At 41.8% G+C, this 576,716-nt stretch overlaps 6 protein-coding genes and 1 pseudogene across 31 annotated transcripts; 2 read left to right on the top strand and 5 right to left on the bottom strand.

Moving 5' to 3' along the window:
* Positions 1–21,784: 21,784 nt before the first annotated feature.
* LOC129329071 (monoacylglycerol lipase ABHD6-like) lies at positions 21,785–55,108 on the bottom strand. 2 transcript variants are annotated; one of them, XM_054978479.1, is made up of 9 exons: positions 54,921–55,108; positions 43,829–43,973; positions 39,689–39,845; positions 37,134–37,247; positions 34,807–34,939; positions 33,473–33,630; positions 32,282–32,336; positions 30,728–30,828; positions 21,785–24,663 (listed from the first exon to the last, which is right to left on the bottom strand). In XM_054978479.1, exons 2-9 carry the CDS (start codon positions 43,945–43,947, stop codon positions 24,487–24,489), a joined length of 1,014 nt encoding a protein of 337 aa, XP_054834454.1. In that variant the 5' UTR covers positions 43,948–43,973; positions 54,921–55,108; the 3' UTR covers positions 21,785–24,486. The 2 variants fall into 2 exon arrangements, with proteins under 2 accessions (XP_054834454.1, XP_054834455.1); XM_054978480.1 differs by lacking the exon at positions 54,921–55,108 and adding an exon at positions 54,276–54,330.
* Positions 55,109–78,274: 23,166 nt separating this feature from the next.
* On the top strand, positions 78,275–97,078 carry DNASE1L3 (deoxyribonuclease 1 like 3). The gene is made up of 8 exons (XM_054977454.1): positions 78,275–78,459; positions 80,724–80,812; positions 82,183–82,266; positions 83,537–83,649; positions 86,261–86,373; positions 87,069–87,226; positions 92,469–92,565; positions 96,833–97,078. The coding sequence occupies exons 1-8, from the start codon at positions 78,328–78,330 to the stop codon at positions 96,929–96,931; spliced, it is 885 nt and encodes a 294-aa protein (XP_054833429.1). The 5' UTR covers positions 78,275–78,327; the 3' UTR covers positions 96,932–97,078.
* Positions 97,079–115,631: 18,553 nt separating this feature from the next.
* Positions 115,632–127,994, bottom strand: LOC129328818 (protein ATP6V1FNB). The gene is made up of 2 exons (XM_054978107.1): positions 127,513–127,994; positions 115,632–117,135 (listed from the first exon to the last, which is right to left on the bottom strand). The coding sequence occupies exons 1-2, from the start codon at positions 127,961–127,963 to the stop codon at positions 117,017–117,019; spliced, it is 570 nt and encodes a 189-aa protein (XP_054834082.1). The 5' UTR covers positions 127,964–127,994; the 3' UTR covers positions 115,632–117,016.
* A 4,211-nt stretch (positions 127,995–132,205) lies between these two features.
* FLNB (filamin B) lies at positions 132,206–223,839 on the bottom strand. Of its 2 annotated transcripts, XM_054976979.1 has the most exons (46): positions 223,452–223,839; positions 194,941–195,189; positions 193,754–193,851; positions 191,028–191,175; positions 189,251–189,369; positions 188,549–188,626; positions 185,834–185,996; positions 183,047–183,244; positions 181,167–181,304; positions 179,303–179,429; positions 177,951–178,087; positions 176,984–177,177; positions 176,416–176,529; positions 174,672–174,815; positions 174,265–174,388; positions 173,868–174,028; positions 173,059–173,149; positions 172,636–172,811; positions 166,927–167,044; positions 166,050–166,312; positions 164,093–164,690; positions 163,255–163,428; positions 162,804–162,966; positions 161,945–162,105; positions 161,153–161,320; positions 157,138–157,261; positions 156,485–156,641; positions 154,822–155,011; positions 153,250–153,497; positions 152,321–152,398; positions 151,558–151,657; positions 150,522–150,662; positions 148,102–148,230; positions 146,984–147,157; positions 145,840–145,998; positions 145,334–145,537; positions 144,727–144,879; positions 144,142–144,264; positions 142,600–142,866; positions 142,199–142,336; positions 141,981–142,096; positions 138,024–138,156; positions 136,782–136,958; positions 134,422–134,640; positions 134,024–134,227; positions 132,206–133,615 (listed from the first exon to the last, which is right to left on the bottom strand). In XM_054976979.1, exons 1-46 carry the CDS (start codon positions 223,741–223,743, stop codon positions 133,428–133,430), a joined length of 7,818 nt encoding a protein of 2,605 aa, XP_054832954.1. In that variant the 5' UTR covers positions 223,744–223,839; the 3' UTR covers positions 132,206–133,427. The 2 variants fall into 2 exon arrangements, with proteins under 2 accessions (XP_054832954.1, XP_054832955.1); XM_054976980.1 differs by lacking the exon at positions 152,321–152,398.
* Positions 223,840–304,177: 80,338 nt separating this feature from the next.
* SLMAP (sarcolemma associated protein) lies at positions 304,178–509,954 on the bottom strand. Of its 22 annotated transcripts, none has more exons than XM_054975450.1 (25): positions 509,872–509,954; positions 508,324–509,698; positions 386,876–387,023; positions 383,044–383,116; positions 381,783–381,819; positions 378,272–378,334; positions 367,376–367,471; positions 367,022–367,093; positions 365,160–365,300; positions 361,782–361,919; positions 358,684–358,852; positions 358,546–358,596; positions 357,530–357,580; positions 353,804–353,866; positions 347,737–347,796; positions 341,584–341,664; positions 341,295–341,354; positions 339,431–339,556; positions 338,902–338,976; positions 331,979–332,299; positions 326,379–326,496; positions 319,503–319,674; positions 311,601–311,735; positions 307,097–307,186; positions 305,963–306,048 (listed from the first exon to the last, which is right to left on the bottom strand). In XM_054975450.1, the coding sequence occupies exons 2-24, from the start codon at positions 508,519–508,521 to the stop codon at positions 307,103–307,105; spliced, it is 2,532 nt and encodes an 843-aa protein (XP_054831425.1). In that variant the 5' UTR covers positions 508,522–509,698; positions 509,872–509,954; the 3' UTR covers positions 305,963–306,048; positions 307,097–307,102. The 22 variants fall into 22 exon arrangements, with proteins under 22 accessions (XP_054831419.1, XP_054831421.1, XP_054831422.1 ...); XM_054975451.1 differs by having other exon boundaries at positions 339,431–339,553; XM_054975452.1 differs by having other exon boundaries at positions 339,431–339,553; positions 347,737–347,793.
* A 17,160-nt stretch (positions 509,955–527,114) lies between these two features.
* Positions 527,115–576,168, top strand: DENND6A (DENN domain containing 6A). Of its 3 annotated transcripts, none has more exons than XM_054977836.1 (20): positions 527,115–527,164; positions 532,109–532,147; positions 532,241–532,283; positions 536,077–536,189; positions 538,066–538,146; positions 539,537–539,642; positions 540,245–540,324; positions 542,929–542,991; positions 545,175–545,230; positions 547,770–547,892; positions 548,677–548,772; positions 560,130–560,224; positions 562,924–562,989; positions 563,082–563,146; positions 565,947–566,036; positions 567,365–567,418; positions 567,505–567,614; positions 569,330–569,432; positions 571,406–571,480; positions 574,846–576,168. In XM_054977836.1, the coding sequence occupies exons 7-20, from the start codon at positions 540,307–540,309 to the stop codon at positions 574,969–574,971; spliced, it is 1,140 nt and encodes a 379-aa protein (XP_054833811.1). In that variant the 5' UTR covers positions 527,115–527,164; positions 532,109–532,147; positions 532,241–532,283; positions 536,077–536,189; positions 538,066–538,146; positions 539,537–539,642; positions 540,245–540,306; the 3' UTR covers positions 574,972–576,168. The 3 variants fall into 3 exon arrangements, with proteins under 3 accessions (XP_054833811.1, XP_054833810.1, XP_054833809.1); XM_054977834.1 differs by having other exon boundaries at positions 527,122–527,439; XM_054977835.1 differs by lacking the exons at positions 569,330–569,432; positions 571,406–571,480; positions 574,846–576,168 and adding an exon at positions 568,815–569,297 and having other exon boundaries at positions 527,118–527,439.
* LOC129329452 (U2 spliceosomal RNA) lies at positions 559,912–560,066 on the bottom strand (annotated as a pseudogene).
* Positions 576,169–576,716: the final 548 nt, after the last annotated feature.

Raw genomic sequence — 576,716 nt, 5'->3', positions numbered from 1 at the left:
GGCTAGATGAGCTGCCACAAAGCTTTGCAGTTAAGATAGCTGCTATAAACAATTTAAAACGGCTTATGTACCATGGCTTATACACAAAGGCACACTTCCCTTTGTTTAAAAAAGTATTCATATATTTCTAGGCTGCCTTTGCAACCAAAGATGGTCAAAAAGGTCTTTGCTGAGAGGGGAGTTGTCTGTTTGTCTTTTATTGATAATATTATTGTCGTCATTATCAGGTATAAAAAAACAAACAAAAACTACACTACTGTAAGGCAATTCAGTTCTGAATACATTTATTCAACAAGAGGCCTTTGAGTGTATGAATACACATCTTTCCAGAAAACAAACAAACCCTGAGATGAAACATCTGCTTGCTGGTGACATACCTGTCACCAGTGACCGAAACCATTACAAAATCCTTGGGAAAATCAAACTCATCTGTCATATATAACCATTCTACCAAGTGTTTAGAATAAACCTGGGGAGTACGGAGATTATTTTCCATAATGCATGACCATGTTACCTTGGAGCCCTCTGCTGAGTTTTGTATTTCTGTCCTTTACTACACAACAATTTTGTTTCAAAGGGGTTTTGCTAATACTTTTATGATTGGACATATAGGGTAGCTGACATTTGTATATTTTAGGGGAAACTTCTCCATTTTCTTATTTGTTTATTAATGTGTGTTTTATTGTTAAGAGTGTGTAGTACAAGCGATCATAGTTTTAATAAATATAAATACAGAATTAATTCATTTCACAAGTTATGAAGGGGTCTGCAATGCATTACAAAATTCCTGAGCCAAAGAAATACACAGAAATTGATGGTTCGGGTCATGACAGTGATTTCCTGGAATGGTAATACAAATCTGGGATTCGTAGATGTTACAAAAATCTCCTTCACAAACAATCCATGTTGGTTTTTGTCTTTGGATCCTCCTAACAGGCTACAGCAAGTGCTTGTGTTTTTCTTTCATTCAACTGTTTTGCTGGGGCAGCAGCATTTCTACCCTCCAGTTGGATTTTTGGAAGGGAGGAACACCAAGCACCCCCAGTCAGTTGCCAGAGAGGGAATTTTTAAGGTGGTTGAAGAGTTGGCTTGGCTTACCATTTTTTCTGTGTTGCGGCATTGCTGCCCTGCTTGCCTGCCTGAAGCATTTAATGGTGTAGAGCCAAGTCTTGCCTGTTCTGCAGCAATGAGTCGACCAGCTTTCTGCACCTGCACGCCACATCATTCCCTCCCCAACCTTTCATGATCAGCCCAGCCCTTCCAGGGGCACCACTTGACAAGGAGCAGAGACGTAGATGCACTGGGGGCCCAGCCTGTGAGTGGCACTGGCCACCGGGTCAAGTCCCACCATTTCTGTAGCACTGAGTGGGCCAGCTTCCCGCGTGCAGCATCACTTGCTCCCTTTCTTTATCTTTCTGTTCCCTTTAGGATTGCCACGTCCCCCAGGATCCAAACTGGGGGATGGGGGCATGGGGGGGAGTTACCATGCACGTGCACAAAGCATGCACACACACTTCAGAACCTTCATTGCTGTGCCAAGAATGACATCATTCCCACTGTGACAACAAAGGGAAGGCTCCCCCACAAAGGTATTTTGCTTAAAATTGGCCTGTGCGCCAAAGTTCCTAGACTCGTTCCCCACCCCCGCCCCCCCATCAGCCAGGTAAGAGGTGGTAGGAGCAGAGGCTGAGAGTGGGGGATCCCTCACCCCAAATGAGGGACTGGGGACCCTACTTCCCTCCCCCCTCCAAGTGTCCAGTACTTCTATGACCATTTCCCTCAGACAGTCCATCACAATACCAGAATGTCCAGGTGGAACCCAGATACCTGGGTCAAATCCACATTCACCCATTACCCTCATGTTTATCGGATATCTTCCGTTTCCCTCCAATCCGTGATTTTTTCCTCTTCGTTCACATTCCTGCTTCCAATCCGTCTTCCTTGCGTGTCCCTCCGGTCACACGGCCGCTCAAAAACCGCTTTTTTGGGCGGGACCGTTTTTTCCCGCCCATTTTTTTTATTTTTTTGAGTGCACTTTTCTGTTATTTTGATCTTGCCTTATAAAGAAACATCATTAAAGATAATGATGCTTCTCTTTCCCCCACTGACAGCACTGATGGCTCTCTCCCGTTTCTTTTTTGGACATTTGGAAGCATGTGGGAAGCTTTCGTGGGCATTTCCTATGCAGGACAGTTCAGTGCCTGAATTTTACTGAAGTTTCACTTCCTTGGAGTGTCATTATTTCGATATTTCGTAATTTCGATTTTACAGTAATATAAAATAAAAAAAATAAAAAACAGTTAAAAAGGAAGTTTCGCGAGTCTGTTCTGAGGATGGATTCACCCCAAAATGATTTTTCAAACTACCAGATTTGATTCAGAAACAGCATAATCAATAAATCCAATGCTATGAAGTCAAAAACAGTCTTTTGCAGACTACGGAGCACTTGCAAGTTGAATCAGCCAATAGGAACTCTCGGAACGGCCGGAGAGACAGGAAGGGGGGTGGTTTTTAAAAAAACTGCGTAAATTGTGCATTGGCCCGTTCACAGCCACTGTGAAACTCACGTTGAAAACCTGTGACCACATATTCGGGAGAAATGCGAATGAAATGCATCTGTTTAATGGGGTAATGTGACCGGCACTCGGGATTGCATGGGGAATGCAGGGAACATGAGACTTAGAATGAGTAATGTGGATTTGCCCCTGGCAACTGTAGCTCTGGGTTGGGAAATACTTGGAAATTTTGGCAGGTGGAGCTGGAAAGGGCAGGGTTTAGGGTTCCCAGGTCCCAGTACCTTCTTGGCGGGAGGTGGGGGACCTGGGACTTAGCATGCATGCTCCTGGAGAGGCATTATGATGTCACTTTCAGGAATGATGTCATCCCACCGGCCACAGGCATGCTCCTGCGCTTTGCTCAAGTCAAATTCTAGCCCATTGGGGGGCAAAATTGGCTCTAGCAAAGCACAGGAGCACACTCACAGCCAGCATGATGATGTGATGTCATTGTGCCCCGCCAGGCGCACGCCTAGTGCATGCTTTCTCAGGTTGCCTGCTGGTGGTGGGCAATCGCTGGGAGGTTTGCTCCCTCCCACCGATTGCCAGTGATCCGTGAGCAACAGAGCAAACCCCTGGGAGATTGCCTGCCACTGGTGGGCAACTGGTAAGCCTAGCAAAGTTTGGGGAGGGGAGAGACTTTAGGATGATATAAGGCCATAGAGTCCACCATTCAAAGCAGCCATTTTTTCCAGGGAAACTGATCTCTGTCATCTGGAAATCAATTGTAATTCTGGGAGACCTCCAGCCACCACCTGAAGGTTGGCAACTCTAGCTGTGTCTGATCTTTGTTCCAAATACTTATTGTAAACTAAGTTGGGTAGGTTGTCCCTTCCTCCAGGGGTGGAGCCAGCTGTGTGACAGGCCCTTTTCCTGGGCCATTATATCTTTCCAGTCCACCACTGCTGATGGTAATCTTTCTGTTAATAAAGTTCTAGATTTTCAGTTCAAAAGACCCCTTCTCCTGTAACAGAGTAGGATCAAAATATTTACAAGTTCAGGACTTCCCAAAATTTTGGGTCCCAAATTTGTTTGCTAGGAAGCAAATCCCATTGATTTTGTAAAACTTACTTCTGAGTAAATATGACTAGGATTGCAGCTTAACAGCATTTTACAGCCCGAGTGTCTCCTCACTTGCAAAATGCTTTTTCCTTATCACTCTCCAGAGACAGAGAAATCTGTAGAGTGTTTACTCAGGAAACATGTTTTACAGAAAGAACATTTTGCCTCCCTAATTTGACTATTATAGGAAGTAAAGATCACACAATGGGCTGCAATGCATATTTTTAAATAAAAATGGCTGAACTCCAGACAGGAACAAGCTAGGCTTGCAGCCAAACTAGATGTGATGGTAACATTTGTTGTTCACAAATCTGCCCTTATTTATGTATCAAACAAGGACAGAATCACTTTTACATTAAAGGGGGCATACAGGTGAAGGAAACATCCCTTTTCCCTCTTGCCTTAACTCCATGCAGTACATTGCTTAAACTCTTTCCTTCCCACATCCCAGTTTGAATACTGAAAATGAGCCATGCTGGAAGAAAGTGTTTGGTGCAACAGAGTGTGGGGAGGTCAAGAAAAGAAGGGGAAGATTATTATTTATTTAAAATATTTGTATGCTGCCTTTCTTCCCAAATAGGGTCCCTATTTAAAACAACATTTTAAACAATTAAAATTTAAAACAACATTTAAGACAGCAATTTAAAACATTTGGTGGTAGATAGCGCCATCAAGTCATAGCTGACTTATGGCGACCCCCTACTGGGTTTTTTGGGACAAGAGACTAACAGAAGTAGTTTGTCATTCCCTGCCTCTGCAACCCTGGTCTTTGTTACAATCCATCCAATTACTAACTAAGGCTGACCCTGCTTAGCAGCCAGGATTTGACAAGATTGGGTTTGCCTGGGTTATCAAGCTCAGGACAAAATGACATTTAAAATAATATAAAAATAATTCAATAAAAATACATGTGCATGAACATACAACACCAAGAACAGGAGAAAGGGCTAGTAACAATTACTGGGGGTATCCTGAACAAAATTTAAAAAGTCTTTACCCACTGGCAAGAACAGCAATAGAGGGGGCCAGAGGAAAGTCTCTGGAAAGGGAGTTCCAAAGTTTGGCACCATGTCTGAAAAGGCTCTTTCTTGGGTTGCCATCAGATGCGGGGGGGGGGGGCACCCAAAGCAGGGCCTCCAAAGATGTCCGGAGTGAATGGGTAAATACATATGGGGGAAAGTGGCCCTTAAGGTAAGCTGGCCCCAGCCGTATAGGGTTTTTAAAGGTCAATACCAGCACCTTGAATGGGGCCTGGAAAAAAATTGAGAGCCAGTGTAGATGGAACAAGACTGGAATGACACAGCACACTCCAGTCAGCATTCTGACTGCAGCATTGTGTACCAACAGTAGCTTCCAGACAATCATCAAGGGCAGTCCCACACAGACCACATTGCAGTAATCTTATTTAAATGTTACCAGGCAGGTACTACAGTGGCAAGACCTTTCCTGCTCAGGAAGGGCTGCTTAGGAAGTTTCATTTCCACTTATTCACACACCCCTTTCGATGTTAACCCTAGAATAGGGTTGCCAGCCTCCAGGTAGTGGCTGGAGATCTCCCGGAATTACAACTGGTCTCCAGGCTACAGAAATCAGTTCACCTGGAGAAAATGGCTACTTTGGGGGGTGGACTCTATGGAATTATGCCATGCCGAGGTCCTTTCCCTCCCCAAACCCCACTTTCTCCAAGTTTCACCCCCAGATCTCCAGGAATTTCCCAATTTGGAGCTGGCAACCCTACCCTGGAACCTCTAATCCCACTGTATGCATGATGAGGGCAGATGTGAAACAAACTAGCATAGCCTGCCACCATCATACTTAGGATAGTCCTCAGTTCCAGGTAGGGTTATCACAGGTCCCTGCACCCTCCCGCCAGGAGGGGGGGACCTGGCATTTACTTTGTGCTAGCAGCAAGGTCCTCCACCAGAAGTGACGCCATTGCGCTGGCCACAGGAGCGCTCCTGCATTCTATGTGGGACCAATTCAGCCCGTTTGAGGCCCAAATTGGCCTCAAATGAAGCACAAGAACGTTCTCAGAGCCGGCACGAGATGTCACTTCCAGAAGTGATGTCACTGTGCCTGTTGGGAGGGAACGTGCGTGCGTGCATGCACACACACAACACACATTCCTGAAGTGACTGCCAGTGACGGGCAGCCTCAGGGAGCTTGCCACCTCCCACTGACCTCTGGCAGGACGGCAGGCAAGATGGGAGTTTGCTTACCACCACCGGGCACCTGGGAGTTTGCTCACCACCACCGGGCACCTGGGGATCCTAGTTCCAGGTCATTCATGCTTAGAGGTTTTCCGAGGTCTTGGGTAATATTTGTGTGTGTGTGATTTCTAAGAATTAAGCAGAGCCTTGATTTGAAGCAAGCTCTGTTCTATGGGTGGTGAAAAGTGCCATCAGTTCAGTTAACTTATGGCAACCCCTGCTGGGGGTTTCAAGGCAAGAGACTAACTTAGGTGGTTTTCCATGGCCTACCTCTGCAACCTGGTCTTCTTTGGAGTTCTCCCATCCAATTGCTAACCAAGGCCAACCCTGCTTATCTTCCAAGATTTGAATGAGATTGGGCTTGCCTGGGCTATCCAGGTTAGGGCAAGCTGTGTTTTACCAAGCCTAAATATCTTATATACTGATAGCCAACTAGCCCTGATCTGAAAATACTTAAATCCGGAGACTGAACCATAAACAGATATGACAGATCTTCCCAAACGCTTGGAAAATGCCCCAGGTTTGCAGAAAAATCTGAAATGTAAAAAAAAGAAGTTCTTTTTTTTAAAAAAACCCAAAATTATAAAAGGAGCCTCTGTGGCTTTAAGAATCAGACGCTCTTGGTGAATGTTGCTAGGCAATCATAACAGTATTTCAGGTTTGGTTTATGTCAGTAAAAGGCAAAGGAAGGGGACAGGGCTCTTTCCAATGCTGCTGGTGCCTTTGAGGGAAGATTATTGGGTCCAGGCCCAGAACCAACCACCTGATGACTTCATACCACATGACTTGCATGACTCACACAGGCCAGGCTGCTTTCTTCTGTTCAACAGCAAGCCCTCCCCCCGGGGTTGCCATCTCCAAGTTGGGAAATTCCTGGAGATTTGGAGGGGGGGAAGGAAACTTGGAGATGGCAGGGTTTAGGGAGGGAAAGGACCTCAGTATGGTATAACTCCATAGAGTCTACCCTCCAAAGCAGCCATTTTCTTCAGGTGTACTGATCTCTGTGGCCTGGAGATCAGTTGTAATTCCAGGAGATCTCCAGCTGGCAACCCTACCCACCCCCGCAAAAAACCTGTGTAGTGTAGTGATTAGAGTTTCAGAGTAGGCTGTGGGAGACCCAGGTTGGAATCACTGCTCTGCTTTGGAAGTTCACTGGGTGATACGGTTGCCAGATCCCCTTACTGCCCTGGTGGGAGAGGAGGGGACCCAGTGCTTCCCTTCGTTGTGCTCCTTGAATGCTTCATTTGCACATGCTTTGCGTGTGATCCCATGCCAGGTGATGATGTCACTTCCCAGAAGTGACACCATCACACAAGGCTAGGGAGCGTGCCCTTTGCAGTGGGACATTTTGGGCCCCAAATCATCCTGATTCGGCCTCTTTGGGGCTAAAATCGGCCTGCTGCAAAACATGGGAGCACTTTCGGGGAGGCATGATGACATCAGTGACATCACTGCACCAGTCTCAGAAGCACACCTGGTAGGTCCATTACCCATCTTTTCCCCTGCCAGCTAAGTGAGCAGTTGTGGGTAGGATGATAGGTGGGGGATCCTCCACCTCTACCAAGGAAATAGGATCCCTACTGGGTAACTTTGATCTAGTCATATACTCTCAGCCTAGCCTACCTCTCAGGGTTGTTCTGAGTATAATATGAAGGCGAGGAGAATGATGGAAGCTGCTTTGGATCCCCATTGTGGAGAAATGCAGTATATAAATGAAGTAAATTAAGAAATGTAGTTGAAGATGGGGAAGGGGACACAAATAAAAGATAAGTTGTTCAGTGAGTTTGAAGGCGAGAAGGACATAAGGAAAGGTGAGTCTATGGTGTATGGTTGCTCTGGGATGGGAAATTCCTGGAGATTTTGGGGGTAGAGCTTGAAAAGAGCAGGATTTGGGATGGAAAGGGACCTCAGCAAGGTACAATGCCACGGAATCTAGCCTCCAAAGCAACCATTTTCTCCAGGGGAACTGATCTCAGTTGTCTGGAGATCAGCTGTAATTCTGGGAAATCTCCAGTCATCACCTGGAGGCTGGCAGCCCTTCATGGAGAGTGCCAGAAGGAGGGAAAGGGGAAATAGTGTGGGGAAGGAGATATAGGGAAAAGTGAAGCACCCCCCACAAGTCCTTGCAGGTTCCCCACCATGCAACTGGGCCTGCCTCAGCCAGCACCGTGCAACTGGGCCATAGGGGAGAGGCTGCCTGGGGGATAGGGTTGAAGACAGGGGGTAGACAAAAGGGGGTGGGAAGGAGAGAAGGAAGCAGGAAAGAGGGGAGGGGCTGTGGGAGCAGGGAAAGGAAAGAGGACATGGTGAGGGATTGGAAAATGAAATGCACCCGTCCCCCCACAACTCTGCGAGTTCCCCACTGGTAATTTCACATTTCTCGTCCTTGTTGTCTTGTCCTGGAAAAATCCTCATTTCACTTTCACTTCTCCCTCATGCAAATGAACTGATGATTCTTTATTCTCATACCATTTTGTTTCCTCACATTTCTGTAAATTTTAATGTATTTTTCAACTTTTATTTGTGTGCCAATAAATCAGCATTATATGTTATTATAATAACACAATGTATCACTGTCATATAAACGATGTATAACAACTGTACAACATGCATAAACAACACAATCCAAACAAATCTACAATACAAACAAATACAAAACCAAACTGGAAAACTGAAACTGTTGACAAAACATAAAAGAATATAAAAAGATATGAAATGGGGGACTGAAGTGGTACAGCTCAACCACAAGTTTACCACATCAGTGAAAATTAGGCCTGTGCTGGAAGCTGGCAGCACAGAACATTTTAGAGCATTATTTAGGACATAATTTATGCCCAAATCTAATATAAAGAAAATTAAAATGTCACGAGATCTGACACTGATCTTAACCTGGGATCTGTTGCATCAGGTGCTACTAAAAGTCATTCTATCTCTGTGAGCATCTGGATTCTTCTACACAGTGACTGTTAATAACAATAACATTCGATTTATATATTGCCCTAATACCCACTCAGAGAGGTTTACAAAGTATGTTATTATTATCCCCACATCAAACACCCTGTGAGGTGGGTGGGGCTGAGAGAGCTCTGGAAGAGCTGTGACTGACCCAAGGTCACCCAGCTGGCTTCAAGCAGAGGAGTGGGGAATCAAACCTGGTTCCCCAGATTAGAGTCCCGTGCTCTTCTTAACCACTACACCAAACTGGTACCAAACTGTTACGAGTATGGCTGCCAGCACGGTCTCAGCAAATGTCTGGCAATTTTGAGGGCAGTGCCTGGGGTGAGTGGTTTATTTGTGTTTTTTAAAAATTGTGCCTACTTTTAAGCTACTTCAATAAAATTCGGAGAAGTAAGATATAAATGTTTAAATAAAGAAATAAATAGCTAGGTAGATTCTGTATGCTGGGCTCCAAAAGGGAAATAAGGGTGCTGTAATAAAAAGCAAAGACAAAAAATACAATGAAGGCGTAGAACAAATGAATGTATTCCACTTCAGGAGACCCTTCCTAGGTCAGAGCCACAATGAGGGCCTTGGTCTGCGTCGTCTCCTAATTATTTGTTTTCAGAAAAAGTAGCACCCCTCCCTCCTCCAGAAATTGTCCAAAGGAGAATAAAGGAGCCATAATCTGGGATCACTTATGCCTGGCTAGAAGGAAACCAGATTGCTGCATGTTATCCTCATTTGAACTATTATACAAACATAGAGACACATGAAGACAGCCTAGTGAAAAATGTAAACAATGTTTATGCCAAAAAACCAAGCTGAAAGCTAGTAGACTGAGGCAGAAAGGAAGAGATGGAACAAAGGGGGCGAATCTGGGGTTACAGTAGCAAGGAGTGCTGAGCAGCACTCACATGGAGGACTTCTGGAGTTGCCAGCTCCTGGATGGGAAATTCCTGGAGATTTCTGGGTGAAGCCTAGGGAGGGCAGGGTTTAGGGAGGTGGAGTGCCTCAGCAGGTTAGAATACCACACAGTCTACCCTCCAAAGCAGCCACTTTCTCCAGGAGATTTGTGTAGTCTGGAGTTTAGTTTTAATTCAGGGATATCTCCAGGCCCCACCTGGACGATGGCAACCCTAACTGAACTTCTCCAGATGGAAGGCAATGGTCCCAGGAACAGGATAGCAAGCCACTGCTTTAGTGAAGGCCATGCAACTTAGAATCAGTCATTGTCCAGTGGGCAATAACCCTGGTATTTGCACCTGGAGTGATACCTGGACAGCCTGTTTTAAACCAGTGAGCCAGAGTTTCTTTGTCACCTGCATTGGCCATGGTTCTCTTTTTCAGCAATGTGTGTTTTCAATACTAGTCTCATGTAGATCCTATTATTTTCAATGATGTTTACACAAGAGACTGTTTCAGAGGATTGATATTTAAGTTGCCTGATCATGCACTTTAAAGTTGTTCCCCATCCTGATCTTTCAAAAGTAAACCCGCCTAAACATTCAAATACATACTTCAGAGTCCAGACATCTGCTTTTGGAAGCCTGAGAATTAGGCTGGATTCTGCAGAAAAGATTGAGAAATAGTTGGCAAAGTGCATTCCCCCCCCCCCTTTCCCCAGCAGCCTGCTGCTTGTCCCAAACTTCTTCCTTAGGCTTTTTCACAGGATCTAACCCATAATTTTACTTCCACCTAATTCTCACTCTTAGTATCATTCCATTTGCATAGATTTCCTAAGGCACAGAACATCATGATCCATACCTAGAGCAAGCCTGGCAAGGAGCGGGTACGTGCTGGAGGCAAACCATAGGAAAATGTTTATGGGAGGGATTTTTTTCTCTTGGCCTTGGCCTTCAATTTGTTTTACTGGGTAAAGTGCTGCCAAGGGAGGAACCACCAAATGAAGTCTCAAGAGATGCTCTGCACTGCAGTTATTACAACTTCTTCACAATGGGAGCTCAAGAGAGTGGCAGGATTTAACAAGCAGCAACATTTTATTCCTTGTGGGACTAGACTCTGAACGTCACAGAATTCCCTTCCAAGGAACTGTAAATGCAAATTAACTCCATTACAAGCTGCTCTGCTTTTAAAGAGTTAAAACGAAGGCCTAGTTCGCACACTGAGGGACACAGGTGAAGCTGTTAGGAACAGGGTTTCCAACTCTGGGTTGGGAAGTTCCTGGAGATTTGGGGATGGAGCCTGGGGAGCGCAGGGTATAATGCCAGAGAATCCACATCCAAAGCAGCCGTTTTCTCCAGAGGAACTGATCAGTTGTCATTTCAGGAGATCTTCAGATCCCACTGACGGCAACCCTACCTAAGGAGACAGAATGAGCTGTACCACTTGAGACTGTAGAGGAGATGGTCCCCTTTGGAACAGTGATCAAAAACTCCCAGCAAATAAAAAACCAGCTCAGCAAATCAACAGAAGGACTTTCTACCTGTGGAACTAGTTTGCTGTATGTATGATTTTAATATTGAACAAAACCTTTCAATGAATTGAATCCACTGCCCTCAAGTGAAGTTCATTCCATTATACCAAACTGGATTTCTCCTGCCAGTGTTGAAACTGTTTCCCTGAGAATGTTGTCTCTCAAGTCCTTCACACACTTCAACGTCTTTCTCTGCCAGGGCTCAAAACTCTCCTCTCTCAGCTCAGGGTACCGTTAGATGGCTTTGGAGTAACCTGCCACTCAAAGCTCTCTAACTCTGAGAGGGGTTAACTCTTAACAGTCCTGCAAATGTGTGTGTAAACAGGCCATTCCTGGCTTCTCTAAAATAGGCAGACCATCACACCCACCATCATCTTCTAATTCTCTTCCATGTGTGTCAATCAGGCCTAAGATTGCATCCTACTAGGTGTCACAGAGGCCGAGGCTTTAACCACCTCTGCTTCTCACTTGCCTTGAAAGCCTCTTGTTGGGGTCCTCTTCATAAGTACTTAGAGCCACAAATACCAAAACTGACAAAAAACATTAAAGAGCAAGCAAGAAAAAACAAGACCAGCTTCTGTGGGTGGGACACCCTCCATACAAAATGATGTAATAAGATCCAGTCTCAATGGCCTGATAGTTAACAACATATCACTCTACTGAAATAGATAAGCTACTCTTGATGCAGGCATGTTGATAGCCTCCTGATTGCAGATGCTCCCCCCACCCTCACACACATATGTATGTGAAGGGCTAGAACACTTAATCTGCCATGTTACATTGTCGAATATTACCTTACAGAAAACGTCACTTGAGAATCCTGTTCCCTAACAGCACAATCCAAAGCAGAACTGCATCCTTCAAAGTCAAGTGAACTCAACTGGAATAGAAGGATGTAATTCTGTTCAGGACAGCATTATTAATCGACACACGCACACACACATCCCAGCACGGAGCCTCTTTGTTGTATTTAAGAACATCATATGGGTTAATCTGCAGCCTATGAAGCAGATATAGAAAAAGCTGTAATTTTGCACTGAGACCTTGGTCCCGGGATAACAGTGTCGGTTTGCCCATGCAAGATTGTACAACTTCATTCAGAACCTACAAGCAGTTGATTTCCTTATAGCATGTTTTATTCATTGGGACAGCCATGCAAGAGCTGAATTGTGCCTAGGATTCAGAACCCAATGAGTAGACTTTTGAGAAACATAGAAAAACAAATATCTTGGCCAAGCAAAACTGTAAGGAGCATCATTGTTAAAGAGCAATGCTGGCACCTGGTGACAGTGTTAGGAATTTACACACATATATACCATGTGCGCAAATTGATCTGGGTTCTCCTTACAACAGCAACAAAAAGTAGAAAATACAATTCCATCTCTTTCCTCTTTTATGTTATCCACCCTAGTCTGATGAGGAGTGCTAGAAAAAAGTAGGTTTTTTAATTTATTCAGCCATTTTGGGTGCCTTTTGGAAGAACTGATTTTAAAATAATGCTTATAGCTTTGAAAATATTTATAGATTTTGCATGGCTCCCAATAAGTTGCCCCAGTAAACGATATCATCACATTAACTACGCTCTTTTCTTTTTGGATGATCCTCTCCTAAGAAGTTTTTTTCATCTTGAGATTTGTCTCCAGGTTCAATGCTGTTGGAAAGCAGAGTTGTTGCTGTTGTTGTATTTTTAAATTCTCTACAGCTCTGTAGTGCATTCATGAACCTCCTGGGCTTTTGTCAATTTCTACGTCCCTGGCAGCCGTTGCCTCCCTCTGCCACTGCAGGGGTGGGGTGGGGGTGCGGTGGGAGGGTAAAACCAGCATTTGAGTATTGTTCTAACAATCTGTGCACCAGGTGCTCTCACATTCCTAGCTTTCTTTCTTTTTTAAAGAACAAGTCTCTGGGCCCTTTCATTGCAGAGAAATAAGGGGGAAACATATCTTTACAATGAAAAGGACAAGAGACTCACATTTTAAAAAATGAAAGCTAGGATTCTGAGAAGCTGATATACAAGCAAACCTGAAATAACCTTGGTGACCAAGTCAGGGGGGAGATGGACAGTGCCCAGGAACTGGAAAACCTACCATATGGAAGCCCTGCTAGGACTATGCTATATTGGCAGCTACAGCAGCCACAGGGAAACCACACAACCCTGTCCCCGTGTAGAAAATGCCATTGCTGGTAGCTCAGCTCTTTGATAATGGGAGTTAAATCTGGTGAGCTCCCCATCCACCACAGAAAAGGAGGATGGGTTATTAGCTGTCTGCAAGGGGATCACTTTGCTGTCTGAGATGGGTCATAAGAAAAGAAATCTGGCATCCTGATTAAGCCTGAATTAATTTTGCTGATAAACTGTAGTTCATGAGTTAACATACCAAGTATTGTCACCAGTAAAGGTGATAGGGTCTCTAGTGAAAGGGTCACTCTGTTCTTATCTTATGTACATAGAAATGTCACAAACATAACACCACCCTTTGCATTTCATGGTCTTCTGGTCCCACTACTTACAAATCCCTTTCTCCTTCTGATACGTAGCCCATATCTAGCTATCAACTGAATATAACACCTCATGTAGCTGCCAAAAGTTGGGCCCCAAGAAACCAATCTTTAAAGTACCAGACTTTTGGCTGCCACTGCTTCAGATAAATGCTGGAAGGCTTAACTGGAGGAATCAGCTGCCTCGTGGTAGAGTGCATGTGCACATCTTTCCATGCATTTTAGAATCAATGATGTTTGCTCCCCTCATTCCCCAGGATTCTTGTTGTGCTGATAAAATCTCTCATTTCTTCTCTGATTTGTATGCCAAGTTATCATTAGCTCTTGTAGCAGGGGTGGGTAGCCCTGGCGACATGGATTGTCTCCGTTTGACCTCCTTGAATGATGTCAGCAGAGTTCTGGGTTGGGTGTATATCATCCTTATATACATTGCTGAAAAACTATACTAAAATTACCATTAAAAATGCAGTAAAGCAGCCGACAGATTCTGATCACATCTACTACTGTTTTCCCTCTGGAAGCTCTATTCCCAATAACAGATGTGTTGGTGAGCTGTGATTAATCATAGAGAAGGAACTTTACCCTTTGCGTGTTCAGAGGCACTCTCATTTGTTGTATGTATGTGAATAGGGAGAGGGGACATGTGAATATGCCTTTGTGAGCTAATGGGAACCTCTTTGCAGTGGCTGTTCCCAGTAGCAAACAAGCCAGAGCTGGTACTGCTGAGGCATTTTCTGCTGGGAACGAGAGCTCTCCCCCTCCTGCTGCTCTTCAGATTCTGGTGCCTCATTCAACTGAGCTGAAAAGAGCCAGTAGTGCTGGCAAGCAGAGCAAAAGTCCACTTTTCTAATGAAGCAGCACTCTTCTGTACCATTTTTAAAGGAGAAACATACTAACTAAAGGTCAGATTAGATGAGGCACTGGAAAATGTATAAATGGATCTCCTGGAAGATCTGTGAATAGTTTTAATTGCTAAGCAGTTGAAGGGATTCAGGCTGGGACCATGGTATGGGATTTAACTCTTTCCAAGCCTCAAATGGGCCCACAGGGCTGCCTTAATGGGGGAAACATGCAGACATTTTCCCTCCTATTTTCCCTATTTGGAGGGAGGTGCATTTGAGGTTCTGTCTGTCTATCTGTCTGTCTGACTGTCTGACTGACACAATCTTGGACTATATTTACAAAGGCATAACATCCAAATCACAGGATGTCATTATCCCACTATATACTGCATTGGTCAGGCCCCACCTAGAGTATTGTGTGCAGTTCTGGAGGCCTCACTTCAAAAAGGATGTGAACAAGTTGGAATGAATGCAGAAGAGAGCAATCAGGATGATCAGGAGCCTGAAGACCAAACTGTACAAGAAAAGATTGAGGGACCTGGGAATTTTCAGTTTGGAGAAGAGGAGGTTGAGCGGAGACATGATTACTCTCTTTAAGTATTGAAAAGCCTGTCACTTAGAAGAGGAAAGGTAGCTGTTTCTGTTGGCAACAGAGGATAGGACTTGAAACAATGGGTTTAAACTACAGGAGAGAAGGTTCCGGCTGGATGTTAGGAAAACCTTCACATGAACAGTAATTCAGCAGTGGAATCAGCTGCCTAGGGATGTAGTGGGTTCCCCCTCATAGGCAGTATTCAAGGAGTGGCTGGACAAATACTTGTTGGGGATGCTTTAGGCTGTTCCTGCACTGGGCAGGGGGTTGGACTAGATGGTCTGTAAGTCCCCTCCAAGCTCTATGATTCTATAAAGGCCACAGTCAGCATGCCATCCTTTGAGATGGTATATTTAGCTACATAAACTGTAGAGTATGACAATGATTAACTGCACTATTGCCTCTACGGAATCCAGTTTCCTCTCATCCCAAGATAGCTTCATCCTGTATCCATGATAACAGTTTCTTGTAAAGCAGGGAAACATCTAACTTGCCCACCACTGATAACAGACTTATAGGGTGATCGTTACATGGATCTTGGAGCACTTTTTAAAAAATAGGAACTAATATTGCATGTTGCCAAGAGGTAGGCATAATGCCAGTCTTGTTAATATGCATAAAAGTAGGAGCCAATATATTGAATCACCAGTTAGCATTTACTTTAATTAACTCCAGAAGTACCAGGTCAGATCCTAGGGCTTTACTGGATTTAACTTGGAAAATTAATTATTTAACTTCTGAAACTGCAACCGGAGGCCAATTCTCTATTTCTTGGGAGAACATCAGCTGGACTATACTACTATCAACAGACAATGTTACAGATAAAGCCTTACAATGGTCTCCTAGCATCCCTTGGAGATAAGACAAGAAAACGGGAATCTAGAATGTAACTAATTTGCATTCATATCCCCCCAAAATTTACCATCTTTTTGCATAGAGGCTCAAATCAAATGGTTCCATATACTGGCAAAGGCAATTCTCTTTTAATTTTAATTACAATGCCAAATTCATATTTCAATAGCAATATCCTTTATCATTATGTAATTTAAATTGTTGATACATATAACAAATTGCCTTTTTAAACACCCTATGATCAGCATCAATCCATTTCCCCTCTCTTCATAAGTTGCACCAGTATGAGCACTTAGATCCCCAGCCAGTACAAGTGCAGCTGATGGATACATATCTCCAACTTTCTGTACATAATTATTCAGTTTACCCTAGTAGTACCTTAATGCAGCTTTATGTGTAGTCAGAGGGATGTATGCATTGAACAAGGTAAGAGACAGTTTTTGAAACTCCAAATGAAGAGCCATCGCACAGGGAGAATCACTTGGAAGGGTAGTAGTAACATTAACCAATAAACTGTTAGAAATCAAACAGGCAATCCCCACCAAGGGGGAGACCTGTTTTAGCTTTTTTAAAGGTCTCTATGGAATAAACAGTAAAACCAGAAAAATAAGTTTTATGAAGCAACCAGGTTTCTTGTACAAGAATGACATCATAGTTAACTAGATGTTTCCTAATCTCTTGGGACCACATTCTATTTCCCCATCCTGCCATGTTCCAACATAGAATTTTTAATTTCCACTTGCTGACATTTAGTCAATCACTCTTCTCCTTAGATGTCAAATCTGCATCAAAGTCCCTCTCACAAATTTTGGGAGGAGATTGGAGAGTTATATACTGATGGATCTCTTGAGACCACTTCCTTACAATGCAGTCCTCCCATCTGAGCAAAAAGCCCTCTTGAACAATTCAGTTTTGCATTGTATACAGAAGGCCAGTAGAGTGACATCAAGGGCTCATTTATGTGATCTTTACAAGGTTTTAGGAGCCAAGAGGGGCAAGGATCCAGTGTACAAGTAGTGGCCTTCACAGGTGCTAGGATTCTGTCAATATCTATCATGATAACTGTGTCAAAATGGTTCAGAAGCACACCAGATGGTGTATTAAGCATTTCTTCTGTTTCACCTATATCTAGATCATAGTGTATTCAAGCAATTTTTTCAGCCAAAAGCCTTGTAAAGGTATGAGAGCTAATTGTTCTTGAGCCAGTAAAGGTTCAGATTTAGGAGTCTGAAGATGTTGGGGTACATTAAGCAATTGGGATGTTCATCATGAACCAGCTGGTGCAATATAGCAAGCAGAAAGAGTTAAACCCTTCTTTCTTCTCTGTGCCTCGATCTGAATTCCACTCTGCCACCCATATACTCAGTGGTTTTCCAAAGGCAGCGAGGACATAAAATTGATACATTTTGGTGGATAAGGGGACAATTTTAAGAGTTATTTACAATGTTAGAACTACAGGCTTGCGGGACCAGCCTGAATCGCAGGAATTCACCAGGCAGGAAAAAACACGCTGACGCTTCTTTTGGAGAAAATTGGCCACAACTTTATTGGTTACAGAATCCTGGAGCTATGGCTGCGTAAGGGCACGGATCCCATCATCGGCTGACCCGCCTGCCAGGCGATGACCCCTCACCCCTCCAGCCGGCCCGCTGCAGGGGGAAACCACGGGATGACAGTTAAGGGAGTCACACTGGGCGGTAGCCTCTGCGTGGCTCCCCCGTCACCTGAACACAGGCCTGGTCTGTCAGCCCCCGAGCTGGGCTTACCCCTGCCAAGCCTGGCCCAAGATCCCTTATGGGGATCCCCATCTATGGGAACACAGTGCCGGCCGGCACTGTTTTTCCCAATGGGATCGGTGCCCCACCTCCGAAGCCGACTGAGCCACGGGAGCCGGCCCAGCCTTATAAAACCTCTGGGGAGGACCTGAGGGAAAACTTCCCCTTTCAGGTCGGCTGACTGCCTTCTCCCCATTGGCTCCCAGGCGGCGACTCCGATTGGCCAGCTGTGCCTTTCAAACACCCAGCTCAGCCTGCTGTGGAACCGCGCGCCTGGGCTGGGCCGGCAGGAAAGCCGTCCTGCCTTCCTTTCCCGCTTTGCAGCCCCGCAAACGCCGGCGCAGGTAAGTTCCGCGCCGGAGGCATTCTCCTCTTTTAGGCACTGCTCTTTGTTTAGCAGCATCCTTTGCAGTCTCTAGATGGTGCTATTGCACTTGAAAATCTCAGAACTATAAGTGTTTGGAGCACAATAACAGTATGTCATTCCTGAGGTAAAATACACCTCGATTGTAATTTTATTAATATTGTAGTTTTCCACATGAGAACATAATGAAACAAATTCCTCATATTTACTTTAACTGTTGCCTGCTATGTTAAAAATGTTTAAGAAACCATACACTTCCAGGGTGCCAGATGCCCTTTTTTTAAAAAAAAGAACACTGAATGGAGTAGCTGTTCCTTAATTTAGCACCACAGCTGTGCAGCAGTCCACAGAACACCTATAAGAGTTCAAAATTATTACTAGCAATACCCATGTGGCATTTAGAATGGCGTCTCGCACCTCATCTTTCCTGTTGTTTTTTTTTTAATTCCCTCTGTAGCGTTTTGCTTGAGGACAGTTTAAAAGCAGGGCCTGGTCTGGGGATCTTGCCAGACAGAAGTATAGTTCAAAACCTCTACCAGTTCACTCCATTAATGGCTTTCATGAATCACAGTGCATTGTTCGAGCACTTTTTCTCCCACAGGGCAAATAGCCACAGAGCACACTGCAACAAAGAATAATCTATATTCCATTCCCGACAGACACTAGTCCCAAGAATTATTTTCTCAAGAATAATTTCTCTCCTTTTCAGTTTGGTCACAAATCCAAGTTCATAAATGTAAATGTATACATATTCCATCTCATGATAGCCTGTAGTAATATGTTTGTGAGAAATAACATACCATGTCCCATTCTTAAATTTCAAGACACCTACCAAAAACAATGAACAAATGTACTTGAAGGGGGAAAAAAACAATGGATACAAAACCATAAAACCTTTACAACAAAGGTAAATAGTCTTATGAAAAGTGCTCCTGGCTTTCTCGCACAATGCTATTTTCTTTTGCCTAGGACTGACCATGCTAGAGCAGATTCTGCTGTTTCCAGAACAAGTAAACAGCATTTATTTACATAACTGTCATTTCTAGGTTCAGAGGCCTTAGTGAGATGAATTGTGTGTGGGAGTCTTTCCAGAACAAGATTTCAAGCAAAAATCATTCATGAGTCTCTTTTCTATATTTAATTGCACTGCTCAGCTTGAACTGTGTTCCCCGCTCCCCTCCTTTTGGGAATTTAATGCCATCGTGATTTTACACCCACACAATATTCACTGGCTAGCTATCAAGCCCTCTTCCCATAGATGATGCCACAGATTTATTTCTAACTAGTTTCAGGGATGAAGATGACAATTTAAAAATACTTTAAATTTGAGTGAGCATGGCAGAGTTGTTAGCACTGGATTTAGGAGACTCACCTTCAAATACCTGCTCTGCTATGAATACTTTCTGGGTGAATTTAGGCCTATTTGTCAGCCTAACCCACCTCACACGACTGTTGTTGTGAGAAATGTAAGCTGCTTTGGGTCCCATTGGAAAGCAAGGTAAAAATGAATATTATTCCTAATCTCAGAAGGCAGAGGCACCTATAGCAGGGCAGTAGTAATCAGGTAGGTTCATATGGGAATAGGTTGGCCTTCAGGTATGCTGGTCACAAGTCATAGAGGGCTTCAAAGGTCAAAACCAGCACTGTGAATTGGACCGAGAAATAAATTGGGAGCCAGCGTAGAATGGCCAAGATTGGTCTAATATGGTTCCTACAGCCTAGTCCAGTCAACATGCTGGCAGCAGTATTCTGTACTGACTGAAGTTTCCAAACACTTTTCAAGGACAGTCCTATGTAGAGTGTATTGCAGCAATCTAATCTAGATGTAACCAGGGCATGCACTACAATGGCATGATCTTTTCTGCCCAGGAAAGGCTGAAACTGGATCACCAGCTGAAGCTTGTAAAAGGCTTGCCTGGTCTCAACTGCCACCTGCTTGTCCAGCAGTAGGTACACATCCAGGAGCATTCCAAAGCTATAGGTCTATTCCTTCAAGAGGAGTGCAACCCCATCCAGAAAAGGGGACACCTTAAATCCCAGCTTTTTATGAGCCACATTGGAGCAATGCATAATATTGATCTGAAAACAGCATTACAATGGAATGAATGCACGACTGTATAAACTGTATAAAAAAAATCCAATAGGTCCTTGCAGGGATTGGTAGAATGCCAAATGTGGACCAGCTTCTCCTCAGCCATTCACCTGGTGCTGAGAGAATTTTGGTCAGGTAGAAATATCACAAATAAATAGTACCACAGCCACAGGCAGTAGAATGGCAAGGTATAACCTGATCTTGTCAAACCTTGGAAGCTAAGCAGTATAAGTCATTGGATGGGAGACCACCAAGGAAGATTGGGATTTCTCTGAAAAGCAATGGTAAACCACCTCTGCTTCTCACTTACCTTAAAAATACCTTGCTAAGTTTGCTATAAATTGATTGTAATTTGATGGTGCTTGTGCACACACACACACACACACACTACAGCCACAGGAATTTAAACCTAGAGAGAATAAAGTTGCTAAATGTTTTGATGATCTAAATCTTACGGTTCACCTCTTGATAAAGAGATCTGAAAAAGGGAGCTATCAATGCAAGATTTACACCAGAAAAACAATTTTTCTGGGTGGGTTAAAGTCAGAAAATTACTTTTTGTTGCAATAATTGATGTTATTTTACATGTGAGATCAACAGATAGGATGTAGTTTCTCTTACTATTATCCTTCTAGAAGTTGGTTTCAATATTCTTTTTTCATGGTTTATCTTTCTTTTAGCAGTCCAACTTCATTCATCCAGATGGTTGCAGTGGAGCATTATTAAAAAGGAGCTGGAAAATGAGTTTAACTAAACAGGAGTACAATTTACCTAAGGTAATAATTACAAGATTAGGAAGAGAAAGAGGGGGAAAACATATACAACATACAGTCACAGAACAGATAACAGAATTTGAGTCCAGTGGCACCTTAGAAACCAACAAGATTTTCGGGGATTAAGCTTTCAAAAGTCAGCTTTCAAAAGTCAAAGAAGTTTTGGAAGGGAGCTTTGATTTTCAAAAGCTTATACCTTAATAAATCTTGTTTGTCTCTAAGGTGCCATTGAACTCAAATCTTACAGATCAGAGAACAAAAATCGTTTTATATAAATCCATCAAAATAAGTTGGATCCTTGCAAGGAACTGCAAGAGATGGGAACGATTTGGAAATCCCTCCAACATCCAAAATCTGCTTCCCAGGACTCTCCAAGCTCTTAGGGCATGAGCAAGCTAATTTCTACTACCACCCCCTATCACCACCTCTTTTTCTTTTGCCTGCTGTCTCAACTGCTCTCTCAATATTCATTGCCTCCTGGAATACGCCCAGTCCTCCTTAGGATGTTTAAAGGTCTCCCCCATTAGTTAATTTACACAACCAATTTTTATGCATATTTGAGGAACCCCCTTTAGTATAAACAAATCCCTGCTTTGTCTTGAGTGTGACAGAGTTTTGCTGTTTTCATGAGTGGCATGAGCTATCCACTTACTATTAGATGTAGTGACATTATGATATACTGATACAAACAATATTTTATTATAAAGATCCTTATTATTTAGTTGAGAAATAAGAACTAGATAGGATGCCTTAACCGTATTTAAAACAAACGAAATAGCTAGAAATTTCTTTCAATTGCATTTTAATTAAAACTTTTTGCATACAACAGCCCACTAAATTCTGGAAACCATAATAAAACCTGTAGCTCTTTACTTTCCTGTGTCTCTGCTAGCTTTTTATTCATTAAGATAACCAGCCTTTTTGTATGTGTCTACATCTGAAGTATGATCAAATGAAAAGCATTTTCCTAATCTTCTCAAATTAAAGACTGATGCTTCTATTTGAGCAACATACAACCAGTTCTGGAAAATGGAGCTTTTATGTACCATATTTAAAGTTCTATGGCAGCCATAAATGCAAAGGAATGTACAGTAAATCCCTGCACAGCACAATACAATCAAACCTGAGGGTCCAAATGCAAAACCTGTAATTGAGGAATAAATAAAAGTGGATGTATAGTGACATTATTCTATACACTGAGTAGCTTCCAGTAAAGCCAGAAAGAATAATGACTACAGAAGACATTTGCCAACAAGTGCCACAACAGATTATTTGTGATTGCAATCTTAATCAGTTTACTCTCAAGTGGATCCACCCTTGATTAGGGCTGTTCTGGAGTGTGTGTGTGTGTGTGTGATGGGTTTGTATCTCAAGTACCCATATTGCAAAAGATTGTTATCAGAATAAACAATGAAGCTTGTTGCACATTTTGCAAGAGGGGACTTAAAGGATTTTCAGAAACCTTCCCCATATATTAAAACAAAGATATCACAGTTATGAAACAAGTCTTGCTTTCTGATTTTGATATACAAACTGCATTCAGCTACAACTTGCTACCATATGTTAGTACAAATAACCAGGAAAAGAGAAGACCATCGTATTTGGTATGCTTTGTACTAATATACTTTTTAAAAAGGAATCTGCTGAAGCTTATACTGCATCTGATAAATAGTTCCCACTCTAAGAGTTTGCTAAGCAGACAAGCCTGGAGAACACCCTAATTATATTTTATTATTACATATTTCATCCATTATTCATCCTCCCTAATTATTTATTACCATTTACAGAATTCATAGAATTCATTTTTTAAAAACTCAATTATTTACATCAAAACACTCAGTAGAACATACAATTAAGAAAAGAGCCAAGGAAACAGCTCACCTCAACTTTGCACCTGAATTTGATCACTCGTGTATCTATCTACAGTATTTATTGCTTGGCTCAGGTCCCATCTAGATGGAAAAAATGGCTCCAGGATTGGCTCCAAAATGGCTCCATGATTTATTAACTGTACAGACAGATCTCTTTTCACAGGCAATGATTGGCTAATCACTTAAATACAGGTGTAGTTCCAATGATCTCAGTAGATCTAAATCAGTTTGCTGGATGTGCACATGTGTATGCTATAGTCAGTGAAGTGTCCTTTAAACTTGAATCCCTAATCCAGTTACTCCAGAATTGTTTGAATATTACAACTATAGGCTTACAAGAAAATTTTGTAATGAAAGCAAGGCCAGATAATACCACTATTTCAGCATTGCTGACAATTAAGGCAGTACATAACGAAGGAGTCATCAAGGGATAGAAAACTCATCCATAATAAATTACTGTAAACTTTATGGAACTGCACAGTCCATGAAACTTTCATACCACTAAAATGTTGTATGTTGTTTTCATTCTCTGCCAAAATCATACATTAACGAGCTACAAAAACAGCACTTTATGCAAGTATCTGGATCATCAGAACCTTTTGTTAGAGCTGCTTATCATGCAAAGCCATATAGACTAAGAGGCAGGATACACTCGAGGCTCTCAGTCTGTAAATCTTTCCTCTTTACTGTATTTCCTATATATGTTTAAACAAATGTCATTGACATCTACATTCCAAGTTGCCAGATATTATGCTAGATCACATAACAGAGCTGCATAAACCTAGAAGTGGCCAGTACATTCCATGACATAGAATTTTCTGATTTCAGGTCATATTCTAGTTTATATATTATATAAATAATTATATGACGTGTACAGTATAGGTAAAGTCCAATGAACAAGCAGGGAACACATTTTTTCAGGTAATTCAGCCTGCAATCCTCACACACTTTATTTGAGAGCAAGGCCCATTGAAATCAGTGGTACTCGCTTACTTATAAGTGAAGCTGCTTAATAGGGGCTATCACAGTGAAATCCTAAACACAGTTACACCCTTCTAAGTCCACTGAAGTCAAAGGGCGTAGAAGTGTATAACTCTGCTCAGGATTGCCCCATTACATTTTCAGAAAACTGGCTGAAATCAGGAAGCCATAACAAAAACTGTCCTTCTTTTCCCTCTCAACTAGGCTTCACAATATACCAAATCATTGCAAAGGACCAAAAACTTGCACTCCTGCAAGATAAAAGTAAGTCTGTATCACTTCAGACTCTCTAGCTAATATGCACATTATATAGCTTGAATACACAGGTTTCAAATTTGTTAAAGTGTCATCAAAAATAGGTGGGATAATAATGAAATAAAAATAAATTAGTAGCGCCACAGATATGATGGGTCTTTTATTACTTTCCAAATAATGTGAACTTTACTGGACATTACCAAGAGCAACCATATTCTGATAATTGTTCCATTTCCTGTGAGTCACTGCACTAGCAGAGCTACAAATAAATAGATCAATTTTTTTTATTATTTCAGGGATTTTGGCACGGTCACCAAGCTCTGTACAAGATCCCTGAGAATTTCATCACAACTGGAACATCTAGCTTAAGGGTTCAATTTGACAATGAAAGTTCAAGCCAGTTTCTTATTGTTTTCTGCATTCTGAACAGTAGCTAAGAACTCCAGGAGGAGCTTTGCTGTTTTTCTGGGCCGTTCCACGACTACCGTGTGTCCACAGTTTTCCAAAATGTATACTTGACAGTCAGGAATTGATTTTGCTAAAATATCTGCTCCTGAGACGTCCAGCACCTAGATGACAAAGAAAGAAAAGGGTATTGCTCAAGAGAAAGACATGCCTTATCACAGGATTACAAAATCTAAAAACAGAAATGAAATCTTTTGTTAAGGAATGCTTGGACAGATTGGAGAATTTTTAACCTGGATCAATTGATAGGCTATGACAACAAGTTTTTGTCATTCTCTAAGCTGAGGATTTGTTAACTTTTGCTGAATGACAATATCAGCAACTGCAACATCTGTTGGTATTTAAATATAGTCCTACAGCATTAATCATTTCAGAGTCTCCCTCACTTCTGGAAACTCTCACTGAATCAATGCAGAAAATGAAACCTTTGTTTATAAATGTTTTATGTTGATTAATAAATATGATATGCAGTCTTAAGAATGAATAGAATAAGGAGTTAGATTACCAATTTTACCGAAGCAAGGGAATATGGCCTTCAACTATATACCTATTGTTTTTAAGCTGTGACTTATTTATCAAAAAAAAAAGTTTTTAGGATATATTGGACACCACAGCACCGTTTTAGTAAAGATTTAAGTAAAGTTCTTGCTAGCATTGTAACTTACAGGACACAGCTCTTAAACATATGCTTTGGGTATACCCAACTTATTTGGTCTTGTTGGGAGAAAGTCATTACTCATGTTAATTATTGTATTAGAATTCATTAATTTTTCAGAATGTTTATGTACTTTTAAATTGGTTGTTGGGGGTTTTCCGGGCTGTCTTGCCGTGGTCTTGGCATTGTAGTTCCTGACGTTTCGCCAGCAGCTGTGGCTGGCATCTTCAGAGGTGTAGCACCAAAAGACAGAGATCTCTCAGTGTCACAGTGTGGAAAAGATGTAGGTCATTTGTATCTACTCAGGAGGGGTGGGGTTGAGCTGAGTCATTCTGTAAGAGTTTCCCAGGGTGTGGAATGCTAATGGCGGGAGGCTTCACTGTATCCTGAGGCGGTTCTTTTGCATATGGATTGGTGCTTGATGTGCTAATCTTCTCTGCAGGGCTATTGTCGGGTGTGGAGTGTTTTGTTGGCCTGGTGTTTTTCAGAACTGGAGCCCATGCTCTGTTCATTCTTAAGGTTTCTTCTTTCCTGTTGAAGTTTTGCTTATGCTTGTGAATTTCAATGGCTTCCCTGTGCAGTCTGACAAAGTAGTTGGAAGTGTTGTCCAGTATTTTGGTGTCCTGGAATAAGATACTGTGCCCTGTTTGAGTTAGGCTATGTTCAGCCACTGCTGATTTTTCAGGCTGTCCAAGTCTGCAGTGTCTTTCATGTTCTTTTATTCTTGTCTGGATGCTACGCTTTGTGGTCCCGATGTAAACTTGTCCACAGCTGCAGGGTATACGGTATACTCCTGCAGAGGTGAGGGGATCTCTGCTGTCTTTTGCTGATCGTAGCATCTGTTGTATTTTTCGGGTGGGTCTGAATACTGCTTGAAGGTTATGCTTTTTCATAAGCTTTCCCATCTGATCAGTAATTCCTTTGATATATGGCAAAAACACTTTTCCTGTGGGAGACTGTTTTTCTTTGGTTGTTTGATTCATCCTGGGTTTGATTGCTCTTCGGATTTCATTTCTGGAGTAGCCATTTGCCTGAAGTGCGTGGTTTAGATGATTAATTTCCTCATTGAGAAAGCACGGCTCACATATCCGTCTTGCACGATCCACTAATGTTTTCATTATGCCTCTTTTCTGTCGGGGGTGGTGATTGGAGTTTTTGTGTAAGTACCGATCAGTGTGAGTTGGTTTCCTGTAGACCTTGTGACCTAACTGAAAGTTTGCTTTGCGGATGACCAAGGTATCCAGGAATGAGAGTTTTCCCTCACTTTCTTTCTCCATTGTGAATTGTATGTTCAGGTGGATGTTGTTGAGATGATTCAAAAACTCCATCAATTCTTCCTCCCCATGGCTCCAAATGATGAATGATACATTGTTGTGGATGAGTAGATACAAATGACCTACATCTTTTCCACACTGTGACACTGAGAGATCTCTGTCTTTTGGTGCTACACCTCTGAAGATGCCAGCCACAGCTGCTGGCGAAACGTCAGGAACTACAATGCCAAGACCACGGCAAGACAGCCCGGAAAACCCCCAACAACCATCGTTCTCCGGCCGTGAAAGCCTTCGACAATACTTTTAAATTACTTGCTGTCTCCTGGAGTCTAACCAGTAGTCAACGAAAATGGACCCTCCACGTCCATACTGTACCTAAAACACTCCTATTACAACACTGGAGAGACAAATACCCGCCTGCCATAACTCAGAGGACTGAGGACTTTTCAGCTTTAACAACATTTGACTGTATGGCACATAGAAACAATTTAGAAATTTGGAAACCTTTCATAGAAGCTTATGTGTAGACCTGCTATTGTTACATTTTTTTATTCTATAGAAAAAATAATTAAAAACCAGGGTTAGAAAAAATGGGTCATCTTAGACTGACTGTTACACATCAGTGGCATTCACCAGGAAATTGTCAGGAATCAGTGTGGCTGCGAGAAGCATTTAATAAGGCTGAAACTGCAATAGAATTTAACACTGAGGGTCGGAGACTATTTTTTAAAGTTTTCCATATTGAAAAAAAATTAATTCAGCCCCATAGGCCACATAAATTCTGTAACAGCTTTTCTTGTCAGCCCTTATCAGATTTTACTTCAGGAACCTGGCCAAAGACGGAGTGAGTTTTGACTTTCTAGAAGGGCTTATCATGGGAGGGGGAGTGCAATTTGGCCAAAGCCTTACATTCATAGAGGGCCTCAAATTTAGGTGTTTGAGTTTATCTCCAAATTAGGGGGGCACATGGCATGTAGTGCACTATGAATATCCAAGTGTGGCTCGGTCACCCCCCTCCCAATGTTTGCAGAAAAATTTGAAAACCTGAAAAATACACAGGGGGGGGTTTAACCCTCCCCAAAAACCAAAACTGCAATGCAGTTACCTGTTCTTAGGGTTACCAGGTCTCCCCTGGCTACCAGCAGGAGGATGGAGGTGGCAACAGATTTCCTACCTTGCTTGGGCACAAAACTTGCATGTGCTCCATGTCCCCAGATGATGATATCACTTCTGGTAATACCTGGAATTCTTTAGAAATCATGATGTTTGGGAGTCACACCAGAAGTGATGCCAGTGGCCAGGAACAATGGAATCGCACCATTTCCTAACCTGCCTCATTCCAAAGCTTGCCAACAAATTGGTGATCATAGGCTACAAGCACTGGGAGATTGTCCATAACCCGCAGGACCCTGGGAAGGCTACCTCTTCCCCTGTCATTGTCAGGAGGCCAGGAGATACTTTGGGCCCAGCAGAGGTAGAAATGGTGACTGTGGGGAGGGAAGGCCTAGGATTACCAGCTCCAGGTTGAAAAATTCCTGGAGACTTGGGGAATAGAACCTAGGGAAGGTGGGGTTTGGGAAGGGACATCAGCGAGGTATAATGCCATACAGTGCACCCTCCAAAGGAGCCATTTTCTCCAGGGGAACTGATCTATGTAATCTGGAGATGATCTGTAATATCAAATCTCCAGCCACCCCCTGGAAGTTGGCAACCCCGGGGAGGGGTTAGGGAGGGGTTGAAGTGGTCCAGTCCTCTCTTAATCTCAGAAAGGCCTTGCCCCCATCCCACCCCACCTATGAAAGATGCCCCCTCTGCTCAAGTAAAGAAACTGGGTGGGAGTAGGGGGTAATAGTAGTATGGTGGCAAAACTTTGGTCAGGTGGAGGGAGGAAGCAGCTACCATAGTGCGGCTAGGGGGTTGGAGAATACCTACCACAGCAAAACTGGAGGGGATTGTGAAGGGAAGGAGCTGTGGCTGCAGTGAAGACAGGGGGCAGACTGGGGAGGTGGGAAAACTGGGGCAGGGAACTGGGGCAGGGAAGATGGGCGGCCACTACTGCAGCAACAAAGTGGCAGGGTGGAAATTAAGGAAATTCATAATGTTTCAAGCTCCTTTAAGAGCCGCTACCCAAAATATTTTGATGTGCAGAGTGACTACAGCAATATCTGAGAATACCAGGAATGTAAATAGGTGCAAGGATACAGAAGGACTGCCAATGGAGACCGCCTAACAAATACCACTTCCCTAGAGCTAAAACTATTCCTCATCCTATTCAGCATTGTTTCTAATCCAGTTCTGTCCTCATATTTTTCCTGCTCTACTCAGTCTCTCAGTCCCTCCTACTCTAATTGCTAATTTTTTCACATTGCCTTTGCTTCTTTCCTGCTGTTGCATTTTTCTGCCCCCCACCCAACTCTGCCAGTAACTCTTGGAACAGAGTCTGTCCTTTTAGTTGTCATGACAACTCCTTTCTCCCTAACCAAAGCGCTGGTGCTAATGGTACCTTGGAACTTCAAGTGAATTAGTATTCATCACAACTCTCTTCTTTTTATTCTCTCACACAACATCCATTTGCCCTATTCCAACAATTATCCACAGGCGTGGGGAGCTCTGATTGACACATGCAGCTCCTCCAACCAAAGGGACTGCCAGACTGCTTTCTGTGGGTTGAGTATTTCTGTACCGATCAGTTCATACAGAAATGTTGTCTCGATTTAAATGAACAGGCAGCCTGTAAGTGCATTCAAGAGCTTGATGTGTGCACTGGAATCCATGTGGAGCTCTAAAACAGGACAGATTTCATCTCCACTGTCATTCCCATGGCATTTGTGGGCCAGCAACACTAAGCTCTGCTACTGCCTAGACACTTCACAGACCCTTAACCCAACCACCTACCTCTGATACCACATCTCTGAGTATGCAGTAGCACCTTTACTCTTGCTTACTGCGATGTCCCAATTTACAGACAAATCATTTTCTGTAAAATTCTCTAGGATGTGGGTAATAGAGGTTATTGAGATTCTTTCAACCTTTTTCTTAAAAAAAAGCAATTTATTATGAAGAAAACTAAAAAAAACCTTCAAACATATTACTAGTAAATTCTCTTTCACCAGCGCAAGCTAGTGGATTGGTTCAGGAGTTAAATAACTTCAACAATATGTATAACTCAGCCCTCTGAATGGACTGTATCTTAACATTCTAGCATTTTTGTCCAGTACCAGATTTTTTTGAGGCAGTACGCATGGATATTGAGTGCCAGCACCTTTGCAGGGGCTCGCCTACATTCTGAGAGAGGAATTGTGGGAAATCTGTGCAACCTTATATATGAATACCAGTGTCTCTATTCCCCCCCCACACACACACAAAAGCATTGTCCACTGGGCTAACATATAAACCTTTCTCTTACTCCCTACACTTCACCGTTCTATTTTCCTCAGCCTTAATCTGTACACACTAATTATCATTTCTCCAAATGAATTTCTCAGCAGACATAATAAATAAATATAATGGTGCATAGGCTGTGGACATTTTTAAGGCAAGGTTTTTTTTTTTATTGAACCATGTATGGTTTAAATTTGGATTTGAAAATTACCTTCATCTATAGAAAAAGGCAGGGTATACATATTTTAATAAATAAAATATAGTGCTAGAAAATGTTATTCTTGCCACTCTCATTTGTGTTAATAATAGCCTCCCTCAACATGCACCCACTCCCACAAATGCAGGTGCTGACAAAAAAAAAGAGGAAAAGAAAGAAATCTTTATCCTGTTACACTTTCTCAGTCTCCCCAGCTGGTTGCACAGCTTTCTATAGAGTCAATTATATACCCATTCTTTTCTAATCAACAGACTGCTGTATAACAATTTCAAGTAACAGAATTTAGAATTCATTCTTAAAAAGCTATTTAAAAGCCTCTAAAACATATCCGAATCTATCTGGCAAAGTCATTTCATCACACTATCTAAGCCCAACCAAAGGTGCACTGGGGCAGGCTAAGGTCTTTTGTTCCTGTTAGTTACGTAGCATGAAAAGTGGCTGTATGTTAGATGATATTCCACAAACTAATCTGCATCTGGAGTAGTGGGCTGGGCTATGGGCCCACAAATGCAGCAATACATTTGTTGATCATTAAGGTGCTATCATTTTCTTTCTAGCTGTCCTCATGTGTTATTCTGCTGTACTTATCTTTCATTTGCACTAAGGAGACAAAAACATGAAAAGCAAATTGGCTGATGTACCTGATCTTGCTTTCCCCAGATGATCTGTGTTGGGGCTTTGATCTTGCTCATGTTTTCATAAAGAGAGTTTCTTGACTTTTCATCTGCGATCTCTAAAAATACTTTTCAGAGAGAAAGAAGAAGAAATTAGTCTAGCACAAGTGGGACTTGATTGTGACCCAAATCTTGTATACTGAATTCATTTTTTTCAATGAAGGGAGAGAATGAGAAATAGAAGAATTTCTAGAACACAAGAAACTGAAGTTCAGCTGCCAAGGTCAGAGGATAAGTGTATGCAAGAGCCCTTAAAATGTGACAGTTGACCATGGGGCTGCCACCAAAAAGGAAAGGAATGAGTCCCATCGTTCCATTTGTTTTTACAACAGAAACAAACAGGAAAACCAAATCTCTTTTCATTTTGTTTTTCCATTGTTGCACATTAGCAATGCAGTGGAGGTATTATGCACTGGAAACACTGGCTGAAATATCAGGGAAGGGAGAACAGACTGAGATACAGTGGCTGCAGACCATTCCTGTCTGTCAATTACCCTGCTAATTCTGTGGGGCAACAGGCCACACCCTTCAAAGTTGGATCTCTCACTGATATCAATGAAAAGGCAATAAGCATAAGACATTAAGGATTTTTGTTGTTGTTTTCATTTGAAGCTAATATGGCCAACCTGTAGTCTTTCAACATTCCTTCAAAGAGAATTCAAGAGCATTAGCGATTATTTAGCAAGATGGAGTTGTTTAATATATGTCTCAGTACAGAATGATGCAATCCTCTCCATTTTTTAAAATAGAAGTTGATGTAATTGTAGAGACAAATTTAACCCTTTTGGAACCAGTTTTAACACCCACCCTCTCTCTTTCTTCAGTAGCAGTTTCTCATTTTGACAAGTTAGTTTTTGTACAGCCCCAAAGGTGATATCAGGAGTAAGCCTCAAAAAGAGCATCTATAAAACTGGCATTTGCTAGAGATATTCCTTTCTATAATAAAAAACAGAACACTGATCACCTTCAGGAGAACTCAGAAACTGAGGGATGATTTGGTTCACAGCAATACTGCAATGAATTTACTAGGTGCCAATCCTCCTCAGGGACATTTTGTCTGTGGAAATCATACTTACTGTAAATTTATATGTAATATGAAGTATATCAGCAATCCTTTGGATAAGAAAAAATATATACTAAAGGATTTTACATTATGTAATGCTACAGAAGTTATATATATTATCAAATGCCCCTACCGAAAACTGCAAGTCTGAGAAACAAGAACTTAAAAACATGCACTGCTGAACACAGAAGTGATATCAAACTCAAGAGAATAAGTGTCAAACGTTTTGCTGAGAATGACCAAGGCCCATCCAATTTCAGCTTTTTTGCCTGTTTTCTTAGGTCTGATGCAAAATAAATGAATCAATAATAAGGTAAGACCAAAAAAAAAAAAAAGGTTCCTTAAAATGAAAATGAGTAGAAAAATGAAAAAGCATTTTCCCCATCCATGCAGAAATGCTGAAACACCCATTTCAAACCCCATTCATGGCCCAGGAGAGAAGGATGTAATGCACTTACATTTTCGGTAAAAATCATTATGTGGGATGCGAACATCAACAAGGCCCTGCAGGATCTAAGAACACATAATTGTGCATTAGAACAGAATAGGCACACAACATACATCTGGTATCTTTCTTCATGGGAGACAGCACAAGAAACTGATGCCTAGGTACACAGAGAAACCCTTGCTGACAACCAGACACTTAAGTGCTCTCCTTTTATATGTGTTATTAAGGAGTATGCCTGTTCGAAGACACATTGCAGCAAAAGCTGCTACAGGACACATGCTGCTCTCAAACAGGAGTTCCATCTGCATACATTTGCACACAACAGTGAACAGTCTGAGCCTTCCCAGTGCAGTAAGAAACATCTCAGTTGCATTCATTTCTCCCTTTCTCTTTTTAAAAATATCTCATGCATATGGCACAGTGAGCTCTCTGTATGAACACCCACACAGCTGCTGAAGACTATTTAGGACAGAGCTTGGGAAAAAATTATTATCAAGGAGGAGGAAAGTGAGAAAGAAAGTCAAGATTTACATAAATCCTGTGGGGCTTTTGCCCCTCACTGTTCCTTAAGATGGTCTTTCTCCCTAGAAGCAGCATTTGGAGGGACCTTTTAGGTTGTCATGGGATGGGGGAGGCAAGACAGTCCAGTTCTGGTGATCGACATCTTTTCTGTCAGCAAAAAATTATTCATGCATCCAATGCATAGCCATTCAAGCACTTTGGTGAGGTTTTGTTTTTAATTCCCGAGACTTGTGGGTTTTGAGATAAGAGAGCATGTTGGAAAGGTTCAGAAAATACAAAGCTAACAAATGTATGACAGTTTCAAGTCTTACTATCTGTATACTTCATTCCTAAGTGTTTAATCTTTTTTTGAAGTTTGAAGCATTCAGCAGTATGGAGGTCCTTAGTCATCCAAGCTCTTGAAATGTTCATTTAGCATTCCTGTCACAGTGGGTAGCTTCTGAATTGTTCCTCATGACAAGGGAGAAATCACGGAGGCATTGCACTGAAGTGACAGGACTCACATGCTACCACAGAACAAGTGCAAAGCCCAAACTCTCATGCACGCTAAGTGTCATTTGCATTAGGTTAATAAACTTTCACTAAAATAGCAGCAGGCCTCTGGCACAGAAGACACTTTCTGCACTGACCTTGGAGGTGTTTGCCAATTAAAGACTGCCCTGCAATTCATGTTTCTTACCTGCTGGGGGACTTTAAAGCGAACATAAGAGCAGAGCTTTAACATGTCTGCCATTTCCTCAGGAGTGGACGGAATCAATGGAATCCTGTCCATGCCCTCAGACTCTTTCAGCTCCCGCAGCTGCTTAACAAATTTGCTTTCTGTGGAAGGCGGTAAACCTGAAAACAGAGGACAAGCACACCTGCATGTTACAGTCCAGCAGGGCTGTTATAAAACTATGTCTTAATGAAGCCAGCAAAAAAAGTAGTATTGGAATCTGACCGTGTACTTGGTATTGAGGGTGGAATCATATGTCACATTAAATGCAACAGGACTGTAGTCTATGCCACTGTTTATGGCATGTATTATCTGTATCTTGCTGCTTTTACTGCATTCTGTAATTCTATTCTAATTCCACATTGTTTGACATACCATGTCTGATTCTTTTTTGCATAGTTCTAATTGATCATATCTGATACTTTTTTTTGCACTGTTTCTAATTTGTGTAATACTAATCCCATTGTACTTTTTATTAGATATCTCATACTATAAATTCTATTTGACTGCACTGTTTGATACCATGGAATCCACTTTGAGTTATATGAGAAAGGTGGGCTATAACCAACCAGTCTGTTCAATTGCCCCCTTTCCCTCTGTAATGTTTAGGACAACCAATCAGTATTCTGATGTCTCCATGTGGTGCATTTTCCCACCCCCACCTCACAGCTGTCTGTCCCTAGTAGAGGACTGTAGACCACATGCAACGAACTGAATTCTATGCAATACCAGTTCAAAAGGCTAGCAGAAGCAGATTTTCCCCATCTCCTCCCTTCTTTGGTAAACTCCTGTGAGCAATGAAAGGGCAAGGGAGTGGAGTTCTGTGCATATTTTCCTTAATGCAAGGCAGGTAGCATCATGGAGAGGGGAGGGGGTAAAATTGCCCCCACTCTGCCTATTCTAGCAGCATAACCCATATTGCCTTCAGCATCTTCCTTTCAAGGTTCACAGTCAGCTGCTGGGGGAAGCAGGAAAAAGCTGCTTCCACTAGTCTCTCATGATGGCACTGCATAGAATTGTGCCCAGTGTCCAATACCAGGATGTAGATAATCTAAGCATGATCAGGGAGGAGGAAGATAAACATGTGGTTAGTGAGGTATACACACATTTTATATAATGTGCCATCCCCCTTAGGCACCTGTCTGACTCTGAACCAAGGCCAAAGGAGCCTGGTAACATTTCAAGAGTTATTTGAATCTTGTTTCTTCCCTGTGTCTATGCAAACACGGAACATAACTCCAAAATTCAGTTCATTGGGACCTGGCTCTACATCCCACTACTTCCTTATGCTTACTCACCTGCAGGGCACACAAGAGTTAAACTGCAGATGTCTGCTGGGTACTGAGCAGCATAAACGCCTGCAACATTACCACCCATTGAAGTGCCCACTAGATGAAAGGGTTTCCTGTTCAGATTGATACATTCAACAAACTGGAAGAAAAATCAAAAGGTCAACAATGTGTTAGTACATCAGAGGCAGAAGTTTTATAGAACTTGGACTATCAGAAAATGTATTTTAAAATAAATGTGAAAAGCACGTAACAACAATGCCATAAAATACGCTTAGAGACAGAGCAGAAGTAGATTACGTTATCATTAGAGCCCTCTGGGGCTCCACATTATTAAGAAGGAATTACTGTTACTCATGAAAGATTTTGACCCAGGTGTGTAGGGAGCCCCACAAACAGCAGATTCTGCAAGTTTTACACAGCAAAAAGGGCCTTTGGCCAGATCTGGCAAACATAAGGGAAGTGTCGTTCAGTTTCTGTTGGGGACGGCCAATGTAGAATAGGCTTTGTTTTGACCCATACAGGCAATATTATTTTGTTTGTTTTATTTACACCCTGCCTTTTCTCCCCGGTGGGGACCAAAAGAGGCTCACATCATCTTCCTCTCCTCCATTTTATTTTGACAACAACCCCATGAGGTGGGTTGAGTGTGTGTGGCTGGCTCAAGGTTACCCAGTAAACTTCCATGGCAGAGCAGGGATTTGAACCTGGGTCTTCCAGATCCTGGTCTAGTACTCTAATCACTATATCACACTGGCTCTCAATCCTATTAGCAACTCTATGATGATTTAATAAAAATACAGATAAGCTCTTGATAAACAAAACCTACCAGCTTTACCTTATAATCTAAAACACTTGGGAGGTGGGGGGGGGGGTTAGAATTGACTAACTATTCATTTAGGTAACTCCTTTGAGTACTCCATGTCTTACTACCACAGAAATGAGGAATTCCCATGACTTAGACTTGTGATGCCTGCGATTGCATGAGAGATTCCACGCTTTTAAAACAGAAATTAAGATCAAGCTAGAGGCAATCCATAAAGCTAACTCACAGGGAGCAATAAGGGCCATTTCCAGACGGCTGACCTGCACCCGGGACGTCACGCCACGTTTCGGATCGTGCCAGGGAAAATGTGAAATATCGCGTTTTCCCTGGCACAATCCGAAACGTGGCGCAACATCCCGGGTGCAGGTCAGCCGTCTGGAAACGGACACTGATGGTGAGTTCTGACTTTGGATTAGCCCAAGGGAGGACACATCTAACATGGGCAGCTTCTACTAGGAAATATCTGGTCTGCTTGTTGCTTATTCCCAAATACTTATGTGATTCTGTATGCCATTTAATTACCTGTAGTTCATTAATTCTCCAAATATAGTCTCTTACATTGTTCTTACCATTCATTAGCATTGTCCTGATTTTCCTTCTATTATTTGTTATGTTCAATAAAGATTAAAACTCAAGTACTGTTTCCTTTACTCTGTGGTTCCAAATTCTGAAGTATTTTCCAACTCTGTGCCTGTTCCAGCACACAGCAAAGATTCTTTGACTTGAGAGTTTAGAGTTGCACCTGTGAAAGAGCATTCACAGATACTCCCATCATTCTAGGTAACAACACCCTTATGTTGGGAGCAGAGAACTTGTTACCAAAATCCACAGGCAGTGGGAGGAGATGAAAACGGGTATCACATCGAATGAGAAGACAAAAGTATTTCCGTGGTATTGACTGAAACTGTGTAATACTATCTGCAAACTCTTGACCAGAGTGTGTATGTGGGAGGGAGGGAGGTTTTGCATAGGCCAGTTTCACTGCAACTCAGAACTGTGGCCTTCAAGGCTGTTGAGTCTTCTCACCCACCAAGAAAGCAAACACATTCTATAAACCAACATGGGAAGGATAATATAAAGCAGCATTTCCCTCGGAGGGTGGGCGGGCTATAAACGTAATCAATCAATCTTTTCATAGATCTGCAGGGGGCAGGACTTGAAGGGTAAGGAGATTAAGGATTCAGGGGAAGGGGCAAAAAGATGTCAAGAGAATCCCTGAGACTGACTGGCCAGCATGGCTACTGGTGAACACCGTAAATGAGGCACTAACAATGCTATCCTAAGCAGAATTACACCCTTCTAAGCTCACTGATTTCACTGGGCTCTGAAGGATGTAACTCTGCTTAGGGCGGCACTTTAAGAGATGTCAGTTCAAGCACAGGTTTATAACTCTCCTCTTCATTATAATGTGATCTTGTTTTCACAAAACAAAACCAAGAATGCTCAATTGATTCATGCATACAAGAAGGTGGAACAGGGAAAACAACTCAGCCACTGCTTGGAGTGTTACCTGGTGTATTCTTTTCACTTGCCCATAAATGGAGTAGTCATCTAGAGATGAGCGGGTAGTGCCCTCGTGGCCAGGCATATCAACACAAATCAAGTGCAGGTGCTTTGGTAGGAACTGCAGAAAACGAGCTCCAAGTGGTTAGGCTGAAGGAGAGATTTTACTAAAGGAAAAGCAAATCTGACCCGCTTTCTAACCATTTCTCTTTCTGAATGGAACAGACTCACAGGGCTGCAGACAGAGACCAGCTATCTCCAGGGTGGGAATTATCTTGCAGGGTTCCACAGAATGCAATCTTATCCCCCAGGTTATTCAACCTCTATGTAAAGCCTTTAGGAGAATGTGTGGATGACACATATGTGGATGACACCCAACCTTGGGTCGCTGCCTACAGCTGTAGTCAAATGGCTGAAAGCAAACAAATTGAAATTGAACCTAGACAAGATGGAAGTGATACTGGTTGGGGCAGCAGAGATCTTGACAGACATTGTGCTCTGCAGTTTCTGTGGGGTTCAGTAGACCCCTACTGACTCACTTAAGAGCCTAAAGGTTATATTGGATCCAGCACTGCTGCTACAGAAGCAAGTAAATGCAGCTGCAAAAAAGGCCTTCTTCCAACTCAGACTAGCCTGGAAGATGATTCCCTACTTTGACACAGCCAATCTGGCCACCTGGATCCATGCCATGGTAACACTGCGACTAGACTACTATAATGTACTGTACATAGGTCCCCTCTCAAAATCAGCCTGGAAACTCCAGCTGCTACAGAACACCACAGCTCAACAATTATCAGGATCTAGATGGAGCATGTATATTACTCCCATTCTGCAGTCACTTCATTGGCTACCCATCAGTTGACAGGCTCAATTCAAGGTTTTGGCTATCACATACACCCTTCAAAGGTCACAAGACCCTTCATAGTCTGCTGCTACAGAAGCAAGTAAATGTAGCTGCAAAAAATGCTTTCTATCAGTCTAGTCTGGAAGATGGCCACCTACTTTGACATGGCTGATCTGCCACCTGGATCCATGCTATGGTAACATTGACTTGATTACTGTAATGCATTGTACATAGGTCTCCCCTCTAAGCTAAGTCAGAAACTCCAGTTGGTGCAGAATGCTGTAATTTGGTTATTATCAGGAGCTAGGGGGGAAACGAATATTACTCCCATTCTGTAGTCACTCCACTGGTTACCTAGCAGTGACCTGGCTCAATTCAAAATTATTGGCCATCACACACAAAACTCTTCATGGCCTTGGTCCATCGTATCTATAGGAACATCTGTGTCCCTATGTTCCACCACGGCAGCTTTGCTCATCTGAAAAGGGCCCTCTTCAGGTGCCACCTTGTACATGGGAAAAATCCACAGCTGCCTGCACATGTGCAGTCTCTGTGGTGGTCTCCACCTTACAAAATTGCCTACTTGAAGAGGTCAGAAAAGCTCCCACTCTCTTGGTTTTCTGCAAACGATGCAGGGGGCTTTTTTGCTCAGATAGGAGATGGATGCATCAGTAGAGGGATGGGGACCACAGACTTTACTACTGTGTGCTATCTGTTACTTTGGGTATGATCCTGCTGGGTAGTTCTATGCTGTTTAATGTATCTGTCTTAGAATTGCTTATGCTCTGTTTCAGCATTTCTTCAACTCTGTATTGAATTTCTACTGGTTTTAAACCTTTGACCAGTTAAATTTATACATCCTATTACACTGTTTACTGAAACGTCCTCGAAATTGACTGTACTAACTCACACAGTGAGAAAGGTGGACTATAAATAATGTAAATAAATAAATAAATACTGGTTGGACCATCTGAATGCTGACCTAGCACAACTGATTTCTTTCAAAGTAAAGCATACAGGAGACCTTTGGTGTGTGTGAAAGAGAAGGGATTATACAAACACACACACCATCAACCTGAAATGTCTACATGTTAATGTTTTAGACATATTAGGCAAATTCTTGAACAGATAAGTGAGCAAATATTAGTTCATCTCATGGCTTAGAAAAGTGCAGCCCTATTAAGAGCAGCTCTACAGCTCACAGGTGTTTTCACCAGCAGATGCAGAAAAGTGACAGCCAAATGTTTTCAGAGTTGTCCAGGACAACTATGTGCTGTTAAGCCTGCACAGCTGGCTTTCTACATTAAATGTTATCTTACGGCAGAAGTGGGACCAATATTGTTCTATGACATCTCCAGCGCTCCCAGCTGGGCACTGTACCACCCATTGGGTCACCTGGACTTGTCCCCAATCCCGATTTCATGGTTGATGATACAATTCCGCTGCTCTATAGCTGGCTTCCACACTACACTGGTAACATATGGATGTTTGTATCACATGAATGCTTCCTGGACTGATATCAGAAGAACCAATGGAAAATATTTGCATAATCTGGTCTACATTAAATATCCATGCATTACCTGTGCATGATAGATGCCAGCCACAGTAGCAAATGCACAGCAAAAATGACATATGAATCAGCCCTCAGGTACAACACCCAAGAGTTCTTTCTCTGAGATTGTATTTTTTCCTTTACTGCCGAAGAAACTGAAGCATACCTTGACTATAGACAGCCACATATCTTTGTGCGCCGAGAATCCATGCAACATGAGTATGGTGGGTCTGTGCCCAGGTCTCCCTCGGTAGGAATAACAAAACTGGTAGTCGTCATAGTTGGCATATCTAACTTGCATGCCCAGTGCTCGGCGCCAATACCTAGCAAAGGAGAAGGACTGCAGTGTAGTGGGTACAGTACAAGCTCAAAATGGTTCTAATCCTGGTTTGTTTGATGTAGATTCAAGACACTTACCTTCTCTTTCCAGTGTCTACCTGTTCCCCAATTTATCAACACCCCCCCCTCCAAAAACACACACCTCTTAACAGAGCAAACCACACTGAAAAGGATAGAAGGGCTGGGATCTGCATAATCAGCCTGCTGGTTATTCAAAACCAAATAACAATACCAAAAGGATAGAGAATTAAAATGGAAGGAAGATGCTTACTGGGCAATTGCAATCTACAGACCATAGTAATATTGATGTCTGGCGTCCTCAACAATTACCGACATTTCCAGACATTCTATGGATAAGATCTATAAGAAATGCTTATCAAATAATATATGTAATACATACTTACTAGAGAACATATTCTCCTTAACTGTGTTTAGAATAGGAGATTAGGCCATGATCTATCTACATATCTAAGTAATTAAATTATACTTTGATCTGACTTGTTTTGGCTGATAGTTCCATTATCTCAATATATAATGACTGTACTGATATTGATGTATTGTCGAACACAACAACCATGTACTGATATTATTCATTACATTTTTTCCCAAAAAGATTCAAATTCACTCAATGGCTGACTAATGATCAGTTTATACTGCCCCAAGCAGATTTTAAAAATCTACCTTTCATATTATTTATCGCACCATTAATATAAAAAAAAAATAAGATTAGCTCGGAAAACCACTATTGTTGTTAAGTATTTCCATAAACATAGAAAGAGTTACAAAATCCTTATATCCCAATAACTTTCACTAATAGATGGATCACCAGTGTTCCAGTTTTCCTAATGAGATGCTTCAAGGTCACAGCCCAAAGCCACTAGAAAAAAAAGAAGGGGAACTGGGACTGGGGAACTAGAATGAGGAAAGCCCCATTGCTGTTGTGCTTTATCACCAGTTGCACCAGCAATGGAGAAACCATAAAATCTTGTTACTGTGTGGAAAACACCACTATCCACCAGACTATACTGGTCTCTATGACATAAGAGACTCTTTCAAGGACATCTCATGGAAGCCTTGCTGAATTATTTCCAAATTAAAAGAATGTAGAATTCTGGCACATGGCTACACGTGACTTCAACATGTTCCCCACCCACAAACACACATCCTGATTTGAAAGCTTACATGGCGATTAAGTTACGTACTGAATCTGGAAATATTTTGCCATGCCCAAAGAAGACTTTTGCCCCCAAACTGCATTTTGGTGAAGGTGCTTTATACTGATATCTTGAACAATGGATACAAGTGGATCAATACTACAAAGTAATCTGTCAAAAGCTGAAATGATCCCTCATGAAGTGTTAACACAATTACAGGTGGAAAATGCAGCTCAGCAGCTTAGCAGAGAGGGGTGGGGGCTCTGTTTTCAAAGGCTGAGAGAGACTACACAAGGTGCCCCCATGCTTGCACACCACAATTTTCCAGATGTGCACAGAGTATCCTAAAAGCAATATAATGGGGAAGGGGGAGATAGAATTATCATAACTGCACAAGCCTCAAAAAGTTCCAAGTTCTTTATAAACATAAAATGCATGCATGTCTCATTCATACCCTGGTTGCAGACCCACAACAGACAATATTTCAACAAGGTACAGTCGCATATTGTCTGGATGAGGAGTAAGGGCGTGGCAAGAACCAGCAAAAAGATATGGAGTGGTTATTGAGCCTGCCTGATCCCTTTAATTTTGCTTGAATGTAAAAAGCACTTCATCCTGAGAACTCTGTCAGGATAATGATCATTTTATTAGCCAGAACACATGCTGTGCCTCCGTCCCTCTCAGAGAAGCTGGGAGTGGACTTACATGCTCTTTGATGGAAAACTTCAGCACAAAAGCAGTTTAAATTAAAACCTTTCTCATTCCCTGAAAAACAGAGAAGATCCAGACCTCCCAGTCTACATATCAGTGCTGTAATACATTCTGCTAGCCCAGTTTTAATGCCTAGAGAAGGCCCCTAATGATTTTACACGGAGACTTTAGGGTGTTCAAATGGGCTGAGAAGATAACCTTGGTACTTATCTGTCATATTTCCATAAAATAAAAAGAAGAAAAATGAATTTGAACCACTTCTGCTACAGAAAGAAAAGCAAGAAAGAGAACACAGATGACATCATGGATGCCAGCAAGATGTGTGTGGGATGCAGGAGTACAAGGGAAAGGCAGAATTCAAAGAGCCCTTCAGCATTTTCCAGACAGTTTCTTTCTGGAGAGGGCTGTGGATGCCCAGAACCAGAGGCTACCTGCTTACTACCACCTATAACCACCCTCCCAACACACTTGTATCACATGTTTGCACATATCCTGTCCTTTTCTATCCACTCAATGCAGAAGTGGGGGGCTCAATAAGGCCTGGAAAATTTATATTTTTAAACTCTTTTAATCCAGAGAGAGGTTCAGTAAGAAAGATCTGAGGAGATGTAGTAATCCACAGGGGACAATTTTTTCCATTTCATATGACACTCATACTGAAAGAAGACACAATTCCAGAAAGCCACAGCTATATCACAACATTCAGGCTTGCTTGTTAGGTTGAGCTTGCTGGCCTAAGCTAGTTGAGAACCACTCAGCCATTCCAAAGGAAGGCTGACAAAGCTGCTTCTAGAGCGGCACTAAAAGTAACTGTCCTGGGACTGCAGCCCCATTAAAGCTCCTTCCTGTAAAAATCAGTCACCAGGGCCTCCTTCTCCAGATCTGAAAACCTAGACTGAGAGAGCTTTCCAGACCACCGCACAGAGAATGCTACCATTGTTATTCATAATATGGTGTCAGTGAAGGAGAAGCAATTTCCAATCTCCTGCCTAACATCTTCCTTTCCCCCCCAATTTTATAATGGAAACATGATTCCTCCAACAGTGTCTCTCCATCTCGTTTTACACTAGTCTCTCTTCTCTGCATCAGTCCTTTTTCTCAGGTCTCCTCCTGTTAGATCTACAGGGGCCTATATTCTAATCCTATTGTGATAATTACTCCTGCTTATACATTTAAAATAATCTTTCTGTCTGATGAACCTGCCTGGCAAGCAATTTGCCTCCCCCCCACCCCCCGTCGAAGAAATAAGCCATGGCATCTGTACTCAACTCATGGAGAGCTGTTAACCCTAGTCAGACAAAGTAACCAGGGTAATACAGCATTGCCTAGCAACCAGCAACAAAGACATGCCTTGATAATAAGATAGCACAATATTTCCTTAGCAGCATTTATATTAGTGGAACATTAACAGTAGTGACTTTTACAGGCAATCTTCATTGATGTTTTAATCTATTACTCATTATAGAATCAGTGCTTAAGATATGTGCCCTTGGCCATATATTCACCTAAAGCAACAGGCTGCAGGGAACAATGAATGTCTGAATGCCCCCACTAGACTACAACATACAGTAAATAAATAATGTGTAATGGGGCTGACTGCATAAAAATGTCACTGTTCCCTCTCTCAGAGCAAAGGGGGAGGGGAGATAGCACGAGCAATCCACGCATCACTGTGCAATATTCCACATCACAAATTACACTGCAGGCATGGTGGGAATGTGCAAGTGCTGACTCATCTTCACCATGAGAACAGAGGGGCTTCTTTAGAGGAACCTCTGTATTAAGCTTAAGAAAGAAGAATGGCTGGGGTAAGGGGGGAAACATCATCTAAAACACTGACCACCATCCTAACACTGGCAGTCAGGTCAGGATCTGGAGAGCCCAAAGCGTATGTCCAAATGATGCAGCACACGTACATCAACACTTGTCCAATTCTCTTTCCTTTCTGTATGTCAATCATTTGTCACCAAGCCCTACTCCAAAAAGGCTTGAGATTTATAGGTCATTCAGTCTCAACATGTCTTTTACGTAATGTGCTCTTCTTCAGAAACAACATAAACCACAACTGGAACTGAACCATCTGCTGAAACTAACATACTTACCAGTAATATATTTTTATTAGCGCTGAAGGCCACAGGAGGAAGGAGGCAACAAACGCCAGAATGGGGATTGCCAGAGTGCCCCCTGCTATTACAAACATGTTTAGCACATCAAGGTCCATCTTGTCTTCTTACAGCTCTGCCTCACCTGCAGAGATAAAACATAGACATTAAAATAACGAACAAAGCAAAAGACTGCAGGCAAGGATATTCCAGGGTGCTACACACTGTGAGCAGAACAATGCTCTGCTCATTAAACTCTCCCCCTGTCCATTTTTGTTTTTAACTCAGCTGAAGTAAGCTTTACTCCCATGTAAGTCTGCACAGGTCTGCACTGCCAGATTTGCTTAGCTTCAGGAAAGACTCTGTCTCTTGTATCCATGCCAAGAAGCTCTTTTAAACAGAGGGTCTGTCAATTTGTAGAAGGCTAAAAAAACTGGTACACAGGGGAGGGAGTTCCATAACCTTGGCACCCTACCACATTGCCACTCACAGAGCCTCTGCAGTGCTGGGGCTGGGACACGGAACAGGGTCTCTCCAGAAAAACTCAGTATGTAGACCAGCTCATGGTAGAACAGGCAGTCCTTAAGGTATCTTGATCCCAAACTGTTTAGCGCTTTAAAGATCAGCACCAGCTCTTTCCATTGGGGCCAGAAATTAATTACAAGCCAATGTACATATTTAAAAACATGCTTAATGCGTTCACAGCAGCCAGCTCTAGTTGACAGCTGGGCTGCTGTATTTTAGATCAGCTACAATCTCTGAGAATCTTTCAAAGGCAGTCCCAGTTAGTGCATGTTACAATAATTTAGTAGTCAGTGAGGGAGGCCTAACTATGGTTAGATGCTATTTTTCTAGGGAAGGTCACAGTTGGCCTAGTAGATTAAGCAGGTAAAAGGTGCTCCTGGCCACAGTCCCCACCTTGTCATCCGGGAGCAAGGCTGGGTCTAACATGATGTCCAAATTGTGCACCTGGAGGTTCAGAGGGCATGCAACCCCACCGAACATAGGCATAATCTAATTTCCTGGGCAGTTTCTTTCACCAGCCAGCTGTCTTGTCTGTCTGTTATCTATGTAGTCAGAATGAAACTTCCTAGCTATTCCAGCACTGCATCTAAACACTGATTCAGCATCTGGCAAGGAGAACTGTATTTGCAGGAGACAGTCAGAAGGTGTGGGAAGCATTTGCATCCCTTTCCTACTTCCTAATTCTCCTCTAAAAAGACCTAGCACACACTAATGTTATGCCAGAAAATACATATTTGTGAAACTTTGCCAACAAAACATATAGTTCTGCACTGAGTAATTTGCTGTTCCCACCAGTCTCTTTTTGTTACTTGGACTGGTAGCATTACTAGTTATGTCAAGTGCTGTTTATTGCCCTAAAAGGGCAAACTTCAGAAAGATCCTAAAATCTCAAAGGAAGAGATCACTTTGCTCAGTTTTTCTTCTCTCCCTGGGTGTAAACACCATAAACCTCCAGCTCAGAGTATTGGAAGCTTTCTTTTAAAAAAGAATTCAATTTTGCCTGTATTATAAGTTCATATAAAACAGCTGATGAGCCATATATGCTATTACAGGCATGGCAAACTGTCCTTTGATTACATCATGTTACAGTCAAGAACTCTGAAGTATGCAAAAGGGTACGGCCTGGCCCAAAGCGGCTCTAGTGGAAGGGGAAAGGAAAGATGAAACAATTAAACTGGGAATACAACAGGAATAGGATGACATGTGGGATCTACCTTCCAACATGCTCAATACCTAGGACATTTTAGCAGTAACCATGGACAACCCTCTCTGGAAATCTGATGCCTGACTGGAAGATATGTGGCATGCTGTAAGGGACTGCTGGCTCCCACTATGCTCTGCTTCTATACAAATATATATCACAATGACCTAAATCCATGGTACTTTCTTTTGTTCAAAGGAAATTAATTCCAATAGCATTACCCCTGGAATTTCTCAATGCTTAAAATTGGTGATAGATATAATGAATTATTACACGGCAGTCCACACAGAAAAAATATTTTGAAGGCACTAGGTAGATAAAGCTGAAAGAAATAGTTTAAAAGGAGGGCTGACAAGAGCCCCCAGGTTTCCTGAGACAGAGATTCCCTCTGGACTGCCCCGCATACACACAGGAATTAACCAAAACATGATGAAAAAACAACTCAACACTCACCTTTCATTACCATAAATAGGATAATTAGCCATCTCTTCATGCATCACACATTTCCCCCCATTCCACTCCTCACGTTTATATTCCACCCATTCTCCAAGCAGCACAGAGTTTTCCTTATTTTACCCTCACAACAACCCCATGTGGCAGGTTTGGCTGAAGATAATGACTAGTCCAAGATCTCACTTCCTGTTCCTTCTTCAATACATTCCCCTTTCTTCTTCTTCACTGAATTGATTGCACACACCAATAGCACTTGTCTGACTTCCCCAGAGACCCAGGAATTTTGTTCCCCAGTCCTTTCCTCTCAGTACCTCTGCCTGAATGTATAGGGTTGCCAGATTCCTATACTCTTCTGGTGGGGGGGAGGGAAACCTGGCACTTAACTTGTGTGTGCTGGTTTTCGCACATGCACAAAGCATGTGTGAGCTCCCAGCACTCCCAAGAAGACTTCACTTCCAGGAAGTGATGTCATCAGGCTGCCCATGGGTGTGCTCCCGCGCTTTACATGAGGCGAACTCTTCCCCGTTTGTGCCAAAATTGGCTCCAGCAAACTGCAGGAACATGCCTGTGGCCAGTGTGACAACATCACTTTAGGAAGTGATGTCTCACCCCTCTGGAGCATGCCTGATGAACACTTTCCCAGGTTGGCGGGCAATCTCCAGGGAGCTTGCCACCTCCCTCCAATGTCCAGCGATCAGCACGCAACAGGGCAAATCCCCAAGAGATTGCCCACCACTCGCAGGCAACTGGAAAGCCTATGAATATAGCAAACTAGCGCCAGAGTCTGTTGTGACATAATACAATGGGTTCTAGCAGCGGGCACCTGGCTGAGCTGCCCCATGTGGCAGCAGCAGGTTGGGCCACCCTGTACTGCAATGGGCCAGGCCGCCCTGTGCTGCAGTGGGCCACCGGACCAGGCAGCCCCGCACCTGCAGCAGGCCACTGGGATGGGCCTCACCGATCTCCGAGGTGGTGGAAAGGCCTAGGGTCGCGGTGCCATGTCTTCCCACTACCATGCCCATCCTTCCCGGGCCTCCAGAAGCCCCAAGACAGCGGGAAGCCCCAGTGGTGTGGTGCCAGGTCTTCTCGTCACTGGCCTGAGCTTCCTGGGCTTCCAGAAGCCCCAATGGGAAGGCCCAGCACCGCAGCCGCACTGGGCCTTTCCCAGCCTCTGGAGGCTTCGAAGAGGTGGTGGGGAGGCAAACCATTTTGCCCCCCAACTTGTTTCTTATCCCCACGTACTACACCTGCACGGTAATAAGAGTGCAGTCAGCAACATGGTTTGCTTTTTATATAATAGGATTAAACCAACACTTTCCTGATGTATATTGACAGGCTCCCTCCCTTTAAAGTAACTTTTTCTTGCTTTTCCTTCTGATAGAAGTTCTCTCCTTCTACAAACACTGAGGAGCAGTACATAGTTCTGCAACACTAGCCAACCAGCACATGATGCTTTTTTGCTAGTGTCAGCAGATTCTCTCTCAATGCATCTCAAGAGGTATTTACATAATCCACACGGCAAATTCCTTCAAAGGATGCTCAGCAAACTGAAGATAGATTACATTCAAACAATCATTGCCATACTCACATACTCATAATCACAATCAGTCCGTGATTGTGAGTATGGCAATGATTGTTTGAATGTAATTGTTTGCATGAAATTGTAATTGAAAATATACGCAATTTATGGATATAATTTTGCAGCAGGAAAACTGGCCGAGACGAAGAAATATCGAAACGAGCGAATCAAATAGCTGGCAGGCTCGTTGCCAACTACCTGGAGTTTTTCAGCTTCTTGCAGCCTCAGCTGCTCCCCAGAATCTTCAGGCTGTAGAGATGTCTGCTGCTCATATGTAAATTCTGCGGAACGTATGATCTTCGTGGATTCAATACGGGACACTCCTATATACTGAAAATTGGAAGTATTATACAGGACCGGGCACTTTATAATTAATTGATTGACTTAGGAGGAATTAATGAGTCTTGTAATTATTGTGTATATTGTAATATGTATGAGCACTTGCACTTTAATTACTAAATTTGAATAGATACACCTGATAGTGTATGTGGATTCTTAGGGTGGTTCCCCTGTAGTTACTATTGTTTTTGGAACCCCTCCTTTTGTGGTCAAAATATCATCAAGATACACCAGCCAAAGCAGGAGTTGTGCCAGCACAGGAATCAGATCCAGCTGCTGATGCTGCCTCACTGTGGCCACTCACCAGCAGGGTGCTGGTCTAGTGTGGAGCTGGGCAGAGGTAGTTGGCTCCATAAGCCACTCTAATGCCCCCCAACAGTGGCAGAAAGTTATGCCAGCATAGCCAATAGGCACCCATGCAATGGAAAAGGCAACTTGCCCCCACAGCCCCACCTAAAAGCCCCAGCAGAGCACAGGATGCCTACTACAGCTGTAACCACTCACCCCTCTCCCCAGCAGTGACCAGCTTCCCAGCACTACATAAGCCCCAGCCAAGACTCCTGGGCTTTTAGTACACTCCATTGCCAGGGAAGTCATCCCAGGAGGGAAACAGGGCACAACTGTGGTTTGGGGTGTCTAGCAGCAGCCCCATTGTGCTGTTTGGATCAGCTAGCCAAAAGCTCGGGACCCATTACCTTGCACGATTCAAGCCCTATGCAGCAGCAGCAATGCTGGATGGAGCAGCGGCAGTAGCAGAACACTTCCTCATGTGTTGGGAAGGTGTCATTTGATGGCAACAGTGTGCACCTCAGCAGGGCCCCCCACCCACCCTATTTTCACTCAGGAAGTTACCATTTCAATTGCTCTTATACCCTTTACACACCATCAGTGTAATCATATAATTGAAAAATGGATACATTTAAACAGAAAATTGGGTACGGAGAAAAAGAGAATGGCGCAAAAAGAAAAAACTCACAGATCCACAGAACTCACAAACTCACAGATTCACAGAGGAGAAACAGGGTCAAAATGGTGATTTTCAAGCTGAAACAGCCAAGATGAGAAATAGAAAGCATCACTTGGTGACACTTCTCCTGACAGTAGTTCTAGGCCCATTAACAGTCTGAAAGGAAGGAATTTAAGAAATGTATCATTTCCCATGCAGCAATGTCTCAGAGAATGAGGAACTGAAGAATTGTTGCCCCAGCCAGGATCAGATCCATTCTCTGAGGAACTAAGCAAAGTCCTAGGGTAAAATCTCTTTTTCCTTGGGTTGCCCATGGGCCCGGAAAAAAATGTTGTGTACTTTTAATAGAGGCTTAGAGTATAGAAATTTGCAGCCGAAACATTTCATGACATGGAGCGATATAACATAACTTGGTAAATAATACCCATTAAGCCTCTGTTTAAAAGACAGAACTTTTAAAGACATTTGACAACTCTTCTTGTCCTAAAGGGATAGAAACCTAGCAAGAAGAAAACTATGTCCACTGTTCCAGAGAGCATGCAGGAACTGCTGAGCCTAACTAGATGTCACAAACTCCACATTCACCACAAGAACCTGCGGCTAATCTGCAACTGCTAGTTCCTAGTGGTAACTGTGTATATGTTAACATATCTTTATTTAATTGTTTAAAATATTTTATATGTACCTTATTTTAAATGCTGTTTTAATGTTTTAAATGCTTTAGAGTTTTGATGTTTGCCACCTTGGGGACCCTATTTGGGTGGAAAAGCAGTAAAAAAAATTTTTTAAATAAATAAACTCACAAATAAACCCCACAGCAGGGCCCTTTTTTCCCATGCTGTTTTCAGTGGCTACAACAACCTGGTGGCCATTTGTGGGGGGGGGAGTATGATTTGCTTTCTAGGGAGCCAGCACATGCAAGCACTCAGTGCATGTGAAGGTCCCTGTCACAGCAAATAACTCCCAGACTCACTATCCAAACACACTGCATGGGCCACATGCAACTTACAGCATACTTGTTTACTAAGCTTTCTAATTATCCAAGATTTTAGTACCCTCCCTGAAACATTTGGGTCCAGTAGCACCTTAAAGACCAGAAACTGAAACTTGCTCTTGCTCATTGAAACACTCAACAGGTACCATTTGTCCCTTGCCTTGGCACATGATTATCAATGAAATAAGCTGTGGAGAAACAACTGTCACCCGAGACTTCACCCCAATGTTTCAATTATTGTCACTGCTCTGTGTCTTTGAACAGGAGTCCTGCTGCAGAATGATAGCTGGCAGAAAGAGAGGAGGAAGATAGTAGCTATGAAGCTCCCAGCACAGAGCACTCAAGCTCTTAATTATGCTAGTTATGCTAACAGTCCCAGCCCCGTTAGTAAATCACACCTGCATTAGGGTTCCCAGGTGCCCACCTGTGGTGGGCAAACTCCTGGGGATTTGCCCCCCTCATCTGCTGATTGCCCAGCAATCAGCAGGAGGGGGCAAGTTCCCGGAGGCTGCCCATCACTGGCAGGCACCTCAAGAATGCGTGCCATGTGCATGCTCACAACAGGCACAGTGGTGTCACTTCCAGATGTGACATCATTGCATCAGCCCCAGGAAGAAGCCTGCCTGCAGAGCAGGTGGGGAGATGCAGCACAGGGGAGCCTCTACTGCCTCAACAGTGGCTGCGGGGCCACGCTGCACCTCCCCGCTGACTCCGCAGCCTTAGAGGCCAGCTTGCAGAGGCAGCGGAGAGGCACAGCATGGGGGAGTGCGCAGAGGTGACAGCGGAGCCTTGGCTCCACTGCCAGAACCCATTGTATTTATTTTTTACAGTAGGCTCTGTTGCTAGTCGTCCGGGCTTTTTTTCAGCTGGAACGCAGTGGAATGGAGTTCCGGAACCTCTTGAAAATGGTCACATGGCTGGTGGCCCCGCCCCCTGATCTCCAGACAGAGGGGAGTTTAAATCACCCTCCACACTAGCGCGGAGGGCAATCTAAACTCCCCTCTGTCTGGAGATCAGGGGGCGGGGCCACCAGCCATGTGACCATTTTCTCCAAGGGCAACCCATTAAGTTCCACCACCTCTTTTCCCAGAAAAAAAGCCCTGAATTACACCATATTAAACCTCTGTTAAACAGAAACAACTTTTTTTCCAGGTAACTCAGTCCTACTATATGCTCCTATGCAGCAGTTAACATCGAACTATTGATACAGCTCATGTTTTCCAGAACATTCTAATTACCCAAGGTTTGGGACATATTCTCCCTGAAAGCTTTTTGACAAGAGGGGAGGGTAACCAACCAGACCAAACACAGGCCAGGCCTAGTCCCATCCCTTTTAGAGAGGTTTGCTCTACAGGATAACAGGTAACACAGGAGGCAGTACAAAGAGCCAGAAACTTTAGCCTATGACCATAATATCCAGGAATATACGTTCATTTACTTCATTTATAATCAGCCTCTCTCAGAGACTAAAGAAACTGTTCAAGTCCACCCAATAATATATGCAGAAATGTACTGCCTTTTGGAACACATGGAACAAACCGTTTGCCTAAGAGGCATCTAGCTGATTTTCTTTATTTAATTTAATCAAGAAATTCGTAGACTGTTTATCCTTAGGCTGCTTCTCAACTAGACAGCACTTGTACAAGATTTTACAGTGACCCTTTAGATAACTTCTAATTCATGCAACACAAGATGAATAACAAAGAAACTGCACTACAATTTTTACAATTTCTACTCCTTGTTTTTCACCTTATCAGTCATCAAAATTATAGCAGATGGCTATTATAGCAAATTACATTAAGACACTGACACTAGGACTGCTGGCAAGGTTTCAACAGGGATGGCAAGTAGCATTAAAGCAGTTTTTCGTATCTTTCTCTTTCGGAAGCTATATCTGAACATTCAAGAAGTTGACATGGTAGGAATTGAAATATCTGGCATTCTGGGCAAAGTGAACATATCTGAGGTCATTTAAAGAAGCGCTTTTATATTTCACAGAGAGGAAGAAAGAGAAACAAGATGGACACAGCTCTACCCCAGAGACACAAATAACAAAATCCAACACCACAAAAGTCAGCAGGACCTTCTAGGACATTACCTTTTTAAAAATCTTCCTAGACAATGTTCATGTCTTCAATTAGATTCTAGTTTCCAACTACAAACACATAGATTTGGGATAGAATTTTCTGCAAATAAAACTGCTTAACAGTCTCTGTTTTGCTTTGTTGTTGCTGTTCTGCATTTCTTTATAAAATGTAGTTTGATCCATGTCATTACAAGACCCATTTTACTAGATTCTGACTCTGCTGTATGAACTAGGCAAACATCTCTGGTACCTTAGTTTACTCCTGCTTTGGGATATTACAATCAAGGTGCAAGTAATCGCTTTATATGTATTCCTATCAATATGTATAATCAACATAAAAACCATCCTATCTTGTCAGACTATCAGTCCACATAGCCTGGTACCAATCTGACTGGCAGCAGACTGCCAAGGTTCCAAGCAGAATTTCCCTAGTCCTACAATGAGAGACACAAGAGACTGGATATGGAATCTCCCGCACGTTCTGTGCCACCGAATTGTAGACCTTCTGCCTACAATCATCCCAGCTGATTGCAAAAGTAATTGCTTCTCAGTGAGTGTATCATAGGCATATAGCCAGAGTGTACACATATTTACTTTGACACAGCACCACTGAGTTCAATGGGGCTTAAACTGAGAAATGCACAGATGAGTGTAACTTTAGTTAATGCGCAGGTTAGAACTTCTGACACCCCTCCCAACCAAAGAATCCCGCCCCCAAAGAACACCAAAGTACACAGCTTTCATGGCGCATCACTGCAAAAGAGGCATGTAACGCAGACGAAAAATGTGGCCCTAGACCGTCTTCATTCTTTAGGCGGTACCATGTCCTTTCTTGCTCCGGACGATTCTATATTGAAAGTAACCATGTGTCAGTTGAATAAGAAATCCCCACCACCATGCTCAATTGGATGGAGGTTACTGTAGCTGAGGGATAAGAGAGTATGTGGCCTGGCTGGCATGCCTGAATCATCTGAAACCATTTGCTCTACAACCTTTGGGTGATGTATCTGCCTTCTCCTTATAACGTGGCAGGGTGTAGATGTGTGTGTGTGCTGAAAATATTGTACTTGAGGACGCATGAGAAGCTGGTTAAAAATCTTTTTTTTTTAGATTTTAAATTGAATGAGCTATGAAAATATCATATTGCAACACTGCGATAAACTACATTTACAGGTTTAAAGATTCTATATTGTATTACATGCATACTCATTAATAAAGTCTTCTTATGTCTATCTGGCAACAATGTCCTTTTTTCTACCCACCAGCACTACAGAGCCAAGCACCTTTCCCAAGGCCCTCACTGCCTCCTCTGTTGGTACCTCAGCTATAGGCACCTCAACAGAGCATCAAGCCACCTTCCCCATTGAAGCAGTAGTTGCCTGTCGATGCCCACACCAACAACCCCTGTGCAACAACCCCTGGCCACACAGCTGAGCCACCTTCTTCATACAGCAACATAGGCAGCTCAACCACAGCCAGGCTAATGGGAGGCCTCTGGCAGCCTGGGATAGGTAAGTACAGGTTGGCTGTGGCTCCCCACTGCATACCCACCCACTCTTCACACTGTGTGCATTCAGAGCAGAAAACACTTGTGTAGTCGTGGCAAACATGAAGAGTAGAGTTTCTTTAATTTTAGAAAGGACAGAAGAGATATAAAGCACAACATAAATTCAAATATATACAATACCCTGTTTGGCCAGTGTCTTTCATTGCAAACAAATATAGTGAGATCTGCCAAACATTTTAGTGAGGAGAAATTAAGCACACTCTAAATACCATTTGTTCAGAGTCCTACACAGCCATATAGAAACTCTTTGAATTGCTGCATCCATAGTTTGGAAAGCAAATATAAAACATGTAGGACTTTGTATCTTAATTTCTCAATACCATAGATATCTCTGGTGCCACATGCACCAGGGGTTACTGACACTTTCATATTAGTTATCCATAAAACAAAACAGAATGGAGAGTTTTCTCACAAGGCATAGTAAAAAAGTGTTTTGAGGTTTTCTTTGTCTGCCATGTGAAAATTAATGCAAAAACAAGAATGCACCATTGTCAAAATGTTGTTTTGAGGCCACATAGTGCAGGCCTAAAAGCAGCAGTGTCATGAGTAATAATGAATTCAGCGTTTGTTCACAAGATCAGATGCTCTTATCCTGAATTAATATGGATTAACCTTTTATCATCTCCCTCTTCTGGCTTCTCAAACCGTAAAGCAGCTTAGGTTTACAGGCGCTGCACAACAAAACACCCAGCTGCTTGGTCAAGAAAGGAGAGGCAGGGAGAGCAGCCCTACTTACCAAATGCTACCAAGTTACTCCTGGGCCAGTAGATGTAGGGGCGCAGCCTGCCGTGCTTGTCAGTGTCCGCGGGACACGCCGGGAGAAGTCAAAAGCATCTTTGTATATATGCTCGCTCTGCGGAGCCGCTCGGCACTGACGCCGCACAACGCCACCTTGCCACAGTCCCCGAAACGCAACCCGATCTCAGGCGGCCGGCCAGTGCCTCGCGAACGCCAGGGAGCCCAGCCACCATCCCGACTATTTGGTGCAACGGGGCGCCCACCCCCCCACCCCCCGCGGGCTTGGCGCTGGCGTCCCGGGACCGCCTTTCCCTTCGGCCACCCAAGCAAGGCAGGCGCGCGTTAGCCTCCCACAGTTTGGACGGGCGACCGGCCTCCCCCTGATCCCTTCTTCCTAAGGCGACCGTCGCCCCCCCCCCCCCCGGGTTTGCCATCTCCGCTGGCGAACGTCCCCGCTGCCGCAGCGCCTGACTCCGCGCTCCCTTCCAGCCTGCCTTTCCCCTGCCTGTACAGCAGCTGCGTCTTCCCGCTTGCCTCCCCGACTCCATCCTCTCCCGAGCAGGCCCCTCGTCTCCCCGCCTGCTCTGCGCGACGCCGGCCTCTGGCCGACCTCGCATCAGGCTCCTGCAGCACTCCAGCCTACCTCCACCGGCTACACCCGCTTCTGCTTCCTCGGGGCTCCAGTCCGCCGAACAGCCGCCGAACGGCCGCCTCACGTCGTTCCGTCCGGTTCTCTCGCCCTCCTTTGGACCTTAAAGGCGAAGATCGCGAGGCAGCCTTTGCCCTCCGACAGAAAAGGGATGCCTGAGACGCTCAGTTTCCGCCGCCTCCCATAAGGCCGACTGATGCCAGGGAGACGGTTTGGACGAGCTTCATCATCCCTCCTACCGAGTGGGAGAGAGCGCATCTCCCTCGACCGATGGCCACAATGCGCTATTGCATGGGGAAGCTTCAGAGCAGAATGGTTAAGAAAAGTGGGTGGGCTGGTTGTTTTGTTAAAATCAGTCTCTGAAAATTTGTCTGTGGCTAAAATAAGGGGACATTTGCAAGCGACACCACTGGGCCAATTATGGGGGGGGGGAGTCTAGGGGATTCTTAATAAAATCCACAAGGCCAGGGTTGCCAACTCTGGGTTCAGAAATTCCTGAAGATTTGGGAATGGAGCCTGAAGGGCCTCTGCTGGGTATAATGTCATAGATTCCATCCTCCAAAGCTGCCATTTTCTCCAGGGGAACTGGTCTCTATAGTCTGGAGATCTGTTGTAATTCTAGGCCCCACATGAAGGTTGTGGGAAGCCCCATCCCTTCTCTCAGATTTAGTCCCTCTGACACAAACCACACACACAACTAACTGTTCTTGCTTATATAGAATACTGGGGAGGTGTTTAATTTATTTTAAACAACCTGAGGCAAAGACTCCCCTGGGAAGGTGAATCAACTGAGATATGGAGAGGATGGCCACAAGTTACCCTGGCAAGTGAAGTCTTTGGTCCAACATGTCTCCTCTCCATATTGTCACAAAATAACATTCATAGGGGCCTCATCTTCATCATGTGGGCTGGCTGCAACCGGTCCTTCTGCTACCCCTGTACTCAGACCAAGAATATCTGTAGTATTGCATTTATTGGGCGTTTTATATCCTATGATTTTATTGTAATTTTCCCCCATTTGGCATTGTGTTAGCCACCTTATGTCTATGGAGAAAGGCAGGATACAAATAATATTTGAATGAGTGAATGAATCCTAAGCAGGCATACTCAGAGGCAAATTCCATGTTATTCGGTGGGGATTACTCCCAGGAAGGTGTCTTTAGGATTGCAGCCTTAACAAATCTGTGACACTTTAAAACCACCTTCTATATGAATCTCCCGATTCACCTTGGTCATCTTTGGATGCCCTGCTTTGGGTACCCTCCCCATCTGAGGCAAATCAGGTGGCAACCTGAGAAAAAGCCTTGCCGAAATGTTAGAACTCCCTCCCCAGGGAGATATGCCTGTCTCCTACTGTCATTGTCCTCCACCACGTTCTTGGCCCTCCTCCGTGGTTCCAGTGTTGTGTTTTTATGTTTTTATATTTTTATTGAATTATTTTATATACTACTTTAACTGTTTTAATGTTCAAATGTTCATCACTTGGAGGACCGTATTTGGAAGGAAGGGCAGCCTTAAAATGCTTTCAATAAATAAATATTTTGTGAGCTTCATCAGAATTTTCTTCAAGTCTTCTGACAATCTGGCACTGTCTATTGAAGTTTAAAACCTTCAACCTCTTTACAATTACAGTTTCATATTGTACACTACAAAATGTCACTGCATACTCATGCACACTTACACCTCAATAAGTCTATTGAAATCAATCTAATTTAAAGGGTGTAATTCTGTTTAGGATTTTACTGTAAGTGATCTAAATAAGGTTCCCATTCCCCGGTGGGGGCAGGGGATCTCCTGCTCCCAGCCTCAGACCCCTACCATCTCTTACCTGGCTGGTGGGGGGAAGGAGCGGGAATGGGTCAAGAACACTGCCCCCCAGAGTATGCTCTTGCATGCTCTGGAACACTTTGGTGTCACACTGGGAATGACGTCATTCCTGGCTCGATGCAGAAGTGCTTTGGAGTATGTGTGCATTGCATGTGCAAGGTAAGTATCCTTACCGCACACTCCTTCCATGGCCCCCCTGTCCTCTGCATTGAGCCCCAGGGGGCCTAGCAACTCTAGATCTAAATTTGTACCTGTCTCTCTCCTAAGGTTTTAGGGCAATAACACCATTCTAAGCCATGAGCGTATTAATGAATTATTACTGTCTGAGAGAACAAACTTGTTGCCAAATTCTTTTTATCCTGGCAACACTTGCATAACAGGTAAATGTACAGCAACAAGTAAAGCTTGCACCTTTATGCAATATCCCATCTAGCTCCTAGAGCAAATAGGCTGTTTGACCAGAAAAGCTTGCACCTTTATGCAATATCCCATCTAGCTCCTAGAGCAAATAGGCTGTCTGACCAGAAAAGCTTGTACCTTTATGCAATATCCCATCTAGCTCTTAGAGTTTGGTGTAGTGGTTAGGAGTGGCAAGACTCTAATCTGGAGAACTGGGTTTGATTCCCCACTCCTCCACTTGAAGCCAGCTGGGTGACCTTGGGTCAGTCACAGCTTCTCAGAGCTCTCTCAGCCTCGCCCACCTCACAGGGTGATTGTCATGAGGATAATAATAACACATTTTGTAAACCGCTCTGAGTGGGCATTAAGTTGTCCTGAAGGGCAGTATATAAATCGAATGTTATTATTATATAACTAAAAAGTTATTGTGGTTCAATATTCATTTAAAAAAAAGTGTTTCGTTGCAGCAGCTATATGTACACACATCTAATGTTATATTAAAATCCAGGTCCACTAACAGAGTCATTAAAAGATAGTTAGAAAAGCAACAGGCTTCTTATTCAGATGAGGATCCAAAATTTTTCTTCTTGGATACGAATAAATTATAAAAAAAAGAAAAGAAGAAACGCTCAATAGTTTCTACCAAAGACTTACCACAGATACAAACTCTACATTCCCTTTCTTGGCCTATAGATCATCTGGGTAAGACAGCAAGCAGAAATGAATTTATTTTAGCTAGAAAGGAAATGTCCGATAACATGGTACCATAATACTATAGAAGTAATATGGTAAATGGTGTTGATTAAAATATGAATATCCAAAATACATGGACAAACATATACACCACTTCCTTTCCTGGAGACCTCACCATTCTTCCACTAAAAGGTGGCTACTAACCAAACTATAAGCAGCAGTCTTCCCTAAGGCCAGCAGAGAGTCACAATTCAAATCAAGTGAGTTCAGCTTATCTGTGAGTAGGTGAATCCATCCAGGTTTAAAAGAATCTGATACTGACAGTGAAACGAATGATTCCTAACTCTCTAAGGCCGTTCCCACACGGCTTACCTGAACCCGGAACGCTGCGCAGCATGCCAAAAAACCCGCAGAAGATCGCGTTTTCTCTTGCAAGTTTTGCGCGATGTTGCTCAACATCACGCAAAACTCGTGAGAGAAAACGCGATCTTCTGCGTTTTTTTCAGCATGCTGCGCAGCGTTCCAGGTTTAGGTAAGCCGTGTGGGAACGGCCCAAGTTATGAAATCCCCCTCCTGGATACAAAGTGATGCTCAAGATTCTACAGCAAAGACTCTTGCCATTTATGGAACAAATGCCAGATGTTCACACTGGATTCAGGAAAGGAAGCACTATAGATCACATTGCAGATTTATGGTCTGTACATTGGACAAACCAGCCAACCTCTGCACAAAAGAATAAATAGACACCAATCTGACATTAAAAATGGCAACATCCAGAAACCAGTGGGAGAACACTTCAATCTATCAGGACATTCCATCAAGGACTTAGAGGTCACTGTAGTTCAACAGAAACCTTTCAAAAACAGAATCCAACGGGAAACTGCTGAATTGGAATTCATATGTAAATTTGACTCAGTCAGGCTTGGATTGAATAGAGACTATGAATGGTTATCTCATTATCAGAAATAACTGATTTCGTTATCAGAAGCAAACTGATCCCATTATCAGAAGCTACTGATTGCATCTATTCCCGCTCTCCTCTCCACCTATATATCTGACCAGTTTTTTTTACCCATGCATCTGAAGAAGAGAACTGTGATGCTACAGTAAAGTTGGTTAGTCCTAAAGGTGCTACTGGACTCTTTTCTATTTTTGCTGCTACAGACTAACACGGTTACTCCTCTGGATCTATATAGTTCAAAGAAGGTTAGTTTCCTGGTTCCATATTAATCTTTATCCTTCAGTAGATAATTACTCTTATCCTCTGTGGTTCAAACCTATATAATGAACAGGGTGTATGTAACTTTTTACCCCTATCCTTCTTGTAAGGAACTCAGAGAAGCATACACCTCCACCCACCCACCCACTTTTTTATCCTCATGACTTCCCTGTAAGACTGGCAAAATTGAAAGAAAAAATTTGGCCCAGTATCACCCAATGAGCTTATGGTGGAATGGGGATTTGAACCTGAGTCTCCCTGGATCTGCTCTGGGATTCTACTTACTATCTCATGCAGTCCTTAAGCACTACAGATAAATAAATCCAAGCTGCAGTTCAACTTTGGTATATCTATCAATAGATTCATTGATACGGATTGAAAAAGAAATTCTTTAAAGTTTCCTTGATAGCAGAAAACAATTATAGATAGCATTTTTCTCCTTCCTGCCCTATCTTCTAATTGTTTTTGTATGTGTATTTTAGCTTTGGTTTTAATTGGTCGAATCCACATTACTCATTCTAAGTCGCATGTTCCCCGCATTCCCAACGCAATCCCGAGTGCCGGTCACATTACCTCATTAAACAGACGCATTTCATTTGCATTTCTCCCGAATATGTGGTCACAGGTTTTCAACGGGAGTTTCACGGTGGCCGTGAACGGGCCAATGCGCAATTTACGTGGTTTTTTTAAAAAACCACCCCCCTTCCTGTCTCTCCGGCCGTTCCGAGAGTTCCTATTGGCTGATTCAACTTGCAAGTGCTCCGTAGTCTGCAAAAGACTGTTTTTGACTTCATAGCATTGAATTTATTGATTATGCTGTTTCTGAATCAAATCTGGTAGTTTGAAAAATCATTTTGGGGTGAATCCATCCTCAGAACGGACTCGCAAAACTTCCTTTTTAACTGTTTTTTATTTTTTTTTATTTTATATTACTGTAATATCGAAATTAAGAAATATTGAAATAATGACACTCCAAGGAAGTGAAACTTCAGTAAAATTCAGGCACTGAACTGTCCTGCATAGGAAATGCCCACGAAAGCTTCCCACATGCTTCCAAATTTCCAAAAAAGAAACGGGAGAGAGCCATCAGTGCTGTCAGTGGGGGAAAGAGAGGCATCATTATCTTCAATGATGTTTCTTTATAAGGCAAGATCGAAATAACGGAAAAGTGCGCTCAATAAAAATTTTTTAAAAATGGGCACAGAAAAAAAGGTCCCGCCCAAAAAAGCTGTTTTCAAGCGGCCGTGTGACCGGAGGGACACGCAAGAAAGACGGATTGGAAGCAGGAATGTGAACGAAGAGGAAAAAATTGCGGATTGGAGGCAAACGGAAGATATCCAATAAACATGCGGGTAATGGGTGAATGTGGATTCGACCATTGTTTCAATGAAGTGATTTTGTTTGGTTTTAAAGATGTGTTTTTATTATTTATGTTTTTAATTTCTTAGCTGACTTAGTAGTCCTTGTAAAGGCAGAAAAGTAGGGTACAAAATTTGTAAATATGCTGTCCCTCTGTTACCCAGAATAAAAGTCAATTGTCATGTTCTACAGTCAAATTCTGGGTAGCGAAATGGCATTTAATAAGACCTTATAGCAGGTTCTTTCTCTGTGCAGTGAACCCAACATCACCATTTCCTTTACAAACATAACAACACAAGGTATCAAGCAAGTGATCAGAGCTTCCTCTTGACCCTCTCCTTGTAGGTTTGGTGCCCTGTCAAGTTTTTAAAAATTTCTCTCTTTTTGGCACCAAGCCAAAAAAGTTCTCTCCATCCAGGATTTGTTTGAAGATTTATCCCATCTTTTTAACTTGTTTTTATGGCTTTTTGTCATGGACCACCCAGGTTAGCATGAGGGGATGAGTCCTCATTGGATGAGAAAGACCAGGGGGGCCCAACATGAACCTGCACATTTTCAGACCTGCCACAATCTCCCCCAGGGCTCCCCAGGAGCAGAGAAGGCAAAGAACTAGAGCCATGGCTTGGACCAGGAGCAGAAGTAGCAGCCTGAAGCCATTCTGCTAAGGAAGCACCAGAAGAAGCCAGTAAGTCACTGCAGGATTGGGGCTCTGCTACTTCTTGTGCGTAGAGGATCTGCCCTGGCAGGTTCTTTGATATTTATTTTTTCTATGATTTTAGGGTTATTTTGTGAGCAGTACTGAACAGGTCTCTGGCAAGGCAGCTTAAAATGGTCTAAATAAATTAATGAACCTTTTAAATAAGTTCATTCTCTGCCTTCAAAAGCCCTGCAAATATTTTTGGCATAGGCTTGGGACATGGCATGGGCTTGGGAAGGGCCAGTGTTCTGTACCTCTGAGCATATATTCATAACGTATTTGGTGGTGCTAGCTAGTAGGTGCCTTCCAGAGCTAGATTTCTACATTCAGTCTGCACCTGACTGAAATCCTACCAAACTGACTTTTAAAAAGCACTTGCCTCTGAGGGGAAGAATGTCCATTTGATTAGACATAATTGACACAAACACTGCCACTCAGAACATATAACATATACCTTCAGTCCGTCAGATCTCTTCTAAAGTAAATGGTCTTTGGAAAATGTACGCTAATAAAATAACAAGAAAATTCCAGGGACAAAGTTTAACTGGACTTGAAGAAAGTTATCTGTAAAATATATCATAATGTTTACAGAAAGATTAGGATTTAGAAAAATGGTGTAAAGGTCAGAGGATTTCATAGGCAGAGGTTAGTTGTATATGGCAAAGCCAAACTATAACAAATAGTTGGTTGTTGGGGGTTTTCCGGGCTGTCTTGCCGTGGTCTTGGCATTGTAGTTCCTGACGTTTCGCCAGCAGCTGTGGCTGGCATCTTCAGAGGTGTAGCACCAAAAGACAGAGATCTCTCAGTGTCACAGTGTGGAAAAGATGTAGGTCATTTGTATCTACTCAGGACCTACATCTTTTCCACACTGTGACACTGAGAGATCTCTGTCTTTTGGTGCTACACCTCTGAAGATGCCAGCCACAGCTGCTGGCGAAACGTCAGGAACTACAATGCCAAGACCACGGCAAGACAGCCCGGAAAACCCCCAACAACCATCGTTCTCCGGCCGTGAAAGCCTTCGACAATACATATAACAAATAGCTTCATTCTTTAATAGCATAAAGGGGTATCTCCTCAGCCTGTGACAGGCATAAAGAGATGGGTCAAGGAAAAATGGGGTACGAGGGATTTTTTGCCATAACAGCTCCTTGAAGAGTAATTGAGGATTTTAGAAGACAAATTCTTCTATGACAATTGACAAACCTCAAGGCACTGCCGAAAGAGGAATATCTTCACAAAGAGATTTGTTTCCCTGCAAAACAAGAGCAAAATTATTCTGAATATTAATATTCTAAACAACAACAACTGCCATAATAAAGTAGCTGCAACTCTGCACTGGGATTTAAGAAAAAGTACAAGAAACCTTCTGCAAAACATTGGTGGGAACATAAACCCGAGAAAGTTGTTGAAAATGAGATCTTGTGGAAAGTTGGAACATAATACTCCAGATATTGCTATGGTTGGCCTTACAATTTTGTGGCAATCCCAGGTGACAGTCAAATTGAAGAAAAGGAGATAAATGTGAAGATAAATAACGAGTTCTAAGATTTGAAGTTAATTGTCTATGGGAGAAACATACAACAATTATTCCAGTACTGATAGAAATGCTAGGCACAATTTCAAAAGGACTAACTAAACATCTAGACAATATCAGCATAGACAGAATAACAACTGGATAGTTGCAAACAGCTGTCCTTCTTGGAACATGCCATATAGTTAGGAAATACTTCACTGATTCCTCGATTCTTGGATAAAATCTGAGATGATGATGGACCAAAACAAAATCCAGCTCAAAGATCTGGTGGACTATGATGATAATGAAGGAGAAAGAGGAGTGATTAATATAAATTCAGGTGGGATATACCGTGAGTCTGTTGGAAGGAATGGACTGTGCAATGTTTCTTAATGCTAGCACATGTTACTCTAAATGGGGGCATCTCCTTATGAGTTGGGGGAATTAGCATACAAGGAGAAGCAGTGAGAGGGGGTAACTGGGATCTCCATGTATATCAGGATTGTATATCAGGATTGTTCCCTTACAGAACTCTCAAATAAACAGATATATATTCTACAGTAAAGGTTTCTCTATTAACAGAGAGGTAAAAGGCAAACATACAGGAAAACACACGGCATCCATACAGAGCTAACTAGAAAACAGGGAGGAAAGTGGGAGAGAGTAGTTGGGATGGGGTGATATTTACTAGTCTAGGAGAGAGAGGACATTCGTAGAGACAGCAGCTTGAACAACCAGCACTTCACAGCAGAAAGGAAAAGGCTCAGACCCACATCTGAGGGTTTGCAAGTGGAGCCAAGGAACACACGCACTGAGCACACGGCAGGGCAACCCAATTATAGAGCAAAATGTATCCTGGGGCAAAACTGATGTCTTCCTTCCAAAGACAATGACTTGATGGCTGTCTCTGGAGGTGGACGATGGAGTGGGAGAGGCTTCCTAAGGTGGACTATAGATGTGAAAAGTGCTTGATGACCTGCAATTGCCAAATGGGAAGGGCTGTCAGGTCCCTGAATAGCCATGATTAGGAAGGACAGAATGAAGTGGATGAGGTTAACTCAGGAACTCTTGAAAGACCTCTTTGTTTAAGTGCTTCTCCTGGCATGGAGGGGCAGCAAGTCAATCTTACACACTTTCTGGTAATTTTCCAGCTCCAGCCAGAGTTGGCATCTATTCTGCCTTGCCAAGCAGTGTCTTGTGCATATGACACATTGAGGAAGGGGTTTATGATAGTCCATATTCATAAACTACCCTTTCAGTGTAAGGAAGGATCTGACTGCTAACACACAGACATCCAAGTCTCAGGGTGGAACCACATGAGATGAATTACATGTGAAGAGCACAGACTGGGTCGTGCAATCTTCCCTGGGAGTGGTAGTCTTAACCTCTCCCCTCTCCAAGCTCCTGGAGGAAAACTGAGCCGAGTGGATTTTCTTACAAAGAATAGCCACTTGACTGGAGAAATTCTCTGTTTCAAAAATCCAGTCGCTTCGGTTTTCCTTCAGAGCTCAGAGACGAGGGGTGGGTGGGATTTGCGCTGCGATTCCCTGCTGGGAGAAGAATGGGAGGGTCTGCATTTCTCTCTCACTCACAAAACACCTCAGCTTTTTTTTCTGCCTCTTGTTGCATTGTTCTCCACCCCCACCCCCATCCCAAGCTCCCAGAGGATTTTTGAAAGAGAGAGAGTATGTGTGTGTGTGTGAGAGAGAGAGAGAAAGTCCCACCAGTTGTGATTCTCCCCAGCTGAGAATCACATTGAGTGGCTGGTTTTTAAAACATTTTAAATAATTTCAGGAGCCCCTGGGTTAGAGAAGCAAAAAGTAGCAGATGCACGTAATTAAATCTCTGTGGTTGCTTCTCTTGCTTGCCAGTTACTTGGGGACCAGATGGAAAGATGCCTATACTGTTAACAGCTGTCATGCTTATTGTACAGATGTGAGAAAAGTACTTACACAGCTTCCCACTAATCCACCCAGCAGAGATATCCAGCGTCAGTATTTTCTGTATCTTAGAGCACATGTACCAAAATCATTGCATCTCATTAACAATCTTTACAGCTCTCTGACTGTACCAGCATCTACTCAGCATCGCCAGTGTGGGTGGATGACTTTAGATTAGACTTGCAGCATTTAAGAAGGTGGTTGTGGTGTTCAGAGGCTGCGTATGAGAGACAGAGAAAATAAGAAATCTCACAGGGAATAGATGCAGAGGAGTTAGCCATGTTAGTCTGTGGTAGCAAAATCAAAAAGAGTCCAGTAGCGAGATCGAATTTTGAAGCCAGCGAGGTTTGGTTTGAATATCCCCATTTTGATTTCATTATAGCAATGGAAAATGAAGCAAGTCAAAACTGATGACTGTGACAACATATGAAATAAAAATGGCCCAGATCACTGGTCCCTGGATGTATCCACTTTCTGGTTGTGTGAAAAAGATGGGTTGACTTATTCAGTGAAAGTAGGAGCGAGAGATCACAGATCTGGAAACCACTAACCTGACTTCCCACCTTCCTTACTTTCCCTAATGCTTCCTAAGATCCAGAATCAAAGGCAAGGCTGTCCTAGTGCCCTGCTTTCTCAGTCTACATCTGCTATTGCACTTCCCATCACTGCCATTTTGATGAAGGGGGAAAGAGAAGACACAGGTGGCAGAAAATAGCTTAGAAAATAGGAACTGCGAGACGACATGGAGAGATTCAGCACTAACAGATCTTGTGCAGCCACCTGCAATGCAGTTGTACCCAAAAATTTGGTAGCTTGCCATATAAATCACTTCAGCTGCTGCTCAGAGAAGATCTCACAGGTTGGCAAAAATGAGTGCTTATTTCATTATATCCCTTCTCATTTCCATGAAGGAATTCAAGATGGTTTACATAGCCATAGGAGGTCTCCCATCTGGGCATTCTGCAGACAGCAGCTGTCTTAGTTTCCTCAATGTTGCTCTACCGTACGCTGTCCAACCTCCTCCAAAGACCAATAGGCAATATAAAAAGTGACTTACATACATGCATTATTCATCTGAAAATGGTCACTGATTGGGAGATACGTGTGACTTTCAGAAAGGCAGTCCTTCCCTATCTTCAGACTTTTTAAATGTGCAATTCCATGATCTTTTTTTTTTTTTGGAGTCCAACATATGCCTAGTTTCAGCTCCTTGAGAATGCAGTACTCTGTCTGACAGAAGCTTATCTGTGGTTTAAACAGGAAATATAAACATGTAGGTGGCAAACTGTTCAGTGAAACCAGTAAACTGGGAGGGAGGAAGGTTGTGTGAGCAAGAGAATTTCCTGAAACGGACAGAGATGATGTTGCATTAAATCAAGCTCCTGATTATTTTAATTACCCAATAATTCTGATGCAAGGCTTCTCTAAGGGAACCCGTAGGAGTATTTTTATGTAATAGTCAATGAAAGATAATTGCCTCTTACTCACTATGAACTTTGATCTATTTTTACAAGCAACTTTACCAATCTATGATATGACGATAGCTCCTCAATGTGCTAACATGATGTCTTACAGTCCTGAGAAAGAAATAATGTCTTTGATGGAGGGCAAACTGTACAACAGTTCTCCAGAAATCACTTGGTGTACTTGAAAATGAAAGGGAGACTGTATATGTAGCTGTTCTTAAGGAATATGCTTCCTCCTTAGTTGGAGCGGAGTGCTTAATTAGATAAGTCCAAAGTTTTAGCCACCTTTAAGAGTGCATTCCCTCCCCCCATAAAAGAACAGTCCTTGGGAATCATGTCTGGTGCCCCAGGTGCTCCTAAATGAGGAACACATTGTACCACTGAAATAAAATATTGTATTGATGTATTGTCGAAGGCTTTCACGGCCGGAGAACGATGGTTGTTGGGGGTTTTCCGGGCTGTATTGCCGTGGTCTTGGCATTGTAGTTCCTGACGTTTCGCCAGCAGCTGTGGCTGGCATCTTCAGAGGTGTAGCACCAAAAGACAGAGATCTCTCAGTGTCACAGTGTGGAAAAGATGTAGGTCATTTGTATCTACTCAGGAGGGGTGGGGTTGAGCTGAGTCATTCTGTAAGAGTTTCCCAGGGTGTGGAATGCTAATGGCGGGAGGCTTCACTGTAACCTGAGGAGGTTCTTTTGCATATGGATTGGTGCTTGATGTGCTAATCTTCTCTGCAGGGCTATTGTCGGGTGTGGAGTGTTTTGTTGGCCTGGTGTTTTTCAGAACTGGAGCCCATGCTCTGTTCATTCTTAAGGTTTCTTCTTTCCTGTTGAAGTTTTGCTTATGCTTGTGAATTTCAATGGCTTCCCTGTGCAGTCTGACAAAGTAGTTGGAAGTGTTGTCCAGTATTTTGGTGTCCTGGAATAAGATACTGTGCCCTGTTTGAGTTAGGCTATGTTCAGCCACTGCTGATTTTTCAGGCTGTCCAAGTCTGCAGTGTCTTTCATGTTCTTTTATTCTTGTCTGGATGCTACGCTTTGGGACCACAAAGCGTAGCATCCAGACAAGAATAAAAGAACATGAAAGACACTGCAGACTTGGACAGCCTGAAAAATCAGCAGTGGCTGAACATAGCCTAACTCAAACAGGGCACAGTATCTTATTCCAGGACACCAAAATACTGGACAACACTTCCAACTACTTTGTCAGACTGCACAGGGAAGCCATTGAAATTCACAAGCATAAGCAAAACTTCAACAGGAAAGAAGAAACCTTAAGAATGAACAGAGCATGGGCTCCAGTTCTGAAAAACACCAGGCCAACAAAACACTCCACACCCGACAATAGCCCTGCAGAGAAGATTAGCACATCAAGCACCAATCCATATGCAAAAGAACCTCCTCAGGTTACAGTGAAGCCTCCCGCCATTAGCATTCCACACCCTGGGAAACTCTTACAGAATGACTCAGCTCAACCCCACCCCTCCTGAGTAGATACAAATGACCTACATCTTTTCCACACTGTGACACTGAGAGATCTCTGTCTTTTGGTGCTACACCTCTGAAGATGCCAGCCACAGCTGCTGGCGAAACGTCAGGAACTACAATGCCAAGACCACGGCAATACAGCCCGGAAAACCCCCAACAACCAAAATATTGTATTATATGTGTCAGAACATTACTAGGTTTGTACTGGAAAATATCGTCACATAACCTATTAAATTTAACCTGCTTTATGCAGTTAAGATGCAGATTCCCCCTTCACATTCTTAAAAATACTAAACAGGCAGCAAGTTTGTCAGGAACCATAATTAGGGCTGATTCTCACAAACATTGAAAGAACAATAGTGAAGTGGCAATGGTGATAACAGACCAGATAATCTTATTCACCTCCCCAACAAAACAATCTAACATTCCATTCCTTCTTGGAGCGGAACCACAAGTGACAAAAGGCACAGGTTGGACACTTGTCAGCTTCCCTCAGGTTTTGATGGGAAATGTAGGCAGCTTGGCGGAATGTTGGACAAGTGACAGTTGAAAAGTCCATAGGACAGCAGACAGAGAGCCAAACTGCAAGACTAGGTTGCCTACATTTCCCATCAAAACTTGAGGGAAGCTGACAAGTGTCCAATCTGTGCCTTTTGTCACTTGTGGTTCCGCTCTTGGAAAGCTGAAAGAGCTTATCTGGAACACTCACTTGAAGCCATTAGAGGAACTAGGAGAGCATATTTGAAGGTGCTCTAATTGGACTGCTACATAGGGCATAGCAATTTGTGAGATGTGGAAAGCCTGGCTATTTAACACTGCCATCTGGTGGACACGATTGCTTAATCTGAATTCTTAGATTCCAGAAGCTCTGTATATGTTTGCATTATAAAAGCCTAAACTATTTGGATTGACCTGCCTACAATTCACATTAGTTCAAGACAGTAGACAGGGGTAAGGTGATGATTCCAAGCCAGTGCTATTTCATTGTTATTTCACACTTCCTTTTTCTTCACAACTTTTTCCCCAGGGTGCATTTTAAACTAATTTTAATGAGCTTCACGGGTCTCTTAAAATACCAGGATATCTTTATGTGATAATTAAGCAATAGTATGAATTGTGAAATGTGTAAAGAAGCAAGAAAGGGCACCCATTTTTTTGCAAAAATTTCTTTTCGTAATCTCAGTTTCCTTAGACCATGGCCTCATTTTATGATTAATGGGATTAGGAATGCACTGTAAAATGAGCTGGTGTTAGTAGCCCTGGTGATCTAAAATGAAATCCGGGCTTAGGTTAGTTCACTGACAGTGCAATCCTAAACAGAGTCACATCCTTCTAAGCGCGTTCACTAAATTCAAGCCCATGGACAACAGCAGCTCAATTTTAGTGCAATCTTGGCCAGAATCACACCATTCTAACCCCATTAACTCTGATGGGCTTAGAAGGGTGTATCTGTTAGGACAGCAGTGTGTTGTGCGGTCAAACATTTGCCACTAAGGGGAGGGGAGTTGCTTTTCTGTTTTATTTATTAGGGTTGATGCAGCCAGCACTGAAGCATCAAGACATTTCCAGCCTTTGTCCTATGATTTGCCTGCCTAACTTTCTGCTGTCTACACAAAAGACAAGCAGATGGCACCCTGTCTCAAGAAGAAACTCCCACTCTTCCTGTCATCACGTTCCCTTTCTTGTACAAGTAGCAATGCATAAAGTGTCTTCACTATTTTACTGTAACTGAAAGAACCATACAGCAGAAGAGAGAAAACATCTTTACAGCAGGGAAAATAGGTGTTTTTCCACTGCTGTTTCCCCTATTCCACTCCCTTCTGTACAGAGAGGTATAGTTGAAGATGCACTGTTGCTGAGAAGCACCACGCCTGAGGGCTTGACTGCAGGTCTTAAGGGTCAGGAATTCAGTCTCTTAGGGGAGAAGCATTGTGGAAACAAGGCCCACCTACCTTTTCCAGCATGTTCTTCTAATCCCTTCTTCTTCTTCTAATCACTCTCTTTTTCTGTGGTAAAATGTGACTGAGAGGCAGGTAAGCACAATAAATGTATTAGGCATAATAAGGTAGGCTTAATAATAAAAAACCTCATGTGAAAGAAGCAATTAATCCTACATTGGAGACCTGACACTGTGCGACTTGCTCTCACAGATGCTACAATGAAGTTCTTTGACTTCCCACATGCAGCATCTGATACAGCAAACTCAGGGGCTCCAGCAATCAATACAAAGGTTCATTAGGCAAAATGCTCAAATGTTTCTCAAATCTCAAGCAGTGCTGTAATCAGAATGTCTGATTGTTGTAATATTCCATTCAGCTATGTGGTGTTCCTTGTGTTATAATGATTACGGTTCTGAGGAAGGTCCACTACAAAACGGGCTTACATTTATATGCTCGTCTTACTTCTACTTACTACAAAAGCTGTTCCACTATATCACAAGGATGGGACTTTTCTAAATTTGTGGTACAGGATCACATGATTTGTTATGATGATTTTCTGTTATATATGAATATGTAAAGATCATGTGTCATTTCAATTATTACAATATACAGTAGCCATAAATCACAGTGGTTGTTTGCTTTTTGTTAATTGTGGTTGTTGTACACCTTCATTTTGCAGATTGAAGAAGTGAATGTGGACTTCCCAGAAACAGGGATGAGAGGGGGAAAGAGAGGTTTTCAAAGGTGTTTGCCACTAAATGGAGAAGTATGGGGTCCCAGAGTCTTTCTTTGATAATTCTGTATACAGAAGTGATCAATGAGGCGTGAGACATTACCATGAAAGAGCAGTTCCCAATGATAACATATTCATTGACCCTTAGTCAAACATCCTGAGGTAACAAATAATTCAGTTTTTATAGTAAGAATAGGAATTCTTTGACATCAGTAAGATTACAAATGTGTGTGGGTTAGTTAAAGACTGTCTTCTGGATCATCTTGAAGTTATCTCTAACAGCCTATGACTTGCAGAAGAGTTATTGATGGGACTGGCCAAACCCAGGCCAGTTAGCTAGTGCTGCCATGCCAACAAAGGCACAATCACATTTGCTTTCAAAGCACTGAGGGCACATTTTAGCTGAGGCATATATCAGCACAATGTATCATCAGACACAGATAGAATAGTAAACACTGATGAGACAGATTTTTGGTGGCCTATTGGTGCTGACAACAAAAACTGATATTACTACTAGTAATGTGAGTCAGTGCATGTTATAGATGGAACCTTGTGCACAAACCCTGCACGTGAGCTTTAACTTAAGCATGGTAAGTGCTTTCAAAAACGTTCTGTAGGTTGTATGCAACATTCCAACAGGCATACATCTCAATGGCTAGTATTTGTTGTCTATTGGATTGTTTCTGTTACAGCCAAACAAGGCCAGCCACATCCACATTTGAATCTGGAGGTTATATTCTCTACCTCTGGTTTTTTCAGAGCAACCCTACTTCTGGCTGCACTGCACACTTTGGTTTTTCCAGTGTGCAGTGCAGCTAGAAGTAGGGTTGCTCCTTTTCTTTGTCCAAGATCCAGGAGAGTGGCCACAGATCCATCCTGTGACCATCAATGCCATTTTTTTAATTGAAATTTTATTTTATTTGAAAAGAGGTAGGAAAAAGAAAAATTAAAATAAGCCTAATACGCAATAGAAATAAAAATATGACAACAGAGAGAAATCTACACATAAGCATCTATAAAAGGTTTCCATATATCTAAAAATAAGTCAGTCCAGTTGTCATCTATATGGCATTTGTTTGAATATAGATAAATCTGTAAAGTCCTCCATCCATTGAATTATGGAAGGTGGGCATTTATCTTTCCAGTGTTGCAATATAAGTCTTTTGATTATGGTAAGGGCATGTAGGGCATTTTAGCTGAATGTTAGTTAGGTTCAGGTTACAAGCAGGTATTTTAAAAGTACTTAAACATCCTCAAAAATCAATGGGCACCCTAATACAAAATTAATATGAGTAATAACTTCCTCCCAAAAAGATCAAATAAATGGACATGTCCAAAGCATATGCTTTATAGACAGACATGTCCTGCAAGCTACAGCACCACCAATTAGACACTATACTGAATAGAGGATATTGACCATCAATCTGACATCTCCAGCGCATCCAAACCTGGGGCGTCGCTAAACGTCAAAAGCGCTTTTGAGCCGGCAGCGTATGTGGCCTCTGTGGAAGTATTTAGTTTCGAAAGGCCATTTTCTCTAGCCAGGTGTTCCACTCTTCCATCTGCAGTTATCAAAGGCAAGTATAATAAAATCCCATACCTAGAAAGGTTGTGCTCATGCCCCATAGGAGAGGCCAAGTCTGTAAAGCATATGTTTTTTAGCTGTCCATTTTATAGGGAGGCTCATCTTAGATTTATTACTCCAGTATTTGACATGATTCCTGGTCATATAACTACCAACGAAGCAAGGCTCCACTGGTTTTTAATCTGATAAAAATGTTATGATTACATGCCAAGTGGCTAAATTCTGGGTACTAATTCTTAAACTATGGAATTTGCATCTCAAAAGTTGTTAAAATCCATCTTTTCTTTTAAACTGTATTTTCTTTCTGATTAATCTGTATGTTGGTCAGAGGACCATAATAAACATAAACTAAACACTATACTTATCCTTTACTAAAAAGGGGCCATGGTGTTCAATGTACCCTAAACATAATTTTTTGCTGAATAAGTCACAGCTTAAGAGCCATAGAAGTTACAGGCATAGCATTTAAGGCCTTACCCCGTTGCTTTGGCAAAACAGGACAATCGAACTCCTTATAACACTTGTTTCTGAGACTCTGGCCGTCGTCACACGGGCTTTTATTTAGCGCTAAAATGGCGCTATTTCCCAGCAAACACCCACCTTATTCCAACACTGTAGCGATTTTCTCTCTTTTGCTTTGTGCTTGATAGTCGCGCTATTTTGTGCCTCAGTGTGAATGCCTCACATCGATGTATTTCGCCTTGCAACGCCCTATGCCCTCCCTTCAATCCCAGAATCCATTTCTTCCCGCGACTTCCCTTTTTAAAATTTTATTATGTCCTTATAACGCCATAACGACATAACACAATGCAAACTTTCTGCTGAAGTAAAAATGACTCAATCGCCATGGCAGAGTCTTCAGCGATGGGGATCACGTCAGACAGGGAGTTTTCAGCGGGCAAAGGGCTATTTATATAATTTCAAAGTTGGAAAAACAAAAGGGTCGTAATGTTTTGCTCTAACGGAATGTTTATATGCTGTTATTCCGTTATAGCGGAATTAAACGCCAGAATAATTTTTTTAAAAAGGGGGAGGAGCTGCTTCTGCACGGTTAGAGAGAACAGAACAGAGTGCTTCGGTGTGGACAGCTGGTGGCACAAAGAGCCGTTAGGTGACCCAAAAAAACGTTACTGTGCCGATAACAGGTAGGACGCTATATGCTGTAAATTTAACGGAAGAGATGCCCGTGTGACGACGGCCTCTGTATATCACATTTATTAACCAACATCAAATATTTACAAACAATTATTGTATTTTTTGCGTAGATTCAATAAGAGTTTCCAAAAGTGGGTGAGACTCTGAGATGCTCAGTGCTTCAGGGCCATACTTGGATACCAACAAATGTTGTAGTTGTAAATATTGCCATTCAGCAAAAGTTGACAAATCACATCTGGACCTCAGCTGAGAAAATGATAAAAACCAACCATCATAGCCTATCAAATGATCCAAAGTATAATCCTCCTATCTATCCAAGCCATCCATATGGTTTGCTTATCATGAGGCCCCAATCCAGATCATTCACAGGTGTGGCAGCGCCAGGAGCTCTTGTCCCCACCCCCCATTATTTCATGTTCTGAAAGAGCAAAAAGGGGTGTTTTGTCACCTGAAAAGGCATAGGCGGGGGGGGGGGACAAGAGCTCCTGGGGCCACCATGCTACATGTGCAATCTGAATTGAGGCCTCATGGCAATTTTTAAATAACTACATCTACAGGATGGACCCACGGCTGCTGTCACTTGTAGTTGGGCCCCAAGTTCCTAGCACTTGACCAGGCATTGTCAATCAAGAGGTCACATTTAATATGTCAGTTGCAGAGTACTTTATAAAGGTTTGTGGTTTCACTTTATTTTTATCTTGTAATGATTATGAAAGTCAGTAGACTTCCTTGGATCCACCTATAGACAATGTATAGCAGGACCTAAAAAGTGCCACAGGTATATTTACTCATGTGAACAGGTATATTTACTCAAGAACAATGGTTTCAGTTATGTATGCCAACTTCCTGTGCATTGTTTTTAGTAATTATTTTGTAAGCAACTTTAAAATGCTTCAGTACACTAAGATAATGAATACTATCCAAGGGCAAGACTTGGATTAAAAATACTCTGTAAAACAGTGGTTCCATTGTGGTGCCTGTGGGTGACACTTGTCAATGTGTTTCTTGCCACCCACTTGCTTCTTTGCATAGTATCTTTTCTCCAAGGCAAGCAGCCAATCCAGTCTTGGATTTTGTCCATTGGAGTAGGAGAATAGCCCAGGAAACATTTTTCCACAGTGCACCCATTTGAAAACAGGTCCCATTCATTCGGGGAGACTTGGCTTGGAACCTCCAAACATTTTGTCATTGGATCCAGCCAAAATGACAGCCATCTTGTGATTGCCTCACCATGGTAGCCATTTTGTTGTGGCACCTACTACCTGTCTTCAAAATCCCCAAACTGCCCACAGTTTTAACAAGATTGGAGATCCCTGCTTCAGAATATAACATTTTGTGTTCTGCAGGTACCATTTTCCATCATAAGAACATAATCATAAGAACATAAACACAGCCTGCTGGATCAGTCCAGCAGTCCACATTGCACTGTTTCACAGTTGCCCTGGAAAGCCAGAGTTGCCAGGTCCCCCAGTGGGGGCAGGAGACTCCCCACTTCCAGCCTCTGCCCCTCACTGTCACTCACCTACCAACAGAGGGGAAAGGTGGGGGGAAAGGCATCCCAGTCATGCTGTCAGCGCAAGCCCTGGGAGTGCTCTCACACTTGGTGCTGAGGCAATTCGAGCCCCAAATGGGCCAATTCTTAAAGAATCAGCGACGCACAGGAGTGCTCCTGGGGCCTACATAATGACATCACTCCCAGAAGTGATGTCGTCGCACTATGCCGAGAACACACGTGTGAGAAGAGAAACAAGGTGAGTGCTGGGTCCTCCCTCCCATTAGGAAAATAAGAGGATCTGGCAACCCTACAAATAGCACAAAGGTCAAGTAGGTTTGCCAGCCTCCAAGTGGGGCTTGGAGAGCTTCCAGAATTACAAATGACGATAGAGCTCCCTTTCCAAAGAGAAAATGGATGCTTTGGCAGCTAGACTCTATGGCATTATATTTCACTGAGGTCCCTCCCCTCCTCATACCCCACCCACCTGTCTTCTGACTTTTTGTGGCTATTTGGGTTTTTCTGTGACATGCAGAGATCCGCGCTTTCCTCTTCAAGTGTTCTCAGACAGGGCCTCAGGTAGCAGCTGCTGTTGAGCTGCTCTTTCCTGCTGGTGTTCTCTGACCTCAGACTTCCTCTTGGTTTGGAAGAGGATCAGAATAATTGCCAGGTGCCTAGGCAACTAGCATTCATCTCCCCTAGATGTTCCTTTTTTAACTTCCTTGTTCTGCTGTGAGTTCCCTGTGCTGCCTAGTTTCTGTGGTCTTGGCTTCTCTGGGTATTTTTTGGGAGAAAAAACACATACAAGTCCACAGAAATATGTGCAAGTACTTATGGATTAACCATCTTCCCTTTCTGAGGTCTCCAGTGCAAAATATGCCCTCTATTTACTAAGTTTTGGAATTCCCATGCGCTCTCTAAGCCTGCCACATCTGTTGGGGAAGTGAGAGGTAAAGAACTATATTTAATTTGCATCTCTGGTAATTCATTTAGATGTATGAAGCCACATTCCATCTTAAGCTATCATCTAGTGCAGCAGGATAAATATTTAATGCATGCTAGTTCCCATAGCCCCCATTACACAAAAATGATATGGCTAGCACCACTGTCTTGACTGAATGATGAAACTTTTGTTAGAAGATCTGTAATCATCTCTTGATTTTTTTCTCCACTGAAATATAGACTGGAAGGGAAGGCTTCACATTTGATTTCAGCATTGGCATTGGGGGAGGAGTGATGAACTCTTTCCTGTCACTTATTTTTGCAATCAAAATCATCCACTACCACTTTCACAGCTTGGGGGAGGAATACAGTAATTCCGAGATTTTATTGTATTGTTTATTGATTACAACCAATCATGGATCCTGTACTGGGAATATAGTTTCAGGTAAGTATCCATGTTGGTCTGTAGTAGAAGACCTGAATCTTGCTCTTCTACATTGAGAATAGTGGGATGGAAGAGTTTTTAAAACTATGTAATACAAATACATATTTTTCTGTGCGAACATACAATGGATGTGTACTGTACATAAATGGTTTCCCAACAATAGGAAAGGGTGCTATTGGCCCAATCTGGTGCAAAACTCAGATCTGTAATGGTATTGTAGAAAAACTTTGGCACCTGGTTGCCAACTGATGGATTTGGGGTTGTATTCTGATTGGTACACCTTTGGATTTGAGACCTTATTAGTGTTGGAATATATGTGTGTTGCAAGGTCTGAGATTCAGTCATTATGGGGTTAATGTGTTTACCTACCATGCTATTGTTTAGATTGACCTGGAAAGGGAACCTGGCTCCAAGCCAATAATCTGCAAGCCCGGGAAACTTGAGAGTGTTTGTAAACCGTTATTGGTCAACAGGTCAGGTGACTTTCTTTTCAGGGTCAAGAAGGAGGAGGAAGAAGAAGATTCTCCGTTCTGTTATCCCAGCTGTTTGTTGTAGACAGTAGTGAAAAATGTAGCTCCAGGCATTTTGTTATTTTGTAGGCAATCCTGTGACCCTTTCCCTTTAGAAGTAAATGATTTTTTAAAAAGCTAAACTCGTGTGCTGACTCTCTATTGATTCAAGATCCATTGCACCTCTGAAGAAAAGCTATTTTTAACCTTTCCCCCCAACAATTAGTGCAAACTTAGGATCCAAGCTGTGAGAGTAGTAGAGTCCAGTAACACCTTTAAGACTAACCAAATTTATTGTAGCATAAGCTTTCGAGAACCACAGCTCTCTTTGTCAGGTGCATGGAAGGTATGAAGAAACTGACCAGAGATATATAGGTGGTGAGGGGAGGAGGAAGAGGGTGCAGGGAGAGAGGGTCATGTAAATGTAAATCAGTTGCAAAAGTCATGAAAGAGGTGGAGTGCACAATCCAGGCTGGGTGTGACCTCCACTGCTGAATCTGAATAGAATGCTTGAAGGCAGTTACTTCTGATAATGAGATAACCATTCATAGTCTCTATTCAATCCAAGTCTGATTGAGTCAAAATTACATATGAATTCCAATTCAGCAGCTTCCCATTGGATTTTGGTTTTGAAATGTTTCTGTTGAACTATGTTGACCAAGTCCTTGATGGAATGTCCTGGTAGATTGAAGTGTTCTCCTACTGGTTTCTGGATAATGCCATTTTTGATGTCAGATTTGTGTCCATTCATTATTTTGCGCAGAGGCTGGCTGGTTTGTCCTATGTACAGAGCAGATGGACATTGTTGGAACATGAGGGCATATAGCACATTGGAGGATGAGCAGCTGTAAGAGCCAGAGATTGTGTAGTTGACACCATTGGGACCTGTAATCATATTTTCCAGGTAGATATGAGGGCAAAGTTGGCATCTGGGTCTGTTGCAGGGTCTGGTCCCTGTGTTGGTGACTCCGTTAGCCGGTTCATGGTTGTTAGTGAGAAGTCATTTAAGGTTGGGAGGCTGTCTGTGGGCAAGGAGAGGTCTTCTACCCAGGGCTTCTGGCCTATGTAAGTCAGGGAATCTTTGAGGTGCACACAACTGATCTTAATGGGGGTGAAGGGGCTAGATAACAACACTCACATATGTGGATTTTTCATTTTGTCCACTGAGAAAGTGTAGTTGATCACAGGTCCTCTGCATGCATATACAAAAAGGTACATACCACATTTGCAATTGTGGGACATGATAATGCACACACAGGATGGCATTTTCCCAAATCTTAATCAGTTTACACCCTTTCCCCAGTGTCAACTGCTCCCCCTTTCCAAAAGCAGCTATTTGCCTTGCAGGAGAACACAAACAAGTACTTGTGCGGGGGAGGGGGGAAAGGTAGGCCAATGGCATATGTTGAACATATGATGCTACATTATACCAACCCAAGGGCCACCTAGTTCAGTATTGTCTTCTCTGACTGGCAGAAGTTCTCCAGGGTCTCAAGAAGAAATAGGTCTTTCCCAGCAGTCCATGAAAACCGGAGATCTTTTACCTGTATGTGCCAATGCATGAACTTGGGATTTTCTTCTAGTGTAAACATGGATGAATAAGAGTGGGAAAACAGGTTCAGCTTCCCTCCCTCTCTCTCTCTCTCAGAGCCATGGCCCCAATTGGAACTGGGATCTCACAACTGCCTTTAGGATTTAAAAAAAGAGGAGAGAGATCCTCATTACAGATCCCAAAGGTTACATCTGGTTTGCCCTTTAGCCTAACAACTGTGGAAGTTGGCTCTAACTTGAGGTAATCCCCTAAAGCAGAAAGCAAAGTACCTAAGCAACAAATGTTAGTCTCAAAATAGAGAAGTGAAAGGACTGTGGAAGAAAAATATGTTTCCCCATTTGCAACGGAATGCTTATTAATATAACCGTTCCCAGTTTTGTTTTGTTTTTGTAGTGTGAGAGCTGACTGTGAGACATATACCTGACAGCTTTTCTTTTGGTTCAAGATGTTGCATATTTGTCTATTTCTGCTCTTTTTGTCCAATGCAGTTCTTGGCCTCCAAATTTGCTCTTTCAATGTGAGGTCATTTGGAGAATCCAAGAGAACACAACCAGGAGTCCTGGACGTCGTAGTAAAGGTATGTTCACTCTCTGCAATTAAACAAGCACTCTGTTGAGTAGGGCAGGGAGAGTTTATTTAATTTATCTTTCAGGATTCTTTCATCTGTTCCAAGCTAATGAATGGTTGAGCATTAATGAATGCATTGTGTTTCCAACAGAGCAAAAAATCAATTGGCAGACCTATGTTCAGCAAGATTTATTGATACATGAAATCTAGCAACAATACAATGCAAATGCTGTTCTAGTGCACGAGGGATTAGGATACCATTTGATATTCAAGAACAATTGTTCTATATTCATCAATAGTCTCATCAGATATTGCACCATTACTGGCATTTCTAATTTGTCTAATCATCACTCTGAAGTTCCCTGTCCTCATTAAGGGGAAATTATCATCAAAGAACAAGTGAGGCCCATACAGACAAAGTGATTGTATTATAACACCCTCAAAGGAGAAGAGTGATTTGAGCACTTCAGTGCAATTCAAAAGCCTGCACATCTGATGCATATAAGAACAAATTGCACATTATCTTCACACTGCAATGAGCTGTGTTTGAAGCCATTATAGCACTTTTAAGGAGTACACAAAAATGTATAAATGTCCCCTCTGTTCTGAAGCCTTCCTCTCCCAGTGAACCGTGAACATCAAATATTTTGTTTGACAGTGAATAAATGAGGGCACACACAGCTTTGAATGGCACTGCTGCATTCACAACTGCTTAAAAACTGGCTGCTTTGATTTTGTCTGATTAGTTATTTAGGCATGCAATATACAAACGTTAAAGTTAAGTCTGCATTTATAATGTTCCAAAGGTGTTCAGGATACTATAAGAGCTTCGGTTTCAGAGGCATTTTAAGACTTCATACATCTCCCACACACCTCACTCCAGCTTATAAATAACTTCATATTGACACTTGCATGGAATGTGTCTTCAATTGTAAACTAAACTAAGCATCAAAATCGAAAAGAGTCCAGTAGCACCTTTAAGACTAACCAACTTTACTGTAGCGTAAGCTTTCGAGAATCACAGTTCTCTTCGTCAGATGCACAGTTCTCTTCTCGCATCTGACGAAGAGAACTGTGATTCTCAAAAGCTTATGCTACAGTAAAGTTGGTTAGTCTTAAAGGTGCTACTAGACTCTTTTCGATTTTGCTACTACAGACTAACACAGCTAACTCCTCCGGATCTATAAACTAGGCATGCTATTCTTCTTACATTTGCTCTTATCCTTAATTCTTTTTATTATTTCCATCCTGCCCAAGGAACTAGCATAGTTATGACATTTAATGCCCTTTATGACCTGGGACCCATATGTTGAAAGGACCATCACCTTCCATATGTCCTTGTGTGCCAGCTGCAGTCTTCAGGCAGCCATCTGCTGCCTATCCCACCTCTCAAGGTGGCCCACCTGGATTGACTAGAGCTCAGGCCTTTTCTATTGTGGCCTTGCTCTAAGGAATGGGCTCCAGCTTTTCCCCTTTTCATTCACACAGCCATTTCAGTAATCACATGGGCTGCCTTGAAGCATTGCCCTATGGACCCCATCAGTCTTTGAACTGTTCTTTCTTTCTTTAAAAAATTAAAAAGTTACAGATCAGTTTTGTCTGTGGTTCTTTGCTTCAATTGAACTTGCATGTGCATTCAGAATAAGTCATATGGATCCAAATTTTTATGACCTGCTGCTGATAAAGTGAATACCAGTCAGTCGGATATTAAGTCATTCTAAGCTAGTTTTGAGCTCTTGTTGAAGAACTGGTGAAGCTAATTCAGCATAAAGACACATGCGATATGAATTAAAAAAGCAAATCTCCCATGCATCTCTGCTGCTCTTTGCTGCCTTTATAACTAAATAAGCCGATGAATCAAAGATTGACTCAGCCTCCAGCCCTGCATCTGCCTCCTGTAATGTACGCCAGCATTTGAATGGGGGAGAAGGTTTCTGGGTGATATCACCGGGAAGGGGAGCATGCTGGCCAGTCAGCACTATGTGTTACTGGCTTTGGCTTTATTTGGAGTAAAAGTAGAGAAGGGGCTTCTAGGAGAGCCATACTACTCAATCATAAGCTGACTTGCACTTTTCAGTGGACTTAGAAGGGTGCAACTCTCTTTAGGATTGAACTGCAAAGCTGGTACATTTGTATTCTTTCTTACCCAAGAGTTTCCAGGTAAGGGCCCCAAAAGACCAGAACATAATGCCTACTGTTCCTGAAAAATGAAAGGCTTTGGAAGTAATCTAGCTAATAAAAAATCCTTAAAGACACTATTTTTTACTCTGGCAGGTTATTTCTCGCTGCGATATCATGCTACTGATGGAAATAAAGGATAACAGCAACAGAATATGCCCCTTTTTGTTAGAGAAGCTGAATAGGTAAGATGTATAGCTGAAATATGTGGCGGAGAGTGCCCTCAAGTCAGAGTTGACTTATGGCAACCCCTGCTGGGGTTTTCATGGCAAGGGGTGGTTTGCCATTGCCTGCCTCTGCAACCCTGGTCTTCGCTGAAGGTCTCCCATCCAATTACTAACCAAGGCCAACCCTGCTTAGCTTCTGAGATCTTATGAGATCAGGCTCACCTGGGATATCCAGGTCAGGGCATAGCTGAAGTATATTAAACATGAAATTGGACCTGCTCCTAAAGGCCTTATTTACAAGCAAATGGGATTGGAAGGAGGAGACAAACCATCTTACCATGAGCCATTTGAGGAACTAAACTCATCATTGAAGTTCCTCATCAGGACCTATTGGTTCCTTGAGCCTCAAAGAACCTACTCAGAACAGAAGAGGGGCAGCCTATCTCGATGCATGGAAATCTCTAGATTGGATCCAGCAATTTGCAGATCTTCTGCATGTTCTTTCCCCAGTAGTCCTTACTGACTCCAGGAAAGTACATTCCTGTGGCTGAAGGATCTGTGTGGACCAAGAGCCCTACCAAACAGCTAGTGAGGCATGGTAATTAGAGTTTCCAACTAGGATCTGGGAGCCAACACAGGATGAACTTGGACCAGTCACACACACTCAACCTAACCTGCCTCCCAAATGAAGAGAAGAACTATGTAAGCCTCTTTGGGGGTCTCCATTGGGGAGAAGTAACTAAATAAATAAATGCAGGTCAAGGGGAGGGGGAAGGATTAAAATCAATCCCTTGTTCCTCTTACATCACCAAAGCTCCACTGACAAAAAAGGCAGGAAGGGTAATTTTGTCCATGTCCGCCTTCCCACTGCAGCCTCTCAACCACGTGGCTACTAATCCATGCAGATTTCACATCTCTTGAAAAAAGCTTTCTCGGAGTTGGAAAGGATTGTGGGGGAGTGGGCAAGAGAAGAGTATGAAAGATCTGTGACCATTAGCATGTTCTGTTGATGGATCACAAAATCCAACCCACTGCTTCTCTGGTATCCCCCCTCTATGCTATTTCCTACTTTCTGCACCCTCCATCCCAGCACAATCCTGAAGGTGACTCTGGCAGCACCAGTAGAATATGCTAATGATTTAATCTTCCCTTCAGATGCTACAGACTGAAGCAGAAATACAACCTGTTTGTCTATTTTTTGTTATCCATGTATTTTTGTTATCCACCCTGAGCCCGCAAAAGCGGGGAGGGCGGAATATAAATGTAATAAATTAAATTAAATAAATTAAATTTATTAATTCCAAAAATGTATTTCCTGCTTTTCTTTAAAGAGAAGAACACAAAACATGTCTCTTACAGGCGCAAATTCATTTCATTTTCCTTCTCAGTCAGACACAAGATGAGTACAGTTATGTGGTCAGCAACAGACTGGGAAGAAAGTCCTATAAAGAGCAATATGCTTTTTTCTACAGGTATGTTCATTCCATAATTTTGTTTCAAGGAGAAACTGACACATAATGTGTGTCAGAACATTAATAGTAGTGTATTAAAATACAGTAGTGTATTAGAGATTCTAGGGCTTTTGGCAAAAGTCCAGAAGTGGGCCCCAGAATCACTGCCAACTCCTCCTCCCCCCCCACATACACTTGGGCCACCCAGGTTCAAGCAAGTTGGACAGGCTGGTGCATAAGCTGGCCACTGTCTGAGCCCCTGAGAGGGCAGGTGGATGTATACAGTAGCCAACTGCAGCCAGCATCCCAAAAGGGGCAGGCAACGGTTCAGCTGGCCAGCCTCTGCTCAAACCCCAGAGGGGGCAGTCATGTCAGGCAGCTGTCAAGCTGACTGGTCATTGCCTGGCCTGAATCCCTGAGGAATAGGGCAGGCAGGTGCAGCAGAGTTGAGCTGGCCCGCTGCTGCCAGGGCATCCCCTGGAGGGGATAGGTGCATGCATGTGTGTGGTGGTCACCTGCTTCTTTCCCCCTCCATGGGGGGCAGGCAAGGCCATAAGAAGTCAAGGGCCCATGGCAACTGCCCTGCATGCCCTGAGGTGAAGACTGCCCCCCCCCGTGCTAAATAATGGGTAGTTCTTTGAAATAAAGAGCAAGTGGCTCAGTCCTACTCAAAGGAAAAGGGGAAGCACATGAGGCAGTGCATTCTCAGCTAAATGAACTGCTGTGCAAAAGGAATGAAAAACAGGAGTGTATCCTGCGCAGCTTCTAAAACATCAGAGATTAAAATGCACTGGGCTATCATTTGTGGGGGACTCCTTCACCAAAGCTGGAAAGCAGCTTTCTTGAGTCCTGGGAAAGGGCCCTTGACAAAGTGGAAGGAATAGCTGTGTTTGTGCTTTGGATTCGCCTCCATTACTGCTACTACTACTTTCCCCTACGTATCGTGCAAGGTTGTCTTAAGGCAAATCTACACTGGCATCCTGTCTCTGCTTGTTGTATCTCCATTGTCCCAAGTACATTTCCTGCACCTTTGTGCTTCCTTCTCTGAAGAATGTGGGCCCTATTGTTGTTTTTAAAATAACTCTGAAATGTACAAGATAGGAATTGTGCATTTTTCTGCTCCCAAACTGAGGGGGTTCCATGACTGTATTTTCACTGAGCTGAAGACAGTAAATGACAGTTTATAACTTCCAATTAATATCACCTGTATTAATCACCAAAAATGATAAATTCCTTAGAATCACTAGGCTATCTATCCCTATGGTATCTAATACTCTGTATTGCACTGCAGATTGAAAATGGTAACAGTCAAGAGAACTTATCAGTATCCTGATCTGCAGCCTGGTGATGAAGATGCCCTTTCCAGGGAGCCTTTTGTCGTCTGGTTCTACTCTTCAAAAGCTGGTTAGACACTGCTGAGCATCCACTAACCTTACCTTATATAAGGGCTCTTGTGTGTGTGTGTGTGTGTGTGTGTGTGTTATGTACTGTGTAATCAGTCACTGCTGAGTTATGGTGGTGACTCTATGAATGAAAGTCCTCCAAAATGTCCTACCATTAACAGCCCTGCTCAGGTCTTGCAATCTGGAGGACATGGCCTCCTTTATTGAGCCAAGCCGTCTCATGTTGGGTCTTCCTCTTTTCCTACTGGTTTCAGCCTTTTATAGCATTATTGTTTTTTCCAGTGAGTCTTGTTTTCTCACAATGCGACCAAAGTATGATAGCTCAGTCTCATAATTTTAGCTTCTAGGGAGAATCCAGGCTTGTTTTGATTTAGAACCCACTTACTTATCTTTTTGGCTGTCCGTGGTATCCATAAAACTCTCCTCTAGCAACATATTTCAACTGAAACTCTCACATCCATTCACAGCAATGTGGAAAACCATAGCATGGATTATCTTGATAGTGGTCCCCAGCAACACATCCTTATCCTTAAAGATCTTTTCTACTTCCTTCATGGCTGCCCTTCCAAATCTCAAACTTCTTATGATTTCTTGGGTGTAGTCTAGTCTGAGGAATAAACCACAGACACAGAATGAGAATGAGCATGGAGGAAACTTTAGCTCAGTTTGTTTATTACATGTAGTTTCTCAAAGGAAGAATGAAAACTAGTAATGGCTTATTGGAATGCTATCTTAATGTCTCACCTCTAGACAACTTACAGATACAGACCACTTTAGCTTCAGCAACAGAAGTACATCATATCATGTGCCCTCTTATCTTTCTAGAGGCCACAGAGTGCTCCATCAGAGATCACAGTTTGACAGGAACAATGCTGTAGCTTAGTTAACAGGATGATCAATCTAGCCCTAATTATAACCTTTTAGAGAACTATGGGTAAGACCTATACTTCATGTTAAATACTTTGGGTCAAATAGAATTTGGGTCTTAAACTATAGGGGTTATTTGTTAGTTGTGCAAAGTTGCACAGTCAAAGAAGCATGAAATCACTTGTGGTGAAACAATCTCCAAGTCAGTATATTGCAACAGATAAAACTTATGTTTATTGATACTGATTCACATTCACTTGCATTCTTGTAGTAGCAAGAAAAAAACCATAGAAACCTAATCTAAATAATACTATTCACTGTTACAAGTGGCCAGCTAACTTGGCTACATGTGAATGGAAGTATGGGTGTGCCTCTTGGCACCCTTGCACAGGAAAGCATTGGAAAAAGCAACTTGCTTCTTGTAAGACCAGGAGGAGAGAGAGAAATAAAAAGGCACAGAAAGTGAAGGAGGACTTAGCTAGAAGCTTCTAGCACAGATAAAGAGATGTCATACAAATACAGAATCTGCTTCTAAAGTAAAAGGGAAAATAGCACCCCCAGTGTCCAGGCATGCTGAGTCACTCTGTTCCAACATAAACAAGCAAACCTGCAAAGCACTTTGAAGGAAAAAGAGATTTTTGGTGACACAATTATTTGCTAGAATTTCAAAAATGTATTTGAGCAAAACACTTTATAGTTAATACCATGTTAGATAACATCTAGACATGTCATCATCTTGTATGACTGATGCCCTAAATAATAGTCAGTAATAAAATACCAAGGAAAAATATCTGAAGATTAATTATTGGGCAGAAGAACAAATACAATCAATGTATTCCAAGGGATTCAAATTGGTGAGTTCTAAATCAGGGCCATTGGGAGGGAAGGTGGCATAGTATAGCCCAATCTTGCCAGATCTTGGAAGCTAAGTAGGGTTGATTCTTGGATGGGAGACCACCAAGGAAGACTCTGCAGACGAAGGCTATGGCAAACCACCTCTGCTTCTCATTTACTTTGAGAGCACCTTGCTAGAGTTGCTATAAGTCGATTGCAACTTGACAGTACATGCATGCACAGATCAGTGCCAGAACTAAAGACAAATTCCCACATTAATATTTCAGACATGAAAATGTGTATATTATATAATGTCAGCATGTCCACACCAAGGTAAACATTTTTATCCTAATATTAAGTTCAGGAAGCAGAGACAATAACATACTTTTTAGCATACATTGTGGTAAAAAAATTACATTAGTGGTGATTCAGTGGGTCTGGACCTGGAGCATTACCTGAGTGAGACCACCTTGAGAACCAGATGCAAGTCACTCAGTTAACTGAGATAACACAAAGTCCAAGTGTGACAATGACGTAAATAAAAAGTTATAGAACAAATGTGCACCCATACTTTTTCAGATTTATACACACAAAAATCTAACATGATAATTGTCCTTAACCAAATCAAAGACAAAAATGGGTCTAGTAAAGATCTAGGAATCATGTTCCTAGCTATCAAAATTGTTGTAATTACCGGCATGGAAGATATACTTAAAGAAAGTCTTAAGAGACTTTCCTGGAAGAAGAATGAATTTCTGTCTTTAATAGGTTCAGGTGCAATGCTTGGTGTTACAGAGGCCCTTTTAAAATGCCATGTAAATAAGGTACAAATCACACCTGTCAGTTTCTCTAATCTTGATGGAGTATGTTACAATACTGATAACATTTTTAACAAATGTTTTCTTGTTAAGTGGCCAAGGAATTTGTGATTATCCCTCTCCATACAACACCTGAAAGGGCTGTGCGGGAAATTGATGAACTCTATGATGTGTATCTAGACGTAAAACGACTTTGGAAGTCTGAGGTTAGTTACTATTATTTTCCTGTTTTTATGCTACTGAATGAACCCCTGAGATCCACTCTCGTCAGAGCATAGAAGACACTTGTCCTGGAAGTCACATCACTGGCTCAGGACGGAAGGTCCAATTTCTTTGAGCTCTCAAACTCAGTCATTTCCCCATCTCCTTTCTACACAGAGATAAATGTCATCAAAACTTGTAACTTCCAGAGAAAGTAACTCTGTGATCAGGTCTGTTCCAGACGTGTCCACCATGATATACAGGCTATGCAGACAAACGCAAAATCTAAGTGTTCACTGTTATTCTTCTGCCCCTTTGAATTCCTATTAGTAGCCAGCAGGGCTTTTTTCTGGGAAAAGAGGTGGTGGAACTCAGGACTGCACTTTGGGTCAGCTGGAACAAGGGGGCAGTTTTTAAAATTTAAATTGCCTTCGCAAAAATGGTCACATGGCCCATGGCCCCACCCCCTGATCTCCAGACAGAGGGCAATCTAAACTTCCCTCTGTCTGGCAATCAGGGGGCGAGGCCACTGGCCACGTGACCATTTTCAAGAGGTGCCGGAACTCCGTTCCATCGCGTTCCAGCTGAAAAAAAACCCTGGTAGCCAGCCATGGGGGGGGGGTTGGCATATTTTAGAGAGCTGGCATACATTTGTGGAGCAATCCTTTTCAACCTTACCTTTAACAATCTGACTTTTCAGAACTTCATCTTCATGGGAGACTTTAATGCTGGCTGTGGCTACGTAGCTAGGAAGCACTGGAAGAATATCAGGCTAAGAAATCACACTGAATTTGTTTGGCTTATTGATGACAAAAGTGACACCACTGTGAGAGTGAGCACCCATTGCCCATATGACAGGTAACAGTTCAATTTCAAGAGGCCTCCTCATTAACAATATATCCGTCATCACTACGTATGCTTTCTATTATTTTCACCATTAGGAGGCTGTCTGTTAGGATTACAGAACTCAAATGGATCCCTAAATTAATTCATTAATTGGGCAAGGCTCAGTATCCTTTCAAACAGGTTGTACATGGGGTAGTTATCACGTGCTGGGTCTGGTAAATACAGAAGGGACTGGTCATCCTTACACCCAGCCATTGATCCTTTTGGATCAACAACTTGGTTGTTGGGAATGGTGATGAGAGCAGGCAGGCAGGGCAGGCAGGCAGGGCACGCTTACAGTAAAGGGTCAGGCTTGCACTGATGCTGGTGCTCTGCTGAACCACTTCCTGTTCCTAGCTGAGAAGACTTGTTAGGTTTCATGTGTAGTGTGACATTCTCTCACCCTCAGAATGTGCTTTGTTGCACACATGGCAAAGGAGTTGGCTGGCCAGCACTGCGCTGATCCACTGATTAACCAAGGAAATGAGTGTGAGCAGCCAACCAGTTTGTGTGGTAAGGCATTCAGCTGCAGCATTTCCAAAAACTGGATTGTGTGTGTTGCCAGTCCTGCCACTACAAGTTTTTCCCCATCACAGTCATGCAGCTGCTCTTCCTCCAGTTTCCTCAAAGAAAAATTTTAACCTTCAACCAGGATAATTACCTGAACAGACTGACCCACAACCAGTCTCTTCTGCCTGCACTTTTAACTTTGTCAAAGTTGCCTCTTCTCACCTGGTTCCTAAGCCAGCTGGCAAATGAGTGCTTCATTGTATATGAGAGTACCCCTGAGTCAGAAATCAGTTTCCTTTCCCAGCAGGAAGCAGCACACATCAGCTGGTGCCAGAATGATTAGTGATGTCTAATGATAGCTCTCTCTAATTAGTAACTCAGCAGAAAAACTTGACTAGGAGAAATTCTCCTCAAACTGCCCTTTGCACCAAGGTCTCTGCAGATAGGCAGGTGTGAAAGTGGTGCTGTACAGTGGAATGGCTTACCTGGAAGAGCAATTACCTCACACTTTTAGCAGGCATCCACACTGCAGAATCAGGTTACTGAGGAAATCACCGAGTCCAAATCATAAGCTGTGTTTTCTCATTAAGGTTAAAAAAAATACATGGAAGGGTAAACAGCTCTAAAACAGCCACAGACTTACATCTTAGTAACCTATCATGGATCAGAAGTGAGTACGAAACAAGCTACTGGGTGTGAAATAAGCTTCAGGAACCACTGAGGCATCTCAAGCTATTCTGTTGCACATTACAAAGACATACCTCTGTGGACTTTTTTTGACCATGGCTCTGATGTGTTTTCTTCAGAATGTAAGTAGAAAGAGAGAAACACTAACATCAGAACAATATAATGTCAAAAGCTCTACCTGTGTTCATTAGAGAAGAGCATTTAGACATTAGGTAATCAAAACCTGAAATGAAAATTTCTTGCTTGTTAATGTAGTTATTATGAGGCATCTGAATTGAAAAATTAACAGTAGTTGGTAATATTTGGAAATCTTCTGCCCTTGCCATTATTCTAACACCTGGTAGTCTGTCTTAGAGCTCAAGGGCATCAGATAAAGGGATCGCCTGATGAAAGAGTAATGCAACAGATAATTAATTGAAAATCTTTGAATTTATTCAGCAGTAAATGTGTGGCCTTGGGTAGCTTCTATGTTTCACTCTTTGTCCCATGCCTTTCACTTGCACTATGGAGATATAATGCAGGATGGCAGTCTGAGTTCACCTAGGTGGAGTTGTGTTATTCAGTGATGCTCCAAAATCATGCTTTCTTTATAGTTTATTGTGTTTGTGTCCACAACGCCTCATCACAAACAACTCATGCATCAGCCTGGCAAGAAGGGAACAGAGACAGATGGTGTGTGAGAAGGTCCAAGAAGCCTGGGGAGGAATCCTAGCTCATTGGTAGAACACTGATTTTGCATGTGGAAGGTTCCAAGTTCAATTCTTGGAATCTCTAGCTAAAATGGATCTGAAGAAAAAGGGCTAGAAAAGATCTCTCTTTGACTTTGGAGAGTCACTACTATCAGTCACAGTAGACAATTCCAGGCTACATCAGACTTGCTGTAAGGAAGCTTATTATGGTACAATCTTAGCCTATGCATGTTTCCTCACTGAGTCCCATTGAGTTCATGTAACTTCACAGAATCCTATACACACACCCAACCTGCCAGGTGCTCAGATACTATAACTATCTTTAGAAAGAAGACATCTGTTATTTTCTCACAGAATCACAGAGTTGGAAGGGGCCATATGGACCTTCTAGGCCAACCCCCTGTCCAATGCAGGATAAGCCTAAAGCATCCCTGACAAATATTCATCCAGCCTCTTCTTGAAAACTGCCAGTGAAGGGGAGCTCACCACTTCCCTAGGCAGCTGATTCCACCTTTGAACTACTCTGACCCTGAAAAAGTTTTTCCTAATATCCAACTGGTACCTTTCTGCATGTAATTTAAGCCTGTTGCTTTGAGCCCTATCCTCTGCTGCCAAATGGAACAGCTCCTTGCCCTCCTCCAAATGACAGCCTTTCAAATATTTAAAGAGCGCAATCATGTTCCCCCTGAATCTCCTCTTCTCCAAATGAAACATTCCCAAGGCCCTCAGCCTTTCCTCATAGGGCTCAGTCTCCAGACCCCTGATCATCCTCATCACTTTCTTTTGCACCCTCTTGATTTTGTCCTTTTTGAAGTGAGTTCTTCAGGCCTCCAGAACTGCACACAGTACTCCAGGTGTGGCCTGACCAAGACAATATAGAGAGGGACTATGACCTCCTGTGATTTCGATGCAATGGCCCTTTTCATACAAGTTCCAACCCAAGACTGAGTTTGCCTTTTTTGCCACTGTATCACACTGACTGCTCATATTTAGTTTACAGTCCACTCTAACCCCAAGATCTCTTTTGCATACACTGCTACCCAGAAGTGTATCCCCCATCCAGTATTTGTGCTTCACATTTTTGTGGCCCAGATGTAATACTGTGCACTTATCTATGTTGAATTGTATCCTGTTCACAACCGCCCACTTCTCCAGAGTATTCAGGTCTTGTTGAATTTTAACTCTATCTTCTTGGGTGTTTGCCACTCCTGCCAATTTGGTATCATCAGCAAATTTAATGAGTAGCCCATTTACCTCTTCATCCAGATCATTGATAAAAATATTGAAAAGTGCTGGGCCCACCAAAACTGAGCCCTGCAGCACCCCGCTGGACACCTTCCTCCAATCTGATGAAATGCCACTGACTACCACGCTTTGGGTGCGGTCCTCTAACCAGTTCCCTATCCACTGAACTATCCTATAGTCCAGCTCGCAGTCTTCCAGTTTACACCCATTAGAATGTCATGGGGAACCTTATCAAAAGCTTTGCTGAAATCCAGGTAAATCACGTCAACAAAGTTCCCACAATCCAGTAAGCTTGTCACTCGATCAAAGAAGGAAACCAGGTTGGTCTGACAAGATCTGTTGGGGACAAAACCATGTTGACTTCCCCGGATCACTAAGGGGTCCTTCAGATGCTTACAGATCGATCCCTTTAAAATCTGTTCTAGTATCTTCCCAGCAACAGAAGTCAGACTGACTGGCCTGTAGTTTCCCAGGTCATCCTTCTTCCCTTTCTTAAAGATTGGGATAACATTCACTCTTCTCCAATCCCCAGTCCTCCAGGAGGCCTTGAAGATGATGGACAGAGGCTCTGCAAGTTCTCTAGAATAAGGATTCTTGGGTGCACACCATCTGGCCCAGGGGATTTGTATTTGTCCAGTGCAGCCAGGTGCCTCTCCACAACCTCTCTGTCAATGTCAACTAACCTCCCCCACAGGTGTCCTGTCATGTCTTCTACCATCTCTAGATGGGCTCGAGTTCTTCAGGGAGAAAACAGAAGGGGAAAGTCATTAAGCCTGTCTGCTTTTTCTCTGTCCTCCATCAGAGTTTCTCCTTCTACTCCCAACAGTGGGCCAATTGCCTCTTTTACCTTGTGTTTGCTTCTCACATATCTGTAGACGTTTTTCTTATTGTAGCGAGCCCCCCTAGCCAGACCCAGCTCATACTGAGCTCTGGCTTCTCTGATGGCTGATCTGCAGTACCTAGTAACCCTCATATATTCCTCTTTAGAGATCTGTCCTTCTCTCCATTTCCTGAACATTTCCTTTTTCTCCCTTAGCTTATTCTGGAACTCTCTGTTCATCCACATCAGTTTCTTGGAGCCCTTGCCATATTTCCATCTTGCTGGAATAGTGAGGGCTTGAGCTTGCAAAAGCTCATGTTTGAAAAGAGCCCACCCTTCACTCACTCCTTTCTCTTCCAGCACACTCCCCCACAGAATGACTCTCATCAAGCCTCTGAGTTCATCGAAGTTGGCCCTATGAAAATCCAACCTACGAGTCTGGCTACGAACTTCCTTGGCCCCCCACAGCAACTGGAATTCAAGGAGGACATGGTCACTTCCCCCTAAGGTCCCCGCCACCTTCACCCCATCTACCAATTCTTCCAAGAGCAGCATCTCACTTGACAGAGTAACATGGCACTAAGTGTATGTCAGGTTCTTTGTTCTGGGAGCCAGAGCAGCTGCGTCTTCCACAGCCTCCCCTCTCAGGCCTTTAAATGGCCTCAGCCATGCTTGGGGCACTATGGGGGCATGGCCAAATTAATGAGGGCCCAATCGCAGCCTCCAAACAACCTCTCCCCTACCGTTCCCCTTTCCAACCCCCAGGGTAGAACCTTGAGACAGCTAATTACCAGATGGCTGGCCGTTAAAGGGCTAGCTGTCATTGACTAGCTAGGCTGGGTTTGATGCCATGAGTGCCAAATTGGGTGCCTCGTGTTCTCCCTGCCACCTCCCAACAGTTTAATAGGGTTTATTTCAGAGTGGACATGCATAGCATGGTGATGTAACCCTATCGTTTTGCAAGAGGAAAAGCAGGAGAAAAGGAAAGAGAGGCAGGAAGATGAGAACAGAAAGGGCATATATCAGGGTATGACTGAGAAGGGGTGAGCTGGAGGGAGAGATGCTCCTAGAGTCTGCTGATTAGTTAGCCAGGGGCAGAAATGGGAATTTATCTGCTAGAGCATTGGCTGCAGGGCTTTAGTCCTACTGTACTACCATAGGTGTGCTAACTTAAACCACCATAGTAAACGGCTGAGTTTTTCTTTTTGGCGATCCTTTTCTTACCCCTCAGATAGCTAATACACAGTTTTTTCACCTCTTATAGGATTGTGCTTTGTGGAGATAAGCTCGTAAGTGCCACTGTGCCAAACTCAGCAAACATTTTTGACTTCCAGGCATCCTTTTCAATGACTGAAGAGCAGGTTCGTAACACATGATAATGCATCAATGGAGCTTTGTGTTTTTGTATTATATCTGCAAGCCTAGGTGGTCCAGTTGTGCCACCTCAAAGCTGAGAAATCCAAGTAGAAAGGAACCTGGTGTAGGAGTGAGAGACAGGCATAGGAACAGGTACAGCTAACAGCAGAAGTGAGAGCAAAGAGCATAGCAAGTTCCAGTTTTCTTCAGAGCATTCAAAGCATAGCTGCATGCTTGTTGCAAAGAGAGATTCGCTCGCTTGCTTGCTCGCTCACAGTATTTCTATGCCGTTTTTTCCAGAGAGCTAAACCTAGTGTCTGACAAGTAAAAAGAATACCATAATATCATTAAAACATTATAAATTTTTAAAATCAAAATATTAAAAACAAAACAAGCTATTAAAAATAACTTACACATTTCAATTTCATATTTCATCTAATATGTTGTATTTATACACATAAAGTGTATTGCCATTGTGTATGGAGGATACTTTTCTAAAAAAGAATCTGGGAAATACAAGAAATACTTTCTGGATGATGAAAACCAGCCATGGTATGCTGGAACTTTAGTAGGGCTTTCATTTAGATTTTTATGCCTCTCTTTGCTTACTAAATATACTGTGCTTAAATAGGGGTGTGAAATCGAATATTGCTAAGCAGATACAGTGTCTGATATTCCCTGCATCAAAACATATTGCCTATTTCTGATCTGCAGATCATACACTTGATTTGGTTTTCTCTGGGGATAAGGTACATGATTTGGAAAAGGGAGGGGATTTTCTACTCTGCCCTTGCTATAGAGCCACCATTACCTGGTGACAGTCAGATTCATGAACACTCAGAACATCTGCAAGGGCGGGGATTCTATTAGGATGATTCTCCCCAGGAAGCTGATGGATCCAGAGGGTTTCCTGGTGCCCCTTGGGAATTTTTCAATCAACAGGATTGGTGCACCTGTTGCAGCCCTGCTTGATCTGTAAAATTCAGAGATGACCTGGGCTATGAACCAACCATGAGCCCACGTGCAGGTAGAATGGAATATAAATTGAATAAAATAAAATAAATAAATAAAAATGATTGACTCTGAGTACTCGCTCTCTTTTCATGGAATCCAGAATGCCCCTTGGTTTATTGAAGAGCTTTGAACAATGAAACGGTTGGGCAGATAGTTAGAGAACAAGTGGAGAAAAACTCAGCCACACAGAGGTGAGAGCACATTATTGTGCCTAAGCTGTGATGGTGAAGGCAGTAAAATGAGCTCACTTTCCTGCCATCATTGCATCTGCTCAATGCCACCCAGCAGAACTTTTCCAGATTGTGAAGGGGCTCATCTCAAACCTGGAAAACATACATGTTCCCTGTGATTCCTTTGCAATGCAATATGCTGATAAAATTGTTCACATCCACCTCATCTTAGATGCCAAAGTTGGGTTGATTCAATCTCGTGATGTTATTGGAGGCCGAGGTCACTTGTACTAGCTGAAGGGATGTCTTTCAGTTGGTTAGGCCTAATGAAATGGACAAGCTGCTCAGAAGTAGACTTGGGCACGAACCAAAAAAAATTAACAAATCTGCAGTTCGTGGTTCAGTGCCAATGACGATCCCGAAGTTGCGAACCGCAACAGACATTTCCTGTTGCCGAACCGGTTTGCGGTTCGTGGTGCTCAGAACAGCCCCCATTGCACTTAGAGAGCTCATATTCACAGGTAGTGTGTAGCAGGCTCTCCTCCAGCTAGCATCCAAGTTTGGTCAATATTGCAATAGGGATCTTGGAGTTATACCCTCTCCAATCCGAGGCCCCCAGGAAACTCCCATAAAAATCCAAGCTCAATTATGCTCTCTCTGTCTCTCCCCAAAGGCTAGCAAGTAGCAAGCAACAGCTCTCACACTCCACTGCTCACTGAAAGTGAAAGCCAGCCTAGGAGCGCAGTGCTTTTTATAAGCTGAGATCCCATAGAGCAACGCAGGAGGTCTGTGTTTGGCCATCAGAGCTGCCTATCAGAGTTTGCAGGGATGAGATTGGAGTGCCCATGGCTACAGAACACCCCCTCCCCCCTCCCTCCCCCGAGTGTCTTCTCCCAACTTGTAACCACTTTGCAGCTCCATGGTTGGAAGGAAGACCTGCCGATCAAGGTAAGCTGGGCTTCGATTCGGGTTTCCAGGGTGACAGAAGGAGCACAGATAGAGTTCAGGCATTCCCCCGGCTCCATTTCTAGGGGAATTGATTGATGGCGCCTGACTGTCTGGCTTCCCGAACCGCAGCCAAACACCGAACCAGGCTTCTTTCGAAAGCTGGTTCATTTGCCGTGGACAATCCTGAACTGCCGGATCACGATCGCCAATTTCGTGGGTTTTTGAGTTCGTAATGCGGTTCATGCCCATGTCTACTCAGAAGTGTGCTGCCTGCCAGTGGCATACCTGCCAGTTACACTTTAAAGGGGCATTATTTCAATAGGGCTTATTCAGCCAGGGCAGTGGCAGTGGATGATGATGATAATAATAATAATAATAACAACAACAACAATAACAACAACAACAACAACAACAAGAACAACAAGAACAATGTTTATGTACTGCCCTTTATGACAACTTGACACCCACTCAGAGCAGTTTACAAAGTATGTTATTATTATCCCAACAACTTAGGGTTAACCCTAAGTTCTCCTACTGGTTTTCCTATGTAAATAGTGAAAACCACAAACATAGAGTTTTTTGGTGTAGTAGTTAAGAGTGCGCAGCTCTAATCTGGAGAACTGGGTTTGATTCCCCACTCTTCCACTTGAAGCCAACTGGGTGACCTTGGATCAGTCCCAGCTTCTAGGAGCTCTCTCAGCCCCACCCACCTCACAGGGTGATTATTGTTGTGGGGATAATAATTACATCGTTTGTAAACTGCTCTGAGTGGGTGTTAAGTTGTCCTGAAGGGCGGTATATAAATTGAATGTTGTTGTTGTTATTATTTTATTATTATTCCTGTAGCACCAAGGCCTCATTTCATATCTGGGATTGATTTTAGCCTTTTCAAAAACTACAGGAGCACCTAACAACCATTAACCTCCTGAATTATGTCTGGCTTTGCCCTTATTTAGGAAATGTGTTTAGGAAATATATTTGCAGCCTCACCGGAGTCCTGCTCTTGCTGTGAACATCACACAGTGATGCTCATTACTCAGTGTAGCTATTTAAGGCTAGACAGTTGATTGGGCCAAGCAAGGTCAATTGAAAGCCAATTATCAATAAATCAATTTGGTAAATGTCATGCTCACAGTAGTCAGAGAGCGCCCACCTTAATTAATGCACAGGCTACATTAATTAAGTATAGGATATCATCACAATGGATGCACTCATGTAGACATTCTTTACAAGCACTCTGGAAATCCTGTGTTGGTGACCGGTAAGCTTATTTCTCTCCAAAATAACTGAGAATCTTGTGGGATCTTAAAGACTAACCCATTTATTGTGATTTAAGCTATTACGAGTCAGAACTTACTTTCTTTCCAGAATCCTGTGGGTTTCAGCAGAAGATTCTGTGAGTTTCAGCAGAACAAACAGTATCCAGTCCAGTGCTGACTGTGATATCACCGTTGGCAGCAGTGACTGCAAAAATCTACCCTCCTACAAGCAGTTTTACATTTTTAAAAAACTGTATATTTTTAAAGAAATACATAAATAAGGCTCCTGGCAAATACTATGTAGTATATAGATATAAGTGGAACACTGAGAACAAAATTAAAGACAGAACAAAAAGTATATATTTTCAATCTGTCATGGGGTTTGAATGGTAATATAAATAATATAAAATAAGTAATATAATGTTAAAAAAATATTGTGAGGGGTCACTGAGCATGATACCAGCTGCAAAAAAAATAAAAATTTATGCTCCATTAAATATTTCTCTTTGGCAATACAGGAACAACAACAAAGACATGAGGGGAAAATATACAAAAATTAAGAAATGCCAGTATATGCCTATATAACCAATTTCAACCTGTTGTTTTTCTGTAGGTTTGGATGCATTCTCTCCAACTATATCCAACCAACTTTCCACTCCTTCCTCTTTTCCAACCTCCCTTCACTTGTCCAGAGTTCTATAATGCCATAGACTTTACACAGCTATTCAACGTATTATTGAAAGTATGTCTCAAAAATTCCCAGGGTATAAGCTGTTGTGAGTTATACACCTGAAATGACCAAATTCTTAAAACATACTAGACCAAAAACTGAAATACATGGAATCTAATTGAGCCAAATACTATGCCTTGTTTCTCCACAGGCTTTAGCCGTGAGTGATCACTTTCCCATAGAATTCCAGCTGAAAGCCGCCAGACATTCCTCAAGATCAGGAAAAAAGAATCGTGGAGTCCTTTCGTGACAGGTCCAATGAATGACTGTCATGTGGCAAACCCATTTTATAGCATGTACAATTACAAGAAAGGAATGGAAGCCATGTTTGACATTTCCTTGAAGGAAGTCCTCTCTTGTGTTAAACATTGCACCAAAAATAAATACGGTGAAATATTTGTTAAAAGCATTAATGGCTTAATTTTATTTTGCCATAAACTAAATGCAGCAAGATGGCCTGAAGTCAAAAGCTTTAACAATGTCTTCTGCAGGGGTGGTCTGGGGTGTTTAGTCCACCATTACTCAAGGTCTCAGCAATTCTGAGCTCATGTATTCCAGCCAACAGTATTTAATTTCAAGAGAATTATACACACACATACAATCACACAAACATGTTGCTATATTCTTGTCCAAGTGTGACCCTGAGAAAAGTTACACCCTACCATTGCCCATTGCCCATTGAAGTCCATGGGCTTAGAAGGGTGTAGCTCTGCTTAGGATTGCACTGTAAATCTTGTAGACACACACCATCGTATCACAAAATTTTCAAGTCACAGAAATGTGCTATTGACTGGATCAGGACTCCAAATGTCATTATTATAGGACCCAAAGACGTCAGCCATACTACTCAGGAGCTCAGTCATCTGATCACCCTGTATTATCATCTGTCCTTTTATTGTTTTATTGTTTACATAGGACAGACAAGTCAGTCATTATGTAAAAAAAAGAGTAAATTGTGTTCGACAAACTATGGCAACATCAAAAAGCCTGCAGGTTGATCGTATTGACTTATACTGTGTATTGGATTATACTGTGTAATCTGCCTTGAGTCTCAGTGAGAAAGGTGGACTATAAATAATGTAAATAAATAAATAAAACATTTTGTCTTCTAAGACATTCAATTGCTGACCTGAAGGTCACTATTTTTCAAGAAAGAAACTTCAAAGGGAGATTCCATCTGGAAATTGTGAATTAGAATTCACCAAAAGGTTTGAAGGCATTGGCCAAGGTTTCAAGTCCGATAATTGTCTCAGCCTTTATATGTCTTCAGTTGCTGGACATAATGAAGTACTTTATGTTATTACAAGTTGTAGTTACTATGAATTATCAATGTGTGCTTAGCTGTATACTTTTCAGTTTTACATGGAACTCTCAGGCATACTACAAAATTTGATACTAGCATGATCAGCAGTGAACTTTGCTCAGTCTCCTTGATTAGATGTGAGGTAAGCTCCTAATGTAATTACCTAAGTATTTGTTGTCAATGTCTGTGCTCAGCAGCTTTGTGCCTGTGTGGCAGCCATAGGGCCAGCTCTTCAGTTGCTGCTTCAGTTGTCAAACCTCCATGGTTACCAGTTTAAAAACAACAACAACAACAACAGAATTTGGTGCTATGGCCCATTACACTATTTTTACCATTAGGTATAGCACTAAGAGGCTCAAACTAAACAATAAGTTATGAAGATATATTTAGTTATTTCGTTAATAGCTCACCTTTCTTGCGCTAAAGTTGTCTAAGGCACAACATACCATAATGCAGAAAGTGGGTTACAAATGTAGAAGATGCCATGAAAGCAAGATGACACATACAATAAACATCACAATAGTTTACAGCTGTATTCTCCTATAAAAACAACCTGAGCCATTCTGATCAAATCAGATTTTTACTTAACAAAAGACCAACAAAATAAGACATACATAAACAGAATAGTTACGGAAATGTATACACAATCATTACATAAGCAACATTATAAAAATTAAGTAGCAGCAAATATATAACACTAAGTAAGCACCATAACTCGGTAGACTCCGGCAGCTATGCAGAATCTAGCCGCTTTGCTTGAGGTTCCAGGCTCAAGATCAGCTTAAACGAAAGAGTTATACCAGTCCTCCAGTATTCCTGGGATTTTTTTCCAAGAGAGATGAGATCAGTTTGGGCCTAAGATCATCACAGAAAGGGCAATGTAGCCACACATACCTAACCGGTTCAATTTCCCCAATGGCACAAGGGCATAAATGCTCGTGAACTGGCATACCACAGCATTGTCCTTCTAATAAAACAGATTAAATACAACTGAGGTGAGCCAAAGTAAAAGCTGTTTGGCAATCAATAAATTAGCTAAATAATTTAACAACACCAGTTTCTTGTTCTGGGAATGATGGTAATTTGTCACAGAACTTAAATAGTGTAGAAGTTCAATATCCCAAATTCTTTCAGATTTTGTAAGTAACCCAAGGCTACAAAGCTGCTAGGGGAGCATCCAATGGCTTGTGGTTTCTCTGAAAGGGGCCTTTTCCATTTGGACTGAAAGGTCGCTATTAATGTTAGAGGTGCAAGGCCCACAGAAGAAAAAACAAGTTTTAGCCTGTAATTAATCCTGTGTATCTATGCACAGTCTTCCAAAGAAATTAGACCTGTTCCAATAAGCAAAACTGCATTAGGAATGCGTTGAGAGATGGCATGTATGGCTCTCAGAACTTTAGTTTGAATAATTTCAAAGGATCTATAGTTGGCATACAAGCATATCTGAGACCCATATAGCAACTGTGAATATTATAACCTTGGCCACGAAGACATAGTTAAAGGGACACATTAGCCCCCTCTAGTATAAGTTTTTTCCAAGGCATTCTTTATTTGAGTGTGCCAAGACCCAGAGGAATGAAAAGCTGCACCTAAATATTTAAAGCACACCACCTGCTCATTAACATTCCTGTTGATTGACATCTATGCTTAGATCTTCTTCTGGTGAAGGCAATGATTTTGAACTTATTATAGTTAATAGTTAGAAGATTATTATCACAGTATGATTCAAGGGCCCTCAGCATACACCTTAAACCTATATTGGTATGAGAGAGCAAGGCTGCATTATTTGCATAAGGTTGAAAGTGGTCTAGAGGCCAATTTAGGAGGATGGACGCTGGGGTCAGGTAACTGTTAACCATCGAGTTTATATATATTAACAAGAGTTGGTGCCAAAATATAGCCCTGTTTGATACCATTATATGTAGGAATAGAGGCTGACAGGTGCCCCGCAGGGGTACAATTAACCCACAGGTATGTGCTTTCGTACAGGTGATGGATAAGAATAAGGGAGTTTAGATAGCCCTCTGCACCAGTGCGGAGAGTGATTTAAACTTTAAAATTCCCCCTCTTGCTCCAGCTGACTGCCGACAGTCAGGGTTTAAACCCAGCCGGCTCTTCCCTGCCAGGCACCTGAAGCTGGGGTTTAAATGTCCCTTTCCATGCTGCTGTCACCAGCATATTGATGACAGCCTAGTCAACAACCACAAACGATTTCCCCTAAATACTTTACATAGAGATTAAATAGCATGGGGGATAAGACCAAGCCTTGTGCTACAAGGTATGTCCAGCATCAATGTCAGCTGGTGTTCAAGAGCAACCCTCTGAGTCCTGTCCATGGGGAACGATTTACACCAGTGGCCTCTCCATCCCATAGTCCGACCTGAAGCCAAACTGGAAAGGGTCTAGAACAGATGAGTTATCCAGGAAGACCTGGAGTTATTTTGCAGCTACTCTCTCTGTCATCTTGCCGAGAAAGGGCAAATTAGAGGCCAGGCAATAATTGACCACATAATTCTTCTCTAGAATTGTTTTTTAAATAGCAGACAGATGATCACCTGTTTTAGTGACCAAGGAAAGGTGCCCTGAGTCAGTGATTGATTTATGATGGACATCAGGGACTTATACATGATTTCAGTCACCAGGACGGACAAGGATCTAAGTGGTAGCCTTCACAGATCCCAGGATCCTGTTAATATCCATGGTGGTAACTGAAACAAAATGATCCATAAGTGGACTAGATAGTGTACTCTGTATTTCTAGTCTTTTTACCAATGTCAGTAACAGATCCTAAAGGCACACAGGGACACCTAAATAGTGAGTTTCAATGCAAATCACACACACACACATCCCACACACGCTTTAACTTTATTCCTTTTAACATTGGAAGTGATGGCAGTTGCTGTGAACAAGCACTATAAACAGTAACCTAACAGCACTTTCTTCTGTACTTTCTGACATGGGTGAAATATACCTTCATAATTTTGGGAGTGTTTGAAGTGAACTCATTAGCACTGTTACACCATGATATCAGGAATATCACCTAACAGCAGAAATAGCAGGGTGGTATAATGACACAGACTGAAAACAAAATGGTGATCCTGGTAAGCAGTTTCAATGGAGATTGGACTAAGATTTCCAAAATGTCCCAAGTCTCACTTCAAATGTAATTTTTCCTTTTAAAATTGGAGGGGTGGTAGTTGTTCAGGGGGTACTGTACTCATTACACAAAAGTACTTTAATTGTTAGAGAAAGCAGCGTAATCATGCAAAACTGACAGATCCAAATTTGTTTAGACATATCTGAGCAGCTTGATGATCAGTTCCCTGCTTGCAACCAGCGAGCAGGATGTGACCTCCTAAATGAGGATAGATCCCACAACTTGAACTAGAGAGTGCTTGTAAATATTCACAGTTCTTTCTTTTCCATTAAAAAAACCCTTGCTGACTTTGTGGCTTAATACAGGCAAGAAGACACTATCAGGCAGGATTTTTAACAAGTAGTTTAATTCCTCTGCTATAGACTCTGCCTTACTGTCTTCTCCATCTTTCCTCCCTAGTCCCCCTAGCAACAGACTTTGGTCTCCCTGATGGGACTCACTTCTAAACTTTAACAATGAAGTAACTTGCAAAGCAGCTATTAAAGCACAACACTGAGCATTCTCTTCACTGCATCTAATGAAGAGGCCTCAAGCCCTCAGAAACTTACGCTCTGTTAAATTAATTACAGTACTGTCCTAAGCTGAAAGTATAGTATAGGAACAGGAACGCAAGAAGCACCCTTCTTGCCTTTCTACACTCCAGCATCCATGCTGGGAAACTAATAGTGCAATCCTAAACAGAATCACTCCAGTCTAAGCCCATTGACTTCAGTGGGCTTAGACTGGAGTAACTACATGGCCCCTGTAGTTTCCAGACCTTATTAGCCCCATAAGCAAGCAAGAGGGAGACTCACTTGGGGAGATTTTTCTCCTTTGGTTATTGCAAACCCCCAGCATTAGGAGGACTATCTGGGGCTATCTCCAGGGTGCTCTCCTTATTCTTTGACAGATATAGGTCACCTCCTATTACTGAGTGTTCTTACACACATTTAGCCTCCAGTGAAACCAAGGAGCCCTACTGGGCCACTGAACTGTTAGTCTAAAGCACGATTGATTAATGTTTTGTTTATCCCCCTAAAAGATAAATATGTACAATCCTCCAGTGCCAGACAGCTTTATTATACTTAGTGCTGCCTGATGGATGGAAATGGTATATGGGGACTTTAGCATGATGGATGTTGAACACCATAGAGACTTCCTTGAGGAAGTACACTGATATGAACTGAGACAAAATCTTTGCTGAAGTAAGCCCCAAGTCTCTGTTTTTATAATATCGCCGTTGTTCTTAACAGCTGTGGTACTCAATAGTACAAACAGAATTAATTTTGCTCTCAAGAAAAAATACTTGAATCCACCAATGACATATTTTTTAAAAAAAAGATTGAAGAAACGTACTTACCTTTTGTGCAGGCGAGAAGCCAAGGAGTTAACAGTGTACTGTCTGTTCTCTAGTCAGCCAGCCAGTTTCCCTGCTTTTTCACAGTCAACTGTCCCCCTATGCACCATAGAACAGAACTATAATGTGGCTTCTCAGCAGAGAAATATGGAGATATCAAGTATCCTCTTTGATAACATAGTGCATTTTTTCTTCCCTTTAAAAAATCCCCTGCGGATTGTAACACAGACTTTAAGTGCCATGGAAAAATCTATTAACTACTGTGATAGTTCTGCCTTTTCCCTTCCCTCTTTCATACAACAGAGAAACACTATTTGAGTTTCATTTTGACCTTTGATCTGGTTGAGTCAAAAATATATGAAAGCTGACAATAAATCCAAACATGGAACTCTGGGGAACTAGAGAAGAAAAACATCTCTCCCAAATCAGTGCTTTGAAACATTCTGTAGTTTGGGAATACAAACAAGACAATGTTTTTAAAAGGTGGGGGGAGAGACACAGATTGGCACTTGAAGAACTTATCCCACTGGGAGGATCAGAAACTGCAAGTACAATGGAACAAGTCAGTCGAAAAACACAGTGTAGGAATTGGGGCTTGTCCATGCTCTCTTCTCTTATAACATCCTCCCCAAACACTAAAGGCAATGAAAATATAGCTTGGTGTTTGCAAAATGCCACTGACACGTTCACACTGACTAAATGTTATTGGCCAAGAGCTGCCCTGAACTGTGTCAGAACTGTGGCTAGTAGCCAAGTTCAGCAGTTCTCAAACTCTGTTCCCAGCAGACAAAGCAGGCTAAGTTCCTGGGAAGAGTAGGCTCCTGAGTCAGGTTGAGCTAGCCTGATGCACACATTATATACCCTGTACAGCAGTCAGGTGTGAGTTGTCAATTCCCACATGTATAGTGCCCAGTTCAGATAAGGAACATGGCATGCAGCAAAAAAGAGACTTCAGCTTCACTCCCAGTACCATTTTCCTGACCTGAAACAGTCCTGGGAGTGCTATTGGGCTGGGAAAACCTACACGTTTTCTGGGATGGGCATGGTTTTCCCCAATAGAGCAAAGAATGCTCCCAGCAGCCATTTTAGTTGGGGCAATGGCATGGGGAGAATGATGAGGCCCTGTCTCCAAATGCACCACATTTCCAATTAGAATTACTTACACAAGTGAGAATCAAGGAGAACCTGCTACTTACATTTAACTGTTACACTGAGTGCTTACACTATACTCAAACTATGTACTCTGTAATGTGTGCATTGACTAAGTATACAACAACCAAGATCTGGAGAGGTTGAATCACACTTGCCAAGCCCAGGATGAGAAATTCCTGAAGATTTGGGGGCAAAACCAGGGGAGGGGAGGGACTTAAGCAGGATATAATGCCATAGAATCTGCCCTCCAAATCAGTCATTTCCCCAGGGGAACTAATCTCTGTAGTCTGGAGATCAGTTGTAATTCTGGTTGATCTCCAGGCCCCACTTGGAGGTTGGCAACCTTATGTTGAATGCCTCCTTGCAGAGGATGTCATTAGTCCAAGGAGGATTTGTTGGAGTGACATTATCCTCAGTCCCCTTTCTACTCATTCCTAGCTCGTTTGGGATGGAGCACAGAAAGAGCTGCCCCTTTCTTGATAGTTGCCTGTAGGTGAAATGATGAGAGGGTCAACAATGTTGTCCTGCTCTGTTCTTTTTCTAATCATGACAGGGTTAGATTAGTCCTCCAGTCCACAGGTCCTCATATGAAGCAGTCTATATGGAGCTGCACATGAGAATCTCAGTATATTAACATGTGGAATCCATTAGGTTAGGGAGGTGAGAAGGCAGCATAAATTCAGAAGAGCTGACTAAGTTCAAAATATCTGAGAAACACTGACTTGTTCAGACATGCATAGTTTACGACTGGTTTCAGGAAGAAAAAAATGTGCATATGACTCAGGAAGGCCAGTGTCCCATCAGAGCTGATTCCTTGTGAGCTTCTCAGCTCAGCCACAAATTCTCTTAAGGTACAATTCTAAGAACACTTTGCTGGGACCAAGCCCCATTGAGTAGGATTCTGAGTAGGCCTGTTTAGGATTGTGCTTTTATAGTCTTGAGCGTTTCCACTATTTTCTCAACCTCAATGTGGAGGAGATAATACTAGACTATAACCTTTGTAGCAATTACAGAAATAATGTGGAGCGCCCTGAATACTTGAAAGTATATTGCATCAAATAATGCTATTCCTCTGTTTTGCCTTCCCATCACATGCCCTTACTGTATGTTAGAGTAGAGATATAATTTGCACATTGTTATTATTATTCTGCTGGAGATGGAACCAAATAAGAGGCTGAGTATTTCCTAGAAAACTTTGTGTTTAAGCAGGATATCCCCTGGGTACAGGGTTTTTTGTCATTTAATTAATATATGTATTTTGCTTCTTTCCTGAATCCATCCTAAGACTTTAGGAGGAAATAAAAGCAGTAAGTGAATAAAAACTCTTATTCTTTTGCACTTTTAAGTTCATCAGAAACATTTGTTCACTTTTTTTTTTTGGCTTACACCATTTCCTCCCACTAGGGGGCGCATGAACTCTTTCTTACAGCTAATAAAAAGGTTGTTTCAAACAGAAAGCGTTCTCTTGTTTATATTTATTTGTTAGACCACAGAAGCATCTGAATTTTTTTTCAATGTTTCATTTACTTATTACTTTGTTTTCAGACTATATGGCTTTGTGTGTGTGTGTGTGTGTGCATTGTAAAGTTATAATTTCACACTACATGCACACACACCACACATACTCTTTTAAATGTGTAAAATCAGGGGTTTTTTTCAGTGGGAACGAGGTGGAACGGAGTTCCAGCACCTCTTAAAAATGGTCGCATGGCCAGTGGCCCCGCCCCCTGATCTCCAGACAGAGGGGAGTTTAGATTGCCTTCCACAATCTAAACTCCCCTCTGTCTGGAGATCAGGGGGCAGGGCCACTGGCCATGTGACCATTTTCGCCGAGGGCAATTTAAATTTTAAAAAACTCCCCCCTTGTTCCAGCTGACCCAAAGTGACATCATTGTGCGGTCTTACGTTCCACTACTGAGTTCCACCACCTCTTTTCCCAGAAAAAAATCCTGTGTAAAATTACAACATTACAGCTTCAGTTGCCCTCTGGAGACTTGCAGGCCAGGCCCAAGATGGCAGCCATGTTTTCATAAGAGCAATCCTAACTGAGCAAATACAGAGCCCAGATAGGAAAAACTGAGGCTTCAAAATCCATACTTCATTTCTGACTCAGAACAAACTCCCATTTTCTCAAGTGAAGTCATTTCCTTGTGACTCGTCTGGGAATATTCTCAGATAATGGTTTGCAGAAATTTTGTCAACAAAGAAATTATTCCCCTCAAATGGCTCTATTCCACTTAGCAGAAGCCTAATTTTAAAAACATAACAAAAAAACACCCCACCACATTCTTTTTAAAAATCAAGCCATTCCAAACCCCAAACCCCTGCAGTTTCACCCTTTGTCTTCCATGGTCTTATCTCATATTACTACTATTACTCGGTATCTGCAATTCTAGAATCAGTACAGCCATTCATGTTGTATTGTGTTTGTTTGAAAACTCTCACCACATAAAGATTTTACTGACTATTCTTGCCTTTATCAGGTTGCCAGAAATGACCATGCAAGGATGAGTTGGGAGTGAAAAATAATATGACCAAAAATGTGACAACAAGAGGCATTTGAGAACTTTGTAAATAAAAAAATGACCACACAGTTTGCCAAGTCATTAGTGATATATACTGGTTTACCAGGTATCTGTAGAGATGCTTAACAGCATCTGCAACCCATCATTATGCTATCATTTCTATGCTTCTTTGGGGAAATCATAAAAGTGGCATACAAATAGATATACTTTTATAGCACAGACAAGCCTTTCTCCAGAAACTCTTCTGCGCAGAAGAACGTTACATTAACGCATATGTACAAATTGACATAATTTGTTTGGTGAGCCTGCTTTGGGAGTGTACTCACCACATTTTGTTTAGACACAATCTTCGCTCGCAAGTACACAGGAAACTGCGACAATGATTTTCTAACAGAAGCCAGCAGCATACAGCACTAGTTGGCTGGAAACCAGTATCTAGGGTTGCTAACCTCCGGATGGGGGCTGGAGATGTCCCTGTATTACAACTGATCTCACTACAAAGATCAGTTCCCCTAGAGAAAATGGATGCTTTGGAGCATGAACTGTATGGCATTATATCCTACTAAGGTACCTCACCTCCCCAAAACCTACCCTTCCCAGTGTCCACTCCCAAACCTTCAGGAATTTCCCAACTAGGGGTGTCAGTCCCCTGCGGGGGGAGGGGATCCCCCACTCCCACCCTCAACCCCCCCCCACCCCTGCTTACCTGGCCGGCGGGGGGAGGCACGGGTCTCCTGGGGGCATGCTTCTGGGCATGGCAGCACACTCCCGTGGACCCGATCCAACCCAGATCAGGCCCGAATCGGCCTGGAATGGGCTGCTATGGAGCACGGGAGTACTCCTGCGTGCTGCAGCAGCCTGTTCCAGGCCAGTCCGAGCCAATTTAGACCCAAATAGGCCTGGATTAGGCCACTGCAGAATGCAGGAGCACTCCCATGCTCCACAATGGCCCATTCCAGGCCAATTTAGGCCTGATTTGGGCAAATTCAGGTTGCTGCAGAGGGTGGAAGTGCTCCTGTGCTTTGCAACGGCCTGATACCGCCTGAATCTGGACTGATTTGGGCCCAATTCAGCCCCCCCCATGGAGCACAGGAGCACTCCCAGAGCGGCCGTGGCCCACATGATGAGGTCACTTCCAGGAAGTGACCTCATCACGTGGGCCAAGGAGCACTCGTGCACACTTTGCACACGTGAGATAAACAGAAGAGAAGGTAGGTGCTGGATCCCCTGCCTCTCCTGCTGGGAGGACAAGGGGACCTGGCAACCCTATTCCCAACCCAGTGTTGGCAGCTTTAAGTGTGTCTATAATCCATTACTTGCAGAAAATAGTTTTTAAATATTTTAAAAATTTGCTCTGCTTTTTAAAAAAAGGCACATGCATATTTAACTGAATAAATGTTAAAACATCTTTTAAAGAAAAGATGGACATCTGATCTAGGACACAGGACAGGGCAAGGCAGAATATAACCAATGTTCATTTTGTTAGTCAATATACCAATTTACCAGCTCCAGCTGCAATGCAAACTCCACCCTTCTCCTCCTTGAAGACAGCAGACATTCAGGCCAACCCTTGCGTGCTACAATCCAGGCTGAGTTCCATTGGCATGCCACCAGCCTGTCCTCACTTGGCTAGGAGTAAGGCTGGTCTGGCACCACTCACCCAACCCACAGTGGAACTGCAGGTTTCACGAAAGTTTCCTGAGGAAAAAAGCAACTCAGCAGGTACCTGGAGAGAGCATTGCTGTCCTCTGTAGGGAGATGGAAGGGAAAGGCATATGGCATAATGTCAGATGGTCAGGAGTGGGAGGAATCTGTTCAGGCCAATGAGAGCTTTCCTCCAATCCCCAGTACTTCCAGGTCATGTGGGTATGGTGGAAATGACCAAGAAGGCATCACATCCCAATAGTTAAAGGAGCCTAGAAGCAGGACAAGGATGTTATAGCTGATCCTGCTCAGAGTGCTATGGAGCAGGCATCAATGGAGAGCATTATCAGCATCCTGAAGTTGCAATCTCCTCTCTTCTCACTGAGGTCTAACAGGCCCTCTGTCGGTAGGAGCAGTCATGATGGAAAGGCAAGCAGTGGATTGGGGCAGGAGAAGCTCCACAGTTGGTCAAATGTATTGCAAAGCTGGTAGGAAACTGGGCTTGAGATACAGAAGGAAAAAAACTAGTGAGACTTGATTTTTATATACTTTAAGGGGAGATGCCTCAGTGGTACTGCATCTGCTTGGTAACAGAAGGTCCCAGGTTCAATTGCTGGCACCTCTAGCTAAAAGGATCGGGTGGCAGGTGACGTGAAAGACCTGAGACCTGGCCTGTCTGAATAGACCATATGATCTTGATGGACCAGTGGTCTGACTGAGTATAAGACAGCTTCATATGTGTTCATGTGTATTCATCCCATTGCAACATTAATAAATCCTAAAAAAACCTAATTGGTCTCTGTTTTCTATTGATGGCTGCCTGTTCTCCAAAGCAAAGAAGAATAGAGACACAAATCAAACAGGAGGAAAGTGCTGTTCCTGGTTTGTAGCAGCATTTTCATAGACATAGTGGACAAATAAGGGGAGCTAAGTGGGTTGGGATAAAGGACTGAGTGGCAATAAGCAGATATTGGGTCTTATAAGACCTCCACCTCTAAAATGGGGTTTATTCCTCCCATCCAAAAACATTGCCATTAGGAATTAGAACATGAAATGGAAGGGACTTGTAAAGCTTTCCCAAACCACAGCAGTTCAAGTGCCTTAACCACCCAGCCATAAGAAGCTTCCTTTTCCCTGTCCTGCTGTTGTGACCAAAAAGGTGAAAAAACAAGCAAAGGGCAAGTATATCTAGCAATGCCGAAGTAAATGTAGCCTTTTTTTTCACTGAAGCAGAAATGTCATGGATACACCTGGCCTAAAGTTTTCTGGTTAGCAAGCAACATTCCCCTTCTAGGTATCTGGCATATCAACCTCAAGAATTTCTTGAAGAAGAATCTCCTTTTTGTGTGGTCAGTGAAGAAGTTTGTTTTTGTTACATGGTTGGCTGCTTGCTAATACCACCCAAGTTCATAGAGCAGGCTTCAATCTTTGGTCGTGGTACAGTTTTAGTTGTATTTTTCTTCACAGTATTGTATAACACTAACTTTTTCAATCAATCTACAGTTTAAAGAGACAGTAGAATAAGCAAGTAGAATGAACAAAATTTAATAGATAGGAATCATTATACCAAATTTTCCACAATATTGCACAAATAGTAGGTCTATGTAAATCATACATGCAGCTTTGAGGAGTGAATCTATTCCATCTTGAATAGCTGTCATATTGGTATCCTGCCCCTCCTTTGAGAGGCATACATTTTATATTAACAACAACCCTGTGAGGAGGGCTAGCTAAGAGATTGTGATAAAAAGATGCATAATATTTGAGTGTGCAGAGTACTTCACATACAGCTTTATAGTGTCTAAGATGAGATCTGGAAATCTGTGACCATATCTCCAGCAATTTTTTTTTTGTTGTTCAATAGTGTTTGGGTGTATGTGATTAAGATCAGGCCAGGATATAGAGGAGGGGAAGTGTCCAGGCATGTCCTTGGATGCCATATTTTCAATGGAGGCCCAGGTCTCGGCGGTGGCCAGATCTGCATTGTTTCGTCTTCGACTGGTGTGGCAACTTACCCCCTATCTCTCCTCACCTAGCTATGGTGTCCCATGCAACAGTCACCTCCAGACTGAACTATTGTAGCATGCTCTACGCAGGGCTGTCTGTGAACCTGACCCAGAAACTGCAACTGGTTCAGCATGCAGTGGCACGCGTCCTTACCATGTAGGATGTACATCCACCCGATGCTATACCAGCTGCACTGGATCTCAGTTGAATTCCAGATCCAGTTGAAGGTTATGGTTTTTATGTTTAAATCCCTTAACGGATTGGAACCGACATACCTGCAGGACTGCCTCTCCCAAAAAATCCCCCAGAGAGCTTTATGATCAGCTGATAAGCAATTACTGGTGGTCCCTGGCTCGAGGGACATTCGTCTGGCCTTGACCAGGGCCAGCGCTTTCTTGGCCTTGGCTCCGGCCTGGTAGAACTCTCTTCCATTGGAGATTCAGGCCCGGTGGGAACTATTGCAGTTCCACAGGACCTGCAAGACAGAGATGTTCCACTGGGCCTATGACTGAGGCCTGACAGTGTCCCCCTCTGGCTGTTAGTGCCGTGATCATGCTGCCTAATTGTTTTCATCTTCTACTGTCTGCACTTTATGGGTTTAATATAGCCTCTGAGATACATATTGATGCCTATTTATGTAAATTTATATTTATTGATTTGTTTTCTCTCTTTTAATATGTGTTTCAAATCTGTATTTAAATGCTTGTTGTGAGCTGCCCATAGCCTGCACACAGGAAGGGTGGGATATAAATCTTTGAATAATCTCAAATAATGTGCGCCCCCCCCCCCCCAACACATACTTGCTATTTGCCCTATTGGCATACAAGCAACATAGTTAGCAAATTCTACACCATCTGACTCAAATCTCTGGAAGAGCTGCTAAAGAGTGCCACATGTACCTTAGAAATTACTTCATGACCCACAAGAATCTCTCAGATCAAACAAGAGTGCCTTCTTTAGGCAGAACATCTGTGCACCATGAAAGGGCTTCTTAGTGGTCAATCCACAGCCGAGATATTGGCTGGAGATATCTGGATGAGAAGTGTGAAGGGATTTGTGGGAAGGAAGAAGCGCGTAGCTGAAGTAGTCTTTGCTGTCAACCCCCCCCCCCTTATTAAAAAAGGGAGACTCAATATCTTGATGTGCTTGTTAAAGAGATACATTTGTTCCTCTTCCTGAGAAAGTTTGCAGTGAAGGGATTCAGTTTAAATGTGCATGATGCTTCTTTTTAAGCTTGTGTTTAAATGGCTGGGCCTCCCTGAATTAAACACATAAATTTTACAAAGGTATCTCATTAGAGGCATACAAACTTCCCCAGCACAGGTATAGATAGGTCAGGTGTACTATTCCATTCAAGTCATAGTTGTAGCCAAACTCCTTTTTTTCCCCTAGAGACTCTTTTCCTATAAACATAGGGGTAAAACAACACAACTGTACCCATTTGCAATTTCTCCTGGCTAGTTCACAGTTCTCTCTATATTTTGAACATCTCCCCTTTTGGTACAACACATCAAATGTATGGATGTAAGCACAGGTTAGACACCTGTGCTTGCCACAGATCTGACACCAGGAATGCAGATATATTATTTGCTGTGCCTCCCTGGTAGCTTACTAAAAGACACAACAGCCACCCTGCATTTTATTGTGCTTCAGAGTCACCATTTTGATGGCCAAAGGGCAGCATTTCAGCTACTAACTCTGCCATGTGTTATAAGGAGACAATATGAATCCCACTTCATCCTATGGAGCTCCTAGATACAGCCTGGCTGTGTAGTCTGAGCAATGCACTTCTTAAACACAGATCAAACTACTCTCAAAACAGCTATCCTTGTTTGTCTGCCTGCCTGCTTCCTGGCTTGACTATCGTCTTGTCTGCAAAACACCATTCCTGATGAGGTTACTGATGGGTTTAGTTAAGGATGGCTGGACCAGTCAGACAGCCCTTCCTTTCTTTATTAACAGAGTGCTTCTCCTGAGCTTCAGCGCAGCAGCATGTCCTAAACTAATATTTACCACACTATCTTACAGATTTCACCCAGAGAGCCTCTCCTTCGCGTTAAGATCTAATAGTGGTCTATTTATTTAGAGATGTACATTAACTTGCGTATAGTGGAGAGAAAAAAGTGACAAACTAATCTAGCTAACTAGGATGGCTTCAGATTGATAACAGGCCATCTGCTTCATTTGTCCCAGGAGGAGATACCATGCTGCTTCTCCTGGTGCATGCAGGGGGAAAAAAGAGAGAGGAAGGAAGGAAGTTCCCTTGGACTACATTCTACTAATCAGAGAAAGTGAGTGATGGTAGAGTAGCCAAGAAGGAGACTGATACTAGCCTATCTGTCTAACTCTATGGTTGTTGCCTTCCTTTTGTTTTGTTTGTAGTCCTGAAAGTATGAGCCAGAGACATCACCAGTCCCTTTTTCTAACAGTTACATGGGTGTACCCAGGCAGTTGGTTAAATAGTCATTATTATGAAAAAAACAAAAAAAATCCAAACGAAATTCTTGAGAGGGGAGCACTCCCATAAGTGCGCCATCTATGCACCAAAACAAGTTTCCAAAGAGCTACATTCTTTCCACAATAATAGCATTATCCACTCACTTAAGGCAGTACATGAAACAAACAAACAAACAAACAAACAAACAACGGTAAATGGCTGAAGTTTTGTCCTGGAGCGGCAAGAGCTGAAACTGAAATGAAATGCAACAAGCATTGTTCCAGATGCATCCTCAAAGTGCAACTGAGTCCAGCTCAAACTGAACCACTAGTCAGTGTCCTCCAGATGTGGCTTGACTAGACTGTGGCTTGTCTGAGAATTGATAAACTATCAGCAACAGATCACATTCTGCATTGAAATTTTCATCCTTTTTCTCCCCACACTGCCCCCCTTGACCACATTCTTGTAGTAAATCACGAAAGTAGAAAATATATTTCGCTATCCCATTTCAGTCAAATCATAAAATGAGACCCAAGATGCTGTATGAGATTATTCACATTTAGTTTAAAGGAGCCACCTTTTAGATACATTAGCAGACAGAAATTTATGGTTCCGCTCACTAAATTTATTTCGCAGCACTGTTTTATGATATTTCATTCTGATCAAGTGGACCCTGTGGAGCAATGAGTCACAGGATCTCTTCAGCTCCTCAAGTAAAAGCAAGTAAAGCCAAACAAGAAAGAAACACTCAAGAAAGAAGAAAACTGATTGGCATCCAGGTTTTAGATCAAATAGTAACTGAAGTTACGCAGCCCATTCTATGAATATATCCTAGTATATAAGTTGCAGGCTGTAATGTAGTTTATGAAGGCTCCGGAAAGCATTTCAAATTGTTGAAAATCTTAACTTTCACTCAAAATACTTGAATGTTGTAACTGTGGAGACAGCCTTGAAAACCATGCCTGCTGTGTACCCCTTAAAAGCATGAGCACCCACAAGGCAGCCATAACCCTTGATTTATTCAAAATCTCATATTGTCAAACTAGACTAGTTTCTGTTGTGAAACAACTGAGCTTTTGTCCACCCTACAGGCTGCAGTGCAGCAGGCGGGAGCAACAGAGAGCCATCAGCACAAAGCTTTCAAAACAAGGGACATTGGGGAGCAGTGGTGTGTATTCCGTGCAGATGAAAATGGAATATCTTGGAATACCCCTCGCAAAATATGGCATTTCTATTAACCTGTAATTCATCTCACAGCCAGGTTGGGCCTCTCACCTTTGGCCTCTCACTTTTGTCCTCCAGTGCAACTTATCTGTGAAAGCAGCAATCTTGCCTCATAGATCAATTCAGTCTGAACGATTGTCTAAATATTATACAGCTAGCGCTGTAGTCTCCTACTTGCATGATCTTTTAAAGAAACCAGAATATTCTCACAGTTCAGTCACACCAAGACCATTGGGGAAACTAACACAATGACAGAAAAGTATACAATATCACTATATTCTGTTTTATCAGCTGCTAATTGTTCTCATGGCAAGAACCATAATGCGGTTGCTCAGCATATCCACGTCTATTGTATTCACAGCTTTCAATAATTCATAATTTAAATTTTTAATTCAAATGATGAATTATGCATTCATACTCATCAGTAAAAACAGTGACACCAAATGTGGAAATGTGATACTATGTCCGAAGAGGGGTGCATTTTGATAAAGTCCAATAAAATTCAAATTTGGAAAGGATGGGGGGCACCAATACTGTATGTACAAATTTCTTGTATTCCTATAACAGTTCAGGTTTATTTTGTTTGTGGGAGTATGGACTCATTGTTTCCTATGGGGAATTAGGAGATTTTCCCCTTAAAAACCCCTCAAGTTTGAAGGGTATTGAATGAAGGGTTCTGACTGTACAGACCTCTGAACATGTTGTCTCCAGCCATGGTAGTTTCCATTGTTTCCTTGGGGGCGGGGGGATGCCATGCATCCTCCAAGGCAATGTCAAACAACAGAAAACTCACCCACTTCAAAAAACGCCCCCCCCCAAAGATCACCACTACAGAACAAAGCAAATCCCCACGAATACCACAGATGGTCAGAACAGTGTTTCCTGACCAATTCACAGAGCCTTGGAGAAGTCTGAGAGAATACGTTCACCCTGGCTAGGCTAGAGCCAGCCATTTTCATTTGTTCTTCTAAGAGTTGCCAACCTCCAGGTGGGTCTTGGAGATCTCCTGGAATTACAGCTGATCTCCAGACAACAGAGATCAGTTCCCCTGGTGAAAAATGTCTGCTTTGGAAAATGGGCTCTGTGACATTATAACTAGAGATGGGCACGATCCAAAAAAAATTGCCGATCCAGCTGATCGTGGATCGGCGCCGGTGACGATCCCAACTAAACGATCCACACCGATCATCTCCCGTTCCCGATCCATGGATCGTGGATTGTGGAGGCCAAAGTGGGGGGCGCTGCTATTTCCAGCTATGTGGGAAGGTGGGTGTTGGCGGCGGCCACCGGGCACAGCAGGCATGGGGAGATGGTGACGAGCCCCCCCCCTCAGGGGGCAGGGGGTCTGGCCGCTCGCCGGTGGCACCCCCCATGTGCCCACCCACCAGGCCAAAAAGGAGCGTGCTGGCGAGAAAAGAACGGTGGGTGATGCCAGCGGCATCTGTGTTTGTGTTTGGCTGTCTGTGTTTGGCTGTCAGAGCTGCCTATCAGGGTTTGCAGGGATGAGATTGGAGTGCCCATGGCTACAGAACACCCCCTTCCCCCTCCCTCCCCTGGGTGTCTTCTCCCAACTGGTGACTGCTTTGCTGCTCCATGGTTGGAAGGAAGCACTGCTGATCAAGGAAAGCTGGGCTTCCATTCGGGTTTCCAGGGCGACAGAAGGAGGCGAAACACAGCTCAGGCATTCCCCTGGCTCCGTTGTCCCGGGAATAGATTACTGGCACCTGAGCATCTGGCTTCCCGATCCAAGCACGATCCAGCCCCAATCCAGCCCCCTCCCGATCGCTGGATCATTGGCCGTGGCCGATCACGATCCGCTGAGTCACGATCGCACGATCGCCATTATCGTGGGGTTTTTTGGGATCTTAATGCGGATCGTGCCCATCTCTAATTATAACCCACTGAGGTCCCACCTTTCCCCAATCCTCACCCTCAGGCTCTACCCCCATATCTCCAGAAATGTCCTAAGCTAGAGCTGGCAATCCTAGGTCTTCTGGCCTTATTGGAGCTGCTTTGCAGTGGGAGATGACAGTGCATGCTTGCCTGCCTGATACTGTGCTAAGGTGACATGGCAGCCTTTTGAGGCCTACTTTGACATTTCTGGATTTGTGGTTTATTTATTTATTGATTACACAGTTCAAGTAAATACAACCAATAGGATGGGATATCGAATAAGCAATGTAATAGGATTAGGATTGCAGAAATCTAAAACCAAACAAAAATCTGAAACAAAACTGACATGAAGAATGAGCATTAACATGGCATGTTAAACTATGAAGAAATTACATAGTAGGATAATACATATAGCAACAGATAGTACATAGTATACACAGTAGGGATGCTAAGTTCCCACTGGGGGCAACATGATATCCAGGGGGAAGAATTTTTTTAAAAAATCAGTCAGGTGACAGCATGACATCACTTCCATGGAAAACCTGGAAGTGACATCATACCTGTCTAGGAATCACCAGGGTATGCTGTTCCTCCCCCTTTCTGTTGTTTGCTGTGGAACTCTGAGCACTCTTGTGGATGAAACTGGAAGTTGGTTTGACAGATTAGATGGAAGGTTTTAAACGAGGCATCTTTCCCCATAAGAAATAATGGAGACCAGGATGGTTAGTGGCATCTTCTTCAGCGATCCATAAAGTCAGACCTGTTTCTCCAGTTCCCTTCATACTTCAGGGCTCTAGGGGAGAGTATGGACTTGATTCCCTGCAAATGTGGCATAATTTACACTTTTAAAAAACACCAGCAATATCCCCTACTCCACCTGAATTTTGTGTTTTTTAAATAATTCCACAAAGTTTTGCAATTCCAATTTTTTTGTACAGTAAAAAAAGCATTTTTCAGGTATGTTTTCGGCTGAGGAATTTTGGTATGTATGTCCCTATTGGGCAGTCTCTAAGGAGATGACTTTTATGTACGCTCAGACCATCTTATCCCATTTTGTCAATGTGGACTGACACAAACTCTCCAAGTCCTCAGAAATCTTTCATGGATCTGCTACCTAGAACAGGTACCTCTGAACTGTACCTTCTTTCTTTTTCATGCAACACTCTAGCAATTACAAATCTGTTTTGAATTTCAAAGCATTCCACTAATTTCATCTTGGTATAAATCAGGCTAATATACCCAACTTGCTTACTTGTAGCAGTTTTTTTTTCCCTCTTCAGCCTATGGCAGGTTCTCATAATCTGCTCTTCCTGTGACAAGTAATCACCACAAAGAGGGAACAACCAGGAAAAAATAGATATGTGAATTGGCCCTAAATCAGGCAAACTGTTCCCAAATTATGCAAGGCTGTACACACCTCATGGTAAAAAGCCCCAAAAGTTAATCTGACAAGTTTAGAGTGTAAAGACAAGTAGTGGAAATCCATTGTGCAATACTACACAAGTTACAGAAAGAGGAAGGCTGGAGGCAGGCTCTAAATCTGGAAGAATAATTATGGAAGAAATAATTATAGTGTTTGTGAGATCCAGCACCACAACAAATAATCATGCTAGGCAACATTAAACAAACATTTCCACATTTCACTGGGCTTCAGTATTCATGACAGCTTGTCAGTTTTTGATGGATGATAGAAGATTCCATTCTTGAAGTAGAAAGTATCCTTTACAATTCGGGATTTGCCATGAATGGGTGTCTTGATGTCTTTAAGAACATCCCCTGAAAATGGGCAATAGAATTGATTAACTGGAGGTTAACAGGAATAGAAGAATAAGATAAATCATAAGGTGCTGGATGCAACCTGTTACATTATACCACACTTCTTTGAATGTGTTTTAATTAAAATAAAAATAGATTAAATATATAACTTACTAAAAAATAAAAAACCTATCTTTAAAAAAGGATTAACAATTAAAGCTATTAAAAGCAAAACTGTTGTTTGAGATGTGTTTTGTACACAGTGTCAACTGGCAAGGCACTTGCTTTTCTTTAATCATGTTATAGTATATACCTTCTATTGGTGTTTAATAAATTATAAACAAATAAACATTCTAAATGAAATTTAGTTGAATATTCTACTGAAGATTACAAGCATTCACAGGGCTGAAGTATGGATTTGCCCCCACTTCAGAATTTTTCAAAAAACAGGCTTTTCAACTTGTGGCATTTCCATTTAATGAACAAGAGCTTTTTTTAAGAACAGAATTTCTCGTTAAAAATACTCAATGCCCTCAAACAGAGTAGTGCTGAAAACTCCACTTGATTGCCCGATTCCCCCTATAGATAGCGCAAAGCCTTACACTTAAGTGATTCCTCTGAAAGCTACTGTGATTGTAAGTGTCGTGGCTGGGCCAGCCAAAGAAGAGTAGTCATGATGGATATAGATTTGGAGGTTTTTTATATACTTATTTTTATATACTAAACCTATGCTTTTTCAGTATTACATGCTTTGCACTTTTTCTATGCTCAGGAGCCAAAGCAGTACTTGTAATGTAACCTGTAAGAATTTGACACTTGAAACAAGAAGACTTGAAACTCTGTAAGAACTGATATACTGCTTTTAGGGATGCACTTATATTATATGTTATATTATTCTATAGATTCCAATAGAAATCAGTACCGGAGAGCCTTTTGTAGAAAACTGATTTGATGCAGCAAGCTGGTTTTGGCCACCTGTGGTATTATCTTCCTTAAAGCTGAGAAGAAACTGGGGAAAGGGGCACGAATAGGAAAACATCCCTTCCTATCCAAAGATTTCAGTTATCAGAAGATATCAAGGCACCAGATTGAGACTCATTGGCGCCCTTGAAAGTATTATGCCCAGAAGAAAGTAGGTAAAAGGTTAGACAGTGTCCTTCCAAAATGAGGGCAGAGGAAAAAAGAACTGTGAAGACTCGAATTCCCCCAAATAGAGGGGCCAGCCCAGAATTGCATCTTCAAATCAGAACTGACCCTAGATATGTTACGAGCCAGTAAGATATCAAATATTAGAATATTGTAATATTGTTATGATTATCTGAAAGTATTAATTGCCTGTGTTTCTATTGTAATTTTGATGAGCTCCGGACACAAGGAGACCACCTACTCCTGTGAAAAAGGGGCTCCTCCATTGTTTAAATTAAACAATCATATATTGCTTCATTCTACAGGACTCCGTGGTGTGTGTGTCTCTTATTGTGATTGGCGAGAGGGACACCTAAGGCACAAGTTTGTGCATAACAGTCATAGTCCAGTCCAAAGTCAGGGGTGAGTCCAAAGTTCAAAAGCCAAGTCAGGAGGTCCATAGGTCAGTTACCAGTAAGGTCCGGTCTAGATGCAAGCAGAGACAGGGCACAGTCCAAGAGTTACAGGACCAAGGCAAGGTTCAAGGGAGTAGTTGGAGCAGGAATCCAACATGTTGCTTCCACACCTCCTGGTCTTCTGTGGCTGGGTTTTATATTGAGGCTGGGCTTGCAGCCAGCTGCTTGGGAGCTGTCCTGTGGTTACTCCTCATCACTATCCACAAACAGCTGACATCGACCCAGGAGGCGTGCACTTCACCACCTCTCCTTCAGCTCCATACATTGCCTTTGTCTGCGGTGCTCTCTGGGTGAAGCTGGAGGTTTGGGAGTCCTTGGCTGAGCTTCACCTGTGGTGTTGGAGCTGGAGCATGTTGGTGCCTCTGCCTCAGCTGCTGGCTGTGGATGCTGATCAGCCAGCAGCTGTTCTTCCTGATCACGGGCCTCTGCTGAGTCAGGGGTAGCTACATGAGGCTCCTCTCCTCCTGAGGAGTCCTCACTATCACTGAGCCCCATGACAGTAAGAATGGTAGAGTGCTTAAAAGGATTAAAGGGTAACTTAAGAAAGACATTATTTAAGAAACCAAAATTGAGCTTTTTGTTTCAAATGGTGCCAATTCACATAGATCAAAATATTTTAAATAAGTGACAGAAAGTAATAAATGATTTTATATGGAAAGGGAAGAAACCAAGAATAAGATCTAAAGTATTACAGAATGAAAGAAAAAAGGAGGATTGGCAGTATCAAATATTAAATTGTACTGCCAGGCAGCGGCATTGGTTTGGATAACAGATTAGATTATAAATCCGAATAGAAGACACATCAAATTGAACCCGTGTTCTTGCATCACTGTGATGCAATGATTGTTAAAATGGCACCGCCGCAAGTCTGTGGGAGCTTTGCACTCCCTTCTGGCCTCTTGCGTGGTTTCCAATGGGCATTCCTGTCACTCATTGTAGAATCTGCCCCCCCCCGGCCTCTGGATCCTGGGGGCTGCTCCCAAGTGCTGCATGCTTTCTGGTCCCACTTTTCAGGGAGAGGGAACCTGTTTCTCACAGTAGCAGTGGCGGTGGGGATTTGCAGGCACACCAAGCTGTGGCCACTGGCCTGGCCTTCATCAGAAATGGGGGCTGGACAGGTGAGAGGGTAGGTGTTCGATCCGAACCTTCTCTGTCACCTCTGCCCCCCTCCCTGGCAGGGATGCCTGCTCTCTGAGTGGGAGGCCTGTTGGCGGCAGTGGGGATTGCGGCCTCCCCATTGGCTGTGCCACTGTTTGCTCCTTGCCTGCCAGTCAGGGGAGCGGTGTGGCCATTGGTTGGTGTGAGCGGGGTTGTCAGGAGAACGGCAGGCAAGTGCTCCTGGTGGCAGCCTCTCCTCCCCTTGCCGCACTCAGGTGCCGGCAGGACTCTCCTGTAAAAGTCCATAGGGAGCCATGAAGCTGTGCCCCATTTACGTCCACGCATGAACGACAATGCTGCCTTGAGGCTTAGGATTAAGCTGCCCGAGAAAAAACAGAATTCGGATTACTAATAAGTGGTGACTTGAAGCATTTACTAGGAAAAATTTATAAAATTCTACAGCAATACCACACAGAAATGGAATAAGTTAAAAACTGTATGGATGAAAAACTTCAGAGAAACCATCTCCATGAATCAATGGGAGGATCTATGGACCAAGGATATTAAATTTAAGACAGAACTGGTACAAAATGTTCTTTAGATGGTATACTACGCCCAAAGATATTGCAAGAATTAGTAAAGACTATAGTGGACAGTGTTGAAAATGTCAGTGTACGGATGCAACATTCTATCACGTGGTGGACATGCAAGGAAGCACAAAAATATTGGATAAAGATACATGAAGAGATACAGAAGATTCTTACATTCAAGTTTGCTGAACCCAAAAATATGCTATTAAATATTTTACAGAATAATGTTACAAAAGAACAGGGATCCATCAGTGGCCTACATATTTATCTACAAAGTAAAAGAACAGTAAAAAGCATAATAAGCGTATTATTAATCTGTTACAGTTTTTCACCTACAACACTTCTTCCTTTATTATCAGTCAGCTTGTGGTGTAATTAATATCTTTTTTTCTGTGTCTCATCTTGATATCCCAAATCCTTATTCTTAAAAAACAAACCTATAAATCATTAATTCATTTTTCTTCGTCTTTCGCAGATAGTCCATAAAGGGTTTCCAATTTGCCGTGAATGTAGAGAGTGTTTTGTTTCTAATTAACGCTGTAAGTTTGGCCATCTCAGCTAAGGTTATCATCTTTCCCATCCATTCTTCCAATGAAGGGAGATCCTTGCACTTCCATTTTTTAGCATAAATGAGCCGTGCCGCTGTTACCAAATATATAATTAAGATACCATACTCTTTTTCCAATTTGGCTTTTTGTATTGTGTTTTTGTTATGTTTTACTTTCCTTCTTTTGCTCTTTTAACTTTTTCACAATAAAATAAATAATTTTAAAAAAAAGAATAGGGAGATCTTTTCCGGTATATGGTGACAGCCGCGAGAGTACTATATGCAGCAAAATGGAAAACAAATTTGTGCCCTACCGTGCTTGAGTGGACAGACAAGATGTATGAATATGCATCAATATGCATAGATATACAAGTGCTAGAGAATACTTGCCCTAATAATTTTCAGGTCCTACTTCTCAAAGGTGATCATTTTAGAAGTCTACTCTGTGTTAACGTATATATCCCCTCTAGGGGCCTATCACCCCAGAAAGTTGAGTGTATGTGGGATTTACTAACTGACACAATTGATAGGTTAACTTCTCGATACCCAAATACACACGTTATTCTATGCAGGGACTTCAATGTGAGAATTGGGGCGGGCAAGTTTGAGGCAAGAGATGGTGTGAGCGCACAGATTGCTATGAACGCCCATTTTCTAGAGCGCCCAGCAAAGGATTCAGTAATAAACAAGTTTGGCCTTAAGCTGCTGAATCTGCTTTCTCTGTCCAATTTGCATAATTTGCATGGCACCTCTTTTGATTCTACAGGGGGGTCCTTTACATATGTGGCGACGACTGGTACTAGCACTGTTGACTACATAGCCGTATCTCCTGATCTATTGAACCGGGTTTTCAACTTCAAGGTTTTAGATTTAACATTAAGTGACCACTGTCCCCTGAGACTGTCTCTTACTGCCAATGTTAGTGTTCTAGCAAAACCAATTCGACACCTTGCTGAGAGCATGACTCCCAATCTTAGGAGGCTCAAATGGTCCGGGAAACCGCATTGCACTATATCTACTACCTTGTCATCCTTGGAAGTGAGCAGACTGAGATCATCTCTTTTACAAAACACCACAGATGTGATTAAAACTTTTGATGAAATCAATTCCCAGCTCAAATCCATTTTAACAAATAACAGGCCCATGAAGACAATATTTGAGACAGGCCAGGCATAATAGGGATAGGGGATCGGCAATTTAACAAAGCTCAGGTCTCAGTATAAAGCTCTAATTAAACATAAGAAATTAGAACACACTAAATGTCTTTGGAATGAGTTAGATCGCACAGTATCTGAAAGAAATGACTCACGATTCTGGGACTTGGCTGCTTTCAAAAGAAGCTCCCTTTACTGTCATATTGATTCATTTATTCCAGGCCATGTCTGGTCTTCTTATTTTAATAAAGTCTTCGGGCCTCAATATTCCCAACTAGAGGGAACTAGGACTTGCCAACCGGTTGTACATCAGGATCCTCTGGACCTGCCAGAATGGACACCAGTCTCTGAAGCTGAAATTAGAGGACTAATTGCCTCATTACCCACCAGTAAATCTCCAGGTGAGGATATGTTACCACCTGAACTGTATAAAGCCTTCCCAGACTGGTGGACCCCAGTATTAGCTAGGGTGTTTACTCAAATAAATGGTTCAGGCTTAATCCCCCAGGATGGAAGCTGAGCAATGTGGTACCAATACAGAAAAAGGGGACAAATCTGACCTGCAAAACTATAGACCAATAACAGTGCAATCCTATGGAGAGTTACTCCAGTCTAAGTCCACTGAAGTCAATGGCCTTAGACTGGAGTAACTCTCCATAGGATTGCACTGTAAGTCTACTTGACACAGCAGCAAAACTGCATGAATGGCTAAATTAAGTTCCTATGTGCACAATAGACCAATATCGGAATTCTGGAGAAAATGGAAAGATTTCTTTGATTATTTAGGTTAAAACTAAGATAAATTAAGGTAATTATATTATAGAGATAAAATACAGAAGAGATGACTGATCAAAAATAATTGACATTAAAGTCTGGGTATAAGCAACTAAGGAGAGGGGAAGAAAGCTATCACATAATTTAGTTGTGTTGTTATATACTTTGAATGTATTTTTCTGTTAGTTTAAATCTAATTCAAATGTAGTGCCTGTATAAGTTTCTACGCACTTTCTATTGTTATTCATATCTTTTCTTTTTAAATAAAACCTTTATTCAAAAAAAAGGAAAAAAAGAAAACTGTCCATTATAAGTAGGTAAAAGCTTCTAAACTTAATTTAAAATATCTCTCCTTCTCTTGTTCTGAATCTCCACTGCTGAGTAGTTGGCTTGGATGGTCTATAAGATACTGGGATGTATCCAGTCAGCTTCTAATCCTCCTCTTTAACCCAGTACCCATCCCACATGGCTTTTCCCATGCAGTTCCCTTGATCCCCAGATTTTCTCCTTCACCAGCAGAAAATCTGGTTGAAGCCAACCTTATGACTATGGTTTCTAACACTATCCATTCATAAACAATAAAATACATAAGCAATGAAGGTTGCCAGTCTCCAAGTGGGGCAGGGAATTCCAAATGATCTCCAGAAAACAGAGATCAGTTCCCCTGGGGAAAATGGGTGCTTTGGAGGGTGAACTTGATGGCATTATATCCTGCTGAGCTCCCTCACCTCTCCAAACCTCCTCAGGCTCCATCCACAAAATCTCCAGGAGTTTCCCAATATACTGTTCACAAGCAATGCAGTTCTAAGCAGAGTCACACCCTTCTAAGTCCACTGAAGTCAATGGACTTAGCAGCTTATAACTACTCAGAATTGTGTCTGGATAGTAAAGAACTGGAAGTTGCTGACCGGAACAAAAAATTCATAGCAACAGATGCAAGGCTATGTGAATGCTGGCTTGGAATGCAGGCTAGGCAAAGGAGAATTGGTTTCTGGAAGCTATTAGAGAGAATAATTAGCATAGGGATAGCTCTCTTCATTGTAGTAACACTAAAAAAACTCATTAAGATGTACCTGCATAACAAATGTCCAATTAAATATTCATATCATACTTTTTATGTTGTTAATTCTTTAATAAATCTTTTTGTATTTGGTTCTTGTTATCCCTAGAGATGGGCATAAACAGCAATACGAACAAAAAAAGCCACGAACAGCCTAATCTGCTGTTTGTGAACAAGCTGTTCAGGAGGCCCCATTCTAAACGAACAGGTGGTTGTTGCAAGCCTCGTTCATTGCTGTTCGTCAAGCCAGACAGTCTAGCACCTGCAATTAATTCCCTTGGCAACTTAGGCAGGGATTGTCTGAACTCTGTCTGAACTCCTGCTGTTGCCCTGGAAACCCCAATCTAAGCCCAATTTAGCTTGATAGGCATGTCTTCCTTTCAAGTGTGAAGCTCCAAATGTGTTACAAGGGAGAAAAGACCAGGGGGGAGGGGGGCTCCCAGCTCTGGCTTAGTTTGCAGACAGTGGAGAGGGAGAGAGACAGCTGCTGTTGGCATTTTGATAGAGTGCATTGGAGCTTGAATTTTGTGTGGGGTGGGATAGGGATCTACCCCTTCAGGTTCCAGGGCTGCTGCCAGGCTCTGGGCCAAGCTATTATTTATTATTGGTACCTTCCCTGGTGCCTGCTCAGGTAAGGTTTCTGGGAGTGGTGCGGTAGGGATCTTGACCAAACTTGGGATGATGGCTGGAGGACAGCCTGCTTGCCCCCACAAACATCCAACCACAAACATGTTCGTGAACAGGTCATGCTCATAAGTGTTCGTGAGTCCCTGTTCATGGATGGCAACAAACAATGATCATTGTGTTCGGGGTTTTTTTCTGTTCGTGCCCATCTCTAGTTATCCCTTGCCTCACTGTCTGCCCCTCCTACATCTAAAACAAGCCAGACTGCAATGATATAAATGGGAAATGTGTTTTAACTCGAGGGAGGCAGCCAAAGACAAGGTCATATATAGAAATAAATAAGACTGCATCTTTCCCATTGCGGTAGTGTGGCCTGTGGGATGGGACAGAAAAACATACAAACAAAGTCGCTGACTCGCCACACACACTCAGTCACCACAATCCTGTTCAAACAATTAGGAATAATACCAATTGCCAAAAGATGACATTTTCAGACTCCTTTGCAAAACCTCACAAGTTGTAAACTGATAAAGGAAAGAGCAAAATAAACATCATCAATTTCTTGGCTTTGGTGAAATTCACATCAGGGCTTTAACTGCCATGGATAGAGATACAATACACAAGTTCATTGCCTGTAACTAAAAGGACTATGTGATCTGCCCAAGGCTCCGCTTCAGTCCACTGCTGCAATTGATCTTAGCTAACTCAAATCTTGAGTGCTTAGAACCAGAAGAAGATATGAGGGGCCCTTGTTAAGGAGAGTGGAATTTCTTTTTTCAACATTCACTTTTTAAGATATAGCCATTGATTCCTCTTACTGTCCTTTTCTCTTTCAAAAGAATAATTTTTCTTTGATTTTTCTTTGTTATTTTCTGTACTCTTTTGTAACTTCAGCTCTTGCAGGGATTTGTTTTGTTTTGTTTTAACATGATGCACTACAGGGTGCTCTAGCAGGAGGGTAAGGAAGGTCTGGGTTTGCCACCACCTTTGCTCCTATACTCACTGGTATCTGGCTCCAGAACTGAATCAGATTATTTCCCTTCCCTGTATGCTTCAGACAGATTATCTACTTAGCACATGCATGATTATCCAATCAAAAGGCTGTTCAAAATTTCCTTGATGCAGAGAAGACGTTTGACAATCTCAATTAGCAATTTATGTTTAAACAACTAGACGAGATGCAGTGTGGAGAAAACTTTCTTAGAATAATACGAGGAATCTATGATAAACAAAGGACTAGAATCTCAATTAATGGCCAACTAACAGAACCAATAGAAATTGAAAAAGGAACAAGACAACGTTGTCCATTATCTCCTCTTATGTTTATACTGACACTGGAACCACTTATGGATAAGATCCAAAACTCAGATGAGATCAGAGGAGCCAAAATTAAGAAGCAAGAATACAAAGTACAAGTATTCGCAGATGACTTAGCTCCTCCTCAAGCCCTGAACTCACCAGGCTCCACCTCCAAATCTCCAGGAATACCCCAACCTAGAAGTCGCAACCCGAAGGAACTTGATTAAAAAAGCTATTGAGATGGTATAAGCAAACCCCCTTTTTCACTTTAAAAAGTGTTTTTATACACAATGGGACACTCAAAACAGTTATATACTTTTAAGTCCATTGAAACCATGTAACCACTGTAACCACTGTTACATTTTTTACAAATATACTTTATGTACAGTTCTATATGTCCCAGTAAAACATCTGCAAAACCATTAATTTGAGCCATGAATAGCTGATTAATTATTGTCAATTTAAAGAACACATGTTGTCAACTATTCTGACTCCCCTGCCCCATAACATTTATGTGCCTGGCAATGTGTAAATTCCAATACTTCCAGGGAAGATCACCAAGAAAACCCACGCTGCAATACTGAACCATAAACAGAACCTATACACTTTACCACTTGTTTTTCCACTGGCCACACAAGCCAGCCAATCAGCACTATGCATAGCCAGCTTCATTTCAATGTAGGAAAATAGTTTCCTGTGGAGAACTTGTTTGTGAATGTGTTGCCTCAGAGAGCTCACAGCTGAAAGCTTGTACATCTGTACACAGTTGATCCTTTTGAATATCAAGCTGTGAGATCTTCTAAATTTTATGGCTCCCTTTGAACACAGCTCCCCTTTAAAAACAGTAATGCACGAAACAGCAGGTTAGCCCTACTTTGAAGAAAAGACATAAACCCTTTATCATTAAACCAGGGCTGCCAACATTTTTTCTGGATCGCGAAGAGATACCTGGTAAATGGAAATTCAGTAGGTGCTGCATTTTCTATCATACCTTATGGACCCCACTTCAGACTCTGGCATAGGGTTGCCAGCCTCCAGGTGGTAGCTGGAGAACTCCTGGAATCACACTGATCTCCAGGCAACAGAGATCAGTTCCCATGGAGAAAATGGCTGCTTTGGAGGGTGGACTCAATGGCATTATACCCCACTGAGGCCCCTCCCCTCTCCACCCCCACTCTCCAGGCTCCACCCCTCAAATCTCCAGGCATTTCCAACCTGAACCTAGAAACCCTATAGGGGCATACAAAATTAGTTTAGTGCTAGGCTTCTGCTAACCATACAAAAATGCATAACTAATAATTCAGTGATCTCTACAGTGTGGGCACACTACCTCTCATGTGCCAATAAAGTTGTATCAAGAGGTGTAAAGTAAGTAGCAAATGCAATATCTTGATTCAGAAGTAGCCATTGCACTACAAATTGTGATATCTGAATAAGGCCTAAAATCACAGAGATGATATTTTCATTCCTTGGAGACAGTAATAATTTTTCCTCAAAAGGGCAAGAAACAGGAAAACAAAATAACCAAAAGACACTCAAAAACTACTTTTGTTTTTTTCACTGCTGCCAATAAAATAGAATATTATGTACTTCCCTTGCAATGGAGGGGGGTGGGGAACAATGTGGCTACCACCAAACAAGTTATACATACCTAAGCGCCAGCCATATTCCCATGACGACAGCACCGGGTAATGGAATTTCTCCTCAGGGCTCTTTGTCTTCCTCTCTTTGAGGTAGTGCTGCCTGCCTTTGCCTTCATGAGAGATGCCCTGGTACAGCAGCTGTGTGGTCTGCGGGGTTGGGGCCCTCATCTCTGGAAGGGATTCTTGAAAACTCAACCCTGCCTTTTCCTCTGGCAACTGCTGCTGCTGCTGCTGCTGCTGCTCTGGGATAGTTCTTTCTTCACAACTGGGAAAGCCTCTCTCTTCAATAGGGGGGCTGATGGGAGGCAAGAAACATTTCTTCCTAGAAATTCCAAAGTCAGGCAGCCGCCTGGGGTATTTATGCCCATACTTTGCTTTCCAGCTGACCCTGCAAAAGGCCTCCTTATTGATCAATTCCCTCCAACCATCCTGCTCCCGTGTGGTTAATAGGCCTCTCATAGCCCCGGCCAGACGACTAGAGCTTGTGCAGCAATTGCTCTGTGCCTGGTATAAGTTAACACTTCCTGTTTCTGGTGTCCAAGGAAACATGCACAAAAGGGCCAGGCTCAAATTACAGTCAAAACAGGGTCTGCAGTTTGCTTCCTGCCCTCCTCTTGTTCTTTGAGAAAAGCTGCAGGGGAGGGGCAGGTTGTGAAGGAGATGCTTGAAACCTTAGCAGGGCTGAGTTTTTGATGCTATAATCAGCCAACAGGTGGAATTAGTTATTTGATAATCTAGCCAACTCTCTACATGGCAGAACTTGTAAATCAAAGTGAAAACAAGAAGGAATATTCTCCCTCTTCTACCTGGCCCATGCTGTTCTACATGGAATATCCCCTCAGCCTTTGCATACACTTTGTAAAATAGGGAATTTAAAGGCAAGGTGATTTCACTGAAATGGCTGTGTGGAAATTAGAACGAGCTGAATATAAGTTGTACATAAAAGGGCAAGGGATTTGCCAAGTTTGATTTTCTCTGGTTTCCAGTTGTGTTGGAATCCACCCAAAGTAAACCCAAGCAGAAGCCACAAAATGTTAGATTGTCTACCATTCTATGTGGTGCCTGCATTCCTCCCCCCAACCATGAAACTGGCCCTGTGCCCTGCTCATAACCCAACCTGGGGTTTGGATGTATAACACAGGACTCAAATAGATGACTTTGGTTCTGATTGTTACATAAACCCCCACTTCTATCATACAGTAACCATGGCAACTGTAGAAAGGAAGTGCGGTAGAGGGGTTTGCACACAGCAAGCAGTTACAGAGTTCGAAGTTAAATACATGCTAGTCCATAATCTCTTTCATTTCCTTTGAAAGGCTGTAATGGGCCCTTAAAAAGTAAAAATGATTCTTTAAAAACTTAAAAAACATAAGTAACAAACTAGAATGTTAGCAGAAGGAACTGTATATATAGAGGAGCCACTCCATAGCAGCCATTTGGTATGTTCTTTTCTGCTTTAATCACAGTGCAAGAACTACCACACCCATAAAGAAAAGGGAAGGTTTAGTATCTGCAGATAAGACATAAATTAAAAGATACAAATGCCAGACCTCCACCCTCGTTTCAAGAAGTACATACTAAGTAAATAAATATAAAGGAGAAGGATGTACTCTGAACTTTTGAGTTATGCCCATGAGTGGCTTAGCAAGAATCTTTCGTATACAGGTACGGAAACTCCTCACAGATCAGCATATTTGGCAACTATAAGAAAACATGATGTAACCCCTATGAGCCAATTGATTTAGCCCAACAGGGTGGAGACAGGATCTGGATTCATGCAGCTGAGGAAGAGGCTGGTTGCTGGGGAGCTTGATGTGCTCTCTTATCACCTCGAATAAGGTAATGTTGTATGTGAACAATAGTGACTAAAAGTGGTGTATGTGTGTTGTATTTAATGTGGTGTTATTACTGGAATCATATTATTATTGCATGGCTGTAATTCCCAAGCTGAATAGTCCAGGTTCCAGTTATTTCATAATTGGGAGGACTGTGGCAAAGGACTCCAGCACTTGGTGGGATCCGAAAAGTTGGACCTTGCTTAACCTGAGTGGTTTCAAAGACAACCAGTTACTTGACTGAACTTAAAGGCAAATTTCTGCAAGTTTCTGTTCCTGTTGCACCTATGAATTTGAATTAAAGAAAAATAGTAGTATTGTTCTGATTGTTGAAAGATTTGGTTTAAAGACATTGGCCATTTTCGCTCTTTAACACTGCGCAAAACTCACAGAATGAGGGCATCTTCATGGCACAATTTCTGACATCACCCTGTCATGATTCCGTTGGCAAATTTGGTTCCTAAATTGGCCCCATAGAACACTCCTCCACCAAAAAAAGAGGTTAAAACGACAATGCTTTTAATGTATGTATGTATGTATGTATGTATGTATGTCATTTATAGTCCGCCTTTCTCACTGAGACTCAAGGCAGATTACATAGTGTGAGATTAGTACAATCAATATCAAGGATATTTCCATACAGTGTCAAAGACATTTCCATAAACAATGCCACAGGATAAATAAATACAAGTTTACAAAGACATAGCATTAACAAAGAATCCAATACAGAGTTGAAGAATTGCTGAAACAGAAGCGGGGGATCCCCTGATCCCACCCTCTGCCCCCCTCCACCACTCATTTGGCTGATGGGGGGGGAGGTGGGGGAATAGGCCTCCTTGGCACACTTCTGGGGTAGCACAACAACATCACTCCTGGGAGTGTATCACTGTGCACGGCCTAGGAGCACTCCCGTGTTTTGCAGCGGGCTAGTTTGGGCCCCAAATATCGCAAAAGGTGAGTGCCAGATCCCCTCTCTCAGGCTGGGAAGGTAAGAGGAACTGGCAACCCTAACCTTTGTAGATAACACCACACTATGGGTGGTAGCATCACATTGTATCTTGTAAGTTCATATATATTCAGAATTTGTTACTGAAAAGGTTGGATAATATGACAGATCCAAAATATATCAATGAAATCATTTTGACTAGAGCAACATATTAAACAACCACTAATAGTCTTTGGATATATATGCACCAATCAATCATGAGTTAAATACCATATCAGAAGGTATTACATTTGAGCTGACATGAGAATATATCAATTTTTGTACTTCCATTTGTATTTCTATTGACAGCATCTTATTCCAGCTTTTGATAAATATCAAAGCTGATTTTTAATATCAAACTTTAGAAAACTGAGACACTTCCTTTGATTATTTTTATAAAGCAGTATTTCAAACTTTTTTTGTTTCTAAAGTATTTTCTTATCAGCAAAACCACCACATGGTGGACTTGCGAAAACTGAAAGGAAATCTATAACCCTCCAGTCATTGTACTATTTCTTAAAAAAAAATAACATTATGCCATGAGAAAAAAGATTTTCCAGCCTACCTAAATCATCTCTTTGTCAGAACTGAACATCACCGAACCATGAAGTTTTGACTGATGGCTTATCGATACATATTGAACCCAGAGAAGAAAGACTTGGACTCATTCTATTTTTCAGACTATACCAAATTTTTAACTGCTCTGCAACAGGAAGAAAATCACAATACCAGTTTCTTTGACAAAATCATATTAAATCCACAATCTTAATCTTTAATATCCTGGAAACAGCTGCCTCCTCATCCTTCCCAGGTGTCAACAATTCCTTTAGTGATGTTATTCTTGCCCCTTTATAGTATGCTTTAACATTAGGTACTTTTCAAGCTTCATGTTGGTTCTGTTATATAAGGTTTGCCTTGCCATGTACATTTTAAAATGATTTTCTGCAATTGACTGAAGATTTCATTACTCAATGGCAAAGAAATATTTTGATATTCTCCCAAACCATAAAAATGATAACAATGACCAAAATGTCAACCGTTTATTTACTTCGGATTGAAACTTTATTATTGTTTCTGCTAATAGACTAATACAGTCTTTTCAGTTTTCAAGGCAATAGTATGGGAATTAATAATGCTTTTCTAGACAGATTAGTGCCCCACTGAGCAGTGAACGCGGTTGGTGTTGCTGTCATCCTCACAATACAGCTGGGGCTGAGATGAATGGTTTACCCAAGGCCATCTACTGAGCTCATGGCAGTAGTAGGAGCTGAACTAACAGAGTGCTGATTTGCAGTCCAACCACTTAACCACTGTGCTACAGCAGCTCAGAACACCATTGGGCTTTTGAGAGGGGGGCATATGGCATATCTTGATATAGTATAGACCTACACTAATGAGATTCAAGCTGCAGCTAGCTGACAGCTTCTCAGAGGCCTATACAGCAGTCATTCTATGCCTCCTGGCTGCCATCAATGTGAGCCTTAATGTGCAAACATTTATACAATTGATGGCTGTATTAGGCAAATTCAGCTAATAAATACAAACCCGCTTCTAATTTAAGGTTTCCATGTACTAACACTATTTGGAAAAGTTTGGTGCCCAGGAAGCAGCACTGTACTGCAGCTGTAATTTTTTTGAAAAACTATGGGAGGTTGACTGTACATAAAGAGCTGCCTACACCCACATGAGCTAGCTTGGCTACACTGCCCAGCTATCAAGGCCCTGTTCCAGTCCTACTATGTAAACTGGGTGACTAGGGATGAGGCTTTCAGTAGCTAGCAATTCTTCCATTACCTCCCTCTCCTCTGCAGGTAGAATGCATGTTTACTGCAAATCACCAAGCATGAGACAGACCAGCTAAAACTGAGAAGTCAATCCAGATTAGTTTTAACATGCACATTTTATTTCATGAAGCAAAACACTCATGGTTTTAATAAGTTATAAGATACAATATTACAATCTTGCATTTGTTCCAGTTTATTTTGCCTTTCCTTATAGTTTACAATGTAGTGAGTATTTCACATTAAGGCACACAGCACAGTAAAAAATCCTGGTACTCTACTCCCACAAGAAGCTGTGCTCAGACTTAGTGCAATGATACACAACTACAAAAATAAAGCTGACCAGGTAGCAATCTCTTGCTAAACAGGGGGAGGAAATCCTATTAAGTTTCTTCCTCTATTAGGCACATTTTAAAGCTTGGGGGGAAAAGTCTACTAAAAGCCATAGCAGCTTTGTCTTAACTGTTAGTTGCATGTGTGGAATGTTCTTTAAAATACTTTATTTCCTCAGCTGGAAGGGTCATGTGCTTATTTTCTTATTCCAAGCATTAAGGGGATAAACATAGAACAAATACAGAATAAGATCTATGGCAAGTTGTTTCTGAAGTGCTGTAACTGATTGTGACTTTGAGAACTTGGAAATATCAATTCAACCTCCCACCCCACCCCACCCCACCCACTGTGGTTAAAGCAAGTGAGCATTGTAAACCACTCAAAGCATTCCTGATGAAAACTTTCAGAAATGATTTCATAACCTTTTGGTTGGATATACCTGGGTTAACCAGCTGACCTTATACAGTTTCCTACTTTCTCCTAAATATCAACAGCCAAATATTCTGTCTGTTTTAGTGTTCTGCTGTAAACACTATTTTGAGTTCATTGTTAGGTATCAAGTCAATCAAGTATACAAAAAGGCACATTAAGTATCAGTTTCACCTCATTTTCTTACAAACTGTAAACTAGCAATGGCCTAAGTGATCTTCTACAGCTAAATGTAGAGTTTCCAGTCAAGAGTCCATCACAAATCAGTAGTTTAAGATACCCAATTATCCAAGACAAATTCCAGTTTAGCATGACAATTCTAAAACCCACAAAAGGATAGTGCCCTGTCATTACATGATTCTTGCATGTTGATTCAGAAATATGCAATTTAAAGAGGGTATTGCATTTTATAGCAATGATACTCAAGACAAATGGAATACACTAAAAATAGTTACAGAATTTAGTTTGGGGTATGTTAAAATGTGATCTGCAGTCTGGAAAATACTATTTCTGAACAGGATTGCAGTGGTAGAAAAGTTGAACTTTGACACAAGATGATCTTATGGAACAGTGACATGGAATGGGCTTCCAGGAATGTGCTCTTCACCCCACTTCACAGCCAGAATATAGTCACCCTTCTCCTTGACAACATATGTCACATTGTACTGGTGGTTGCCCAAGTGTTTCACAGATACTTCTTCACAAGGAGTTGTAGGTCCATGGACACCAACTAATAACATATTGGAACCTAGGACATAACAGGAAGATGGTTACCACTAACAGCAGCAGGGCTTAGCTCCAGGAATATCTGAAGACTCAAGGGCATCAGGCAATCGAACAATTACTCTTCTCAGTATGCTGACTAAGCAAGATACTCTTTGCCATAAAAGCATCATATAACTCCATTAAGTAGTCTGCCAATGCTCAGGCTACATTCCAGAACTGAGCCTGCCAAGAAGGGTACATTATGTCCATAGCTGTCTATAATATGCAGCACCAACATTCCATCTTTAGGAGTAACTGCAGAATTTTGACACCTGGCAGGAAATGGCTGAACTTTTACCACCCACATCCTCCAACTGAGCTTTTTGCCTTTAGTAGACTAGTAGAAAATCTGTACATTAACTCTACACAACAATAAGGCAAGACAAGTTACCTGCTTTGCTGCTGTCTACAGAAAAAGAATTTTTCTGACCCACAAAAGCTCGTGAAAGCCCCGCTCCCCTGGAGGTAACTTTGCTTGCATCAGATGAAGATTTGGGAATGGCACGGTAGCAGGTATCTGTTGTTGACCTGGTCACAGACTCCACCATGATTGAGGAAGTTTCATTTGAGATGCCTGGGCTAACTAGCCGCTGACCTAAAAATAGCAAGATTTTTCTAACATTATTCCAGAGCATTGTTTCAACAGAATAGCTACATCTGGCTGTTTCCCAATGCTACATTAAAACACACACATGTAAATCAGCTACACTCCCCTCCCTTCTATACTTCTGGACCCCCCCAACCCCCAATACAATAAACATGTTGGCAACACTGGCTCACCAACCTTACCTGTCACTTTTGCCTTGAAAGGACTACCAGCTATATGATTAGGTCCTCCATATTTAATTCCAATTAGATAGTTCCCTGGAGCCATAGGTGTATACATTACTTTATAGCCCTCTGGAGCTTCCTGGCAATCCATTTTGACCTTTGATGGACCCTCAATTGTAACAGCAAGGGTACCAGGACCAGCTTTTGTAGTATTTATTGTAAATGCTGATTGTAACCCTGGAAGAACAGAGTACAAAGACAGATCAGCATCACACACCAGTAACATCAGCACTGAACCACAGCTTATATTTATATCCCAAACAGTATCCTCAAATGGTTCTCTAAGCACACTGAAATACATACAGGAGAAACATGACTGGCAACAACTCCTTGGAGGGTATGTTTAAACATGCTTCCTCTTCAGTTTCCAGGCTCTAAGCAATGGAAAGAGACGTGAAGGCACAGGAAAAAAAATAGGAAAAAAAATCAGAGGGAAAATGGGTCATCCGCCCCCAAAGACTGTTTTCAACATTTCCAACATTTGAGAAATTTTGGGGCGTACTGAAAGAAAACTTTTATCTTATAGACATATACAACTTTTTCAAGATTTTTTTGCGTAAATGTAAATTTTGGCAACAATTAACAAATAATGTGGTTAATAACATTAAAATGTCAAATGTTTTCAATGTTATAAAGTTAAATTCCCTAAATACGTCAAATAGTACATTTTTATATGCTAACTAGATTTATATCATTTAAAAATGGTTATCCATGGCTTCAGAGTTACCAGAAATTCTCTATCAATTGACACATTAAATAATCTTTATGTTACATAGCAAAACCGAAGATTAAACTTGTTCCTTTCACAGGGCAGTAGAGATGGACAGAGACTGTGTAGCCCTTTCCATAGTTAATTGTAACAGCTGTTATCTTCAGTGCTTTTGCCATGAATGCTGCATATTATTCTAGTCTTTGTTGAGCATCTACAAAGGTGTTGTTTTGAAAAGTTTCCATTGACAATTCTTGAGAAACCACTTGTTTAAGTAGATTCTAGGCTAGTTTGATAATAAGTCAGATCTCTGTTGCCGAATCTTTCTTTAATGGAGAGAGACCACGTCCAAAGGAAAACTGGCGGAAGATTTAGTGAAACCTAGCCATAGCCTCAAGCCTCTGAAACGTTTAATTCAGGGTAAAATAGATTTTTTAAATCTTGGGTTGCCTGTCCTGACCCTAAAAAACAGCAATTGTGCAGGAAAGACAGCCAACTATGGCTTCTCTACAAATGCACATCTCATAAAAATGTGAGCTGCTGCTACTTGTTGGATTGTACTGATGTCTTTACTGACTTTTGTTGTTATGTTGTCCAAGAAGCTTGTGTAGATATGCAGGATAAAAGATTTAATAGCCTTGATGTGCAGAAAGCCACTTATTTAAAGTCATCCTTGAAAGCACCCATTTGTCTCAAAGGATAAAACCTACTTTACTTTATCCTAAAGTAATGAAGAGCTTATGAACCTTTTATCTTCATCCCTCTGGGTAAAGCTTCAAGAGTTTAATAAACTGAATAGAGTTTCACCAGGTCTACTTGAGTAATAACAGTGTTGCCAGCTAAGTGGTGATTCCACACTTTATACAAGATATTTTCGGAAATTACCTGCTCATTCTCATGAACCCAATATTACTTTTCTGCTGACACTTTGCAAGCTACTGTCTGAAAGAGCATGTTTCCTTTTAATTACATCTCCAAGTGACTCTCTTGCCACAGGGAAATGCATATTCATAAAAATATTGCATCTGTTTCTTCAGGCAGTGGTATTTGAAAGACAGGCCAGACAACTAGCTCCATTTGCTATAAAAACATGGAACCAGTAAGATAACCAAGTTCTAAAAATAAGCTTTGTTTTCATGGCTGTCTAGAAACTACTACAGTTCTGATTGCAGTAGAACAGTTCAAAAAGTTAGTCAGGTTGGCAGATAATATTCTGCTGGTAAATTGGCTGCTGATGTTCACCTCAATTGCCAAACTCCAGTTTAGCTAATTCAGTTTTTTCCTAAGGCCTTTGGAGGCAGCAATGCCTTGACACCACTTTCATCTCTGAAATGTTCTGTTAGTCTTTCACAGGCCACATTGTCCTGGATTTTTTGCTTGACGACACTGCTAAACTGAGCTGGCACATCATTTATGAGAATTGTTGCTCAAATTAGTTTTGGCATTAGTGGTGCAATTTCCTGGGTATTGGCTTTTTCCAGTTTAGCTTCATAATTGAAAAGCCTCAGAGCTACTGCATATATTAGGAAATGAGACAAAGCAGTCTTTCTAGGGAAGAAGCTGATATTTTCACAATTTAATTTTACCAACGTAGAGAGGAAAGGATTACCGGTTATGCCACTTTCAAGACCTGGACCATAGGCAGTAACAAGTGCTTGGCTGTCCGCTTGACCTGGCTCCCCCACTCTAACTTTGAAAGGACTGCCTACAACATGGCTCCCATTGAACTTCACATCAATAGAATGAATGCCATTTTCACGTGGAATGAAGCGAACAGCATATTTATCTGCAATACACATGCAAGCAAAGAATTAGTTTCTAGAATTAGTCTAGAACTGCCATCACAATCTAACAACGAACACCTCACTTCCCAAACAAGTCTCCATCACTATGTAAATTAGGTTGATCTAAGCTTTAATACTTGAGGGCAGTTTTAAAGGCAACCACGGCCACGTGAAGACCAATGCAGATATGCTTACAGAGACACTTAACCCAGACAGATGGGCCAGCGCATGGTCTAATATGCAAACAGGCCAGGGTACAAACAGCCTTAGTAAAACTTGCTCACACAAGTCTTTCATACAAGTGTTAAATTTTAGCCTTCACATTTAAGTTGGTCTTTAATGAAGCAATTATTGTACGTTGGCTTGTTTTCCCCAGTGCAAGCAACAATAATAATCTACTGTGAGATAGTTACTCAACTGCAACAGTAGACAGCTAAAAAAAAGTTCCACACAAAACGCTCAATTATAGTACAAAATTAGTATTTGAATAAAGCACATTTAATTTGAACAAGGTTACAAACTGAGGTTAAGACTGGCTAAAATCATCCAATTAATGGCCTACTGGGTTAACTCAGTGGAGATTGTTTTTCTCTCTCCAATCTTGCAACACATTTATGATCCAATTCTAAAAATGCAGTATGAAAAGGCCTGTACCTGGAATACCTTCAACTGATAAGTGCCTTTTGTGCAGGATGAGTATAGCCGAATGGGATATACAAAGAGAAAGTAGCAGAAAGGGGCCGACTTTCCTCCTATGTACCAATCCATTAGCATGCCTACAATGATAATCTATATCTATATCTTCACATGCATAAACCACAACTATAGCATCGTTCCACACTTTAAAGGTGTTTAAGATTGACTAGCATGCTCTTCAGATTAAGGAAAGAGGTTTTATTTATTAAGAAAAGAGGTCTGGCCAAGGCATGGCTCAACTCTTGTGAAACACAGCTGTGTATATTTGCGATCCAAAAATAGCTTAGGCAGTGGCTGCAAGTATAATTCTATATCAGTGCAAAGTTATTTGTTCATTTGATTGATACACAAAGCTTCCTACACATCCCTACCTTGTTCCAGTTCAGAAACATGACATTCTTCCACAGCGCCTATTGGACTATGCACTTTAGCATCAATCTTGCCCTTTGCCCCATTTAGCCTTATGGCAAAGGATGCTGGTTGGTTAACTTTCAGGCCAGACTCCTAAGAATAAAATATTAAGATTATCGTATTTCATTTGCAAGGTGTACTTGAGTATTTACAAGGTGTACACTTGAGAAACACTTCAATACTCGTTGCCTCTAAATATCATAGTGGCTTTGTATCTCTTGATTTAAAAAGCATGATGAGAATTACAGTAGACTTGTACTCATTTACAGTGGAAGTTACACATGAAGAACTGCTCAGTTTTGCCATCTCCTAGAGTAACTATTCTAGTTTGTATCCTACATTCTAGCATTAGTCAACTAGAAATACAATCTCCCTTATTTCTTTGAGAATTAAACCAGGAATAAGCATTAAGAGGGTCTCCTGTGGATTACACAGTGGGGCATTCTCTTGATGAACCAACACACTTGAAAGGCAGACACAACTTTGTCAAGGAGGAGTATAACTTGGCATGGTTTAAAACATCACACTTCAGTCCATCTATTATAGATTCTACAAGATGGGGACCTGCAAGGATTTGCAGGAGGAATGTCATTTCCCCCTCCCCCACCAAGACCTCTTTCCCTTCTCTGCTCCCATAGCCTCTCCTCCTTTTCCTGCTTCCTTTTCTCCTTCCACCCACCTTTGTCTGCCTCCTTTCAGACTTCCCCCCTCCCCTTGACAGCCTCTCCCCTTTAGCTTAGGGTATCACCACAAGACACAAAATACACTCGAATTACATGGGTATTCGAGTGTATTTTGTAATTCGAGTGTATTTGAGTGCAATTCAAGTGTATTTTGTCTTGTGTTGTTTGACCCCTAGTTGCATGGGTGCAGGGGGGGACAGACCTGCAAGGACTTGTAGAGGTAACTTCACTTTTCTCTGCATTTACTTTCCCACACTATTTCCTCTTTCCTTCCTCCTGGCAGCCTCCATATCCTCACCTTTCCCCACATCCTTCTCCCCATGAAGCAACTTATTTGTTCTCCATCTACAGTGATTAATTTACTTCATTTATATATGGTCTCTCTCTACAACAAGGACCCAAAGCATCTTACATCATTATCCTTGCCTTCATATTATCCTCACAATAACCCTGAGAGGTAGGTTAGCTGAGAGTGTATGACAGGATCAAAATCTCCCAGTGAGCTTCCACAACAGAGTGGTGACTTGAACCTGGGTCTCCCATATCCTATTCTGAAACTAACCACTACACTGGCTTTTGTTGCTGTTGAACAGTAGCAATCAACCAAGCCTGGGTGAGTCATGCAAGTCATGTGATATTAAATCATCTGGAGGTTGCTGCTGGAACAAGCCCCAATGAGTCTTCCCTCAAAGGCCAAAAAGTCCCTGCCCCTCCCTCTGCCTTTTTCTGAGAAAAACCAAGCCTGCAATACTAGCTAAACTGTTATGGCTTCCTAGCAACAGCCACTGAGGGCATCTAGATAAAGCTACAGTTATTCCTTTTATCATTTTAGGTTTTCTAAAAAACTTCAATTTTTTTTTTTAGATATTTTTTTGCAAACCTGGGTCATTTTTCAGGTGTGTAGGAAGATCTGTCTTGACCATTCATAGCTCCAGTGTCCAGATTTAAGTATCCAAGATCAGGGCCACTTGGCAATTATTAAGACATACAAGGCAATCCTCATTTAAGTGGTAAGAGCACTTCTGTTCTAACTAATATTGCCACAACTACTAAAAATCAAAAGGTTTCTGTATTACCCCAATCTTTACATTTCTCTGCTAAGCCTGCTTTAAGTCAAGTGAATTTCAGATCTCTAATGGCAAGATTGAAGTCACTGCAAAAAAAAGTCAAACAACATTCCTAAAGACTTTCAAGTACAAGGCTTTTGTTTTGGGGCATCGCTTACCTGAAGTGCCATTTTTACAGCTTTACCCTTAAGAGAAAAATAAACTGAAAATAAAGAAAAAAGCTTGGCAACTAGACCACAAGAACAGAAGGTCCGAATGCCAAAAGACCAGTTTCTGCAGAAGAATTATCACCCCCACCCCTAGTCAGTTTTATTTTCCTCTTTAGGGTTTAAGACCACGGACAAAAATTCTGTCAGGAGTCTTTAAATGAAACACAAGAAAATCATCAGTACCACAGCTGATTAACATCCTTGTAATTCCTTTGTTTACTAGAGACATTTGGCAGGAAAGATTATTTGAAAACCTGAGTACCAGCACACAGTTTGCTACAGAAAGTAGTACGTCTAACCAATGTTGAAGTGAAGGACAGGAATGAACTCCCCAAATATGGCAAAAGTCTACATATACTAGCTGGCTGAGGCTCAGTGAAAACTGAAGTGACCTGGTAGAAATTAGGTTTGATACAATTGCAGGTCAGCCTTGGTTAGTAATTGGATGGGAGACCAACAATGACCAGGATTGCAGAGACAGGCAATGGCAAACCACTCCTGTTAGAGCAAAAACAGACAAGATTGCCTGATGTGTGGAGGACACGTGTCAGTTTCCCGCAAGATTCCACGGGAACTGTAGTGAGAAAGAACTTCTGCCAGGGAGAAGAGAGAGGGAATCCCTCTTCTCCCTGGCAGAAGTTTTTCTCTAGGCATCTCGTCTAGTCTGCTCGGCTCCCTCTGGCCCCCGCCAGAGCACTCCCTTTGCTCCCCTAAATGCACTCAGCAGCCAGAGGGAGTCAAGCGCTCTGGAGGGGGTGAGAGGGACACAGAGCCGATCACCGCTGCCAGCTCCCTCTGACCGCCACTGGCACAATCAGTGCCCTCTTGTTGTCACCCGCACGCTCAGTTCACTCTGGCTGTGGAGTGCTTTTAGGGAAACAAGGGATGCTGGTGGTGGCGAGAGGAAGCCAAGAAAACAAAGATGAGATGCCTAGAGAAAGAACCTCATTCAGGGAGAAGAGGGATTCTCTTCCTCTTCTCCCTAGCAGAGGTTCTTTCTCAGCACACTTCCCGTGGAACCTTGTGGGAAACTGAGAGCCAAGCTACAAGTGACGCCTGACACTGGCTGGACACTTGTCAGCTTCCCTCAAGTTTTGATGGGAAATGTAGGCGTCCTGGTTTTATGGCTTGGCTCTCCATTACAGCTGCAAGACCAGGATGCCTACATTTCCCATCAAAACTTGAGGGAAGCTGACAAGTGTCCAACCAGTGTCAGGCGTCACTTGTAGCTTGGCTCTGACACGTGTCCTCCACGCGTCAGGCATCTCTTCTGTTTTGGCTCTCAATCTCTTGCCATGAAAACCTCACCAGGGGCTGCCATAAGCTGCCATATGATTTCATTTTCAAAGAGTGTTACTTGCATCAAGCAACAGGCAAACCACAAAACAGCAAATAGCTAAATACAAACAGACATCTACAAAAATAAGGAATACCCTCTTCCTTTGGCTGCTGCTTAGGAATGATTTGGACTACAAACTTGCAGTTGGGGCATCTATCTATGATAGTGAGATAGATATTGCTCTGTCTTCTCCCAGGAGCTCCGTTGCTTCACCTATGTGCATCTTAGTACACTCCTAAAGAAAATGCCTTCATATTTGCCTATGCAGCAGTGATTAGGCTACATGCACTCCTGCAAACCAACTTATAGTACAGCCACTTTTTGTCACTGATTGTTATCTTACACTGAAGTACCTAAAGAGGAAGACAAAATAATAGCTCTAAATATGCTCGGATTTGTGTAACTACAGCTTTGTGCTTCCGTGCAGGAGAGTGGAAAGCAACATCTTAGCTAAAAATGTACTAGCCACCTTCTTCCCTATCACATGCTTCTCTGGAAAGTCCATACTCCCTTGGAGAGGACCTTCTCCCAAAAAGGAGCAGGTAAATGTTACAAAGGCCAAAGAACAAGGATGAAGTCAGCTTGTGGTAAATTACAAAGATGTTTCCTTATGTCTCACCTGAAGGCTCATAACAGTGAGCCTACGAGCATCATCTGAAGGAGCTATCACAGGAACCAGGTAAGGACTTTCTGGAATATGCTCATCGTTGAATTTGATAGATACTTCGTAGTTACCTGAAAGACAAAAACATTTCTAAGAAAACTAGAAGTGCAGAGGTTCCATTTTCAGGTTTGATTTTATTGTTTCTACTTGTTGCATTCATATAAGCTGCATACCCGGCTCTTGAGCAGTGTATGATACACCACATGATCCATCCTTATGGTCCTCAAAAGCAATTTCTGCCTTACTTGGCCCTTCAACTGCAATTGAAAGCCCGCCAGCACCAGCTTCTCTTGTCCATATACTGAATTCAGCTGTTGGTCAACACAAAAACAGCAATTTAGTTTCCTGTTAGTAACAGGCATGAGAGCCTTTAATCCCATTCTTGTGGCACTGGGATTGCGTACACATGCACACACAGGGTAGCATTCCTGAACTGCATTTCTGTTGGTCCAGCAGTTTGCTTTAAGAGCCCGCTTATTCCTGCAGCTCCTATTGCCACTCTTTTCACTACAACAGTATACAGACACACACACTCAGACATGTCTCTAGAAAAGGAATTTGGTGGAGGACTTACCAGGGATGCCTGCTTCAGCCCGTTCCAGTCCAGGACCACCAGCTCTGACCTTATTGGCTCCTCCTTCACCAAGTGGTCCAACAGTGAACTGAAATGGACTTCCTGGCACATGTTGTCCTCTATATCTCACATCCACAGTATGGACCCCCATTTCTTGTGGTACAAAGCGGACACAATAGGTATCTTTATCATGCTCTACTATCTCAGCATCAGTAGATCTTCCTGATGGGCTAGTTACACGAGCTGACATGTCACCAATATCTATTTCTAAAAGATAAAGTGTCCAAGGTTAGTGGAGAGCAAGGAAAATATTTAATTTTTAGCATTTTACATGTGTGACATGTACAGTGCATTACAGTAGTCAAGTCTCAGTGTTACCATGACATGGATATAGGTGGCCGGCCAGATCAGCCAAGTTGAGATAGGAGGCCATCTTCCAGGCCAGATTTAGTTTGAGGAAAGCTTTTTGCAGCTGCCTTAACTTGCTTTTCTAGCAGTAACGCTGGATCTAGTATAACCTCTAAGCTCTTAATTGAGTCTGCAAGGGTCAAACAAACTCCACTGAAAGTGTGGCATACAATGGCCTTCAAGGTCTCTGCCTGACCAACCAGTATCACTTCTGACTTGTCTCTGTACAGTTTCAATTCGTTCACTTTCAGCTTTTTGACCACAGCTGTCAAGCAGTGAACCAAGATCTCTACTGCATCTTGTGGAACTTTAATTTCTCTAACTATACTGTGTAATTTAGTGGAATATTGGTCCAGTGATTGAAGTACTGTACTTTACTACAGTGGAATTAGATGTCAAGTCCATGTCAAGGAACTCACCAGGTAATTAAACTGTGGAATTCACTGCAAGAGGATCCAAGTAACAGCCACAAACATGGGTAGCTTTAAAAAAGAGTTAGACAGATTCATAGAGGATAGGTCAATCAGTGGCTTCTAGCCATGGTAACTGAAGGGAGCCTCCATATCTAGAGGCAGCAAAACTTTGAATACCAGTGCTGGAGGATGCAGCAAGAGAGGGCCTCAGCCACTGTGCCCTGTTGGCCCTCTAGAGTATCTGGTTCACCACTGTATGAGACAAGATGCTGGTCTAGAGGGAACACCGATCTGATCCTGTAGGCTCTTATGTTCTTAACCTTAGACAATTTTTTTTTGCTCCATTACTGAGATGGATTCTTGAAGCTAGGAGGAAGGTTACCAAGGGACCTTTAAGTAATGTACACTGGAAGCACCAGTGCAATCAAAGATATCTTCCATAGTTTCTTGAATTCAAGCGACTCCATTTTTATGCATGACTCTACAGAATGCTAAGGTAATTTTGATTTGTGCTTCTTAGAATCATAGGGTTCTCCAGGGTCATCTAGTCCAACCCCCTACACAATGCAGGAAATTCACGACTACCTCCCCCCAATGCCCCCAGTGACCCCTGCTCCATCTAGTTACTACATGAGTTTATGCAGACACTCAGGATGTGTGAGAGCACCACTGTTCGACAAAGCTCCCAGTCCTTGTTCGCATTACGTTAAACTACTCATACCTGGAATTTTTAAGTTAAGATCACACAAGCTGCCAACAGTTGCCACAGAGGGAGCTCGTTGGGTACGTGTGATGCTTTCCTTCACCCTTCCTTCACCACTTATTTTCACAGTAAATGGGCTACCTGTAATTAGTAGAGACAAGATCATTTTGGCTTTATCACAGTAACAAACACACAAAATACTGAGTTAATGTTAAGTATTTCACTGCTGAACGCACAGCACTATTCTCATAACAGCTTACCCCATTAAGGACTGAGCCACCATATTTTCAACAAAACATGTTAATCAACAACATTAAACACTAGTTGCTAAGAAAGCTAGTTTCCTACATGATACCAATAATTTAATAACTAATATAGTAGGTTCTATGCTTCAGGGAGACTCATCCCTTCAAATAAGTATTGGTTACCTTGGACCTAAAGCAAACAGCTTTCACTATACAGATGTTCCTTCTGTCAAAATGTTCATCCCACCCTCAACAATCTTCAGAACATCAAGAACCTGTCTAGACACCTAGCCAGGTTCCAAGGGCAAGCAGAAATGTAGCTCTTGTGCTTCCTCTTATGCAGCGCTTTTCCTTTTACCTGGAATATGTTCATCAGCAAACTTGGTAGAGACTATGTAGACACCAGGCACTGTCGGAAAGTATGACACTCTGCAGGTCCCATCATCTAGATCTTCTGTCTGGATATCTACTTTACTAGGACCTTCAACTGCCAGCGATATCCCACCATAGCCTATAAAAAGAGGAGCCAGAATGCATAAGGGTTCCGTAGCAGGTGAGATTTAAATATGTAAAACTGGGTTGTGGTAGGGTTTCAAGCATTACATGTGAACAAGTTATTTTAACATCTAATTACCAGATGCTCTAATCATCATATACAGCTGTAAGTTTTACGCTACAGGAGGTACAAAATCTGCTCTACATTATAATACATATCAAAAAGGTACCTTGTGTTCTACAACCTCTTGCCTCACAAACTGAGAGGCGTAAGAGACAAATCAGAATTCTAACATTTAATTCTGTTGATGGAAATGGACAACACACACAATTTCTAGGATGTTGTATGGCCTAGACAAATTTAACTAGATTGTCAAAGACTGGGTTATACCTAGAGGGTTATTCTGTGTGAGACTATTCAAAGCCTGTCCTAGAGATAAATTTCCACAGAACAGAGATCTAGCACTGACCTGCATCTCTTGTATCTACGATGAAATCACACATTTCAAATGTACGTCCTTCTACCAAACCACGTCCTGAAACTCTTGCTCGGCTTGCATCACCAATCTCAGACTGAACCACCATAATGGACACAGGACTGTTGGGAACATGACTTCCATTCTTTATAATACTGACCCAGTGTTCTCCCACCTCCCGTGGGATGAATGAAATTCCTATAAGGAAGAAATTGTGCAGACACAGCAGGTGGTGAGGCAGAGAGATTGATACATTTTTGTACTAAAAAAGCCTTTGTTAAACTATATTCTCCCCCACAAGAAGCGTCACCATCAAGTCATAATACAGACCAGAAATAGATGAAAAATCCCACTCTACTCACAAATTAAGTTCAGTTGCTTCCAACTGTAGCCCTGTTCCATAAGTCTACTAGTTTGTGTCAACCTAGAGATCCCAACCTAGAGTGCCAATTTTCAAAAGCCACTGAAAATATATTGACCATCCTAAAAAAGTGACTTACCTATGTGATTATTGGGTAGCCTTTTCAGAAGACAAGGTTCATCACGGCCAGATGGAGCTTTAATACTGGCTGTCAAGAGGCTAAGATCAGTTTCATTAATGTCCAACAAGAAGTCAGCAGCAGAGCCAAGTTTAACTTGGGAACGCCTTCTACTATCATCTTGATAGAAAGACAAATGATTTGTATTAGAACAACAGCCTTCCAACAGCTATTTGTTCACTGCAAGATGATCAACATTTTTCTGAAAACGTAAGCAGCTGTTCAATTTATGGAGACAAAACACTGAAAAATCACAGATTCAGGCAACCCATCTGGAGTATTGTGTTTAGTTCTGGAGGCCTTGTCTCAAAAAGGATGTGGACAAACTGGAATGGGTGCAGAAGAAAACAACCAGGATGATCAGGGGCCTGGAGACCAAGCTCTATAAGCCGGGACTTGGGAATGTCCAGTTTGGAGCAGAGGAGATTGAGGGGAGAAATGATTGCTCTCTTTAGAAGGCTGTTGCTTTTAGGGAAGGAAAGGGAGCCGATCCTGTTGGCAACAGAGGAAGGACTCGAAACAGTGGGTTTAAACTACAGGAGGGAAGGTACCAGCTGGACATCAGGAAAACTTCTTCACATTAAGCACAATTCAGCAGTGGAATCAGCTGCCTAGGGATGTAGCGGGCTCCCCTTCACTGGCAGTCTTCAAGAAGAGGTTGGATGAGTATTTCTCAAGGATGCTTTAAGCTGTTTCTGCATTGGGCAGATGATTGGACTAGATGTTCTGTAAGGCCCCTTCCAACTCTATGAACATGCATGTCCCCTTGTAAACTGCCATGACATTCTACTCTCATGGTTCCCACACAGGAATCTGCACTTTAAGAAACCAGAAAGCTAAATAGGCAGGCCTTATATTAACTTGGTAAAAACAAAGACCTTTTCTTTCTGGCAGGATTTGTATTAAATCAAAGCTACACAGTCAGATCTTGAAGTCAGACAGAACATATGCCTTGAAATTTACTTCTCCATGAAGTCACTATAAACCCTCAATTTGAATATGAAATATTTTCTGTGTGAAACTGTTATGATATGCCAGATTTCAAAATTCAAGTTCTTAATCTTCCTTTTAACAACAAAAAGTCAATGTTACATGTTCCACTTGCCTGTGATTTTGGCAGTAAAAGGGCTTCCTGGGATGTGTTTATCATTGTACTTGACCAATATGCTGTAGTTTCCTGGAAGTGTCGGCAGGTAGGTGACTGTACAGGTGCCATCCTTGTTATCAATACAACTAATCTCAGCTTTTGAAGGCCCTTCAATTGCCAAGTCCAAGCCACCTGTCAAAATGGAAGCACGCTATTGAACGTTTTTCAACTTACATTTTCAGAGGTTGTCAGAGATGTTTGGGGAGGGGCCATGGCTCAGAGGTGGAGCATCTCTTTGCTTTGCAGAAGGTTCCAGGTTCAGTCCCTGGCAACCAGTTAAAAGGCTCAGGCAGCAGGTGATAAGAAAGACCTCTGCCTGAGACCTGGAAAGCCATTGCCACACTGACCTGGATGACCCTATGGTCTGATTCAGTATAAGGTCGTTTCATGTGTGTTTGTGTGTTCCATACCCAATTTAGTGTTTAGATTAAGAACTATTTGTTGCTCCAGATGTGTGGGACAGTTCTGTAAAGAGCAGTAAGGCTTGCCTTCCACACGTAGGAAATATTAATGATTTGCATACATAGAATATGATGTCCTAAAATGCTCTTCAGAGAATAAGCAAGTCACTTAAAGAAAATCAGTCTGATAAGCTTTGTATCAAAATGAAAATATATTTCACCTAGGATGCTGAGCAGCAGCAAGAGCTTTTTATGTATTTGGATGAGGGAACCCCACATACAATACATGCTTGGCCATGAAACTTACTCTGTGGTTTTGGGAAAGCCTTCCAACTTCATGGGCCATTGTGGCGTTGGATGGAACAGCTGCAATACAGGATGTAATGCCAAGAAGTGCTACAGAAATACAGCTCAGGCATATGAGTTAGGCATGCCTCATTTTGCCTAGTATTGTGCTGCAAATAAAGCACAACTAAAATCAAGGATCGTTTTTAACATGTTTGTGCGCCACTGAAGTTGCAGCAAAAGATTTATAATCAGTTCTAGCCACCTCACTACAGTCTAAGATATTTGGCCTGTAATTTGAAGCATGTTTACTTGAAAAGTAACTTTCACCTGAAGTCGTGACATTCACGTCAACCTAAATGGATTGAGCATTAGTGACTAGACACTTACCCTCACCAGCATCTTCTGTGACTATGGTGAAAGTCGCAGGCTTGTTGCTTACACCATAGACAAGACCAGGTCCATAAGCAGTCACATTTCCACTGTTGGGATAGTTCACATAGAACTGTAGGGGGCTTTCTGTGAAGGTACCAGAGAGAATAAGAAAAAGCGCTTTAAGGTGGGGTATTTTAATGTTTTAGCTGATTTGTATAAAAACTCTTGAAATATGAAGAGAATATGAGTATGTTTTCATTGTATTCAAAGGTTTATTTGTAACTTAGATATTTGGTATTAACTTAGATATTTGGTATTCAACTTGAATTCCTTGTCCCTTTAGCATGCAGTAAGTCCAAGAGATTTTTATAAGCCACTGCATGCATGCATGCAAACGTGCACACGCACGCACACACACGGTGTAAGATTTTTGGTATGCTTTGCTGCATACTGTTCAGTTTGCTCAACTAATTCTATTTTCTTCATTTATATGCCACATCTTTCCCCAATGGGAATCCAGAGCAGCTCGCATTCTGCTCACCTCCATTTTACCCTCACAAAAAGCTTGTGGGGTAGGTTGAGCTGAGAACATGTGACTGGCCCAAGGTCACTCAGCAAGCTTCCATAGCAGAGTGGGGATTCAAACCTGGGTCTCCCAGATCTGAGTCTAACACTCTGACCACTATACACACATTGCCTCTCATTTCAGTGTTTTCCTAGGTGAAGTTTAATGCACCTCATGTCAGTCATCTATTCCCTCCTATGCAGCAAAACTTCTACTGCTGCTGCTGAATGCGCATACTTAGTGAGCATGCCTTAAGGTTCTTAATAGTCAATTCTCTCATAGCTGAAGGCTTGTCCTATAGTCTAGTACTGTACATCTACATATTTGGGAAGCCATCACTCCAGCTTTGTTGCTTCCTACAAGAAGGAAGCTTTAAATCCAACAGTCATGCCAATATAAAGGGTCCTGCAGCTCATGAATCTCTCAAATAGTATCTCTAAACTGGACCAGTGGTCAACAATGTAGCAAATAAAGTTCAATGTATGGTGATGCCCACTGAAACAAAAAAATCTTAACAGTGTGTTTTTGCAATGGAAGACAGCTTTGACTTTTTCCCCATAGGAAACAATGGAATGACTGGGGGCATCTTGTTCAAGGGCCCAGTGAACTGGCCCCTGAGGTCCAATCTTACTGAAACTTGGGGGGGGGGTCTTTAAAGGACAAGAGTATATCTTCTGCAATTTGGTGAAGTTTGCTTGAAAAATGGCTTTAAATAGGGGTTAGAAAGATTCAGGGAACATGGGTCCATCATTGGCTACTACAATGGTGAATGAAGGGAATTTCCTATACAGAGGCAGATAACCTTTGAATACCAGTGCTGGGAGGCAGCATTAGAGAAGATCTTTGGCCTCTATCCCTGTCCATTGGCCCTGTTTGTTGTGGTTGAGGCATAAGCGGTACTTTTATTTCAGGCTCTGCCCCAGGCTTCAAAACTCACATCACTAAATGAGTCCTGGTCCAAAGCGGAAAGCCAACAAAGAGCCCCATCCAGATGACTTTCGTTTCAGGAACCAACCATTCTTCCAACAATGCTAATATAAGGAGTCTAGATAATGGAACTTACTTCAACCCATATCGGATCACTACCTGTGTACAGGATTAAGGGACACCATGGCGGGGAAAGCAGAAGCCCTCTCCTTAGCACAGTCCTACTTTACCCATAAAAAGATGTACCCTAACATTAGCTCATGAAGCACTAGCATGCAGAAGTGCATGAAGAAGCCTCAGTTATACCTGTATCCATAAACCATGAGACTGTATGCAAAATTTGTCCTAGTTAGTATTTCTCCCAGACCACAAATCTTTAAAAATTTAACCAACTTCTAAAGAGCAACCCCCAAACTATCCAGTAAGGCTAAGTTAAAAGGAAGCGGTGGGGAGTAAAAAGATTTTATTTATTCTTACATGTTCCCATGAAGTGGGGATGCAAGCAAGCAAAATGATATGATGCAAATAGTCAAAGGTGATCATCCTGTTACGAAGTTGTGCTTCATCATTTACACTTTGATACTTTTTCACAGATTACAACTTGGGGACGAAGACCTAATATATTATACATGCCACATAACTTTTTTTATTCAGCTTGCAAATAGTATCTAACTTAATTACAGGTTTCATTTTGATCATACTGGAAAGGCCACAGAACTGGCCAAGTCCATTTTAAATCTGGCACAGGCTGTAAAACTCAGTACAAATTCTTACCATCTTCATTCCTGTTTTACAAGGTTTATTAAGCCACATAAGGCAAACCAGCACAAATCACTGGATTGACATAGCCATTATCAAAGGCTGTGATATGTGCACAGATTTAAAAAGGACAGCTGAATCATTCCTGCAATGCAAGTGTTTATTAGAACCAGTTCACACTCACCTGGAATATGGTTACCTATGTATTTGATATGCATTTCATGCAACCCAACCTCAACAGGAGCATATCTGACTGTTACTGTGCCATCCTTGTTATCCACAATTTCTGGGGTAGCAGTCTTCCCTGAAGGCATGTGAACTTCCCCTGAAATAATAGGAAAATTACATTGAAATGCTTAGCACTACTTCTCAAAAGCAAGGTCATCCCTTTCAGCATTTCCATAATGGATCTTGTATGGTAATGTCATAGTCCTTCTCTCAAACACTGCTCAGCAGATGTGTATGCAAACAGGGCAAGAGGATAGCCCAGCATGTCACTCAAGGTATTTGCATAATGTTCTGCCTCCTCTAAGCCCTGGGTTTTACAAAAACATGTATTCTTTATGTAGAGACCATAACTTGCAGTTTTTACATAGGCCACGTGTTTCAAGATAAAGACACAAGCAAGATCAGGGTATTTCAGGGATGAATCCAGAGAACTCCTGAATCTTTCCACCTTGCTCTTCCTCCTGCAGCCCCTGAAAAACTGCTTGCAAGGGTCATGAGATGCTTAAGATACAGTACAGGGGGCACAGCTCAAAGGCAAGATTAATAGAAATCATCCATCCATCCGCATACAGCCCCATGGACATGCAGAAATTCTTTGGCTTATTCAAGAGCTGCTCCGAAACCACACTGTTATTCCAGCCATGCAGTCATAGAAATCACCTTTTGATTGTGCCTAACTGATCCAACCTTCCCGCAGCCAATTACGGTGGATTTAGAGTGCTCTTGAAGGTACTTGTCAGAACAGATGTTCTGGACTTAGTTCTATGACGAAGGCATACTTTATTCTGCTCTGGGACAAATGACCAATAGCATCTACACCAAGAGTACTCCTCCCTAATTTTACTTGGGCCACACAGTAGTGGAGGCTTATCGGAGAATAGTCAATAATAAATCAACTTATTTCTTTTATATGATTAAAATAAAATTCCTCTATGGAAAGCATGGTGGGGAAAATAAAAGTTCTATAGAACTGTAGGCTGAAAGTTATTTACCTGTTATTTCTCCTTTTCTTACTGCAAAAGGAATGACCATATCAAAGGGCTTAAACCCTACACCGTTCATGTCACCAGGAACATATGGTTCTTCTGTGACCTAAAACAGAAAAGTTAGAATGCATGAAGTGACACAAGTAGGAAGTAATCTGTGCTTGACTAATTTGAACAGTTCGGGAGCTGCATCCAAAAGACAGACATAGTTCAACCACAGAGGCCAACAACATGGAAATTCACTCTCATAGGACACACATTCATGCTTTAAAATGAACCATACTGTTCAAAGAGAATGTTTTTAAAGATGCAAATGGAACATATAATGAAGATGCAGCACACTTTGTATGAACACAGAATAGCGCCAACTGAAAGAAAGATTAAAATTGGTCATGACCTGGAAGAAAGTTGTATTTGAAGTGGCACAGAAAACAGAACATACAGCCAGAAAGGTTGTATTCAACAATAATTTTACAACAATAATCCCATTGGAGTCCAGAAAATGATGTTTACCAATTCATGAGATTAGATATGTCATTTTTAAAAATGGAAATAGCACCACATTTCCCTTTAAATGATTGCAATGTTAGAAGTTATTTGAGAAGTTGTTAGCACAGCAATGAAAGGAGATTTTGAATCAAATCTGAATCCCACAAGTAGCATTTTGATCAATGATAAGATATGACCAAAAGAAAGCAAGCGTAAGCAATCCCAAGAGGCAGATTGTTCCTTGAATGGAACATGAAAGGAAGTGTAAAAAATTGTGTACCCAGGGATGGAATCCAGGGGGACAGGCTGCATTTAGTGGCTCCTGAGATAATACTGCAACGTCATCTGCATCTGTCGCCTGGTTAGTGGCAAAAGGTATAGTTTAAGAAAGTCCCACTTCATATATTTTATGAAGAATATATCACAAGTCAGATTAAGTAATTTGACAACAGTGGGGTGTACTTTGCCCTTGTGCAATGTAGTGGCAGCAACCATGCTAACAGTGGCATGCCAATTTCAAACAATCCACTGCCCCAGGGAAAGAAACAATCAGCCCTACAATCCATTGCAATCTTTTCAAATGCACAACATGGCCCACCCCCTCCTCCCTATAGTTTCCTTCTACAAACTTGTCAGACCTTCTGGGCGGGGCAAGCATCAGCATATATTAAAGGTAGCAGGATTGCCAGGTAGTACCTCTGAGTAACCAGATTTAAATCTTGGGTCAATTTCAAAATCCTAATTTAAAGGGAACACCCAACTAAACTTTCCATCAGTCCACATTTATGTTGGTTTACAGGTCCAACATCCCTTCTAGTTTCAGCGCTACCTGTATTGAAGCATAGTAATCTGGAAGGGTCAGGATTACGTTCAGGGTCATACAGTTAGACAACTTTCCTAATTAAAATTAGATACAGACTGATGCTGGTGTCTATCCAACTAAAAGACCTACAAATGTTCAATAGGTCATCTTGCATATCATTTATAAGAGCATGATGCTGTAATAGGAGTTAGCAACTGCTGGTCCAGGGCCAGTTTGGCTCACAGAAGGGTGCTGCTGAATGTCAGCAGAGACAAGAGAAGCAACTGCTGTGGCAGCAGCGATGAACTCAACAGTGGGATGGGGGATCTTTGCATCTCACATCTCAAGGTATCCCTGCAGCCAAAAAACCTAGTTACTAACAAGAATTAAAAGTCCATTTTTCTTACCATGACAGTGAAGGGGCTGTTTGGAATGTCCACACCGCCAAAGCGAACATAAATGACATAGGTTCCTGGTTTAGCAGCTGTGTAGTAAATGTCATATGTCCCATCTTCATTTTCAATTACCTCTGCTTCAGCTTCTGTACCATCTGGTGTCAGAACAGTACATGTCACTTTACCCTTCCCTGCAGACTTGGCATCTACTACAAAGCCAACTTCTTCTCCAGTTTTCACAGTGGCTGCAATGCCAGGACCTGGAAGGGAATCAGCATCACAAGGATTAGAGCAGCTTTCCATAGCCTCAGCCAAGAAAAAGGGATGCTGTTTCCTTTTGGAAGACTGCATCACTAAACACCACAGCCAAGGCATGACCCCACCTCTGAAAGAGGGATGACATTGCCCTGAAATGTTTGTAAACAAGCAAGCCCACACAGCAACCTCATTTTAAACTACGGCTCAAGTGTTTGCTGCAAGCGAAAGTGGAAAAGTTAAGAGAGGGGTACTGAACAGCAGCAGTCATCTTTCATTTCTTGAGAATTGGGTATTTCTACTGTCAAATAATTTTGCTACAGCCTTTACAGATTACCTCAGGATGTAAATCTAGTGGCACCGGAAGCATTTTAAGGCAGAAGTCAAGTGGATTAGCTAGTTATTCTACAGGAGGACAATTATTATAAATGAGGTTTATTCTGGCTCAATATTCTGGTAATCAGAACCACTAGTACAGTAGAAGTTCTTGTGTACTTCTCAAGTAACCAACCTTCCTTTTCTCATAACCCACAGGGTTTATCATCTTTACGGCCATTACAGATCTTATCTATAGGCAGAGGGTATTGTCTATTATCCGTAGCAGCCGCCATGGGAGTTCACAAGGGAAGATGGATACACCCTATAGTGACTTTCTCTTTTTGAATTTTTATGCCATCTTAAGTTCTTAAAGCTAACAGAGGATCACAGAGCAAGTGACAGGTAATGGGCAACGCAGGTAATGCAGACACCACACTTTAGTAAAAAAAACAGTTTAGGAAAATTTTTACTTCTTCCTGGTCAAGACATGAGGTCATGCTTTCCCATAAACTCCACAAGTTCCTGAAGCAGAGCTTCATGTCAGGCAGTGACTACAGCAGAAGTCATCTCTGACTTCAGACTGGCAGGATGCCTTGCAGCAAGACTGGTCTACTTGAACTACATGCTTACATAAGACTGACGTATAGCCACAGGCCCCAAACAGCAACCAGGGTGGCAAAGAATAGATTCATGTTTGTTCTCAGCAGCTTTTGCTTATTTCAAGCAGTATAACCTCTTGAGGGAAGGAGGGATTTTGCCTTAGTTAAGCAATCAAGCTTCTGTTCTGCCCAAATCATCCCACTTTCTTACTATTGTACCACTCTGCCAACATGCACACCTAGATTCATTTCACAAGACACTGCTTGGATCACCCTTAATTGCATTGCATTCAGCATGCATAAGCTGAAGATAAAACACACTTAAATGCAGTCCACTATAAGTACTATTCCAATACTGAGGTAGCTACAGAAGTGCCAGGAAAGTCAAGAGTAAGGGGAAGCAGGACCATACCTGTTGCCAGGCATTTGCTAGCATCTCCTGCTGGCATAACACGGATTCGATACGGAGAGAGGGGGATATCATCCCCACCATATTTAATACCAACTGCATAGCGACCAGTCTTGTCTGGGATGTAGGTTACAATGTAAGTCCCATCGCTGTTGTTGTGAATGTCAACCTTCTTTGGTTTGCCTTCTTGGTCCTAGGTGTCAGAATTGAAGCCACAATTAAATAAGTAGGCTAAAAGATCTGAGTCCCACAAGAGTTTTCAGATAAATTATGGTTATTAAGCTTGAGACAATATTTATGAATATGTTCCTTTCTGAAGAAGATTTTGGAGCTGAGAAAGAGGAGGCTTATTTTAAAGTTTACATTGGAGTGTCAGATCACGGAGATGTGGGCTGTTACTACTAGAGATGGACACGAACAAGAATACGAACCAAAAAACCCACAAACCGGCACGGTTCGTGGTTCGCGAACCAGCAGTTCATGGAAGCTCGTTTCCACAAACTGGTCTACTGGTTCATTTTAAACAGTAATGCCCCTTTCCCTGCCACTGCAAAGTGGCAGGGAAAGAGGCATTTAAACCCACAAATCAGCTGCTTGTCGGGGAGAAATCCTGATAAGCAGCTGATCATTTAAACAGCAGGGCTTGGCTGCCCGGCCAGGAGTTCCCAGCCAGCTAGCCAAGCCCCACCCGCACTTTAAATGGCCATTTCCCTGCCTCCCAGCAGTGGGGAAATGGCCATTTAAACTGCGGGTGGGGCTTGGCTGGCCAGCTGGGAACTCCAGGCTGCCCAGCCAAACCTCACTCACTCTTTAAATGGCCATTTCCCCATTTTAAAGAGCGGGTGAGGCTTGGCTGGCCTGCCAGGAGTTCCCAGCCAGCCAGCCAAGCCCCACTGTTTAAATGGCCATTTCCCCACCATTCGGAGCAGCGGGGAACTGGCCATTTAAACTGTGTGTGGGGCTTGGCTGGCCAGCTGGGAACTCTCGGCCAGCCAGCCAAGCCCCACACACAGTTTAAATTGCCATTTCCCCGCCGCTCCGAGTGGCCATTTAAACAGCTCCACTATTTAAATAATCAGCTGCTTGTTGGGGATCTCCCTGACAAGCAGCTGTTCTGGCGGTTTAAATGCCCTTTTCTTTGCCGCTGCTAAGTGGCCAGAAAGGGGCATTTAAACCCCACGAAGCTCAAACCACGAACCGGTTCGTGAACTTGTCCCAGTTTGTGGTTCCTGGTTCATGAAAACGCCACGAACCACACAGTTTAGTTTTTTCGCAGTTCGTGCTCATGTCTAGTTACTACCTATAAAACACTCAAAAGAAAAAAATCTCCATGTACTCCACATCCACATCATCCTTTATCAGGATACACAAGTTTTGCATGAAAGTAATGCAAAATGAGCGCCATACAATAGTCTTGTTGTGTTTGGGCAAAAAAAAAAATGTAACAAATACTTTGGAACAAAGTTTTAGAGGACTGCCCTATGAAAAAGTTTGCCTGTTCTGTGTCAAGTTTATTTAACCTTTAATGATTTCCTACAATAATTCACAAAGCCGTATCTTAGCTTCCCTATTATAACCTACATAGTTTGATACAAGACTACTTGGAGCTGTCTTGTCTGAAAATGTCCACATTAGAGTAAAAGCTAGAAGAGGTAATATAGCTTACACTTATGTTTACTGAGAGAAGTCCTTGGCCTGCATCTTTAGCATCAACCGCAAACTCAGCAGGCACACTGGCTGGAATTCCATAGGAGCTAAGGCCTGGACCATTAGCAGTCACTTTACTGGCATCATACGTCGGAAGCACCTTGACTTTAAAAGGGCTATTAAAGAGGAGAGCAATGAATTTCCCACCTAGCAATTCACATTTTACATAGAGATGTCATACTGCAAGACAATGATGAATGTTCACGATTACACAAAAAGCACATGATGTTGTTTATCCCAAGATGGTCATTGACACGGCATTAACTAGTAAACGCATAAGTTAATTATTAGTGTTTAGGGATCAGGATGGTGACAGTAAAAGGCCTGTGGGCCCATTCTATATTGCAGAAGCAAACACTGGGCAGTGTCTTTACTCGAATGATTCTGTAAGCACACAGCATTTTGTAACCTTTTTCATTTTAAACTTTTTTAAAAAAAATTAACTTACATCTTTCCCACCAATACTAGGAAGAAAAAAGCAATGGCAACTGACCAAATCCTGTTGCAAAGAGGCAATCAAACAGAGACAGAGGATCCCATTGGCCATCTCTCCAAAGCTTAACTGCTTTGTTCTCCAACCCCACCCCCAAAAACCCAGATAGAAATTCTTACCTTCGAGCAATCTCTTCATTTGCATATTTTACAGATACGGTATATGGGCCCTCTTGCAGAGGTGTGTATGCCACTGTGTGAGTGCCATCACCATTGTCAACTATATTAACTGGTTCTGCCAAGCCTAAATAGGGGGAAAGACTACTTTTAAAATAACTTATTCAGCTACATTTCCACTGAAACAGGGTTGAAGCAACATTGTATAAGTGCACACACACTCACTTTAAAGCCTTGCAAGCAATCTGTGCAAACATCTGCCTTACGGTCTGTTCAGGTAACCCAATTTATCCAAATCATTCCTAGTCTGTGACCTCACCAATTAGGAGGTGAAATCTCAAGCAGTTCCTTGGTTGGCTCAACTCCAATAACTGTAAGCTAAGAGCCCCTATCAGAGAGGATGGAGCAATTTATTGTTTCAAAATCTGACAGCTGTTTAGGTCACTTATCGGACATACTGAAATAAAAGATTCCAGAATCAGGACAGAAAGCTGTTTTACTATTAGATTAGGCTCTGCATCTAATTCAGTACTGTGACTTGTTAGTATAAATTAGTTAGTGGTTTTAGTTATGCCTAATACATTTTTCTGAATAGTACATTTAAGAACGTTAAAGCTTTATATGCACTGCTAAATTTTACATGATCTGCTAGATCAAGATTTGTAACAATAAGGCCTACTTCTGAAAGTCAAAATATATGGCTTTATACCTACAGTCATTCCAGAGCATTAGTTACAAACCTAAAACGTAACTTGTGATTAGACATACTTAGGGTCACAATTTATGTCAGGAGACACAAACAAATGCTTATTAATCAAGCCAAGCATGTGAGCTGGATAGAGGAGTAACCACCACCCAACAGCAGAGAAGCCAATGAGAGCTAAGCCCCAACCGCCAGTAGGAACAACATCCGTTAAGAAATAACCTTGGAATGTTGACAGTTGGAAGATGTCATCTGAAGGAATGGGTTAGCTTAACAGGGTTTTCACAGTTTTAATAAAGGCCCCTTACACTGCGTGGCTATGACCCAGGTTCAAATCCCCATTCTGCCTTGAAGCTCACTGGGTGAACTTGACCTGATCAGTTTCTCTCCACCAAATCTATCTCATAGGTTTGTCTTGAGGATAAAACAGAGAAGGGAAGAATGATGCAAGCTACTCTGAACTCCAGAGGAAAACCAGAATTAAAATGTACTAAATAAGAGAATCAGTGTTGTGCAGTAGTTAGTGTGTCAAACTAGGATCTGGAAGACCCAAGTTTGAATCCCCACTCCGCCACGAAGATTGCTTGGTGACTGTGGACAAGACAAATAGCAAAAGTTTAGTAGCACCTATAGGACTAACAAAATTTGTGGTAGGGTATGAGCTAGGGTATGGCAAGTCACATACTTTCAGCCTAACCTCCCTCACAGGGCTGCTGTGAGATAAAATGGGGAAGGGGAGAATGTTGTAAATCACTTTGGGTCCCTATTGGGAAGAAAAGTAAATAAAATAAAAAACAAGTTGCAACAGAATGCTGCATTTGTGCAAAGAAGTTATCAAAGCCTGTCTGGAAAGAGCGTTTCCTTGGCAATCACAATATGATATTGGAAATCTGATCTGTTACCTGATAACAAATATTGAATCATTCAGATACTCTCAAAGAAGAAGTATTTTGTCTGTGAGCTATCACTCAGACTTGGGTGAGGGTCATATCTAAGTCAAATATCCCACAATATTATTTCTAATGATAACCCCAGTTCAATGGGAAAGTAACAAATCACAGGGCAATATCTCTAAGACTCTCCCTCAGGAAACATCACAGCATGTTTTTAGCAGAGAGGCACTTGATTGAAAAATTAGTAATGCAGCAGCCATGCAGGAAAGCTTAACTGACAGATGCAATTTATAGCCATAAAGTTTATCGAGGATTTCTTATAAGCCAGGTAATTAGTGAAAGTTCAAACCTGTTTCGTTAGATTCACCCTGTGGGTCACCTTTAAAGAACTCTGAAATTGCTTTCAGCGGACTGCGCCATGACTGGGAATCCGTCTCATCAGCTAGAATCAAAAGACTGTTAACTTAATTATCTGAAAGAGAACTTGTAAGTTGCCCCTTATGAGAGATGTTGAGCTTGGCATAGTTACAGCAAAGCTAAAATGGCTATACATGCAACAGCCATGTTAGTCTCAAGTGTCACATCCAGCTTTGTGTTGCACTTTGGGTTGCCAACCTCTCAGTGTGGCCGAGAATTGCAGCTTACCCCCAGACTAGAGAGTCAGTTCCCTTGGTGAAAATGGCTACTGTGGTGGGTGGACTCTTCCCTAAACCCTGCCCTCTCCAGGCTGTACTCCCAGATCTCCAGGAACTTCCCAACCCAGAGTTGGCAACCCTCGTTGCAATAAATGATCAGTTCCAGGATTCAAATAATGCTGCTTCCCTCAGCCCCACTCTTGAGGAACTAGCTCCTTGCCTCAGCAAGGAAAAACTTCTGGACACAAGCGCTTAACCAGATCTTTTGAAGAAAACTGAAAACTCAAACAGATGAATTTGCTCCCAGATACTCTAATTTAAACATTGTGAACACTTGCCAAATATTTGGTACGGACGTCAAATATTTGATTTCTGCTTTTGACACCATTCTTCGATAGGTGGCATGAAATAGTTGGGTGACAGACTAAATACTATGGCATGCCAACTATCCTTGCAGTACGTGAAAGCCAACATGTTAAATATGAAATATTGCAGTGTTTGACCACTAACAGCATGCCAAAATCAAAAAGGATGCATCAAACATTCAAGCTGAGCAACTTTCATTTCAATGTATGTTTGGAAAAAGGAGAATCTTGGGGTACACCTTAAAGACCAACAGATGTATGGTAGCATAAGCTTCCTTGGACTGGGGTCCACATAAAACTAGTCTTCAAATGGCAGCAAATTAAGGACACTTGATGCATTTGGTGGTGTGGACCCCAGTCCACAAACACACATGCTGTAAGTTAAATACAGCTGTCCTTTGAAAGCAAAATTCAGACATTCAGCCTGACACTACTCCACTTCAAATATTTGCAGAATTTATTTAGCTCCATACAGCATTGTTGATGTTTTCTGTCCAGTCTAATGACATGCCAGCTCTTAAAGAATGAACTAGATATTCTACTAACCATTTGAACAAGGCTGAATGACTGCAGTTGATTGTCATGAATAGTGTACGAATGCAGTTTGCAGCCACAGTTTGGCTGGATAGTCCAAATCATTGAACACTGCCCAGAATAACAAAGGTGCCTCTTCCCACTCTCAGCCTCTCCCTCACTCCTCCAGACTGCTGTTCCAGCCTACTTGTTTCCCTTAGCCTGCAGGCCTACTCCATGACGCTCTCATCCACAATCCACTCCTGTGAAACATCTGGCCAGCTCAACGAAGGATTGTCAAGGCTTTATTACTATCTCAAAATGCCACTGTATTACAATAGATGTTCAGGTTCAACTAGTTGGTACTAAATACCTGTTACCATCTTGCAGAGTGCACAGTACAGCTCATTTACCAAATTAATTTCTTTTAAGCCCTAAACTTTTTGGCCTACATATATTTCTGGAGTAGTATGTCTGTCTGTTTCTCACTACCTGAAAAAAAAACATAATTTAAAATACAAACTTGTTAGTGGGGTTATTACTTCTCATTTTAGCACAAGTTAATCACATGATGTTCCTATGACTGCCTCATCCAGTTCCTCATGATCTGCCAAAGTATCTGCTGCTTTTTAAAAGCAGTTCCCACCCCCAAGGTTCACAGAGGTCACATTTGATAGAAGTATCTTGATTCTCAAAGACTCAACATTATCCCAAAAGACATCATTAGTTCAAGACTGCATATTGTGCTACTTCATTTGGCACTTCTAGTTTAACTCTGCCAGTTAAAGAATTTTTAAGCGAGCAGTACACAGAAGTGATGTTGTTATATGCTTCAAATCTGTGAAAAACTGATGTAAGAGTACATTTATAAATATGCTTCAATAGTAAGTTAGAGAAGGAACACATTACCTCTGGGTCCTGTCACCATAACCTCAAGAGGTGCTATTCCAGCCTTGCTGGTGTCAACAGTAAAGGACTGTGGAATTTTGGCACGAACTGCTGTTCCCAGACCTGGCCCAGCAACTTTCACTTTGTACGGGTCAATGACATCTTTCACAGGAACTCTGAATGGACTGCCTGCAGACAAAAGAAAATGTTAACAGTAGCATGTAAGAAACGAGAGAGGAGAAGTGTTAGTGGTAGCAGCTACTCTCAGCTGCATAGCCTTTGGAATCCCAACTAATTACTATTTGGGCAAGAATTGGGAATAGTAGGCTCCATTCACACCTGATAGTGAAAGTCTCACAAAGTCTTAGACTTTGTGCCTGAACCTGATGAGGGGATCAGACCCCAGACTACCTCTTCTACTGTACTTAACTACACATTTTACCATGCCCTTCCTCCAACAGATTCTGCACACTAAAGCTGGTGCTCCCCTTCCTCCATTTTGTTCTCACCATTCCCTTGCTATTAGTCATCCAGTTTGGTTAGGGTTGCCAGACTGGCCTGGAGAAAGATGCCCTGTCCTTCTAATAGAGGCATAATGGGATGTTATCTATGTTTAGGATGTAAAGAACTTCAACTGTCTATTTCTATGTATTAAGCCTCTATTAAAGGGAGAGAAAATTTTCCTACAGACCGGCTGGCATCTCTAAGTCTGGTTCATAATTGTATAGCGTATTAAACCCAACTATTCCTATTCCTAGTCTACAGTATGGGTCAAACCTTTAACATTCATCCTTAGGAGATCTCGGGTCTTACCAGGGATATGTTCTCCCCCATAGGTTATGTTGACATCATAATCTCCTGGAGCATAAGGAATGTATTCTGCACTACAGCTGCCATCTTTGTTATCTTTACAGCTTATTTTGGATTCTGATGGGCCTTCAACAGTTATCCCAAGGCCGCCAATGCCAGCACCTCTGTGGAAAAAAGGAGGAAAATCACAATGCTTATATTGGCATGCTTTTATAACTGCAACTGATTACACATTTTACCTCTAAATGGCAACATTTGTCAATTAAGCAGTGGGCGGAATTACTTCTTTGACGTTTAAAACATCTAAAATTGGTTTCCAGATCTCATCTGGAAAGTAATTCCCCCCACGCAACAAAGTTAAAATGCTCATTTATTGTAATTCTTGGGTTTTTAACAATTTGCCAAGAGTGGTTTTAATAATGTCTTTTATGGCTTAGTTTTAATCCTTTTCTTGTTTGTACAGTATGGTTTTATCATTTCTTGTATTAAATTTGGATTAAAAAAAAATTAAGCAGTGGGCGAGTGTTGTATAAATCTTTAATTCAGGTGAGTTTCAGTGGTAGCATCTTAAGCTTATTCTGTAGAATGCTGAAGCCATGCAATGACCTTAAGTAGGCATTTTGGTCTGCCGCATGCAAAGAAAATCAAGGAAAGCTTTCAGGAAATGGCACAGACATCATAAGTAGCTGTCTTGTCAGTGACATTTGTGATAATTAAGAGTGCTCTCTTGTCTCATGGCTTATCTATTAAGCAGCTTTACTTTGAAACAAGACGCAACACGTCCAACTCCAAATATGTTCTTCCAATTTAATACTTATCAACAAGTATGGCTTAATCTCACAGTACAACAAATAATGCTTACCGAGTGACAACAGTAAATGGATTTGGTTTATCAGTGAAGGCTTCTTTAAGCCCAGATCCTTCGGCCAGCACACGAGAAGGATGACATCCTTCAGTGACATCAACTTTGAAAGGACTATTTGGAACAGGCACATCATCGTAGGTCACTTCAACAGTGTGAGGACCTGCAAGATGAAGAGGAAGATAATTAATCTGGAGCACTGAAGCTATAATGGCCATGAGGCAGTTTAGACTAGAAGCAGAGCTTCCTGCCCCAAGAGATTTGAGCTGTTAGTCTTCATACATTATCAGTTTAAATCAATGACCTCACCCCATCTGGTAGAGTCTTCAGTATAAGGTTGTCTAGAATTGCACAGGAAGCAAGAATCCAATTTCTACCTGTTAAGTGATACTGCTTAGTGAAATCCACCCTTCCATCCCTTTAAAAAAAATGAGAAATCAGGAACATTTACCTCTTTCATATGGAGTGAACTCTACTGCATATGTCCCATCAGCATTATCTTTGATGAGGCAGTCTGTGGAAGCTCCAGAGGGATTTACAATTTGAGCTCCAATATGATCTCCCCCAGTTTTGGTTAAGGGTCTGGCATCTACAGTGAAATCTGTCGTGGCTTCACGGAAGACATCTATAGAACAAAGATTTTGAACAACTGAACAGAGCCATGCTTGGTGCTCACATGTGTGCCATTTGTTGAAACTAGTTCTGCCACTCCACTACAACAAGGGTACAAGTCTTGTGAAAACAAACATCACCCACAGACCTTCTCTCAGAGGTGCCCAACCAGCCACTATTTGTCAAGGCACACCTCCTCCCCCACCAACATAAGGGTAGTCACTACCAGTTCTCTAAGTGGAAGTAACCTGTAAAATTTAGTGCTCTGAAAAGTGTAAGATGCCTTTGGAGAAAGCACGTACCTAAGCATACATCCTGTATTTTCACATGTGACATACATGCCAGTTTGATGTAGTGGTTAAGAGCACAGGACTCTAATCTGGAGAGCCGGGTTTGATTCCCCACTCCTCCACTTGAAGCCAGTCGGGTGACCTTGAGCTAATCAGGGCTCTCTGGAGCTCTCTCAGCCCCACTCACCTCACAGGGTGTTTTGTTGTGGGGATAATAATGGCATACTTTGTAAACCGCTCTGAGTGGGCATTAAGTTGTCCTGAAGGGCAGTATATAAATCGAATGTTGTTATTATTGTTATCATCATCACCACCACCACCACCACCACCTTATAATTCACAGCACTCCTTGCAGTTTGCTTTTAAACAAATTAAAAGCCTACCTACCTTTTCCTTCAATTCCTGGTCCAAACACTTGAATTTTGCTTGTGTCTACAGCTGGATCAACTTTGACCCGTGCTGGGAAATTTGGCACTGGCTCTCCACCATACTTCATCCGGAGTGTATACATCTCAGCAGAAAGAGGCACATATGTGACTGCATAAGTTCCATCTTTATTATCCTGAACTTCAACATCAGCTTTAGAACCAGAATCAGACACAGCTTCCATATCCAGCTTTCCAGGCCCAGCTTCTGAGCAATCCACATTTAGCAAACCAGCTTCACCTACTTTGCCATGCTGAAGTCCAGGGCCTGTGGCAACTACTTTCGAAGGATCAAATGGAATGTCAACATCTGCTTTAAAAGGGGAGCCAGGAATATGAACTTCTTCAAACAGGATATTCACAAGGTATTCACCAGGCTTAGTGGGCAGGTAAGAGACCGAGCATGTTCCATCCCCATTATCTGAGCATTCAATTTTGGCTTCACATGGCCCTTCCACTGTTAACCCTAAGCCACCTGTTCCAGCTCCTTTGGTATCTATTGTGAACTCGGCCGGTTTTCCTACAAGGCCTCCTTGAAGGCCTGGACCATAGGCTCTCACCTAGAAGAATAATACATTTAAATGTTTCTAGTAACCAGTTTCAGTCACTCCTATGCTTTAAGCAGCTTGAAGGCAGTTTACCCCAAGTTAGCAAAATTTCAAGCTCAATATCCTTTTTTCTATTTAAAGGGTACTGACATGGCATAGTTAGCCTCATTAACCAAGTATCACATCTTTTCAAATTGATTCTCATTAGTCTAATTGATTTTGACAGTAAGAGGGCACAGCTAATTAGCACAAATTCAGGAAACAAGCTAGAGCATTCACATGTGTGTCACTGTTAGACGCTGAATACCCAAAATGTTATACTATGATTTTCAGTTAAATTATCTCAAAAGGAACTATGAAGGAAGAAATAAGCGTGTTGGTTATGAGTAAAAAAACTCAATGTGCAGAAGTAGCCTACAGGCTTTTAGGCAATGACACAATATATGCTTCTGAGATGTGTATGTCATAGTTATCTAGAAAAAAAATCAGTGAGAAAGTTTGTTACATTTCTTGCTGCACAGCCTAAGTTGCAGTAATTTCTAGGGAATATCAATGAGAACCTTAAGTTGTATGATGACCTTGCACACTTAAATATGGACCTCTGTCATTACCATAACTACTCCAAAAAAGGTGCTGATTTCTGTATTTCTCCTATTGTTTAAGAGAGCGGAGGTCATTCTGGTAAATTTACAAGTAATCAGCAAGGAGTTTCATCAACTTACTTTTACCCTACCTTAAGCTATGCACTAAAAGCACTGACTAGGCTGATTCCGACAGAGCCTGGAAGCTAAGCAGGGCTGGTCACAGTTAGTTACTCAGATGGGAGACCACCAAGGAAGATGGGACGCTATACAGAAGAAGGCAATGGCAAGCTACCTCTGCTCACCTTGAAAACACTATGGTCCTGAGATCGCCGTAAGTCAGTTGTGACTTAACAGCAACCAACTGTAATTATTAGCTCTTCCCACATCTCATATATAAAGGTTATATTTAGAAGTAGCTGATAGCTCAGGAGAGTCTATTATTGTCTGATCTCAGAAGCTAAGCAGGGTCAGCCTTGGTTAGTAATTGGATGGGAGACCTCCAAAGAAGACTAGGGTTGCAGAGGTGGGCAATGGCAAACCACTTCTGTTAGTCTCTACCCATGAAAGCCCCATCAGGGGTTGCCATAATTCAGCTATGACTTGAGGGCAGGTTTTATTTCATTTAATATACATTGAGAACATTTTTATGCTGCCTTTCCACCCAACTTAGCCTCCCCAAGGCAGCAATCAAAGCCATTAAAACTTCTTAAAGTACACATAAATCCATCCGATACAACAGAAACTCCAATAGCTCACATCATGGGCCAGGGGTTAGCAATGTTCTTACCTTGGATGGATCAGGTGGAAGAGTAGCCTCCACAGTGAACGGGCTTCCGGGCACTGGATTACCATCATAACTTACATCAACTGCATAAACGCCTTCTTCCCTTGGGATGTACTTTGCAGTGCTGCACTCTTTGCCTACAACTGGCTCCACTAAGCACGGTAAAGGTTTTTGGGTTGGGCTGAAAATGGCCACATCAAGTTTTCCTTGTCCACCAGCTCCTTTTGTGTCAACCAGAAATTCTTGATCCTTCCCTACTTCAACTCCTTTGGAAACAAAAGCAGCCTGTGTCAGCAAGTTCTTTCTACTTTATTCAATGAAGTAGCTAAAGCTATTAATATAATGTCTTATTCCAGACATCTCAGATCGATAAACCCTAGACAGCCTTCAATTTTTTTAAAAAAGCTCATGGATGCTGTTAGTAAGAGTAGCTTCAGTAGACAGACATCTTTTTGAGTATGGGCTTTGAACAAGAAGATACCTGGTTTAACAGAACTCTGCCAAAGAAAGCTTCTTCTCCTTACATGGTTTTAGTGTTACTGAACGCCCCAGTTGCTTTAAAAAGAACACTATAGTTGCTTTAAAGGGAACTTGCCAAAAATATCTTGTCAAAATTGATCCTCAATGCTTGACTGAGCAATGTTCACGTAAAGCACTGCTCTCTGAAAATGAGACTTGCCAATTACAGTTTAATATCAAACTCTAATGTACTATATGCTCCTTCACTTGTCCAAGAAGATGGCTATGGTTTTAAATTCAAATGCCTACTGGTACATTGACATTTGGATCACCCATCCTAGCTTACATCCTAGCTTGAGTTGTACTCAATTGCTCCTTTATAAAATATAATAAAAGGTTCAGATTAGACCAGTTCACTTACTATTTTCCAGGCCATTGATTTTAATTTTACTCAGGTCAAGTGGAGCTGCAACACCCACAGTAAATGGACTTTTAGGAATCGGATCACCACCATAGGTCACTAGAACCTTCATGTTACCCTAGAAAGATTGAACAGATTTATATTTCACTACTTGAGACCAATACTAGCAGCCCAAATGTCAAAGCTTTGATATTCGTCAAATATAAAAACATGCAAAAAATTGAGGAGTAAGTCAGAAAGGTGCAAGTTTTATCTTACTTCCAGATTTGTTTCAATTTTCAAGTGCACAATTGCAGAGGCAGTGAAATGCTCAGTAGCAGGAATCCATGGCAAAGCACTCTTAAATACTTGTGCCTGCAGACACCTTTAACTTCAGAGCTCACACGTGGCTAAACAATACTATATACTTTGGCCAGGACGTTTGGCTTCTCAGGTGCGTTTTAATAGAAAATTCATCCCCATGTCTACATTTTACCAACCTTTGGTTGGTAAACCAGCCTTTGGCTAATTCTTAACCTGCCCTTTTGAAATATCAGTTATTTCATCTGAGACACAGTTGAAGTTGCATGTTATGCAAAAGCCAAGCAAATAATTTGAATTAATTAAACTGTGAGGAAGAATTAATGTTCTACGCAAGCAAGCTATGGCTTTATATTGAGGAAATAAGTAAATTAGTCTTGGGCTCCCTACACAGAGAAACCCACAGCCAGAAAATATTGTTATTCTAGACAACTGGAAACTTTACCGTTACAAATGACTGAAATGGAACTGATTAGCTAAAAGCTCCATTTACGATTCAAAGTCTTGATGAAGGTTCATGGCCTACAGAGACTCACTTGTGAATCTACACCATCTAAGCCCCAAAACTGGAAGCTATACAGATCAAAATGCTCTTTATGCATTAAATACTTCCACAGTTTGTGTCCGTCTCGCCTCCATGCATGAGTCTTCTACAATCTACTTTTCAGTGTTCACATCTGAAAGGAGCTCCAGCCCGTGAAGACCTATAACCTGAAAATACTGTCGTCTAAGGTGCCACTGCATTCAAATCCTGTTGTTCACATTTACCAAGTGACTTTACTTGCTAATGTCTGAACTACACCTACTCTCACCTCTCAAGATGCATGAACTTTATTTTGTTGCTTCTGTGTAGAAGATTAATTAGGTGACATGATACAAGTAGTGTTCACTGTCTAGAAACTGCCCTGCTGCCATCTATAAAGTTCCCATACAAGATTAATGGCCTCCAGGATCTTTGGGCTGCCTTTGTTCCATTTCTGTGAAACACTAATAAACTGGAGGAAGCAGAAAAGGCTATAGAGAGGATGCTTTGAAATTCAGATTTTTCAGCCAGACCACTTGGGCAAGAGCCAACAAAGCATAACATATTAACTTGCCATGACTAAGGTACATATCATGTGGTAGTTCTACAACTTAATTCCTTGGATAAGAGTTGGAGGATGAAGGTTAAGTTTTCACAAGGCTCAAAGTAGTTTGATAGTAAGTATTTGTCACTGCTGTATTTACCATTTGACAGAGTAGCGCCTGTAATATTTGCTTACTCCACCCCTTTGGTTAAGTGTGCTCATTTACCCTTCCCCCCAATACATCCCTTGCCAGGTCAACCTCAAAAATACAGATGTACATATGGTGCACTGCTCACACACAGCAGTATTTCTTAACGGTAACACCACCTACTATAATTTTCATTCCCTGACAGAATGTTGGCCAAGTGCCCTCATTCAGCTTCCTGAATTTATCTCTAGTTCCTTCATCTAAGTGGGAGCCCAGAGGCTAAGTTAGAGAAGTAACCCAGTGTGCCAGAGCTGTTCTATGTATTACACAGAATGAGGTGGAAGAACTCAGGATTGTGCCACTTCAGACCACAGGTACACAGTACAAAAAACACCCTCAAGATACTTAGCCCATCAGAGAGTTATATTTGGGTTAACATTATAGTAAGTCTGCCAGTTTACTACAAGAGAAGAATCATGAATTATAAATTCATTTCCATATGATCTATCAAGATTTGAGTTCATGAAAGAATACGACAGGCTGAGAAGTGAGGGGAGGGGGAGGGGGAGTCAGCAGACTGGGTTAATAAACAGGAAAAATTATTATAAAAGCAAAAGAAGTTGGTACTATTTCTTCAGCTAGGAAATAACTCAGGACTTGGATACTTTTTCTATTCAGTTTTACACAGCTTATCTGGATTCAAAGCATGACAAGTCATCAGGTATTGATCAACTGTCTGTTTTGTCTATTTTAAGCACAACTTTATGGACCTTTGTTTGAGCTTAACTCACAGGTACTGGGTAGGAATTAAATATTCTACTTCTTAACAGAAGCAGGCAAGATCCGCCCAAGGGAAGAGGGTTTAAGCAGGCAGATGATCCTATGGTGACTACAGCTATGTTCTCCTACTAACATAAATACAAACTTATGCCTGATCCAGAATTCTACCACCTCTGTAATGGGTAAAATGGCTTTTTAGCTACTCTGAATACATGGGTACTGCCAGCTTTGGAAAAGCTTAGAACTTACAGTAGTCAAGCTAGAGGTATTAAGTTTTCCAGTAGGCACTTTTGCTGAGAGTCAACCATATTTTAGAAGAAAGCCCCTCAAACACACCTGGCATTTGCAAAGTGCTGCGGTACAAAGCAGCACAGTTTTAGAAATCATAAGGTCCATTTCCATCTATACCAGCCAATGTCTACAAGAACGATGCCAGAGGCAGCTGGCACCAAGGTTCCTGCTGCAAAGATCCAATTAAAGCACAGTCATGGCAGTACAGCCATTTAAAAATTGTGTAGGGTGGGAAGGAGGCTCAGTTAGTCACTGCTGACATGGAAAACAAGGTTTAAGGTCAGGAGTCCAGCTCTGGCAACAGTCCTAGATACCAGGGAGATATGGGAGCTGTTTGGAATAACCTGTCAAGAAAGGTTTAATTTTGCTGCCTGTCTAAAGGAGACAGAGGGTTTAAAATTATAACTCACTGGCACTATACACCTCACAGATTATCTGTAATAACAAAAAGATACTTCCCCTTATTGCTGGAGAGAATTTGGGAAAATTGCTACATAGGCACATTGCTGGTGGAAATGTAACAAAATAATTACCTTTTGGAAAGAAATTTTGAATTATATTTCAAATAACTATACAATCCCCTTTCAACCACAGGTAATTTTTTTGGAAGCATGGCAAGATACAAATCTTCTTTTATTAAGAAAGGATTTAATTACAAGTCTCTTAAGTGCAGCAAAAGCAGCAATTTTGACAAATTGGAACCCCTTACAATAAATCAATGATTTGCCAAAATATGGGATTATTTAATTATTGAAAAAAATGAAGATAACTTCAGCACTCAATAGATAATAGCAAATCTACAGGCTTTTATGAAAAATGGATGCCTTTTATAAAATTCATTACAGAAAAAGATGTACAACCAACTAACAAACTATGTAAGATTATATGGGATACATAAGATATAGTATTCGTAAGGCAAACTATAAAAATGTAGATAACAAATTAAAAATAATAAGGTTAAGGCATTGTTCTATTCCAGGGGTGGCCACACTTGCTTAATGCAAGAGCCACACAGAATAAACCTGAGATGTTTGAGAGCCACAAGACATGATGCATTGAAGTGACTTCAGAGGAAGAGGCGGGTTTGGGGGAGTGCCGTGAAATGACATCACAGGAAGGGGTGGGGTTTTGGCACAGTATGCTGGGAGTGACATCATCAGAAGGGGTGGAGCTTGGGAAGGACTACCACCTAACCTTTGACCTGGAAGTGACATCACAAAAAGTGATGTCATCCTTGCAAGGCACCACCTCTAGAGTATTCTGGCTAAAGACTCCAGGTTTTTTTTTAGTTGGAATTGTCAACCCTAATGTTTTATTGAAAATAGGAAATACATTGAAAGAAAGAAGGAAGGAAAAAAGGAAAGGGAGGGAGGGAAAGACATGGAAAGATGGAAAGGAAGAAAAAGACAGACATGGAAAGAAGGAAGGAAAAGACAAAAAAAAGAAGATATGGAAAGAAGGAAGGATAAAAAAGGAAAGAAAGAAAGATAAGGAAAGAAGGCATGGAAAGAAGGAAGGAAAGGAAGGCATAGAAAGATATGGAAAGAAGTAAAGAGGAAGGAAGAAGGGAAGGGAAAGAAGGAAGGAAAGGAAGGCATAGAAAGATATGGAAAGAAGTAAAGAGGAAGGAAGAAGGGAAGGGAAAGAAGGAAAGAAATACACGAAAGGAAGGAAGGAAGACATGGAAAGATATTAAAAGAAGTAAAGAGAAAGGAAGGGAAAGATTTTGAAAGGTATGAAAAGATATGGAAAGAAGAGGAAGGAAGGAAGGAAAGAAAGGAAGGGAAGGAAGGAAGATATGGAAAGGGAAGGAAGGAAGGAAGATATGGAAAGGTATGAAATATATGGAAGGAAGGAAGGAAGGAAGGAAGGAAGGAAGGAAGGAAGGAAGGAAGGAAGGAAGGAAAGAAGGAAAGAAGGAAAGAAGGAAAGAAGGAAAGAAGGAAAGAAGGAAAGAAGGAAAGAAGAGAAAGGAAGAAAGAGGAAGGAAAGGAAGAAAAAGAAAGATGGAAAGAAGAAAGAAATGGAAAGAAGGAAAGAGAAAGGAAGGAAGGAGGGAAGAAAGAAAAATCAAGGAAGGAAGGATCACAAAAGCAGAGCCACACAATCTTAAAGCAAGCACATGTCCTCTGAAGCAAACACATTCCCTGCTCCTCCATCTCAGCTGTCCTGCACACACTTATGGGTGCGCCAGTCCTCCGTGCAACTAACGAGGCTTCCACCCATGCAAAAGCCCCCCGGCGCAGGCTGTGCTTCATGCCATGAGTGGCTCTCGGCAGCTGCGCACTTGCCTTCTCGGGAGTAAGCCGGAAAACAGGAAGACCTGGGCCACCTCTGCCTTGGCGCTTCCTCGTCGCGTCTTCACTCCTCTCTTTCCCCTTCCCCCCAACTGCCCGTCCCGGGCGCTCGCTGAGAGCGCGGGGCCGGCAAAACTCAGTGCTTGCAGAGGAGTGCCCAGCAAAGCGAGGACGGGTGGGCTGTCCTCAGCCCTGGCCCGCCCCTTCGTTGCTCCAGGGTTGGGAAAGGGGAAGCACGCTGGGTGCATAGATCGGGTGAGCGGCTGGTCGGCTCTGCCCCTTAAAGGAGCCTGGGGGAGGAGTGAACTTGCAAGCCTCCGGGAGCCGCCAAATAAGACTTGAAGAGCCGCATGCGGCTCGTGAGCCGCCATTTGGCCACCCCTGATCTATTCTTTAGTGGTATATTATGTTAATGCATATTTGACTATAATTTGAATTTCATGTGTAACTCTGTTTAAAAAATTGTAAATTTCTTGTCGTATTATTGGAAAGAGAACCAATATATTTTTTTTTTAAAAAAGGAGATAGAGGGTTTACAAATTAACTCCACTAATGGAAATACAGGTATCGGTAACCATAACAAGACTCCCAGAAACAAAGTTGTTGCATATGACAATTTGGAACAGAGAGAACAAAATAACTGAGCTTTGGATGCACTTTTTGGGCCCGTGTTTAATTGGGTGATTTGACTGCGTCAGTAGCTTTGCTCTCTTTAATGAAAAGATACTGGTAACATATTGTAGGAGTCCAAATTTGCCATTTTATATCATGTAAAATTTGTGTGCTACAACAAAAGCTCACTACCCACCTTCACAGGAAAGCCTACCTGCTGTACTGGAGTATATTTTACAGTGTGGGAATAGTCATAGTTATCAATGATGTCCAAGTCTTTGACAACATCTTCAGCATTTGCCAGAGGTCCACTGAAATGAACATCCAGAGGAGCTTTCCCAGCACCTTTCGTGAAGACAGTGAAGTGTGTAGGCTTCCCATTTTCTACACCTAAGTAGGAAAAGCAGTTGGAATAATCCATCACCCTGAGAAGATGATCCACACTTATTTGTGGGTGGAGTGCTAAAGACACAATTTTACCACCTCAAGACACAATTTTACCACCTCAAGCTCCAGGCCTAGTTTTCCACTATCAGTCTCAAATGCAAGATGGCATTTTGTAATCACAGTATAGGGAGACTCAACCAAATGACAGTCCTAAATTTCATTTATCAAATTGATAGAGGGAAAAACTCACCAGTTTTACTTAATCCAGGCCCTTCAGCTTTCACTTTGCTTGCATCATGTGAGGGTTCTACTTTCACTCTGAAAGGGCTGGTTGGAATTTCCTTTGAGACAATAAAACTTGGTTGTAGTACAAGAAGCAAGTCATATAGAGCAAGTGAATAAGCTCAAGAGTCAATATAAATGGCCACCACATTATCAAGTTATTCCTTTCCCTCTAAAGGCACTAATGTTAATTAGTAAAATCTATCACAGAACAAAAGTCATTTTTTTTCTGTTTGATCTAATGACACTATAGTATTATAGTGTCTTCATGACAATATTTTCTCCTGTTCAGACCAAGCTTGGTTTAAACACACACATTTATGAAAACATATCAATAGTTCAGTGGCCATTTATGCAATGCCAGTGTGATCTCATACCCCATTTGTGAAAAGTGGAACTCTGAGCTTGGTTTAATTTTCCGTTGGCAGTCTTTATATAGCATTTCTGTTTCCTGTACTCAGCTTTTATAGATTCTCAGCTTATCCGAAACTAAATTTTTTAAAAGTTCTTGTTAGCAAACAGTAGTTCACAAAATCCAGAACATACTAAATACATCATCCTTAATGTAACATCTATGCATTAAGGATCTTTTTTTTTTCAAAAGAGCATACTTTACACTCTTAAAACTAGCACAAATACTCAAATAGGCCCAGAAACCATGAGCAATCATGCATGTATACAAAAGCAGTTTCAGACAGTCATCTAGAGATGCCTTTGATCTAGTGTAACCTCTAGCCTCTACTCCCAACACACACACACCCTCCCCGCATTACAAACCTCTCCAGCAAACAGCACTTTGACAGTGTAGCGCCCAGCTGCAGGTGGCGTATATTTCACTGTGAATGTATCATTAGCATTATGTATGATGTCAAAATCTATGTCTTGTTCTTCCTCATTTAGCACATGAGCATCACACTTAATGCCCACACTGACATCACCTAGAAGGAAAAGCCATGTGTTAGTTGATCACTTGGTAGTTGCTCCCTTACATCACCACTTGTGGCCTTGTGGTTTAATATTAGGAGATAACAGCTTGCATAAAAAGATAAGATTTTTCTGGGTTTTTTTCCAAGAAGGGTTTCCTCTACTGCAGAGTGAGGTTATCTTTTTACATAAAGAGGGGATTGTGTCAGGTTTGCTGGAAAGTCAATCCAATAATGTGCATCTGTTTTACCTTCTCCTGCTTCTGTACAGTCTACAGTGAAGTGAGTAGGTTCATTGGCTTTCAGACCAGTTCTCTCCACTCCAGGTCCAACCACTTTCACTTTATGAGGATGACTTCCTTGTCCTATCTGGACCTAAATAGTAGATATGTTTAAATTAATTTGACATGCAAGGTAACAACATTATAAGAGTTTCTGATATGAGACTCTGGCTTACTCGGGGTCTTAGGTTTCATGTTCTACTATGGTCAAGGTTTCCAACCTCACTCCACATTGTTTGTCAACAGGGCTTGACTTTATGCAACATTTGTTTGCAGAAATTCTGATGCTGCTACTTATACATATGTTAACATGACCAGAGTTGCATGAGGCAGGGAGACAAGAGGACAAGCAAGTACATTTACTTTAAACTACTCACCCTGTAAGGGCTATTGGGCACATTAGCTCCTCCCCAAGTGACAGCCAGGGTGTGCTTCATTGATTTTGTTGGAACATAAGAGCAGGCATAGATTCCACCTGGCTTGCTCTTCATTTGAATATCAATGGGATCACCATCTCCATCCTTAAACAGATATGGTTTGGACCAAAAACAAACATGATTTCAGAAGTCTACTGGCATTTATCAGACCTCTCAGTTGATCCAAGCAACATGGTTTTCAGTTTCCATTTAAGATCATAAAATCTCTTTAATGCTTTTGAATGTGCTATTTTATGATATAGGAGAGAAATATACAATATTGAAATAATAATTTTGTAAAAACAAACTGACATGGGAAACCAGTAGAGTAGAGTAGTTAAAGCAGCAGTCTTCAACGTAACACCTGCCAACATGTTTCCTTATACCCACACTTCTTGAGGATAAAACCCAAAGGGTCTTGGATAGGGAAACACAGGCAGCTTTGGGTCTCGTCCTACCAAATGACTAGCAATATGCTGAGCTCATCCTGGGCAGGTGCATCACAGCTGTGCACTCTGGCCAAGGACAGCCAAAAGGCAGCCGGCTCTGGACTTGGAAACCTCTGTGCTTCTGCAATGAGTAAATGCTCCCTTTTCTTCAAAAACCTAAACCAGAGAGCATCTCTTCCTCCAAACAAAGAATCAATCCAGACTTTCCCCCACCTTCCCAGGACAGATGCTTCAGAACAGTCCAAGCAGCATCAGTTCTGAATTGGCAAGCATCTGCCTCCATCATAGGAGGATGCCTGGCTTGGAACTCCCAGGTTTGCAACTGCCACTGGCCCCATGGCAGCCATTTTATGCTGGCACTCACTGCCACTTCTCAAAACTTCATGAGTGCTTGCAGGCTCAGCAGAGTTAGGGATTCCTCGGCTAGAGCATTTGATTAAGGCTGGGTTCAAATTTCCACACTATCATGAAACAACCTGGGCAACTTTGGGCACGTCACCATCTCTCCGTCTAGCCTAGGTGAATAGCCGGTCTGCAGTAGAACAGCAGGATTTGAGCCCAGTGGCACTTTTAGAGACCAGCAAGATTTTTAGGGTACACACTTTCAAGAGTCAGAGCTCCCTGAAAATCTTGCTGGTCTCTAAAGTGCCACTGGACTCAAATCCTGCTGTTCAGTCTGGCTTGTAACAAAGTGGTTTTGAGATGAGGGAACCCTGTATGTCCCCATGTGCTCCTGGAAGAAGGGTGAGATACAATCAAATGAGTGATGAGCATAATAGCAATAAAAAATTATGCAGCTCCCAGCCCACAAGAACTGCAGAAAAGGGGAGGTTCTTACTTCTTCACCATACACTCAATAGCTGTTCTGCACTTTTTAGCCAGGCATGCTGCTGCCTTAAACAGCCTTCTCCCTCTTTCAAGCACCTTCCTTCACTTAAGTGTAGCTTGTTCCCTCATCATCCCTGATAACAGCATACATGAAGGAGGCTATATAGAAATGCAACTGTCAGAAAGTCAGCATATTACCAGATCCATGTCGGCGGAAGTGGCAAGAAAGCAGACAAGTGTGAACCTGTCTGTCGCCAAAAGCCCGATCAGTTTACAGTTCACAAATAAGATTCAAGTCTTAAATATACTTCAAAGCAAATCTCCAATTACAACAGCACACACATTAGATTCATTCTAATTGTTCGAATGCAAATCTGTGGCTGCATCATCCTTATCAGAAGCAAGTATTATTTGGGCTGTGGCCATACTTGTGCATATATCTTCAGAGGAGCATTCCCAGCTTCGCTGGCATCAACTGTAAATTCTGCTGGATTGTTCACAATGCAGCCAGTTCTCTCCAGACCTGGACCATAAGCTTTTACCTAGAAAAGATAAGCAAGAATGGAAAAAATACCAAGATGCCACTACAGACTGGGCACTGTAGTCTGATCAGTCCATAAGCCAATTGAGACTCTTCTTTGAATGGATATATCTTGTTGCTGGAGAACAATTTCTGTTCTGTAAGAAATCCTGCTATTACAAATGCCTAGGACTGTAGCAGTCCTCAGATAAGGACTCTCTAATAATCAACTGCTAGATCAGAATGAGAACAGACTAACCCAGGAGAGACCTGTACTAGCTATTGCTACGTTACTGGATGAAGCAGCAACATGAACTGTATGAATGCTCTCTAGTCTTTCCCATGCCAAGCTGCAGCATGGGCTCTCCTTCAATGGGGGAAGTAGATATTAGAACATGCCCTAAAATCCATTCTATGGAACAATTCGTTTAATAAACTTGGTAAGTTATAATCTATATAGAACCCTCATGCCTTGCCTTGTCTGAGTCGAAGTCTAAAGAAGCTGGTTGGATGAATGCCATGTAAGGACTGTCTTGAATATCCTCATCATCACACATGATGTGAACTGCATATTCACCAGGTTCTTTTGGCCAGTACTTCACATCACACGATCCATCATTCTTATCATCACATTCAATTTTTGCTTGAGATGGACCTTCAATGGCAAAGCCTAAAAAGAATACACGTATGCTGGAACTGTACAAAGTGCCAACTGTGATTTTGTTAGGATGACTCTGAAGAATATACAGTAACTGTCTGTTCAAAGTTAGTTTTCACATTCTAGAGTAGCAATCCCTTTATTTGCAGCAGGTTTTGGTAGAAGCACCTCCCAATATGCATTCAGGAGATAGAAACATTCTGCTACAGAGTAACCCTGAAGTGCTCATTACAGTGGTTACATTTCTAGGGTGAGGAGGGCCAAATACTATATGTTGCCTCGCCATCATTTTTGAGATCTCACTTATCTGCTGGCAGCCATCTGGGAGTTAAAACATGGGGAGCTGGAGGGAAGACATGGCTAAATCAGACTGACCAGGGCAGTCAGCCCTACTCGCTTGTAAAAATGTAAAGTTATATCCTGCCTCTTCATACATTAAACAGCAATGTAATTACAACAATACATTCAGTCACAACTTAATCTACAGACCAAACAAGAATATCCAATGTTATTATTGCAAATAGTGCTACATTACTTTGTTGCTTGGAAGTCTAATTGGGGACTGCAAAAAAAAAAAACACTTGGAAAGCCTGCATTGATAGTCTTCTATAAATGCTGCAGCTTTATATGGAGAAAGTCTGCTTTCTGAACATTAGAAATTTGTCCACTAGGATGTGTTCAATAAAGCAAAGGTCATACATTTAAACTGAGGCAGCCTTTTCCTAGTTCTGCTATTCAGATATTCTTGTGAACTGCTTGTCTCTGATTTGTCCAGATTGGCTTACCTAGAGATCCCACTTCTGGACCAATGGATTCGACGACAAAGTCAGCAGATTTACCAACAACTCCTTCATGAAGGCCTGGCCCCCAGGCTCTTACTTTCTGAAGTCCAGCTTCAGGACCCACTTGGACTTCAAAGGGGCTAAGGGAAAAACACCAGAATTCAAGATTTGGAGACAGATACCAGAGTGGAGTTAGAGGTCCAAATAAGACATGGCATTGTGTCCCCTTACCAGGGCTCATTTCGAGGGGGAATGCGCAGGAACACAGTTCCGGCAGTTCCCCAAAGAGGTCACATGTCAGGTGGCCCTGCCCACCTGACTCTCGGCCATTTCGGGCCCATTTCATCCTGGACTGGGGCCGAAACGGCCCGGATTGAGCCTCTGACGGGTAGTGGATCACTCTCCTGTTCAGCAGCGGCCCAATCCTGACCATTTTGGGCCCCTTTTTGACCATTTTCAGCTCCTTTTTACCATTTTGGGCCCAATTTCAGTCCTGAATGGCCAGGATTGGGTCCAAAACAGCCAGGATAGGTGATGTCAGGGGTGTGTGGCATATGCAAATCAGTTATGCTAATAATATATTTCAGGTGATGTCAAGGGGCGTGGCATATGCTAATGAGTTATGCTAATGAGTTCCTCCAGCTCTTTTTCCACAAAATGGCCCCTGCTTACCCTACCATGGTAAACTCATGATTATATCTAAGCCACAAAACCTCTTTTTTATTTACTTCTTGTTCTCTCCTATGCAAAAAAATTTGGAAGAATTGGCCACCTCAGCAAAACTTAACAGTTTAAAAAATGGAAGATGCGGCCTTCAGCTGTTACTATCCCTCCCCACACTGCAAACTATTTCAGCCCTTGCCTGAATCCAAGGAAAACTGAACTCATTTAAAAATAGGTTTCTTACACAGTCACCTTTGTCTAGATTAAAGGACCAAGACCATTACGGGCAAGTGAGGCACAAGTGTCCATGCCACACAATGTCTGTTGAAAAGGAACTGGGATCTAAGGATAGTACACAGCTTACCTTACAAAAGTTGTTTAAGAATGGAGTTTTAATCTTGCCCCTACCAAGTAATGACCTGGATACCTCGGATTTTAAGATTCAATTGCTCTGTTGAGCAATATGAAGCAACAAAGGCAGGCAAGGTGTGCCCTCTGTTTTTATTAGGGTTACTACAAAGTTTAGCAGGCATAATACAAGAGCGTGAAACATAAGAATGCCTTCTACAGATACTGCCAGGAACAAATTAATTCTGCTATTACAAGGTCTAAGCAGCTATGGCAGCCTACACTGCCATAGGTAATTTATTGGGAATGGACATATTTACTCTTAACATTGTGTTCCAACTCACCTCTTTGGGATGTTGTGGCCTCCCCATGAGATTGTGACAATGTATTTCCCTGGAGTTAATGGGTAGTATTCAAATGCATATACCCCATCCACAAATTCCTTTTGTTTCACAAGTTCCTCCAAACCTTCTGTAGAAACACAACCTAGCATTAATCTTCAATAGTTCCAGTCCCACTACTCTAGTTTCAGACAATGGAGCCTTTCACTCTTTCAAACAGATTCCCAAGAATGAAGTAAACTTTTTCAACCAGAAAGTTTGCAAAAAAGAGAGAAATTCTAGTTGTCTCTTCAGAAAGATGGCATAAACATTTCCAGCAGAGATTGATGAGGAAAAGTGTTATATTACCATGCTTATTCCATTCCCTTATGTTATTCCTTAGTCTGCAACATTATGCATGTCATATGTTCAAACAAGTAACACGTACGATTCATCAAACCTCATGACCACAACTATTCAGGGAATGCCTACTTGATTTAGTTTCCTAGAGATTCGGTCCAAATACACTAAAGTTTGTTGATACAAGCCTATTGTCCTTAATAATGCACAGTCGGCAACAACACCATACCACTGTCCTATAAACATTACTGTACAAGTCATTTATATCCGCCCCCATTCCCTACCAATTTGTAGATGGCTGAGAATGATTGTGTCACTCAAAAAGGCCAGGAGGGAGTAAATCTAGTGCCTGTGTTCAAGTGCTACTATATTGCAGGAATGAGAAAGTTATCTGTATCCATAGAGATAGTAAACGAACTCCTGTCCCTTTATATGCCAGCACACACATAACTGTCTTGTTTCATACTGAGGTGGAGGAAAAGAGATCTTGTTAGTTCAGCTTGAGTTATTTAACTCAGTTTCTGGAAATGGATAAGTAAATACCAGAAGTATGAAGTTTTGTTTTATTGGTAGAAGCATCCATTTTGAAAAAACTGAAATAGATCAATGGCACTAGAGAGCATCAAACCACATTACTTTGAGGTACTTCTCACATGTTTCCAGCAGCTAAAGATTGTTTACTGAACCGGAATTCTGGATATCACCTCTGAAATGTATTATTCTCCCCTTTCTAATGATGGAGAAAGCCTTAAAGCAGCTAATCAACTGGCATGACAAGAAATACCCTTTAGAATGGTGGTAGTTTACAGCTTGCATTTGTTATTATCATAATTCAAAAGAGCATCATAACTACTGTATGTCCTATGTGCCACACACACACACACACAATTACTAAACAACTATAACATCTTCTCTAAGCATGTCTCTGCCCACTACCATTGAACTTCAGTCAGCCTGTGTGAACGGGCTTGCTTATCAAGCTTATGACATAAAACAGCATGCAAGCTTGCAAGTTCTTCAGAACTTCATAAATGTCATCTGGGAAGCCACTTTTGAAAACTAGGAGACACTTCATCCTTTTGCTGTAAAATCTGATACACTCCAGCCCACATCTGGGACAGATCCATGTCTGTCTCTCACATACAAAACTGTCAGATCTTATTTGGCCTCAGATTTCCTCCCATTTTGCATGTTTGTTTTACATTTTGAGCAAACATCTTATAAAAGTCTAATGTTATCATGGTATTCAAACATCCTCTGGCCTGGAGCCTTATTAAATATATGCTTCTTTAGCACAAAAGCTGTAGTTCAAACCTACAAAGCTTTCCAAACCCACTAAAGTAGTTTTACAGCTTAAGTTACTTCTCTACAAATAGGTAAACAAGATGCTGTGACATAGTCAGCTGGCCATTTTATGCATCCAGCCACAGATACATATATTCCTCTTGTGTAATTAAATAGATTTGTCAAGGGGAAATAAGCAGGTCTGCCGCAAAGTGTAAGCAATGCTAAGAAGCTGAACACTTACTTGGCCCTTTTATTGCCACATGGATATCTCCACTCCCTGCAGCTTTAGTATCAACCTTGAAGTCTGCTGTTTCTCTGATCCGAACTCCTTTAGGTTGAAGGCCTCTACCACTGGCACGACAGGCATTTGGATTGCAGGCTACAAGCAAATTGCAGACAGTCATCAATCTAGTCTGATTCCTAAGAAGCTTTCACCTAACCAAGTCAGCCTCTAACAGTTTGCTTTAGGATGGATGAGATTTAACTTTATGAAATACAAATGCCATTCCAGTGTTCAGAAGCAGCAGTCGGACTGTGAAGACATTATGTAACACACAATTTTGGGGACTGCAGCTTGTGGTTAAGTGTTCTATGCTTTTTTACACATTTAGTGGATAAAACCCTACAACTGCCTAAGCATTTGGTATCAGTCTCTGCTATCTAAGAGTTTGTTTGATCAATAGCAAGAGGGGGCAAACTATTCTCATGTATGAAGAGCATTATTTCCCTGGAGCACTGTGCTTTAGGGCCTCTATGCAATAGAAGCTCTCCACCTTGGTGCTCTGGCACCAAATCCCACTCTTCAGAGCAAGCCCTTAAGGAAAGCATGACAGAATCCAATATAATACATTGTACCCAGGATTGTATAGCATTGCTAAGATGGCCCTCTTATTGTACTTGTATGTCATGCAGAATAGCAAGGAAACTATTGATGGCAATCTGGACCGAAAAAACAAGCTTGCTAAACAAGCAAATCCAGAGAATCAATCCCAGAGAAGGCCCCATGCAAAATGATTCAAAGTTGGGTAATACCTGGAGGTGGTGAACAAAGCAGTATAGCACAAGCATCTTCTCTATCTACACTATGACACTAGTTTAAACATGCTTTTGCTTGTTTAAACTACTATTTGGAAAACATGCCCATATACAAGATAATGAACAAATACTAGATACTGTGGAAAAGATAAGAGTGAAGTTTTATGGAAGCTAGAAGGCTGCTTGAAAGAACAGTTTTAAGTTGTCAGCTTGCTTTTCAGTACTTGACTATTATACTATGGCAAGAATTTCAGTGTGAACACAGGCTCCCAATTTAACTAGATGCCTGTTTTTCTGGAATCTGCAACTGCTGCCTTCGTAGCAGCAGGGTGTGATCCACCCAGTAAAAACATGCTCTGCTCTACATCTAGAGCACTGTGTTCCCCAAACAAGTCTATATACTAGTTGTTCTAGACTATCTGATCACACCAACAAAAGTGGGAGTACAACAGACAGCTAACCTCAATCAAGTTCAGCAGTTTGTGGTTAAAGCAGTTTGACTTCTTGCAAGATGACTTGCCAACAGCCATAAAACTATAGGACAAGTTGCTTGCATCATTTTTGTAAAACCCAGCAGCTTTTGCTTCAGGCTCCAAACCCACAGACTAGATGTTTAGGAAATATAGTAAACATGTCACCCTGCACACCCTCTTACCGACACAGCTTGCCCAACTATGAAGCCAATAGCAGTGAAGTCCAACATCCCATATATTGAGAGTAGCTCAGTAGAGATGAGCAGAGAGGTCTGAAAGCACAGAAGCAAGCAAGGATGGAATAGAAAGCTAAGTGTCAGTAAAGGAGGAAAGAAAAAAGTTGTGATACAAAATAAAGCAAATACAGTTGATATAAAAGATTACAAGAAAAAGCTCAACTCTAGAAATCTCAGAAAGGATAAGGATGGCTGTTTGGGATGGCAGACAAATCAAGCCCAGTTAGTATCTACTTTGTGTTTAAACCATTTAAGCAACAGCAGCTCTAATGCTTGATTGACTGTCAGAAGACTCTCTTGCACTTTAAAAAAACATATATACTTTCTTCAAACCCAGTAATATGACAAGTAGGTAACAATCTGTCCTGATCACAAACCTTCACCAATAAGAACACTCCAGGGGCTTTTTGGAACATGCTCTCCAGCAAATACCACTCTAATAGTATGAGGACCAGCATGCAGAGGCTTGTATACACAGCGGTAGACTTGATTGCCTTTGTCCTCCACCATAACGTCCACAGTATTTTTCCCCTGATGGTCCTCCACATCTACACCTATGTCACCAACACCAGCTCCTACAAGAAAGCAAAGACACAGGCTAGCACCAATTAGGTTAACTGTGGGGGAAGAGTCTGCCCATTTTTCATTCTGACCAGGAGCGATGTGGAACAGAAGCAGGCAAATGCAAAGCAGCATGATAGCAATATAGGTCCTGTACAAGTTATAGTGAGCGTGTATAATCTGTGTGCAGTTTGCACATGACTTTTGTTTTTATATGTTAGTTTTTACATTATATTCAACACACAAGGCTGATCCCGTGACTTAAAGCTTCACCTTTATCCAGGTAGCAGTCCCTGTTTTTAAAGCAAACACAAGTTCTTTCTACATACATGATATGAGAGTTTACCGCAATGTGTGTACAAGTCTTAAGAGGCAATGTGTATAACATAAGGGGTAGAAAGCAGAACTCTACATTGCCAGTTTCAGTGACAACACTTGCTCCTATGAAGTTCACTCCACCAATCTTGCCTAGATGTAAAGTTTGAGCTGAGTTTTTCCTGAAAAGATTTCTAATAGTTACAATGCTCAGAAACACCCACCCCTGCCCCCTTCAGGTCACAAAAATCTAAGATTCTCCTTGAATTTAACATGACGCCCTTTCTTCAATATTTCCTGTTCTATGGAAAACTTTAGTTTAAGCTGGGTTGGTTCTTATTAGTTTTCTTGTCCTGAATGATTGAATCAACTTTAAATTGTCTAATACAACAAGACTGAATATCTCCAGTTGGAAAATTCCTTATTATGTTTCTTTAGCAAACAAGTGTAATTATAAATTCAGAGGAAGTTTGCTGCTCTTCAAGGTTCAGCTACTATACACTCAGTCTAGTACTCTGATTTCTAATGCTAATGGGAGTCAAAGTTCACTGTGAAGCAGCTAATTTTGACATAGCTGTGATACAAGGCTTGATGCAGTTGGAGAAAAAAGAGTCCATTGCAACAGCTGTTAATTATGTATATGTACTGAAACCATGTTGAACAGGGAAACTAGTTTCAAAATTTAATTATTTCACACAATGCATTTCTCTATGGTCTTTTGGTCCAAGAATCGTTGTTCTGCAGGTTCAATTAAATGACAGTCTGAAGTCCTGCCTCAGTTCCTCTGCTTCTTCCCGTCTTCATCATGAACTTTTGATGCAGTAAGTGCAATGAGAGTAGATGCTACATGAGGCAACTACCTGGAACAGAAGTAATGTGACTGGGCACTCCATTTGTATGTACCCCACAGTGGTTGTAGGACAGTGAACTTCCACCTCAGTTTTTCTAATGGCAATCTATTCTAACAAAGTCAATGAAGCATTCTGTTAACTTGTATAGCAAAAGGGAAAAGATGTAGTCATGAAAACCACTGCAGGTGACTGTGCAGACTACAGCTGTGCAAGTAACCATAGCTACTGTAAGTAGTCGGCCCTAGCCTCTGCCATGTTTAATAGCTGTTTCATAGCTGCCTGTGATATAAAAATCACAAGGCCCTTGGATTATTTAAGCCTGATCTGCAGCAGGGGAATTCACGTCAGCGTTGCTGAGTCCCACCCAGGAAGATTAAGCATGAATGAGACATTCATGAAAATGCTGAGGACTGGAAGTGATTGATTTTACTGTCTCCCCAGCTGCAGGCGTGAGCTGTGATTTGAAAGGGTCTTGCTGAGTCACACCTTTTAGCACATTTCGATACCCTCCTTCCGCGATGAAATTCCCACCCTAAGATTGAGAGGCAATCAATCAGCACTGATAAGCTTATAATTTATCTCTGGGAACATGAATTTTCATATCTAAATTCATCAACTCACCTCCAGGGAGATTCATTAGCAAACTGCCTCTTTGTGAGACAGCATGCTTCCTGGATCCAAGCACTACTCCCTTAGGGTCACTTTCTCTAAGACTTTCTCCTGGCTAAGAACATGGGACTACTTCCTCCATGGACTACTCTACTCTCTGGATAGGTAATTATCACCTTGAAATCCCTCAAATCTATTCCACTTTCACCACTGCTTTTTCTAGGCATCTTATGTGTTTGTGAACAATCTCTTGTGTGTGTATATGAGTTTTCCCCTTTAAATAAAGATACTCTGTTATTCAAGACCAGAGCCTCATTTGCTTCCTTGGGGAGGAAATATTGGTAGAATTATCCCACAGTTACCCTTCTCGCATAGCCATCTTCCTTGCCGCTAATTCCCCCTACTCACAAGGAGACCAATCCAGGTAACAGTACTGATTAACAAGAACCACTAGTATAGATAATAGTGTTGATACTCATTGCTCTTTCGCCAATGCAGGTAGAAATGGGATATTTAGCACACTTCTTCAGTGCAATCTCCCCCCTCTCTGCCTCAGATCCACACATTAGCCCCATTACCGAAAAAATCAAGTGTTCTCAGAAAGGACTGCTGAGGAGTGTGTGAGGAGAAACGAGGAAATAAATTATCTTTGCATGTGTGGGTTGCTGATCCAACCCATGGAGAACCATGTATTCTCTAGATACTCAAAAAATATTTCTTCACATAGAATTTTGTGGAGATGCTGGCTCTTAGAAGAAAAACAAGAAGCCAGTCTTCTACAGCTTCACAGTTGTGCCAGATTTTATACAGATCTTTAGTCCATCTTACCTGCCGTGTAGATTTCAAAATAAGTAGGTTTATTGGCTATATTTCCTGTTGCTTCAAGGCCTGGCCCTTTTGCTGTTACTTTACTGGCATCTCCCTGGGCTTTGTCAACATTTACTTCAAAAGGACTCTTTGAAATGTGCTGACCAGCGAACAGAACTGTAACCTAGAAATGAAACAATATCGTTACAGCTCATTTCACAAGTTCATAATAGCCACTTTGAAATTTGACCATGAGCAGAATTCTTAAAATTGAATTCATACACAAGATTCTCAATATATAAACAACTGAAGCTTTTAGAAAGAGAAGTAAACATAATGTGGACCTTGATGTGTTAACCATAACACCCAGACTGCCAAAGTTAATTTACATAGTCAAGAGACTCAGCTCCTATGGCTGAGGGGCCAAGGCGTCATTCTGCCAGCATGGTGGTAGCTCCAATAGCATAGCTTTTCTGTCCTCAAAGGAGGGAAAGGAGATGTGTCACAACCCTTCCCCCACAATGCTGCAGATGCTGTTCCTTCAGGTCCACTGACCTGCAGAAGCACAATTTTGAGGACACAGAAGAATGCGCTGAAAGCAGGGAAGTTCGTTTCTTCCAACACAGCATTTCTGATGCTGCTTAGAATCCCAACCTGTATTTCCAGATACACGAGGGCATCTCCAGCCTTCATACGGCCACTGCCAGTTCTAACCTCCCCTTCCAAGCAAGCAATACATCTTTGGAGCATTTCACGGTACCAATGGCTACCTCAACAGCAGAGCATGTAATTCATTTATGCAGCCAGACAGCTCGACTTTACTGTCTTTTGCCCATTTAACAATTTTCTTTCTAACGGGAATGTGCACTAGCACCAAATCTGGATTTGGAGCCTTTAGAATTTGAGCATCCAGAACTCCACTGAAGTTAATATAAATAGCCATTTTCCACTGTATAAAGAACACAAAAATGCAAATCACTTTTTAAAACGTTTCCCCTCTAACCCTTTTGCAGTGCCAGTCCCATATCCAAACTGTTGAGAACATGTGACAAGTGCCAGGCAGCAGCACTTAGGAAATGTCTGCAATCTGGGCATGCACCTGGGTTATTCCTTCTTTCCCTTCCCTGAAATCCTCCAAAGCTGCTTCCTTTTTCTGATTCCTTCTCTCCTCCCCACCCAACCAGGCAACCTACCTTTACCTGCCCTCCGGTCTTTAGCTCTCCCTCCCCCAGGCAGCCTTTCCCCAGCATGAGCCAGGCCAAATTGCATAGTGCCAGGCCCTGGAACGGGCCAAGTTGTCCAGTAGGAAATCTGTCAGGACCTGCAGAATAGGGCACCTCACCTCACTTTTCCATGTATACCTTTCCCAATACTACCTCTCTTTCCTCCTGGCAGCTGAGGAGCTTTCCCTATTTTCCTCCTGACCCACCAACCAACCTAACTTTTATCTGTCTCCTCATCTTGAGCTATATTATTATTTCATATATACCACACATTTCTCTGTAATGCAGAACAAAAGCAGCTTACAAAGCAGTTTACACCTTTCTCCTCTCCCACCCTGTGAGATAGGTTTAGGCAGAGAGTGTGTGAATGGCTTAAGGTCACCCGGTGAGCTTCTATGGAAGACCAGAGGTATCAATTTGGTCTCCTAGATCCCAGTACACTGGCTTTCATGGGGTGGCTGCTGTTGAACAGTAGCAAGCAGCCAGGTCTAGACAAGGCACATGGTAACTAGTAGCTATGTTGTTGCTGCCAGGCCTGGCACCACTGAGTCCTCCCTGAAAGGTCAAAACCGCCCTCCCCCTAACCCCTGGTCTTTAATGACAGAAAATGAGGCTTGAACACTGGCAACAGCGTTGATTGCCTTGCAACTGCCACTCAGGGCATTCATGCCTTAAAGCTACAGGTGTTCTATCATGGGGGGAAGAGGTAAACTCTTTTTTAGATTTCATACTTTTTTGCAAGTCCAGGGCTTTTCTGACATTTGTAGAAAGATGTCTTTTCTGTCCATGTCTCAATCTCTGGATTTAAGGATCCACAGATGGGACCATGTTGAGAATTAGATGTATTGATCCCAAATATCAAGAATGATAAAATTCAGATTTTGAATTATTCATAACTATTCCAAATATAGCATTTGGTGCATTCAAATCCAAATTGCACATCCATGGTATCCAACAATTGGAGAGCTTGGCCGCCTTTAAGGGAATACAAGTGTGTATTTGCTAGGCTGAGAGATGTTTATGATTCAGCTTATGAATTAGATCCAGAAGTCAGATAACAGCTACCAGAATGTACTTCAATGCCATAACTGGGGCAAGCAATCTGGAAGAACCTTGGCAGAAGCAACCTGCTTGGAAGTCTATGTTACATTTAATTCTACAGATCTCAGTCTTTTGTGATAGGATAAAATTACCCTATCTCAGGTAATTTAAGAGTGCTACTAAAATTACTAGGTTTTATCATATAGGACAGGAGAAAATAATAAAGCAACTCCTCTTTGGACTAAGCTGATTGGTAAACAAACTCTTGTACACCAAGAAAATTCAGAGGCACAGACATTAAATTGAAACTCTAACGTTATTATGCTGTCAAATCATTTCCTCAGTCAGGGCCAGTAGATAAGCCAATGTTTTGAGAAGCAAAGAGGAATATGCTACAAAAAATTAAAAGCCTAAATACATTTATCACACTGCACAACTAAGCGTCCACGTCCTGGAATTCTTAGCATCTTACCTTGTGAGGTCCTGTAACCTTTGGTACATACTGTACAGCATATGTCTTGTTTTTATCATTTTCAGGAGTCACCTTGGCCTAATAAAAAAGTAACAATCAGACCAGTCTTCCATCCAAGCACCTCCAATAACTCTAGCTCAGGAGAAATCAAAGTGGTTGGTATATTTTGTACCCTGGTCTGCCAAGTGGCATGTACTTGGCCTCATCTTCTTTCATACTAACTTTCAAACCATTACAACAGCCCTCCCAAAGAGACAAGTTTTGAAGCCTTCTTCCACTAGGAAAACCCTAAAAGCTGACCACAAGTTTTGTTGGCCAGTTTACCAAGTTCCTATTTAGAGTCCACTCTGAAGTCACTATAAGCAATATGGGAATCACTACAGCATGTCCCTTCTGCAACCCACTGTGGAAATATTCCTCAGTAGAGATCATGTAGGAAACAACAGTACACTAGTAGCACCTGTTCTGGAGCAATGCTTGAATGGGAAGGACCTATACCATGACCTCTTCTAATCAGTTCTCTACTTTTACAGAACTAGTTTGTCTGGGAAAGATGGTACTCCTGCCATCAGGATCCCATCACTGTAATGCTGTACCTGAGGCCTGATCAAATGCACCTCAGTTCAAATCTTCATCTGTTTGTTCAAGTAAATACTATTCCACCATATAAAGACAGCAAGTGATTAAATTCCAAATGCGCACCTCTTCTCTATTTCCTTCTGGGTCTTCTACAAAGACCATTACTTCTCCCTGGCCAGCACTGATTGTGTCCACAGTGAAGTTGGCAGGCTGCTTCACCATATTTCCATGTGGTTCAACCCCTACAAAAAAAAGAATGATACAAGAATAAAGCTGGATGTAAGGAAGATACAAGTCAGCGTTGCTTATCCCCCACTGAAATGCTCATTACATTTTAAGAATTCTTAGTATTCAGTTACATCTAGTCTTGAGCTTGAAGCCATCATGATGGCAATGGCCATCCATCAATAGTCTCCACAGCCTGATTGTCAGAAATATTCTGCCTCTAAATATGAAGGTTCCATTTTCAGCCATCATGTCTGAATTCCATATTCTAAAGGGTTAGAAGCAAGCCAACCACTAGATGCTATAGTAATGAGTTCCATAACTTATCAGGCTGTATGAAGAACTTTATGAAGGCTGTATGAGGAAAGTCTTGAATATACCACCCCATATGGTGCAACTCAGAGTTCCATGCTGCAAGAAGGATCTCTTCTCCCTTTCCGAAGTTCAGCATCACAAGCTGAACGTGATGCCCCTCCACTCATCTTAAAATGCTATTTTTCATATTTGGAACACGTGGTTCCAAGCACTATCCCAAATAAAGTTATGCCTGTTACTTTTACACTGTTCTAATACAAAATGCATCACTAATTGACAGAAATGTATTAAACAGTTAATAGTACACTAATACTAATATTAGTCTGAGCCACTCTAGATTGATAATTTTTCATATACACAATACATTCATGATCTTAATATCCAACTCTCCTAGGCTCCCTTGCCACTACCTCAATATGCCCTACTTATGATCCTTGAAGAAAAAGAGCTTTGACTCTTGAAAGCCCATACCTTGAAAATTTTGTTGGTTTCTAAGAAATCCTGTTGTTCTACTGCAAACCAACATGCTACCAATCTGAAATTATGAGCCTTCTAGTGAGACATCTTACATTGTACAACTATAGAACATGGTTTCCTATGTTTCTGTAAATTAGACATTTGGAATGCTCATTACTATAGATGTTGAAGAACCCAGAATGTCCTCCGGTAGCATTCAATAAGCTGTAGATCTAAAAGTCACACTACAAGAACTGAGACAGTAAACTCATCCTAGACACTTGGCAAATGTTCCCAGGACTGCTTTAAAACAGGAAAAAGAACCATAGTCCCACTACACACAGGATTTGACCTTACTAAAGAGAAATGTTGCTTAATCGTCACTGTGCTTCCATCCAAATGAAACGGCTCATGAATTTGAGGCACTTTTGCCATTGAAAAATATAGGCTATTAAAAGGTAGCATTAACATTTAGAACAGGTACAAGCTTACAGTTCGTTCTTTCCCCACTCTTGGCAGTATTAGACCCGCCCTTCCCTAAGAAAGGTTTACATAAAGTCAATAACTGACCTCCGCCCTCAGATAACAGTTAAGTCTCCATCTTAAAAGGGTGGGAAGGAACATAGACAATGAGACCACTCAAATATGGTCCGGGACAACATGAGATAGCAGGCTTGCTGAACTGGTTCTCAGAGGCTTTAGGAATCCACATGAAAGTAGGAGTGCCTTTTGGATTATTTCCACATATTTCTGAATCTTGGCACCTTACCAAATGAATACAATAGAACTTGGAAGTTCATCTACTAACAGGATTTAAGCAAACAAGAATCAACTGGTCTTCACACAACAGGTGTGAATTTACTCAACGGAGAACTAAAACAGAGAAGAGCATTCTAGATTTTACCTCTGCCATATGCTCTTGCCTTCTTTGGATTAAGTTTAGGCTTCAGAGGAGCACCTGGTTTCAGTTTTGCTTTAGGGAACTGTGACAGGTAGGTCATTACAGAGTGCTCGTCCACATCAGGATGAATAATTTCTTCAGGAGTGATGACCTGACCAAAAGCAATTACAGCACAAATTAACCAGAACTGAGCTTCACCATCACCACACATTTCTTGCATGGCTGAATTACATTGTTCTCTTAAATACTAACCATATTTACAAGCATAGTGAACTGCTACCTTACAAGCAAAGGGCTGTTACAACACTACAAGAGGAATCCCACAAACTTGTGAATGAAGTGGTGGAACAAACTTGCCTGTAACCCTCTTGTGCCTCTGAAGCTTAGGTGCCAATCAAGTGCTTTGTAAAGCAGAAGTTCAATTTGACCCCAAGCACTTCCAGTCCAAGGTAGCAAGTTACAAGGAAATTTCTTCTCTACCACACACTGGAAAATTTCTACCAGTCAGAACAGACCACACTGACTGAGGGAGACCAATGTTATGACTTGCTGCAAGGTATAAGCATGTGGTCAAAAGCTGCTCCTGGGGGTCAGAGGAGCAGGGTACAACATAGGAGCTGAAGCTTGAGGGGGGAGCAGAAGAGCATACCCCTTGTGTCTTAAAAATATGTGAACCGAAGCCCTTGCGTAAGTGAAAGAGCTGCTTCTGCCAGTTTTTGCTTTAGACCCATGATATATCCCCATTGCATTTTGATGGATAACCTGACCAGATTCCCAAATTTGTAGGGGAAAACAGGTCTATTGGTGAGCTTCTTGATTTCACATTCGGCGGGACTTAGCCCTGTGTAGCCTCTTAATCTATACACATTATCTAAGGAAGTATACAAAAGCTACTAATACCTGTCAGGAGGATGATCAAGAAAGTTATGATAGTACCTACTTCTAACAGGCCACAGCTTAAGGAAACTGTGCTGTAAGTATTCTGAATAGTGTTCCCCTGATTTCCTCGAGCTCTGTCTGAATCTAGACATTTCAGTAGCATGAGCTCTACTGTACAGGAAACTAGCCAAAGAAAGAGGGGAACATGTCGCTCAGTAACTGTCCCATGAAATTAAGAATGGAAACAGCAGTTTTCATGAATACGTATATTTTTCCTTGACTTCATTGAAGAAAATAGTATCAGCAAAGACAGGTAGGGGAATCCAGCCCACTCTTACATGCAAGTTGCTTTTCTCCTTCTTCCTAAGAGAGGTTAGGAGGACATAGAATATGCTTTGAACAGAACTCTGAAGATCCAAAGTGAAACACCAAGCCTAGAAGCACATGATCCTGGGCTCATCACTCTCAGCCTAACCCCTCTCAAAACTGTGTTATGAGGCTGAATGGATGGGTGGCATGCCATATTTGCCACTTTTTGCAATGGTCAGATAAGGAACTGGGTTTAGAGTTTAAGTTGTGCAAGGAGTACATGATGTGAACTCTACGTTTTGCTGTTTGAACCACTGATATTCTCCACTAGAGCAGATCCTATTCTAAGTTTCAATGAAGTCATGTGGAATAGTGATCACCTGGGCACTGGTTTCTTCAATATTCAGGTAGCAGTTCATAAGTATGGGGACACAAGGACCACTCATACAAATATGAACTTGCACCAGTCTTAATGCAACAGCCTTTCATTTTAATATAGGCAAGATTGAGCACATGGGACCAAATCTCTGTTGCAATGCACAAGTTTAGAACTGCCCCAGAAATAGTCTGGTTTCATGGCTGGCCTTCTGTTTAGCTGAAAAAGGCATTTTGTTCTGCAGGGCTTTAGAGAAAAGTAATGGTTTTTAATTTTTATACCACGCTGCTGATTGTATTTAATCATGTTATTTAATTTGGTGCTCAAATATTTATCAGCTGCTGCATTTGCCATTTTTACTATCCAATGTTTTAATTTGTTTTATCAGCTTAATTTCTTGTACTTATTGGTTTGCAACCCTTAAAGATCTTGTGAAGGAGGATTTTCCCACCTCCCCCTGAGCCCCCTGGATTTTTGTTGGGGTGTGTGTGTCAGCATCCCCTTTCACATACAGCACTAGGACAAACTGAGAAGTCAGCAGAATGCGCTGGTAGGAAACAACCCATTATTTTGTACAATGAACTCTTGCTGCCAACTTGAATATCACATTTGCAATAGAAAGCCAGGACACACGTTTCCTAAACAAAAACAGGAATTTTATATCCCCAAGAGACTACTTTCAGCAGCATCTATGATGATTAATACATGCTCTAGCTTAAACCCTCTAAGCAGAGAGCAATCATAGCATAGCACCTGCACGCCACTGGTGCCAAGAATTCATAATTTAGAAGCCCTTACGCAGAACTAGCTGTTTTTAGTTTGGGCTAAAAAGTATAGGTGAACCCAAGTGGCAAGCAACAGGCAATAAAGTATGTTGAACCAACTCACCACAATAAGCCTCACTACTTGGCAAACTATTTGCCTGCCCAACTGGCCTGGCAAGGATTGTGCTCCATGATTTTCATATTTCAGCACAAAACTAGGCTGACAGGGCCAAGAACAAATTGTGTTGCCCTAGAATCAGTGTGCAGCTTCTATTTTGCAATTCCACAGCCAACACAGAATGGATGCTTTGCACTTCTAACCACCAGCCAAGCTCAGGATGAAGAGCAATGCAGAAGTTCATGTCTTTTGGACAAGAATGGCGAAGTCTGTTTTTGCTTACCTGAGGGACACCCAGCCAGTCATCAGCTTGTTGCATGGCTTCACGAGCATTATCAACGGGTTTCTTCGGGTCCCAAGCTTCCCAATCTGGGCAGAGACCTGAGGGACGAGTTCTCAGACTTAAAACTTGCAGCATTTTATATTTAGCCAAGGTGAAATGCTACCTGGCAATTCTGCCAGAACCCATTCAGAAGAGAGAAATATACAAGTACACATCCACTGCAGTGAAATTAGACCAAAGGCATAACAAATTTCCAGTTGAAATCTTCCTAGTTTAGAACGTTTTCTCTTCCTGAATGGTGGGAGTTTCTAAAGGCTGCTAAATTGTGCTAGTACAATCAGGATATTTCACAGGCAGAGGAAACAAGGCAAATGCAGACTCATAGCCATCTAGAGATCCATCTGATCAAAGCCTGTAACTGCCTACTAGACTGCATCAAATGCTCAGCTCCAGCACTCCATTCTGCCACCCCTGAGATCTTTCTTCTAGTAGGTAGTCTTTTGGCAATATGTTTATTTGCTCCAATATATGCTGACAGAAGATCCATTAGGACCCAAGAAGCCTATCTGGAAGCTCTTTTTTGTAGTTCGGACTTTTAAAATTATAGGAGCCAAAGAACATGAAACTCTGCAGATGAATGTGAAATCCCAAGACAAAGTTGTTTTACAGTGCTGATTTTTCAAAGTAGTTTTATTAAAGGGTGTAGGAGGAGCTATAGAACTTCTGCTACAAGATGAGAAGTTTACATCATTATTCTGTATTCATTTCGGTGCAACAGCACTGGCAGCCAGTGTGATGCAACAGCTCTGCTGTCAGTAGCACAAGGATGTTGCATTTTTTATAATATTTCAAAAGCCTTGCAGAAAAGCCTTTAGCATTTATGCAATACTTCCTGGAGTTGAAAATCAATCATTTAATAATAAGTGTGTAGTAATACAATTAGATATTTAGTAATCCTTTTGTGACTTTAGCCGTTAGGCAACAAGGTGATGCATTACAATCTATAGTGTCCTCCAGTGGTGTTTAAATATGAATTATCTCCACGTGAATATTTCACTGAAGGCTCTTCAGCCAGACTTTTACTGCTTGTGATCCTAGTGGTGGCTTCCATGCAATGCAAAGCCATCAAATGACTGGCCTATTGCTGCCATTAGGAAAGAACAGAAACACGTATACAGGAGACTTACCTGGAGCACAACTATCAACAAGGGCACCCAGTGCTTTGCCATCCTGCCAATTTTGGTTAAAGTTGGTTATTGGCAAGTAGGGGATTTTGTTCTGAATCCACCCTAGCAGTCTCTGCTTTGGAGTCTGTTTCTTGGCATCATCATCTCCTTCATCTTCCCACACAGGCATAGAGATTGAGTAATGCAGGATAAGAGTCCATACTAGCCCCAAGATTAGTTTCAGGTTACCATCAACAATAGCTTTACTATCTGAAAAAGAAACACAACCAGGAGGTTGAGCAATAGCATAAAGTAACACATTTAGTAAGCTGAAGATATACTTTAGCAATAGATCAAGTGGACCTGTATCGAACAGTTAAGCTGGCCATCCTCTTGATGAGACTGAGTAACATGCACCTTCCCTAGCACATGAACCCACAGCCTTTTGCTAGGTGAGTGCATGCCATATGTTTGTGTTGCTTAATGAGGCAACTGCAATAGTAATACATGGTGGCCAGCTATGCACATCTAAAAAGAATAATAATGCAATTAATTCATTCTTGGGGAGGATGTTTTAAGCTATTTAACACTTCATCCACCAATCTATGTTTAACTGCCCCACAGTTTCATGCTCAGTTAATGAGGTTTACTGCCACAAAACATAGGCAGAAATAAACTGGGAAATCTGAAGCTTCTCAAGTTCTTAAGCATTCAAAATGTCTAGCATGCAAATTATAGGAGGTAGATTCTTCCGCTGTACAAAAAAAAAGTCTCTAAAGATGCCTGCATTTCCCTCTGTTTATTCTGTGCCATGTTTTATGCAGTGGATTCTCATCTATATGAAAAGTCTACTCTCCCTATGCCAAGCAAGTATTTTATCATTTTATCATTGAAGTGTTAGATATTCCATTACTGCTAAGCTAGAAATTCCTCAGGGACCTAGAATCAGCAATAGCCCTAGACGTTTCAGTGTTAGGAACACATAGCAAGTCTTGCAATTTTCACTAAAATGAGACGTTGACAAGATGAACTAGCTTCTATCCAAATTTGTTCACAAGAGCAAATTAAATGTATGCACTGGTAATACCTATTGAGATAGTAAGCTAAAGGATAGCGAGAAGTGAAGAGTTTTCATAGCAATTATCACATGGAAAGGTTTAATTCAAATGTTTAAGGTTTAATTCAAAAATCTTGTAAAAGTATGTACTGGCACTCTTAATCCAGAGCAAACCCCAGGTCACTTCAACGAAGTTTACAAGGTGACTTCATAACCAATTCTTCCTAAGCTGCTCATAACCTCTGTAGTCCTCTGACTCGCCAGGCTGATCAAGAGCTGGTCACTAGCCCCTCCTGGACCATCCAAGGCAGTACACTAGCCATTCCAGCATTCCGAAAGATTCTGCCCGCACACTTCCTACCATCATTCAGTTTTACTGCACTATTTCTAGCCCAAAGCAGAAAGCTATCCCATAGGAGATTAAGAAGAGTGGATTACTATCCAATGTAATTAATTGCTATCTTAAATAGCTTAAGCAATAAACCAGGAGTCTGAGGTACTAAGGAGGTATATGGCTCCAAGGAATGGTTTTTATGGAAATTGCAACACAGCAGAGATCCAAGCTAAGGTTACAATACAAAGCAAAGATTAAGAACTTTGAAGAGTTCAAAAATATTATGGCTGTGTACTGAACTGAGGAATATGATATTGGAGTTTTAACTATTTTTACTCACAGAACGAAGAACAGAGCAAGCGAGCACCCAGGGTTAACATTAAGGAAGCTTGCAGAATCAGAAAGCTACTAGGGTTCAACAATCTACCCCTTATAGCCAACACCAAGTTCATATGCTGCTGCTTCCCCCTTGAGAGATTACTGGCTAAGAGGGATGGGCAAGGGAGCAGAACAAAGATGTTAAGCCCTCTTCCAAAGTACTTCCAAAAATGCCAAAGATTACTAGAAGCACTGAGGAAAAGCCAGACATTTTAGCAGAAGTATGTTGCTTCCCCTCAAGCCTGGGCGTAACGATTCGTTTGGAGCACTGAAAAATGTATGAGATTTGCCTTTTAGAGAACAAGGTTTTACTCTCCCCAAATATATAGCATGAAAAATGTTAATGCAAGGCAATCCATACAATTAGATTGCCGCAATGGTAATTCCTATGGATACTGTAGACGTAGACAACATTTTCAAGGACTTTTTTTTCCAATGTGAATTTGGGTGGATGGATGTTCTTCTCACTCCTTCCACATGTCCCTCTCAGCAAAGCTGAAGGCTGCACCAAGATCCCACTTAGCATTTACTGTAAATACTGCTAGGGCTTTAAGGAACTGCCAGTCACAATCTCCTCCTGCTGCGGAAGAAATGGGAGGTCACTTTACACAGAAAGTGTTCAAAATGTCAATTGTGCCCTGACTACAGTTGTATTTTTTTTAAAAAAGGGACAATTCTAATAAAGTATTGATGTTTTCAAAACCAATGCTCCTTGTTGCAGCCATATTAGCTATAAGACTGCCTTTCAATATGGTAGCCTTTCCTGTACAAGCCCCAATAAAGAACTCAGTAGTAAAACCATCATTTTGCCTCTGCATTCTTTTTGAAATGTACAATACCACCACATCAAGGAAGACCCCAAACTGGAGATAGGATGCTGAAAGATTAAGCCTCTCTGATTATGATTGTAATTATATAAATGGAAGTAAAATGACAACTTTACCAGTGGCCTCAAACAGGGTGATTAGCAACAGCCAAACCACATAAAAGAGGAGTGTGTAAGCATAAGCCATAGGGGAAGATTTTACATACAACTAGATCCCAGCCTGGAAAGGCTTCAAAGTAGTTTATCTGGAGTAAAAACAAATCTGCATACATTTCAAGTCAAAACTAGCCAGCGTCACGGGATGCAGTTAAGCATGCTACACGACTAGAAACACAGGGCTGGAGTGCTGGTAGGTTAATCAGTTTCATATTGTGAACTGACTATTTGATCACAGCCCATGGTCCAATATTGCCAAGCAATCACAGTTGTGAACCACCTTGGGTAGCAGCATACAAATTTTCCAAATAAAGTACTACATATGTAGTCAACAACCCATATGGAGCAGCCTTCTTCTAATTCAAGTAGACATGCTTAGATGCAGACATCCCTGTTTTGCAGCCTTAGAGTGCTTCTTCCAAGCAGGCCTGGCATCTCTTAACAATCTGTTTAGGCAGGAGCAGGAAACAAGAGAGATAATTTCTGCCACACCTTCCATAATATGACATTCAAAGCGGCTAAAAATATACACACACAAAGTTTAGCAGCCAAATACAAAGTTCTAATCACAGAAGCAGTTACCTAATAAGTAGCAACAGTCAACTATCCAAAGTTTGGGTAGTTCTGACTTCACTTGGTGTCTGACAGCACCAAGAAAACATCCTTTAGGAGAAAAGTCCATAAAGGATAAACTTCAGAGAAAGCTAAAATGCTCATCATCAGGCCTCCACCTTAGCAGCACACATCTAGGGCGTGTGTCCTCCAAAAATTGGTAAATCTGATTTTTTAACCTAAATTCTGAACTGACTCTCTAATTTGGTTTGGCTATTTCCAGAAAACTCTGTAATATTTAGCCATTATTCCCTACGGGGTCACTTTTTAACCATTCTTAAAGCCAGTTTGGTGTAGTGGTTAAGAGTGCAGGACTCTAATCTGTAGAATCTGGTTTGATTCCTCACTCCTCCACTTGAAGCCAGCTGGGTGACCTTGGGCTAGTCACAGTTCTCTGGAGCTCTCTCAGCCCCACCCACCTTACAGGGTATTTTGTTGTGGGGATAATAATGGCATACTTTGTAAAGCGCTCTGAGTAGGTATTAAGTTGTCCTGAAGGGGAGTATATAAATTGAATATTGTTGTTATTATTATTCAAATTTGAGGGGAACCTACTCCTAACTGTCCTTCAAGACCCCCTCCCCCCCAGCTTCATAACAATTGGACCCCAAGAGCCAATTATATCAGTATCCAAAAAGGTACCTCAGCCACTCTCCGTTATTCCCTATGGGGAAAAATATTTGGGGACTGGGCAGACTGGATCATCTACTCCTGACTATCCTCTAAAAACCCTCCCAAGTTTCAGGAAGATTGGACCTTGAGGGGTCCAAGATTCCCCCAGCCACTTCAGTGTTTCCTATGGGGAAAAAGTCAAAACTGACTCCCACTGCAGAAACACATTGGGGCAAGGTTGTCTTGGTCAAGGCACACTCCCAAATGCAAGCTGAGATCGTCACAGAGAAAGCCCAATAGAACCAAACTGAAGCAAGGGAATGGAATCTCCCCAGAATCAAAGGGAAGCAAGGGGACCAGCATCACATTAGAGAATCACATCAATTCCACCCAAACTAAACTGAAGCAAGAGGCACTGTAGCAATTTAGCACAACAGAACCAAGGGACTGCCATGTGCTTGTACCTGGGTTAACTGTCTGGTTCTGTTCTGTGATGTTACCCCACTGGTTGAACCTAGTGCCTGGCTGCTGGGGAGATTCCTTTCCCTTGCTTCAGTTTGATTCTGAACACTGCTAACAGTCTGAGCAATCGCACAAGTATGTACTTCTGTCTCTGGGAATAAGTCAGATAATGTGATCAATGTTAAATATTTACTAGAGTCTACCACAAAATCGACTTTACTAGTATTTATGGGCCAAGTTAACATTTGGGTTTAAGCTGCAACACAAAGAGCTCCACAGCACACACCCAAGGGTGTCACCAAATAGAATTATGACTGCTTATAAGCTTGCATACAGGTTGCTGCAGTGCAAACCAATCTCAAAGTTCGAATGACGGAGCTGTACTTCATTGTATTGCTGTTCAAAATAAAGCTTACAGAGCTAAAAGAACTGGTACATTCTCTGAACTTTGTCCTGCTCCAGTATTGCAAAGAATTTGCAGTTAGACAATTAGCGGAAACATGATAAGCTACTGCAGTAAGTTTCCTTGGTAACTGGAGTACACAGAGGAGATGTACTTTTTACTGCCATGAGCAAAAGGAAAGATTTGGGAAAGCGGAGAATGACACTATTAAATTCAATCTGGCAATTTATGAGTACCACATCAACTGCTGATCTTCAATACAGAAGACAATGGGTACAAACTACTTGATCAGGATTTGTGCAGAACTATGATGAAGCTTTAGATGTGATTCTGCTGGGACATCTTCCTTGTTATGTTTATTCTACTCTGTTTCAGACGCACCACCTATGAATGCAGGATATACGCTCTTGGACATCTTATGTTAGCCCCTGCTCCCTCGGCCTTGTGGAAATAAGCAGTTTAAGCAGAACAAGGCAAATGGCAGATTGAGCAGGAGTATCCCCTTGACAACACAAAGTTGAGAGAACGGGCATAAGCAGAGGCATTTGTAGGGACTGCCCTACCGCAGACTTCCATGCCCATATTTTAAAAGCAAGCCCAGAAGAGGCTTGATATGGGCTGGAATAAAGCAATGAGCTTCCATAGTCAATGGCTTTGTTGAGATTTGTTGAATTATACACAACTACTTTGCTTATCCATTCTGATACAAGTCATGATTGCTCTGATACTTTGGTGTCATTAGCATGCAAGTTCAATGCTTCTGTGTAAGAGATTATTAGTTTGTGCACCTATGTTAAGTCACTCAATCAACTTGTACTTATCTGGCTTTGAGTAAAGACTAAAAACTAAACCAGAATGGAAACTACGTGCTAACACATTAGTATAAGGCTATGTCAAACTCTCAAAATTCTGTTCCACCCTACCCATGTAAGGTCATTAAGTCAGATGTAGGTAAAACCTGTTCAATACCCTACCCATAGACAAACACAACAATTATACTATTACAACTGGAAGGCCACCATTGAAATGGGTTGTAATTTAATTTGAATTATTGTTTGCAATTTTCAGCTTCACTTATTTTGGAACAGACAGCATAGTTCTCCTGTAATCAACTCACCACAAGGAGAGGAGAGGTGGGAACTGAACTGGGACCAACTAGTCAGCTGAATAGGGCTCTGTGCCTGACTTGGATGGCCCATCTTTGTGTTGCAAGTAGAGGACCAGCTTTTAAAGTCCAGCTCTTGCCAGAGGTTTGAAACTTGGCACAAGCCAAAGGGATTTTGGCCTTGGCTCATAGCCTGGTGGCCCTCAGGGCTTGTGACAGAAGACCTCTGGACTACATAACAGTGCAACAGGAGTTGAAGGCTAGAAACTAAGAACAGACCAACTACTCTGTCTCACAATGACCTACCAGTGGTAGCTGACTGCTGCTGATAGGATTTCATATTATGTGTCTGGGTGAATGTGCATTAGGGGAGTGGTGCTACAACTGAGATAATAGTGAGTATAGGAAGGTATAATGGGGAAAGGAGGATGGGGCAGGTGATGGAAAAGTAGGATTGTCAGATTATACCCATTCTTTTTTTTAATTCCTTCTCCCAACCCAGGGGGATCTGTTAATGAATACATGAAGCTGCCTTATACTGGATCAGACAAGGGGTCCATTAGATCAGTAATATCTACTCAGAGTGGCAGCAGGTACTCAGGGTCTCAGAAAGGAGTCTTTCACATCACCTATCACCTGGTCCTTTCAACTGAATATGCCAGGGATTCAACTCAAGATTTTCATGCAGCAGGGACTGTATCACTGAGCCATGGCCCCTCCCCAAATCTTGAGGACCACCATCCATCAGGCCTGAAAGTGCTGCTGTTGAATGCTAGAGCAGTTCAAAATAAAACACCCCTCATCCAGGATTTAATAGTGGATGAGAAAGCTGAGCTGGTATGTATCACAGAGGCCCGGGTGGGTAAAGGAGGGGCAGCTCTCTCTCAACTCTCCACCCCCTTCTCCAGTTAAGTCTAGGAGTGGTGGGTGGGAAGGGGTGTGGCTGTGGTCTATCAGGCCTCTCTAGAACTTACCAGGTATTTTGTTACCTGGAACCTCCATTTTGAGTGTCTGTGTCTGATGCTGGGAACAGTGGTTCTGCCGGTGTATTACTGGCCACCTTACTGCCTGCCTGAGCCGACTGAAGCAGTCTCAGCTTTGGCACTGAAGAACCCAAGGCTTGTTGCTTTCCAGAACTTCAGTGCCCATGCTGAGGCTGCCCTGTCTAGAGCAACTCAAGACTTCATGGTCATGGGGCTACCTCAGAACATTGTAGACTCTTATGCAGTCAGCAGAAGATACACTTCATCCAGGTTTCTCTGGGGACAGAAGTCATTGCTTGGTAAGACGGAAATTTTCCACAATGCCCTTGTCATGGACCAACCATTTTCCTGGTGAGATTTAGACTCAGACACTCAAGGATCTCTGCAAGTGACTGTGTTCTCCTAAAGGAACAGGCTAATTGGCTGCCAGCACTTCGAGATCCTGGTCTGCAGCTGGAAGCCCAGATCTCCTCTGTGGGGCATAATATCTTTCATCAGCTCCAGCTGATACACCAGCTATGGCTATTCTCAGAAAGTGTGATCTGGCTATGGTGACTGATGCTCTGCTAAGGAATGTGTTAGTTGATGTAGCAAAGATGCAGATTTAGGAAAGCATGGAAGCACATGTGGTGAAGCACTTTGCAAGCCAGTATACTGCAACAGATTAATTTACTTTTACTGAATCTTATTCACACTCTCTTGCATTCTTGTAGTTGCAGAAGAAACTAGAAACCTAATCTAAATAACACTATTCCCTATTACAAATGGCAGCTAATCTGACTGCACATGAGTGAGAGTATGGGTGTGCCTCTTGCAAGCTTGCACAGGAGAGCTCTGCAAAACTGTCTTGGGACAGAACAAAGTATAGAAAGAAGAGAAGGGCAATCAGATAGAAACTTCTAGCTCTGACAAAGAGACACCACACAAATACAGCTACGCAGTCTGGTTTGATTATAGCACCCCCAGCGTTCAGGCATGCTGAGTCGCTTATATTCGAACACCAATTGCATCCAGGTTAGATTACTGTAACATGCATTACGTGAGACTGCCTTTGAAAACGGTCTGGAAACTTCAGCTTCCCCAAAACGCAGCAGCCATGTTATTGTCAGGAGTAGGATAAAGGGACTGTATCATTGAAAGATCTGCACTGGCTACCTATTTGTTTCCAGGCACAAATCAAAGTGCTGCCTAAATGGCTTGGAGCCAGGATATTGAAGGAACCCCTCCTCGCATACTGTCCAGTCCACCAGTTAAGACCTGCCTCTCAAGCCCTGCTCTCTATGCCCCTGCCTTCAGAGGTGTGGTGAGTAGCAATCAGGGCTTTTTCAGTAGTGGCACCCCATTTATGGAATGCCCATCCCCCTGAGGTTCATCTGTGCCTATGTTGCTTTCTTTTAGGTGCCAGGCCAAAAAAATTATGTTCATTCAGTTTTTTAATTAAGAGGGCTGGTGGTTTAACACTATTTTAGCCTAGAAACTTTTATTTTAAAGCTGTCATTGGTCTGCTTTTATAGTCTATGTTTTTAAGTTGAATTTTAATTAATACCTTTTAATGTTCTGTTTGTTATTTTGTAAACCACCTCAGGCATAGAAATTTTCTAAGTAAATAAACCATGTATGTGTTGGACCAGAGATTCTCCCTGTAAAAGCCAACATTCATATTCTCTACTGGGAAGATACACCTTTAAGTAAGTTGAAGGATTTTGCATGTATTTGAAGTGCATGTCTATTGCCTTTATGTAAAGTTGTCTAGCCCTACCTAGCAACAATAAGTGGAAAATACTTAACATCAGGAAATGAGTAATTACAACAACTTGATAAATTCACAGCTGCTAGCACTACTGACTTTGACAAACTGGCAGGGTGCAATTCAAAACAACAATATACTAAAGGACTTGAGACAAGCATCCAAATTTCTTTTTTATTGGTAATTATATAGTCCACAGAAAACATGGGCCCTTTGAATTGTCTTCATGTCTTTTAAAACCCAATTAAATTCTTTTCTGCCAATATTTACATAAAGACTGGCAGTTGTCATTTTTAATTACTTTGCTATCGGAGCTCTAGTAAACTGATTTACAAACAAGCCCACAGGAGTTCCTAGCTCATCTTCCATACATGTTAAATATCTGTAGGCATATAAATAAAGAAGAAATTAGTACTCAAATGTACAAGCTTTCCATTTGTAACCATCCAAATGTAATTCTTACAACAAGTAACAAACAATTACTTACAAGTCTACTTTAATACCAGTATACTTGTCAGCTTTGCCAAGTCAACAATCATTAATACATTAAGATCATCACAAAAGTTACAACAGCCAAAAGCCCACATCAAGCCCAGTGGCATATAGCTTCTAAAAGCAATCATATTTCATGTCAGAACAAGAAAGCTTGCTAAGTAGATGCAACATCAATATTCTGGGTTCAGATACTTCCTTTAATGTATTTATTTGGTGGTTTTAGGTAAATTGCTTTTTTTAATGCATATGATTAACCAAAGCGATTTACCTTGCATGAATGACACCTGACCTTTGTGGTTATTCCAACCCATCCAAAAGGTTGGTGCAAGGTTGTGTGCTTCCAAAGCACGGTACATGAGGAGCACCACCTCTGCCTTCCCTCATCCCCAAGATGAGATAGGACTTTGTAAAGGAACTATTCTCTCAAATGCAGTGAGCTGGGAAGTAGGACTGACCACTACAAGTGACATGTTTCAGGGAAGGGCCATCTCTCCAACTTAGTTGGAAGTAAGCAAGATTGTTCTCCATGCTTAGCGACAGGTGGATGATTCAAAGGAAGGGAGGAGGTCATGTCATGCCCATTCACAAATGCAGTTATACTAGGAAGATAGGTTGCCAATGGCATCTAGGAAATCCCATCTGCTGAGAGCCCTATCATAGTAAAGTACTCTGCACAATGCAGAGGCCTGTATTTGAAGCCTCTGCATATTTATTCAAGAGGCCATTTTTTAGCCTCTTCATATTTACTCAAGAGGCCATTTTTTAGTCTATGGGTACAGAAATATTCCCATACCCTGCTACACTCCATACTGCTACTCACTCAATGTGGAGCAGCAAAGGAAATCTTCATCCCCGTATGGCTCACAAGTGAAAGCGTTTAGAACATATATACCATGGATGCTCAACTTGTTGAGCCTGTGGGTGTTGAGAATTTTGAGAACAGATAGTGGGCACAGCAACAAAATGGCCAACATAGGGAGAGAGAGACTATTACCAAAATGGACTTGCTAAAAGGAGTTTAAAAAGTTCCTAAGGAGTGCTTTCAATGAAGAGTACATGAGTGTGATTATCTTTCATATTCAATCACAGTAAGCTCTGACAATTGTTAGCATTTGATTAGACAGGATCTTTCCAAGCAAGTATATAAGAAACAAAGGGATGTCAGCTGAGAGGAGGAACTGACAGGCAGATGGAGGGCGAATGATCTACTGAAAGAAGAAATAAGCCAAACAATCAGTTAAGCTCTACTAAAAGCTGGATGAGATACAGGCTGAAGGAAAAATTTCCCATCAAGAAAAGACAAGAGAAGGAGCACAACTTAAGAAAGGGCTAGATCGGTAGCTGACCCTGTCTAAAAGAACACTTAGAAGTCCTCAGCAGGGCCAGATTAAAATCCTCATAATATTGAATATAATTTTATATTTTGATATTATATAATTTTTATAAATTAATTTTCAATTTCTATGCTTTTAACTGTCTTATATTGTGTTGTAGATTCTCCTGAAAAAGCCTTCTTGGCGAAACGCACAGGGAATTTTAATCTGAACAAATTATTTTTCCCCACTTGCACTGTCAGGTTTTTTCTCTCTAATTGGTGTGGCCCTCTTGATTTTCTCCTTTTCATAGAGAATATGCACATTAGCACATCAGTGGCCCGTTTATTCAAAAGTTAGATACCACATTTTTATCCTACTCATCTTCCATTAATGACTTAACAAAGCATCCATGGTTATATCCCCTGCTTCCTATCTTCACATGCACACTGTGTGGCAGGCTAGGTTGAGAGTGACTGGAGATTTAAACCCACATCTTCCCAGACCTAGTTTGGTCCCAATTACTGTATCCTGATGGCACAACATCTTCATCTAGTACTTTGCTTCTTAGCTAGAAACAATGTGCACAGCTTTAAAAAAATGGATTGCTAGCCTGTGCCAGAAGTACAGCAGAAGCCCGGAGCTTGCGGCACATCTGGACAGAAGCAAGAAGGCAGTTGTGGCAGGACATGAGAACCAGACAATGGGTAGTAAGCACCACTATGAGCAGTGGGTAGACACAGGACCACAATCAAAATCCCACTCCAACATGAAGCTCCTGCAACTAGTCACTCAGCTTAACCTATCTCAAAGGGCTATTGTGAGGATAAAGTGAGGGAGTGGGGAATTTTGTACACCACCTGGAGCTCCTAGGATGAAAGGAGGGATAAAAAGAGGACAATGGCTAGATTATCCACTCCTGCCTGCCTTCGTGTTTTGCTATTTACAGCCCAATAGTTAAGAACAGGGTACTTTTTAGTGGACAACTCACTTTCTAGACTGGACTTGCTTTAGCAAGCTTGCTACAAATTGTCTGGCTGCCAATTGATCTACAACCCAAATTTTTAATTTTTCCCCACTGTCCCCCCAGTGACTGGGTTTTTTAAAAGTGTTTTTAATATAGGTTTATATGTGTGTGTTTTATATATATATAGGAGTAAAAGTTGAAAAGAATGATATAAGCCACTTTGGGTCCCCATTGCAGAGATAAGTGGAGTATAAATAAAGTTAATAAAAGTCTGCCTCAATGGACACACCAACCCTGTGAATAACTATATTAATAGTACTTCCACACACCACTAGGTTTTCACCACATGGTATCTTTGTGCATTTGTAATCATGCATCTGAGAACTGATGAGCTATTTACCAGACTAAATAATAAAACATGAGAACAAACTATGTACTTTTAAAACATAGTTGAGCATTTAGCGCTAATTATTGCCTCCCGTCTACAATTTACACATGCAAGGCCATAATGAGGCTTGCATAAAAGTCATGTATCTAATCTAGTATCCTCCCAGCTATCCAGGAAAAAGTTATTTGCTTATCACACTACTTCCTTTGTTAATTTAATTAATGTACATACAGTGTCTCAATGAGCATTGCAAGACATAAGACAACGGGAAGATTCAACACTGCTGGGAAAGAAGGGGGTGGGTGGGAGTTTAACAGTTAATCAGTGCCTTAATTACTAAGATGGGAGATTCCCAAGTTATGCATGTCTGCAAATCACTTCCTCCAGCCTAGAAATTATTCCCTGTACCAGCAAGATAGGTGCTTGTGGTTATTGGATAGTGAAGAAAAACACTCTGCACATATGCAGAACACCTGCAGTCTTCACATTCAGAAAAGTGACTGTCACGAGACAGATTCAGATCCTCCCAAAGAGCTTGTTTTTCTGTAGAAAGGAGATGACACAGGACTACCTGATATTATGCCCTTTATCCCTTTGGCATTTTTTTTAGTAAAGAACTTTTTCTGTTGTGAAAGGTGGTGGAGTTTAGAACCTATAGCTGCCTGTGCATTATGCCTCTTCAATCCTAACCCCAGTTTTTTGGGTAGAGGGAGGGTCAAGTCAAGAGTTTAACAATGGCTATTCATTTAACACATCTCTTACTCAGACATATACATTCCTTTATGCAATTATGTTACAGCCAGGCAGTCTACAACCAATTAAAATTAGATACTAGACCAAGTCAACCTCAGGGTTCATTTTCCCCCTCCTCCTTCCCCCCAGTTCTTCTAGTTGTCCATCTGCTAGTGAAAGACTGCTCGCACATGTTCCCATATCTCTCTGATCAAAAGGACCAGAGGCTTAATTTTTTAAAAAATGAAAGCATATAATTTGGAGTTGGGTTTGACACATTGGGGGCGGGGGCGGGGAGTGTTACCTCTAAACTGCTGCTGTATCTACAGGCCAGATTCAGATCAGCGCACATTCAGCACCACTTTTGAACCAGACCCTTCTGGTCCACAGGGAAGCCTGGCAGCTGTGGTCTAACAGGAGTCAGCACCCAGTAATGCTTCCTTTTCCAATAAATTCTTCCACACCTAACCTGCAGAACCTTGCTCCCATTTATTAGTAAAACAGACTTCAGCTTTCCAAGCACTTCCTGTGTCCTTAGAGCTTGCTGCAGCACGCTTTGGATAAATGACATCATTGACAAACTTGTTATGCTGACAATAAGCCCCAGGAGAGCAGCCCCCCCCCCTATACTTAGCGAAGCACATTCCTCATTAGTGAGGTCACCTCTTGTTCCCCGTGTATGCAAAAAGTCCCCAGGAACTACAGATGAGCTCAGTTTGCTTCGTGACAGGCTTCACTGAAACACCGCTTTGTCAAAAAATTGAATATCAACACAAGTATTCCAGGGAGATTTTTTTGGCTGCTTTACCTGGCTACAATGCAAACTGGGCAGTATTGGAAAGTGATTCTGCCTTTCACTTATGTGCAGGTTGCCCAGGCACTTAATGATCTTGCTACTTGAATAATTGCTTTTTCAGAAGCATAACCTAGATCTCAGGCTCTCAAATGTACAGTGCACTTTCCTCAATCAGGACAGAAATATGAATGAGCCATACAAGGCATGATTAGAAGGATTTGTTCATTGCAGCTGTATAAACTTAAAACCAAGAGGTTAAAAGGAGAGAATCCAGTGCCTCCAGCCATTGGTTAAGTGTTCTTGTTGGAGGGGCACTATGGAAGCCAATGTCAAGTAGAACTAAGGTGAGCTAAATCAAACGGATCAAGGTGTGGCACATAAAAGCAAATCAATTATTACAGCATACAATAGAAGAGATCTAAGAGGAATTAGTCAATCCTTAAGTTTTGTTTCTACAAGTTTTGTTTCTATAAGACGGCCCCTTCACTAGCCACAAACTTCATTCTCCAAAAAGAACAGTGTTTCAATTTGATATCTGAGAAGTACTGCCAGATAACCAAACCTTCCAGAAAAAAAAACTAGGCAAGAAAATCCTGGTTCTGTAGGCTTAGCAACCCACCCAGCCTGCACTGCACTGACATACGCCACAGTACAGTGCAAGCCTTTTTCCTGCCAGTGAGTGAACGCCTTCACTCATGACAAGGCCAGCACTGCCCCCGAGGCTGGAAGGACTATCGGCGTCACCACGCTCCGATTCACTACCCAGTTTCAGACAGCAGGACCTCATTTAGGCCAGCAGTGGTCTTAGAGGCACGCTGGGCTCAGGGTCTCTAGGCAATCTTCAAGAACAAATTATGCCAACTTGAAGCTAGTTCTTGCCTTCTTAGTTCCCATTCCCCACAGCCTCTCAACACAGAGGTCGCTGAAACAGTTTGTGCAGACATGCAATACTATTTGTACTTGACATATAGCAATTATAACCATAACTATACTCTAGATACATGTACTTGAATCTTCTGCCTCAAACAACAAGAGCCTCTTTTAAATGGAGAACCAGACAAATATTTTTTAAAAGTATTCCTGGGACCCAAGGCAGGTAACAATGTAACAAACATTGAAACTACCACATTAAAAACAAAAACTGAAACAACTTATGCATCAACCTGTAGGTATTCCCCTTTGTCTAGGCTCAGACTATCCAAAAGGTCTCTGGAACAGCTGTTTTACAGCCTTGCTAAGAGAATAGGAGCCCCCCCCCCCGACCTATTTTGGGAGGCTGTAACCAGAGGCACTGGGCAGTCATTGAAAAAGCCTGACCATAGCAGAAGGTGCCTTAAATGGGGGATGAACAGACCTTGCTGGGAAAATGGGAGCTGGGGAAATGAAAGCATGCATGCAACAGCAGTCCTTCAAAAATTGCTGGATCCTGGATTGTCTTCAAGGGCAGCCCCAAGTAGAACTGTTATGGTAATCTAGCCTCAGGGTTTCTGAAGCATCAGTCAGATCAGTGTCTGAAAAGGGACCATCTTCCTAACCAGATGTAGCTGGAAAGAAGCATTTTTGCTGTCACAGACACCTGTTTCTCCAACAGGAGACCAGGATCCAACAAGACACCTAAGCTCTTAACAGAGTCTTTCAGCAAAAGGTGTACATGATCAACAGTAGGAAAAACAACCCCATTTAAAGTGGCCCTTCCAGCCAGTATCACTTCTCTCTTATTTGGATTCAACTTCAGTTTGTTCTCCCTCAACCACTTGACCACCACTTTTACATAATGGGTTAAGAACAGACAGTGGTATATTCAGAAAAATATATAGCTGGGTGTCATCAGTATATGGATGACAACTTGCTCCAAAACTGTAGATGATCTCATTAAGAGACCTTACATTCACATCCCTTGAGTTTGTGCCATGTACACCAGAATAGGGAATTGGTCTGGATACTTTAGCCCCTCGTGCAATATTGATGATAGCATTCTGAAGTGGTCAGAGGCAGCTCAGGAATACTGAAGCAAACTGGTCCCAGCACCTTTCTCTGGCTGTGCTACTCTTATGAGTGCAGATTGTGCACAGAGCAAAGGCTAAATGAAGCTCCCATTGGGCCTTGGTACCCCAAAACACAGCCTTGCACTCTGATCTCTATCGACAGTGTTTAGCATTTCAGGTAACTTTATACGCTCAAACAAGCAAGTTTAACCTTGCTGATCTTGTTTGATATCTCACTACCACTCATAAGAACCCTTCATCTCAAACCAGCTACCATTATGGGAAACATGGAAGCAACAAAGCTTCCAAGGATAATGTCCTCAGCATAAAGCAGCATGTTTACGCACACTGCGTGTGGGTCAAGATGCTTCTAGGCAGCCACTGAAAGCAGAAGACCGCCCACATAAGTCAAGTTATTCAGATATGATTCAGCCAAATATCTTCTGTGCTGCACACGCCAAGCAATAAAGCCACAGTGGATGAAATTTTTAGAGCCAAAACCAACACGTTGGAAATAATCAGAAGTGATTACTGTTTGGGGAAATCCTTGACTACAATGTACACTTTGATTCAGTTTTTCCATTTGAAACCATCCTGAGTTACCACACTAACACGACTGGCGAGAGGAAATCCCATTCATGCAAACATGCACAGTTCAGCCAGACTCCACTGCCGCCAAACAGCATTTTAAAAAGGCAAGTGTTCTAGTTCCAGGAAGCTCACTTTCATGTTCACAGTCTGGCACTTCTTTCAGTTTAGATGCTATGGGAGGCACCCATTTTAACCACTTTTCAGATGAAGAAAAAATTAGAAGTGTTACATCTAGATTACACATTGGTAGCTCTAGAGACCCAAGATATAAATCCCAAATAAACTCTAATTTTATCATCAGTCAATCAAATATCAAACATGGGTTGAATAATTCCTTCTGTTCCACATAAGCCCACAGCTATGTATCAACTGGCATGGAGGGATTTTTTTTTCAAATGCCTGATCTTCAGAGTTGCCACAGGGAAAGGAAGAACTTTGCAAATTAGCTAAGCAATCTTCTTTCCCTAGGATAATTTCATTTCCACCCTCACACTGCACAACTCACAGTCCTTGATATTTTGCATATTATTGCAGAATCATCATGTTATTCAGCTGGTTTATCAACTAAAATTAAAGGAAACCCAGCTGCTTCCCTTGACAGCCTTACTATAGCAAGGAAGTACAAGATCTTTTAGTTTGCATTTACACTCAGCAATTCAAACTGCTTCTTGTAGACTCAAGCATTTTATGAAGCATGTCAACTTCAGGGCTACATCATAACAAAGTGGCCAAGGAAAATGCACTGAGTTTCTCTACTGATATAATACCACGTTCTCTACTGATGTAATACCACATTCTGCATTGTTTAATGCTCATGTTTTGCTCATACAATAGCCCTGTTTCAAATTTTTGCATTCCTAGTCAGTCATATTACATTGCTTTTTAGATGTATCATCCTACCGACCGCATTGATTTACATTGTGTAATCCACCTCTAGTCTCCGTGAGAAAGGTAGACTATAACATAAATAAGCATGCATTCAGCTAGTTTGCTCCAGATTTTTATCTAAGCAACCATAACATTTGGTTACTGAACATTATAAAGGCAATATTTGTAATTTATTTGTTTTATACATTGTCTTTTTTTGTAGGAGATAACTGCTCACAGCTTCCAGAGATTAGTGTCAGCCTGTCAGCTGACACATTTACACAAAGTTAACCATACTGAAATGTTTGTATTCACAGACTGGTTCTCTCCTCTATGTCTCTGGTGCCTAATTAGGTCCCAAGTCAAGTTCCCAGAAATTTTGAAATCATGAAAAAAATACTTGGTTGATGGAAGTTTTGGGAAAACTCAAATTTATGCAATACATCATATAGTGCTCTGTCATAAAATGCAGCATGTAACATTTAGTTGTCATACAACATAAAATTTGGCATATGTGTGGAATTTAAGAGAGAACACCTGAGTCTTCTATATGCAAAACTATAAATATATCCAATAGTGTAGCACCGCCAGCTGCAGCACCCTAAATTACCTCCATCCGTACATCCATCTCTTCCCCACCTTAAGTTGTTATGCTAAATCTCTTTATCCAAAAAAAATCAAATGATCACTTCACCCAGACACTTGCAAAGGAAGCTTTCTGGCACAGTACTGTTCACAATACTGTCCAGTCTTGCGGTTGGGAAGAGGCCGGCTTCTGCAGTAACACTCTAGAAAACCTTGGGATTTATGTCAAAATTGTCTGCAGTTACCAAGGAACAGCAAGAGCATTATGCTTCTAAAAACAGTAAGCTGTTTTTTCTGTCCACTCATACAAAAACCTTTTTAGAAACCTTTATTTCTACCTGATCATCAAGTTAGACACCATAGTGAAAACAACTAAGAGCAGTACTCAGAGAACATGGGATGGTCAGGTTTACACCATTTTAAGTTTAACATGGGAGATAAAAATGCTGGCATACGGCTCGGCTAACTTGTCTCATCATGATGATGGTGGTTAGCCCATTTTCTTGAGATTTCCAGGAAACAGTGAATAGCAGTTCAGAATGTGTGTGAAGCACTCTCTGCCTGGGTGGCCACATGTAGTTAATGGTACGGCATTAGTGCATACTTCTTTATAGCAGTGCAGCAGAACTTAAACTTAAGTAGTCATTAATTCTTTATTAAATTCAAACTGAAGTTGGGAAACCAGGAGAACAGCAGTAAGAAGTTCCTCCACATACAATGCCTGTGTTCAGCACCGTTTCTAGAATGAGCCAGTGCCCAAACCAGGCAGGCTGTGGAGCTATAGCTGCAGCTCAGCTCTGCGTCTAAATGATATTGCTCCTGCCCAGAGGAGGAGCAGTCTGGTGGTTTGGAAGCTAGCTACTGCTTAGCTGTCGCTAGCCTCGTCTTCACATCGTCCACATATATGTGCCGTGAATGCAGGGAAAGGAAGGCTCAAGTCATTTAATCATATTAGTCTTATGTACTTGGGAAAGTCAGAAGCAATGAGGGACTAAGTACCCAGCTTTCTCCGAAACCCAGCATGAAGCAAGAGAGCACCAATCCTCCCTAAAATTCTCTGAATATTCTATAGAACATAGAAAACAGAGCAAGGCTCCCAGTTGGCCTAGAGAGGGGGGCCTCCTGCTGCCCTCAATAAGGGAAGGGGTAACTAAGCAGTAGTTACCAGAATTTAGTTACATTTTGCAAACAGTGACTGCTTGCAAACACCACAAAATTCACAGGAGGTTCAATACAGACACCTTTGTGGAGGCAGGGAGTTAGCTGATAGATCCAACTGGGAAAACTGTACAGGCTGAGAGGAGAGCAAGGCAAATAGTGCAGGACCCTTAAGCCACCCTGGGTTACTCTTTCCTGGAATTATCTTGATCATTGCCCTTCTAAACCAGCCTCATTTGCTCACCTACCAGGGGGAGACACAGAAATTATGACAGGCCCACAGTTTCCTACTACATATTTCTACAAAAAGCACCTTCATAGCTCAAGTTGTGAATTAAACACACCTTTGCCAGTACTGCTCTCCAAATTTAAGACGCAGTCCAGCACCATAATTACATGACAGGACTGTGCTTCAGGCTCATTCCCTTTTTGACAACATAAACTGAAGTGGTCTACCCAGGCAGCCTCTCAAAGCTATAAAAGGCAAATCTGTTTGCGCTTCTTAAAGTGAAGCACCCTCCCCTAGAATGAAGGCAAATAAAATTCAGAAGAGCCAGGGTTTCTCAGAAAACTTCTTGCAGTTCCTGTGAATGATGGCTAGTCACTTCTGCATCTGCCCTTGCTGTATATTCCCATACTATATATGGTAGAAGCAAACACTAACCAGTCACTGCCCAGCCTGAGATGCCATTTCATCAGAAGTCACCAGCACACTTAGATGTTCAGGCAACCGGTGATGTGTCATTGCCAACGTGCTATGTCACTGGTATCTCAAGAAGTGAGCTGTGGCTCACAAAAGCTCATACCCTACCAATAATTTTGTTAGTCTTATAGGTGCTACTGGTCTCTTGCTCTTTTACATTGCTACAGACAGACTAACACAGCTACCTATATTGATCATTGTTCTAGACACCAAAAACTGGTGTGTATTTTGAACCATATTTGAATTTGACAGTCTCCAGACATGCATAGAATTATCTTACAGAGGCCAGTTACACAGAATAGATGACATTAACACCCCTTTCAACAGAGCAGCATACAATCTGATCAAGCAGGTTAAAAATAATGATGCTTACACACGAAGAACTCTGAAGTGGCAAGACCAAAGCCAATTTATATTTCTATTGTATATTTGTATATTATATTTCTATTTGTATGCAGGCTTAGAACAATTTGAGCAATGCTACAGAATCTGAAGTTCTTAAGCACTAGGATTTAACAGTAGTTTCAATACTATCAAGCTGTCCAGCGTAGTTTTAGTTGCATCCTTGTAGTTAAAACAAAGCCTTTTCAACTGCACCCCAAGCCGATTCTTATCTTTACATCAAACTTTCACTCGGTCTGTCAGCTGACACTTTGTCCAGCACCAATGCTTATGATGTTATGTCATGAACCACATGTTTAGAACAATTAGTTTATTATCATTTTCCTTGCTCTGCTAGGGTTTCGGGGCCCTGAGACCTGCCTAGGCACTAGAGGCAACTTTTGCATTTGGATCCCTTAATGGGGAACATGGGTCAAATGCAGAATATCGGAGTGGGTGGGGAGAACTAGTCCTTTTCTTTCTCCCCAAGAGCTGCCTGGGGATATTCAGGATTCAGATTTGGCCCTTGCCATTCTATAAGAAAAATTGTAACCAATCTTGAATAAAGGAGTAGGAGAAACTTATAAAAACCCTCTTCAAGAGTTCAGTTTGTATTTCCTTCAGTTGGCCAGCAGGCTAGCTGCTGTATATGGGGAAAGCATAACCTCACACAGGTAAATGTGGGTTTTCTTGGCTTGATTCAAGTTTTGGACCAAGAAAATGAATGAACTAGTACTAGTTCAAAGTAGCATTAAAGCTTTAACTGCTGTTTTTCTTGCCTGAATTCCCTGTTAGCCCAGGGGGATATTTTCTTGGAACGAGTGTTTAGGCCAGCCATTCATTGCTTTGGAAACTGCAAGTTATTAACTATTTGTACTCTTTTCCTTTTCTGTTAAATATAATTCTTTAATAGTTTTTCAAAAACTCATCTGGAGTTTCCATGTCTCAAGCTTGGATGTTTGTCTAGGCAGCAATCCCCTTTCTTGGGCAAGAAAGTGCTGCCCAGGGAAAGAGATGGGACGGGGGTTAAAAATGGGGCCTCCCAAGTTATAGTAAAATCGCAAAACCAGGTTGGTTGCAAGAGCTACCTGATCTGCTCCAATTGTTAACAGGGCAAGAGGAAGACCAGGGTGAGAAAGGGGATACAGATCTGTCTGCTGCCTGGGAATGGGGGCCTCAGTCATATTCCCATCCAAAAGACACCCCACTTCTACAACAAACTAGGTGACATACAGTACTAGAAGTGATATTGTATTTTATTTCTTATTCCTCGTCAAAGAGTAACCACAAATTCTGTACCAATGCAAGCCACTTTTCAGCTAACATATACATTCTTAAACCAACTATTACTTTGTTTGCATTCATCTACTTTAAGGCCATCTAGGGTTATAAGAGATAAGTATAAAAATATAGCTATGTTTGCTGTATTCTGAATACTTTCCTTTTCCAAGGAGTGGCTCAAGTTGCATTAACCAGCACCAATTTGTTGATCTTATCCCATCTTACAGGCACTTCTTTTCTTCCCTTACCTATTGCCCATTTAAATAATTGTCCTTTTAATAAATACTGGCTCTCATACATAGCAACCGTGGGTGATGTATTAAGTACCAGGAAACTGAATAACTGAAGCCTTGGAAATCTACCCAAGCGAGTCTTCAGGCGATGGCAATGGTGATGACGACGACATTTGATTTATACATCGCCCTTCAGGATGACTTAACACCCACTTAGAGCGGTTTGCAAAGTATGTCATTATTATCCCCACAACAACAATCACCCTGTGAGGTGGGTGGGGCTGAGAGAGCTCTAGCAGAGCTATGACTGATCCAAGGTCACCCAGCTGGCTTCAAGTGGAGGAATGCGCAATCAAACCCGGATCTCCAGATTAGAGTCCCACGCTCTTAACCACTACACCAAACGGTGTATACTTCTATAAATCCAATTACATCTTTGTTGCAATCTGAGCTAGAACACTTGGTTTGGAAAATGGACTTGTAGTTGTTTTATTTCATTAACCAAAGACATTCTCCTATGGCAATATCCAGAACAGGAGAGCACCTAAACATGATCTCTAGTATAGCAGCATTCTTCTGGGGGATATTAAGCTTGGCTGATGGAGCCAAGCAGCTCTGCTCTTTGGTAGGCCCTTCCTAGTCCTAAACCTAGTCTAAGACCACTAGCAAGAGCCTTGTGCTGCATGAGGAAGCTGATCAAACAGCTCCACACAAGCCAATAACTGCACAAGATACAGTTAGACAATTGACAGTACAGGGTCAATATGTAGAAGGCTAATTTAGTATTCTCTGGGGACATCCAACTGGTGACTGCACAAAATGGGATGCAGATTACATGGAACATTGGTCTGATCCAGCACAGCAGTTCTTGGGTTTGCGTCAAAGACTCATTAGCTTAGCCTTTTCTAAAGTGAAAACACAATTACTCCTTAAACTTGAGATACAGTACAGCATTTTGGATTACTGTCTGAATGATACTCCATATCCCCATGGATTGAACATGGCATTATGAAGTTTCCATATGAAGTCTAGCTTGAAGAGACCAGCCACAGTAATCAGAAAGTCACATGGATGGGAGGAAATTCTTCTACACTACTGCTGTACAATACCTGTTCTTCCAGCATACCAGAAATATACCCATTCCTTGCTTGAAGCCAGTTTCTTCTAAGTTAACAGTAGCCACTTCAGCCGTTACCTAGGAATTTGAGTATATATATATATAAACATGGGGTGTGGACATATTAGTTGACAGCAGTGAAACCACCTTCACTATTTAAGAGCTAATACTTCGGTTAACTATGGCAATTGCATATAAAGAAACTCATAAATCAAACATTTCAGTTTTTCTACTCCACCCAGATTTAAAATTAGAGCACAGGTTGGGTCCTTCAAATACAAAATGAAGACTGGAAGTTGCTTCAATAGTATTACTAATGGCAACTCAATTAACACACCCACACACACACGCCCTAGTAAGCCACTGATATGGTACAATTGTAGCAAAGCTGATCTATTGAAAAATCTAATGCAAACTGGGGTTGGAATATCTCCATACTATGTCATCATCTAAATGATGCTATCAGTGTGCTGCAGACAAACTGAGTCAGTTGGTGCACAGTACAACAGGGTGCTTCTTTAAAAAGAATGTACTCTTTGACATCAGGAACTATTTTCACTGCCACATAGCAGAGTCAGTGTGATCAGTGAGGCACTATTGTAGCCTGCTCAGACACACCCATCTAAGTGCTCAAACCCAACAGCAGGGGCATACAAGTTGGTTTGTTCTCAGTTCAGACCTATACTTCGGATGGCTAAAATGAAGCAAAAGTAGACTGCAGAATGCAACTCAGTTTTGCCAGCAGTCTACAAGGTTTATGCAGTAGCGTAATTACCTGACCCAGGAGTCTGGTTCACTTGTGGCAACTTGATTGCCATGCATGAGTGATACATTCAGAATTTTAGTGCAGCCAACTAGCATTTTATTGCTCATGAAAAACCAGCTAGGTTTATGGTAGGAAAGTGTTCCCATATAAAAATCTGGCAATTTACACTGAACAAGTCACTCAATAGCCTGTATTTTAGGAGGTAGCATTCTCATAATTTTGCATAAACCACTATTTTAAAAACTGGGTCAATTCCCACTTCTCTGCAGCACCTACTAGATTTCTATTTGCAACCCAGTTCTGAGCCCCTGTATAAAATTACACTGTACCTTGCTTAGGGCAAGTGCACCAAAATGGTTCAGTTATTAAAGTTGATAGCTAGTTATTAGCTGCATATAACTGCCAACACACAGGTGCTTAACTACAGATGTTCTAACAGAGAAAGGGAATGGCTAATATGCATCTTGTTCACTGAAACATCTTTTCAGTATTATAGTTCACTTCATTTTCAAGCGAACTAGGCTGCTATATCAAGCCTAAACTCTGGCTAACTAATATTAGTAAAGTGTAGTTTATGCATATAATACTCTCTCCTACACAGAGAAATCAAGTCAAGATGTGGTCACACAGCAAGTGACTGTTTTTTCACCTTAAACGGAACCTGAAGTGACATACTTGACAACTGTGCCCTGGTGGAACAGGCACACTTTCCCCATTTAGAAGTCTAGTTCTAAGTACTTAAAGCAGTTAGTATTGGCACTGAGAGTCAGCGTGGTGTAGTGGCTAGGGTGACAGACTAGGATCTGGACAACCCAGGTTCAATTCCCTACTCTGCCATGGAAGCTTGATGGGTGACGTTGGGTCAGACTGAGCCTAACCTACCTCACAAGGTTGTCATGAGGACAAAATGGAGGAAAGGAGAATAATGTTACCAACTCTGGGTCCCTACAGTGGAGAAAGACAGGGTATAAACGAAGTAACATAAAATATGCTATTAGCACCAAGATCTCAGGGGAAAAGTTCTCAAATACGGTTTTAGTTTACACAGAGCATGTTGGGATTCAGCCCTGCTGGAAGTTTCACTACTAAAGTAGTGAGACCACTCAATCTTTGTGTAAGATAACCCAAATTGACAGTTAAATGGAAGTGCAGTTACATGCTTGTAGCAGGCCTCTTGTGTATACTCACATTTCAAAAATTATTTCTCTTGACTTATGAGGGGGTTCTTAAAACTATGCCACAGCATGCCTCTCAAGACAGAGGAAGTTTGTTCTACAGTGTGAGAGCGTGCCAAAGAGGAAGGGCCATGTGCCACCAGCCTGATTTAATGTGCCTCAGAAACTATCCTATGGGAAGCCACAGGGGCTGTGAAGCAAAAGCATAATCCTTTCACACACAGCCTTATTTGACAGCAAGGTTAAAGGTGTTGTATTTGTATTGCCTTTGAGCAAAAAAAGCAGACTGCCTTGTCTACGCCAAAAAATTTTTTATTTCTACTTGAAGCTTGGACTTTGCAACCCTTCCTCTTTATCTGAAGTATGCCCATGGTAGACATTCTTCTAGCAACAACTGCCAGTGTGGTGTAGCGGTTAGAGTGTTGAACTAGGATATGGGAGACCCAGGTTTTAATCCCCACTCTGCCATGAAAGCTTGCTTGGTGACCAGACACACACACTCAGCCAAACCTACCTAACAGGGGTGTTGTGAGGATTAAATGGATGTGAAGAGAATGATGCAAGCAGCTTTGCCCCCCACCCCCAACTGGGGAGAAAGGGAGGTATAATGAAGTAAATAAATGAACAAGAGGCACTCCTTGCAAAACCCAATACAATTCTGCTGTACAGTTTGGACCTACTGATTCCAGAACACCTACCTGGTCCCATTCAGTTTGCATGGGCCAAACAGTCATCTCTCAAGCCTAACATGGTTAAGATGAGTCACATCCTACCAGTGAATCTCTGGAACACATTTGCCAAGCTGCTGCTATGTTCTATACTACCAGCAGCAAAACACAAGTGGTATAAGAGCGCACATGATTTCTATTGTTACTTCCATTGGCATCATTGACAACATTCTGCTGTTAATATTTAAACTGAAAAGTAACCATAGTGAAGTAATTCCTGGAAAAGTAAGTTTGAAGCAGCTGTCAAAGATATTTCCCACAAGGAGCCTGATTCAGAGCTCAGCAAGGTTTCCCTTGCTTCAAAACATATGGGTTACATATAGAGAACCAACATTCTTTCTCCTATACTTTTCCTTGAAGCCTCAAGTCTATTTACACAGACATAACGTCTCTGTAGTTATGCTTCAGGTCTCTAATTCAAGGTCACGTTTGGCTCATAACAGCATAGTTTTATGCTCCAGAGACACAACTGCAGAGAACTGAAGTTGCTTTCCCAGTTAAAATTCAGAGACAGGCTTCAACCAAACAGGGCTACAGTTGTTAGAATGTTAGATTTTAGCTCCCACAGGCAGGTATTAGTTTTATTTTCCTTTACTTGTTAACACACCAGTTCTATGCTACTACTTGGCAACAGATCTTGGGAACACAGCAAGCTCTTGGCTAAGATGACTTGCTATTAACTAATTTCAAACCATCTTCATTTACAGACTGTGTGTGATACTTCTGCCCCTTTGTGTGTCACAAGTAACTTATGACACACAAGCAGTCTACCCAAGCACTGAACAGGCTGAGATCTGCTAAGCTTTAAACAACCTAATAGCATAATGTTCCCTCAGCTTATCTTCCAGGTCTCATTTCTTTTTTTACATCTCATACATATGAAAGCACCAGGATAGCAGGCATCATCACAGAACAGCTGCCATTCGGGGCCCTCACACACACACACACCCATTTTGTTTAAAGTGTCAATTAAATAAAATATGGGGGGGAGAAGGTTTCATTATTTGTAGGGGGCCAAGAAATGTCAGGTAATGTTGATAAAGCTGGAACTATGTAGAGAAGTGGCATGGGGTAGCAGTTAAATGAATGAAAAGAAAAATGGGTCAGAGAAAAGAAAAGGTGTGAATGATGACAATAGAAAAAGAGGGAGTGTAAAGGAGCAAAAGAGAACAAAAGAAGAGAAGAACTTCAAAAGGGATAATGAGGGAATGTGGAAAGGGGCAGCAAGTAGGCACCAGAATACATTGACAGACATCCTGGTGCCCGTGAGTGCCGCACTGGAAATCACTGTATTAGAGGCAAGCAGTTCCCTTGACTTGCAACAAGAATACTAGATGAGCTTTAACACTTTCAGTAAAAGTACACCAAGGAAGATGCTTAAAGGAGGATCCAAGTAGTAAGTGTGCTGCGACGTTATGGACACATGCTTGAAAGTAAGTTCCATTGATATCTAGACTTATTTCAAGAATCATGCATCTTTGTAGTATGTTGACAGTCACAACACCAGAGTATCAGCTGCGTTTGCTAAATTCTGGTAAAGCTGTATAGTTCCCCAGAAGCTGAAAAGCTATACAAGTACTAGCCAGTAAACTTTTCTTCAAAGCTACCCAAGTGGAATGTTCAACAGGTTCATAATTCTAAAATCATACCAACTAAATTATCCTATGATGATCCCAAGCAGAGGTTACTTCCTATCAGCACTACTCTGTTCACATTACTTTTATTCTTTCCTGGCCATGTTGCTTTTCATATTAATGCCATGAAGCACTATTTGACAGAAGAAAACCTAAGGCATTACACTGCCTATATTCAAGTTAGCTACAGTACTTTGTATACAGTTACGTTACTTGGAATATTCACATCCATTTAATACCAAGTCCAGCTATATTATGTTAAGATAAATATTTCAAGGGTAGTAATCAAGAATATATTACAATCATAATAAGGTATCTAGTCTTTTATAATTGGCTTGAAACAATGCTTTTAAAATCTCCTAGTGCCATCTTGCTCCAGCTCTGTTATCACCTCATTCATAAACAAATTAGTAATGTGCAACTACAGAGAAGAGAAAGGTATATCACTCTCCATGACACATGCCAGGTTCATAAGGCATATGTTAGGTTTCAGAGGAGTAGCTAAGCACAAACTAACAGTTATTAAGCCCAATATAGCCACTTACCATATATAATAATAAGTAAGGTAAGCTACAGTAGGCTCGGTATAAATGAATATTACTTGATATTTTCCCTGGCCAAGTCATTGGTTTATGAGTCTTTCAACTACATTGTGGCATAATAATGAAAAGGTTTTTTTTTTTAAATCTGCTGAATTCATCTAGGAAGTTCATTATTACAAATGTTGGAACATAAAACCCTAAGAGATTAACATAAGCACTAGATACTGCACTTGGTTTGCAGTATTAAATACTGAGGTCTACACCTAAGTGAATGCTAGCTAAAAATATTGACAAAATTAGATAATTGCCACCTACATTCCTTATACCTATCTGTACCCAATCCATAACTAGCACACAGCACAACAGCAATAGCTCAACAGCCTGAGTTGTTTAGCTCATTTTCATCTTCTTCCTACTATGAAAAATAAGGCAGGCTGCCTTTTCTGACAGATGTCCTTTGAGTTGCTGTGCTCTGCTCTACAACCCACCACCACAACCCACATAGCTCTTTAAGTAGAAAAAAAGCTTAGCCCTACACATATTTCTCCCTGGAGAACAGCACTGAAAAGCTCCTCTCAGAATCAGAGGCTGGACTTTTAACAGTGAAAAGCCTTCATAAAACTGTAGCACAGAAACCCAAGCCCTGCAGCCAAAAGGAAGTAGCCCTACCTGCTGAGAGGGAGGCATCTCAGGAAATCCTGTCTGAGCCAAGTCAGCCATTCCTCCACTTTCCCATGATCTGACTCAGGACCAGTTACTGTCTCTAGGGGCCACAGGCTGGTGGGTGGGCAGACTTAATTACCTGGGGCAGGGCACAGAGAGAGCCAAAGCAGGAGAGTTCCTTGTTCTCAAGGAAAGAACCTCCCTATAGGAGCAGGGACTCTCTCCTCTCACCCCGCCCCACAAGCAGCTCTAGGTACTACTCAGACGGATCTAGTTCGGCAACTGACCGACCGCCTTCACTGGCGTAGGAAATGGGCTGCTTCAAAGCTAGCCCGGAAAGTACAACCAGCACCCACTCGCCCCAGGTGCGTCAGCCGAAGCTCCTCTTCACTGCCCCCCCCGGGGGGCTTCCCTGCTGCACCCCAGGAAGCGGCTCAGCTGGCCGTGTTCTGTTGAACTACACCCACAAAGCAAACAGAAAACAGTAGTGTCTGCCTCCTTTCGCGCCAGAGCACTGCTTGGGGAGAGGCACATACACCGAAGGGCAGGTGAAAGATACTGGAACGCGTCAGGGGAGCCAGAGAGGAAGGAAAGGGTGCGGGCGCGCCACAGGGAGAGAGAAGGCAGCGCCGAGCTCGCTCAAAAAGCCTCCACCGGGGCGAGCCCCCAGGACACAGAGCGACAGACCCTCCCCTCCCCGGGCCGCCAAGAGAGAAGGCGCCACCGACCCAAACCCGAGCGCCCCACGCGAACCCACCGATAGAGACCAGCTTGATGTTCTCCTTCTCTAGGAACTCGAGGGCCACCGAGACGTTCTCCAGCTGCATCTGCCGGAAGGTGGGTCTCTGGTGGTACTTGCGGTACATGCGCTTCTGACTGAGCACCTCCAGCAGGGCGATGAGCCGCAGCCCGTCGCTCAGGTCGTACTGCAGGTTGCCGATGCGCTTGTTCACGCATCGGAGGTGCTCGTTGCACCAGCGGGTGAAGGTGTTCTGCTGGATACGTTTCCAGGGCGCGTCCTCCGCCAGGTCCTTCTCGGTCACCGGCATGGCTGCGGAGTCCGGCTTGGCGTCGCTCTGGCCCGAGGGACAAGGTTGCTCCTGGTTGTGCCTCAGAGGCTGCAAGCCGCGTCTCTGCTCGCCGTTGTTACTGCAGCTGCTCCCGCCGCCGCTCCACTCACTGAGCGCCGCCTGGCCCCGCGCCTGCGTGTTCATGCTGAGGCAGCTGCCCCGCCTTTCCCGGGCGGTAATGAACGGGTGGACCGACCAACCCACCCGCTCAGGCTGGCTGGTTGATTCCCTCCTTCTGCTACTGCTGGGTCACAGCCAAGTACAAGCAGGGAAATCTGCAGGAGAAAAGAAGAACGCCGTTAGCTTAGCAACGCCAGCAGCACTCCAGCACCTCGCCCAGCCCGCCAGCCGCACATGTGCGCCCTCACCACCAACTCTGTACCAAATGGCCATTACGAGCTCGTTCCCCAACAGAGGCTAAATACCCCGGGAGGGGCGGAGTCCAGTAGGCAGCCCGACCCCGGGAAAGAGGTGCTGCCCCCTATCGGAGGCGGCGGATGCAGCGGAGCATCCCCAGCCCGTTCCAGAAGCTTTAACCGGCTTCGACCCACCTATCGAGTTGTGGTTTTTCTCCCTGTTATTGCCCGCCAGTTATGCACCGGCATAATTTAATGCCGCCCCATAGAACATAAAAAGAGCACTCCAGACAAGGCAGCTTTGTTTATATAGGAATGTTTCTGATAAACGTATGCGATACCGAGACTTCAGGCAGGCACACATTTCATGAGATTCCAGTGCCTGACGGCCATCAACCACCTCCTGAATGATTCCTGTTTGCTGCGTGCTTCTTTTGTAAGGCCTAGAGGAGAATGATAAGATCTGGGGTTTTACGCATTCTCAGGGTGGGGTTAGCAGTAAAAACAACTCTGCTGGCTGTCAGAAGTCATTGCAAGTTGGGAGAAAAGTTTGCCTAAATCCCCAGTGCTCCCATTGGCATCTCAGAAGTCCCGAACGTTCATCAGGATTAGTAGATTGCCCCGTGTGGGTGGGGTATATTTTCTATTAAGAATCACTGGCCTAAACGAAGGTTGATCACACCTGTGAAGCGGCCATTTTTTTTCTTTTTGCCAAGAGTCAAGAACGCTTACACACACAGCCATGACCAGCTGGCCAGAGGGGGTTTAAAATAGCTGCTACTGGTTATTTTCCGTTCAGTAGGCCAGCTGTATGAAGGAAGTGAGGAGGAAAAAAGAGGAAAGGAACCAAGCCCCATGTTAAAGATTTGGGTTAAAAGTGGACCTGCAGAGCTTAAGACCACAGCTTTATACAACCAAATACTAGTCTGTCATGTACTAAAATGTGGGATAGGATTGCTAACTTTTTTGAGACAGGTCCTGTGCCTTTAACAGTTGTATTACAAGTAGAAATTCAGGAGGGGAAGGCTTTGCCATCACTTCATCTCCATATAGGGAAACAGCAACAACTTTCATTTCTGCTTAGAAAGCTCAGGAGTCCTGCCAGAAAGAAAAGGTGTTCATCCTTTTTTTGGGGGGGGGGGGGTTGCTGAGCAAAGGTGACCCCAAAATTTTGGGGCCTTCTTGGCTGGTTGTAAAGAGACCAAACTACTTGTTAGTCAGAAATGTTCCTAGCCTGGTGGTGCAGTAATAGGGGAAGCTTTTCCTGCTCCATTTTGGCCTGTCCTCCATCTGCCAAAGATCCAGAAACCTGCTGGGGCAGGGGTGAGGAGTAACAGCCTAGAATGGTCTCCTTATTTAATTTTTAAAAATTACATAAGCACATCAGAATGGACACCATACTAGGCCAAACCAATAGCCCATCTAGTCCAGCAGCTTGTTTCCAAGAAATGCCAGTCAGATGCCACAGGGAAACCGCCACGCAAGGCCAGCAGGCCGCACTCTGCCCCTGCTGACTGCTCCTCAGCATCTGACAAGTGGAGGCTTTCTGTCTCTGAACCTGGAAGCTCCATTTGGCAGTCATGACTGAACCCCCCCCCCCTAAATCTATCCTCCATACATCTGTCCAACCACCTCTGAAATCCATGTCAGCCACTGGCCATCACCAGCTCGTGCCAGTGAGTCCCAAATGTCAGGTATCCATTGTGTGAAGCCACCCCTTTGCCTATAATGAATCTACTGCCAGTTTCATAGGATGACTTCAAGTTCTAGTATTATGAAAGGGGGAAAATAGTTCTTCTCTAATCACTTTCTCTACACTATGCATGAATTTTGTAGACCTCTGTCATGCCATCCCTTTGGGTACTTTTTTCTAAACTAAAAAGCCTTGCTCCGTAAGGTAATTTATACTCCACATTCTCTGTTTTAAAATATATACCAAAGGTATCTTACAGAACAAGCATTAAAAAGAATCACCATGAAGATAAAATCTAAAAACAATGTTAGGGAAACACAACTGACTAGCATAAAAATAAAACCAGCCTAAGAATAAACCAATTAAGTAACGGTAACATACGTCTCCTGGTAAAAAGCAGGAGGAGATTTTTAACATGTATTTTCCCCCCATAACCACAAATATTGCAAAATAAAGACCATAGGGTTTGTGGCTGCCCTAGCTGAATGGCACGTGTGACAACATACAACAAAAGTTTAGAAAAATTTCCCCTTGTTGCCTATGCCTAGTGTGGCCTTGTAACTTTGATGCTGCAGGGCTACTCCTAAGGACAGGCAGGAGAGCGCCGGCCAAGCCTGGCAAGGTGTGGTGAGTCCATGGGCAAGAGAACCCACCTGGCCATTCCCCTGGCAATCAGCATCCCCCAATGGCCGTGCCATCTCCTGACAGGCACAAGTAGCAAGCAAATGCACAGCCAATGCGCAGACAACGATCTCCACTGCCCGCCAACATCTCCATCCTGCCCTGGCCAGTGCCTGCAGTCTGGTGACACCCTCCCATGCCAGCATCAAGCTGCCCACTGGACAGGGCTCACCACCTCTGCCTACCCTACCACCATGAAGGATCTCTGTATGCAGACGAGAGAGTCATCCTAGCAAGAACAGATCTTGGTCACACTCCATCAGGGAGGCACCCGTGGGAGGGCGAACATGGCTGGGGCAGCAGTGGCAGCTCCATCTTCACAGGTGCTGCCAGAAATGTGATGATGGATGCCCCTCTGACAGGGAGGTGCTTGTCACCTGCATCTTGCTGTTCCACTCCCATGGGTGCTAGGAGCTCTGATCCTGTGAGGGAGACAGTCATGGGGTTGTGCACCCACCATTGTGGGGGAGTTGCCAGAGCGAGTACCCAGTCACCCTAGCCCACAATTGCGCCCTCTCCTTGCCTGAGGGGTGGCCAGCCAAGGGGATCTGAATGGAGCCCTGCAATGGGCTGCTTGGATCCCTCCCTCTCAAAACAGCTGCCTCAAGCACGGCTCCCTGGGCACTTGCCTCTTTGGCAGGTATGGGCCACATCTCCACTAGCAGGCCTCGACCACAGAAGCCGGTGTTTGAGGGGGGCATGGGTGAGGCCAGTGTGAACAAGTGAGCCAGGCAGCTGCCTCCCCAGCTCCTTCTTACCTGTAGGTGTGCCTTTGCCCCTCACCAAGCCAGGACTCTGGAGAAAAGGTAATCTGTGAGGGAACTCAGGTGGTAGTTGTTAGTCAGACGTTCTGGTCATGACTTTCTTCCTACATGTGAGTCTGATAGATGCCCCAGATTTTGGAAGGTGCCCCCTGTGCATCCTTCCCCCGCCACCGTGAGCCCCTTCTCCCACCTGATGCTCTACGTCCCCATGGCAGAGGGCTCTCAAGCAGAGCCTCCAGCCACCTCTCTACTTACCTGAAGTCATGAGTGCCCAGGGCAGAGGTTATGTAGGATCCCCAGGGAGTGGATTGGGTACAGGGGAGGGGGCACAAGCAGATTGGTCCCTGCAGTAGTAGGTATCCTATGCTCCACCAAGCCGCTTGGGCTGCCATGGGCTATGCCGTTGTTTTTGTTTCATTTTTCAGGTCTGAACTGGCTTGGGGAGCTGGCTAGCTCAGTCCCTGATCCCCAGCGTACCCCCCTGGCTGCTGGCACATGGACTTGTGCTGCAATTATGCTGGCGCTCAGCTGCCCTGGCCAGGCACTGACAGAGGACCGTGGTAGAGCAGCGCCACAACTTTTTGCCACCATAGAGGGGATTACACTGGCATAAATACGGGATACACCAGCATAACTCGTAGTCAGCTCCCTGAACGCTTTCACTCCCCCACCCCACCCCGTATTGCACTGTAAATCTCCAGGTGGACAGTAACCACCATACGCATACCTCTATGATTGGGTAACAACAATACTATCAAAAATGTTTATAAATGTTTTTAAATGTAATAGGGAATACTGCTGAGCAAAAAAGCAAACTCTTTAATTAGACAGAAAATCCTCTGTGAGAAAGACTGTGTGTTGTTCTAAGTTTGGATGTATTAGTAAGGACAACTGGACTCCTTGATCAAGTTCCTATTGTGTCTGAAATTTCCTGTGTAATGTCGAGTTAGTCATTAAGACTGCAATCTTTCAGTAACTTCTGGCTCTATCTTTCTTGTGGTTATTTCCTCAACCACAATACAGAAATGAAGATGCTGCCAGCACATTGCTATTATACCACAGGGTGGTCTGTGCTGCCTGTAGCCAGGTCTCTATCCAGCACTTGTCACTTTTGAAGCCAAGGCCTGGTAGGAAGAGCTCCAGCAACCTCCATAAGTGATTTTTTTTTGGTGAGCTTCCAGAAGCCCTTCCTTGAATTTAAAAGGAATATGTCATTCTTGGATTATTCTTTTCCTGTCAACATATTAGTGGGCACATTAATTGCATTTCCTTCCTAACCACTGAAATGCTATGAAGAGCAATACCTATAATGTGTTCCCTGAGTGGGTGCCAAGGAGTTTATTAAGACAACTGGGGGGAAAGGGCAGAGGAGAAGGACTAACCGACAGCGACTAGAATGAGTCACAGGGAGAAGACAGCTGCAGAGGCTCTCTTTAGGACATTTGATTATGGCAGCCGTTTCTCAAAGACTTCTGTCTATAGCCAGTTATAATTGACAGGCTGTTGCCTTCCGGGTAATGCTAATAGTACTGAAATAACAAAACATAATGCTTTTCAAAAAAGGAAATAAACTCAGCAGGTGGCACTGTGTAAAAGATTCCCCCATTCTGTGCTTATCAGAAGGGCAACAAGCCAAACCAACAAGTCCCAGAGGTTCAGCTCTGCCAAGTGGTTTTTTTTTTTAAAAAAAACCTCCTTTCAGCAATCAATGAAGTGCAATCCCAGATACTGTTATTTGTGTCTCCCACCCTGACCTGGATAGTCCAGGTGAGCCTGATCCCATCAGATCTCATAAGCTAAGCAGCATTGGCCCTGGTTAGTAATTGGATGGGAGACTACCAACGAAGACCAGGGTTGCAGAGGCAGGCAAAGGCAAATCACATCTGTTAGTCTCTTGCCATGAAAACCACACCAGGTGTTGCCATAGGTCAGCTATGACTTGAGGGCACTCTCCACCACCACCACCTCACAATATATTTGGAGCACATCACTGGCCCCAAGCATTCCTTCTGCAGTAGTCACTCACTGGGAAACAATAGATGTCAATATCATTCAGAATTTGTTCCCCTTTTATAAACTGGGGGAAATAACCTACCTAAAAGGCAATTTCATCTAATCCAGAGACTGTGCAATCCCCTTTTCTTACACACACACAAATTTCTATACACTGGAACATTTTATGACAGTGGGGGAGGCACTCAAGGAATAAGCTGTCTTGGGGACTTTGGCAGTATGTTTTCTCAGTCCACTGGGAATTCCTGTCCAGGTTTGTCTGAAACATAGCAACAGTTCTATGAATATCGGTGAATGGAAAAGAAAAGGAATGCCTTGTAAAGTAGTGATATTGGCTACAGCGTGAATGCTTGCCTTTTGGTCTGCAAAATCCCTTGTGAGGTGTACCTGATAGCTATTCTCTCTGGTCCTCTTTGGTGCACCATTTATAGGGCACTTAAATAAGGTCTTAACTTTCAATAAAGGTTAATTAGAAATGAATAGTGCCTCTTCACAGTAGTTCAACAATGGCTGTGCCTGTTAATGTCATTGTCACATTTAAGTCTCTGTAGGCAATGGTATGCCAATATACAAGCAGCAGTGTTGTCAAATATACAAGCAATATACATGCAAGGAATTACAGTTACACTATAGGTACAGTCCCCTCAATTCAATATATAATTTGTTGAAATTATTCCATAGTGCAAGTATGGAAAACATGTTTGAAAATAAGTAGTAGTTCACATGTTGGGTTACAAGAAATATTCCTCTTTCAAAGCTGTGCACTCTGTGCTTTGGAGAGTAATCACAGGCAGGTTTTTTTAGTGGTGGCCACTCCCCTTTAAAATGCCCTCCCCCTCAAGGCTTAGTTGACACCTGCCTTACTGTCCTTCAGACATCAGATCAAAACTTCTCTTTTAAGTTGTCTCTGTGGTCTGCTTCTAGCCTGAGGACCATTCGATGAATATCATTTTAGGTTTCTGAATGTTACCATGTGTTGTCCTGTTTTTATGGCTTGTTTTATTAAGCATAATTCGTCCATTGTTAATTTTATTATTGTATTTATTGTTTTCGCTTTTCAAGCAGGTCTGTGCAGAGGTGGCATATAAATTTTCTAAAGAAATTATACTCCATTTCCATGAAGAGGGTATTGCTATGCCCTTACCAGAGAGAGTAACAGTCAGTAATGTAGACACCAGAGATGTGGCTACAGTACCAGAAAGACACACTACTCCTGAGTAGCTACAAGAATCCACAGCCAGCAAATAATGTCATCACATGTACCCACCTTAGCTGCTCAGTAGCTGCTTACTTTCATGGTGCTGCAGCCACAGCCACAGTGTTTCATTCGCTACCTCCCAACACCCATTGGTTAGGACACTGCCATTCCCTCCCCCTTCAGAAATGCTCAGTAATAGGAGCTGGCATATTCCCTACAACCCACCAAACAAGATGCTGCTATTTAAAATAGTAATTGGATAGTGTGTAGAGATGTGCTTAGAAAAAAATTGTTTTCAATACAATAACAAAGCCAACAATGTAAGAATTATGAATAATAAAACAAGCTAGAAGAACAGCACAACACACTATAATTTCTTTTTTGAGAAATCTGATTTGGTTTAATTAAATGTGCTATTAAAGAGATATATGCCTTTTGTTTTTTCACTTCCATCTGTTTCAATGGGGAGCACAGTTCTAGTTGTAGCTTCCATTGCTAGTTCACCCACCCAGCCCACAACCAAACTGGGATGGAATTTTCAGGAATTGTACCTCTCACCTAAAGGATCCTGACTTTCAGATTTCAGACAGATGGAAGGACATATCCCCACTTTATAGGCACAGTTTTCAGAAGAGTTTGTGTTAACGAGGGAAACCAAGAAATGTGTCCCATGACTGAGTGAGTCCAGCATATGCACACCATATTTCACCACCTCTGTACCGTCAAGCAAGGGAAGAGATCCAGCAAGGGTACAACTTGCAGAACTATTGTCTAGCCCCTCTGCCTGCTTTGTAACATTAACGCCATTTTGTTCTCCTCTCCCTTTCCCTAAGCGTAGAACTACATACTATCAGCACTTCTGCAATTCTAGCAGAGGTTTTGTTATGTTTTTACTGAATGGAAGTACATTGCAGTCTCTCTCTCTGTTACTTTTAGCGCTCATATATTATTGAAAGAAGATGGCAGGTGCTGTCTAGGAGAAAAGGAAGCATAGCACCCTCTGCAGCACTGCCTGTGACCAGAGCTATTGTCAAAACTCTGGGGGCGGGGTGGGGTGTTGATATAGCATTTCCCTCCATCTTATCCATCAGCAGAACTGCTTGAATGATAGAATATACAAGGGTAGATGGCTCGCATAGACGTCCTCCCCTAGCCAGGGACCCAACTATGTGACTGGCGTAAACGTTATGAATAAACAGGTTCATCAGTACAATCCTTTTATTGGTAATTCTGCTGAATGGAAAAGGTCTCTCTGTCATTTACACATCTGCTGAGTCACTCTCTCCTCATTCTCTCCCTCCCTCCATTCTTCTTGAACAATATACCAGACAGCCTCGTGCCAAAACAATGGCTACATCCCAACATTTCTAAATATTGCAAACTGTCAACTTTTTGATTGAGATATATTATTGTTGCAAGCTAGAGTTCCCATTACAACTGATCTCCAGGTGACAGATCAGTTCCCCTGGAGAAAGTGGCTATCACGGCATTATATCCAGCTGAGGTCCCTCCCCACCCCAAACCCCAGGCTCCATCCCCCAAAATCTCCAGGCATTTCCCATCCTGGAGCTGGAAACCCTATTGTAAGCTGGGCCTAGCTTACAAGAAGTATACAGAGCAGAGAAAAAACACAGCTTTCTTATAGTTTCAGTAGCGCAGCTGTGTTGGTCTGCAGTAGAACAGCAAGATTTGAGTCCAGTGGCACCTTAAAGACCAACAAGATTTTCAGGGTATACGCTTTTGAGAGTCAAGGATTCTGACAAAGGAAACTTTGACTCACAAAAGCTTATACCCTGAAAAAATCTTGTTGGTCTTTAAGGTGTTACTGGACTCAAATCTTGCTAGCCTTCTGAGAGGAACCAAGTGTAGTACTGTTTTTAACCCTGCCCCCGACAGACTGATATATCTCCTGCAGGGCAGGATCTTAATCCTTAGGTTCTCCCAAGTGCTGAGGTCAATTGGGATCAATGAGCAATGTTTTAAATTTGGATTTTTATCAGTTAATATCCAAATGCATGTCCCTAGGGGAGAATATATAAGCAATCACTGCAGACATTTGGTACAAAATTATCATCCAAGTGCCACATTTCCTGTATAAAATCATGTCCAGAGCAAGGCACATATTTAAGTTAATCAAGAGTTATTTTCTCCATGTTAAACTTCTTGCAGATCAAAATGAGTGCTGAAATATTTAAGGTGGTAGGTTACTGGCTCTCCTGCTCCGCAGAGATGTGCTGGATCTCAAATGTGTAGAGGTATACATATAATTCTTCAATTGCTGCAATCATACAATGTTTTTGTAACTGCTTTGAAATGAGAAGATGGAATGTCTGCCCATGCCAAAATGCAAACAAAGGCCAAGGATACCAACCATGTTCATTTACTTAAAATGTAGCCAGGATTTGTCTCCAAAAGCTGGCTATGAGCACCATTAACATTTGCTTGTAAACTGAATTTCAATGCTTGTTAACAATGAACACATGTTCCAAGTTGTGTTTTCATCAGGAGACACTGAGGTAAAACATACATTGAAACATGCGTCCAAAATTTGCTGGAATATCTTCTTGGTCCTGTATATTATTATAAGTGAACAAGCACACGGAGAAAGACTTTGGCTGTATATTTTATGAGCAAATGTTTGTGTATATGTATATATTACACACACATGTATTTCAACACTATAGTCAACATTAGATCCTGTTCCTTTTTGTTTGATTTCTAGGGCAAACACTGAGAAGGAATGTTTTCTCATCAGTCCCCCTACATATTGCGTAATTTAGATGTGTATCTAGACGCATACCTAGAGGGCATTTTCCACTATGGCTTTCTTGTTTCTTTCTTGAAATAATGCTTGTGAGATGAGTTACTTTAATTATAAAGTATTTCCCTAGTGCCAACATATAGCAACTGGGCCATGTTCGCTTATTAATAACATATTTCCTTCACTGCCATAATTGAGCAGAGCATAGTGGATCAAGGCTCTTCTGGCACATCCTGCTGGGCTGTTGGCATTTATTTATAGACACATGAGATTAGAGAAACCCTCCAGGGTTAGAACATCTACCACACAGAGGCCCAATTCATTAAACCATCATGGTGGTAGATGTTTACACAGCTTCTTTTTGGAAAAAAAATCATAAGATGAGAGCTGTATAGTTTGGAAAGTTGGCCATCTTGTTGTTTGTTGCCCAGCTGCCATTCAAGTGAGTAGATTTCGCTAAAATAAAGCCAGCCTCTTTAGTGGAGTTCTATTGTGATGATTTCAATAAGGCTGCATCATGCCTTCACAGTGGCATTTATTCCAGATCATTAATGCTTCAAGCTACAGAAGCATCAGCACAAAACTGATGTGAGACCAAGCAACACTACCAGCTTTCCTTCATCACGCTGCACATAAACAACCATGAAAAAAGTACACAAAAATATGGCCTCTTTAGAGTCAAACAGCACAATCCAGAGGAGGAGGCGAAAGTGCCCTGGAAACCAACTAGGAGTTACATCAGCGTATTCTGGACCTACACTAGTGTAACCTTCCCTACGATGGCACAGTGGCCCGGCACCTCTTTGCCAGGCTTTGCTGCCAGCACTCAGCCACAGCAGCTGGATGTGGGTATAACCAGAGCATAAGCCCCTGCACCAGGGGGCTGGAGGATGGGACAGGGTGGGGCGTGAATTAGTCATCTGGGCTCAGGAAAGTGCCTATTGTGCAGGCACCTTTGGGCACCCCCCCCCGGCGCCGCATCCCTGTCCCTACTGAAGCAGACTGGCAGAGCACATTCCAGTACTTTTCCATTTTCTGCCTTGCCAGGCAGTTTGAGTAAAGGGGCTTATGGAACAGACTGCCCGAGAAGGTCAGGACTCAGGAGGACCCCTATGCTCCTGGCTTTCCACAAACTATGCAAAACCAAATTTTTCAAAAAGGCTTTTTTTCTCAGATAGGAGGGAGATATTGTAGGGAGGGGGTCTCAGATGTTTCGCTATTGAGTTAGGAACCATAGACTTCACCATTATGCTGCCTTACATATAATCTGTTGCTTTAAATATGTACTCTTATATACTAGCTGTGCATCATGTTGTTTAATGTCAGTCCTAGAATTGATTATGTTCTGTTTCAGTATTTCTTCTACTCTGTATTGGATTCTTACTAATGCTATATCTTTTTAAACTTGTATCTATTTACCCTATGGCATTGTTTATGGAAATGTCCTTGATACTGTATTGGAATGTACTTAATACTAATTAGACTAATCTCATACTATGTAATCCACCTTGAGTTTCTTGGACCTCAGTAACTGCCCTAAGATGCCAACTCCTGCTGTCAACATCCCTATTGTGTCCTCATCCCTATTCCACTTTAGGCGAGAAGAAACCTCTTTGGTCCAATTAAGAGGAGGATGTGAGTTTGGTCTCTGTTGTTTCTTTGGGGTTCTGAATGTACATGGGGTACACCATAAGGATGAAAATAGCTGGGCTTCCAGACTAGGATGACAAATGACATTGCAAAGTTAGAGCAGAGAGAACAGATCTTATTTCTGCTTTTCATCATGGCTGAAAGCATGTGCTTAGGGCCAAACTAGATGTGACAGTGTCCTCATGACACCATTTTAAGGTGATTTTTAAATGCCGCGAAGACCTAATCCTGATTAGATGTGGCCATTTTGGCACTTGGTAATGCACAAGGGGGGAGACAAATGCCCCTCGTACCATCATGCTGCACCCGAGTGCATTTTAAAATCACTTTAAAATGGCAATGGCATCTTCAGGGCAGTCCTTAGGATGCTGTCAGCACCAAAAATTAAAATCATCTTCCAGAAATGGGTTATTTAGTTTGGGATACAAAATAGGAAATAGAAGATTTGAATGAAGGAACTCCTTGTAAACCATCCAGCCTAAAAATATGACCAAAACTACTTTCCAAACTTTCCTGAAAAACAGAACACTACAATTAGAACTCTTCAAGGGAACTGTATAATGATGGCCTATATTTATTTTTCCCCCTGGGGATAAGAGATCATTATTATTATTTTGTTGTCATTATTTCACTAAGGAGTGTTCCCCTCCCCCCCAATCTTTTGTTTCCAACAGACGAAGGGTGTGGGAGAGACAACTATTGCAAGCATTCACTGATGCTGGTAAAACTACAACACATGACTCTGGCTGACTAATGCATTCTGAGGTTTGCTTCAGTCAAACCAAATTTTATCATCATCTTATGTGATCATGTATTCCTGAAGGCCTCCATAGGGCCTACTGATTGCAGAATAGCACTCAGGTACGTAGAATCCAGCATGTATTTTTCAGTCTAAAACCAGCTTGGATTCTGCAGCAAATTGCAAATTGCCGCTATCGGTGGAAAACAAGGAATCTAAATGAATATTAAAATGTTCATCCAACATCTGCAAAGTTTTAGGCAACTGAATCTTGGGGGACTGCAGTTAAAGATATTCTTTTTATCATATTGGCAAAGCCTCACTTTTGTTATGCTTGGTTTTTACACTGTGGTAATAATGTTTGTAAATGCCTTGTCATTTATAGCAGCCTAAGAAATACACTACAAAACGCTATCATGCTCACACAGCAGGAGCAAAGAATTAGTTTATAAGAAGGCATGCTGCTTTGAAGAGACAACTGATGTCAGAAGTAATAATCTGTAGAGAAGAAGCGGTGACATTCTATACTTGATTCTTTCTCAAAGACCTCCCTGGCAGATTCAACAAGCAAAGTAAGGTTCAAGCCTCTTTTTTGTGCAGGCTGGGCATGCAGCTTGAAAGAACTGGGTTAATCAGATGTTTTTAGAAAATTAACCATTAGTTTAAAATATTTGTTTTCACCATCTAAGTCATATATAAACATAGAATCTCTTTGTCTGTCGCAAAGCATGCCTATGACAACATCTACAAAATTTGGTGTTTTAAGATACACTATTAACTAATCAAGTTTCTCATTTATGTTGCTGTGAGCACACTTTCCGTGTATGTGAATGATAGCCTTTATAGAACTCATAAGTGTCTGGTATTGGAGACCATAGAAGGTGACACCCTGCTCCTATGCACATTTACTCAAAAGTAAACTGAATTCAGTAGTACATTGACAAGTAAGTGTGTTTAGGATTGCAGTTGGAACTGTCCCATATCATTGCAGTCCCAGCTGCTACCTTTTTATGACATTCATATGCACATGCAAATCTTAACCCTAAGACTTATCATAAAGTAGGTCTGTCACTTTATGATAAATCAAGTTTAAGTCACAGGAAAATATAATCACTTCAGGTGCCTCTATTGTCTGAGATTAGATGGGTGGCAAGTAGGAGTGAGCCTTCTCAGTTGCAGCATCACAACTCTGGAACTTTGCTTTAAATATGTACTCCTATGTACTACCTGTGCTTTATGTTGTCTAATGTTAGTCCTAGAATTGATTATGTTCTGTTTCAGTACTTATTCTACTCTGTATTGGATTCTTGCTAATGTTATGTCTTTTTAAACTTGTATCTATTTACCCAATGGCATTGTTTAGGGAAATGTCCTTGATACTGTATGGAAATGTACCTGATACTGATTGTACTAATCTCATACTGTGTAATCCGCCTTGAGTCTCAGTAAGAAAAGCAGACCATAAATGACAAAAAAATAATAATTAATAAATAAACTCTCTCCTCAGAGAGAGTCATCTGTCTCATTCTGTTGCTATCTTCTGCCAGTGGGTGCAGAATGTTTTGTTTGGTGCACCCTCAGTGATCCCTCCTTCATGCCCAATGTTTTAATTGTTTTCAATGTTTTAATTGTTGTTTTTATGTCTTTGTGTGCTTTTAAGCTCTGGTTTTAACTGTTTTAATGATGTGTTTTGGTTGATTTTAATAGTTTTATAATGTGATTTTAGTGCGTATGTTTTAATTTGTTAGCCGCCTTGATGAGTCTTTTGAGAGCAGAAAGGTGGGATATAAATTTTGTTAAATTTTAAAAAATGTTTAGCACTGAGAAAACTTACCAGTCTAGTATTCTTGAATTTGCCACTCTGCTATTTTTTTAAAGCTTCCATTACATGCATTAAACAGCATTCATGAAACTTATTTTGGCGTGGCAATCTGTGCTTCGGTACCCTTCCATAAGGCAGGGATCGGAAATAATCAATTAATGAGTGGGCACTTGGGATATAATAGTGTTTGTATTTTGTCCATGCCCTTTAGGTCAAATCAATACCTCTTTTTATATTGTTTTTGAATGTTTGTTTTGGAGGATATTAGAGCATCTTTTATTACCCCTCTTTTCGCTTGCCACTGAATTTTTAGTCTCAGATGTTTTGTACTTTTTATTTTATGAAAAAGATCCTTTACTTTAGCAGTAACCATTTTTTTCTCCAGTCCTTTCATCCTTTAAGTCATAGTTATTGTTGCTGCTCAAGAGCATTGTCTCATGGAGCTTTAATGGGGGAAAGGAATGGAGTAGTGTTTATATTCTATCTATCTGTTACATTTTCCCATCCTTCCTCCAAGGAGATCAGGATTCCTTGAGGAAGGACCTCACGGGAGCACATGTAATTCTCTCTTCCCTATTTTATCCTTATAACAACCTTATGAGGAAAATTAGGGAATGAGTAACCAACCCAAGGCCATTCAGTGAGCTCCATGGTAGAATGGCTGTGTGAACCTGGATCTCCCAGATCCCTGCTTGACTATACAACACTGCCTGGCTGTTGCAGCTTGTGAATAACATAGAGAATTTCTCTCCCAAGCTGTGAAAATTCAAACAAAATACCTTAAGTTCAATGTTTATTTTCCTTTGTCATTTTTCAAACTCTGAGACACAAGTAAATTATTGACTATTGGCCCGGGTCTTCCTCGGGGCAGCTAGGGAGACTGCAGGGAAAAATCTTTCAGTCAAAATGAATATGGGTGGCCACTGAGCTATAGTCTACAAGTCATCATACCAAAGCATGAGCGTACGCATATTCTTTTAGGTTTTCTCACAGCACAATCACATTAGTGATCAAGCTGCCTATTTTCTCCATGCAATCTTTCCTACATATGGGATCATAGGCTATAGCCTATCCGTGTTTCAGACTGTGCATGAATACAGGGTGCAGCAGCCATTTATCTAATCACACTTTTTCCAGCTGCCACAGTCACAGAAATGGATGCAAATGGCTGTGTGCCATAATAATGTACAGCCTAATTCACACTGAAGCTTGTGCATGCAGCTCAGAGTTACCAAACTCAAGGTGAGACTGGATTTCTCCCAGATCTCCAGACTTCAAATATCAGTTCCTCTGGAGGAAATGCCATCTTCAGAAGGTATTCTCTACACTATCACATCTCCACTGAGCTCTGCCCTTACATTCTAAACCCCTCCCCCATGCTCTCTCCACACACCTCTAGGAAAACTTGACCATTTTCAGTCCAGAGCTACCAGAGAAAAGCCTGAAACCCAAGTGATCACAAGAGACTTGGGATGGAAAGCTGTAAAGGGAACCAAAAAGAAAGGTCAGGGGAGGTCAGCAGAACCAGGTGTTAAAGTCCCAGTCCTAAGAGAGCATCCCTGAACACAGTGGGCTTATGATTGCCACCATTTTCCCCAACTAGACCTAGCACTGAGACTGAGGAGAACAAGCTTCTGCCTTACCAGACATTACCTGGGAGTCATCTGTGCTGAGCCTCCCACAGAAGTTACAAATGTCATTGGGCCAAACCAGCCTAGGCAATAGTTTAGATTGAAGCCAAGAACCAAGAAAATACCACAACATGAAGATATTTTTGTTTATTAAAATTGTTCATAAAAGGTTATATTTTAGAAAGTGGGCAAACAGAAAGGTAAAACAATAAATCTAATTAAAACCGGAAGTGTACATACTGTGCATACTAGCAGAATCTTTTGCCATTCTAAGCCATGACGGTAACTTATAGGTATAACACACCATCCTTTGTCAGCATCCACATTCAGAGCCAAGGTATCAAATCAAGTTGTAATCAATAGGGGCCTCAAAGAGGGCCCACAAAATGAGGGCACAAAGTCTGAAGGCAAAAGCCAAGAGCTAAACCAAAAGCTAAAGCCAGAAGTTAAGGCCGAGAGCAAAATCCATAACTGACGTTTCAATTTTATGCCCCTTTGCCTAGCAACCTGGGGAGGTCTCATTAACCAATCAGGGCCACCTTTGACTTGTGGGGTTGACATTCTGCAGCTACCACATTGCACTGCCATGAACATGTACCACCTTCCCTTGAGAACCGCAGTTGGGTCACATAAGCTTACGGCACTCCGGTCTTGCTTTCCCCAAACCTTGAAAGCTTCAGTAACAGCACCTGGGCTGCAAAACCATGGAGTCATTCTCACAGTAGCAACTCTTTCCCATAATGCATCCAGACTCTTGCCAGCAGGCCAGTTTCTTTACAGCCACCATGCAATTTCAGCCTCAAGCCATTGCTGAAGATGGGGAATTTTTGTTCTGGGGTCCTCATGCCCCTAGGGACAGCCCTATTTACTGTACAGAACTGGAAGAGTGAAGAACTGTTATGGGGAAATGATGCTCCAATCTATGTTGAGAAACTTGAATGAAGTACAGATTGATGTATGGTGAGCATTTGCTGTAGATACCATTGGTAGAATGTGCATTGGATGGCTTGCACGATGATGAGGTATCATTTTTGTTGAAGTGCTTGGATTATTCTGCAAGGAATGTAGTTGGATAAAAAGAATGATAGAAGAATGTATGTTGTAGGCCTGCACAACATATGACCCACCAAGCCCCGTTCAGCCCAGGACCAGTAGTCTGACAAACTATCTATTTTCGCAGTCCTAGGCTGGCAGCAAAAAGGTCTACATTCCTAGTTGGCTGAATTCAATAAGGCAGGCCACAAGTTGTGTAGGCGGAGTTTATTGGAGCACATACCATATGTATATTATATATAATAATTCCCATATCCACTTTAATCTTCTGAAGATGGTGATTAAATAAAAACAATGTAACATGGAAAATCACTATGTATGATAAAGCTATTTTATGTGTTAGAACAAACCAAAAGTTTTCTTCTCATTTTATTTGCTACGACAGAGCAGCCTATAGAGTGCATAAACCAACTTCTCCCTGATTTTTTTCTCGCAAATGTTAGCATCTGGTAGAACTAAACCCTCCAGGACTAATCTGTGAGCCTATGTCACAGAGCACAAGCATATTCCTGAGAGCATGAATGAAAGAGTGAGCCGTCTATTGTAATAATGGATAATGGTCTAGATGGTTAAAAATTGGAAAACCCCTGTTCTACTTCCACTTCTAACATTGTTACACTATGTGACTTTTATCTACAAAACAGAGATAACGAATCATAGTCAGCTTTAAAGTGGATTGCTTTAAAGTTCAGTGGATAAAAGGCATTACCATAAGCTACACAATGAAAAGGGCAGGGTGGAAAAGCCGGTACATTTATTGGTGCTCCCACTTATGCAGTATTGCAACAGGCTTACTTTGTAGATTGGCTAACTTTCCTTTGAACTGGAAAGAGAACAAAGGACAGACAACGGTAAAGAATAGACTCATTCTGTTTGTCCCATGGACAGTGGCAAAAAACACTATGTTCAATTCAAATAAAAAATACATTTTCATGCAAAATTAATTCCCCTTAGTAATACTGAATTAGCTGCAGAGCAAATTTTTGGCACAGTGCTTCTAGCTACATAAATGTTTCCTAGGGGCATGTATCTTACCTAAAGAGCCTCCCTTTTGCAACTTACCACAGTGAGAGCAGATGCTGCTGTGCCTTCTATGTAATTTTTAAAGATAAAACTACTCTTAGGTTCTGGAACTACTCACTACAGTGACTCTTCCATCACCCCAGATATTTCAGATACAGGAAACAATGAGCTAGAACCTTCCCCATTTTTCAAGCTAGCAAACTGGGAGTCCAGAGTTCATCTGGTAACTGAGATGAGCCTCAGTAAAAGTGGTAGTAGAGCCATGAGGTCCGGGATGAATCATGGAGAGAAACTGAAAATAGGTCAGGGGTCAGGCCACAGATGCAGTTCCAGGGGTCACAGAGTACAGGCTACAAACATTTGGCCATGCTAGAAATTCCAGATGGGTAGTAGTGTTAGTCTTTAGGAGCAAAATGAAAGCATTGACCTAAGTGAGCTCAGCATCATAGAAGCTCAAAGTGGAATATATTTTGTTGCTAATCCAAGTGCCACTTTTATGACCAAGAAGTTCAGCTGCAAAAGGTTTGCCTGTTCCTGCAATTCCATGCTGGGGGAAAGGTTCACTTTCTAAATTTCTTATGGGCTAAATTTCTATATTTCTGGTGTTCAAGGTATAGGAGCAAAGACAATAAAAAGATCACAATAATAATGGAGAGGAACATGCTGTTCAGGATGACAGAATATCTATGTATGCCATAGAGGATGGCTGCAGGAGGATGCTCAAGCATATTCAAGAATACAAGAGAAAATGGTCGCATTTATTTTCATTGCTACACTATCTTCTGCCTGCTCCATGTGGGAAGGTACATCAAAGCAGGGGGGGAACTAATGCTGTATCTGTAAACAAAGACCAAATGACAGTCACAACTTGAAGTACTTGCTGGACAAGTCAAACCTGGCTGCAGTTAATGATCCTAAAAGAACAGAGCAACAACAGGGAGGAGTTGTCTCGGCAAGCCAGACAGCTGCTTTAATAATAGAAACAAAATATATTCCCCAGGGTGCTGTGCAGAAGTCTGAGACTGTAGATGTGACCAAGCAGTTATCTCAGTGATGATAAAATCAGCCCTTCTTCCCAATCAACTTCTATAGAAAAGGGAACATTGGGAGGTAAAGTGTGTCAGGCAAAGATGAAAAATATTGGGGAAGGCCCATTATGCTGTTGCTCAGGTACCTCTGCACATGCAGAGTCAGCCACTTGTGCACACACACACCCAGTTAAAAGGATCAGCAGACGCAGCTGGATCAGAGCTGTGGTGATGCTGTGGTGCTGGCTCTTCCCTTCTGCTGGTCTCTGAGAAAAACCACACAGCATAAAAACTGCTAGTAGCCCAAGTAAGGAAAAATATGAGTTTTATTTCTTACCATGGTCTAATAACTGTGTGCATGGAGGATTTCTCTTTGGAGCACAGTGTAAGGAGAAAAGGCAACCTTACTGTGACGTATTTATTGTTCATTGTCATGTACATGGGTGCATCTTCAGGAACACTGAAGGTACAGGAACACTGTGCTCCTTTGCTTCTGGTCACCGTATCTACAAGAGAATCTTTCTTGTTTGCATTTGTTCACTCTCATATTTTCTTGTATTTTTCCCCCATTTAGTTGTTTAATCCACTGAGGTAATGAATCAGTTGATCAATTTTTCCTTTAAAGTATAAATTGTATTTTCCACAATGCGTGTCTCTTCTAAAGTGTTGCCATTGTGTATTCTATATTAATCTGCAGCCTATGAAACTTGAGCAACAGAGGATCTCTCACAAGTTATTGCTAAGGTAAACTGTACTTTTAAATTGAGTATAGAAAAGGGGTTTTTAGCAAATGCTATATGAAAAACAGTACATACCAAAATGTTAAAGTAGTGCTGCTCATCATCACTAATGAATTTTGACTTCTTTTCCTGTGTGTAGTAGGATCTCCTTCTCTGTGTGTGTGTGAGCGTGCTCAAGCACTCAAGCAGAAAGGCAAAAAGAGACAGAAGTTGACAAAGTCCTATTCCACTCACGGCACACCTTGATGCCACCCAATTCTACACATGCATAAAGCAGATACAGCCACTCCAGCAGGGCTTCCTACCAGCATATCTTCAGGATACATTGATGTATCTCAGAGATACACCAGCAAGGAGCTTAGTTGCCATCCTAAGTCCTTCAGACCAGAGCTTAAGATGGGGCTCTAGCACAATCGTAGGCAGATCTACTCAGAATCCTACTCAGGTCCTCAGGTCCACTCAATGGGCTTGTTCCCATTCCAAGCTGATTATACACAATAACCTGATTTATTTACATAATCTTCCAAATATTACATTCTCATACATGAATTGAGGGTGGTTACATTTTGTTGCCAGAAAGACGCAATTAGACCCTTTGCAATATTTAGTGTTACTAAGTTAGCTGTTTATGTACTGCCTTCACTGTTCCTGTCACTTACAGAATTAGTAGTTGATCAAAGGGGATCAGGTAAACTAAGTCATTTTTGTTGTTTTGTTGTTACTTTTCTAGTAGAACTGTATGAATTCATATTGCCACCATACTTGGAAAAATGTTCCAGAGTCTTTTCACATCACCAATGAAGATTAACGTTGCCTCTAAATATCTTTTTTTTAAAAAATCAGAACTGTGAAGTACCTCAAAGAAATTCTCTGTGGATTCCATAACAACTACCATTTTGAGAGATTCTAGAAATTTAATTCCACTGAAATTCAGATATCTGGATCAACAAATCCTGTTACTGTCTAGCCTTAGGACTTACATTTATTGCTTGCATTTCTATTAAAATAAAATAAATCTTAGATAATAATAAGCCATCTTTTCTGTTATTGCTATCCATTTGCAACTTCCATTCTATTGCTAGTAGAATACTTTAGGCCAGAGCTCTCCAATATGGCACCCATGGGTATCATGGCATTTGCCACTACTTCCCCTGGTGCCAACTGAGCTTTTCCAAAAATGGATGGGCCCATTGTGAGGCAGGGCTTGATATTGGCTGCCCTCATACAAACAAAAGAGTTTTCCATGGCTTCAATAGCAGCCGCAGCCACTAGAGGATCAGGAGGACTTGTGAGCACCTGGGCTTACTTTATTCAGCATGTGGTTCCATTCTCCCTTCAGGCTTGACTGACTGTTGCCATGAGCTTCTTTTGTAAAGCAGACAGGGAGCCTTGTTCTGGTCTTTAAATCCTTGAAGGGTGGGGAGATAAGTATTCAGGAGTAGAAGCCCACTCCCTCCTTCTCCAGGCTTGCTATCTTTTCAATGGTTGTCAATAGTTCCAACTCGAGTACCAATAATAGTGAGCTGGACAGACCAGTGGCTGGACTCTGAATGAAGCAGTTTCATGTGATTGCCATGTGATTCTTTTGTCAAGAGGAGGGAGGTACTGTGTTTGACTATGCCATTTTGAGATGGCAGCCACCACCCTCTCTCAAAATTCTAAAAGTGCCAACAGGTCTGAAAAGGCTGAGAACTCCTTCTTTAGGCAAACTCTCCCCCATTAGTTTAGGTGGTCTCCAAAGCATTGCTGCTACATCACAATGCGGACTGGCCAGAAGAATAGTCCTTGGGGTCCCTTTGTGTGCCTTCTCTTATTGTGTCAATCATATACAAACTTCTTTTGGTAAGTAAGCCCTATCAAATTCAATGAGAGATACTTCTGAGTAAATATACACTGGATGGCATGGCACAACTACACTGGCTGGTTCAAAAATGAACTATTTTCTCATAGAATTTTTAAGGATGACTGATTGCCAGCATCAGACTGGGGTCACTTGGATTAGCACACTGATCCTTTCAATTCACCAAGCTGTATGATCACCATGGAAAAAGCCATTATAAGCTGTTTGATGTCATTCCAGCTCCCTCATAGGCAAATCCCTTGTCATCCCACCTGCCAAGTCAGAAGAATCGGTATTATCCATTAGCTTGCTTTAATGAGCATGTACCCAAGGCAATTCCTTCCCTTTGCTGTTTTATGGAGTGCCCCTTGTTTCCTGCTCCCAGCTTCTGATGCCTATAACAGCATCTGAGAGCCATTGCACAGAGGAAAAAAATGGAGAACTGTAAAAAACATGAAGAGAATTCAGCCACAAGCCATATTTATCATCACTACCAATGATGGAGACTAGTGATAGGGTTTCTGTTTTTAGCTTGGGGAATTCCTGGAGAGTTGGAGGGGGCGCCTGGGGATGGCAGAGTTTGTGGAGAGGAGGGAGCTCAGCAGGCGTGTGATGTCATGAGGTCCGCCCTCTGAAGTTGCCATTTCATCCAGAGGAATGTATCTCTGTAGTCTTGAGATCGGTTGTAAGAGAAATCTTGGAAATTGGTAGCCCTAATCAGTGAGCTGCTGTGGACTTCACCAGATGGAGTGTTTCAACTGGGCCTTTGAGACTGCTTTTGAAAGGCTGTAAGCTCACCACCCACACGAAAACACTGTCTCTGCATCTTCAAAATAAAAATGACAGCTAGCTGCCTTACATATATATGTTAAAATTTATAGAGCATTTTGTACAGCAAAAAGCATGCATGAAATGTAATCATACAAATAACAGAACCTGCTCCAATAATAAAAAATAAGAAGAACTAAATCATCTACTTTTATCACTACAGTTTTCATAGTTAAGAACTGCCATTGCTTCCACAAAAATAAATGGTGGATTTCAGTGTCAAAAAATCCTGCATCTGAATTCAAGTGGCAATGTTCTATAGACATCAATATTCCCTTAAGGTGAAGGGTGTTTTAAAAAAACCCAAAAGCCCAGTGATGAGTTACAAATACAACACTGGTGCCATCTACTGCCTGCAGATAAAACCAGCAAAGAGTGTGCTATAATTTTAAAACAAGTTAAAATAAAAATGAAGTCTTATGGCCCCTTAAGGACTACTTTAAAACACAAATGCTACAAAATATCTTTTATTAGAACTAGCCAAAGTAACATAAAACATAGGACAAGCTTTCAAGTACCCCAGAATTCTTCATCAAGCCAGATTTTTAGAAAAGGGCAAAGAGGGGAAATATTTTATCACCTGTGTTCTAGACACTTGAAAGTTTGCACAATTTTTTAAAATACAATTTTAGTTGTTCCTGATAAAAGTATGACATGGCTTTTGTTTAACAATTTTACTTTGGATCAACATTACTGGTTACCTTCAACCTCTGTCTATTTTGAAAATAGCTCAACTTAACTAACAAAGAAAGAAAGGGATTCTTCTACTTGAGGAAGCTGCTCTGAGACGAAACTGTGTTTATGGTGTTTCTTTCTTGCTCTCAACCACTAAATTATATCCTATTTGACTTCTATTGTGTTGAATCTGTTGGAACAGAGGAGATTCAGCATGCCTGGACACACTGGGGACACTATTTTTTCCAGTTACATTAGAAGCAGGTTGTGTATTTGTGTGATGCCTCTCTTTGTGATACAAAAGTTTCTACCTGACTCCTACACATCTTTCTATGTCCTTTGGTTCTCTCTCTCCTCCTGGTCTTGCAAGAAGCAGGGTGCTTTCTGCAGAACTCTCCTGTACAAGCATGCCAAGAGGCACACCCATACTCCTACACACATGCAGCTGAATTAGCAGGCTACTTGTAACAGGAAATAGTGTTATTTAAATTAGGTTTCTAGTTTTCTTCAGCTACTATAAGAATGCAAGTGAATGTGAATCAGCTTCAAAAAAACAGAGTTTTATCTGCAATAAACTAGCTTGGGGAGTGTTTCAGCGCACATCATTCCACACTTTCCTAACTATGCAGCTACTAACAAATATCCCCAATAGAATCCAGCGATCCATCAGTAGAAGGAGCTGATAGTCATGGATCTTTGGCACTTTTTCCTCTTCCCAGCAGTCTCTTCCACCCTGATGGTAATCAAATTTCCCAGGTTTGCTGCAGCAAGGGGAAAGCAGGGAAGATCCGCAATCCTTGCACAAGTGGATTTCAAGATCCAACTCACTAGTATATCATCTAAATTAATCTCTAGCTTCGTTAATATATTTTATTCATTCATTCATTTATAGTCCACTTTTCTCACTGAGACTTAAGGCGGATTACCCACTGTGAGATTAGTACAGTCAATTTCAAGGACATTTCCATAAAAAATGCCATAGGGTAAATAAACACAATTTTACAAAGACATATCATTAGTAAGAATCCAATACAGAGTTGAAGAAAATGCTGAAACAGAAGTTAAGCAATTCTAGGGCTGACATTAGACCACATGAAGCACAAGTGTACATACTACAACTGAAAGTAGTTTGTAACATAGTCGTGAAGTCTATGGTCCTTAACTCATTAGAGAAGCATCTGAGAGCCCCTCCCTACAATACAAAAGCCTTTTTGAATAATTTGGTTTTGCATCGTTTGTGGAAAGCCAGGAGAGTGTGGGCTCTCCTGACCTCCTCAGGCAAGCCATTCCACAGGGTAGGAGCCACCACAGAGAAAGACCGTGTACGGGCTGCTGTTGATATAATGATAACCACATTTCCACTTTGCTTTCATGTTAAGTATGCCCCATTTGCTACAAAAGAAACATTTGTTCAAGTACTAGTTCTTATGTTTTTCAACTGAAGGCTCCATTTTTTCTTTCTTCCCAAAAGTTAAAGAAAGCAATCTGCTAGGTTTGCCAAAAATTGCACACAAGATGGAGCTCAGTGGTCTTAATAGCAGGACCTGAAATGATTCTCCCTCCCAGTTCAGCTCAAAGGCTAGCATAATGTTTTGAGTTATTTTGGTGGGACCTTATAAAATGGACTACTTGATTTTGGATTATGATTTTAACCACCACAACTACATGCCACCTCTTAAACACTAATTTATTGTGGAATAAGGTTTCTAGATTCCATTCCATTCAACTATGTCCGTGGGCTGAAATATATCCATTGGAATAGAGAGAACTAAAATACAAAAATTGGAGTCAAATGCCAATGAAATGCAAGAGATGCAATCTACGACCTGCAATATATGACATTTCTATAGAAGTCCGAATTGCATAGAAAATAAGTATATAGTGACAATTCACAACAAAAATAGGTGATAGCACAATCTTCCAAAACTTGCCCACCTAATTTAACACCTGTAGTGTGATAGGAAAGCAGTGTTTTTATTGAGGCCTAATGAAATTAATGATGCACAGTTAAGTGTACAGATAAGAGAACTGGGCATGTATCTCATTAGAAAATTCTGAAGTAGATTGCAAGAAATTATGAGGCTATCACTTCTGATTCTTTGAAAGAAATACTGATACCATCGTCCTTCTTTAGGGTTAATACCTTTAATGCTTAATAGGGTTCATTTTTCTAGGTGAGCATTTTATACTTGGATAAGGATGCTGAAGTACAAAATCAGTCTTCAGAAGAATCATTTCCTAAATGCATTCTCAATATCAAGTATTATTCATAGACAATCTGTTTCAGAAGTTCCAGTGAACATGGTAGGGACTTTTTTAAAAAAAATAAATTTTTATTTCAATTAATAAACTCAAACACATAAAACATAAGCTACAATCATATAATCACCTAAATAATACCTCTCCAATAAAGATTGGCACGAACAGCAATACGGACCAAAAAAAGCCACGAACAACCCAATCTGCTGTTCGCAAACAAGCTGTTCATGAGGCCCCATTCTAAACAAACAAGTGGTCGTTGCAAGCCTCAGTCATTGCTGTTCGTCAAGCCAGACAGTCTGGCACCTGCAATCAATTCCCTTGGCAATTTAGGCAGGGATTGCCCTGGAAACCTCAATCTAATCCCAATTTAGCTTGATAGGCAGGTCTTCCTTTCAAGTGTGGAGTTCCAAATTTGTTACAAGGGAGCAAAGAGCAGGGGGGAGGGGGGCTCCCAGCTCTGACTTTGCAGACAGTGGAGAGGCAAAAAGTTGCTGTTGGCATTTTGATAGAGTGCATTGGAGCTTGAATTTTCTTTGTGTGTGGTGGGATAGGGATCTACCCCATCAAGTTCCAGGGCTGCTGCCAGGCTCTGGGCCAAGCTATTATTTATTATTGGTATCTTTCCTGGTGCCTGCTCAGGTCAGGTTTCTGGGAGTGGTGCAGTAGGGATCTTGATTTGGATGATGGTTGGAGGAGAGCCTGCTGGCCCCCACGAACGGCCAACCATGAACATGTTTGTGAACAGGGCCATGTTCGTGGTTGTTCGTGAGTCCCTGTTCGTGGATGGCAACGAACAACAAACATGATGTTCGGTTTTTTTTTTCTGTTCGTGCCCATCTCTACTCCACAATCATCCACAACTACAATCATCAATAATCATCTAGATCATACATAAAACCTAAACATCTCAGTTGGATCATATAGAAAAAAAACAAACTATTATAATTTAAATCATTTTGTCATTGATTAAATCATATATTTATGTAGAACTTGCTTATATGTGTCCTTAATTTTTCACTTCTATTTATATATCTTTCCATCTATCTTCACATCTAATAATTATTATTAATTATTTTTAATTTACAACTATGTAATCAAAAAAACGTTCAATTTTTCTTGAAATTCTGAAATTGGCCTATTGTGTATATAAGATGTTAATTTTACCATTGATACACATTCATATAGCTTATTCTTCCATTCCATCAGATTGGACATTTTTCTGTCTTCGATTTTGCTGCAAATTCTACTCTTGATGGGGACTTTGACTAATATGCAAACAGAAGGGTAGATCCAATATAGCATTTCCACAGTCACAAGAACTAGAAAAAGCATATCAGAGGATACATTTTGGGCTGCCACCAGTGAAGAGCTGCAAAAGTCAAACACTATGGACAAAAGTTCTTGTGCCTGTGTAAGACACAAGAGACTTCAGTGAGTAAAAGTTCTTTATTGATAAGATGCCAGTATCATACACTTATGCCATCTTTGCTAGGACTGGCGGCTACAGAGAAGTATCACACAGATATAGGTTTCCCAAGGATACTCCTAATCCCCCCCCTTTCTCCTAACAATCTTCTAACTCTGCCTTCAGGAAAACAAGCTGTGTGATTCATGGACTGCTAATGGTCAAGCAGGTTCCCATGCTGGAGAGAGATTACAACAGGAACAACACCTTCCGTTCCCAGTCTCCCACCCCATGTTCAAATAACAGAAAAAACCCAACAGCATCAGCTTCAGCTGCAGGGGGGAACTGAATATGACAGGTGATTCTGAACACCTGACAGCCTGTAGATATGCTGCATTGGATCCACCCCATAGAATTCAGCTGCTCTATTTTCTTCATCGTTGTGACATATTCTACATACCCAGCAGGAAGATCCAGGCATGAAACTTTTCCCAGCATTACAATGAATAAGCAACTCTTGTATAGACAGGTCTCCACTATGCACATTAGAGTTACCTGGGAGCTTGCATTATCTACAAGAACTATGAGCCGTTTATCTAAAGGACTGAACTGAACAAAATCCAATCCACTCTTCTAATGAATTATATATTATGTAATGTGTGTGTGTGATGTGCTGTCAAGTCAGTTCTGATTTATGGTGACCCTATGAATGAAAGATCTCCAAAACATCCTATCATTAACAAATTTGTTCAGATCTTGCAAACTGGAGGATGTGGCTTCCTTTATTGAGTCATACTAATTAATTAATGCCTAAAATAGTCTTTGTTTTTGTTTATTTTTTGCACCACAAGGGGCATTAATAATATCTTTTAGTCTCTAGGATTGAGAGAAAAAATATTCCTGAGTATTATGAATATGCTGTATATCCAGAGCTTTTTTTCAGCATGAATGCAGTGGAATGGAGTTCCGGAACCTCTTGAAAATGGTCACATGGCTGGTGGCCCCGCCCGCTGATCTCCAAACAGAGGGGAGTTTAGATTGCCCTTCACACCGCTGGTGCGGAGGACAATCTCAACTGCCCTCTGTCTGGAGATCAGGGGGCGGGGCCACCAGCCATGTGACCATTTTCTCTGAGGGCAACCCACTGAGTTCCACCACCTCTTTTCCAGAAAAAAAGTCCTGTGTATGTCTTAAATTTTATATGTTTATCACATTTTGAATGGTCCTTATAATGTGCATTTTGAATTCTTATTTTAATTTTTTGCTCCCTTTCCCCTTTATTCTTTCTGTATCCCTATTTTGTTTAAAAAAACAAATATATATATTAAAAATAACTTTTAGTCTGGAACAGCTATTTGTGAATACAGTTTATGTAGAAGAGAATTCGAAAGAGAGATACTTTAAAATTAAAAATGTATTCTACCTAGTGCTTATTTGTGTTCAGATTACAGATTCTAGAAGTCACAGGTGTCACTTAGGAAAAAAGCATCCTTGCAGCACCTAATTCATTGGATCAGGTCAAGAAGACTGTATTGGTTAAGCAGCATTAATCTAATGTAGAAAATCATGCGAGAGGATTAGTGAATATCCTCTAATCCTTTTGGAATGTGGTTGTGTCCAATTTAACCTGTACACTTCACAACTGCCTCATTGCCCTTCATCTGTAAAAAACAAAAACAAAAACTCTGTAATGTCTTTATAATACATGGAGTGAGATGCTTTACTGAAAATGAGGCACAGAAAACTGAGGAGTCTTTTTACTGTGAAGATCTGTGAAGCTCTTGAAACTAGGTTTCAGTAACATCTCACATGACCCAGAAATCAGGGTATGGAAACTTGTTCCACTCTGAACAAAAGTAGTCCTTGTTTTTAGAGAAAAGATGAGCGGCGAAACAATTATCTAAAACAAGTTGAGATCTGGGATAATGAGGACTTAATACAGTGCACTTATTATTGTTGTTTTATAATTGAATCCCCTCATCCAAGAAGTTCAGGGCAAACTGCTAGCCTCATAATATGCCTCTGGTACTGAAAAAAGAGGGAATGGCTAACAGAATTTGATGGTTTATGCAATTATGTTTGATACAGGATAAAGAATTATGTAAATATTTTTCTTAAAAAGTGGTCACTATTTATTTTGTTTTGAAAAAATAAATATCACAATGGCATCCACCCATATATTCTTCATGGTTTGCGGTGGTTTGGCTCCAAGCCAATAAAATTAAATTAAATGAGAATAACAACATTTTTAAAACAGTAGATAAAACCTGTGATTAAAAATCACAGCAGTGGAGTAAAAAACCAGCAATTAAGAACCTCAGTGTTAGACAACAGAGTCAAAACCACGCCGAAGTGCAAAACAGAAAGATCTTCATCTAGTAATTGAATGCCAAGAATAACGATGCAAGTTAGGCTTCATGGGAAAGAGCATTCCAGAGAATTAGCACCACCCCTGAAAAGGTCTTATCATCTCATTTCCATTGGTGGGGACACACAGAACAAATGCTCTGAAGAATATCTCATAGAATCATAGAGTTGGAAGGGATCTTACAGATCATCTAGTCCAACCCCCTGCCCAGTGCAAGAACAGCATCTCCAACAAGTATTCGTCCAGCTGCTTCTTAAAAACTGCCAATGAGGGGGAACCCACCACCAACCCTAGGTAGGCGATTCCACTGCTGAATTAGTGTTAATGTGAAGAAGTTTTTCCTAATGTCCAGCTGGTACCTTCCCTCCTGTAGTTTAAACCCATTGTTTCGAATCCTATCCTCTGTTGCCAACAGAAACAGCTTCCTTCCTCCTCTAAGAGCCAAGCTACAAGTGACGCCTGACACAGGTTGGACACTTGTCAGCTTCCCTCAAGTTTTGATGGGAAATGTAGGCATCCTGGTCTTGCAGCTGTAATGGAGAGCCAAGCTGTAAAACCAGGACGCTTACATTTCCCATCAAAACTTGAGGGAAGCTGACAAGAGTCCAACCTGTGTAAGGCGTCACTTGTAGTTTGGCTCTCAGTGACTGCCTTTTAAATACTAAAAGAGAGTAATCATGTCTCCCCTCAACCTCTTCTTCTCCAAACTGAACATTCCCAGGTCCTTCAGTCTTTACTCGTAGGGCTTGCTCTCCAGGCCCTTGACCATCTTGGTTGCTCTCCTCTGCTGCACCCATTCCAATTTGTCCACATCCTTTTTGAAATGAGGCTTCCAGAACTGCACACAGTACTCCAGGTGGGGCCTGACCAACACGGTATATAATGACATCCTGTGATTTGGATGCTATGTCTTTGTTAATACACTTGAAGATTGCATTTGCCTTTTTTGCTACTGCATCACATTGACTGCTCATATTTATCTTCCTGTCCAACCGTATCCCAAGATCATATTCACACACACTGCTACTCAGAAGTGTATACGTCATCCAGTATGCATACTTTGATTTTTGTTATGCAGGTGGAAAACCTGGCACTTATCCATGTTAAATTGCATCTTATTCAAATCTGCCCACTTTTCCAGGGTGTTCAGATCTCACTGAATTCTATCCCTGTCTTCAAGGTCTTTGTTACTCCTCCCAGTTTGGTATCATCTGCAAATTTAATGAGTAATCCCTTCACACCTTCATCCAGATCATTTATAAAAACATTGAAAAGCACTGGGCCCAGAACTGCACCCTGTGGAACTCTACTGGACACCTCTCTCCAATCAGATGTGATGCCATTGGTAACTACTCTTTAGGTGTGGTTATCTAGTCAGTTCCCTATTGATCTAACCATCCTAGAGTCCAGTCCACAGTCCACCAGTGTACCTATCAGAACATCACGAGGAACCTTGTCAAAAGCTTTAATGAAATCCAGATTAACTACATCTTACTTCTTACATTCATAAGAAGGCTGGAGTGGAGGTCAAATAATATTGGGGGGATGAATCCTCCCCTCCCAGGGTGACAGGAGCTATCACCAATCCCTTTGAATTAACTCTCAGCTGAGAGACCAAGGAACAAAATCTCTAGCCCTACCAGAGGTTAATCAAGAAGTCAGCCCGGCAAGGTAAAATACCTGCAGGCTGAGTTCCACAAAACAATTACTTGGTAGCTGTATGCAAAATAGGCCAAGGTACTGGATTTGGATTGAAGATCTAAAACTTAAATAATGCCACAGAACTATAATCAATAGGATTTATTAGAAGAGTGCAAGAAATTACAAATATAGAAGTTATACAAAACAGGAAAGAAAATAAGAAAGCTACATAAATACCCCTAAGATACTATACAAGCTTTGGTCTTCTGACAGATGCTACCTTGTCAGGCTAGAAGCACAAAGTACATGCAGAACTCCAAAGTCCCAAATCCAAAGGCAAGAGTCCTGGACTGACATTTATCCTGGTAGCCAAGTCCAAAAGCACAAAATGGCATGTAGGCAACAGGTATCCCACCAGTAACATTCAAAACACCAAACTAGAATGAAAACTCTTGCTTTATTGCAGGCTGCTTCAACATGGCCTGATCCTGATGAACCCAATCAAGGAGTATCGTTAGGTCTAGTGACCACATTCCTTTGCAGCTGGAGCACATTCACAGTCAGGGCAACTAGCTCTCATTCAGGATTCCTTGTGCTAACGAGATGGAATGAAAGTGCAAAACTCCTCCCTGGTCTCTGACTTTGAAGCTATGATTTAATCTGCACCTGCCTATCTCTGAAAACCTGCATGGTCATAGTGACTGGTCAGCCTTGTTCTGTGCTCAGTAAAGATTCATTAGATGAAGAGCTGCCTGCAGTTCGCCCTCAAACTGACCCAGCTGCAGGTGACCTTGAGTAAGGTGAAAAGCAACAACAGATTCAATTACTAGTCAATCAAATAGCACAGCCTTCATCTGTAACAGAACCAGTGTCTGGGAACTTGGAAGCAGTCAACAAGGCATCGCCGACACCCTTGCAGCACTGATGCTGTCAGAGGTGGGTAGAGCTTCAACAACGTAGGAGGAGTGGACAACTCATGAGCCAACGTCAACTGTCAAACAATCAAGATGGATGAGAAGTTTCAGGATGTATGCCAAGTAATTGGTTGACAGTTTAGCTCTTGGCCATAAAAATGGCTGGAAGAAGCAGCAGTTTGTGGATGCAACTAGTGCACTTTATGGGTGCTCTGCTGGCCTGGCTGTTACCCAAACTGGAATGCTGACCCTTGGACTGGGCTTGACTTTTGGCTTCTCTGGAACTCTGATCCTTGGACTGGACTCAGTTTACTCTTTGCTGCCTGGTCGTGACTGGCCTCTGCACTCTGGCCCCTGGGGGACTATGCCAGTACAGGCCTTATGTAGCCTAACCAGGCCTAGAAACCTGAATGAAAGTTTTGAAAAAGCCACGAAATGGACTAATATAGGCCTGTCTCTCGACACTGGCTGCTAATAGATTTTGCAGTACAGAGCCCTGAGCTCAATTTAACACCACAGTTTGTTCATGACAGGCACTAGCCTGGTCAATGGTTGAGTCCATGCACTCTCTCCCTCCTCTGCTTCCCTTCACCCTTTTGTGTGATGCTCCAAGAATGAGATTAGTCTTCAACTAATTCAATAAATCACGATGCCCAAATGTGACTTATTGAATTAGTTGAGTTTAGTTTCTTTCCCTGTAATCAGGATTCTTAACCACAGTTTTATCTATGTTAAAATACTAGTTAATGGGAAAGAACCTTAGCACATACATTTGGATATCACAAATAACTAGAGTTAGTTGGATGCTTGTGTCTTTGACGTCAGCATACCATTTGAGAGGGAAAGGGAAGGTTCATGCACGGTTCTGAAATGAGTCCTGATTTCTTCCCGCAGCCTAACTTTTGATCTTTCTACCATGTTGCTCATTGCTTCGGATTTGTGTAGCAAGGCCACAAAGAGGCATTGGCAGAGGCCGCCTCCACAATACAGAATGCCTTGTAGACTCATCAAAGTGGAGCTTTAGAATTTTCTGGAAGGTGTGACTGACTTTTAGTGCCTGAGTTAAGCCAGTAAAAGGTAGATGATGGAAGGCTGGGGAGGGAGGTGCCAATTGCTGATATAAAACAGATTGTTTCCCACTATTAATAGAAATACACTTAAAACCAAACTCATGACAGCTTAACTGATTGTTTTTATTTTCACTGTAAAAGTATGTTTTCTGAGAAAATATAAACACTTGCACAAATAAGAATTGTAAAATGAATTCTATATACATCTGGAGAAATTCTTATTGGATGCTATCATCATTTGGCATGTTAAATAAATCCGTCTCATGAATTTCATCACAGTTATTGTAGTTGTCAACTTTATCTGGGTGGTTGTCATGTTCCATTAATTGTTCACTTAGGAAAAGTGATACAATTTCATATTTAAACCACTACATTGGCCTGTTTTGTCTTCTGGCCACTATAACATCATTTCTGGTTTCCACTTGTTCTTCTACAGCAATAAATTATAATGTGTCTGACAAATCTTTTGTATCTGAACTTACATGCATGGTGGCTAGGAATCCTTATATGTCTAGTAGGCAAGACAGAAAAATCTGCAAAATGGGGCCAGCCACAGATATGATTCTGCATACTCGGAAATCCCTAGGTTTGCAGAAAATTCTGGTTTTTAAAAAGCTAAATATGGGGTTAAAAATCCCAAAACAATGAAAGTGATGTGGTAACTGGATAGTAACCACATCCACCATCAAATTAAAGAGTTTCTCTCACTAGACAGATCTGCACATCTAGGACTCCACACCTATGTTGCAATTTAGAGGCTTTTCCTAATTCGCTCCAACAAGCTAATGCAGGGACATGGATTGCACTTTTGCACTATCCTGCTCAAGGGATGGCAGGCTCACCCACTGCCCCTTCCTATTACCACACTTCATATAGCAAGAACGATAGGTGTAGAGTTTTTATAGAAATCAGGGTGAGGGTGTAGGGATTACCAAGGGGCATGAAAGAAGAAATTTTGCGGGGAAGAAGATACATGGGGGAAATTAGGTACTCCCTGCAAGTCCTTGTGGGTTCCCAACCATGCAACTGGGCCAGAGTTTTCCAGGTGAGAGACTGCTAGGAGAAGAAAGGAAGGAAAGGTGGGGGACAGATAAAGTAAGTTGGCTGGTAGGTGGGAAAGAGAAAAGGAAGCAGGAAATGGGGAGATGCTATGGGAGCTTTCTGAGAAAGGAAAGAGGAAATAGTGTGGGAGGAGCCCACAAGTCCTTGCAGGTTTCCTGCTTGTGTATCATATAAAACAATTAAATAAAACATAATATAAACACATAATCATAGCCTACCCTGTTCTGAGTAGGAATTTTGGTAGCAGATGTAATTTTCTTGCAAAATGATAATCCTCCTCTTAAAACATTATTATGCTTTGCGTCTCATATGGCAGCTAATGTGGGCATCTCTTTCTCTCTTCCTTCATTATTTTTTCTTCTCTTCTCCCCCTCATCCTTTACACTCAATCCTAAATCTAAGTTAAGTTTCATTTAAATCAATAGATTTTTCTTTCAGAGCCATGCCAATCACATGCCATTACCTTACCTTGATGTTTTTTGCACCTACTCCCGGACTACTGTACTACCTTTCTAAACCCAATGCCTAAATTATGGGGAAAGGTAGTGTCCAGGGTCTGAGGCTCAGCCCCTGGACTTACCAGGAGGAGGGGACGGGAGACAGCCGGGAGGCAGCTACCCAGCCCACCCCAACAGGCATCCAGGTCCAGCTCCCGCCAGCAACAGAGAGAGGGAAAGAAGCACCCAAGCCTCAGAGGATCAGATGGGGCAGGTGGAAGCCAGCTAGCCCCACCTTCTGGGGGGAGGCTAGGAGCCCAGGCAGGGAGGGGGACGACAACCAGGAAGGGACTCGACCAGAGGGAGAGGGCACAAGAAGCAGGGACAGCTAGCCAGCTGCAAGCCAGCCAGCAACCTTACCGGCAGTGGAGCAAAGGCAGCACAGGGCCATGCCCCAACCTGCAGGCAGACTAGAAGGGATTAGCAAGGACCAGGTGAGGCTGGGAGCAAAGCAACCACAGGTGGGGCTGCCTGAGGCAATCAGAAGAGAAAGTCCAGCAGCCAGCAAAGAAGGCGCAGGTGTGGCTGCCCAGAGCAGCTGGCAAAGCAACCACAGGTGTTGCTGCCTAGGGCAGCCAGGACCATGGCTAGAGGGCTGGGGGGTGGCTGGAAGGTGGAGCAGGGAATGGGTGAAGGGATATAAGGGAAGGTCACCCACAAGGTGGGGTGGTGAGTTAGGAGCAGGAGGTGGGAGAAGGAGGTGAGGAGAATGTACAGTGAGAGAAGGGAAAGGAGGATGTTCAGAGATGAAGAGGAGGGGAGTGGAGGACATGTGCCGGGTTGGCGCAGGAGCAGATGAGAGGGTGATGTATACCCCCTCTCCGGCTGTGGACCTGCCACCGGAGAAGGGCCCAGTGAGGGCCTCCCCAATGCCCCAGTCTGCCAGAAGGGCGCTCAACACTGCAGTGTCCCTGCTGAGATATGGACAAGCAGCCTGCCGGCAGCCAAGGCCAGAAGCCAGGCCTTTCCATGTGGCCACACTACAGCCGGGATGGGGGACAGTCAACATCAGCTGACCCTCAACAGGCAGAAGGGCGTCAGATGCAGCTACACTCAGGTGCCGACCTGACAGGTAGGAAGATACAGTGAAATCCACTTGGCTCCCCAACACCTTTGAATAGGGCTTCTTGATGGAAGGATGGAATAAAAGCATAATAGTTTTTGTGCTTAGGCCATATGTAGATTGAACAACAGTCCATTTGGGAACTCTTAATTACTGGCTCAGTGCCAGGAGTTACTCAAGGATATGTTTACACTGTCCATGTTGGCTGAAGTCCTGAACAGGGGTTTCAGCACATGCTTCTAACAGCCACTCATAGTTCTGAATGAGTTATATCATCACTTATTTTGTTCCCAATAGCAGATTTATGCTACTGGTGCAAGTTATCTGTGCTTTTAGCTTTCTTGCAATATGTAATGCAGCTGCAAACGTTTGGTAAGTAAATTGCCTTTGTGCATGTGTTTGCTAGGTTTTACTTGCTTTGATTACTGTGTTGGATTTCTCGCTTTATTAACACACTTTCTCATTCATGTTTTTAAAATGTGTTATATATGTATATTATTGTCCTCATATCCTTGTGGAAGCAGAACAAGAATTTTCCAGTTGTTTTCCAATACATCTGTACTTCCTGCTTTTCGCAAGAGGAAACTTTCTTTACAAAAATAGGAAGTGCCAGTCCTGCACATTTTATACACGCACGCGCGCGCGCGCACGCGCACACGCGCACACACACACACACACACACAGACTTGTTCTGCTTAGCTATATCTGAAGCTACTATAAAAGCAAGTGTGACATTGCTGAACAATTGGTAGTGAACACCACATAAATGTGCATTATCCATTTTTGCTTACTGTATTCAACTAATGTAACATTGCTTGGTTCATATACTAGCAGTGCTGTCCTAAGCAGAGTTACACCTTTCTAAATCCATTGACGTTTGCTTAGGATAGCACAGTAAGGCCAAAATATATTAAACACTATAAACAAAAAATCAGGATAGTCTTTCCTCCCCGCCCCCACTCCTTAACTGTTCATTGACTATTTGCTTCCACTAGCTGACATATCTGTACGAGTATATTCTTTTCCAACAGAACAATGAGTCAATTTCGGCCCCATTCATATTTGTCAGGTGATAATGTTTAGCAGTTTTCATTTTTGGCTGTCTTTTCTCTTCTTAAATTGCACTAGAGTATTGTATTCATAAATCACCTCAGCAAAATGCAGAACAGAAACTGAGACAATGGGGAAGAAACAACAAACACTATAATGGATTCAGGAGATTCAAATTACATTTGCTGTCATAAACAAGATGTGCTTATTACTAATAAATGAATAGTGCTAACTGATTACAAATAATTGGAGAGTGCTCTGGCCTGTTTCCTGTGAAATTAAATTATGTGCATGCTTTTTTAAAAAGTCATGTTTTTTCTAAACTGCCTAAAATGTCAAATGAGATTACTTTAATGTATTTTCTGGCTGCCTACAGCAGTCTAAGAAAACAAGCAACTAACAAACTTAGCTAGCTAGATAACAAGGCAAACCAGTAAAACATGGGAACTGAATTATATTGTACATCTCACATTAGAGCATGATGTTTTCAGCCTGACCAGAGGATGGTTTGTACAGTCATGGGGTGGTGGTGGGGGGGAGTCTTCCATTGTTTAGACCATGGAAACAAACATTTCATACCACTAGATGTTTGGTTTAATACGACAGCTGATTTGTCTAGGCAGATGAAAGAAAAATGTACATTACAGTTTCCTGAAAATAAAGAACCACCAAACCACAGTATTTTCATTGTAACATGCATAGAATCCTCATTCTAAACAGGGAAATTCTGAAAGATCTTGTCAAAAGCACTTGGTTGTAAACAGAAACAATCTGAGTAGGTAAAACATTGGTTTTTCACAGAAGTGAGCAGAAGCTGTTTTCTTTTCCACAGTCATACTTAAGGAATCCTTCTACAGCTTTCTAAATGGCTATGAAACACAGAAGAGTTTGAGTTAGTTTTATATGACACTCCTTGCATTCTGAATGTAAGATTCATCTCATTGTTTAAAGGAGTGCTGAATAAAACCTGTACAAAGTGCAAAGTGACTAGGAAGAGCCTTAAGAACATTCATTTCAGTGCCTGTACTTAATCGTAGCATTTCTTATTCAACCTACCAGAGAAAAGGTCAGAAACCAGAGGTCAGAAACCTCTGTTGAGTTCCAAGGTGGTCTCCTTTCAGATTTTATGGTTTTCCCATCTTTTGTTGGGCAGCATTGTGTTTTCCGGGAAGTAGATCTTATGAAGATATGTCCTGATCTTTAGCTGCCGAATTACTCCTGTTTTAACAGCAGCTTTTTCTGGCTTGCTCATTTTTAGCATGAGTTCATTTTCCAGCAAGGAAAAAAAATGTTTAACCCTGTGATCTCTGAGTCCAATATAAGTGTAAAAGCTTGTTTAGAAACTACATTAGAAGGAAGAACCAGTTAGTTCTGTTCATCTCTTTTTCCTATGGCACATGGGGGACAGAAATAACTATTGCATATTTGCAAAAAGGACTTATTCTGGAGAGTGGGGAACGTGTAAACACTTAGGACTGTTACTCATATTTAAGTATATAAAAAATACACTGAAGTTGCTAGGATCTGCAATAGACTAGATTTATACCCAGCCATCTGAGACAGATCATATAATCTATTACTTTCCTCTCAAGTTTTAGTAACAATTTTATTTTATTTTCTTCCCTAAATATTATATTTTCCCAGTTGCCTAACTCCTAAACAGACACCCTTTTATGTCAGTTATCCCCTTCAGCACCTGAGCAGTTCAGCTATGCTGTGATTTATGTATATTATATGAACATATGAAGCTGCCTTCTATTGTCACACAATGGGCCACATAGCCAGAGAACCAGTTTGTTGTGAACTACTCCGCATGTTGGACTGGGGAGACCAGAGTTCATATCCCAACTCAGTCATGGAAGCTCTCTGGGTGACCTTGGGCCACTCTCCCTCAGTCTAACCTACCTTACGGGTTGTTGTGAGGATACAATAGAGAGGACAACTATGTATGCCACCCTAAGGATAAACTAACACAGAGATTAAAAGTTATTAAAGACCCTTGAGCCTTACTAGAAAATAAGCTACCAGCCCTAACTGTGCCTCCCAAGTTATATCCATTATAAAGATCCCAGAGGCTTACTTGAGTTAGTCTTTTATAGCAGCAGTAAATGGGTATCTTGTGGCTCATTAGAGAAGAATACAATTTTATTCCAACGTAAGCCCTGGGTTCTAGTACATGAAAGTTCATGCTGGAATGAAGTTGTGTTAGTCTTTTCAGCTACTGTGAAAGTCCCATTTATTTTTGCATTATAGAGATGTTGCAAATTGGCTGCACCCTGCCAGTTTAGATAGAGGAGGGTCTAGGGTTGCCAGGTCCAGGTTGGAAAATTCCTGGAGACTATTTTGGTGGAGCCTGGAGAGGGCGGGGTTTGGGGAAGGGAGGGGCCTTAGTGGGGTATAATGCCATAGAGTTCCACCTTCAGAGCAGCCATTTTCTCCAGGGGAACTGGTCTCTGTTGACTGGAGATCAAGTGTAATTCTGGGAGACTTCCAGCTACCACCTGGAGGCTGGCATCCCTATAGGGTTGCCAGGTCCCTCTATTCTCCCGGTGGGAGGATTGGGACCTGACACTTACCTTCCCCCTGCGCTATTGTGGCTTTGCACACGCGCCCCCAGAGCCAGTATGATGATGTCACTTCCGGAAGTGACACCATCAGGCTGGCTGCGTGGCGCTGCCACTTCCGGCAGCAGTGGCAGCTGCATGGGTGAAAGGGTGCTCCCCGTGCTCCTGAGGGGTGAAATTGTCCTCTGCAAGGCTCAATTCTACTCAAAAAGGCCCACTGCAGGGCACAATTTGGGGTGTGGGGGTGTGCTGTGCCGCCTGGGGGTGTGCCGCGCCGCCTGGGGAGTGCGCCCCGTAGAGCATACCCCCCACCAGACAAGTAAGTGGGCATGGGGGGGAAGTGTGGGGGCTGGGGATCCCCCACCCCGGGTGGGGGAATGGCACCCCTACATCCTTAGGAGGGTCCATGCATTTACTCTGCTTCTCATGTATTTTCTTACCAGGCCTGAGCATGAGATAGGATCAAGGCTGTTAACAGTCACTACAGCCCCCCACTCCAATTCTCATTGGGCCCATCCTCACAAAACTCAGACACAACACATGAAAACAAATCACATGACTAACTTGGCTCCAACAGGTAACTAAAGCTTCAGAATGTTGTTTCCTTCTTTTGGTGGTACTGCCTACGGTCAGATCTTTCTGGTAAGTGAGGAGTTTAAGTCTCTTTCCTTTGGATCATAGCTCCTTTGTGCTGCTTCTGCAGCAAGCTGAACATATTACTCAGTTAATCAATATGTACTAGGAGTAGAATGTATGCCTATAGATTTAAGAGAAGTGCATCCTGGGAGTTGTAGTGACTTACACCACAGGTTTCTGTTTCTGGGGCACTCAGAGCCCACCAAATGTTAGGGACATTTCCTCCTTTGTTCATTCTCACCTTGGCAGGGAGAGGAGTAAGTGTCTCCTTTTTTTCATACACTGAATCTACAAAGCCCTACGATGGACCTTTATCCATGAAAGACGCACTCTCTCCTCTCATTACGTAGCAGAACTGTGAGTAGAGATTCCTTACATGTATGAAGAAGTTAAATAAAAACAATTTAAGCTTGTAGCCTGTGCATGTGTGTTGACATTTGATGACTCAGGGCTGGGATTCCCTCCTCATCTTGGCATATCTACTTACCACTTAGTTGTTGTGGAGTAATCAGCAAAACCTTTGATACATCTTTTTTTTGCTTCATTAAGAAAGGTTTTCAAGGCTAACTTGATGAAGGGAGCTCTGCCTCTCAAAAGCTCATACCCTGGAAAACTAGTTGGTCTTTAAGGTGCTACTGGGTCAGAATCTTGCTCTTCTACTCCAGACTAGCATGGCTATGCACCAGAAACGATCTTCATGTGTAATACTGTATGCTTTGTTTCAGATTTCTAGACTCCTTGTGCCATCACATTGCTTATTAGATGTCTCATCCTCTTGATTACACTCTTGATTTGCACTCTTAGTGAGAGAGGCTGACTCTAAATAAATATTTTTTTAAAAAATAAATAAATCTGGGTCAGTATAAACTCTTCCTGTACATTTGCACATCACTATATTCTGTATTGGTAACTGTGGTGATATGAGCTTTATATGTGCTACGAGGAACCAAGAAAAATCTAGAGTTCTGTGCCTGAGAAAGTGAAGTCACAAACTGTCCTGTCCTCACACAAACACACTCCAACCCCTCCCCAGCCACCCACCCCAGCTCAGTAATTAACAACTGATTGCAGCTTAGCCAGGCATCTCTACTGTATCATGGTTTCCTCAGCTACATAACAGGGATCACATTTATCTCCCTCAGAGGGACAATGAGAAACTCAGCAGAATGTAGAGCATTTGGAGAGTGAACAAGCCAGTTAGAGTTGCCAGAGTATTTTAAATAAAAGCAGTCCTAGGGCCCTGTTTCTTTTGGTTTGTCTTTGCCATGAGCAGTAATCTATAAAGCTTTTCCTCTTTCTAACAGATTTGGAATATCTGTCTCCAATCCATTCAACAGGACTTCAGAATGGAGTCAATAGACTCTCACCCTACTTCTTTGTGCAGGATTTTAGCCTGAGACAAAATAACTCAGCACAAGAGTGCTTTGTCTTTTGTGAGTGATCCCAGTGAATTCACTGAAAGCAGTGTTCATAGTGTACATTTAATATCCTTTTTTATTTGTGGACAAAGATTCACCAGCTTGAGGCCTTCAGCACACTACACCAGGCCCCCTACCACTTCATAGCTTGGTTCACACATTGACTGTTCTCTTGCATTCCATGAGGCTGAGATCAAGAGTAGCTTTTAGGTTCTCATGCTTCATCTCTACCCTTTGCTCCACTTTCGTCACTGCAGGCAGATGTGGCCTGAAAGTTCCTACATTTATTTGAATGCAAAATCACCCTGACCCTGAAGTACAGTGTGTGGCTAGTGAGCAGACACCCATCTCCTGCATGGCATGTTCATGACAGCACCCCTTGCCCCTGCAGGGAACAGTCAGTCCATCAGCAGCCATGGACCTGTCTTGGTTTTCACAGCGCACTTCCCATGAGTTGTGGACATAGCAGCTCCTCTTCCTCAGCTGTTGCTTTGTGGCACTGGACAAATGTTGCCTCCTCATCCACATATCATCAATTGGGGTGTCTTGCTTTCAAAGGCAAATGGTTTCTGGCAATGTAGAGTTGGTAACTGTTTGAAAACATGTGGAAAATGCATTTACTTGTAACGGAGTCAAGGGAGACATACCTTCCTAGAGGAATAGGTATGGATTTTTAGCTGTGGGGCAAACTGTGCTTCTATCACAATCTTGTTCCTCTACTGCCAAGTATACCTAGTTCTCACTTCCACGTGGCTTTTTGCCTTTAGGAGATAAAATTCCCAGGTACCTGGCATGCTTAGGTATTTAACCATTAATTCAATACTTTAAAAAAGCAACTTCATTTTTAAAAATTGAAGACTGGGGGGGGGTAGCTTTGTGATTGCACCAAGGACAACCCTATCTGCCTGCAATGATCTGTGTTCTGATCCCATCCAAGTTAGATTATAGCAATGTGCTTTACATGAAGCTGGCACTGAAAACAATTTGAAAACTTTAATTGGTCCAAAAGCAGTGGCCAGACTGCTGTCACAGGTTGGCTGCAGGGATTGTCTCACCTCTGTGCTGAAATATCTTGTGTTTCTGGACACAATTCAAATTAATGGTTCTTACCTTTAAGTCCCTAAATGATTAGGGGCTGGGGTAACTGAAGGACCATCTCCTCCCATACAATCTAGCTCACCAGTTGTGCCTCTTAAGCCTTGTTCTCTGTGCCCCCTGCCTTCAAAGATAAGTCAGGTGTCAACAAGATGCAGGGCGTTTTCTGTGATGGCCCTTTGCCTTTGGAATGCCCTGCCCCTTGAGGTTTGCCTGGTCCCTACTTTACTTTCTTTTAGTCTCCTTAGGCTCCTGTTCTAAAGATTCCAAGTCTGAGTCCATAGACTGTTCAGTGGGGATCATGAGAGAGATGACAGAGATGATGAGAAGCACTATTTATCAGCACAGCCTGGTTTGCCAGATGTAGCAATTTCTGGAGAAGGCAGAATGGTACACTGTCACACATGCATTTGGGTCACTCTAAACATTACTTCCTTCACAAGTTTGCCATGGAGCCAACGCAGGCCTGTGCAGACACACAGTGTGTTTTGCCAAGAGACAAATGGTTCTTTTAGATATGAAGGCAATGAACACACCAGTGTGGAAGGAAAGCAAATTTGATAAATTCCTCCAAGTAAAGTACAAGAATGCAACAATAACAGAGAAAAGATACAAAATATGTGCATAAGGCCTTCAGCTATTGGGTCCCCTGGAGATGACAGCAGGCAGACCCCTGGTTCAGGCTGGTGTTGCATGGCACTGTCTGCAGCTCAACCTGTGCTGAGGTTCATCAGGAGAGGGGGCTTCTAAGACCTATAGATACAAAACTTAACATAGCTACACCTGGTACTTGTTCTCTCCTAATTGTCTTCAGAGGGGGAGATGATGAATGCACGACCAAGTGTTCAAGGCCAACTGATAAGCAGTGCATCTGGCAATCACCCAAGATGAAGATTGCTCTTATCCTCCCTAAAACCAGGTGCTAATCTAAACACATTCCTAAATCCAATAACCTGACACTGTTATTAGACAAATGGACATTAAAGTGAATAGCAAGATTCTTAAAGAGAAAAGCACTTTATATTAACAGAAAGGAATGTTCAAGCTCTGTTTGCATCTGGGCACTAGAGGCACACCACTAACTCCCTGAGATACAATACTCTTCCGCAAGGTGCCACTACACAGCAGCTCTAGGAAATGGCTTGCATTAAAAAAGGAGAGCTCAAATGGGCTCAGAAACTGCCACTGGGGGAGGAAGAGCTCTTGCCTTTCTCCCAAGCGTTTCCCCCTTGTGTAAAAACAGTGTGTGTGTGGGGGGGGGTCCCATTTTTGCTGCTGCATGTGCACACAATACATGTGCAGCAGCAGAAACAGAAACCTCCCCCCTGTCCGCGCACTGTTTTTGCACAGAGAAAAAAGCTTGGGGAAAAGGCAGGAGCTCTCCCTCCTCCAGCGACAACTTTCCAAGCCCATTTGGGCTCTCCTTTTTTATGCAAGCCATTCCCCAGAACTACTGTGTCTACATAAGATTACACAAGACTATTGTCTTTACATGGAGCTGCCTTTGGGGCTCACTTCATTGAACACAGCATAAGCCCTGTACTGATTACTTTGACTTCCAAATTGTTTCTGGAATGAATACAAAGTGATAGTTTGGATCTTTAAAGCCCTAAACACAGTTTGGGGCCAAGTTTCTGGACAAACTTCCACCTCCCCTGCTCTGAGATTGAGCCTCGCTACAAATGACACCTTACACGCGAACGGCACTTGATTAGACATGGACACGATCGGAATTACGGACTGAAAATTGCCCCGATTTTGGCGTCTGCACCATTGGGACCGGGCTGATCGGTTCCGTCCACGGCTCCTGGTTCAGCGCTCGGGTGGGGCGCTCTATCAGGTCTCGATCGGATCGATCGGTTTACATTCGGGATTGCAGTCTGCAGACAGTCTGGCGCCAGCCATCTGTTCCCGAGGGAATGGAGCCCCGTGGAAACGGAGCCTGGGGAATGCCGGAGCTGTTTGCCCTCCTTCTGTTGCCCTGGAAATGCGAATGGAAGCCCAGCTTTCCTTGATCAGCAGGGCTTCCTTCCAACCACGGAGCAGCCAGAAAAGTGCACGCCCGTCTCGTCCAGTCCCTCCCTGTATCCTCCCAATGGTGACACGCCCTGCCCCTTTCTGGCGAGGCAGGAAGGTGGGTGAGGTCAGCTGCCGCCGTAAGCACACTAAGTCAGAAGTTGGCACTTCAGGTGCGGTCCCCCGATAGCGGGGGGAATCAGGCTGCCCACCGGGCAAATGTCAACTCCCCCCGCCCGTGATAGTACCGGCACACTCCCGTGGGGACAGACCCCCCCCGCCCCCTGAGGGGAGGCGGCTCACTGCCACCTCCACGGGCCTGCCAGGCCCAGCGGCCGCCATCCTCCTCACCCACCATTCCTTTAGCGCTGGAAACCGCGGGGCGCCCTCCCGTGTCGGCCTTCCCGATTCCCGATTCTGTATCGGAAACGGGACTTGATCGGTGAGGTTTGGGTACCTCGGTTCGGTGCCGCCACGGAATCATGATCAGCTAAATCGGGATTAATTTTTGGATTGTGCCCATGTCTACACTTTATCATTTTCGCAAGTCTTTCTGGGAATTGAAGTCCCTCTCCCCCACCCCCTTTCCTTATGTTCCTTCCCCTCTCTGTTAGAATGGCTGCCTGAAGAGACGGAGAAAGCCTGCTTTTGCAAATCGCTCCTCCAGTCACAAGCCTGCTCTCAATGATCTTTGGGGGTGGGCAGCTGCGACTTTCTCAGCTTTCTCCAGAGCATCTCCCCCCCCCCCAGCAAGACGATTAGCAAAGTTGCAGCTGCCCGCCCCCAAAGATCACTGAGAGCAGGCTTGTGACTGGAGGAGCGATTTGCAAAAGCAGGCTTTCTCTGACTTTTAAGGCAGCGATTCTAACAGAGGGGAAGGACACTAGGACTTCACCGACATGTCAGCTTTCTCCAGAGCATCCCCCATCCCCTAGCAAGACAATTTGCAAACGCTGCTATCGTAGGCTTTCTCCGTCTCTTCAGGCAGCCATTCTAACAGAGAGGGGAAGAAACAGAAGGGAAAGGGGTGGGGGAGAGAGACTTCAATTCCCAGAAAGACTTGCGAAAATGATCAAGTGCCGTTCGCGTGTAAAATGTCACTTGTAGCGAGGCTCTGAGAAGAGGGCGTTGCTTAGGGAATCCACATTATCTGAGGTATATTTGTTGAGGACCCATGGAAAGGCATTCTCAGCAGTCACCCCTAGACTTTGGAATTCATTTCCCTAGGAACTGCTTTCAGCATCCTTGCTGTGGGCATTCCAGAATCAACTGAAGACTTTTTACAAATTCCAGACTGTTGTTTCATTGATTTTTTTATGGCCTTTATTTTAATATTTTTTTCAATTATTGCATTTTATACTTTTTTGTTAGCTGCCTTGGGCAATGGAAAGGCATTGTATAAATGTTTCAAATAAAGAAATAAAATCAAGATCAATACTTTGAACAACTGCTTTCTACAGGAAAAGCACATTGTTTTTAGGTTCAGTTTAGTCTGGAGTTTTGTACACCTTGTAGCAATCATCTCCTAAAATTCCACCTCCCCTTCAGGGCTTTGAACCAATCCTTGTGAACCTGAGTAATTGTCAACCAATCAGAGCCCAGGGAGCTCCCCTGAGAGTAAGTCAGCCTTGGTTTAAGACACTGGTTTGGGAGGCTTGTTTCCTCAGACAAGGAATTTGTGGCTCCTGGATAAGAACATCAGCTCAGCCACGATTTTATTTGGGTTTTTATATAGAATTTGGGGTCAGTTTAGGAAAGAAATTTTGTTTTAATGAGCTAAACATCCTGCTTAGTGCCCAATATACCAGTCTTCATGTATAGGGTCTAAGGACAGGAAGTCTGTGTGTTTAAAAGGACCAACTTTAAACCTGAACAGTAATCATAGAATCATAGGGTTGGAAGGTGTCAGGTCCAGTATGTATCTAAACTGTACTGACTCCATTTTCTAATGCTTCTAGTGTTTAAGTGCTTTCTCCCCAGGTGCACCAGTTCCCAGGCAGCATTCCCACCAGAGGAGATTGTTGTGTCTAACACCGTTCCACCAAGCATTGGCCTTGAAGGAGAGCAGCTTCCCAGGACTGAAAGATGTTGTTTTGAGAACTGTGGGGGGAGGCTGTTCCAGATGGGTATTGTTACTCTGTATCCTATGCTTGCTCTTCATTGGTAACAATGATCATGTACCATCCTGAGTCTCCTATTCAGGACAGTGGACTATAATGGACCTTTTCTGCAATAAAACTTCCTTTGCCAGACACTGGACTTATTCTTGCTTCTAAAGGAACCTTGCAGAGAGTGCCTTATCTAGCCACAGTCTGACATTTTGTTACCAATCATGCCTGAGTCGGGCCCAGAGGAATCCAAGGTAGTCCCGGACAGGGATCCTTTGTTTGATCCGTATGCGTCCCCCGACAGTCAAACAGTGCAACCCCAAGAATCGCAGGTGCCAGCCGGGGCTGGTGCTTCGACGCCTACACCGCCTCTCATCGACCTCAGCAGTGAGGGGACAGGGCCGAGGGCTACAGCTCTTCCCTTGCTCTCGCTACCCACCCCGTCGGAGTGGGGAGCCCGACCCCGAGAAACACGGGAGCGCCGGGCCGGAGGGCTACATCCAAGAGTTTCGATGGACGGGCGCCGAAGCCTAGAGACGGTCCCTGAGCTGGACAGCAGCCAACCGTGGCTGTTTTGGAACCGGACGACCGAACGGACGGACGGGAACACATCTCACCGCGGCGCCCTGAGTTGGGATTATTCGGAACTTGCCCCGTGGAAAGAGCCAACGGAAGTTCCTGAGCAAAGTTGGGTGCAAATACAAAGCCGTACCCATGCTGTAGACTCCGGCATCTCGGCCGTGACGGGCCTAGCCAAAGGAATTCTAGCAGCGAGATCGCGAGTCGATCAAGGCGATCCTCCGCCCTGGGGGCCGTTTTCCCCGGTGAGTACAACTGAGGGAGGTTCCGTGATGGGGCAACCGGGTCCTAGCCGAATGCAACAGTTGGAAGCTAGGCTGATCGATATGGAGGAAAGTTTGGCTCATGCCATTCACCTAATCTCGTCAATGGGGGCAGGAGAGAGAATCTCGCCTGAAGAAATGGCGATACAAATTGCCACCCTTCAAAGTGTCATGTCCTATCCAGTGGAGGTCGACCCGCAGCAGCCGCTACCTTCGGGAGAGGAGGAATCCTACCCTGAAGAACCGGGAGAATCGCCCGCGGAACACCCTGGACTAAACGAAACTCCGCCGAGCGGGGATACTCCAGCTGAGGTGCCCGGAGGGACTCCAACGGAACCCCCTAAATTGGACGGGGATCCGTCTCCCGAGGAGACTCCAGCGGAGGAGCCAAGAGAAGGAGAGGGACCAACCCGTCCAACCGAGACGACAGTGATACACCCTCCCGCTTCTCCAACAACAGTTCGGCCGGGTCAGACGGAAGAACTCCCGGCCCCTTCTGAGGAGGAATTACCGCAACGACCGCTAGAAGTGGTTCCTATTCAGCAAACCCCGGGGGAAGATCTACCGGCGCCACAAGACCAGCCTGTGCGTCCCAGCGACACGACACCAAGAGGGGCAAGCCCGCGCGGCCCACCACCCATTAAGCCTTCGCCGCTGCGGCCCCTTCCGCTTCGACCACAACTAACCCCGCCGCTGCAGCCGATACGTTTGCCACTGGAGCAGCCCGTAAGACCACCTCCGAACCAACCGATGGGGCCTACACCACTACGACCCCACCAACCCACCCCTCAGCGGCCGATCATTACTCCGCCGCACCGACCACCTCCACCTCAACCGCTACGGCCAGCACCTCCTGCATTGCCACCAGCCAGACCGAGATTGCAGCCGCCTGCCCGACCCAGACTGCAGCCACCAGCCCAGCCGAGAGCACCACCGCCAGCCCAGCCGAGGCCGCTACCCCCGGCTCAACCGGTGATGCCGCCGCCAGCGCAACCAGCACCGCTAGCACAACCGGGTCCCCCCATACCTCAAGTGCCATTGATGCTTCCGGCGGACTTCTACCCAGCACCGGCTCCGAGGCAAGACCTCCCAATGGGTTGGGTGAAACTGGAAGCCACTTTTGATGGGGATCCCTCCAAACTGGGCTTTTTTCTAGTGCAAGTCGTGCAATTCTTCAACCGGTGGGGACACCTCTTCGGCAGCGAGGCCAGCCAAATTGAACATCTCGGCTCCCGCTTACAAGGGAAAGCAGCGGACTGGTACGTAGGACTATATAATATCGGGGCCCCAGAACTCGATACTCTCCAGGGGTTGGTAGATGCTATTCGAGCACAATATGAAGACCCCTTAGAGGAAACCAGGGCCCGAACAGAATTGCAGGCCATTAAACAGGGCAGCATGTCAGCGAGAGACTATATCACGAAATTCCGACAATTGGCTGCCAAATGCCCTAGGTGTGAGGAGTCCACCAAAATCATCCTGTTCAAGCAAGGACTAAACCCGAGACTTTTGGACAGAGCCCTCATGCAGGACAATCCCCCTACCTTGTTAGGTTGGATCCAACTTGCATGCGAAGTTGAGAATCGCATTTTGGAAGTCCGTTTGGTTGAACAACAACAACAAACGGGACAAAGAAGACCCTTGACTTTGCAGAAGGGAGGACGGGGAGCTGGGTACGCCACCCGTGGAGCGAGAGATGCTAGATGGCAACAAGGGCTGTGTTTGCAATGCGGACAAGCCGGTCACTTTGCAGCACAATGCCCCTACCGGCCTGTGCAAAGACCTCCGCTTCAACTAAGGCGCCCAACCCTTGCTCCATTTCCTACTCTCCAACGCCCGATTCCCGCACCTCGAGCGAACAGAGGCCGCGGCGCTTCCCAAAGGCCCGCCTCAGAGAGGGGACTAGAAGCGGAAGAAGTTATGGAATACGACCCCGCTTCCCCAAACGCAGAAGTCAATCCAGAGAGCCCCCAGTCGGGAAACGAGATGGATCTGTCGTAAAAGGGCCCAAACGACAGATCCGCCCCAAGCCCGTTCCTGCACCGAACCGGCCACCTGGGTCCATTTTATTCATGCCCGTGACTCTGATCAACCCAGAGAGAAAAATGCACATTCGGGTGCAAGCTCTAATCGACTCGGGCTGCTCAAGAGACATCATAGCCCCTGCTCTAGTTAATGGACTGGTTTTACCAACTCGGGATTTACAAAATCCAGTAATCTTTGAACAAATGGATGGTACCAACATGAATCCTGTTACAACTGAAACCATCCCGGTGATCACAGGCATGGGACAACATTGGGAGAAGAGGTCCTTTGTCATCAGCTCTACTGCCAAGTACCCGTTAATCCTAGGCAGCAAATGGCTATGTGATCACAACCCCTACATAGACTGGGCACAGGGATGCATTACCTTCAGTCACGCCAACTGTGAAAATCACCGTTGGAATCAAAACTGGGGCGAAGACCCTACTCAGAAAGAAAAGGCCCTCCTTACCCAAGAAGAAGTCAACCAAATACCCGAACCTTACTGGCCTTTTCTGAACGCTTTCTCGGAGGAGGAAGCGGACACTCTACCCCCGCATCGACGAACGGACTGTGCGGTGGAAATCTTACCAGGAGCCTCGCTACCCAAAGGACGACTCTACCCCATGAGTCTCCATGAACGCGAAGAGCTCCGGAAATTCATCGACACCAACCTTCAACGTGGGTTCATCCGCCCAGCCTCTAGCCCCCACGCCGCTCCGGTCCTCTTCGTAAAAAAGAAGGATGGGGGACTCAGACTCTGCACAGATTTCCGGGGACTGAACGCAGTGTCCACCAACAACGCCTATCCTCTACCGCTCATCCGAGACCTTCTCAACGTCGTGGCCCAAGGTAAGATCTTTACGAAATTAGATCTAAAAGATGCCTACTTCCACGTTCGTATCAAGGCAGGGGATGAGTGGAAAACCGCGTTTAATACGCCCCTCGGACAATATGAATACTTAGTTATGCCTTTTGGATTGACGGGAGCCCCGTCTGTATTCATGTCCATGATAAACGAAGTTCTACACGAATTTCTGTACAAAGGGGTGGTGGTGTACCTTGATGATGTTTTAATTTATTCGGACACCGAGGAAGAACATGTTCAAATGGTACAAAAGGTCCTAGCCACCTTGATGAGGAATAAACTGCCCATCAAATTGTCCAAATGTGAATTCCATAAAACAGAACTCACTTACCTTGGGTATTGTATCTCCCAAGAGGGTCTGAAAATGGATCCAGCCAAAATACAGGCGATACAAGATTGGCAAACGCCCACCACCCGCAAAGAACTGCAATCCTTCCTGGGTTTTGCCAACTTTTATAGAGACTTCATAGCAAATTTCGCCCAAATCACGCTCCCCTTAACAGAACTGCTGAAAACCAAAGATAAAGGGGACCAAGCTAAGAAGCCCTCTTCCAAATTACAATGGACCCCCGATTGCCAAACGGCTTTCGACTGCCTAAAAGAGCAATTTGTAACAGAACAGGTGTTTAAGAAACACCTTGAAAAAGCCAAACTGGATTACGAAAAAAACGCAGATCGGCATCGTGTGGCCGAATGGGAATTACAGTCTGACAGGAAGGTACCTCTAGGGTCATCAACCCCCTGCACAATGCAGGAAATTCACAACTACCCACCCCCACCTGCTCCAATCCTGTTGGTTGTGGTAAAAGATTGTAGTTAAACCTTATATGCTGAGGAAATCTACCTGTAGAAAAGAGAATTAATCTCCTCTCCATGTTTATTTGTATTAACTGAAGCTCAGTTAGAATATATTAAATCTCCATTGGGAGAACGTGTAATGCCTGGGAGCTGAGAGCCAGTTTGACTTTATATTCTGATATATTCCACACAAAACGCTTACCTTATAAAATACTTTTTCTTTAAACTTTTTAAAATTTATCTCCATCTGCATCTTGTCTGCCCAATTAAATATCTATGAAAAGGGGATTTATACTTATCTCATAAATAAATTATCCTAGTAGGGTACCAAGACCTTTAGAGAACACATGGTTTATATGCTACCAACTCTTTAATTTAAGCTTGTGTCCCCTTTTTACCTGATTGTGGGTGGTTGGGGTTTTAAAAAGAGAAAAGGAGAGGCCAGAGTGTGCCCTCTCTCCTCTCCTCCCCATAGCTGCCACATCTCTTTCCAAAAAGAGGTGACTGCAGATGCACATTGAACTCACTGCTCCAGTGACACAGACCTGTCTTCTCCATAAGGGGAAAAATGACTTTAAGATCAGGCTGTAAGAAAGCAATTAAAAAAAACAAGCTTATCTTTACATTAAAAATCAGATTATGAATTTTTGACCATTTGTAAATTCAGTAGCAGGAGTAGTAAATTCAGAAACTACTTCTGTTGCATTCTGTCTTTCTCCTATAGGACATCTTTAAAACTATGTTTAAAAGATAACACATGAATAACTGAAAAGTTGCACATTCTGGGATTTGACTAACATCCTAGTCAAAGCAGTCTGGGCTGCTTCAGCCCAGAAACCATTTATTACTCTTAATCCTATGGAAAAGCTAGGCTATTTTGGAGAAAAGGTATTCAGATTATTGACAAAGGTTATTCAATTGTCTTTCTCAGGTTGTTTCTCTTGAGCTTTAGACCCAAAGGATTTCTTCTCTCCCCGCCCCCCTCTTCCTTAAGAAATGTCTGCTTTGGAATTGTTGTTGTGTTTAGAGGTCCACATTTCTCTGTCAGAGCTCTTGTTGCTTTTATCAACTGCAGATTAATAAGCATTTCCCAGTTGCAATACTTCATGCTGTGTCTACTGAGATCCTATTGGTCATAGCTCCATTAAAGGGAGGAAATGAAAAGTGATAACCAAGTGACAGCCTTAGTTTCGTTTGGATTTAAAATACAACTTTAAAAAGAGTTACTAATTATTTCTATCACACTATTTTCACATTCTATATTTTAATTCAAAATTTTTTTTAAAACACACATAATGCCTTTTACTAGGGCCAACCACAAAACAAACTCTTAACTAGGCTGGATATTAAAACTAAAAATTGGAAGGGCATGGGAACCATGCTATTAAAGTCCCTTTTGTATCCCACGGGATGTCTGGCTGACCTTGAGTCTCTCTTACACGTGGAGGCTCAAGTGAAGAGACATGTAGTGTTAGCTGGGAAGCTACCTAGTAACAGATTGTGCCCTGGCATGTGGGAATGAAGAAACAAAAAAATTGAAGTATTCCTTTGAAATGCAAAAACAAACAGCTGGTCAAATGTTTCTTTGGTGTGAACATCAGATTGGTTGCTTTCACTATTTCAGGCCATTCAAACTGTAAAATTGCCAGTGTGTCATTTTGCTTTTTGGAAATAATACACCTTCCCAAAAGCATACTCTCAACCATAGCCAGAGAAATGAAATCAAATGGGGAAATCTGAGGCTGTCATGTACATTTATGTCAAAATGAATCAGAAAAGACTGGGTGAATTTTGTGTGGGTGCTGTTCTTCAGGAAGAAATTGTGCACTGTTATAAGAAATGCTCTTTGCTCTGCCCATAGTACATGTACTTTTTAGAATCTTACCTTTTCACTGGTGGGGGGGCAGGGGGCATTTTTCTTCAGTTTACTTCTAATTCTTTTCAGAATGAACATGGAACACCTTAGAGCTTCCTTTAATTTTTCTGTCTGCATTTGACAATTTGGCAAGTGATAAGGGAAAGTTAAGCATCCAATGAACAGTGACCTTTCACTTCAAAACTCTCATGTGGGTAGATATTTGTACTGCTCAAGGGAAATGGCAAAGGGCAAGAGACTCCACCTCAACATGTCACTTTGGGCTTTGTACAGTTAGTTACAACATACATCATTGAGAGAAATGCAAAAACCTAAACCTCAGCAACTGAATCTGGGGAAATTAGGCTAAAATAAAAACTGCTGTAGGTTATTATAACTAGTTATTTGTGGCGTGAGAGCAAACAAAGCCAGTCTGTTCCCACAGATGCCCCACAGTGTACACAAAGCATTCCTTATTCTTGGAGGTTGTACACTAATGCTAAGGAGGCAAACAACAGAAAGCCTACCAAATGAATATAGCTAAGTTGGAAATGAAATGCTGCTACACAGCCTCTTTATCAGCAAAGATGTCACAAAACCGTTCATGGGATATATTTCAGCTGACCAAAAAGTGACCCTGCATGTTCATTTCCGTATGCAGTTCCTGTCAAGCTCCAAACAAATCCCTCAATCTCACAGAGGTTAGCCTAGACTGAAACCTGGTAGACACCTGCAGTTGAATGAGGTAGTGGAATGGACTACACCATGTCAGAGACAGATGGAGGGATACCATTTTGAACATTCACATATGTTAAATACTCTCTGCAAAGAGAAAAGCAGTCTATTCTATCCATCAGCCATCAAGCATCTCATTCCCATCTTGTGGCAAAAACAGAAGTTCATACATCTCTGTAAAATGCAAACTGCAAGCTCATGCTTTCCCAATTTTCATTGGGATGAGGGTGGGGGGGGGGGAGAATTAACCCTTAGATGTCTGCTTTGTTTTGTTAATTGAATTTAATGGGTCCCCACATTTAATGTAGCATTTTTAAGGGGAAAGTTCTATTTTTAAAAGGCACTTTTCCCTTTAAAAAAGAGCAAGAGTCCATTAACATCTATAAAACTAACAAAATTCATGATAGGGTATGAGCTTTCATAATTTTCCTTTGAAGTTTCTCTGCTTGAAATATGCTACTCTGAGGTTAGTAATAGAATGTCCTGGCAAACTGAAATATTCTCCAACTGTTTTTTAAATGTTGTGGTTTTTGATATCATATTCAGGGCTCATTTCGAGGGGGGATGCACAGGAACACAGTTCCAGCAGTTCCCCCAAGAGGTCACATGTCAAGTGTCCCTGCCCACCTGATTCTCGGCCATTTTGGGCCCAATTCAGCCTGGATTGGGGCCGAAACAGCCTGGATCGGGCCTCTGACAGGTGGTGGATCTCTCTCCCACTCAGCAGCGGCCTGATCCTGACCATTTTGGGCCCCTTTTCGGCCATTTTCAGTCCTTTTTTGCCATTTTGGGCCCAATTTTCGCCCTGAATGGCCAAGATTGGGTCCAAAACAGCCAGGATAGGTGATGTCAGGGGGTGTGGCATATGCAAATCAGTTATGCTAACAACACACTTCTGGTGATGTCAAGGGGCATGGCATATGCTAATGAGTTATGCTAATGAGTTCCTCCAGCTCTTTTTCTATGAAATGACCCCTGATCATATCTATATCCATTCATTGTTTTGCAAAGGGACTGACCTGTTTGTCCAATTTAGAGAGTTGAAGGGCATTGCTGACACTTGATGGCATATATAATGTTGGAAGACGAACAAGTAAGTGAGCCTGAGATAGTATAACTGGTGTTGTAGGTCCAGTGATTATGTTCTTGCAGTGAATATGGGGACAGAGATAGCATCTTGGTTTATTGCAGGCCATGGTCCCAGGGCTCATGCCTATGCTGGGACTTGCATTGGTGTGAATGAGGAATTTTTTAAGGTTGGCGGGCTATCAGCAGGCAAGAAAAGGTTTTCTTCTCAATGCCTGTGGGAAAACAGTATCATTGTCCAGCATAGGTTACAGGTCACTGATGATGCGTCAAACTGGTTTGAGCTGGGAGCTATATGTGACTAGAGATGGGCACAAACCCAAATACGAACCAAAAAAACCCGTGGTTGGCGGAAGCTCGTTTCCACAAACGGGTCTACTGGTTCGTTTGGTTCGTATTAAAGGGGCAGTTTAAATGGCCATTTCCCCAGGGAAATGGCCATATAAACTTTTTCTGCCGCTTGCAAGCAGCAGGTCGCTTTAAACTATCAGCTGGCAGGCTGCAGGGGGTGATCCCCCCCACCATGTGCCAGCTGATAGTTTAAAGGGACCTGCCACTTGCAAACAGCAGGGCCCTTTAAAAGGCCCAAACCCCATCCCCCATCCCCATCCCCACACTTACCTTGTATAGCTGCCCTGCGGGCCCGTGCCTCCTCTCCCTCCTCCCGTGAGGGGTGAGAAGCTCTTCTGCTGCTGCACGGGCCTGCAGGGCAGTGGAGTAGGCCGAAAATCGGCATCCCACCCCTCAAATGGCTGCTGTGGCTGGGCAAGGTAAGTATGGGGCTGGGACTGAGGGCTGGGATTTGGGCTGTTTAAAGGGCTCTGCCCCTTGCAAGGCAGGAAAGGGCCCTTTAAATTGTCAAATGTCCCTTTCCCTGCCGTTGCTAAGTGGCTGGAAAGGGGCATTTAAATCCCACGAACCATGAACTGGTTTGTGAACTTGCCCCAGTTCGGGCCAGTTCGTAATTCCTCGTTCGTGCAAACCCACAAACCATGAACCTCATGGCTTGTTTTTTTTGTGGTTTGTGCCTATCTCTATATGAGACTACACCTGGTGTTCTCTTGTTGTTCCATTTGGGCTTATCTTGTAGCAGGTCATCCCTTGGTATCATTTTGGCTTTGTTGATTTATTGTCTTACTAGCTCTGATGGGTATTGTAAGTTTAGAAATCTCTGTTGTAGATCATGCAGGTGAGAATCTTTGTCAGAGGGACTGGAGCAGATGCGGCTGTAGCAGAGAGCCTGGCTGTAGACAATGGATTGTTTGGTGTGTTTGGGATGATGGTTGGAAGCATGTAAATATGTTTGGTGATTGGTAGGTTTACTGTGTAAAGCGGTTCTTAAGTTTCCATCATGTATTTTTAAAGTGGTGTCAAGAAAGTGTACTCCTGTGTGGACTGATTCATGATCAGGTTGATGGTAGAGTGGAAGCTCCTGAAGGGTTGGTGAAATTTCTCCAGTGCTTCTTTCCCATGTGTCCAGAAGATAAAAATGTCATCAATGAATTCCAGCTTCAAGAGAGATGTTAGTGGGTGGGAGCTGAGGAATCGCTACAGTGCAATCAACAGTATTTCATACACACACATTATCACACAGCCCAATGGGAGTCCTAATTTCTCTCCTCTCCCACAGACCTGTCATTATTGCATGCAACTTGGCAGCCAACGATGTAGATGCTGACTGGGGAGGCTGAGATTCTGGAGGAAGTAATGCTACCCACCTTAGGTTTTGATAAGAACTTGAGAGTTCTTTTTGCTGGATCCAGCTGTTCTGCTGGAAAAACCAGTAAATCATCTGGCCAAAAGTGCTTTTTACCAACTTCATTTGGATGAAAACTATTGCCTTTGCCGGTGTTTGCTGACCTAGCCATGCTAATCCATGAGATGGTAACTTTGAGACTAGATAATGTATTCTTTGTGGGACTGCCCTTGAAGACAACACAGAAGTTTGTACAGGTGCCAGTCTGTACATGGGCGAAATCAACAGCAGCCCATATAAGGGCTTTCTCTGTGGTGGCCCCTACCCTATGGAACAGCCTGCCTGAGGAGGTCAGAAGAGGCCCCATGCTCCTGGCTTTCCACAAACAATGCAAAACTGATTTATTCAAAAAGGCCTTTTTCTCAGCTAAGAGGGCGGTATTGTAGGAAAGGGGTCCCAGATGTTTTGCTAATGAGTTAGAAACCATAGATTTCACCATTATGTTGCCTAACATATTATCTGTTGCTTTAAATATGTACTCCTATATCCTTCCTGTGCTTTATGTTGTTCAATGTAAGTCCTAGAATTGATTATGTTCTGTTTTAGCAATTCTTCAACTCCATACTGGATCCTTGCTAATGCTGTGTCTTCATAAACTTATATTCATTTACCCCATGACACTGTTTATGGAAATGTTCTTGAAACTGTATGGAAATGCCTGCCCTTGTCCTTGACACTGATTGTACTAATCTCACACTATGTAATCCACCTTGAGTCTCAGTGAGAAAGGAGGAATATAAATGACATAAATAAAATAAAAATAAGTTATATTTGAAGCAGACTACAGCAGCTACAGTTAACAGGGGGGAAGCATTTTGACAACATTACCTTGACTATAAGATTATACATTGGCAGCTAATCTGCTTCCATGTACAATTCAACATGCTGGTATTAACCTTTAAAGCCCTTCATGATTTGGGACTACACCATATGTGTTCACAAGGCAGCCCCAGTCATTAGACTAGGGATTACTGGTAGTTCCCAGTATTTAGATCAGTCAGAACTGTTGCTACTTGTGCTTGGGCTTCCTCTTTAGCTGCACCTCTGCTGTGGAATGGGCTTCCTAAAGAATCGAGGAAGGCCCCAACCCTGCACAGGTTCTGGACACATGGCAAAGCAGAGTGTTCTTTCATCATGCCTTTCATAGCCTATGAGGGAAGTTTGTGGCTGGCTTCCCTTTCTCTTTACTTCCTGCCAGTGTTGTATCATATTTGTTTTTAAATTTATGTACATTGCTTTGAGACCAATTGAAAAGAAAAGCATGATATAAATATTTTAAACAAAAGGCAAGAGTTCACAAAATCAGCAAGCTTGATAGGGATGAATAAACACTGCTTTTAAAAAACGTATCCAGTTATCCAAGTTATTTTGCTCATCCTGTATTCTTACGTTCTCTCAGAAACTATCCATTATAATGACCATTTCTCTTGTACCTGATTGCTTGCTGATGATCAGTTGACTTTTTCTTAATGGATGCTGTTGCCTGAAAGACTTTTCTTCATCTGTCAATTAAGGATGGATATGACTGCAAACCAGTACTCACCTGTCAACTCAAATGAAAGCAGTGCTTTAACAGTGTTGGAGGATGTAAAATGCATCCAACAAGAGGGAATTTTTTCAACCCACTGAAAGAAATGGATACTGCTTCCTAGAACGACACTGTCTATGTTACAGTCTGTTTGTTCCTCCATGTCATGCTAAGAAATGGGGGAAAAAATCTGCAAAAATGCTGTAAGTCTCAACATCTTTTTCATCTAAATGGAAGCTTGATCCTGTACTGGTGCCTCTAGAATTTCTCACTTCTTGCATAGTGGAGAGCATAACAATACCATATTGATTATATTGGCCTTCACTATGCTTATTAATGTCCATTTGTATGGATTGTTTTCCACTGAGGCTCAAAGCATATTACATGCTTTGAGCCTTTGTGAAAAATGCAGACTATAAATAATAGTAAATAAACAAACATTATTCTATGCAAAAAGAATCCTATTCCAAGAAAACTTACATTCTGTATACAATTTTGATACCAAGTCATATTATGAAAATTAATATGTGCATTTCTATGACATTTTCTAATTATGATTGTTCCAAACCATTTTCAGCTGATAATTAACAGAATGCTTAAATCACAGGAGCTTGATACTAAATTTAATATTCAGAGATGGCTAAAAGAAAGATTGCTACTGACTTGTAAATAAATAAAAAGATCCAAATATTAACAAAGTAAGTCTGAGGAAAGGTGGTTGTCATGCTTGTGCTCAGTGATACCTCGGGAGGAATGGCACCTGTCACACAATATTCCTCCTTTTTGCCCACCTTCATCATCAGCTGCCATGAACTCTCTTTTACTCTCTTTTTACACACATCTCAAGGAGCATTGTCCCTTTAATTCAAATCCTCAATTCTCTGCTTTGCCTAAGGAAGGGCTTGCCTGGAGCTGCTTTCTGCTGCCTTCTCCTCTTCACCTCCAGACCCAGAGCTTCTTCCTTCTTTGGGAGCTGTCTGCCCTCCTTCCTTGAGTGAACTACGTGTAGGTAAGTCTCTGCTTGAACTACCTTCAGTAGCCTCCTTTCCTTCAAGTCCCTTCTCTCGCCTCCCAGATGGGCCCACCTCATTATCAGGTTCCAGGCTTTGGGGGGGGGGGGGTGAGGCCAACCGCTACTACACTCCCATCTTGACCTGGCTGTTTTTAAACTCAGGCCAGCAGTGGCAGGAGGCTGACAAGCAGCTCTTTTGGTCCTCCTCAAAGTGGTTTTTAGCCATCTTTTCCTTATTTATTTAGAATATTTCCATGCTGCCTCTTTGGAGGCCTGCTTGAGGCAGTTTACAATTAAAATAATGTAAAAATATAAAAACAAGGCATTAGACACAATCATTATAAAAACTATCCATAAAATGGAAGACCATTACAAATGCTGGTGAGATGAACCCCCTAATTAAAACTTGAATAAGATATGTTTTGGTAGGTGCCAGGCCTCTGAAGACAGGGGCAGAAAGAAGAGCTCAAGAAAGAGATTTTAACTGGTGGGCTAGAGGAGAGGAGACAGTCCTTCAGGAACCCTAAATCATTTATGGCTTTAAAGGTTAGAGCCAGCACTTTGAATTATACCTGGAAACAGATTGCTAACCAGTGCAGATCTTTCAGTACAGTGGTGATACCATCCCTATAACTAACCCCTGACAATAGCCCAGACACTACATTTTGGGCCAATTTAAACTTCCAAACCATTTTCAAAGGCAATCCCAAATACAGCACACTGAAGTAATCTAACTTAGATGTGACCAGAGCACAGATCACTATGGCCAGATCATGGTCATAACTGGTGAATCAGTCAGAGCTGATAAAAGACACTACATGCTACACGGGAGATTTTATCCTCAAATTGTAGGCCCGGATCAAATTGTAGGCCTGAATAAGGAGGTTCAGAAAAGAGCCTCAAAACTATGTACTGGTATAACAGACTTGCTGGGCTCATTCAATTATAAGGTTACAGTTAATAATCTCAAAAAGAGTCCAGTAGCACCTTTAAGACTAACCAACTTTATTGTAGCATAAGCTTTCGAGAATCACAGTTCTCTTTGTTAGATGCATGGAGGGCAAGAAGAAACTGATCAGATATATAGGTGGAGAGGGGAGGGAGGAGTAGATGCAAACAGTAGCTTCTGATATGGAGATCAGTTTGCTTCTGTTAAGGAAGTCAGTTACTTCTGATAATGAGATAACCATTCATAGTCTCCAAGAAGCTACTGTTTGCATCTACTTCTCCCTCCCCTCTCCACCTATATATCTGACCAGTTTCTTCTTGCCCTCCATGCATCTAACAAAGAGAACTGTGATTCTCGAAAGCTTATGCTGCAATAAAGTTGGTTAGTCTTAAAAGGTGCTACTGGACTCTTTTTGATTTTGCTCCTACAGACTAGCACGGCTAACTCCTCTGCAGTTAGTAATCTAGGAGTATAAAGAGCAGCTGGCAGCCAAGTTAGTATTCTTGAGGTAAATCTGGCCTTCCCTCATTCTCAGGATCTTCACAGTGTAAAGTTTAGCTCCTTTCAGAAAGCATAAATATTTCTCTAGCTTCCCTCAGAACTTGGGGCTTCAAGGTAAGTACAGTCTCCTCCTTACATTAGCCTGCTTTATCATAAAAGACAGCAAACATTCATTGCTTTAGCCTGCTTATACGCACGGCAGAATTTGAGGCAGGATCCCTCCCATCTTTCTTTCTTTCTTTCTCTTTCTCTCTTTCTCTGTTCAGACCCTATCTGATATGAACTGACAATGTAAAAGCTTTTTCTCTCACTCCACCCGCCCCCCCCATCCTGCTCCTCCAGCCCTTCCAGGTATCTTGATTGGCTGCCACCTTCTCCCACTAAAGGAGGATTGGTGTTTTGCAGAAAGGGGCAACACCTTAGCCCATCCATCATGACATCCCATTACCTTCTATTCAGGACTTCCACAGACCCACCGGGCTTAGCTGTTGAGAAATAGGGCTGGTTGTCATTTGCATATTGGGATGCCTCACTCCAAGTCCCTGGATCACTCTCACAGTGGTTCATGTAGATGTTAAATAGCATTTTTTAAAATATCCAGTTTAAAAATTGAACTTGCACTTGTATCTTTTTGAACATACTGTTGTTGAGTGGTTTGAATTTCTCTCCCTCTTTTGTAGTTTCTTGTCCCCATAAGGGAAAATAATTAGGACCCTATAACTTTCTTCCGCTTGTTACTCAAGGATATTCCCCGTGGAATTCACTAGGATCAGTCCGGATCAAACTCAGGCAAGGCCTTCTGAACCTTGGGGGGTGGGTGGACAAGTGTGTTTGCTGGCTTTGGTTCATGGAACAAGAAATGTGGGATGCTGTGAAAAAATTCCCAGATACCAAATGCAAGAACTCTACATCCCAGTTTAATTAGGAAAGGTATTGGAGCTATTCTGAAGTTATCTCAAGGGCAAAAGAGGGTTGTCTTTTAGCAAACTGAGCTCTTTGCAATGGCTGCCTCTGTGGCTGACATACAGGGATGCAGTTAATAGTGATGGATGCATTTATTTTCCTCCTAAGCAGTAAATTGTTAAATATAGACATTGGTCCATCTGTTGAATCTAACAGAGAATAAATCCCCCAAAGAGGTTGGTCTATGGCTATCTTCCTGCTTTCTCCATTTCTCTTTCACTGTGTTCTGAAACCTCCATCGTTAATGAAAATAATTGCACCGAGAATCACTCAGGAACATTTTATACAGGCCCAGCGAAAAATGTGTCAGTGTAAATTTACCAGAAAGGTTGAAATGCAGATTCTCTTTGTCAGATGCTGTGTGGGAAAGCTTGCTTTGAGCACTGGAGGCAAAACAAAAATTGCGCCCAATTTATCTTGTTTATCTTCAGTACACAGAAATGCCTGGTTCTTCAGTTAAACATCATTTCCTAGTGCTGCAGTTAGAATCTGAATCAAGCCCCATTCCACATGCTTCTTAGGATAAAGAGGCATATTAGAAGATCCAGCTCTATTACCTGAGATCATTTTACTGGGATTGAACCTGATACTTTCTGCATTCAAAACACTTGAGCTGTAACCCTGATTCTTGTTTACAAATGGGATTAGGTAGATCTGTCATTTTAGCAGAAACTGGGATCCCCTCCCCCTCTGCCTTTCCAGTATATCTCAAATGAGTAAGCAGATTTACTCTAAACCTTTGGACCATCACCACTCTCAGTATTTTTCTATAGCTGTTTAATAAAATGAATGACAAGAGGGAGCCCACAAAATTTTCTAATGAAAACTGCATACAGAAACCATTCCCACTTTCTGAGTATTACCAGTTAGGCAAGATCTGAACCAGCAAGTGACTGAGCAATGCTTGGTGGCCGGCTATAGCCAATACTGCTCAGAAATGTATTAAAAGTCAGACTCCAGGTACAGATAGCATGTTTCTATCAGAATATGTCTAGATTAGAACCAAACTACGGCACTAGGGAAAGTTGTGGGGTTTCTGAACAACAAATGAGAACCATCAGCTCTCCAGTGTATCTGACCTCAGTTAGAATGTAAGCTTTTTGAAATATATTTTAAATTTTATGTAGAAAATGATGAAGGTGGTTGACGCTGCTAGGATGCTATCACATTCTGTGTATCAATCTCAATTTATTCTACCTTTCACTTACGGAGTTTAGGGTAGCTTACATCATTCTCCCCTTCTCTCTTATCATTTCAATAACCCTGTCAGCTAGCTACAGCTGAGAATGAGCAGTTCTATGGCCCTGCAGTAAGGTGCATAGCTGAGAGGGGATTTGAACCTGGGGCTCTCTAGTCCTAGCCTGATACCCTAACCAGTATGCAGCACTGGTTTGGTCTTGTCAGACCCCCACTTGGAGGAGGTGCTTGTACTTTTGAATGCACCAAGGCACTGAACACTAACATACTTTTGAATACACCAATGTACCCACTCCTCTTCCCATCCCATCCCATCCCATCCCATGCTGGCTTTCACCCATCTTCATTCCCTGCCTGCTATGGGATAAAATTATAGTTGGGTTTCCCACAAAAGGGAGGGAAAGTCAGGCAAGAGCTTAGATTTTTTGTTGTTACTGAATTACTAGCATATCCAGATTAGGTCCTGACCTTCGTGTATCCAGCTGTGTATTAAACCTGCTGATCCTAAACACTGGCTTTAGTTTGCTAATCCTACACAGCATCTATCCCCAAATCATTAGCAGTCTGAGGACATATTATGCAGTACTATCATCTAACTGACTTTAACAGAGCTGGGCTAGGTCAACTCTTTGGGAGTGTTCCAAGGAACACGTAAGTGTTGTAGGAAATGGTGATGGTGAGTCATCAGGCAAGGAGTGGCATGTTACTGCTGAGTTGAATGAAGCTGAATGAAGTCCTACCCCAGCCTCTGACTATGTACAGGGCTACTGAGTCAGGCTGTATGCAGATTTAGCCTGAGGTTATCTATATTCAGGTTTTTGTGTACCCCTCTTCCAGACTCCCACCTTACTTGCTCAGTTCAGCCAAAGGCCATGATAAGAAAACTGTTTGCAAAGTAAACCAATGGAAGGTGGATCAATAACAATGAAATAGAGCTAATCATTAGGCCTCATAAAAGGGACAGAAGGAAGAAAAGAAAAATCTGTTAAAGAATGTTAAAATTATTTTCTTGTTCCCTGAGGATGCTTCTTGTAAGTGCAGATACATATTACACATACATGCATTTTCATCAACTCTTTTCTTTGCAATATACTGAGAAGCTTGAGCCTACTCCTTTCCCAGTTGTCATGACTGTGCATTTTGGCATTCTGAGATGACAGTAGGTTTCCATATTTTGTTAGCACCATTTGAGTAAAAACAGTGGTCTGAGAAAGCCACCTTTCCTTGCCCAATAATAGGCACTGTTTTGTACCTGTTATCCATACCAATACAAACTGCAAAAAGAAGTTTGCAAGCTTGTCAATGCAGAAAACATTACTATGAAGAGAGTAATAAGCAGCTCATGTATCCAGATCTCTGCCTGTGACAATCTCATATGTGTGAACCATTAACATGCTTCATGTGACTCTACTTCCCTGGATTTCAGAGTGTTTCAGATGCGTGAATCTCGGCATACAGCTGCATGAAAACTTTTTGATATATGGTCACACAACCCTTGTACTTCTCGATCCAGTGCTGGGTAGGCGCAATTTGTGTCACACTATATATGGTATTGTTCTGAACAAACATTGTTTCATACTTTTTGTTACATTGCTGGCTACCCACATTTCTACTGACTCAGTACATTAATCAACAAGATAGGAATGAGTATTACATTAACATCTCCGTCCTGAGATATGAGTCCCACTGAAGCTTGTATTTCCTCTTAAGCATGCTGAAGATCGCACTGTAGTTTTATAGATGAAGGGTTAATTCTAAGCAAATGACCTGTGGAGAGAGACTCAAAAGGAGACCAAGAAAGTGTATTTGTTGCTTTATTGATTTTGAATATGACCCGACATAAATATACAAGGTAACAAAACTGCAACTAAAAGTGGTTTGTAGCAATTCCACAATGAGATTTCTCATAGCTAGAAATTTCAGGAGAATCACTCTTTACGAAACACGACTGGTTATTGATCTGGCCTGTTTGACGTTTTATTTGCTTGTAATAAAAGTGAGTGATATGGCTTATCTGCATGTGCATTAAGTTGCATAAATGAAAACAGTTAAAGCAAGCAGCAGTTAAAGAGAGGAATCAAAACTAGTTTCACAAGTACATCAGTTTGATATACAGGTTTCTCGGACAGCCCAACCCTTTGTATTTTACTCAGAAGTCAGTCCTACTGAGTTCAGTCACTTCTCAGTTACGGAATTACAGTCAGCCTTGAGTAAGTTTCCTAATGTAAATACAAACATGACTCAGCTTCCATGGAATTTGCACACTCCCAAATCTTACTTTCAGCACTGTGGTAATAGATTCAGATGGGAGAGTTACTGAAACATCTGCAAAATTGCTGCACAAATAACATTAAACACTAGGCATGAACCTCGTGGTCTTAATTCTTCTGTATTTTAGCAGTGAACAGACAGGTGCATCTCCGTCCATACGTTCAAGAAGAAATCCTAGAAGAAGAAACATTTGCCTCTGCTACACAACACAAAGTTATGTCTTAAAATGAGCTTCAGTCACTCTCACTGAGCAGAGGTGATCCAGTAGCAAGTTGTTCCTGTCATGTGTGAAGATATTCCGTTAAGGATTCCAGTGACAGAGACAATTACCTGAGTTTAGATCTGCTTTACAGCAGCTATTCTGTTCAGGAGAGACCAGAAAGGAGTTATACTTTGGGTTCTGCCTGCCAGTATAAAAATAAAATTTATATCCAAACACTGTGTATTGCAATGCAGAGTTGCTTATATTAGACACATCAGTACCAGTCATTAAAGGAGGTTAGCATGCATTATGTATCAGTCTTTCTTGAAGGTATTTTTTAAAAGAGGAGACTGGTTGAACATTTACTATAGGGCATATTCTGAATCAGAAGCAATATCCTTTTTATAAATTCTGGGTGGCTTTTTTCTTCTTCCATGAACAAACTAAACCTTCCAGAAAGCAGTATGTAAGAAATCTCAAACAACATTTTTTTAAAAAAGAGAGTGATTTGGAATAGCAAGAAGACATGGGAGTGATTTTAAGCCTTTTCCTATCTCCTTCTGATCTGTTCCAGATTCCCCCTCCAAACATTTTGGTTCTTTTGGGGTTCTGAATGCATGTTTACCCTCTCAAAGTGGCTCTTCATCTGTTTAAAGAAACAGCCATCTGGAATATGTTATATGCATTTGTATGTAATGTTTAGCTAGACTCAGCATCTAAAATTGTGATGGTAGGCCCAAGTCATGTAATACTTTAGTAGCTGAAAATTGGAAGTATATGGACTCCAAACAGTGCTCGCATGAATGCCTTGCAACAATTTAAACCAACCTGCTAATCTCCTTAGTTTTACAAAAACCAGCTGGCATAGTTAAAAACTAAGCAGAAATTAATTCCAAAATTACTCTTCAGGATCCTGGAGTACAATTCCTGCATCTCATACTGTAGTTATGTCTCTCATCCACCTGGACTTACTCCAATATAGAGACCCCCCCAGTAAATAGGCAAAGAGAAGTGCCTCCTGTCAAATGTCTCTTTGGAGTCTGTTTGGAGCACTGCAGCCATCAAGTGGTTATTTGTAGAGTGCTTTGAGTTATGCAACCTTGATTTAACATAAAATCTCTATGACAAGCCTGGTTCAGCTTTCAGACTTGTGGAACCTTATGCTCTGTCCAGTAAATGATGCTGCAAAACCCAAACTGACTGGAAATCTGTATAAAGCCTGTTTTCTGAATTATTATCCCCCGTCCAGTTTTAAATAGGACTTGCACTTGGCGCTGTTTCCCCACTGAAGTACTTTGAGAAAAATAAAAATTGCTTACCTGTGACTGTTTTTTTGAGAATGGTCCACCCTTATATGGGTGCCTGACCAGGCTAGTAGGAAATCCTTCACCAGCTGTGCTATAGACCTGAAAAGAGACCCTTCCAAGTGCCTGGTAACAATATAAGGCAGGTGAAGTTATATACAGGAGGAAGAGGTTGTCTCTCTTCTTAGTGCCAAATTTAGCTACCATATGCTGTCCACTTAGGGGCAATTATTCAGCATCCAAAATAGCAAAGAAGGCTATAACATATGCAGTGTTACACCACCTCTACCACTCCTCCAAATTCAGTTATATTGCACGGGGTGTTCAGGGAAGGGTAAATTCACCCTCATGTCTCAGAACTTGACAACACAAGCTAGACATGATGAGACTCCTGGCATGCATTCCCAACTGATGCAGTGGATGAAAGGAAAGCAGTATCATATAGTAGCTCAAGCAACGAATGGTTAAAGAAACCTGAGTACTGATGCTTCCAGAGATTCATTTAGGGCAGTGATCTCCCAAATGGCACCCACAAAGTCGGCATGGTGCCTGCCAAACTAGTGCCCACTTACTTTTTCAAAGCAAAGAGCCAAATCTGGCTTTCCTGCACCACAAAAGGAGAAGATGGTGCTTCAGAAGACCTAGGAGGCATTTGGACTTTTGGGACTAAAGGGAGCACACATTTGGAAATAGTTCCCAGGATGGGATGCTTGACTTGAAACTTCCCAACATTCTAATTCACCCGCATGACAGCTGTTTTGTAATTGGTTCTGCCTTCCATGACAACTATTCTGTTGTGGCACCTACTACCCACTCTCAAAATTCCAAAAGTGCCCACAGGCTCAAACGAGAAGATTTGTAGAGCCCTGAGGCAAATCTCAGTAGCATCTGCTCAGTCAGGGCAAGCGTGTAGATCCCCAGCTCCTTCTGGAAAGTTAAAATGTATCTCAGAGATCAGGACAACAGGGGAAAGAGGCTTATGAGCAAGTCCCTCAGGATGAGACGGAATGATTTTATCTGCTAATGTGCCCTTCATAGCTTGGAAAGTGTAGGATATTAGATGTATAACAGAGTAATAGACAATTCTGCTGCCATAAGTGAATGAAGATAATGTTGCTCTTGTTTAGCCTGTTTGCATTACCTCTGCTAAGGAGATCCTTAAAAGAAAAGGATGTCATTATAGCTCTCGGCAGTTAGGGGGGAAAAAAGAAGGGAGAAGATCTCCATTCCTATGTAGCCTCACTTGCCTGAACTTTGCTAAGTAGGGATGGGTCTTAACTTTGAAGCACTGCTTTTTGATGGATTTCCCTGCATATAGCTATCCTGCCAGGTTGCTCATGGGAGTGTTATCATCTGAAAATGACTAGCTTAACTAACGTTCTTTTGGGCCTGGTACCTTTTAACAGTTATTAATTCTAGAAGCACCCTTAGCAATTTACTGCTGCTGTGTGATAAGCAGAATTAAAGTACTAGTAAGTATTTTGGAATCTTTCTCTCTCTAAAGCAGTGATTGCTTCCTGAAATACTTTTGCTTCCAAATCCACACACAAGGGAAGTTTAACAAAACAAAATGATGAGGTGAATGTGATGATCATTGTAACATAAGATGAGTGAGTCCAACCAACAAGATAGTTTCAAGTGGGTAGCTATGTTGGTCTGCAATAGAAGATCAAGACTGGGTCCAGTAATACCTGAAAGATCAACTAGATTTCCAGGGTATGATCTTGAACTTTAAAGCTCATACCCTGGAAATCTAGTTGGTCTTTAAGGTCCTACTGGATCCGAATCTTGCTCTTGCAACCAACAAGTTTTAGCAATAAAGAAAATGCTGCCATTTCTGCACAATCTTCCTTATTTCAAGCACTTAATCAAGTTTGATGCAGTAATATTTGGTTAAGTGTCCATTTGGACTTCATTGTATTTTTTGATCCACAAAAATGTAGGAGAAAAATTGCACTCATGGGTTCATCAAAGAATCTATAGTACTATTATGCATTGTGATTGTTACTTAACATCTGTATTGCACCTGTGCTATGTTAGGAGCTGCACTGCAAACTATGGAACCGAATGACATAAACTGCCATCTTGTAAACAAAAAGCATATTGCAATTGCACGTGGAATAAATTTGAGCCTGGGACAGAAACCTTCATAGGACAAAAACCCATAAGACAGAAGACACCCCCTGAGATGTTTAACCATAAGGAACACATTTAACACCGTTGAGCAGCAAACCCCACACTTCCTTTATCTTACTATATAATTGAGTAAGCGTGTTTCAGACAACTCACTTTATACCCTGGTGCAACACCAGAGGGCACTGCTGTGGAGGGAAGCCCAGGCAAGGCACCATATCCCTCCAGAAAATGTGCCATGGTAGGAAGGCCAGGCTGGGATCGGGATGGGAATAGGTGGCAATACCAGCCCCCCGCTTTCACCCACTTGGTGTTAGGAGTGGAGCAGGTAGCAATGCCCACCCCCACCTTAACTCAGTTAATATCAGGAGTGGAGCAAGAGGCAATGCCCGCCCCCCCCCTTCAGCCAACTGGTATTAGGAGTGGAACAGGTAGCAATGCCTGCCCCCTTAATTAACCCAGCTGATATTAGGAGCGGAGCAGGTGGTAATACCCACCCTCTTCAGCCAGCTGGGATCAGGAGCAGAGCAGGTAGTAATGCTCACTCTCTGGCTTAATATAGCTTTTATTAGGAGTAGAGCAGGCGGTAATGCTAGCCTCCCACCCTAAACCCAGCTGACATTAGGAGCGGAGCAGGTGGCAATGCCCTCCCCCCTTCACCTAGCTAGGATCAGGAGCAGAGCAAGTGGCTATGCCCACTCTCCACCTTAACATAGCTGGTAATAGGAGAGGAGCAGAGGGCAATGCCCACCCCACCTTAACCCAGCTGGTATTAGGAGCGAAGCAGGTGGCAATGCCCTCCCTCCTTCACCCAGCTGGGATCAGGAGCAGAGCAGGTGGCAATTCCTGCGCCTGCCTTAACCCAGCTGGTATTAGAAGCAGAGCAGGTGGCCATGCCCGCCCCCACCTTAACCCAGCTAGTATTAGGAGAGGAGCAGGTGGCAATGCCCATCCCCCACCTTAACACAGTGGAGATTAAGAGCGTAACAGGTAGCAATGCCCATCCCCACTGTAACCCAGTTGGTATTAGGAGTGGAGCAGGTGGCAATGCCCACCCCCACCTTAACACAGTGGATATTAAGAGCATAACAGGTGGCTATCCTTCCCCCACCTTAACACAGCTGGTATTAAGAGCGCAGCAGGTGGAAATGCCCGCCCCCTTTAGCCAGCTGGTAGTAGGCATGGAGCAGTGGCAATGCCAATCCCCCACCTTAACCCAACTGGTATTAGGAGCAAAGTAGATGGCAATGGCCACCGCTGCCTTATCACAACTGGCATTAGGAGCACAGCAGGTGGCAATGCCCACCCCCTTAAGCCAGCTGGGATCAGGAGCGGAGCAGGTGGCCATGCCCAACCCTGTCTTAACCCAGCTGGTATTAGGAGTGGTGCAGGTGCCAATGCCCACCCCCCTTCACCCAGCTTGGATCAGGAGTGTAGCAGGTGGCTATGCCTACTCTCTGTCTTAACCCAGCTGGTATTAGGAGCGGGGCAGGGGACCATGCCCACCCCCCTTCGTCCAGGTGGGTTCATGAGCACAGCAGATGGCAATGCCCACCCCCTTCACCAAGCTGGGATCAGAAGTGGAACAGGTACCATTGCCCACCCAGTGCCTTCACCTGGGTGGGATCATGCACAGAGCAGGAGGCAATTCTCTGCTTCCCTTCACCCAGCCAGGATAAGAAGTGGAGCTGGTGACACTGCCAACTCCCTTCAGCCTACTGGAATAAGGCACTGAGCACGTGGCAATGCCCACCTCATCTTCACCCTGTTGGAATCAGGCGCCAAGGAGGCAGCAATCTCTGCCCCCCTTCAACCTGCCAGAATCAGGAGCAGGGAAGGTGGCAGTGCTCACACCCCCTTCACCCAGCTAGGATCAGGCTTGGAGCAGGCAGCAATGCCTGCCCCCCTTGCACGTAGCAAAGCCCACTGCCTGTCTTCACCTGTCGGGATCAGGCGAGGAGCAGGAAGTAATGCCCACTCCTCCCTTCACCCAGCAGGGAACAGGTAGCAATGCCCACTCCCCTTCACCCAGCTAGGATCAGGCTTGGAGCAGGCAGCAATGCCTGCCCGCCTTCAGCCAGCCGTAACCAGGTGGAGAGCAGAAGGCAATGTTTGTTTTCCCTTCACCTGGCTGGGATCAGGAGCGGAGCAGGTGCCAATGCCTGTCCCCCTTTACCCAACCTGTATCAGGTGTGCAGCAGGTAGCAAAGCCCACCACCCCATCATGTTGCTGAGATCAGGTGTGGAGCAGCTGGCAATGTCCACCGTTTTCCTTCACTGGCCAGGATCAGTGACGGAGGAGGAAATGCCTGCCTATCCGCTCTCTCCTTTCTAGAGCCCGTTGTATTTTTCCCCCACAATGGGCTTTGTTTCTAGTAATATGGATAATATGATACTCCGCCTCACACCTTCCATTTTAGATCTGAACTGGATCTTTAAAACAGATTGTAAAATTTAATCTCATTAATGAGGAATTATCTTTTTTCTGTAAAACTGTGTAGCTATGAGCATATTGAAATCACAGTGTCATTAATGTCACAAACATCTTTCACATATATTCAGCTATTGTGGTGCCTTCACAGATTATGCTACCCACTCACAGAGTTGTTTCTTTTAGATCCCGCCTTTCTTTTATGGAGCTTCCCATTTGGTGTACATAGAAGTCCTTCACACCAACTAGACCCAGGACTTGCTTAGTAGGTTGCTGCATCATGTAACTGGTTCTTGGGAAAACAAAGAGTCTCCCCTCCAGTAGACAGTCTTGATCATGTGATTGTTAGCAAGGAGTGACCTGAATCACTCTCTCCACAAATGCCTGCACTGTGCAGTGAGCCTGTTTTTCCTTAACTGTTGTGTTACTCTGTTACTAACACCAGTGTGAGCGTGCACAATTGGCATGCAGCAGTAAAGTATGCCCAAACAGCTGCAATGCCTCACCCTCATTTGATTTTTTTTTTAAAAACTTGAAGGCTGGAAGTCTGTATTCTTCTAGGTTAGAATGTACCTCAAATGAGATCAAACAGCAGCACATATATTCACCTCAATACATTATGTGTGGCTGTGGATGCTGGTATGCAATCACAGTCTAAAAGCGTGGACACAGTAAGACACAACTGACACAAAACTTAGTCTTGTAGGAAATCTCCTAAACATGTTTCAAAAATCATGTCCAACCCCTCCAATGGTCTTAAAAAAAAAACTTAGCATATTTTTGAATACATCTTCATATGGCAGAAGAGAGACACTACCTCTCTCCCTATGTTCCATCACAGCAGCTTTGCTCATCTGAACCGGGATTATGCAGGACAGGTGCCACCTTGTACATGGACAAAATCAACAGCTGCTCATACATGGACATTCTCTGTGGTGGCCCCCACTTTATTGAATGGACTACCTGAAGAGGTTAGGAAAGCTCCTGCTCTCCTGACTTTCCCCCAAATATGCAAAACTGATTTATTCAAAATGGCTTTTTTACTCAGATAGGATGGCTGTAATACAAGGAAACTGTTTCAGAGAGATGCCTCAGTAAAGGGATATTGCTGTGAGTATGAGAGACTGTAGACTTTACTCCTATTGCTGTAAATATAATTGTACTGGGTAGATCCTATGTTGTTTAATATGTCAATCTGAGAATTACTTACGCTGTTTCAGTATTTATTCAACTCTGTATTAGATTTGTTGGTTTTAAATCTTGGCAAATTTGCATGTATATACCCTATTACATGTGTACTGAAATGTCTTTAAGGTTGACGGCATTGTCCCACACTATGGAATCTACCTTGAGTCTCAGTGAGAAAGGTGGACTATAAATAACTAAATAAAAATTAAAAAGATATATACTTATAGACACCTCTTTATTTCTTTTAATTTTTTGGTTTGGCAGCTTTGCCAGCTATTATCTTGTGCTGATAAATGAGTAAGAGTGGACTGTGCTATTTTCACTCATTCTGTGCAGATGTAAAGAATTCATTAGCAACCACCAGGAGCCTATGCCAGTTTCATTTGACTATTTTTCTACTTTTCAACCAGGATTAAAGAGAGCAAGTATCTGCAAACTGTATTGGTTACTTTCAGGTTTCAGATACCAAATAAAACAGGATTGCACTAACCTGTAACTGCTGTTCATCAAGTGGTCTTCTATGCAGGCACACTTGGGATCTGCACATACACAGGCCAGCTGCAGACATTCCAAAGCTCCTAGAAGAGCAAGACACTCGCCTAGCCTTTTCATGCGCTTTTCCCCCAGGCATGGCTATAAAAGGCAAGGAGAACAGCTCAGTTCTCTAAGCCACCAATGCAGAAGGAAGGTAATTAAAAAGAGCTCAGGGTAAGGAAGGAGTGAGGGATGTGTTCCTGCATGGAAGACCACTCAATGAACAACAGTTGCAGGTAAGTGCAACTCTGTGTTCATTGTTGTGTCTTCTGTACAGTCCCACATGGGAGATTAGTGAACTAACTTACCCAGGAGGTGGGCGTGAAGCTCTTTATTGAAAAAGACTCTTCAGGACAGCCTTGCCAACAGCTGCATCCCATCTGGAGTCCATGTCATAGAATCATCGAATAGAATCATAGAGTTGGAAGGGGCCATACAGACCATCTAGTCCAACCCCCTGCCCAGTGCAGGATCAGCCTAAAGCATCTCTGACAAGTATTCATCCAGCCTCTTCTTGAAAACTGCCAGTGAGGGGAAGCTCACCACCTCCCTAGGCAGCTGATTCCACTTTTGAACTACTCTGATGGTGAAAAAGTTTTCCCTAATATCCAGCCGGTACCTTTGTGCATGTAGTTTTAGCCCATTGCTTCGCGTCCTACCCTCTGCTGCCAACTGGAACAGCTCTTTGCCCTCCTCCAAATGACAGCCTTTCAAATATTTAAAGAGAGCAATCATGTCCCCCCTCAACCTCCTCTTCTCCAAACTAAACATTCCCAAGGCCCTCAGCCTTTCCTCGTAGGGCTCAGTCTCCAGACCCCTGACCATCCTCGTCGCTCTCCTCTGCACCCTCTCGATTTTGTCCACATCCTTTTTGAAGTGAGGCCTCCAGAACTGCACACAATACTCCAGGTGTGGCCTGACCAAGGCAGTATAGAGAGGGGCTATGACCTCCTGCGATTCCGATGCTATGGCCCCTTTGATACAACCCAGGATTGAATTAGCCTTTTTTGCCACCGCATCACACTGACTGCTCATATTCAGTTTACAGTCCACTCTTACCCCAAGATCCCTTTCACATATACTACTGCCCAGAAGTGTATCCCCCATCCAGTATTTGTGCTTCTCATTTTTGTGGCCCAGATGTAATACTGTGCACTTGTCTTTGTTGAATTGCATCCTATTCACAGCTGCCCACTTCTCCAGAGTATTCAGGTCTTGTTGAATTCTATCTTCTTGGGTGTTTGCTACCTCTCCCAATTTGGTATCATCAGCAAATTTAATGAGCAGCCCTTCCACTCCTTCATCCAGATCATTGATAAAAATATTGAAAAGTACTGGGCCCAAAACCGAGCCCTGCGGCACCCCACTGGACACCTCCCTCCAATCTGATGAAACGCTGTTGACCACCACTCTTTAGAGTGCGGTCCTCCAACCAGTTCCCTATCCACCGAACTGTCCTATAGTCTACTCCACAGTCTTCCAGTTTGCCCATCAGAATGTCATGGGGGACCTTATCAAAAGCTTTACTGAAATCCAGATAAATCACGTCAACAGAGTTCCCCCGATCCAGTAAGCTGGTCACTCGATCAAAGAAGGAAACCAGGTTGGTCTGGCAGGATCTGTTAGGAACAAAACCATGCTGACTTCCCCGGATCACTGAGCGGTCCTTCAGATGCTTACAGATTGATCCCTTTAAAATCTGTTCTAATATCTTCCCAGCAACAGAAGTCAGACTGACTGGCCTGTAGTTTCCCGGGTCATCCTTCCTCCCTTTCTTAAAGATTGGGATAACAATCGCTCTTCTCCAATCTTGTGGCACATCCCCAGTCCTCCAGGAGGCCTTGAAGATGATGGACAGGGGTTCTGCAAGTTCTCTGGAAAGTTCTTTCAGCACTCTTGGGTGCACCCCATCTGGCCCAGGGGATTTGTATTCATCCAGTGCAGCCAGATACCTCTCCACTACCTCTCTGTCAATGTCAATTAGCCACTCAGGTGTCCTGCCACATTTTCTACTATCTCTAGATGTGCCTGAGTTCTTCAGGGAGAAAACAGAGGCAAAAAAGTCATTAAGCCTGTCTGCTTTTTCTCTGTCCTGCATCAGAGTTTCTCCATCTACTCCCAACAGTGGTCCAATTGCCTCTTTTACCTTACGTTTGCTTCTCACATATCTGTAGAAGTTTTTCTTGTTGTAGCGAGCCCTCCTGGCCAGACCCAGCTCGTACTGAGCTTTGGCCTCTCTGATGGCTGATCTGCAGTACCTACTAACCCTCATATACTCCTCTTTAGAAGTCTGTCCTTCTCTCCATTTCCTGAACATTTCCTTTTTCTCCCTTAGCTTATTCTGGAGCTCTCTGTGCATCCACATCGGTTTCTTGGAGCCCTTACCATGTTTCCGTCTTGCTGGGATAGTGAAGGCTTGAGCTTGCAAAAGCTCGTGTTTGAGAATGGCCCACCCTTCACTCGCTCCTTTTCCTTCCAGCACACTCCCCCACGGAATGACTCTCATCAAGCCTCTGAGTTCATTGAAGTTGGCCCTACAAAAATCTAACCTACGAGTCTGGCTATGAACTTCCTTGGCTCCCCACAGCAACTGGAATTCAAGGTTCTGATGTCCGGATACTCTGCCAACATTATGTCAATGGCATAATGTTTGATGAATGTTGACGAATATTGATGACATTGACCAATTTGGTCTAGTTAAATTACACAATTTGACTAGAGGAATGCCCAATTTAAAGGCTGAACAGATGGCTTGATCTCTTGTGGACTGAGCCCTTATATGTAACGGACATAGTTGCTTAGAATGCTTATAGTAAGTCTTAATAAGCCACACTATCCATTTTGAAATTGTGCAGAGACTTTCTGGCCCTTGCTTCATTTAAACAACACAAAGAGTTTAGGGTTCTCCTGAAAAGGAGCTGTCTTGTCTAGACAGAAGCACAAAACACGTTTATGATCAAGCGTGCACAAAAATCTCTCTGAATTGTCCAGCGGTGTTGGAAAGAAGGCAGGCAGGACAATGTCTTGATTAATGTGAAAGGCGGAGATGACCTTTAGCAGAAAGGGGAGGCTAGGACTGAGAATAACAGAATAACGTTATCTGAGAACATCTTAATGAACAGAGGGTCAGACCTCAGGGCTTGCAATTCACTCACCTTCCTAACTGAGTTTACAGCCACCGGAAAAGCTGTTTTAGCTGCCAATAGTTTGAAGGAGCAGGTAGCTTGGAGCTTGAAGGGTTTGTGCATGATTGAGGTGAGAACTAAGGAGAGACTCTACTGGGGAATAGGTCTGATGCTGGAGGATATAGGTTTGCTAGATGTATAAGGAAGGACTTGCTTTCTGGATAGGCATAAAGGGATTTTCCATTCATGTTATCATGGTAGGTGGAAATCACCACCAAATAGACATTAATGGAGGAATTAGCCAAACCCTGGTCCTTTAACTGGACCGAATAGTATAGAATGGAAAGCAATGAGGCAAAGACAGGGCTCAGATTATCTTTGGTCCAAAGAGAAAGTCTTTTCCATTTAGCCAGATATGATTTCCTGGTGGATGGTTTCCTGGCCTCCAATAGGACCCTTTGAATTAGGGAGGAAAAAACTAATTTAGGGGAGAGATGAACCAGGCTGTCAGTTTTAGAGTGCCCAGGTTGTGGTGGTGAACCACATCATCCTGTAGCACATCTGGGGTTAGAGGAAAATGATGGATTCTGCCTTCTGCCATTTGAAACAGAGAGGCAAACCAGATCTGCCTCAGCCACTAAGGTACTATTACGATTGCCAAGGAACCTTCCCTCATCATCTTGCTGAGTGTTAGCATCGTAAGAGATAGAGGGGAGAATGCATACAGGAGGGTGCCTGACCAAGGATTCTGAAAAGATATCTCCAAAAGAAGCCTTTCTTTTCCCTCCCTTCAAGCAATACCATGCATATTTCTTGTTGAGGTATGTGGCAAAGAGGTTTATGGTTGGATGTCTCCACTTTGCAAAAATAGGGCAGAGGAACTTCTTGTGGATAGACCACTCATAATTCTGAGTTTGGGACCAACTGAGGGCATCTGTCAGAACATTCTCCTTGCCTGCTATACGTATTGCAGAGACTGACTTGATTTTTGATAGCCCATTCGCACATTAGTGAGGATTTTTGGGGGAGAGAGCTAGGGAGGCTGTATCACCATCTGTTTAAGTAATGCATGAACCAAATGGAGAGCCCACTAGGAGGTTCCGTTTGTTGCTCCACCACTTCAGGGCCCTGTGGATGAATCTCGGAATGGAGAACCACTTGTACAGGTTCTGGCTGTGTGGGTGGAATACTCTGACAAATGAATTTTGGAGGAGACGGAGCCTTAGTCTAGCAAATGAAATTATCAGTCAGGGAGACCATAAAACCTAAGTCTTTGAATTTGTTTTGCACTTTGGTGCCTGTATGAAAGGACTTTGTTGAAGGTGAGGAGAAATTTTGTTATCCTGTATGGAGTGGGGAAGACAAGGGCTTGAGAGGAGTCTAGGACTGCCCCCACAAAAATCACTTTCTGTTGGGGAACCAGAGATGACTTTTCCCAATTGACCCTGAGGCCCAGTAGGTCCAGAAATGTGTTGGGACAGTGATTCTCTGGTCTGGCCCACTAGATGCCAATCATCGAGATATAGGGGAAGATGGCACACCCTTTTTTTCTAAGATGGCTCACCTCTACTACCATGACCTTTGTAAAGATATGAGGGGCAGAGGAGAGACTGAAAGGAAGAACCTTGTATTAGTATTTTTTGGAGCCACGTTGGAAGCAAAGGAACTTTCTGAAGTGAACATTTATTGGAACATGAAAATATGCATCTTTTAAATTGACAGTAGTGAACCAAATTTGAACTTTTAAAAGGAGAATGTCCTTCAACAACAACATTCAAAACTTCTTGAAAACTATCAACTTGTTTAGGGAATGAAGTTATAAAATACAATGGGAGCCCCCTGATTTTTTGTCCACAATGAAGTATCAGGAAAACACTCCATCTGTGCAAGTGGATGGAACCAGTTCTATGGCCCCTCTTGTCAGCAATTACTGCACTTCCTCTATGAGCAAGGTGATATAAATAAATCTGTTGATTTAAATTTTCTTGCACTATATGATCTGCCATGAGTCTCAATGAAAAAGATAGACTATAAATTATATGAATAAAAATATTCAACCCACCCAGGTGTTAGCTGTTTGGTGAAGGAGAGCTGTTTGCCTGGGGGCCAGTTTGAGAATGTACATTGCAAAAGCACGGTGGCAAGCACCTACACTGCACATATTCAGTTTGGATGGAAGAACCCTAAACCCAATTTCCTATACTGCATTATCAAATCCGCTTTCTTTCCTCTTGTTCCCTGTCTGGCTCCTTCTCTACCTCCTGCAACTTTTGAGGGTTACTGAGGCCTACAGTTCCCCAAAGAGTCCATCTACCTCCCACTAACCCACCCCAAACATAAGTTGAAAACTGCTGGGCTCTATGGGCCCCCAGTTTATTTAGAGCCCCTGGAGTCTTATTGAACTTCATTTCCTTCATTTATACTTCCACTTTCCTCCCCAATGGGGATCCAAGGTGGTTCACAACATTCTATCCTCCTCCTCTCAGCTACCTATGAGATGTATTACCTATGAGATATATTAAACTGAGAGGAACAACTGGCCAAAGGTCACCCCCCAAACTTCCACAGTAGTCTGACACTCTAACCACATCATGGTGTTCCCTTAGATTGTTCTCCAAGAACATTTATTTCAATGCCACAATCCTGCTGAGACTTCCAAACATGTAATGTTTCAGGTTTTTATTCAGATTAGAAGAGAGGACTGCCAAGTTGGAACCCCATTCATATAAACTGATCCTTGCTACAGAACAGACTGTGTCATATTAGCTTTGGATGTGATAAACATACAGGCTAATCCAGGGACAATTCTGAGGAAGAGATAATATGAAAAAAATTGACACTTTATATGTTCCTGGGTCTCTTGTGCATATATGCTGATAAAGCAATTTCACAGCATGGAGGTGCAGTCTTTTGGCTTGGCTATAAAGAAATCTGAAATAGGATGGGTTTTTTTCAGCCCTGTATGTGATAGTCTGTTGCAGTATGATCTGGTCTTCACAGCAAACTCCCTAGATAACAACTGCAATTCAGAATAGGCTAAAGTGTTCACAGGCAACATGGCTTTTGGAGTTCTCCCCCCACCCCACATAGTGGGGAACAGCATACTAAGAATCTATTTTCAGAAACAAATAAATATTGCTTTATACATGAATGTTCTTATAGATTCATAGGATATCCATGGTCTCATATAGTCTTTTCTGGTAAAGACACATTAAAAATTAGATATTTGTTCAACAGATTTTTTTTAACCCCAAAGTATTGTGTGTCTAATTGTGTAAATACAACTGTTATAACTTACAAGGTTCTGTGCACACAGCACTTTCCTTTTTACATTGCCCAAGACCACCCCAATTAATAGCAAGTTCCACTAATTTACTCAACAGCTGCTGGTTATATCAGGCAGAAATTTTGCAGAGACAGGATTCACACACACACTGGCTGATTTAAGTTACTGCTTCATTGAAAGGCCAGTGTTATTGCTTAAGTTATAAAGGAGAGAGTAGAATAGTATCTGCACTCTTCAGGACAATCTACAAGATCAGTTGGGAAGGAAATGAGCAGTTACATATGCTACTGCTAAGTAGATTGGTTAGTGGAGTTGGGCCTAAAGCTAGTGTACTAGTGACTAATAATGCAAATGGAGGCCTGTGTTTCAAGTTTTGTTTCATGAATTTACCAGGTGGTCTTGTGCAAGCAGCTATTTCCCACCTAATGTGAAAACTTGCTTTTCTAGACTGTTGCAAATTCCCTGAGATAATGTATTCAAAATATTAAACATTTTAATAAGTGTTTTAAAAGTTACTATAAGAACCTATGCTGCAACAGTGGGCCAAATCTTAACACTTGCTTCCCAACCCACAGCCTGTATGCATCCCTCCACCCTACCAGCAAGAGCGCTTGCCTGACTCTTGTAGCATATGACAAGCTCCTCTTCTGTCAGAGCCAAAGCACCAACGGAGGAGAGGGTAAAAAATTTAATATGAGTAATGAAAATGGCTGTTAAGGTGTGTATCAAGGCTGAAACATCATATTATAGCGGAACATAAGGAGTTCAATATACTCAAACTTTTTGCTTGATATTTGTTTTTAATACCACAGTATTTTTTATCATTGTTGAAAGGGAAAATATAGAGGCATTTAAAAAGGTGCTCAAACAATGAGCTCCTAAACATAAACACTGAAGATGTTCCTGAAATCACTAACTTCCAAGTAAATAAATTTTGATTTAGTACTTTACTTTGAAGAATAGATATCCTAAAAATATTCCTCTTAAGTACAGAATACATGTACACAAGTTTTCATACTTGAATCTTCTTGTGTAATTTATTTTGTTCAAATAATTTAAACTTTTTTCTGGGAAGAACAGTGGTAAAAGCAAATGGAGGAAAGAACTGGCATTATACTGAGCTACTAAAATAAAAAGGTTGGCCTGAGTCTGCCCCTGGCCCCAGACGCACATTCATTTTTCTCCAAATCATGAAGACCAGAAACCATTTTAAAGTACAACCTAGGATTAGAAAAACCCTTAAAATCAGATACTAGAATTTGCATTTACACACTGAATGAAAAGAATAATGCCAAGCCAAAATTTAAACAAACTTGCCTGCAACAACTACAGTCTCCCATGTACAAAACATCCTCAACCACTCTTTTGCTTTCAGTCCTATAATTCATCCTTCACTTTTCAACAAACGATTCTCCTTCTTACATCACCATTTAGATACACAGGAAAAAAATAATGATTTTCACTGCAGTGAAATGCCAAATGAGTAACTAAAAAGCACCTTGAATCCCAGATTTAATTCACTAGATAGTAGTTCTTACAGGGAATAATAGAATTGATTCTCATCTATGAATCTAATCTGTTGTCAGTTCTTCTATGGGAAGAATAATGATGAAAACGGCATCTCTGGGTTGAATTTCCCACTCCAGCCCATTTGTAATATTTAGTTGAGCTTATTATCATATCCTTACATTACTGGTTGCTATGGGGATGCAGGAGGAATTCACATTATGATGTTACCAGCAGATCAAGTAAGGTGTACTAGGGCAACGCACGTAAGGAAGGGAAATTTCCCACAGGGCTGCCACACTCAACTGAAGTCCTGTGTCCTTTTCAAACACGTAGTCCCATCCATAGAAAGTAATACCGTATGATATCTGGCATGCTTCTTAACATACAGTGCCAACTAACCTACAGTGCCAACAAAATCTTCTTGCAATCTCAGTGTACCCTTGTGTTGGACTGGCAAATGTGCAATGATACTATAATAACACAGTAAGGCTTGGAGTCCTTTAGAAAGCTAATCTACATGCAAAGGAAAAACCATTGGTCATTCTCATTTTAACCCGACATAATACAAACATTGCTCAGAAAATGATTTTTATCATTTGCTAGAGCGCAACACACTAAAAGTCTATGATTGTCAAATGAGATTCAACTCAAACATTCATAGGGAGAGTAAAGTTATTTTATTAAATCATGCACATCACGTGTGTTAGTGCAAATAGTTCAATCTGTACTCGAGAAATTCTATTGTTTTTATATCTTTACAAAATAGATTTAAAACAATTATTTACTTTTAAAAATGTAATTCTGAAGTTAAGCATTTTCAGAATAATATTTGCAATAACCTATATACAAGAGGTACTGTGTACCACTGGCATGTGTGTGTTTTGTGGACTGGTGGCAGCTTCCTGCAACTGAAAAGAATGAAATGAACAAAAATGTTATTTTCTATGAGTCTGTGGTCTAACATTTCCTTAAATCCAATGATCTTCCCACTAACAAATCCCAAATAGCTTAAAACAGAACCATTAAAGGAAAATGACCCTCAAAACCGCCAAGGCAAATTATGAACTAAAAAACTCTATTTAAATATTCAACTAGATCTGTTGATTGCCATTAAATCTTCTAACCCGCTGGAATTTTTGCTTAGAAAAATCTTCCTATGAATTTCTCATTAGCCAAAACATTTCAATTATCATTAGCAATTCTCTTTATATCAATATAGATCTTAATGAACAGAGCTGTTTTGCTGTGCAAGCCAACACTTGATTCAGGTTTTAATTACAGCTTCCTCCATTCTGGAACCAACATTTACAGGGGACATTAATGTTAAGGCCATCTAAGTTGTGATGTAAAGCTTCTAATTGTTGATAGCACATTCTTTCAGCTTAAGTTTTGCATAGAGAACCAATTAAGTTATTCTAAACTTTCAAAAAGCTTGCCCATATTGGATTTTTTTTCATTTTCCTTCCCCTAAAAATAGAAGTACTCAAGCACTTCGCATAATGAAGTTGTGCCAATGAAAGTACAATTAAAGAGACAAATATTTCCCCAGTTCAGTTTTGATAGTAAGTGACTGGAAAAAAATCATTTCTATAATGTGATATGTGAAAAATATGTTGAGTTTTATAGTGTCTATATACATGAGATTTAATAAATTACATTCAAACTAAAAGTTGGATCACTGCACTATGTCCATCAGAAAAATCAAGATTTTGCTCCCAGAAAAACCTTAATTCACTCAGGCACACACATGCACACAAAAACTGTCTAGATGGATGCTTCCCATTCTGCTTCTTCTAGAGCTCTTTAAGGCTGGCAATGAATTATACTCATTCCCAAGTCATCAATAAAATGGGATCTTTACTGAAGAAAAATATTTGTTTCTGTCCAAAGACTTGGAAAAAGAAATTGTTCCCCATAGCTCAGTGACTCACAGCAAGTAAAAAAAAAATGGTATGTTAATGTACAAATAAAGTCAAACTGAAAGGCACTGAGCACGCTGCATCTGCTTCCAAGTATTTAAAGGATATTTGGCATGGGTGTCCCAATTAGGAAAAAAAATGTACTGCTTTCAATCTGGCAATCAGATTCTAAAACAAAATATCCACACACCTAACCATTATAAATAATTTGGTACCAAGAAGCCTACTTTAGGCCACCATAACAGTATTTAGAACTCCAACATACTATTTTAAAGAATTACATGAAATTGTAAGCAACAATATTGCTCACATTAGAATGAAGTCATAATTTTTATTCCCTCTTTATAGACAGATATGTTTTGTACAGTTTAAAGCAATGACCCTACTGCTGTTCAGAAGCCAAACTTTGTGGTATTAAGAGGTAAAAAGGAAGAGAATGGATCTGTTTTTTTCCCCCAGTATGTGAATGATGCCAGCTTCTAAAGAGAGGACGGTGTATGGATTCAACAACAGTTCTCATGGAGAAGCTCTGGTTAGGCCTGGGTACAGCACCATGGCTGTCACAGCTACCAAAGCTGCCATCACAGGCATCCAAGGCCATTGTCTCTGTGTGGAGAAAAAGACAAGAATCAACATCTTATTTGTTGCAGTGGACACTAATTGCTTAACCCCTTTGGTTCTTGTTGTCACCAGAAAATTAATCTTGATTTCGAGAAATTTTTAGTCAGGGCACCAAGGGGGTTAAACTTATCCAGGTGAAAGAATTCCAATAGACACAAGTCTCCATAATGTGTCTTCATCGGGACTGACTTTCATAGTTGCATAAGTTCATTCTCTTAATAAAATATATGACCAAGAACCCTGTGTATCATTGATCATCTGCTAATAGCATTTATTGTTTGTGCCAAAGTACAGCTTAGATGCATGCCATGCCAAATTTGGAACTGTTCTTCCACATCTTCCAACACTTCAGTGCTTGAGGTTAAATATACTTCTTCACTTGATAAAGTTTAACAGTGCATGATAAGCTTTTCTTGCCTACTTTGAATCCAGGTCTGAAATATGGCAATGTTAATCTTGCTGTAGGCCTCATTTCGCTTTTCACAACTTTGAAATATGTAATAGAGGGTCACAATCTTACAGAATGAATTTTTGCAAGGCACTAGATATCTCTGCAAACGTGAAGCTGGAAATACAAACCCCTCCACCTGTTCTTGTCCACCACAGTAGTTAAAAATAAAAGCATTAATATTCAGAGAGGAATTTCTGAATTAGCTGAGGGTAAAAAGAAAATAAAAGGCCAAATTCAATTATGCAAGCTCCATTTTAAGTTTAATTAAGCAGGTTGTCTTTCAGGCCCTCATTCTGCAGCATCATACGAACCATTTTGCTAAAGACAAACTTTTGTTAGAAAAGGCACAGTCAAACAATTATGTTACAATAGGACACTGTTAGCACTAGCACAAGGAAAACAGACAGATGTTAAATGATTAGTTTTTTGTTTGGCTTGCCAATATTACAAGTAATGGCTCATTACATGAAAGGCTTGTGTCAGGTAAATAAATACCTGTTTTTCACCATGCACTATTTTACAAAAATGGCACAAACAGGTGAGAGGGACGAACATACATGGACTGAATAGTGCTTATAGTACCTTTCTCTACCACAATGGGCTGTAACACCAAAACAGGAAAGCCAGGATTAGGCCGATGAATACGGCTGGGGCAGGTGGTAATATGGAAGGCTAAAGGGAAGGGAAGGGATATTAAAATCATTTTGTGCTATAAAAAATCAACCAGATAAAGATGATTAAGATGGGGGAGACTTCAGAGAGAGTTTTGTTTCAGTCGAAACATTAGAGACATCTAACACAACACAGCTAATCTGGTATACAAAGTTAGTACACCACTGCACTAAGGAAACATGGAAAACTGAAAATACAGCAAAGAAGTCTTTCTTAGAAAGCTCTCATTAGTTTTATGAAGTTTGGGGCAAAACAAGGTTTAAACTCATTTTGCATCTCAGAAAGATTCCTCTGATGCTAGCAGCAATTATGTACAATATGCATAACTAATTGTGAAGGTTTTATCCTTATCTGAATATCCTGAACCTGTTAAATAACAAATTATTTCATCTATCTTTAGTATTTAACAATTTCTCAAAAAACCTCCCCCAACTTGGCAATATCCAACCATTCCATGCATAGAAAAAGGAGTTTTTCTGCATTCCTTTTCCACTCCTGCATTCTAATCTCACCGAAGATCATTCCTGGAGTCAAGGCACCTGCACAGAGGAAAAGCCGCATGGGTTGGCCAGACTGAAGGAAGACAAAAAGGAGAAACTTCTTCTACAACTACACCAAGGAAGGGTTCAATTTCATTCCTTTGTTCCTCTTCACAGTAGCCCACGGACCAGCGTGGCTATTGCTCAACACTGAAACCTGGGACCACAGGGATGATCACAAGGGGCTGCTTGAAAGAAGAGGAATTCAGAAAAATTTCCATGCATGGACAGCTGTTCACTACCTACTTTGACCTTTTCCAACTGCCTACCACTTACACTTGTGACAGTATGTAACCTCTGTAGTCAAGAGAATTTTGAGTCAGTTCTCACAAAGTACTTCCCACACAGGTTTCACCAAGGCAGTTTCTGTGCCCAATTATTCTTCACAATTCTGAATATTATCTTGTATGATTTAGTACTTCAAGGATACCTTTTTGTAAATCAAATTTAGATTGTGCAGAACATTTTTCTTAAGACAAAGCAGCAACCTTTTAGTGCTTTATGCTTTGTTTGTATAAACAGTACTGCCACATGTTCACATCAGTTTTTCCACTCAGTTCCATGGATATTGCTAGAATTTAACTTCTCTTTGGCATCTGTGTTCCTGAAACAGATTTCAGATAAACTACTCAAAAGGACTTGGGGCTGTAGTAACGAGGAAAACTGTCTTAGTCACATTCTCAAAACACCCTTTTATTGTCTATGTTTACATTCTCTTCTATGAGAAAAACACGCGGATAGCACAATTGATGTTTCCTCTCAAGAAACAGAATGGAAAGTACTTAAATAAACAGTTAAGGATAACTGCCTGTGTTCATTGCAGGTGAGACATGTGTCGTATGGAGGGAGTGTAAGCTCAGCATGAATGTAAGGATGCCCAGAGTGTATAGCATTAGGAACATCTGGCTATGTCTCTGAGAGTCCATCCAAGGGATTCGAGAACCCTGTAATGCCCTCAATTATGTACTTAGGATTCAGGAGGGATTAGTCAAGTCCTCATCTACTCTTGTGCTACATCTTGCTAACATAACACATGGAAAAACAATCACATGTTGTTAAAATATGCTCATCTGCTCCCACAATAGCATCCTTCCATTAATAATCCCTTAGTTTACATTTTTATCAGAACACCAGTCACACTAAAAGGAAATTTACAACTATAAACTCATAGAAATGTAATATCTAGCTGGCTAGAATCACTGATACAGGAGTAACTAGAAAAAAAGATGCCAGCAAAACAAATACTGAGAAACTTTTGTCAACAAGATATTTTAACACAAAATACCTAATATGTGGAAACCAAATACTTTATGAACCATGCTGATTCTGCACTGGTCTTTAACTGTGTAGAACTGATGGCTCACATCTGGAGAAAGTGTATAGTGTTAAATTTGTAAACTCCTGATGAAGAACCTACAGATCACAATATAATGAGATCTTAAAGATTTCCATGCACTAGAAATTTGACACTCTGGCAATTGCCTTTTCAGTCTAAATGAATCAATTTTAAAAAATCCATTCATTAAAATTAAGTAAGATACAAAGATTCCTTTCAGGATATTTACACATTTTCTACCATACACTATGAATGTCAGTTATCCAGCATGCTTCTTCCATTAACTGATAATAAATCTTTTGCAGAAGAAATCACAACATTAAGAAGGTTTAAAAGTTTTAAAAAACAGAGCCAATTAACATGACCTTTTGGGGCCATAGTAACTGTTTTTTATCCATGTACTCACTGTATATATGTATACCATACATAGTCCAGCCTGGCTTTTAACACTCATTATAATTACAGTTTGTTATGAATGAATGTAGAACTCTGATCTGGGCTTAGTGAAGTACTATGTAGCGAGTCTGCATATTATGATTGTAAGTAGAATTCAGAACTGATTAAAGTGCATTGTTTTCATACTCTCAAAAGAGATACATATATTGTTTGCTGGAGTGCAAGAACTTCCACCCATGGAACATGACTTGCAGCATTTCCCCCACCCCCAGCCTAAAATACTCCCTGAAATCCAGCTCCTAGGACAACAGGGACATCCAGAATCAGGATATGGGATGCATTTCACTCTGCTGGGGGGCTCTTTCTTTTTAAAAGAAAGTTCTCTCAAGACAACGTACTAGGGAGTCTGTTCTTCACATCTTAATTATAAAAAAGATGCAGCAGGCATTCATTGAAGTTATTACCCTATTTAGGACTTCTGTAACAAGAAGTGTATTATTAACAAGAGAAAGTGCATTCAGATATATTTTTCAGTAAAGTTAAACCTTAGAAACTAGTTACTTTATTTTCCATTTTCAATTATTTGCTATCTTCTGTTTACTAAATATGTTCTCAACTGGTAGTAAAAACTGTTGTATACCTTGTCTTTGTCTTCTTTCTATCTCCATAGATAAATCTCCGTCAGATGTCATTTCTAATCAACGTGATTAAGGAATGAATCTGCTGAAACTAAGCTACCAATTTAAACTCTCTGAATATTACTACTTTGGCTAAAAGCTTTCCTGCAGCAAAAAAGGTGGCAAAATTTGCTATCTGGATGCTCCCTGCAATATGACATCATTGAACACTTCAGGTGAACTGGGCATCATGTATTACGGCTGAATGCAAAATCCACATGGATTCTGTGGGGAAAATGCGTGAGCACAAGACTAAATCTGCATATATTATTCACTTCCAACATAATATTTTTCACATATAGGTGAACAGCTTTATTGTAATTATCTTGTCTGGGACTGCTTCTAAAATGTATTGAAATATTTTTCAAGAGAAAAGCAATGGATGAGAACTGCTACTGAAATCTGTTTGTGTTGTTGCCACTTTAGCCATATTTCTATGGGTATCATATTTCACAGTGCTTTTTCCTTTTATGTTTTGAACTGCTTTAAGTATTGTAGGGGAAAACAATATACAAGTCTATAAAATAATTACTTCAGTGTTTAGAAAATCTAATCAAAACCTAGTTTTGTAGTGCCTAAGTTCCATTGTGTGTGTGTGTGTATGCGTGCCCCCCTCCTGTCAAGTCACAAGTGACATCTGGTGACCCCAGCAAGGGTCTTTCAAAGCAAGTGAGCAGCAGAGGAGATTTGCCAGTGCCTTCTTCTGCAGAGTCTTCCTTGGTTGTCACACATTCAAGTTTTGACCCTAATTAGCTTCCAAGATCTGACAAGATTGGGCCACCTTCCCTCTTCCATTGTATATACTCAGTCACAAAGTGGGATATGGCAATTACAAAATTACCCTAACATTAGAACTGAGAGTCTTCAGACATCATTGGAACTAAAAACTGTTATTGTTGACTGAATCATGCTTGGATATTTAAAAAAAAATACAAAAAAAATAATTCTACCTCCTGAGTAAAACACTAACAGTGCAATCCTAAGTAGAGTTTTTTCTGTCTAAGCTCACTGAAATCAATGGGCTTAGACTGGAGTAACTCTGCTTAGGATTGCATTGTGTAACACATCTATACTCATGCTTCCCCAAATGCAAGCAAGAAAACGAATGGCACATTCACATCAAAAGGGATCGAATCCATCATCCAAGTAAGTTTTTGCTAAAATAGTGTACATTGACAGAAAATGCCATTCTGAGCTGTCTTTTCTGTGATGGTCTCACACTTGGCTAATATAAGAAACATCTTCTGAAGCAATAATAATATATAATGAATGTCACTGGCCAGGGTCAGATATTTCAAAGGAATTGAAGCCCAGGAATACATGGACTATATAAGTACTTTTGTAGGTATGTAATTCATGTAGCCTATACAATGTTACAATATCTTTTCATGTATGTCTAATAAGCATAGGACCTCAGAACAGAAATGAAATAGTCAAAAACTGACACACGCTTTTTACCAACTTACATGGTTTCCTTTTTCTTGAAGCAACTTCAGGTTGTCTTTACACTGTTTGAGTTCATCTGTGATTGATTGTTTTTCCTCTTCAGTGATCTCAAACTTCAGCTTCAGCTCTGTGAGTATGGTCTGTGTTTTTTCATACTGAAGACAAAAAAAAAACAAAACATATCCACAGACCCATTTAAACTAAATTGAAGATAAAGTAATTTTGGCTGATATTCTTAAGACTGGCAGAAAGTAAATCACACAGGATTTTGATATTGATATTTTAGGGCAACAGCTTAGTGCCTGAATGCAAGAACCTCTCCTCAGCACTGTAATACCTTATTTAGTAATAAGATTATAATAAGATAAAATTTATGATTAAGAATTGGTAATTACTATTATTATTATTTATTGCAGTGTCTTATTTAAATGAAATGTCAAGGTCAATAAAAACCGCTCAAGCCAGAACTAGACTATTTGTCTCTTGCTCCTCTCTAGGGCTACCAGTCTCTCAATGGGAGCAGGGGATTCCCCACCTCCAGTCTCCATCCCCCACCCCCTCTCACCTAGCTGGTGGTGGTGGGGAAACGTATGGGGGATGGGCCCAGGAGGCAAAGAACCTCCTGGGCAAGCCCACAGCAAGCACACTTGGGGCACAACGATGTCCTAGAGTGATGTCATCACACTGGCCATGAGAATCCTCCCATGCTTCATTTGGGGCTGATTTGGGCCCCAAATGGGCCGATTCTTAAAGACTCAGACCCATGTGAAGTGCAGGAGCATTTCCACAGCCAGCGCAATAATCTCACTCCTGGAAGTGACATTGTTGTGTTGGTGCTGGGAGCGCACACATCAAATTCTTCAGAATGGTGAGTACCAGGTCCCTCACTCTCACTGGGAGGGTAAGGGGACCTGGCAACCCTGCTCCTCTTGTATCTAGCGATGCCAACTTGGCTTGTAAAAGTCTTGAAAGTTTGGGGGCCATAAAGTCTGCCCTCTAAAGTTGCCATTTCCTCCAGGGGAATTTATCTCTGTAGTCTGGAAAGCAGTTGTAACTGCAGGAGAATTCCAGGCCCCATCTGGACATTAGTAAGCCTACTCCCACTTTGTAAGGGGGGAATTGCAATGATATCACTTCATATCATTTCAGTTTTTAGAAGTTATAAAAAGAAAAGGAAGAGAAGCTGCACATAGCTCTGCTGTAAAATCTAGCTCTGACTTAACAGTGCATTCTGTAGAGTTACTCAATGGGCTTAGGTTGGGATAACTCTGCATAGGATTGCACTGTTAGTTTCTCTAAGAAAACTAAACACTGAATGTATTTCATTTATAATAATTGTTCTTTTCTACAGGATGACTAGAGGGGCTGCTCTGGATTCCTTTTGGAGGTAAAAGGTGGGCTGTAACAGTTTTAATAAAACATAATTATCTGCATAAATCTTTTTTCTCACCTTTAATTTTGTAGTTTACATGTTATAGAAATCATTCCATGGCAGAAATCATTCCATTTATTGAGCAGAGAGAATTCTAACATCTTTTGAATTAGTAAGAACTAGGGATCTTCCACTTCCAAATTTCTCCTTGGATTTCTGGGTTTCATAGCATTGGAAACATTTGTTGGAACAAGGCTTGGTATTAGAATCAGAAGTTCTTCTGGTATGTTATTTCCGAAATGCACACATTAAAAGGAGTAAAGGCAACCCAATGTATGCCAAATATTTAAAATTATTTTAATTTTTCTTTTACATGGCATAAAAAGCAGGGGTGAAGATCAAGGATATCACAGACTGGATGGCCAAGTTAGTCAAACCAACAGACCATTTCCCATTTGTGATGGTCCACGTGGAAACAAATGACATGGCCGTGAACACCATTGAGTGCATAAGGGATGACTATGAAGTCTTCAGGAGGAAACTGAAAGGAATGGGAGCAAAAGTGGTATTCTCTTCAGTCCTGTCAGTCAGAGGAAGAGGAATGCAATGGGAACAGAAGGTTATGGAGGTGAATCACTGGCTGTGTTCATGGTGCTGGCAGGAAATATTTGGATTCTAGGACCATGGACTGCATTTTTGTGAAAATGGCCTGCTTGTATGCAACGGACACTACCTATCAAGGATAGGGAAGAATGTGTTTGGAAAGGGCCTGGGGAGATTCACATAGAAATCTTTAAACTGACATCACAGGGGAATGAAGACACCTGGCAGATGAATTTCAGGGAAGAAATAGAGCAAATAGCAGAGGCCTACCTAGGATGGCCAGGTCAAAGAGGGGAAATGTTGCAAGGCTTCCGGTGCCTATATACCAATGCCCAACATTTGGGCAATAAGGAGGAACTTCATCTATCAGCACAGATGGAAACATATGACTTAGTAGGCATTACAGAGACTTAGTGGGATGATTCCCACAACCGGAATACAGTAGTGGATGGGTACGACTTATTCAAGAAGAACAGGAAGTGTCATAGAGGAAGTGGAGTGGTGCACTATGTGAGGAAAGGGCTTGATTGTCAGGAAATACTGAAGGAGGAGAGTGGCAATGCAGTAGAAAGTGTCTGGGTGAAGATAAGGAAGGGAAAGTTGAGCAGTATTATAGCTGGGGTCTGTTACAGCCTGCCTGACCAAGGAGATGAGGTGGATTCTGGCCTTCATGAGCAGCTTAATAGAGTATCTAAGAAACATGACCTTGTAGTTTGGGGAGGCTTCAACTTCCCTGATGTGTGCTGGGAGATCAATTCTGCTAAGTGTCCACGGTCACACAACTTCCTGACCTGACTGGCCAAAAACTTCCTTTCTCAAATAGTGGAGGAAGTGACAAGGGGCTCACCCATACTGGACTTGATATTAACCAACAAGAAAGAGTTGGTTGATGGAGTAAAGGTGGTGGGAACCATAAGGACAAGTGATCACATCCTCCTAGAATTCCTTTTGCTGCAGGGTATCAATGGAGTTTGTAGCCAAACTCGCAGGTTAGATTTTAGTAGGGCAAACTTTAATAACTTAGATATATGATGAGAGTCATTCCATGGACCTGAATGCTGGAGGGGAAAGGCATGAGTGAAGGATGAGTTCTCCTAAAAGAGGAGCTGTTGCAAGCTCAAGCTGTCACCATTCCAGCAGGACTGAATTGCAGTAGAGGATCTAAGATGCCAATGTAGATGAACACAGAGCAAAAGATGTTCAAGAAATTGAGGGAAGCTAGGTATGGTATGGTAGCTGTCAGAGAGGCCAAAGCTCAGAATGAGCTAAGACTGGCCAGGATGGCTCACTATAACAAAAAGACTTTCTTCAGATATGTGAGGAGCAAACAAAAGCTGAAGGAGGCAATGCCCGAATTGCTGGGTGAAAATGGAGAAACTCAGACAGAGGACAGAGAACAGCCAGAAAGGCTCGATGCCTTACTAGTTATAATGGTCAGAGAAGTTGTGGATAAGCACTTGCTGCACTGGATGTGTACAAATCCCTTGGGCCAGATGGGGTGCACCCAAGAGTGCTTAAAGAACTTTCAAAAGAGCTTGCAGACTATTTGTCAATCATCTTCCAGGCCTCTTGGAGGACAGGTGATGTGCCGGAAGACTGGAAGAGGGCAAATGTCACCCCAATCTTCAAAAAGGGGGGGGGGAAGGACAATCCCGAAAACTACAGGCCAGTCAGCCTGACCTCTATTCCAGGGAAGATATTAGAACAGTTATCAAAGGCGTCAATCTGAAAGCATCTGACGGACAACATGGTGATACAGGGAAATCAACATGGATGTGTCCCCACCAGGTCCTACCAGACCAACTTCATTTCACTCTACAATTGAGTGACAGGCTTACTGGATCACGGGAATGCTGTCGATGTAGTTTACTTGGATTTCAGTAAAGCTTTTGACAAGGTTCCTTATGATGCTGTGATGGATAAACTGGGGGACTGTGAACTGGACTCTAGGATGGTTAGATGGGTAGGGAACTGGCAGGATAATTGCACCCAAAGAGTAGTTGTCAAGGGCATCATATCTGATTGGAGGGAGGGGTCCAGTGGAATGCAACAGGGCGCAGTTCTGGCCCCAGTGCTTTTCACTATGTTTTAAAAATGACCTGGATGAGGCTGTGAAAGGATTACTCATTAGATTTGCAGAGGACACCTGACTGGGAGGAGTAGCAAATGCCCTTGAAGATAGGGATAGAATTCAAAGACATCTGATCACTTTGTAAAAGTGGTCAGATTTGAATAAGATACAATTTAACATGGATAAGTGCCAAGTTATCCACCTGGGTAACAGAAATGCAAAGCATGCATACTGGATGAGAAATATACTTCTGGGCAGCAGTGTGTGAACAAGATCTTGGGATACGGGTGGATAGGAAGCCAAACATGACCACTCAGTGTGATGCAGCAGCAAAAAAGGCAAACATCTTGGGGTGTATTAACCAAGGCATAACATCCAAATCACAGGATGTCATTATCCCACTATATACTGTGCTGGTCAGGTCCCACCTGGTGTACTGTGTGCAGTTCTGGAGTTCTCACTTCAAAAAGGATGTGGACAAATTGGAACGAGTACAGAGGAGAGCAACCAAGATGATCAAAGGCCTGGAGAGCACACCCTACTAGGAAAGACTGAGAGAATTGGGAATGTTCAGTTTGGGGAAGAAGAGGTTGAGGGGAGACATGATTACTCTAAGTATTTAAAAGGCTGTCACTTAGAGGAGGGATGGGAGCTTCTCTTGTTGGCAGCGGAGGATAGGACTCAAAACAATAGGTTTAAACTACAGGAGGGAAGATACCGGCTGGATATCAGGAACAATTCTTCATGTTAATAGTAGTTCAGCAGGGGAATCAGCTGCCTAGGGATGTGTATGGTTCTCCCTCATTGGCAGTCTTCAAGGAGCGGCTGGACAAATACTTGTTGAGGGTGCTTTAGGCTGTTCCTGCATTGGGTAGGAGGTGGCTAGATGGCTTTTAAGACCCCTTCCAACTCTATGATTTTACAAAAGTCAGTTTTGCTGTTCTGCAACATAGATTTCCCCATATAAAAGAAGCTGCATCATAAAATCAAGAGAGAAGTAATTCAGAATTAATCTCTTATTTTCCAGAATTTTCTTTGAGGGGGAAGAAAATGGGCTAGTTTTAAAGTCATTGATTTCATTTTAATTTTTTTGCTTTTAAGAGCACATTTATTTAAAGAGCACATTTATTTATTGCAATGTTTCTAGTCTGCCTTTTCCACGTGTCTCAAGGCAGCATACAATTATGATCCTTTGCACCATAGCCCACGGTAATAGAAACCTATGCAAAACCAACCTGTTCTGCACATAAATGAATAAATATATGCTTTTTGTCGCATAAAGGTTAAGTTTTGTGTGTAGGGGGGTGTTGCACAGGGCACTTGTTGTTCTACTACTCATCAGTGCAAAGGCAACAAGATTTTTTTTTAAAAAAAAACTTCTTTTGGGAAAGGGGTTCATTACATTTTTAAATGTATTTTTTAATCTGAAGTAACTGATTCCACATAAGAAAACAGTTCACCAACTTCCCCAAATTGTATTCTTTTCCTGAAAGATAACTGAAGCGAAACTCAATTCATAATGAAGCTGCTGAACAACAATGAAGCGGAACTGAGGAAATCCGCTCATCCTTATATGAACATCTGTTCAAGATATGAAATGGTATCTATTCAAATTCCCTGAAGTGAAGTTAGTTTTTAAAATAAATCTAACTGCCCATGAGGTTTTTATGCTGAAATTACAAACCACACCATATGTTATTTGATTCAGATTTATTTCCTTTTGGGATTTAGCTTTAGTGATGTTACAAGAAAAAAAATTCAAAAGTTGTTTTCCTTCAGATTTTATGAAATCTCATCCAAATTCCATGCATTACAAACAATACTATCAAAAGGAGAAAGAAATATAGCCATTCCCTGATTTCTTGAATTAAGAAAGGAGCTAGTGGCAAGACAGTGAAAGTCTTCCTAGGAAACTAACAGATTTTTTTCAGCCTGGTTGAGGAGACTTGTGTCACACTACACTCTCTGTTACACTACAGAAACCAAAAATTAAGCCTTTACTAGAATGCTATCAAAATACTGCACACAACACTGTTTAACGGTTTAGGTTGGGGTGTTTATGTCAAGATTACTCTTAAGAGCACTTCCACAAAAAAGTATGGGATAACACTGCACCAATATAATATCTTCAGTCATCTGGCCAGTGCATCCTTGGACTACTCCTGCCATACACATGGGCTGGAGACTGGTATAGACTCTGCTCAAGTATATGTAGCTTATGGGAATCGACTGAGCTCAGTAACAATAACCTCCTCCCCTGTACCAGCGGTGGTCCCCAATGCCTCCAACATGTCCATACCAATAACTTTCAAAAACAAAAGAAAGCTGACACACCAGCAAATCCAGTACAACTGTCTACTTTAAGTACTGAAAGTGTAATCAGACCAAACTAGCAAAAATACCATAAAAGGATGGCTCATGTATTGGAGACATTTCTTTTTATATTTGGGAGATAGTCACACATGCACATTAAGAAAAAATTGAGGCCTTTTTTTAACCTTTTAAAGCCCACTTAGGTGAAACAAGTTACTTCACAAACAAATGTAACCAATTTTTCAAACATAATTAGCTAATCAAAGAAGATCAAACATATACTTGATTGAAGCACTACATTTCCATTTTATAGAAAGCTTACTGCAAACATTCAAGAAAGCTTACTGCAAGCACTCTAGTACAGCAGGAATAAGATCTAGGAAGTTAAAGCCAATTAATTTAACATATACAAGAAACAAGTTGGGAGTTGAATTCCTGAGATTAAGCAATGATTTATCTGCTAAAGGTAGTCACACCAGTCCTCCGAGTGATAATACCAAAATAACATTCATATGGAAGTTGAAATGAAGAAGGGAAAAGACTGAAAGGCACAGTGGAAATGGCCAAATACTGTTTCTCTTAATGCAAATGAAAAAACGGAATAACTGTTCTTTCCCCTTGGTACTGTATGCATCAGACACGTCTGGAAGGCTTCTAACTTCTGCACTTGCTATCAAGCTAAAATGCCAAAAAGCTCTGAGTAAAAGTATAAACCACTCACTCTGATTGTTATGCATTCAAGCAAAACTATTGCCTTGACTACAGAATCAATTTTAACAGTATTTGATCTCTGTTTTTGAGCATGATAAAGTCAAAGCTCAAAGTCTGCTGGGCATTGGAATAAATGCTTCTAAAATCTTTCTTTGGTGCAAAGAAGAAAGAAATGGTGCAAACTTTTTGAATTCTGTTAAGAGTCTGAAGCCTAATTTTAATTTCACATATGCCAGAAAACAGGCATAAGCAATGTTCCTCACATGAAAGTGATAATCTTATTAAGTGAACAAATATGGCAACTGAGTACTTTATAGCTGAATTCTTCATTATATTTAAGAATGCATATTCATAATTGGCTTGACACAAGGAGGAAACACAGAGGTGAAAAGAGGGCAAGGGTTTTTTTTATTGTGAACAACAGATTTATTTTTTAAAAAAGTACTGTACTAAATTTCAATGTTTCATAGCCTACTTAACTTACTCAATTTTGAGTCACAATACCGAAAAGTCTCATATAATTTCAGCTGGTTTTGTGTTTAGTTAAATAAATTGAGATAAATTAACTCCAGAAAAAAATCACATACTGAGACTATGGGATATGATAATTTCTCCCTCTGGTGTCTCAGCAGTAGCAGCTTTCCACCCTTTCACTCACAATATGCTTCTGTAACTCTCTTGCATTCCAACAGCAATTTGCTTCACAATGTGGAACTGTTTCTGGGAAGAGTCAAAGACCCCACTATATGTCCAGAACTAATGGCCTGGTTCTCTACATTATGGTTTTGATTTAGAATAACTTTTAGTTATCCAAATATTCATATAAATGAAATAAACTTTGTTGATATCTACCTCTTTCTGTGCATCCTTGGCTTGGTTTTCTGCCGCATTAAGAAGAGTTTTTAGACTAGCTGCATCTCGCTGATGTTGTTCTTTCAGAGATCCCATTTTATTTTCAAGCTCTTTTCGGGTCCGCTCAAGAACACTCAGATCACTGGTAAGTGCTAGACTCTGCTGCTGAGAGCTGCAACACACAAAAAAGGAAGTCAAACACCTGAAGAATACTGCGTGACCCAAAATCTAGCATAATGAATTCTACTCCTCAAATTGTATAGCACTTGTACTATCTGTGCTATTTTCATGACTAAAAAAAACAATGATGTATTGGCATGCTACAAATAATGAGAGTAAAACACAAAGTTCCAGTAAGGATTTATTATTTCACTTTTGGAAGCACAAGTAGATCTTTTTATTTACCTCACAGCACCCACAGTCCTTCTTAACATCATTTAAGAAAATTAATCCAACAGGAAGCCTGAAAAAGAAGCTGGAACAGTTTGTGCTTGCTCAACAACAGTGCTTCTCTACGAATTCCCATCACTTTATGGGCATCTTAGGACTAGATAAACAATTACTGTTTGTAAGTGATTTTTGATTAACTCTAAATAATTAAGAAGCACACCACACATGGTTTTTCCATTGTAAAATAAAGAAGGATATGAACGAACTGGACTTACTGTAAGAGTTTCTTCTCATCCAGTGGAATGAAAACTGGATTTGTCCCCTGCTTGCGCCACAGACAGGGCTATACAAATAATCTTTGCAGTGCTTCCACTTATGGCTAGGGGGTGAACCCCAGTTCATACTCACCAAACTTTAAGACTTTGGGTAAGCAGAAAGACTGACAGCGATGTGAGATCTCCCTGTCTTGGATGGAGTTACATTCAGGTTAGGAGGACTGCTTTACAATGCAGTCACCTTAGGAAGTCAGTGGCTTGGAGTCCATTAGCCCATCTTCAGCTGGTGTGTCACTTGTTCCAGGTTCAGTTAGATCTAGCCACAGTGATCCATGCCTTAGTTACATCTTGACTGGACTACTACAATTCAATACAGCCCTTGAAGACTGTTCAGAAGCTGCAGATAGTGCAGGATGCTGCGGCTGGACTGCTGATTACTGGAAACATGTGATTCCAATATTCCAGCAATTACACTGGCTATAGATCTGCTCCCCAGCCCTTTGAAGTCTTGCATGGCTTGAAAAACAGGGTTGCACTTCCCTGTAACTGGTGTTCATCGAGTGATCTTCTGTGCGGGCACACTTTGGATCTGCACATACACAGGCCAGCCATGGATAATCTAAAGCTCCGAGAGGTGCGAGACGCTTGCCTAGCCTTTTCATGTGCTTTTCCCCCAGGTGCAGCTAAAAAAGGCGGGGAAAGCTGCTCCTTCCCTCTGTTCTCTAAGCCGCCAGAGCAGAAAGTAGGTAAGCATAAAAGAGCTTACAGCAGAGAAGGAGAGAGGGATGTGCGTCTGCACAGATCACTTGATGAACAACATTTACAGGTAAGTGCAACCCTGTGTTCATTGTTGTGTCTTCTGTGCAGTCCCACATGAGAGATTAGAAAGCTAACTTGCCCAGGAGGTGGGCGTGAAGCTCTTCAATGGAAAAGACTTCAGTATAGCCTTGCCATCAGCTTCATCCCTTTGGGAGTCTCCTTTTCCATCAGTGGAAAAGGCTGTTCAGGTGGCTGCTGCCCTGGTGGAGTGTGCTGTAATACCCTTGGGTAAGTGCTGGATCTCATAGGCTAAAAAGAATAGACACTTTGATCCACCTCACAATGGTGGACTTGGATACCTTATTCCCCATGGAAGATGGGTTGAAGAAGACAAACAGCAAGCGTATTGTTCTGAAGAACTCTGTGTGCTTTATGTAAGTCCTTACTGCCCTCTTTACATCTAATTTGTGCTATTCCTTCTCCTGGGGTTGTACTGGCCAAGGGCAGAAGGATAGTAGGTAGATCTACTGGTCCTTATGAAAGGATTAGTTTATGTTTGGTATGAAGGAGGGATCCGCCTTTTAGAAAGCACATAACTCATGTCTTATTGAGGAGGCAGAAAATTCTGAGATTCATTTCGCTGATGTAATCACCACCAGGGGCTCAAAATGTTTATGCATGATTGAGGTGAGAATAAAGGAAAGACTCCACTGGGGAACAGGTCTGGATACTGGAGGATATAGACCTTTAAGTAAGGACTTGCATTCAGGCTGAGCAAAGAGAGATTTTCTGTTTATGTTGTGATGGTAGGCAGAGATGGCCGTTAGGTGGACCTTAATGGAGGATTAGCCAAACCTTGATCCTTTAACTGAACCAAATAGTGTTAAGTGGAGGGCAATGAGGCAGAGACACGGTTCAGATTGTTGTCTTCGGCCCAAATTGAAAATCTTTTCCATTTGGCCAGATATGATTTCCTGGGGGATAATTTTCTAGCTTCTAACAGGAACTTTTGATCAAGGGAGGAAAAAATTGGTCCGAGGAGAGATGAACCAGGCTGTCAGTTTTAGAGTGCCCAGGTCATGGTGGAGAACCATGTCATCCTGTAGCAGGTCTGGGGTTAGGGGAGAATAGTGGATTCTGTCTTGTACCATTTGAAAGAGAGTGGCAAACTAGGTCTTCCTTGGCCACTAAGGTGCTATTATAATTGCCAAGGAACCTTCCCTCATCATCTTGCTGAATTATTAGACCAAGGAATCTGAAAGGTGTCTCTGAGAGAGGCCTTTTCCTTCCTTGCCCTTGAGTAATACTGTGCACATTTCCTGTTGAGGTATGTGGCAAATAGGTCTATGGTTGGAAGCCCCCACTTTGCAAAAATAGGGCAGAGGAACTCCCTGCGGACCCACCCTACATATGAGCCAGGGCTTGAAAAGCAGTATTTTATCACCGCCATCTGAAGAGAAGCTGTATTGTATGAAGTTGTTTTAATGTTATTTGTATACTGTTTTATTTGTTTTTAACTGTATTTATGTAAATTGAAATGTTGTACTTCGCCCTGAGCCCGCCTGGCGGGGAGAGCGGACTAAAAATCTAATATAATAAATAAAAATAATAATTACAATAGACCATTTGTAGTTCTGAGTATTGAGTCAATTACACATGTTCTTTTGCATTGTCATTTGTATGCTGGTATACGTCAAACATATTTAAAATCTGTTTTAGAGAGTATGATGGATTGCTCTGACTCGCTCAAAGTCTATAGACTGTTGAACAATTCCTTTCCTGACGTCACCGAGAGGGTGGCCAAGTTTCTCCATTCTGCTTTGAAGCTGCGTCAAAGGATATCACGGAAATAAGCTATAAATGTATTTATGTATTTGTTATGTAGTATCCTTTTAACCTTGTTTTTTTTTGTAAGTGGATAACTTGAATTGTTGCTATATGCCAATAAAGCCTAACTTGAACTTGACTCACGGCTTCTGCCAGAAGATCGTCCTTGCCTGATATGTGTAAGGCAAAGAGACTGACTCGATATTGGATCGCTCATTCCCATATTAGTCAGGATTTCTGGGAGAGAGCTAGAGAGGCTGTGCCCCTGTCTGCCTAAGTAATGCATGGCAGTTGTATTGTCTGTGTATATCTGTATATTCTTGCATTCTACTAAGCAAACCAGAGTCTTCAGAGCATACCTTAATAGCCAGAGTTCAAGGAGGTTGTTATGTACAGAAAATTCTTGAGGCGATCATGCTCCCTTTACATGATTGGTCCCAGAACAACCTCCCCACCCAACCCTACAGAGAGGCATCTATGTTGATTGAGATGTGTATCAGGGAAGAACCAAATGGGGCCCCCACTAAGAGGTTCCATTTGTTGTTCCACCACTTTAGGGACCTGTGCTAACTTGGATACCTTATTCCCCATGGAAGATGGGATTAAGGAGACAAACAGTGAGCCTATTGTTATAAAGAATTCTGTGTGCTTTATGTAAGTTCTTACTGCCCTCTTTGGGTTGTGCTGGCGGGGGCAGAAGGATAGTAGGTAGATCTCCTGGTCCTTATTAAAGGATGAGTTTATCTTTGGTACGAAGGAGGGATCCACATTTTAGAAAGTGCATAACTCATGCCTTATTGAGAAGGCAGAAAATTCTAAGATTTATCTCGCTGATGTAATCACCACCAAGAAGGCTACACTGAATGCTATTAATATGGAGAGGTACTTATTTGAGCAGTTCAAGTAGGGCCTGATGTAATGCTCAAAGGACTTTGTGTATATTTCAAGAAGAAAAGTGGTGTTGCATGGCAGGGAGGTTTAGAAGAGCCATCCCTCTCAGAAACTGTTTGATATGAGCATGAGATGAAAGAGGCCCCTTGCACCCTGTGCTGAGGACTGAAAATAGAGCTGTAACTTTTTGTCTCAGAGGGTTGAAACGAAGCCCCTGAGATAGGCTTTCATGGAGGAATCAAAGCAGCTCCCTGATTCCAGCTGATGAGGAGTTAGCCCTCTTCCTGTGGTACCACCAGCTGAAAGCTTTCCATGTTGCTTCAGTCATGCTGTTGGTTAAAAATTTTCTGAATGCCAGCAAGACAGCTATAACCTTTGGGAGGATTATCCATGCTGTTCCAGGTCCCACCTTTCAACCTCTAGGTAGAGAGCTTGAGCCAGTCTGGGTTGGGATGTAGCAGAGGACTTTGTAGGAAAATGTTATGAGTTGAAGGGATGATCCAGGGAGGCCTGGCTGCCATAGTGACCAGTTCTGATGCCTCCTTGCCTGACCATTCCCCTTCCTCTCTATCAGACTGCATGGAATTTGAGTCTGAGGGATGAGCACCTAAATGGCCTGAGGGGGCAGTATGAAGCTGCACATGGTCCATGGAGAAGGGTGGAGAGTTTTGTGCCTTTTTGTGCCTGTAGCTCCTAGACACTCTGCCTGTGGAAGTGCGCAGGGGGTCTGAAAAACAGGAGTCTGCTTTAGCAGAGGAATTCCTGCAATAGACCCTAGATAGAGCTCCTTTTGAATCTAATGGTTGCGAGGTGGGGAGGGAGACAATGAAGATGATGAGGGAGAACAGTCCCAATGTCTGCACTTTTATTTTTTCCTCCTGCACATCCTTAACAACCTTGTTGGTGATCCAGGACAAATGTTGGAGCATAGGGACACCCCACTGAAGATTCTTAGAGGAGAGAATAAAGGGGAACTAGATCCCTGGGAACACTGTGCCTCCCTGAAGTCCCTTTGCAGATTACTGACTGTGCAAGAAGTCTTATTGCTGTCAATGATTATGAGCTCCAAAATCTTAAGAGTTTCTCTGGCCAGTCTGAGTTGCACTGGAGAGGTTTGGTGTATCTGAATCAAAATGGTTGGCCATTTACTCCAACATCATTACCTCCAAAATTGTTATTGTGGTAGTGACAGCACTTTGAAAAGCTCACATCCCCGTTGAGTCCTCAGCAAGCAGGGGGAGACAGGAATCTTGGTGGGCTCTTTTGGTAACTGCACCAGCCATTCCATTGACCTGGGGAGCCAGCTTGAATATAATATTTGCTCTAGACGTGGTTGTTCTGGCAGCTGGGAGTTCAGCTGAACTCTTCTGGTCCTGACAGGGCATCTTTTTGGTCTATGCTGAAGAGGTGCTGGGGCAGGCAGCTGCCAAACCTGAAGACTTTTTGGAGTACTTTGGCATATTGTTGCTCTTCACTCCATCTAAATTAGTCTCTTTCTCTCTTTCTGTTTTTTGGAGGAAAAGCTGTTGAGGTTGATCTGAGGCAGAGCAATCCATGGCATGGACTGGGGCTTGCCCCCTGGCAGAAATTGGAAGCGCTGCAAAGATCATTTAGCCCTGCCTGCAGAGCAAGTAGGGGGCATAACTCATTTCAAGATACTTTCCTCCACTGACAGAGAAAAGCGCTGACCAACAGATATATCATCCCAGAAAACTACTTTAAGGCACAGCAAAAGTATCCTGAGACTTCCCTTCAGGCAATTTGCCATGCCATGTACCAACTGTTCATCCCAAAGCTCTGAGCTAATCAGGCAGTTTTTGAATTGTAGCCATGGTTTTTCTATATACAGTGACCAGTAAGTCATGTTTTTTAAAAAAACAGTAATTTGGAAATTATGTTACGAAATGACCAAATTATTTGCACACTGCCAATGAAGTAGTAAACAGCGCTAAACATCACACATTCCCCGTTCTTAAAGGAGGAAAAAATAGAGCAAACTAGAGTAGGTAAACAATGTCTGATGTACTAAATAAATATGGTCTGATCTGCTAAGAAAAGTGTTCCAAAGGTGGAAAATTCTTTCACTTCATCTTTTTATTTTGTTAAATTAGCACCTAATAAATAAGGTAAGAATAAGACTTGGAAGGGCAGCCAAGAAGGAACTCAAAAACGTCTTTAAGGATGAAGTGTTGCTGGGAATCAAGAACAGGATAATTCATACTATGGTATTCCCTATTACTATATATGGATGTGAAAGTTGGACAATGAAGAAAGCTGGCAGGAAGAAAATTGATTCATTTGAAATGTAGTTCTGCAGGAGAGTTGTACAGACCCCATGGACAGCCAAAAAGGTAAATAAGGGGCTTCTAGGTCAAATGAAGCCTGAATTCTCCTTAGAAGCTAAAATGACAAACCTGAAGCTATTGTACTTTGGTCACATCATGAGAAGACAAGATTCACTGGGAATGACAATAAAGCAAGGAAAAGTTGAAAGCAGGAGAAAAAGAGGAAGACTCGACATGAGATGGCTTGACTCAATAAAGGAAGCCACAGCCTTCAGTTTGCAAGATCAAAGCAAGGCTGTTAATGATAGGAAGTTTTGGTGGTTGTTAATTCATAGGGTCACCACAAGTCAGCAGTGACTACATAGCACATAACACACACAGTAAGTTCAGATCCTGCTTCACCAGTTCAGTGTTTATGGAGTTTTCCCATTATATTCACTAGTACTTACTTATGAAGCTCCTTTTCTTGTCGCTGAAGTTCACATGCAAGCACAGAATTTTCCTTCTTTAATGAAACACATTCAGCTTCGAGAACAGTCCACTCCCCACTTAATTTCTCGAGTTCACCTAAAAGCAAAAGATTTATGCTATGTTACCCATTAAAGCTGACAAAGAAATAGCTGTCTTGAAATGTCTTCAAGTAATGCTTTCGGGAAGATCTTCAAATTATTTGAAAAGTAGTTATGTCTGTTTCATGGTTAAAAAAACCCCTGAAGTCACGCTTCGTAGTGATGAACGTAAACACTTTAAAAAGAAAAATACCCACCTCCCATAAAACAGCCTGATGAGCACTGAGCATAGTATGAGTATCACAGACTGGATGGCTAAACTAGTCAAACCAACAGACCATTACCAATTTGTGATGGTCCATGTGGGAACAAACGACATGGCTGTGAACACCACTAAACACGTTAGGGCTGACTATCAAGTACTCGGGAGACAACTAAAAGGAATGGGGGCACAGGTGGTATTCTCTTCGATCCTGCCAATCAGAAGAAGAGGAATGCAATGGGAACAGAAGTATATGGAGGCGAACCTCTGGCTGCATTCATGGTGCTGACAGGAGCAAACTGAATTCTCAAATCATGGACTACGTTTTCTTGAAGATGGCCTGCTTGCACGCAATGGACATCACCTGTCAAGGACTGGGAAGAATGTGTTTGGAAGGGACCTGAGGAGATTCATTGAGAGGGCTTTAAACTGACATCACTGAGGAATGGAGACAACTGGCATAGAACTTCAGGGAAGAAGGAGAGCAAATAGCAGAGGCCTAACTTGGAAGGCCAGGTCAATGAAGGGGAATGTTGCAAGGCTTCCAGTGCCTACATACCAACACCCAGAGCTTGGGAATTAAGAAGGAGGAACTTGATTTACTAATGCAGATGGAAAGATATGACTTAGTAGGCATTACAGAGTCTTGGTAGGATGATTCTTGTCTGGAGAGAAGCCCACTCTCCCTGGACTTAACCTCCTCTGCTGCCACTGCAAGGAATCCCAGGACAGCCCAAGGAGTAGGCCAGGGAGGACAAGGCCAGCAAGGGACAGGACAGGCCCTCCACTGAGGCCACCGCACCCCCAGAAAGGCCTGAGCTGGTGGGGCTGGCGCCTAGCAAGCAAGGCCCCACCAGGGCTTCCCTTGTAGAGGCAGCACCTCCTGCAGACAATGGAGGCTGGCAGCCTGACGAACAAGGCCCCAGTGGCCCAGGCCCACCACAGGAGCCTCAGCAATGCCTGTGGCTTGCTCCACCAGAGGCCGAAGCAGCCTGGCCAGCACAACGCTCCTGGACAGACTGCTGGCCACAATGGCTGGGGCAGGGCTGCAGGATGAGATGCTGGATACATTTCTGAGTAGCAGTGTGTATGAACAAGATCTTAGGATACAGACAGATGGGAAGCTAAATATGAGCAGTCAGTGTGATGCAGCAGCAAAAAAGGTGAATGCAATCTTGGGGTGTATCAACAAAGGCATAACATCCAAACCATAGGATATCATTGTCCCACTATATACCTGGACCTGGAGTATTGGGTCCAGTTCTGGAGGCCTCACTTCAAAAAGGATGTGGACAAATTGGAATAGGTGTAGAGGAGAGCAACCAGAATGGTCAGGGGCCTGGAGGCCAAGTTCTACGAGGAAAGACTGAGAGACTTGGGAATGTTCAGTTTAGGGTCGAGGATTCCGAGTGGAGACATGATTGCCCTCTTTAAGTATTTAAAAAGCTGACACTTTGGGGAGGGAAGGGAGTTATTCTTATTGGCAACAGAGGATAGGATTGTTGCATCCTATCCTCTGTTGCCAAACTACAGGAGGGAAGGTACTGGCTGGGCATTAGGAAAAAATTCCTCATGTTAAGAGTAATTCAGCAGTGCAATCTGCTATCTAGGCACATGGATGGTTCCCCCGTCATTGGAAATTTTCAAGGAGCAGCTGGACAAATATTTGCCGGGGATGCTTTAGGCTTTTCCTGCTTTGGGAAGGGAGTTGGACTTGATGGTCTACAAGGCCCCTTTCAACTCTATGATTTCAATATTTTCAGTAGTGGTGATGGTGGGCTGAATTTCCTAGTTGTTTGTCCCCTCTTCCCCCATGATTCCTTGCAAATCCTTGTAACTTACAAGCAAGATCAACAAGGGCTATGGTAGAGCCAAATAACTTTTAACTTATTTTGGAAAACACTAATCAATTCAACTGAGTCCTAATGAAGTCATTGAATCTTGGAGATTCAATGACAACTAGTCAGATGGATATAGTCATAACTTCAGAGACATTCAGAAGTAATTAGCATAGAACAATAACCAATGCTGTATGTGTAACTGTACTCCCCAGGATTGCTGAGCCAATTCGGGAATCCTGAAGCAAAGCTTTCTGAAGCGATTTGTATTGCTTCAGGAAGCTACAGCCAAAGCAGCAGCAGCTGGGCCCACAACACTTTTCTAGCTGTATGCATTGCAAACAGCAAGAAAAGTGCTGCCTGCTTTCAAACTTCCTGCCCCGCCACTTTTTTTCCCCGATGGGAGGGGGAGGAAGGTTCCCTCCCATCGGGGAGCAGTGGGGCAGGAAGGTTGAAAAACACCCTTTTTGTGCTGCTTGTAAGCGGCATGAAAATGAGTGCTTTCAAATGCCACGCCACTTGCTTCACCCGATGTGAGGGAGAGCCTACTCCCCTACCCATCAGGTGAAGCAAGCGGCACGGCATTTGAAATGTAAAGCCACCTTTTTCGTGCCAATTGAAAGGAACACGAAAAGGGGCACTTTCCAATGCCGCACCGCTTGCTTCACCGGATGCGAGGGGGAGCCTCCTCCCCCTCCCATCAGGTGACAAAAGTGGTGCGGTGTTTGAAACTTAAAGCCAGCTTTTTTGTGCTATTTGCAAGCGGCACAAAGAGGGGCACTTTGAAACACTCCGCTGCTTTCTTCACTCGATGCGAAGGGGAGCCTCCTTCCCCTTGCATCGGGTGAAGAAAACGGCGGGGCATTTGAAAGCAACACTTTTGAGCTTTGGTGTGCTCAAAATCTTAATGAAGCATACCAAAGAGATTCAAACACCCGAACCCGGAAGTGGCTTGCCGCTTCAGGATTCAGGTTATTCCTAATCCTTTCCCCGCTTCAGGAAACCCGAATATTTTTTGGGTGCACACCCCTACCAAGTACTATGCTGTTGAAGTAATAATTATATTAGTACAATACCATAATACAGTTAGCTGTGTATCTTATTGGTAATAAGCACTATTGTGCATTTTTGTCAAAAGTTGTGTTATAAATTCCAGAGCACAGTTTCTTCTATAAGTGGTTTAATTAAATCAGCAACAGCTGGAGTCAGAAGCTGAAAGCTGGTGTAACATAGTAGTTCAGTAGTTGGGATGCAATGTAGCACTCTGCTGGTTCAAATCTCACTACTTATTATTATTACTGCCATGAGCTCAGTAGGTGGCCTTGGGTAAGACACTTCACTTAGCCCCAGCTCCCCAGCTGCATTGTAGGGATAATAACATTGACTTTGTTCACCACTCTGAGTGGGCACTAATATGTCCAGAAGAGTGGTACACAAATGAACTGTTATTTTAAGTTAAGCATAATGATCTTTGTTATTTTTGATGTTTATTTTTAATTTAACGTACTACTGAACTTGACACATTGTATATATTAATAGCATGGCTTACCTAGGTCTTTAATGAACTATGCCTTTTTTTTAATGCTGTTAATTTCAGGTGGGTAGCTGTGTTGTTATTTATTTATTTGCGTGTTTGATTCAATTTTATTTCTGCCTTCCCCACATTGGCAAGCTTAGGGCGGATTATATTCCATAAAAACATTACAATAAAACTTGCATTTAACAATTTAAAACAACGATATCAAAACAATACAATATAAATATTTTAAAAGTACAGGAAAGCAGCACAGAAGTAATCAATCAATCTGCCACCTCACTGTCACTTAAAACGTTACTCACAAAGTTAGTTAAAAAGTTAGATGGTGGATGCCTCTGACAGGGAGGGACCCATTCTCCTCTATTCAGCTAGTGGGGCCCCAGCTCAGCCTCAACCATACGCCCGGTGGAACAGCTCTGTCTCACAGGCTCGGTGGAAAGATAAACTCTGCCAGGCCCTGGTCTCATTGGACAGTGTTCTACCAGGTTGGAACCAGGACCGAAAAGGCCCTGGCTCTGGTCAAGGCTAGGCGGGCCTTCCTGGGGCCAGGGACCACTAATAGTTGTTTATCACCTGATTGGAGTGTCCTCTGGGGCACCTATAGGGAGAGGTGGTCCTGCAGATATGATGGCCCCAGTCTGCATAGGGCTTTATAGGTTAGTACCAAAACCTTGAATCTGATTACCGAATCTACTCTATTGGCAACCAATGCAGCTGGTGCAATACCGGTGTTATATGTACACTACTAGGCACTCCAGTGATGACACACACTGCTGCATTTTGGATCAGTTGCAACCACCAGATCAAACTCACAGGAAGCCCTGCATAGAGTGTGTTACAGTAATCTAACCTAGAGGTGACCATTGCTTGAATCACTGTAGTTAAATCCCAGGTTGAAAGATAGGGGGCAAGCTGTTGAAGATGGAAAAAAGAAGACCTGTCAACCACTGCAACCTGAGCCTCCATTTTCAAGGAGGCATCTAGGATCACTTCCAAGCTCCTGACTCTCTGAACTGGCGTGAGCAATGCCCCATTGAGGGCTGGAAGCCGGAGTCCAGAATCTACGCACCCAGGACTCAAGTACAGGATATCTGTCTTTGTGGGGTTAAATTTTAGCCGACTCTGTTTCAACCATCCAGTCGTGGCTTCCAAAGCATGCTCCAGGCCATCCGGGGCTGAGCCAGGCCATCCGTCCATCAACAGATATAACTGGGTGTCATCAGCATACTGGTGACAGCCAAGTCCGAAACTTCGCACCAGCTGGGCGAGGGGGTGCATATAGATATTAAACAATAATGTAGTAGAAGAGCAAGATTCAGGGTATGAGCTTTCGAAAGTCAAAGCTCTCTCTGATGAAGGGTGCATTGACTCTTGAAAGCTCGTACCCTGGAAATCTAGTTGGTCTTTAAGGTGCTACTGGACCCAAATCTTGCTCTATGCTGTTAAAATTCTGATAACTGTGCCTCAGGGCAGGGGCATGAGAAGTCTTGTAAAGCTGCCTTCAGAAAGATTCAGAGAGACTGTAGGGGTGCTTTTGCATACATAAGACAAACAGCAGATCCTGCCCCCTCCTTTTGGTGGATGCCCCTTGCTTTGTCTGTGCTGCTGCTGAAGACCCTGGATGGCACTGTTGTATTAACAGAAACTGACCACTCCTGCAATGAACAGCTTTCAACACAGACAAGCATTGGTTTTATCAACCTAAGATGCTGCACCACAGGATAACAAAAGTCTCCTATCTTCAATACCAACAAAATGGGTTAAGATTAGCATTTTTGGCTTTTTGAGTGAAACAAATTTATTACCCCTTCCTTGGCTTGGATTACATGGACATACAAAACACCAACAAAATAATGAAAGATAGAACACAATATGTTGTAGCTACCACTAATATGAGTCACACCTTGGAGACGAGCTGCTGCTTCTTTCTGCTGATCCTCACATTGCTGACATCGAAGCTGAAAACTGGCTTGCAGGTTAACAATCTCTTTTTCATATTCTGAAGCTTCATTGCGCCACCGTTCAAGCTCAGCCCTCACTTTCTGAAGCTCTTCTTGTAAAGCAGCCACATCTGTGTCCCTTTCTGATGCAGCCTTTTCAGCCACTTGTTGCAATAACAAAATTTCACCCTGAGCACGAAGTAAATCATTGCGAGTACGGGACATTTCACTCTCCTTTTCCTCTTGAAGGTGATCAATACCTTCCTGTAGCCTGAGCAACTGAGCTGTAAATATTGACAAGAAATTAGATTTTCTTCAGTTGTAAAGTAGGCAAATTTGTGTTAAGTATAGGAGATGCTGCTTGAACTTTAAAGCTTAAATGAAAAAAAAGCACAGCAACATAATGATTTAAATGCCAGCACTGTCTTCATTCCTAAATTAGATTCAGTTTTGTCTTCTGAATATGAAAAACTGGAAAGTAGTATTTTCCAAATAATAATTTTTGGCATAGATACTGAACTGTAAAAAATTGGAATACATTTCTCTCAGCAAATCTCATATAGGTGCCTCCATATACCACATTAATTTAACTGTGAATATTCACCTTTGTATGGATATGTGAACATGGTTATTTGCTCTTCCAAAGTAACCCCCTCTTTGTGGTGATCTTTCAAACATGAGTGAACAACTAGAACAAATGCCAGGACACAAGAATTTCTAAAGTTTCCAAATGATCCCACTACTAATATCCAGCTTGGAGGCCCTACTACGGTGCTGTCATTTTCGCAAAAAGCCTTCTCATCAGTGGCTTCTGTTCTGTGAAAATCTCTCTTACAAAGGCTAACTTTGCAGGAAATCTTCTGTTCTATTTCATGCTGTTACTAGCTTGATACCCGTGCTTCGCTATAGTATTTAACTACTTTAAATCCAGTTATAATACTTATGAGTATGTAACACTTTTTGGTTTGTGGGATTTTTTTTTAGTTGGTTGCATATTTCTTTGCCACATCTCTAAGTTTTAGCATTGGTGTATCTTGCATGACGTCTGCCAGGAGGCTTCTTGGGGGCAGTAAGAGGTGATGACTGAGAGAGGTGTGAAGTGGAGTTGGACTGAGTGAGGGGTGGTGTGGTGGGCACTTTGGCAAGTTCATGTGAGAGGTTCACATCAAAATGCCCCCTAGAAAGGTCATGCAACATCTTCCCATGAACATTTAATATTGACTTTTATATAAAATCCCTATTCAGGAGTCCTGAACCATCTTTCATCAACTATCTGCAGTTTCTTTTACCTGATTTTACCTCAGAACACAAAGTTCCACAGCGTGATGACGTGTGACGTCATAACGGGAGAGCATGCGCCGCTGGTCCAATCACTGCGGTGGTCGGCTGGGACGGTGTGCGGGTGGCCTCCGAGCTCTCCCGATCGGTTGCCTGCACCACCGCAGACATCTGCCCGCAGCTGCTGCACCCAGCCAGGGGCGTGTGCTGGCGGCAGACTGGGCCGGGAGGGATAGGAGGCTGCAGCTCTGTGGCGCGCGCTCCTGCCCCCCCGCACCTCCTCCAGTGCTCCCTCTGGCACCCCGCGCCTTGAGGCCACTGCCTACCTGGCCTCAATGGGCGCGCCAGCCCTGGAGAGGGGGGTGCAAGCAGGCAGGAGCCTGCCAGCCACACAGGAAAGCCATGTTCCACAGGAAGACTGGCAACCCTAGTGAACTTTTAAGGAAAGACTAGGAGGTGAATTTTACCTCAGGACACATTCAATGACTTCCGTTCCAACAGCAATTGCATACTGTTTAGAATGTGGGGGTGGGGGTGGGTGAGGACCAATCAGGCTGCATACGCAAATGACCTCTGTGTTCCATCTGTCTCTGGGAGGAGGATGAGGTATGGAATGTTGTGAGCCCCAATCAGCTCGCATATGCAAATGACCTTGAAATACTGGCCCAATCAGGGAAGAGTGGCCAAGCTGGCAGTGGGCAGGGGTGCAAGCAGGCAACAACCTGCCAGCCACACAGGGAAGCTGTATTCCTTTGGGAAAACACATTTTACCCCTTTTATCTCATTAGAGGGCGAATTTCTTAAAATCCCTTCAAGTGGGTGTTTACATCATGAAAGGAATGTTCTCCCCAAATTTCATGTTTCTAGGTCCAGGGGTTTGGATGTTGATGAGTCAGTCAGGACACTTGTCTTTATATATAGAGATTGCTAGCTTAAATACTTTTAAAAGATTGCTGTTTTGACTGTAAGTACTGTTAGCCACTTAGAGGACCATCTGCTTTAAACAAAGAATATAAATACAATCAAGTAGCAATGACAGCAAGAAACAATGTTTCAATATTCCAGATCATTTTGTTTGTTCAGTAATGTTTGTGAGAAATCAGACTCTTTCAGACTCTGCTCCCCATCGTTTGCGTCACAGAATTTGCTTCAGGTAATCAAAATATTGCAGAAGTTCATGTCTTACCCCTGTTCCTCATTGCAAGAACAAAACTTTTATTTCTTTAATAACCTCAGTCTATCAGACACATATAAATGACAATAGTGTGTCCAAGGACCAGACCCTTTGTAGAACAGCAGCTTTTATTGACAACTTTCAAATTCAGAATATACTTCTGTGCCTGTACAATGGAAACATGCAATTAATGCTTTGCAGAAGTAATGGAATTGATCTCACAAAATGCTAACTGTATGTTTTCCTTTGACTTGACATTTGTAACAAGAAGTAGAGCCAGTGTAGTGTAATGACTAGAGTGATGGACTAGGATCTGGGCGACCCAGATTCAATTCTCTACTCTTCCATAGAAGCTTGCTGGATGACTTTGGGCCAGTTACAAACTCTCAGCCTAATCTACCTCACAGGGTTTGTTATGAAGAAAAAATGGAGGAGAGAATGATCTAAGTTGCTTTGGGACCCAACTGAGGAGAAAGGAAAGGTATAAATAAAGTAAAAAAATTTTTAAAATAGTACAACTAATCTGTAAAATAGCATTTGCTAGTTCCAAGGTTGTACAAGCTAAGTTTTATATATGACTTCCAGTCTAAAAATAAGGAACAACGGAAGGATATGTAACATTTCCACAGAAGCTCACAGTTAATTAAAGCTTCCTCAATTCATAGAAAATTAATAATTAAATCCAATCAAATTAATTACTTTGCATAATGCTAGCTCTCTCAAATAGCACCTTACATATAAAACATGTTACAAATAGTAAAGTTGTATTGCAGAACCTCTGCACAGGACTGAAGAATTGCTACTACCTGACACTATCCCATTGATACTATTTGCGTGATTCATCTGTTCCAGCTTACAATTTTTCATGAAGACCACATTCAGAGTATAATGCCACCAAGAGCTCCAGTTGGGTCCTGATTTAATGAGCTAAGCTTTAGGTAAATTAGAATCAGATTTCACTGTAAACAGTTGCTCTAATACTTATTATACAAGTTGCTTAGCCAAGTGGTAAACTGGTTATCCTAATTTCATACTCAAACAGCCCAATCCTGAGGAGGGGGGCCAAAAGTGCACAGGGAGAACACTACCAGTTACATCATCATATCCTGGACTTGCGTGGGCATAATGCCCCCTACTATGGTGCCCAGCCATAGTGCTACTCCACCGTGGCCCCTACCCACGCACAGCCCTGGCTGGGTGCAGCTGCAAGAAACTTGCTCGCCTCCCCCCACCTAGCCCTGCCCAAGTGGCTCCATGAAGCACAGGATGCCAACTACCATGGGGACCAATCCGCTCACACCCCTGCCCTGGCAGCCAATCAGTCCCTTACACACCCTACACAACTTCGGGGCAGCCATAGCCCTAGGTAAGTAGGGGCATGGTCAGAGGCCTGAAAGCCCCCTGACTTGGGGACTTAGAGCATGAGGCAGGAGACGGCGCAAACGGTGGCAGGACAAGAAAGTGTCACGGGCTGAGCCAGTCCAAGCAGGGTGGTTCAAGTCCAAACCTTATGGCCAACGTCAAAGGGGAGTTCCAAGAGCAAAAGCCAAGTCAAACCGGTGGTCAGAGCACGAGATAAAGCCAGGAGTGAGTCCAAAAGCAAGGTCAGGCACAGTCCAAGGTCAGTCACCGATAATGTCAGGTCCAAAAGCAGGCATAGGCAAGGTCCACGAAATGCGGAGTGGTTGCAGGCAGTAGACACGTTGCTTCCACGCCCAGCAGTTCCTCCAGACTGGCTCTTATAGCCAGGCGTGGTTTTCAGCCAGCTGCTGGGGCTCTATCCTGCCACTACTCATTGTCACTCTCCAGCAGCTGGCATTGGCTCAAGAGGCGAGCACTGCGCCATCTCTCCTGCAGTTCCAGTCTCTGGCGCTGCCTGCAGCGTTCCTTGGGCGTGGGTGAACCTGGGGGGGTGAAGGCTCTTGGCTGCGCTGCACTTGTAGAAGTCCCTGGCTGAGCTTCCTCTGTAGTATTGGAGCTAGAGGGTGCTGGTGCCTCAGCAGCTGGCTGTAAGCTCTGATCAGCCAGCAGCTGTTGCTCCTGATTGCTGGCTTCTGCTGAATCAGGGCTAGGGCTGGCTACACAGGGCTCCTCTTCTCCTGAGGAGTCCTGGCTGGCTACACGAGGCTCCTCTCCTCCAGAGGAGCCCTCACTCTCAGACTGGGCCATGACAGAAAGCACCGAGGGGACTTGGCAAAATCTGGGAAGTCCTGTGCACTCACTCAGGGTAGAAAGTTGGGTTATAACTTTTTAAAATAAAAATACATAAATAAGAATGAGAATCTTCATCTGCCTGACTGAAATTTGGAAGTAGAGGGGCAGCAGACAGAACAGCTGGCAACAAGAGGGACTTCAGCATCTTATATACCACTACCTTACCCTTCCCTCACAGAAAGGTGCAGGAACCACCAATGCTATTACCTTATACCAATCCATCCTCCTAAACAGCTGTGACTGGGACTTTAAAGTGTTTCAGTATCTGTTCTACTTCCATGTTTGCAGGAGTTTCACGCTTGCAAGGTAGTCATGGGATGTAGTCCGCGGTATCCCTAACTCCCCCCCCCCCCCGTGGACATACTGTGATTTTATTTTGAAGCCGCTGCTGAGTCATGTCTCACCCGATTAATGTCAGTGCAAACTCTATACTCCCCTTCTGCTCCTCTTCTCCCCAGTCTCCTTTTCCCTGGAAGCTGATTGGTCTGTGCAGTTAACCACTCCCATCCTCCTCAACACTCTGAACTTTTCCGCCATTTTTATCAGTAGTGAGGTAAGGGTCATAATGCTACTTCTCTGTTGGCTTCCTTCCTCTCAGGTATGCAGGCACTCTCTTATTTTTTTTTCCAATCCAGGAACGATTCCTAACATTGCTGCTTATTCCCTGCTGGCTTTAAAAGCCAGGAAAGTGTTGAATGGCTGCTTTCCCCTCCCTCTTCTGCTGTCTTCTGCTAATGCCAAAAAAACACAAGGGTGCACAGCTGTTCGCAAAACAAAGCGGTAAGGAAACTGCAGGGAGGAGATGAAGCAGCAGCATATTAACCCTTTCCTGGCTTGGCTTTAAAAAATAAATGAGAGTGGAGCAAGCACAAAAAGTACATGTTTTCCCACAGAACTCTGCCACCAATTGTCTCTCCAGGGGGCATGGGACAGCCCAATCAGCAAATACAGGGAGGGGGAATGGGTTCCAACATTGTAGTGTTATGAAATCTGCTAAAAAAAAAAAAAGTGTGACGTGAATTGCAAAGCCCCGAAAGGCTGAAACTGCACTGAGGTTTCAAAGCGCGTCTAAAATGAAAAACAAGATGCCAAATCGAAACTGCCTCAGACAGTGGGGAACGTGGGGGTGCCATGCTGAAGCCTCTGCAATTGCGGTGAATGCTCATGAATGTCGGTTTAAACTGTAAGTGCAAAAAGGGCCCATGTTAATTTAATAACAATAAATAGGAGTTTATGGCACCTTAAAGACTAACAACATTTTATTCCAATGTAAGTTTTCATGGACATTCAAAGGAAAAGATATGTGAAGTCTTGTTTGGGCAACAAGAAGTTGCTTTTACTTTCTGTACTCTATTTTAATCTTTTAGTTTTTCCCATTTGCTTAACGTGTGTGTAAGTAGACGGAAAACGTTTTCCTAATTGTTCCTTGTTTCTGAGACACTCTAAATTATTTTTCCTGACAAGCCTCCTTTGTAAGCAACAGCGAGAGAAAAAAGAAAGGTAAGATCCTTTCTTCTCTTTTACACATGTACATGGACTAAATTCAGAAGGAGTATTATTGGCTGGCCTATAGCAGCCTACTTACAGTCTCTAGGTTACAGCAGATTCTGCTAAAGGGTATCTTGGCTCAAGAAGCTGGGTTTCTTACATAATGTCTCATACATGAACATACTAATGCAAGACTGCTGTTTAATAATAGCATTGTTATTAAATAGCTATTTTTAGTCAATGGATTGTATCCAGCTGCCCCCATGTCCTTTGAGAAAGTGGAAGGGCACTCCTACTCAAGAAAGAGAGAAGAGAGGTTCCACCAATCCCTCACATTGCATCTAATGTCATTTCCATGGGTACTCCTTTTGTCAAGGGGCTACAGAGGGAAGAGGGCAGAGACAAAAAACTACACTTCAAGCAGAGCACCTGAAATCAATGGGCTTAGATTTGAGTAATTCTGCTTAGGATAGCATTGTGAATCATTTAAAAATTAAAAGTGTCCCCATTTTCTTTAGCATTTTAATTTTCTGTATTCACTCCTAGTCTTGTATAACTTGTTAATTTCAATACCGAGGCAGTGCTATGATGTACAATTCATTACTAAGAACCTTGCTTTCAGAATTTTGAATAAATGAATGCTGACAATTACAATTCTTTTAAAAATCTATCCCTTTACTTCTACAGTTACATTACCTACATTGTTTGCATAAATTTTGAAAGGTTTTATACCTTGGAGAATCTGGATTTGCTTGGTGGACTCTTCAACTTGTAATCGATAAGCTTTTCTCTCTTCTTCCAAAAGAGCTATAAATATAGTAAAATATATAAAGTTTAAATGTGTATTGTTTGTTTACCATTATGCTGCTTAAATGATTAGAAATTAGTTTTTAAAAATTTCCATCTTTAGTAAACATGAGTCAATATCAGTAAATTAACGTTTTAAATGATTAAATTACACTACTAGTAGTTAATTATTTAATTTTTTTGCAGAAAATTCTCTCTGCTTCTCTTCAGTGCATCTATTACATCATCACGTTATGAAATGGCAACAAGAAAATGAAAGTGACTTTAAGCCCATTCCAGATCTTATATTAAACAAAGATTTTGACTTTTTGCCTTCCTTATATAGAAGGTCTAAAATGTACTATGAACATATTGAGAATCAAACTGATTTGTGCGACAATTTGAAACTGTCACTGAGCAGTTGGGTGTAAGCTTTCCAAGGTATGCTGCAGATTCAAAGGGAACTTGATCTCACCTTGCAGTTCAAAGCATTTTTGTTTACTTGTTCTAGCTAGCTCTTGGGCTTCAACCAGTTCCTTGTGCAGCTGCTGAATTTCTTGTTTAGTCTCAGTTTCTGATTGTGCACCCTGCAATTCATCTGCTAAAAGAACATTTTTCTTTAAAGAATCAGTTTTAGCAATTGCCTAAGGTACTACCCTATGAACACAGGAATCTAAGAATTGTGCAAAGTTAGTTAACTAAGCGCCACTGAATTAGACAAAAGTTAAGAGATAAATTAGAACACTGTTAGGAAGTAAATTATCAATACATACAGGAATAAAGTATAAATTCAGCAGAAATCATGTAGGTAGGTAATTCAAATCACAACATATTCTGAAGTGTTTAAGTTTCAAATACTAGCCATTCTTCATATGTGTGGGTCAAAATGGTTTGAACATAGCAGATTTTTCTTTTCAGACTATAATTTTATTTTTCTTCCATATCATGTTATTCAAAAATAAATAGTGGGTATGTTAGAGCCCTCACAGCAGCCAAGGCTAGACCTTATGCAGTGAATGGGAAACTGGAAAAAAAACCTGAATTACAGAGGAAAGTTATCCACCAGTTTGATGTAGTGGTTAAGAGCGGGGAGATTCTAATCTGGAGAACCAGGTTTGATTCCCCACTCCTCCACTTGAAACCAGCTGGGTGACCTTCAAGTTCTCTCAGCCCCACCCACCTCACAGGGTGATTGTTGTGAGGATAATGATAACATACTTTGTCAACTGCTCTAAGGGGGTGTTAAATTATCCTGAAGGGCGGTATATAAATTGAATGTTGTTATTATTTTTATCTACAGCTCATTCTTATGAATGTTTATTCAGAAAAAGACCATCAGGACCAGGGACAAAGGAAACCAGTATGAGCAGGTACTGAGTACTGATAAGTGGTAACTCCCACTGCTCCACCCCCCATGACAGTACTAGGAAGAAACTGAAGTTTAGTTTCATGCTTGTCCAGGCTTTATTCCCTAGTACATGTGTTGGACTCTCATAGGAGGCTTAATAGTGGAACAAAATGCTTTTGATGCTCCACAAAATTTCAAAGTAGGTTTCTGAGGTAAGATGGTTGCTATTTCAGGGGGGGAAAGCCTTGCTGGGCTTAAGGGACTATTTTTGCAATTCTTTGGATCCTGGCCTTAGCCTTCAAGTAAGTGATTTGCCTATAATCCTTGAATGTGCTCTGAGGGAATCAAACAAATATCCATTAATTTATTTGTTGCAGGATCTCCAAACAGATAATTCTGTAGTGAAAAAGCTATCTGGGGTGCATGACAAAAGGTTTTGAAATATGTTTCTAGTTAGTATAAAGATATTATTTAGCAAAAAAAAAATATGTTTTACTTTTTCTAACAATAAAATGGCAGGAAATATATGCAATTGGAAACCTTTTCCCATTGATTTAAAAATTACCTTGATTTAAATCTATTCATTACAACATTTTCCAGTTTTGATACTCCTCTGTCCATATTTCATTACTGATAAAAACTATAAACTGATACACTATACAGGTTACAAGACACCTGCTAATGGCCTACTTAGAAATATTTGACTGTATACAAAATTTTTAAATAAATATATATACAGATTTTACACCAAGAACAGAAAGAATCTACAGTTACTCTCAAGTCACAGTAGGAAAAGGTCATCTGCAATACTTCACAGAACATATAGATTGTAAACAATTTATAATAAATATCGATACTATTTAGCAGAAAGAGCATTCTTTCTGATATTCTTTCGTTATTTTTGACTAATACTGAAATATTTGTATCAACATAATTTACACATTTAAAAGCCTGTAAGAAACCATATTAAAAGTTTAAGGAAACAAATTACCTTTTAAGAGAGCTACTTTAGCAATAGGTTCATTTAGTTCATGGTCATCCATCTGAGCATCTAGAGGAGAAAGTCAAGTTATTTTTGAAATTATTTGAATAAAGTATAAAATTCAGCATAGCACAGCAGCAACACACACATACATGTAGTAAATTCTTCACCTGAAGAACAATATAGGCTATATCAGTTTTATATCCAGTTGAAAGTAAATAGTTTTTTTCTTCAAATGTCTTCCTACATGTACTATGATATCTCAGTACACCTGAATTAAATTATGCCCCAAACATACCTGTAGTGTCGTCACTACTTTTCTCCTTGCTTGGACTAAGAGTATCAGACAGATCAGCTTCTTTTGCTTTTGCCTGATTCTCTGTAAAATATGCAAATTATTTTGTTAAATTACTTTTAGCATTAATTAAATTTTGCCTTGCAAAAGGATAGAGGACAAGAGAAATGTCGCACTTGTTAAAATCAATGTTTTCCTATGTCTTTGCAATCCTGTTTCCAACTGGATTAAATATCCTCAGGTCACATATTTAATACTAAACAATCCAACACAGGATATAGTTGCCTCATGCATAGTTTAGCCTTTTGTTTAAAATTGTACTCTGGCCAGCTGGAACCTTGTGTAAAGTTAGTTGTTTTGTTCACTAATTCTGGGAGCAAATCAGGAGACGCACACACAGAAATTCATTTCCAGAACAATACAGATATTGTAATACACTAGACAGAAAAGTGCTTTTAGGAATGAACGCTGCTTTGTACCACATTGGATAAGGAAAAAAACTTCAAGAATATGATACATAAAAGAAGTTAGCATGAAATTTAAGTGAAACCAGCAATTAAAATTAAGCTGAGTAATATGAATAACTTTTTAAAAACTGTGTTTGTGGGAAATGCACATTTTCCCTACAATTAAAGTGTCTTGATAAACCATCAACCACTTTCTGTGTTCTGTTTGCAAGTTATTCTGTATAGTATAATAATGCCAAAAAGTTTTCAGAGGCCCTTGAGTCTGGCCAAAAACTGAGACAATACTGAGAAATTCTTCATTTCTCCATACTGGAATTGGATTCAACAAATTCAAAGATTCAATTATAAAAGGTTAATTTTGTTACAGAAATGTAATCTAGGAAAGGTAACACTTTTTTCAACACACATGTTTACAATGTTGGCTCAAGGCAGAGCCAAACTAAAAGACAGGACACCTAGTTTTCCAGTGGGTGCCCTGACTGAGATGTTAGAGGAGGTATCAAAGATTGGTGTTAAAAATAACATATTTTGGAGTTACTTTTTCCACTAATCCTTTAGAAGATGATCTGATTTGAGACCTGGAGGTTCAGCCTGTGCCTAACCAAGAACATAAGGCATAGGTAAATGCAGGGGTCATTTCGTAGCAAAAGAGCTGGAGGAACTTTAGCATAACTCATGAGCATAACTCATTAGCATATGCCACACCCCTTGACATCACCAGAAGTGTGTCATTAGCATAACTGATTTGCATATGCCACACCCCCTGACATCACCTATCCTGGCTGTTTTGGACCCAATCCTGGCTATTCAGGGCTGAAATTGGGCCCAAAATGGGAAAAGGGGGCTGAAAATGGCTGAAAAGGGGCTGAAAATGGTCAGGATCAGGCTGCTGCTGAGTGGGAGAGTGATCTACCACCCGTCAGAGGCCTGATCCCGGCCGTTTCAGCCCCAATCCAGGCTGAAACGGGCCCAAAATGGCCGAGAGTCAGGTGGGTGGGGCCACCTGACATGTGACCTCTTTGGGGAACTGCCGGAACTGCGTTCCAGCGTGTTCCCCCTCAAAATGAACCCTGGGTAAATGTGACACCCACCCTCTTCTAAAATAGTCCATCCACAGAGACTTATGGATCCTATTGGATTCCGTAATGCCCTGGGGGAATTTAGAATCTCAGATGTTAGTTCTGTAGAGGCCAAAGTGGGAACTTAGAAGCAAAGTTCCTGGAAGCTATTGACAGAGTTGCCCTCACCATCCTCTCCCACCTTTGAGGTAGACTCTGGCCCCTTGGTTTATCATAGAGTTGGCTGATTTGAAGAGGGTAAGGGAGGGCACATCTAGAGAGGTGCTGGTGAGAAACCAACAAATCTGACAAAGAGTGCTATATAGCTTGTTGGAAGGCCTATTAGGTGGCCATTGCAGTAGCTAGTTCATGACCAGCTCAGTTGTTCAAGGTATTTCAACACTAACTACCTCCTCAATCTTGGTCCTTAAATTCTCAGGACCTGATGATTAGTTGTGACACTTCTGTGAAGTTCTTGGCTGATAAAATGTCTCAGATATATTCTGGATGCCACTTGTAATATAACTTAGACAGAAGAAAAGAATCCAGAAACACCAGCTGGTACAGAGTGCCATAGCTCTATTATCAAGAACTAGACCAAGTATGCATATTACACCTATTCAGCAGTTGCTCCATTGGTTACCAATTAGTTCCTGTGCTCAATTCAAGGTATTGACTATCACCTATAAAGCCCTTCATGGCACAGGACCCACATATATAAAAGATCGCCTCTTCCACTATGTCTTACTGTGATTTCTGTGCTCATCTGACAACGGTTTGTTGAAAGTTCACCCTGCAAAAGGGTAAGAACAGCACCTGCCTGTATTCAAGCATTCTCTGTTGTGACTCCTACTTTTCGGAAGGCCTGCCTGAGGAGGTCAGGGAAATCACTTCTATCATTCTGCAGAATGTGTAAAATGGAATTGTTCAGGAGGATGTTTTTTATAAAGTGAATAGTGCTGTAGTAAAAATTGAATTGTTCCAGAAGATGCATTTACAAAGGGAAATGTTCTGTAGTTTATGGCACTGTTTATTGTATGCATTTTTTCTCCTGCGATTTTCTAGATTTCTCTAATCCAGTTTTTGATTATCTTAAGCCTTGTCTTACACTACATTGCTAAAATTTGTAATATGCCTTAAGTCTCCAAAGTAAACTATGACAACCTTATTTCTTTCAGTTATGAAAAATCTATCCACCATTAATGGTGGTGGTGGAGAGTGCCCTCAAGTTAGAGTTGATTTATGGCAACCCTTGGTGGTTTTTTTATGGCAAGAGACTAACAGAGGTGGTTTGCCATTGCCTGCCTCTATCCACCATTAATAAAGACTTCAAAATGAAGCTGAAACTCATTTCAGTGTTTTTGGAGGGTGCAGCCATTTATCTACAATTTGATGGATTGTTCTGTTTGGACAAAACAGCTACTACATTCCTAGAAAATTACCTAAATGAGTTACAAAATTTTCATCTAACTTTTTCATAGTTGCTGATATATTTTCCTTATAGAATGTTAAGAAAGTGTTATATGGAGAACAGCATTTTAAAAAAAATCTTTAAAAAGTAAGCATCTAAATATTATGTATTTAGAATGATAACATTTACACAATTAAACTGAAATACAAAGGGAAATTCAAAAGAGGATGAAGTACACTTGCTCTAGAAATAGGTCACTTAGGGGTGTGTGATCTGAGATTTGTGTACCAGCTACATAGCTAGATTTAGGCCAATACAGCATAATCCAACTATGCCTGTTCATACTGGAGAATCCTGGATTGAATCCAGGAAACTGGACTTCGATGGGCTGGATTATTCAGCCACAGGCAAGCTCCACAGCAGGAGAGTAGCATGAGGCTAGCGGGGAACAGGAAGTAACATGGAGAGTGGATTTCCATGCCACCCCCCACCCCGTCCAAGCTTCAAAAGAACCTTTCAAGCCACCGCCAGCCCCCTTTTAAACTTTGTAGCTCTGGCAACTCTTACTCCTCCCCATTTCAGTTTGCGAGGATTCTCTGATTGGACAGTGAAGTTCTCTGGTTGGATATAGCGTCCCTTGCTGTAGAGTTTGGTTCTGTTGGGCTTTATTGGATCAGCTTGCACTGGGAGTGGGACTTGCATTCAGAACTGATTTTTGGCCAGAGGTTGCCTTTGTTTAAATTCCCTTTGCCTAGAAAGCCTTGGAAATGTTTCCCCCATAGGAAACAATGGAGAGTGGCTGGGGGCACCTTGTTCAGGGGCTTGTAGAACTGGACCCCAGAATCCAAACTTCATGAAATTTGTGAGGTCTTTAGTTGACAGTCAAGTCAGGTTCCCTGCAAATTTGGTGGAGTATAATTGAAAAATGCCCCCCACTATTTTTCCCATAGAGAATAATGGCCAGATAAATTTGGGATTCTCTAACAAGATTAGAGCATCTGACCCGGATTTCAGGGATATCGAATTATTTTGTATCCCTGAAACCCAGATCTGGATCAATCAAATTTTTTTTGGTGCACACCCCTATGGTCAATGTAGAAAGGAAAAGATACTGATCATGAGAAAATAATCCTATAACACTGACTGGAGTAAAGTCTACAGGCACTTGTTCAACAAGAACACAAAAATATGAGTGTAATGAGTCAAAATAAAATAAGAGTGTTCCTTCTTTAACAGGTGGAAATCTGTCAATGAAGGCTGCAACTTTAAATGGAGGACAGGTGGTTTCTCAGCCAGAATTACTACTAAGGAAACACAGAAAGCATTGTTGGCTCTGCTGCAGCTTCTGTGTTTGACAATGGACAAATTAATCAACCCAAATCTCAAACCTTATCCATTATTAAATACATTTGGGCTTCCTTATCTCCAACTGAAGTAAATATAAGTGCACGAAACTGCATTTGTTCACACAAATCCCCTTTTACTTGTGCCTCCTCTTTTGTCATCATCTTTCCACCCTGCCCTGCTCTGAATTTAGATTTTAAGATGATGGAATCTCTCCTTCATTTACGTTACTCTATAAAACAGTACACACAATCATGCTGTTGTAATATATGCATTCAGTTATACAGCATGAATAAAGGTTCTTTGCTATAATATACAAAACAGAATATTGTACCGTAGTGTGTTAAATGCTATTAGATTTATTATAGACCTAGTATCTTAGATATGTTGGGGTTTTTTGCATCACTGCTGCAGCAACATAACTCTTACTTCCCTATATGGACACAAAAAGTACAGTTTTCCTGTTGGTGCAAAACAGCAACGAATCGGGGTGGGTGGGTAAAAAAGCAGTTCACCACCACTAGATTTCATTCGGTTTTTTTCCATTCTTACTCCTGATCTCCCAACCTGAGTCCAGAGTTTGTTATACAGTAAAGTATTTATTATAATGTTATTAACTGCAGTTCAGAAAAGGGCTAGAAACAAAGGGCATTGTATGGAGTGCTGACTCACAAAAGCTTATGCTGAAAAAAAATGTTAGTTGTTAAGACGCTACTGGACTCTTGTTCAGTTTTTCTGTGACAGACTAACACAAAGAACCTAGTTATTCCATACAAATGAAAATGCATTCAACTAGTACTGCGTGTCAAATAAGTGTCTGTATTTCTTTATCTTGAATGATAACCCCTCAAACTGTAGACAAAGCCCTCCTGAAAGTGGGTTGCAAGAGCAATTTATGACTTTGTTTTACCATTTCCTTTTGTTAGCTCACTTTCTCCCATTCTTATGCTGCATGAAGTACTTGAAACTTCATGATGGAATCTTTTTAAAAGTTATATGGAATGTATTACACTAAGACAAAAAAGAAACCCCTGACTATTCAACAAGATTATACAGACATGCAAGCATTAAGTTACATTAGAGTTTACTTGTCTGCATTCTTTTCCAAATATGGCATGCTGCCTGCACTTTGCACAAACAAGAACATGCAGGAGATTCAGAGCAGACATGAAATGAAAACAGTATTTTTTTCAAAGACTGTACTAAAACCAAAGATGAAAACTTTAATTACCACCAGTAATAATTTAAGACACATACGAACTTTGAGGAAATTCAACAATATTGAAGTTTAGTTAAGTATAAATTATTATAAGTTCATAGTTTCTAAAACAGTATCTACTAAACCAACATCTTAGAATATTAATGTTGTGAAATTAATGACTAAGTTATAAAATTTATGGCAGGAAAAGCTTTGAACTGCAGGTATTCATGATAACTCAATGTTTTTATATTTCAAGCTGAAAATAAAATTTAAAAATCCTCAAAAGCTACTTCAAAAATACAGTTATCTATATACTCTCCATAAGAAGTATATTATCTTCCTTAAGCACATTTACTTTGAAGTAGGTTTGGGGACAGGATGATATTGGATATGGAGCAGAATTTTTTATTCTTATATTCAATAGGAGACATTTGCAAATCTATTACAATACATATTTAGCCTTTGCAGCTAAGAGGCTAAAACAAGTTTCCTTCAAAAAGAACAGCTATTATGTTTTTCTTCTTTTATGGAGTCTAAAATTCACTTTTGCTAAAATTTGGTATATCACAATCCTTCAAACATTAATCATACTATTTGGATATTTTAAAAAGAAGTTCAATGGCCCAGTTTCTAAGAGTTGTAACATTCTCAAAAACCAATAAAATAACATCTAACCTTTCAGAATCTTTGTTTCATCCACTCTTGAAAGATGTCCTTCGTCTATGAACTTGTCTGCTGAACAAAACAAGGGTTAGTATCCTAGCTCAAATTGTGCAAGCATTTATTTGTACACGTCTCTGTAATCTACATTCCATGACCAAATTTAAACAGGAGATTATTACCTCACACTTCTCTGTGCTAGAATTCAAAGGGATTTTTACAGGACAATGGAGTAATTATTCAAAATATGATTGTATGATTGTAATACACAAGCAAAGTGGGAAAACAAAGCTCTCTTAGGAAAACAAAGCTCTTAATCAGAAATATGAGTTGTCTTCTAAGATCAAAGTGTGAAACCTTACAAGTAGTATTCTAATGAAGGCATTTATGCATTCTGAATATGTTTCTTAGTTAAAATGTTTTAAACCCTGTATTGGGTGAAAAGTGAAATTGTATTAATATTCATTGGCTGAACTGTAGCACTGATAGAACTATGAGCAGAACCACAAGTGACAAAAGGCACAGACTGGACACTTGTCTGCTTCCCTCAAGTTTTGATGGGAAATGTAGGCAGCTTGGCGGAATGTTGGACAAGTGACAGTTGAAAAGTCCATTGGACAGCAGTCAGAGAGCCAAGCTGCGAGACCAGGATGCCTACATTTCCCATCAAAACTTGAGGGAAGCTGACAAGTGTCCAATCTGTGCCTTTTGTCACTTGTGGTTCTGCTCTATGCTTGTCCAATACTCTCAAACATTATCTACATACTGGATCACATTTCTTTGTGGTAGCAACACTAATTAGTATTTTTAAATCTGGTAGTGAATTTGAGAGAAAAAGCAGAGTTCATGAGGAAGAAGATGAATAGTTTTGGGGAGGGCAGTCAGAATGCTAAAAGGTATCCTAGTTTTCAAAGTTTCAGAAACTCCCCATACAAGTTATATTTTTAGCATCCTAGTCACTTGCTTATGCTCTCATCTTCTAGTGCTTATCTCCCACTATCCAACCTTGCATATTTGGAGGGGGGGGTGGAATTAGTTGTTTCAGGCTATTATTTTGCAAGCATTTGCTAACCCAACCCTATTTATTTATTTAACTATTTTAATCCCACCTTTCTTGCCATAAAACTCTGACTCTATGCCACTTTCAACACTAGCAACAAAATGAATTCAGTTTTAGTTGCTACTTTTTCACTGTATTTCCAAGAATGATCCTCAGTATGTCAGAATAATTAGAAGGTTGGAGCAGGTTGTACAAGTTTGGAGGCCTCATACTTGGTTAGCAGAACACTGAGCCAGGGAAAAATATACAACACAAAAAATGGAAAGGGAAAGAAAATGGTTAATGTGACAATGGGTGAAAAAAAATCAGACTAAGAAAGGCCCAAAAGATGTTTCCGTGGAGGGTACAAACACAGCACAAAAAGTGGCAAGCTGAGAAGTCAGAGAAGAACAAGAGATAGCACAAGAGAGATGGGGCAGCAAATGGGAGAGATCACACATTCTGTGCTTTCCTGAAGACACACAAAGTAGCACATGGAATGAAGTAGGAAAGTGCTTCAAACAGCAGCTGTAAAAATAATCCTATCAGATTTCAAATGCACATTTTGCTGTTAAATAAATCCAGTGCGTGTGCATCACTAAAATGTCATGATTTGCATGTGAACAGCTTTCACAGATCAAATAAACAGGGTTTTCAGGTTACACACCAGTTCAACCAAAGGACTTTACGACGGCAATTTAAGTTCACACATTCAGCTGAGAGTCTACAGTTGAGCAATCAAATGACAGGAGACAGATGTGAATGAATCCCTAATGCTCAGTAAGTTGCGCCAGCTGCACATTTGCTTGAGAAAGTAATAAAGGATGGCTAGTCAGAGAGCAGCTATATTATACAGGAGACAAAGCTATTACTCAAGGATAAGACTAATGTCCGCAAAAAGCATTTGGCATAAGAAACTAAAATAAACAGATGAACTCAACAAGGTAGGAACAGATTTCTGCTTATAGAAGCAGACGGATGCATGAGCTTTTACATTATGTATCGACAAGCATTTTCTATAGAACTCTACTCAAAGTCGGTGTGCTAATGAACAAATAGGACTTTTATGAATAAAGTAAAGGAATTGGACAGGAAACATAAAGCCAACGTTTTCTTCTACACCATTGGAAGAATGTGCATATTTTGTGTTACATTTTTGTAACATAAAAATGTGGATGGACATTTGATTTTCTGTGGCCAACATACAATAACCATTCCATTCATACAGAATGGTTCCTTTGTCCTTCTATATTTGGAGCTAACAATGCCCAAGAGGCAATCTTTCAAGAAAACAGCATCTTCCCTGAGAGAGGTCTGTTTGCATAGCTCAAGGGAAGGATAATGTATCAGTTCCTTTCTCTATTGTCTAATGCTTGGATAGAAGTATTAAATGTGAATGCTTCCTTTCCTAAGTAATTAGCAGGTATAAATTATCTTCTGATTCACCAGATACAGTCCCTATTGCATTTGCCCATTTACCACATGCCAAAGGAAATGTTTAATTGATTCCTTATACTGAGAAAGACACAATGTCAACAGTCTCAGATTTGGTTGTTGTGGGTTTTCTGGGCTGTATTGCCGTGGTCTTGGCATTGTAGTTCCTGACGTTTCGCCAGCAGCTGTGGCTGGCATCTTCAGAGGTGTAGCACCAAAAGACAGAGATCTCTCAGTGTCGAGAGACTGAGAGATCTCTGTCTTTTGGTGCTACACCTCTGAAGATGCCAGCCACAGCTGCTGGCGAAACGTCAGGAATGACAATGCCAAGACCACGGCAATACAGCCCGGAAAACCCACAACAACCATCGTTCTCCAGCCGTGAAAGCCTTCGACAATACAGTCTCAGATTTCTATAAACAATCCTAAATAAGATCTATTCCATTTGGTCTAGAATGAGATTAGTTATAGAATTAACCTGAAGTAACTACACCCTTTTCTAGTCAGTTTACTACCAACCAGTTTAAGGAAGATAAGGTTCCTGCAGGAATTTCACATCCATTTAATTTCACTCTATTACGCAGACAAGGATAAGGCAAACAAGCAAGAATTTGTAAGACTTGCAAAACTAGTTATCCAAAACTAACTACAAACAATATTCCTGAAATCTTGCTGAACTGGATTCATTTAACAAAAGTTCTCACATGATAACACAGTAAAGTATTTATTTTTGTAATGGTGGACATTCAGACACAAATATATTTGAGGGCCAAACTGGAAGCAGTCCATGATAAAAACTGCAGTAACAGCCCCTCCCCTTGATTCAGAGCTGAGAACAGAGTGTGGGGAGGACAAGAGGCATTTAACCAGATCACCAGCCTTCTGGTGTCTTTAATGGATTGGCTCTAAAACTGGGGGTGGGGGGGGGGAGGGAGGAATGAATATGGGCAACATTATACACGGCCTTTGTGAAACAGCCACTGGGAATATCAGCAGGGGCAAACATCTATCACATTGTATCCATTATCTGTGATCTTCAAGCATCTGTTTGGATTTCAGTATGTGTGAGAACATGCTTCTACCAAACATTGCTACGTACCACAAATTGTGTACAACTTTCACATATGACAATGTATATGTTTTTAAATACATGCGTAGGAAATACCTGTGAATGCACTGGGGTGCTATTTATAACATTCTCTGTAGGCCCAAATACAGCACATGTATCATACACACCTATTGCTGAAAGGTGTATTTACATTCAGAGGGTATTCATACTGGGACTTCCTATTTTTTGCTCGGGAAAGGTCCTAAGAAAGTAAAATGCCTGCCTTATACATGTGAAATTTCCTTCAAAGAAATCATTTCCATCTAAAAAGAAATCAGTTGTGTGAAATGGTCTTCAGTTTCTTGGAAGTGTTTGGATAGTATCTCTTGTCTTATTTATTTTTAAGAAGACATGAACAGTTTTAGTGTTGATTTACAGATCCTCTGAAAAACTGAGAATATATGTTTTACATCCATATGGTTCATGGATTATTTTTCATTTCATAAATTAGCTAATAATCTTATAGCATAACAAAAGTTTAAAACATCCTTCTCACAAAATTGGAATCTTAATCTAATTCTGAACATGGCTTTCTCACATGTCACTATTTGTAAGTACTAATTCCAGAACAGAAGTATTCTTTGCATATAACCATAAGAATTTAATTCGGCAATATTTTGACTTCATTCTACACTAAACATTTCATCTTGTTTGCTGAACAAGACAGAAATTTTTTTGACTGCCCAGTTTGGTTAAATAAAATGGATAGTGTGTTACTGTGTAAATATACAATTATTTTTTTAAATGAAACCCTGCACTTTTAAATAACATCGTGTCCAGATGTGCTAATGCAAGAATTAACTAACACAAAGAAAAAGAGAGAGATGCGACACATGAAAAACTTTGAAATTTGGGGAAGGGGGAATGTTAGCACTGTATACTGGGTGAAGCCATTCCCATTATTTCTTCTGGACATTTTTGTCTTTTTCTATTATTAGCAACGATGTTATATGAACATGACTTACTGGAACATATAATGTGGCAAAATAGTAAAGAGTCCAGTAGCACCTATGCTACAATAAAGTTGGTTAGTCTTAAAGGTGCTTCTGGACTCTTTACTATTTTGCTACTACAGACTAACATGGCTAACTCCTCTAGATAATAATGTGGAACAGTGTAGGATTAAAGCAAAAAGATACAAAACAGAGAAAGACAAGAAGAATATATGCAACATGCCCTATCGAACTATTACTTTCCTGGAGCACACTGAACAATTATGTGCAAATTTATGCTTTTTCCTCAACAGTGTCCAAAAGTCTTCATATGAAATATCTCTTGAACTCATTTTATATTATCAGTCCCTTAAGTTAAACTGAGATACAACACATTGCCTCAAAGATACCCCAGCTTCAGATTTTACCTAGAGAAGCATGAGTGGAATTTTGCTCATTCAACACAGCTCCCACTGCAGCCTCTTCTCCAATCTGAAAAATTGCTTCTGAAGGCTAGGGTACCATCTAGAACGGCATGAGACTTGGAGGTGGGTGGGCTGCAGGTGAAGGAGTGGGGAGATGGTGGAAGTTGGAGATTGCCCTTCTGTTGCCTGACTGGAAGTGCCATCTACTCACACAAGAAGCCCTTTGGATTCTCATCCTTATACTGAGAAGCTGAATATGTAGGCATCACAGACTCAGAGATTCAATTTTATGCTTCTGGTAAAACATAACAGGGGAAATCTGTACATCTTTTTCACGTGACATACATGAGCTATTCCTGTTTCTCAATTTTGCTCATGGAGAGGAGCCTGGAGAAAGAAGTATTCAGTCCCTTAAACAGAGGCATAATGGGATGTTAGTTACCTCCATGCCATGAAAAACACCTACCTATCAATTTCCATACATGAAGACTCTATTAAAGGGAAAGGACATTTCTTTTGTCCAGGCTGTTGGCAACCTGACAATGTAAGTGCAAAAAATATTATTTAGTGCCAATGATCTAAGGATCTGAATCTAGAATTCAGACAAGTCAAATAGGCTTCTTCTGTGGCAAGACGTGGGTTACCATAAGCATTGTCAGCTTTGACTGAAGGTCAAAGAGGCTGTTCAACTGCTTCAAAATATGCCCTTGATAAGCCGAGTGAGAAAATTCATTTAAGACATGTAGTGTAACAAGGGGCCAATCATCCAGATGCACAACTTGATACATACTACCTGCCCCACCCACAGACACACACAGAAAGATTGTGTGAATTAGACCTCAGGTAAGTTCCACCTCAGAGTCCTAACCTGCATCTCCTTATTCTATTCTTGATTATAGACTCCTTTACCATAATGCGATAACTACAGAAGCTGCTGATTTAGAATCATGAAATCTATGTTAATTAAAGTGATATGTAACTTGCACATAAATATAGCTTATTTTAAATGTTTTCCTTATCACAAAAAATCTCTATTCTCACTAGTAATGTGTGTATGTGTGTATATATATATTACTGTATATATATATATATATTACTGATTTTAAAGACCTTTTAGTGAATGTGATTAACACTCTGTACTCACTCTGGCATTCTATGAACTGATGAATAAAAGTGCAGTCCCCTCCACTCTTTGAAAGAAAGTGCTCTAGTAAAGAAAGAAACACTTTTAAGTCAAAATCTTCATCTTCTAGGGTTAAAGATAAACCTCATAGACAAAATTCCCAACAAAAAGGGGAGAATCCTCTCAAACAGTCACATACTGTATATTGCAAATGTAAACATACAACTCACAAATGATAAATCTTAAAGCCAATATTGGTTATATGATTTGTGTGTCATGTGACTAGCATGTATCTTCAAAACTTAGTGACAATAGGGCACTTTCTATATGGTCATTCTTTGATTTAAGGTTTTAGATTGCTTGCAATGTTTGACTTTTAAGCCATTCTCATATTAGTACATGGACTTTATTCATAACATTTGTTCATTCAGGAAAACAGCCATGGTTAAAGTAAATGGCTGGAAAGGGTTGTATCTTTCAAATTAGGGTTAGATTTTTTTAAAGCAACTTTGAATGATTTTAAAAAACTGACTTTGAAAAGAGAGTTTACTTTTACTTTGTAAATTTAACAGAATTTCCATCTTCTGATGCAATATTTGAAAGCTTCTTATTCAGCCTTCAGGGCTATTTATTTTACATAGCTTTGACTCAAACAGGATAGTGCTAATCTATTTATAATAGTATCCCTCCCTTTTCTACTAAACTCTAAGTGGAATTTTTGCATTATTTATCAGAATATGGAGACTAACCTAATGTCACACAATGGCTTCATGGCTGAGTTGAGATTTTGATCTGGTTTCCAAGGTCTAACATTTGCTATTTTACCATAAGACTTCAACAAATCTCACTGTATTAAGCTTGGAAAACAAACGCAAGTCCATTTGGAAAGGACTGTCTGCAGAAAAGAGAAATGACTGATGCTGGGAGTTGCCCTCTTTCTTTGTGTTAGGGCAGCAACACTGATTGGAGCCTCTATGACAACATTGGGGCAAAAGCCATCCTATGGAGAAAGACTGTTGTAACATTTGAGGGGAGCAGGGAAATCTGTCAGGATTCATCTATGGTCTCAAATGGTTGTGAAAGTTGGTACACAGCCAAACTGGCAAAAAGTGAAACAAGAAGGGTAGGAGAAATTTTGAGAGGCAACGGAAAGATGGGACATGCCCCCCTGTCCTTCCCACAAGATGTAGCAATGCATGTCGCTGAACCACAGCAACTATAAGAGTGTCCTGAAATGGGCTACTCTGGCTAGTCTAATGTGGAATCATTTTTAATCTAGTGAAAGTAGCACAGTTCAAACTATAGAGGATGAACAAAGTATGATAAAATACCGAATAATTTGTTTGTAAAAAAAAAAGGCACAGTGCCCGCGTAAACAAGTGAAAATTGTAAGGAGATTTTTGTGAGTAGACTGCGGAACGGAAATCATAAGTCAAGTGATAGGAAAGTTAGAAACTATTGGGGGGAGGAGCTAATTACTATACATAATTAAAAGAATGAGAGAAGCACCCTGAAAACACCTAAACAGCAAAAGAGTAAGCAATGAACCATTCTGATTTGAAACTGCTTGCCTAGTTTAGAATGACTCATAGTTGAACTCAGTAATACATGTGAATTATTTTCTTTTATTAAAAAAGAAGAAAGAAGCTGCTATAATTATTTTAAAAGTTCAGTATGTGGACAAACAAATACATTATTGGTATTAAAGACATTAGAGTTTGCCAATTAAAGTGGTGAATTGACTGTTATGCTAGACATTTCAAGCAGAAAATCTGCTCTTTTACTCAGAAACATATTCTTTGGATACTACACTACATATGTCACTGTCCTAGATTTTGGTTTTTGGACCATCACAGAACTATGTAGAATAAGCCCCCCATAAGAGCTACTGCTTTCTAATTCCTTATAGCACATACCTCCATGAAGGCCATTCAAGATCATGGTAACTCTCTAATGATCCAATCCTAAAGGCATTTTCCTGGGATTAACATGGACTTTCCAAGCAAATCTGTTTAGGATTATTCCTTAAGGCACCATGTGCACAGCCTCTACTTACACTTTGTTTGGACATAAAATGCATCAGGAACATATCAAAATTGAGCCACAGGATTGCACAGATCCTTGCATGCAAATTCTAAACACTTTGTTTGACCCAGATTCAGCATTTTGTATTATTACTGCTAAGCTTTCAATTGTAACTCTGTCTGGACAAACGCTGAAAGACTAAGCATAGCTGGAAAGAGCTCACACTCAAAAATTTGAAAGCCAGAGATTTTAATTTTCATGTCAATAACCACATTAGTGATGACAGCCAAGCAAAACAAAAAGTTTCTAAATTATTTTAGGGATTATTTCCTTAATCATTTAGAATGGTACTTTGTGAATAGCATTGCCCTATAATCTCAAGCAACCAGCAATGCTGAAATTTCTCTTATTTTGGCATATCTCATGGCAAGACCTGGACACTTATTTAAACAGATTCCGAGCAGTTATACCTGAAGTTACTAGCACCCTAATCCTGAAATATAACTTTAATCCTGCAGAAGTCTTCCCATAATGCTCTGGAAGTATCATAATATACTGACATGGCTATAACAGTCCCTTAGGAATGAATCTTACTGACCGTCCACTGACAGAAGATGTGCTTTCTGTCCTTTCCTCACAGTAGCCCTGTGACCAATACGGCTTTTTTTCTGGAATGCCCCCCCCCCCCCCGAAACTCGTTGAAATGTCATTTCATGGTAAAGGAAAGTCAAGGAACATAAGAAGAGTCTTCTTAGATCAAACCGGTGTTTCTTCTAGCCTATCATCTTGTGTCACACAGAAATCAGCCAGTTACTCTGGGTGGGCAACAAAAGGGTACAGAGGCCCCCGTTGTTGCCTCCTGGTACTGGTATTCAAGAACTTTATTGCCTCTGAATGTGGAGGTTACCATTAGGGGTGTGCAACTGAAAAATATTCGGGTTTCCTATTTCGGGTTTACCCAAAGCGGATTTGGGTTTCTAAGTCACTTTGGTATGTTCCATAAAGATTCGAAGCATACTGAAGCATACTGGGGGAGCATACTGGGGGAGTGGGGAGGCCCACCCCCACCCTTAAACTCCCACCCCACCCTTTATCCTCATCCACCCCACCCCACTTACCTGGTCAGGCTCCAGCTGCCAATGCCACGCTGGCCAGCTGGCTGGAACAGAGGCCTTCCCTGCCGCCGGCGTGGCTGGCCGACAGAGAGGGCCTTCCCTGTCGCCAGTGCCGCACAGCTGCGGCCGGCACTGCTGGCCAGCAGAGAGGGCCACTGCTGCCGCCAGAGGCCAGTGGGGAGGTGGGAGGGCCTCCTCCTCCAGCTGGTGCCAGGTAAGTGGGGGTGGCCCCGGTTCAGAAATACTGAAGCTTTCTGAATCAGGCCAGATTTGGGTATTTTACCTGAATCGGATACCCAAAGCGCACACCCCTAGTCGCCATTAGTCACCATGGTCAGTAGCTACTGATAAATCTCTCTTCCGCTTGCATCAGTGAAATGTCTGTAGACTTCAGCCTAATGACATTTTCACTGCTGCTGCAAATTTTAGAATCAAGCTGGTAGCCAAACATCCAGGCTGTCTCCACAGGTTTGGCATCTAACAAAACTAAAACTGAGATGAAACAGCCTCTTTAATAATGTTTTTCTCTTTTTAAATTTTTTGTAAAAATATGAAAACAAATATGCTCAAAATTAAAACAAAAAAAGGTAGTGTCAGGATACTTTACCTTTTTCTGCACTCCCATTTATTTTAGGAATGAAGTCATCAACTTGTATGCCTAGGATTAACAAACAGTATTAATTCTGAATAAGCAAAATATTCTATGCACTAGACAACTGACTTTTTGTATTGCCTTCTTCTCACATAACTTATAGATCAAGATGGGTAGCCGTGTTAGTCTGTAGCAGCAGAAAAGAGCAAGAGTCCAGTAGCAGATACTTGAAGAAGTGAGCTGTGACTCATGAAAGCTCATACCCTACCACAAATTTTGTTAGTCTTATAGGTGCTACTGGACTCTTGCTCTTTTCTGCTGCTCACATAACTTATGCAATCATCTAGCACTTATACAAATTCCACTTTTAAAAAAAATTACATCATCTGATTTCCTTTCTGTGCATAACAAATTAATCAGATATTCCAAAGTCAATGTAACACCCAAAAATTACCTGACACAGAAGACTTATCCTTTAACAGCACTACTAATTATGGTCAAGCTAACTTGGTGTGTTCGAACATTTTAAAAGCAGTGCCCTCTACTGACAATATAAGCATTGTACAGTTTCAATGTATTATAAGCATTAATGTGTGTGTAGCTGAGTTCAAGTCACAGCCAACCTACTGAAACCCCACAGGATTTTCAAGGCAAGAAACTAACAGAGGTGGTTTGCCACTGCCTGCCTTGCATAGCAACCCTTGTTTTCCTTGGTGATCTTCCATCTGAGCACTAACCAGGACTGACCTTGCTTAGCTTCTGAGATCTGACCTGTTCAGCCAAGTCTGGGCCATCCAGATCAGGACAGCATTAATATACCAATGTATTAAAAGCACAGTATTAATTAAATTATTCAGGCAATGTTTTACCAAGTTTTTATCTACAATTTTCAACACATAAAGGCATAATTTTAAAACATCCTTACTTTTGATGATCTATAGCTCATTTAACTGTTCTGATATCATGTGAAAGGGATAAAATTTAGCGACTAAAATCCAGCATTAAGCAAAGTACTTTAATGTTAGACCTACCTAAACTGTTGTGTTCTTTAAGAGCTTTCTCCTGAAGATGTTCTAATCGGACTGCAAACAGAATTCCAAAAGAAAAAGATATTTCACAGTTTAAAAGAAAAACATATTAGACAAATATTTTTGGACTCATAGACTGACCTTGTAAAGCAGTTAGCCGTTCATTGGTGAAGTCATTGTCTGCTTGTAAAGCCTCTATCTTTGCCTGAAGCTCTTGCTCTCTTTCTTCCATTTCTTCTATTTTATGCTGCAATTCTTTTTTCTCAACTTGTCCCTTTTGTTGAATTTCTTCTTGCTTTCCTTCAGCTGCCTATTCAGATCCAAAAACCAAACCCCCAACACACAAATCAAAACTATATGGCAGAAAATATTCAGATGTCATTTATTTCACTAACCAAATACTTTGTATGCATAAAGACAATTTATTTTTCAGTTCACATATATATTGGGAGCAGACCCTCCATGGGCATTAGTGGAAGAATCTCCATGCTAAGGTGCTTCTTGCCATGTCTAAAATGTCACGTGTTAAAAGGTATATATGTGCATTTTTCATAATCCTACCGTTTCAAGGGGGCAGTTTACACAAATACACATATGCATGTCTTCATCATGTTCTACTGTATGTGTTATGGGAGCACGTTCATGTTCATGCTGCCATACCACAAACAAATAGGGCATCAAAGTTGAGATACTTCCTCAAACTGAAACTGAACTATGTATCTATTTCATAAACACAGGGCTGGCCTGACTACTAGGCAAACCTAGAGATTACCTACGGTGGAAAAAAGGGAGAAGCGCCTTCTCTAAAGTGGCTTGAAGGGAATCTTGGAGTTAAGTCACTGGATACTGAAGGGCTTTTGAAGAGTTTATCTATTTTTATATTCAATGTATAGTAAATAAAACATTCACTCTAGACTTCTTTTTTCTCTATAGAATGAGTAGAAGGAGGGTGCCACGGTCACAGATGCTGGCACCAAAAGACCTTGGGCCAGCCTACATAAATGGCACTCAGTTCAGATGAACAGAATTTTTTTTTTTAAAAAAAGTTCCATTATAAACATAACAAAATGAAATGAAAGACACACCAGCCAGTTCACATGAAACATCACACCATAGCTTTAGTACTAGGGGAACAAGCCCTCAGCTTGCATGCTCCCTCTTCCCCCTGTCCATAGTCCATTAATGACTCCTATTTTTTTTACTTTATTAAAGCCAGCAAGCTATTGCTTGCAGTTCACCTTCAAATTAGGACTGCAAATCCTCTTCAAACTGTGGCTTCCAAGCCAGGTTTGGATGGGAAGCACAAACTACAATGTACCATTAAAAACTGCATTTGAACCTATGGTAACAGGAAGTATTTAACTGACTGGGCATGCATGATGGCAGAAGAACACTAAACTCTGAGCTGTAAACCTCTGTAAAAAAGGAAAATAACTACCTTTGCTTTGGTCTACATTTTAAAGAGCTCTTGGAGGGGGTGGGGGACGATGACAAATGGTCATTTTTCAGAATTTTCTTTTCAAATCCTAGTTTACTGGAGTAAAGACAGCATTTCGCTACCAGAAGAGGACAATTAATGTTGCTTTCAAAGTAATATTGTATATTGGCTAATAATCTCTGGACAATGAAAAATGGCTCTTCTTAGGAGCTGTAACTAAACCTTGCAAATAAATCCAAAGCTGACAATTTTTATTAAGCTGAATGTCCATGTATTCCAATGTTAATCTTATGTGAAAATAATCCTATGTGGAAATAATGATTAAAGAAATAAGAACCAACTTTTGTAAAGGTTCCTCAGCTGGTTGCCTGCAGCCAATTCTTAATTGTCAAAGGACATGGGGCAGAGCAACCAACTGAAACCTCCTCTCTTAAAACAGAAACTGAACACATTATTTACTGTATTATTAAATAATGTGATATAATAAATATTATAAATAGAATAACACAATATTATAATGTTTATCATACTGTAATATACATTTCATGAAGGTGTAAAAAGAAAGAGGAAAACTGAATATAGAATCCTATTCTGTACTGTAGCATCAGTAGTCAAATATTAGGTTGAATTATTATTTCAAAAGAAAGGAATTTCATGAAATCCTTGAAAGAGCTGTATTAGCCAAAGAATCCCGAGGAAACTGTTGCATTTTGCCCTTTTTGTATTCTAATACCCATGTCAGCCACACAATAAATTTCACGAAGGATTGTGTGGTTTCTTATGCTGCCAGGAGGGTATCTAAAGCTCTCATTCTGTGGAAATATGACCATAAACTCTAAAGCTGAATTTAGCTGTTAGATGAATGAACCTCAGATTCATGTGCTCCCTCCTTCCCAGGAGACATCAAAGGTCAGCATGTGAGGCAGTTTCTGGGGATCAAAGAATGACAACCTGATTGACTCAGTTGCTCTTACTAGGAAATAGGGCAATCTTCCATTTCCTGCTAGGAGACACACGTAAGGAAAGAATGGAATATGGTTCTTTTGCACTCCACTAAGACCCACTGGTGTCAGCAGGGGTTGTAAGAGTGCTAGTGAGAAAGACAGACTATAAATAACACAGATGAAGAGCCCCAACACCTCCTAAGATACCTGTCTCATGTGACTGGAGAGCAGATTGAACCAATAGGACTCAGACCAGTACTTCCTTTAGCTACTGGGAGAGGTAGCTTTGGAGGCACAGGAATGCTGTTCTTTTGCTTTCTTACGTGCCCTACTGATAAGAGCCTGAAAGAGTCACCCACTCCTCCTGCTTAAAGTTGCCTCCCTCCAGAGGCAACTGAGCATGGCTTCTTCATACAGAAACCAATGGGGCTTGCAAGAACATGAAAAGAGTAGCCTTTTCTGGTATTGCAGAGGTTTCTGGGACAATTTCTCATTTCCTGTGGGAGGGCCATTGGAGAGGCAGCATTAAGACACTCTTTTGCACTGCTTGTTGCCTGTCATTATCAAGGGACTTAAAGAAGCACAAAAACAGACAGACAGCATGTGAACCTAAGAGTGGTTGATGAAGCACCAGGTTCTGCTTTGGCATCCAGACAACTATTCCTTCACTCTTTCTCTAGACTGGACCACAGTCCCCAAGGATATTTTATTTGGGACCCTGCTGATTGCACTATTGCTGCAACCAAGTCTACAGCCTTAGTGGCTCTGCTATAACCGCCGATAACATGCACATTGCTGTTCTCGTGTTTAGTGCATTATAGCATTTGGAATTATGAGCTTATAAAAATCATCCATACCTTTAGTTTGTCAGAGAGATCTTTAATTTCATTTACTGCTCCATTGTATTTGTTAGCTAGTTCCCGCAATTCTTCCTGAGTCCGTTCATTCATTTCTTTCAAGTGAGTACATTCATCTTCGGTGTTGCTTAAACTTCGCTGTAAGAATTTTAAAAATATATTTTAAACAGCAGTATTTCCTTTAGTCTCACATTAACAAAATGTAGAAGAACTTTAAATATGACAAGCAAGTAAACTGGCGATTGCTGCTTCTGCACAGGGACAATTCCCTGCTCTCACTGCTACTATGAATGCAGAGCTATTGACAGAGGCAACAGAGCTTCTACATATGAATATTCTACATGCTTTTGTTCCATTTCCTCATCCAATGACCACCACCATTCAGTATTTTATGATATTTTTTTAAAAACAAAGAGTAGTTTAAACTCCACAGAGGCATGATGCTATAGCGGTACGCCTACCACCACTGGCAAAAAGGCCAGCAGTAGCATGATGGGAAATAGTGAGAAAATGGCACTGGATGTGAAGGGTGGGGGTGGGGGTCAAAATACATGCATTGAAACATCCATACTGTGACCAGACTCACTTTGGGTATGATCTTCCTAGAAAGAGACTATACCAAAGCAGGTTTGAAAAAAACTACTGTGAAAGAGAATGAATGGTTACACAACTTTGTTGTGCAAAAATGTAATGGTTGTTGTGGATTTTCCGGGCTGTATAGCCGTGGTCTTGGCATTGTAGTTCCTGACGTTTTGCCAGCAGCTGTGACTGGCATCTTCAGAGGTGTAGCACCAAAAGACAGGGATCTCTCAGTGTCACAGACAGCCTGGAAAATCCACAACAACCATCATTCTCTGGCCATGAAAACCTTCGACAATACATCAAAAATGCAATGGTTTAAATCTAATTGAGTTTAAAAAACTATTAATTGTTTGATATTAAAGTGACAGCCAGAGGAATCCCTCTTTAGTTGTTCTTCTTATTCTAGGATACATCTGCCTTAACATTTACTGTGTAGCATCTAATAATTAGCAGCTCGAGAAACAAATTCCCATTGTTAGGGCCATCAGGTTTTCAGAGAAGAGGTCATACACTGGGTGCATTTTGCAGCAGAAGTGTCTCATCCAAGAAAGAAACACAATGCTGACAGTGCACTGTTGTTTTTGTTGTTGTTGTTGCATTTTCATTTGTTGGGAAAGTAACTTCCAACGTAAATCATCATTCAGCTATGAAGCTCAGTTTTTGGATCTGGGCAATTAACTGTTTGAGGGAGTTTCAAGCATAATATTAAGGTACACAGAGGATTGTATACTCATACACTTAGTCCCAATGGAGCAAATAACAACAACAACAACAACAACAACAACAACATTCGATTTATATACCGCCCTTCAGGATGACTTAACACCCACTCAGAGTGGTTTACAAAGTATGTTATCATTATCCCCACAACAACAAACACCCTGTAAGGTGGGTGGGGCTGAGAAAGCTTCTAGAAGCTGTGACTGACCCAAGGTTACCCAGGCTGGCTTCAAGTGGAGGAGTGGAGAATCAAACCCGGTTCTCCAGATTAGAGTCCTGCATTCTGAACCACTACACCAAACTGGCTAACAGCTACAGAGAATGGGGTTTGGTCATGAAAAAAATAGGTCAGTTGCAAACATTTAGAAAAATTGGTTAACCAATAAAGAGGGTTAATTTCACATGCTTAGGTTCAAGCATAATAAATACCAAAGCATGGTGTGGCAGTTTGTGAACAAGCCTCAGGAGGTTCCTGCTTTGCTCCTTCCCTCTCCTGTACTCCGGGTTCCCCCTGACACTTCATATTTATTGGCAACCCATAGCTAGCAGTCCTATGTAAACTGGGCACACCATGCTTGTGAAAATCACCTTGTTCACAAAATAAATAAATAAAAATCAGTATTATTCGTATCTGGGTGTCAAGAATGCCATAAATATTTGGTATTCCTGATATTTGGGTCCAAAAATACTGGTATAGTATTCAGAATTCAGAATATATTTGGCTCCATTATTCTCTATTGGAAACTCTTTCCAGAAGGCCAGAGGGCCATTTTTCAAGCAAACTATACTGAAATTGCAGGCTTGTCCATTAAAGCCCCTCCTCCAAGTTTTAAGTGAATTGGACCAAAGGGTCCAATTCGACAGGCTCCTAAACAAGCTGCCCCCAGCCACTCTCAATTGTTTCCTATGAGGCAGGGGAGACAAGGCTTTCTCCAGCACACAGGAAGTCTTAGTTAACACACAACAGCAATAAATGACCAACAGTCTCCCAATGCAAACAGAACCAACAAAGCCCACCAGAACCAACATCAAACCAGAGAATCCCACAATAAATGTCAAACCAGAGAATCCCATCCTCTGACGAAGCAAGCCAGCAATACCAACGCAGCAGCAGTCAGACCCAGCAATGGCATATGGTGAGCAAGTAACACACAGACACACACACGATAAGCCTGCCTCCCTCCCCTCTCCTACTGTTGTCTAGGAAGCCCGCAAAGAGGAGGGAAGAAAGTACTGCAACTTTTAAAATGAGATTCCCAGATATTCCTGAATATATTCTGATAATTCAGTAATGTAAATACTAGTTTATCCAAATATATCCAGATATACAATTCCAAATAGTTATTTTTCAGATACACATTTTTCAGGCATATATTCAGTATCCTCAAGGCAACTGAACACCTCTACGAACAATATGGCTCATTCATAGGAGGTGAATGGGAAGGGAGGAAGAAAATGAGTGAACAGGAGGAGGAAGCATCCATATCTAAGACTCATTCATGTCAGAAGAAATGAAAGCCTTTTCACATGGAGGTTGTCCTGTGGTTTGAGTGTCAAACTGCAGTGGGTTTTCTCTGAGCTTCCTCATGAAGTTATTTTCTGCTTGTTATCTTTCCATGGTTTCCTTGTCATTTCTCCATGCCTTCTCAAACAGCCTTTGATCCAATTTGAGAAAGCACAGAGAAGCAATGGGGAAACCAAAGAAAGACAACAAATGGAAAATGAGGAAGTGAGAAAGCTCAGGAAAAAAACCTGAAGTTCTGCAGGAAACTTTTGGAAAATCTCAGTGTCAGGAACTTCTCTGGTCACATGGCCAGAGAAGTTCCTGCATTCAAATAATGTGAAATCTCGTGGTTCCTCCTGAGGAAGGCAACAGGAGAGTGAATGCAGGACGTCAAGACAAATTTTTTTTATCTTCCTTGGATACACAACTTGGGAAGGGGGGTGTCAGATCAACTCCCTAATGACTACCACAAAACAAGAATATAAAAATGCCACGAAAAAGTTAAGACATATACAATATATGGCAACAGGATATTTGTATTTTGGGTATATTGCAAACATGTAATTAGATACCTCCACTTCAGAGAGTTTTCTGACCACTTCAATTTTTTCCTGAAGGACCCGCCTCAGGGATTCTTTGGCAGTTGTCTCATAATTATGCTTATCTTCCTGTAACGCTATAAGTTCCTTTCGTAAACTGTCTTCTGTTTGACTCTGTAATCAGAAAGATAAGATAGGAGATTTTAAAACCACAGGATTCTATTTACTTACACTAGTACCATGTTATGACAGAAATTTGAACTGTTAATAGTCCTAACTTTGCCCATAGAATATGTATCTTGTTCTCTTACTGACAGAACAACCACAAAACATTAACAAATCACTGGAGTGCTATTTTGACACCACTGGAGTGCTATCTCTGACTCTTAGAATACTGGTCTGTTTCAGTGATTCTAAGAAAGCACTGAGTGCACATTCCCAAAAACACCTTTCCACTGTTTTGTCAAAGGTGTGCTCCCCTCCCTTTTGGTAACGAGTTGACTACAGAAGGGAAAACAAATTAAGAAATATCCTTTCCTTATGTCAAGTTCAATTTCAGAATGTTGAGAATCTTATTTAAGTTTAAATGATGTCATCTGTAGTAAAAGAGATATAATTGGCTCAAGTCTTCCTAAGGCTCAAAGATCAATGTGTGCACTGAATGTTCCAAAGTAAGTCTCAACTTGAGGAATCCTCCATTAGTAAGTGGTTTCTGCAAGCAATATACAACAAGTGACTAAACTGCTGTTACTATGCTACCATCCAACAGCTTCATCATTCCTTACTACACAGCTCAACATCCCCTTATCAGGCCTTCAACCCAAATATCCTTATTCCTTCCAGCTTCGGCTGGTGCCACACCAGCTATAACCAAAATGTAATTACCAGAACAAACCACACAAGCTCGTATGATCTCAATATAATGTGACAGTTATTTGTTATGGCATCAAAACTCTGGAACTCTCTCTCTAGGGAGATTTGCCTATTCCTTTCCGTTGCCATATTCTGTCAGTGGGTGAAGATTTCATTGTTTCAGTTGGCATTCCCTCAGCAATCTCCTCATCCCTCCCAAATGTTTTAATTGTCTTTATATTTTGTATTTATTTTAAGCTCTGGCTTTAAACTGTTTAGAGATGTATTTGTGCACTGGTTTTAATGGTTTTTAAGAAAATTTTAATCTGTATGTTTTGATGTGTTAACCACTTGGGTAGCCATATTGGGATAGAAAGGCAGGGCAAAAACCTAGTAAGTAAGTAAGCACGGAAACAAACAAACAAACAAACAAACAAACAAACAGAAAGAAAGAAAGAAAGAAAGAAAGAAAGAAAGAAAGAAAGAAAGAAAGAAAGAAAGAAAGAAAGAAAGAAAGAAAGAAAGAAAGAAAGAAAGAAAAGCAAGTAAGTGTTTTAGGGTAACACAGATGGATGTGTTTTTGACAGCCATGCCACTAGTCTATCAATTCAGAGTGCATTCAAGAATACTTAACATTGGAAGGAAGCTATTATACAAGTCTACAATACATTGATAATTAAAACACTGTGTGTAGTCCTGGTTGCCACCCAGAAGGATTTGGTAGAATTATATAAAATGCAAGGGCAACTTAATATGGGGGAGGGGGGAGAAGAACACTTTCCTCAGGAAACAACTCAAGCAGGTTTGAGATGAAGGCTCACATAGCATACCGTCAAGATTACAACAGTTTCACATTTCTTTTTAACTATTTAATGATTTGTTTTAAGTGGATTGTTGGTAGTGGAAGCTGCTGCACTGAAAAACACAATATACTTAACTCCATGTTTCATCAATATGTAAAGCGATTAATCTAGGCACCATTCAGATATTTTTAAATTATTCTAATCTCAAATGTTAGAATTTCACCCAAGCAAGCTACCTACTTTTGAACATGCTTGTAATTGGTTTCCCATAACCTCTAATCTTGATAGTAGCCTATCTTCATCTATCAAAGCCTGTTAGAAAGAAAAGCAATACATTCTTAAATTAATAACATGTGAGAGACAGCAAACACAGAGAGGAAGCATTTCGTAAGAAAATTCTTTATCTGAAGCAGATCGTCACACAGCATATGCTTGGCGGGTGAAGCAAGATGCCAACAGATGAACACAACATATGCAACATATCATTGGACTGCTAACTATACCAGCTTCAAATGCAACTGATAATTCTTATAAATAAATGGGTATTCTTTTTTCTGCATGGCAAGCAGATTAAAGTGAAAATGCACAAAATACCTGCCAACTAGTATCAGATGCCTCTTGCGTGACAGCAAGCAATCGTTGTAAGGTGGCCAGCTTCTGTTCCAACATTTGTTCCCTATGTAAGGCCTCCTACATAAAGCGCACACACAAAAAAAACCTTTGAGTAATTTCAAATGGTATCAAAGTTATATGCTAACACAACCTAATACTTTGGAGCATTGGCCATCTAACATTTAATTGGTTGAATACACTCCTTTACACATTCAGAGAAAATTTCATCTGAACAGGTTACAATTTTAGATGTAAATGTAACATTTCTTATATGTACACCTAGAAAAGTATTATATGAAGTGGCCCTTAACATTAATAATCCATTTTAATCAAATCAAATGATTGGTGTTTTAGCCCATAACTGAATACTCTGAGTAACAGAAATTTTTCACAGAGACTTATGTAACTTTCCCCGCTGTATCAAAAGGAACTTACAGCATGGAAAGTGTTAAGGGATTTTTAGGGGGCCTCTTCTAGAATCTATGTGTGAGCATATTCAAGCAAAAGACACACAACAGGCAAATTTGCCTTGGTAGGCAGATTCTTTCTCCTTAACTGCAGAAACTGAACTACAGGTCAGCTCAATCTTGCAGTGAGGCAAGAAAGTTTCTTTTTAACTATAAACATTTTCTCTTGTTTTTACTTTGTAACTAAGTTTTAGCCTTGGGAGAACAGTTTCCCAGAGAGGTCTCAAACCCATAACAGAAGTGTGACTCCAAGCATTTAAGATGTTTACATTACAGTGAGATCTGACTGTCCTGTTAATCAGGCTTGTTGGGTGCCATGTATCCTGGGAAAGGTAAACAAATAGCAATTATTTGGTAAACAATTAGCACTAAGGGTATACAAGATTCTCTGATCCAGAGGAGTTAGCCGTGTTAGTGTGTAGTAGCAAAATCAAAAAGAGTCCAGTAGCACCTTTAAGACTAACCAATTTTATTGTAGCATAAGCTTTCGAGAATTAAGTTCTCTTCATCAGATGCATGATCCGAACCAGTGGGGAACACTTCAATCTACCAGGACATTCCACCAAAGACTTAAAGGTCGCTGTGGTTCAACAGAAACCTTTCAAAAACAAAATCCAACGGGAGGCTGCTGAATTGGAATTCATATGCAAATTTGACTCTGTCAAGCTGGGACTGAATAGAGACTATGAATGGTTATCACATTATCACAGGTAACAGATTCCCTTTACAGAGGCGTGGTCTGGGGGAGCCCAGTGACGCCTGGTGTGGGCTTTCGGGGATCACAGTTCTCTTTGTCAGATGCAGCTGGCAGGGAGAGCTGTGGTCATCGAAGGCTTATACTACATAGGAATTGGATACTTTCACTGCTACAAATGAATACGGCAAACTGACTGCACACCAAAAGGAGATGTTTACATTTCCAAGCAAAGGAATGTTTTGACTGCCTCCACGCTAATTGCATTCTGTCTCCTTGTGATATATGACCCCTTCTTTCTCCCCTCTCATCCCTCCTCTTCTGTATTTGACCAGTTCGGATCATGCATCTGATGAAGAGAACTTGATTCTCGAAAGATTCTCTGATGTAACTGGTCTTTATGCATATATTCTAGAAAGGATATGCGTCTGAGGGTTCTTACAAAATAAAGCTCATATCTCTTTGTATCACTGTGATTGGTGTCTTGAATCTATCTGGATAAGTGGTAATAGGGGAACATAATTTGCAGCAGAGTACTATTACGAAAATTCCCCTATGAGTTGGTGCTGTGCCCATTGTTTGAACCAGGTTTTCTTCTGTGTTGATTTTGGGATGTAAAGCCCTTACTGAATAGCAAAAAAGCAGCCACAAAATAAACTCTGGGACCTTTCCCCTCTAACTTTCTGGTTTCCTGCACTGACTTGCATGAATTGTTAACAAAATTTAGTGACCCTCCAGTGATATACAGAGAAGCATTTGTTATTTTATGTCTGGGGATTGGGCTTTTCCCCTGGTTTTGATATTATGTTAAATTTATTTGGGAATTATTTGACCCTCTGAGGTCTTGAGACTGATAATAGGAAACACTTGTTTCCTTGTCTCAATCTGGCTTAGTCCTCCTGGATATCAAAAGGAATTTTAAAAATCCTTTCCCAGCAACACATTTAAAATTTCTCTTTATCAATAGCCACTAGGTGGAGTACTTTACCCTTCTCATTTAATATGTCTGTTACCAGTAAAAATTATACCTTATTTTTAATCAGTACAATATAAAATTGCCCAAAATCAGTTTGCAAAAGTAATTTTGCATAGATAAACACTACAACCAGAAACTTGCAAACTGTCATAGAGCTTCCTGAAGTCAAAACCTCCATGGAACATGCAAGAGAAAACAAACTTACAAAGCTCATTCTTGTCAATGGCTCAGGAAGAGATAGATCAAAGGGGAAAAAAACCAGGGCCCACAGAAGGCTTTAAGTGCCCTCAGTTTGGTACTGTATGGACAAATGTATTCTGTAACCTCTTAAAGTTAAGATATAATAGAATGTACAGTTTGGGGAGTTAGACTGGAATACCATTGTGGAGGGATGTATTTGTTCATTATCATATTTGTTGGAATTTTCCTGGACATTCTATGAACATGGGACTGTGCATGTGCAGGCCTGCCAATCAGTAGTTTCTGTAGCCTTAAGCCTGGAAAAGGGCACCCTCCCCTTTCACAATACCTGCACGGCTGTTTCCCACCAAAACAGCCCACGCTCTGGGAGTGGTGCCACCCTAACCCTCAGTTTCTCCTGAGTTGCGGGACTCTCCACAGTAAGTAGTGATGAGCACTCAGCAGGGCAGGAGGGAGGGTATGTGTGCCTGCACTGAAGACCTCAATGAAAAACAATTACACGTAAGTGCAAGCCTGTTTTCATTGTCAGTCTTCTGTGTAGTCCCATATGGGAGTTTAGCAAGCCACTTACCTTAGGAGGAGTGAGACTCTTCACCAAAACAGAGATTGAAGCACCACTTGACCCAGTGCTGCATCCCTCCTGTTACTGACATCCAGGGTACACTATCTTATGAAGCAAAATAGAAAAGAGTCCAGTAGCACCTTTAAGACTAACCAACTTTACTGTAGCATAAGCTTTCGAGAACCACAGTTCTCTTCGTCAGCATCTGGACATCAATTTGAACACTACCAGTAACAGTAACCATTATGGCTCTATTGGTTTTGCTGGTGGGAGCATATTATAGAGGCCTCTGAGGAATAATTTAGAGGTGTAATGCGAGAGGATAGTTTTCTTACCTACTGGGGCATGCAACACATATATAACTGCCTTCCTGTTGAACCTTCCTGTTTGAGGCTCAACAGGTAGTGCACTAACACTGCAGCAATGGAGCACATGTGAGGAGTAAGTCCCTTATCCCTTGCCCAACTCATAAATCTATCCTACTTCTAGGCGTTTGATAACCTGGTGTTAGGCTTTCTGTCATTCAAAATGACTTCTGCTATTGGAAGACTTCTGCTACCGGAAGAAGGGGAGACTAGCCACACTGTGAGTCTCAGTTTGAGTATATCATGAGAGGTCTGGCTTGATTGGTAAGTGGAGATAACGATACTTGGCCAGAAGCAGCAACTGCCGAAACAACAGCGGATGTGGCCAAAATGGTACTACTACTATGCAAGTGGTTTTGTCTGTCAGCATTTTGTGCTGGGGAACCAAGGGTAAGGGAGGGAAGGTATAAAACAGGATTCCTAACTATCTGGTCTGAAATGCATCTCCTACAGATCTTAGATCTGTTCTTCCTTGGGAACAGAACATTGGAGCTCCACTATTCTGTCTGGTTGCAAAGAGATCTATTTCCAGTGAACACCAATGATTGAAAACTTGCTGTTTGTACTCAGACACTACTTGCTGTATGTAGTCGTCCTTCAGGGACCACCTGTGAATGGTAGACCCCAACCTGCTCAGTCTGTCTGCTATCATGTCTGAAGTGCTGGCAATTTGGACCGCCTGTAAGGAGACCCTATGTTGCATAGCCAAATCCTAGATCTGAAGGGATTCTTTGCACAGGGTTCTTGATGCTTTGTCTCCCTCTTTGTTTAAATAAAATATAGCCATGCAGTTTTCTGTGTGTATTTAGACTCTTCTGTTGCAAAGGAAGTAAGAGCATAATGTATGGCATGCAGTTCCAGCACGTTGATATCTGATTTCTTTTCTTCTATCAACCAAGTACCATGAATTGAAGTATACCAGATAATATGCCTCCCATCCCTCCAGTGAAGCATCAGTGTTAACTGACACATCAGTTTTGGGAGACCCAAATTCCACTCCTTTGAACATGTGAGTATCTTATCACTAAGCCACCACCCTAATGATCTGATTAGGGATGGAGTATTTTCTCGCTTGCAAGTGTACCACAGGGTTATTGTCTGAAAGGAACCAAATTTGGAGTTGTCTCATATTTAGTCTTGTCAAAGGCATCATGGCAGTGTTGCTTGGATCTTCAATGTGAATTGTTTTAGGTGGTTAGCCATGTTGGTCAACAAGAGAACAGCAGGATTTGAGTTCAGTAGCACCACCAACAAGATTTTCAGGGTTTAAGCTTTTGAGAGTTACAGCTCCATTCTTTAAACACACCTGATTGGAATGTACAGCCAGACACAGAATGCACTCATGCGTATCTTTCATGCCCTCTCTGGTGGGAGGAAAGCTTTGTTCAGTGAGGCCTCTAGAATATTCCCTATGAACTGTACTTTCCTGGAAAGAATCAAGTTAGACTTTTTAAAATTGATCACCAGACCTACTTGTTCACATACTCTTACTAATAAGGTGATGTGACTTTCCAAATCTTCTCTGGAGTGTGCTGAAATCCGCCAATCATCCAGGTACAGGTAAATCAAGCACCCCTGTGTTCTCAAGAAAGCAATTACCACTGCTATACATTTGGTAAAAAACCCTCAGAGCTGTAGCTAAGCTGAAGAGTAAAACCTGGTATTGGTAAATCTGTCCCCCAAACTGGAACCTCAATTTTTTCCTGTGAGACTGATGGATAGAACAATGAAAATACATATACTTTAAATAAAAGACTGCAAACAAGGAGCCAGGGAACAGGAGCTGTAGGACCATAGGAAGTGTGATCATTCTGAACCTTTTACCCTAATGACTTACTCAGATCCTAAGGTATAGAATAGGCTGAACCCTCCATCCTTCTTACCTGACAAAAGAACCTTGAATAGAATCCCAATCCAGATTCAGAATCAGGGTCCTATTGTACTTCCCCTTTATTGATGAATGCTAGATGCTCACTTGCTAGCTCAGGTGATGTGTTACCCATAGCTTTATGAGGGAGATTCAGACACAATGTATGATCAAATTCAATTTTACAGCTATGTTGAACTATCTGCAGAACCCAAGCATCCATAGTGACAGATCTCCATCCTGATAAAAAATGGGGGAGTCTGTTTCCAAACACCACCGGGATTCTCTCCTCCAGTAAGAAGAGTTGCTTCTGACTTTGAGGTGGGTCCTCGGGGGCAGAGACTTGGCCACTCTGTCTCACATTGTGCAACGTTTTCCTCCTCTGATGTTGTGCTTGGGTTACTGGAAATCAGCAGTGGTGAGGATACTGCTGGTACTGGTGATACAGCCGGTACTTAAACTGACTCCGTATTGCTGTTCTCTGCCAAATGACCTGAAGCCCGACTATTGTGAGGGAGTATAATCTGACTAGCTGTTGGGTCTTCCTTTTTTGAGACAAGAGTTGAGAAAATAGAGTTTGGCCTTCAGACAGTATATCCTCCACCTTGTTCCTCATCTCTACTGGTAGTGCAGTGAAACATAGCCAGCCGTGTCTTCTGAAGACTATGGAAGATGCCAAACCCTCGTACATGCATCGGCCACATTCTGCCCTGCATTAATCTGCTGCTTGGAGAGATGGATCACCTACTCTTGGATGACTCTGGCCAGGGCTTTTTGATCTTCAGGTAAGTGTTCCTTATATGCATCCATTTTGTTTCATAGAAATATTTGGTAGGCTTCCATTATAACAGAGTAGTTTGTTATTTTGATGTTAAGGGCTGAGGAAGTATAGATTTTCCTCCCAGTTGCATCAAGCTTTTTCCCTTCCCTGTTGGTTGGTGTAGACTGTAGATATCTGGATTGCATTTCCTCAGTGATCAGTGAAAGGGAGGGGGATGAGTGAACATAAAAGCATAGTTAATTCTCCATTGTCCTATAAAGCACCATTGTTTTCTTAGATGTCCTTGGTATTAATGCCAGTCTCTCACAAAGGTTGGTCATCAATTCCACAGATCCCTCAATCATAGGAAAGGCAATATTAGCCAGATTCCCAGAGTACAGATGTTGAAGGATTTTGTCCTTCAGTTTAGGTTTAGCAGAAAATATGTCTATGCCAAGAGATTGAGCCAATGGTCTGCATAGAAGTGAAAATCATCTGTTGGAGAAACTGGCTCTCTCTCTCCTATAGTCTCATGAGATGAAAGGTTGTAAGGGACACTCGGGCTCGAATCCAAAGTACACTGCTCCATGTCCAACACTGATAATGGAAAGATCATCAAAGACTGTGGAATACAGTGAGATGGATGTTGATGGGTCACAGGTTTTACCAGATCCGACCAACTCTGGGCGGTAGACTTCCCTTCTGTTAGTCCCGCTTGGTGGAGGCATACAGTAAGGGTACCAAGTAGCACATTCATGATAGCAACATTCCTGATGGGGTACCTTCCTATGGGCCTGACACTTCAATTCCAGACAGAGGCAGATCAGCTTGCCTTCCTCCTCCAAAGAATAGAGCGATGAAGTTTGGGGATTTCGATGATCTCCAAATCATCTTCAGCCAGTTCGAGTGTAGTGGCCCAGTGATGGGAGTCTACTTTGTTTTTGCCCTTTTCTTGGGTGGTTCGAAAGCTCCATGAGCAAATGATCTCAATCTCTCAGGAGCCAGATGCAAGCGTGAACCCCCTAGTGTGGGTGTCAACAATGGGACCCTTGAGACTAGCTCCAAGCCAACCTCCGTTAAAGCAGCAAACCAACAGTGGAAACCACACCGGAGGGTCCAAATAGATTACAACAATAAAGTAAATATTTGTTCTTATCTTCTGTGCTCAGTGAACCTCAATATACATATTAAACAATCTAATTCAAAATGCAGAACAATAATTCACATTCCATACAGTGAATAATACATATTTTTAGTAATTTTCACAAAGACGATTCTTACACAGCTATAGTAGCAACAGCTCCAAAATTAAATATTTTTAAGTCTCATCAATGGGGTATAGGTCCTAAGAGAGTGCAGCATAATATTTGCTAGTGCACACAAGGCTAATAATTTTTGCTAGTGTACACATAAAGTCCTGTTGTATGTTTCAGGTGGCTGAGAAGATATCAAAGCCCGTGTCTGGGGTGGGCTCAACAAGGGGCCGGCTGATGTCCAACTTGTTTCCCTCTGCTTCATCAGGAGTCCCTCGTCAGAACCACCATCAACAATTCAATCACCGCCCAGAGCCCCTGGGATGGGCGGTATATAAATTGAATAAATAAATAAATAAATAAATAAATAAATAAATCCTAAGCTGCAAACGTTACATCTCTTCAGCACGTATTGAGCATTTCTCTGCTGTAAAGCTTCGTACACTGAAGAGGGGGGTTTGAGCTGTTAAAAATATTTAATTTTGGAGCTGTTGCTACTATAGCTGTGTAAGAATTGTCTTTGTGAAAATTACTAAAATATGTATTATTCACTGTACGGAATGTAAATTATTGTTCTGCATTTTGGATTAGATTATTTAATATTTATATTGAGGTTCACTGAGCACAGAATATAAGAACAAATATTTACTTTATTGTTGTAATTAACTATTTGGACCCTCCGGTATGGTATCCACTGTTGGTTTGCTGCTTTAACGGAGGTTGGCTTGTTTACTGTGTAACAGAAACCTACTCAGCAGGCCTGTGCATGTGCAGTCCCATATGGGACAGTACAGAAAACTGACAAAAATTGCAATTGTTGAAGATTTTCTGTTCTTCCACTCAATCATCAACCCAAAGGCAGACTGCATCCAAGAAATCAGGAGATTGACATGTGGAAGGGCAGCCTGGAAGGAACTACAAAAGATCCCTTAAAAGTGTTTCCCAGTCAGGGTTCTGTGGAACATCGGAGGTTGGGAAATGCTGCCCTAAAGGATAAGGAAGTATTGCTGCTAATAAAGATCAAGATAGTTCATTCTATGTTATTCCCTATTACTACGTATGAATGTGAACGTTGGACAATAAAGAAAGCTGACAGGAAGAAAATTAATTTGAAATGTAGTGCTGGGGGAGAGTTTTACGGATACTATGGATAGCCAAAAAGACAAGATCTAGATCAAGTCAAGCCTGAATTCTCTTTAAAAGCTAAAACAATAAAACTTAGGCTATCATACTTTGGTCACATCATGAGAAGATGAGACTCACTGGAAAAGACAATAATGCTAGGAAAGGTGGAAGGCAGTAGGAAACAAAGAAAACCCAAAATGAGATAGCTTGATTCAATAAAGAAAGCCCAGCCTCCAGTTTGCAACATCTGAGCAAGAATTCATAGGGTCACCATAAGTCAGAAGTGAAATAACACACAAAGACACACATCAGGGTGAGGCCCATCAGCAACCACTGGCTGATTTGCTACTATGCAACTTGCCTTACCTACTAAGGACAGCCAGTTTGGTGTAGTGGTTAAGAGCGCAGGACTCTAATCTGGAGAACCGGGTTTGATTCCTCACTCCTCCACTTGAAGCCAGCTGGGTGACCTTGGGTCAGTCACAGCTTCTAGCTGTTGTTGTGGGGATAATATTGACGTACTTTGTAAACCGCTCTGAGCGGATGTTAAGTCATCCTGAAGGGCGGTATATAAATCGAATGTTGTTGTTGTTATTAAGGACTGGCTGCTTGCTACTGTTCAACAGCAGCCACTTCACAAAAGCAAGTATTGTGTTGTGGCTAGAGTTTCAGACTAGGTTATGGAAGACCCAGATTCAAATCCCCATTCTGACATGGAAGATCACAACATAACCTTGGGCCAGTCACATGCTCTCAAGTCTAATTTACCTCACAGGGATGAAGTGAAGATAAAAGGGAGGAAATGTAAGCTGGTTTTGGTCCTCATTGTGGAAAAAGACAGGATATAAATGAAGTAAATAATAAATACAGCTAAAGTTAGGGGGAAGATAAAATGTAGGTGGGTGGGTAGGACAGAAGGAAGCAGGGAAAGGTGAAGATATGAGGTTGCCAGGTGGAAGGAAAGAGGAAATAGTGTGGGGTGGGAAATACGGGAAAAGTGAGGTGACCTTTGTAAGTCCTTATGGATTCCCCACCGCACAACTGAGCCTAGCCTAGCAGCCAGTACTGTACAACTTGTCAGATTTTTCCCAGGGGGAGGCTGCCAGGGTTGTGGAAGGAGGGCATAAGCATAAGGACTTAATACAAGAGGGCAAATAAAGGTAGGTTGGCTGGTGAGTGGAAGAAGAGGAGGGAGGAAAAAAGAAGAGGCTGTGGGAACTTTCAGGGAAAGAAAAGAGGAAATAGTGGCAAAGGGGGAAATGAGATGCCACCAGCAAGTCCCCTGCTTGCAAATGTATAAATGCTGCTCATGTATATGGTACTTAAAATTCTAAGCCAGCTTTCCAGAATTTTAGATATTATAGGAAGTTATAAGTAGCTGTGGAAAGTTGGGAAAGGCCACTCGGCATTTACATCTATGTAATGCCAGCAATGCCAGTCCTGTCTCAGTCTTAGTCCTAACACATCTACAGCACCAAACCCCTTAACTACCTAGACATAAGGCCACTATTGTCGAATCCACATTCACCCATTACCCGCATGTTTATCGGATATCTTCTGTTTGCCTCCAATCCGCGATTTTTTCCTCTTCGTTCACATTCTTGCTTCCAATCCGTCTTTCTCGTGCGTCCCTCCGGTCACACGGACGCTTGAAAACCGCTTTTTTGGGCGGGACCTTTTTTCCCGCCCATTTTTTTTTATTTTTTTTAGCGTACTTTTCCGTTATTTCGATCTTGCCTTATAAAGAGACATCATTGAAGATAATGATGCCTCTCTTTCCCCCACTGACAGCACTGATGGCTCTCTCCCATTTCTTTTTTGGAAATTTGGAAGCATGTGGGAAGCTTTCGTGGGCATTTCCTATGCAGGACAGTTCAGTGCCTGAATTTTACTGAAGTTTCACTTCCTTGGAGTGTCATTATTTCGATATTTCATAATTTCGATATTACAGTAATATAAAATAAAAAAAATAAAAAACAGTTAAAAAGGAAGTTTCGCGAGTCCGTTCTGAGGATGGATTCATCCCAAAATGATTTTTCAAACTACCAGATTTGATTCAGAAACAGCATAATCAATAAATCCAATGCTATGAAGTCAAAAGCAGTCTTTTGCAGACTACGGAGCACTTGCAAGTTGAATCAGCCAATAGGAACTCTCGGAACGGCTGGAGAGACAGGAAGGGGGGTGGTTTTTTAAAAAAATGCGTAAATTGCGCATTGGCCCATTTACGGCCACCGTGAAACTCCCGTTGAAAACCTGTGACCACATATTCGGGAGAAATGTGAATGTAATGTGTCTGTTTAATGAGGTAATGTGACCGGCACTCGGGATTGCGTGGGGAATGCGGGGAACATGCGACTTAGAATGAGTAATGTGGATTTGACCTATGTCAAATCTATCCAATATCAAAGACATAACAATCATTTGTCTTAAATGAGAGCCAGTGGTGTGCAGTAGGTAGAGTGTTGGAGGAGGACTGGAGAGAACTGGGTTTAAACTCCCAGTTTCACTAGGTGACTTCAGGTAAGTCGCTTTCTCTCAGCCTAACCTACCTCACAGGATGGTTGTAAAGACAAAAGTGACAAGAAAGCTTATAAAAGAAAATTACCTGTAGATACTGTGAAAGCTGAAACAGTTCCTGAGAGTACATACTGGGAGTGTTAGCAGCAACCTGTAAAATTGATAAACAATGTCAAACCACATTGTGTCAGACTTCAGCAAACTTCTTCAGAGTCCTACAAGGTCAACTCATAAAAATAAAGTGTAATGACAAAGTTCAAATTGAAGCTATATATCATCAATTTTAATTACTCAGATGTATTTAATCAACATTATGATTTTTAAAATGGTTCTCAAAAACAAAGATTCCTTTGTGTTTCTCATAACAGCTTTTTAAAAATAAATAAAAGCATAAATGCAAGAAAAAACATGACCACTCACTCACAGCTGTACTAAGCACCCTTATATTGAGCCAGAATCCAAAAGCATAAAAAGAAGCCCAAATGTTTTATATGTACTTATGTAAGCCATCTGCAATTTGCAAACTCTTCAGCAGGGATGGCATCATTTTTAGTATCCTGCGCAGTTAACATGAAGGAAGATAAACAATGTCTCACTCCCACCCCACATATATATCATTCATTATAATAGTAAAGTGACTGGCCTAAGTTATAATCATGAAAGTAGAATAACTGGTTCACTCACATAACTGGTCCACCCTCTAGACAAGCAGGGTTTGAGCCCAATGACATCTTAGAGGCCAACAAGATTTTCAGAGTATGAGGTTTTCAGGTAACTGAAGAAGGGAACTCTGACACTTGAAAGCTCATACCCTGAAAATCTGTCGGTCTCTAAGGTGCCACTGGACTCAAATTCTGCTGTTCTACTGCAGATGAACATGGCCATCCACCTAATACTTCCCTGAGACAAGATATGGGTTTCTACATTTTTGTTGACTCCCCAGATAAGCATGCATGTATGCATGCATAAATAAATTGCCAGTTAAGAGATTCCCCCCTGCCCACCACACACACACGCACAGCACTTGATGCGGATTAAATATGTTCCTGGAGGCATGGAATGTTGAGTACAATTGGACTCCAGTTAAATGGGGAAAAGTGGAGAGAAGTAGTTAGTTCCTGGGAGCTTAAAGAATCCTGGAGGACACGATTTTGAGGGTGGAGGGTATTTCAAAATGATTACTCTTGTTCATGATGCCCTGTGGGTCCCAGCTTATGACATTCTGTTCTTTCAGCACTACAGTCACAGGAAAAGTTTCTGACTGTATGGAACTGGTCCAGATATATGAAGCAATTTCTATACCAGGCCTATCACAGCCTCAAAGCCATTTTTGTGGTTCAGGTAGAAACTTTCAATAGTATTGCTCAGACATGTTTACTTCATACAGCTGGAAGGGAGGCCACAGGACAAGCAGCATTATAAACTCAAACATATTTATATATAACACTTCGTGTGTAATTTCTCTGCCTTTTCCCTTATATGGAAAATATTAAGCTTGTAAAGTTCTTAATACCTTGCTATAGTACTATAACACAGTATTAGTCATTGTGCTGGAATGTTCAAGAAACGATACTCACTCAACCAGTTGCAATAGAATGCTGAATGTACCTGTACTACAAAAGGCAACATTTAAATTGGCCCTGGTCTCTAACCTAACCTATACTTATATCAAGAATGATAGATAGCTGTTCATGGATCAAAAATTACCCCTTTTAAAAATAGCCACTTTGATGCATTATGTATGATAAGTTAGAAATGCTGTCATGTTAAATGTTATGGCTTAATTTTTTACATTTTCAGTAAATGTGCCTCTGCATTACTGTCTACTCACTTATGTTGCATTCTTGTCTGCTCTACAAATATAGAGTAGTTATTTTCACTAAGTTGCTTTAGTATTATAATGTTTTGGGGTTTGGGGATGACATTTTTTAACCAAGCAACTTTTAACAGGGCTCAATGGAGACTGGGGGAAGGGACAGTTTCTTCAATTCTGATATAAAAGGTTAAACCTTTGTTAGAGTTCGGTGTTAAGCAAACTCATTGTAACAATGAACTGCATATTTATTTTGAAGAGTTCTTGAAAAGCAATGGAAACATCTGTATTGTTTCACAGGAATTCTATCACAAAATATACATCCACATCCCAGAAAAAAACTTCTATTTGAAAGCACTTGGAAGCAGAGGAGAAGCATCGAACAAAAACGCCTTCTAAAGGCAGTGTATTACCAAACGTAAAGGTGACAAATTTTTCCTCCATTAGAACTTTTAAGCTACAAGAAGAATGCTAGATATTTCATTTCAAGGCTGGCTATAATATTATTATCCATTGGATCTAATGTTTGTTCTCTGTTGATCAAAAAGAAAATCCACCAAAGAGAGAGTGATTTTTGACAATTCTTTTATTCCCCGGTGGATCTTGACATCGTGTCCAGCACTATTCCTGGGGGTCCTCTAAACCCTGATGGGAGAATTTCGGAGTATGCAGGGAGTAGGTGGATGGGAATCGTCCATTTCGTCAGGGGAGCATTGCTCACAGTATTTTGGATGCAACCCAATCTCTGGTAATCATTTCCAGTAATGCTGCAGAGTAGTGACATAACAGTTGGATTTACATTGTCTTCCACTGGGTCTATCAAGTTTCACTCTATATTCGTTCTCAGAAAGACACCCTTTCTTGATCCCTGTGCAGTTCTTTGCAAGCTTTATAACAGATGCCTGACCTAATCTTCATCTTATATTTGATGTAATGAAATGGCAGCAGTTTTTTCAAAATATGGTGAAATTAGGCATCCCTATGCAAGTTAGAATTAGAATCATGATCCAAAATGAAATTAAAACCAGCTTTTAATGTGTACAGCACTATGTGAAAAAGCTGAGCTCTTCCATTTGTAATAAAACCACGTCACTATCATTATTTCATTTAATCAATGCCATTTTCAAATTCTTCCTGTAGTGAAACTGTTCTTCCTACTGAGGTAGCCTTGACTAACAGTGAAATTGTAAACTTCCATACGCAGTTGGGGTTTATACGTGCATCAGAAGCATACAAGTCTAAGAACTCTAGAATAAAAATCTCAAAAACTGAACTCTTTGACTTTTTAAAGTTATGCAAAGTAAGAAATCTGGCATATATTTTGTTACTGTGTACAATTTAGTTTGCTTTTGGTAGCAATTAAGATGAGCAAGAAATTAGGCATGATAACAAATTCTTGTCCAGAATGATAGCAAAGTCAGCTGTTTCCAGCTTCTGAAACTTCGCTGTGGACAGCTTGCACACAATGAAACGTATCTCAGAGTTAACAGGTCTAGGGCTTTCAAACACACAACATACATAGCTGATATTCTGTGAATGCTGCACTATGTGACCAGTCGGAAGTTCTATTAATTCTGTGTTTTATGCAAATGATGGAATATACACAGTCCTTGTTACAGATTAGTAGCAGCATTATTCTATTACTTTGCACCTTTAATAATGGGGAATGTAGGAGTGGGCTGTGGGGAAATGTATGAGAAAGCTTTGATATTTAAAGTATTTGATCTTTTCTTATTGTTACTTGACTTCTCTGTAAATATATAGAAATAAATGGCTTAAGGCTTACCTTATCGACAGGACTGGGTAATGGAGCATGGATGACACTGTTAAAGAAAACAGTAACATTATTTTTTAAAGTTCTCTTTTCACCTGTATACTGGTAGAGCTGCAAAATTTCTGCAAAGCACTTTGCAGTATTCTTTACAATAATGAATATGTTTTAGATGGAGTTCAATAAACAACTTCTGAAAAAAACATTATTTTTACTATGCAGAAATGGCATGCAATAACCTTACAATTAACTGGGGTTAAATTTTTAAAAAATTACTTTTAATCAGTTATGTCAGTTTTTTGGAAAAATGTAAACTGGAAACACTGTAAGCTGATTTAGTGTTTTTTTCCCCTGTATGATTACTTAAAATTTAAAACGTATGCATGTTTATTTTACATCCCTATAGCAATAAATCCATAAATTATGTGTTTAGAGGGAAAAAACCAAGATGAGCTTAAATGTTATATTTGATTAAATGGAAAGCTTTAGATGGAATTACTTTTATTTGACTAGTACCTGTAAAAATTAAAAAACAATATAGCATGTACTTCTCTTAGGTGATTTAGATGTAAAAAAAATACAGGCACTGAAAACCATTGATACACTGATTTTAGCACAGCCAAAGAATTCTGTGTCATGTGCTGTGGATGTGGATGTGGCTGTACACTCGCGTATTTCAACAGGGAGATCACTGGAGCAGCTCAGTTTCACTGTCACTCTCCATAGTATCACTTGCATTACTTGTTAGCTCTGTACCAAATTGGTGATTACAATATCCCTTCCACCATGTGAAAAGGCACATTTAAGTAAAAAAATTAATTTTGGTTTGGTTTCAATTTGACCTGCACAGCCTATCAGGTAAATTCATACTTTGGTTTACTATACATATCTCTTGTTTTATCTCACCAGCACCCCCATTTTCAAATCAATAGAACATATATGTACTCTTCCACACAATTTCTGGGCATAATGAAACTACGAAGCTTACTCAATATTGCGCTGGCAATGGTATCCATTCATTGTCATTAATTTTATGAAATCATGAATATTTAGAAATAGAAAATTTTCCACAGAAAATTTAAGCGCTGGAAAAAAACTTCCGCCCCATATCTCTGCTTTTCATGTTCTTTATCAAAATCAGTTCCATGAAAAGAAAATAGCCATGACCCTTCCATACTAAAGTTGCCACATGGAATAAATTGTGCTATGATCACATAATTCTTTAACATCTGAATCCTGCTGGAAATTGGAAAATCAAACTTAAAGTTACACTTACTCTGACCGTAGCCTAGCTTCCATACCATCTGGAAGAAATAGTTTTATTGTGGAAACAATACATCCATGGGTGACTGGAAAGAACATTAACATTGTAAGTTCTAAGTAATTATTCAATAAGAATCTATGACAAATGAAAACAGCTTGAAGTGTTTAATATTACTCCAGTAATCCTGTCATCTACAAGACTATAGACAATGGCTTGGTTGGTTGTTGGGGGTTTTCCGGGCTGTATTGCCGTGGTCTTGGCATTGTAGTTCCTGACGTTTCGCCAGCAGCCGTGGCTGGCATCTTCAGAGGTGTAGCACCAAAAGACAGAGATCTCTCAGTGTCACAGTGTGGAAAAGATGTAGGTCATTTGTATCTACTCAGGAGGGGTGGGGTTGAGCTGAGTCATTCTGTAAGAGTTTCCCCGGGTGTGGAATGCTAATGGCGGAGGCTTCACTGTATCCTGAGGAGGTTCTTTTGCATATGGATTGGTGCTTGATGTGCTAATCTTCTCTGCAGGGCTATTGTCGGGTGTGGAGTGTTTTGTTGGCCTGGTGTTTTTCAGAACTGGAGCCCATGCTCTGTTCATTCTTAAGGTTTCTTCTTTCCTGTTGAAGTTTTGCTTATGCTTGTGAACAGAGCATGGGCTCCAGTTCTGAAAAACACCAGGCCAACAAAACACTCCACACCCGACAATAGCCCTGCAGAGAAGATTAGCACATCAAGCACCAATCCATATGCAAAAGAACCTCCTCAGGATACAGTGAAGCCTCCCGCCATTAGCATTCCACACCCTGGGAAACTCTTACAGAATGACTCAGCTCAACCCCACCCCTCCTGAGTAGATACAAATGACCTACATCTTTTCCACACTGTGACACTGAGAGATCTCTGTCTTTTGGTGCTACACCTCTGAAGATGCCAGCCACAGCTGCTGGCGAAACGTCAGGAACTACAATGCCAAGACCACGGCAATACAGCCCGGAAAACCCCCAACAACCATCGTTCTCCGGCCGTGAAAGCCTTCGACAATACAATGGCTTGGTTCCTTCTAACTAGTGATTGAGGACGCAAGGATTTCCACTCATGGAGTATAATCTCTCTGCCTCCTTCCCTGTGTCAGCTCAAAATCTGGGGCCACTGGGTAGAGAGGGAGGCAGGAAAATCGCATTCTGCAAGTGAAAGTCCTTGTACCCTTCAAAATGCTAGCTGGGATCCAAGCCAGTTGTTGTAGACATGCTATCAAGTCTGGGTAATACAAGAAATATTTTGCAACAATTATGAATTAGTAGACAGTAAAAAGCTTTAAGTGTCTAGATTTTATTAGATCTTATAAGGACTGCATTATAAGACATTCTTTTAAAGAATCTGGGATCCAAAGCTCCACATGCTATGCTCTGTACATGCACGGCAGCTTTGCAGTTCTCCCTTTCTAGGAAAAGCAACCCTCAAAAGGAGGGCCATTACACATGCATAGGGTTGCCTGCTTACCTTCCCAGCCCGGGGCGGGGGGCATAGCACTAACTGGGAACATCACTTTTGGAACATCACTGCCATGCTTCATAGGGGCCAGGTCCAATGTCATTTCTGGAAGTGATATTGTCACGCCTAGCAGAGGACATCCGCTGCACATTAGCCTAGGAGATTTTTTGCCTCTCAGGCCCATTCCCTGAGCCTTTCCCCCCTGCTGGCTAGGTCAGTGGAGACAGAGGCAAAAGCTGGATGTGGAGGATCCCTCACCCCCACCAAGGGACTGGTAGCCCTACATATGCACCTATGCACCCATTAAAAGCACTTTATGCTTACACATGTGCTACTCTGGATCATATCCGTATAAAATCAAAAAACGTTTAAAGCAACAGTTAGAACTGAACATTAAAACCATACATTTTAAGGGAAAGACAAGGTTTCAACCAGGATGAATTTGATTTAAATCACAATTTAAATTGCTAGTCAGTAGATGAGAACAATGTAAGCCACTTTGGCTCCCCATTTGAGAGAAAGGTAGGGTATAAATGAAGTAGATAAATGGGCAGGAGTATAGGCTTAAACCTTCCCATGCCCACCAGTTCTCCCTGGCAATCCTCTCTACCCAGAAGTTTTAAAATTTTTCATATCCACAAAAATTTTGGAAACAGAAAAATAGTTCTCAGTAGGAGCAATGCAAGTGAAAATGTGACTGTAAGAGTTACTAAGCACACACATAATTAATCTAACTGCTGGGAATTCCTCAACATACAGATGAAGGTGCATCCAGTCACTGACTTCCACTAACACAGTTAGCATGAAAGTACCCATGGCTTTGTCCTAGCTACATAACAGTACCACCATGCAGGCAGAAACAAGTCCAGTTTTTTCCCTATTTGTATGCTTTTATCCCTCCTGGACTGAAAGTGAAGCATAACTACCCAGGATGTAAAAAGAGGAAAATCTCAGGTGAAGGACTTTGGACACTTCGCTACATTTTGTTTGGCCATAATGTATTAATCAAGCAGCACATGTTAAACAGATGCTATCTCTTTTTCAGAGATAAGGCTATATGTTTTAAGCCTGTATTTATTGATGTTTCAGGCAGGCAGGCAGGCAGGCAGGCAGGCAGGCAGGCAGGAGGAAGGAAGGAAGGAAGGAAGGAAGGAAGGAAGGAAGGAAGGAAGGAAGGAAGGAAGGAAGGAAGGAAGGAAGGAAGGAAGGAAGGAAGGAAGGAAGGAAGGAAGAGAAAAAAAAGTTCAGTATGATATAAAGACTGCTCCTAAGAGGCTTTGTTAAAGGGTAGTGCTGCCAGGTTCAAGGACCAAAGCAAAAGTTGCCTTGCATAGAGACTCTTGATTGAGTAAACTCTGTGCATTCAAATATAGGCTGATGTGGAAGTTTGCATGAGACTGGTGACCATAATTTCAACAAACTAATTTTGAAGTATGTCTAAGGCAACCAAGAGAAAGTTCTACCAGATTTTCCAAGATGGCCAAGTGGGTCACTGATTAAACAGTATCAGCAGTTTATTGTCAATGTGCTGAAATTGTTAGTAGCAGTAAATAAAACATTGTATGGCAGTTCAATTGCAATGAACTTTGACACTCTTGTACAGCATATTAACTTCAAGGCAAATAAATAGGAAAGGAATTGAGATGTGTTTTATCTGATAATATTCAACTTATGCTTGAATTATTTTTTTAAATGACCATGCTCATTAATCCTTTTACAACCCATCAAGTTGAAAAAGCTGCAGCTTTCTTTTAAAAAAATAAGAAAGCGCAAGTTTCCTGTGCACTGTTTTCTTTAACATTAGTTTAAATGCAAGAATTATGCAAATAATTATATATTCTACTTCATTTTATTTTTCAGAGATGGAAGGATTTTGCACTGCTTTCGAACTACTGTGAATATAAAGAAATAACCAAAAAAACACAGAAACATGTAGAGAAGCGTAAGGCACAGTGAGCAACAGCAAAGCCAGCAGAGTAACTACAGTAGCTAATTTGTCATCAACAGAATAGCAGAGCTGAGTGAAGTTAGGCTACAAGAATGCAGAATGGAAAACGAAAGAACAGATGGTGTTTGAACAGAATTTGTCCCGTATTTTGCATTCTAGCCAATAACAAGGCATTTAAACTTTAGCGTATCAGAGGTGTCCTTACAAGCATATTATTCTCTGGAAAAACAGACACATTTCCAGCTGGCAAAGAGATATGCACTGTTTAGAGACAGAAAGGTGTTTCTGCCAAAATCTTTGAAGAAATTCTTTTAAGAATACAATAATAATATAAACTACATATTTTGTAGTTCTTGGAAGCTCTCTTGAGAACCTAAATTAAAAAAGAAGGGAGGAAAGTGATTCGTACCCTTACCTTTCCGCGTATTCTCAGTCACATCTACGCCAAACTGTATGATATCACCAGACAGAATCTCACATGGTGGGCTTTCCTCAGATCCTCTGCTCAATCTCTGACTATTTATAAAGGTACCATTACTACTCTTAGTGTCTTGAAGATAAAACTGTAAAAGAAACACACAGTATTGTAACTTATCCGCAAGGAAAAAAATTAGGTTATAAGCCAAATTCCAATGTAACAGACAAAAATGATACTCACTCTAGAAATGTGCAAAACAAACCCCCGTTTTCTTGCACTTATAATCTATTACACAGATTAATTCTATTTTTTAAAATGGGTATTGCATATGCAGTACCATGAAGTTGTACAATTCTGCCTCAAGGAGCTTATAGTTTCATTTTTGACAGTGGTAGTAATTTGGTCCCCTAGTCCCTGAATCAACAAGTGGGAGGAAACATAAGGAAGGAAAGAAAAAAGGAAAGTAAACTCTGTTGACTGTGAGATGTAGTTTAACTGTACTTTGGTTAGGGAGTAAATCAAAAGGGTTTATGGGAAAGGTGGATTTTGAAGGCAAAGGGAGGTGATACTATGTAGGAATTCTGGGATGGGGCTTCCTGTCATAGAGACAGCAAGGGAGCATAGGCAGTTAATTTGAGGGGGAAAGAGATTCGGGGGGGGGGGAGCTGAAAAGAGTTACTTTTTGTTTTATTGAGTAAACATACAAGTACCCCTGTTTGACTTTAAAAAGGTAAATAATGGGGGGGGGTCCTAGATAAAGAAAACAGGGAAGCTAAACTGCTTTTCTTCATGCCTCATTCCTACCTTCTAAAAAAAAAAAGGCTGGAAAGCTCCATTCTCAACACTCCCAGAATCATGCCCAGTTTGGTCCCGTAGTAATGAGGAAATGGATTTCTGGACAATGGTAAGAGGTCTGAGATTGAAAAACCAATGCATAATATTTTATCATGTCAATTTGTACAAAAAAATGAGGCAAATTCACACAAAAAAACTCAAAGTAAAACAAAGATAAAGGGATGACTTCATTAAGACTTTTAGTTGCTTTTTTTTAAAAAAGTCCATAGATACAAATTTCTTCATGGTGGATCATAAGAAATGGTAAAAGGATTACATAAGGCTGAAGTTAACATAAACTATCTTGGCTTTTTTGTGCTGGCTGAGCACAAGATAATGTTTTTAGACTAAAGGTAGTTTTATGTTGTTTGCAAGCTCCGTTTCCATAAAAGTATGAAAAGCTTTTCAATGTGTTTTAAGAAACTTATTGTGCTATTCCAACAAAAAGTGATGAAGGAGATACAAGACAGGAAGAACTTACCATGGGCGTGGCAAGAGGCAAATATAACTTTAATACATAAAGAGGGGAACGATCTGTTATTACCACAATCATATAGACCTATTTCTTTATTGAATGTGGATTATAAGATATTTACAATAATAATGGCAGAAAGATTAAAAAGATGTAATTTATGAAGACCAAACAGGATTTGTCTCAAAGAGAAACATGAACGATAACATTAAATATCTCCTCAATGCAAATGAATATTCAAGAAGGAAGGGGGGGAACTGCATCTATGTTTGTGGCTGCTGAAAAAGTGTTTGATAATGTGTCTTGGAAATTTCTTATAAAAGCATTGCAAAGAATGAACTGTGGGACTGAGTTTTTGAATTGGATGCAAAGTATTTATAGTAACCATCAAGGCACAATCCTAGTTAATAGTTCATTTGTGGAAAAAATTGAAATAACAAAAGGAAAACGACAGGTGTGCCCAATATCACCATTACTGTTTATTATTTCTTTGGAAATTCTGGCAGTGAGAATCAGGCAAGACAGTAGAATTGATGGAATAAAGGAGGGGAAAGAGATATATAAAATGAAAAGCTATGTGGATGATGTGGTTACATCAGTGACAAATCCAAACAATTCTCTGATCTATGTAATGGAACAAATATTAAAATTTGGACAGTACTCTGGATATAAATTGAATAAAAAGAAAACAAAGATAATGGTACTTTCAGCAACAACAGAAGAATAAGAAGAGATTGGAAAAATAACGGACTATGCTATTACTACAAACCTGTAAAATACTTAGGAATAAATGTATCAGCATGAAATAAGAACCTATATAAGGACAATTATCAAAAAAATGTGGACAAGCATTACTGAAGATTTGCAAAGATGGAAAAAACTGAATATTTCATGGTTAGGAAGAATTATGAATATACTATCAAAATTGAAATTTTTGTTTCAAATGGTGCCAATTCTCATAGATCAAAAGAGTTTAAGTAAGTGGCAGAAAATAATAAATGGACAAGGAAGAAAACAAGAATAAGATCTAAAGTATTACAGGATTTAAAAAACGAGGAGGATTGGAAGCACCGAATATTAAATTGTACTGCCCATCAGTGGCATTTGTTTGGATAACCCATTGGATTATAAATTCGAGCAGAAGACACATAAAATTGGAGACAACAGATGCTAAAGAGGGTATTCATAACTATTTATGGTTTGAGAAATCAGTAAAATCCATTCAAAAGCAAAACTGTGTTCAAATACTAAGAGATGGACTACTTAAAATATGGTTTCGATGCAGAAATAGATTGAGCCAACCAATCTCGCCACTGATGTTGCCAATAGATGTTTATTGTGATACCACCATTAGAAATAGAATTGATCAGCTCAGCTATGAATCTATGACAGATATGCAAGGTAATGTGAAAACCTGGCAAGAAATCCAAGCTCAAGGGGAAAACATCCCTTGGTTGATGTATCATCAAATAGTATCTAAGTTCAAAGAACAAACTCTCAAAGAAGGTGGCAGATTAAGAGAAAAAACAGAATTCATATTACTAATAAGCGGTGACTTGAAGCATTTACTCAGAAAAATTTATAAAATTCTACTGCAACACCACACAGAAAAATGGATGAAAAACTTTGGAGAAACCATCTCTATGAATCAATGGGAAGATCTATAGATCAAAGATATTAAATTTACAGATTGCCAATTGTTAAAACAGAACTGGTACAAAAGGTTCTTTAGATGGTATACTACGCCCAAAGATATTCCAAGAATTAGTAAGGACTATAGTGAACAGTGTTGGAAATGTCATTGTATGGATGCACCGTTTTATCACATGTGGTGGACATGTAAGGAAACACGAAGTTATTGGATAAAGATACATGAAGAGATGCAGAAGATTCTTAAACTCAGGTTTGAGCTGAACCCTAAAAATATGCTATTAAATATTTCACTGAATAATGTCACAAAAGAACAGGGAGATCTTTTCAGGTATATGACGACAGTTGTGAGAATATTATATGCAGCAAAACGGAAAAAGATTCATGCCCTGACATGCCTGAGTGGACAGACAAGATGTATGAATATGAATCAATTGCTAAATTAACTTCCTATGTGCACAACAGACCAATATCAGATTTCTGGAGAAAATAGAAAGATTTAGTTGATTATTTAGGTTAAAACTAAGATAAATTAAGGTAATTATTTTATAGAGATAAAGCACAGAAGAGATTACTGATTAAAAATCATTGACATTAAAGTCTGGGTATAAGCAACTAAGGAGAGGGAAGAGAGCCGTCACATAATTTATTTGTGCTATTATATACTTTGAATATATTTTCTGTTAGTTTAAATCTAATTCAAATGTAGTGCTTGTACAAGTTTCTATGCACTTTCTATTGTTATTCATATCTTTTCTTTTTAAATAAAACATTTACTCAAAAAAAAGAAAAACCTTTACTCAAAAGAAAAAAAGAAACTTATTGTGCATTCTGAATGGTAGAGGATGGGGAAATATATTTATTTGAAGAAATATAAAATAATGGATAAAACAAAGCATTACACTAATTAGTGAACCAAATGTCAGAATTTAATTTAACTGATTGAAGAAGGATCACAGAATACTTATTTACATACCTGTAGGAACCTAAACATAACCAGTATTTATGTGCCATGTAATTAAGCTTCTAGGAACTTTTCAAACAATACGAGTGGTACATTACCATTACAAACATGTGTTCCAATGTCAAACCCCACCGCCCCTTTCTGGTGTACAACTCTATCTCTTCTCCTGACACTAAATTAATTATGTCTATACAAATAAGAAAATAAATAGATAAACCTATAAGCAATAATTGTATCAAATTAGCAGTACATGAAATTGTAACATGAAGTATTTAAATACTCGGTAATACCCTCCTATAACTCCCTAGAAACAGAGTGCTGTATGGAACAGATCTATAGGGGTATGTATAAAATGTGTTTACAGTATCACCATTTCATCACATATGATGGCTTAATTGCGGCATCAATAATAGGTGTACTTTTCCACTCCCCCCCCTCCTAGTCACCATTCTACTTTCTAAAATAGATTAGGTTGCACTCCCCATAAAAGAGCTGGTTCATAGACTGGTGATGCTGCTGGAGCTGGGCCTCTTGTTGAATAAACAGGGGATTGCAGTTGCCAGGGGTGCTTATCACCAGCTTCGGCCTTTCCTGGGCAGGGAAGATCTTGCCACTGTAGTGCATGCCCTGGTAAGATCTAGATTAGACTACTGTGATATGTTCTATGTGGGGCTACTCTTCAAGACTGTTTAGAAGCTACCATTGTACAGAATGCTGCGGCTGGAACGCTGACTGGAATAGGTCATAGGGACCATATCACTCCAGTTTTGTTTCATCTGCACTGGCTCTCAATTTGCTTCTAGGCCCAATCCATGGTGCTGGTATTGACCTTTAAAGCCCTATATGGTTTGGGACCAGCATACCTTAAGGATCGCCTTCTCCCATATCAACCTACCTGTTCCCTCTGGTCATCTTTGGAGACACTGCTTCAAGTGCCCCCAGCCTTTGAGGCTAGAAAGGCGACAACTTAAGAAAGGGGCATCCTCAATTGTGGCACCAAAACTGGAACTTCCTTCCCAGGGACATTCATCTGTTGTCTTCTGCCACTGGGTGAAGACTTCTTCGCATTTTCTGGTATACCTCCAGTTACTGTTATTGGCCTCCTCCCTGTTTTTTGTTTTTGTGTTGTGTGTCTGGGTGTACTGAATTTTTTACATCATTTTAAAAATTGTTTTAAATTTACATTGTTTTAAACTGTTTAAAATTGTTTTTTAGATTTTTAATGTTAGCCACCTTGGTTAGAAAGGTTACATATATTTTAAATAAATAAAAATAAATACACCAACACTGACACCATCATGAATCTAACTTATAGTTGCTAATGCTCTTCAATCTCTACTTAAATGACATAGCTCCAAGCTTGTCAGGCCCTGAGTTCTTTCGATCATCTTTGGGGGGAGGAGTCAGAAATTATCAATTCTCCTATATGCAGACAAGATGATGTTGCCCCTAATTTGTATTGGTTTAAGGAGGATGCTGAACAAACTGAGCAATTTCTGTAAGGGCAAGGCCTTAAACATCAACTTTGCCCTGACCAAAATAATGGTCTTTGGGAAAAGATCTTGATGATGCAGAACTTTTAAGTATCATGAAATCCTCTCATGGAAAGCCCACATGGCAATAACAAAATCTGCAGTTCTGAAAACCACTAGGGCCATCTTTAAATTTTTAGTTGAGACAGCCTTGAAACTGTTCCAGTGTAAGGCCATCCCACAGCTTCTATATGGTGCAGAGATCCGGAGTTGGAATGAACGTCTGACCTTGACCCTAGAACCAATTCAAATCTGCTTTTAAAGAGGATTCTAGCTTTGCCTCATGGCACTCCAGCAGCTTTAGAGCAGGCTGAACTTGGGTTACCTTCTATCAGAGCCCATTTGCATTTGGCCTTATTTAGATTCTGGAGAAAGCAAAGGAATCTCTTTTCTAGTCCACTCTGAAGACAAAGCAATGCACCGCTGCATTCAGATGCCCTTTGCTCCACTGGTTTTAACAATATCCTCCATTGTTATTCCCTGGTAGATGACTTTCAGGGTATCCCCTTGCCCAATCTCAATATACAGGACTGGATCTTTAAAATGGATGCTCCATTGGTCAGAAGTACAACTCTCTGTTTCAAATTTTCTTCCTGATTCAAGGTGTTCAAGAGGGACCATGGCAGAGTCTCTTATTTGGCCAAAATCGCCTTTCCTAGTCTTGAAATGGCTTTAACTTCTCTGAGATTAATTTTATTCTGCTTCCTGTATACAAAATTCAGAAATAAATTCCTTAGTGAAATTTTAAAAATCTGATTCTTCCCCTGTGGTGGAAAAATTAAACCCTTCTTCATTCCAACATTCTCTTATAGAATAGCACTGTTTGCACCTGCAGCTAAGAAAATCAGGGCTCAGGCTGTGCTTAATGGTTAAGCCTCCTTCTCCTATATATAACAAAGGTGCTCATAATTATCCTCATGTGTTATGTGTCATAGTTTTGTCATTTGGTATTTATGTTTTGCTTATGTGTTTTATTTGCTTGATTGTAATGGTCTTTGGCTACATGCAATAAATATTTTGGTTCTATAGTTGTTAATGATTCAACAGGACCTACTCTTTAGAAATGTCATTTGGTTCTTCCAATTATGTTGTAATCATATCATCACACTGTACACCTTTTCTTATGTTTCATCATACTACATCTTCCAGAATTAGACTTTATTTATAGACTTTGTCTATAACTGTACACCATGGGCAGCTGGAACCTTTGACTTTTCTCATCGTTCACTAAGTGTACCAACTACATATGTTCCAGTCTTTCACACAGGGAATCACACCTGAATTATTTACTACAGGTCTCTCTCTCATTCTATCCTGTCCCCCACCCCACTCCACCCCCATTATCCTGGTTATAAAACCCTATAAAATAATTATCCACTTCCTAAGTATTTGAAGAAGTGAGGTCTGACTCATTTGACCAGAGAAAATTTTTTTAGTCTTAATTCTTGATTCTGTTTTGCTTTGCTGTAACAGACTAACTCAAGTACACCTTTGGAAGTTTTTATTTGTTTGTTTTATATAAATTACACCCATGAGTCTCAGCAGCTTATTCCTACAATAATAATATAGCAACATATTTCATCTAATACAGTTTTAAGGCAATCAGGTGCTCTATGTTCTAGCATTTCAACTGCTATCCAATTACTCTGGCTTAATTCAATTCAATTCAAATGAGTGGGCTCAGACTGAAGTAATAGGATTGCAGAGGTTCACACAGCTACCCCAACACTTACAGTGCAATCCTATGGAGAGTTACTCCAGTCTAAGTCCATTGACTTCAATGGGCTTAGACTGGAGTAACTCACCATAGGATTGCATTGTTAAAATTTCCATCCAATTAAATCCACACTTTTTGTGCTTCTCTCCTTTTTCAGTCTTCTATCCAGTCCTTAGTATGATGCAAACTTTAAGCAAACTACTCTGAATTTAGCTTATTAATATTTAGCATTGCAGTTGAACTTTTTGCAGCACATGGGCCAAGGCTGGCTTTCATACCAAGAATAAACTGCAATTTGAGTTTTAGGTGGGTAGCTGGTTTGCAATAGAACAGCAAGGTCCAAGTCTAGTGGCATCTTAAAAACTAACACAATTTTCAGGGTATAAGCTTTTGAGAGTCAAAACTCCCTTTGTCAGACTAATCAGAACGACATAAGTGAACTTCTGTAGTCATATATGAAGAACCATTCAATCAGCTTTTTAATTTTTATTTATGGTTGGGAGAGTCAAACAATGCAATACGATACTGGATAGCAGAAAACATTGCTGAAACAAAGGCAGAAATCTGATACAGAACTAAACAATACTGAAACAAAACATAAGTAATTTAAATATGTTAAGCAATGCAGAAATTACCTGATAGGAACAGACAGCAACAGAAAGCACACAATACTATTCCTATTCTTCTGCCAAAGCACCTTTCTGAACCATTTCATTACAGCACAACCTTCCTACCTGCGTAAAAAAGCCCTCTTGAATAATTTGGTTTTGCATAGTTTATGGAAAGCCAGGAGAATGGGAGCTTTCCTAAGATCATCAGGCAGGCCATTACAAAAAGTGGGGGCCGCCACAGAGAATGCATGTGTATAGGACGTTGTGGATTTAGCCCATTTGCAGGGTGGTATCTGCAGAAGGCTCTGTTCAGATGAGTGAAGCTGCCATGGCAGAGTATAGCTGCTCCTGCAGAAATGAGGGGCCAAGGCTGTGAAGGGCTTTGTATGCGATAGCCAATACTTTGAACTGAGGACAAACAAAAGAGGTAGCCCCGACGTCAAGACCAAGAAACAGGGTAGATGAACCACAACCTGGACTAAAGAGCTACTTCAGCAGCAAATGGACTGTTGCTCAACACTTACGTTAGTAAAATTGATTTAAAGTGACATAGTGCGTATGTAATAAATAATTCATATCTCAAGTAATCCAAGTCTTTCATACAAACTTATACAAAGTAGAAAAATACAAATACAATGATCGCATCATTCCGCAACAGTTTCACAAAATCATATCAAAAGTTCACAGCCATTCTGTAGAAAGGTAAAGTCCCCAATTATGTAATTAGTACGGTGATTTCTTTTTTCTTTTCAGGTATTTTTCCTTTTAGGTGAGTTCAGAAGGAGCACAAAAAGTCCATGTTCCATGCACAGGTAAGTAAACACAAGGGATCTCTGGTGAAGAAGAGCTTTGAATGACACAAATATTTTCTTCCTTGATTCAACCTTCTACGCAGGGAGTGCAACCTGCTGATCCCCAGGTCCCTGCCCAACAGTGAACCAGCAATTTAATTCCCATGTTTCATCACAAAGTTTTTCAAGGGCATAAATGTACAGGTCCAATAGTTATTCTCATCACACAATCAATATAGTGTCTACATTTTTCAAATGGAGAGCCACTGATCAGAGTGGCCTCCAAGTTGACTTTGAAGGGAGGCCTATTTTGGAGTGAATTACATTAGACTAGTCTCACTGTTATCATGGAATGGATGCGGGTGGCCAGATCATCCATGTCAAGGAAGGGGGCCATTTTCTAGGCTAAATAGAGTTGGAAGAAGACATTTTTTGCAGTTGTATTAACATGCTTCTCTAGTTTGATCCAGTATAAGGCCCAGGTTCTTTCCAAGTCCATAAGGACTAACTGAACTCCATCAAAGGAGGGAAGCACAATGTCTTTCCAGATCTCTCCTTCGGTCAATCATTATTACTTCTATCTTGTCCAGGTTCAGTTTCAGCTTGTTCACTTTCAGGCATTTGACCTCAGCAGTCAGGCAGCAACTCAAGACTAGACATGGGCACGAATCGCTTTACAAACTTCAAAAACCCACGAAATTGGCGATCGCGCGATCGCAATCTGGCAGTTCGTGATTGTCCACGGCAAACGAACCAGCGTTCGGAAGAAGCCTGGTTCGGTGCATTTGGCTGCGGTTCGGGAAGCCAGACAGTCAGGCGCCATCCATCAATTCCCCTGGAAATGGAGCCGGGGAAATGCCTGAACTCAGTCTGTGCTCCTTCTGTCGCCCTGGAAACCCAAATCGAAGCCCAGCTTACCTTGATCAGCAGGTCTTCCTTCCAACCATGGAGCTGCAAAGTGGTTACAAGTTGGGAGAAGACACCCGGGGGAGGGAGGGGGAGGGGTGTTCTGTAGCCATGGGCACTCCAATCTCATCCCTGCAAACCCTGATAGGCAGCTCTGACAGCCAAACACAGACCTCCTGCGTTGCTCTATGGGACCTCAGCTTATAAAAAACACTGCACTCCTAGGCTGGCTTTCACTTTCAGCAAGCAGTGGAGCCTCTGGGGAGAGACAGAGAGAGTATAATTGAGCTTGGATTTTTGTGGGAGTTTCCTGGGGGCCTCGGATTGGGGAGGGTATAACTCCAAGATCCCTATTGCAATCTTGACCAAACTTGGGTGCTGGCTGAAGGAGAGCCTGCTACACACTCCCTGTGAATACAGGCTCTCTAAGTGCAACGGGGGCTGTTCTGAGCACCACAAACCGCAAACCGCAAACCAGTTCGGCAACGGGAAATGTCTGTTGCTGTTCACAACTTCAGGATCATCATCGGCACCAAACCACGAACTGTGGATTCATTAAATTTTTTTGGTTCATGCCCATATCTACTCAAGACCCCTACTGCATCACCAGGGGATTTGGATAGGGAGATACAGAGTTGGGTGTCATCCACATATTGATTTTACCAGCAACAGAGAGAAACGCGGTAATACAAGGCTACAAACAAAATGTTACCCGTGTAAACTTACTAATGTATTCATCTTACGGGTTGTCTAGATCCTGGTAAGGCCCGTTTCAAAGCATCTTTCTCAAAGAGTACAGACACTAGAGAGAATACAGCAATGAACAATACTACTATAAAACTACAGTCCATAATTACAATAAAATATTATAAAAACACTTAGTTATTTCTTTAACTACCGGGCATTTGGTGGGGGCTAGGCTGTCCTCTCGCTGGCCATACCACTGAAGACCCTCCACCACCCTTGCAGGACAATGCTGCATTTTAATATTTAATATTCTACACCCGCCAATTTTAATGGTTTTTTATACAATGTTTTAATGTTTTTATAATGTTTTTACTGTTTTTAATTTGTTGTCAAACCGCCCTGAGCCCGTCTGACGGGGAGGGCGGTCTAAAAATGTAATTAAATAAATAAATAAAATAAAATAAAGTTTTTTTCTCATGAGTACCCAGTAGTACATCTACTTCATACAGCATCATTTTAATCACTAGCTTAGTGTAAAGCCATTATATATTATCCATATCACGCCTTCATGTTGGGGAAATATCTCCTTAAAGGGAACCACACATGTTAACAACTATATCTTTAAAGCACCCCTACATATTATATTTGTGTCCATAGCTTAACCCAAAAAACATGAGAAGTCATTGGCAACATTCAAGCCTCGCAGCGCCAGGCTCCCTAACTTGAAAATCCAGTACGTTTCCTTCCTCTGAAGTTCTTTCACAGCAGTTTCTGGACGTCCTTGTTTAACCTTGTGCAATATTGTGAAACATATGTCAGTTTCAGTGTGTGTTTTATCTATATAATGTTGCACTAACGGAGCCTCCAATACTCGTTTTTTTATCCAAGATTGATGTTCATTCAAGCGGGTCCTAATGGAACGTGTGGTGCTGCCCACATACAATAGACCACATGGGCACTTTAAAAGATACACCACCCCTTCTGTGTTGCAATTCATGAACTCACATGGAGACCAGAGACCCGACTGTTTCACCTCATCTTTCCTCATAATCAAAGAGCACTGTTTACATCTGCCACACATATGTAAACCCTCAGGGAAACAAGTAGCACGTGTATTACTTCTACTAGGTATATCTGAGCGGATGACTATATCTTTTATGTTTTGTGTCCTTCTAAAGGATATTAGGGGGGGAGTTTGACACCCTAGAATATCACTGAGAATTGGCCAATGTTTAAGAATTGCCCGTCTGATGGAATTAGCCTTTACACTGTAGTCAGAAACACCCACAATTGGTTCAGTTTTTTTGTGTTCCCTGGGTACCAGCAAATTACATCTATTGGTACTAATTGCACGCTCTCTAGCTCTTTCCAGAATCTCACCTGGGTAACCTCATTTTTTAGTCATCCACCATTCTCCTACTTTCAGTATTAAAGTCAATCCAATTAGTAGAATTCCTTTTAGCCCGAAGGAATTGCCCATATGGCAAATTCATTCTCAAATGACTCGGGTGGAACGATCTATAATGTAAAAGGGATTTTTTATCAGTCTCCTTTCTATAAGGACGTACTGCCAGCGTGTTGTCAGTCGTCCGATAAACAGATACGTCCAAATAATTAATTACTTCCATACTGGACTGCCAGGTGAATTTTATATTCGGATGCACACTACTCATCCAATCTCCCAGTCTTTTTATGTTCACAGTATCATTCACCACCAAGAACAAATCGTCAATGAAACGAACAAAAATTAAAATATCCTTCCAATATGGGTTCTTATCATTATTGCAAAAGTAGTCACGTTCCAGTTTCCCCATGAAGAGGTTGGCGATGCTAGGGGCCGCAGAGCAGCCCATAGCAATGCCTCTCACCTGTAGAAAAAAAACATCCTCTACTCTGAAATAGTTATTTTCCATAATTATTTCCAACAGGGAAATTAGAAAAAAAGTAGGTGGATTTAAATTCTCCCGCTGTTCTAATGTTTCTAGGACTACTGCATGCGCCTCCTTGTGTGAGATATTTGTATATAACGAGGAGACGTCTAGCGTGACAAACATAGATCCCAGTGGCAATTGAAAGCCCTCAAATCTTTGAATGAAATCTCTTGTGTCCAGTAGGAAGTAGGCAATTTTCTAACAAATTCCTGCAAAAAATGGTCTATATATCTGGCCATGGGTTCCAATATAGAGTTACTTCTGGACACTATGGGGTGTCTCGGTGGGGGGAACCCCTCTTTATGTATCTTGGGTAGTAAATATAGGACAGGAGTCCTAGGGGACGGGTTAATCAGTCCCTTGTGTACAGAATCAGAAATGTAGCCAAGCGCTAAAGACTCATCCAGAGTTACCTTAATCAGGAAACTAATTTTATTCACTGGATCCGAGGGAATTGCTTTGTAGCTATTCTCATCCGCAAGTTGCCTATTCATTTCTTCCAAATAATCATGTTTATTCATTACCACTATGGCGCCCCCCTTATCCGCTTCCTTAATGATAATGGAATTATCGGAGGCTAAAATCCCGTAATGCTGATCTTTCCGCTGCTGACATATTGTTAATTTTTTAGGTCCCTCCTTATCTTAAATTGATGTTATTTCTTTCATTATCATTTTTTCAAAAGTATGAATGTCTGGGTTGTTAATATTCAGGACAAAGGTGGAACGTGCACGGAAGCCCATATCACTACAGGTAGTTAATGTGGCTTCACCAAAAAAAAATTCAAGTTAATCTGTCGAATTAATTTAAAGAGGTCAACTCTTGTTTGAAAGTCATTGTAGTTAGGAGTTGGGACAAACCCAAGTCCTCTATTTAGGGCTCTAATTTCCAGGTTCATTAAAGTTCTAGATGAGAGATTAAGTACCAAATCTACTTCCCCAGAGACCGTGGAACTATTTGTTAGGTCCATCTCCCCCTGTTGGGGTGCCCCCCTCATAAAAATGTCCTCTATTTTTATTTTTAAAGGACTTTTCAGCAAAGGACCTATTAGCCATAGATCTCGTGGATACTCCATCCTCCACTGATGTATCTGTATCCTCGCCTTCCGTGGTATCCAAATTGGAGGTGAAGGTGAGGGGATTTGACCAGGACACCATTTTCTTATTGGAGTTATCCTCATTCCATGTAATGAATACATTAGTAAGTTTACGCAGGTAACATTTTGTTTGTATTCACATATTGATGACATCCAGTTCCAAAGCTATGAATTACTTCTCTGCTTTGCAGGTCCTCTGGAATGTCACCAAATCCTGGAGGGAGCGAGTCTCTTCTGTTAATGTGTTCCAGAGGGAGGGAGCCACAACTGTAAAAGCCCTCCCTCTGCTCCCTCTATTATTGGGTGCAAATAAATATTAAATGGCTTTGGGGAAAGAATTCATCCTTGAGGGGCTCCACAAGAGAGTTCCCACCAGGCTAAAATTTCCTCTCCAATGGCAACCCTGAAAAAGCGTCCTTGGGGGAATGGGGAGAACCAAGCCAAAGTAATTCTCCTCACCCCCAGTGAGGCCAAGCAGATGACCAAAATGGAGTGGATGATATAACACCGACCAATGCTGGAAATCTTAAACTGAATCAGACTGAGCATGCAGTGCAATTAATATATGGGCCTATGAGCTGCCAAAAGATGTTTGTTTTTTAATTCATTGTCCTTCAGTTGAACTGTGACAGGTGGCAACCTGGCTCGCATACAGGAATCAGAATTATCTGTCATTCACTACATACTTTGATCGCATTGTCTGACTTTAGCCTAATTCATACAAACAGATGAAGAGGTAAAATGTCACTGAACAACATTATTTTCTTCAGATTGTTGATGAGGAAGCACATGATTGTTTTCTCCTGATAAATATTAGAAGACAGGCCTAGCCTGTACTGGCCTAGCCTCTTCCCTGATGTGCTTGTTTTATATATATTTTTTTATATTTTTAATTTTTGAGTTTTTTCAACAGTTAACAAACATAACAAATATAACACTTACAACGACTATAACAATTGCAGGAAGTTTAAGTGGAAACCTGGAGTTTGAGACATTTACTGTGTGAATTGTAAAAAAGCTAAAACAATTTCTACAACAATTGTACTGTAATAAATGGTTACTAATAAATTGCTATTACTTTAAGTTTATCAGGCAGTGATTCTAGGAAAGGTTGCCATTTTTGAAAAAAATCGGAACTGATATTGGGATTTTCTATCAGAGAAATGCGTTCTGTTATCTTATCCATAGTTAGATAGTCCCATAGTTTATTAAACCAGGATTGGATAGATGGTAAGGTTTTTGACTTCCAAGATTTTGTAAGGATGCTTTAGCTGCAACAAGCATGATTGCGATGAGTTCTTTATGAATCTTTGGGATGTATTGTCGAAGGCTTTCACGGCCGGAGAATGATGGTTGTTGTAGGTTTTCCGGGCTGTATTGCCGTGGTCTTGGCATTGTAGTTCCTGACGTTTCGCCAGCAGCTGTGGCTGGCATCTTCAGAGGTGTAGCACCAAAAGACAGAGATCTTTCAGTGTCAACAACCAATCTTTGGGATAATGGGATCTTCCCATAAGTTGAGGAGGACAATTTTGGGGCATTGAGGAACATTATAGTTCGTGATTTTCAGTATCATCATTAGTATTTTAGACCAAAATTGGGATATTATAGGGCATGTCCACCAACAGTGGAAGTAGGAACCTATCTGATTACAGCCTCACCAACAATGGGGATCATACAATGAATTAATATGATGTAGTTTAAGGGGAGTGAAATACCATCTGTATGGAATTTTGCAGAATGAGGTTCGAATATTAATTGCTTTGGTTGTGCAGATTTTGGAGGACCAGATCTTGGCCCACTGTGAATCAGAAATTGCAGAAGCACATTCTAGTTGCCATGTAGCCTGGTATCTAGATTTCTTCGTCCAAAAACAGGAGTATAAAAATTTATAAAGAAAAGAGAGAAGCCCTTTTTCTGTATTAGTTTGCAAGACTAAAAGTCTCTCAAAATCAGTGTATTTTCTTTTTATATGGGTCTGTAGTAGTTGTTTATTCACTAGATGATTCAATTGCATATATTCAAACCATGGTAATTTGTAGGTGGCATTTGCTTCTAGTTTAGATTTGGGAATTAAAGAGCCTTTAGTTGTGATATCACATAGTCTAGTAAGCTTAAAATGTCTCCATATAGGAAAAGCATTGGGGGAATTACCTGGGGTGAACCATTCTTGGTTAAGAAAAGAGGAGACTAGGGATATTTTAGGTGCTAATATTGCTCTATGTGAGTCCCAAGTTACTAGCGCTGGGTGTAAAAATAAAAATGTTTCAATTGATTTTGGTCTATTTTTAGGAGATATCCAAATCAAGTCCTCAATTGGTATGGGGCCAATTTCATGCTGTTTAATGGCAGTCCAATCCTTAAGGTGTTTAGATTTAAGATATATTATAACATTTTTCAATTATGCTGCCTCATAATAAGATGTGAGGTAGGGAAGACCATATCCACCTGATTGAGATGGGCGGGTCAGTATAGGGAACCTAATTTTGGGTTTCTTGTAGTCCCAAATGAACATATTCAAGGTTGATTGCCATAATTTGAGAGTTTGCTTTGGAACATAGATAGGTAGATTCTGAAAAAGAAAGAGAAATTGGGACAGTATTATAGCTTTGAAAAGGTCCATTTTTTTTGTCCATGAAAAATGTTGTTTGGACCAGGCCTTAAAAAGCGCACTGATTTTGATAGCACATGACATATAGTTATGTTTATAGAGATCGTCTAGGTTTTCTGGGATAAAAACACCCAGATATTTCCATGGCCTGTCTAACCATTTGTAAGGGAATAATTCTGATACAGATTCACAAGTGGAAAAATTGACCTGTATTGGATAAATTTCTGTTTTTACAGGATTAATTGAAAGTCCTGAAACCAAGGCAAAGTTGTATTGTCGAAGGCTTTCACGGCCGGAGACATAGAGATCTCTCAGTGTCACTCACTGTGACACTGAGAGATCTCTGTCTTTTGGTGCTACACCTCTGAAGACACCAGCCACAGCTGCTGGCGAAACGTCAGGAACGACAATGTCAAGACCATGGCAATACAGGCCGGAAAACCCACAACAACCAAGGCAAAGTTGTTAAATATTAGGTTAAGAGCCTGGAGGGATGGTTTAGGATTGGTAATATGTATTGCAAGGTCATCTGCAAATAGGCTAATTTTATAGTTATTGTAACCAAACTGAATACCCTGGATTGTGGGATCCGATCTAATGGCCTCTGCCAGGGGCTCAACTGAAAGTGCGAATAACAATGGGGACAAGGGACAACCTTGCTTGGTACCTCTGGTGAGGTTGAAATCTGGTGAATCATAACCATTGACTCTAACATGGGCTTTGGGGCATCTGTATAAGGCATTTATAGCATTGAGAAAAGTGTTGCCAAGGCCCATGTTTATTAAATAGTGATTTCAAAAAAGGAATTTCCAAATGGTCAAATGCTTTTTCAATGTCTACTGCCAAAATCAAGGATTCCAAATTTCTATTTTTACATGATTTGATAATATTCAAGGTCTTTTTAATATTGTCAGCAATGGATCTATTGGGGATGAAGCCAGATTGATCTTTGTTTATGTACTGGCTGATTATTCTATTTAATCTAGTGGTCAGAATTGAGGTGAAAATTTTAGCATCTTGACTGATTAGAGAAATTGGGCGATATGATTGGGGTTTGGTTGGATCACTATCTTTTTTGTGGATGACTATAATTCTGGACTCAGACCAGGTGTCAGGTAGATTGCCTGTCTGCAGGACTGAATTACAAATTTTGACTAAGGGTGGGACTAATTGGACAGCTAGCTTTTTGTAATATTTGGCAGGTAGTCCATCTCTGCCAGGTGTCTTATTATTTTTAACCTTTTTAATGGCCTCTAACATTTCCTGATTAGTTATCGGTTGATCCAAGTATTCTTGATGTTCTGAGCGAAGTTTACTTTTAGGCGGGAAGTATTAAAAAAATTTAGTAATATCACTTTCTAGTGGTCTGTCAGTTTTATACAAATTGGAATAATAGCCAGAAAACATCTGTGCTATTTCTGCACGGTCAGAGATCAGATTACCTGCTTGATTGTTTATGCATTCTATAAATTTGGAAGAACTTTTTTGATTGGCTTTTTGAGCAAGCCAGTGGCTAGACTTAGAAGTTTTCAACCAAAATTTTTGTTTTAAGTAAAGGATATTTTTTTGGATTTTGGTACATTCTAGGACATCCAATTTTTTGCGTGTTTTTTCTAAATTTTGTAGTGTTTTTTTGCCTCTATGACATTTGTGTTTATTTTCTAATTTCTTTATCTCAGAGTTAAGGTCTTCAATTAATATAGTTTTCTTTTTCTTAATTGCAGAGGTGATGGAAATAAATTTACCTCTGATTACTGCTCTGGAGGCATCCCATACAGTAGTGAATGGGACTCCACAGTCCGAATTCAAATCAAAGTAATCAGAAATGGCAACAGAAATATCATTTTGTACTGTTGAATCTAATAAAAGTGATGTATTAAGTGACCAATTACAGACTTTGTCTTTAGCATCAATTTTAACCAAGTCACATTCTACCCAGGCATGGTTGGACCAAATTTTTTGTCCGATTAAGGCAAATGAGATATTTTCAAGCAATTTACGAGATGCCAATAAATAATCTATACGGGTGTATATTTTATGGACCTGAGAGAAGTAAGAGTAGTCTTTTGTGCCTGGGTGGAAGTGTCTCCAGATGTCACACAAATTATATTTTTCAAACAGTTCATGCATATCAGTGAGTGAGAATCTGGTACTTTATGGGGTTTTACATAGGACCTGTCCAATCTGTGATTGACAATGAAATTAAGGTGCCCCCCAAGCAGGGTCTCCCCTTCCTGAAACACCTGAAGTTTAGAAAATACATCATCTAAAAACGATAGTTGATTGCAATTAGATACATATAAAGAAACCAAAGTTAATAGTTTGCCATTTAGGGTACTCTTAGAAAATATATATCTGCCTTTAGGATCAATTAGTGAGTCTAGGTGCTGGTATGACACATTTTTTGATAATAGTATGGCTACTCCTCTAGCATTAGACGACCCTGGGGCTTGCTCTTGGTAGGAGAACCACTTATGTTTGAGGACTTGTGCCATCTGAAATTTATAGTGTGTTTCTTGTAAAGAAAAGTACGTCCACTTTTTCTCTAGCCAGAGTAGTGGAGACACATTTCAATTTAATACAATTATTTAACCCTCTGCAATTCAGGGTTCTGATTTTAAGATTGCCAGACATTTAAAAGCAGAGGGTAAAGATGGTCTATATAACACAGCCTAGGTGCATCCATATTATCTTTAAACCATATCATGATATTTGAAGGCCTTGAAAGATAGCTCATGTAATTTGCTATAAGGAATTGGCTGTCAGAGATACATTTTGTTATATGTACATTCATTTCACCTTTAGATAACCATTTGGAATACAATGAAATAAAGAATATCACACTATCATGCAAATGTTTTCCTGCGAAACTATTTCCCTCCTCACCACGTACAAACACCAGTGAGGTGTTTGGAGAAACAGAAATTAAAAGGTGAATCTAAAATGAAAAGTTAATGTAAAATGGGCCCTGGTTTACGGACCATAACTCCCCCTTCCTCAGTAGGTCTCTATTTTAAGACCAAACTCCCAGCAAAGGCAACAATGAACTAAAAATAAAAAACGACAATAAAAGAAACATTCCATCAGCTCTTAAACTCAGACTCATGTTCTGGGAGAATTGTTATGAAGGGGCGACAACTGAAGAGCCTCCCCCTTTTCCATTCCCTCACCCTCCCGGCAGCAGTAGCAGTTAAGAAGAAATTTGTAATAAAAACCAGCTGTATTCAAAACAGACAGACAGTAAGAAAAGCCTAGGCAAGGCGGAGAAAGGTAGAAAGATAAGTATAGGCTAGGCAAGAAAAGGAAACAAGGAAAAGTCCTGGAGGTTATGAAAGTTTTTTAACAGGAATTCTGTTCCATTTGAAGTTTGGATGTGGATTCCGGAGGGAAGGATCTTCAGGCAGGTCTGAGATAGACTCCAGAGGTTGTAAATTTAGGTCAGACAGTAATTTCTTGCCTTCTTTTAAAGTTGATGCTTGAAGCCGTTCATCTTTATGTATCCCTGTTAGGTTGCATGGAAAGCTCCAACGATATTTGATATGAGCTGCAGCCAAGACTTCAGTGATAGGTTTGAGTACTTTTCTTCTGGTCAGGATACTAGAAGGGAGATCTGGAAGTAACTGAATTTTGTGATTATTGTAAGGAAAAAAGCCCTTCAAGCGGGCTTCTTTTAGTATTTTCTGGCGTGTTCTGAAGTCTGCAAATTTGACAATGATGTCTCTTCTTCTTCTGGATTTTGGGGGTGGAGGAGGGCCCTCTCTATATGCCTTATCAATAAGAGGGGCAACTCCTTCCTCTAGGTGTAGATTAGTAGCCAGCCAGGAAGCTATAAAAATAGAGAGGTCTTCTTTATTCTCTGCATATTCTTCAAAGCCTCTGAGCCTAATATGCTTTTGTTTCAGCATAGATTCCAAAGAGGTGATCTTATCAAGCATGAGGGCTTCAGTATTTTGTAGGGCTTGATTTTCTTTTTGCAAAGTTATGCTCAACTCCATGGCTGTTTCAGCAGTTTTGGTAGTTTCATTTAATTTTTGTACGACTTCATCAAATTGATTTGTAAAAGAGTCCATAAAGGATTGCATTTTGGCTGTTAGATTTGTTTCTATATGGACCAGGCAGTCCATGAGGACCTCTTTAGTAAGTACTTCAGTATTAGTAGCCCCCTCAGAAACAACGGGCGCCATCTTGGCTTCTTCCCTGATATGAGAAGAAGGGCTGCCTCGCTGTGAATCAGTAAGAAAAAAAGCCTTTACCATTTGTTTTTCTGGTTTTGTGGGTCTGTTTTTGCCTCCTGTAGTTCTTCCCATGCCTGGAGAGCAGAGGGTTGCTGGTGGGATTGTGAGTTAGAGCTGCATCAGGGGAGAGGTTTGGGAGCCTCAGCAGTTTGCTGCCGCCATCTTACCACTCTTGTTTTATATGTATAATGGACCCCTCGCCCCCTTAGAAATATTCAACCATGCAATCCCATAACTCTTCAGGAATGATGTTACCATATATATTTCTGCTTGTGTAAAGCAGGACTTAGATGATATAGTTAACTGAGGCTATGCTGCAGGTATCAAATGCTTGGAGGAAGTTTGTTTTTTAATGGAGAAGTACCTGCTGTCATCATAAGTCAGCAATAACTTGAGAGCTCTCTCCACTACTCACCTTTACACCACACCATTTTTAATCCCTTTCCCCTCAGTTGTGTGAGACCAGAAAACTAGACTAACAAAAATGGTGGGAACAATTGCAGGAGAGAATCCATTTGCAGAGAAAGCATTTAGCCTATCCCATACAAACTTCCTCTCTCTCCAGTATAGCTTTGCTCATATAACAAGTAGTTTCTATCTTATAAGAAGACTATATACAGGACAGTGTACATTTCATGTTGCTAACAGGTATACATATAAGCCTGAAAAATGTGTGGATAATGTCTGGTAAAATCATTAACTTCTGTTTTTTAGAGATCACCCTCCAGTCTGGTACCACCCCACGACCAGCATAAGCAAAATAAAGAATACAAACTAAAACATACATATGTACAAATTGCTTCAGTTTTCACACAGATAATACAATTCTGCTTTTATGGCACAGAATTTCTGCTTTTATGGCACAGAATTTCTGCTTTTACACTACACACTATACAGTCTCCCTTTAAGTGAGACAAAGAATGAATGCAATATAGCGTCAAATGATATTCAGATTTTACTTTACTGCTTCCTTGTTGTGTTCTAGTTGACAGCCAGTATTTTTTTCCTAGGAACAAGTTAAAAATTGAATAATCCATTCTGAAAGACACAACTGATGATAACATACCCTTATTCTAGGCCTTGTGACAACTGGAACAAAAAACCCAAAATATACTTTTGTTCCAAGCAGCCAAATACCTCAAAGAAATCCTACAAGGTGTCCCCCTCCCCAAAGCCCCTGGCTACTGCATCCAAAGCTGAGAATCTCTAATACAAAGAAGTCCATTGAAGAAATCATCTGACATTCTGTACTTCCCCTAAAAGGGAAAGTGAAGCATTCTTATGTATTTTAATATAATCCATCACTCAGTGTATGTAAACTTTTTAAAACCTTGAAAGCCTTGAAAGTCATCACTTCCAATCATGTGGCAACTGGTGTTAACAATGTGTCATGTCACTGAATCATAAAACACATTTTGGAATACAGAGTTAAAATCCTGATTGAATTTTCCTGTTTTGTGTAACCAAATTTTGGTCACTTCAAGTGGTCACTTCAAGTGCCATATTAGATTCCTTGATTTAAACATCTCAAGCACTGTCAGAATTCTATTCTTTGTACTGAGTTCTGTCTTGGTATATAGGTGGAGAAACATGCTGTTCATCTAAAATTAAGCAATTCCTCTTTCATTAAGCAGAATCACCAAAGTGAATAATGCATCAGGCAAATTCATATCAACGTTAAGCTCTGTATTGCTCATTTAACCCATATGAAAGCTCATAAGGATCTGACTTTCAGCTCATTAAACTGAACTCATTCAACAGCTTAGAAGTAGACACACATGTTTTCAAACGACTAACACGTTTATAAAATAACTTGCGTTGTGAAATGTTGAGGTCAGGCAGCTTATTGTTCTTAGAAGTATCATCCGACTCAAGATAAAACAGCGGTAAAACACAGCTTTATGGGTACTCTCATCCAACAGAACAACTGTTAATACTAGCCAGATACTTTATTATTTAGAGACAAACACCAAAGGGGTAGCATTCTTACGCCTTGAACCAAAACAACGAAGAGTTTTGTAGTGCCTTAAAGACTTACACAGTTGTAACGTTAATATTTGTGAGTCCAGAGAGTTCACTTTGTCAAAGAGTTAGCTTGCTGATCTATTCATCCATCCATCCATCCATCCATCCATCCATCCATCCATCCATCCATCCATCCATCCACATTCTCTCGTTCTTACACACACAACAACAGAAGGACCAGACTAGGAGGATAGATTTATTACAAGTGAGACCAGAAGGCCCAGCAAGCCAAGAAGTGGGTGTGTTGTATTATTATGTAAAGCACAGAAAAAAGAATCCCAAAGAGTAAATCCAATCAGACTGGGATTAGATAGCTGCAGCCTCAAATGGCGATTATATCCATTTCATACATCTGACATAAGAAGACTCTGCCTCACAAAAGCTTATGCCACAAGACACTGTGATTACACTAACAGACTCCCCATTCTCTGCTAGGCTTCCTTGTGCAGCTCCTAACCCTTTCCTTAGCTCTACTTTTCCAACCACTAGCACTATGACACTTTCAGGACCCAAACCATTTACATATTCGATAGCCTTGTACCATAAGATCACTGGTCCATCCAATTCAGTACTGTCTATCCAGAGAGCTGCTGCCAATCAAAGATTGTAAGGACCCAAGTCCTCCGTGGGTTGCCAATCAATAAAATATAAATCGTATTTATATTTTTTATAAATGTTAAAGTGCAAAGTAGAGAAATGGAGGGGAGTGTCCCCGCTGGGTTTTGCAATCATGTAGAGATAGAACAAGTCATAAATAGATATGAGACAGATTTATTCTTTTCACGTACTAATGAAATAACTTTGTTTCTTGCATGACTAAGTGGTGCTAAACTAGAACAGTATAGAAATATGTTTGCTGCTGAACTTTTCATCAATCATTCAGAAGATAAAACTAACACTAATACGCTAGTCATCAGAAGAACAATATATCATTGAGAGAGCAAAGCATCTTTCCCTATGACACAGATACACGATACCAAAATAGATTTTCTTTTAGTCACTAATTTTTATACAGAACATTGATTTTTCAAGAAAAATCAGTTTTAATTTTCAAATAATTTAGTTTATATATAGCTGACTGATTTGCTGCAAGACATGTCACCATAGCTACTAACTACTACTTAGACACTTCTCTTTCCTTAAGTTTGCACTGTTGTCTTCATAAGAACTGACAAGAATTCTTATGCTCTGAATTCTAGAATGCTCCAGTACAATTACACTTCTAGGATTTTCTGCACGGTATTTTAAATAGAACATCTTTCAATTCAAATATGTCACAAATGTCTTCATCTGTTAAAAGTAATAATAGTAATGAAAGAATATTCTCAAGGCTTAAATAGACTAAAATTATGGTGGCGGAGAAGAGAGAGGGAGACTTCTGAGGTAACTGCCCTCTGAACTTATGGATGTCCAAATCCCACACTTTGGCTTTTCCTTTTATTTGTATAAACCCCCATCAGCCACCAACGATGAGTAAAAGAGGAGAGACAAGCTTTATTTAACTGGTTGGGAGCGAGTAAGTTTTGTATTCTCTAAAGGGTACTTATTTGTGACCCTATAGAATACTATGGTACTTAATGGTGAGGTAAGTATACTCTCTTTCACACAGCTATTATGACTTAAACAAGACACAGATGGAACTGAACAACAAACATTTATTTACAGAAAATATGGCATAGCACAGTAAAGGTTTAGTTTGGAATAATCAATATGGAATCTCAGTATGGAATAATATGGAATCAATATGGAATAATCAATATGACTCTCAATGTCAGATACATCTGATGAAAAGAGCTGTGGTTCTTGAAAGCTTATGCTACAATAAAGTTGGTTAGTCTTAAAGGTGCCTACTGGACTCTACTGTTTTGCAACTACAGACTAACACGGCTAACTCCTCTGGATCTATGACTCTCAATTGCACTCCCCAGAGGTTATACACTTTCCCCACTGAGAATTAACTTGTTGAACCAAACCATACTTAAACAAACACAAATACTGAGGGGAAATTTAATTCTTTTTGCTCCAGACAGGGTTCCTCAGCATTCAAGATCCAACTCTAAACTTTTAACCACAGCTGGCAGGCTTATTACTCAGGTTCCAGGCCACTCCTTTAACTCACTGGGATCCTGGTTATAGAACCTGTACATGGAAAGTTAGATTTGATGGGCCCTTGGACAGGGTGCTTGTTTACTTCCTTAAAATAAATTTGCTTCCCTAACCTGACCTCAAATCCTAACTCAAAGCCAAAACAAAAAGCCTGTCTATACAAAAACCCTTATCCAGGGCTGTAATTCCCTGTGTGAAGGAAAAAAGTACCTCCTTTTCTTCCTCAAGCAAAGGCTGGCTCACCCTCTCCCATCCAGTGGAATTCCAGTGGCTCTGACTGGCTGGCAGTCTCTGAAATTTGCATGAGGTCTAAATCACCAGGATTGTTTCAAAGCCTTGGAGAACAGGCAGGACTTTGGAGTGACTGCCACGGAAGTAATTACCCAGAAGAATAATTATGCTTTTTGGAAGGGCAATAAGTTGACATAGTTCTAATAAATTAAGTTATTCCATCTATGCTATTAGTATCATCTTCACCATCAATAACACCACCACCACCACAGGTTTATGAGGCAATAAACGCTGAAGCCCCCTGCTGCAGATGATCCTGTTAGGAAAAAAATTCCCCACAACGGTACTAGTGGCAGTGAGGCTACGACTATTACAAGACTTCCAAAAATCAGGAGACTAAAGGACCCAGTACAAAGCATTTAACAGGCAGAAAGTTCCTTTTATTCTGCAGTGTGTCAAGGCAGAGCTGCTGCTAAAGCTCTCATATTCATTACTTGTTCTTTAGTAATCTCTGGACAGGTGCAGGTTGCACAGGGTGCATCCTTAAACTGGGGCAGCAGGGAGAATGGAGGCTGAGATGAAACAGTTATAACCACAGACACCTAGTCAAAAAATTATGGCTACAGGAAACAAAACAGTCACAGTAAGAAGGCATTTTTACAACAGGACTTCACAAGGATTTCTGACATCCACTGAAAAACCTTGCTGATTTTTTTTGCAATAATATCCTTAGAACAGCATGAAACCCAGAAAATTAAAGACCCTCTTCAAATGAACTGTTTTCAGGAAATGTTAGTTAATTCTTTTTAAAAAAGAAAGAGTCTGAAATCCTTCCATTTGCATTCAATTCAATGCTTTTCTCAGACAAATTAAGCTGTTCTCAAAGCTTCCAACTGTATTTCCCCCTTCTCTCTCTCTCTCTCTTTTTTTGCTGCCTGTCAAGAAGTCCTGTATAATTGGGGGAGGATCTAGTCAAGCTAGTTGAAGCAGCATTACTTCTCTTCGGGGAGCAGCAAACAGTAACAATGAACTTGATCTCACTTGAGAAGCTGAATCTCTGAGAGGAGCATGAGACATTCTGGATCGTGTAACTTAACTGCAGAAAGGAAGGCAAGCCCCTACTTTGCACATCAATGGCTGAATCAACAGACATTGCCTCTTGTCCACCATTGCTTGTGTATGTTCAGAAGCTGAAAGGTGACTGTGAAATAAGAAAGGCTTGTATCCTGCCTAAATATTTGCAGGTGAAGAAAAAGGAGAGATTTTCACAAATGCCCCCTCCCATAGAAGACCTATGATTATTCTCCCCCAGTTATTCCTTGGGCCCCCCATCACCCAACAACAACATTTGATGTTGTTTGGGGCTGTTACAGGAGGGAAGAAACGCTAAAATCACCCCCTCTTGCTCACAGAAATCAAGGTGGGATCCATACCATTATCTGTTCTCTGCAATACTGATCCAATTACCCATAGAGAACTGGAAAATTTCATCACACACAAGGACAAAGAGTAAGTGAGGTTAGGTGGCATACACATTCATGTGCTACTGTTGATGAGCATTCATGATGCAGGTTGCCCAGCATCACCTTACATTCACCCACTGTATATTTCATCATTAAGCTTTGGCCATGAATATACTTGCCCCTGGTCTCATCAATATCTTCACTGAGGTTGATAAAACTGTAATCATATCTGAGGCAGTGCCACACATTCCAAAGTACTGCATAAAGATGATGGAGCCATATTCATCATGACTGATCAGAATATTCATCAAATATTTAGCACCTCATTTATCTCTAAATTGCTTTGGAAAACAATGATAGATGGAGAAAGAATGTAAGTTGGCATGTGACAGTTTAGGTCCACAGATTGTCAGCTGCTAACATAGGCAAGTGAAAATTAAATTATTTCATCGCTCAGAAGAGTTGCTAAACATTGTGGTACAAAGGAAATATTCTAGTATATCCTAAGGACATGAATCAAAGGGATCTTAGCCTGTGGCATTCAATGAGCCAGTCCTCTGGATTTAGGCTTGTCATTCCCCCGCCAGGGGCGGGGGATCTCCTGCTCCCACCTCCTCCCCCCCACACCCACTTACCTGGCCAGCAGGGGGCGCCCCCAGGGCATCCCCCTGGTGGCGCGGCGGCCCCCTGCAACCCATCACAGCATGCTCCTGCGCCCCACAACAGGCCCATTTCAGGCTGAATCAGGCCAATGGGGGGCAATTCAGCCCCACAATGGGCCCGTTCCAGGCTGAATCGGGCCCATGGGGGGATTCAGCCCTTCAGTGAGCGCAGGTGCGCTCCCAGGCTGCCCTTTGACCCGTGTGATGATGTCACTTCCTGGAAATGACATCATCACGCACGCCGGGAGCGCACACACTCGCGAAACAAGACTCAGAAGCTGGCAAGGGGTAAGTGCCAGGTTCCCAGTCTCCCACCAGGGGAATCAAGGAACTTGGCAACCCTATCTGGATTTGGGACTTGCCCATGATGTAGTTGATTAGTATATTTATATTGATTTTTTGTACTATTATAAGCCACTTTGTGTTCCCACTGGGGAGAAAAGTAGGCTAATTTTTTATATGAATCATTTTTTAAATTAAGCAGTAAACAATTGCCAAGGGACTAGATAATCTAGAGTTCTTCTCAACAATAAAAACCTAATTTTCCCACTCAAAACCCAATAGTCAAAATGGTTAATAAGGAAACGCTGTATACCAAAACAACCCCAGATACAGGTTTGCTATTTTAACAGTGAAATCCTAAGCAGAGTTACTCCAGTATAAGCTCATTAACTCTGCTTAGGATTTCACTGTAAGTTGTACTCATTTCAGTGGGGCTTAACTGCACGGAGCTGTCTACAGGATTGTATGAAGACACCCTAAAAATAACACTGTTGTCAAGTACAATGGAGTCAAAGTTAACATCATTTAAACTGCTAATAATACTGCTGAAAAGCACCTACTTTCAACATCATGCCAAAAAAGAGCTCATTGTGTGTACTTTCCTTTCTGTCAGATGCACAGTTTTTGTCCACAAAATGGGCTAATGAAAGCTTATACAACAATAAATACTGTCAGTCTCTGAGGGACCAAAAGTCTCTTTTTTATGCTGCAACAGACCAAAAGGGTAACCCCATTGAAAAGATAGCTTAAGTGTGGCAAAAGCAAACTGGTAGCATCCAAGCCTGATCCACAAACTGTAGCTGGATTCTGTAGTCAACTTTCATTTTCTACTAGAAAGTTACAGTGTCCAATCCCACAACAAATTACCTGTAACAATAAGATTAGGAATTATCAGAGTTTGTACTAACTATATTAACAAAAAGGGAAACAATTCTCTAAAACATAGAAGAATTAAACTCAGTATCTTCAATATTTTTAAACGTATCAAAATTAATGATTTTTTTTACTTTTAAGCTACATTTAATTTTGTTACTGTGACCTGTTTACCCTTTTCAAATTCTTAATTTTGTCAAATCCATAAATTTTATACAATCTACAACAACATACAAAATGAACATTTTTATTCAATTTTTTTTACAAAGTGTGAAGAAATTTGAGCTAATCAATAAGTTCTTTACATTTAGAGCTTTGTTTACATTCCAAAATACACATGCTGTGTCGCATTTATTAAAAACATTCTCTATTTGCTGTTAAAACAGCCAGCACACTGTTTAAATTCCCAACTTCAAATTACAAAAATGAAGAGAACAGATACGTTTTCAAAGAACTAGGAGTTCTGTGGCACATTAAAAAATGAATACATTTTTGGTGCCAAAAGTTCACTCAGTACCGTTCACTTTTTCAGATAACAGCTTTCTAGAGCATAGGGGGCACAGTGACAGAATGGCTTAGCGGTAGAGCACATGCTTTGTCTACACAGAGGTCTGAAGTTCAGGCACTGGTACCTCCAGATAAAAGAATGTCTAGCAGCAGGGCAGGGAATGATCTTGGTCCACTGTTCACAGTAATGAATGCTGGACCAATGGTCTGATTCAATAGGCAGCTTCATATGTTCCAATGCTGCAATCCCATGTACAGTTAGTTACTTGGGAATAAGCCTCATTAAATGCAGTGGAACTTACTTATACGTAAAGATGCATATGATCAAACTGAATATCACTGAGATGTCCTGACCAGAGGCAGACACGAACTAAAATATGAACTGAAGTTCGTGATGAACCGGGCCAGTTCGTGGTTTGCAAACTGGTGGTTCGTGGGAACTCATTTCTCACGAACCATGACAAATTTTAGCCCGGTTCATTTGGTTTGTATTTTGGTTCATCACTGCAGACAGCCTGGCACCGATCAACCAGTTTCCTAGGTAACAGGGGGATGGGCTCTCTGCAGACCTTTTGCTGACCCAGAAGTGACGTTTTCCACAAACCGAACGAACTCGTTCGCGAACTGGGGCAAGTTTGTGAGAGTTCATGGTTTGTCAAATGCGACGAACCACAAACTACACGATTCTGAATTTTCCCGGTTTGTACCCATCTCTAGACTTGACCACTGGTTTTGAAATTATTAATTTACTTTGTCTATATCCTGGTTTTCCTCTCAATGGGGAAAGTGGCTTACATCCTTCTCCTCTTCTCCATTTTATCCTCATAACAACCTTGTAGGCTGAGAATGTATGACTGGTCCAAGGTCAACCAGGAAGATTCCATGGCAGAGTAGAAAATCAAACCTGAGTCTTCCAGATCATAGTCCGACACTCTAACCACTACATCACATTGGCGCTTTTTGGTACAAATGAGCAGCAAACCTGATTTGGTACCAGTACTGTGTTCTGTGCCCCACTCTCTGGATTAAAAGGCATCAGGAAAGAATGGGAGCAGGCCCCCCTAAGACAGCTGGCTTTGCTTTGTGGAACAGAATAAAGTTGGATGAAAATGAAAGTAAAATCTGCTGCAAGCCTACAACTTTGACACTCTTAAACACATAATGCAGCAAACTCATTTGCCTTAAAAGGCAACTGCCAGGAGGAAAAACGTCCTCAACACTAGCAACCTAGCAAGTGCTTTTGTGTAACTGCTGATACAGCTTTTGAAGTAACTATCTGGCTCCTCTGGTGACCCAACGAAATTTTAATCAAGGTGTGGTTAAAACATTCTGAGGAGAAAAAAAAGCAGAGGATGACTATCAATTTTCCTTTCAAGAGAAACTCTGTGGAAACACATTCATTTCTTAGTCCTACATAACTCCCTCAAATTCATCCAGTTTACGTGTTTTAGATCTGTGGAGCCATTACTGCTTGATGATGCTAACTGTCATAGAAACCCAGCCATTCAAGGAAAGATTTGGTTGTTCTGGCCCTTGAAGTAGTATGCAGAGAACAGAGAATACAGAAGTTGGACATCTTTTTGTCTAAGTTATGGAGCACATATGCCTAAAGAACTAGAATCCTTAATCTCTGATGCCCTTTTTCAGATAGTGACCAGGACTGCACACAGTATTCCAAACAAGGCTGCACCATTGATCTATACAGGAGCATTATAATACTGGCCACTTTATTTATTTAAAACATTTATTGGCTACCCTTCTACTTTGCAGGAACTCAGGGCAGCTTAAAGAATAATAGGATTGCCAAGGAACATAAACACAAGTTAATTAAAAGCAGTCCTAAATAAAAACATCTTCAGTTGCCTCTTGAATATCAGCAGTGAAGGGGCCAAGTGCACCTCCTGGGAGTGCTGTTCCATAATTGTGGGGCTGCCACCAAAAAGGCCCTCTTTTGTGTACCTGCCAGGTCAGCTTCTCTAGCTGATGGGACAGTCAGGAGGTCCTCCTGATTCCCGTGTAGTCCTTTAAAGGCCAAAACAAACACCTTGAATTGTGCTTGGGAGTAGATTGGTAGCCAGTACAATTGTGGTAAGATCAGGGTCATATTCTCCTGATAGCTGGCCCGAACCAGCAGTCTAGCCACAGCATTCTGCACTAGCTGTAGTTTCCAAACACCCTTCAAGTTCAGACCTCAATAGCATATACCTGAAGTTGGGATTTTTTTGTTCCAATGTGCAGCACATTATACTTACCTACATTAAACTTCATTTGTCATATTATTGCCCATTCACCCACTTTGTGGAGATTCTCCTGGAGCACTTCACAGTTGGACTTTTTTTCATCATCCTGAGTAATTTCATGTCATCTGCAAACTTGACTATTACACTGATCACCCTCTCCCCCCAGTTCCAGATCATTTATGAACAAATTAAATAACACCAGCCCTAATACCTATCCTTGTAGGACTCCACTGCTTACTTCCCTCCATTGTATTTCTGCTCTTTGCTTCCTGTTTAACCAATTTTTAATGCATAAAACGACCCATTCTCATCCCATGACTCCAGGAGGTACCTTATCAAAAGCCTTTTGAAAGTGTAAGTATATCTACTAGGTCACCCTTATCTACATGTAGATAAATTTCAAAAAGTTGGTGAGGCAGGACTTCCTGTTGTAGAAGTCATGCCGATTTTCCCTTAGGAGGCTTTGTTCCTCTGTGTGCCTAATAATTCTATCTTTGATTACACTTTCCACTAATTAGCCTGAGACAGAAATTACAAACAAATTCCGGTGTACAGGAACTACAAGGTTCCACAATCTCTTAAGAAACTTTTTGTATATTTTTAAGTATTTTTAAAGTGCAAAGTGCTGATATTGTGCATACAATAAACAATACAAATAAACAGTCAATGTGCAAACCAATCCAACTGGTAAAGTTCAACCATATACATATAACTCCAACTGGTAAAGTTCAGCAATCCATGAGCAATGCAGTCAACACATGAGGATGAAATTCCCAGTATATTGCACAAATGCCAAGGTAGTGACCTCCAGATCCAAAGATCCAGTGATGGTGCTGTAGCTGAGCATTTCTTCAGCCTACGGGTTTCAGCCAGTAAATTTCCAATACCCGTTTCATAATAACAACCTCATAGGCAATAATATCTACTGGACTGTAAAGAGATTTGTACAACTAATTTTTAAAAATGACAAAAATTACCAATTATATAAATATTAAAAATACAAAATTCCAATACTCACTGGTCACAAAGTTTTCACAAGCTCATGTCTCAGTTGGTCAATACAGACAAAACAATGCCGTGAAGAGAACAGATCCGGTTACCATTTATATCTATTTACATTTAAAGATACAGTACACAACCAAATGTACAGTAATGACAAATATAATTACAATTACAATTACAATTACAATTACAATTACAATTACAGTATAGTATAGTATAGTATAGTATAGTATAGTATAGTATAGTATAGTATAGTATAGTATAGTATAGTATAGTATAGTATAGTATAGTATAGTATAGTATAGTATAGTATAGTATAGGTGACATCACAAATAGGAAGACAGATCCATTTCATTGTTCAGTCCCTTAGGGTGTAAGCTACTGAGTCGATAAATCCAATGTGTTTCTAATTGTAAAAAGCGTTTCTCATGGTCAGTTTATTTCGATGTATCTAGTACTCCCACTACTGATATCTTGAGCTTGTTAACTGAGCTATGCTTCTGTAGAAAGTGCTCTACCACTGGTGCTTCTAAAGTTTTATTTCTAATAAGAGAAAAATGTTCCTGCACCCTTATCTTTAATGACTGAGTTGTACTACCCACTTAAATCAAAGGACAACTACACTGTATGATATACACTACATGGGAAGTCTTGCAAGTAGAAGAAGACTTTGAAGATAGAGGTCTCCCCATAATTGGGTCAATTATCTCAGATAGTTTAACCATGAATTGGCAAGTATTATAGTCTCCACTTAGAAAATGTCCTATTGGAGTGGCTCTTAAAGGGGCAGCACCCTTATATTCTGATTGTACTAAAAAGTCTTTGAAATTTTTTGTTCTGCGATAACCAATCGACGGAGCCGTAGGCTGAAGAAATACTCAGCTACAGCACCATCACTGGATCTTTGGATTTGGAGGTCACTACCTTGGCATTTGTGCAATATACTGGGAATTTCATCCTCATGTGTTGACTGCATTGCTCATGGATTGCTGAACTTTACCAGTTGGACTTATATGTATATGGTTGAACTTTACCAGTTGGATTGGTTTGCACATTGACTGTTTATTTGTATTGTTTATTGTATGCACAATATCAGCACTCTAAAAATACTTGAAAATATACAAAAAGTTTCTTAAGAGATTGTGGAACCTTGTAGTTCCTGTACACCGGAATTTGTTTGTAATTTCTGGATTACATATCCGATGGTGCCCGTCATTTGTTAGGCTTGAGAAAGAAGTTAGGCTAACTAGCCTATAATTTCCTGCTTTCTCTCTCTACCCCCTTTTAAAAATTGGTATTAAATTTGCCACTCTCTAGTCTTCTGGTACTATGATTTTAGTTGTAAGTTACATATATAGGTTAGTAGAAGACTAGAGGGTTGGAATACTTTTCCTATGAGGAAAAGCTGAAGCATCTAGGACTTCCTAGTTTAGAAAAGAGATGACAAAGGGAAGATATTATAGAGGTTAGAAAATTATGCAATGTGGTAAAGAGTGAACAGATAACTTTTTCTCCTCTGAAAATACTAGAACTTGATGGCTCCATTGAAACTGATGGGCAGTAGTTTCAGAATGGAGAAAAGGAAATAATTCTTTACACAAGTAATTAAAACGTAGAATTTGCTTCCAGAGGATGCAGTGATGGCCACAGGCATAGATGGCTTTAAAAAGGGATTAGACAGATTCATGGACAAATAGGTATATCAGTGGCTACTAGCCATGGTGACCTAAAAGGAATCTTCACACTCAGAAGCATTAAACCTCTGAATATGAGTGCTGGGAGGACTTGGCCTCTATGCCCTTTTGGCCCTCCAGAGCAACTGGTTGGCAACTATATGAGACAGGATACTGGACTAGATGTACCACTGGTCTGATACAGCAGAGCTCTTCTTATGTTCTTAGCTATACATGAAAAAGTAAAACCTAATACAAATATGTGTTAAAAGCCTTTGGAATAGCGGTAAACATCATTAAAAAGTAGCAGCATATTTCAAGCTAAATCTTTAAATTTACAATTTTTTCATCTTGTATATAAGGGTATAAATGTTCACTTTTTGAAAGAGGGTTGCTTTTCAATAAAATGCTTTAATAAAAAAAGGAAAAAAAGAGGTTTGCTACAAAACTGTACCCTTTAGATGATCTCTTTCCATCCTGTATTTTAAACTTGAGCATTCCATTGAGCATATGAGTAATTAATTGGAAACAGAGCCAACTGAAGCAGGGTGCGGCTTTCTCTAGCTACAAAGACAAATTTTCAGTACAAATATGCAGTTTACTCCTGATCTTGAAAATATGACTTTCTGCCCTGGAACCAATCTGTCAAATAATCTCTGTAATAACCAAGAATAAAACAGTCTGGTAAATGAGAAAATCTCCTACAGGCCTCTCTTAGTTCATCACAGAGCAGCAGTTATATTTCCCTGATATAGAGGCAAAACACTATTATGCTTCCTTTGGAATGAATAAAGATACAGGCTAAACATAGGGTTGGTGGTTGTGAAATGCAAGGAGGATGTTCTATATTGTACACACCCAACATATATGGGTGAGGTAACTATGTTTTATCATTCCAATTAACTTCCAGCTTTGTCACATTACACTTTTTGAATTTTCTGCCTGCCCATCCATCTCTTTGCAGACTAATAAACATACCAAACTAGTACAGAGATGCAAAAAAGTACCTATTTGTCATAAAATGAACATGGCACTGGCTTAAGGAGCAGCTGGCCACTGTACTGAAATTTCTCCTGCACACTTTTTATGCTGTTCAGCAACAGAAAAAAAATGTGTCTGTTCCAGGACTGCCAGATAAAATTTTACAGGCAAAACCAACAGACAATACAAGAAGAATCTTTACACATGATTAAGCCTGATAATGTTCCAAAATTTCCTGCTCCAATACATACTACTACTTTTGTTAGGTCAATTCACTGTATCACTCCATGGAGAGAGGTTTCTGTGTATGCCGTAGTTTTCCTCCATTTCTTTCAAACTGCATTATTCTTCAATGCTTCATCTTGCAGACTATTAAAAAACATCACCACCACCACTGCTTTCCTTTGTTAATATAAAGCCTCAGCCTAATGGATGTACACTTCATGCATCTGACTGAGTTCTGATTCACAAAACCTGGAATAAATTCTGTTTGTTTCTAGGGTGCCATTTGGTTCCTGTTTTTATTAACTATCAGTAACAGGACATACAAGTGGTTTCTTACAGTGGTATTTACAGAGCCTCAAAACTGATTATTTCCTTGTTCTAGCTAATGTAAAATGTATCATGTAACAAGGTTCTGTTGTGTTACAGCTGTTGTTTAAAACTTTCTGCTAACTGGCTTTCAAAAAGATGCAGTTTTAACTCAATTAATATTAGCCTATTCTCTCTCTCTTTTTAAAAAACTGCTTGAATGAAATATATTTGAAGAAGTGTTCTCTAACTTAAAAGGTCCGTTACAGCACTTTAAAGATTAACTGGCAAAGATTAAATGAGGTATCACCTTGCTTGCTCTGCAAGTCTAAAAATGGCACAATCACCAGAGAATGGTTAAATATATATCAGAGGACAGTGAAGGAAACAAAAAAGAACAGTTCCCTCAGTATACCCCAAATCAGATATTAATAGGACTATATGGTCTGTAGAATCTTAAGGGTTATGTATAGTACTGGCCACTGCACCAAATGAAGAGATCTCTATGGATGCAATTCTTAATACAGTAACCTTATTTATATTAAAATTGCAATACAAGCCTAGAAGAGTTTGATTAAGCAAGATGCATTAAACCAGAAGCATACATTCAATAGGAATAGGTGTAAATCTAATGGGGAGTGAGGGGGGTTGGAAAGTTAGATGAAGGAATTGGTGCTGATATTCATAACATCCAATTTTTCACTGATTGCATTCATTTTAGGGGGATGTGGTTAGTCACTAACATAAGTGGATTACTGACCAGAAAATATTATAGGGCCCCCACAGTTCACCATATGGCCAATGCTTCTTTTTCTGAGGTCAAATATTCCATTTCCTGGGCTCATTTGACCTCTCTACACTCTTGGGATAAAACTGCCTACAGATCAATCCCCAAGTTACATGTTTGCAACAAAGAAGGACTCTTCAAGTCTGGAGGATGAGGTGACTGTTGTAAATGCCCACATCACCTATTGGGAACCGTCGCTGAAGCAGAGTGCCCACTGTACTGGGTTTAGTTGAGTTTTCTTCAGCATATCTATCTGGTGGTCTGACAATGTAGCAAAATACATGAGGAATCAATGGCAGTACCTGGATAGTTCCAAAACCAACTTTGGTCAGACCATGGTTTGCAGTGCCGCCAACTTCTGGATATGTAGGACTTCCATGTGTGGTAGAAGTACAATCACTTTTTTCTTTTTTATTGGAACTACCAGTCATCTGCATTGCATCACCAAGTGTTTTGCTTCGTGTTTTATCACAGCAGTAAAATTTATCTAAAGTAGTTTTATAACAATTTTCAACTGTTAACAGAAATATTATTTTTGTTTGTTTTAAAGCAATATCAATAAAATTTATTCCCAATACCACTAGAGCAATTTTTATTTCCTTAAAACTTACTACACAAGATAAAATAACAGAATGCCTGTTAAACACATGTCCTTTTTTGTCATTATGGGACCAAGATTTTTTGATAGACCGATTGGTGGGTTGTAAGATATGAAAGGCTGAGAATCACTGCCTATTGCAAACCCCAAATATTTAAGCCTTAATGGATGGCCAAAATAGTCTGGCCAGGTCCAGCTTTTGTCAGTACAGACCCTCATAAACAACTGGCATGTTCTAACATCTATCAGCAACTGAAATGTGGCAGTGGAGCTATGCAGCCCAATGGGCATATTTATGAAATGGAAGATCCCCTAAGAAGAGAGGAGACTCCAGAAACCCTATGATACTTTTTTGTTCTGAGGGGTAGTAAACTCTTCCTATCCTGGTGTCTAAAAGAGATCTGCCAAGGCTGTAGAAACCCTGAACGAGTGACTGGAGACTGACTTGTAGTGGATGCAGACTAATAAAATAAAGCTTAATCGCATGAAGACAAAAGTGCTACTGGTGAGCTGAAGGTCTGACCCAGGATTTAAGGCGTCGCTAGGGGTGTGGACCCCCCCCCCCAAAATTAAGGTTTTCCACTTTGAGTTTACTTGAAGCAGGAAAAAAAACTGGAATTACCAGAATCCCGAAGCCACTTCTGGTATTTAGCTCACTTCGGTATGCTCCGTAAAGATTTGGAGCATACTAAAGTGAGGGGGAGCCCATCTTGAGTGCTCCCCAAAGCAGTTTGCTAATCTCTGGGTGGGATGAGATCTTTGTCTTCTAACACATGCTATAGCACTCTCCTGCCAAATGCTGCGTCTGCTGATGAGTATGTATGAAGATGATAGTGCCTAACAAAGGTAGATAGTGAGGACCAGGTGGCCGCGTTGCTTATGTCTTCAATGGAGGCATTACTTCGTAGCGCAGTGTTGGTGGCCGCACTTCTGGCTGAATGTGCCATGATTCTGGTTGGGATTTCCAGTTTGAGGGCTTTATATGCTTCCTTGATGCAAGACTTGATGCTATAAGCAATTGCTGATGATGACATGTGTTGACCTAATTTTGGTTGGGAAACATTGATGAAAAGAGTCTGTCTGATGTATTGGTTCGGTTTGAATAATGTATGTCTTAAGAGTCCTCCACACATCTAAGTTGTGCCAGTCTCGTTCTCTTGGGTGTTTTGGATCTGGACAGAATGAAGGTAGATTAATTTCTTGCGATCAATGCAACCTTGAATATGCCTTGGGTAGAAATGTCAATCTGTCTGCAAAACCACCTTATCTCTGTGAAATATGCACAGATCTGGTCATATGGATAGTGTGCGCAACTTCGAGATGCAGCGAGCTGATGTTATAGCTACTAAGAAGATAGTCGTCAATTTCAGCCATTTTAGCAAAATGTCTTTCACCGGTTCAAAGGGGGTCCTAGTAAGAGCTGACAGAACCACATGCAAATGCCAGGTGGGAAAGCAGTGTACTGTCGGTGGGTTCAGTATGGTTGCCCCACGGAGAAACCTCCGGACATGTGGATGAGAGGCAAGGGGTACCTTTCCCACCATGGGGATGACTGTGCTGATAGCTGCAACTTGCTTTTTTAAAGTAGCTTGTTTTAAGCCCCTAATTCAGACCTTCTTGCAAGAAGCCCAGTATGCTTTTTAAGGAAGGCTTCAGGGGATCTATCTTCTTACGTCTGCACCACCGAGTGAAGGCTTTCCAGGTTGAATTGTATATTCTGACGGTAGACTTTTTTCTAGAAGCCAGTAGAGTATTCACGATCTCTGGCAGATAGCCTTCTCAATGGAGGAACTCCCGTCCAATTTCCATCCTGTCAGAGGCCACCACTCTGGGTGCGGGTGCCAAATCGGATCCTGTTGTAGGAGATCCGGTTGTATTGGCAGTTGAAGTGGAGGCACGTCTGATAGAAGCAGTAAGGTCGAGAACCAAGGTCTCCTTGGCCAGTATGGAGCAATCAGGATTACACTCACTCTCGTATCTTCCTTAAAAGCCTTGGAAGTACTGGAAGAGGAGGAAACGCATACAGCAACCCCTCCGGCCATGGAGAGGTCAGAGCGTCTGGGCCCTCTGCTGCTGGATGAAAGTACCTGGAAAAGAACCTTGGAACTTGACGGTTCAGATGTGAAACAAACAGGTCCACTACAAGTTTTCCGAAGTGTGCTGATATGAAAGAGTATTCTCTCTGTTGAGAGAGTATTCTCCTGGATGGAGGGACTCCCAACTCAGCCAGTCGGCTGAGTATTCCCTTGATGTGTTCTGCTTGAATCGACAGGAAATTGACCTCCACCCAACTGATGATTCTGTTCACTTTCCTCTGTAGACATGAGGATCTGGTTCCCCCTTGTTTGTTGATTAAGTTTTTGCAGCCACATTGTCTGTGCGGATCAGAACATGATTGTGATATATCCAGTCACTGAAGTGGATTAAGGCCAGGTAGATGGCCTAATTTCCAGGACTTTGATAGGCAGAACTTTCTCCGCTTCTGACCAGCAATTCTGCAGGGGTGAGCCATTCATTGTGGCTCCCCAGCCAACCAGACTGGCATCCGTGAATATTTGGATAAAGCGTGGCAAAAGGAAATTCTTGCCTTGTTGGAGATTGGCGTCGACAGTCCACTATCTCAGACTGTCCTTGAGAGCTCGTGGTACCTGCACTTTGATGACTTTCCTCTGTGCTATCTGAAACTGGTACGGTCTCAGTGTGGAAACTGGTAGTGGTCTAGTGTGGAAGCATTCCCAATAAATCGACTCTGAGTCCGCTACAAGGAGACCCAGAAGCTTGGATAGCTCCGCGAGCAGAGAAGACAGTTATTTGAGAATGCTAGATGTGATACGTTTGGTTTTGATGATCTTTTCCTTGGGGAGGGTAAATAGTCCCACCTGTGTGTTTATTACTAGACCCTGGTGTTCTAGGTTCTGTGAGGGTTGTAAACAGCACTTGGACCAAATTATCAGGAAGCCATGTCTCTCCAGGCTTGCGACCAGAGTGTCTCTGAGAGATGCCTCTCTTGAACTCGGCCTTATTAATATATCGTCGAAATATGGGTGAAGGTGACCCATCTCCTGGAGTCTGACTATAGGGACGATGAGGAGCTTTGTAAAAACCCTTGGAGCCGTAGCCAGTCCAAAGGGCATCACCTGAAACTGCAGGTGTATGTTCTCTATGCAGAACCTTATGAACTGCCAAAAGGTTGGAGCAATGGGTACATGCAGGTATGCCTCGTCAAGTCTATAGAGGTCAGGAATTCTCCCTGTTGCAGGGCCTCTGCAATAGACCAAAGAGTCTCCATCCTGAAGTAACGAAGCTTGATGAAGCAGTTCACATACTTTAGATCTAGTATGGATCTCCAATCTCCGTTCCTCTTGGGAACCGTGAAGAAGATTGAGTATACACCCTTTCCTCACTCACTGTGAGGTACTAGTTCGACTGCTTGGGTATCTAACAGATGCTGAATGGGCCTTGATGGTAATTGCTCGTCTGTCCGGATCCTTTTTGAGTGGGGATATTAGGAATCACTCGAGTAACCAGTAGAGACAACTTCCATGGCCCAGGTGTCCGCCTTGGATTCCAACCATGCTTGTCAGAAGGGAATCAGCTTCCCTCTCACTGGAGCGTCCTGAGTCAGGGCTTCTGCCCTTTGTCCTCTGAGTCTTGCCTGTAACCGCGACTTCCTAGTTGCTTGTGGGGCCTTGCCTGGAAGTTTCCTTTGCAGGGCTGTGAGCAAGGGAAGGTCCATGATCATTTTGCGTCCTGGCAAGTTTCCTGGCAGCATGTGGTGTGACCTGAAGGGCTGAAATCCAAACGATCTGTATCTTTAGTGACCGTGGAAGGGCTTTCTTTTTATCTTTCGTTTCCCCCAAGATCTTTTCTAGATGGCCTCCAAAGAGTTTTCCACCCTGGTAAGGGTAGACATCAGAATCATCTTGGATTGAACGTCTGCTGGCCAGGCCTTGAGCCACAAGAGGCGTCGTACCACTGCAGTAGAAGCCATTGCCCTGGAGGAAAAAGAGAGAGTATCGAGGGTGGCGTCTGATGTACATGTACTGGCTTTCAGTATTCTATTAGACCCTTCCAGAAGGTGTTTGTTGTGCCCTGGGAGAAGTTGGATCATCCTCTGGACCCATACGACCGAGGTTCTTGAAACTGTTGAGGCTATGGCTGAACCTTGATTGCCATGGCCATTGCTTCATGAGCTCTCTTTAGAGCTGCTTCGCTTTTCTTGTCTAGACTGTCCTTTATCGTACCCTGACCATCTTCCAAGAGCAAACCTTGAGATTGCAGGGCTGCTACAGGGGCGTAGATGATTGGCACCCACAATAACTCATTAGCAAAGTTAGGCAGTATATGAACTTTTAAAGAATATTAGGAAAGTGCATGCCAATGGCATGGTCCATTCCACTCTTAATTGGTGCTCAAAGTACTCAGGGAATGGCTTACTCTATTGATTCATGCCCTGTCCAGGGCAGAAGCAATCTGTAGCACCTGCTCAATCACAATCTTCTCTACCAGGTGGCTATGAGCTTCAATTACAGGGCAATTACAGGTTCCAAATATTCTACATTTCTCAATCCAAGGGCAATTCACCATGTAAAATAACAATACTTGTAACCAATAACAATACATTTCCTTAGTAACTGAGGTGTCATTTGCCCTAGAATTCTTGCTTTTTAATCCCAAGTGTGAAGAAAAGGTTGCAATGTTTCAATGGTCATATTTAGCAAAGGGATATCTAGAAATATCCCTTGATTCTAATCATGAGCATTGAGCAGGCAAAACAGTTCAGAAGACTTTCTGTCTTGTACCATGCCAACAGCCAAGCACACTTGGAAGAAAATCCCATGCTACCCAACAGTACTCCAACATGGTGATGAAAGACACCCCCTTCCCTGAGAGCTCAAAAGAAAATTCTTCTGTTAGTACAATTTAGTATTCCACTTCAAGTTCTGGCCAGTTTTGATGCTTCAACTGATGGGAAAACATTCGGAAAAACAGTCTCCATGCCTCAAGAGACCATTGCTAGGGCATACTCACAATGCATTGACCAAGGAAGTTAATTGGCTGTACACTATAACAATGTATAAGAGGAAACCTGACATTTGTTTAAATGAGGATGAAGTTCTAGGGAGAAACTCATGCAATAAACAAAATGCTTTCTTCTTTGACTTTTGTATACTTCCATCAATTTCCTATCTAGCAACTTGAACTGTAAAATGAAAATCAGAGAGGCTGCCAAGATTTTGGTTTATATTTTTGTTTCCAAGGTAACAAGTTTCTGGTTGAAGAATTCATTGTATATTCAGAGGGGAACACATTACTTAAGAGTTAAAATCTAACTTCTGGGAAACTTTAAAACACTGATAAATGCTCGTGAACGATGCATACAAAACTTTCCCCTCTCCATTTTATCTTCTTCACTACTTGCAGCATGATACTGTCCTCTGCCCAGTTAAAACTGAGCAGGCACCGACTAACAAAACTAATCACTGTGTACAAGGTTCTTCTAGATAAGCAAGTAAAGTTTAAACCTCCAGACACAATGTCTGAATTCTCCGTACTCCTGGGACCCATATTTTTAATTATTTTAAAAATGTTAACATTATGAAATAACACTACACTACTCATGTAGAGGAGAGCAAATATCCTACAAGCAAATGTCCTGAAATGCTGACAGAACTTCAGTAAGAGTTCCCAAAAAGTTATGACTAAATTAAAGGCAAAAAGGCGTGTTTTAATGAAGCCTAAGCAATTTTTCTAAGAGAGTAGCAGCTGAATACATTACTTATCAGTATTCCAAGCTTCTAGTTGATACCATATCTTTATACTACAACAGCAGTTTTCCTTTGCTTTCTCCAGATGAACTTTGTATGTTTGACAGATATTCTGTTCTGTTGCTGTTTTTCATCTGATTTCCAGACCATCAAAAGAAAAAAGACAAATGTCCAGGAAAGCAAATGGGGAACAATATACCAACGACATGAAGCCTGAAACTACTGAGGATTAATCTTTGAATGAAGCAGTCCCTTTAGACAAGGGTTTCTTAAATGCCTTTCCAAATGCAAAGAATAGCCAGAATTTTTCAGCTAGAGTAATTTCTCCCAGCAGCAGACTGAACAGATAGAGATCTGGGTTCATTTTAAGAAACAGAACTGCCTTCAAAAACTCTATGAAAGCAGAGGTCTAAGATGAAAGAGTATCTTGTATAATTAAAATAAAGCTAGTTCCAGTACCCACTTTTGAAAGTCATATTTTGCCTTGAAGAATGTATAAAGCATTTTTTTGCAGATTTTATTTATTTAAAGTATAAGATAGGTATAAGATAGGGCCCAAAGTGGCTGACATTACAAATTTTAACACATAGGCCCTAAGAACCCAACAGCCACTAGGCCACTCTGGGCAATGAAACACTGTTTCAGCAATGAAACACTGTTCAAGGCTTTTTTCCATAGTTTTCCTTCGTAGAATTTCCTGAACTACTCTAAGTTTCCTGAACTAACTCTAAGTTAGAAAACTTCTAAATTTTTTCTCTTATAAACATTCCTTGCTGAGGAAAGATATACTTTTTGCAGAAGGTATGATATACCACATATTTTTAAGAACAATAAGATCACTGAAAAGAGTTGAACACATGAAGTTGCCTTATACTGAGTTAGACCCTTGGTCTGTTGAGATCGTTATGGTCTACTCTGACTAGCAGCAACTCTAGGACCCCAGGCAGCGGTCTTCTACATCACCTGTTACCTGATCCTTTTAAAAAGAGATGTTAAAGACTTTCCGTACGAAAGCAGTTACTCAACCACTGAGCCATGGCTCTCAAGATGAAATAAGATGATCTGTTTACATCTTTATACTATAGCAAAACCTAGAATATTTGGCCCATTCCATTCAATAGTCCTTTAACTTCCAAAAAATCCCAAACCTGTAACAATGTAAACATATCCCATATTTACTGCAGAAAGGAGCAGGTTGAAGCACTAAGGGAATGAACCAAGGTTTAAGTTGTTGTAACTTGCACTTACATGAGCATAACCCCCCCCCCTTCCACTGGCAGCTGGGTGAGGTTCACCCCCACTGCAGACTGGCAGCAGCAGCCAGGACAGGTGGCCGGCCGGAGGCGTGAGTGAGGTGTAAGTCCCCATGCCGGCGCCGGGGGGGTGGACTGGGGGCAGGCGCAACTTAGTCAGCTCCCAAAGCCGCTCCAGGCCCAGGCACGCCCACTGCAACAGTGATAACTTATGCAGTGAAAAATGGTGGCATAGTCCATTGGTGCCCACTGTATGGGGTAAACTCACTTGCCCAGCCCCGCCCAAGCCATTCAGCGGAACACAGGATGTCAACTACTGCTGGGATCAATCAGTGTTTGGCTGCATAGCAGCCATGCCCCCCTCCGCACGCCCAATCAGCTCCCTGGGTGCCCTACAAAAATCAGGCCAGGACGCCCATGAACTCAGGCAAGTGGGGGAGGGCGGCCAGAGGTTGTGCCCAGCTGCCTCCACCCGCGGGGTCTTACAGCGCGAGGCAGGAGAGAGTGAACATGGTGAAGGGGGAAGAGTTTGCTGTGGGAACTTCATGAAAAATGGTTGAACCTTGCACTCACCCAGGGAGGAGAGCTAAGTTCAGACTGTCTGACTGATCACCACCACCTGAGTTACTTTGCAGTTTTACCTGCCCCTGAATCCTGGCTTGGGGAAAGGCAAGGATGCTCTAACGGGTAAGAAGGAGCTGGAGTGGCCACCAACCCGGCTTGCTTGGTCACACCAGCCTCCCACCTCCCCTCTCCCACGCCCTCCCAAACAGCAGCCTCTGCCTGTAAGTCGGTGCGGCCCATGCCTGCCAAGGAAGCAGGTGCTTAATGAGCCACACCTGGCACAGCTGTTACAGGGCGGGCGGATTCTTTTTTTTTTTAATAAATTTTTTTATTTTTCATAACTACAAAACACTACACCAGACTATCACAAGGAAAGGGGAGAGGGAAGGGACAAAGGGAGGTGGAAAAAGAAAAGGGGGGGGAATGAACTACAAACACTAAACACTACACTTCAATGTTTCCCTTCATACTGTCATAATACAAAAATAGCTCCATAGAATAATGATGGAGTGGTTAATCATACAGAGAATAAACATCTCAAATTCTGATTAAACTTTCCTCCCCCTTCTAGGTCCCGGACGCAATTCTCTCTGTGCAACTGCTGTTGCGATGCTCTCCTCCTCCTCCCCCCCCCCTCCGGCTCCTCCTTTTCTTCGTTCTTGGTGCAGCAGAGTTCTGGGTTTTTATTCTCAAAATCCTTTAGTTGATCTTCTGATAAAATCTTATAGGCCTGATCTTTATATCTGAACCATATTCCTTCCGGGAATAACCATTTGTACTTTATTCCATGGTCCCTCAGAAGAGCTGCAAACTTTTTATATTTAAAACGCCGTTTCCGGACTAGAAATGGAACGTCCTTCAAAATCTTGACTTTCAAACCCATAAAGTCCAAATCCGCATTGTATGAGTTATATAGGATGGTGTCCCGAATCTTTTTAGATGAAAAGTCAATAATGATCTCACGAGGCAACTGTCGCTTTGTTGCATATTTTGAAGAAGCCCGACGGACCTCCAAAATGGCGCTTTTAACCTCTTCTTTAGTCGTCCTCGCGGGTGTCGCCAATAGTTCCGAGACCAAATCCCACAGATCCTCATTTTCCTCCTCTTTCACGTTTTGGAGACGCAAAATTGTCTGCGTTCGTTCCACCTGTAGCCCGATCAGCTGGTTCTCCACCAACTTCAGCTCCTTTTTTGTAGCCTTCACAAGTGACGCACTTTCCAGAGCAGACTTTTCTGCCCCCCCGCTGCTGCCTTAATGGTTTTCACCTCGCTTTCAATTAAGCCCACCCTTTGATCAGTTTCGTTCAGCTTGTCAACAAAGGGTTTTATAGCTTCCACCACCGCCCTGCGCACCAACTCTTCGAGCAACTCCCCCTTCTGCAAGGTAGCCGAGATTGACTTACCGAGAGCGGGACTTTGCTTCTTTGCTGCCATTTGGGGGGGGGGCGCCAACAAAATTCTGGAACTCAACGAAGGGGAAGAGCGAGTCTTCTTCAGATCAACCTCTCCTTCACAAACGCTTGTAGAACAGAAGGGATTCGCTTGTTTACAGGCTTCCGCCTGTTTCTTTTACTTGCCGTTTCTCATTGCCCGGTGGCACTCGAGGCGCCGCGCACATCTGCACATTGATTTCGGGGAGTTCTTCCCGCCGCGTCCCGGACCCTGGCTCCCTCCCTGGGAGTCCTGGGGGCTAATCCTTGCGGATCAGCCGCCCGGTCAGGGTGCCCGGTCGTTTCCTCCCGGACCAGCCGAGAGGAGCGTCCGGCATGGCTGAGAAAACGAAACCGAATCCACAGGGCGGGCGGATTCCAAGGGCCCACACCTTGTCTCCCAGCAAACATCCTCAGTCAGGCTCCCCCCTCAGGCAGGGGAGGGAGCACTGCTACAGGTGGGGGTGACTGGCTGCTCGCTCTCATAACTCCATGTCAATGGCAGCCACACAACCCCTAGATTCTCCCTCACAGGATCAGAGCTTCTAGCAGTATGGGAGCAGACTACACAGATGCATGCGAGGGAAACTTTATCGCTGGAGGGACATGCATCATCTAGTTTCTGGCAGTGACCATGATAATGGAGCTGGTGCTGCCACTGCCCCGCCCTTGACACTCAGGACATCAGAGGCTGGCCCATTACCCTTGCCACACGTGTCTGTTTCCCTTTCAGGCAGGTCACCACATCTCAAACTTGCTCCTGTGAGCACACGAGGAATTGATTTCATGGCTCTGTTTGCTGCGCAGGCTGGCTTTGCTCCCTTCCTGGCCAGGCGAGATTGAGATGCCATTTGTCCAGACACCCTCTTCACGTTTTGCAGTTCAATAAAATTCGTTTTAAACAACCACCACCTTCCATCTGTTTCCTTGCCTTTTGATGACAGAAGTCCCCCTCCACTTCCCTGAAGGGATGCCGTTCCACACTTCAAAGAGATTGGTCTATGACTCTGGGCTGGGCCAGGCAGGGTGGCTCCAATGAGACTCTAGGTGGCTCCATGCCTTTGTATAGCTCAGTTGCCTGGAACCTCCCCCCCCCTCCCAGAATCTGGGCATGGACTTTATATATGGACTGTGCGTAACTTGGTACTAAGGCCAATATGATATATAAGAGGGGAATGTCATGGGACTGGCAGGGCAACCCTCGATCAGCACCCACAAGCCACCCTCTCTGCAAACGCTCTGGAGTGGCCACACTGCATCCAGATAAAGAAGCCTGCTTGCCAAGATGCCAGCCCCTGCTGGGATGCCTACAGGAACCAGGACCAGCAGCATGAGAGAGAGAGAGAGAGAGAGAGAGAGAGAGAGAGAGAGAGAGAGAGAGAGAGAGAGAGAGAGAGAGAGAGAGACGAGAAGCCATGTTCTAGAAAGCAGTTTTAAAAAGGACAAATTTATCCTGTGAACGTCATAGCCAGCCCGTGCTGCTGTCATGAACTGTTTATATGTTGCACCTTTGCTGTGCAGATACCCAAAGCGGGGACCGGGAGGAAGGCACCTCAAACTCTGGGAATCACACATAAGACAATCGCCTCTGACTGTCAAAACAGTTGATCGCAATAAAATGCAGATGGCGTCCCATTTGCATCTCTACTTCTCCGTGGAAGTGTCACCAAGTACCATAAATAAATTCAATTTGCTTCATTCCTGCTCTTTCCCCCCTCCCTCCCATTTTCTTGAGGTGTCACTAAGGAAAACGTTGGATTCCAAATTATCCATCCCGGATATCTTGTGTCCTGTTAAAGTGACACATTAATTGCTTTTGTTAAATTTCCTGAGTGTCATGTTCAGATATGTTATGCTATGTTCAGGTATGTTATTACCAAAGAGACTCCATTTTAATCCTTTCAGTAGTATGACTGGTTTCTTCCCAGGTGCCAGGACATTCCCATGCAGCTATCTCCAGAAGAGGAATGTTTTGGCTACCGCTGTTCCAGCCTCGAAGGACTTTCGCTTTCCAAGCTTCAAAGGTCGGGGCAACAGGACGTAAGTGAGCACCAGTGGGTGCAGCTTCAAAGCAGAACGATTGCAATTGACTCTGGGATATCAGCAATCACTGGTCTGGTGAAAGGGATCTTAGCTGCAAGAACAAGGCATGGAAGAAACCCTGCCTGGTCAACCGAGGCCACATGCTGAATATGTGCCCACCTCGCAAGCTACTGGTTATACTGAACAGGAGGAGGAGAATCCAGATAGAGTACAAGTCTTGGAGACCAGACTAGCAAGCATGGAAGAAAGTTTAGCCCACGCCGTCCACCTGCTATCCGTACTCGTAGTGTGGGACAGTGGACGAGAACCGCCAGCTGGTCTACCAGACATCAGCCAAAGTTTGTCTACCTTACAAAGCCTTGTGCCCCGTCCCGAGGGCCCAATCCAGCCCTGGCCGCAACAGCCTCCGGAAACTGGAGATCCAGAGCCTGATACCGGGGAAGAACCTTGTCCAGAGGACCCTTATCCAGAAGACCCCTGCCCAGAGGAACTGGTCGCACCAGATGATGACGGAACCGACGGAGGAGGTGGGGAACCGGAACGTCCTACGGGGCCCGTGTCCCCTGTAGCGCCTCCACCCACAACCCAAGGGAGTGAGCCACCAGTCCTACCGAGGGGGGACACGCCGCGACTTATCCCGGGGATGAGTGGGATTGGAAGAGGCACCACTCCCCAGCCACTCCAAACACCGGGGCCAAGGGGGACCCTAACGCCACATCAGCCGATCCCGGGAGGAACTCCTGTACCTCTTCAGCCTACGTCTCCTCATCCATCCCCGTTACAATCGGCACCCCAAGGTCCAATTCCATCTCCTCTGTTACCAGCGCCCAGATTGCCGGCGCCTCGAAATACGCCGCCGGTTCAGCCAACGCCTTTTCGGCCAGCTCCGCTACAACCCTTACCCAGAGGCCCTCCGCAGCCGATTCCGGGGGGACCTCCTCCGCGACAACCTCAACCTCAGCCTCAGCAACCTCCGTTGCTTCCACCACCCACACAGCAACAACCTCCGTTACTACCACCGCCCGCCCCACAGCAGCCTCCATTGCAACTCGCCCCGCTCGACATTTATCCGATGCCAGCGCCAGCTCCCAGGCAAGAACTTCCCATGGGCTGGGTGAAATTGGAAGCGACCTTTGATGGAGACCCGTCTAAACTGGGATTCTTTCTCGTACAAGTGGTGCAGTTCTTTAATCGATGGGGACATCTTTTCGGGAGTGAGGCCAGCCAGATGGAACACCTTGGATCGAGACTCCAAGGCAAAGCTGCCGACTGGTATGTAGGACTTTATGATATTGGGGCCCCCGAATTAAATACTCTTCAAGGGCTGGTGGATGCACTCCGAGCCCAATATGAAGACCCTCTAGAAGAAACTAGAGCTCGGACTGAATTACAGTCGATTAGGCAAGGCAGTATGTCGGCTAGAGACTATGTTACAAAATTCCGACAACTAGCCGCTAAATGCCCAAGGTGTGAGGAATCGACCAAGATAATTTTGTTCAAGCAGGGCTTAAACCCTAGACTGTTGGATAGAGCCCTAATGCAAGATAATCCTCCCACTTTACTAGGCTGGATCCAATTAACTTGTGAAGTAGAAAACCGTATGTTAGAAGTTCGTTTAGTGGAACAGCAACAACATACGGGACAAAGGCGCTCCTCAGTTCTGGTCAGAGGAGGCAGAGGGACTGGATATGCTACTCGCGGAGCGAGAGATGCTAGATGGCAACAAGGGTTGTGCCTGCAGTGTGGCCAAAGTGGTCATTTTGCGGTGCAATGCCCGTACCGGCCTGTGCAAAGACCTCCGCTCCAACTAAGACGCCCAGCCCCCACAGCCTACCCGGCGCCACAGCACCCAACTCCAGCTCCCAGAACAGCGAGAGGTAGAGGAGCTCCCCGGAGAAACCCTTCCGAAAGAGGACTAGAGCTGGAAGAAGTCATGGAATACGATCCAACAACCCTAACCGGGGAGGAGAATCCAGAGAGTCCCACCTCGGGAAACGAAATGGATCTGTCGTAAAAGGACCCAAACGGCAGATCAAACATCAGTAAGTTCCTATTTCGAACAGACCCCAAGGGTCCATACTCTTCATACCAGTAACTTTAGTGAATCCTGACAGGAAAATGCACATCCGTGTGCAAGCGCTAATAGACTCGGGCTGCTCCAGAGACATTATTGCACCAGCCCTAGTGAATGGACTAGTATTTCCGGTGAAAGAATTGGAAACTCCTGTCATTTTTGAGCAAATGGATGGCACTAACATGAATCCAGTCACTACCGAAACCACTCCGGTCATAACCGGCATGGGACAACATTGGGAAGTAAGATCATTCGTTATTAGTGCCACTGCTAAATACCCCTTAATCCTGGGAAGCCGATGGTTGTGCGATCACAACCCCTACATCAACTGGGCAGAGGGAAGCATCACATTCACCCATGAGGCTTGTAAAAGTCATCGTTGGAACCAAAATTGGGGCAACAACCGTACCATTACTGAGCCTGCTCTCCTCACCCAGGAAGAAATCAACCAAATACCCAAGCAATACAGAGCTTACACTCAAGCTTTCACAGAAGAAGAAGCGAACGCCTTACCTCCTCATAGGAGGACGGACTGTGCTGTAGAAATTTTACCAGGTGCCTCCCTGCCCAAGGGTCGCCTATATCCCATGAGCCCTAACAAAAGGGAAGAACTCCGCAAGTTCATCGACACCAATCTTCAAAGAGGATTTATTCAACCTGCCAACAGTCCGCATGCTGCGCCAGTACTCTTCGTCAAAAAGGCCGGGGGCTTAAGACTGTGCACGGACTTTCGGGGACTTAACGCTGTATCTTCCAGTAACGCCTATCCCATCCCGCTCATCAGAGATCTACTCAACGTCGTGGCTCAAGGTAAGATCTTTACGAAATTGGACTTGAAAGATGCTTATTTCCATGTTCGTATCAAAGCAGGGGACGAATGGAAAACCGCTTTTAATACGCCCCTTGGCCAGTATGAGTACTTAGTTATGCCATTTGGCCTGGCTGGGGCCCCCTCGGTTTTCATGTCCATGATCAATGAAGTACTACATGAATTTCTATACAAAGGCGTGGTGGTGTACCTAGATGATGTGTTAATCTATTCGGAAACTGAAGAGGAACACGTGGAACTCGTGAAAAAAATCTTAACCACCCTAATGTGTAACAAACTGCCCATCAAGCTGTCTAAATGTGAGTTCCACAAAACAGAACTCACTTACTTAGGCTACTGCATCTCTCAAGATGGCTTGAAAATGGACCCAGGCAAAATACAAGCGGTACAAAATTGGCAAACCCCCGCTACCCGCAAAGAATTGCAATCCTTTTTGGGCTTTGCCAACTTCTATAGAGAATTCATTGCAAACTTTGCTCAAATTACACTCCCTCTAACCGAACTGTTAAAAACCAAAGACAAGGGAGACCAAGCCAAAAAACCAAGTGCAAAATTGCCTTGGACACGAGAATGCCAAACAGCATTCAACCACCTTAAAACACAGTTTGTTTCAGAACCCATTCTACAACACCCCGATGACAACCGCCCCTTTGTAGTGCAGGTCGACGCCAGCGACACCGCAATTGGAGGCATACTATTGCAGCGGGGGGAGGACGGGAAGCTCAAGCCCTGTGCCTTCCTTTCCAGAAAGTTTTCTGAAGCGGAAAGGAACTGGAATGTGTGGGAAAAGGAGGCTTTTGCTGTGAAAGCAGCTCTCACTACCTGGAGACATTGGTTAGAAGGAGCCCGACATCCTTTCGAAGTTTGGACGGACCATAAGAATTTAGAGGCCCTACGCAGCACCCGCAGGCTAAATGCTAAGCAACTGCGGTGGGCGGAATACTTTTCCAAATTCAATTTCACGTTAAACTTTCTACCGGGCAAAACTAACTTTCTGGCCGACGCTCTATCACGCATGCCCCAACACAAAAGCAAAAGGGAGGAGACAACTGACACCGTTTTTTTGCCTACGCAATTAGGGGGTGTGGTAACCACACGCAGCCGCACAACCCAACCCCCTCAACCCAATCAGGGGTGGAGACAAAAACTGAAAACTGAAGTGGAAAAAGAGGGGGGGGCGTGCCCAAAGACAAACTGCAACAATCCAATCAAGGGGAATGGCTTTGGCGAGACCGCTTCTATGTACCCAAAAGTTTAAGAAAAGACGTTTTACAACGCTGTCACGATGCCCCAACGGCAGGGCACTATGGGTACTTAAAAACGCTTCATTTAGTGCAATGTTAATTTTGGTGGCCGGGCATGCGCAAAGACATTTCCCAATATGTAGCGTCTTGCCCCATTTGTCTCAGTGCCAAATCCCGCAAAGGCAAACCACCGGGACTACTGCAGCCTTTAGAAACGCCAAGCAGGCCGTGGGAAATAATATCTATGGACTTCATTACTGATTTACCTCCCTCCAAGGGGCACAACTGTATTTTAGTCGTAGTGGATTTGTTCTCCAAGCAAGCTCATTTTATACCTTGCACCACTATACCTTCTGCTAGAAAACTAGCTGATATCTTTCTAAAGCACATTGTAAAAATACATTCTTTTCCATCAAAGGTGATTTCGGATCGCGGCGGACAATTCGTTGCCAACTTCTGGCGGGAGCTTTTACATATGCTGGGTATTGAACAAGGTTTAAGTTCAAGCCATCATCCGCAAACCGACGGACAGTCAGAAAAAACTAATCAAATACTAGAACAATTCCTCCGCTGTTATATTAATTTCCAGCAAGACAACTGGGTCGATTTACTCCCACTGGCAGAATTCTCCTACAATAACAGTGTGCACGCCTCCACAGGGGAGATTCCTTTCAAAGTCGTCTATGGCTTTCACTTCAAACCCTTCCCGTTTGATGCGCTCCCTCCTCCGACTACAGCATCCCAAGACGTCACAGAATGGTGGGGGGAAGCGGCTCAACAATGGACTCAAATTAAGAAACACCTTGACAAAGCCAAACAGGATTACAAAAAATACGCCGACCGCCACCGTGCGGCTGAGTGGGATTTACAACCTGGTGATCTTGTCTATCTTTCCACAAAGAATCTGAAAGTAGCCCAATCCAGCCGCAAATTAGCTCTGAAATTTTTAGGACCTTTTCCTATTCGTAAAGTAATCAACAAAGTGACTGTTGCCCTAATTTGCCAAAAAATCTTCGCTACGTTCATGATACTTTCCATGTCAGCTTGCTGAAACGAGCTCCTCCAGCAAACCAATGGCACACCCGTGCCCCTCCTATTCCAACTTTAATTGATGATCAGACCCATTACGAAGTGCAGCAAATTTTGGACTCTAAAATAAAACGAAACCAGCTCTTTTACCTCATCCGATGGAAGGACTTTGACTCTGGGTTTGATGAGTGGGTGAACTCTATCCATGTACATGCTCCTAGACTTGTCAGAGCATTCCATAAGCGTTATCCCCATAGACCTGGGGGAGGGGCATCTTAGAGGGGGCAGAATGTCATGTTCAGAATATGTTATGCTATGTTCAGGTATGCTATTACCAAAGAGACTCCATTTTAATCCTTACAGTAGTATGAGTGCTTTCTTCCTAGGTGCCAGGACGTTCCCATGCAGCTATCTCCAGAAGAGGAATGTTTTGGCTACCGCTGTTCCAGCCTCGAAGGACTTTCGCTTTCCAAGCTTCAAAGGGATTGTTTTGAGAACTCTGAGAACTATGGGGGGGGAGGTTGGGCCTGCTGAGATCTGTTACTTTGTACCTTATGCTTTGCCTGTCATTGGTAACAATTCACATGTACCATCCTGAATATTGTATTCAGGCTCGTGGACTATAATGCATTCTTTCTTCAGTAAACTTTTACAAACAACGGGCTTTTGTCTGATTGCAGAAGGTAGTCTGGAGTAAGGACATTATCTAGCCACAGTTCTGACACTGAGAACCATCAACAGGGCACAGACCATTCCAATAGTAGTACCCTAGGACAGAGAATTGGCTATTTGAGAGGCCAATGCTCCCCAGTGCATGCCATTCCGCCCATCCTAACTAATGTAGTGCAGGACTATGTTAGACCTCCCCTCGCCGTCGTTGCTAAGATCACTGCTTCTCAATGGACAAGTGAGTATTGCCCAACAATGACACTCCTGCTAATTCAACTGTCTCTATATGCTTCCATCCTTTTATTTCCTAGCCTTGCATTGAATGTGTGTGAGTTTTAGACTCTGTATGCTTTAAGAGTTATTAAGTAAAGGCTCTGATTCATTGAAATATTAGTCTCCTCTCTTATTTGGCATGATCCAGGATTACTGACGCTGGTATGCATAGGTCTTGATGCCTTAATAATAGCCTGCTGCTTATTAATTCCCCATCTTTGAGGCAGTTTGGTTAATAGGTCTGCACGCCAAAGGAGCAGATATCCAGTTGCACCTTGGAGACTCCCCCTAGCCAGCTTCCCTCCCCCCTTCCCCCAGCCCAGGTCACAGCATGCAGCAGGGTGGGTCTTGGATGGAGCCTGTGTGTCTGGCGGGGTGGTGGTGATCCCACAGAGAACTCACGTTCTCCAACAGCTTTCCTGCCTACTCCCTGACGTGGGGTATTGGTGGGCAGCGGAGATCGCGGCCTCCCCACTGGCTGCACCAGTGCTCACCCCTCACACAGCTGTCAGGGGAGTGGTGCAGCCATTGGCTGGTGCAGGTGGGGTGGTCAGGGGAATAGTGAACGGGTGCTTTTGGTGGCAGCCGTACCTCGCCAAACTCAGGCGCTGGCATGGCTCTCCTGTGAAAGTCCACTTTCACTGACGTGCGGGTGCAGACACTGGGCCAGGCCTTAGGATTGGGCTGCCCATTACTAAATATACTTTACTTCAGTTTTTCTAGACCCAAAGTTGGGCTATCATTTTTTAAAGCAAATATCAAATATGACAACACATTATCTGTTGTCTCCTTCCCTATACCTTTTCAATAAATCGGTACCTAGATGCACTGGTATTGTTACACATATTGTTCAGAAAATATCATCTTAGGGCAACCCCATCAAATTTAAAAGACTGCTCTATGAACATTTACCATTTACAGCTGGATACAGCTTTCAATTTCCAAGTAGTATTAAATAACTGGGATATCTTAGATTCATTTTGGCTAAGGTCACAGCCGAGAATAGCACAGTACCCAACTTCCTAGAATATTTCCAAACACCTTCAATAAAGTGCCCAGAACTTTATTTGATCATATATTGTTTTCTGTTTCAGACATCCAATCTAGCAATAGATACTTTGAAAACTACAGCCTTATTTCTGTGTTCAATTATTCAAATTTTGTTCATAAAATAATTCATCTCCATAAGACTAAACTTGAGATTTGAAAGTATTTAGACAGTGCTGCCTGTTCATTGTCTCTGTGTAATTTTAGAGGACAGACAAGATTCACTTATTTAAAAAATCAATCACATCACAACTAAGCAAAATAAAGCATAATATTTACATTGTATAGATATTTATGAAAAAGGAGACCACAGGAAATATTGTATTTTTAAACATTTATTCTGTACTTTCAGATTTAGGCAACACCAATATGCAATATGCAAACACTTCTTTGGAACCCTATCCCTGCACTAATAAGTGAAACTTTATAAATTCCCATTCCACTTAAGCCTATGTGCCTCCTTTATCCAAGGAAACATCATTGGCCTTTTGTTGCTTGAAAATACAAGCAAAAATTTGGTGCTGAAAGTCTCCTCACATCCTGCCTCACTTTCAATGATATGTTTGATGAGTTCAAAATCCAGTATTGCATTTATGCCTTACTTTCAAATAAACTGGTTTAATTATTTCTGTCACACCCTATAATAGGGAAGTGGGTGTACACTGAAAATTGGGAATATGCCAAAATGAAACTGAGAACAGGAGCTGGTTCCTTCATTCCTGCTCCACCAGGGTATTTATGGAAATATTGAGTTTAAAAAAAAAACCACAGAAACACCCCAAGTCAGTTATTCAAGCAATTCCTTGATGTTCACCTCTGGCAGCTGAGATTAGTATGCAGCCACTAGCCTTCACCTGATGTTGAGATTTTAGGTGAAAGAGGGCTTCTTGGATTGTGGACTCTCAGGTACACATCTTTCAAGCCCAGTACTACCCTTAATAGGAATTCCCTTGCACCTTAGAAGAGTACCATAGGAAAAGATAATTGCCTAAGAGATTGTGGGCTAGGGTTTAACATTTAGAATGAGCGTGACCCATGACAGAACTGTAAGCCAACACAAAAAGTCATGATCAGATCATGTGATAGGTATCAGATTTTTGATGTTTAAAAGAATGGAAGATTTAAATCATCACTTGCCATGAAGCTTCCTTTCTTGGTGGTCTGGGAATGGGGCAGTCCTCACTGTTTGGGAATAGCTCCTCTTCTCCAAAGCAGGGCCGGTTGTTTCAATCGACCCCAGAGGGAAGGAGTTCGTCCTTGGCTCAGCAGTTCATTTCCAAGCCATGTGCCTCTGTGTGAGCCTTCGTAACTAAAATTCTGTCTCTCCACCTTCTATCCACTACTCCAGATCTTGTTTGAAGGTTGATGGTATTAATACCTTCCTTTGGCGTTTGTTCATTATGATCGACTGGAAGGGTAGTAGGGATTTCTGTAATGGTTGTGTGTGGAATCTTGAGCATTTTAAAATATCCTGGCATGACACCATCATCCCGAAGTTGAGCTAGTCACATTTCACCTTCCTTTTTCTCTGTACCTGTACATGGATCTGATCTTCTTTTGTCTTTCCTGTGATATGAAGACTTTGTCTGCCATAGTGTCTATTATGACCCCTGGTGTGTGATTTTCTGAACTGGTGTCAGGCTGCTCTTCCTGTTGATCACGAATCCATGGGTTTCCATGTATTCTGTCGTTAGTCTCACTGCCTTCAGACTGGCAGTTAGGGATGTAGTCTTTATCAAGATGTCATCCAACTAAGGGAATAGGGAGACCCCTTGTAGTCTCAAGAATGCGAGTAGTGTCACTAGCATCTTCGTGGATACCCCTGAAGAGGATTTTAGTCCAAAGGGAAGTGCCTTTTATTGGTAGTGTTCTCCATTTTACATGGAGCAGAAATATTTCCAATGTGCTTCCTTTATGGGGATATATAAAGAGGGCTCCGATAGATCTATGGAGGCTAGGTAGTCAGTCTCCTTTTTGGATGGCCCCTACAATAGACCTCATCGTCTCTATCCTGAACTTGTGAGCCTTGATGTAATGATTCAGCCATTTTAGATCCAGAATGGCTCTGACATCCCCGTTCTTCTTTGGTACAATGAAGAACACTGAATAAACTCCTCTGTGTTCGTAATGTGAGGGAACTGGTTCTATTGCCTTTATTCCATCAGGTGCTTTTGTCTTAGTGGGTTTCTTGGGAGCTAAATAAAGCATTTTGCTGGCATGGAGTCAAATTCCAGGGAGTATCCCATAGATACAGCGTCTAGAACCCATTTGTTTGTGATTGTTTGATGCCACATTGTCACATAACTCTGTAGGCGGCCCCCAATTTGTATGATCTTTGTGTGTTGGTTGTAGTTATACTGAATGTCCTTTCTTCTGCCCTTTGGTTTGCTGCCCTTTCCAAAAGGTGAAGGACCTATTCTCTGTTCAGTTCCTGGGTTGCCAATGACCTTCAAATGGTCTGGAGACTCTTGAACGTAGGGGTCTCTTGGAGTCCCGAAAGGAATGCAGGCTGTGCCTCTTTTTAATTCTTTCCTGTATGATGGTAGGACCTCTTTCTTCTCCTTATTCTCCATCAAGTACTTATCTAGGGCCTCTCCAAATAGTTTGGTTCCTGTAAAGGGTATAGATGCTACATTGGTCCAAGCGGTTGGGTTGACATCCCAGTTCTTCAGCCAAGTGTTGCATCTTGCTGTGACGTTGAACTCCATGGCTCTGGAAGACACCTGGAAGGCATCTAGGGTGGCATGTGCTGCAACGGCTGTAGCCAAAGCTATCTTTTTAACCTGATCTTTAAATTCCTTTAGTGCCTAACTTCTGGCTACTGCCAGGTCTGAGGCCCACGTGTAGGCTGCTCTGGCAAATAAGGAGCCCATAGCTGATGCTCTCAAAGAGTCTGCCGAGGCCTCGAAGTCTCTGCGCAAGGCTTGTTCAATTTTCTTATCAGATGGGTCCTTAGGTAGTCCCTCTGTATCCATAGGTAGAACTGAGTTAGTTGCTAGGATAGTGACTAGGTCATCTGCTGTTGATAGCTTGATCTTTCCCACTGCTTCTGACACTAGAGAATAAAACTTGTTGAAGACAGACTGATTTGTCTATGGTTTGGCCAGGTTCTCCCAGTGTGCTTTCATCAAGCTACGGAACATTGCTGGTAGGGGAATGCCCTTTTGAGTGGTTCCCAGCTTAGGTAGAGCTCTCTCCGAACCTTAGAGAAAGGCTGGACCTGTTTCCCCTTTCCCTGAAGATGTTAGAGGGATTTCTAGCACCCTTAGCACATTTGGGAGCAACCAGGAGTCGATCTCCTGTGGAAAAAATCTTGCCTGTATGGGACCTGCATGTGGTATGTGTGGTATGAACACCGACTCCCCCCGAGCACTACTGGTGAACAATGTGGCCTTGATGACGTTCCTGTGGAGGGCTTTCACTCGCAGTCTGGTACCATGGCAGAGTTTGGGTGGGTTGAGGTTCCGGAGCAGCATCACTGGAGCCCCCACTTTGAGGAGAAATTTGTGGGCTGGGAAGCCAGGAGGGTTGAGCATGTTGAGGAACTCCACGGGTTAGTGGACCGCGTCATCCATTTGCACCACTGAGGCCACAGATCTGTACTTCATTTCTGCCCGTTCGAGGGAGTTAAGTTGCGTTTCATTAATGATGGCAGCCTTTTCATTATTCGGGGTCAGAATGGCATGCTTACATAGCCAGTCCATGGACTTCTCCATGATAGTGGTGATATCAGGGTATATTGTGGCTGCTGGGGTCATCTCTATTGTGGCCAGGACTGCAGGGATGGTCACCTTTTTCTTGGACTCAGGATACTCTCCGTCACCTATTTTTAGTAGGAGTTCAGAGAATTCCCCAGCAGACCCCTCGCCTCTCAAGTGGACCCTCATGTTCTTTCTTAGTGAAAGTTTCCTGATGAGAGGCCATAGATATGACGCGCTGACACGCACGGTAACCTCGTCAGCTCAAGCTCCCCTTGGGACTACTGGCAGAGTCTGCCAGAAGTCTCCAGCCAGCAGCACAGTGATTCCCCCATCAATCTCTCATTGCCCCTGACATCTTTTAGGGTTATGCTCAGTGCCTCAAAACACCCCTTGTGCACCATGGTGCTCTCATCCCAAACAATAAGCTTATAGTTCCACAGCACTTGGGCCATGTTGCTTTATTCTGAGATGCTGAACAGGAATGTTTCTGCATGGATGAGGTTAAGAGGCAGCTTGACGGTAGTGAAGGATCATAGGCCATGCCTGAGTGAGCCTTGACCTTCCACGGAAGTGAGTGCCTCTCTACACCCTCTTGAACATTAGTTTTGCAGAATTTGAACATTTCTACAAAATGGTAGAAGTGTGGGGCTTCCTGACCACTTCAGGCAGGTCATTCCACAAGACAGGAGCCAATACAGAGAATGTGCACGAAAAAGCAGCTGCCAATTCTATCCATCTGCAGGGTGGCACCTTCAGAAGGCTTTTCTCAGATGGCAAACAAGAAGTCTGGCTGATATTTTAAACATAGTTGCTAATGGCAGGATATATCTCTTGATAGCTAGGAATCTTTCTCTAGCATTTAAAATTTAATCTCCATCAGAGCTCGAAGATTATCACACCTTTCTAGTTAATGGAACAAAAAGTGTTTGAAAAAAGATTAGAGAATAAAATGGAAAGAAGGTCAGAAGGCATAGTGTTGGCTGAAGCATCCTTGGGATGCTGTTACTCTCTTTGGTGACCTGATCAAGGATCAGCAGCTGTACTTTCTTCTTATAGAAACACATCTCCTCATAAATCTGTAAACAAAGCAAATATTACCGAGATGCTATAACTAAGCTCCTTTCTGACATTCCCTAGTCAGTGAACACTAAGGGATAAGAAAGTTTTCTGACTATCAGTGATACTTTTGGGATTTCCCCACTAAAGTTAGATGTATCAGAGGCTATATTAGAATAACTGTACTTATATTCCACTCTTCTAAACAGATTAGTGCCCCGATCAGAGCAGTGAACAAAGTCAGTGGTATTATCCTCACAAGACTGCTGGTGGAACTGGGGCTCAGAGGAATGACTTACTCAAGGCAGCAGTGGGATCTGAACCAGCAGAATACTGATTTGCAACCCAACCACTTAACCACTGTGCTACAGTGCTCAACTGACTACTAATATAAAGGCATTGGACTGAACAGCTTCCCTATTACAAGAGACACAAAGCATCAGATGTTTCCAACTTGGTGGCTTAACAGCTTAAGACACATTTCAACTCCTCCTGCAATAGACACTTTAAGAATCACTGACTTTTAGAATGTGTAATTTCATCACAAGAATTTGTCCATTCCAAACTGTTTTGCCTTATATGTGAAAAAGACTGTCTTTCTTGTACCTTCTTTTGCCTCAGGCAGGTAAACCTGTAAATGTGGTCCTAGCTGGCATAGTGTACAGTTATGTAATTACATGATAGTTTCAAATCTGCACTAGAAGAGCAATATTTGGGTCCAATAGTACCTTAAAGACCAACTAGATTTCCAAGCTATGAGCTTTCATGCGTCAGAGTTTCCTTTATCAGATCCCTTCATATCTGAAGAAAGGCGCTCTGACTCCTGAAAGCTGATACCCTGGAAATCTAGTTGGTCTTTAAGGTACTTCTGGACCTGAATCTTATAATGACATGACAAACAAATAGCTTAATAAAGTATTTGCCTGTTAGTGAAACATTTAAAACTATATTGCCGTTTAACTTTTAACTAGGTCAACTATAGACATAATTCACTTCATGCAATATTCAATTAAGAAAGTTTTCTTGAAAAAGTATAGTATATGTTTGAGAAGCTAACAGATTTATAAATAGAATGGCAGCAACTAACCTTTGCCACATACAGTATAGGTCTTAAAAATAGTTCTTTATTTCACCATGGCTTTGATATAAATAGACAAATCTGCACGCAGTGGAATACTCAAGACAAGCAACTAAATCTTTGTTTTAGCTCCTAATTTAACATGAAGACTATTCTATTAGAAACGTGCAAAACACCACGTTTCTGACAAAATCTTAAACAGAGTTGCATTTTTCTAAATCAATTGAATCCAACAAATTTAGAAGGTTGTAGCTCTTAGGATTGTACTCTAACAGTGAGATTCTGAGCAGAATTACTCCAGCCTAAGCCCACTGATTTCAGTGGGCTTAGACTGGAGTAATTCTGCTTAGGATTTCACTGTGAGTCTTCTACAAATCAAAGGAGGGCTCCTTTACTAAAAAAATTCATGGGCAAAGGACCCCACATGGATAAACATATGGAGCAGAGGTCCATCAGCAGCTATTAGCCACAAGGTATAGATGGAACTCTCTGTCTAGGACAGTGATGCTCTGTATTCTTGGTGTTTGGGGGAGCAATGAGTGGGAGGGCTTCTAGAGTCCCTTCCCCATGGGCAGACCTCCTAAGGACACCTGGGTTTTGGCCACTGTGTGACACAGTGTTGGACTGGATGGGCCACTGGCCTGATCCAACATGGCTTCTCTTAAGTTTTTAGAAGTATCCTTGGTGATCTCCTAATCAGAATTAGGAAACCCAGAGTATAGTGCAAGCTCCTTTCTGCTCTTCTTCTCACCTAGGCAGAATCCCTTATTTCTTCCCTAGTCTCAATACTGTGAAACGTTCCCTCTTAGAGCAGCACTCATTACAGTTAGTTTAACCCCAGTTTGAAAATTATCTTATAATCTTATTACTATTAATCAGACTTTATATTACATTGGGGTTCCCAACTTTGCTGAACCACAGGACATTTTTGGAATTCCGAGAACAGGTATTGGGTTCCACAAAAAATAACTGCCATGGGGTACTGGGTCCAATTACAAAATGTTGGGAGGATCCATAATGGAGGCAGTTGTTTCCAAACTGGTGCTCCCTGGAGACGCAGAGGCACCATGATAGGGACCACTGTTTTACATAGTACTATTTATTTATTTAATAGATTTCTGTGCCACCTGATCAGCATCCTGCTTGAGGCAGCTTATAAGTAGAATAATTACTTCTACATAAGCATACCATTATATGCCCACACATACTATGCAGGTACAACATCTGTGAGCTTTAAAATGGCTTATGTTTGGCTAGGAGAATGCCCTCTATGTGTGGGCAATATCAGTAGGGTTGCCAGTCCCTTGCTAGGGGCAGGGGATACCCTGCTCCCACCCTCCACCCCCACTTACCTGGCTGGCAGAGGGGGAATGCATCTCTCGGGGGTGCACTCCTGGGCTGCACAGCGCACTCCCACTGCAGAGCACAGGCACACTCCAAGGCCCCTCGTGCCACCTGGCAGCGCTCCCGCGTGCCACAGCAGCCTGACTGGAGCCGAAACAGGCCCGATTCAGGCCGCTATGGAATGCAGCAGCGCTCTCACGCTCCACAGTGGCCCAATTCAGGCCCCTGCGAAGTGTGGGAGGGCTCCCGGGGCAGCACATGGCCTGCGCAATGATGTCACTTCCGGGAAATGACATCATTGTGCATGCCGGGAGCACGAGTGTGTGTGCAAGGAGATATCTGCAGGTAAGTGCCAGGTCTCCCGCCAGGAGAGTAAGGGGACCTGGCAACCTTAAATATCAGCTTTTTCAGAATATCTGTACAAACACTGTCAGTGTTATCTACCATAATTATGAAGTATAGGCAATGTCATATACAGTTTGCTCTTTACTACTACTAACAAATTTTTTATAAACAACAAAAAATAGCGCTACAAATTATAAGGTCTGAAAGAACCATAGCATTTTCAGTTGACAGTGTAGCTAAATCTAGTTTGTGCTAGAATGTGACCTATATACGAATTCCTAATAATATGATGCATCACAATTAAACTCCATCTGAATCAATGGGATTTAACCATGACATACTTATTTCAATCAGACATTACCTTTGTGTTTTATTGTACCTACAGATTCATAGGATATAAAGAGTTGTATTAGCATCACCATGAATAAAACAACTACTGGCTTTTATGCTACATTTTGTATAATTTAAAAATATCCTCACAATATAAACTGCACCTATAATGTGTCAAAGGTTCAGAGAAGTTCAGCAGGAAATGTATCTCAGTGCCTAGGGTTAGTTTGCTCTGGAAGAAAAACTGAACTAATTCAATTTTTTATTCATTACAATGAAAGCTCAGAACAAATATGACTGGGTGCAAGGCTAAGAAAAACAAATTTCTTAGGTGTTTAAAATTGAATTTTCTTTACATTATATAGCATAGGTCACCCTTAAACATGGAATTAAAAGACAATCAAGTGTGATCCACTGACCTCTTTAAACAATGTATTCCAATTCAATAGAACTATACCAGATAAAGTAGTCAACAAATCACAATGTCAAGAAGTTTTAAAACAAGTGTATCCAGAACTCAAATGAAAAACGTTTCAACTAACAGAAAAGGTTTTGAGGAAACATTTTATGGCTATTAAAATTGAAACACGTATTGTATCAACCAGAATGTTTGAAACTTCAGTTTATTTATCCCATGTAGTAGAGATAATTCTGTAATGTTAGTGCCAAGATTCCATCAAAATATAATAAAAGACAACACACTATTATCTTAAGACTTGTAATGATGTCATTCCTGAATTATTTTCTGTCACTGTTGAATACCAAAAAGTGTACCTTTGAAAAAAGTCAAGATTTTTGTTTGGCCTATCATTCAAGTAGATAATTCAAGTGACTAATTGTCTATTATAGTATGTAGCTCAGAGAGAATACAATAAAATAAAGATTAAATGCTTCAAAACTGACAAAACCTTATGACATTATTCCAATTCCTTTAATATCTAAGTACTAGAACTAGAAAATTCCTGTCAGAAATAAAATTTACAGTATGCCAGAAGTTGCTATTCTGAACACGTTAAATACAATTTTGCACCTGTCATAACTTGGTCCAGATATAACAGTACAATATGGTTCATCGCTACATGAATGGACTTGGGAGATCTGTAGCCACTCGCCCCAAAACACACACACTACCAAATAATTAGAGATTACGTCTTTCACAGCATATTATATTTAATAATGGCTTGGACTCATCATTTGCAATGTTTCATAATTTAGTCCAGTGCAGGGGATGGGTAAGCACGAACCAAGTGATTGTCGTGATTGTTCATGTAGTAACAAATCACGATTCGCAAATACATATGGGTCAAGCATTTAAATTCAATACCTTTAGAAAGTTTTCAAATACACTAAAGCTATACAACATTATGTTAGTTTATAAGTCACATTAGCTTGGATCCTAAGTCTCATACTAAACAAAAGCCACTTCTCTGCCTTTCCCTTGGACAAAAGCAGTCTGTGCCCCCAATTGTGCTTTAAACACATTATCTTTACAACAACCTTACAAAGTAAATCAATTTTGTTATTCCTATACTGCAGATGTGGGAATGGACCTTTGGACACTTACTGTAAAGGGACCTTCTCCTCTGAGGTGGAGGACATCTTGGGTGTTTTCCACCGTCCAATCAGGGAAGCAGGAAGTTAATTTTCTTCCTCTTTCCTGTTGGCGCAGCAGCAGAGATAAAATTCAACTAGAGACTTCCTGGTTTGCAAATCAGCTTCTTAGCCACCAGTTCTTATAACGGTCACAGAAATAGTATTTTTTCCTTTGGCTTATATATTTTAAACTGTGTGCGCAAGGGGAATACTTAGTTGCAGTAATGTTCTCCACAGCATGTTCATTAACAAGAGTAATTCAGACAAAATTAGCCGCTTTTAAATCCCATTGATTTTAAATCAAAGAACATTAAGTATACACTTAAATAATGGAATTCTAATAATTGGTCTCCATTGTGCTTAACTTTGGCTTGATTGTAGCCAATACAACAAATAAAAAATGGAAAGTTGTGACATCAGATTTCAAATATGGAAATCATTCACACTTTGTTTTAGTTTCCACACTCATCCTGAGGGTTATATGCTATGTTTTAATTCAAAAATATCACTTCTAACCAGGATTCCAAATGACATAACCCATCCTCAGCCCGCTTGCAGGGAGGCCGGGATAGAAGACTAACAAATAAATATAAGCAAGTAAATAAGCTGTTACACAACGCTTACGTCAATTACATCACCCTCAGCCCATTTGAGCATGCAAAACAAATTTCACTGCCCACAAGAAGATGAAGGCAGGGCCCAGGGTGCTATTTGACAACAATTCCTTAGGTATCATGGGGTGCTGCTACAGTGGACCACCCAACCTGCCTGTGGGTATAAGGAGCTGCCACTGGAAAGGTAATCTGAAAAGTTTCCAAACAAACATGTAATCTCATCCATGAAGTTGTAGATACCAACCAATTGCTACACATGCACCTGAGAACTTTAGGACATATTTTCAACTTTCAAGATCAAAATTTTACCGAGGTGATCTCAATATTTTTAACCTGGAACATGTATTTTGTAGTACATTTTAGGGACAGATTCTCTGGATAAAGCCCCTTACAAAGTAAAAGCAATAATAAATTGAAATACTAAGTCCAAATTTATAGATCCAGAGGAGTTAGCCATGTTAGTCTGTAGTTGCAAAATAGTAGAGTTCAGTAGCACCTTTAAGACTAACTGACTTATTGTACCACTATTACTTTATGCAGATGATGCAGTTTTGCTCTCTCGGATCCCTATCAGCCTTAAGAGAGCCTTACATGCTCTTTTTGAATATTGCGGACAAAATTGTCTGGAAATAAATTACACTAAGAGCAAAATAATGGCATTTGCCAACAAGCAGCCCCGGTGCCAGGGTTACTGGCGCCTGAGGCCATCCTCGCGCACGTGCTCCCGGACTGCGTGATGATGTCATCACGCAGTGACGCCGGGGCCATTGGCCGGCAGGTGGCTGGGGCGGTGCGAGGCGGCCGTCCGTGCTCCGCACCAGCCATCCCTGGCCTGCAGCTGCTGCGCCCACCCGGGGGCGTGTGGCAGCGGTGTGGGGCTGGCCAGCGGCGGCGCACCCCTCCGCTCCCAGCACCCCCTCCGGCCCCCGCCTCACTGCCGGCACCAGCCCTGCCAACAAGCCTAGATTGTTTAACTGGTGTATAGGCAATCATTCTATAGAGCAGGTCCGCTGTTATAGAAATCTTGGAATAGCATTTCAGTCGTCTGGTCACATGAAAGGCCATGTTGACTACCTGGCTGCTAATGCGCAGAAAAGTGCTGGTGCTGTCCAAAAGTTTTACTGGTCTAAAGGAGGCCATAATTTAGAAGCTGTTGTTAAGCTATTTCCCATTAAAGTATTACCCCAGTTATTATATGGAGCACCTTTATCCCTTCAGACTGATTTGACCTTGTTTGGAAGAACACAATTGAAATTCTTAAGAGCTATCTTTCAAGTTTCAACAAGTGTTTCAAATGCTGCAATTTGTTTAGAGGCTGGTCTGGTTTCAGTAAGGCAAAATTATGGATTTCTGCATTCTACTATTGGTTAAAATGGATTTTTCTAAACAGTTTATATAGTCCTTGGGTTATGCTCAGGCTAGATCCATTCTAAAACAAAGAATATTAGATGTTAAGCAACAGGCGGATGTGAGCAGTATCAAGAATCCTCTATTTGATGTAAGTACTTCTAATAAGTTAACTTAAAGATCATATATTAAATTCCTAGCGAATTCTAATCACAGGAGAATTTTTACTCTTTTAATGTATAATGCCCTTCCCTTAGCTATCCTGGAGGCTAGATTTACTAGATCCTTGAAGAAAGACTACATATGTGAGATGGGAATTGACAAAACATTAGAACATGCCTTTTTTTACTGTAGTTTATACCAGAACATCAGGGATTTTTTTAATTAACCCTACTATTAATGCGTATCCAGTTGCAACAGAAGAATTCTTTTGTCAATTATGTTGGCAGGAAACAATCAAAAGTTGACCAGGATGGTTGTCAACTTTGGAAGGTCAGCTTACCGAATTAGGAGACAGATAAAGAAGTATAGATAGGTTAAATTGTATTTTCAGTTTTGATATTTTAACTTAATTTTTAGAATATTTGAAATTTTAAACCTCTGTTTATATGGGAATGTATTCCGTTTTTAATATCACTGTTTTCTTAATTGTTATTTACTTGCTTCCCTTCAAAGTGTTTACTGGTCAATGACCACAATAAATTATATGCCTCATAATAATATAATAATATTGAGGCATAAGCTATTGAGAACCACAGCTCTCTTCATCAGATGCAAGTCTGACAAAAATGCATCTGACAAAGAGAGCTGTAGTTCTCGAAAGCGTATGCCTCGATAAAGTTGGTTAGTCTTAAAGGTGCTACCGGATTTTTTACTAAGTCCAAATTGAACTTCTTTCCCATTTTTATCCTCATCAGGCAGATGTACTAGTATATCATAACATGTACTAGTACTAGTACATAACATTCACATAATCTTTATCAGGGCCAATATTCACAATGCAAGCACTCTAGTTAAACAAAATAATACACGAAGTAAACTCACAGTTATTTCAAATAGCAACAACAGCTCGACTGCTTCCTCATCCCAGCATACATCTATGTAACTTTTAACCTAGCTGAGTGTGCAAGGACTTCCCTCATTCTGCCTTAAAATGAAAAACATATTTCATGCGTATTAAGCTATGGTTATTTCACATCTTCAAACTTTCTCTTTCCATGTTCTCTAGACCATGCTACTACTCTGCCAATACTACATAAGTTTCAAATTCTTGTATCCAAATATATGAAAATTATTTGTGCAAAAAGTGCCATCAAGTTACAGTTGACTTACAGTGACCTCATAAGGTTTTCAATTCCGGTTACCAAAGTGAAAACAGTCACAGAATTATAACATGTGAGCACCTTATTTTTAGATGGAACAAAAGCCATTTTGTAATGTTTGAATCATGCTGAATATGGATTTTAAAGTATTTTTACAATAATATGAAAATTTGATGTTACCTTTCCCATCCAAAAAAGTATTTTCAACCATGTAATAAATTAATCACATCTGTTAATTGTAAAAGCAACAAACAGTTGTCAGAGAGCCAGTTTGGTGTAGTGGTTAACAGCAACAGGACTCTAATCTGGAGAACTGGGTTTAATTCCCCACTCTTCCACTTGAAGCCAGCTGGGTGACCTTGGGTCAGTCACAGCTCTCTCAGAGCTCTCTCAGTCCCACCCACCTCACAGGGTGTTTGTTGTGGGGAAAATAATGACATACTTTACAAACCACTCTGAGTGGGTGTTAAGTTGTCCCGAAGGGCGGTATATAAATTAAATGTTGTCATCGTTGTATCTAACTATTCCAGAATGCAAAACCTACCACAGCACTTTGGTATTTCAGGAAAAAAACATCAAAATCACTACTAAAGGCACATAACTGAACATTAAGCAAAAGTAAATTCTATAATGGTAACAGCAAGAGAGGCTTTTTCAATGTATGCCCCACTCACCTCACAGAGTGATTGTTGTAGGGATAATAATAACATACTTTGTAAATCGCACTAAGTGGGTGTTAAGTTTTTCTGAAAGGTGGTGGTGGTGGCGGTGGTTGAATGCAGTCAGGAATATGCAATTTGATTCAAACTTGACTGTGTTATAACAGAACAGATGAATACATTACAGAACTAGTCTAGAACCCAATGTATTGCTTTCATTAAAAAGTAAAAAGTGATGGAATTTTTATTGAAGAAACTGTGATACCACTACTAAACTAACCCACCATCCCCCCAAATAAATATGCATTTCAAATAATCCCCAAGAATCAATATTGTAGGATACTACAAGATTCTGGACCCATATTGGAACACTGGGTTGGATCCAGAATAAACTTTCCAAAAGCAAAATGGAAGTTGCCTGCCTCTCCCTTTCCACTGCATTGATCTCCAAGAAATGCTGCTCCTGAGGGATAGAGAACTCTGATGAATTATCAGGGTCTGCAGTGGGAAGGGGGAGATTGTGGAAATCGTCAATTTAGTTTGGATCCAACTCATTATCTACACTAATAGCTCTAAATGCAACAATATGAACATCATCACTTAATCGAACCACTCCCAAATAAATACTACTTTGACATCTTGGGTTATCACTTACCTCTGAATTATACAGCAAAGAATTTCTCCCCCAACACATATACACATCTTCTGAATGGTCTGCTTCAGAATTCTGACGCTCCACAGTTTTGCTCTTATTCTCCATACCAACCACCTCTACTACCTGAATACCTCAAATTGGCAGATGATTTGTAAATGTTTGGGTTAAAATGAGGAAGTGATGGTGCATTTTTTTCAAAGTTCTGCAACCTAGAATGCGCAACCATTTTCCTGAGTACAACTATGCAAACCAGGGATTTTCAACCTTTGTGATAGAGGGCTTCTGCAAATAAAAGTTAAACACCACCAAAGCTTCTCTAAGACAAGGCCAAACTGAAGTTTACCTGGCAGCACTCATTGTTTGTCTCTGGCAAGCAGATAAAAAGAAAACAGAGCAAGCAGAACTCTAGGGCTTTATCATTATTTCAGCATTCAACATTCCAATACAATAGGGTACAGACTGCAGACATTTGAAAACAAGCAGTAATCTCATACAGAGCTGAAACAATGTTGAACAAAGCATAAGCAATTTGATACAACATAATTAACAATAACAGACAGTGCACAGTTGTAGTATAGTTCCTATCCCTTTATTGAAGCATTTCTGTGAATCATTTCCTTACAGCACAGCCCTATTATCTGTGTAAGAAAGCCCTCCTGAATAATTTGGTTTTGCACAGTTTGCAGAAAGCCAGGAGAATAGGACCTTTCCTGAGTTCTTCAGGCAGGCCATTCCATAAGGTGGAGGACACTACAGAGAATGCACATGTACAATCAGCTGTTATTTTGCCCATTTGTAGGGTGGCACCTGCAGAAGGCCCTGTGCAGAAGTGCAAAGCTATCGTGGCAGAGCATAGCAAGAGAGGCACTCCCATAGATATGAGGGTCCAAGGCCATGAAGGGCTTTCAATGTGAGAGTCAAAACCTTGGGCAGCCAATGGAGCAACTGCAGACTGGGAGGAAAACGCATGCTCTGCCTAGCACCTGATAATAATTGAGCAGCAGCAATCTGTGCCAAATGGAGTCTCCAAGTTGACTTTGAGGGGAAACCTATGTAAAATGCATCACTGTACTCTAGTCTTGATGTTATCATGTCACAGATCCAGGTGGGCAGATAGGCCGTGTCAAAGGCCATGTCAAAGCAAGGAGTTATCTTCCAGCTGGAAGACCTTTTTTGCAGCTGGATCCAGAATAACCCCTAGGCTCTTTACCAAGTCAGCAAGGGTCAATTAAATTCCACTGGAAGTGGGGAGCACAATGCCCTTCAAGAACTCCACCTTCCCAACCGGCATCATTTCTGTCTTGTCTAGGTTTAGTTTCAATTTGTTTTCAGCTAACTGATCACAGCAGTCAGGCAGTGTTTTAAAATCTCTACTGCATAAAGTAATAAAGAGATAAAAAGCTGGGTGTTGTCCACATATTGATGACATCCAGTTCCATAGCTACAGAAGAGTTCTCCTAAAGGCTTTACATAAAGGTTGAATAACATGGGGGATAAGATTGTACTTTGCAGAACTCCTCCAGATAATTCCCAACACTGAAGATAGCTGGTCTCCAACAGCAGCCCTCTGAGACCATTCCATGAGGAATGATTTAAATCAGTCCAAGGCATATCTCCTGAGTCCTGACATCTACTTCTGCTTGCAAATGCTTCAAAAGGATGGCATGATCTGTTGCATCAAAGACTGCAAACAGATCCAGGAGGAGCAACAAAGAAGTGTGGCCTTTGTCTACATTCAGGAAGGGAACTTTCTAGCACGCTCTATTAGATTCAGCACAAGTTTTCCATCAGCATCTTCCTAGTTGTCTTCTAGCCCTCTTTATATCACCCAGCTCCACTGAGAACCATGAGGCTGACTTTCACCCATTGACAGGACAGGTTTATTTACATTTATTTATTTATAATTTCAATTTATAGATTGCCTACCCCTGAATACACACAGCTCAGGGAGGTGAACAACATAATGATAAAAATGTTCATATATAAGAAACAATTAGAACAATCTCAGAATGACAATAATTCAGATTCCAAATTTTATCACTTCCCCACAACAAACAGAGAGGGGGGAGGAAGGAAAAAGAGGAGGAGGAAAAGTAGGGTGTGCCAGTAGGATGGTGTCCTCAACCAAAAGTCTAGTGGAACATCTCTGCCTTGCAAATCCTGCAGAACTGCATTAGGGCACAGATATTATTTGGCAGGGAGTTCCACCAGGTGGGAGCCAGGGCAGAGAAGGACCTGGCTCTGATCGAGGACAGCTGGACTTCTTTTGGGCTGGGGATCACCAGTAGGTTCTCTGTAGAGGGTAACAATCTTTGAGGAACATACCAGATGAGACAGTCCCAAAGACACACACACAGGTCCCTGACAGCTCACGGTCTTAAAGGTCAGCACCAGAACCTTGAACATGACTCAGTACCCCACCAGAAGCCAGTGCAGCTGATGTAGCACAGGTTGAATGTGTGCTGTCTGTGATGTTCCAGTCAAGGAACAATCTCATCAATAGCTTCCAGAAGCTTCCCTTTCCAACCCCCCACTGCTGTCTCAACAGAGAAAGTGTTAGTAATTCTAAAATCTTCCAGAGTATTTTAGAATCCAGAAGGATACATGAGCCTTTGTGGACAGATCATCTTAACAGGTCCCCCTTTTGTGGGGTGTCAGGGCCACATTTACCCTTACCTTCAATAGAAAATAATCAGACCACAGTTTAAGCCGAATTCAAACGTGAAAAAAGACCTCCCCTCAAAGGCTCAGTGCAAATTGGGTCTTACAAAATTGGGTCTACAGTGTGTACCTGGTAGACTAACCACACTGGTAGACTAACCATGTTTCGTGCAATAAACAGGCTGTATTCAGACATCATGTTAAACCATAATTTGTCACGATGGGCATGAACAAGCTAGTTATTCCTCCTCGTCTTGCAGAACATGATTAAAGATTGCTGGTCTGAAACAAACTGATGTACTGTAGAGAATGATGTCTGAATACAGCCACAGTAGTTTAACTGAAGTTTATAATGATGTCTCTGAATACAATAAAACTCCCTCCCCCTCTCCCTGCTCTTCCCCCGGTGCTTAACCATTACTATTACTACTTATCTTCCCCCACCACTCACAAACCAGTTAATTCTTTCCTGCAAAATCACGTTCAAATGTTCAATATTTTACAATCAAAGATTTCAGCTAACACTAATACCGTACTCTCTTCACTACTGTGATGGCTAGCTTTCCAAACAAACCCACATTAAAAACCTTCAAGTATAGCATACTGCAAGGTTTGACAAATTCCAGAAGCCAACTATCCATCGTCCTTAGAAATTTCATTGTGGTATCTAATATTTTCAGCAGTAATTTTGTGATGACACCACCAAGGTTACCCCCATATTTATTTGTATACCTGAACGCTTTTGTCATAGCATAGCGAGAACAAAAGTACGAGAAACAGTGAAGTCTTTAGAAGCAGGTTTTGGAGTAGCAATAATTACAAAATATGGTCATTAAATACAAGACCCTGAAAGATGAAAAATGAGTTTGGCCCATATGTTTTTGGGTTGAGAGAGAAGGCAAATTTGTCAAGGCCTGGCATAATGTTTTCTTTAGCATCCATGATTTATTCAAAGTAGTTAGTTTACAGCTTTATGAAATGGAAGATAGAATCTATGTAGGCAAACTACAAATGTCAACAAGCTGAAAAGATTTTTAAAGGGTAATGTCTCAGCATTTGCTAAAATGCCAGCAAAATTCATTCAGTAAATCTTCTGACTCTTGAGGCAGCTTGTCCTTCTCTTACCTGCAACTGAATGATTTTGTTGAAGTAATATCTGATTTTAAAATTTAAGGATAGGACAATGGGTTGGATCCACTGATCTGTCAGCACTTGTGATTGTGAATCTTTGCTATGTTCCCTCTTACCAGCAGTTCCTTCCAAAGCTGGGGGATTCAATTTCTATGGCCATGGAACCAGTATGGTTCCATGCAGGTCAGGGGACTGGTTTGAGGAGGAGGGAGGCAAAAATCACCCCTATTTCCTCTTCCATCAGTGGAGCTGTGCTTGAAGAAGATGAAGAAAGGGAGATTTCACCTCTGTCCTCAGTGAAACATCCTGACTCTGATGGTTATCAGTTTACACTGGTCCCACAGCCTTCAGAATAAAATTTCCTGGCATTGGAAGAGACTGTGGGTAAGATAGGAAGGTGGCAAAGGCCCATGGTTCCTTGCACCAGTGAACCAAACAAACTAGTAACATATTAGAAAGAAATATCTCCTAAAGAAAGGGTTACCAGCTGGAAATTTATAGTGGATCAAGGAACTCAATATTGGCACTGGGAAATGGGTACAATGCCTTGCTCATAACAGTGCAACAACAATGTCTCCCTATTTTATTTACATTAGTTGCATAATTTAACAAAAGGCTATACCACATATAAACAGTCTTGGAAAAATTATTTTACAGGCGTCGTATATGCTCAAAAGTCAATATATAAAGTGTCCAGTGCTTCAAGTGCTCTATAGATATTGCAACAGGTATTAAAGTGCAAATGCTTCCTAGCACCATATACACACTAGTTCTTTCATTCAAGCTCAAGCTCAAGCTCGCCTTATATTCCAACTGGAATCGGTTATAGTCCAAGGATTAGTTCCAATAAACTGTGTAGTTCACAGATTACAAGTAGACCTTTATGTGTATTCTTTAGGTGTACATTGGTAATTCTGTGACATCAATATTCTAACGGAAGGTCCAGATCCACATTGAATCCGTTTCCAAGCTCTTTCTCAAAGAACACAGTTGCTGGAAAAACATGCAATAATACATATTACACACCATCTAACAACAAATTACATATATTTACAATACAATAATAAATATTACATATAGAGATGAATCTAACCGGTTGGCAATACGTCCCTACAGGAAATCTACTGACCGAGTGTCTTACTTACACTATCAGTCGTTCCATCCTTAATACATTAGGAATAATATCCCTTTTGGGCAATTTCTCCGGTTAAAAAGAAATTCTACCTCACCAGTTGACTTTGGGAAGCATAGTAAATTACTAACTCAGCATTTTGAATCTAGGGGCTATCCAACCAATGTCATTACTAGCGCCCGGCAACAGGCAGAAACTGTCAAGCGTGAGGATCTTCTGACCTCACAAAAAAGGAGAAGGTCACCTGGAATAAAATGTGTATTGGATTATACCCCCTATGCCCTTGATATAAGATGGGCAATTCATAAATATTGGAATATTGTTGAAGACATTCTGGGCTGCAAAAAAACCACCCACTGTAGCCTTCCGCAGGACTAGAAACATTAGAGACCTCTTAATTAAATCTGAATTTGTCTCTTCACCCCAGACAGTACAAAGTGGTTTACCCATGGGTCACTATAGTTGCGGGACTTGCAAAGCCTGCCCACTAGTGTTAAAAGAACAAGACTTTCAAGATTTGGGTATAAGAACAACCAGGGGGTTTACAAATTGCAATACACAACATGTAGTTTATTTGATCAAATGCAAATGTGCACTATTATATGTCGGAAGCACTACACGCTATGTCAAACAGAGGATTCTTGAGCACCAGTCTTGCATTCATAATGGTACTGTGGGGGCACCTCTTGTTAATCATTTTCTAGAGGCTGGACATATTGAAAATGACTTTAGATACACGGTCCTTTATGCATCCAAAGTCAAGTCCCCAGAGTCTATTGTTATTGACATCCACAGGAAAGAAACGTTCTGGATTTACAAATTACAAACCCTATCCCCTAGGGATCTGAAAACCAATAATGATTACTCTTGTTTTTTTTAATAGAGCTCATCCTTGGCTGGTATGTCTCTTTAACTTGTGATTACTTAGCATTTGTATAAAATGACTGCTCTGAATTGTGTTTCACGCACTCCATTACCATCATTTGAAGGAGAGGGTTTGATGTGCTTGTTAAACTGTGGAATTGAAATTAAGTATTGTTTTAAATTGCAACATAATATTGACTGTTTGTAATATACTAGTCGACAGAATATTTTTGTTATCAATGCAGACTTTGAATAGGACCAGCATCAGTACCTGCTTTTGCCATCTTTGAGAAAGAATCGAAACGGAACTGGTGCATAGGAACTAGTCCATCCGTCAGATGGCTTTTTGTTGATTGGACCCCTCCTCCTCGCTGCTACACTGCGTAGACCCGCCAACAGATTACTCATGGACTTACATGCTCTTGTGTAAGAGCTCCACGATGATATGAAAAGTTTTCTTGCTTAAGCACCTAGCACTTTCAGTGTATGTTTGTTGTACATGTTGTACCAGCTATCAATGATTTTTGAATTGTATGGTCATAGGCTTAAGCACTTAGCACTTTATATGAGTTTTCACAGTCCATGTTAATGAATTGCAATGGTTTTACGTTGCCAGGGTCTCCTTTTGTGCTTGCTTGTTAATACAGTGCATTACATAGTGAATATTCTTATAAATTGCACTTTACTATTACTGTTTAATTGTAGTATATCATTGTGTTAACTCTTGGTTCTAGTTAGTCTTCACGAGGTTTTTTGGTTATTGACTTTGCTCGTGATACTCTCGCTTACTGGTTACTATTCAACACACAGCAGCTGTCCCATGAAAGCCAGTGTGGTGTAGTGGTTAGCGTTTCAGACTAGGATCTGGGATACTCACTCTTCTACTCAGCCAGGGAAATTTACTTGTTGACCTTAAAGCAGTCACACACACTCAGCCTAACCCACCACACAGGGTTGCTGTGATGATAAAATGGGGAAGAGGAGTATGATGTAAGCAGCTTTGTGTCCCCAACGTGGAGAAATGTGGGGTAAAATGAAATAAATAATCCAGGCCCTTCCTAACATTATTGACACTACCCAAGAAGGTCAGGTATTCATGGTTCTTCCTTCCCCACTGTAATCTTTATAACAATCTTGTGATGTCTAAACTGAAAGAGTGATTGGGCCAAGGCGACCCAGTGAATTTCCTTGCCAAGTGAGATTTGGACTCAAAACTCTTATCACAAGTAAAACATGTATTCCTAATTTTAAAATCTGCCTCTCTCACACACGCCATGTGTGGATCTATTAAACACTAACTTTGATAATGGATGCTTTTACCACCAAGAAAAATAGTCAAGGGATTACAATCAACTATTAAATCGTCTAGATACTGTATTTCTGATTTTGTGCCCTATCTTGTGCCCTATCTCTTAAATAAATTGTCCAAAGGGTTTCCTTAAAGAGGGGTTTAAATTCTCAGAAAATATGTCTCAGTAACCCCACCTCTCTGGTCTATTAACTAATGACTAGAAGCAACAAGATCTTATAGAAATTGTATTGGAAAAGAACTATTTTAAGACTTAAGGACCAGTCATTACCATAACTAGACCAAAAAAAATCTTTTGAATGGGAGAAAAGATAATGAAGAGCCATTACAGTTTACGGAAGTGCCACATTGTGCAGAGAATGCTGAGAGCTAAAATTTATACACAGCATAGATCAACCCAGAAATATTTCAGTTCCAAGGGAGATTATGTTACTGAGAGTTGTACCAGACTTAGCCAAGCATCTAAGCAATCTTCTCTGGTGTGTTAACTTTTCCATGAGAAAAAGATTCCAAAAACATTGGTACCTGGAACAAATAAGCCAGTGGCTTTCCACTGCTAGGCAACTTCCATCTGGAAGGCAGTAACAAGCGATACTTTTTTGAATCTTCAAAAAACAAGCTCAACAGACACACCTTATGACTGGGCTTAATAGTATAACAACAACATTGAATTTATATACTGCCTTTCAGGACAATGTAACATCCACATAGCGTGGTTTACAAAGTATGTCATTATTATCCCCACAACAATCACTCTGTGAGGTAGGTGGTACACTGAGAGAGCTGGCTTCAAGTGGAGGAATGGGAAGTCAAACCCGCTTCTCCAGATCAGAGTCCCACCACTCTTAACCACTACACCAAACTGGCTTATTGTGCTGACGACTTCATAGATCTGTACCCAAAATCTGGAGTAAATCCCACAGACTGAACACATGACAGAACAATTGAAACCCCACAGATTGAACACATGACAGAACAATTGAAAAGTGTAATCTCTCAAAATATCCTTGCTATGTTGGATATACATGGTGTTTAAATGGGAGAAGATATCATCGCTGAGCACATTTTAAAGTTCGGAAGAAACCTTTTAAAAGAGGGCTTTGTGGCATATGGTAAATTTTAAAATATTTTTGGTCTATTGAAGACAGGATAATCTTACATCTTTTGGTCACTGGATGAAAGTCATTCAATCTAAACTCTCTTTATAAAAATGAGGAAGTGAGAGAGGGAGATTGGCTATTAAATCTGTTAACAAACCTACTGACAAATCCCCGTGCTATATTACAAAAACTGTCACATAACATGCCTCAAGTAAAATAGGCAGGCAGAAGTTTATATAGTTTAGATTTCACAGAATAGAGTGGGTATGTTTCAGAAATATGTTGAGGCAATGGTTGAAATTCACCAGAAGAATTCATGGACGCTGCTGTCAGAGTGGATCTTTCCCTGATGTCTCCTTCTTCAAGCAGCCTGCTACTTGTCTTGAAATTCCTCTTGCAAAATGAGCCATAAGACAGGGGCAATAGCAACTAGGGTATGCACATAAACACTTTATTTTACTTTTATTTGCAGATTTCAGAAAGAGCTTGATTTTCATTATCTCTATTTCAGGAATGTTGATACTGTTCTGAAAATTCATCTGTGAGATATTTTTCAGGTTTAGAAATATCAGCATTAAAAAATCATGCCCTTAAAAAAGGAAATGAAAACATAATTTTTAGTGTGTAGACCACCTCCCCACCCCCTCAGAGGCAGGAGGAGTGGCATGGAAGGACAGAAAGAGATAGAGTATGAACACAGCCAACTGGGCCTCCTTAAACTTTGAAGTCCCTTGATGGTAGCCCTGGTGTCTGGACACAGAGGCCAGGTCTACCTCCCACTGATGACTGTGAACGGCCCCTTGGATACTCACCGTGAAGGGTCCTTCTCCTCTGAGGACAGGAGGACATCTTGGGTGATTCCCACCGTCCAATCGGGGAGGCAGGAAATGACAAACCTTTCTTCCTCTTCCCTTGTAGGTGGGATCACCCTCGGTTTCCCAGTTCCCTTCAGCAGTACTACATAGACTCTGGAACTACCAAAAAACTAGACCCCCAACTAGAGTGAAGTAGAAGAAAAAACATCAACACAAGCAAGTAAGTGAATACAAACATGCAAGAATTTAACAGGTAACTTAGTGTTATAGTGAGCGTGGGGCCACCAGGTGTGTCCCCCCAACTCCTGCGTAATCAGACAGAGGTAAAATACTACAATGCGGAGAGGAGTGCCCAGATGACGAAGATCGTGGGCGGGCAAGATGTCCTCCTGTCCTCAGAGGAGAAGGACCCTTCACGGTGAGTATCCAAGGGGCCGTTCTCCCTCTGAGGCGGAGGACATCTTGGGTGCTCCTAAAGCAGTGCCTAACGATCTGGGTGGGAGTGTATCTTCGTCTTCCACCACATGTTGAAGCACTCTTCTCCCAAAGGCCGCATCTGCCGAGGCACGGGTGTGGAGCCGATAGTGTCTGATGAACGTAGTTAAGGATGACCACGTAGCCGCCTTGCAAATATCCTCCGTAGAGGCGTTCCGTCTCAGTGCTGCGTTGGTGGCTGCGCTCCTGGTCGAGTGAGCAGTTATCCCGGCTGGTACTTCCATCCTCTGTGCCTTGTAAGCTTCCGTGATACAGGATCTAATACTGTACGCGATCGCCGAGGCGGACATTCGCTGGCCTTTTCTGGGTTGTGAGATATTGATGAACAAAGCGTCCGTCTGACGAATATCTTCCGTCCTGGTCAGATACACCTTGAGCGATCTCCTTACGTCCAGTGTGTGCCATTCCCGTTCCCTGTGGTGCTTGGGATCCGGGCAGAAGGAAGGTAAGTTGATCTCTTGAGAACGATGAAAGATGGAGTACGCCTTGGGCAGAAAGGTAGGATCCGTCCTCAAAACCACCTTATCCTTGTGGAAGATGCACAAGTCCGGGCGGGACGAGAGGGCACCCAGCTCCGACACCCTGCGGGCCGAAGTGATGGCGACCAGGAAGATCGTCTTGATCCTCAGCCATCTGAGGGATACACTTCTCACTGGCTCGAATGGTGGTCTGGTCAGTGCAGAGAGAACTACGTTGAGTCTCCAAGTAGGAAAATGGTGGACCGGTGGAGGTTTCAACAGTGTCGCTCCTCTGAGGAATCTCCTAATAAGCGGGTGAGACGCTAGTGGGGTCCCTTCGCCTTTCATCCAGACTGACCCTATGGCCGCGACCTGTCTTTTGAGGGTAGCTGGTCTGAGGCCCTTCTCGAGGCCCTCTTGCAGGAAACCCAGAATGGAGAGTACAGTCGGGTCCAGAGGGGATACTTTCTTACGTTTGCACCATCTATGGAAGGCTTTCCATGCACAGTTATATATGCGAATGGTGGAACTCTTTCGGGACGCTAGTAATGTGTCAATGACTCCCGAGGGAAGACCTTCTCGTTGGAGTATGTTCCTCTCAATTTCCATCCGGTCAGCGCCCACCATTCTGGATGAGGGTGCCGGATTGGGCCCTGTTGTAGGAGGTCCGGATGCAATGGTAGTTGCAGAGGTGGCGATATCGACAGCAGTTGGAGAGTGGAGAACCACGGTCGCCTGGGCCACCACGGAGCGATCATGATGACTGTTGCTCCGACTTGTTTGATCTTCCTTAGCAATTTTGGAATCACTGGTAAGGGAGGAAAGGCATACAGTAGAGAGTCGGGCCAGGACGCAGTGAGTGCGTCCGTGTCCTCCGCTTGCGGATGGTAATATCTGGTGTAGAATCGTGGGACCTGGTTGTTCCGGTGAGAAGCGAAGAGGTCCACTACCGGTGTTCCGAAGTGATCTGTCAGTAAGGCAAATACCTCCTTCTTCAGGGACCACTCCCCGGGATGGAGCGACTCCCTGCTTAACCAGTCCGCGTGAATATTCTGGATCCCCCTGATGTGTTCTGCTCTGATGGAGGACAGATTGCGCTCCGCCCAGGTCATGATCTGGTGGGCTTCCCTTTGAAGTCGGGATGATTTGGTCCCTCCCTGCTTGTTTATGTAGGTCTTTGTGGCAACATTGTCCGTCCGTACCAGGACGTGATCGTGGTCGAGCACACTCCCGAAATGTTTCAGTGCCAGGAAAACTGCTCGCATCTCCAAAACGTTGATGGGTAAAGTCCGTTCCGTATCTGACCACTCCCCCTGGGCAGGAACGCCGTGTAGTGTCGCTCCCCAGCCTCTCAGGCTGGCGTCCGTGAAGAGCTGGGTGAGTTTCGGGGACAGAAAGCTCCTGCCTAGGCGGAGGTTGTTGTCGATTGTCCACCACCCCAGGCTTTCCTTCACAGAGTGTGGCACTTGGATTTTGATGTTCGATCTCTGTGCAATCTGCCACTGGAAGGGGCGCAGGAAGGCCTGAAGTGGTTTCGTGTGGAACTTGCCCCAGTAGATGGCTTCTGAACTGGCCACGAGCAGACCCATTAACTTTGAGAGTTCCATAAGTGGAGACGCTTGTTGATTGATTATCTGTGACGCGAGCTTCCTGGTTTTGGCCCTCTTGTCCTCTGGTAGGAAAAAACTGCCCTTCCTTGTGTCGATCAGCAAGCCCAGATGTTCGAGCCTTTGCGAAGGACTCAGTGAGCACTTGTGCAGGTTTATCAAGAAGCCGTGGCTCTGTAGGAAACGAATGGTGAACGTTGTCTCCCTGATTGAATCGGACTCGGAGGCGGATCTTATCAGAATGTCGTCCAGGTACGGGTGCACATGAATGCCCTTCTCCCGTAATTTGACAATGGGGACCACCAGGAGCTTGGTGAATACCCGTGGGGCCGTGGACAAGCCGAAGGGAAGTGCTCTGAACTGAAAGTGATCCTTCTTGACACAGAATCTGAGGAACCGTCGGTGTGGTGTAGCGATGGGAACGTGCAGATACGCCTCTGTCAGGTCTATCGAGGTCAGGAACTCCCCTTCCTGCAAGGCCTCTGCAATGGAGCGAAGGGTCTCCATTCGGAAGTGTCTGAGTCTGATATGACGGTTGACATATTTTAGGTCGAGGATGGCGCGCCAATCCCCATTCCTCTTGGGAACTGTGAAAAAAATTGAATATACCCCTCGCCCCCTCTCGGCAGGCGGCACTGGTTCGATGGCCTGTATGTCCAACAGGTGTTGGATCGCTTTCAGGGTTATGTGGTTTCTGGACTGATTCTTCTTGAGGGGAGAAGGGACAAAACGTTCCGGCGGAAGGGAGGCAAACTCGATTAAGTAGCCATTGGAGACAATCTCTAAGGACCATGCGTCCGCCTCGGATTCCTCCCAAGCCTTGCGGAACAGGAGAAGTCTTCCCCCCACCGGGGCGTCGTGATAGTCAGGGCTTCTGACCCTTGTCCTCGGATTCCTGTCGGTTGGAGCGGAATCCCTGTGACCTGTTGAACTTGGAGTGAAAACTGGCCCGTTTGGGTTGGCCCCTGGGCTGGTTCCAGGCTCTCTTGTGGTCCTGTCTGCTTCTGGCCAGCGTGTGATGAGAGCGAAAAGGTTGGTAATTGCTTGGCCTCCTGGAGGTGTATTTTAGGGACCGTGGGAGGGCCTTTTTCTTGTCCTTGGTTTCTATCAAAATTTTTTCGAGTTGGTCTCCAAATAGCTTCCCCCCTTGGAATGGGTAAGAAGCTAAGATAATCTTGGCTTGTAGGTCGGCTTGCCAAGTTCTGAGCCATAGTAGTCGCCTGGAGACTGCTGTTGACGCCATGGCCCTCGATGTCAGGGACAGGGTGTCCAAGGTGGCGTCCGCCACGAAGGTGGATGCTTTGAGGATCCTATTGGCTCCTTCCGCTAGCCTTCTATTGTTCTCAGGCAGTAGCTGGATCATCCTCCTGATCCATACCACCGAGGCTCTGGATACCATAGAGGCTATGGCCGAGGCTTTGATGGAAATAGCCATGGCTTCGTGTGCCCTCTTCAATACGGCTTCTCCTTTTTTATCCAGGCTGTCACGGATGTTACCTTGGCCGTCCTCGGAGAGAAGACCTTGAGACTGTAACGCCGCCACCGGGGCATCAATCACTGGCACCTGCAAGAGCTCGTCCACAAAGTTAGGTAAGACATATAACTTTCTCATATAATTGGGCACCTGTTTTGTGGCTGCTGGAGTGGGCCACTCTGTCTTGAGTTGGCGCTCAAAATATTCAGGAAAAGGGAACAGTTTGGGGCCCTCATCTGACCTGGGGAAGAATTCCCTGTTTCCTTTAGGTCTAGCCTTGAGGCCTGTGGGCTTTGGCTCCTCTCTCTCCTCCTCTCCCTCCGATGGGTCCTTGAGGTCCAGGGCCGAAAGGGTTTTGGAGAGAAGGTATTGGTAGTCTTCCAGTTGGAACAACCTATTAGATGGTTGTGCCGTGGTGGAGTCTAACTCCTGCTCCTCTTCAGACAGGAACTCTCCCTCCTCAGAGATGTCACTGAGGGAGAGATCCTCGTCATGCCAGGCCGAGGCCTTGTTGTTGGCTGGGCTGACTGATTGCTTACGGGCCGCCTTTGTAGGCCAGGTGCTTCTCTGCTGAGAAGGACCGGGGATAGAGTGGTCTGGGCTAGGCTGAGACCTATCAGGATCTGAGGCCTGTCCCTGGCTAATGGCCCATATCTCTTCTCTAAGGGACCTCCTGATGGCAGCCAAGATCTGTGGTGAAAGCTCCTCAGAAGGGTCACTTACTTGAGGTCCTGAAGATCCTGCAGATGAGGGACCCGATCCGTGCTCAAGATCTCCCGCCGGGAGGTTGGGAAGCACGTTGCCGCGTTTTGGCGGGAACTCGCGGCTGGCTGCTGTTCCCGCCGAAATGGATCCGCGCGCCGTCTCGTCGGACTGCTTTCTTTTTCCTCGGCGCGCTGCCCTCTCTGGCTTGGGGGAAGACAGACGAGGGCGCTTCGTTGCAGGGTGTTCCGTCTTCGAAGAGCCTTCCCCGGGGGACCGATCAGGCCTGCGCGGCGCGTCGGTTCCCGCCGGATCGTCCCCTGCCGCTGGAAGAACTTGCCCGGGGGGGCCGTTTCCAGCCTTGTCCATGAAGGAGTCTTCAGAGTCGGAAGACTCCCTTGCTGCCATCCTGGTCTCCCTGCGAGTAGAGGACTCCTCTCCGCAGGGTAAGAATAAGGTATGGGAATAAGTACAGTGGGGTTGGAAGAGGTTGGGTAGGAAAGGGTAAGGTTTTGAAAGGAAAAAGGTAGATAAAGGGTAAAGAGTAGGACAGGATAGCAGAGCTAGCCTACACCCTACTGCTCTCCCCTGAGGCAGGAAAAGAACTGGGAAACCGAGGGTGATCCCACCTACAAGGGAAGAGGAAGAAAGGTTTGTCATTTCCTGCCTCCCCGATTGGACGGTGGGAATCACCCAAGATGTCCTCCGCCTCAGAGGGAGAACACAAGAAGCTGTCAAGAAACTGACTACGCCAGTCTGTTTCTTGGCCTTGTCTCAGGCTTATTGGCCTAGCTAGAAGCAAAGAAGGACTTTTCCTCTGGGAAAGTACAGTGAAGAAGACACTGCAAGTTCCCAGATAGATAGAGGTGAGATGGAACTACCCACAGGTGTAGATCACAAAGTTTCAAGGACAGAATCTAGAATGCAAATGTGAAACTTCCTTCTCTCTGCATTTTTTAAAATCAATGACAAAACATTCTCTAAGAATAAGGCAATTACAGAAAATTTAAATTGGCCTAGACAGCTAACTGACATAAAACGGACCTTTGGACACTTACCGTGAAGGGTCCTTCTCCTCTGAGGAAAGGAGGACATCTTGTGTGATTCCCACTGTCCAATCAGGGAAGCAGGAAATAACTTTCTTCCTCTTCCTGTCTGGAATGTGGAACACCCTTTCTCTTCAGTTCAGGTGACTCCACAAAGTAGTAACATTGAATTTATCATTTAGCAACTGTCAATACTGAGAGAAAAAACACCTGTTGTGTTAACATGTACTGTAAATAAAACATTACCCGGAGGAGGTAGAAGAATGAGGCAGCAGGGTAGAGGAGGATAAAGACCCGGGGAGGGCAAGATATCCTCCTTTCCTCAGAGGAGAAGGACCCTTCACGGTAAGTGTCCAAAGGTCCGTTTCTCCCACTGAGGCAGAGGACATCTTGGGTGCTTCCAAAGCAGTTTCTACTTTCTGGGTGGGATGTGGTCTTCATCCGAGATCATGCGCTGCAGTACTTTTCTACTGCAGGTGGTGTCTGCAGAATAATATAGATTTAATTTCTAGCGTCTCACCAAGGTCGAGATTGACAACCATGTTGCTGCCTTGCAGACTTCTTCTACAGAAGTGTTCCTCTATAATGCTGCATTGGTAGCAGCGCTGCTCACAGAGTGAGCTGTTATTCCATTAGGAACCTCTACGATGAGAGCTTTGTGAGCTTCGATAGTGTATGTTTTGTTATTGGCACCTACGGCTGCTGAAGGCATTTTCTTCCTCAAATTGAGGGGAGATATACTGATGAACAGTAAGTGTGACTTTCTGATTTGTACTGTTTGGGGCAGATAAGCCTTGAACTTCCTTCTGACGTCTAGGTTGTGTCAGAGCCTCTCCCTAGTATATTTAGGGTACAAGTAGAAATATGGTAGCCTTATCTCTTGCAACCTATGAAATTTGGAATAGACTTTTGGAAGAAAGGTGGGGACAGTATGAAGTATCACCTTATCATTGTGAAAGATACAGAGTTCAGGTCTGACTGATGGTGCACTTAGGTCTGAGATTCTTCTGGCAGATGTGACCACAATAAGGAAGATGGTCTTCATTCTCAGCCTTCTCAGGGGAACATCCTTGACCAGTCCAAATGGATGTTTGGTCAGGGCTGTGTAAAATGTCCAGCGCTTTCCTCCTGCCCCACTGAGTGAGGGCTTTCCAAGAGGAATTGAAAATTCTGACCATGAACTGTTTTCTGGATGCTAGGAGAGTGTCGGCCACCTCTCTAGAATATTCCTATTTTAGGAAGATTTTCCTTTCTATTTCCACACAGTTAAGCAGAGCGAGTCTAAATGAGAGTGCCAAATCATTCCCTGCTGTAATGTGACTGGAGAGTTTGGTAGGATGAGGGGTGGAGATATCACCATCTGTTGGAGTGTGGAAAAGCACAGACTACGGGGCCACCAAGAGGCAATCACTAGCACTTCGCTCCCTGTTCCTTGATCCTTCTCAGGAGTTTGGGTATTACTGGTAAGGATGGTAATGCGTAGAGGAGGCCTAATGGCCACTGCGATGTCAGGGCATCTGCCTGTGAGCGGAACAAACCTTGTCATGTACCTTGGTAGTTGATGGTTGTGTTGGGATGCAAACAGGTCCATGAGAGGTGTTGTGAAGTGCGATGTTATCCATTAGATGAGATCTTTCTTAAGGGACTATTCCACTTGCTGAATGGTCTACCTGCTCAGCCAGTCTGCCTGGACACTGGATATGCCTTTGATCGAGACTAGATGACCTTCCTCCCAGGTGAGTATCCTTGTCGCCTCCTTGTACCACCTCGAGGTCTTGTATCCCCCCTGCTTGTTTACATATGTCTTGTCTGCGACCTTGTCCATACAAATCAGGATGTGTGAGTTCACTATCTGATCTCTGAACTGGAACAAGGCCAGACAAATTGCTCACATTTCCAAGACATTGCTAGGAAGACGTGCCTAACCTGTGATGCTTGCATCTGTATTTGTTGTTCTCAAGGGGTCATGGATCTTTTGATCTGAAGTGGTACCTGAATGGGAAGATCTGTCTTCTCCATGATCTGTTGTTAATAAGATCTGAGAAAGGTCTGAAGCGGTCTTGCATGTAGATAACCCCAAGGTATTGCCTTGTTGCTGGCCACTAGCAAACCCATCAGTTTGGGTAGTGTCATGAGAAGTGATTTTCACTCTGATGACAGTCTCGGTCAGCTGTTTGATCTTCCTGACCTCTTCTTTGGTGAGGGATAGACAACACTCTTTTGATGATCATTCCAGCTTGTAGGAACTGAATGGTGAACTGAGTGTCTGAGTGAGACTTTTCTTTTGAACGTGATCTGATCACGAGATCGTCTGGGTGCAAATGAACATAAATACTACTCTCTCTGAGACATATGATGGGATTGGAATCCTATCTGGACCTTAGTAGACTGTGTTATTAATAAAATGGCTGTGGGCCAAGAGATCACCTCTCAGATTGAGTGTTTTTTGGCAACACTTCCTTTTGTTCTGGGTCTCAACCCAGATCTTTCCCAGGGCATCCCCAATTAGCTTGACTCTCTGAAAGTGGTAAGCCAGAACGATATTTTTAGAGTATAAAACTGCTGGCCACGCTCTTAGTCAAGTGTGCCTACTTGTTACTGCTGCTGAGACCATAGTCCTGGAAGAAAAGGTAACTGCTTCCAGGATGGTATCTGCCTTGAAAGTACTGGCCTTTAAAATTCTGTTTGCCCCTTCAAGGGGGGGCATCCATTGTAGCATGGGAGAAGTGGGATCAGTTTTCTGATCCATACTCCTGATGCTCTGGAAGCAATGGCTGTAGCCTTTATAGTCATAGCCATAGCCTCGTGAGCTCTCTTCAGCATGACCTCTCTCTCCTTGTCTAAGACGTCTCTGACTGATCCTTGCTCATCCTCTGACAAGAGCCCAGATGACTGAAGTGTAGCCACTGGAGTGTCGATCGCAGGTACCTGCAACATCTCATAGCAAAGAAAGTTAGTGAGTACAGTTTGGGTTTTTTTACCACATTAGGGAATTGTTTATTGGCTGATGGTTTAGACCACTCAGCCTTGAGCTGTCTCCTAAAATATTCTGAAAATGGGAGGACCTTTTCTGGGGAACCTTCCCTAGGAAGAGACTCTTGTTTTCCTGGGGTCTGGATTAGTATTCCCTGTCTAAGAGTCCTTCTCCCCCGAGGATAATTCCTGCAGTCCTAAGGCTGAGAATGTCTAGGTAGTAAATACTGGTAGACCTCAGATACAGACAGCTGACTATTCTGGCAGGGATATTTCCTCCTCCTCCACATCTGAAGGAATTCTTCCTTCTCCTTGCCATTATAGATGCTCTGAGGGTGATCTCTCTACTCAGTGGAGATCCCTGTCTGTTAAACATTACAAGCTGCCTTATTCTGACTCAGACCATCAGTCCATCAAGGTCAGTGTTGTCTACTCAGACTGGTAGAAGGTTTCCAGGGTCTCAGGAAGAAGGGTTTTTTGCCCATCACCTACCTGATCTTTTTAACTGGAGTTAATGGGGAACAAACCTGGATCCTTCTGCAGGCAAAGCAGAAGTTCTTTTACTGAGCCTCAGCCTCGCCTATGGAGGAAGGAGAAGGAGGAGGTGGACATCACACCACTATTAACAGATGTTTCAGCCCGGCAGAGTTTATATATTTCTTCCCTCACGATTAGTCTTAGGAAGTTAAAAGGTTCAAAGACACAGGCAAGTTTGTGCCCTTCATACGTTACCCATCTGATGGGAAGAGTCCTGTTGTAAAGGCAGGGCTAGATCTGAAAAGCCTGCTGTGGAATCTCCAGCCAGGGGGCTGGCATGGGCACATTCACTGTGGTGCCAGAGCTGAGGAGATTCCTGGTGTCTTTTCCCGCCAAAAGCCTGGGATGAGGTAACACACCGACTCCAGCCGCAGAGCAGGAGTGTGCAGATGCATCCATCTTCCGATCAGTGGGATGGGCCTTTTGAAACTTTTCTGTGGCTCTGAGGCCTTGTAGCTGGGAGACCACATAAGCCGCAGAGGCATGTTGCTGCCAACTCGTTGCTGGGAGCACGTACAAGCCGGGAGGCATGTTGGCACCAGATTCATCAATTCCCATCGCGTTTGATGCAAATACTGGGGAGCATTCCTCTCTGTTGTCTAGGAAGCTGTCCTCAGAATCCCTGGCATCCATCTTGTAGACGGCTGCCCCAAATGGCTGCTGTAATCGTCTCAGTCAGCCAGGGAGAGTAGTCAGAGACAGGAGAGAACAGCAAAAGATAGGGGGGAACTAAGTCAATAGAGTCTGAAAGACAAAGGAAAGATTAAAGGAAGAAAAGAGCATAGAGTAGAAATGGGAAAGTGAAACTGAAGTCAATAAGAAAGTAGCAGAGCTAGACTGCTCTCCCTGGAGGCAGGAACAGAACTGAAGAGAGAGGGTGTCCCACACGCCAGACAGGAAGAGGAAGAAAATTAGTTCCTGCCTCCCAGATTGGATGATGGGAATCACCCAAGATGTCCTCCGCCTCAGAGGGAGAAACATGCTTCAACACTTATGAAACATATACACTAAAATATTTATAGTTACATATTAATTCAAAACATAAATCTAGGCTCCGGTTTTTAGAAAAACAACGTTTAATTGTAGGCCTTTTCAATCTTCAATGTATAATCACAAAAGAGACTGAATACATAGGCATACCTAGAGGAAAAGTAAATAGCAGAACAAAGTTTAGAAAACTGAGCAGTCATTACAAGGAAGAGAAACTGCCATACGACTTTGCCTGATATATAATAGTAACAAAAAAGGTATAATGCCAGATTACATCAGCATTATAAGAAATATTAGTGGACAAATTTCAGTCACAAACTACTTCTTTATTAAAGGCCATTAACGTTTTTGACATTCATAAAGCTGTGAAAGACAGCATGTAGTGTTGTGTAATGCATAGGAAAAAATGACATTGTGTATTTGTTTTTGAACCAAATATTTTTCTCATGTCCCTGCCCAACAAGCTTCCTAATTCAATGCAATTCAGATGAATGTAAGGGATTCCTTTTAGAACAGCTTCTCCATTAAATCGGCTAAAAGTGTTGGTTCTGCGCATGCTCATTTGCATACAGATTGGCTCCCGCCATTGAAATGAATAGTCACAAATACATACACACTCGCACATGTCTCTTGCCCTGTGCATATTCAAATGCAGACAAATATCTGGATAGGAACAACTATACTCATTTGAAATGTGCAGAATATTGTGTTCTCTAATAGAACAACATACAGCCCAAATTCAACTGGCATACATTATTTCCAAATAAAGTTTTACCGATATCAGTACCTGCAGCAAGATATTTTCCTGAAGAATTTAGAAGAGGTCTCTTTTATGTTCTTTAACCTTGTTTAAAATGAATGTCTTAAAGTATGTAAATTGTATATAATTCTAGACTTGGCCTCAGAGAACAGATGAAAAAATCTGCACAACGGGAACAGGCACTAAATTAACAGAAAAATCACAATAAGTAGGGGTTTAAACTGCTCCTCAATAAAAGAAGTACTGGATAAGTCAGCGCACACATTATTTCAAAAAATATGCCAACTGAGATCTCACAAGATCAGAATTATAGGGTTGCCTTGAAACCATACATAACAACAACAACAACATTCGATTTATATACCGCCCTTCAGGATGATTTAACACCCACTCAGAGCGGTTTACAAAGTATGTTATTACTAGAAACAAAGCCCGTTGTGGGGAAAAATACAATGGGCTCTAGAAAGGGGAGAGCGGATAGGCAGGCATTTCCTCCTCCATCACTGATCCTGGCCAGTGAAGGAAAACGGTGGACATTGCCAGCTGCTCCACAACTGATCTCAGCAACGTGATGGGGTGGTGGGCGTTGCTACCTGCTGCACACCCGATACAGGTTGGGTAAAGGAGGGCAGGTATTGGCACCTGCTCCGCTCCTGATCCCAGCCAGGTGAAGGGAAAACAGACATTGCCTTCTGCTCTCCGCCTGGTTACGGCTGGCTGAAGGGGGGCAGGCATTGCTGCCTGCTCCAAGCCTGATCCTAGCTGGGTGAAGGGGAGTGGGCATTGCTACCTGTTCCCTGCTGGGTGAAGGGAGGAGAGGGCATTACTTCCTGCTCCTCGCCTGATCCGGACAGGTGAAGGCGGGCAGTGGGCTTTGCTACGTGCAAGGGGGGCAGGCATTGCTGCCTGCTCCAAGCCTGATCCTAGCTGGGTGAAGGGGTTGTGAGCACTGCCACCTTCTCTGCTCCAGATTCTGGCAGGTTGAAGGGGGGCAGAGATTGCTGCCTCCTTGGCACCTGATTCCAACAGGGTGAAGATGAGGTGGGCATTGCCACATGCTCAGTGCCTTATTCCAGTAGGCTGAAGGGAGTGGGCAGTGTCACCAGCTCCACTTCTTATCCTGGCTGGGTGAAGGGAAGCAGGGAATTGCCTCCTGCTCTGTGCATGATCCCACCCAGGTGAAGGCACTGGGTGGGCAATGGTACCTGTTCCACTTCTGATCCCAGCTTGGTGAAGGGGGTGGGCATTGCCATCTGCTGTGCTCGTGAACCCACCTGAACGAAGGGGGGTGGGCATGGTCCCCTGCCCCGCTCCTAATACCAGCTGGGTTAAGACAGAGAGTAGGCATAGCCACCTGCTCCACTCGTGATCCAAGCTGGGTGAAGGGGGGTGGGCATTGGCATCTGCACCACTCCTAATACCAGCTGGGTTAAGATAGGGTCGGGCATGGCCACTTGCTCTGCTCCTGATCCCAGCTGACTTAAGGGGGTGGGCATTGCCACCGCTCTGCTCCTAATGCCAGTTGGGTTAAGGTGAGGGATGGGCATTGTCACTGCTCCATGCCTACTACCAGCTGGCTGAAGGGGGCGGGCATTTCCACCTGCTGCGCTCTTAATACCAGCTGTGTTAAGGTGGGGGAAGGATAGCCACCTGTTATGCTCTTAATATCCACTGTGTTAAGGTGGGGGTGGGCATTGCCACCTGCTCGACTCCTAATACCAACTGGGTTACAGTGGGGATGGGCATTGCTACCTGTTATGCTCTTAATCTCCACTGTGTTAAGGTGGGGGATGGGCATTGCCACCTGCTCCTCTCCTAATACCAGCTGGGTTAAGGTGGGGGCGGGCATGGCCACCTGCTCTGCTTCTAATACCAGCTGGGTTAAGGCAGGCGCAGGAATTGCCACCTGCTCTGCTCCTGATCTCAGCTGGGTGAAGGGGGGAGGGCATTTCCACCTGCTTCGCTCCTATTACCAGCTATGTTAAGGTGGAGAGTGGGCATAGCCACTTGCTCTGCTCCTGATCCTAGCTAGGTGAAGGGGGGAAGGGCATTGCCACCTGCTCCGCTCCTAATGTCAGCTGGGTTTAGGGTGGGAGATTGGCATTACTGCCTGCTCTGCTCCTGATCCCAGCTGGCTGAAGAGGGTGGGTATTACCACCTGCTCCACTCCTAATATCAGCTGGGTTAATGAAGGGGGCAGGCATTGCTACCTGTTCCACTCCTAATACCAGTTGGCTGAAGGGGGGGCGGGCACTGCCTCTTGCTCCGCTCCTAATATTAACTGAGTTAAGGTGGGGATGGGCATTGCTACCTGCTCCACTCCTAATAACAAGTGGGTGAAAGCAGGGGGCTGGTATTGCCACCTGTTCCCATCCCTATCCCAGCCTGGCCTTCCTACCATGGCACATTTTCTGGAGGGATATGGTGCCTTGCCTGGGCTTCCCTCCACAGCAGTGCCCTCTGGTGTTGCACCAGGGTATAAAGTGAGTTGTCTGAAACACGCTTAATTATATAGTAAGATTATCTATCTGTGGGGATTTGATCCCCACAACAAAACACCCTGTGAGGTGGGTGGGGCTGAGAGAGCTAGGAGCTGTGACTACCCAAGGTCACCCAGCTGGTTTCAAGTGGAGGAGTGAGGAATCAAACCTGGTTCCCCAGATTAGAGTCCTGCACTCTTAACCACTACACCAAACTGGCATTTGCTTTCAAAAATAAGCAGCATAGGGAAAAGAGCAGGGATTGGTGGTGGGATCAGGCAGTGTTGCAGGGAGGTAAGAAAGCAGTGACAAGACTGGCAGGTGAGCAAGAGGGAAAGAAGTGGGGAAAGGTAAGATTTCCCCCAACCATGAATCCTCACATGTCCCCCCTTATTACTACTGAATACTAAGCAACTTAGTAATTACTTTGTTTTAACAGACTAATTTTAATGAAAATAAATAAGATTAATAAAAAAATTTCAAGCTACTGCCTTGGATACCTTGCACAGTCCAAACAGAGAAAATGTCTGGATGTTGAAGTTTTAAACATTATACCGGTAACATAGTTGAGAAATCTTTAGAGACTCTGTATGATTTCATATGAACAAACTGGCAACAACTCTTGCATTGACCAAGACTGATCCTTTATAATAAAAAGGCAAGAAACTTTTCTCATTATTTAAATGAAAGCCGTAAATTTAGGAAATGTCCACTGAGGCCGTAAGATCTGACCTGGCAGCCGTCTGTCATGCCATTATCCAGCCCAGCTTCTCTTCCCCAAGCAACATTGCTGTACTGAATCTTAATATCATTTGTACTGGGTTTATTTTTTATTTTATTTATTTGGAAATTGATTTTGCCTGCACAAGATAAAATATAGTATAACAGAAGACAAAGGGGAAAGCTCCTGCAGTCCTCTCAGGTAGATGCAATCCAAGCACAGTATTACTTCTTTTTAGTGAGAAGTATATATCCATACTTTCATTTGGGGTAGAGCAGTGGAACTCTAATCTGGAATACTGGGTTTGATTCCCCACTCTTCCACTTGAAGCCAGCTGGGTGACCGTGGGTCATTCACAGCTCTCTCAGAGCTCTCTCAGTCCTACCCACCTCACAGGGTGATTGTTGTGGGGATAATAATGACATACTTTGTAAACTTCTCTGAGTGGGTGTTAAATTGTCCTGAAGGGCAGTATATAAATCAAATGTTGTTGTCGTTGTTGTCGTCATCTAACTATTCCAGAATGTAAAACTTACTAGAGCACTCTGGTATTTCAGGAAAAAACATTAAAATCAGTACTAAATGCACATAAGGGAACATGAAACAAAAGTAAATTCTACAATGTAATAGCAAGAGAGGCTTTCTGAACATATGCCTTAATTTACTCTTCATAACTGTTCCTCATATTATCAGAAATACTTTTAAAGCTAAATATCATTTTCAGCTCAGCAATATTCAATGGTTTAATTCCAATAGTCCTAGCCTATAGACTGCACTGACTTCCACTATGTGATCCCACCTTGAGCTTCAGGAAAGAGGCAGACTGTAAGTAACAATTTCAAAAGGCCATTTTCAAGCTACGATCTGTTACTCAAAGATTTATTTATAGCACTGACGGGCTCTAGAGCTCCTTGGTCCATCAGTGTTTTCCAAAGAAGTTGTACCCAATCTGACCTAGTTTGTAAATTGCTATTCCCAAAACACCACTCTCATATACATTATGTTGAGCTTGACATCTAGTTAATTATACCTCTTTTATATTCTGCGTTCATACCAATGCACCATAGCAATTAACTTGTGGACATGCATACAATTCTAAAGTCAGATAACATGTTGGGACAAATGGGACAGTTTTGTCATCCTGTAATTAATTTCCAATGCTGTGCGCGTTTGTGAGTGCCCGCATGCATGTGTCCATATGTGCACGTAAGCAAATTCAATCAGCAGGATCTGGCTGTAGAAACCTAGGGTATAGCCTATATCTAACTCTGTACTTGGTCCTCAGGTGGATCAACAGACCCAGAGAATGGAGTAAGGTTTGGATAGAGGGATATTATTCTGTGGACCTGGGATACCACCAGGTTTGCAAAAAAGAGAAAACTAAAACAAAAGTGAGGGGGTTAAATTCTACCCCTCAACAGAGATGTGTTTTCTGCACTTGTACAATGTAAATTTTATTTATTTACTTATTTATATTTGATTTATATTCCACCCTCCCCACATCAGCAGGCTCAGGGTGGATTACAACTAAAATTTAAATTACATATCACAATTTATACGATTTAAAACCATAAAACATTTAAATACTATAGTTAAAATACACATATATAAACACAGCGGCACAATGATCTAGCCGACCACCTTTTTAGCCATCTCCAGAGCAATCTGGCAGGGAAATATGTGAGACATGGAGGGTGTCACTAGTAGGGAGGGCATGTGCTGTACTCCCCCGGCTAGGAGGCACCGCCTCGCATCAGCCATATGCCTGGCGGAACAGCTGTCCTACAGGCCCGGCGGAAAGATAACAAATTCCGCCGGGCCCTGGTCTCATTGGACAGAGCATTCTACCAGGCTGGGGCCAGGACTGAAAAGGCCCTGGCCCTGGTCGATGCCAGGTGGGCCTCCCTGGGGCCAGGGATCTTTAACAGATGTTTATCACTGGAACAAAGAGTCCTCTGGGATTCATATGGGGAGAGGCAGTCCCGCAGATACGCCAGTCCCAGTCTGCATAGGGCTTTATAGGTTAATACCAGAACCTTAAATGAATGTCCCCAAGGGCCAGAAGTGGGTAGAGGAGGGAGTGGGAGCCAGAGCCACATCTGCTGCTGGTTCAATAAGGTGGGCAGAGAGCAAAAGGGAAGTCAAAGCTGCTACTGTATGGCTGCAATGCCTGCCAGCCAGCCTAAGAAGGAAGAGTAAGAGCCCAAAGCACCAGCACTGCAAGTAAGTGAATTGGAGCTGGAGCCACCACCATTACCAGCACTGCAAGTGGCTGAGGAGCAGGGAGAGCCACCACTATTGCCCCTGCTTCTGCAAGAACCAGGCAGACAGAGGTGCTGCAAGCAGGTGGGAAGAGGGAAAGGAGCTGCAACCTGGAGTAGCAGCAGTTACCACATGAACCAGGAAAGCAGAGGCAGCCACACTGCAGTAGAGTGGGCTGGCCAGCAAGCAGTCAGCTGAGCAAGCAAGGAGGATGGGATCTCCCCCTCCATGAATCTTGCAGATCAATGCTTATACTAAACACATGCAAGCATCTGTATGTTTCTAATTGCTTTTCTCCATGCAAAAGCTGCTTTACAATAATAATTCACTTACAACATAAGAAACATTTCATTTTGGAGGCAATGCATGGCTTTATGCTCCTCTGCCACTTGAATCCCAAATCCATGATCAAACTAAGGAACAATGACATGGAAAGTAATCTTGTCTAATACAGTGATCAAAACAGAATCTTGAACATACAAGGCAAACAGGACTGAGTAAGCCCCATGAACACGAAATCTGTATTTTTAAAATACAAGTGCAGAAAGTAAAAGAAAAGAAAACCCTTTCAACCTAAACTTACCTGTATCAAAAGTTTAAATAAGATTACTCTAGATTTGGATAGACTTCGGCGCCACTTCATAAAGATATTTGTTTTCTGTAAACATAGTTTAATTTACGTAACTGCCTCCTTATCTCTACACCAGCTACTGACTAGGTGCTGCATTCACATTTTCTAAAAACATAGTTAAATACCTATTTTCCTCCATTGTGGAATAACATTCAGGCAGGAACTGCAAGAAGACAACAGTTGGCCTATTTCATTTTACATATACTAACTTAAGTGAAGGAGATACTGTGGGCAATTCTTGCACAATGTGGGTGGCCTGACAATCCCTGCAAATAAACATTCTCCTGAAGTGTTTGCAATGCAATGGTAAACAGAGACTCCACACATAAGAACAAGAGCACAAGCAACTACAAACCTGGGCCGTTTCCAGATGGCTTACCTGCACCCAGAATGTTGCACCACGTTGCGGGGAAAAAGCGACGTCGCGCAAAACTCGCGTGAGAAAAAGCGGTATTTCGTGTTTTCCCCGCAATGTGGCGCGACGTTCCGGGTGCAGGTAAGCCATCTGGAAACGGCCCTGATCAACTCTTTTCATATTATCTGTTTAACACAATCCCTGTGTATAATTATCATTAGTAAAGTATAACATTGCATTTAAAAGATGTATTGTCGAAGGCTTTCATGGCCGGAGAACAATGGTTGTTGTGGGTTTTCCGGGCTGTATTGCCGTGGTCTTGGCATTGTAGTTCCTGACATTTCGCCAGCAGCTGTGGCTGGCATCTTCAGAGGTGTAGCACCAAAAGACAGAGATCTCTCAGTGTCACAGTGTGGAAAAGATGTAGGTCATTTGTATCTACTCAGGAGGGGTGGGTCATCCTGTAAGAGTTTCCCAGGGTGTGGAATGCTAACGGCGGGAGGCTTCACTGTATCCTGAGGAGGTTCTTTTGCATATGGATTGGTACTTGATGTGCTAATCTTCTCTGCAGGACTATTGTCGGGGATAGAATGTTTTGTTAGCCTGGTGTTTTTCAGAACTGGAAACCATGCTCTGTTCATTCTTAAGGTTTCTTCTTTCCTGTTGAAGTTTTGCTTATGCTTGTGAATTTCAATGGCTTCCCTGTGCAGTCTGACAAAGTAGTTGGAAGTGTTGTCCAGTATTTTGGTGTCCTGGAATAAGATACTGTGCCCTGTTTGAGTTAGGCTATGTTCAGCCACTGCTGATTTTTCAGGTTGTCCAAGTCTGCAGTGTCTTTCATGTTCTTTTATTCTTGTCTGGATGCTACGCTTTGTGGTCCCGATGTAAACTTTTCCACAGCTGCAGGGTATACGGTATACTCCTGCAGAGGTGAGGGGGTCTCTACTGTCTTTTGCTGATCGTAGCATCTGTTGTATTTTTCGGGTGGGTCTGAATACTGCTTGAAGGTTATGCTTTTTCATAAGCTTTCCCATCTGATCAGTAATTCCTTTGATATATGGCAAAAACACTTTTCCTGTAGGAGACTGTTTTTCCTTGGTTGTTTGATTCATCCTGGGTTTGATTGCTCTTCGGATTTCATTTCTGGAGTAGCCATTTGCCTGAAGTGCGTGGTTTAGATGATTAATTTCCTCATTGAGAAAGTGCGGCTCACATATCCGTCTTGCACGATCCACTAATGTTTTCATTATGCCTCTTTTCTGTCGGGGGTGGTGATTGGAGTTTTTGTGTAAGTACCGATCAGTGTGAGTTGGTTTCCTGTAGACCTTGTGACCTAACTGAAAGTTTGCTTTGCGGATGACCAAGGTATCCAGGAATGGGAGTTTCCCCTCGATTTCTTTCTCCATTGTGAATTGTATGTTCAGGTGGATGTTGTTGAGATGATTCAAAAACCCCATCAATTCTTCCTCCCCATGGCTCCAAATGATAAATGTATCATCCACAAACCGGAACCATACACTAGGTTTGTGGGGTGCTGATTCTAGAGCTGCTTTTTCAAAATGTTCCATGTAGAAGTTTGCTATAACTGGGCTGAGTGGGCTCCCCATGGCCACCCCATCCATCTGTTCATAGAATTCGTTGTCCCATTGGAAGTAACTGGTTGTCAGACAATGGTGGAATAAGGCTGTTACATCCTCTGGGAAAATCTGATTAATACATGCAATAGTGTCTTTTACTGGAACCTTGGTAAACAGGGATACAACATCAAAACTGACAAGTATGTCTTGTGGATTGAGTTTCAGAGAACTGATTTTGTTGATGAAATCTGCTGAATCTTTGATGTAAGACGAGGTTTTTCCGATGTGGTCCTGCAGGAGATCTGCCAGATGTCTAGCTAATTCATATGTCGGTGAACCAATGGCACTCACAATGGGACGGAGTGGGACTGAATCCTTATGTATTTTGGGGGGTCCATATAGTCTAGGTGGCTGTGCTTCAGTCTTGCATAGTTCTCTGTGCATGTCGGGATGTAGTGAGGAATTCTTGATCAGTGCATTTGTTAGCCTGATGATTTTGCAAGTGGGATCTCGTTTTAGTTTTTTGTAGGTGGAGGGGTCCAGGAGTTCCTTAATCTTCTTTTTGTATTCCTCTGTTTTCATGATCACTGTAGCATTGCCTTTATCAGCTGGTAGAATGATGATGTCTGGATCTGCATTGAGGATCTTGATGGCATTTCTCTCCTTGCGTGTTATATTGCTGGTGGGAAGCTCTGCCTTTCGTAGAATCCTGGCTGTCTCTTCTCTTATTTCCTCAGCTTCCTCTTCAGGTAGATGCCGAATGGCAGCTTCTACATTTGCAATGATGTCTTCCACAGGAATTCTGGTGGGGGTGACTGCAAAGCCCGGAAAACCCACAACAACCATCTAAAATCTCAGAGATCAACCTTCCCCAAAAGGCCAATCAACAAGATTCTAGCTTTTAAAAAGCACTCGCTACATACTTCCACAGTTGTTTCTAGTACTCTGTTGGATCAAACACTTTTCCTTCTAAGCCCTGTGCTTATAGAAAATTTAGGGTAAAAATATCTTGGCTCCAACAGACTCTACTTGTTATATTTTTCAAAAGTCTTTTCTTAGTTATTCATTTATCCTGTTGAGAGCTTTGGCTACCGTGTTGCAAAAGATACCCATTCCATTTGAAAAATATCTACGTTCTCTTAAGCTATACAACCCTTAATGTTCTCTTCTGCATTCAAACTGAAATTCATCCATACAAACATGTTCTCTTTTGCCCAAGACAGACACAGGCGGCAATTCCACACATAATTCACTTAACATCACATTTACTATTATGATCAACTAGTACTGAGCATAGGAGATCAAAACCATCTCAGTGATCAACTGGGTTACCTCAACTCAAGCAGTTTCAACTTTCACATCATACCACATCATGATTAAAACAAGCTTAACTGTAACTGGCCCGACTGTCCAAAGTGACATATTATGACCCACATTGTGCAAACCAATAGACATTACCAATTCACAATTCGGGCACCTGCCCAGATTAAACATATTTAAATTGCAATCATATTTCAAAACTTAACTTTCCTCATGATTAAAAGGTGATAACCGAATGCTCGCATTCAAAACAAAACATCTCAACAACAGAACAATACTACTACAGTTACATGAGTTCATTTGATGATTATCAAATAATGGTCTTCAAACACTAATGTAAATCATTATCTAAATCATGATCTAAATCCACACATTTAATCTTCTGGGTTGGCCAGGTAGATGGTGATCAGAAGTGGGGAGAGATATCAGTAATCTCCTTTCCATAAATAGCCTAAATATTGCCATGATCTATCGGCAGTTCTGAAACAGTGCGGGGTGGGGGGCCAGCTGGTCAGTTCAAGACAGATGGGTCCAATTGTTTTCCTGAGAGTGCTTGAGGAGTTTCTGAATGATGTGGCCATTAGTTGTATCACTCTCCTGGCTTTCTGCAAACTAACCCACAATTCAGCCACCTGCCCAGATTAAACGTATTTAAATTGCAATCATATTTCAAAACTTAACTTTCCTCACAATTAAAAGGTGACAACTCTGATATATGGAGATGACCTGAGCAACAATTATGATTGTTCTCCAACATCCTTTTCTACTGATTAAAGTGAAATTTGGAAATTACGAAGTAAATGGGTCAGCACAAAGAATGTGAAACAAGGAAACATGAGAAGAATCTGAGCACTGACCTCAGCCATTATGAAAAACCTAATCTTTGGAGATGGGGAAAAGTGGATTTTCTGCCAGATTTACATTTATGCACCACTAGAATCATAGGGGTGGAAGTGATCTCTAGGGTCATCTAGTCCAACCCCCTGCACAATACAGGAAATTCAGTTACCTCCCTCCCCCCCACACACCCAGTGACCCTTACTACATGCCCAAAAGATGGCAAAACACCATCAGGATCCCTAGCCAAACTGGCCTGGGGAAAACTGCTACCTGATTCCAAGATGGCGATCGGCCTTACACTGGGCATGTAAGAAAGAGCCACGAGAATAAGGCACTGATCTAACCTTCCTGCCCTCCCTCTCATGATCTGCCTAGGTTCACAGAATAAGCATTGCTGTTAGATGGCCATCTAGCTTCTGCTTAAAAACCTCCAAAGGAGAGCCCACCACCTCCTAAGGAAGCCTGTTCCACAGAGGGACTACCCTGTCAAGAAGTTCTTCCTAACATTTAGCCGAAAACACTTTTGATTTAATTTCAACCCATTGGTTCTGGTCTGACTGTCTGGGGCAGTGGAAAACAACTCTGCACCATCCTCTACATGAGAGACCTTCAATTACTTGAAGATGGTTATCATATCACCTTTCAGCTGTCTTCTCTCCAAGCTAAACATAAAAAAGCTCCTTCAACCTTTCCTCATAGGACTTGGTCTCCAGACCCCTCATCATCTTTGTTGCCCTCCTCTGGACACGTTCCAGCTTGTCTATACTCTTCTGAAACTGTGGTGCCCCAAACTGAACACAATACTCTAGGTGAGGCCTAACCAGAGAAAAGTAGAGCGATGCCATCACTTCATGTGATCTATACACTATGCTTCAGTTGATACAGCCCAAAATCTCATTTGCCTTTTTAGCTACCACATCACACTGCTGACTCATGTTCAGTGTATGGTCTACTAAGACCCCTAGATCCTTTTTGCACATACTATTGCCAAGACAAGTCTCCCCCATCCTATAAATATGCATTTGATTTTTTTCTACATTTCCTACATTCCTTTGTATTTATCTCTGATGAAATTCATTTTTTGTTTTAGCCCAGTTCTCTGGCCTGTCAAGATCATCCTGTATCCTGACTGTCCTCTACTGTATTTGCTACCCCTCCCCATTTAGTATCATCAGCAAATTTAATAAGCATTCCCTCTATTCCTTCATCCAAATCATTTATAAAAACGTTGAACAGAACAGGTCCCAGGACCTACCCTTGAGGCACTCCACTTGTCACTCTTCTTCAAGAGGATGAGGAAACATTAACAAGCACTCTTTGGGTGCAATCTGTCAACCAATTATAGATCCATCTAAAAGTAATAGGATTCAAAGCACATTTTACCAACTTGTCAACAAGGATATTATATGGAACCTTATCAAAAGCCTTACTGAAATCAAGATAAACTATGTCTACAGCATGCACCTGATCCAGCAAGGTAGTAACTTTCTCAAAAAAAGAGATAAGGTTAGTCTGACATGACTTGTTCTTGAGAAACCCACACTGGCTCTTAGTAATCACAGCCCACAGCCATCCTTTCTAAATGTTCAAGGACTGACTGATGATTTCTTCTAAAACTTTTCCAGGTATAGATGTCAAGCTGATGGGTCAATTGTTACCTGAATCCTCCCCCCCCCTCTTGAAGAAGGGGACAACATTTGCCCACCTCCAATCTTCTGACACCTCATCTGTTCTCCAAGAATTCTCAAAAATAATGGACAGAGGCTCAGAAATTATATCTGCAAGTTCTTTTAGTACACTTGGATGCAATTCATCTTGCCCTGTGGACTTAAGTTTCATTTAAAGAAACTAGGTATTTATGTACTACCCCTACGCCGATCCTACGCTGTAACTCCCTTCCCCCAGCATATATTCTGTTATTGCCATTTTGAGGATGATTTCCCTCACAGCAGAAGACTGAGGAAAAGTAGGAATTGAGCAGTTCTGCCCTCTCTTCATTGCCTGTTACAATTTCACTTTCCTGTCCCTGCAATGGGCTGACCATGTCCTTACTCTTTTTCTTTCTTTGAACATAAGCAAAAAAACTTTTTTGTTGTTTTTAGCATCTCTTGATAGCCTAAGTTCATACTGAGCTTTAGCTTTTCTAACACTCTCCCTACAAGCGTTGGTTATTTGTTTATATTCATCCTTTGTTATAAGACCCTCCTTCCATTTCCTAAATGAGTCTTTTTTATTTCTCAGTTCATTAGAAAGTTGTTTGTGAAGCGACCTTGGCTTTTTTAAGCTCCTCCCATTTTTCCTTCTCATAGGAATCATTTGTGATTGTGCTTTCAATATTTTACTTTTAAGAAACTCCCACCCCTCTTGAACTCCCTTCTCCTTAAGTATTTCTGACCATGGGATTCTACCCAGCATAGCTTTCAGTTTCTTATAATTTGCTTTCCTGAAGTCCAACCTATCTGTCTGACTATGTACAGCTTTTCTCTTTCTCAAGACTATAAATTCCAAAATACATGGTCAGTGCTACCCAGGGTCCCCACTACTTTCTCCTGGTCAACCAGTTCTTCCCTGTAGGTGAGAATCAGGTCCAAGATAACAGAACCCCTTGCTTCCCTCTCCATTTTCTGAAAAATGAAGTTGTCAGCAAGACAAGTCAGGAATTTATTTGAGCTTTCATTTTTAGCAGAGTTAGACTTCCAACAGATACCTGAGTAATTGAAATCTCTCATGACTACTGTGTTCCGTTTCTTTGTGAACGGTGTAATTTGTTCCAGGAGTTTATCATCCAAGTCCTCTGCCTGGCTTGGTGATCTAGAGCAAACCCCCATCATAATATCACTATTATTTCTTACTCCTTTTATTTTCACCCAGAGACTCTCAACTGAACTTCCAAGCTCAGATACATGTATTTCCACGCAAGTATATACCTCCTTTACATATAATGCTACTCCTCCCACCTTCCTTATTTCTGTGCTTACTTCCGAGTTAGTTTCTTAGCATGAGTTCCCCTCCGTGCAAACCTTCAGTGTTCTCATCTCCAGTTATAGGCTTTGAATTTTTCTCTTCCCCCCTCCCCCTAGGATTTAGTTTAAAGCCCTCATCAGGTTTGCAAGGCTCTTACCAAACACATTTTTCCTACCCTCGTGAGGTACAAACCATCTCTCAATAGAAGAGCTTCATCACACGACAATCTGTGTCAATGACGACCTGACAGAGAAGTTTGAAATAAGAAAAAGTACAAGACAAAGATGTCCACTCTCACCGTTATTTGTGATGGTCTTAGAAATATTATTAAGGCAGATCAGAGAAGATGATGACATAAGAGGAATAAAAATAAAGGGATCTTCCTATAAGTTAAGAGCGTTTGAAGACGATGTGATGTTTATAGTAGAAGATCCACTACAAACTCTGCCAAGACTACTGGGAAAAATTAAGGAATTTGGAGATTTGGTAGGCTTCTATATAAATAAAAAGAAGTCAAAAATAATAACTAAGAATATGACCAAGAAGAAACAACAGGAATTAAGTGAAATAACAAACTGTGAAGTGGTACACAAGACTAAATATTTGGGAATAGAGCTGACAGCTAAAAATATTGATTTATTTAAGAATAACTATGAAAAGCTCTGGACACAAATTGAAAGAGATATGATAAAATGGAATAAACTAAACTTGTCGTGGTTAGGTCGGATTGCCACAGTTAAAATAAACGTGTTGCCTAGAATGATGTTCCTAATGCAAACAATACCAATTGTAAAAGACAAAAAACAATTTGAAAAATGGCAGAAGAAGATATTGGAATTTGTGTGGGCAGGAAAGAAACTAAGAGTAAAGATGAAAGTTCTTTGTGATGCTAAGGAAAGAGGTGGAATGCAGTTACCTGATCTTCGACTTTACCATGAAGTGATATGTTTAGTCTGGCTAAAAGAATGGGTGTCTTTAACCAATCACAAACTACTAACTTTGGAAGGTTATAATAAACTATTTGGATGGCATGCATATATGTGGTACGATAAGTATAAAATGGACGCAATGTTTCAGCACCACTATTTGAGAAGTAACATAAGCAAAGCCATAAGAACATAAGCAAAGCCATGTTGGATCAGGCCAGTGGCCCATCCAGTCCAACATTCTGTCACACACAGTGGCTAGAAATCCAGTGCCATCTAAAGGACTGTCAGTGAGGCCAGGACACCAGAAGCCCTCCCACTGCCTTCCTTCCAGCACCAAGACAACAGAGCACCACCTCCCCACAAAGAGAATACCATCTATCTCCTGTGGCTAATAGCCACTGATGGACCTCTGCTCCATACATTCGTCCAGTCCCCTCTTGAAGCTGGCAATGCTTGTAGCTGCCACCACCTCCTGTGGCAACGAATTCCATGTGTTTATCACCCTTTGTGTAAAGTAGTATTTTCTTCTATCTGTTCTAACCCGACTGCTCAATAATTTCATAGAGTGCCCACGAGTTCTTGTATTGTGAGAAAGGGAGAAAAACACATCTTTCTCGACCTTCTCTAACCCGTGCATTATCTTGTAAACCTCTATCATGTCTCCCCTCAGTCGTCTTTTCTCCAGGCTAAAGAGCCCCAAGCGCCTCAATCTTTCCTCATAGGGAAAGTGTTCCAACCCTTTAATCATTTTAGTTGCCCTTCTCTGTACTTTTTCCAGTGCTATGATATCTTTTTTAAGGTGTGGCGACCAGAACTGTACACAGTACTCCAAATGAGGCCTCACCATCGATTTATACAGAGGCATTATGATACCGGCTGATTTGTTTTCAATCCCTTTCCTAATAACCCCTAGCATAGCATTAGCTTTTTTTATGGCAGTCGCACACTGTGCTGACGTTTTTAGTGAGTTATCTATCATGACTCCAAGATCTCTCTCTTGGTCAGTCTCCGCCAGTTCAGACCCCATCAACTTGTATTTATATTTTGGATTTTTGGTTCCAATGTGCATTACTTTGCACTTGGCTACATTGAACCTCATTTGCCACATGGATGCCCACTCTTCTAGCCTCGACAGATCCCTTTGGAGTGCCTCACAATCCTCTCTGGCTTTCACCACCCTGAACAATTTCGTGTCATCTGCAAATTTAGCCACTTCACTGCTTAATCCCAATTCCAAATCATTAATAAACAAGTTAAAAAGCATTGGACCCAATACCGACCCCTGTGGCACCCCACTGCTCACCACCCTCCACTGTGAGAAGTGCCCGTTTATGCTCACTCTCTGTTTCCTATTAATTAGCCAGTTTTCGATCCACAAGAGGACTTGGCCCTTTATCCCATAGCTACTGAGCTTACTTAGGAGCCTTTGATGAGGAACTTTGTCAAAAGTAACTTATTGTTGACTTGGCTAAAGTACAAAAAATTTATAGACCAGAAGAAACCACTTTGGATTATACCAGCTGAGGTGATCAACCTAGAATATAAAGGAAAAGAATGGCTTACTCTCAAAGACTTAACAGAAGTAACAGATTATGAGTTGAACCTTAAACCAAATGAGGAGTCGCCATTCAAATATGGTTGGTTGCAATATAGACAAATCAAAGACTTATTTGATTCAGAACAAAGAAAAACAGGCCTTAGAACCAAGAATTCAGAGTTAGAAGAATTACTGTTGGGAGATAATAATAAAATAATTTCTAAAATGTACAAATTGTTACTGAAGTGGTTTACAGAAGATGAAACAGTCAAGGTGCAAATGGTAAAGTAGGCTATAAATTGTAATAATGAAATAATGATGGAAGCATGGGAACAATTATGGAAAAATACTTTTAAAATATCAACATGTACCAGTATTAGAGAAAATGGCTATAAAATGTTATATAGATGGTACTTAACACCGAAAAAATTAGCCATAGCCAACAAACAGCTATCTAATAAGTGTTGGAAATGTAAGGAGCATGAAGGTTCTCTGTTTCATATGTGGTGGACTTGTCGTGAGGCTAGAGACTTTTGGACCAAAATATGTACTGAGATGTCTTTGATACTTCGTTATAATGTTGCAAAAAATTCAGAAATGTTATTATTATTGCATATGGAAGATGTTAATAGAAATGATAAGATATTGTTATATTATATGGTATCCGCAGCCAGAATAATATATGCTCAGTATTGGAAGAGAGAAGAAATACCTGAAATTGAAGAATGGACAAGGAAATTGTTGTACATGGCTGAAATGGACAAACTAACAAGAAATTTGAAGGAGCAAGATCCAGAAGCATTTTTGGAAGATTGGAAAAAGTTGAAAAAATACATGGAAAAGAAATGGGATGTTAAAGGACAATTATGGTCTTTCGAGGGGTTTTAAAGAAATTAAGTAAGATATAATTAAGATCTTTACTAATAATAAGAAAAGAACAACTTTAGTATAGAAATAAGGTATTATTAATAACGGGGGGTTGGAGTGCTGTTGGAAGTCATTATTGAAAAGGGGGGAGAGGAGGGGGTAGGGAAATATACACAGGGGAATTGAAATGGAATGCATTTGTATTTGAAATTGATTATATATTGACCCATCCAATAAAAATTTATTAATGAAAAAAAGAAGAGCTTCATCACGGAAGTATAAGCCATGGTCCAAAAAACCAAACCTTTCCTTATGACACCATCTACATAGCCAGTCATTTATTTTCAGTATTTTTCTTTCCCTTCCTAAACCACAGCCTATGACAGGAAGAACTGACAAAAACACAACCTGGGCTCCCAGGTCCTTAACCTTTTTACCCAGAGCCACATAGTCTCTTTTAATGCATTCTAGACTGTTCCGGGCAATATCATTTGCTCCCACGTGGATCAGCAAGAAGAGAGAATAATATGTGGGCTTGATGAGTCTTCCTACACTTTCTGTCACATCTTGGATGAGTGCATCCGGTAGATAGCATACCTCTTGAGATGACAAGTCTGGTCGGCACACTGTACCCTCTAAGCCTCTCAGTAGGGACTCTCCAATTACCAGGACACGCCTTCTCCTATTTTGGGGAACAGAAGCTTGAGTCCTCTTATCCATAGGGGCCTGAGAAATTTCCTTCAACATTCAAGGAGGCTGGGGGAGTAGCCCTTGATCCAGTGGTCCAGAATCAATATTTATGGGGAGATCCTGGAACCGATTGTTTAGCATCAGAGGCTCAGAATGTCTCCTGATTTTCCTGCTCTTATGGGCTACTTTCTTCCATGCACCCGCCTCCTGTATTGGGTGCTCCTCCAAATCCTGTGATACCTTTCCCTCCTCTTCCAAATCTTGAGATACCTTTCCATCTTCCTCTTCCTGTTGCCCTCTAAAAAGTACTTCATGTGTTCTGTCCATGAACTCTCCACCTTCCCTTATGAGATGGAGAGTAGACAAGTGTGCCTCAAGTCCCTATATCTTCTCCAATAGAGCTACCAAGTTACACTTGCTGCAAGTGTAATTGCTGTTACCCTTGGGTAAAAATACAAACATGACACAGACGTTGCATGTCACTGCCTTAGCTCTCTTACCAGCCATGCTGCTGCAATCCATTTCAGAAGTAGTTCAGTTTTTATTGTATTTCTCTGATAACTCCCCTGCTAAACTGCCTCTCAAGATTACTTGTAAAAGGCTTGCAGAAGCAAAAAAAAAAAAAAAGCCTAACACCGATAGGATGTAAGAGATACTCAACTTCTAACAGGGCCCCCAGGCAGACCTACAGGCTAAGAGCCACAGAGCAAGAGCCTCCGGTGAGGAATGTAGAGTTCTACATTTAAGTAGAAGAAAATGCATAATTATAGGATGGGTGAGACTTGTCTTGGCAACAGTCCACATGAAAAGGACCTAGGGATCTTACTAGACCATACACTGAATGTGAGTCAGTAGCTAAAAAGGCAAATGTGATTTTGGGCTGCATCAACAATAGTGTCCAGATCATGTTAAGTGATGGTATCACTTCATTCTGCTCTTGTTAGATCTCACTTGGGGTACTTTGTTCAATTTGAGACACTGTAGTTAAAAAAGGATGTTGGCAAACTGGAAAATGGCCAAACGATGGCTACAAATATAGTGAGAGGCCTGGAGACGATATCCTATGAGGAAAGGTTGAAGGAGCTGGAGAGGAAACAACTAAGACTGGAGAGAAGACACTAAGATGTGATATGATAGGCATCTTCAAATACTGGAAAGGCTGTCACATAGAGGAGAGAACTGAGTTGTTTTCTGTTGCTCCAGAGGGTCAGACTAAAACCAGAGGGTTAAAATTAAAGCAAAGGAGTTTTCAACGAAACATCAGGAAGAACTTTCTGATGGTTAGAGCAGTTCTTCAATGGAACAGGCTGTCTTGGGAGGTGGTGAATTCTTCTTCTTTGCAAGTTTTTTGAAGTACTGGCCAGATGGTCATCTGTCAGCAATGCTGATTCTATGCCTCAGTATGAACCTAAGCAGGTTGTGAGATGGAAAACAGGAAGGGATGAGCCAGTGCTTGGTTCTCATGATCCTTCCTTACATAACCAAGATAATACCAATCACCGCTTTAAGGTCAAGAAAGAATTTTCTCCAGGCCACATTGGTAAGGGATCCTAGGGTTTTTTGGCTTCTTCTGGGCATTGAGCAGGGGTCACTGGAAGAAGCTATAAATTTACTGCATTGTGCAGAGGCTTGGACTAGATGACCTTTGGGATCCCTTTCTGCTCTATGATTCTATGAATGTAGAACCTCAAGGTGTTCATTTTGAATTCCAGATGGACTGCTACGACATATTTGGTAAACAAATTGCTGAAACTCCAGGCAGTCTTTGAACAGTCTATAGAACTTTCAAATGTCCAGAAAACAGTGACCAAGTTAATAGCAGTCCACCACAGTGAGCACATTTCACAGGTGTACAAACTGGCTTTGTTTGTTTCCAGGCACCATTCAAAGTGCTGTCGTTATTCCTTCAGATTCTTTCAGGTTTTCAAAATTATCTTCTCCTATCTGACCTTGCCCATAAGTTTAGATGTCCAACAGTTTTCTCAGAGGCTTTTATCTTGGTGCTCCAATCTTTTGAAGCTATCTGTTAGAACCTTTTCTGTGTCTGTTTATTGAACTCTCTCCCAATGGTTGTTTAACACACATTGTTGCCAATGTTTAAGTGCTAGGGAAAGTCTGTCCTGTTTCTAATACTTTGGTTTCTTTTCCTAGAACTATAGCACTTTTCAGTCTTGATTTTGCCGCGGGTTTTTTTTTTTTACTTCTGATGCTCTGTACTGCTGTTCTATAATATATTTAAGCTACCTTGAACGCACCTACTATGACAGAAAGGTAGCATATAATTTCAAAACAATTAACTATTTAAATGCAAATACTGTAGCTTAATTTAATTTCTTCATTTGAAACAAAATTAAACAACTGTGCTTTTTGAGATTTTTGTCAAATTTCATTGAAAGTATCAAAGTATTTCTATTTAAAAACTGGTGCTGTGTGACCATACTGGACTACCTCCAACAATTGCAGTATCAGCTCTGCAGCAAATGGTTGCATTTGGTCTCCCTGCAGGAAAATCCTCATCAGTGGAAAATAACATTTCAGCTGTTTAACTGCTGGTATCTCTTTCCTTCCAGATTCTCTAATAAAATAAGGTTACCATAAGCAGTAAAGTTTATTTGAATGTATGGCTATAAACATAATTCTCTCTACACAACATAAATTAAGCAGAAAATGTGCAAGTGAAAAATGTCAGTTTGTATTCTTCCAAGATGACTGGTCTCAGTGAATTACAAACCAGATTCTTGTTTCCTGATACAAAATTCAACAGGTTCACCATCCGGAAGGGAACTGCCTTAAAACTCCATATTGATGGAATTGCTATTATTAGAACTCTGAACTTAATTACTTAAGTAACTTCAACAGCTTTAAATTCTGCTGTATGACTGCTTCCTTCCACCCTCTCTCCCTCTACTGAAGAATTACTGACTAGAAGTAAAGGAAAGGCCCACTCTCCTGACTTTCCACAAACTATGCAAAACTAAATTATTCAGGAGGGGGTTTTTTTACACAGGTAATAGGGTTATGCTGTAAGGAAATGGTTTGGAAAGATATTTTAGTAAAGTGATAGGGACTACAGACTATACTGTTGGTACCATCTGTTGCTGTATGTTGCTACCAGGTAGTTTCCATGTTCTTTAATATGTCCTGCCAAATTGCTTTCGGATCTGTATTCAGATTTATGCTTGTTTTCAAATCTCTCCAAACTATACCTTATTGTACTATTTATTAATGTCTCAATCACTGATCATATTGTGTTACACTGTGTAATCTGCCTTGAGTCTTGGTGAGAAAGGGGGATTATAAATAACACAAAAAATAAAAGATAGACTACTTCTTATTCTATAACTTTTTGCACCCCATGTTGTGTCATTCATGCTTTTTTCCAAAAAAATGATAGGATATGAAATCATCTGTTGCTGTTTATGCTTTTACTATATTACATGCTAGTTGATTTCCTAACACTCAATACTCAGGGGGCAACTTATAATTTTTTTAGTTATAAATATTTATGCTAGAGAATCGTTGATTACAAAGTGATTCCCTTCACCGACTTTTGATATATTAATAAAAACAATGATCCAGATTTACTGTGATTAACAAAAAACAGGCGTACAAAGTGTTTTAACATCAGTGGTATTACAGAACCATTTCAATCACAGAAATAATCATCTGCACATGTGTTCTTATGTACATATTAGAGCAAGCATACTGAGAAAGCAGCTTCCCATGCCCCTGGACACTCTGACATGCAAACAGAAGGCTGGCAAGAGCCAGAGAGGCAAATATTTATCCTGCTGCCCTCACTCTATAGACACCAGCTGACCACACTGCACAGCCCATACTAGCCCCATCAGCCACAAAGGCTGACAGAAACAAATGTGGACTGACACATCCCACACCAGTCCCAACCAGGAAATTAGAATTTAGACAAGTCTTTTAAAGATTTTGATCAAGAAATCAAATTTACATCTTGCTTACATTTTACTCTTAAAGTCAGTTTGCCTCTGTACACTGAGTCCTATGTGTTTGCTCCAGTTTCAAACAAGACAAAATACATCCATGTGATGCAAGTTATGGATGCATACAACTTTTCTGAACCACCTAAGCAAGAACAATTTCTCATACATTAGGCCCACCAGTCTTGCTTTACAATTTGGCACTGATCCAAATTACAATTGCTTTGAAGCAAGCAGATCCAGAGGAGTTAGCCGTGTTAGTCTGTAGTAGCAAAATAGTCAAGAGTTCGGTAGCACCTTTAAGACTAATCAACTTTACTATAGCATAAGCTTTCGAGAACCAGAGATCTCTTCATCAGATGCAAGCAAGTTCTCATACGTGCTACAGTGTCATCATTATCACTTCAGCAGCAGTGACAGAGTCACATTCAATGCTCTGATAAGCAGAGTGGATTGATTTAAATCACTGGAGGAGGAAAGGATGGTTTAAATTACTGTCTAAATTAAAACTGTCATTCTATTTAAAAACTTCTCAAATAAACAATACACATTTATTACTATAGGAGATGAGAATGATATAAGCCACTTCGAGTATCCACTGGGGGAAAAGTTGGGTATAAATGAAGTAAATAAATAAATACAATGATAATCGTAAAAACATCCTATCAATGGCCCCTCTGTGCAGATAAAAATATTGACACAATGGAGCCATCTATACAAAGTTCTTCATGGCTTTGGCCCGGCATACCTACAGGACCGCCTCCCCTCTCTATGTTCCTCCACGGCAGCTTCGCTCATCTGAACAGGGTCTCCTGCAGGTGCCAGGCTGCACACAGGTGAAGTCAGCAGCAGCCCATAGATGGGCTTTCTCTGTGGTGGCCCCTATTCTGTGGAATGACCTGCCTGAGGAGGACCTTCCTGGCTTCCTGGCTTTTCGTAAACAATGCAAAACCGAACTATTCAAAAAGGCTTTTTACTCAAATGGGAGGGCTGTATTGTAGGGATGGGGTCTCAGGTGCTTCACTAACAAGTTGTGGATCATACACTTCATCACCATTTTTGCCTCATATATTATCTGCTGCTTTAAATATGTACTTCTATGTACCACCAGCGCTCCGTGTTGTCTAATGTGAGTCCTAGAATTATGTTCTGCTTCAGTATTTTTTCTACTCTGTATTGGATTCTTGCTAATACTATGTCTTTTAAACTTCTATTTACTCTATGGTATTGTTTATGTAATGTCCTTGATACTCATGTACTTGATACTGATTGTACTAATCTCATACTGTGTAATCCGCCTTGAGTCTCAGTGAGAAAGGTGGACTATAAATGACATAAATAAATTAGATGTTTCTACAAGCCTAGAAGAACCTTCAAATTTACAGGAAAATCTGATTTTTAAAAAATGGGGACAGTTAATTCCTCAAAAAAATAAACCACAAAGTTTCCATACATGTAGATGTTCCAAAGAAAAAAACCTGGGGAGGCATTTGAGATTGCTATAAAAACAGAAAGTATAAGAAAATAGGGGAGAAGAGCAGGTGGGCTGAGCAGACAAGGGGACTAAGAGGGGGGAAAGATTAGGGGGTGGTTGATAGGGGGTTGGGAAAAGCATGAGGGAGCAGGATGTGGGTGCCACAGAGAAGAAAGATTGGGTGGGTGGGCAAGAGGATGGGGAGGGGAGAGATCAGAACCTTGGCTGAAACCAGACCTTTGGTTACTCAACGTGAAGGGTCCTTCTCCTCTGACTGCAGGAGGACATCTTGGGTTGTTCCCTTTGCCCAATCAGGGAGGCAGGAAATTCAAAGTTGTTCCTCCTCTTCCTGTTGGCGCCCAGGATTGCCTCTTCCCTCCCAGTTCTGGGGACTCCACAAGCAGTGAAACTATGTTAACTCTATTCTCCTTAATGAAATAAATTCAGAGAAGAACATGGTAACAAACAACTGGAACAAGACAAGAAATGTTGCCCAGAGCATATGGTGTATAGAAGCGTAGAACACCGATAACAGTAAAAACAAGGTAAGCAGTTAAACTGAGACAATCAGTAATAGTAGTATAGCAGGAAGATAATGAGAGTACAGACGAGGAATTCGGGAGGGGCAAGATGTCCTCCTGCCATCAGAGGAAAAGGACCCTTCACAGTGAGTAACCAAATGTCCGTTCTCCCTCTGAGGTGGAGGACATCTTGGGTGCTCCCAAAGCAGTTATCCCAAAGAGGGTAGGAAGAGTTCCTCGTCTTGAACTATGTGTTGAAGAACTCTCCTTCCAAATGCTGCGTCTGCTGAATCGATGATATGTAGCTTATAGTGCTTGATGAATATTGAAATTGAGGACCAGGTAGCTGCTATGCAAACTTCATCTATGGAAGCGTTGTTAAACAGAGCTGCATTGGCAGCCGCGCTCCTGGCCAAGTGTGCAGTTATTCCAAGTGGAACCTCCCTGTTGCATGCCTTATAAGCTTCTGATATGCAAGATCTAATACTTCGGCCTATCGTGGATGAAGACATCTTCCCCCCCTGGTTAGGAGGAGATACATTGATGAAAAGAGAGTCTGTCTTTCTGAATGTCTCTGTCCTGGTCAGGTAGGTCTTGAGAGCTCTCCTAACATGCAGAGTGTGCCAGTCTCGCTCCCTAAGATGAGTTGGGTTGGGGCAGAAGGATGGAAGATAGATTTCTTGCATTCTATGAAATCTGGAGTTAACCTTTGGTAAAAAGGTAGGGTCAGTGCGAAGAATTACTTTGTCTCGATGGAAGATGCAAAGAGTAGGTTTAATAGACAAGGCTGCTAGCTCTGAAATCCTTCTGGCCGATGTAATTGCCACTAAGAATACGGTCTTTAGTTTCAGCCATTTCATCGAGACTCGTTGGAGTGGTTCGAAGGGGGGTTTCGTTAATGCTGACAGAATGACGTGAAGTCTCCAGGTGGGAAAACGATGTAGGGCAGGGGGGCTCAGGAGTGAGGCGCCCCTTAGAAAACGCTGGACGTGTGGGTGTCTAGAGACCTTGATGCCCTCTATTGGAGGAAGGACCAAGGTCAGAGCTGCTACCTACTTGCGTAGCGTGGCTAGTTTAAGACCCGAGTCAAGGCCCTCCTGCAGAAAGCCTAAAATCGTTGTCAAAGAGGGATGCACGGAATCGAGATGCTTTCTTCTGGTCCATCGAACGAAGGCCTTCCAGGATGCGTTATAGATTCTGATCGTCGACTTCCTCCTGGAAGCAAGTAGCGTGTTGATTACTTGTGGAGGATAGTCTAGACTGGCTAAAGTTCGCTGCTCAACCTCCAGGCAGTCAAGCACATCCAGTCTGGATGAGGGTGCCAGACTGGGCCCTGATGCAGGAGGTCCGGTATAGATGGAAGACGCATGGGTGAAGAGGTTGACAGCAATTGGATCATGGAGAACCATGGTCTCCGAGGCCACCATGGTGCCACCAGAATAATTTGTGCCTTTTGATCCAAGATTCTTCTGAGCACTCTGGGGATCAGGGGGATGGGCGGAAAGGCATACAGCAGCCCCTTGGGCCATGGGGAAGATAGGGCGTCTATCTGTTCGGCTTGGGAGGACAGATATCGGGAGAAGAATCTCGGGACTTGATGGTTGTTGGACATCGCAAACAGGTCCAGAATTGGAAATCCGAACTTGTTGGATATGTCCAGGAAAATCTCCTGCTTGAGGGCCCACTCCCCCGGGTGGATGGATTGTCTGCTCAGCCAGTCAGCTTGGGAGTTGACGGTGCCTTTCACGTGTTCTGCTTGTAGAGATGCCAGATGAGACTTGGCCCAGAACAGAATTCTTGTCGCCTCCCTGTGAAGCTGAGAGGATCAAGTTCCCCCTTGGTGGTCGATGTACGCTTTGGCAGCGATGTTTGTGCAAATCAAAATGTCCATATTGGTGACTTCCTTGGAGAAGTGAACAAGAGCTAGCCGGATCGCACGTATCTCCAAGAGGTTGATGGGTAGTCGTGATTCCTGGGGGGACCAGACGCCCTGAGCAGGGCGACCCGCCAGGACTGCCCCCCAGCCCGACAGACTGGCGTCTGTAAATAGTTGTATCCTGGGAGGGTTGAGAAACGACTTGCCCCGGCATAGATTGGATTTTTTGGTCCACCACCTGAGGCTGGTTTTGACTCTCGATGGAATTTTGAGTTGCCTGTCCACTCCCGCTACAATCAGCGACTGGAAGGGTCTGAGGAACGATAGGAGCTCTCGTGAACGAAGATGACCCCAGTCCAAGGCTTCGCAGTTGGCCACTAGTGTTCCCATCAGTTTGGACAGAGACGTTAATCAGGAGTGGAGGCTCCTGATGGTCAGGTTGGCCAGATCTTTTGTTTTTTTTAATCTTCTCCGGTGGAAGGTAAAATCGGCCTGTTGACGTGTCGATAATCAGGCCGAGGTGACACAGTCTCTGAGAAGGGACCAAGGAACACTTGGACATATTTATTAGAAAGCCGTGTTCTTGGAGGAGAAGGATTGTGGTCTTGGTGTTCTGTTCGGCATTTTCTCTGGAATCTGCCCTGAGAAGCAGGTCGTCCAGATAGGGATGGATATGAATCCCTTGTTCTCTGAGACGGACGATGGGGTTTATGAGAACCTTGGAGAAAACACGCGGGGCCGTTGCCAGACCAAAGGGTAAGGCCTTGAACTGGTAGTGGCAGTTGTCCAGGTGGAACCTTAGATAATGACGATGAGCTGGGTGGATTGGAATGTGTAGGTACGCCTCGGTAAGGTCTATGGACATGAGGAATTCTCCCTGTCTGAGGGCCTCTGAGATAGTCCTCATAGTCTCCATGCGAAAGTGTCTTAGCTTATGAAACGATTGACAAACTTTAAGTCCAGGATGGCTCTCCAGCCTCCGTTTCGCTTGGGTATCACGAAGAACAGTGAATAAACCCCCGAGCTCTGCTCTCCGGGGGGCACCCGCTCTATTGCTCTGATGTTTTGTAGATGTTGTATCGCTTGTAACGTAATCAGTCTTTTTTGGTGATTTTTTCGGAGAGGGGACGATAGGAAACGATCCGGTGGGTAGGATTTGAACTCTATTAAATAACCTTTTGAGACTACTTCTAAAGTCCATGCATCTGCTCGGGATGTCCGCCAGGTCTGTTGGAAACATTGTAGTCTTCCTCCCACCGGATCCGGAGGCGAGTCAGGCCTTCTGGCTGTTGCCCTCGAACTCCTGTCTTTCGCCCCTTGGCTGGTGAAATCTGTTGTTCCTGGGTCCAAAGTTATTTTTCTTAAAGTTGGCCCTGTTGTTGTTCCAGGAGGAGCACTTGTGGTCCTGACGGAATCTGGGTAAGGAATGGTGGGCCCGAAAGGGCTGGGAATTGAAGGGACGTCTGTCCAATTTTCTGACCGCTTTAGGAAGAGCTTTCTTCTTGTCCCTTGTTTCTACCAGGACCCTGTCAAGGGCTTCTCCGAAGAGCTTGTCACCGTGGAAGGGGTAAGCCATCATAATAAACTTGGAGCGTAAGTCCGCAGGCCAAGCTCTCAGCCAGAGGAGTCTTCTGGTGACTGTCGCCGAGGCTATGGCTCGAGAAGAAAAGGTTATTGCGTCGAGGGTGGCGTCTGCCGTGAACGTGGTCGCTTTCAGAATGCGACTTGTTCCTTCTAGTAGGCGTCTTTGATTGCTAGGCAGTAGTTGTATCAACTTGCAGAGCCAGACGACCGCCGCTCTTGACACGATAGAAGCAGTTGAAGAAGCTCTGATGGCCATAGCCACCGCCTCGTGGGCTCTACGCAGAGCAGCTTCTGCTTTTCTGTCCATATTGTCTTTCACTGACCCCTGGCCATCTTCTGACAGGAGGCCAGCGGATTGAATGGCAGCAACTGGAGCATCTATTTTCGGTACCTGCAATAACTCATTGGCATAGTTAGGCACAGCATACAATTTTTTGGCAATAGAAGAGTATTGTTTGGTAGCAGCTGGTGATGCCCACTCTGCTTTTAATTGCCTCTCAAAGTATTCGGGAAAAGGGAAAACCTTCTCGGGTTGTCAGCCCTTGGAAAAAACTCCTTACTCCCTGTAGGTCTGGAGGAAGCCTTGCCCGTCCTAATGGGGTCATCCTCCTCCCCTTTACATTTCTCTTGCAGATCTAGAGCAGCAAGGGCATTGGCCAAGAGGTATTGGTAATCTTCATGCTTAAAAAGTCTCTCAGATTGATCGGGCATGGTAACTTCCTCCTCTTCCTCTTCAGAGAGGAATTCCCCTTCTACCCCCTCTTCGCTCTCCGAGCTGGTCCCCCCTCCTAGACTATAAGTATGGGACACCCCTGGGACAGCCTTCTGAGCAGCCTTGGTGGGCCACTGATGAGTGGAATGGCGTAATTTTCTCGGGGGGGGGGATGGGGGGTGGAGGTAGATTCGCTTGCTGCTTCAAGAGGGGATTTACAATAATTATGGATTTCCTCTCTCATAGTTTGGCGAAGGAATGAGAGAAACTCGCCTGGCAACATGGGGCCGAGATCATTTGTGCCCTTACCAGCCGCCTGAGTGCTAGTACTAGGCGCTTGAGCATCTCCTGTCAGGCTGGAAGATAGTGAGGCACATTCTCCCGCCGGGAGGTTGGCCAGCAGGACGTCTGGAGCCGCTCGGGATTTGGCGCGAGCGCCATTGTTGTTTCCCGCCTGACCTTCGACCTCCGATCCAACGCGACTCCCATCTCCGGTGTTGGTATGGAGTGTCGATCCCGACTCTGCACGCTTCTGATGAGGCCTTTTTGATGACGTATGCGGCCTATGGGCCGGAAAGGTGCCGGGATTCCATTCCTGCCGCAAGGACAGGACGGTACCGGTAGGATCGGGCGTTAAAGCCGTCGCGGCGGCTGTTGGTGTTTGCTGTTCCTCCTCGTCCATGAAGCTGCCTTCTGAGTCTCTGGACTCAGTTTCGAACGCGTGGATGGAGGAAAATGGAGGAAAAAACAGCGAGATAAAAGGAGAAACAGCAAGAAGAGGACAGAATGGGAATTAATTTAGGGACAGGAAAGTAATGAGAATTCAGGAAGAGTAATAAGTCAGGAACACTAAGACAATACAAGTAAGAGATAAGGGAAAAGTGCAGTGGATCAGCAGAGAGCTGGAAAATCACGACTGCTCTCCCTGGAGGCAGGAAAGAACTGGGAGGGAAGAGGCAATCCTGGGCGCCAACAGGAAGAGGAGAAACAACTTTGAATTTCCTGCCTCCCTGATTGGGCAAAGGGAACAACCCAAGATGTCCTCCGCCTCAGAGGGAGAAAGAGCCAGAGAAAGAGGAAAGTGGGGATGAGCAGGACAGGAAATTACTTTTCCCCTCCCCCAGTGCCAGCCTTCAGCAAATTTTGTCAGGACTGACAGTTTTAGGTAGGTAGCCATGTTGGTCTGCAGTAGAACAGTAGGATTTGAGTCCAGTAGCAACTTAAAGGCCAAGAAGATTTTCAGGATATAAGCTTTTAAGTCTCAGATGTCTGAAGAAGGGAGCGCAGATGCTGGAAAGCATACTCCCTGAAAATCTTGTTGGTCTCTAAAGTGCCACTGGACTCAAATCTTGGGACTGAAAGTGAACCTCCTGGGACTTTCTCAGTCACAAATGCAAGTGCAAAGGTTAGATTGTTTCCCTCCTTTGCACCCCACCCCCAACCACAGAGGTAAGAGGCTTGGGCTGACCTAGCAGCATTTTCTAACCTCTAAAGGTGGCTGCAAAGGCAGAAAGAATTCAGCTGTCCTTAAGCAAGCTAAAATCAAGCCTCTGATTTAATGTTTTAAGGTAACGGATTTAAAACGTACTGTAAGTTTCTTAAATATTTATCTTACTTTTAGAAAATTATATGCATTGCATATACATAACTTGATACAAACAATCAGGACACCTAGATCCACCCCATGGTAACATCAAGACTACTGTAATGCACTTTACATTGATCTCCCCTCAAAGTCAACATAGAGAATGCAATTGGTGCAGAATGCCATGGCTCAGCTGCTTTTGGAAGCTAGACAGAGCATGCATATTATTCCCACTCTGCAGTCATTTCATTGACTGCCCATCAGTTACTGGGCTCAATTTAAAGTATCGGCAGACATACAAAGCCTTTCATGGCCTTAGTCCCTCATATCAGCAGGACCACAGCTTTTCCTGTGCTTCACGATGACAGCATTGCTCATCTGAAAAGAGTCTTCTGCAGATGTCAACCTGCAAATGGGTAAAATCAACAACTGCCCATGCACATGCTCTCTCTGTTTTGGCCCTGTTTATAGAACGGCCTGCCTGGTGAGGTCAGGAAGGCTTTCACTCTCCACCAACTACGCAAAACTGAATGATCCAAGAGAGCTTTTCTACACAGGTGATAGGGTTGCACCCTATAGAATGGTTTAGAAAGCTACTTGGATAAAAGTTTAGCACTGTGGTCTAGAAGGCTATGCATAGCTCATACTGCCTGTTGTAAGTGGGACCCTGCTATTTAATTTTTGCTTCACTTAATATATCATGTTAATACTTACGTTTTTGTTTCAGTTCTATTTTTAGATTGCCAGTTGATTCCAGATTTCTACAATACAAATCCTATTGTATTGTTCATTGGATGTCCCATCCTGTTGACTGCATTAACTTAAGCTGTGTAATCCACCTTGAGTCCCAGTGAAAAAGGTGGACTATAAATAACGTAAATAAAATAATAATAAATTTAAGACAACTTACTGCTTTTGATCCTCTACAGTCTGATATTATGACAGGTTTCTGTCAATAGGTGCTGACTGGATTAACACAAGATGCTTCTTTCCAGTGTTACTTTCCACTTAAGTTTACTTTTTCTTTTGCCATGTAAGTACCTTGTCTTGGTTCACCTTACTCCTCAAAAGTAAATAATCTCAACTAGAAGGAAAGACTGGTAGTAGTTACTGAGCAGATCATGAGTAAAAAGTCTCCAAGAGGGATAAGAAGATGACACTTGCGGCAATTTGCCAGTCTCTGGCACTCAGAAGCAAGCTATACCACAGCACAATACTTCATGTACTTATATGACAACTGATAAAGATGCTTTCCCCACAATTCTTTACAAAGAAAAGCAGCTTTTGCTAAAGTCATAAAAGGATTGTAAGTCCATTTGAGATTTTATGTGAGTGAATGAAGTACAGAACTGATTTTACCTCAGATGATTTTTAAAAGAGAAACTTGCTATAACTAAAGTTTAGATTTTTAAAAATGCACTATTTTAATCTACTCTGCTTGTAATATGCTGGGGTCTTCAACTAACATTTCTGGCAATGGAAACTAGGTACCTTATGATCGATGCCACCATGGAAGCTTGCTAGAAAAGGGCACTCCTCTCTACTGCCCTTCAGTGTCACCACTGTAAATGGCCAGAACAGCCAGTGCTACATCAACCAGCTCAGCAACTTTCATGTGGCACAAGGACCCAATATAATTCTAACTGGTTATATAAAGCTGCTATCACTAGCCTAGTTCTTCAGGCTGAGGAGCCTGTTGCACAAGATGAGCTGCTCTCTCACTGCCCATCCCCACATACCAGCCTGACTACCTGTCTGTCTGTTGGATCACCTTATCAGTTTGCTTATAGCATGCCAGCCCTGTTGTAACACATCCTATACACATGGCTCTGCTGATCTTCCTTCTAACCTTAAAGAGCAACTGGTTCTTAGACTAAAAGGTATATAACCTCCATTATGTTACACTGTATTAAACAGGGAAGTCCCATGGAGAATGCATGTGTAGCTGTATCCCAATTATTAAATTTCAGGCTAGAACAGGCATCTGGGATAGCCAGAAGAAGAAAACAGTTTGCATTGACAGCAGCTGTAGAGGAATGAAGAAAAGGAAGCACTAGGTCAGGCAAGCAGAGTAGCAAGTAGATGATCATTTTCTAAACAGTAGCTATCTTAAACCTGTACCTTTATTAAGTAATAATAAATCATTCTCAGTATTCCAGAATTGAAAAGTACAGGCAGTCATTCATACTCAAACACTGCAAAGCTATTTTTAAAGCTTGTTGCTGATGCTAAAAGTTAGTAATTATAAAAGTAAACTGTGGTTTAACACAATGGGAGATCTGAACAGACAATTTACAAAATGATCATCAATAATTATTCTTATGAAACACAGAAACAACAGCAGGCATGATAACAATAGTATGACATATGACAAGTACTGGACGGAACACTGACTGAACCTTAACTACTTTAGTCAACTACATCAAATTAACATCCGTGCTTTTTAATCTTGTAGAAATTTCTGCTGAGACTTGAACCAAATATTTAGTGTTGTGAGAAAACTTTCCTTGCCATACATACAAGGTACCCTACATAAAGTCCAATGAAATTAATGTTACGACGTAGTTTTATGAAATTCACCTTTCAACTTGTCCCATCATGTTTAGCTGTTGCACAACATATAGTAGGACTTCAGCATTTTAGCAGCTGACTACTTAATCTGGCACAGCACAGGCACAACAGAGTAGTTTTGCTAATACTTCAGAACACCATTCACCAAAACAGAAAATATATACCAAGCATGTACAGAAAAGAATCAACAGGTGATAAAGGCTTTAGAAGTAGGCACAGGAAAGCATATTGCTTTGATATGGTAATCGAAACATTTAGTTTAAATTAAATGTTTTATTTATAAGATCATAATTTAAAATTTGGACTGCTCAAGCAAAATTGGCTTGACTGTACCAGTTCAGTCCCTACTGGACAAAAGCAAGCACTACAAAGCCCCTCAACAGTTATCAACAGCTGTTCTGACTTGAGAGGCCCACTAAAGGTTAAAATGCCATACATTATGTGCTAACTCTATCCCACTTGTAAAAAAGATGTATTTTAAAAAAATCTCATTCTTCCATCCCTTCTGATATGATAGCAATCACTCAAAATATTTTATTCTGTTCAATACTGTACCAAGATAAACCACAGCATATTGGACAGCTTTATCCGTATGTATGTGTCAGCTGCTTAAAATTAAGTGTTCTGTCGTCAAAGCTGAAATACTCTTGCCAGAATATATAAATACCAAATAAGCCATACAAACCAAACACAGGCACATTGCTTTAGATCCACTTAACTGTACCTTGGAGGAAAGCTGGGGGTGAAGGGGGGAGACTATCTGCATTCATCCTGGGTTGAACAACTTTCTGTAAACCATTAGCTTGTTTGCCACAAAAAATAAGGCTTAAATTATTAAGGTTTCTGTTTCTTAGGAAAACTATTCAATTTAAGCACTGCATTTCTTGGCTGAAAAAGTAACATATAAGCAATCTTACTCCACTGCAGCATTCTATTTTGCACAACCAGAACGGCATCCAATTCCAAGCAATTTTTACCAACAGTTGGATTTAAAGGTAATTTCTACCTAGGGTAGGATATGACTATGTCATATCCTAAGTATTCAGATGGTGCAATAAGACTGGTGATTCAAGCATGGCAAAAAAAAAAAAACCAACTTGGTGTCAGAGTAATGTTGCTAGCACTAGTGTTTGAGAAAGGGTTGTGAGTGCCCTTACAAAAGCCACCCATCATTTTCACTGTCAGTCAATAACATGGGAACAGTGACTACATACCACATTTTGAACCCCGGCTCACACACAGTTCTGCTTTCTCCCACATTATCTGTACAACAACCTTGTGGGATTGGTAAGGCTAAGACTGGCTCCAAGCTCACCTAGTTAGTTTCATGGCTAAGTGGGGCCTAGAACATGGATCTTCACATTCCTAGACATTCTATCCACTATGCCACACTAACTCTCAAAAAGAATGGTAGACAAATAACTGCAATTACTATAATACAATTTGCTCACAAAAACATCACAAATTGATAAACAGTTCTAAAAATTCAGCCTCTATCTAAATTTTATCAACTGAATTAAAAGAGAAGACTAATACAATTTACTTCCTGTGTAGTCACAATCACTATTTTACAGCACAACTTCAGGTTAGTTCTAATTTACAAAGACTTGTCAAAGCAAAGATTGATAAAAAAAAAACATAGAGCTCATTACATATTCTGTGGAAAGCAAAATGCCTTACCTTTCCTGTCTTGTGGTCAAACCAGACAAGAGCATGGTTCCTTGACAGGACTTTACAGTCAAAGGTAGCATTGTTCTGAGCTGGTCGACATCGAGCCACTGAGCGGCCAATTTTGACAGGCTCATCCAGGTAGACATGACGTTCTTGAAATGGGTGAGAGTTCGGGCGGCAAGTGAAGATAGCCAAGGCTGAAGGCATTGAGGCCAGATATGTGATGCCACACCAACCGGGAAAGAAGAGAAACTCTTCTTGATCCAAGCCACCCTCCACAGTTGATAAGCAAAATTCCTACTGCACTTTACATTAAAGCAGGGCAACCATTACCAGCAAGTGAGATCTAACAATTTATAGCTTCAGTGTGTGAACTAATCCTGGCAATAATCCAGTAAAAAAGCTCCATTGTTTCCTTTAATAAAGCCTGTGGTAAATCTAAGAAGTTCCACTTTAATCCATACTTCTCATGAATATGAACAGGCATCTGATGCCTCACAGGAGAAACAGAACTTGTTAAATTAAGGTGGGGACAGCTATAAATCCAAGTGGATGACTCACACCCAAATACTTGTTTGGGATGTAATTGATTCTGTTCCGTAAACACTGCCTAAGATTTTTCCTCAATATAGACAAACCATGAAAGATTGAGGGAATCGGAAACCAAGTCAAGCGATTTACAAGAGTGAAGTATGAACTGGAGAATGACCAAGAAGCCCTTCTGACAAGAACAGTCTAACAGATCCACTAGTAAATCTAGGGTTCATCTTCTTCAGACATCAATGCAAAGTCAGGAATGGAATGATGAGCAGGTTCACTGCCCCCTCAGCAGACACCTCAGGCCCTGTCTTGAATTGTCAAAGGAGCCAAGCAAACAACGAATCTGATCATTAACAGAACAGAATTGTATCCTCCTTCCCCAAAGACCTACGGGTCAATAAACGTATCCAAGTCATTGAATAAAAGGTGTTTTTTTCCAACCGACTGGAAGAACTGGCAGCAAGTTGGGCCAGGTGAGGTCGGCCGAGGGAAGTTGAAGCGCTGTGGTATCTTCAGTGATGGTCTCAGGCGTTGCAGATGACTTATCGCTAAAAGGGCTCTCTGAGGAGGGTCTTGGCGCAGAGATGAAGGAGCTCTCCCCTAGGAGGAGGAAGGGGGGCTGCCCGGTGAAGGCCAATGAAGGCTCCGGCGCAGCTCGCTCAGTGACTCTGCAGGTGGCCGACACCGAGGACCTCGTTCCCTCCTTCCTCTCTTGAGGAGGGGCGCCTTTCGCTTGCCTAGAGCTCAGCCCCGTTCCCGCCGAGGAAGAGGCCTGGAGGCCGGGCGCCTTCCGATCGCTGCCTCCCTCTCAGTCGGCCGCCGACAGCGAAAACTTTCCCAGGACCTGTGAAATCAAAACAAACCCGGTCAGCCTGCGGGCTCAGGCGGGGCCCCGGTTCAACCGCTTCTAGGCAGCCGCGGGCTCCTCAGCTCGGCAGCAGCGCGCAAGGCGAAAGGACAGCCAGGCGGGACGAGGCACGGAGCACCCCTCCCTAGCCGCCTGCCTCCCACTCTTACCTTCCCAGCAGGAGCCGCCATAGTGACTGGAAACCTACCCGGTGTAGCTGCAGCAGCAGCCGCGCTGCCGGGGAGGGGGGAAGGGAACGAGGGGGAGGAGCCGCCTCGCGATGGGCCTGACCAAGAGAAAGGCTGAAGGCCGCCCATCCGCTTCTACGCAGGCGCCTGCCCGTCGACTTCCAAAACACGCAAGGGCGGTACATGCGCAGAGGAAGGAGTGAAGTTTTTCGCTTTCCCTGGCTGTAGGTGCTGCCCTTACTGAAAATTTGGCCTGGTCGCTCTCCTTCCGGGTACCGAAAGTGGTCGGGATGGAGCGAAAAATTTAAGTCCTGTCAGATAGTGCAAGTTCCTTAATAGGGAGGGAAAGGGAATAAGAAACTAGGAATGAAAACAGATCTGGAATGGAAGTGTGGGATGATGAAATAGACCCACTGTTTACCGAAAAAAAGTGAGTGTCAGAAGTCACTAAATAGAAAAAGGAAGAGCTTTTTTTTCCAAGGAAAAAAATTGCCCCGTAGAACATAATGGGAATACCGTGTTTCATAACGTCGTGGCTGTGTAACAGCCACCACAGGCAGCACGATCCTAAACACTTTTACTCAGAATTAAGTCCTACCCAGTTCCATGGGATTTACTCCCAAGTGTGTGCAGTCTTTGTTTTAGCTACTGTAAGATGAATGCAGAAGTGGGCCTTCTGTTTTCAAATGTTCTGAGGGTGAAATTTAGAGATATGGGGAAAACACCAGGGACTATGCTAAACTTTTAAATCTACCTCCATGAGCACCTATAAGGACTAAAAAAATAGCAAGGCCAAATGCAAACTGTTACACAGAACTACAGATTCCAAGGATGGAGGATTACTGACCAGGAACAAGTACTTTCCATTCAGTACTTTCACTTCAGTCAGACTTCAGGCCTGGCTTTGAGAATGAAGCACTCTTGATTGCCTCCTGGAAGAATAGAGGGAGTGTGACCCTGCTGATTCTCTTGGGCCACTATCCTTGACTTTGATATACTTTGGGGGCATTCAGGATAAGGCTTTATAATGATTCTGATCCATCCCAATCATAATTCCCAGGAAAATAACAACAACAACAACGTTCAATATACTGCCCTTCAGGACAACTTAATGTCCACTCAGAGCGGTTTACAAAGTATGCCATTATCCCCACAACAAAACACCCTGTGAGGTGGGTGGGGCTGAGAGAGCTAGAAGCTGTGACTGACCTATGGTCACCCAGCTGGCTTCAAGTGGAGGAGTGGGGAATCAAACCTGGCTCTCCAGATTAGAGTCCCGCTCTCTTAACCACTACACCAAACTGGCTCTTGTTAGAAGGCTATTGTTCCTTTCTATAATTTTTCCCATGGAAGTAAGTTGTTTAATGTGTGCATGAAGCTTCTAGAGTGGTTTTATAGAGTAATGGAATAGATTGTGTACACTGTGCACACAATGGAGTAGAATGTGTGCACTTTCAGAAGTAAGCCCTACTAAGTTCAGTGGGAGTTAGCAGAGAGGTTTCAAACAATAGCAACCCAAGGATGATCATTTTAATTTAATTTTCTTTTTTGCAGAAACCCTAACCCTCCCCACCCTCACTGCCAGTCAGACAACCCTTTTCAGTCTGTACATAAGGAGCCACACATGTCACAAGGGGGTCTTCATCCTCTTGCATGCTCAGTACAAAGAACCGTATCAGCTATATTTTTATTGCAAGTTTGTGTAAAATGTCTATATGTATATAGACTATATGAGGCCTACAAGTTGAGGCTTCAGAAGATGACTGATTCTATAGGGCCACAACTCAAAAGATCCAAATTCTCATCCATATCACCCCTTGATCCAAATTCTCATTATCACCCCTTGATTTGCACTGAAGACAGCAGGTCAATCACTTTTAGCTAGATGCGAGCTAAACAGGTGGAGGGAAAGTCTGTGGCAAAAAAAAATGGAGCTCATAGAAATGACATACTAAACCTGAACTTCTTATATTTAACTAAGAACCACACTTGATTCTTACTAAATCTGAATTCAGGGTGGCTGTACTCTGTGCTGAAAGCCTTTGCACTGGAAAGCAGAGTGAAAACCAGTTCTTCTTTATACTGAAGTGACTATGATGGCTGCATTAGGACTACAGTGCCACTTGATCAATTAGAGTTCCTCTGTTTAAGCTGTTGGTTCCCAAAGACCAATTAGCACATTATCTGGTTAGTGCTTCAAGATGATCTGGAAGCTAGGTGAACACTGATAGCAGCAACTTTATGAGCTCTCATCCTTTGAAACAGAAAGAATCTGATTCTGTCCCATTCCCCTGAGGCAGTGTCCCCACCCTCATTCAAAGAAGTTGAAAGGATGTCTTCAAATATACCTGGAGCAGGAAATCAGCCAGAGAAGTAACTGGGCCTTTGAATGACCAAGGAATAAAAGGATTGCTAAAGGAAGATGGGGAGATGGCAGAGAACCTAAATAAATTACTTGCATCTGTATTCACTGTGCAAAGTGTGGGACATAAACCTATGCCACAGCCATGATTTTCAAGAAGGGAGACTGAAGACCTGAGCCGAACAGCAGTGATGAGAGGTGAAGTTCTAGATATATTGGGGAAATTTTAAATCAATAAGTCTTCAGAGGGTTGGACTAGATGACTCTAGAGGTATCTTCCAACCCTATGATTCTATTATTCACGTCCTGGTGGCATATACCCAAGAGTTCTTAGAGAACTCACATGTGAGATTTTTGATCTACTAACCCGTAGATGCAACTTGGTGCTAAACTCAGCTACTATCCCAGAAGACTGGAAAGTAGAAAATTTTACACAGCAGCAGTGAAGAAGGCAAACTATATTCTGGAGATTTCTAGTTACTGAATCTCAAGAAGGCCATTGAAGAGGTGGAAAAAGTACAGGAGAAGGCAACCAGATGATTAAGGGGTCAGAGTATCTTTCCTAGGAGAAAAGTCTGAAGAGTCTGAGACTTTTCAGTTTAGAAAAGAGATGACTAACAGGAGAGATGATCGAGGTTTAAAAAATTATGCATGGGGTTGAGAGTTGACAGAGAACTGTTCTTTCCTCTCTCAAAATACTAGAACTCAAGAGCATCTAATGAAGTTGATGGGCAGTTGGTTTGAGATGAACAAAAAGAAATACTTTACACAAGTGCTTCAAAAGTAGAATTTTCTGTCAAAGGATGTAGCTACGGTGATAGGCATGGTGGCATCATGCAATCTTATTTCTCCCTTCTGTACCTTTTCAAATGCCAAAATTGGCTGTTTCAGCACTTGAAAAGGTGTGAGGGAGAACAGGATCATATGGTGCTGCTGCGCCGTAGGCCTGAGCATGGCAATTTTTGAACAGCTATATCTCTAAAATTGTGGTGACCACAGGTTGGACCCATTGCAAATGTAAATTGTAGTTTGGCTCTAAGACGAGATGGTGGACTAGATGGAGCAGAGCTCTTCCTATATTCTTATATCTTCTCCAGGATTGCAAGGACACAATCTGGCAGTGACAACAAAAAACACAGTTTCTGTATTTCTATCTAGACCTAGCCAGGGTAGTTTAGTAGTTGAGATATCAGAGTAGGATGTGGAAGACCAGGGTTCAAATCCCTACTTTGCCATGGAAGTTTGCTGCATGATTTTGGGCCAGTCACATAGCCTAGCTTACTTCACAGGTAGCTCATCAATAAATCACTAGTAAAGGAGAGGTGTTAATGGATAGGGAGCTGAGGAAGTGTTTCTCAAAGTCAGCAACGAAAAGTTTGCATACAGACCTATTTGGTGCTACTCCCCTACTCCCATTTTTCTGTATCCTGGCATAACCCTAGCTATCTGGCATACATTTCTGTGGCTCTAAGGTGAATAACTACCTAGCAGCAACTTGGCCTTTAAAAGAACACTTCCATTGTATTTCTATTGCATTGAGTTCTCTAATATTTACAAAATTATCAGGATTTGTCATTAATCTCATTAATTTACTGGAGATGTTGCAGTGGTACATTTTGTATTATATGCTTTTGTATTATGCATTTATTTCTGTCTTTGTTAAATACATTATCATGCACAAACAGGTGTGCTTGCATTTGTGAAAGAGTCCAGTTCTGTGAATGCTCATGTGTTAATTGCGTAATTATACTTATGTGTTAATTGCATAACTATTCCTGCAAGTGCAATTCCCCTGCTTCAAAAGGTTCATGTGCAAAAGTAAAGCTCTGCAATCGCTTCTGAATGTATGTATTCAGAAGCAAATCTACTGAGTTCAATAGGACTTACTCCCTATTAAGTAGGTTAATATTTCAGCTATCATTCTTTAAGTAGCAACTTTTAAAATCATTATTTTTAAGCAAAATAAAACATTATGCATAAAATCAATATAGCTTTTTTAAAAGGGGAGTTCAGAGGAATTTGGAGGTCTATATTCTGTTGCCAGGAAAGCAAATGAGCGTAAGTTAATTTATGTTCATGTATGTACGTATCTATCTGTACATGCATGCAAATACAGAACCTGATTTATGGAAATGTCTGTTTTTGTTCTAGGGATGGACAGAGGTGAATATTATTTAACAGATGTTATCTTTTGCATCTCCAGTACCTGCATGCCGTGATTAGATGGCCAATGGGACTTGCTCTGGAAAGGTTGTCACACATCTCAGTAAGTACATGGTAGACATAGTATGCAAGATCAGAAGACTCAATTGAACACTTGGGGTTAGGAATTGCACTTTGTGTTATGACAAACAAGCATTGCGAAAGCATGTAAAAGACATGCTATATACATTTTAAACAAGGGTGGAAGAGGAGATGAGAGAACTAAGTATATACATTTCTCAGTTATGTATTTTTATTCTTTAAGGACATTACAGGCATCACTGTAGAATTAGAAAGACCTGCAATTTGGTTTGGTAATCCTTTTAAAATGCGAAATTCCACCTGATTTGGTGGAATTCAAGATTACCAGACTGAAAAGGGGATACTGAATCAGATTCAGTATTCCTGAACTGAAGTTTACTTAATAAGTTCTGTTTAATTTGGTAAACTTCAATAACCATGGTTGGGCTGTTCCTTTGCTAAGGAACAGTGATTCCCGCCCTTTTTTCCCAGAGGGGAGGGGGGAGTGTGACAGACACAGAAAGGAGAGGGAATGAGGAAAGGAGGGGAGTAGTGGCCAATCCTTGCAAGAACTCTCCTTGCAAGGATACCTCGCTCTCACTTTCAGCCTGAGGCCAAATGGGATCCATCTTATGCAACTGTGCTTGCTTGCCGTTGCCTTGTGCTTGTGATAGGGCACTGCTTGGTTCTGTTCTGATGTGCGCCCCCACTGGCTGAACCCAGTGCCTGGCTGCTGTGAATGACACTGGTTCTTTTGGGCTAAGTTGCAAGACTGTCCGTTGCTTCAGTTTGGTTTGGGTGGAATGGATGTGATTCTCAAGTGTGAAGTTGGTCCTCATAAGGAACAATAGAGAGTGGCTGGGCAGCTTGCTCAGGGGGTGCTGAGGTTTTTGGGAAGGCCATCAGTTTGGTTCTGCTGGGCTTTCCCAGGAATGACCTTGCATTTGGGAGTGTGCCTTGGCTGTGGCAGCCTTGCTCCTGTAGCTTAGTAGTTAAGTGGGTGGGGTCTGACCCAGCACTCTGCTGGTTTGACTCCCACTACTGCAGTGAACTCTGCAGGTGGCCCCCTGCTCAGGGGGCACATGGGTTTTGAGGATTGGGCATCAATTTGGTTCTCTTGGACTTCCTCAGAGATGGGCTTGCAGTTGGGAGCGTACCTCAACTGTGGCATCCTTTCCCTGCGTGTATGTGCCCCAAGAACCAGCTTGGAAAATTTCCCATCATTGGGAAGAATGGAGAGTGGCTGTGGGCAGCTTGTTCGGGGCACTTGGGTAGTGGAGGGGCTTCAGTTTGGTTCTGTTAGTCTTTCTGTGTGTGGATCTTGCATTTGGGAGTGTGCCTTTGGCCATGGCAGCCTTGCTCCATGTGTTTCTTCAGTGGGAGTCAGCTTGGACTTTCCCCCCACAGTAGGAACAAATGAAGTGGCTGGAAGCACCTTATTCAGGGGCCCAAGAATTGGACCCCAGGGTCCAATCTTCCTGAAAATTGGTGGTTCTTTAGAAGATAGTCAGTAGTAAGTTCCCTGCAAATTTGGTGGACTTTGCTTGCAAAGTGCCACCCCCAGCCCTTTGAATAGCCACCAGATAGTTTTCCCAATAGGAAATAATGAAGAATGGCTGGGGTCACCTTATTTGGGGAGCCAATCTTTATGAAACGTGGAGGATCTTTAGAGGACCATTGAGAGTTGGTTTCCTGCAAATGTGGTTAAGTTTAGTCAAACAGTAACACCTTCCCAGGCCACCAGATAGCCCGGAATTGCATTTCCCATAGGAAACAATGGCCAAATTTTAACTAATTTGCTCTGTATTACTGAACCAAACTAGAGAATCAATTTGGCAATCAGGAATTATTGAATTTTTTCTCTAGTTCAGTATTACCAAACTGAATTTACTGAATTTTTTTTTGCATACTCATAGATAGGGTTGCCAGGGACCTGGAGTCCCTTGACAGGAGATGCCCAGGTCCCTGGACTCTCCTGGCGGGGGACTGGAAGCTGGCACTTACCCCGGCTTTCTTCTTCGCGCGTGCGCTCCCAGCTTGCATGATGATGTCACTTGCGGGAGTGACATCATCATGCGGGGGGTCAAAGGGCACCCCCGGGTCAAAAGGGGCCTTTCTCCTTGCTGGCATGGGATACTCTCACTGCAACCGCAGCCTTCTCTTGCCGCCACCACCATGGCATGCTCTCGTTTGGCACAAAGGGGCAACGGTGGCGGCAAGAGCAGGTGGTGGCCCATTCTCACGGCGCAGGAGTGCAAAACCCCTGCCTGGGGGTGTGCTGCGCTGTCCAGGGAGAGGGCGACCCAGGGAGCGCACCCCCCCCCGCTGGCCAAGTAAGTGGGCGCGGGGGGGGGGGAACGGTGGGATCAGGGGATTCCTACTTCTACAGACCTGTTCTGTATTGAGAATGGCAGAAGATGGTGCGAAAGAGTTCCTCTAAATCATTTGCCTCTTTGATAAATTAACTTCTTAAGTGATTCATGAAATGATTCACTTTATTGAGAAAACAAATACCACAAAACAAGGTTGACAAGGTGGCAGATGAATTATACATCATTTTTAAAAAGTGTGTCCTGGCCTGGATAGTCCAGATAAGCCTGCTCTCATCAAATCTTGGAAGCTAAGCAGGGTTGGCCTTGGTTAGTAATTGGATGGGAGACAGATAATGACAAAGGCAGGTAATGGCAAACCACTTCTGCAAAGACAGCTAATAACAAACTACTTCTGTTAGTCTCTTGCTTTGAAAACCCCAGCAGGGCTTGCCGTAAGTCAGCTATGACTTGATGGCACTTTCCACCACCACCAAAGAATAGTACCTCGTTTGTGGCATGGTGACAGCACAAATGAACTCTTTAATTGTAGCCATACTGTAAGTCTCATTATCTCTTTACTTGTCTTGGAAATATTTATTTAGATATTTATTCCCTGCTTTTCTACATAATTCCAGTTCAAAGCAGTTCACAAGATCATTCTCCCATCCTCACAACAGCACTGTGAGGTGGGTTAGGCTAAGAGAGAGAGTGACTGGCCCAAAGTCATACAATGAGCTTCCATGGCAGGATGGGTTTACCAGATCCTAGCCCAGTAATCTAACTACTACACTATGCTGGCACTCTGTATGCTACCCATTCATAACTATATTAAGATCCTAGATTTTTCATTTACAATCTTTGAATAGTTGGCTGAGATGTCAGCCGGTGATCTGGGCTGCTCGTGCCACAACAGGACAAGGCTAACTTATTATGCAGTGTCTTTATAATGTGCCCTATAATATAATAAATACCCTGGAGGTAGTTTTGCCATTTGTTTATTGAGCTGGTTACAAATAGCCACAGACAGACAGGAGTATACAACTGCCAGGCTCATTCACCTTCAGGCATTTTTTAGGTAAGCTGCAAACTCCTCCATCTGTACTTGCAGCTCCCCTGCTACATTTTCACTATCCAAAATGGGGAAGATCATAATATTGCATAAAATTAGAATAATTTTAAGTTTGTTTTTAGAATGTCTCTTCTCAGCCCAGGAATTTTTTCACATAAATAAACAAAGGAAGATTGATGTATCCATCGGATTCAATTCTATAACTATAATAAATGGGAAGTACCCCACCTGTCCTCCCTGAATTGTACCCTGGGATCACAGAATGTGGTATGATCAATAGTATCAAATGCTTAACATGATCCAATTGAAAACAATAGCATGAAATGCAGCAGAAAGAACCTTAATGTGAACAGAGATATCTTTTGAATTGGCCAGGAAAAGGAATTAGAAATCTGGGGGACAGTAATAATGTCAAGAAGAGAACTAAGCACAATATCATAGAGAGAGAGAATATACACTCAGAGGTGAAGGAGATGGAACTCAGTTGGAAAAAGCAGTTAAGGGTTTTTTTTCTTGTTTCAAGGAGAGGTCTGAAAGCACTTGAAAGACCAAGGATGAAGACTAGAAAAAGAAGAAAATGAGGGAGGATATAGAAACTAAAATGTGTTAAGATCAAGGAAGGGGCTTTAGGATTGCAGGTGAAGAGATGCTAGTAGAAGAAATAAATGGACTAGAGTGATTGATAGAAATTCAAAACAGACCTTGACAATTTCCTTTTTAAAGACTGTGGAATCTTTGGTTGAGAGGGATGGAGGTGCTTAATAGTAAGAATCAAAAAATAATAATAAAGATTTACAAATACATTAGAGAATATAATATTAATATCTTGGTAGGTCTAAACTTAGGGGTAAAAGGAATGGAAATTTAAAGGAAGCATGCTTACACTCATAGAATCAATTTTAAAACTCTTGGAATAGTAATCCATTATTTGTGTAGAGCATAGCTCATATAATAAAGTTGTGGCAATATTTTAAAAGCCTACATATAAATAGCTATAAATCATGATGTTTGAAATGCAGAATTATCTTGCATATGACTTGAGGCAAATCAATGGCCCAGAAGGGAATGCTGAATTTAGGCAATAATTTATGGAAAGTTATGCAATATATACAACTAGTTCTGACTGAACTAATCTGCTTAGTCTTGCCTGGCATGTTGCCCCAGTGATTATCAGCATTTTTGCCAGGCAAACCTCCCATCATCCTTTCATAAAACACACTAGAATAAATGCACGCGTAGAAATGCTGTAGGAAGGAGACAAAGCCATCAAGGTTTACAAAATGCCAGCATATATCCTGTTATACTGGTACACAGAAAAAGTAAGGTAGTTCAAAACATATTGGTGTAGTGGTTAAGAGCAATAGGACTCTAATCTGGAGAGCTGGGTTTGATTCCTCACTCCTCCACTTGAAGCCAGCTGGGTGATCTTGGATCAGTCACAGCTTCGAGGAGCTCTCTCAGCCCCACCCACCTCACAGGGTGTTTTGCTGTGGGGATAATAATAATATACTTTGTAAACCGCTCTGAGTGGGTGTTAAATTGTCCTGAAGAGTGGTATAAATCAATTTTTTTTAAGTGTTGGTCAAAATCAAAATTATGATAACCAAGAAAGCATAGTTTAATTTAAAATAGAAAAATAAGCTCTTCTGTAGACCATCATCCTATAATTAAACTTATTTATTAGCGGGGGAGGGAAAGATATAAAAAAGAGGGGAAATGCTAGATGTGAACTTTTTTCAGTTGTTTCCTGAAGTGTGGTATAGAAAGGAAATCTGGGGAACAACTGGGGAAAAAATCACAAAATATTTTTTTCAGAATACTGGATGAGATACTCTTCAAATCAATGTACTAAAATAATGCAGTGCAATACCCACTTCCCTGAGCAACAAGAAGATCGTCGTCGTCCTTCTGTGCAGCCCCACATTGGGACTGCGCAGGCGCAGGCCAGCCGCGGAAAAGAGGTGACGGGGTATGAAGACTCACCACATCGTTGTCAATCAGAACCGGTCTGGATGGCGTACCGGGCCGCACAGTTGGAGCCGGGGATGGTGCACGGCTTTTAGTTTTCGACTTGGCCTTGGCCTTTTTAGGCGGGGGCTCCGAAGAAGCCTCTGCAGCCGAAGCTTTAGACGAGGGCTTCGATGACGGCTTCGATGAGGAACGCTTCTTAGCCTTCCGGCTAGAAGGACGATCCACGGAACCGGAGTCAGATCGGCCCTCCGGAACGGGTTGCCCCGTCGGTTCCGAGGGGAGCAGCTCCAGCGATTTTCGAGACGGTGCCAGTGAAGGAGCGGCGGAGCGGGGCCTATCTCCCGATGAACCCGATGGCTTGGGGGGGAGAAGGTTGGCATCCCACAAGAAGGCACGGAGTCTGGCCTTCCGATCGCTCCTTGCTTTCGGGGTGAAAGACATAGACACCGCACAACGCTCCACAATGTGCCCCTCGTCCAGGCAGATGAGACAGAGCTCATGGCCATCCGAGTGGGTCATCTTCGTGCTGCACTTCAGACATTTTTTAAATAAGGCTGTCTGAGACATTTCGAATGATATTTTCCGCCAGATGGACACAGGAAAATATCGAACAGCACAAGAAAACGACGAATAAACTCCGAAGAGACGCTGAGAGACAAATAACACTAGAACAAGAAGAACCTTTTCGATGGCGGCGAAAAAGGAACTGAGGGAATGCCGGGGACGTTCGGATATATATATACATTCAAAATTGGCGGGAACACCGGCGCGCATGCACGGTGGATCCAAACGTCCCCTTCACATCTCTAAAAGCTAGAAAAATCTTTTCCGCAGCTGGCCTGCGCCTGCGCAGTCCCAATGTGTGTCTGCACAGAAGAGACTCGACGATCAACAGTTACAGGTGAGAAACCCTGTTTTTCCAGGAACTTCCAGATTTGGTTTCTTTTGGATAAGAGAGCAGTGGAGTCTTATTGTGCCACAAAAATGTTATTTTGTTTATGGTTTTATTATTGTTTGCTTTATTATACATATAGAGATGGATGGGGACAAAGCAGCATTCATAAACAGCAGCAGATCCATTATAGCAGCAAATCCCCCAGGAGAAAGGCTGCTCTGTACCATAGTTCTTCACCTTACAGCCAATTCACATCTCTTTTCTGCCTTTCCCAAACTGCACGCTGTTTGTTTTCCCCCATACAAGTTCACATACCTACCTATCTCCTCAGCTGGAAGAATGAGTATCTCTAAACTCTGATGGGTCTCTAAACATTAAAACTAATCTAAGAATTAGCTCTTGTTAAGAAAGCATCTGTTATTCAGAAACATGAATATTCTTTAATTGTATGCCCTGAATCCTAATGTGTAATAAAGCAGCTGCAGGGCCCCCCAATATAGATCAAGGATGCAATGCTAGGGAAGGGAGGGGGGCTTATATCTGCCCTGAAACAGAAAAGACAGACAAAATATGGATACCTTTCCCTATCCTTTACCAATCATTACATGTAGTGTAGCCTAACACCCAAAATTAAAAGTAGTAATGTAACAATAGCATGAGAAGTAACAATAGCATGAGTTAGTGTTACAGATTTTCTTCAGATATTTGGTCTGATCTGGGAATCTATAAAGTATGTTAATATGGCTCCTCTTGTTGCTCACTTGCCTCAGATTCTTTTGGGGGAGTTTGCACTAAATAAAATAAATGTATGAATATTTGAAAACACACAATTAAGGAGTAAACTAATATATTAAAGAGTTGAGAAATCTGTTGCAGTTCATGCAAACTTTAAGTTTTCTCAGATCTGTGAAGACTGAAGCGAAATTCAGAATTGGAATACAGGGTTCTCTGAGAGAGATTCAGATTAGAGAAATAAATAAGATTCATGCTAATATTTTTAACAACATATTATATACTAGAATGGAGTGGGATAGACATAAATTTAGGTTTATACTGTGGAACATGGAATAAAACGAGTTTAGTGGCACCTTGAAGGCTAACAAATTTATTCCCACATAAGCTTTTGTGAGTCAGAGCTCACTTTATCAGATGCGTTGGGATTTAAACCCATCAAGCCAATTTATATACACTACCAGGGTTGGGGGGCGTATTACAAAGGTTTAGTCAAAACAAGATCTAATCCTAAGAGGAATCGGTTTACTTTGCATAGGTGTAAGACTTCCATTTGTTGTTAGATAGGCAAAATGTAAAACACTGTACAGGAGGAAACGAGAAGTAGATTCAATAGGAAGTTGCCCAAGTAATTGTTGTTTTTATATTTTTGAATATAGTTTAGCTCTGGTTTTAATTGGTTTTTTGTTGGTTTTTGTTTTTTAAGATGTGGTTTTATTATGTACATTTTAATTTGTTAGGGGCCTTGGTGGCCATTTTGAGAGCAGAAAGGCAGGGTATAAAATTTGTAGAATAAATAAATGTAGCTGAAGTAATTAAGAGATTGTAAGGAGTGGAATGAGCAAGATTTTATGATGTAGCCCAATACAATGCATGTTTAATCAGTACCCAATATTGCAGCCTTATTATGGATGAATTATTATTATGATATACTGTTGAATAATTTCATGGCTATTATAAAGCTTAAGTGACTATCGAAATGTATTGCTGCTCCTTAATTACAATATAGGAATATTTATTTCCTAGGTTGTTTGTTTAAAAATATTCTGTTTCCATATGATAATGTTGAAGTCTCTATATTGGCAGGAATTCAAACTTCTGCTTTAGGTGTGGCCAAGGGCTTGGCATGTTGAATAGGATGTTTACTTTCCCCTTTACATGGTAGACTTGACGTCATATCACAAACTACATCACAGTGCATCACAATTTCAAAAGAGATTTGCTGTAGGGCTGCTGTTCAACAAACATGAGCCAAAAATCTGCTGGTCATGTGTAAGTAAATACATGTGTTGTTGTTTTTTACCCAGGCCCACAGAGCTGTCAGACTACCATCAAGAATTTCTCTACATTGTATTGCTTCTTTTCTGTCAACATTGTATTTCTTCATTTCATGTGGGGCACAGATAGTATAGTAAAGTATGAGCTCTCTATTTATCAAAAAGATCACAATGGGAGTCAGGAAAAAGACCAAAAAATCCACAGATATATTTCTGCATAAAACTCTCTTAAGCCGTTGCCTAGCTGAGTATTGTCTAATAGAAAGATCTTTCTCAACACTTGGTTCTGAAGATTAAAAGCAAAGTAATATGAAAAACATAAGAAGAGCCCTGCTGGATCAAACCAATGGTCCATCTAGTCCAGCATCCTTTTCACACAGTGGCCAACCAGTTACTCTGGAGGGCCAACAACAGGGCATAGAGATCAAGGCCTTCCCCTGATGTTGCCTCTTGGCAACATCCATGAATCCTCCATGAATCTGTCTAACCCCCTTTTATAGCCTTCAATGCCTGTGGCCATCACTACATGCTCTGGCAGGAAATTCCACATTTGAATAATTTATTATGTAAAAAAGTATTTCCTTTTCTCTATCCTGAATCTACTGGATGCCCTTGAGTTTGTCTTTTGGGAGACAGAATTCTGTCTGTTCTCTCTCTCCAACCCCTCAATCATCTTGATTGCCCTCTTCTTTACTTTTTCCAGCTCTGCAGTATCCTTTTTGAGATGTGGTGACCAGAATTGCATACACTATTCCAAATGAGGCTGCACCATAGATCTATATAGGGCCATTATAATATTGGCTAGAGTTCTTTTTCATTCAACCTCTTTCCTAATAATCGCCAGAATAGAATCCGCTGTGTGCTGTAGCACACTGGGTTGACATTTTAATTGAGCTATCCACTACGAGCGCAGAATCTCTTTCTCTTTCAGTCTTGGCAAGTTCAGACCCCAAAAGCATACAATTGAAGTTGGAATGTTTCATTCCACTGTGCATCATCTTACACTTGCTCACCTTGAACTTCATTTGCCACATGGTTGCCCTCTCACCTAATTTGTGGAGATCTTGCTGGAACTCTTTACTTTCAGCTTTGATTTTCACCATCCTGAATAGTTTCATGTCATCTGCAAACTTGACCACTATACTGCTTGCCCCCAGCTCTACAACATTTATGAACAAATTAAATAGCACTGGCTCCAATACTAATCCTTATGGGATTACTTACTTTCCTCCATTGTGAGAACTGTCCATTTATTCTTACACTTTGCTTCTGGTTGTTTAACCGGTTTTAATCCATAAGGGCCCATCCTCTTATCCCTTTTAAGAGTTACCTTGTCAAAAGCTTTTTGAAATTTCAACTATATTTCCTGGGTCACCATTATCTACATGTTTGTTCCTTTCTCAAATAATTCCAAAAGGTTAGTGAAGCAGGATTTCTCTTTGTAGAAGCCATGTCGATTTCCCCTCAGCACGCTTAGTTCCTCTATGTGGCTAATAATTCTACCTTTGATTACAGTTTCTACTAATTTGCCAGAGACAAACATTACGCTAGGTGGCCTATAATTTCCTGCTCCCCCTCTAGGCTTTTTAAAATATCATGTAACATTTATTACTCTTCAGACTTCTGGGACAGTGGTTCATTTTAGTGAGAAGTTACATCTACACATTAGTAGATAATCATCTCACATGTCAGTTCCCTAAGAACTCTCAGGTTTATGCCAGGACCTGGAGACTTACTGATTTTAAATTTCACCTGTAGGTCTAGAACTTCACCTCTCATCACCACAGTTTGACTCCATTCTTTAGCCTCCCTTCCTGAAAATCATGGCTGTTTGTTGTGTGGGTTCATGCCTCACACTTTCCGCAGTGAACACAGATGCAAATAATTCATTTAGGTTCTCTGTCATCTCCCCATCTTCCTTTAGCAATCCTTTTATTCCTTGGTCATCCCAAGGCCCAGTTGCTTCCGTGGCTGGTTTCCTGCTCCAGATGTATTTGAAGATATGATTGTTTTTGTCGATGGTTTTAGCAATCTGCTCCTCAAATTCTTATTTTGCATGCCTAATTATTTTGCCAGACCCTGTGCCTCCTTCTTTTCACTTAATTGGGGCAGGCCTTCTACTTTTTAAAACATGGCTTTTTGCTTTTTATAGCTTCCTTGACTTGGGATGATAACCGTGGAGGCATTCTTTTTGACTTGATAGTACCTTCCCTAACCTGGGGAATGCACTGGGCAACAGTTAGTCTGGTTTTAAATAGTATCCAAGCATCGTCTAGGAATTTCTTGTGTTTCCCTTTCTGTTTCCTTTTAACTAGTTCCCTCATTTTTAAAAAGTTCCTTCTTCTGAAATCAAATGTTACTATTTTGGACTTTAAGGTATCTTTTTATTGACAAGAATGCTGAACTTAATAGCATTGTGGTCACTACTCTCAACTGGTGCAATTTCATCTACATTGATCATCATGACTTGAGCCCCACTCAGAACCAAGTCCATACCTCTCTGTGACCTCCTGTTCCAGTTTACAATCATTTATGATGTTTAGGAATCCAATTTCAACGACAGTATTTGAGCATTCAGTTTCCCAGTCAATGTGAGGGTTGTTGAAGTCACCCAGTATCACAAATTATCCTCTTTAGTCACCTTCTTAATTACCTTCCCCACCTTGAGATCAGCCTCAAAGGTCTGAACAGGGGTACACTATCACGTTTAAGTCACCTAGTTCTTCTACCCATATAATTTCTGATGGAGAGTTCATTCCTCTTACTTGATTCTATGCCTTCTTTGATACAAAATGCAATACTTCCACTGGCACATCCCTCTCTGTCCTGCCTATAGCACTCATACTGAGTGATGTCCATACCCATTGGTTTTCCTGATTCCACCATGTTTCTGGGACACATATGATATCTAATATCCACATTCTTTAACTGGAATGTCTGGGATTGAATTTAGAATTTTTATACATGTATATCAGGTGTTCCATCACTGAGACATGGTCTTTACCTAGCAAGTTATGTGGAACTATAGGAAGGAAATGGGAGCTACTGCTGTAATGTACTCTTATGGTACTCTCACACAATGTTTTGGCTCATATACAGACACCAGAGAACTAAATTCACATGTACAACAGTATATGTACATCAGTTGTACATTGCAGCAATTGTATTCTTGTCCTAAATTCTCAGTAGCCTTGGGCTGCAACCTGAAATCATTTTGGCCCTCTGAACAGCCTAACTTAATCAGATCTTTGCAAAACCTTTTCTATTCTGTATGCAGATTTAGGCTTTTCAACATGGCTATCAATATATTTGTCTACCCTTTGCCATTTTTTGCTTAATATAGGGCTTGAGAAAAGTATATTCAATACTTTGTGACATTTTATTAGCCCTAATAAAGATATTACCCTACTATTGTTTTAGATCAGAATGGCTATGGGATGTGTTCACCTTACACTGTTTAATTTCTTAACATTGACTAGAATGTACATTTGGTAAATGGTTCTCTTGTCTTTTATCTGGCAGTAACATGATTCTTAAGGGATATAGTCCAGACTGAAAGGATTCTTAGCAACATTTGTGAAAATGCCATTGAATACATCACATTAATTAGCCTAATGATTGTAAAGAAGAAAAGGTGTCTGACAGTATATTCTATGCAAAGTTACTTGAGTCTAAGTGGATTAAGAATATCTTAAATAATATTAGCAGCTGGAAATGCAAAATGAAAGGACAGTCGTTCTTTGGGTTTCATTAAAACCAGTACTTTTCTGTTAAAAGGGGGGGGGGGGGAAAGTGTCGGTACACATATCAAAGGTTGCACTGGTTTCCACCAATCCCACCCTCTCAGGATTGGGAAGAGCCCCCTAAAAATGTGCCAGTAGGTACTCGGTACTCGTCATTACCACCATTGAAAAAGTCCAGGTTAAAATAAGAGTAAAGTGTTTGCTTCTATAAGAAATGAGCAGAGAGAGAAGTATGCATCCGTATAGGTCAGGATCAAATGTCATGACCTTCAATCCTTTCTAAACTAGAGTCGACCGTTCCGGCTCCGCGTGTGTGTATAAGCGCCTAGTCCATTACCTGAGTATGAAAAAGGAGCTTGAGAGTTTGTGTAAATACCTGCGTGTGATATGTGTGTACGTGCGCGCGCAACCCATGTAACATATTCTGAGGCAAAAAATCACGCTGGAGAGATTCTGGTATTTTAAATGCTACCGTGTTAGCAAAACGTTTTCCCAATAACTGCGGAATGTTTGTTTTCCTCAGTCCTTGCCTCTCCCCTTAGTTTGTCCCACCCCCTATCTTGCTCAGTTGGATTCTCCCATCTCCCTCCTCTAAGGCTGCTTTGGATTCACCCACACCAAAAGGGGGGCGGGCGGGAAGCGGCAGTGGCGGCCCCAGAGACCTGCGTCACGAGGTTTTCCTTCCTTTCGGGTTAGTGCGAGAACCGGCTCTCGAGCCAGTCAAGCAGAGGGCAAGCGGGATTTGGCCGGGCGGCCGCACTACCACAGCCATTCGCCATGTCCTTGCGGAAGCGGGACGAAGGCGATGGTGTGGGCGGAAACGTGAGGCTGGCGGGTTCCCCGGAGGCTGCCGAGGAACGCGCGCCGGGTCGCTGCCTGCCGCTGCTGCCTTGGGACCGCTTCTCGGCCTGGTTGCACTGCGTGTGCGTGGTAGGCTTTGACCTGGAGCTTGGGCAAGCCGTGGAGGTGAGCGGTTCGGTAAGCCGGCAGCTGCTGGCGCCCCTTGCACAGAGATGGCGGGATTCCGCCCATCACATCCCGTTCCCTTGGCTGGAGGGCGGGCTGAGCAGGGGGGCAGGCAGGGTCTTGGGAATGTCACCCCGAAGAGGAAGAAAAATCCTTTCCGGCTTCTTCCCTGGCTATGTCGGAGTTGGTGACAGATGGGAGCCAGGGACTCCTGTTCGTTAGCAGATGCTACACGGTTCTCCTTTGTGTTTCATCTCACTCCCGCTACTGACATTTCTCTTTTCCAAGGTGAAGAGATTTGGACTTTCCTCTCTTCCCATGTAAACAAAAGCAGCGAATGTCACACGCTTAGCAAAGGCTCACTGACACTTCTCCGGTTTTTCAAGGTGGCTATGTTACTAGCTAAAAGAGCCTCCGCTGTTTTGAAAACGGAAGGGGAATTTTGACAACGGGAACCACTTCGTAGGGAAAGTGGTATAGTAGAAGAAGACTGTTGTAACCAGTTATGAGAATGTTTTGTTATTCAGCCACATGTAACAGTTACATCCACTCCTCATCTTACCCATAGTTTATTTTTCTTACATCTTACAAAATATGTGATTAGTAAAAGATTTCAACATGCATCAAATTTCATTTATTGTTTACTTTTTCTCATTCTTCCTCTCAAAAGGAGGTATAAGTAGAGTTATTTTATATTTACAACATTCCTGTGAAGTAGTTTAAACTAACATGCCCAAAGCCACCCTGTGAGATTCATTATTAAGGTCCATTCCCTAATTTATACAGTGTCTCAGATCATCAGCATTTGATTGTTGTTTACTGCAGTAAGCATTAAAAGCGTGAAGGGAAAATGCATGCCCCCAGAATTCCAGGGGAGGCAGCGGACATGCAGTGATGAATAGCTTGCAATTAGTTGTGGTTCCAGTGTAGGACAAATGAGAAAGTACTGAGCAAAGTGTGAATCAGGACAGACCAAGGCTTGACATTTGAGTTAAGCAAACTTAAGTCTGCTTCTCAGATCATGTTGCGCCAATCCATTTTAACATTGTATTAATGTTTTATTTTGTATGTATGCTGTAAACTGTTTTGAGCACCAAACATGGTGGAAAGGCAGTGTATAAGTTGGATAGATAATAGAAACCGTGGTGAAGTCTTCTCTGCACAGCAAGTTTTAATGGAGTTACAATGCAATTCTAAACAGAGTTACACTCTTCTAAGGTCATTGACTTCAGTGGACTTAGAAGAATTTAACTCTGCTTAAGATGGCACTATTAAGTGCATATCCAATGTACATCAGCCCCTCCATTTATCAGACCAGGTGTGACAGACTGCACATTTTACAAAGCCTGGAAAGCCTGTACACAAACGGTAACATTATTAAGGTTAATGCCTCACAAAATCAGAGCTTTTGAGTGGCAGGCTAGTCCGAGGCATTTGATTGGATAGCATGGGCTGTAAAGAGGGGAGGGTCTTTTTTCCGTCCTAGCAGAGAAGAGAGTGAAAATCCAGTGTGAAGAGAGAGGGAGTCTTAGCAGAGAAAGTAGTTTGAACCAACAGGAGAACTGGGGTAAGTTGGCAAGGAGGTTTGGGAAGTAGGTGCACTGCAGACTCCCAAGCAGGCCAAGGAAAATGGGATAGATCTTCTAAAGAGAGATTTTCCCTACCCAGTCAAATAGGGAGGTAGCTCTGGAGAGTGAAGAGATCTCTGGTTGGGTGTGATTGGAAACTGCCTGTGGAGACCTTCAGATTCAGTTAACGACTGAAAGAAAGCACTGGTGTGTGAAGAGAAAGGGATTGGGTACTAGAAAGTGGGTACCAGCATTCCTAACTCTAGAAGAGAAAGAGAATACCGAAAGAAAGTATACTGGAGCATTTGGGGAAAACCAAAGGAAGAATAGCCTCAAAACATAAGCATTAAATATCTGTGGAGGGCATAAGAATGGAAATATGTGCATGTTTGGATTTTACCTCAGATATATTTGTTGAATAACCTCATAAATTTTTAACCCCTGATTTCACCTGACCTTTCCCTTCTAAAAAAATAAACTAGTAAGATACTTTTGAATTTTAAAAACGCCTCTGGTGCCATTTCTGCTGTTTAAGAACGAGGGAATGTCATACCAGGTCTTCATTTTTTCTGGCCTCTGCTATGCTTCCTTACATGCGGGCAGTTGTGGAACATATGATCCCTGTGACTTTGTCTATAATGCTAATATACAAAGTTTTCCAAATGATAATAGTACAGTGTTGTTAGCACTGTACTTTGATTTTGTTTCTGCATGCAAAACTCCTTGAACTCCAGTTATGTAAGACATACTTAATATTCATTAGAATTGGCCCACGCATTTAACCACAGGGAGAAAATACCTAGTAAAAGAAATTATATATAATAAGCAGTGATTAATGAGACAGAAATGTCTTGTGACCATGGACTGAAGTCCCAAAGACCAAAATATATCTATGCAACAGGCTTTTTTACTATAAACTACTATGGGGAAGGAGATAGATGGTGGATGTTTTTTCTCAAAGTACTATTTGATTAATTCTAGATTTTTGTGTATGTGTTTTGGTTTTAAATCTCAAATAGGAGCTGTTGTTTATCTTTGCAGGATTTACATTTTTGCTCAGCTTTAAATATTAAAGTTGCCCTGTGGCAGACTTCTAATAATTAATTTAATAAATAATTATAGTATTGTATCTTAACAAACAACCTTATAGGCTTTTTGTAAAGATAAATTAGGATAACTCCAAATCTGCTACTCTGAGTGTTTCTGGTCTTGTTTTATAGAATCACATATTTGTGGGGCCGGAATAGCACCCATTCTTCAAAAGATCTGGAAGCTGTGTAAAGTCAGATTGTTTAAGCATACTTTAATGGCATTTAATTAAGAGGTATTTATGTTTGTGAATAAGCAGAGAAGCTGTTTTCTGCCTTTTGTTTTAACTTGTGTGGTTTTATTGTGTAAGCTGCTGTGAGTCCCACAATGTGGGAGAAGAACAGGGTGAAATATTTAAAATATTTATAAGTTTATAATAACAAATATTAACTTTACAGTTTACTTTAGAGTGTGCAGAGTACTTCACATATTTTTTTTGTATACAGCACCCCTCCAGGGTAGACTAATTTTATCATCCATCACCTAATGTGTTCAAGATAGAGGTTGAGGCATGAATGGGGATTGTTCTGATTCATATCTCAGTGTCTTTGTATGCTTGTGCTCTTAACACAGTTACACGAGAGAAACCTGTAAACATGTAAGCAATATCTACAGAATGCTCAATTGGCTTGATAATAATAACTTTCGATTTATATACTGCCCTTCAGGACAACTTAATACTCACTCGGAGTGGTTTACAAAGTATGCTATTATTATCCCCACATCAAACACCCTGTGAGGTGGGCGGGGCTGAGAGAGATCTGGAAGAGCTGTGACTGACCCAAGATCACCCAGATGGCTTTAAGGGGGAGGAGTAGGGAATCAAACCTGGTTCTCTAGATTAGAGTCCTGCCGCTCTTAACCACTACACCAAACTGTCTCTATGTTGATGAAGGAAAGGGCTTCTGCATAATATGCATATTTCTCTGTTCTTTTCTCTCAGTCTCATACCCTACATGCAGGGTGTTTTTTTTCTGGGAAAAGAGGTGGTGGAACTCTCAAGAGGGAAATGAGGAAGAAACACATGGGTTTTTTTGAAGTAATATTTTTTCAAGCACTATTGCTGAGTATTTTCAAGAGGTGCCGGAACTCCGTTCCACCACATTCCCCCTGAAAAAAAGCCCTGCCTACATGCCTGTTGCTGTTGGCAGTGCCTCTCCTTACACTCTTCTTCAATCTGTAAAAGAAATTCTAAAGTAGATAGAACAATGTTTTGTGTCACTGTGAGTGAGTTTTACTGTTTTTTTAATATATATATATTATATATATAAAATATATACTATATATAATCATATATATATGATTTTATCTTTTATGTATTTGCTCGTTTTAAGTATTTAAAAACTGCTCTTTTTTATCTGTACTTGGCTGGTCTTGTGACTGTAATAAACCTTTGGGTTGGATTGGGTTGAGTTGGGTTGGAGCAACCTGAAACCAGTGGAAGAAATTGGAGGGCTCCTGCAGCCCATACCCAAACTTCCAAATCATGTTTTGGAGGATTGTCCTAACTGAGTCATACTAGCATCAGTTTAAAGTAAATAACAAAATGTAAACTGATATAGGTAAGCTTTAAATAGCTTTCCCGTGTTCCTTAAATTTCCTCAAATAATATAGAATGTGTGAAGGCAACCCATTATGATTTATCAATCTTTGAATTAATTAAAAAACTTGAAATAAATAGTGTCATGCTAGCAATATGCTTGCAGAGTGAGGCAAGGTTCTTGTTCCTGCTGTACTCACCATCCAACTTCGGTCTCTCTGCGCTATACTGTAGATTGAACTCTGTTCAGAAAGCTACCTCCAATGTGGAGGTAAAGATGTGGATCAAGTTAAAAACACTACTGTGTGCAAATCTCACCAAGTTTTGTAAATTAAACCAATCCTCTCTGGATTTGGATTACTGACAAATATACACACCGGATTTACCTCTTGCATTACTTGCAGTCCTAGCAGATTGCTTTGTTAAATTGATTTATCTCTTTACTAATCATTGGCAACTTTATCCTTTGCAGGTGTTATACCCTCAGCATGCAAAACTCACAGATAAAGAGGTGAGTAGATGTTTATAAATGTTTTTTAAAATAATCTGTCTCTGAAAAGTTCCTGTTCCCCACTAAAATGTAACTTCTGTTTTTCTTTCCTAGAAAACCAATATTTGCTATTTGTCTTTCCCAGATTCCAATTCAGGTAATTATTTCCTAGATGTGCACGCTGAGTACGTATGTAAACAATATAGTTCTATTTATGATAGTACTTTACCAATAGTATTTTCAGTTTTATTAAACAAAAAGTAAGACCTGTGATGGACTTTGTATTTTTGCTATTCTGCCTTTACCTGTGGAACTCAAAACACTTCTGAAACAATAACGAAGCCTTACAGGTCTGTGCTGAATTAAGCTAACATCCATAGACTGTGCCTTTAATTTTCCAATCATGAGTCACTCATGCAAAAGTTGTTCTGTTCAGCTTAAGTATATGAAATAGTAGAAAGAAAATCCTGTATTGTATGAAGGGCAATTTGAGGGAAATAACTGATGGGTGGGATTTGGAAGAATAACCTTTTTAAACATGGTAGGATGCAAAATTATTTCAGCACCTTCCTTCAATTGTTTCAATAGCCATTCTCAAGGACATAGTTTATTTAAAGACCTATGAGTCTCAGGTGCTCTCGCAAATATTCCATGCTTCTTCCCTGAATGTTCAGGGCCCCTCCTTTTAAAAAAAAGTTGAAGTTTCTTGCTTTTTTACTCATGGAGGTACAAAGAAAAATACGTTACAAAGTTATTGCTAGAATCTTGTGATCTCTCCAAATAGGGAATTATTATGAAACCTAAATTGGAAAAAGTAAGGTAGGAGAGTACTTAAATTTTGTAGAGAATTAAATTTAGCGGCGATAATGCACTACTGATTTTGAGTGGCAATGAGATGATGACTAAAGTTGATTAGTATTATTTTGCATACCAGACAGAGTCTACCAGAATAATTAATGTGCTACCAGACAATTGTGGGTTGTTGCGGGGTGGTGGTTTGTAATGATTGTATCCCACTTGATGATGTTCGTTGACAAAATCAAACTCTGATGTGACCTGATCAGTGATGGTCACCACTACTAGTTTCACTCCTGTCCATTATCTCTGATATATGACAGCTGCAAGGAACATATTTAAAGTCTTCATAGTTTACTTGTACAGAAATAAGGGAAGACGTGCACTGAAAAACATATACCATGATACTTAAATCTGTTGATTGTAGAGACCAAATGCAACTAACAGTCATATAGATTAAATTTTAGTACTTGTGATTATTGTTTTGCATGTTATTGACCAAAGTCACCATTAAGTTCTTCATTGCTGTCAGAAACTAATAAAGTTAAGCACTTTAAAATCCCATTGGTTTTGAGACATACAATTTAAGCACATACTTAAGTATCTCATTTAAATTAATGGAATTAAAATGTTAATTCTGGCTGGACAGTGCCCAGTATATCAATTTCTTTGCAAGTTTTAATGTGCTTTCCAGCTATAGATCTCTTAATAGATCCTTATCCAATGTATACACAATATATTTTCAGCCCTTGGTCACTTCTAAAATTTAATGAGGAAAAAAACTTAAAACCTCATTAAAATGAGAATTTTGTAGATTGTTTACAACACAGCATTTCCACAAAACAGCATTGTTCTGCATTATTTTACTTTGTGAAATTCTGCCTTATTTTCAGCATTTCTTGAATGTTATCAAGGTTTTTTGAGAGGGCAACAGCAAACCATCCATATAATGTATTGCCTTAAATAATTTATCACAAGTGACCAGTGTATTGCCTTCTTACCAGAGTATTCTATACTGGCCAGGAAAAGTACTGTCCATAACAGTAAATTCTCTACAAGTATTTGAGGAGGTGTTAAAGTGGTTATGCTGTGAATGTACTTACTGACCATATTTATCATTAACAATTTGGTTACTACTCACATTCCAATAAGAGATTTCCAAACCGTGAAGAATATATTTCTTTTCTTGATACTATCTATCTAGAAATTATTGCTGCCAACCTTAGCAATATTGTCAGTGGCAATCAGAATCAATAATTTTCTTCCACATTGTCTTCAGATATATTATCCCATCACTGCCTTGCCTTTTTCTTTCCACTTTTTGTCAGAATATACATATATACATGTAGTTGTCAAGGAATGATCAACCTACGGCTCTGATGCCACAAGTAGCTTAAGCAGGGATTTTTTTGCACTGCTAGATGACAGTAGACAGGCTATGTACTTGTTTAAAGCCTAATTAGATACTTACACCAATCTACCTCTATTGTGCTGCTCAGTTTCCTGGTCCATTAGATCAAAGGGGCGGGGAGCTAACTGCAGACTGTCTAATGTCTAGTGTACTGGAGTGGCCTTGTCAGACACAGTAGACATGAACTGTGACCTTTTGCCAAAATGGGTTGGCCACTACTGTTTTCAGATTTTGGCCATCACTTTATAACTGATACTCTTTTGGTTCTACTAGGCATATGTTCAGTTTAGAAACGTACTGTCTATCCAGCAATTTAGGAATTTATGGGTAGAACAGAGCTAAAAGATCTAAACACAGGAAGCCAAACATGTTTTAAATAGTTTTTAATTTAAAAGGTTTAATAAAATTAATATTTTAATTAAATAAATGTCAAGTGCTTGGCTGTCATCCCAGTGCCTTTTCGTTCTTCGACCAGAACACCACAAGCATGGAGCAGGTTTCCTTCTTAGTGAGTATTTAGATGGAAGAGTGCTTTCATGCTTTCCCTTCTCTGTAAGTAAAAGGGCTACATGCTTACTGTTTGACTAACATTGTTATATATGATTAAACGTGCTGAATACATAATCCCTTTGCTTTGCATCTGAAGAGAAATGGAAAATGTAGAAACTGGCACGCTTATTAAACTGACTCACTTGCAAGACAGGAGAAATAACAAAATTTTCCACGTTGCCATTTGTAAGACGTTTAAACATTGTTCTGGTTGTCTTTCTGGTATTTTTCATAGCTAATAAATGCTAGAATAAAGCATGTCAAACTCCAATCTGATGTTTTCTGACCCTTGTTCTGAGGAAATGACTACAGCTGCCTGCTGTTGTCCTTGCTGCACTTGAGCTGGCACTTTTCAATGGCAACAAATGAAAGATGATGATACCTACAAAGCACTTGTGTCATAGATCCAGAGGAGTTAGCCATGTTAGTAAAGAGTCCAGTAGCACCTTTAAGACTAACCAACTGACGAAGAGAACTGTGGTTCTCGAAAGCTTATGCTGCAGTAAAGTTGGTTAGTCTTAAAGGTGCTACTGGACTCTAAGCACTTGTGTGAAAGCTTTTGTTATACAGAATGCAATTGAAATTTAGCAGATGATAGTAATCATGGTAGCTCTTATGGATCCTTCTCTGAAGACAGAAGGGAGATGGGAGAGTCAGCTACACTGAATTGGTACTGATCCATGGAAGCAGGGTAAAAGGAAGGCAGCCACTCTAATGGTTCTCTTTTAAGCCATGATTAGCAGCTCTCTTCCTCCTGCCATTCCCAGATACCAGCTGCTTGTTTCCATTTTGCTTTAACTTTTAAAGCAGAGGACACAGAAGGAGCTGGAATAGACTGAACCTCTTCTCCCGCCTCCCTTGTGTTCACTGACATTCTGTCTCTGCCACAAGAGAAAAGGGTTGCATTTGAAGAAGCCATAGTGTGTCCCCATCTTCATCTGGCAGGAAAACAAAGTGTCATGCTAGGGCTGCCCCAGCATGGCTGCTCTGTTTTTTATCTTCTGGCAGAAAACAGAGCACAGATTCAGCAGCCATAGCAGACATGTCTTTCCCTGGATGGAGCACACAAACGCTGAGTTTGGTCTTCTAAAGGCATTTTTTGCAGACAACTGCTCGCTTACAAGAGGTTACAGAATTTCATGAGACATATTTCAGAGTCAGTTGTAACTATTTTGTTCTTTTCCTTTTGGCTTAGGTTGCCTTGGAGACACGCAATTTTGTTTTCGATTCCGGCAGTCTTCTAGCAGAAAGCTTTCGTGGCATTGTCTGCTGGACCAGTTTGACAGAGACCTTCCCATTTATTTAAAGGTTGGTGAAGAGGCGTGTCTTTTCTTGGTCAAATATATGACAAAATTTTTCTCTTTCCAGTATGCTTATGTTTCCTTTAAGCAAATGTTTATTATTATGCTGATGTCTTAATAATTGAAATAAAAGGTTCTTTTAAAAACCTGTTCTTTGAAAGGTGCTGCTTACTAAATTGTTGTATTATAACCCACGATGCAACTAACAAAATTGAAAAATGTTCAAATTATCAAACTATTAATTAAATGTGCATATGAGAAATGTTGTTCCTTGGGAACTTAGTTTAAATGTTTTTCTCCAGGGAACCCTTTTTTGTTTGTGCTACAGACTGCTCCATTTCAGAGGGTTCTGGGAAGCATTTCGGGTGTTTGGTGGTTGCCATGTCACTCCACATTAATGAAGAGGGTACCCTAAAGCACACCCAGTGCTCTACTGCAGTTGTCCAGTGTAGTGGTTTCCCAGATTAAACTACTCCTTTGTACTACTGATTACTTACTTACCTGTAAGGATGTCCCAGAGTTGAACCGATGCATGTAATTATCTGAAAGCTTCTTTGATCTTAGATGAGGTAAGCACTAGATGAAATACAGCACTAGGAAGTCCTTCAGGTACCCCAATCCCATCAAGTTTTAACTGGAAGCAGCTCAATCGTTGATATAAATCCTTTTGTAAAAGGATTTATACTTACATGTATTTTTTATTCATTTATGTTATTTATAGTCCCCCTTTCTCACTGAAACTCAAAGTGGATTACACAGTGTAAGTCAATATGATCAACAGTTGGAACATTCAGTAAACAGTGCAATTAGGTATGCAAATATAAAATTTGTAGAGATTTGAAAATAAGCAGAAATCCAATATAGAGCTGAGACAGTGCTGAAACAAAACAAATGATTAAACATGGCATATTAAACAACAAAGAAATGGTCCAATACATACTGTAACAGACAGTAACACAGCAGTATAGCCTACAGTCTCTATTTCTTTACTGATGCGTCTCTTTGAACCATTTTCTTACAGTACAGTCCTCCTACCCATGTAAAAAGCCCTCCGTCCTCAGTAATTCAGTGTTTGCACAGTTTGCATAATTCCAGAAGAGTGGGAGCCTTCCTAACCCCATCAGGCAGACTATTCCATAAGGGGGGGGGGGTGCACAACAGAGAATGGGCGTGTATAGGAAGTTGTTAATTTTGCCCATTTTACAAGGTGCCACCTGCAAAGGCCCTTATACTATATACTTATACTAGATTTATACTAGACAGTAATCTTCTTGTTGAGTTTTGAGCTTCCTAGCTTTCTTTAAAAGTAGCCCTGCGTAAAGTGTGTTCCAGTGGTCTAGCTTAGATGTGATTAAATCAAGAATAGCTGCGGCCAGTCTCAAGAAAGGGCTGCGGTTGATGATGCTTGCCAAATATCCAACATGCCACAGAGAGGTCTAGCTTTAAATAGGGATCTGATAGCGCCCCCAAAGCTGCAAACTTGGTTTTTTAAGCACAGAAAAGAATATGCATGTTTACTCAGAAGTAAGCCTTACATGTATAGGCAGTTGTTAATTTACTCTAAGTCTACATACAAATGCAGCCTTGGAAACCTTTGCGTCTTCAGGCAGAACAATGTTTTTAAAACTTTATTATATACTTTCTTATCAAAGGTTTAGGTATCTTGAGCAGAAGAGCTATTTAATTTGCGGTGACATAGTGCTATTAGCAACTAATTGCTCTGAACTAATAATTTTGTGAAAAGTGCAAAGCTTGAATTTTATATAATCGTATCATCCCAAGGATGAAGCAAGAATTTTTTAAGCTTTCTACCCTTTATCTAACATTTGAAGTGTTGTGGAGTTTTGCTGTTAAAAATTGTGAAGTTTTTGTTTTCTTCACAGAAAGATCCAGCATATTATTATGGCTATGTATATTTCAGACAAGTCCAAGACAAAACTTTAAAAAGAGGCTACTTCCAGAAGGTAATTCATTTTGGAAAGTCAAATGCAAAATATACTTCCTTAGTATGCAAAGTGCAGTATGCAAAGTACACTTACTTAATCTTGCTTCATATGTTACAACAAACCATTGTCTGTCCATGTGGGAACCATCATGGGAAATCATCAAGTTCCAAGAATGAGCTTGGGGGGATGCTTAGGCTTGGCTTGAGCATTCCCTTTGCCTTCATTCTCCCCTTGTGCATCGCTACGAAATGAAAATCTTCTGCAACAGTCCATAGCTTGTTGTTTCAAGACCATGGTTTGTTCTCTACTATCCAAACCATCAATTATTCCTGATTTTGAGGGACAAGAATAAAGAATAGTTTGCATTTCAGGTGAAAAAACAAACCATGGCTTGTCATGATACGAAAACAGATGCACCTAAGTGTATGAGGGGAGAAGGAAAAGTAAATATATGAACTTGATGATTTCCCATGCTTGCTCCCATGATGATCAACCATAGTTAGTTATTTTAGGAAATCTATATGCAGCCTCTCCTGGGGTAGCATACAACACACACAAAACCATAAATAAAATATTGTCAATTTTTTTAAAAAATGGCACCATGTAAAACACAGTACAATTAAATTGGTGCCCAAAAAATTCGAATCTTATATAGCTGAAGAAATCTAGCCATAGAAATATATTCCATTTAAATCAATGGGACACAGTTCATTTCATGCTTAGGACTGAAGTGTGAATGCTCTTTCACAAATGTATTAAGATGATTCATAAACTACAGTAATACTGATAATGCACACTGTCAGAAATTGAAGATGTAAGCAGAGAAAAGAGATTGTAATTGTGGCCTAAGGTACTTATTTTGTCCCAAAAGCAGCTTCTGGAGGCTACAGCTTGAGAAGCAGCAGTGTAAGTTTGTATATATGTACACTGAACATGCTCACATGGTGCTTAGGCACACTTGTTTTACCACACCAAATGTCCTCTCAGATAGTTTCAGGTGAATGTTAGAACAAAGATGCATCTGCAACCCTTCAAGGAGAAAAGCAGTTGGGGATGAGTGATTTGAAATGGGGGAAAGGTGAACAGGAAAAAGATTAGGCCACTATCTCAGCTTTGCAGCTTCTCTACTCAAGATCCCAGTCTCCCCAAACTACTTTTTAAAATGCTGTTGGGCATTGGTCATGGCCATTTGCATATATGCAGCTTTCCCCTTAATCCCATGTGATGTGGTAGCTGCATTGGTCAGGAATATCTCTCTTATAACCATAAAAATGTCTAACCGTTGACATTATAAACCTTGTTTTCATATATATGATGAAGAACTAATGCCTTACTTACAACTTTTACTCTACATACCTGTGATGGCTTTGTGAAAGACTAATAATGAATTATGTTACTTCTTCACAAGTCCCTGGTTCTGGTCAGCAAGCTGCCTTATATCCACTTTTTCCACATTGTGCTTGGACACATTGCACCTGAATATTTTGAGAAGAATGAACCTTTCTTGGAAGCAGGTTGGTAATATTAGTCTGAAAACTGAATAGCTTCAGCAAAGATAAAATGAAGTGCGTTAATTGCACTTTTGTACCTCTCTAGTAAAATGCAGGTGTTTTGTGAGTATATTAAAGAAGATTGTAAACATTAATGTGTTTGTGGTGGGATGCTAGCATGTGATCATAGGTGAATTCATCTAATTGTTTCTCTAAGTCCTTAAAAAAAATTTCTTTTGCACCCTTAGGTTCATAGATCCCGATCATCAATATTTTCTTAGAATTCCAAATAATTTCCACTGCTAAATATCTGGCTTCTGCATCTTTTAAAACTAGTCTGGGCTGCAATTCTTCTTTTATGTACAATACAACTCCCCTCTTTTTCTTTTTAAAGGCGGCAACAAATTCTTTTCCCAATTTAACAAATTTCAAATATTTTTCGTCCTGCTTTCTAATATGTGTCTCTTGCAGACAAACTATATTGCATTTTTGTTTTGCTAGCCAGTGGAAAGTAGCTTTGCATTTACAATTTTGTTGGTGGGCCTCCTTAATCACAAATTTCAGGAAGTATTATAATTGAATTGGCTGTATTTATGTACAAAATACATAGTTTTGCTTTTTTTCAGCTTGTAGTGATATTGATCGGTGGCCTTCACCAGTCCCAGGGAAAACTCTACATTTGCCTATTATGGGCATTGTAATAAAGGTAATTTAAAGCATCTTCTTTTCTTGTGTGCTGTGTGAATTAAGCCAGCTGTTAATGTTTGAATCTGTTAAAAATGGAAGATAAACTGCCAGTCCTTAGCCACAGTGTGACAATGTATATTAAACTAACAGTTGAAAATGAATGTGTTAGCAAATGAAGTCAACTTGGGTTACCCTGATATATATACTGAGTAAAATTTAGAATTATGCATATAAAGCATGTCAGTCTTTCAATAATTCTGTCTATGGAATTGTAAACTAGAGGAATTGAATTCATACTGCAGTTAAAAATAATTCTTAAGACATTCTAAAAATAATTACTTTTGGAATCTTTTCAAAGCCAAAGCTCCTCTATGTTTGTATGGATTTCATTTTTGTATGAGCACAAAGGTAAAGAGAATTAGCATGAACATACAAAAAGAAAGCAACACAGCTATTGCTAGTGTATGAAAGCAAAATTGTACAGAACTAATTGAGGTGTCGACAAAAGTTGCACGAGAACAGGTCTTTGTCCGGTATCTGAATACTGCCAGTGACAATACCAAGTTGGCTTCTTGAAGTAATGGAGTTCCAGAGGCATAGTCCCCCGACAGAGAAAGTTCTTTGTCTAGTTACTCACTACTTGCCACGATGCCCCCAAAAGATTCAGTTTTCCTGCTTTGGGTTTACCGAAGTGGGGAAAAGATTCGGGTATTTAAGTTGCTTCAGAAAGCTTTGGGAGCAGCAGCAGCAGCACTTTTCTTGCTGTTTGCAAACAGCAAGAAAAGTGCTGCTGTCAAGCTTCCTGCCTTTTTTAACCTGATGGGGAGGAGGGAGTTGTAGTGACTCACTCACTAAACCCCCCTCCTCTCCCCTCCCATTAGGTAAAAAAAGCTTGAAAGCAGCACTTTTCTTGCTGTTTGCAAACAGCAAGAAAAGTGCTACAGCTGCTGCACTCTACCTGAAGTTTTCTTTTTTTTTCTTTGTAAATTTTTTTTTATTGGGTGAGTCAACATACGAATTAGTTATTATACATTCTATTGCCCCACCTATTCCTGTTTCCCCCACTCTACCTGAAGTTTTCTGAAGCGTTTAAAGTGCTTTGGAAAGCTTTGCTTTGGTATTTCTGAATCAGCTCAGCAATACTGGGGCTGATTCAGAAATACAGGATCATTCCAAATCGGAAACCCGAAGTGCACACCTCTTTGCCACCTCTCTGAAGTAGGAACAACCTAGAAAAGAGTTGCTGCTGAATCTGAATACATCTTCATATTTGTTGCTGCTTAGGTCTTCATAGATTTAAACTGGCACTTTTAATTGCACTGAGAAATAAAAAGGGAGCCACAGATAGGCATAATATGTCCATTGAACATGTTTCAACTGACAATCTTGCTGAAGTTTTTTGAACCAGCTGTAGTTTCTGAGTGGTTTTTTAGAGTCAGCCCCAATGTACAGTATAATACAGAAATCTGACTCTAACACAATCAATCTGTGGATAACTATAGCACAGTTTTTCTTTTCAAGAAAAGACATGGAAGGCCCAGTAATCAAAGTGGTTTAAAGGTACATTGATTCACAAGTCCCACTTGGATGTCCAAAGGTACGCCTGACTCTAAAAGCACCTGTAAACTGCAGTGCTGATCCTTCAGGTTTTTCCAGACCAGGCCCTCCCCTTGGCCAAATACATTCTCCACCAGTAGCAATGGCCTTGTTTCAAGTTTCAAACTATCCACCTCCATTAGCTCCTTTATTCAGCTGGTGAATTTACATTTATACTTCAGCTGAAAGTATCATTAGTTTGGATGTGTATAAGTTAACTTTGTTTCTTTCTTAGAGAGAAACCATTTTACATTTCATTAAGTACAATGAAAGTGGTAATACTGTAAAGCAGGGGTCCCCATCCTTTGTGACCTTGTGGGCACATATGGAATTCTGACACAGTGTAGTGGACGTAACAACAAAATTGTGCCACAAAATGACTGCTGCAGGAGACGGAGCCAGCCACAAAAAGGCTGCTACAGTGTACATTCAGTGAAGATTCTTGTGCTGTGGAAGCAGCCCTGCTGGGCAAAAGCCCCACCCATTTTCTAAAAACTCTTGGGGAGCACGAGGAAAAGTGTTGGTAGGCACAATGGTGCCCATTGGCACCACGTTGGGAACCCCTGCTGAAAAGTTGAGTCAACTGGTGTTGAGTCATGCCCATGGTTTCTGTAGTTACAAAAGCACATTGTCTAGCAGTTACACTGTCTGATAATGGTATTAGTACTTTATTTACTCAAATTATGCATGAGGTTTTTATTTGTTTTTGTACTTGGATAATTAGAGCTTTTTCAGTATGTCTTCCTGACCATTTTATCTCTGTTGGCTTCTGCGTTGAATTTTTTTTCAGAGAACTCTTAGACTTATTGATGTAAGCAATGACAAAGATTTTTTTTTAGAACTTATTCCACCAGTGTTTACTTTTTCATGTTTTTGAAAAGAACCATTTTAGCTCAGTACATTGTCACACATGTACTAGTATTTTCACAGCTTTCAAGAAGAGATTAATGCTACTAATTTATTTATTTTTGGTTTCATTATTCTGGGAAAAAGTAATCTGAATAATACATTCCATCTCTTTCTTAAGGTACGGATTCCTACCTGTCATGACAAGCCCGGAACAACTGAAGTATTACAGACTGCGCATCAGGTACTGAATAACTCACCAGCGATTTAAATAGTACTTCAGGTACTAGGTATATATAGGGTAGTCTGTGTTTTGTAAAGAAAGGAATAACAAAGGAGATGCAAGTATAAAAGTATGAGAATTAGAAGTGGAAGCTGATGCAAACATTTTATGCTTAAGTAAATCATAGTATCATAATATTAAAAAAACAGCTTTTTAGATTTATTCAGTAACTTAACTTTAATCCATAGAACATTTTCCTGAGAGTAAGCCCACGATAAAATGAGGCATATTTCTGAGTAGACATGCCTAGGATTGCTCCGTAAGAGATTTGTGGGTAGCAGCAGCAAATAGAATGAATAATTCCCCTATCCCACCTCAGCCAGAGTGATGTAGTGGTTAGAGTATTAGACTAGGATCTGGGAGGCCCAGGTTTGAATCTCCATTCTGCTGTGGAAGCTTGCTGGGTGACCTTGAACCAATCGTACCTTCTGAGCCTAACCTACCTCACAGGGTTGTTGGAGGAGAGGAGAATGATGTAAGCCACTTTAGGTCTCTGTTGGCGCAATAAATAAATAAATTAGGAACAACACAACACTGCGAGAAAGTCAACAAATTCCAGAGATGTCCTTTAAATTCTATGAGACTTAAGATCCAATCAAGTGCCTGTGAATAACAAAATTTCCCTCTAAATCCAGTGTTCAGTTAAAACCTTAAGGTTTCAAGATATTTTGAAGCCTCTCACATTAATGTATGAAACTCCTCCAGCATAAGCAATCCAGGATAATACCTCACACCCCTCAAAATGGGAAAGGAGTACCTCATATGCTCCAAACACATAGCTGCCCACTATTTGTGTCCCTTTATTCTCTTATCTTTGCCGGTCTTACAGGGTTTTTACTTTCTGTCTTGTCAGGTCTGAAATAATCTCTTCCACACTTTCTCTTTAGCACTCTTTTACCATAAAATCTTCTATTTACATTCCTTTCTCTCTCTTGGCAACTGACTATGCCTTTAGTTTGTTTTTTCACCACCGTAGGCAGTTTTCTAACAGTTGAAGCCCATATTAGTTTGTCCATCTGTGTTTGAGTTGATCAGGGTTTGACTGCTGGAAAGGGGAATGTGGGCAAGAAGAAGCAAGCTTCAGCTCTGATAGGTACAACACCAAATGAGCTATTATGAGTGTTATGACCTTTACTTTCCTTGGGGTAGATGTTTCTTTTAATCTTTCCCTTAACACCCTCTGGGTAGTTTGCTGCCACCAGGAATATATTATTCCAAGATATTTTATTTAAATTTTCCCTTTTGGTAACGTTCCTAAGCGTCAGGCTCCTTCGTGGTTCTATGTGGCCCTGAGGATAGGAATGGGATATAGCAATGACAGCTACACTGGGATATAACAAAACAAAAATAAACTTTTATTTAGTCAAGAAAGTATCGGTTTCATAAACGTAGTTCTCGGTTCTTAAAGTTACTTCATTTACTCTCATTCACACAGATCTCTTCTAAGGCTTCACACACAGCCTCTTTCTCTAACTCAATATTTGTCTCACAGAAATGCTTAAATCTCCTCAGGCAGCACGCAGCTAGCCTCTCTGACTCTAATTCACAGAAATATTAAACCTGCTCAGGCAGCACACAGCTGGCCTCTCTTTCCCTAACTGAGTGTCCTTTCACAAACATGCTCAGTTCAGGTTCCACACAGGTTATATTTCTCTCATAAATCCTTCCACATGCTCAGGCAGCACACAGCTAGCCTGCTTTCTTCTGACTAAAAATTTTCTCTTTGCCCTGTCAGTCTCAAACTGCATTCACTCCGCCCACACTCTCAGTCATCAACCAATCACATCACTCACTCTTCCCTCTCTCTCACCCCCACTCTTCACCTAGCTCAAACCAAGCATTTAAAGACACATGCACACATTTACTTGAAATCATTACAATGAGTATCACATTCAGTGTAGAATCTCAAGCATTTAATGAGGAAATGAATGAAATTAGAAATCCCTGACTTGTCTAGAAGCAAAAGTTGTCAGCTGCAGGCAGCCAGTTAAGTAATTTGTCTGGATGTCTGTGATAAGTTTAGTATGTTTGGTTATCATTTATTAGAAAGGTAGCATAGTATGCTCTCAATTCCTACTCTGTTGTATGATGTTATTCTGACTGGAAGCTTTTAAGGTTTTTTTTTTTTAAATTACGCTTTTCAGCCAGCCACACAGATCTCCATTACTTTGCCTACTGTCCATGAAGTGGATCTTTTTAGGTAAGAACTTTTAAAACAATATCAAACCAAGATTTCTGAAGTCCTGAAATTGATGTATCCTGGCAGGGAGACTTTGATGATGATGATGATGATGATGATGATGATGATAACAACAACAACATTCGACTTATATACCGCCCTTCAGGGCAACTTAATGCCCACTTAATGGCTCTCATAAATGAAGGGGTTTTCTTTAATCATCTAACTGTACAAAATTGGTATTGAACAGGGGTCCTCAACATGGTGCCCATAGGCACCATTGCTCCCACTGACACCTTTCCTGGTGCCTACCAAGTGTTTTTAGAAAGTGGGTGGGGGGCAGGTGGGACTTTTGCCAAGCATGGGTTGTGATTGGATGTTGGAGATTTGATTTGATGTTGGAGATTTTTAAACATTACTTTGGCAGAAGCTACTTCCACAGCACAATCTTAACTGTGTGACTGAAGGTACACTGTGGCAGCCATTTTGTAGCTGTGCCCACCACACTGTCAGAATTTCAAATGTGCCAACAGGCTCAAAAAGGTTGGGGACCCTAGTGTTAAGCATAAGGCAGACTCAAGGAGACACATTTGTTAATAATAATAATAAATAATAATTATGCTGTCAGGCTGTGGCACGCCCCCTGGCGGCGGGTCGGGGTGGGGCGGTCCCGGTGGGTCCGTGCTGGTAGCCTGGAGCGGCTGGGCGGGTCCCCAAGGAAGCGTGGAGGCTCTTTCACGGGCGGCCTCAGACTAGGGCGGCCCTTGTCTGACCGGCGGGCCGGTCAGCACGTGGCTCCACCCGGCCGGCTGCACCTTAACCTTCAGGGCAGCCAGCTGACAAATGGCAGGGTGCTCGCCTTAGGATGCCGGGCTCCTGCTATGTCTCTTCCAGTACCTTCCTCCTCGGCCTGCCTCCAGAGCCTCCTTAAATACTTTCCCCTCTCCAGCTCCACCCTCACCCCCGAGTGCTTCCGCCCACCATCAATCCCAACACCTGTGCCACCTGCATCCCAGCCCATTGTGCCCACCTCCCTCTGCCCCGTTGGTGGGCTGCTAGCCGGGCTGCCTCGCTCTCCCCCAATGCCTCTTGCCCTCCTCCCTCCTGCCCTGTGATGGACGGCGGGCTAGGCCCCTGACGGGGCGATCTGGCCCTTCCCCGGGCCGCCCTCCAATCACAGGCTGGCTTGCTCCTCCCTCCCCCCTGCTGGCCCCGGCCGCCATCCCGCTCGGCCGAGGGCGCCTGCGCCGGCGTTTGGCCGCCCGGCGCGGCCTCGCCCCGCTCGCTGCGGCCTTCCCCGCGGCCCGGAGGGGGCCGTCGCCGCCAGAGCGCTGACCGCGCCGGCCGCCGCTTCCGAGTGCGCCCGCTGTCGTGGCCGCTCGGGCTCCTCTCCTCCGGTGCGGTGGCGGGCGGCGGCGCAGCGGCGGCGCAGCCGCTGGGGCCTTCTTCCACCGGTGGGGCCTCGTCCTTGGCCTCTCCCGCCCGGTAGGTGGGTTCTGCGTCGTCGGGGGGGGTGGGGGTGGGGGGAGTCCGAGGCCGGTGTGTCGGGCCTCGGACATATGCTTATATACTGCTCTTCTAGACAGATTAGTGTCTCACCCAGAACGGTGAACAAGTTAGTGTTATTATTACCCCACAATACAGCTGGGGAGCTGGGACTGAGAGAAGTGGCTTACTGAAGGCCACCTACTGAGCTCAAGGCAGTAGTGGCATTTGAACCCCAAGGGTGCTGATTCATAGCCGAACCACTTAACCACTGTGCTACAGGAGCATAGAGTTAACTCCGGTGGGATTTTTGTTTATGGCAACTACTTAATAATCAACTTAAAGTATTATTTTAAGGTATAACATACTAGCCTGCTCGTTCCCCCTCTGAGAGGCAGATTTCCCCTCCAAAACTGGCATGGTTGTTTGCTGAGGATGAGAAGCCTCTGATAGCATGTATCTGAGTGTAACTTAGAATTTCTTTTGTCCCACTCTTAAATACATATATTTATTTGGCTTCTATCCCAGCCCAAATTAAGTAGGGAAAAGCAGAAGAAGAGTAGCAGGACTCTAATCTGGAGAGCCAGTTTTGATTCCCCACTCCTCCGCTGGAAGCCAGCTGGCTGACCTCTTTCAGAGCTCTCACAGTCCCACCTACCTCACAGGTTGATTGTCATGAGGATAATAATAACACACTTTGTAAAACGTTTTGAGTGTGGCATTAAATTGTCCTGAAGGGCAGTATATAAATTGATGATGGTGATTATGATGAATCATAGTGCCAATGCTCACGGCTCTGAACAAGCTGATAATGATGTGGTACTTTGCCTCTGGCTGCAGCCCTCTACACATTTTATCTCCACCACCTTAATGTTACTGCCATTTCACTCTTTAAGAAGACCCATTAGTCATGAAAATTAACTCTCTTAAGATCTCATGATGGTAAGGTTATGTTTTTAGTTGTGCATGAGTTTCTCCTCCTTATGCTGTGCTCTCCTTTTCTTTGCTCCTGCTTTCTCTGGTACATGAACAAAAAGGAAAATTTTAAAAGACCATTCTTGTAAATCTGTTTCAGATGTTTCTCGCCAGTGTTCTTTCATATCCAGATGCTATGGGAGCTAGTGTTGTTAGGGGAACCGCTTGTTGTCATGGCACCCTCTCCATCTGAGTCTTCAGAAACTGTATTGGCACTTGTAAGGTAAACATAGAGGAATCTAAAAATTGACATGGTTGTGATCTCACTGCGAGTCACAGAATGTGAAGGCTGGTGTAGAATCCTCAGAATATCAGATATGTACACACTTCTTCACATGCAGAAAAGCTTAAACATTCAGTGCCCATATGGTGAGTGATTAGTGTCAGGCTAGGATATGGGAGACCCAGGTTTGCTCTCAGCTTCACAGAGCTGTTGCTAAGATAAAATGCATGAAGAGAACGTGTTTGTTCTTTCTCTCCCCCCCCCCCCCCGCCATCTCAGGCATCACAAGAAAAATCAGAATTTGTGCAAAACAAAAATACTGAATTATCCTACTGTGTTTACACAGATGTGTAGTCTTTATTTTTAACCCATCTTGGATCACTTGTGGAATCAGGTGTGATAAAAATTTTAAATATGTATATTAATCACAGAATTGGGAAATTTTTGCATGTATTAGGTTCCCATGTAGGTACTTCATATGATCACACTGTATATGTCATTCTAAGGAGAAAAGGCTGCCTTAATATGTCCTAGATGCAGAGGAGTTAGCCGTGTTAGTCTGTAGTAGCAAAATCAAAAAGAGTCCAGTAGCACCTTTAAGACTTAAGTTGGTTAGTCTTAAAGGTGCTACTGGACTCTTTTTGATTTTGAGATGTCCTGTTAACTTTAATGAATCAGAACCAAAATATCTTTAAAAAGACACAATTTTATGTTTAGATTTCAATCCCAGTTCAGTTTTAACAACAAAATACTGTTATTTAACTTTTATATGTTTGTTTCACAGCTGTATCTCACCTTTGAAGTACTACAGTGATTTTAGGCCTTACTTTACAATACATGACAGTGAATTCAAAGAATACACCACCCGTACTCAGGCCCCGTAAGTAACATGAACTGCACAATTTTGATATTTTAGAGTAATCTTCACCTGCAATTTTGATTTTAAAAGGTTGTCTGTAGTCTTGAGACCTTAGATAGGAAGCCTTAGCTTCCTGTGCAGGCCGTAATTAACTGCTGTAACTAAATTTAATATTCAGAGATAGAAAACAGTGATAGTTTGTCTTGCTATAATAATATGTATGTATAGGTATTCAATTTTTAAAATTCCAGTACTAACTTATTATATACCAGCCTCATAATGTGGGTCAAGCCAAACTGTCAAATCTACAACAATTAAAATAAATATATATTGGCTTAGTAATGCACAGGTGCACTTAGGCATTTCTCAGTTGTCTTTGAAGCCAAATGGTGATTTTGTTTTCAGTACATCATAAACCGTAGAAACAAAACATTTTCTTGCCTGATGATGACCCATTTACCTCAAGTCACCCCGAAAGACTTTATGGTGTATGTGTCAGGAGAAGATCCACAAATTTTCCTGTCCATTTTTGAGAGATCTGCTCAGAATTGGGAAATACCTGAGACACAATATATGAAGTATTTACCCAGCTTAATTAGAGGGGAATTGGCTGAGATCTACAACACATTTCCCTCAGATAAACCTGTTGTTTATGCTGAATACAAAGAGGCAGTATATGACAGATTTAGGCTAGGTGCTGCTTACTTCAGAAAGAAGTTTAGAAGCCTAGTGCCTCAGAAAGAGAAGTCATTTAAGTCTTTTAGTGCCAAACTGACAGACTATTTTGATAAGTGGATTTCATCTGCCAAAGCTAACTCTAAAGAGGGAATAAGGGATCTCATGATTTTGGATCAGTTTTTATTTCAACTTCCTTCAGAGATCAGACTTCTGGTTAAAGATAATCTTCCACAGAATGTCAACCAAGCATCAGAGTGGGCAGATAGATTAACACTTAATAGAGGAAGTTGGGATTGCCGTGAAAAGAAAGACTATTAACTATTAAAAGAAAGACTTATAAACCAGAGTTTAAATCAAGTAAAGGACAAGAGGGAGAAAGGAAAGGAACATATGAAAAAGCTGAGATTATAAAAAGTCAGGATAAAAATATAGAAAGAAACCAAGATGGATACCGGAATGATAAAAGATGTTTTGTATGTGGTCTGAAAGGACATTTAGCTTACAAATGTCTAAAGAACCAACCCAAGCAAACAATGCTTGAGCATGTAAGGAGGGTCACTAGAACTGACTTAGATGATCAGAGTGATGAAGATGATAGAAACTCCAAAAGCTCAACAAACACAAATGAAACACCCAGTAAGAACACTGCCTTACCCATAAACACTGAAGAAACAGTCTACTTGTGTGGGGTAAAGACAGATAAGGTTGCTCAGGGTACTGAACTGAGAGAGGTGGTACAAATAAATGGGAGAGATACTTTAGCCATTCTAGACACAGGAGCCTCAGTAACACTGGTCAGGGAGGATTTTGTTGATAAGAAAAACCTGATTCCAGATAAGCAAATATGCTTGCAAGGTGTGTGGGGAAATTCTAAAAGAGTGCCACTAGCACAGCGAAAAATTAAATGGAGAGGAAAAGAAGAAGATTTTCCTGTAGCATTTATTAAAGAACAGAAAATACCAGTAGTATTGGGAAGAGATGTAATGGGAGCAAAGGCAAGAATTCAAATATGCACTGACTCCAATGATTTGCTACAAGCTGAAGCTAGGGGAGCAGAAGACAAGCCCCTAGGTATCTTAGCAACAGACACAATTGATACATTGCAGGAGGGAAAGAGAGAGAGACAAGCTCCTGTTAGTAATACTGCTGAAATGTCCCAAGGAAAAGCAGGAGACATAAATAAAAACTCTGAGGAGTTTAAAAAGAAAATCATGAAGGATCCTGAGTTAAAGGACATAAGAGAGGAGGCCAGGCAGAATGAGATGAATGCAGAAACAGACATTTTTGCATGGGAAAATGAGTTGTTACAGAAAAGGGTTACTAACCTAAAGCTAATTTGTGAAAAAATAGATACGTCAGAGCAAGAAAACTCTTATCTGGATATAGAAAATAGAATGCTGAAAAAGACTCTAACTAGACAGAGAAACCTCAGATTTCAACTAGAGTCCTTAGAGAAACAGAATACACAAATTGATGAAGAGAATTTAGAATTCAGAACTGTTGAATCTTTGAAGAGTATAAACATCAAGATGGCTCAGTTACAGTTAGAAAGCAAGGAACTGGAAAGTGAGAACCTACAGCTTCAGAAAAGTCTAAAGTTTATAAAAACATCTTTTAAGAAGGCTGAACGTTTAGAAGTCAGTTACCAAGGTGTGGATATAGAAAACCAAAGGCTGCAGAAAGCCCTAGAAAACAGCAACAAAAAGATTCAGCATTTAGAAATGGTGATTTATTTTGCCGTTGTTACCCTTTTAATTGTCTTTCTACTAATATACAGGAGCTATCAGTCAGTTAGAAATAGACTTTATGTAGGAAGAGAGAAACAACTTGATAGTAAAGTTGCTGAACTGGTTGAAGACAAATGTAAAGTCCTAGAAAAGTTCAGCATGTGCAAAAAACAATATAAAGAGTTAGGAAACTCCTTGAAGGATGCTAGCCTTCTAAATGAGTCACCCAGTGCGTCAAACATGAAGAGAGCATGTAACGAACTGAGCAGCTCAAACTCTGTTCGCAAGAAAGAAATAGACTGTTTAGAAAAGAACAGAATATTGATAGAGAAACAACCAGAAGAAGCAAACAACGACCCAGTAGAGAAGGCCAAAGCCAAGATGACCTCAGCCCAGCAGTGGGACATCCCAGAGAGGAAGATGATACCCCAGCAGAAGAGGAATGCAAGATAAAGAAACCCAAGACTTTAAAACAAAAACCACAGAAGAGTGAGAAATGGACTTAACTGGAACTGCAGAAACAATGAAACATTCCCTAAGCCAGAGGAAGCTGCACACAACTCTTCTGGAAAAGAGATGTGTTCTGCTTAAGGAGAAGGGGGGGATTTGTAATGATTTCAAGTAAATGTGTGCATGTGTCTTTAAATGCTTGGTTTGAGCTAGGTGAAGAGTGGGGGTGAGAGAGAGGGAAGAGTGAGTGATGTGATTGGTTGATGACTGAGAGTGTGGGCAGAGTGAATGCAGTTTGAGACTGACAGGGCAGAGAAAAAGGTTTCAGTCAGAAGAAAGCAGGCTAGCTGTGTGCTGCCTGAGCATGTGGAAGGATTTATGACAGAAATATAACCTGTGTGGAACCTGAACTGAGCATGTTTGTGAAAGGACACTCAGTCAGGGAAAGAGAGGCCATCTGTGTGCAGCCTGAGCAGGTTTAATGTTTCTGTGAATGAGAGTCAGAAGAAAGCAGGCTAGCTGTGTGCTGCCTGAGTATATTTGAAGTATTTGTGAGAGAACTATTGAGTCTAGTGAAAGAGGCTAACTGTGTGTGAAGCCTTAGAAGAGATCGGTGTGAATGAGTTTATAGGAAGTAACTTTAAGAACTAAGAACTACTTTTATGAAACCAATACGCTTCTTGAAAAATAAACATTTATTTTGTTTTGTTATATCCCAGTGTAGCTGTCATTGCTATATCCCATTCCTATCCTCGGGGCCACATAGAACCATGAAGGAGCCTGACGCTTAAACACGTTACCAAAGGGGAAATTTGAATAAAATATTTTGGAATAATATATTCCTGGTGGCAGCAAACTACCCAGAGGGTGTAAGGGGAAGATTAAAAGAAAAATCTACCCCAAAGAAAGTACAGGTCATAACACCCTGCTATATGACTTCCATAGACAGTATACTTTAATTTTATGTTTGAGCCTATTCTTGGGTACTTAGTTTCCCAGTGCATTCTGTATGCCATAGTTTATTATCTATGGATTAAGAGAATTTTTCAGGTCACAGTCGATTTAACTTTCTGGGTTATTGGTTTGAAAACTATAAAATAATGGAATGCTTGTTTGATGGAGGTGTCAAATCTTACATTTATAGGGCTTTAAAATTTAAAACTTACTAGATCTCAAAAGATAAGAGACACACATATTTCACATTTTTAGGAGTCATACTCTGTAAAGAGCGGTAAAAAGATGCCTATTCCTAGGTGACAGTATCAGACCTTTCAAGTTTGATCAGCCAAAGGCGCATAGGGGTTTTTTGTAGCCCTGGTTATTAGCAGTGCAGACATCTTTGCTTCATTTGGTCTGGGAATGAAGAAAGTATTTTTACTGGTTTTTGAAGAGCAGTTCAGCTTTTGGCACAAATGTAGTTCAGTGGCATGTGTGCATTTACTGTATTTCAGAATTAAAAGCAATCAAATCCTAACCATCAATGGCCAAACAAGTATTTTAATCAAAGTTAGTGCTCAATCACAATAAGCATAGTCTCTCATCCTCCTCGTAAGACAGATTTTGATAACATATACTTATTGAAGAAGAAGATTATGGGGGGCGTGGCGTCGCGGCGGAGAGGAATGGACGCATGTTAGGAGCGCTCCGACCCTCCCGACTCTAAAACCTCACTAAATAACACTACGAGGGGAAATAAATCAAGAAAAATAATGCTCACAAACTCTAACAAGAAAAAGAAGAACAATCCGACGGCGGTGAAAAACCTACAAACTTTCTTTGCGGCCTCAGGAGAAACGACGGGGAAGGAACGCGGCAGAACGGAGGAAAAAAAATGGCGGAACTCATCGCAAAAGAAGGCGCTATTGAGGTAATCCACCCAGAAAACTATTTGGATCCCCAACTAGCGCAATTAAAACATGATATTATAGACCAAATGGCCAAACTTATTAGCCCGATCACAGCTCAACTTACAGAGATAAAACGAGATTTACAATCAGTTAATTGTACAGCTGAAAAAGCTATGGAAGTGAGTGTGCAGGCTCAACAGGACGTCACCGACATGCAGAAAGTAATTACAGAACAACAGGACAGACTAATGAAACTTGAACTTAATGCCAGACAAAATCAGATTAAGATACGGGGGATGGAAGAAATGCATACGTATAACACAGATCTCACGAGCTTCATTGCCAACTGGATAGCTAAACAACTACAGCTTGAGGAAGGAGTCTACCCCTACATCACAAAAGCCTACCGAGTGGGACCCTATCACCAAAGTAAAAATAAAGATCGTCCGAGAGATATAATCATCGAAATACCAGATCAAAGGACAAGAAGGAAGATAATGGAAGAAGCCAGAGTAAGGGGATCATTCAAATATGAAAGCAAAAAGATATATATTTTCACTGATCTGCCAAAGGAAGTGCTTGCCAAAAGAAGAGAACTCAAACCAATTTCTGAGACTCTGCAAAGAGCGAACAGAAGATATAAATGGCTGGATCAATGCAAACTTATGGTCTTGCACCAAGGCAAAAGGTATATAGCAACGAATATTGACACGGGACTAGATCTACTGAATGCAGTTGGACTGGAAACCCCAATGGAGACGACCAAGCAAAACCAGAAGAGAAAATCCTCTGATCTACTATCTCCTCAGAAAGGGAGCAAGATCCCAATCAGAGACGCTTAAGGTTTTTTTTTTTTATTTCTATCGCTGTCTCACAACGTGCTGGTAATTGATCGTTAGTATAACAGCCTGATTGAAGGAAAAGTAGTGTATTTGTAAATAGAGGTAGAAATTTAGAGGTTTGTGGGGGAGGGAGGGGGGCTCTTAACTTAGCTCACATAACTTTACTTAGCTCTCATAAGTGGACAAGGAGGGAGGTTGACTTCCACAACTGGTGAGTGTAGCTAACTCACCAGTTTGAGAGAGTTAAAATTGAATAAATCTTAAGGGGAAAACAAAATAGAATATTGACCTTATAATCCACTGAGTGGTATTACTCAATTCATTATAGTACAAGTGGTCTTAGGAAGGGTGGGAGGGAGGAAAAGGGGAAGGGGGAGGATTTGGGGAAAGTTAATTAACGGCATATAGTAGCCAATAGATTTACATAGTTAGTAATTTCAACAATAAAAATAAGAAATAATAATAATAATAATAAAAAACATAAAAAACAAAAAAAATAATAAAAGGAAAAGAATAAAGAAAAATCATATAAGCATATAGATACATACATCTATACAAAAAAAAGTCTTTAAAGTTTACATTTTATAGGTTGTTGTTAAAACTCACTATCATAAAAGGGGAGGGAGGAGAGTAAAATAAAAAGGGGGGAAGGGGGGTTAGGGTGGCTGTAGGGAGGGGGAGGGGAAAAGGTTAAACTCAAAGCAGATTGTAGATAGCAACAAAGAAAGAAAGTCAAAAGAAGGAGGGAAGGAAAAAAGAAAAAAAGAGATAATAATAGGAAAGACCATAAAGGGGGAAAGAATAATTGCTCAAGGTGTATATACAGCAAGGAACCGAATCGGGATTAGGAGTGGGAGGGGTATAATTGGTGCAACTGGACTAGACTCTAAAGATCAGAATGGTTCATAGTACAAGAAGAAAGGAAAGTTTGTAATGTATAATGGCTATAAATTAATTTGAAGTGGGTGGTTTAGACAATATTTTTGAAATAGCATATTAGGGAAAACATTGTGACATCAGTAACACCTTGTTAATAACTATAATACAACGATTTATTAAGAAACTATAAGTTGTGATACAACTTTAAACTATTGATTGTTCCTTTAAGGTCATTATTGTTAGTCTTTATACTGCTTAAAAAAAAACAGTACAAAAGACCTAGATATTGCATCTATTATTGAAGAAGGATTGTTCAAAAAAACCGGTATTATAAAGAACAACTGCATATAATTGGGAAAACTCAAATTACAATAGGGATTATAAAATTAAAAAGCCAAGTCGAAACCTTTAGAGTGATACATCAATACTAGTAAAAAAGTAATAATAAAATAACGATAACGACAACAACAACAACAACAACAACAACAATAATAATAATAAACAACAAAGAATAAGACACAAGTATTTTTTTTCACCCCAATTCAAAAATGTGTTCTAAAATCAAGGCTTTAACTTTTAATGTTAGAGGTTTGGGGAACCCAATAAAAAGAAGGAGAGTAATCTCGAATTTAGCCCATACTAAGGCACAAATTATTTTTTTACAGGAGACCCATTTGCGGCACAACAATATCGACTCATTAAAAGCTAGATGGATACAAACACAATATCACGCGACTGGCAACTCCAAATCAAGGGGTGTAGCCATTCTAATTACAAAGCATATACAATTTCATCATACTAAAACTCTTAAAGACAAAAAAGGCAGATACATCTTTGTTAAAGGGACAATAGGGGAACATAAAATCACGCTAGCCTCGTTGTACGCTCCAAACATAAATCAATTAGACTTTATAGAGGAAACATTACAAAAACTAACTACATTCCAGGAAGGAGACTTGATAATAGGAGGTGACTTGAACTACATAATAAAACACCACCTAGACAAGTCGAACTTCAACAAACCACACACAAAACACATTCATAAAACAACAAAACTAGCAGCTATTCTACAGAAACATCACCTAATAGACACATGGAGGCATTACCATGAAGGAGAAAAAGATTTCACATATTTTTCACAAAGACACAACACATATACAAGAATCGACTACATACTGAGCTCCAATACCATGATAGATAAAGTAGAGGAAATTGAAATAGGAAGCAATACGATCTCAGACCACGCATGGGTAACAATGATAATTAACCTAGATGACAATTCTCAGTACAATAAACAATGGTGCCTACCAAAACACTTATTATTCAACCAATACGCAACCAAAGAAGTTGGGAAAATAATAGAAACAGCTATCACAGAAAACTTATCTGAAGAAATTGGAACACACATACTTTGGGACACAATTAAAACAGTAGCTAGAGGTCACATAATAGCCCTTACAGCTAAAATAAATAGAGAAAAACTGAAACAAAAGCAAGAGTTAATAAGCAAGATTAAGACTTTAGAAATCAAACATAAACTAACAGGTAGCAAAAAAACATATAAAGAACTTTTAACACAAAGGAAAATCTTAGAAACCTTGGAAAGTCACGCGATATATAAACAGTTGCTAGCGGTTAAGCAGACACACTGGTCCAATTCACCAAAAACTCTTCGCTTATTAGCATACAAAGTAAAACAAAGAAGATCACAAAACCATATCAACAGAATCTATAACAGTAAAAATGTACTACAGAATAAATCAGAATCAATTCTTAAGGTCTTCAAAGACTACTACACGCAATTATACTCTTCAAAAAACCCTGATCAAACTAAAATAACTCACTTTCTAAATTCCCTAAAAAGTCTAAAGAAATTAGAGGACATACACCGAAATCTTCTAGACAAACCTATTACCGTTCAGGAAACAACAAATGCAATAAAAAATGCTAAAAATAACAAAGCTACAGGACCGGATGGCTATCCAGCAGAATTTTATAAAAAATACACAAATTTATTGGCAACGCACCTAACTAATTTAGCCAACTCAATTCTAGACAAGGGCAAAATGCCACCTACTTGGGAAAGAGCTGACATCATTGTTATACATAAGCAAGGGAAGGACCCTCTGAAAGCTGCATCCTATCGACCCATATCATTGCTCAACCACGATTATAAAATCTTCACCTCCATCATAGTGAATCGTTTAAATACATTTATATCCAACTACATACACACAGACCAATCTGGATTTATACCCAAAAGAGACATTACAGATAATATTTATAAATCATTAAACCTTATAGATCACTGTAATCATAATAACAGGGAAGCTATTTTGCTATCACTAGACGTCGAAAAAGCTTTCGACTCGGTAGAACTACCATTTCTCTTACAAACACTGTCACACATGGAATTTGGAGAAAAATTTCTAAATATAATTAATGCGATTTATCATCAACCAATAGCAAACATCAAGATGAACGCTAGGTACTCAGAAAACATATACATTAAAAGAGGCACAAGACAAGGTTGCCCCTTATCACCCTTATTATTTGCGCTTGCCCTAGAACCCTTCGCAGCTGCTTTGAGAGAAAATAATCATATAAGGGGAATAAAGGTTGGCCCCACAGAATACAAAATCAGTTTGTTTGCGGATGACATGTTGCTCTACTTGACTGAACCATTAATCTCGTTGTCCCACCTCTCATCTCTACTTGTAAATTTTGGAGCAATATCAGGATTAATAATCAATCAAACAAAATCCTACTATCTCACTATTAACATCCACAACAAAATGACCCAACAAATAAATAAATTGTATAGTTTCCAGTGGTCCCCGTCACACCTAACCTATTTGGGTGTTAATATCTCTCCGAATTTGAATGAATTGGTAAAATTAAATCACCTCAAATTAACGAACCAAATTAAATCAGACATTACAAATTGGAATAAATTAAAAATCACGTGGTACGAAAGATTTCATTTAATAAAGGCTTTTATTTTACCAAAATTTCTCTATATGTTCAGAGCGATTCCTCTCACTATAAACAGATCATTAATAGCACAATGGCAAATAGTCCTTAATAAATTCTTATGGCAAAACAAGCACCCGAGAATTGCCTTTAAAACCATGAGAAGGAAAGCAACAAATGGAGGTTTCAATTACCCGGATTTATTTTTATATCAATCAGCAGCAAGACTGGTCAATCTCCTACAAATAACATCCAACTCCGTTTTGCCGGATTGGATTAAGATATCACAATCCCATCTACAACACTGGGACCTCACAGACATAATTTGGAATAAAACAAATAATAGACCACAAGGTACCAAAAATAGTTTTATGATATCGTCTATATTGAAGACGTGGGACCAATTTAAAATCAAAATTATTCCAAAACTGTCTAGATTTTCGACATTTATAAATCAAGAATGGTTCTCGCCGGGGTGGAATCAGTCACTCATCCTAAGTCTGCGACAAGCAAAAGTTACTAGGCTAATTGATATCGCCACACAGTCAGGGCTAATAGAGAAGATAGAAATAGAGAAAAAACTAGGACAGAAATTACAATGGTTTAGTTACCTACAACTTTCACACATGACAGAGATAATAAAACTAAGAAACATCATGAAAGAACCTCTGACAGACTTTGAACATATACTAAACTCACCTACATATCAAAAAAAAGGGATGATAGCTAAATTGTACAAAATATTGTTAAACACAGTGGAGAATAAACATCTTAGCTGCCAAAACAGCTGGAGCAAGGACTGTTCCATTGAAAAGTCCGCAGAGGTTTGGAAGGACATATGGTCATCCGGCATATTTAATTCAAAAGTCATTGTAACTAAACTCCAAACATTTAAAGTGATACATAGATGGTACCTAACCCCCAAAAAGTTAGCACTGATATCAACTAGATAGTCCCCTAAATGTTGGAAAAACTGCGGCGAGGAGGGAACATTTGCTCACTGCTGGTGGGAATGTAAAATAGTAAGGCAATTTTGGGAGGAGGTGTTAATGAAAATTAAAGATATCACTACTTATGAAATTCCTTTTGATCCGAAACTGATTTTTTTAGACCTATGGGGAAATCTGTACATTCCCAAGATTAGAAAGGAACTCGCTGCTTCACTCTTTATTGCTGCCAAAAGCGCTATCGCGACAGTTTGGAAATCAAAGAGACCACCAACAATTGAGACTTGGTTTTCCAAAATTTGGAACCATTTTATTTTAGAAAAAATAAGTAACGATATACAAAATGCAGAACAATTTACAGAAAATACCGGTTTTATTGACAAATGGCTTCCTTTTTTGGAATATATAGAAAAACACGATTTACAACCCAACTCAAAAATATTACAAGTTGTGACAAATAATGGTTACCTTTCGTTCTATTAACCTGTCTGCATAACTGAGTTGTCATAAGGATGCATCAATGATATTCTTTAAAAAAAATAAGGTTTATAATGTATTGTATACTGGATTTTTGACTTGACTTGAAAGATGTTTTTGATTGTAAATGATATGTTGCAACAAATGTTCAATAAAAACTTTATTAAAAAAAAAGAAGAAGAAGATTATAACATGTTTTCTTTGCACTTGTTCTAGCTTGTATATTTTTTCTTGAATCTGAATTCCAAGTGAGATATGGACAGTAATTAAGTTTATAACATTTTTTTATTCATGTTGTAAACCAATATGTCATCTTCTCTGTTGCTTTATTTGTTTCTCGTATTCATACCATTATCCTTTGATACTGATATACAGGAAGTCAGTATGTTTTAGTTCAGAAGCTGGAAGAGAAACTTTCGTTGTTGTATGAAATATATTTATAATTCCATGAGTAATATACTACACTTGATCTTAGCCAAAAGGCCAAGAAGCAATTCATGAGTAATATAAAATTTGGCTCCATGCAATGATCTCATTTAAATATCTTCTGCTTTTTAGGCCTTCTGTCATATTAGGAGTAACAAATCCATTTTTTGCTAAGACACTGCAGCATTGGCCACACATCATCCGAATAGGGGACATTAAATTGTCAGGTAAATTATTGTTGGCTGTAGTTTTGTTCTGAGTTGTACCTTCTTTAGTTAAATGTCAACCATTTAGGAACCAATAGGAAAATATTATTAAAATAAACCAGAGGCTGTGTTTTAATAGAGCAACACAAAGAACTGGCCTTACATCTGCAATTTAATTGAATTACTTGAATTACTTTATAGACTTACAGTGCAGTCCTATACAGAGTTACTTGGTGAAGTCCATTTTAAACCATTTCAGTGTGTTGTATATGCCTGCATACCATGCAATGTGTTTTGCATTTTGTGCTGATCATAACTGTTCGCTAAGGTTGTATACTGTATAAATCATCTGTGTTAACTGCTAACATGTAATGTACTGAGCCAGTGGGGGTTGACTGTTATCTCACAAAAGTATTTACTTTCACTTCTACGGTAAGTGTCCTTGGATGAAAGCAGTGGGCAGTGAGCGATGTATCTTTTCTCAGTCTGGGGTGATTTCATTCTGTACTATGTCTAGCATAAACTAATCAGTTCCCATGTAACTCTTTGGGGGTTTCGCACCAGAATGTCAACGGACCCAAAGGGTGGGAAGTTTCCCTATTATTAGTAGTGCCCTTTTTTGAATAGTCACTTCTGCCAATTGCTACCTTTGTGTGAACACCTTGAACTCTATGGGTCTCTAATAAAGTTGCTTCAACTGGAACACGTGTGTGTTAACTGTGGAGAACTTGAGGGACCTGCCAGGGACTGACACAGTGGTCTTAAACTGGCAAAATTCTGCATAGGACTGCCCTGAAAATGCATAGTCAGAAAAACTGAACCAGGATTGAAACTGAAGTAATGGATTGAACTAGTGAGGTCACTTGGTTGTTGTTTGTTATGGGCTCAGTAGGAACTCTAAAGGTAATTTAACATGAATTATTAGATAAAATAGTGTAAGATAACTGGGGACCTCCAAGACTTGCAGTGGTGGTGGGGGTCCCTGAACTGCAGCAGAGCAACTTGTGTCCATTCCACTTTAGCAAGAGGCTTTCACAAGAGATCTTCCCAGTACATAGAGCCCTGGGTGTGGGTTGCCAATGGATGACTAACACATACCCCTCCTCCCTGCCACCTCATTTTCCTCTCCAACTTATTCCTAACTGTGTGGGTGTGAAAGGGGGCTTCTGCTTGAACTGCTGCCCACAGCCAGAGCCCTTCCCTTGACCCTGCTCAGTCCCAGCAGGAAATGGCCTGGTGGTTTGGACTGGCAGCAGCCACCATCAATTGTGTGGGGCAGGCCAGGCAGGCAGCCTCCACTGGACCAGGTGAGCAGCTGCTGCCATGTGCCACCAGCCAAAGAGAGAGGAGCCAGCCGGTGGGACTGGACAGAGGAGGCCAGCCATTACCACCACTATGCAAATGTAGCAGACTCAAACCAAAGGTAAGAGGAGGGTGGTGTGGCCAGGGGCATAGAGGAGTGCACAGCCTTCTAGTGGGGCTGCTGCATCTTGCTTGAGCTTTCCACCCACCCTGAACTTTGTGCCCAGAAGCAGTCCATCCCTGCCACCCTGAATTTCTGAGCAGTCCTTGGCTGAACCTCCCTCCTCCTGCCAAGTGGACCCACCACCCAAAGTTTCTTCTGAGCACTGATTTTCCCAACCCCACCCCCATTCTGGCACTGCAGGACCTTAAGGGACAGGACCCCTGATGGAATTCAGACCTGCCCACCTAGCCATGGCCACCCAGCTGAATCTGTCCTGCTCACGCAGCTCTCAAGGAAGGAAATGGCTCCTGCCAATGTGGCCAAAGAACGTTCCTTCCTTTCCTTGGAGCTCTCCACCACCAGTATCCTGTAGCAGCCTTGGTGATGCCCCATCTCCATCCCATCAGTTGTTTTTATGGGCAAAGCAGTGACTCCGGCTCCTGCTCAGCCACCTTCAGTGCTGCTGCCTCCTTGCTGCTATACCTACCACTTCCCCCAGTGCTTTTTGTGCTCTCCCCATATATCTGTCCTTCACACACCAGACCCCCTCCCCACCACTCAGCCTTCTTTCCTTTCTCACTGCTGACACTGTTCTGCCTCCTGGGCCACTTACCTCATTCCCCTTCAGTGTTCTACCCACCTATCTCCAAGTCTCCGCTGTCCTCCACAATTCTCCCTACTCACCAGAAGCTTGATTCTCCAAAGCCTATACCCTGTAAATCTTGTTGATCTTTAAGGTGCTAATAGACTCGAATCTTGTTTTGCTGCTGCAGACCAACATGGCTCTGTATCTGAAACTATTTATACTAGCAAAGTTCTTCATCAGGCAGAAAGGAATGGTTACTATTTTCAATAATTTAGAGCAAAGCTACATTGATTTTCATTTCTCATATATAAAAGTTGTCTTCTTGATCACATCTGAAGAGAGCAAGGCTGTGCAAAGCAGATAAGATGTTAAGTTCTTCACACCAATATCCACCATTTTCTCAGGGCCCAACCTGCTACTTTTCCTTCGCTATTTCTGTGATATAATGGTAGCTTGTACAATTTTGACATTGCTGCTACTGTCACAGGAAGAGTGAGAGTCATGAAGAGTTTTGCTTACCACTGAGGAGAGGTGTCACTATGAGGTGTCGCATTTGGAAATAAAAATCAGCATAGCACCTGTCTGTGTGTAGAAGCATGCATTGGGCTCTTCAAGCAACTGGCATTTGGATACTATACTCAAGTGCTGTACCTTTCATCTTTTTGGCAGGTGAAGTCCCAAAGCAAGTGAAAGTGAAAAAGCTAAAAAACTTAAAGACTTTGGATTCTAAACCTGGTAATGTTTCATCACAATGAACTAAAATATTGCAGTATGCTATTACCTTGTAAGACAAAACCAGAGGAAAATCCTATGATTCTTTTCCTTAGGTGTTTATACATCATATAAACCATACTTGAACAGAGATGAAGAAATCATAAAACAGTTGCAAAAGGTAATATTTGTTAATTAAAGCACTAACATTTTCAAGGGTTTTGTGCAGAGTCAAGAAAATAAAGAGCACGTATGTCTAACATACAGTGCAAATCAACTATTCCTTTAATGAGGAAATGTTTCCTGTCTACCTCTTCCTTACAACTTCACTGTGCCTTCTTAATCATGCTTGGGAATTTTAACCTGGAATTGATATTTTTAATGAAGAATTAAGACTGTAATCTTGTGACATTATCAGAGTGGAAAATGCAGTCCAGTGATCCAGTTGGGATTGACAGACATAGTTTACATTCTTGGTCCTTGGAAAAGGAAGCTGGGATACTAAAAGGATCACGATCACAAGATGCCCTTTAAGTCCACAAAAGGGCTTGCATCAGAATGTTTGACTCCCAGGTTCAAGGGAAACCTCATTTGGAACTCCTGAAGGTTTAAGTGGCATAGGGAGGCTATTAGGGGAGCGAGGAGGTAGAGAAATCTGAAACCCTGTTTTATACATAAAGTTAGCATACCAGTCCTCTGGATTGCCAAGCATTTTGACAAGATTTTAATGTTAATAAGTAGGGAAATACTAGCTTAGTTTTGATGTAAAAGCTTGTTTAAATACTATTTCAGTTAATTTGCTGTTTTTTAATATATTGTATACTTGCATTCTCTCTCTAAGTGTTGGGACCTCTAGTTAAGTTGAAACATGGATTTAAGCAACTTGTGCAGGTTTACTTAATCCTACTATATAATTGAGTAAGCGTGTTTCAGACAGCTCACTTTATACCCTGGTGCACCACCAGACGGCGCTGCTGCAGAGGGAAGCCCAGGCAAGGCCCATGTCACTACAGAAAATGTGCTGTTGCAGAAAGGCCGGGCCGGAATTGGGAGGGGAACAGGGGGCAATACCAGCCCCCTGCCTTCACCCAGCTGGTATTAGGAGCGGAACAGGTGGCAATGCCCACCCCTGCCTTAACCCAGCTGGTATTAGGAGTGGAGCAGGTGGCAATGCCTGTCCAGTGCCTTAACTCAGCTGGTATTAGGAGCGGAGAAGGTGGCAATACCTACCACCACCTTAACCCAGCTAACATTAGGAGCGCAGCAAGTGGTAATGCCTACCCCCTCACCTTAACCCAGGTGGTATTAGGAGCGGGACAGGTGGCAATGCCCACCCCTGGCAATTCCGACACCCCACCTTAACCCAGCTAATATTATGAGTGGAGCAGGTGGCAATGCCCACCCCACCTTAACCCAGCTGGTGTTAGGAGTGGAGTAGGTGGCAGTGCCCATCCAGTGCCTTAACCCAGCTGGTATTTTGAGCGGAGCAGGTGGTAATGGCCACCGCCCACCTTAACCCTGCTGGTATTAGGAGCAGGGCAGGTGGCAATGTCCGTCCCCTGCCTTCACCCAGGTGGTATTAGGAGCAGAGCAGGTTGTAATGCCCACCCCCACCTTAACCCAGCTGGTATTAGGAGCGGGACAGGTAGCAATACCCGGCCCCCTTCAGCCATCTGGGATCAGAAGCGGAGCAGGTGGAAATGCCCACCCATCATTTTAACCCAGCTGGTATAAGGAGCAGAACGGGTGGCAATACCCACCCCCCCTTCAGCCACCTTGGATCAGGAGCAGAACAATGCCCGTCCTCACCTTACCCAGCTGGTATTAGAAGCGGAGCAGGTGATAATGCCAACCCCCAGCAATTCTCACCCCCTGCCTTAAGCCAACTCATATTGGGAGCAGAGCAGGTGGCAATGCCCACCCCTGCATTAACCCAGCTGGGATTAGAAGCAGAGCAGGTGGCAATGCCCATCCAGTGCCTTAACCCAGCTGGTATTAGGAGCACATCAAGTGGTAATGCCTACCCCCCACCTTAACCCAGCTGGTATTAGGAGCGGGACAGGTGGCAATGCCCACCCCCGGCAATGCCCGCCTCCTTCAATCTTCGGGAAGAAGGCACTGAGCAGGCGGCAATGCCCTCACCATCTTCACCCTGTCGGAAACAGAAACCAAGCAGGCAGCAATGCCTGTCCCCCTTCAACCTGCCAGAATCAGGAGCAGAGCAAGTGGCAATACCCACACCCCCTTCACCCATCTAGTATTAGGAGCGGAGTAGATGGCAATGCCCACCCCTCACCTTAACGTAGCTGGTAGTAGTGGCGCAGGTGGCAATGCCCACACCCCACCATAACCCAGTTGGTATTAGTAGTGGAGCAACTGGACATGCCCGTCCCCCTTCACCTTGCTAGGATAAGGAGTGGAGCAGGTGCCTACCCCGGCCATCATCCAGTTGGGATCAGGAGTGAAGCAGGTGGCAATGCCACCCCATGCTTTCACCTGGCTGGGATCAGGCGCAGAGCAGGAGGCAATGCCCTTATTCCCTTCTTCTAGTCAAGATAAGGAGCAGAGCAGGTAGCAATGCCCACCCCCTTCAATCTACTGGACTAAGTCACTGAGCAGGTGGCCATGCCACCACCGCCTTAAGCCAGCTGGTATTAGGAGCGGAGCAGGTGGCAAAGCCCCCCCCCCACTTCACGTAGCCAAGATCACGTGTGGAGCAGGTGACAATGCCCACTCCTTCCTTCACCGGCCAGAAGGAATGCTTGCCTATCCACCCTCCCCTTTCTAGAGCCCAGTGTATTTTTTCCCACAATGGGCTTTGTTGGCAGTAGCTTTATATTAATAATGATTTTCAAATGAACTCTTAATTTAAAGTGTACTTTAAAGTTAGGCATATGTGTATAATACAATGGAGTTAGATTATAGATTGAAGTCTTTGTAATAATGAAATAGAATACTACTTACTGTGATTGCCTTTATAGGGAATACAACAGAAGCGTCCTGCAGAAGCCCAAAGCATAATCCTTCGACGCTCTTTCTTGGAACTGACCCAAAGCTTCATTATTCCTCTGGTAAGATATCATATGTATAACCCATCTCTGCTGACTGATAGTGACAAATATTTTAACTGAAATATGTTACAAGTTCAGAGTGAGGACAAGCATAATGGGTTTTATGCAAAGTACCATGAGCAGAGGTTTCAGAATAGAATTTCTTTGGCTGCATGTTCCTGCAGCAGCCCATTGCATCCCCTCCCAACATTGGAGCCCCCAGGACAGTACTGGGTGCATTGGAAGAGGGTGCTGTGGGGGTGGGGGATTCAATAAAATCCACCACCTGCAATAAACAAACTTTGGATCCAAACCATTAAGTTTTTATCCATAGGTGAAGGTCACCTTTACATCTTGCATCACATTTGGAAAATATTTTAAATAATTACTTTTTAAAATGGGATAATCTATTTCTATCTCAGTGTTGTGTAAAACCTACATTCAAACCAATAAGGGGATAATTCTTCATACCCCTGGACTGAGTGTGGACAAAAACATCACACATGTCTTTATTAGTTCTGTGTTTACACCTGAAATCTTATAAAGGCAGACCTTAATTTGTAGGTGAGTTATGATTCCTTGAAAATTCCCTTTAATAATAATATTTATAACTTTTTACCAAAATAATGTTAAATATGCAGACTCTTAATTAGATTAAATCCTCTCTTTGAGGGCCTGTATGTAAAGAGAGAGCAGGTGTGTGGATTGTTTATTTTATTCATTTTATTCAACTTACTTATAGCCCAATTTTTCTCACTGAGACTCAAGGTGTATTACAGAGTACACAAAGGAAAAGGGGTCCAAAGTGGCACGTGCAATGTGCATGTGTAGGTTCACTCTGAAGCAGCAGCCCATGAACTACAAGGGGCTGCCATGTGCATGCACATACTGTGTACACATGGAGATAGATCAAGATGAGTAGCCGTATTTGTCTGTAGCAGTAGAAAAGAGCAAGAGTCCAGTAGCACCTATAAGACTAACAAAAATTGTGGTAGGGTATGAGTTTTTGTGAGTCACAGCTCACTTCTTCAGTTACATGGGACTCTGTAGATCATATATGTACACATGGGACTCTCTAGATCATTGCAGTGAAGCATAACCTCTGAATTCTGAGAAACTATATTTACTGCAAATGAGAGATATTTTCTTCTATCCTTCAAACCCATGAGGTTTTGTGTAATGTTTGATTATCAGAATAATATGATGGCAGTGTGTCACATTTCAAAACTGCTCATCTGGTCAGCTTATTTTTGGATGCAGGGAGCTAAATGGAATAGACTTACGGATGTGTAAAATATAGTGATGCAAACATTGGGATTTATCCTTCAAAATATTTGTTGTTTTCTCAGGAACGATATGTGGCAAGTCTGATGCCTCTTCAGAAGAGCATATCACCTTGGAAGGTGAGAATATTTTCATTATTGGAGACTTGGTTTTGTGAATGGTCTCAAGTTCATGCTTTATGGTTACAGCTTTGTTTCCCTTGTAGAGCCCACCCCAGTTGAAACCATTCAACCAAGAGGAATTTATGAAAACTCTAGAAAAAGCAGGGCCACAACTTACATCTAGATTAAAAGGAGACTGGATAGGACTGTACAGGTAACTTTGTCCACTGAATAATGCTAAAATGTACATAGATTACAACCTAGGCTAGATATAAATACACATTAATCAGTTGCATTTTTAAAAAATACATATTTGAAGGAGAGAAAAACCTTGTTTATATTACTGTTACTTTGCATCATGTTAGTTACGCATTTTTAGCTTATAAAAATTCACAATTTTTTTAACCCATCTTCCATATTCAAAGAGTATTTCAAAATGTAGTAACCTATATTCTCCATCATTACTTAATCTGCAAAGAATCTATACATCCTGTGCTTGCCCTAGTCTTGTGTTCAGTATTTGGCCATCAGTGGTACATCGCTATATAGATTCTTTACTTTCTCTAAGGCCCATAATAATCCAGAGGGAAGTTCCTATGCACAAGCCTCATTGAAATTAATTAAATTAATAAAAAGATTGCATAACAGAACTTCACTCTGGATTGTGTCCCAAGATATTAGATGCTTGAGATTCTACTGTAAATGAAATCAGCATAATTCTTTGTTTCCTCTGTAGGTGTAGTTATGGCTATGTTGTCCCTGACTTTTTTCCCTCACCCTGTTTTGTAAGTTCATTGTATATTGTAAAACCATCCTGAACTAGCTATGTTACAGAATCTGGGGTGCTAACGTTACTCAGTTAGAAAGCTGAAGTTTTCAGTGTTTTTTAGTCATTGTAATGAAACAGGTGGTCGTTGTCCAGATTTGGGAAAAAATAGTAGTAAAATAAATATCTATTAGTACAAAAATTAGTGTCAAAATGTCTGAAAATGAAAGGGGAAATCAATGAGAATGAAATGGGGAAACAAGCAAAGAAATTAGGCAGGGCAAAAACGCTTGTGTCAAATATGTACAAAACCTTAGTGAACAGTACTGTATTTGCACCTTCCTATTCTACAGAAGAGTTGCATCATTTCTGTGCTCGGCACAATGCTTAACATGTTGCTGACACTACTAGAAGGCAATATAAAGGTGATTATTTTCCAGAACAAATAAAATATATTGATGATGATAACTGTATTTTTATAGTTTACAAAACACTTTAAAGCTGCCGAGTCACATCATTCTGCCCCTCTGCAGTTCTTTTGAAGCAGGTTATCACTATCATTGTTTTATATTTGAATAATGCTGCATAAAAGTGGCTTGGCACAGCAAACCCACTGAGTCCATAACTGTCCTGGGATTTTAAACACAGGTGTTCTGGATCCAGGCTCAACATAACCTCTGTATTAATAGATCGTTTCATCTTGAGAAATCTGAGGCCATTGCTTCCAAGTGCATCAGCAGTCACTTGTCAAGTTCCTCATCTTGCAAAAGTCCAAACACCCCAAAGAGTGAGACTCTAGTTAATTATCCCATTAAATTAATCATACCATTCTTCCACAGGCACGAGAAGTAATGATAATGGTGGAAGCAATCAAATCACTATATTTGATCATCAGATTGTATCATCAGATTGTAACAAGCTATTGTCATGAGGGGGAAAAAGATTCCCCCCCCCGCGAGCTACTATAGACAGAATTATTGCGGGGAGGGTGTCTGGAATTCTCCACATTCACTATGATTTCTCCTATTTATGCTTATAAGAGTGCTCTGTAATGTCTTGGAATTTGCCAAGTTCTTACACTTTAAATGTTTTTGGCCTGGAAGGCAGAGTTGATTCCAGAATGCCACTTTATTCCACTAATTAATTTTCCTTTTGTTTTAAAGACACTTCTTGAAATCTCCTAACTTTGATGGCTGGTTCAGGACACGACGGAAAGAAATGACACAGAAATTGGAGGCACTGCATTTAGAAGCACTGTGCAATGAGGTTAGAAAAGCAGTTTTGCTTGATGTTTTTCTTCCTTGTCCTTTCTAGGGGTATCATAATAAAAAGTACAATTAAAACCCCCAAAATGTTTAATTTAATGTGCAACTAAATGGTATGATGGTGATCTGTGAATTGATCTCCAGGTGACTTTTAACCTAAGCTTTTTATCTACAAAGACATTTTCTCTAGAGAAGTTCTCCTCCATGCAGTTACTATGTACCTGGTAGGGGAAGAAGACAAGCTAATACTAACTTGACAGCAGACTCTGTTTTTCTCAGAAGAAAATAGTAAAACCCCAGCACTATAGCACTGATCCAAGGTCACCACTCCTCCAGCTGCTTTTAAAGAATCCAGAAGTATTTAATCACATAGTGTATTTCATCCAGCGCTGTATCTAGTTGCACCCTTTTGTGGCTACGAATTGTTCTTACACGAAAAATATATCGAATAAAAACCACGAAGTAATAGTAGTAGTATTAATAATACCAATTTCAGTGGTCAGGATTCAAGGGGCTGTGTAGTCTTCTTTGTGCTCAAGTGGACTTCTCAGCCACTTCTTTCCTACCACTACCTGAAAAAGTTACCTTTGAAGGTAGCTAGAGTAGCATTCCGTTGAGTGCAAAGGGTTGTCATTAAAAGAGAAATTAGGATGCCTTTGTGCCTGGGTATCATTAGATCACAGCCTATGCTATTTTTAAACTTTTAACATTGAGTTCTTACGTATTCTGAACTTGTCTGCAGATGCATGGCAATATATGTGTGAACGCATGCACTTACCTTGTTTATTGTGGTACAAAGACCACTGGAGAGACAATGTGCACTGCAACAGCATTATTGGATGTGAGCTGAATTTTCCACTGAGCACAGAACTTACTCCATCATGACTGTGCTCTGGCAATCTGATATTAAACCTTGTAAAGCAAATTCCTAACATCATCAATGTACCCCTTACATTATTGGATTCAGAGTCAGAGACGGCGCACTCATTGAGGCCAGGTAGGTGGTGGCCTAAGGCGCGGGGTGCTGGAGGGAGTGCCACAGGAGGAGCGGGGGTGGGAGCGCACGCCACAGAGCAGCAGCCTCCTATCCCTCCCGCCCCGTGCCGCCGCTGGCAACACACGCTCCCGGCTGGGCACAGCCGCCACCAGCAGGCATCTGCCACGGTGCAGGCAACCGAGCGGGAGAGCTCAGAGGCCACCCACGCACCATCACAGCCGCTCGCCTCAGCGATCGGTCCGGCGGCGGTGCGTGCACTCCCGTCATGACGTCACACATGACGTCATCACGCAGGCCGGTGGGCTCGTGCTTACACGCGTGCGGGGGGCGCCCAGCCGGCCAGCCGTGAGCACCGAAAACTCTTGCACCGCCCCTGTTCAGAGTTTTGCAGAGGAAGTAAAAATCATTTATGCTTACACATTGGCCGGAGGGAGGGGGAGCAGTCCTCCTGTTTGCAACCTTCTTTTACTCTGGAAAACTTTACACCATAGGTTCTTTAGATCCCAGTTATTGTGTCACTTTCACAGAATGGTTGAAGATTTAAGGAAAAAATCAAAAGATTCTAATCTGTGCGGAACGATTCAATAAGAGAAGGTTATGAAAAGCATAATTGTGAAAGTCATTTTGTTTTCAATGTTTTCCATATTGTACACTTGTAAAATCTTATCTAGATTGTTTTCTTAAGCTTTAAATATCAGGTTAAGTATTTTAAACTTTGGAAATACAGCCCCCCCTTCCAACATTAACTTCAACATGATGATGATGTCAGGGAGTACATATAGTCATAATAAAAGCCTGCTGTTAACTGTGGTTTCAAGAGTTGAAAGTGGGCTGGGCTGCAGAATCTGGTTCTGGCTTTGAGGAACTTAATAAGGTAGGCATTTAAGACGTTTTATGAAGCTCCAATAAAAACACTTTTTAGTGGCCTGCCTTCAATGAAAATGTATTAATGTAACTTAACCATGTCTTTTTGGTAGGACTTGCTTTTCTGGAGTCAAAAACACACTGAAGTAGAAACAGTGGACCTTGTCTTAAAATTAAAGGATAAATTGGTGAGTGCTTAACAGTGAATTCCTGCACAAAAATTCTGTACAAAATAGTGTATTGTTCTGCTTTTTAAATATTATAAGAGTTGAGTATGATCTACCAACAAGATCTGAAGCTCACTCTAAGTGATTACAGAAGTGTTGCTATTACTCCCAAATATTCATTGTTTGGTTTGTGTGTGTTTTTAAGTTACATTTTGTACACATAACAGTTGCAGTAATGCTGAAATGCAGAGATATCCATACATTTCTGTTTATTTTAAGGATTGTTAGGATTGCGGGACCTTTCTGTAAAGACTCAGCATTACAATAAATGTGGGAGTATGTTCAGAGGACCTTTGCATCAGACTCCATGCTATGTGTTTATGAGTTTCCAAGGTGGATCTAAATATCTGGTTGTGGGGAGAGCTACTCTGGTTTTCTTTTAGTTGGATGGCAAAAATATTTTGGGGTTAGGGAAGTTGCTGTACATGAGCACATTTTCCCTCTTCCCCTGCCAAAAGAAAACAAGCAAATTTACAGTTAAAATGGCCTTCAGAAAACCCAGTGGGCCTGCACTCTGTCATAACTAGGATGGGGTTGGGGATATAACTCTCAGCAGCCCTCTGCTGTATTTCTCAGCGGGACGAGGGCTATGAGGGTGGACTAGGCTTCTCTGATGGCCTGTATGCTAAATTAACCCTCCTCTTTAACATCATTACTCCCTTGTTCATGCTTGGCTTTTTACCTCCTAGCCTCTATCTAAATCTAATTAAGCCTCTGTCATCAGTCGCATCCTGGACCCCATGATTCCCTGTTTTAATTAAGCTCTAAAATCAGGCAGTCCCTTTGGGCAGCCTCTCTAGGAAGAGCAGAAACAAAACAGCAGACCACAAAGCCACAGGGAAAGGATAGGCTTTCTCTTTCAAAAAGAAACAATTGGCTTAACACCATCTAGAGCAGGAAAATAACATATTGGTAACAGAAAACTTATAAAACCCTAACGTGTGAGTTGTACTTGCCTTTTCCAGGAAGCAAGGGAGGAGGAGTACCTTGCAAGATAGGCCCATGCCAGGCCAACATAGCTCAGGACGTGTGAATTGTAAGCGGTTTAGCTCAGGCATTAGTTTAGTCAGGTTAAGTTAGCTTTGTGTTGTTTTATCTGTTTGCATTCTCCTGTGCGTATGAAATCCTTCCCTGTTTTTTTTATTTCTCTCCTACAAGTAGGTTTGCCAGTTGCCCGCCAGTTTGCCCCTCTTCTCAGAGGGAGGTGGCAAGCTGCCCAGCGATTGCCTGCCACCAGCAGGCAATTCACACAAATGGGTGGCGCACGCACTCCCAGCTGGTATGATATGTCATTTCTGGATGTGATGTCATCACATTGCCCATGGGGGTGCCCCTGCACTTTGCACAGTACCAATTTCTACCCCAAACAAGGGTGGAATTGGCCCTGTGCAAAGCTGGGAGCACTCCTGTGACCAGCACGATGATGTCAGTGTGTGCTGATTGGGAGCGCATGTGCTTTGCATGCTCACAAAAAAAAGCCCCCGTGAATACTGCTTTCCCAACAGTTGCCAGGGAGACAACTTTGGCAACCCTACCTACAAATAGTGGCATACACCTTCCCTTCTTACTCTGTTAGGTTAACACAAGGTTAAATTTCTTGTGTTAAGAGAGCTTGTGTTGTCCCCAGATTGCTCAGATGTAAAAGGACTGGGTTTTGTGTATGCCAACTCTTAAATGAGTCAGGGTACATGTTTAACAATGAGAGATAGGTGTGACTCTGCCTCAGATCTTAAAGTGACTGGTGGTAGCAGCTGCCTGGTGATTGTATGGGGGCTATTGTTGCCAATATTGGCTGTTGTTGCAACAGCTAAATATGGCCCAGGGACTGAGGAAGTAGGGCCTTCCCTATCTAATTTTCCCTCAGTTCTTTCTGGAGGAACTTGTGACAGCCTGTTTGAGACTGCATCTCTGTAAATTCCAAGTACCTACTTGTTCCCTTCCATTAGTTGTAAGAAACTATTCGTCTAGTAACTTGCCACCAGTGTAACATGCTTGCATTTCTAGCTATCCTTACGGTTATAGGTGACACCTAGAAAGATGCTTGCAGAATAATGTGCTTTATTAGTAGCTCCCCCTGGTGGTCCCATACATTTATTGAAGTTGCCTCTGGTGATCATTTTTGAGCAATACATACTTGGTTTTTCCAATACCTGTGATTTAAAATAATCATCACTTTTATGGAGCAGAAGGTAATGAAGGGGAGCTACTTTAACCAACTTTCTGATTAAGTAGATTTTGTTCTATATAAATAAGTTACTTTGGGGTACCTGTGATCAGGATCCAGATGCTCCCACTTTTGGCAGGCCTCATTCCACACTGGTCACACTGACTCTATACACAGATTACTCCTATTAAGCATTGGTAAACACCTGAGCTGGGGCAGAGAGAGGCAGGTGGTGTCTGCATGAGAGTGGAATTGGAGAGTTTATCCTGGCCCTGTGGACTCAAATTTGAAGCATTTTAGGAAAGACAGTGGGATTTTCCTGTGCGCCTTTTCTAAGCCATCCAATGCAAACCATGCAGGGATCCCTCCCATGGATCTCAGCTGTGGTGCAGCCAGAGAAAAAAAGCAACCTGTTGAACCCTTCTGAATGGAATGGAAACTGGAGCTGTCCCTAGCAAATAAAAACATACCTGCTCATTTCCGTCTTGATTCATGAAGAGTTGCCAGGCTGACCATGAGAGCTTTGGAGATGGGACAGGGTGCAGAAATGACATAATACCGTAGAGTTTTGGAAGAAATTCCAGAGTGTTGCCTGACACACATTCTGTTTTTACTCTAAAGTGACATTGACACATCACACAATGTCAACCCCTACCCCACCCCCCATTTTTCCTGCCAGCCAAAATCGAAAGCTAACTAATGGTAAGCCTGGATTCACATGAATCTAAGATGGTTGTTTAATGTTAGTCCTGCAAATTTTAAATTTTTTTTATCTGGGACAGATCAGTTAATTTGAGTTTCATAGTATATTTTAATGTGAAATTTTTAGAAACGAAATGTTTCAGGGAAGTATACGAAGCCAGTATATGAATACCACCACCACCAACCAACAACAACAAAAGATAGGAGCCAGGAATACCCAAGAGGAATCTTGTCCCAGAAGCTACATGTTTAATTGCATTCCGAAGTAGGATGACATCAGTCTTGAATTTACAGGTCCTCAACTTCAGTAACATGTAAACAATTTTTGTTGGACGCTGGTAATGTACTTTTTTAGGTTGATATTTTGAAGACTTCAGTTTCCAAAATGTTCAGTTTTGATTACTTAACTAAATTGTCATGGATTACCAAAGATTTTAAATTGGAATTTATGTGATTACAGGCTGATGGAGAGAACTTACCAGTGAAACCTGGCACAATGGAAAAGTTACAGCTGCACATTGATTCAATTATACTAGCACTACCAGAAGATTTGCAGGGTATCTTGATCAAAACTGGCAAAATGTGACAAACTGTATTTTTATGCGGCCACATATCCCATGTCACACATTTCAGAGGTACCTAGAGGATGCCTTTTGAAAACTGCAGACATGCAGAGTGCTTTGTGCTTACTACTAAAAGTTTTAAAGCAGACTTTGAAAAATTAATCTTGAATACTGAAAGAAATGAAACGTTTTATTGTCGATTATGTATAAAATTAAGTGCTCTTATGGAAAATCAGCATGCGTCTTACATTTCTACCATTTGGGCCCACAATGAAGAACAACAGGCACTGCAGGACTTCTGAATTAGTGCCCAACTTCATTAAACTCAGGGGAAGCAATATTCATATTGGTTTCAAAAACTGTCTTACTTAAGGTAATAGCTAGTACTCTTTAGTGAGCATTTTCTTTAGATTTTTTAAATTTCCCATTACCAGCCCACTAAACATTGCTGCTCAATTCAGATGTCACAGAGTTGCCATGTTTTGGCAATTGAGAGAACCCTCTGCACTCCTCCTCTAGGCTTGTACACTCCACCACCCCTCCTACCATGGTGTGAAATACCGTAGTTTTCTCATGTCAATCTCTGAATGATTACCACTATTCATAGCTTGTTTCCAAACTAGGGCTGGAATAGGCTTCAGTCCCAGCTTCAGAGCAAGCTATAGTTTGTCTAATTCAAACTACATGGCAAACTATGATTATCCTCGAACCCTGAAAGGGAGAAGGAACCCACGGATGGTGCTCCTAGTTGCATTAGCTCCTTGATCATGGAACTAAACCAATGATTTGAGGTTTTCATTGCATAAAATTAATGCTTATTTGATCACAATATGTTCTGGAATGGATGTGGAGTAGCTGAAAAATGATGCAGTCTATTTTCACTAAGATTTGTATTTTTTTCTTTTTAATTGAGTTATATTAAAAAGGGTGCTTCTCATCAAAGATCTTAAACACTTCTTACCATGGTATCTAATTTTAAACAATACTAAAATTCAATGTCAAAGATTAATTAACTGAAACTTTGCCTATGTATGATGTTCCTTGCAGAAAATACATACTATTCCTAGTACTAAGATTATTACACACACAGAAAACACATCTCCTGATAAGTGTATGATTGAGGGCTTTCTCCCCTGATCATTCACTTGTTGGAGAGGGGAAAATAAGGGTGACTTGCAACCAGCTTGCTCTCCTTCACAGGAATCACAGTAATCTTCAGTTCAAGTATGTCAAGTTCAAGTTCCTGTATGTTAAGTATAGCACTATTTTGTGCATGTAGCACTGATCCAAAAAAGCAAGACCTGTGCAGAAACATACTTTTGCACGCAGATGGTCCTTGCTGGAGTGGGTGGATAGACATTTTCTCCAGAAAAATATTTAAAGTAAAAATAGCGTTAGATCACTGTCAATCCCGATTTTCCAAAGCTTTGGGGGTGGGGTCAGGAGGGAGGACTTTGTATCTTGACATGATATGTTTGAACTGCCTTTTTAATAGTGGTAGAGTAGGGAGGAGGAAGAAGCTGTCCTGATTTATATTTGTTACCGTTTTCTAGAGAGGCCGTTTGCAAACCACAAGTAATAGTGTGCATACTGTAAATATTCATAAAGAGCCATTTGTCATTGGCAATAAATTGTTGCTGAATATGTATACTCTGATTGCAAGAACATAACTGTTTCAGGACAGCCCTGTGTGAAATAGGACTTGGATGAATCATTCCAAGAATGTTATGACAGTATAGATGTATACCAGTATTGTGTGTACATCACT

This window comes from Eublepharis macularius, chromosome 4, assembly GCF_028583425.1.
Source record: "Eublepharis macularius isolate TG4126 chromosome 4, MPM_Emac_v1.0, whole genome shotgun sequence".
Taxonomy (NCBI): domain Eukaryota; kingdom Metazoa; phylum Chordata; class Lepidosauria; order Squamata; family Eublepharidae; genus Eublepharis; species Eublepharis macularius.
This window is presented reverse-complemented; position numbering and strand designations above follow the sequence as displayed.

Coding starts and splice junctions, on each gene's coding strand:
- LOC129329071 (XM_054978479.1), bottom strand. CDS start 43,947: ATGGACCTTGATGTGCTAAACATGTTTGTAATAGCAGGGGGCACTCTG. Junction 39,846..43,828: donor CTAATAAAAATATATTACTG/GTAAGTATGTTA, acceptor CTCCTTTGCTAG/GTATTGGCGCCGAGCACTGG. Junction 37,248..39,688: donor TGTGGCTGTCTATAGTCAAG/GTATGCTTCAGT, acceptor CGTTTTCTGCAG/TTCCTACCAAAGCACCTGCA.
- DNASE1L3 (XM_054977454.1), top strand. CDS start 78,328: ATGTTGCATATTTGTCTATTTCTGCTCTTTTTGTCCAATGCAGTTCTT. Junction 83,650..86,260: donor GTTCTACTCTTCAAAAGCTG/GTTAGACACTGC, acceptor TTTCTTGTTAAG/TGGCCAAGGAATTTGTGATT. Junction 86,374..87,068: donor AACGACTTTGGAAGTCTGAG/GTTAGTTACTAT, acceptor CTGACTTTTCAG/AACTTCATCTTCATGGGAGA.
- LOC129328818 (XM_054978107.1), bottom strand. CDS start 127,963: ATGAGAGGCCTATTAACCACACGGGAGCAGGATGGTTGGAGGGAATTG. Junction 117,136..127,512: donor GGAATATGGCTGGCGCTTAG/GTATGTATAACT, acceptor GCCCATTTTCAG/GGGATGTTCTTAAAGACATC.
- FLNB (XM_054976979.1), bottom strand. CDS start 223,743: ATGCCGGTGACCGAGAAGGACCTGGCGGAGGACGCGCCCTGGAAACGT. Junction 176,530..176,983: donor TAGACTTCGACTCAGACAAG/GCAAGGCATGAG, acceptor TATCTTTTCTAG/GTAAAAGCTTATGGTCCAGG. Junction 153,498..154,821: donor TAGCAAATGCCTGGCAACAG/GTATGGTCCTGC, acceptor ATTCCCTTCCAG/GTCCTGGCATTGCAGCCACT.
- SLMAP (XM_054975444.1), bottom strand. CDS start 508,521: ATGCCTTCAGCCTTGGCTATCTTCACTTGCCGCCCGAACTCTCACCCA. Junction 378,335..381,782: donor TACCCAGTCCTGTCGATAAG/GTAAGCCTTAAG, acceptor TCAATTTTACAG/GTTGCTGCTAACACTCCCAG. Junction 341,355..341,583: donor AAGTAGTGACGACACTACAG/GTATGTTTGGGG, acceptor TTTCTCCTCTAG/ATGCTCAGATGGATGACCAT.
- DENND6A (XM_054977834.1), top strand. CDS start 527,251: ATGTCCTTGCGGAAGCGGGACGAAGGCGATGGTGTGGGCGGAAACGTG. Junction 532,284..536,076: donor TTTCCCAGATTCCAATTCAG/GTAATTATTTCC, acceptor CTTTTGGCTTAG/GTTGCCTTGGAGACACGCAA. Junction 560,225..562,923: donor AGGGGACATTAAATTGTCAG/GTAAATTATTGT, acceptor TCTTTTTGGCAG/GTGAAGTCCCAAAGCAAGTG.